This window comes from Heliconius melpomene, chromosome 10 (assembly GCF_056956725.1).
Source record: "Heliconius melpomene rosina isolate 202511_hmr_F chromosome 10, ASM5695672v1, whole genome shotgun sequence".
NCBI classification, from domain to species: domain Eukaryota; kingdom Metazoa; phylum Arthropoda; class Insecta; order Lepidoptera; family Nymphalidae; genus Heliconius; species Heliconius melpomene.
In genome coordinates this window covers 2,083,425-2,660,140 of record NC_140398.1, presented here as the reverse complement: position 1 = coordinate 2,660,140, position 576,716 = coordinate 2,083,425, and the positions used below count along the sequence as shown (strand labels likewise).

The window sequence follows — 576,716 nt, the reverse complement described above, 5'->3', positions numbered from 1 at the left end:
CAAAGTGTTTATTCAAGGCATCAACGTCTAGATTGCAATTCAAATCCTTACGTTGCCGGCCAATGCCTAGCGATTCCAGAAATTTCCACAACTTACGTGGGCTTAAGTTTTGTAAGCTCAAGTCAATATAGTTACGTTGCGCGTCCCTGCAAACTCTGCTACATCGGTTACGCAAGCTCTTATACCTTAAAAGATTCTGATCGGTGGGATTATGTTTATATTTGGATTTCGCCACATTTCTTTTAGTCATCAGTGACTTAATATCTGGCGTAAGCCATGGAGCGGGTAAGTGTTTTAATTTAATTGGCCGAAAAGGAGCGTGCTTGTCATAGAGCTCAGTTAAAATAGAATTAAATATCTCCAACTTGTCATCGATAGTTGTTGTGTTAAAAATGACGTTCCAGTCGATGTCATTGAGATCAACCAAGAACTCGTCATTATTAAATTTTTTAAAACTGCGTCGCATGACGACAGATGGCTTGGGCTTAGGGGGACGAACATTATAAGACAAATACATTAAATCATGGTAGGAAAAGGCGTCAGCAGGAAGTTGACCATGGATCATAACATGGTCAACGGAGGAAACAATCATAAGATCGAGTTGGGATGGGGCACAGTTCGGAAAAAAATGTGTAGGATTCGAAGGAAGTAATTTTAAATTTGAGCTATTAATGATGTTAAGGAGTTGTTTTGCTCGTGAATCATTTTTAATAATACAGGTATTGAAGTCTCCAAGAATTATGGTGTGATCAACGCTTGGCACATGTTTCTCCAATAAGGTCTCCAAAGTGTGGAAATAATCAATATGTAGCGAAGGGCTGTAAAAAACCCCAAGTAATAGCTTTAATCGACCAAGTAAAATTTCTATAAAAATATGTTCAGCAGTTTCAGAGTATTGCGATGGAGACTTACTAACAATTGTGAAAGGTAAGTGGTTGCGAATATAGATGGCTACACCACCACCACCTTTACCTGTACGGTCATTACGTATGAGATGGAAGTTAGGTAAAGAGAAGGAGGAGGAAGGAAGGCAGGGTTTAAGGAATGTTTCAGAAATTAAAATCGCGTGCACGTTGGCGCAATCAAAGGAGGCTAATAAGTCAGGATAATGTGCAGGAACGGATTGGGCATTAATATGTAGGACATTGAAATTCTTGGGAAAATTGGAAAATGTGTCGACAAGTAGATTGGAAAGAGGAACGGACGTACTATGAAAACTACTTACAGATGAAGATGATAAAGAACAAAATGAATCGTCGTTTGAGTTAGATGAAGCATTATAAACAAACATATTACATAAACAATTAAATAAAATAAATAATAAAAAAAATATATATATATATATATGTAAAATAAATATAAATACTAATTTATATAATATAATAAATGTACCAAATAAAAAAAATATATATATATATATAAAATAAAATGTGCAAAGATCACATTATTCACCCTTCACCACCAGCAGTAACAAAAAAAAAAAAAAAAAATTAAAGCGGTAGGAGATTACATACAATATACCTTACAAGAGACACCAGTAATGATAAAAAAACCTTACAATCACAGACTACTTACACAAACAGAAAAAGAAAGAAAACTATAATAAAAAAAAAAAAAGGACAAAACTAATAAAGGTACTTTGTATCTACACTCTATACTTTATAACAAAAATCACTAGAAAGTTAAAATATATATATATACATATTGACTGTGGTAAAAAATGAAACATAACAACTGAAGAATAAGTACACCAAAACTACATATGGTCATCGATAAAAATATATATATATATTATAACTGAAATTTACATACTATATTATATACACTAGGAGAGAGAAAAAAAAAATCAACAATTATGATAACATAAAAACAATAGTGTCTATGTAATTAAATTAATATGTCATCTGTAACCGACACCAACAGTCAACTGTCAATATTATATGAGTAAAAAATAAAAATAACAAAAACAATAAACTGTGTCTGTCAATTAAGATTCTAAGTTGAATAATTAATAAATAGTAAATTTATTTAAATAAATGAAGATTTATCACAAACTACCACAATTAGACATAAATAGAAGAAGCTACATTATTTAAACTAAGATAGATTTGATATCAAAAATATAAATATGAACAAAATAGGTAATAAAACATTTATAATAATATGTGTACAGAAAATAATTCAACAACATGATTTATGAGAAGTGAAAACAAACTACCACAATCAGACAGAAAAAGCTACATTATTTAAATTAAGATATATTATATACCAAAATATAAGTAAAACATTTAAAATAATATGTATATAGAAAATAAGTCAACAAACAACATAATTTATGAGAAGTGAAAAACAAACTACCACAATCAGACAGAAAAAGCTACATTATTTAAATTAAGATATATCACATACCGAAATATAATTATAAGCTAGATAAGTAGTTAAACATTTATAATGATATGTATATAGGAAATAAAGTAACACTCAACACTATTTAAGAAAAGTGAATACTCACAAATAGTGAACACTATCTACTTTTTCACCACCCTCTTGGGCCTAATATGAGAGACCTTGCTATCCTTATGGCTGGGATTTGGCAGAATAGTAGTAGAGGGAGGGCTTGTGCCTAAGGGAGGGCCATCAGAGCATGACGGTGGTACAGCATCCACTGCAGTCACAGAAGTAATACATCTTCGGGATCCATCCTCCCCAATGACATATATATTACCATCTTTGGTCCAGCATTTATTAATACCATAATGTTGGCGAGCCAACATAAATGCCTTATGCCTGTCCTTTGTTAAAAACTCTGACATAGTAATGCCAGTTTTCTTGAGGGCAGTTTTAGCAAACCAAATCTTATTTTTGGATGTAGCATCTTTGAATTTAATCAGTACAGGCCTAGGCTTATTGTTATTGCTGCGACCCAAACGATGACAGCGACTAAAATGATTTGCATTGATATCAGGCATTCCAATATGGTCAGAAAATACCTTAGCAGCAACTAAGCCAACATGCTCATTTTTGCTCTCCGGAATACCATGCATCAAGATGATTTTCCTCCTTGACCTCATCTCCAAGGCATCACATTTACTAGTAAGGAGCTTGAGCTGTTTGTGGAGGCTATCCAGGGCAGTTAAAACAAAAGTTCTGAACGCATTAAACTCAGCTGCAATATTTGATGTTGTAGGACTCACCGCAGGAATGGATGAACTTTGAAGATTTTGCTGGAACTCAGCCATTCTTTTATTAAAAACTTCACTCAATTCATCAATTGTAAGCTTCATTGACTCCATAGTTATTTATATGTCACAGTGAAATTGTATAATAAATAAAATTTGACACTTCAATATTTTGTTAGTGAATAAATTGTGCTTCTAACAAAGGATAATATGTATGCTGGTAGGTGGGATGATTTTTATTGCATTACAACACTAATATACATAAGTAATTAATATAAAAATGAAATAAAACCAAGAGCAACAAAATTCGCGTGTAAGTATTTTGACGCCTACCCTCGAAAAAAGGGCTTAAATAAATATTTATTCTACATAGCAATACATAGCAATAATTGTAACAACTAGCATTATGAACCAACTTATTTAATTAGACATAATTTTATAGTACAATTCATCACTCAAAATATACACACAAATAGAATTTAAAGGGGAAATAACCACAAATTCAATTCAAAACGTTCTTTATTCAAAAAGACTTGCAAGCACTTATGAATAGTCGAATGAACACAGAGCTACCAACCGCCCGGAATGCAGTCCTTGTGAAAGAAGAGCCGGCGAGATACTCCACAGTTGAGCAAGCTGAGCTTACAATACCAAATTACAATTTTATTATTAAACAGTCGAAACCAGTCGTAGCGCAGGAGAATAAGCATGAGACAGTAAACGCGACAGGTTGTGGGTTCTATTCCCAGTCAAGGAAATAAAAAAATATATTTACATTTCTTCGCTCTGGTTTCGAGGCGGCGTGGAGTTCCACTATTCAACAAGCACTGCCTCAATGATTTGGTAGAAAATGGGGAATGAAGTATCTTAAGACTAGGTTCCCTCTGCTTACCCTATCTTCCATATTGTATTTAAATTACTACTTAGCATAAGTGGAGACCATTTCGCCTGAACATAAAGCGCCTAATTAAAATTAGAACCTATTTGCAGCGAGGCACAATGCACTTTGCTTGTTAAAACACACTTGCAGCTCAGCAAAGACAGATTATACTCCAGCGGATTACTTGCTTAAGATGATTGTTTACTTTGGCAAGGAATGTTGACTTCCTTTGAGGGGAATTGAGGTGGAGTTTGTTTTTTTTATGTAGATGTAGGGTCCTGAATTCTGTTTTCGGAGTTTATGGACCATGATGGGTCTGGCACCCGCACGCTGAAACCATGGGAGCAACTCATGAGTGTTGGTATATGGTACTTAGTAGTTTCTTGTCCTTCTCTAGTATTTTCTTAGAAAATAAATAAATACTAAAGTCTACAATTTTAATATAATTAAGTTTCTGTAATGCAGGTGCCTCTTTATACTTATGTAGTGTATAATAAAACATTAGTCTTATAATTCCATGATGATGTATATATTTTAATTAAAAAAATCTTCATCTATATAATTTATTTCTTATCCATATAAAAATAATAGCCATAATTTTATAAACTAAAATGAACCTACTTCTGTAATTTCTTTTACTCTACCACTACAACAAAAAATATTTATACCTCAAGAAAATCAATTCCATACCCATCTTATTCCCATACATACATACAAACACATACAACTAAAACCTCGTTATTAAATAACTTATATTTTGTACAATCCCAGCAATATTTGCTAACGGAACAGCTGTCTCTATCCGCCATATTTAATTTTATTTCACGTGATTTATTAGGACTTATAAGATCTATATATTTTTCTGACGCTAAGAGAAATCTTTGTACATTCTAGAAGGAAAATGAAGAATATATTATTTAGAAATTTGTTAGGTTTTGTTTAACACTGAAATATGATTATAAAGCGGAGTTAGCTTACAGTAGGCTTACAGTAATATTTCATAATTTAGTTAAATATCCAGCCATGCCACAAAGGCACAGAGTGTGACTGTACAATCGACTGGTTGTGGGTTCGATCCCCACTTGACGAAATGAAATATTTATTTACATTGTTATATTCATTTTTTCGCTCTGGTATTGAGACAAAGCGCGGCGTTGAGTTCCGCCACTCAACACGCGATGTCTTCAGAACTCGGTGGACAATGGGGAACGGAGTGACGCTGCCGACCCTGCTGTTCGCAGGATACGCTGTGTTGACATGACAAATCGTGATGTTAAGCTCCGCTACTCAACATGAATGGTCTCAAAAATTGAGAGGTGCATGGAGAACGGGGTGTCTGTCTTAACTTTAGATTTCCTCTGCCTACCATTCGTGCCGTAATACCACAGGTAATCTCTTACCTGACCATGGCCAAAAAGCCAGGCGAACCAGGTAATCTTTGATATAACTATTTTCACACAAAAATAAAAGTAAATGAAAGCTTTACTCATTTACTTTTTAATTATTATGAAGTAGATAATTACAAATTAATTAGCTCCCCTGTGACGGGTTGCTCACTTGACCCAATTGGTCAGACGGCGTTTGAGTGTTTGGTATAAGCTTCGAGAGGTGTTGCGTAAACATTATACGAATATGTAAACTATATTTTATATTTTAGGCTATAGTGGCTGTTAACGAGAGAATTGGTCCGATCCCCTCTCGAGGGAAGAATTATATTCAATTTATTTTAATTTGTATGCAAAAAATACGGTGTTAATTTCCACTAAACCTGCTCACCACTAAAAAACCATCGAAGGAGAAAACAAAGTTATAGTCCGCGATGTTTAAACATTTGTGTGAGTGTTCATATATAGCGTTTACATTTTTTTACTTCGCCCTGTATCCCGCTTATGATAGGATAAGCAAAGAGGACGTGCTAAGACATTCTTTCCCCCTCTTTCAACCTAAATTTCGAGATATTGCGAATCGAGTGGCAGAAGCTGAAGAAGAAGAAAAAGAAGCACTAGAGCGAAAAATATTTCACTCTCCCGAGTGAAAATCAGACACACAATCGTTTCATTTACCACAACGTTTATAAGAATAATATATTATTAATGCAGCTATAATTTTAAACAAAAAATAAAATAAATCTAATGTATGACTTTTATTAAACTTATACATAAATAATCTATTGGAATCTATCTATGTGTTAGAAGCGAGTTACCGATAATATTTCTAGATAATAAATTGTTTTAGTAAATCAAATTTTCCTTTAACCTTGTGGTTGCCGCAAACCTCATTACAGGCAACACATTTAATATTTGCGTAACGGTATGGTCATATACACATATGATAAATATTACCTACCTGATTTTGCGGTTATTGATTTTCTTATCTAGGTTTAATTTTGTTATTAGGTGCCTACAGTTTTTAATAAACTATTTTTTAAGCTCTTGGTTTTTTCTCTTCATGCAGCTTGTGCTATATCAAAATAGCCTAATGATCATTGACGGCGTTAAGTTTCGCCTGAGTGGCGTAATGCCTCCTGAGTTTAGCGGAAAATGGAGAATGGAGTGTCTTAACACTAGGTTCCTTCTACCGCTACCGCGTGAAGTTGATTCTACTTCTAAAAAAATAATGTTTACTAGTGTACACGCTTCACTTAATTCGCGATACAATGTGTATAATGTGGCGGAACTCAACGACGCGAGCAAGTAAATAAAATTAACACATTTTCCCAAGCGGAAAATCAAAATACAGACGGCAAAGTTTAAAAATTAATAAGATTATTACTTACAAATTTTTAACATCTTGCACCAAAACCAAAATCTCTTTAATCGCCGTCCATTGTATCCTTAATCTAATTGCATTGTCTCGAACGTTCAAGGTGAGAGCGATTTAGACAGATTGTTATTTTTTTTTTTTACTTTACTTTTATAAATAACTGGTCGCCCGTAGTTTTTTTCTGTGGATTTTAAGATGTAAAATGAGATATTCCGTTTTCTCATATCTGTGGCAACTTTGAATAATCATGTTAGTGCTTAATTAAAAATTCAAATATATATAACAAATGTAGGGAGGGAACACTCCACATATACATTTGAGTTTTTAATTAAGTAATCTGCTCGTCCAAAGTTTAGTTTTACGTTTCAGTAGCAGTCGTACGTCTGTGCCTCTGTGCCATTATATAAAAAAGATTGAAAAAACAAAAGTACTAACTTAGTAATTATGCAGTAAAATAGCCCTGCATTGTCTAGTGTTTGAAGTGAAACTGATTAAGACAGACATCTTACACTTTGTAGAGCTTCGCGCCGTAGCTGAAAGCAAGTGGACACTTGAAAGTTCACTTTATTGTGTTAAGTACTGTTCTACCTTGGATTATACTATAAAATTATAAAATAATGGCACGCGAAGTCTTTTTTGTATCCTGCATTTTATAATACTTGTGTGTTATTTTAATTTCTGGTAGACAAGAGACCGTCGTGGCGCAGCGGCACAAGGGTGTGACTGCAACGCGACGGTTTTGGGTTCGATCCCCACTCGAGGTAGCGAAATATTTATTTACATTTATATTTCCATTTCTTCGCTCTGGTGTCGAGGCAAAAGCGCGGCGTTGAGTTCTGCCAGTCAACACGCAACGCGTCCAGAATTCGGCAGAAAGTCGGGAACGGAGTGCGGAAAACAGCGTGAAGCTGAAGCTGGTAGATAAACCGAGGATTTTCGAACTATTGGATCAAAGCAATAGCTCTAAACTTGGAAAAAATAAACAGTACCATAGAAATTGGAGAACTGAATCGCTTAACACTACGTAGAAAAAACACGAATTTTCACCTCTTGTTTTGGAAAATTGAGTTCAGCTAGAACTATAACATTGACATTTTCAAGCTTAAAACACGACAACGTACCAACAGTAAATCCCCGTTTAATCCACATCTTGGCGGCAAGTTAGTCAACAATAATTAATTATTTGTACTAAAATCTGACGGTCCCGTCAAAATTATTTGCCTGAAATACGATCCATATCAAAAGTTTGTTTTGAAAATGTGTAATTTGGTCACTATTACCAAGTAAAATAGAGTCGAAAATCGTTTATTATTTTCATTATATCCATCTTGTTAAGGGGAAAATAAGGTAAAATGGACACGCGAGCAATTTAATTTATAACGAAACCGCTATGTGGGAGTAGGAAATAAATTTAGATAGATAGTTATTTAGTTACGTAACGAGTTATTAGATTACATTGTAGTAGTGTGTAGACTAACAATAATATATATCACAATTTCAAGCTTATGCACTTTTTTGATTTAGAAATAATCATTTGATGAAATTTTGTTGAATGTACGAGGCGGAATAGCATGCACGTTAGCACGTTATGGGTTCGATTCTCGCTTAGAAAAGTGAATTTTCTTCATTTCTCGCCCTGGTAACAAGGCAAAGCGAATATTGAGTTCCACCACTCTATACGCATTGAAAATTGGACGGAAAATACAATATTTAATTACATTGTGTTTCATTAATTTTTTTACAAGAAATTTGTTTAATTAAATTCTTTTACATTATCATGATAGCTTCTGAAAATTTAGCTAATTTTCTTATCATACGTTCCGTTTTGTTACTTTTGTTTTGTTACTTAAAAAATATTATAAACTAGACGCCAACTTTTATACTTTTTCTAAAAATATAGTTTAATTCTACACATATATTTTTGTTTACAAATATAGGTACTTATTACCATATCTACCCAAAATTACCCATCAAAAAAATTATGTACTTTTACAATATTTAAGCAAGACACTTAAAAATGACTTGGAAATTCAACTTGGTAAATAGACAAAACATGGCTTTGCGTGATAAAGTCTAAAGAGACAACTTGATGGTAAGCAGCTTAGGCACTGAAACGGAGGGGTTGAGGCGACTTTAATGCGACAGCTATCAGTTCTCTGGCGGTAGTGTCACAAATATACCCTTTTTAAAATATATTCAAATATGTATGTATGTATGTTTTAATTAAAAATATACTATGTAATAGTATCTAATAGAATTTTAGATTACTTTAAGGAAACTTCGGATGTTTTTGTAAGTTACTTTTGTTTTTTTATGGTGTCGTTAAGTGGCGATGATGCTGGTATGCCATGGTTGTGGATTTAATCCTCGCTCAGAGAAGTGGTTTTATTTAAATAAAATTAATGGTTTCTGGAGTTAAGTTCCGCCACTCTCTTCGTGCCTCGTATGGACTAAGTTTCTTCTGCCAAAAAAATCCTACTTAACCATTTCCATCTAATTGATAATTCTTGTATCGTGCGGTTATTCGAATACCTTTCCAGTGCCCCCGTTCAATTTAAATGGTCTCAGGGCGAGGGCACGTAAGCGCATTATTACACATTTGACCTTATCTTTGATACACACAGTAGAGGTGTGTTTTTTTTATCCTATTCCTATATCTTATAAAACAAAGTCGCTTTTCGTGTCTGTCTGTTGTTTCTAACTCTTCTTCTTCTAAACCACCCAACGGATTTTGATGCGGTCTTCACCATTAAGTCGAGTGTTTTTCGTAGAAGGTTTATATATAGTTTATTATTTGTAAATTCTTATGTAAATTAACATAAATACGACAAATGTGTATAAAGTCCTACCCGCTGAGACACTTTGGCGCATGCGCTGCTTTAATGGTAAATACTACATGAAAAAAATGTACTGGAGTATTGTTCCTCTTAATAAGATCTACAAAAAAGTCCGCGAGAGCATATTCGTATCTTTTAAGAATAACGTGTAGTGATCATTTTTCTGTCTGAAAATAATAATTTCAATATATTTTTTATTGTGAGGGATATTTTTCCATAATGGTATTAATCCTTATCCTTTAAAATACATTATTAATTTTCTACGTTAAACGAAGATAAAATTTGCTTTTTGCAATATTTCGAAATTGCGAATAGTTTTACAGAAAAACGAATTTAATTGTTGACACATCCCGCCGTTGACACATCAGCTGTATGTTACTCAAGTTTCACTTATCCCTTACTCTCAGCATATAAATAAGTACATTAGTTACGTTGGCCATTTAATGTAGACCAAAACTGTCTTTTACTGTTTTTCATTTTAATAAGTACTTTAGAAGTTGTTACAATATCAAAAAAATCCTTGCTGCGAAACGGCTCGCCACTCGTCATGCGTCCGCCGTGCCCGCTTGCCTTACACGCATCGGTGGTTCAGTGGTAGAATGCTCGCCTGCCACGCGAGGGGCCCGGGTTCGATTCCCGGCCCATGCATTCTATTTAATTTTCCTTACAGGCAGCCACGTCGTGCTTGCTTTTCATCAGGGACAGAATACCCCCTTCAGCATTAACCACAAGCTCGAAAAAAAAAACCCGGCTGCCTCTATAGCAACGAAGATTTAGTTAGATGCGTTTGCACGTATTGGATAATTGGTTTTTTGCAGTATGCATGTACGCATTTTTTGTAGTAGTTATTAGTAGGTAGGTTTTTGTTTATAATTTCTTCCGTTTAAAAATAGTCATTTAACTATCTAAAAATAGTCATTTAAATATATTTTAATAAGTACTTGAAAAGATTAATATTTAATAAGTACTTTAATAAGTAGTAGCACAGATTTAAAATTACGGTACCTACTAAAAAATCCTTGCTGTCTAAAACAATTGGAAAATCCTTATTGAAACTACGAAAATGCGGGTTGCATTAGGGTTTAATTAATTTTCACATTATCTTAACTGCTTTGCAAACATACATTACATGAATAATCCAGTAGTTAAAGCGGGCGAAGCCGCAAGAGGGTCGCTAGTTTATTAATAAAATGTTTAAATAATGTATAATTAAGTATTATCGGTGTAAGAGAGAGATGGGTTATTCTATTCTAAGAAGACTTCGATCCCCACTTTCTGCTCGTTTGTAAGACATTGTATGTTATGTGGAGGAACTCTACCTTTAACCTACCAGATAGAAAAAAGAAAATAATTTGAATATAACATTACTACTAGGCAAGTAAAAAAACTTTCACGCTATTCTCGCTTGTTGCAGCATAGACAGAGAGATCATTATATCAAGACACTCTTTGCCTTGTTAGCAGAACGAGGAAATGAAAATATTTAAATTCCTCGAGAGTGAATTGAATCCACAGCCGTCGCGTTTACAGTCACACGCTAGGCCACTGTGCCACAAGAGTGTTAACTATTCTTGGTTGTTTATAATACAACTCTCTTCATATAAAAAAATACTTAGTTTTCAAATAAAATACTCACGAAATATTTCGGTAAGTTGTAAAATGCATTTGAATTAACTATTTCATTACCCCAACGTCAGTGTGTCACTTATTAGCACCGCCATCTAAATTTACTCTGAAATTTCATTATTGTGCCGGCACTAACGTGGCCATCTCGTAAAACAGATGATGGAGCCACTAGATAGAGACTATGATAGATATACTTCTATATATCACATAATAAATTAAAGCGCATATTGAAGTATAGTTTATGTAAATCATACGTGCAGCTTCACGTTTTATCCCGCATGACGGGTAGGTAGGGAGTTGTTAGTGTTAGAATACTCCGTCTCATGATGTCTACCCAAATTAGAGGCATTGACTGTAGTGGCTGAACTCAATGTTGAAACTGTAAACAAATTTTTTCCTTAACTATCGCTCTTATGCAAAAAAAATTAAAATTATTCTCTTTATAAGGTTCGTTAGATTTTTTAAATATTTCAAAAAAAAATTACTTACGGGGAAATTTAAAAAGGAGTTTTTTTTTTTTTCAAGTGCAGGATAATCAAAGTATTTTTTCAATATAATACCGATTTCCACTTTTCCCCAAATTGGAACTCAAGTGTGAGGCTTAACGCCGCGCTATTACTTAAAAAAATTCACTCGCAACAAGAATAAAGATAACATTTACGACAAACGACACATATGAATAAAATTAAATTGCGACTATTAAATTTTCATTACGTAATATTTTCGCAACACTGCTCTGTGCCAAATTATGAAAATAAAATGTTAAAAGTTTCATCACAAATTATAATAGCATTAGCTTTTTAATCTTATTATAATGTAAAGTATATTTATGTTAAAGTATATAATGACATTTTACATTTTTTAAATTATGACAGCTTTTCGATTAATTTCATTAATTTAAAAAAAAATCAGGGTGGCCAGAGGAAATTGGACACCTAATGTTAGGATACTTAGGTTCCCCACTTTCCGCCGAATTCTGGAGACATTCCAGGCTGAAGCTGTTTTTTGTTGCAAAACTCATCACCATTCTTTGCGTCGTACCAGAACTAAGAAACGAAAATATTCAATATTTAATTTCCTCGAGTGAAAATCGAACTCATAGCCAGTCACACGCTTGTGCCTCTGCGCCATGACTATCCTTAAATCAAATATGATGCATTCAAATTGAAATTAATTACACTATATACAGTAAAAGGTTTCAATTCCACTATTAATGTCGATATCGGTACATCCAACAATGACATGCACGAGTTACCATCAGGAGAGGAATTAATTAGGCAAATAGGGAAGCACCGACGCTTTGTGGACTCGCGGCTGCGGCACGTCAAACGATCGTTAGGTTCCTCACCAAATAATATACGGATATTTTGTATGAACACCCAGAATATATTCAGATTTTCGGTGTTTTGCTTGTTTATAGCCATTTGTAAGGGAAGGTTGATTAGGGATAAAGCGTTAAGTTAAATTATATATGGGTTCGATCCCCACTCGAGTAAGTTAAATATTTAATATTTTATAAAGCAAAGCGAGACATAGTGATCCGCTAGTGTCTTAACACTAGGCTCCCTTTACCAACCCTCGCCTCTCGCGTGAATCTGAAAAAAAATGTACACACTTACATACCTATCTACATACATACATACGTACTCAAGTCAGTTGAAATTCTAAATGCCAGGTAATCGCTGACGGGGCTTCCCCTCGTTTTATACTCTTACTGAACGTTTCCAATTTTCAGTAATCATTGACACGTGCCTTCAGTGAGGACAACTTTTCTAAGGAAAAATGTGAAGATATTTTTAAATACGAATGAGGTTTGATCACGTTTTCCCAGCAACTTTACTTAAAATCTCTTTTTTATGAGTTGCAGGATTAAGTTACCAAACACTGGCTGGTATAAACAAATGAAATATCTTTGTTTTTAATTGGGACGTAGCTTATATAACCAGCAATTTTTCTTTGTTTTTAACCTAAATATTACCATTTATTTAAAATATTTTAAAGCAGGGCGATCATATTCACGACTCAGCAAGCAATGCCTCCAGAATTTGGAGGGAAATTGGAAGCGGAGTGTCTTAACACTATGCTTCCTCTGCCTATCTTAAAAAAAAATAAACCAATGCAACTTAAGTCTTTTAATTATGGCACGATATAAAAAGATCAATTCCCCTATATCCCCATATACATGGCTCTTTTCGTATCAAGCGAGGTTTGTACACCATTAGTACCGTAGATACAAGCTATGGTTGGATTTATGGGGCTCGTTAGCCAAGCGCTGCTCCGTGTGCGCCATGAATTAAATCAAAGTACATAGTGATGCCAATTGTGGGTTGTTTTATTTGTTTTTGATATATTTCCCAAGATTTTGTTACTATAATTCCATAAAAAAATCATTTTATTATGCCACATAAACATTAATCGAAAGCGCGGCGTTAAGTTCCGCTACTCAACACACAGAATATGGTGGAAAATGGAGAACAGAGTGTCTTAAACCGTAATGCAAAAAATATTCATCGTCAATATACACGCGCACACACTGAAACATATCCGAAAATTGTCCTGTTTTACTAGTTTTCTGTACTGTTGGTACTGTATATTGGAATGAAATACATGTCCAGGGCATCCAGAAAAATTGTACAAATTTTATGAATAACCTACTTATATAAGCCTGACATTTTTTTAAAAACTCTAAATAAGGATAATTTAGTTTTTTTGTACTCATATACCCTTTTTTGTATTCATATACACTTAAGTGTTTGTATAAAAAATATAAAAAAATGCAATAAAATATAAGTATATTTGACACAATTTTAAAGTTATAAAAGTATTTGACCGTTTTGAAGCCTCGATCTACACACACTAAAATGTTAATATTAAAAAAAATGTTTTCATTTCTCTATTCAGGTACGAATAAGCGGAACAGTGGACATGAAATATTTAGTCTATATCCATTCTGCTTCCCGAACATAAAAAGAATATATTTTTGTTATTCAAAAATACTGAATAATCTTCATTCACTTGGAAATTTCCATATCAAAATTATGTAGAACTAGCTACCCAAACGCGGCTTCGCCCGCTTATTATATCATAGCTAAATTATTAAATCTTTACATAAATTGTAGCCTATGTCATATTCTGATATATAGGCAATATTACTATAAAGTTTCATCTAAATCTGTTCAGTAGTTTTTTCATGAAAGTCGAACAAACATCCATTATCACAGACTTTCCCATTTATAATATTATTAGTATTAATTGAATATCTAAAACACTTGTATGCCCAAAAGTGACATATCACTTATTTATCGAGACCGTGAGCTCCCAAGTCCCAAAGTAATAAAACCTCAACAATCAGTATGAAAGCGTTAAACAACGTCCTCTAGAAGGGTTCGTGCGTCATTAATGTAATGGATTCGAGAGCCTTAGGAGTAACGTACAGTGGGTGGGAATTCATTATATTAATAAATAAGAAAAAACTTCATATATAATTATATTATTAATGATATAATTGTATTATTATATAGTGGCCGTCGTCGCGAATCGTAGTTATAATCACACAAGCGTGTGATTATAACTACGATTGTGGGTTCGATTCTCACTCGGGGAAATAAATTATTTTTATTTTATGCCACCGAGTGAAAATCGAAACTACAATTGTCAACTTTACACTTAGAAGCTGTGCCGCTGTGCGATGAAGGCTTCCTATATAATAATCATTCATATTATTATATTTATAAAAAACCCATTAAACGTTTCTCTCACCGAATCTTCCGTAAAAGGGCGCGGTGACAATAGAAGGGCAGTTATAATGGAGCTAAATATCTAACAAAAGATGCGTTAATGAATAAACACGACTCGAACAATGTTATCTTGATTAAAAATTTGTTCGAGAGCAGTATATGGGGTGTTGATATGTACGAGTACTTAGTGGGTAGTATAAAAAATATTAAGTGCCTTATAAAATATTAATAATCATGTTTGCCTCTTATTAAAATTTTACAAATATTGGTATTGTTTTGAAACCGTCGCGGTACAGTGTCTAACTGTAAACGCGACGGTTGTGGGGTCCATTCCCACTCGGAGATAATTAATTATTTTTTATTTCCTTTCTCAGGTCTCAAGAATTTAGCGATAAATGGGGAACATAGTGTTTTAACACTAAGTTTCCTCTGCCTGCGGGAAACAGCGTGTTTGCGTTATTTATTTTTTGTTTTTGGCACTTTACAATTTAGGCAGCGAGTACAAGTTTTCATTTCAATGTTCTCTTTGAGACATAGGTACTAAAATATTTTTCCTTCGTTGTATTTGAGTATATAACGTTGTTGGCTTCCGTACTTTGTAATAAAACATACTTATATGAGAAGCAAGGAACAGAAATGTGAATTATTAAGATCCTTCTGTCTACCCCATCTTCAAGGAAGCGATGCGTAAAAATGAACAAAATATTTACAGAGTCATTTACAGAGTCGAACGGCTCCAAAATTTGCCTACGTTTTGATTTTTTAAAATTTTTCCTCTGTTTTAATAAAAAAAATCTATTCTATTTTATTTAGTCTGTTCAGTCTATAAAGCAGTAAAGTTTCATTGTTTAAATTATACCTTATAATTTGTACATTCCATTTACAATGTCGTAAATGTTTATAATCAAATTATTTCCATTTGTCTGATTTTCATCGAAATATTGACAGAAATTGGGGAACGAAATGTCTTACCACTAGGTTCCCTCTGCCTCCTATTTGGAATAAAACGTAACGCTTTTAATCGAAACCGATAATAAAGCACCACTGTATACCAATCCGTAGGTTAGAGCACACGCACAACTTTGATAGAACTAGTTTACTTAAACAACTTTCTGCTACGCTTCCGTGACTAGAATACTAACGAAGTATCGAAAACATTGCCCAAAATTACGTGCTTGTATCGATTTGGACTGCACTTTATATAGGGAACTATAAGGGTTAAATTCATTTGGAATTAGCTAAAGTAATTTTCGCCTTTCGATGAACAAAATTAATGATGTATATGAAATATCGTTTTTAGATCATATTTTCTAAACTTTAAGGTAGTTTTTGGTTTTCACAGGTAGTTCTATTAAAGTTGTATTCACACTGTCAGTAAGTTAAATTGAGGGCGGTATTATAGATTTGATTACTCTTTGAATTGGCTTTCACGGTTGTCATGGGAGTGACGTATTGTTTAAGTCTTCTTTTATTGAAAGAACAGTGCGACAGGTACCGCGTTCGATTACCGCTCTGGCAATGCCTCGAGAATGTTTTTTTTTGAGATGCTAACAACATAAATTTTTCAAGTGTATTCAACAGCACTTTAAAAATGTTAAAGTAGCCTGTAACTTGCTCCAACCACTTCTTTCTTTCTTAATTTTAAATGAGTGAAAATAGAAGAATAAACTGGGAGCCATATATTTTATCAAGACAAATATTTTCATTCTTTGTGAATATAAAAAAATCATAAAAAACTCACGAGAAGGTAAAAGAGGCTGTTGTGAAACTAGTTCAAAGTTTTAATCGCTAAAGGTTCTCAATACACCCCACCTTATTTTTCGAAATATCATTGAAGCTGGAGTTGTTGAAGAAGTTTCGAGAATTTTCTATTTCCAAACCTGACGTGAAAATAGTGAAAGAGGTCAAATAAAAATCAGTTTGCGGTTAAAACGTCGTCTCTTTGCGGATTGTTCGGGACGGGATTTTAAAATCCAATAAACACTGCGACCTCGCTTTTTTTTAAATCGGAAAATTTAATAAATCAAGCTAAAGCTGAAAGTTTGAGTGCACTCTGTATATTCTGTATAAATTCATAAGTTTTACAGTTATTTTTTTGTTCCGCATTGTATCCGACATATAACACGCTACCATTTTACGTCTAAATTCCAAGACGACGACGAAGTCTTTACTGGAACTAGGAAAATAATCACGTGGAAATCGAACCTACAACCGCCAAATGCTGTCCCATTGCGTTACGACGGCCTCTACAGTTGTAAGGATATAATTAATACTTAAAGAGGCAAGTCAAAACATATTTTTTTTTCAAGTTTTTATCTACCTAGGCTGGTTAGTATGTATGAGACAATTTTTTGAACTGAATTTTAAAGCGATTGTTTCCAACAGATCGAGCTGAAATTTTGCTACACAAGTTTGGTTTCGATGACAATGCATAACAAACTGACAATGTTCTAAATAAAAAATGATGAAATCCAAATACTCGCAAAAAGTAAAACATATTTCTATTTTCGATGATTTTCACCCATATTTCGCATTCCGCCGGCAAAATGAATCTATAGGTAGGTAAATTGGTTCATTCTTTCTGTCAAGACGAGGAAATATTATTTTCTTAATTTCTCTATTTCCAGTAGAATGAAGATATTAAATAACAATATTAAAAAACAAAAGATCTTTGCTGATATTTTTAACATTAGACTACATTGATCTAAATGTGAAATAAATTTCTGAAAAGATATATCTTAAATTTCTGAAAAGATTTATCTATATTTTATAAAATATCTTGTAATAGTAAAAGTTATAGATGATCCATATAAGGGTTTCTTCTGTATAACACAAAAGGCGTAAAGTAGACCATAATTTCAAAACACTCTGTTCTCCATTTGTCATGAAAGTCGTTTAAAATTTAACATTTTTTATAATAAGTTCCAGTAGTTATTTTAGTATGAGTAGAATATAATTAGCAACTCAATTTTCCATGTAATAAAACAAAATTTATATCAAAGGACGAATAGTGTATATTCTGGTAGTGCTATTTAACAAATATAAATCATAATAAATTTGAGTTCCGCCGTTCAACACGCAACACTTCCAAACTGGGGAACGGAAGTGTCTTAATGGGAACGGAGTGTCTTAACACGGTTCCCAGGTTTCCTCTACCTACCCTGCCATTTGCGGGATATAGCGTGAAACTAAAAAAAATTGTGTGGCTGGTATATTTTTCGGACCATTTGCATCTTGGTGGTTTAGCTCGTATGCCAATTTGGCTGCGCGCCGAGTTTTTTGTGAGCTATCTAACATTGGCTGTCAGTCACGGGTTGAGTTATACAGTTCGAGGGTGTCGCGGGCCTATCGTTTTATTTCCACGTATATATTTAAACTAGCGGACGCGCGCAGCTTCGCTTGCGTATTTAAGGGTGAATTCTAATAACTCATGAAACATGTGTTCAATGAAATACTTTTAAAAATCTAAATTTCAAATTTTATAAAAATCGGTGCCGATTTAAATTTTTTTCCATACTAACTTTGAACCCCTATTTCACCCCTTTAGGGTTAAAGTTTTTCAAAATCCCTTTTTAGTGGATGACCAGATTACAAAAGTAAACATCTGTCCAAATTTTACGTTTCTACGTACAGCGGTTACGGCTGTGCGTGCGTCTTACCTCAGTCAGTGAGGACAAGTCCTTTTATATATATAGATGATGAAATCGTGGCATAGTTAATACTGTATATTTTTAGTTTTACGCCATATCTCGCATAAAGAATGATAAGGAAGACAGACTGCTCAATTTTCATCACTTTCCACACTTCTCCTCGCCTTTTGCCTTGTTACCGAAGCGAGGAAATGAAAATATTAAATATTTTATCCCCCGAGTGGGAGTCGAACTCACTACCGATGTCATTACGGTGGCGTCACGACTTCCTCAACTTTGTTATTTTACAAAAATATTAAAAGTGACCTGCTGCAAAGTGACTGCTTCCGACATTATTTCGCAGTACATCAAGAAAACATGTAACAATAGAAAAGGCTATAAGTAATTAATTTTAAACATAAGTAAAAAAATAGTAGTATCGAAATAAAAATGTAGATTTCCCCCACATTAGTTTATCATTATCGTAATCAAAGCATTTACACGTACCCTTATCACAAAGCAAGGTGGACGTCATGAGTTTGGAGACACTTGAAGAAGGTCAGCTGTGGGATTTATATTATACAATGGTTTTTATCTTTACATATATTTTACTATGGCAGAGTAAGCCAAATGAAAGAAAAAAATAATTAAAAACCATTCTTCTCTCCATTTTTAGGATTTTGGAAAATCATAATGTTAAATATTTAATTTCCTGGAGTGGGATTCAAGCACTCGACCGTCGCGTGTATAGTTACACCCTTGTGCCACCGAGTCACAAAGGCCTGGAACTAAATTATCTTTATAAAAATAATGCTAACATGCAAGACACCTTTTTCTGAGGTTATTCATTACAGAACGCTTTTTTCCCGACGTCGATTTTTTTCCCGACAGGAGAGTAGGCAAATGGAATCTAGTTTAAACTCCTTTCTCAACTTTCCACCCCTTGCCTTTTTTTATTAACGAAAGTGATAGTAAAATAATTTAAATATAATTACCCAATAACAAAAGAGTTTTACATTACAAATAGATTCTTTATTTCTTACTATATTATCTCAACACAAGTCCCATAAAACATTGTATATAAACTTGCGTCTTTATTGCATTTTTGTTCCCGACCGCCTCATAATAGCCCGTAGTCCGTACAAATGAGTAAAAACTCCCAGTAACGACAATTTCAAAGCAGACCGAGGACCTAAAACAATTCCCATTTCATTTAACTCGCTGCGAACACGAAATGCAAGGATGAAGCTCAGTGGATACTTATGCAAATCTACTTGCTGGTGATGACAATGTTTGTTATATTTTTCTATTGTTATAATATATTAAATGTTTATTTGGTGTCTTATTAGTTTTATTTAGTGTCTAAAAGTAAAAGAGTGTACTTACGTAAAATCCATCAACCTATCTTGCTGTATACAGTATACAGCGTGAAGTAATAAAAGCTATAATTTATTTTTTTATATTTTGATAAGCAGACAATTCAAGTAATGTCAAATGTAATAAAAAGTTCATAGTCCTTAGTTAAAAACAATTAAAAATATACGTACAGACACTAAAACTTCTACAAAATATTACTCAAAAAATAAATATGTAAAATTCAACGAGACGGCACTCCTTACGGCACCCTCCATCATTTTTATCAAGACTTTTTATCAGATTTGTGTTTATTAATAAAATTTTATTAATACTTTTTATTAACGAAATTTGTTTAAGTGTATTATTCTACCCATACAAATATTTCAAACATTTGTACCTACTGTGTCAGCAATTGAATTATACAAATACGCGTTGCTTAATAAAATAAATTCAAATCCCGCGTAGACAAATAAGGTTTCGCGTCTAATTTTCGTCGACCTTGAGTCGTTTCGTCTATTACTTGTATTTTGCTTGTTATCTTTATATATTGGCTGTGTTTGCTTAAATATTTAATTTTAATTAACGTTTTATGTTTAAAGGAATATTTAATTTTAATAATATTCACATTTTTGAGGCTGTGAAATGTACTACAAACGTGATTGTTATGTGTATTCCATTAAGGGTAATGATATTTAAATTATTTTTGTTCGTCCAGTTCAAAGCGCGGCGTTCAGTTCCGCCATTCACGCCGCCAATAGTCTTACTTACTTTAGGTAGCTTCCCACACTACATAATGAGCACTAAATAAAGTAGGTAGGTATTGTGGAAGTGCATGAGGTGATATAGAATTATAATTTAAGAAGTATATATTTGTGCTATAGAAGTGCGTCGTGCCGCAGTGGTAAGCGTGCCACCACAAAAACGACGATTGTGTGCTCGATTCTCACTCGGGGGAATGAATTATTATTAATTTATATTTTTATTTCTTTACTCTGGTTATAAGAGAAAGCGCTACGTTGAGTCACTCAACACGCAATGCCTCGAAAATTCGGCGGGAGTGGGAAACGGAGTGTCTTAACACTAGGTTTCCCTGCCTACCCCAGTGTGAATAAAAAAAAATAAAAATGTGGTATCGTGGGACATCAGGTAGGAACGAAATTCCTTCGGCTAATGTAGAATCGACACAAATTGCAAAAAAAGTCGTGCTTAATTTTATGTAGGTTTTCTTGATTTTTCTCTTAAATTTTGCTGATTATTTTTTATTTAAGTACAAGAAAGTATTTAGGAAATTCAGTATTTTAAGAAATAATAAATTACTTAAAACATCGTAATTCAAATTATCAACTAAAAAAAGAAAGAGGGAGAAAGGGAAAGGTATTATACACTACTCGTCTGTGTATGCGACAGTCGCGCCTGCGCACGTCTCATTTAACGGTTTTATTCCACGCATTTTTCTTACGGTTTTACTATCACATTTTTTTCAGTTCGGTCACGCAGCGAAATCCCTATCTCTTCCAAGCCTGCCGTAAGGAACTTCGTTCCAAAAAAATTAATAACTATATACTAAAAAAACTTATTCCAAACCATATAGCTTTCATATATTTCCCATACGAACATACATAAATCCCATACAAAACAAAGCAATCTAATTTGGCATACAACCAAGGATTGGCCCAACATAGATCTAATATGCCAGCTTTATTCTCGCAAAGATTGCCGTTTTCTCGGGGCTGAGAAAATGAAAAGTGCTTTAGTTGCGTAGTTCCAAGGTTTCGAGAGAGTAATCCAGGTTAATCGCGGAATATTGTAGTCTTCATGCGAACAAATGGGGACACGTTTAGACAAGAACTTTGATAGAGTTTGTACGTATAAAAACGGTATATTTGCAGAGTTGAAATGAATGTTGTACTTTATGTGTTTAAATAGAGATATATGAAACTCTTTTGTTAGTGACAGACAGTATTTTGCGGCGTAGAACGCCGAATTTTAGCATGTAAAGTTCAATGCCAACTTTCCTTGGGGAATGTAGAGAAACAGTAAGAAAAGATTTCCTGAAGTTCCATTACGTTAAAGACATTTGATTAATTGATTGTTCCTAGATGGCATGTCCACTAAATGCGGACAGCGCGCTGACCGTGAAGATCCCCAGGGGAGGTCTATGTTCAGCTATGGGCGTTATACGGGTAAAGCTGCAAGCTATAGTCTATAATATAACACTTATTAATGGTTTCGCAATAACCCAAAACACCTGCATCACTTGAAAAATTCTAAATTCTTATTTTCATATGACCACACTCATCAACTCACAAGTAAAAGCTAGCACTAAATAAAAACATATTAATTATTTATTTTCTTCTACACTAAAATATAAATTGAAAATCCTTATACATCTACATAAAATAACAATTAATTATAGGATCACCACTAACAAATTTGCTTCACGCATAAATGAACAATGTAATACCTACATATGAACTATATAAGTTCATTCAAGCGGGGATATTAGAAAAGGGAACAATAATACCTTTTAACATATCTTTCATTAAGCAATAACACGTTAAGCACATTTAACTAAACACTCTAACGCGAGCGTAAATACGATTAAACATTAAATTCCACTTCTAAAACACTACCCTCGCTTAATCCATGTATGGTTCTATTGAGAGCGTTGTTAGATTATAATGTTTTTCTTTATGCTGTATTACGCAAGTACCCTGCAGGATGAAGGATCGTGAGCAAATAGTGCTAAGACACTCTGTTCACTTTAAAACACTCCTATTTCCCACTTTCCGCCGAATTTTGGATTCATTGTGAGTTGTTGAGTGGCGGAACTCAACGCCAAAAAAAATTTTTGAACGTAGCAAGACCTGAACCTGGTCCGGGCGAAATAGCCACAAAGTAGAATATTTTTATAGCATAGACTGTACATAATATTTAATATTTCCACATAATTTTGAATAAAAGAACATATATAAGCTTACATCAAAGAAATCGCAAATTTGAATTGAATTCAATTATTTATTTTCTTAGATTGTTATTTCGCTTTCACTCAGACGCGTCCTCAGAGACGTCTCAAAATAATCCTCTGTCAATGTCAAGAATACGCACCTGTTACTGGTATTATGGGGATTTATCAAGCTGTCACCTTGCTCACGGATGTATGACCTTATTTCTGGAAAAAATATTAAAAATAATTACATTATTATAATATTATGTGGTGTAAAAACTCAAGTTGGTGTAAAAACTCAAGTTACTTAGAAATGTTAGTTAAGTCAGTAAAACTACAAGAAGCCTACCACGGTGCACCGCCTCAGAAAGCAGTTCTGCTGAAAACCTAATAATGCAAATATAGAAGCTAATCATCGGGGTGGAAGCTATTCATCGGGAGGTAGTCTCGTGTTCCGTGACGTAGCGGATAAACTCCAATAGCGTCGCCTGAGATGGTTTGGTTTGACCTAAGAACTATGTCGGATGCAAGTGCCTTGCTATATCAGTTCCTAGAGTGAGACCTCCCGGACGCCCAAGGAAGCGCTGGTTGGATGGCGTGATGCAAGACATGAGAGCTAATGGTCTAACCACTGAGGACGCAAAAGACCGTGCAAAGTGGGTAGGCAGAACCTGGCAACAACCAGGATTAATGCCAGGAAGAAGAAGAAGCTATTACTTAGATAATTGAAAGCCATTTTCTTATATGCATTGTAATTAACCCATCCTAATACGAGGACGAAATAACGAACGAAGCGTAATTAGGACGGGTCTGTCCATAAGTCCATGATAGTTAAGAGTCCAATTGTCATTAAGAGCAAAGTTTATATATAATAAACTTTATATCGAGATCGTAAATCATCATATATATATATTTAAAATTTAAATGCAAATATATATATAAATGATATTAAAGTATAATTGTTTTAAGTAATATAATTTACATTATTTCGAAATATTAAGTTAACAACGGCAATATATCTTGCATTCACATGCAAATTCTCATTTTCTAAAGGTATAATAAAGACAAAAGTTTGTTCGAAATTTTGGTGGTGCCATATTTTTATGATTACAAATAAGAAATAAGACAATAGGTACAAAGAAAGCGAAACTTTTGAAATGCTACTTGTTTTAGTTTTACGGCGTAAATTAAGCATTATATGCTCATTATCCGACCGTGGCCCATAAGGAAGGTTATGTTTTAGCGCGGATGTATGTATGTATGGTCATTTGTTGTTACTCTTGTAACGTTTGTTTTCTCAAAATGTTTTCCTCTAAACAAATAAAATAGAAATTATTAATAAAATAAAATAAAACAACCATTATTTCCAAGACACCTTCTCCATATGCAATTTGTTACCAACAAATAAAACCGATAGTAAAAACCACAATCCATACTTTTTATACTCCATAAAATTTTTCTAAAACATTTTTCCTTCTACTTGACCTTTCTTTCTTACAAGGCGTAATAACTACCTATAAATCTTTATGAAGTACCAGGATATCATAGGCGCACAGAAGTCACCTTTACGACCGATTCCAACGTTACGATGCTAACCGTACAGTTAAAGTGGCTCGTAAAAGCTACAACACATGTTTATAAATTTCACGAGATGAATAGCCTCCTGAATTTATGCGGGTTATTTATGGCGTTGTATGAATGATCTAGTTATAGATATTGTTGTTCGCAAAGTAACTATAAATTTATGTCCATCTTCAAGAATGTAACTAACACCTGATGTAGATAGAGATAACCTATCCATGTAATAAACTTATATTTTTTTTTTCAATTTACTTTATATAACGTACACATAGCGTGGGCAGAGGGAACCTGGGAACCTACAAGGTAAGATACTCCGTTTCTATGAAGACACTTCCGTTCCTCACTTTTCCCCCACTTTAAGGAACTCAATGCCGGCTTTGCCTCGTTATCAGAATGAGGAAATGAAGATGTGAAATATTTCATTTCGTCGAATGGGAATCGAATCCACAATCTGTTACAGTCACACGCTTCTACCCCTGTGCCACGACCACCTAATAATATATAGTTAAAAAACACAATAACACGTTTTTTTCAGAGTCAAAGTACTACAGAGTGCTATAGAATGTGCTCGCGTAAATTATATGAGCCTAAGCTGGTGTGGTTTACTGACCTCTGAAGAGTTCCACTATTCAGGTCGTGACTCATGACCTTTATACCAGGTCAATGATACCATATCATACAATTAAAAAATAATTCAAATTTACTTTCCTACATTAAATTAATAAAATTTTAATAAATTATCTTTAAATAACATAAGTAGATACTTAGAGAAATTATATTTTGCACCTTACTCGAGCAGGTCTAAAAAAGCCCGCACACAGCAGGGTAGGTAGAAGGAACCTAGTGTTATGGCACTCCGTTCGCCATTTTCTGCCGAATTCCGGAGGCATTCCGTGTTGAGTAAAATCCCATATATTCCTAAATAAATATTCTTAAACAGAGAAGACAAGAAGCTATATTAGTAAAATTATTACATAATAATATCTTTGATTTTCAATATTATTAATAATCCGGCTAAATAGTATCATTTAAAAAAATCCCAAACAAATATAATATAACAAGTTATATTATCAAAATTATTATTTAATTAATTTTGTGATAGTAAAATGTCTTCTCTTAAAAATTAGCTGTCCCTGCAATGCGTAGCTGTAAATAAATAAGTACCCGCTCAGCGACCCTGTCTAGAAGTCTCTGAGGAAATACTTAAGGTACCCTCACATTAGACTCAATTAATGTGAAATTGTCATTCAAAGATAATGCTCTAGATAATGCTCATTTGATAATTTTCTTTATCTTCAGTAGCTGCTAGTATTATAACACTCTATTCCTCACTTTCCGCCTTATTTTAGACGTATTGCGTATTAGGTGGCGTATCAGAGCGAAGAAATAAAAATATCAATAAATATTACTTTAATCGCCCGAATAGGAATCGAATCTACACCTGTCGCGTTTATACTCTTGTGCCTCTGCGCTGTGTTGGAGTGACTTAACAGTAGGTTCCCACTGCATGACCGGCTATAAACAGGATAAAGCGTGAGGCTAATTTTTTAATTTGCTTCTAGGGTAAGTCTGTAAAGACCTTTACAAAATACGTGAAAATAATTGGAAATCCGCAAAGGTGATGAAACTTTAATACGTCCAGTCCTATTCAGTGGAGGGTTTTTATTTTAAAGCTAATGTTTAGAAGTTCTTTTTTTTTTTAAACTGAGGCAAGTAATTATATTTTTTGTGTTTTATGAGAGATAAGTTGAGGAAAATCATATATTTAGAGGCCCATCGTGACGCAGGAGTACGAGCGGTTACTATAAACGCAACAGATTGTGGGTTCGATTCCTTATACTGAAAATGAAATATTTCAGTTTTATTTTTTCGCTTTGGTAACGAGGCAAAACGTGACGTTTCGTTCCGTGACTCCACTCGCAATTTCTCCACTCCATTTTACGGAAAGTTAGGAACGGAAGTATCTTAATGGTAACAGTATGTTTTAACACTAGGTTCCCAGGTTACCTGTCTATCATGTGTGGAATTCAGCATGAAGCTAATAAAAATAGCGTCTAAGAGTACAGGCGGCAGGTCAATACACTTGGCCCAGTACATACCTAAATAGATATATAAATATGTTATTACAAACAAATTGATAAACATAAAGAGACATCCGACGATAAGGCATTATAAAAAGTTTATGATTCTATGAATATTTCATTCTACGTACAGGTGCATGTACGAGAGTTTCGAATATTAAATTAGCAGAAACTGCTAAGGAGAAAATGTTGTTATTTTGTAGAATAGAATAAAATTTAAGATTATTGTAAAAATACATACCTTTAAAGTTGTAAAAATATATACCTTTAACATATAATAAAAAAATATGAGTTATAGTTGTGGGTTCAATTCCCACTCGAGGAAGTGAAATATTTATTTACGTTTATATTTCCATTCTTCGCTCTGGTGTCGAGGCAAAGCGCGGCGTTGGGTCCTGATACAGCGTGAAGTTGATTTGATGAGTCATTTATAGACCATGGCTTATGGCGTCTGATACGGTGAACATGATAAACGTGGGTTAATAAATCTCCTACGCAATGATTATACTTAAATTGTTTTCATTTTTCAGTTCTGGTAGAATTAAAGTATAGAACGGAATGCCTTACCACTAGATACCTTACGAAAAAAACATGAATCTACTTTATGAATTATTAAAAACGTAGAAGCCACTTAAGCAAGCAGTGCTAAGCAAATCAAAATGAACCAATAGTAAAGTAGTATTTTATTCATTAAGAGTGCACCCTTCGATTGGCCTTTGAGGTGAGGGGTGCCATGTATTATTCATATACGACTTTCTCTAGGAGTCTCTTTGTATCGTATAAACTAGATTTGGATATACGAAAAGCTGTGGACGACAGGTTGTGGGTTCGATTGCCATTCGAGGAAATCAAATATTGGCCTCGGCCTTGAGATCCACCATTCATCACGCAATGCCTCTAGAATTTGGTGGAAAGTGGGGAAAGAAAGTGTCTTAATGTCAGGGTTACAACCTAAAACTAAAAAAAAAATTATATAAATATGTCTTATTTTTCCATAGTCAATAATATTTTACGTAGCCTATTCCACCATACGCAAAGTATATCTGAATCAATAATGTCGACAGCTTTTCGTACGCAAACGGGCAACCGTCCATACTGTTTCCATATAAAAAGGCACTTTTTCTCGTTCTTTGATCATTTCGACCGTCATGAATACTTTACGGATAGAGTAAAATGTTTTTAGCCTGATATTGTATGAATAGCCTGTTGGCGTAGTAGAAAATGTCAAGCATTGCATATTAAAAATGTTACTTACAACAAAAAAATACTTATTTAGAAAACGTACCAAAAAATTATCGTAGCGGCATTTGAACCTCTGCCTCTTGAAAATTTTCCAAGTGCTCTGACCACTAAGCCATACGTTCTCATCAAGCTGCCGAAATTCTTATACGCTTGTTACAACTTATTTATGTCGTTACCACGAAATGTCTGAAATTTGGGCGGAAAGTGAGAAATAGTGTCTACACTCTATGTTGCCTCTTACTTCCTTGCTAAATACGGGATTTAGCATGAAGATATAAAAATACAAATACAAATATGATGAACGTCAACTAATACGTTCACATCAACCCCAAAAGATGAATGTAGACTCGTCTGTAACTAAGCGAAAATACTTGTAGCGCTGAAACCTACTCTGTCACATTTACTATATACATATATAGCAATTGATGTATACATGTCAAACATTACTTACATTTTTGAAGTCGGTTAAAATGTATATTATTCAATAACACGTACGGTAATGGATACGGCCATTAGTGCAATAGACGGTGATTAGAACTGTACGTGATAAGCGTTTATAAAAGGTGACAGTTTCAACGAGCGGAATGAAACTTTTTCACAAACTTTTTTTTATTTTATAACTTTAATTAGGTTAATTAAGAACGTTGGTGTATTTAATTACGATGATAATCTTAATTACTGTCGTAATGCATTGGCAAAGGCTCTGGTAGGCAGAGGCAAAGCGCGGCGTTGAATTCATCCACTCTACACGCAATGTCTCGAAAATAAAATAGAAATTGGATAACGAAATGTCTTAAAATTATCATTTTCTTTAAAATGGATTCAAACCAACAACCATTACGTTTAAACTGACATATTTTAACTGCACTAAGATTTCGTCACTTTGAAAATATTTACAACAAAACTCAAAACCAAGCAGGACAAGGATCTTCCTGTTGAGAAGTTTATAAAACTATTCTCAGTTCAAGCAACACTGCCTTCTACAGTTCTGTCTTAATTTAAGTTAAACAATAGCGTGTTAGTCTTTTGACACAGTTTTTGTTTAATAAAGAGGTTTTTTTAAATAGTTTAGTCTATTTGTTTGTAAATTTTATAATATATAATGTACGCTTTTTGCAAAAAGCTAGAAACGTATACCTTTTGTAAAAAGCTATTAGCTTTTACTTGCACCAGAGCGAGAAAATGAAAATATTATATATTTCAGTTCCTCGAGTGGGAATCGAACCCATAACCTGTCGCGACTGACATCAATACATTTGTCTTGTGTAATTATGCCTTTTTTTTAAGCTTTGCTGTAATTAATTAATTTTATAAACTATGTATTACAAGGTTACTTGTTAGTAAGCAGTTTTGTTTTAAATAATATAATACTACTATTATACCTACGTATATAATCGTCGATTGAAATGTAGAAAATTACGTTGACAATTGCATAGAACGTACTGAGCTTTTTCAGTTCAAAGTGTATGAAAACAGTATATTTTTATCTAGCAATAAAAGATCTAATGTTACACCAGAGTGCGATTGTGTGATGCCACCACGAACGTAATCAATGGTAGTGCAGCCTCGCGGGGGCGATGCAGGCGTGATTGAAATTGAAAAATGTTGTAGTTATTTTAACTATACTCAAGAGAACTTTGGTTTAAAGTTAACTGACTCGCAGATCTGTGCTAGAATAATAAATGTGGATTCCTTCCGTTTTCCTTTATATGGTGAAAATTTTATTGTAGACACACGTCTCACGAGGCTTTTTATAGTTTATTGAATTATAGCTAACAATAATCTCGTTTAAGTTACCTTTTAAACGAAGCACTTACTCGTAGACTCGTACGTTCCATCGTTTTAAAGCTACGATGTCACAAACAAACATACGTATCTGTATATACAAATATACAAATATTCATTGAAGGAAAAAATAAAAAAGGAAAAAAGAAAAAAAATACAAGCAAAATATCGGATAATTAATGAAAAATATATATTTCATACGTACTCGTGAGTTTTTTAACTCATCGTTAATAGGATGACTTTTAAAAACAGATACACTATTGAAACCCACAGCGACTGTTAGGAGCTTTTAAGTTGAACATTTGTAGAAAAAAGTTCTAAATAAAAGCTGTCTGGCAAAACGAGTGTGAAGACTTTTTATAAAGGTGACGGGAACCCTATACAGCGTGTTCAAAGTTCCCTCCATTCAGGCAAATAAAACAAAGCGAAAAACTGTTGTTGCTACAGAAAAATATACGAATGGAAGAATTTGTATGTATTTCTGTTAGGGCGTAGTAGAAATATGTGTCTGGCGTTAAACTCTTTGACGCAACATACTTGCATTTGAAATGTAATCACTACGAATTTAATTCATTTTATTTTTTTAATAAAAGGCCCTCATTCTTTACATGTCGCGACGACAGAGTGACTTAACTTTAGGTTCACCCCCTCTTCGTTGCTATATGCAAGATATAGCATGAATCTTATATAAAAAAGATTTTGCAAAAAGATATTATATTTTTTAATAAATTTTCGTAACTAAATGAATGCCATTCATCTTATCTTTATCTATCTTTGAAAAATCAGATGCAATGATTTGGAATTTAAATCAATATTTATGATCTTATAACAACAAAAAAATATTGGTGAATTACATAAGATTACACATTCCAAAGGCAATCCATACATAAAAAAGTTGACTGATTTGCGATTACGTCTTTTCATAAATGACAATTATATAATTATTTTAAATTTAAATAAAACTTCTTTAAAAAAAAACGGCTTCTTCAAACATAAAAGAAAAATACTTGCAAAGAATACTTCAAAAGACTGTAAGACCAAAACAAAAGTCTATAAAGTAAACAAAAAACTTAAAATAAATAGCAAAAATAAATCATAAATTATGTTACAATAGTAAATGCGAAAAGTATCGTTTTAATTACAACATTTAACCCCCAAGTTAGCAACAACAGCCACTCGAGACGGCAGTAGACCGTACTCCTTTACAGTTCGGCCTCAGTACTTGCCTTTTGCATTTATAATGCGTTCCTCCAACCAATGGAAGGGCTTAAACGTACGTAACAGTCTAAATATCAAAGTAAATTAATCTTTTTTACTACAGATTTAAAATTTAAAACTCGGTGTAAAATGAGAGGTTTTTATTAAAAGCTTAAAAATTTTATTTTATTTCAGTTACACGTTTACGGATGTTGATTATAAATTACATGTATGAATTTATGTAGAAATTGTTTTCGCATCAGATGTTTTAACCTATTTTCCGTATTATTCATGAACGCTTTTGTAGTACGGTTAGGAAACTCATAATAAAAATTGTATTTTTTTTACAGCATCATTCTGCATCCCTCACATAGCAGAGTAGGCAGAGAGAACCTTTGAACCTAGAAGATATTCCATTCCCATTAAAACACTTCCGTTCCCCATTTTCCACCGAATTCTCGAAACAATGACACTTGAGTGGTCGAACTAACGCCACGCTTTGCTTCGGCGGGTGTCAGAGTTCCCTCCGCCTACTACGAAATACAGCGTGAAGCTGAAAAAATATATATCAGGCGTTCTATAAATATATGTTATGAAAATACTAATTTCTTAGTATCAGCAAAATTTTTCGTACCTACCCATTTTATATCTTTATTTCGTTATTCTTCATTCTAACATTTTCATATAAAATTCTTACCAAAAGATGTTCGTCACGTTCAAAACAATTGTAATTCTATACGATCCGCACTTTTGGTTCAGAGAATAAGAAAATTGCTTGTCAGTTACATTGCTGGCGCTGACCCAACTGACCGGTAACTTGTTTTAACATATAGAAATATTTTTATCTATTGGGTAAGATATGAACAAAAGTATCTATCTGAATGTTCATGCTTACAGAATATTATATTATAGCGTTAAGTTCAATCACTCACTGATCAATATTTTTTTTGTAGAAAAACCATGATGTAAATATCAATTATAATTAAGATATTGGGAATAGCTTTTTGGCACCCCAACACGCAATATCTCGAAAATTTAGCGTTTGATAAGTAACAAAGGGTTTTAACGACTTTCAGAGGTAAATAAAAATAATGTAAATATATTAATTTCCCCAAATAAGAATCGAATCCACAACCATTGTGCTTACAGTTAAACATTGTACCACAGTGTTACTCTAATCCTTAATAAGTTATTACAACGAACACCCAAATAACGCCGGCTGCCGAGCCAATGATAAGAAAAAAATATTTTTGATCCATACAAGATAATCGACGTCGTTTTCCTCAGTTACGTGATCAAAGCTCTTAATAAAGACGATCCCTCTATCCTAATGAAGGTAATGCTTAGCGGCCATTAGTGATGAAGCCAGTATTTTTTTTCTTATAGCCCCCCATTTTTGTGATCTCTATTATCTTTTATTGGTTATCTTTTTTTTTGGATATAAGATAAATGGTTTAATATTAATACGTTGGTTATAACAGTGACTTCGTCTGCTAGTCTCCCAGAAAACCCACCAAAAACTCTCCACGTCACACACACAAGTGTACATAATTTTACTAAAATTTGTTCCGCAATTTTAATTGTTTGAGGCAGTGATGGTCCAGTAGCACTAGCGCGCGATTATAAACGCGACGGTTTTGGGTTCGATTCCCACTCACCTAACGGGGTGTCTTAACACTCTGCTTACAAAGCTAAATGCGAGATACAAACAAGCGAAGCGAAACTTAAAAAAAAGCAATAAATCTTTAAAACCTTTCCCGAATTCTTCAATAACAAGAATATTTTCAGCCTAAAATGACTATTTTGCTTTATCATCAATCACTCGCTACTTGCCTGTGCCTCTTTACTCCGCGGCAAGATTGGAGGGAGCCGTCATAGAAACAAAAGGTTAATTACTGAGATCCTTAGCTTCCTTGGTGTTAATAATTAATTTTGCCTTTCAACGCTCGCCTTATTAGCTAGAGGCGATTAGCAAAAGAACGGATTCGTATTTGTGGATATAGCCTAATTATATTTTAATTATGATTCAGCTGATTCTGTTGAGGCCGTACTTTAAATGTTTCTGGCACTTTCGGAACGATTAAACTTGGTGGAAAGTTATTAGGTAATTTATAAATTTCAGTATTAGTTTATTATAAAAAGTCTGTTATTTTTTTACAGCTTCACGGTTTTTTTTTTCACATAACATTTTCGAAAATCTAGTTTTTATTAATTTTTGAGACATTTCGTGTTGATTAGAGTAACTCAACACCTCGCTTTGTCTTGTTTCCAGATGCAACTACTACAGATATAATTTGTCCTTGATTTTTTACTATTTTTTCATCTTAAAACTTTGAATTTTAAACATTGTGTGTGACTGCAAACACGGTACGTTGTGGGGTCAGTTTCCACTAGAGAAAATGAAATATTTAATATTTTACAGCGAACAGAAGAATCTTAATAGGAATATATAATAATAGAATATATAAGAATATATATTTATTCTTTCTACCCTGCTATGTGCGGGGTAAAGCGTGAAGATAAAAAAACCTTAAAACTTTTGCATTATCTTACATAATTGAATCGTGTAATCAGTTTGTTAAAGTTACTTGAACTCGAGAGCACTGCAATGTGTATACATTTTGAATTAGATCTGCTCTGTCTGGCTTACACTATTTCTAAGCGATATATCGCTGAACTGTGAGACGAAATGTACAATCTTTTAAAAGTAATAAAAGATATATATAAAATAGTAATTATTTAATTGTGATTATAATAATATGTTAGGATTTTGTCTCCACTTTATTTAAAGTTATTAAAATAACGTCATATATTAATGGATGTCATTGATTTTTTTAAATTCACGTCGTATTTTGGCAATCGTACCGACAACCGTCAACTTTTGAAATGAGCTACAATTTTTTTGAAGTACTTGCAAATTACTTGCAAACGCGAGGCACTTATATAGCAATCAATTATAGCCATACATAAATATTTATTAAGGAAATAAAACCTATATGCACAAATGCATGTAATGCAAAAATAAAAAAAAATACAATTAAAAATAATTATTGTTACCTATAAGAACAAACGAAAACAAATTAAAATTTTCTAACAATTGTTTGAAACTAGCAAACTTCACAATTACGGCTTCATACGTTACTGAAAAGCTGGAAGATAAAGTTGCCCGCCCTAGAGGCATTAGAAAACTAGCGTGAAAATCTGAGAGATTGGCTGAAAAGCTGAACTCTCGTGCAAGGAATGCTAATGAAGCTCAAAAGTTCACTTAATTACCTATAGAAGATGTGGGTTCTTCATAGGTAACTTTTTTTTATTTTTTATTTGTATACTCGTAAAATAAAATATATTAATTTAGGTACAACTATAATTTGGTAATAAGGCAAAATGCGGCGTTAAATTCCGCCACTTAATACACAATTCCTCATGAATTGGGCGGAAAGTGGGGAACGGAGTGTCTTAATGTATTACGGGATATAGCTTGTTGGAAAACTCTTTCAAGGACAAAATATTCAATTTCATTATAATATTAATATGATTATGTAATGTTCAGTAAAAAATGAATTTAAATTAAAAATATAAATGACTAATAAATATTACACAAATTTGTACGAAAAGTCGTAAACCCTTTGTGAAAGTTAAAATTTATATTAGACTTGGTGCCGTCCACCATTTACATAACTTCTGTTTAGGCGTATGAATTTTAATTTGGGATATGAACTGAATAAATTAAATAAAATATATTACAAGTGTTTGTGATATACAGGATAATTTAAAATTTATCAAAATTAGATGGTTTTAGGCTTAAATACGTGGACAAGTACGACAGCATTTGTATAATCTTATTCGAATTATAATCGCTTCATTCCACTAGTTGATAAGGAGTGACGTTGACCTCCGCTACTTAATACGAAATGTCTCGAAAATTGGATGGAACATGGGGGAGGTCCATCTTCACCTCGACTGCAAAAATACTTAAAGCGATAAAAAGAATATGACCAATTATAGCTGTTTTCTTTAATTTCCTCCATTAGATTTTCCATTCCAACAATTGCAATTTAAATAAATATAGACCGAAAACATTAACATTTGTTAATTACTTTCTCTTTCACTTTCAAACTTTCGAAAGACTAAATAAGTATTCAAATTCAAATGGCGTTTGCAACCTTGCTGTCTCATTTTATAAGACTTTCTTTGTTTACAGACCTCAGATGAAATTAAAAGTTGATACCTTCATGGCTCAGTAGATAAGTTAGTAGCTGTTTGTATTATGATTATGAGTTCAAATGAGGTTTATATTAAAATATTTAAGATCCAATACAGTGCTTGTGTACAATGGTAATAAAAAATTGCTAAATGTGTCGAACAGAGTGTTCTAACACTTGTTTCTTTCTGCGTATCCGCCAGAATAAAAAGTAAAGGAAATCTCTTTACGAAAAAGTAAAAGAGATCGTAAAAAAACCTTTCTCAAAAATCTGAGTACTCTTCCACTAACCAACCGTGGTCGTGAATTAAGGTAAGTATTCTCGTACGTTACGTTTAGTCTGTATGGAAAATTTTATTTCATGTTAAATTTTCTTAATTTTTCCTTTGAACTTCGCTTTTGTCTGGCTCCTTTTCTTTTTGCGTGGTGTTTCGTTGAGTGTAATTCGCGTCTTGTGATAACCCTTTTTGTTTTAGTCATTTGGTATGTGAAGTTGAACTTTGTTTAGCCTTTATGGGTTGTTTAAAAGTTTTGTAATAATAATAATTCTTAAATATAACATTATATAAGTACATAGTATAAAAATAAAATAAATGCAAGCTGTTGATATAGAGCAGAGTAGGCAGAGGGAACCTTTTTTCTTTTTTATAGTGAGGAATTTTATTCTTTTGAGGAAACTCTTTTATGGGAAACCCCGAGTGGAGACTCCAACAGGTTATCCACAACCGTTGCGTTTACAATCAGATGAAGAACCTAGTTAATCTTTTGCTCTTTTAGTATAACTAAAAAGGAAATATTTGTTACAAAATTGTTAAAATACTTACATATTACATTTCACAGCGTGAGGATATACTTACCATGTGCACAACGAGTGCTGTGACGTATAAAAGTACAGTTTTACTTATACTTGAATGCGAATGCTCTACAATAGTAAGCTTTATAGTTTAGGGGTCGGTTTGTTCGACCAATTATAATAGTGTTATTAATTATTATATTAATATTCCAATAAAGATAATCTTACGAGGGTCTTAATGTCATCTTACAAAATAATAAAATAATAATATATTGTTGATAATCATTAAACGTAAAACTTTGTGTTTGATTTAATCTTTGTGTGGCGTCATCGTGTTAATGTGGACAAGCGATTGTAAGGGTTGTGTTATAATGACCAGCAATGAATGATCGTAATTTCGAACATATTAAAATTATTTAAATTTTTCCGCTCTATTGAGAAAACGTGCTGTTGAGTCAAAATTGTCTCACATAAAGACAAAGTATAAGCTGAAAATTAAACATTATTTTATGTAGGTCTACATCTTGTAACAAAAACCACCACCTCTCGCACTATAAGTCAGAAAGCATTTCACTAACAATGTTTCGCATTGAGGCAACGTCCCACAAAAAGTATATTTATTTTACAGCGCCTCTAGACCTGGTGGGAATTACTATTTTTTACTCTTATGTCTCATTCGTCGTGTTTTGGACTCTTTAAAATGTGTTGGTCGTTACTGCAATGTCTTTTCTGTTGCATATGAAAGTAAGTTTTTGTTTAAATTCTTCAGTTTATTCTTTTTCTTTACTTAAACGTTGATATTTTGTTTTTTTTTTAGCATCATGCTGCATTTAGCAGGGTAGGTAGAGGGAGCCTAGTTAAGGCACTTTGTTCTCTACTTTACGCTACATTTTGGAGGCATTGAGTGGCGGATCTCAACGCCGCAGTTTGCCTCAACCACAGAGCGAAATGAAAATATATTACAAGTAGTTCTTAGTGTGGGAATCGAACCCACAACCTGTCGCATTAATAGTAACAGAAACCTGCCTGAAATGTATACTTTAACTAGCGGCTGCTTCCAGAAATGTCAATCGCTGTTTAATTAATTTTTAAACTGGTAGAAAAGTTGTCAGCTTATCAACTACTAAAGATAAGAGCGACTATTAGTTTAAAAAGTCACTTTACATTATAAGACTTCTTCAAATACCATTGACCTTGGTATTCAAAGATTGCTCTTTAAATTTATTTATTTGATTATTTTATAAAATCCTTTATATGGTTTGTTTTTGTAATTTAATATGTTATCGTTTTAATTTATTTTATTAATACACTATTAATAAAAAAAAATTAAAACTGTACGTCGCAGAATGTGAGGAACGGGGTATCGTACACTAGGTTCCCTCTGCCTACTTTGCCATATGCGGTATATAACGTGAAGCTAAAAAAAGGAATCTTTCATGAACAGACAGCGATAATTACAATTTTATTATATGTATAGATGTATTTACAATACAAACATACATAAAAATAACCCAATGCATACAAACATTCGCTACAAACAGAATAAAGAAGCGCACGATTAAATATTTCAGCTTTATTAGCATTCCTCGCGCGATCAAACTTCGACTGGGAAATATTTTCACAGATTTCAAGTTTTACGGACTTTTCTAATACCTTCAGGGCACTAACAACTTCATTTCCCATACGAAGTTACTAACAAAGTATGCCCGATAAGTCTAATTTAAAATTTTACGTAACTTTGTACGTACTTCAATAAAATAACTTTACGTAAGCTCTGAAGGGTTGTAGCTTTTTATTTTATATACGGATGGTTCTTTTTTAAAAGAGTTCGAATTAGCTTCTTTATTATATATGCTAACTAGTGAAAGAAACATCTATTCACTGGGTAGATCAATTATAAACCTTCACTTTTTAAATCGCTTTATTATGAACACTTTCTACTTAGGACTGACACTTAAACACTCAGCACTTAAACTATCACTTAATAACGTTTGCTTAGAGCTTGCTGGCAGTATTACAACGTCGGGAAGACTGTGCTCATTTCTGTTTTTGGGGTGTTTTTATAGGTTACAATTTCCCTCCAAAACTAAGCTTACCGGATGTATCTCATATTCATAATTCACAATAAAGATAGTTTCAGTGCTGCCATCATTTATAACATAACATAACATAGTAACTTCAACACAACTTACACATTTCGTTTCATTCTAATTAATCATTTTCACATTTTTACTATAAACTCAATGAATTCTACCGCTAACATTATTATATATTAATAAAAGTACTTCATTTATATTTTTATCTTCAGTCATAATAATATCATAACAACTTCTCTTTATTTAAATACACAACTTACACATTTCGTTTCATTCTAATTAATCATATTCACATTTTTACTATAAACTCATAATGAATTCTACCGCTAACATTATTATATATTAATAAAAGTACTTCATTTATATTTTTATCTTCAGTCATAATAACATCATAACAACTTCTCTTTATTTAAATACACAACTTACACATTTCGTTTCATTCTAATTAATCATATTCACATTTTTACTATAAACTCATAATGAATTCTACCGCTAACATTATTATATATTAATAAAAGTACTTCATTTATATTTTTATCTTCAGTCATAATAATATCATAACAACTTCTCTTTATTTAAATACACAACTTACACATTTCGTTTCATTCTAATTAATCATATTCACATTTTTACTATAAACTCATAATGAATACTACCGCTAACATTCGGCCAATCCTGACGTAAACGCGCCCTCGCGTTTAGTAGCGATTAAACAAAACTAATAATTAATACATAATACATAATTTAAACATAAAATAATATAAACACTAGAGTTTTTAAGTTTTATAGTCAAATCACTAGTTTTCATCACTTTTACTATTTTTATTACTATTTTTAACCGCCATACGTACCTACTAACACTGACTCTTTACTAACACTGACTCTTTACTAACACTGACTCTTTACTAACACTGACTCTTCACTAACACTGACTCTACTAACACTGACTCTACTAACACTGACTACTAACACTGACTACTAACACTGACTCTTCACCGACTTGAAGCCTTCAGCAAGGCTTTCACTTTTCCCTGGTTTTGATGAATGTACGCCGATTGCATGCTTTGCAATCAACGCACTAATATCGATTGCAGATCACTGCAACCGACCCACTCGGCCGGCACCGACCATCGAATGTAACCCTGAAAAAGACTCATTATTCACTTATATCGAGTGCAACTTTGCACACGACTCTCTTATTCACTTATATCGAATGCAACTCTGCAAACGACTCACTTATCGAATGCAACCCTGCAAACGACTCACTATTCACTTATATCGAGTGCAACTCTGCACACGACTCTCTTATTCACTTATATCGAATGCAACTCTGCAAACGACTCACTATTCACTTATATCGGATGCAACTCTGCAAACGACTCACTATTCACTTATATCGAGTGCAACTCTGCACACGACTCTCTTATTCACTTATATCGAATGCAACTCTGCAAACGACTCACTATTCACTTATATCGAGTGCAACTTCTGCAAACGACTCGCTTTTTACTCACTATTCAATACAATTGACTGTACAAAATTCACTTGACACATTACATTCATACATAAATATAACATTAACACCATAATACATTATTATTTTCTCTATTTTTATAAATCACTAAAAGCATATTTCATACGAGTACAATTAATCAAATGCATGTTTATACATTTCAACATCACTGTATAGAACCTAATGTAATATTATATTATATTTACTTTCAATAAATCATTAAAAATATGTAACTTTGATCACTAAAAACAATATCTGATGAACATTTCCATATCATAAGTACAACATCAAGTATAATATTTTAAATGAATTAGAAAAACATTATTATTTTCTCTATTTTTATAAATCACTAAAAGTATATTTCATACGAGTACAATTAATCAAATACATGTTTATACATTTCAACATCACTGTATAGAACCTAATGTAATATTATATTATATTTACTTTCAATAAATCATTAAAAATATGTAAATTTGATCACTAAAAACAATATCTGATGAACATTTCAATATCCTAAGTCCAACATCAAGTATAATATTTTAAATGAATTAGAAAAACATTATTATTTTCTCTATTTTTATAAATCACTAAAAGTATATTTCATACGAGTACAATTAATCAAATACATGTTTATACATTTCAACATCACTATATAGAACCTAATGTAATATTATATTATATTTACTTTCAATAAATCATTAAAAATATGTAAATTTGATCACTAAAAACAATATCTGATGAACATTTCGATACCCTAAGTACAACATCAAGTATAATATTTTAAATGAATTAGAAAAACATTATTATTTTCTCTATTTTTATAAATCACTAAAAGTATATTTCATACGAGTACATTTCAACATCACTGTATAGAACCTAATGTAATATTATATTATATTTACTTTCAATAAATCATTAAAAATATGTAAATTTGACAACTAATAAAATATCTGATGAACATTTCGATATCATAAATACAATATCAAGTATGAATTAGAAAAAAGCACCATTTTATACACCTATGAATTTTATTATTATCCGAATCACTAAATATTACATCGTTATTAAAAACTAACCAAGGGTGGAATTTATCCACTTATATATTATCCCTTTGTAAGAAGAACTCCCTTCTTTTAATGGCGATCACCCTATGTACCCTAGTCGCACGAAAGAAAGGTCTACACTACATTTAGGCACAACCTTCCTACTTTGACCTGGTTCTGATCGAACAACTTCTTCCACACGAACTAAATCTCTGGGTTCATTTTTGTTTATAATTCTATATAATTTACCATTCTTTTCTAAATCATTTTTATAACCTTTTGTAATATCTTTCGTTTTTAAATCTTTACCTTGTATTTCAGAATCTTGACTATGTAACGACTTTAACCACGTGTTTTCGTCTAATAACAATCTATACTAATATAATAAAGCGAAGAGTTTGTTTGTTTGAACGCTAAGATCTCTGGATCTACTGGTCCGATTTACTTTGTTTTTGTATGAAAGCTGCGAAAACATTCTTCAAAGTGCTATAGGCTACATTACATTACACATATATACTAATATATTAAAATATTTTATAATTTGACATGTAAGTTATTCCTCCATGTTAATAACCGTCGCGACGCGACTTTTGCTAAGCAACGGTTTGCAACGCTTGTTTGTTTTTAAGGAAACGTCACCCAAAATGATCTTGCTTAACTCATATATGGCGAGTGCTGACTCAACCTTATGAGATGCATACAAACAATGTTTAACAAAAATATTGTTCTACATAATGTTAACATAAACTCCGCGATGTTAAATGTTTATCTCTGAAGGTTGAACAAAAATAACCATTTTGATTAATTTACTTTAAAATTGGATTTTTGTTAATGTATAGTTTTTTATATTTTGATATTCATCCTTATGAAAATAAATATAATAGTCACTTTTTGCATTTTATCTAAATCGAGATTATAGTTTACTGTATAACATTCTAATAAATAATTAAGGAGATGTCACTGATTAAAAATTACCTTCTGGCGGCACATTAGATATGACCGACGCAAACGGGCAGACGATGTTGACGGTTTTATAAATTTTCATACATTTTCGAACTATTGTTAACTTGTATGTAATTATTCGCTGTTTATAATTAATCTAATCTACATTTTGGTTCTCTTATTTTATCTGATATTGCTCACAAAAATTATCCTATTTAATATAGAAAAATGTTTAGTTATTTCATAGAATCGATATACGAATATATGTACGCACGCACGGAATTTAGGTACTTTATCCAATACTAAGAATATCCTTTAGTTATTTCTACTTCTAACCAATAATTTCAAGATTTTTTATTCTAATAATAAATTCAAAATATTCTTTATTCAAATTTACTATCACAAGCACTTTTGAATCTTCGACTGAACATATAGACACAAAGCTACCACCGGTTCGGAAGGCAGTTCTGCTAAGCAGAGCCGGCAAGAATCTCAATAGTTGCTCTTTTCAAAGTCAATGATATAGTTTACTGTTACATTAGCTGACATTTATCCTGCCTGACATTTAATAGACATTAATTCCATACACGCTTATCCTCTAAATATTCTTGTACAGTGTAATAAGCTTTACTTATTAGACCTTTTTTTTTTACAATTACTTAAAATTTGGGTAGTGGCAAACTTAGAATACACTGAGGAATTTTATTATATACACGTATACTCAGACCCAGAAAAGATTTATTAATTTTTTGGAGGCGAAAACTTGGCGTAACAAGCTTATCTTTATTTCTCGTTCCCGTCACTATTTTTACTATCACAGTGTTTATTTTGTAGGACAAAGAGAATATTATAATATAATATACAAATATGTCTCCATTTATTCTCTTGATTATTTATATTTTCTCACTATGTCTATCGTTAACTGAAAATAATTTCATAAATATATTTACTAAATATTCGTATAGTTCAAGCAGGCGAAACCGCGTCCGAGTCCGCTAGGAATATATCTCTAATTTAACTACACTTCTCTTCTGAAATAGAACTTCGTGATAAAGCATCAACATGCATCATCCGCTCGGCTATTACGGTGTTCAACAATAAGACGACATTCTTGCATTATAATATACCACCGGGCACTTGTAGGTAATAAGTCCCATAACGCTACGAATTGCAAAGTAATCAGTGATCACTTTTACCTAACACTAACAACTACAGTAACCAATAACAACAACGTCTACAGGTTTAGTGCTTCGCGGTTCAATAATTCGATATTTTACCGTATGAAGTTTAAATTTGTCACTGTCCACAATTTATATTAGGGACTTCAACGAATATAAAATTTTTATTTGTTTTGTAAATCATTATATACATTTTTACAGAAAGTATGTCCAATTAAGGTAGGTACTTTTAAATACTACTAACAAATTTACGTCCGCACTTATTGACTTGCAATCTTGCAACAAAATTACCTAACGGCGCTTCGAGCGTGAAAGTTGAGGATCAATCACATCGTCAATGTCACGTATGGAGAACACACGAAGGAGATTGTACAGTAAAAAAAAGACTATATCACACATTAAGAGAATGCATGTCAAGAAGTAGTCTAGTCAAAGTACTACCTTCACCTATAAAATTAAAACATTTAGTTCTAAGTCAACGTAGGTTGTTGTATTGACACCATTAACGTGAACGTTTGTAATATTTATCATAAGTATCATTATTAATACTACTATTGGAATCATATACTAAGTTTCGTTTATAGCAATCTTGTTTCATGGCCTAATTTAAAATAATAGTTACTTGTTTGAATTAGTCGATTACATTTGACACTGATATAGCATTTGATAATGAAAATGTTATTATAATTAAAACACCTTAATCCTTGAAAATTTCCCCATATTACTACAATTTGAAGCTCTGTTACTTGTATTGTTATCAATATTTTTCAACCGGTTATACTGTATAAAGTCATTGAGATAAAGTACTTAAATAATTTAAAACTTGTTCAGGTTCTTCAAATGTGCAAGTTCCCGCTCCCATTCTTATAAATTTATCATGGCATGTATTAACATCCTACCGCCTTAATATCCTTAATTACACGTTTTTTTTTTTTTTATTAAAATCATTTTATTATAATAATAATTCTCTAAAGATTGACCAATTTTACACCTAATTTTTAGCATATCCGTTAAAAGATCACCGTAATTTCATTTAATAAAAACACTATTAATGTTTGTGTCAATTCTTCCCAAGAAAATAACAATGTGGGTAATCCTTTGAACCACTTGTCGTTCATTTTTTTGCCTTAATGATATTTAGGTTTAAAACACTACATAAAGCAGGAAAATTATTGTGAGGGTAAATATCTCGCACATGATTATTACTAGTAGGTAATGGTACAACTTCGCTTACGTTTTAGATTTCCCCATTTTAAGTATAAGCAAATCCTATAGTTTTTACAAATGTAGTATTATAGTGATTCAAACCAACATATAAATTTAAATATAACAAATACCCTAATAAGAAACAATTACTTAATAAAAGTAACCACAAAAGTAAAAATAATAAGAAGAACAATAGTCACTTGTGAACAACAAAATTCAATAGAAAAAAAAAATAATAATATTATACAATATATAACACTTCTAACCTTCAGTCTTTAATGGGCGTTATTTAGTCCTGCGTCCCGCTTCTGAAGTGAAAGAAACATCTATTCACTGGGTAGATCAATTATAAACCTTCACTTTTTAAATCGCTTTATTATGAACACTTTCTACTTAGGACTGACACTTAAACACTCAGCACTTAAACTATCACTTAATAACGTTTGCTTAGAGCTTGCTGGCAGTATTACAACGTCGGGAAGACTGTGTTCATTTCTGTTTTTGGGGTGTTTTTATAGGTTACAATTTCCCTCCAAAACTAAGCTTACCGGATGTATCTCATATTCATAATTCACAATAAAGATAGTTTCAGTGCTGCCATCATTTATAACATAACATAACATAGTAACTTCAACACAACTTACACATTTCGTTTCATTCTAATTAATCATTTTCACATTTTTACTATAAACTCAATGAATTCTACCGCTAACATTATTATATATTAATAAAAGTACTTCATTTATATTTTTATCTTCAGTCATAATAATATCATAACAACTTCTCTTTATTTAAATACACAACTTACACATTTCGTTTCATTCTAATTAATCATATTCACATTTTTACTATAAACTCATAATGAATTCTACCGCTAACATTATTATATATTAATAAAAGTACTTCATTTATATTTTTATCTTCAGTCATAATAACATCATAACAACTTCTCTTTATTTAAATACACAACTTACACATTTCGTTTCATTCTAATTAATCATATTCACATTTTTACTATAAACTCATAATGAATTCTACCGCTAACATTATTATATATTAATAAAAGTACTTCATTTATATTTTTATCTTCAGTCATAATAATATCATAACAACTTCTCTTTATTTAAATACACAACTTACACATTTCGTTTCATTCTAATTAATCATATTCACATTTTTACTATAAACTCATAATGAATACTACCGCTAACACTAGTTATAGTCAGCGAAGGGGGAGGATCTCTTAGTGATGCCCTACAATTCCCCAAGAAATATAAATGGGAATTTCAGATTTATATAGGCAGTAGTACCAGTATGTGAGATATCCTTTACTCCGAATGGGAATTGAATCCACAACTATCGTGCGTACATTCTTATCACGATGTCTTTATACTATTGATATATATTTTCTATAACGCCACCGTACCTGAACCAATTACTCATAAAAAGCATTTTCAACAAAATTTTCAAATGAAATTCACATACGCTACCAAGCCATTATCGCATTGAGGCAAATTGTGCTACGTTAACGAGTAACGTCCTAGAATCACAATACGGTAAGAGCAAGTGGGAGTAAACGACAGCAATTTTTACTTAAAATTAAAAATATTCTTCTCCAAATTTTCTCAGTGAAATTAGAAAAAAATATATATAATTTACTTCTAGTTGACCGACGATCATGAAATCAATACAAAACCCTCAGTGTGCAAGCCTAACTCGTACAACTCGTAAAATTATGAAAACAAAATTCTTCATATTTAGTATAAGAAACTATTAACAATAATAGTTGTATAAACGTTACTTTGTGAGTCAGTTTTATCAGGACAGGAGAAAGAAAATAGTTAATTTTCTCAAGTTGGAATCGAACCTACACCCACCGCGCTTAAAGCCAAATCTTACCACAATGGAATCATATATTTAAAAATACAAATATCATGGAAAGTTTATTTGTATAAACTAGTTCTAGACAAAAACAACAATTTTTATAAAGTATTTAGGACATTAAATATGCAGTTATGTGCCCGAATTTGAATGCAACTGTCGTGCTAACAATGTTTCATTGCACTTTCCGCGTGAACTTTATTTTGCCGTTGCTTTTCAACTTTGTTTCTAAAATGTTATTTTAAAGTAATATTTACGGACTTTGTGGTAGAGATAATACTAGTATTTCACAGATAAGCATACGGTTTGGCCGTTGTGGCTCAGTGGGGCGGATACACGCGATGAATGTGGATTCGACTCCCACTCTGTAGAATGAATAAAGAGACTCTTCTTGAGGCATTGTGTGTTGAGTGGCGGAACTCACCGCCGCACTTTACCTCGTTACCAGAGCAAGTAATTGAAAATATTAAACTTTCATTCCATGAATGAGAATAGAATCTACAAACGTCGTGTTTACAGACACACGCACGTGCCCCAGCAGCACGACGGCTATTTTTACTAATTATTATATTGAAAATATATTAAATTTTCACGCTCTGGTGGACAAGCACACCCTAAATTCTGCCACTCAGCAAAATATCTCCAATTCTAACGGAAAGTAGACGACGGAGTGTCGAAACACCAGATTCTCTCTGCCTACCAAGCTGTGATAAACACGTGAGACCACATAAAACCTTTTAAATAAGCATCTAGCATATCTAGCCATACCTCAAATTTTAAGTATATTAAAATTATTACTTTTTTTATACAGAAATTTCAATACCATTCTAACTTAGATACTTCAAAAACTCTACATAAATTTAATTATTTTTCTTGTACACGGTTTCAACAATTTTAACCCGCATTGTAAAGTTTAGCGTAATGGCAGGCTTTGGAACTAAAACTTTAGAGAAACTTTATTACTAATTAAATTAAACGTACTGTATTATGCTTTATGCTCGTTCGCTGTTTTTGTACTACTGGGTACCTTTTACTTAACAGATTTTACCATATTTCGTATTCAAAATCCAAATGAAATTGTTATCAGCCTCCCGCTGTATCCCGGATACAGAAGGTTAGGCAGAGGGAACCTAGTAATAAGACACTCCGTTCCACTTTCTGCGGATTTTTTAAATTTTGATAAGTAAATTAGTGTGAGTCCTACAGGCTACCAACGGCTCGGAAGGTAGTTCTGCTGAGAATAGCCAGCAATATTTTAGTTGAGGGAGATATGTCTAGAGATATGATTCTCCATTCTTCACTTTTTGCAAATTTTAGGCAGTGGATGATTAAATACAACGCCGCTTTTTTTTCCCGTACTTATATAATTTATAATTAAAAATAATACAATTTAAATATGATGTGAACAAACGTGTGACTGTAAACACTACGATGACGAAAATGAAACAACAAAATAATATTTTCTTTTCTCGGGTAGAAAATTAAATGACTTAAGTGTAACCTAACATTGGGTTCTCAGGTTCCCTCTGCCTATCCTGCCATATGCAAGATACAGCGTGAAGTTAAAAAAATATATCAGTTTTTATTCAAAGAACCAGAATTTTATTGCGCATTTTGCCAAATCTATATAGGATAAAACAATTAGTTTATTAATTTCGCAAATAATCGCATGTCCTATCTATATTATCCATAATAAATACATATTTATATGTTTTCATCATATATTTACTTATTTTTACGGGAATTCGATCCCATAGTCAATACATGGACCATATCTGAAAGAGATAAAATAATGTGAAAAAAATTGAAGAAGTGTGAAGAGCTCTAAGTAACTTTTGATCAAGGGTTATTGGGGCAATAAGTCGTAGGCTAAGTGGTGGTTCATGAGGAAGACTGCACGAGCACGTGTCAGGTGTATACGAGCTTTTGCCTCTCCACAAGTTCAAGTTTATCATATAATGGCGATAAACTTTCACTGCAGGCCAGAGCCTGCTACAGCTATTTTGCTGGCACGTTTCGCTACTGTGTACTCATGTCTGTCTTCAGGAGAGTTGAATTGCGGCCACTCCTTATAGGGAACCTTCTTTTCTCAAATCACTTCCTGCACCTTGTGATTCCACCACCATGTCTCACTGTGGAAGTCTTGTCCGCCACTAACAACGCCAAAAACTCGCATGCCCGCCGTGATGATTGCTGATTGAGCTCAATCCCAAGCAAACCAAGTTTCGAATACCACGAATTCTTTAATAATATTGAAGACTATTCTTAGCTTCATTTTGCTCTTTAGAAAGCCTTTTTTCTAACCTTATTCCAGGATAGAGAGAACTTAGTGACAAGTTATTCCGTTCTTATATTTCTTTACGAATTCATGACATTTAAAAATCTCATCTATAATTATAAATAATCTTTGTATTTAATAATTGGACAATAAAGTAATAAGATAAAAATATAGCAATTTCTGACCTCTTAATGAAGATCCATTCATCTTTCTGTAATCTACTATTCAAACAGTTAAGTCTACATGCGCTCATATAGGTTTTACCATCAGTGCCGCATACAGGTACATATATTCTTGGGCATTCATCACAACCAAGGTATTCTAAGACCGGAAGTTTATCTTTTACCTCGTTTTGGTAAGTTTCTTTAATCATTAGAAATATATAAAATAGTTTACTGAAATAATAAAGGGGTTTTTAGGGCACTGCTATTTATTATTAAAATATAGTAAAAAGAAAAAGTGTCTCCAAGGAGTGAATAGTGACATGAGAGTGAAAATAGGTGACATGACCCCCCGAGCGCATGTATGAAGAGGTTGATGACTACCCCGCTGAGTTAAGAAGAAGTGCAACCACAAGTTACGTCACTTAACACCAAATGTTTCAATAATGAGATGGTGCATGGGGAACAGAGTATCCAAACACTAGGTTCCCTCTGCCTATTGTATGAACTAACAAAAACAAGAGAAACGATAAAATTTATATCATAATATAATAAACCACTTTTTTTTTTACACATAATTATTTATAGCGATAATAATTACATTATAGCGAAACAATGAAAATACTAGTATTAAAAATATAAAAAAGCTTACACACTAAAAACTAGCATAATCAGTCAATCACAACTAATCTAATTAATTGCAGTAACAATTGAATTATGTTTGAGTTGTACACTGAATAGCTATTATATGGTTAATTTAGTTCTGCAATAACACTTGTCTTTATGGTTAATCATATTGGTTTATGTGGAAATAAAAATTGATTTCTTAATTAGGAGCAGTTATAAGACTGCGGCTGTACATGGTGGTTGTGGTTTCGATTCCCACTCGGGAAAATCGTAACTCGGTTTGGCTTAACAAGTAAAACCTCGAGACTTCGGCGGAAAGTGAGCAACGAAGTGTATTAACACTACACTTCTCTCTGCGTACCCTGTTACCCGTGTTGCTACTATATTATATGAAAATATTTAAATTCGAATAAACAACGGAATTGGTTTTGTCACTTAACACACTATCTCTCTAAAAATAGCTAAAATTTAATAGCAACAGTTTTCTCACAAGAACAACAACAACAACACTATTAATAGATTATCAAATGTACATGGGTCTACGCAGTAGAAGTTTTACTGTGAACTATAATGAAAATTCATTTCATAGGATTCGAACTAGTGACTAATGCAAAAGACACATTCGACTAACTTATTCACCATTGCACCACAATGGCCCTTAATTTCTTCATTCAAGTGACGCCCTCTAAAACTACTGTAGCTCTTTTATTGATTAGTTTATATGTTGCTGACAGATGGCGCTGTATATTTATTTACTTCTTTATATATTATACAAATTTTATATAAAAATGTATTATATGCATAAAAAATATATTTGAAAAAAATATTTTTATATTTTTTTTAAAAGCTTGTTTGAAAATTATCAACTTACGTCATACTATTACATTAGTAGTCTATAGTATACGGTTACTATAAAAATAAACAATATATTTAAAAAAAACTATAATATATAATCAATTTTTAATAAAAGAAAACCTTAATAACTTACTCCAATGGAAAAATCTAAAACAAAAATATTTGTCAGAAGTGGGATTCGAACCCACGCCCTCAGAGAGGACCAGAACAGCTCGACCTACTGGGTAGGCAAGGAAACCTTGAGTCTGGCGCCTTAGACCGCTCGGCCATCCTGACTGATATCTACCACTGTGAAATAGTCAATCCAGTACTTTGAGTATTATTACCACAATATTTCATGTATTTTTAATTTAATTATTTTAAAATATCCACGTTTATATTGATAACATTTAAACTTTGATATCAGCATTTTAAAAGAAATTGTAAGTAATAGAACATAAAACGCGAGTTGAGTTTCTTAAATCGAATTCGTGCGCTCAACTCTAAGAACGGTCTTGGCATGACGTCTTCATCATGCATCGGCATGCACGGCATCTCAGGATCGATCTCAGAATTAAGTAAGTTCGCTCTTTTGGCTTGCAGATCACTGTGTATTAGGTCGTGGCGCAAAGACAGTGCAATTGCATGTACGACGGTTGTGGGTTGAAATATTTCATATTTTCTATTTTCTTTACAAACCTAGTATACACAATATGTATATGTAGTAGTATTTATGTATATTAAGGCACTCCGTTCTCCACTTTCCACCGAACTCTGGAAACATTGCGCGTCTAGTGGGGGAATTCAACGCCGCGGTTTGTTTCGACACCAATAAATTTAATGTTCAGATGTCCCTACAGATACTTTCAAATACCAAAAATAGTTTCATTTAATACGGCTAAAACCATACAAAATTAGGCAAATCTAACACTATACTACGGAACTTGTTTATAAAACATCAAACGTATTAGTTCAGCTTATCTGCCTCCCACATACAGGTGTCTTACAGAATAAGCAAGCGAGCGTGCGAGTATAAAATCAGTAGACATTTCTATCTCATTAGACTTCTAAGGACCGACGTGAGTTCTGTTTACCTGAGTGTTTGCACGGTTCGATGGCGATATCGTTTGAAATTTGTGTTATAGTTCAAACGGATTAAATATTTACTAGGTAAATAGGCTATATATCTATAACTAGCGGACGCGCGCAGCTTCGCTTGCCTATTTAAGGGTGAATTCTAATAACCCATGAAACATGTGTTCAATGAAATATTTTGAAGTCTAAATTTCAAATTTTATAAAAATCGGTGGCGATTTAAAGATTTTTCTATACAAACTTTCAACCCCTTATTTGCACCCTTAGGGAGAGAATTCTAGAAAACGATGAAACACGTGTTCAATTAAATACTTTTAAAAATCTAAATTTAAAATTTTATAAAAATCGGTGCCGATTTAATTTTTTTTCCATACAAACTTTGAACCCCTATTTCACCCCTTTAGGGTTAAAATTTTACAAAATCCCTTCTTAGTGGATGTCCAGATTACGAAAGGAAACCTTTGTCCAAATTTCACGTTTCTACCATCAACGGTTACGGCTGTGCGTGCGTCTTACCTCAGTCAGTGAGGACAAGTCCTTTTATATATATAGATAGATAATAAATTTGAGGGCACAAGGTGTGACTGTAACGTGACGGTTGTGGATCGTCATTAAGGGAATGAATTCGTATTATTTATTAATATTTTCATTTCTTCTTATTATTATAATCAAATTATACAAAATGTTTGCATAAAATATGTATTATTTTAATGTAGATAAGCTGTATTATTATAAAGTTTGAACTAAGACAGTCAGTAGTTTTTGTGTTAAAGTCCATCCTATATATTAATAGAACTTTTTTTAACTATCATTATTCTTATATTGATTATTATAGCCATAGGATTACTGCAAAGATAGCAATGAAAGGCAAGAAGACATTGAAAAATCGTTGCTATCTTTCTCCTTTGTTCAGTTCACTTCATTTCTTTAGTTATAGCTTCTGACCATTCTAGTTGAGCAAATCATTTCGCTAATGTCACAATGGACGAAGAACTCACGCAAGGAAGTAAATGGAAGTAAATTTGGAAAAAGCACATAATTGCCTATAAAGAATCGAACCTTGGACATTTGATATTTATTTGAGCTATTATTTGAGATACTACATACTACTAAGGCTTCGGACTTGTTGTAATAAAACTTCTCATAACAGACTATAGGCTACACTAACCAATTCTCTATATTCCAACTACGACATACCGTACAACCCATTAGATATTTCAACGTTTAATTTACAAGTACCCTCATAATTCAGATTCAAAGTAACACACTGCCTCACCTTAGTTAAGAAGGTGACCTGACACTAATATAGCTAAGCGTAATACATTGTTTCTACTTAACTAGCTCCTGCGAGAGTAATTTTACGTCGCAAATTCTAGTTAATACTAATTAGTAATTATATTCTTTTTTTTCGGATTTACGGTATCCCGCATGTAGCAGGATAGGCAGAAGAAGCTTATTGTTAAGATATTTCTCTACTTTCTGCTGCAATCCAGAATCATTATGTGTTGAGTGGTGGAACTCAACGCCGCTCTTTGCCTTGATGCCAGAGCGAGGAAATGATAATATTAAAGATTTAATTTCCCCGAGCAGGAATCGAACTCACAACCTATTGCTTTAACAGTCACAATAAACGTGGCCTTTACGACTGGCCTCAATAATACATTGCTTCATCTTTAATAATATTTTCACATAGTTGATATTAAAGATGCTTTTGTATACAAACAAATAATATTTTACTAAGGAAAACAACATTGTTTCTTAAGAAATAAAGGAACTAGATGGAAAAGAGAACATTTCAGACATATTTCATACCAGAATAAAAACGTATAATAAAATCTCAGAAGAAAAGGCTCTACTATAATATGACATAAATACACAATAACTTAAAGGCTTACCCGCAGCTGTAGTTCCTTATAAAAATGTTTTTTTTTAAACTACTTTTACTACTGGCTTCACTTGTTTGGTCAGTTATCTTGCTTACGTTTTTATAATATACATAGGTATAAAGATTTATTTACTGTACCCGACTTAGCCGAGCGGAGTTTGAGCTTAGTGCCCGCTTTTCGTGGAAATTTGGGATATTACATGTTTTAAGGCAGAACTATTGAAACTATTAAATAAATAAAATAAAGTAACTATTGAAATAATTAAAGCTCAGTTTCATTTTTAGGTCAAATTAAGTCGATCACAAATCAGTAACAATTAGATATATGCTCAAAGATTAATACACACATTAAGCCAAATCTTATCCAATTCCTACAAGGAAACTCCCCCCCCCCCCCCTTTCCCCTTTTTTTGAAGCAATCCTTAATTAACAATGTTAAGATAATTATAATTATAAATCAGATATTATATCCATCTTACTTATATAACGATACGAATATATGAAATTTCATCATTTCTCAAGAGTTCAGCCAACAGTATAACCCCAGGCATGTATTTGACACGCTATTTAAGTTACTAATGTATATTAGATGTAGAAGTTCATATTGTTCCTATCCTAGTATCTTCCAAATCTAATGTACAAGTTTCATCGACAGCTATTCCGCCTAATATCCAAAACGTGCTGATATGGCACATGCATTGAATGCGAGTGCGTTTTGGATAGGGCATGTTCCTCTAACGCGACTATTTGGTGTCATATTGGTTGGTTAGGTCGTAAGTTATTATTTTTGGTCTTTAATTAGCTTAAGTACTTAACTAGGTCTTATATTAGATAAAAATATTATTGAGGAGTTCGAGGAGAACCTAAAGTTACACTCAGTTCTCTGTTTCCCGTCCTTACTTGACTGTTGACTATCGGAAATCGACTTAATCTTGCCAAAACAAAGACAAAATAATTAATTTCCTCAAGTGAGAATCGAATCCACACTCAACGCTTTGAAAGTCAGACTTTGAGTCACAATTCTTTCATTTTTCGTAACTTGACTAAGACAAATCAATCGCATTAGTCGAAATACGTTGATAGAAAATGATATTACGAACCAGACAATGCTTTTCCGATAGTGTTGTAAGCACAGCGAGCACAAGTTCCGTAAGTGTCGTACGATCAGTTCGTTAATTTTAAGCGAGTTGGGTCCCTATGCACATGTGTTATTTCCCTTGCGAGTACGAAATGAGAGATTACTCATAACTTTTGATTTTCATTTGACTATCAATTCGACGGCTATGGGTTCGATCCCCTCTTAGGGGAATGTTGATTATGTTTAAATTCAAATTCAAAATATTTCTAATTCAAATAGACTTTTTTTTACAAGTACTTTTGAATCGTCGAATGAATGTAACTACCACCGATTCGGAAGGCAGTTTTGCTGAAAGGCCTGGCAAGAACTCTGTTGCTCTTTTCAATATTGGAGCCTAGTGTTAATACACTCGCTGTATTATAGCGCAGCGTGGATATATTTGCATAGTATAATAAGCTTTCCTTATTAACATTGTTTTTGCAGTTACTTTAAATTTCTGCAGTTGCAAATTTAAAACACATTGCTGATACTATTATAATTAAGTATATTTGAACCCATAAATGATAATCATTTTTGTTTCCCATCTCTAGTAGACAAAGCTTAAGATAAGTTTCTGTTTCCCAATTTTTTTTATTTCGAACCTAATAAATAAAAAAACCTTCCTCTCTCCTCTCTCCTCTTAAGTAGGGACCATACACATTACATGACTTTTTGTCTTCATAGGAGTATGAAACCGCAATGTTTCACAATATATAGAAACACTTGACAAATGTGCGGGACGGCCCCGAGGCCATTTTTTCCATTGTCCTTTAGAATATTACAGAATACGAGAAAGCCTCAGATTTCCCCCTCACATTAATATTATTAAGTTTTGTGGAAAAATCTTAAATAAAATTACGCACACATAAAAAATAAAAATATATATTTCTGTAATTTTATACTTGCTAGTATTCTGATATAAAATGCAAAACATTTTTAGAAACAAATCTATCTAATATTAAGACACTCTGTACCCCCCTTTTGAGCGTGTTGAGTGGTAGAATTCAACATTTACCAGAGAAGAAATTGGACCCACTGCCCTTGCGTTTATCTAAATAATATAGTCAGATGCTGCACTACCATGACCTCTTATCATTAGGTATTTCTTTAAAAAAATATGACATAAGTGTAGGAGGCAAGAAAAGCTAGTTAATGATAGTGGACGAAGCTAAAGATGTATGCAGATATCATAGCATTTGGCGCTCCGTTCTCTCTGCCTACCGCGCTGGAGGAAGCTGAAAAAAATATAAATAAGGCTAAATTAAGCAATATAACAAACATGAAATGGACAAAAGGATAACTTATTAGACTATAAATGTAAAGAAATATAAAATATACCATTGAGCACACATAATATAAGCAAAATACTAACTTTTATTAGTTTCAGTTTCACCAGTACAGTCACTATTTTCCGTCGTAAACAAAGGTTATCAAATTTTACGAGTTGTTTAGTGAACCACGAGTTATGGCTTCTTGGTTGTAGTTTATGAACCGACACTGTCCGATAGTGCTAAATATATTTTGTTCAGGAAATTTTTTATTATTTTCACGACATATTAAAAATATGTAATAGGTTTCAAGTTTGTAAAATAAACACTTCACGATTTTTCTTATATAGCAGATAGGGCAGGCAGAGGAAACTAAGATGGTTAAGAGGCTCGCTCTATTTCTCATAGTTTAACGCTGTGCTTTGTGTCTCACAAAGAAATAAAAATAATTTATTTCCGTTGGTGTGAATCAAACTCACAACCATCTCGTTTACAATCAGGTCTTAGAAAAACAACTGAGTTACAAATTATTTTGTTCATTATTGTGGATCATTATCGGTAGATTACTTTACAAATTTCAGGTTCCAGAGTCTACTGTATAAAAGAACTACAGTTGTATGTTCGCAACAATGGATAGAAACTCAAAGGCAGGCGATTCGTGAACATACAAAAAAATAAAGAACATGTTACAACCTGGAAAGTGTCCAAAACGTCATGGAAAAGCTTACCAGATATTTCAATTGTATCATTTTTGATATTATTTAATAACATGGTTCTTCTTCCGGTTGAGAAATAAAGCATGAAGGAAAAAACTAAAAATAAGAAAGACATACATCTAAAAAGACTAAAAAGAAAGGAAAAAACTGAACTAAAAATGATTATATTAACAACTTTATTACAATTTGATAAGTGACTTACAAAACTTAAAGTTCCTCTAGCAGAGTTTGGAATGTAACTTCAGACTTTTGTCTAGTGGTATATTTGCTGCTTTAATTCGTTTAATTAAATAAATTCTAAGTACCTAAAACTTCAGGATTTGAGACGCTCCAGTCTTCACCAACAGATCGTTGCTCATTTCCTCTAGGAATCTGTAAAAGAGCCACGCTTCCTTAATTAAGAACGAAAGGGCTAAATCTTTACTAAAGTTATGAAATGAAATTGGTTGGGTATATATAAATGTCAAAAGTCTATATTTATACCTTTTAAGAAACCGAAAAAATAAGTAGCGAAATTTGAACCCTCGCCTTTTAGAAAAACTTGGAAATCGTCAAGTGCTCTGACCACTAAACCATCCGTTCACAACGTTTGACTTAGCGTTCGACGGTTTTCAAGAAGTGTGGGTTCGATTCCCATTGCGTTAAAATTTTGCAACGTTTACAAAAGAAGACATTTTGTTTCCTGAGTACGGAATAACATTTAAATAAAACATAAAAGAATACACTACACCTTACAATGACGCTGATGATAGAGCCGCAAAATTATTTTCCTATTCCAAGGAATTTGTGTCACAACTCACATAGCTAACTATAACAACATAATTATAAACAAAACACTATAAATCTCTCAAATAAACACACAATTGTAAAACAAAATTAGAATTCAATTATAACTTCAACATGTACCAGTACAATAATATTCTTGATCCACTTAAACAAATATACCAATTTCCACTGGATGTAGTATGTCACCGACAGATGGGCGTCAAAGTACTGCTTATTTCCTCCAGGAAACTGCTCGTGAGCCCGACTTCCAAGGTTGATATAACGAAAGAGTTATTTTGACACGTCTAAACTGTTTATTAAATGATATTCATTTTGAATTAAATTTTCTTTGAAATTCATGATTCTATTATCTATTCTAATATATGTACATATATACATAATGTATGTCTAGGTGACTTTTTTCTAAATAGTACCTGTACTTCTTTTTCAGGTATATGAAAACCTAGTGTTAGAACACTTCTCAAGTGTTTTAATGGAATCGTATTCATTTAGCACTAGGTTCTCAGGTTCTGTGTGAGGTACAGCGCTAAGCTAGGAAAAAATAATAAGCGTCAACGGTGTAATAACTTTTCTAACTTATAAAGTAAGGTAAATGTTTTATAATCTGCAATTTAAAGACGATAATATTTTTTTTAATAAAATAAGACTGATAACGAAATAATAGTTTTATCCAAAAAAAACACGATAAATAATTGTTTAAAGTAAAGTTCAGTGATAAAAATATATGTATTAAAAAACAATCCCATGTTTAATAAGTTATGTATTGATTATTTCACACAGTTGTTCATCAGTCAGGATGGCCGAGCGGTCTAAGGCGCCAGACTCAAGGTTTCCTTGCCTACCCAGTAGGTCGAGCTGTTCTGGTCCTCTCTGAGGGCGTGGGTTCGAATCCCACTTCTGACAAATATTTTTTTGATGATTTTTTTATTTTTATTTTTCAACTATAATAGAAAGCGACTAAGTTTTCTACATAGATGAAAATTTGATTAAAAAAAACATAATATTGGCTTATTAAAAAATATATTTTCATTACATGTAATATGTTTATATAGAAGTAGGTTTTTTAACTTAACATAATCTTTATATTATTTTCCAAATCATCAAATATATTACAAACCATCAAAATATTAAATATTTAATGTTCCAGAGTGGGACTCGAACCGAGAACCGTCGCATTTACATCTCACCCTTATACCACCAGGCCACGATAGCCTCAATCTACCTATAATTGTGTGTAAAGTATTAAAATTATCGTTTCGATATAAGCATTGAGTTATAACCGTGTAACGAGAGCTGACTTTACGACCTGCCCCCCAGGGCGCCCCCTAGGGCGGGTGTTGTTTAACATGTACAGAGTATTTGTGTTGTGAAATTACTTAATTAGAAAGTTGAATTAATGTTAGGAACACACCAGGGATTTATGTTAGTTAAGAAATTTTTATATCAATTTTGGTTTGGTAATTGATTAAATTGTGATTGTTGACTTCAAAGTTCAAGATTTACATTATAGGCTATTGTGACAGAGATGTCTTTATAAATGTAAAACTTATTTGAATCCAGCCCAAAATAAAATTAACAATTTTGTATCTTGAAACTTATCAAATTTATCTTCTCTCTATTTAAGAAAGACATTATTCTGACTGCGAGGGCAATGGTTGTGGGTTCAATCTCTTGTAGGAATCTATATATATAAAATCGAAAGGTCACTCACTCATCACGAAATCTCAGAAACTACAAGTGCTAGGAATCTCAAATTTTGCATAGGAGTTACTTATAGGACGTAGGTGCTCGCTAAGACGGGAATTTGCAATATTCGACTTCTAAGGGGTTGTTTTTGGGGTCGAAAGTTTGTATGAAATTTCGTTACTACAAATGCTAGGAGTCTCAAATTTTGAATAGACGTCACTAGGACGTAGTCATGGAGACAGAAATTAATAATAACCATAGTTCACGCGGGTGTAACCGCGAGCGGGCCGCTAGTGTATTATAATTCTTTCTCAGCTCTAGCAAGACAAAACGAGGCCTTATGTTTCTTCCGAATTAACTTGCTATAAGACTTGTTATTGTACACTATTTCTTCGTTTAGATACGCATAAAGACAAAGTTATTGGGTCACTCCACTGTCTCTCACTCGCCAGTAGTCGATACGAAGTGGTCGTATAACTCGGATCGACTGGAAAACAAACCCCACACGAGATATACGAAAAGTGGGACTTGGTATTTATTAATTGGTTTTTAAAAATTCATTAATAAATATGACCCCCACTGCAGAGGGCGTCTGATTGTAAACGCGATGGGTGTGGGTTCAATTCCTAAGTTGGGGCAGGAAATCACATCGAAAATTATGTAACTATTGTATGTACTATTGTATTGTATGTACACTGTATTCCGCACAGAGTAGGGTAGGCAGAGAGAACCTAGTGTTAAAACACCCCGTTGCCCATTTTCCACCGAATTTTGGAGGCATTGCGTGTGCAGTCTCGGAACTCAACGCCATACTTTTGCCTTGACACCAGACGAAGAAATGAAAACATTAAATATTTCCTCGAATAGGAATCGAACCCATAGCCTATAGTGTTTACAGTTACCTACACTTTGTGCCCCTGCTCCATGACATGATTGTATGCTTTATGTTTCAAAAATTATAATTAAACTAAAAATGAAATTTACAAATGAAATGTAAATATCGACACTTGTAGTTATTTAAAAGGAAGTATAAATTCGCTAACACCCAGCGGTCTTTATTAAATAATTCACTTTCGGCCTTTAGCAGGGCCTTTTCAAACACGTACATAATTGAATATGGCGGGAAAGGTCGATGCATTTAAACTGAAACATGTTCAAATTATCTACTAAATTAAATGTATATTTTAAAGTGCAATATATAGACATATAGTTAGACAAATTTATAATATAAATATCATTATTGCGTACTTTTGGGGTAATTGTACTTATATATTTACTAGCGGCCCGCTCGCGGTTTCACGCGCGTGAACTATGTTATTATTAATTTCTGTCTCCATGGCTACGTCCTAGTGACGTCTATGCAAAATTTGAGACTCCTAGCATTTGTAGTAACGAAGTTTCATACAAACTTTCGACCCCAAAAACAACCCCTTAGAAGTCGAATATTGCAAATTCCCGTCTTAGCGAGCACCTACGTCCTATAAGTAACTCCTATGCAAAATTTGAGATTCCTAGCACTTGTAGTTTCTGAGATTTCGTGATGAGTGAGTGACCTTTCGATTTTATATATATAGATAAAGCTGTCATGGCGCAGCGGCACACCTTCTAACATGCGAGGGTTGAGGGTTCGAATCCCACCAGGGGCAATGATTTTTGTTTATATTTTTTCGCTCCGGTAACAAAACAAAGTGTGCTGTTGATTCCGACACTCGAACGTTGAAAAAAGTTCTTATTTTGAATTTAATTACGCTCATTGCGTACCATTAGTATGACAAATATATACACAAATCTAAAAAACCTCATCCATTTCACAAAATCCTTCTTAGATTTCCAGCAGACCGAATGTGACTGACACGACAGGTGCGGCCTGTCCCGAGCCCGAGTCCGCCGACCGTGTAATTCAAAGTGACGGGATATCAGCACACCTTCACAGTACATGTTTACTAACAGGTATTATACTGATAAAGTAATTTATGTTAGGGTTTTTTTTGGTTGTATGTTTTTTTTTAATAATATTTTAATGTGTTATTCATAAACATAGGGGTCAGTCATGGCGCAGGGGCACAAACTGTAAACGCGACTGTTTGTGGGTTCGATCGCCACTCGAGGACTTTTTATTTTATCAGCTTCACGCTGTATCCCGCACACAGCAGGGTAGGCAGAGGGAACCTAGTGTTAAGACACTCTGTTCCCCTACTTGCTGCTCAGCCAATAAGTTGATAAATTAACATACTTTGTAACTAATTCTACAGATTTGTAACTAATTCGCTCATTATTCATAAATCTAATTACTAGATGAGGACATTTCTTTGTCCTCGATTGATGAAAAATGACTTTTAATATTTTAATTTCTTTATTATTAAGAGGAAATTAATATATTCACTTTCTAAACAATATAATCAAATAACTTGCCAAGTTTCAAAGACATTATTATTCAAATTAAAGTTTGGAAAAGTGCGTGAAACGTGACTGTACTACTTTAAAAGTTTTGGGGATGCCACACCCATTCGCTACTAACTTCTTTTTGAGTGCAGTAGATAGTTGAGTGTAGGCTAAGTCTAGGGTTTGGGTTTGATATTCGAGTTAGGTCGCGTGTTGTTTTTATGGAGAAAGGACAAGGCAAACGAGCGTTCGGGTCACCTGATGGTGATCACCGCCGCCCACGACCCCGTGCAACAACAGAGTAGGTGATAAATAATTTAATATATTAGGTCATAAATAATTTAATATATAGAAATTTTAAAAAATTGTGGGTATTATTGATTGGCAGAGCTCAACACCGCGCTTTGCTTTATTACCATCAAGTAATTAAATAACCAAAAAATCAAAGAATCTGACATAGCTTCTTACACAACAAAGAGGAAAATGCCTATTTTTCCCCGAAAAAATATGGCCCTGAAAGGGTTGCGATAGAATCTCTCTCAGTTCGTTTGATAAGTTCGAGGCCCAAATAAATGACGCTATTTCACGGTGACTTGTGGAGAATGAAGTTTAATTGAGTATCCTGTTATTCCAAGGGATGTTTTGATGAAGAAAAATGAATGGCGGTATTATAAAAGGATATTTGTTTTAGTAACTTCATGTAATTATGTATAATAAAGTTTAGTTTTTCTTCCGTCCGTCCATGTAAATCAATGCTCAAAATGTCAATGTAAAATGTTGGAATAATATTTTTTCTAAAATATTTTACATTTCATTCGTAACGCATTCAAAATCTTAACAATAAGAAAAATAAATCCTGTCTTATTTTCTTTTTCATACAATGCAATTCGCTGATGTGAGGTAATTCCCCGTACACTACTAATTCCCCTATACGTGTCCCCCTCTTTAATAAAACCCACAGATGCACTACTACAGTGCTTCTCAAAGTAAAGCAAATACAAATATGAAATAAGCTTTAAGCGATATTTTTATAATGTAATAACACAGTTAAAAGAATAAAATATTTATAGGTTATAATAAATGAAACAAATCTTACGATTATTTTATATTTAAGTAATTTACAGTAAAAGTATTCGATACGGACATATATAATATTTAACAAATTTAGGACAATATTCGCTCCACTTTTCTCCTCCACTTAGTGTTAAAATACTCAGTTCTCCATTTTTCACCCAATTTTCTTGTTTAATATAGCGGAACTCAACGCTGCAATTAGACATATGAATATATAAATATCAAAAATGATAAAGGAAACCAGGATTATACCTTTGAGAAGCCCTACACTATGCTGATGACCCCTCATTTAAATCACAAATGCCTAATACCTCATGTAATTGTGTCATCCGGGGGTTCCAAATTAAATCCGCGACAAATGGTGGAAAAATTCCCTAAGAGGGGGGATTCTGTTTACATGTTGTGGTCTGTATATTAAAGCCAAGCAGTGGATATAACTATATATAATATAGTCTCCTAATATAAAAATAAGAAATATGCAAAAAAAACTATGTCTAAATTAACTATGTCTCCTAAATTCGCTCGAAATTGTGGAACGGAAATGTCTTAATGGGAACGGAGTGTCTTAATTCATAACCAGGTTCCCTCTGCTTACCCTGCTATGTGCAGTACACAACGTAAAGCTAAAAAAATCTTAACGAGCATACTTTAAAGGAAATCTAAAGGACTATTAACTGCTATTTTGCAATCATAATATTAATGTTTGAGGGTTCACCTCAATAATTAGCTCCTACTGAATACTACATTAAACTTAATTTAGTGCTACGCCTTGTTCTTTAGGCCGAGTGTGTATTATGTTACTTTGCAATAAAATTAATCGAGAATTTAATTTTTCTCGCTATGGAAAAAACGCAGGGTTAAGTTCCGTCCCTCACCTCGCACATCATATGTCTGGAATACTAGCGCAAAATGGAGAAAGAAAGTCGCTTTCTAAACCCACTACTAACTATTTTTAGAACAAAATTTCGTAATTTAAAATTCGAACTCAAAACTACTGTGGGAAGTTATTTAGGTCTAGTTCAGCAATGCATAAAAATATTGAAATATTTTTTTTGTATGAAATTCTTTCTATTGTTTGATTTTCCTTTGTTTATACAAAAAAGCCTAAGCAATAAAAGGTTCACATTGTTTTTTTTTATTTTGTTTTTTGTTACTTTTACACATCACTTCTACATCCTACCATACGCGAAAGTATAACACATAGGTATTGAAAAATCACTAAGTAGATTATTTATTACGAATTTTATTTATTCTTTATTAAAATATAGTCAGACTTAATTCTTCGTTAATTGCAAAATTTGACCATACTATTGTCTGATAGCTGCGGATTTGAATCTAATATTTTTTTTTAGTTCATGGTATTCCGCATAAAGCAGCGTAGGAAGGACCTGGAAACCTAGTGTTAAATCATTCCGATCCCATTGAGACGTCCGTTCTCCACTATCGGCTGAATTCTAGAAGCATTGCGTCTTGAGTGGCGGAATACAATATCTTAAGGCTTCATGCTATTTTTTTTTTATAGAATTTGAAACCACAACACTTGTGTTGAAATGAAAACATGAAAAAACCACTACATTCATTCTTAAAGTCAGAAATAAATTTATTTTTGCTTTTTTAACTTTTTTCTTCTTTCTATCCTACATACAGCAGGGTAGGTCCGTTCTCCACTTTCCGCCGATTTTTTCCATTGCGTGTTGAGTGTCGGAATTCAACACCGCGCTTTTTTTTAAATTTTATAATTTAATTCCCCATAATAATGATGTATACACCGCCTTACAACGCGGTCGTGTCTGTTATCGCGGTTCACACTTGGCGTCTCACACTTGCTCGAGTATGCGAATTAACTTACAGCAGTATATTTTGCACGAACGCTGACTCTGCCACCATTAGGGCGCCATGAAAATGCTTAAAACTATAATGTTACTAATTTGTAGGAAATAATTATTTTAGTGGTCGTCGGTTGGAATTCAGCTTGGGGTAATGATTATAAATATTTAAATATTTTTCGTTCTAGCCTAAATATAAGCTAATTGTAGTACTAATCTGGTAGTACGACAAAAGGCGGCGTTAAGTTTTGCCATGCAGCACGCAATGTTTCGAAAACTGGGCGATGCGTGGGGAACGGAGTACACAAGGCTGTCTCAGTTACCCTACTGACAATGGCTGTTAAACTTAAAATTAGACAGAAGGAAACAAACGCTTTAAAATCACGAAAATGTCACCAACAAAAATATTTTTTAAGAAAAGAAATTTTCTAATTTTTTATTTACTATACAATCTACTCTTCCTCGCATAAAAGCAAAAACAAACAGTAAATTCAGTATACTTCCAGTCAATTCTTAAGATTGCACGGTCCAACAGACCCACAAGTATCGACATCTGCAAGTCCTTACAGCTTCAAAAGAAAAAAAATCCAAAGGTAGATAGCTAGAGGAATAAAATATATCAGCAAACATAATTCCGGTGACCCACATTTGGTGAAATAAAACATTTTTACTGAATCCCATATAATATTTTTAACGTCACTTTATGGTGGCATCAACGGTTTATAACCTATGCGATTATGAGCATTTCTATCATAAAAAAGTCACTTACGTTTTTATAAATGTGATTAGAATGAATAATCTATATTCCTCTAAATTTAGGTTTAGCCATTTTGGAAACAGGAAGTTCTGTTTTTCACGCTTCACGCACATAGCAGGGGCTACCCTGAGGGAACCTGGCCTAGTGTTAAGACACGCCGTTTCCATTAAGACACTCCGGTCCTCTTTCTGCCAGATTCTGCAGGTCTTGCGTGTTGTGACCATTATTGAATATTGCCTTGGAAAATTATATTGTTTGGATATCGCAACTAATAAAAATTGTCGTAACAGATCAAAGATTTGATCGCGGACCTCTTGGATAACTTCCAAGTGGAAGAGGCGCAGGTTCAAATCTCGCTGCAATCAATTTTTTTTCGTCAAGAATTCTTTGTCCCTATGTGTGGAATAACATTGAAAAATGTTAAACAAAACAATCTCTCCGTGCTTTCTGCGATTGGGGTGTTCATCCAAGCAAAGTATTAAAAGAGTTAAGTCACTCTGTTCTCACCTATGATGGTATTATTAAACCAGAGCGAAGATATAAAATATAAATTTAAATAAATATTTCACTTTCACAAGTGGGGATCAGACTCACAAGCAGTCGCGTTTACAATCACACTTTGTGCCCGCACACAACAGGGTAGACAGAGAAAACCTAGTGTTAATACATTCCGTTCTCTACTTTCTGCCGAATTCTAGAGGCATTGCGATTCTAAAGGCAGTGGCGGAACTCAACGCTTTTAGTTTTGTTTATCATAATAAAGTGTTTTATTTGTATCGCATTTAATAAAATACAATTTCTTATCTTAATTATATAAATGAAGATTTAATATTACAAATAAGTGTATCTAAGCTGACAATAGCTTAATAATAGCTCGGATTTCCACAGTCGGCATCCCTTTGTGACCGATAATAATGGTGTCTAGGATGTCATTATAGTTAGTTTATGTAAGTAGCATTAGTAATTACTTATATCAATTGTAATTTGTAAATATATACAATTCATATATATGGATGAGTATTCTGAGTGTAGTAGAATAGGCAGAGGGATTCTAGTGTAAAGACACTCCGATCTTCACTTTCCACCGATTTTTCGAGGCATGGTGTGTTGAGTAGCCGAAGTCAGCATCGCGTTTTGCCCAGTCACCCCATCCCCACTCGAGGAATGAAAATATTTATTTAAATTCATATTTTCATTTCCTCGCTCCGGTGTCGAGGCAAAGCGCGGCGTTAAAGTCCGCCTCTCAACACCCAATCCCTCCAGAATTCTGCGGAAAGTGGGGATCGAAGGGTCTTAACAACTGCCTACCCTGCTGTGTGCGGGATACAGCGTGAAGCTGTTGTTGTAATAATTATAATATATAGAGCATTATATTTAATTATACTATATTTTCTATATATGACGTCCAAAACACCACTGCGGAGTGGACACAGGATAGTTAAACCAGATGTTCAAAGACAATTTCCTTACAAGCCATTAGGACGTTAGTTCCACAACTAACAGGAGTTGAATGCTGACTTGGCTCTTGATTTACTTGGAAGCTCTGATGTCTGTTAGGTCGGCTTTTAACTGTGATATCATTGATATATTATTGATTTGGACTAATTAATTTTCGTATACTATAATACGATTCATTATAGGGAAAAGAGAAAATTGCACAAGGACTGGTTAATTATACATGTTGTTTTTAGAGTTCCGTACCTCAAAAGGAAAAAAACAAAATCCTTGTAAGTTGTATTTGTTATTCGCTTCCGCTTGATGACTGACTAAATGACTCAAAACCATTTAACTCGAGATCGCGTAAAGTTATTAAGCTGAAATTAATATCTAATATTTAATTCCGTTCTGTTGTGGGTTCGCTTCCTACTCGAGGAAATTAAATATTAAATATTTTCGTTTATTCGCTCTGGTTATAGCGTAAACTTACATTTGTCCGATTTATTTTTAAATAATACATAAGATCTAATAAAGATCATTATCTTATTCCTATTATTCTTTTCCTTATCTTTATTTCGTGTGAATAAAGTAATAACAATAATTCAAACATCTATAACTTACGCTATAAACTATAAACCTGTCAGACGCAATCCTAACGGAAGCGCTCTAAAAGATAAGTCGAATTGTCGAAAGTGATTACACAGCGGGAATCCCCAATCTATGCGGTAGTGGTACGTACCTAATCTTAAAACTGAGAACTAATATTCTTTATCAATATTCACTTATAATATTGGGCTTCCTAATCGAGAAAAAACTTTCGACTGTTACGTGACGGTTGTGGGTTCGATTCCAACTTGGGGGGGATAAATTTTTATTTTTTAATATGTTTGTCCTATCACTAAACCTCCTCTGCCTAACCTGCTATAGTTTCTTCGTATTTACAGAATTTCATGCATTGTGACTGTTGATTTCAACTTTAGAAATAATAGATGTTGAGTGGGTAACTTAACGCCGGCGTTATAAATGAAACGTAGGGTTAAATATCTAAGAAGGGAAAAGAAAATAGTTTTAGGAGAGTTAGGTCTAGTATGTGACTGTAAACGCAACTGGTTGTAGGATCGATACCCACTCGAGGAAATGAAATATTCATTTAAATTATATTTTCTTTGCTCTGATTCGAGGCAAATCACTGCATTGAGTTCCACCATTCAACGCAATGCCTCCAGTATGCGGCGGAAAATCGAGAAGGGAGTGCTTTGACACTAGACTTCCTCGTCACTAGACTTACTGTTTGCGAGATACAGTGTGAACCTGATTTAATTTAAAAAATGGCTTATTATCTTCACGAAAAATATTTGAAATATTCAAATATTACATTCATTCACTGAGTAAGATTCTTGGACATCAATTGTAAGCCTCATAGCCATCTTTCTGTAACGTAACATTAAATCCTAAATTTATCGGCGTTCTGACCCTAAAAGACCAGATATTTCTTAAAACTTGCAACTTTTGCTAACTCCAATTGTAAAAGAAAGCTTAAATATGTTTCGAAATCTTCCTTTTATATAATTTTAATAGTAGTCATTTCGACATATTATATTGCGTTTTAAAAAAAAAATCTACCTTCTTCACCTTACGTGCTAATACCTATATACCGCTGCTTATTTCAGTGAATTTCTTGCTACTTCTATTTTAAAATATTACAAAGTCAAATACGATCTTTTGCGATATTCTTTGGTTTTACTATTAAGTTGACGTTAATTGTAAACTTAACGGTTTGGATGACAAAGCGTAGCGTTGAGCTCCGCCACTCAACACGCAATGTCTCGAAAAATTCTGTCTATCCTGCCTTTATGCGGGATGCAGCGTGAAGTTAACATTATTTACTACTTATTTTTATTTATAACATTTAAGTGCAAAAATCATGAATAGGTTATTCCTATTACGTTTTCCTTAGAAAAGTATTTTTGACTTATGCTTTTACGTATTGAAACTAATAAACTGTGACTTGCTCGGTTAGAGTACGAGATATTGCTTTTATTTGCTTCAAAGGTTTTGTTATTTTGTAGAATAAAAATATACTTATTAGTAATACGTAGGTACAGGCCGTCGTGGCGAGGTGGAATAGTGTTTGACTGTAAACGTGAACTTACAATGAGCGAGTTCGATTCCCACTCGGAGGAATGCTTGTATAAAAATAAAATACTTTTCCATAATTTAGTACATAAGCGTCGTCGTCTCTTCGAGTTACGTTGAAATTCTTATACGCTTATATATAGTTTACTTATACGCTTATACATAGCTTATATATAGCTTATTTATACGCTTATACAACTTGTTTCAACTTATTTATGTGGAAATAAGTACTTATTTAAGTTGAAACAAGCGTATAAGCGTATAAATAAGCTATTAGCAGAGATAAGCTAGTATCAAGGCAATTTGTTCCCTACACAAAACTGAGAATTGAACCCACAACCAATGGATTTTTGTATGCTATGCCACTGCGCCGACGTCATCTAGATTATAACTAACTTATTATTATTAATATTTGTTAATAAAATTTGATTTTTACTTAAAACCTTAATTACTATTAGTAGAAACTAAAAAAACGCGTGGTCAAAATATTGCATGAAAAAAGCAAATGGTGAGCGATCGCTCCAGAGTGTGGAAGGGACAGTTAGGCTATTTTTAAAAGCAACGGTATTTCATGTTTAGTTGTTCCCGTTAAGGTTTTGTAATTGGACCTACATATGAAAACTGTGATAAATTTAGGCTATTTAAATTGGGGCGTGTTTTACTGGGAACGGAGTGTCTTTACACTTTAATATGTAATATCTAATGAGTAAGTAGTTCCCAGTTTATAATGTAATAACTAATGAGTTTCCCTAGTTCTCTGTGCCTATTCTGCTATGTGCGGGATACCGCATGAAGCTGTTTTTTTTACAACATTATTTTCACAACCGTGAACAGTCAATGTATATTATCAAGATAATTCAATAATATTTTAATTAATTTAATGATTAAACATTTACTAAACGTACTAAATAATTAATAAGCTTAAAACAACCATAGAAAACATTAAAAAAATGAAGAGATTGCGCATTTCTATCTGCCTATTCTCCAAAAAAAAGTTATAAAACGTAAAAATATATACCTACACTATTCGAAATATCTTTTGCAGGTATTCCTAATACACCGTACAAAAGCGAAGGCCAATTTGAATCCTTTACCCGAATAGTGTATGCGGGCACTGTCTGATTGTAGTTTACGCTTTACGCCGATAGAAATAGAAAAATTCCCTTTTAAACCGTAACGAGGAATAGCGGTGACCGATACGACGTTACTATTAGTTCTCGAAATCCTTGTTTTCATTTAAAATATGAAAATTTAGAATATTTTTAACATAAATTAACTCAACTATTAGTTATTTCATGATGTACAGAGGCATCAGAGGGAAAGGAAACCTAGGGTTTCCTTCTAAGTTCTTAGGGGACTCTCCGTTCCCCACTTTCCGCTCAATTCTTTCTCTTGTAGCCAGAGTTAGGAAATGAAAATAATTCATACCCACGAATGTGAATCGAACCCAGAACCGTCACGTCACAGTCAGACGCTGTATTTGGCTTCATTAGCTACACATTTTACATATTAAATGGAAAGCAGAAATATTGCATATAAATGTTGTTTTTTGTAAATTGAAAAATTTAGAGTACACAGTAGTTTTCGAGCGAATTGGCATTCCGCCAAAAGTCGCGAGCGACCTATATATATTTTAATTTTAATTTATTCGTTTTGTTTGAAATTGTTTAACAGAAAACGTGTAATGTAAACAAATCTGTTTAAAAAAAAATAAAAGACTGGATTCAATTGTTTTGTCTAGATTTTAAATCATATTTTTTTTCTCAAATCTTGTTGTTGTTGTTGTTGTTGCTCTTTATTTATGGCGTTCCGAGCGTGCCAATTCAGCACTAATCACTTCGCCAGTGTCACGTTGAATGGAAAACACACAAAGGAGAATGTACGGTAAAACAGATAATATAACGCAATAGGAGAATGCACGTTAAGAAGAGATCCAGCTAATATACTGCCTTCACCTATAAGTAAAAAGAATAGATATTATATATATACAAATATAACAATATATACATAATAAAGGGTTAGTACTAAGTAATATTTTACAAAATTGTTAGCTTATACTTTAATATTATTATATTTAATATATTTACATAAAAACTTACACAAAGGAGAAAATACAAACATTAACAAACATTGAACATTAAGGGGGCGGGGAACTATAAAAGGAAGGACATCATACAAGGGACGAATTAACTTGGGACATGTGAAAAGGATGTGGGAAGGGGAACCTTCATCCAGGCCACACTCACACAGTGAGTGGTCCCTGACCCTGATCTTAGCTAGGTGCACAGGTGTACTTGCATGCCCAAGGCGCAGTCGACAAATAGTTGATATAATCCTCCGTTTAGCAAATTTTTGAGAAAAGAACCAAGGTCGCCTTGGGATATTGGGTTGGATAGTAGCATAAAATTTACCTTTCTGAGATTTTGATAATTCCCAGAACTCAGACCAAGACACATCCAAATGAGTTAATGCAAGTGACAACAGATCCTGGGCCGAAATAAAAAAGTTATCTAAATTTCCACACTGGATGGCTAATTTTGCGCAAGAGTCTGCAGATTCGTTCCCACTGATTCCAGAATGCCCTGGAATCCATGCCAAAGTAACATCCAATCCCTTTAGATAACATGAGTACAGTTCTTCACGAATCCTTAAAATAATTGAAGACCTTAATTTACTACGAAATGGATTTCCCTTTATCGCCAATATACAGCTTAATGAGTCGGTACATATGACAGTCAGTTTAAAGTCATGGGAGAGTGTGAACCGGATTGCTTCTAACAAAGCAACAGCCTCACCAGTAAACACAGATGATTCGGGAGGACATTTAAATTGTAATATAATTTTGAATTTTGGTATCCAGCATGCTGCACCAACACAGCTTTCCTTAGAAAGCTTTGATGCATCTGTAAAGATGAGGACATGGTTTGAAAAATTTTCATTTACTATGGCTTGAAATTTTGTGTTGGTGTCAACATCTCCCTTGATTAGGCCAAGATTAGTGATGACAGTAGGATGGTGTACTAGAGCCTTATAAGGCGTGCGGAATAAAGGATTAGATGGAAAAGATGACAAGGGATGAGGAAGAGAGGTAAATTTAAGGAAACTATTGAGCAAGTAAGGGAGAGGCCTGCCTCGAGGGATGAGGTCCGCTAAATCAGATAGCTTAGACCATAGGGGATGGGAAGAAAGCTGTAACATTTTACCAACAAACCGATCAGATAGGAATTGTCGACGGATAGGAAAAGGCGGATCTACACATTCCACCTGCAGTGCGTTGGTGGGGGACGACTTCATTGCACCTATAATAATTCTTAGGCATTTGTATTGAATTTTATTGAGTTTCTCAGTAGCAACTTTGTTAAAGGGGTCTAAAACAAATAATCCATAGTCAATGTGACTACGGATTATGGCATTGTACAGTAGTTTAAGAGTATATGGATGTGCACCCCACCACACACCAGACACCGCTCTCAAAGCATTGATGCCGCTTTCACATTTTTTACTGATATGTTCAGCATGAGCAATTCCGTTCAGTCTTTTATCAAGAACCATGCCTAAGAATTTAACATTTTCTGCTAATTGAATAGTATTATTACCGCAAACTATTTGGAAATCAGGAGTTACTCTCTTTTTGGTAAACACTACCGCCCGGCACTTTGCTACTGATAGTGCCAAGCCATGATTGGAGAGCCACTGGTTTAGATAGTGCAAAGCAGTATTTAAACGATAAGTTATGTCCTCCACAGATTTTGAGCTGTAGTAAAGGACGATGTCATCAGCATACTGAAGAATGTTACAAAAACTATTGACAGACAATTCGAGGTCATGGGTGTATACATTATACAGCAGAGGACTGAGAGCTGAACCTTGAGGCAAACCTTGCCAGACAAGTCTGGGAGGTATAGTAAGAAGTGGATGCTTTACAGATATTGATCTACCGGTCAGCAGATTACATATGAAATGAGTCATCCTTGGCGGAATACTCAGCTGATGCAATTTTTGCCTGAGTACCGGAAGAAGAACATTGTCATATGCAGACGCAACATCTAGAAAAACACCAACCAAATACTCTCCTTTGGCATATGCTCGTCGAATGTCTGTAGTAAAAACACTGAGACTATCTGTAGTACTTAACCCCTTTCTGAAGCCAAATTGAGAGGGTGCTAAGATATTTCTGCTTTCCACTGTCCACTCCAAACGATTTTTTAAAAGCCGTTCCATAATTTTTGATAAAGCAGATGCTAGGGCAATGGGTCTGTATGAATTAGGGTCAGAGGGACATTTTCCAGGTTTTAGGATGGGAATAACAATTTGGGATTTCCAGGATTCGGGAATGTTACCTGATTGAAAGATGTTGTTAATCAAATTTAAAAAATGTAGCTTAGACTTCTCATTTAGTCTAGCAATAAAAGAGTAAGAAACACAATCCTCGCCTGGGCTAGTGTCTCTCAAATCCGTTAAGACATTATTGAGTTCCTCAAATGAAAAACAAGCATCCATTTCATCCGAAGATTCAATCAGAGGGGATATAATTAAATCATGGGATGGAACAAAAGGAGGAGCCAGTTTGTTAGCAAAATCATTTAGCCACAAAGAGGGATTATTGGAATTGGGACTGGGAGCATTGTTAAGAGAACGACAAAATCTCTTAACATTAGTCCACACAAGGGAAGGAGGAGAACGGGGATCAAGGGATTCACAAAAATTGACCCATCCAAGTTTCTTCTTTTTCCCAATCATTCTTCTAAACTTCGCATCGTTACGTGCATACTCAATATAATTCTCCATAGTCATACAGACTGTGTACGACTCCTCAGCAGATGTTCGCCGAAGGACAGAATCAGAGCATTCCTGATCCCACCAGGGATTGAAATGCATCCAATTCTGAATGGAGTGTTTTTTTGGAATATGAGAGTCAGCTGCAGATACAATGGCAGAGATAAACCGATCATAGCAAAGAATGATATTCTCAAAATTACTAGACTCAGGAAGATTGTCAAGCATGCAATCCACAGAGTTAGCATACTTATTCCAGTTAGCTCTTTTAAGGTTATATTTAGGCAGAGCATTAGGGATGGGAGCAAGAGGAAGTCTATGGTACAAGGAAAGTAGAATAGGGAAGTGGTCACTACCATGGGTGGAAGGAAGAACAGACCATGATAACTGGGAGGCAAGAGAGGGGGACGATAGGGAAAGGTCAATAGCAGTCCTTGGATTCTGGTTAGGAAGAACCCTACGAGTTGGTGAGCCATCATTGAGAATGCATAGAGATACATCATCAATCATGTCTACCAACGAAGGAGAAACTCCGTCACAGTAATAACACCCCCACAAAGTGTGATGAGTGTTAAAATCTCCCAGGACTAGCACAGGACTAGGAAGCGAAGAGATAACAGACTTAAGCTCAAGGAAAAGAGAGGAAGAGGGATGAGGAATATAGACTGATAGGAAGGAGATATTGAAAGCCCTCACGGCAACAGCATTAATCTGTTGGCTATGAGGGGGGAGAGGAATTAGGGAGTAGGGTGAGGAGTGCTGGATAAGGATAGCACTGCCTCCATACCCATCATTTCTGTCCTCCCTTAAACAGGAGAACCCCGGCACCCTAAAACGGGAACCAGGGACCAACCATGTTTCCGAGAGGGCAACAATGGCAGGTTTGTGCAGAGAAATAATATGAAGTAATTCATGCTTTTTAGCACGAATACTACCACTATTCCACTGCAGAATGGACAACGGCGCCATTGTTGAGAGTATTAAGGATATTGAGTAGGTTAGAGGCAACGTTGGACGGTATAGGAAGTTCATTGGCTGTTGAGATTATGCTTATGAGGGTTTTAGTTAAAGCAATCAACAGATCCTTACTAGATTCTGTTGAGCTGCCAACACCTTGATTAACACCTTCATTCAGAGTGCAGCCATTAGGAAGAGATGAGGAACAATTTGCAATTATGGATTGGTGAGCCTGTCTGTCATATCCCTTTGCTAAAGGAGCGCGGGGACGAGGAGTTTGGAAAACAGTCTTGCGGTAAGATTTGTAAGGAGTGACTGGGGCTAGGACTTTTTGTGGTTGGGAGTATGAGTAAGTAGGAGGGGAAAAAAGTTGTTTTGCGATATCCGCATAGGATCGTTGGACAGGAGGGAAACGAGAGGATGCCTCCATATAGGAAATACATTCCTGTGACATTGTAATTTTTATGGATTGTTGTCTTGCAAACTCAGGACAATCTTTGTCATTAGCAAAATGCTTGCTATCACAAAACAAACATACAGACATTTCTTTAGGTATGTCACATGTATCACCACAGTGAGCTTGGCCACACCTGTAGCACCTAGGCTGAGACCTACACTGTAATTTAACATGTCCGAATCTACAGCAATTTAAGCACTGGATGGTAGGATATTTATATGGTTCAACAGGTAGGGAAGAATGATATGAGAAGACCCTTTCTGGCAACACTTGTCCACGGAATGTAACTACAACCGACTGAGTCGGGACCCATGTAGTCACACCCTCACTAACACACTTTCTGTTCAAACGTCTCGCTTTCAAAACCTGACCACATCCAGAGGGAAATTCCAAAGATTCAACCAATTCATCTAAAGAGAAGTCAACTGGGACCTGTCTTATAATTCCCATTCTTGAAATGTTGAAAGTTGGGATAATTGCCACATACTTACATAGTTCTCAAATCTTAATGAGAGCCGTATATGACATATTAATTCAGCACAGTCATGACACAGTGAAATGACGTTTAACTATAGACACAATGGTTGTCGATTCATCACTCGTTCGGGAGAGTTAATATATTTAAACTAAATTCCATTTCACACATTATATCGAAATTGGGTAGAAAATTGGGCAAGGCGTGTCTTCACTCTAGACTTTTCCATAAGCGAAAAGTTAAAAAGAAAATAATTTCTATAAAATTACAATAGTAGCATCACACAGGACTCACAGGCGGTCGCCATCAAAACGCTGAACTGTCGAGGCGGAAAACGAAGCGGTGGAAAATTCTGCCCACTCATATATCTGTACACGCCGTGGTTCATATTTCACTCGGGCGTCACTGTTTTAGATTTTCTAACTACAGGTAGCTATAGTTTTATAATTTCGTATGTCGTCGGTGCAGTTTTCAGGCGTCTATCATTTTTTGGACAGCTTTTGTTTCAAGATCTGGCTGTTGATTGATGCCTTGCCTGAAATAAATCATATTTTTGAAAAGTTCACTTTTTTAGTTAAAATTCTACTGCTAATATTATAAATAAAAAAAAATTGCAAGAATTGATGGACGTTTGTTCCACTTTCACGCAAAAAGTAGAGAGATTTACAGCAATAAAGTTTTCATCAGACACTAAGAACGTTTAGTTATTTCTTTCTTCAATCATTTTAGTAAGTGTTATTCAAGTGGGCGAAGCCTCTAGCTGATTGCTAGCAATGTAAATAAAAAAGTAAGTATAATACATAGGCTTACAATTTAAGTAAAACGAATGTATAATTTCACTTCAATATTATAATATTTTTAAGTGGACTAAGCCGTGTTTGCGTCGCTAGTATAATTTTATTAATAGTAAATGAACAAAGAATTTATTCCAACTTCATTTCTTTGTTACAATGCAAATTATTATCGCTTGAAAGCTTAGCTTTGATAAAATCTAAGCTGCCTTGCGTTTGTTTCTTTGTAATGTAAAGAATATCTAGAGTGGTTATAGTTTTAGTTAAAATAAAATCTCTTTCATTTTACCGCAAAATATATATATAAAATACCTAAAATAATAGACTGATGGCGTTATAGGCGATATACGTCTGAGTGTAGACGCAATGATTGTGGATTCGATATGCATTCGGTGAAATTATTATATTTAAATTATTTACTTTTTTCCGCTCTACACAAGATCTCCAAAATTGGACGATGTGTGGGAAAGTGTGTGCCTGAACACTACGTTCACTCTGCCTCCTCTGCTTTATGCGGTTTCATGGTTCTACAAATTTCTTAAATATATTAAAATAAGTATATAGACATATAGATCATATTTGAAATATCTCGTATTCGTATATAATACGAACGTCTGCATCGATTAATTATCATCACCCCTGACATATGTAATTAAGATGGATTATCACACTTCAACCTTTAAATAAATTATTATTGTTATATTTCTATACGAATTATACGTTTGTGCGTATATTTTCTTTCATTTTTGCATAATAATCAATTTAATAAAAGTTTACAAATAATTAGCATTCTATTCTCGACTTAACGTTAAAAGTGAACGAGCGTAACCTAACACCGTTTTTTGCTTATACAGGATTTAGATTAAAAAAAAAATAAATGTATCCAGCCCAGAATTTGAGTATTTGCAGTCAAAACGATTTCTCCATGCTATGTTTCCCACTGTTGATGACTGTTATCGCCGAATTCTGATGGCATTGCGTGTTGAGTGGCGGAATTCACGCTTTGCCTCGTTCCCAGAGCTAGGAAATGAAAATATTAAATATTTAATTACCTTGCGCAGGAATCGAACCCACAACCTGTCGAGTTTACAGTCACATGCTTCTGCCTCTCCGTCACTAGTGACCTATTAACCTAACTATTAATATTATAACAATATACGAAGGTACATATGTAAACTGTCACTTTAATAATAACATCTTATTAATTATTATTTCGATCAACTACATATTCTTAAAAAAAATTGTAACTGCATTTTTAATGCATTTCCATGTATTCCCGGCTCAACATCTCATTTTGCCCTGAATAGGCGTGTAATTACCAAGCAGCGTTATAATGAAGCTATGCAGACTAAAGTCGTTAGCAGCCATATTCGCGGTAAACGTTTCCATTGCACAACGAAATTTATAGTGAAAATAGTTACTTTTTGAGAAAATTTATGAAAGACATACATAGATTACATACTTTGTGTGAATTCAAATATTCAAGAGAAGAAAACTTTATTTAAAATCTTGATTTCCCTACTCTGATTAGACAAAATGCCCCCAAAAACCATTAGAGTTAAATTATTGAAATATTTCTATATAGGTATATTACAAGTTAGGGATTTTAACAAATGTTTTAGTACATTTCAGCCATGTAGACTAATTGGCTGACAAGTTACGAAGAGCTCAAAAGTAGCTTGAAATATTTCCTATAAAATACACGTTGCTCGTGTTCACTTTTTAAACTTGACTGAAAACGCGTGCCTTGTCGGCATCTCGGTATGACAGGAAAAGTTGGGGAGCACGAAAAGAGGATTTCTCGATATTCCTACGAGAACGGCAAAAACATAAATAAAGTAACGGACGTCAAAAACTATGGTATATACACAAATCGTATTGCAACAATGTCAACAGTTTCTAGCACGGTACCTAAGCACTGTTTTAATTAGACTTGCTAACATGCTTAAGATACGCGCCAATATGGTAATTCTGTGAAAGAACAATGATTAAGTACCATCCGAGCCTGGGCTTAAGTATGCTAAGAGTGAGATTACAATTAATTGATGATATTTGATCTGTCCTCGTGTGGATTTCCTTCATACTGAATTAGTAGTTTCAGCTAAAATGTTAAATTTAGAATTAGGATTTAAAATAATTATAAGGCAAAACGAATTCTGCTTTAAGATATGAAAATGTAGGTCATTCATTAATAATAATAATTTTTAATTATGTTTTGTATTCGTTTACGCAGTGTTAAGTTCCATTTTTCAACATGTAATGTCTCGAATTCTAGTGTCAAAAACTAGATCTTCACTATTTTCTCTGGTATGTGGTATAAAAATATATCATGTTTGAAATTGAAATGTGCCTTTCCCCACCAACCGATTTTTAATAAGCAAACTAATTTATTTATTAATAATAGATATTATTTTATAAAGATTCTAGACATCATTTTACGAAATCCCTTGAAATGACCAAATATTCATAATATTTAAGGGCTAATATATATGCAAATAACGCTTTCAGGCAAATTCCAGTAGCCTTTGTTAAACTAGCGGAATGACTCAACTTTGGAACTACTAAAGTTTGTGTACGTACTCGTATTCCTATTAACAGTTTACATACTCGTACTGCTTGGTTGACTCTCACTGATTGCTAGTTTATTACTTGTTGATAACTGTATGTGTTTATGCTACTTGATATTGGATTTTGCTCAGTGGTGTCACTGGTATAGCACAAATTAGTTGAGATGTTAAATAAACCTTCGCTTAAAATATTTTAATGTGCAAAAAGTCCAAAAATCAGATAAAGTTCGTAATTTCTTTGGTTTTTTTTCCTTTCACGCCCCCATTTACGGCCCCACGGCAGAGAGTGTCAAAACACTTCTCTGTTTCTCAGTCGAACTCGAGACTGCGCGTACCAGAGAGGGGAAATGAAAATAATTTATTTCAGTGGAAATCAAACAGAATCATCACATTTGCAATCAAACGTATATTTTTTTATCCCGCACATAATAGAATAGTCGTAGACGACCTGGGAACCTGGTATTAAGTTTGGCACTTCCCGCAAATTTCTGAATGCAGTAGAGTGGCAGCATTTAACGCCCCGCTTTGCCTCGTTACCAGAAGAAAATGAAAATATTTATATATTTCGTTTGGAAATCAAACCCACAACCAGTCGTGTTAACAGTCCCTTGCGCAACGACTTGCCTCGAATAATCAAATTACCTACATATTAGATTTATAATTCTTTCGTAGTAAAAATGAAAGATAATAAATATTAACAAATGTATTCAAAGCAAAGAATGAGGATTTATTTTAGGATTTCTCGACAAATTAATTCTGAAACGGGACGGTCCTTGCGAAAATCAGGGGAAATTTCTGTAAGAATAAACACGACCACAAAAGCTGAAAATTAGTTGTATGTTTATGTTATTTTATACGTTTCTGTTTTTTGTTTTATAACGATGAATATATCAGGCTCATTACATTATTTTATTTATTAGAGACTAGAGTGGTAGTCCCTAACTTTGCATGCGTGAACTATACACTGTAAAATCTAAATTTTATGCCTTCCTATGGGAACGCATAAAAATTGTGTGGAATTTCAGCAATTTAGCAGAAAAAAGAGGCATTGCGTATTAAAATAATTAACTAATTGCTCAGAGCGGAAATCGAACCCACAGCCATCACGTTTCCAGTCAGACTCGTAATTCGCTGCGCTACTATTGCTTAAAACTTATAGAGAAAGAGAGAACAAATGTTACCCTAAAATACATACACTGAATTATTTTCTTACAAAAAAAAACAAAAGATTTCCATTTAGCATCCATTAACATCCCACAATGGTCTTTGTGATGAGAAATCATCCACAGTAGGTACTCGTAAAAAACCTTTTAGAAACGTCATAAATTATTAACGTCTGTCATTTCAATAGTTACTTCGTTTTTCACCTCCCACCCAGTATAACTTTTAAAAACATTTTTATGTTCTAAGCAAAATGTTATCTTTTATTTCATAATGGCTATTTTTGTAAAATATCTTTATAAAATCTGCGCATCAGTGAATTTCCACTTAGGTTCTAACTTAAAATAAGGTTTCTTTATATAAAATCTAGAAGTATCGTTGACATAGTAGTCGTTGTATTGTTTGTATTGCTAATATAAATGTATTTTGTAAACAAAGGCTGTCTCTAGTTTTGGATTATGTCGACTTAAATGCGTTTAGACCTATAAGCCTTTATATCCGCTTCAATGTATATATTATAAGGAAGTACATACGTAATATATTAGTTTTCATAAACCCAAAAGCTACAAAGAAAAACAATTTACGCTTAAGAAATATTTTTATACAACTAGAAGCAACCCGCAACTTTCTGTTCTAACCTATAAAACATAATAACCCGTTTTTTCATAATTATTCCCGTAGGAATATCAAGAAATCCTTAGTTTCCCCTACAAGGACCTCTTTCAAGACCTACATGGCAAATTTTAGCGTTAAACTCTGTGTCAATCTATCAGTAACAATATTTTTTTTTATATTTATATGCATTTATTGCGCATACATATATACATATAGGTATATATGTATAGGTATAAGAATTTCCTGTTAAATTTCTCATTTGCCCAAAATTCAAACCAAAAACAGCCCACTAAATCTAGTTATCAGAACGCGAACACTAAATAGCAATACAAAGGCATAAATAAGAGCGGGCGAAAGCCGTAATTACGGCAACGTTTTCAAAGTGTCCGTAATGTGGGGGCATAAATAAAGAGCAAAATGACAAACCCGGCCGGTAATTCCCCGGTCCACCGAAGCGGAAAACTTCACAGGACTTGTAATAGATACTGTATCTCCTTTTATATCTTCTTTCGTGTAGCGTTTCTAATAGAGATGGGCGTTATCGTTTTTTTCCGTTAACGGTTATGAAACCGATATATGGTTTTCGTATCGATATCAAAAACGGTTTTCAGATATATATAATATAATAATAAATATATTTAATTAGTATTACATAAAAAATGCTTTATAAACTATAAACATAAGTTAAAAAAACAATATTTAGTAATTAAATTGAAATAATGTTAAAATACAAAATCAAATTTTAAATCCAAATTTCAACCTTATTCATTTATTTAGAAGTTCGATTTCATAACGAAGAACTAGTAACTAACTAAGAAAACCGCCAAAACATGAATCTGCTAGTTAGTTAGCTATCGGATATTCGCTTCATTTCTTTTACACCCGTGAAGAATATACGGATAGAAAGAGAGGTAGCGAATATCAGTTCATCAGATATTCGCCTTAACTCATTTACGCCCGTTCGGAATACATTACTTAGAAAGAGAGGAAGTTAGTTTCGATATAAAATCATTTGACGTTTCAGAAGTTTTGCGTTATTACGGTTTTGTTCAGATCACAGCTATGTTGAGTTTTAAGTTTCTGTAAAAACGGTTTTTGAAAAACATGTATCGATACGTTATGTTTTCCTTAACATAACGGTTTTAAGTTACGTTTTGATATATCGAACTCATCCCTAGTTTCTAAATATTTTTTTTTAGTAAGTGAGCAGCTAAGACGGTCTGGAGGAAGATTATGAATTAATATCTTGTTTGGGGTTTTTTTTTTATAATAAGAGTAGTTCAAAATGAAGAGTTTGATTGTTTTGATTTAATGTACTCAGTATTGTTATTATTATTATTATAGTATTTTTGTACAATAATATATGAAATATTCTATTACATCTGAAATAAAGATAATTAAAAAGAAATTTGAAAAGAAATTTAAACTTCCTACTCCCGGATGTTTCCCTGTAAGACCGAAAAATATATTTTAGGTTCGGTTCTTTATTTATGGCGCTTCAAGCGTGCCAGTTGAGCACTATTCACTTCGATAATTATTTTTACTTTTTCGAGTCGAGTTTTTTCCTAGTCTTAAGATATGTCATAAACTTCAATTTAGTAAACATTTTGTTTTTGAGAGTGATGTAGATCTGAGCCAAATTCACCAATTTGGCGGTCTGTCAGACCTAAACGAGTATTGCTATATCTATTTATTCGTTATTAAGTGTCTTCCATGAAAATCAACCAGGCCTACCTATATTCACTTTAAACCTGTAAAAGCTTAGAAATAGTAATCCCAGCAACAAATTTAGTGTCCCATTATGCATCTATACTCGTAGACCAGTGCGATTGCTTAATTAATGCGCGGTCACCGATACGCATTATCTAGGAAGCCATTTCAATCAAATAGACAAGCCGAGTTGCTCTAAATTGATAGCCTATCTTGATATCGTGTTAAACTACACATTTATACCGATTTGAGCGTCTAAGCCTGCTTAAACTGGAGTAATCTACGGCGTAGGTGTGTGAAATTATATATAGTTTATTAATATATGGGGCTTATATCTATATAGATATGGATTGTAAATATACTAAAGTACTGTATAAAAATTGAAAGAATAGAATCTGGAGACGGGTCTCTCGAATATGATGTGTAACAATACCAAATTAAGCTATAGATTCCAATTAAACAATAACAACATAATCTTTATTGTCAGTATTTTTGTAGGGAAATTCTGTTTCCGGAAAATGTTACTTTAATAGAATTTAAAAGGCGAACATAATATAAAAAATTGAAAATAAGTTACAAATATATGTTTTAAACCAAATTTCCGTTATTTTTACAATTTAACTGAGTAAAAAAAGAAATGATTAGTCTGTTTTATTAGCACCCACATCACAGCACAAGTTAGTAATTCTTTTCACAATTTCTTTAATATACACTCAAGAACGACTTAATATATTTTACTTCATATCTATAAAGCACTTCGCAACGCGAGGCAACGGTTTATTAAAAATTCTCAGAGATAACTAAAGTTTTCAAAAATTTGCAACGCTATTTCCTATTTGCTTGCAGACGTGCGAGTTATTGGAATCTTAACTTTTACTTTAACATTTATTTTTTATACGTTATTAAGGAGTTATGTGACTGAAGTGAAGTTCAATAAATGGAAATGGTGTATATAAAAAACCATTTGAGTGTGCATAGAAAAATAATGATTTCGCTTACATTACGCTTAGATCTCAAACTGAGCGATACAAGTGAAACACAAACGTACCTTATATTAGTGTTCCAGGGGATTTGAAAACAAAAATATAAAAAAGGGGAGGAAAGAACATTTTAATATCAACTGATTTGTTCATTCAATATGTACAGTTACGCTTATAGATACTGTAATCACATTTTCAAATGTGACAACAAATTTAATTATAGATATTTTTAACATTTTCACGAACTATCCCGCATATAGAATGATAGGCGGAGGATACCTAGAGTTACGACATGAGAAACAGTCACAAACACCGCCCTATGTTCTAGGCATTACGTGTTTTGTGGCGGAACTGAACGCCACTCTTTCAAACAGCAATACTTAGGAACATATTATTATAACAAATAAAAAATATCCGCCATATCAACCGAAATATCAGATAAAAGTAAAACAAAGTTTACTTGATCAAATAGAGTTCAGATACAAAATCGACATTGAAAAATATTTCAACGGTTTCACAGCTTCATAGGTAAATTTCGTAACCGAGCATGTGTGACGGGAACGCGTACACTTGTACCTCAAATATTTGAGTTCGTGTTACCTGAGCCGAGCCCCCTTCACTTATCTTGACATCGTGAGGTTTGGTGTTGACTGAGTATGATGAGATGTTTGGTTTACATTCAAGAGATTCGTTATTATCTTTGATTTGAATAGCTATTTTTGTTTGGATTTTAAATATTGAAGTTGTACTTGTGCAGAGGTACAGCGTGTCTACAAACGGCAGTTGTGGGTTCGATTACCACTTGATACAATAAATTATTTTGGTTTTCTCGCTCTAGTTGCACGACAAAGCGCGGCGTTAAGCTCCACTACTCAACACTCAATGATTCGAAAATTGGGCAGGGCGTCTAACACACCCTGTGACCTGAGCCGCTCACAATTATTACAATGTTATATTTATTGTTATTATTTAAAAACCAGCTTAACTATTTTTCTGATCATTTACAAAAACATTGAAGATATATTAACCAAATGAAATATACTATAAGGAATATATAGCACCTATGTTAACACATATTAGCTATACTATAAAAGGAAATGCTTCCTTTCGACAACAATCCCTAAGGGTTGCCTAACCCTTGATTGACCGACAGCCTTTTTGAATACGCAATATTTTCAGGATAAAAAGCTTTTAGACATCTGGGAGTGTTTGGTTGACGTCCTTCGGAATTTAATTTTGTATGAAAACTTTAATATTTAATGTATATTTAGCAGTATAGTAGCAATACAAAGTTCATGATTGTGATAATTTGTCTTTTTTTTCAGGGTTGTGTTTTTTTCGGGCCTTCTTGCTCTTTTTTATTTAGTTTCACGGGCTATTCTACATATACCAGATTGGACAAAGGGAACCTTGTGTTAAGACACTTCGTTCCAAACACACTACCCAATTTTAACACTACGGCTTCTAGAAACATATTGGTATAACAAATATAAAATCTCCTCAAAAGAGAATTGAACCCGAACCCTTCACACACAGGTGCCACAGTCAAACACAATCATTAGGTAGCATTCATCACAAAATTCTATTTAATAATATTCTTGCGACTTGACTGATGTAATTTTCATATTCATTATCCGCGGGCCATTTCGTAACGTGAAGATAATAAATTCTGAAGAAATTCAATCAGGATCGAATTAATTAAAAATGCATTAGTTTTGAAAATATACGGCGGACTATTTTTTATCCTGAAGTTCTTCTTACCTTAAAACGTTGATTTTCGACAGTTTAATTCGGGCATCTTGGTTCTGTGGTAAAAAAACACGTGGGTTTGATAACCCCTCATGGGAACAATTATATTAAAATTATATATTTTCGATTCCAAAAATAGAACATACGGAAGTAAAGCAAAGGGCAGAAAATAGAGTGCCTTAACACTAGAATGAAGATTCTCTCTGCCTTCCCGACAGGCTGGCACTATTTTCGAGATAGTAAACTAGTAAATAAACTAATAGAGGTCAATCGTGTGATAGTAAACCTTTTTTTGTTTGTATCCTGCTATATGCGGAATACAACATGAAGCTGAAAACACAGTAAAATAATAAATATACAGATAAATTATTTTTAGTCCAAGAATATTTAAGCACGTAATATGGCGATCTATGTTTTCATATAATTTCAGTTAGGCTAGCGTCAGCCGTGTTTTGTATTCTGTCTATTGAATTTGTAAATACAATTTTAATTTATTATGACATAATTGAGAATCAACTTCTTGCTGTATCCCGGCAATAGGAAGGGGGAACCTAGTGAGACATAGCGTTTTCGATGGCGGAACTTATCGCCGCGCTTAGCCTCGTTACCAAACCGATGTAATGAAAATATTAATTATTTTATTTCCTCGAACGGGAATCGAACCCCAATCTGTCTACACGTCATATTTATCCATGCTAAAGCATGAAGCTAAAACAAAAAGAAACAGATAGATGTTTAAATAAAAATAAATATTTTGATGGCAAAATTTTAGTAATAGTCGCCGCTAGATATATGTATGTACATATAATAATTCATGTTATTCAAAAGAACATAATTTCTTATCAATAGAGGCAAATTCATAGTTGATTAGCTTTTAAAAGGACCTTCTAGGCTACAAAACATTTCGCGTTTTATTAGGCAGTGCTCGACGAAGTCGAAAAATTCGATAAAGAACTTTTATATACCGTCCAAACTATGCCAGTGTCCAGTCGAAGGTTTTCATTATATTGCCACAAATTTAAACTTTGTAATACTTTTCAGCTTTTGAAATACCAATAAATTTTGGTTTTTTTAATTTGTATTCTAAGTTCCCTTATATAAACTTATAGAAACTTATTATTCCATAATTCTAGGTTAACGGGAAGTATTATAGATTTTATGAACTAAGTGATTGCATTTGCAAAATTTCTATGCTCCCAAAGATACAAATTTGGACTTGACACCCCCATAAGTTCTCGAGACTAATTGTCTTGACCTATGAACAGACAAACAAACGGACAACAAAATGAACTTCACAACCCAAAAAAAAACAAACAAATACCATAGTTTCCTCAAGCACATCTATTATTTCTTAAACAACAAGGAACGTGATATTTCGCGTCTCTCCGATAAACTGCGCCATATTTCTCCAGAGTGTTTACTCCTTTTGTTGAAACTGTAACTTATACTAAGTTCTTTACATTTTTTAATTCTTTCAAACGTTTCCTTTAATTTATGACGACATTAACCTGTGCTTTAAAAATATTCTGCACATTCTCGCCGTTTTATCGTTAGATTATGTTCCCAGTATACCGGTATTGTATATTTAAATCTACTATTAGTACGTAGTGTGGCGCTCGCTGCCACCACTCAGGAAAAGGAAAGAAAATTATTTTAAACTTCACATGCATTAAAGAAAACAAGAGTGAATTATTTTATCCAAAATCAATACCAAATGCGAAAGAGTTTGTTTGTTTGAGCGCGCTGATCTCAGAAACTATATTTGCAGTCAGAGACTTGCACTTAGAATATATTATATTGTGTACGTAATACGTTGTTTATTCTTTATTTTAGTGATTTTCATTCGATGTAGGCAATGAAGCAGACAACAGCTAATGCAAAATATTACTTATCTTTCTTTCAAATACTGATAATAAACTGATAGTGAATAATTAAATGAAATTATAGAGATATTACGAGAAAAAAAAATTAAAAGCCACATGCATTAAGAAAAAAGAATATTTAAATTGTTATCCAAAATTAAGTATACAGGGAACAAGTTAATAAGATATCTCAGTATAGGTTCTTAATAATTCATCAAAAAATTCCAATATCTGAAAAGAGAAATTTGAAATTCCAATGGGGCCGATGTTAATATTGAGATTAAAATTAGAATCTTTGTTGGCACCATGAATATTACATTTGCGCCACACAGAAGATGATTTACCCATACTTGTTATGTTTACTGATAGATTAGAAGGAAGAAAAAGAAATGGAGGATGTGTACTAATTTATACGCAAATGTTGAATATCCATCTTTACGCTTTTTTTTCCTTCGGCTGAATCCCTTCACGCAATCCCACACATAGCAGGATAGGGAACTTGGAAACGTAATGTTTAGACACTCCGTTATCATTAAAACATTTCCGTACCCCATTTTCTGCAGAATTCTCGAGATATTGCGTGGTGAATGGTGGAATTTAACGCCATACTTTGCCTCATTATCAGTTCAAGAAAATAAGAAATATAAAATATCTCATTTCAGAGTAAAAATTGAAACCACAACCGCCCACAACGGTTCCGAAACGAAAAAATTATTACCCCAAGTGAAAATCGAACCAGAACCATCGTATATCAACGCTACGTATATGAAAACGAATAATATGCTGTTTATTTTGAAATGGATATTCTAATCCACCATTTATATAATGAAATTTCAATCCTTTCTCATTAATGAGTTGTGCAAACTAAATTGGTATCAATTTACATCATGTGATGTTTGTTTCGCTTGGATAATTAACTAATATAGCAACATATATCAGTTATCATCGAGGCCGTCAAATAAACTTCGTCTAACTGTAAACATGAAGGTTAGGGTTCGATTCCTAGTCATGAGAATTAATTGTATTAACTTCTCACACTGGCAAGACGTTTTGATCTTACCTGTACCATATGTAACGATATCAAATATGTGATAAGAATTCCAACTCCTACCCGGTGCCTACCCTGCTGAGAGAGAACCTGGAAACCTAGTGTTAAGACACTTCGTCTCCATTAAGACACTTCCGTTTCCCACTTTCCGCTGAATTCTGGAGATATTGCGTTGACTGGCGTAACTCAACACCCCACATTACCTCGTTACCTGAGCGTGAGCGTTTAGATGAAACGCAGCGTAGAACTCCGCCCATGCTTCAATACCTAAAACAAAGGGGAGTAGCGAATAAAGCGTTAATTATGTGATTATATTATAAAAGAAACAGATTGAATTGACAATAACCTTTCTCCAGTTCCCACGCAAGCTTTTAAAATGAAATAAATGTAAAAATAAAAGTGATTCTTTCTATATAAAGATCTTAATAGGTACTGTTAAGCTAATTCATTAAACGTTTTTAATTAGTTTAAGTGCCACTTGAGTAGGTCAAGGGAAACGATAATCTCATTTACTTCTTAACGTTTACTCTTATTTTTCTTACTTAGAAAACTGGGCTAAGACGTCGCCTCGTTCTAAATATGTATTATATAATTTTACTAGAAAAACATTTTCCCGGCTAAGCATTGTTGAAATTTTCTTTTTAATTATTGCCTAACATTTAATTTTCTCTCTAGTATTATTGTTATTATAAGGTCGTTTTAGAGTTCCATAACTCAAAAGGAAAACACTTTATTGTACGTCTGTACTTGAATAAAGCTTAAATAAATATCAAATATTCAACGGTCCCTTGGAGCACAGAAAAATCTATTTTCCATATCAACATTTAATTTCATCAAAATGAGTGCCGCAAACTTTGGTTTGTCAACTTTCATTATAAGTACTTCCCGTTGACGTACAATTCCAAAATTGGTACGGAACCCACTGGTAGACGAGTCCGACTCGCGCTTGGCCGGCTTAGACGAAGTAATAGTATAGTATCAGTTCAACTAAGCACACTTCGCGCTAGATTATTCAAGTTAGGTGACCACGGAACTTTGGTCGAAGTTCAGGCGGAAAGCAATCAATATGTAATTTACTTCGATAAGTACTTGTAAATTTTGTTGTAATGCTTCTGTATCTGTTCCATTAAATGTATAAGAGATTGCAGTGCACTTTGACTAGAAATAATAATTGTAATATTTTGAAACATTTTCACTTCCTCGCTCTGTTAACGAGAATGGAATTCGACGGAAAGCGGTAAAGGAAGTGTCTTAATGGGAACAGAGATCTTAACATTAGATTGTCAGGTTTCTCTGCCCTCCTTGCTATGACAGCGTGAATAGCAATAATTCACCCCCCTGAGTGGGAATTAAACCCCTAACTACGCCAGCCTACAGAATAACAAGCTAAAAAAAACAACTTAAATAGTTTTTTTGTCATATCTGCAATATAGTACCAGGATACACTAAAATCCTTTACAAAAAAGCAGTTAGACAAATTCTCGAAAGCAAAAACCGTCTATTATTCGAGTACGAGCCGTATTCGTTCGTACTGTGTGTATGGGAGCGTCAACAAAAAACGTCTAGAACATTCTAACTCTTTGATACGTGACCCGTCTGTACGCTTGCATTTTTTAATACTTGCATGGCTTTATGAGTGGAGTGCACTATTTTAGTTGCTCATCAGTTGTGTTGACAGCTTAAGTGACACCGTAATGTATAAAAAGATATAACTTGTTTTTTTTTTGATTTTACGCTGTACCCTGTATACAATAGTAAGTAGACGTATACGAGCAGTAAAAGTGTTAAAACACTCTTTTCCGCAGTCAGCGACGTGGTCATGTCAAAAAGCATAAAATAAACAATTACGCGATCTTCAATCCCGTGTCAACACTTGAATACATTAAATTCGTGTATATCCATATCTCAAAAACTCCTAAACCGTCTCTGATGAAACTAAGACTGTTCCCTAAGTTAGAATATAGTCAATTTATATACATACTTACGAGTACATTTAGGGCACTTGCTTGGACGCACAAATGACCACCATTTATTCAAATATCATCCAGTTTCAACAATATCACATACGAGTACATGTCAAACAGATATATAACCTTCATTTTTCAAGTCGGTTAAAATTGAACAAACATAGTAAACCTTAGAAATATCTTTATAAATATCTGGACCAGGGGTACTTTGGGTATCAAAGATGATTGATAATTTTCATTTTAGCACAACTTATAATCCCGGCATCCATCACGTCTTAGAAGAGTTTCGATGCAGAGCACTCGGTTGGATTAGTTTTATTACGTACAGTATATGTTCTTGTTAATTAAGCAAGTTTTCTTATAATATACTTGCTGATGTTATTTATTTTTGTATCTTTGTGCCGAAACACTAACAGTTTAGTTGTTACTTAATTATGTTCAGTTAATCTGAAGGAACCTGATGGTTTATTTTCTCCGTTTTTGCATATGATTGCTTTTTAAGAGAACCATGTTCAACTAATATTACATAGAATTTTTTTGTTCCCCATGAACTCAACGCCGCGCTTTATTTTTTTATCAAAGCAAGGAAAAAGAAAATAATGAATTACACCGAGTGGGAATCGAACCCACAGACGTCTCGACTCGAACAACATTCCGTATTACTTGCTTTGTCTAACATAACCAAAAAATATATATATTGACGTTTAATCAATTTCATTCCATTTTTCAAATTTCCAATTAAAATCTAATACAAAGTACCAACCACTATGATAAGATATAATAAAAATATTTTAAAAAGACCTAAAAATCATAATATTTACGTTTCAACCTAGTCATTTAAAACACCTATTGTTTATTCACGACTCACGCCTCAGTAATAATATAGGATTCAATTCCAACACATTAAATTCTATTGAATCATGGTATTTCGGGTCACATTTTGAATAAGGCTTTTGCGGATGATTGGCCACGGGCGAGGGTGTTGTTCCATGCATGAGTGGATGGCACATACATAAATATTGTAGGGGCGAAGTGTCGAATCATTTTCACCTTCAAATATCAAATAAGAAATGTAATGTTTATTATATTGCAGTTTATATTTGCATACATACTCGCAAAATTAAGTAAATTTAAACCTCGAACCTATATACAGTTACTAGTTCCACGCACTGCCCAATTTCGATAGATCGCATGTTAAGTACCGAAACTCAACACCTGCTCGATGAAAATTTTTCTTCGGCAGTGGAGAAAATAGTGTCATAACACTAGATTCCTTCTGCCTACTCTAAGCATCACACTTTTTTATCAGTCACCTGTGCCGCGATTCAGAACGGCATCTTTAATAAACGCAAAAAAATATTATTTAATTAAAATCTAATAAAAACAATAATAATATCTTTATTATTTATGATTCCATTATTATTAATCGTTATTATTTTAATCATTAAACCAGCCATCTACCTATATCCCCACCCATCACACTTGGAATATGAAAATGGAAGGAAAAAAATGAAACATCTCAAAGCTGATGAAACATCGGTCACGTTTTATATCGGAATGATCGATGGCACTTTATAAAATATCGCCAGTTTCCAAATGGAAACCTATCAATCTTTTCCGCTAAACGTACTAAAACATATTAGGGATATTACTTTTGAGGGAAACAATTGCTGTAATACTTAGAGTCGTAAAATCTGTCATTCTATTTTATGAGAAGTAGATTTATTACCGAGTCCAGCATGGAACAGCATCTGATTATAGCTAGATTAGTTGTGGGTTCAATTCCCAGTTGAACAAATGATTTATTTTCGTTTCTTACCTCTAGTAAAGAATGAGGGCGATGAGTTTTGGCACAAACGCCGTGTTTCAAATTTAAGAAATTCTAAAATTCTAATGCATTATACTAAAATTCTAAATCGCCTAACCTAAAGTGAAAAAAATCACTAAAATTGTTAGATATTTTCGATTTATCTTTGAGTAGTTATCTTATATAGATTATCTCTTCGACTTTTTCTCTACACAGAACTTTTTATTTTTTTTATTTTAGTAGGATATAATGAAATTAATACTTTGGTAACAAATTAAAATCGATGAAAATCAACTAAATCTAAACATTATTTTGAGATTAATATTTATATATCTTTCTTTTTCTCAGAGTTCTGGAAAAGACCTGTCAAGTAAGGCCAAACTCGATAGGATTACTTTGTGTCTTCAAAAGTCTTCTATTGACCACCTTTTGGTTCCATCATCAGATCAGCTCTCTGTCACCATAACATGGCATCGTCATCTGACATGTCTATTCAAAATTTCAGCTAAATCGGATACTAGTAGTTGTTGAATGGAAAATGGTTTTGCAACATTAGGAAAAAAGTTACCTTGCTTACATACGAACATGTCAAATTAAATAAGAGCTTGTAAAAAAATCTAATAATTCCATAAAACATTCTAAGCTCCAGGTACCATTAGTGTTTGTAGAGAGAAAATAATATTTCAGCAACCTCAATACAAAACCTTAATTGAATCATAAGTGAGTCAAGTAAATTGTAAAAAGTACGACAACCTAAGAAAAACGTCGTTAAAATATTAAAAGGAATCTTTCTAGTATGGAAGTCGAGTGTACCCCACAGCTATTTATTCTACGAGGCAAATGACCGAGATGTATATAAAGATGGAAAATGAATATTATTGTTTGTTTAGAACTGTTCTAATGTATGTACGACGTAGGATTTCGCTTTTTTTATTTTTTTTTAGATTATTACGCTGACGTGTCACCTACTTAACAAAAAAAAATTGATTTCATACTGTATCCCGCACGTCCCAAACGGCAAAGGGAACCTAGTTTTCTTCCGTTCAGACACTCCGTTCCCCATTTTTCGTCGAATTCTGGAAGCATTGGGTGTAGTGTGGAGGATCTCAACGCCGCGTTTTGCCTCGACACCAGAACGAAAAAATGAAAATATTTGTTTATACATTTATAATTATAAAAAAAATACAGTAAATTTACTTTAATAAATATAAAATTTTGTAGAATTTGTTATTCTAACGACAAAAACATCAATAAAACAACACGACCCAGCAGCCGGAGTTAATAAATCTCTGCAAATGTAAAAGTTATACGAAATCTTGAGTTCCGTGTGAAATATGTGTGAGGAAATTGAATTTCGGCCGCGCCAGCCACTTTGTCAAACGGCGCCTTTGGAAAATGATTACAGTTTTTTTTTGTATGGTAAGTGACCCGCTGTTTGATATTATTAAGGAAATGGTTAGGAAAAACTATTAATATGCATATATATTATAATAAGTTTTAACCGACTATTTTTATTTTTAACTGATATTTATTTCGAAAAAGAATCGACGTTGTACTCGTTAACTATATTTTTATACATACACCTTAACAAGACGACATATATCTTAACAAGATTAATATTTCGCCAAAATAGTTCCTACTTTCACAGCCTAATAAAAATTATAATTAAAAGAATGTAGCTATAATGTGAGAGACATTATAGTTTGAAAAAAATATATTAATTATATAAATATACATTTTGTACACAAAAAAAGCGGAAATTAAATTTAAAATATTCATAACGTTTTTACTAATACTTTTCTGTAGACTCATATAGCCGTGTGCTTGGCGAGGTTCACTTCGCCAAATTTACTGCTTTTACTTGTAATATATTCACGACAGAGCATTGCGCTTGTTTGTACTGTTTCGAGTAATTATAGAGGCCAGACGTGGCGCTGGGGCATAAGTGTGTTATTGTAAACGACGGGTCGTGGATTCGATTCCCACTCGAGCAAATTAAATATTTAATATTTTACTTTTTTAGCTCTTCTGTCAAGGCAAAGCGCAGCATTGAGTTAACCTGACCTATCTCTCTCTCTCTCTCTCTGAGTATCTCCAATATTCGAACGAAAGTGTTTAAGTGTAAGCGGGGTGGAGGCTGGAAATAAAAATGTCTTTCCCGCTCTAGTAAAACACATTCTACATTGTAGGTATGGGGAGACAAGGGTAACAACTTCAAAATTATTATGCAGTCAACAAAGCTAAATCATTTCTTATCTCCACAAAAAATAAAAAATATGTACAATAAAAAAAATTTATTAACAAATAAAAAAAATCTTATATGTTCTTTGCTATTAAAAAAATATTTACTCTGCCATTCCCATCAGTTGGACAAACTTCAAGAATATGTCTATTATAGAAGTATAAAGGAAATATGCTCCAATCGCATAGTCGTCTTCGCCCAACTCCACCGCTCTACCTCCTAGTACCATTTGTAGTTCCATTATCAACATCTATGAAAAGTAAGATTAAAAAAAATGTCGCGAATACGCAAAAAGCGGGGTTAACATACGCCACGCGACATGCAATGCCTCTACAATCTGGTGGAAAGTGGGGAACGGAGTGTCTTAATGGGTAAAGGAATGTCTTAAGACTAGGTTCTCAGGTTCCATCAGCATATCCTGCTCTGTAAGATACAGTATTAACCGCCGAGCATCGCGGGTTCAGTGGCGGTAATCAACGCCGCATTTTGCCTCGAGGAAATGAAAATTTTAAATATTTCACTCACCCCAGTGAGAATCGAACCCACAAATGTCACAATTATAGTTACTCACTTACGCCACTAGGCCACGAAGGCTTCTATTTTTAAGTAATTTTATATGAGCATTTTCAACTTACCGCAATGTTTATAATACCTCCGACAAACAACAATACAATTTGCAGCGGCTTGTAGCGAATTTTCAAAACGGCCATCGCTATCCATATCATTAAAGATATAACTAAGAACACAACGGATATGGCCACTAGGTAAATGTAAAATTTTGTAAAATCAAACTGAAAATTAATTTACATTTTTTTTAATTATGTACATACAATACAAAAAATTAATACAGTTTCACGCTGTATCCCGCACACAGCAGGGTCGGCAGAGGAGACCTAGTGTAAATACACTTTGTTCACCACTTTCACCGAATTCTGGAGGCGTTGAGTGGAGAAAATGAAAATATTAAATATTTTACTTCCTCGAGAGGAAATCGAACCCACATCCTGTCACATTAACAGTCGTTCGCTTGTTTGCTTTTGCTTTTGTTCTATAGAATTGCATAATAAAGTTTCTAGGACTGGAAATGAAACTGAAGACCAAACGTTCACCAGTTACAGCAATTATCTAGATAACGACTACATGGAACAGCGCAACACAAAGCTCAATTATTTCTATAAGATATGTATGAATTTTTGTATCGACAGCGTTATAGAATAATTTCCTAGTTAAAGTGCCATATACAATTCTGGTTTTCAATAAACTATTAAGTTATGCAGCTTCACGCTTTTACCCCCATAGTAGTTATTGGCTTAGTAGGATAGGCTTAGAAAACCTAGTGCTCACATTCCGTTTTCATTCTATCGCCTAATTTTCGAGACATTTCGCAATAATTTGCAGGACTCAACGTAGCGCTTTTTGTACCAGAGCGTGGAAATGAAAATAATTAAAATATAATAATTTCCCCTATTTGGGAACCGAGCCCAGAGCCATCGCATTAAGAATCGAAGATGTCCAACTGGGCTACGAGGGTCTCAAATTATGGAGTTGCGGAAAAAGATATTAAAAAATCAAATGAGAATAAAATAAGAAATCAATATCATCGTAAAAATATTGAAAATTCGGGTGTCAAAGTACGATAAAGGTCTATCTGACTAAAAACAATAGTCGTGGGTTTGATTCCTATTCGGGGCAAATGAATTATTATTAATCTATTATTATTTTTTTATCTTTATTTCCGTTAAATTCCGCAAGAATTTAATAACGGTACAATACAAATACACGTATACGCAGTTGTTCAATAGTTTTCTCCATACTTACACTAGAACAGGCCAACAAAATACAAACAAATACTGTCGCAGCCGTAGCGGCGAGGGCGTATACTAAAATATGCGTTTTGTATCTAATTGTAATAACAGCTACTAAATTGCTCATAGCCACAACCTGAAAAATGAAGTAAGTTCTGTATTCCGCACATAGCGGGGTAGATAGAGGGAACCTGGGAACCTTGTGTTAAGAAACTTTGTTTCCGTTAAGACACTTTTCCGCTATCCACTCTCTGGCTAATTCTGGAAGCATTGCGTGTTGAGTGGCGGAACTTAACGCAAAAAAAAATTAAAAAACATATTTCATTTTCAAATAAGCTTGTGTGAAATAGAAACAAGTAAATGTCAAAATAATCAAAGACAAAATAAAAAATGAACACATTACCACCAAAGCAAGAAATATAATGTTACAAGGAGGACGTCTTGTAAACTCTAAACACATCAATGCACAATTCATTGCAAGCAAAAAAATCCTAAAAAATAATATAAGAAGTAGGAATTACTTTTTTATTAATATCTGTCTGTCTATAAATAAATTTCACATGGATTTTCATTCATTAATATTATAAATATATAATTATATTTTTCTTTTTTTAAGCTTCATATTTTATACTGCTTATGCCGTTAAAGGCAGAGAGCAATGTTAAATCATCCCAACTTATAATCTTACATTACAAACAATTTTCGAAACATTATCTATATATTCAGTGGCGAAACTTAACGCCGCGCTTAGTCTTGTTACCAGAGTTAAAAAATGAAAACAATTAATTCCCGCAAGTAGGAATCGAACCCACTACCGTCAGTCTCGTTTACAGTCAAACACTTTGCCAGGACGCGATGTCGTTAACTATAATAATTATTATTTTACTTTATTTATTTTAAATATATTTTTTACCTTACCAAAATATGAATTCGGAACCATCATATAGCACTTAATTTTCAATATAGTCGAGACTGGCTTGTTGAGTAACGGTTCTCAACACTGCGCCTTGTCTTACCAAAATGAAGAAATAAAAATAATAAATTATTCCGAGCGGAGATCGAACCCACGACCGTGACGCTTACAGTCCCACTGTGCAACGATGACTCTACTTCTAATAAAATAACTAATATTATAACTAACATAATAAAGGAGAGTTTTAATACTCACGAAGCTGCAATTAGTATTAATAATGCATATTTTAAGTAGATTCTTTTCAAAGCAGGTCTAAAATTGAAAATATAAATTAGTTCAAGAAAAATAAGCCGCCATTTTATACAAGGCAATATGTCTAAAGTGGACTAGAAGATAAGGGATTGACTACTACCTAATTATTAAGAAATTGATAATATTTTTTTTTTTTGCGTAATGTAAATAATAAATATTTCATTTCGTCGAGTGGGAATTGAACCCATAACCTGTCATGTTTACAGTCACACGCTTCATCCCCAGTACTGGCCGACTGGCCTAAAAAGGCTTTTAAATATTTGTTTTGTCTATTTAAACACTATTTAGTGTCTGTCTAAGAAACTAATAATTATAACCTGAGTTAATTTATATTCTTTTTTTTTTTTACTTACGTCGTCATAACAATTATAGCATAAGCTGCAGTGAGAATAAGCATAACTATCAGTATGACAAAAACCAACTTTACAAATGAATTTCGGGTGCGTGGGTCATAATTTAAAGGTTCCCCTGCCGGTTCAAAGTTCCCACCGAGAGCTTCTCTCCCGAAACTTTGTTTTGGTCCCCTCACTTGGTCCTTATCAGTATAAGCTTAAAAAATATGTCAATGATGATATAAATCAAAGTTTTAAATTGAATGAGCACTATACTTGGCAAATATAGAAATAAATAAATAGAAATAACTAAGCAGAAAGCTAAGTCTTTTAACAAGAAACTAACAACCTCCATAAAGTTTCATATTATGAAAAAGTAAAGAAAAATTAAATATTGACTTGAATTCTTGATATATGGCGTTTCGAGCGTGCCAGTTGAGCACAATTAATTTAATATTTTTTTCAATATTTTATACAAAACTACAACACTTCGAATCTTGTCATACTATAAATATTTCGATTGTTCATAGTTTCAATTATAAAATGTTAATCCCTTTTCGTTCCTGTAGGGATTTTGGGTAAACCCCTCTTAATGCTACCCCTACATTTCATTCCATTGAAGAAAGAAACAAAAGAGTGTTGTATGACAACTTACATATTTTCTTTTTCCCATAGGAAATTTTAAGAAATAAATATATTCTCATAAAACTATTCTACGACAATTTTGATTGTGAATACTAATAATACAATAATTTATATTAGATTAATATTTATTAGTTGTACCTTTATTATATTGTACCCAATGTGTGCCCTTATCTAATTGTTGACTCTCATGATGGATCACTGTATTTATTTGTTGTATTACAAACGACCCAGCAACATGCTCAGTAACATTCGAAGCTTCATCTTTATCTAATTTATATTTGGCATCTGCTTCTTGGTCTAGATTAGTTTTATCTAAATTATCTTTATTCTCTACGTTCTCCTCAATATTGATAGTCGTTTCCGCCTTTTCATCTTTCCTTGTTTCTTGTCCTTGCACAAGGGTACCTTCAGTGTCTCTCATTCGTTTGATATATTTTTGCTTGATAATTGAAACCAAATTACCATCTGTTAAGTGATACTTTAAATAACCTATCAAAAGTGATTAACCGAAGTCAATTCTTCTGTCACAAGTGTCATAAAATGTTTTTTTTTATTTAAATAAAGAAGCAGGCTTTATATTATGCAAATGTGTTGTTTATTCCATTTCGAAACAATTTAGAAACATTACATATTGTATAGCGGAACCCAACGCCGCCCATTCTTCTTGTAACTACTAAAGTGAGGAAATGAATATAATGTATTCCCCTGAGAGGAAATCGCCACGACGCGACGGCCTGGATATTAATAAAAGTTTACTTCTAAGCAACACCCTGTTTCAGTCACATGCTTACTTGTTTACATTCATATATTCACACTCTTCGGGAGTGCAGTTTAAAAAATTCAAAGCGACAATATAAATTTGTTCGCTTGTATTTTTTTCAGTGCCACGGAAAAATTACTTCATGAATTTTTATCACCTTCTCCAACTTCAACGGTTAACGTACAATATTGTCAGAACAAGGATCTCTTGTTATCAATATGTTAATTTTACCTATATATGATAGACAGAGGCCATGGTGGCGCAGTGGAACAGCGAAGGTTCTGAGGTCGATTTCCATTAGGGAAATTTATTATTTTTGTTTCTCCATTTTGAAAATATACTTGATTTCTTATCTGAGTGTTTTAATTCCTTGCGATGGATGGGAAATACAGTGTCAGAAAACTAAGTTCCGTCTGCCGCTCTACTGTATGTGAAAAGTGATACTTAAGTGATATCCCAATCGATTTGGTGTTTATTTTCAAAAAGAATAATCAATTCTATAAAGTAATTTATAATATTATCTGAATACTTAAATATTATATTTGTTAAAAAAAATCCTATTACACATCAAATGACATAGAATGTCTGTTCCCAATAATTTAAGGAAAATCAACAGTATCACATTTTTAAAACTACGTATAAGATCTTTTTTTAAATGAAGTCAACATTTTGGGAGATGTCGTAATTAACTTGAAATTGAGTCAAGTTAGCTTTTATATTTAAACATGAGATTTTAAAGTGCTTTCGTTGAGTAATAGTAAATAATCTTAGTTTGCCATTAACTTTTGAGGAAAGAAGAGTATTTCCATAATGTCATACTGGAAAGTAGTGGATTTGATTCCCGCTTTTTCACTTATTTATATTTAATTACAAGAGCAAATGCTATTTGAAACTCTCCATGTAGCAGAGTGGGCAGAGGGAACTTAGCGCTTAAACTTTAGTTAACTTTACTTTTCAATTTTCGGGATTATTGTGAACTTTATCTTCTTATCTGAGACATGAAAATAATTCATCCCCCAGATGGGAATCAAACCCACAACTGTCATGTTCTACAGTCTAAACGCAGTACCACTACACCGAGATAGCTCCTATATATTAATGCTGTCATACACATTTTTATATACCTATATAAACAATATTTTTACCCTATTTTTTTAAGTTTATTCCAAAATTCTCCTACAAACCAATAGTATTCCCAAGATACAAACAGAATATGGGAAATAGGATCGGAATATTAAAGTGATTCTTGAATTTTCCGATTACGTGCAAATATTGCATTAGGGAGAGTGACCTAGTTGTAGAGCACCGTCCAATACGTTACTTAAGCGTCGCTAGCGATAACGACACGAATTTATTTAATATTTACATGGGCAGACCAAACCTAAGAAATTCCCATACGTGGGAGTTAAATGCTTGCTGCAGTTAAATGCTATTTTGTTCCTAATTGCCTTAATGCCTAATTGTCTTCCCCACTCCTTAACCTACCTACATGTCAAGTTACAAATTTCTAAGTCCACTAGTTTTGGTAGTACGTTGTCTGTCAGTTTTAGAAAAGCTTTATATATTACAATAGCGACCCTCTTGCGGCTTCGCCCGCTTTTACTACTGAATTATTCATATAATGTATATTTGCAAAGCACTTAAGATAATGTGAAAATTAATTAAACCCTAATGCAACCCGCATTTTCGTAGTTTTAATAAGGATTTTCCAATTGTTTTACACAGCAAGGATTTTTTAGTAGGTACCGTAATTTTAAATCTGTGCTACTAATCTTTTCAAGTACTTATTAAAATATATTTAAATGACTATTTTTAGATAGCTAAATTACTATTTTTAAACGGAAAACCAATGAACGAAACGAAATTTTAAACAAAAACCTACCTACTAATAACTACTACAAAAAATATGAAACCATATATATCGCGCTGAAATAATACATTCAATTCCAATTATCCAATGCGTGCAAACGCATCTAAATCTTCGTTGCTATAAAGGCAGGCGGGTTTTTTTTTTCGAGCTTGTGGTTAATGCTGAAGAGGGTATTCTGTCCCTGATGAAAAGCAAGCATTACGTAGCTGCCTGTGAGGAAAATTAAATAGAATGATCGACCGGGAATCGAACCCGGGCCGCCCGCGTGACAGGCGAGCATTCTACCACAGAACCACCGATGCGTGTAAGGCAGGCGGGCGCGGCGGGCGCATGGCGAGTGGCGAGCCGCTTCGCAGCAAGGATTTTTTGATATTGTAACAACTTCTAAAGTACTTATTAAATTGAAAAACAGTAGAAGACAGCTTTGATCTACATTAAATGGCCAACGTAACTAATATACTTATTTATATGCTGAGAGTAAGGGATAAGGGAAACTTGAGTAACATACAGCTGATGTGTCAACGGCGGGATGTGTCAACAATTAAATACGTTTTTCTCTAAAACTATTCGCAATTTCGAAATAGTGTAAAAAGCAAATTTTATCTTCGTTTAACGTAGAAAATTAATAAAGTATTTTAAAGGATAAGGATTAATACCATTATGGAAAAATATTCCTCACAATAAAAAATATATTGAAATTATTATTTTTAGACAGAAAAATGATCACTACACGTTATTCTTAAAAGATACGAATATGCGCTTGCGAACTTTTTTGTAGATCTTATTAAGAGGGACAATACACTAGTACATTTTTTCATGTAGTGCTTACCATTAAAGCAGCGCATGCGCGAAAGTGTCTCAACGGGTAGGACTTTATACACATTTATCGTATTTATGTTAATTTACATAAGAATGTACAAATAATAAACTATATATAAACCTTCCCTGAGAAATACTCGACCTAATGGTGAAAACCGCATCAAAATCCGTTGGGTGGTTTAGAAGAAGAAGAGTTAGAAAGTTCAGATAGACACGAAAAGCGACTTTGTTTTATAAGATATAGGATTTATAATTGAAAGAAGTAATAGAAAATATATAATGGCCTTGCAATATAAAAATAAATAAAATGGAAGTTTCCAACAAAATAAAAATTTAAAGTACTTGTAAATAACACTATACTTACTTTAGTTTACAGGAAATAGTTTACAGTATAAGTAATTCCCACATTGTAAGTATCGTTTACTTTAAAAGCTTTTGTTCAGAATGATGTAGTACATTAAACTATTATTCACGTAAGACCAATAGATTTTAAACTTCTTATTATTAAATTTATATTTTCTATCTATTTGTATACACTATCGAAGCAATATATAAATAACAATTTAGAAATTCTGTAGTTAACGCTGTATCCCGTATATAACAGTGTAGGAAAAGAGAACTGAAACCGTCTGCTGAATTCTCGAGGCATTGACTGGCGGAACACAACGCCGCGTTTGGCTTCGTTACCAGAGTGAGAATATGAAAATATTCAATAATTCATTATCTCGAGTGAAAATCACACACGCTACACGCTTGTGCCACTACACGACGAGTTTCTATTTTAAATATAATAATCAATTATTCTTCCATATGGGAATCGAGCCCAGAACCATCCCATATACAATTAGAACCTGCCCACTACACCATTTAAGCATCCCAAAAAATATATATTATACTATAATCTGTAAAATACAGCTTAATAATAAGCGTACTCGTAATTCAAACACAAAACCGATAACATAGATTTAGATGGCCATTGTATAACAATTTGCGCTCAAGTTAACAAAGGCCTAATGTCATTTATTGTCAACGTTATTCTGACGTAGGTACTAATTAATAGTAATCACGACTTGTTAAATAATAATTTTCATATAGTACGTATATACAGGATGTACCGATCGACGGATTGATGTTTGTCTATGGATAGAGGACCTCAGTATCCTTTTGTACTATGTTCAGTGATTTTCAGTAAACAGTAAAAAAATGTTATTCTCATTACAAGAACTGAGTCTAATTTAAAAATTAACAGTAAATTCACTAAGAATAATCGATTTTTTTTATTTGTTATACATTTTCAAAAAATATTCTCCTTTCTTTAGTGTAGAATAACACTATGAAATACACAGAAAAGATCAAAAAATTACTTCCAAACACACTTCCTTCTCTACGTTGTAAACGGTTAAACCCAGGCTGAAGGTGGAAGGCAAAAAAATATCTGGACATTTCACGAGACATAAATACAAGGTAAGTACTAAATTCTCTGTAATCCTCGGTGACACTATCTGAGCAAGGTGCGAGACTAACCACCGTTTACACGCTTGTTTTATTGTTTGGACTTGCGACCTAGTGGAATGGAGTAAATGAATTTGAAAATGTATGTCGCCTTGTGGCGGCATAGTATGGGTTCGATTTCGATTCAAGGGTATGAATTATTTTAACCCAACTATGCTATATACGTGGACAGATAATTAAGAAATTTGAATACAGGCTTTAAAAGTATAATATTAATAAAATACTGAAGGATTTCGTGTAATATCTTTTTCCCCTTTCCGCCTCAATTTAAAACATTTGATGTTCAACTATAAAAAAAAATAAAGAAAACAGTAAATAATAAAAAAAAATCCCAGAATAAGAACACAACCGTCAATTCTCAATACACAATTAAACCTACCGTAGTAGGCTTTTTAAAATTGATTATATTCCCATTATGCAGCTGGATTCGTTATAACGGCCCGCTATTTAACTAACTAAGTATCTTTTGTCACTTTGTAACGGAATTCGGTCTCATTTTTCAAATCTTTTATCTCTTTCCATTCACATTTTCCCTTCTTTGTCATTTTAATTGACGTCATTTAGAATAGTGAGGCTGTTTCGGGAAGGATGAAATCATAATTTATCAGTGTCAGGGGTAATGTATATTAGCTTATAGTATATAACTTGCTTTTTGACCTGATTTTTCTTACTAACTTTGATTATTTATAAGCTTTAACACTCGTTTTAAAAGTAAAATATAGCATATATATATTTATCGTACCTAAATCTATCTACGACATATACATATATAAATGTTTGCGAAATATACCAACATAAACCAAAATTATATATGCTATAATTGAGAAAAGAAAAAAACTAATATTTTTTTTGTAATATTATTACAATATAAATGATTAAGGTATAAACGCGGCGTTGAGGTCCGCCGCCCAATACTAAAACGGAAGCGTCTTAATGGGAACGGAGTGTCTCAACAAAACATGAAAATATATTGAATGTATTGAATACAATCTATAATAAATTGAAATTTACCTCCAATGAATTCAATAATGCTGTATTTCAAAATGTAATAAAGTTTACTGTCCCTTTAAAAGGTCTTTACAAGGACAATTGACTTACAATATTCCGAAAAATAGACCTGCTCCATTATAATTTTATTTCACGAACTTTAGAAATATTTGAGAGACTTTAGGAATATTTTTAAATAGTAACAATAGAAAGAAGACAAATAAAATATTTAAATATTAAGATAACATATATAGTAGGTACATATATAATTAAAACAAAATTTCAGTTGTTGAAAGCAAAAGTTAAGCAGGCTATACTGTATTTATTCAGTAACTACATATACAGAATACTGTATGGGGTAGGGCGTAACCTAATTAAATATAATTAGGTAACTCCCTACTCCTTGAAATATGAGAGCGGTATAATCTGAAAAATGGATTAATATAGAAAAATTATAAACAAATGTCTCTTGAAACTTCTAAAATGATTTTGAACATTTACAAAATGACAAAGAATTACTTATCAATATGCAATATATTAATAACGATAACTCAATTTATATACCCAAAACTAATAATTTAATATCACCAAAAATTCCTTTTTAAAATAACGTCGCGAAACAAAAACATATGTCGATGTTCTCCCAAGTTCCCTCTCAACACATGTTGGGAGCACTTCCTGCGAACTACTCTGATAGCATAAGCAAAACTTTCCACTAGAATCTGAAATTGTCCAACAACGTGTAGTCAATGGCTGGAAAAAGGAGCTTCGTAACTTTATTCTCCGTATACTTTTGTTTATTTTTGAATAAACTTTCAAAAGTATTTTTTATATATATACATATATCGTGATTGTAAACTCGATGGTAGTGGGTTCGATTCGCACTTATCGATACCGGAAGCTTTTGCCTTATTTCAATTATATAAACCTTTCAAGTTCTATTACTTCAGGCGAGGTCTATTCAGATGCAAAAATATACGTAAAAAAAGTTAGAAGCAGATAACGCAGCAGGAAATCATGTTAAATCATTCTCGCTCATAAACGAAGTAAATTTTCTTTAAAAGTCAGCCCTAAATCTCCGAAGGAGCCACCCTACAAATTTAACTCAACTTTTTCAACTGCAAAGGGCAATAAACAAAATTCACAAGATAATAAGAACAATAAAAGCCTCGAGATTGTTCCTAAGCTTGTCTTTAAGTTTAAGAACGGAATATTTTATCACTCCATCCTCAAAGCTTAGACTTAAAAGGTTTTGTAACTTCACTTTATAGGACTACTAGTGGACCCGGACGCGGCTACGCCTGCTTCAACTATAAGAATATTTATTAAATATATTAATTAAATTATTTTCAATTTTCAATAGAATTAGTAAGTAAATATAAGCTTAAATAATCAAAAAGAATAATAAGTAGATATACATTATTAGAAAAAAATATCTGAGTTATTGAAATTAACCAACAAAAGGATTAAAAGTAACTAAAGGATAGATATTCTTAATAGAAAAAGTACCTAAAGTTTAGAAAAAGTACCTAAAGTTTTCCGTGCGTGCGTACATAGATATCGACTCTACGAAATAACTAAACATTTCTCTCTATTAAGCAGGATAATTTTAGCGGGCAATATCAAATAAAATAAGAAGAGAACCAAAGTGTAGCTTAAATTAATTATAAACAGCAAATAATTACATAAACATTTACAATAGTTCGAAAATGTATGAAAATTTATAAAACTGTCAACGTCATCTGCCCGTTCGCGTCGGTCATACTCACACTGTGCCGCCCGTAGGCTAGGTCATTTGGAATCAGTGACATCTCCTTAATTATTTATTAGAATGTTATACAGTAAACTATAATTTCAATCTAGATAAAATGTTAATAGTGACTATTATATATATTTATTTTCATAAGGATGAATATTAAAATGTCGCGGTAACGGTTGCGTAGCGACGCGACGGTTGTTATTAACATGGCAGAATAAACTGCATGTCAAATTAGAAAGTACTTTAAAATATATTAGTATATATGTGTAATGTAATGTTATATAGCCTATAGCACTTCTGAAGAATGCAGCTTTCATACAAAACAAAAACAATGAAAATCGGACCAGTAGATCCAGAGATCTTAGCGTTCAAACAAACAAACAAACAAACAAACAAACAAACTCTTCCGCTTTATTATATTAGTATAGATAGTATAGATAAATTAGCATATGTTTCAAGATGTGAAGATTTTCCTATTGTATGCTATTATACCTACGTTATTTTGATTGGAATTTTCGTTTTAATTATGTTTAGAAGAGTATAAACATTTTGTCGCAACGGGATTCAAACTCGCTCATCTTAAAAAACGTCCAACGCTAGCACTGTACCATTAATTCTTATCAAACTACGTCAAAATTCTGATACTTTAGCTGCAACTTATTAAAGTTATTAGCATAATAATTTTAATCGTTCCTTTGTACTTTTCTTCCCTTAATATCTAATTAACAATTTAAAAACTGTTAAAATTTTACATTTATTTTCATTATTGCCGTAATTCTTCTTTCGTTAATAAATTAAACACGCGGTTGACAGCACGGGCCGTTATTACGCCGACCGCTCATTGAAAATTATTTTATTTTCATTTATTTTTTGCAAGGTAAGCAGAGAGCAAGTATGTAGCAATATATAATTATTGTTTGTACTCTCTTTCCCTTTAAGTATGCTAGGTGGTGGAGTTTAACGCCGGGATTTGTCTAAAGAAAAGCAAATCTGTGAGTGTTTTATGTATGAACATTATTTTGCAAAGTATAATCCTACAAACATTGCAATTAAATACCTAAGAGAAGAGTCTAATATACTGCACATTTAAATGTTTTTTTGCCAGTCGGGACCCAGCGTCTCACTAAGAGATCACTTCACAAGAGAGCTTCATAATATAAGTATAGAAATATAGATATCGTATAAAATCTTCAGCTCCACAAAACAAACACAAAAATCTTCAACAAGAAAACCAGCGTCGATCACCCAAATCTCCAATTGAAACTATAGAAAAATATAATAGAAACTAATACCATTCACTCCATACATCTGAGGCCTCCACAACCCACATTACATACGGAACGAGGGTGAAAACTAATAAAGGAATACCCGTTAAGTGCGTTAAGTCCTTTAGTTAGATCTGAAATGATGGTACGTGCCTAGAATGCCGATCGCGTTCTGGATACCTTACTAAAATTTGATTCTATGAAACGCTCTTTGTCTAACTTCGAGCTTTGGAAAGTCGTTGAATTAATTTTAGTATTCTTTTTTACCCTCGCATTCCGCCCAAATCGAAATATTTTGTGTTGAGTTACGGAGCTCAACGCCGTATTTTTAGGATCCCATCACCTTAAAAGGTAAAAAACCTTTATGGGATCACTTTCAAAAATCAAATTTGAAAAATCCAAAAAGTGAAGATCCATACTTACACCAGTTTTTTTCTTGTTAGCAGAGCGAGAAAGTGAAATTTATTAATTCCTCCTAGTGGGAATGGAACTCCAACTGTCACACTTACAGTCACACGCTGTAGCACTCCGCCACGACGACCTCCTTAAATTCATCATCATCATTATCATCATCAGCCTGTCCTCGTCCACTGCTGGACATAGGCCTCTCCAATGGCACGACACTGAGCTCGGTCTTCAGCTCTTCGGAACCAGCCGCTGCCCGCTACTTTGCGAATATCGTCACCCCATCTAGCTGGAGGACGTCCTACATTACGCTTGCCGAGGCGTGGTTTCCTTAAATTAAAAGAGTTAAATGATGACGTTAACATTTGCATATATTATTGCATTTGCAGATAGGATAGGGATACTTTTACGAACATTCCATTTTATTTTCCGCCCATACTTCGGTAGGTAATATTTCTTTGCGACGACGACTAACGGCACATTACATTGATACTCAGCAGGAAATAGGATTTGAGCCCGTCCCGGCACAGCGCAACCGTGTAACGCAACGATTGTGGGTTCGATTTCCACTGGGTGGAATGAATTATTTGATATTTTCATTTTCTCAAGCATAGCGATGAGTTCCACCACTCAACATGCAATATTTCAAAAATTCGGCAGTAAATGGAAAACGCAGTACATTAACACTAGGTTCCTTCTGTCTACGCTACCACGTTGAACCACCAGTTGCAGTGTATTCGTCCGAATACGTTAGACCTCGGTTCGAATCTTAATGATAATGAGTACTTACTTAAGATTAACCAAAAATCTTCTCAGGTTGATTGATTTAGAGTGAGAAATTATTGTAATGAAAGAAGTAAATATAAATACATTTTAATACTTTCTTACATACAATACTGAAAAATAAAAGAAACATTTAAATATAATATGGTCCCTATATTCGCAAAATGTCAACAGACCGTCTGTCCGTCCCGCTACGTATAGCCTATCGTTAGGCCTTCTACCCTAAAAGGGATAGATATATTACCTCATAAACGCCTCAGTAATGGCTATCTAAATCTTAATACTGACTGAATGTAAGATCTATGCCACTTCCTAAGCAGATTGAACGTCTATTTCTGTATATTTACATTTAAATGTATTTCCGTAGGAAGGTCGTTGCTTGAAGTCATCGTGGCCCAGCGGTAGTGTCTGACAGTAAACGAGATGGTTGTGGGTTCGATTTCCCTCAAAGAATTAGTTTCATTTTCTTAAAATCAGCTTCATGCTACATGCAGTATCACAATCAGTACATCAATCTTCGCGCAGCAATACTTTGCTGTATGCGGGATACAAGGCAGAGGGAGCCCAGTGTTACGACACTCTGCTCCCCACTTTCTGCCGAATTCTTAGGCATTGCGGTACATAGAATAAAAATATGTCATATTTTTTAAAATAAAATATGCGGATTAAATTTAGACATACTCGAGTGGAATAAAATATTCAAAATATTTTTGCACCACTTTAAAATTTTAATCTATTATAGTGTATGTAGGTAGATACCTGTTACTGTGGTTAGCTAAAAGGTCTGTAGTCATACACACGTTTTTTGATTAAAGTTTAATTAAAATTAAATTAAGAGAATTAATATAATGCTTTGTGCACTGTAAGAGGCAGGTCGTGGTGCAGGAGCACAAGCGTGCCGCGCTGTATGCGCGACAGGTGGCGGGGTCGATTCCCACTCGAGGGAATTGTCTTATTATTGAACGGAAGCGTCTAATGAAAGATAAGCCGGCGAAGCCGTGAGCGGGTCGGTAGTATAAAAAAAATCTATCTAATGACATGCATTCTTAATATTTTATATAAAATTTCGTTTTAATACGATTAAGATGAATATTTCAAAGAGTCACGGTTGGTAGCACGGTGAGGCGAATAGTTTGACAACTTTCGCTGTGCAAGATTTAGAAAGGACCATTTTCAGAGTTTCCCTCCGGAAAGGTATCTCAGTCAAGTTTTTGGCATACTTGTGGAAAGTCAACTAAGAGTCACAAACGAGTGTTTATTGTACTTTTCGTATACCTTTTTAGTTTAAAAATTCTTCATTCTCAATTATTTAAAAAAAAATCGAAATTTTTTATTTTAAAAAACCCCAGGCAGTGCTTAATATGTTCAGGTGAAAGGAAAACTTAACTAATTATAAATAAAAGCTAAACGTGCAGATGTGTTTGCTAAAACAGGAAGAGAAGTCCTTTCACGGAATAATAAAGATATATCATTTACTCCGTCGTCTAATCGCTATCTATAACAGAATAGAACCTACAAACTGTCACGTTCACAGTTGTACAGTTGTAGGTTGTACTTATATGAGTATAAAATATACACTAAAAATGTATCCGTATAAATCTTTCTATTTAGAAAGGCGAACAAGTAGCAAAGTTTGAAAGTTAGAAAAACAAAAAGTTGAACGCAAGTCAAACTTAGAAGCGGGTGGAGGCGACAAAACGAAGAGTTACTTTCTTAGTGGTTTCTGCGATAGAATACACGAAACTTTTTGAATTCATTGTAAGTCCAAAACGGCGGTCAAAGAATTTTAAAATATCTTTGAAAAGCATCACTTTATGGAGAAATTGTTTTATAAGATGGATGATTAAGTAACTGCTGAAACTATTTTCACAACTGAAACTAAGAGGATGTCGTGGCGCAGCGGCAGGAGAATGTAAGCGCGGTGGTTGTAGGTTCGATTCCCACTCGACCCGAGTGTTCGTAATAATATACTAGCTTTTATTTGCGGCTCCACCCATATAGACAAATTGAAATATCTAGTGCTCTATGTGACTCATGGAAGTCCGGTAACACTAACCACATGTAAGTTCCTAGATAAATGAACTAGTTCGTATATCGCGGAAGACCAACCCAAAAAGATTTCTTATAAATCTATAATTTTTATCAATTTAAACTACTGAGATTATGGCGTTTTATAATATTAATATTGATAAAATAAGTATTATAAATTTGTCCCCGGCGCCCGCGGCCGCTGTATCAGCCAGGCACATCACGCGCGACGCAACGACCACTCTGCCTCCATACTTTAAAACTAACTTCTACAATTTAAACTTTTTTGGTATCCTGCAAAAGGTAATTTCAAAAAATCTATACAAAAGGCACAACGACAACAATTAATTGGATAAGGAAATATATAATACTAGCGGCCCGCTCGCGGTTGCACCCGCGTGAACTATGTTATTATTAATTTCTGTCTCCATGACTACGTCCTAGTCACGTCTATGCAAAATTTGAGACTCCTAGCATTTAGTAACGAATGACAAAGACAAATGTCATTAGTAACGAAGTTTCATACAAACTTTCAACCCCAAAAACAACCCCTTAGAAGTCGAATATTACAAATTCGCGTCTTAGCGAGCACCTACGTCCTATAAGTAACTCCTATGGAAAATTTCAGATTCCTAGCACATGTAGTTTCTGAGATTTCGTGATGAGTGAGTGACCTTTCGATTTTATATATATAGATAAGAACATAAAAATGGTGGACTGTGAGTTATTATTAGGAAATCTATCCCGGACTTTTTTTTATAACTTTCAAAGGGGAACAATTTTGTTATAGGTGTATGGTTTTTGCGTAACTTAAATGTTTGCAGAATTCGCGCGGAACCCTCCCGTTGTGCAACATTTTTATTCTCTACTTCTACAGGTCTTAGGTTGGGTTCTGTCACAACACCTAAAGTTTCATAAAAGCTTCTCCACAAGCTGAATGAGGACAACTAAGTAATTTGTCACCAGCGTCTCAGACGTGGTAAGACTAAGGAGATGCGTAAACTTGACTACAATGGCGACTTAACTAAAACGGCTTCATTAAAACAATGGACCTTAAATTAGCATCAAGTTAACGTTTTTCTATTAGGCCTAGGCTCCATCTTAATAAATTCATAGTCGTAAGTTAAAATATTTTGGTATATAGGCATATTCCAATGAATGTAGCTTCACGCCTTCCTTCTCTGGCAGGATAACCAAAGGGAACTGAGAGACTAAAGGCAATATGCAATTCTTCAAGAATTCGGCCGAAATTCTTGTCTTCCTCCTTAAAATATGTGACAAATGTGAAAATACGAGAGCCTTCTAGACTTTTTAAACAAGTAAAAATAAAGACTTACTTTTTTAACTTCCAGCGATAAAAATCGAAAGTGAACATTCCATTAAACAAAACGAAACCTATTGTATAAATGTGCAACAAAAACCTACTTTGAAAGCAATAGATTGAATTAGATTGCTATTCCATACGTTTTTCCATTGCAATTGTCAGCTATTTCACATAATGACCGACCTCACAGTGCGGGTACTTTGATCCTATTGATAAATGTAGGGAAATTGCTATTGAATTAAATAGGTTTTAATTACCGCGTTCGTACACATTGGAGTGCAGTCTGTACGGGCGGCTGGTTATGTAGGTTGAACTGCTTATATGTATATATCTATTAGTGCTTTTTTTTTCAGCTTCACGGTGTATCCAGAACACAGCAGGATAGAAATCTAGTGTTAAGACACTCCGCTCCCCATTTACCGCCGAGTTCTGAAAGCATTACTTGTTGAATAGCAGAACTTAACCGCGCTTTGCTTCAAACACACACACAAATGACGAGGTCAGCTTATACAAAGTGGAAAGTATTAATATATATAATATTTTTTATGGTACTACTAGAAGTAATAGTAAAAATATTTAAAATAATTAACATAATTCAATGATATGTAATTATTTTCAGCACTATTGTTAAAACAACTTACTTCCGGTAAGAGTATCCACGTCAAGCATTTCACAAAGTCGGTTTATTATCTTGACAGTGGTGTACCCGCGTCAAAATAATTCAACTATGTAATATCTCGGGGGATCCCCTTTATAATTCGTGTGAGATGATGATCTCGGAAGCTCATCCATATATTGCTAAGCGGAGAATGTTTTATTTAAATTAAAATTAACTTTTATTTTTGAAAGGATAGGAAGATTTGCTTATTAACTCCTTTCAACGCTCCTGTCGGATTATGGAGGCATTTTTTGTTGAATGGGGGAACTGAACGTCGCGCATTGCCTCTACAGATGGGCGTAGCGTGAAACGGGCACAGATTCCCATCTGTGTGGGCCGTTTATATAGCAAAAAACGCTTATTTTGACACTATAAAGGGAATTTCATCTCATCTATAGTAAACGAGATTAGGACATACAAGGATTAAAATACTTTTAGCTAATTTTAATATAACCCTAAACCCTTAAAAAATAAAAAAAAAACGAAACTCAATCAAGTAACCATCCATCTACTTTTATTCATTACAATATAAACATTTCATTTTGTGTTAAGCTGATATTAAAAGAATTTAATTCTTTACTCGTAACATTGTACGGTTGTACAGTGGCTGTATATAGTACCTTTTTTGTAAATTTATAATCCATTGTCACGGGAAATCCCCGGATAACGAGTTTTTAAGGGTTTTATATGAAACAAGAAACCTTTGATGCGTAAAGCAAATTTTTGTAATGGATAAGCAATGATGATTAAATTTCTCGAGTTATCAGATTTTTAGGTTTTCCTTTTAAAGTTACAGATTAATACATTTTCATTAATTTATCCTTACATACCCTGTATAAAGGGATGTCCTCGCTTGTGTCGAAAGGGGGAAACCCCCAAAATATATATTTTTTTATCTTATCTTTTTTCTTTGCTATGACTCCAGTTAGATCAGCCGTTAGTAGCCCTTTAATTAAAAAAAAATTGTGTTTTTTAAAGTAAAGATGTCGTTTAAGAAACGATTTCTTAATAAGAAAAGAACTAGTCATGAACGGATAGACGCTTCGGTAGGGGAGGTTAGCTGTCATTGTGTCGGTCGATGGTGCTGATTCCACTTGGCACTCGGGGTCTTTTTTCTAAACATATAAAAAAGTAACATTTAATTTTATATTTAGGTCGTTTAATCATTTACAGAATGTAGGCCCTGTATACCGCACATAGCAGGGTAGGCAGAGGGAACCTAGGACAAACCTACCGTTAAGAGCATTAAATATATCATTCCCCGAGTGGGAATCGAACCCACAATCGTTGCATTTTTCAATCGCACGCTTTTGCTCCTGCGCCACGACGGGCTCAATATATTATTATTTGTATTTAAAACCATAATTTACAAGACTGCACTTTAATATCAGTATTTATTCTACAGATTAAATATTGTTTCCCGCAAAGGTAACAAAACAAATATATAAGAATTGAAAATAAAGTAAGCTAGACTACGAAAGAAGCAAAATGAGAAAATGAAATACTCCTTATCTTGCTCCTTTAAAATCCGCCAGGCAAAAGTTGTTTTTCATAATAACATGTTTACAAATACATATATATTTCTATAATCAGGCTATTCTAGCGCAGCCAGTGTCTGGTTGCAAGCATGATGGTAGTTAGTGGGTTTGATCCTCCGGCAAGATAAGAATTATTATTATTTCTGGCTAGTTTAATACAAAGTACGACGTTGAGTTTCACAACAACAAGCAATAACTTCAATTCGAGCGGAAACGAGAAACAGAGAGTCTCAACACTAAGTTCTTTCTATCTACCCTGCTAAAGCGTAATGCAAAGAATAAGCATAATTTTATAATATTCCATATATAACATTATAGAGTTATATTCAACTTTTAAATATAACTCTAAAACATGATTTAGAATATTCTAATGACAATAATACTTTCACGTTTCGCTGTCAGCCAAATATTATTTTCATTTAGGTCACGTTTTGGACATGATTCAATTTTAAATAACTCGCGGTTTTATTTTTTTTAAAGGCACTCTGTAGGGAACACGTGTACATGTACTGGTGTTACATAAATACGTAAATCCGGCACGTCAAAGCTGTAAGTATTTGGAGCTTTTAGGATTTATTAGTATATATTATATTGTTTTTTTGTCAGTTTTTGTGTCCCGTATATAGTAGGGAAGGTAGAGGGAACCTAATGTTAAGAAGTTTTAGTATTATTTCTGAGACGAATATCAACATTGGCAGGACAAAAAAATGGTACAAAGACTAAGAGGATAGAAAAGTTTCCAAAGAAGATTTCCGAAGAGATTGCAGACAGTTTGAAACTGAAATAGTACCGTAAAATAATTAATAGTAATTATTATTTAACATAATTTTATTTTATTTATTTATTTTATTAATAACGGCACTAGTAGGCACCATTACTAATAACTTACGATCGTTGGCTGGAATGAAATACAAACAAAAAAATTATAAAACAAGAGCTAGCAAAACCAGTTAAAAACGTAGTATTTTATTTACTCAGATTATTATATAAGTATCTAATAAGAATAATCTACGAGTACTTGAGTTGAGAGCCGGGAAGCCCGGAAATAGGTTAGGTTGCATAAATTTAAATAACATTAAAATATACCGCGTTTATTATTCCACTGCGTTACGTAAATTCTTAGGGATCATTTTCATAAGCATTTTGCTTACGATGAAGATAAATTATCTTTGGAGAACAATATTACAGGAAAAAACAAAAGCTTTCTATAAAGCTGATACATTGACAACGATTTGGTACAATTTGTTTTAGATTTACGCTGTATCCTGCACATAGTAGGGTAGGCAGAGGGAACCTGGGACCCTTGTCTTAAGATTTCGTTTTGTAAAGTTAAAAAAACAGACATGGAAATACATTCTAATCTAAACAATCTCCACGTTTCCATTTCACAATGAATTCTCGGTCATTTAAAAAGATAAAACAAAAACGACCGTATAAAGTTTTAAATAGAACGAGAGCTTATCTTAAAAAGCAATATATAGATAGTAACGCCAACCTTATTGAATTTTCACCGGTTTTCAAGATTTGTTTTTATTTTTTTATTTCGAACGAAGTTTTCCACTCAGCGGCAAGTCTGTACTGCGCCAGTCAACTTTAATGCGATTGTAAGATTTGTTTTTATTTAGAAAATGCTTATTAGTTCTTAATATTCGTTAAAATTTTTGCTATGTAATTATGTTATATAAGTTGTCATATATATTAAACTCTTTGTAAACAACAGAATTTGAATCTCGGACTCAAGCATTTGCAGATAAACAAGCTTCCCATTTAAACCAAAGAGGTAATTTAAAAATAATTTATATAAATGACAACAACGACTGTAACATAAAAATATGAGTGCTAGGGTACTTCAAGGTATTTTAAATAAAATATTCTAGACCAAGAATGCTCTTGTAATGTCGTACTAACAACCTTTTCTTTATAAAAATACTAGCGACCCCCATGCGGCTTCGCCCGCTTTTACTACTGGATTATTCATATAATGTATGTTTGCAAAGCACTTAATATAATGTGAAAATTAATTAAACCCTAATGCAACCCGCATTTTCGTAGTTTCAATAAGGATTTTCCAATTGTTTTACACAGCAAGGATTTTTTAGTAGGTACCGTAATTTTAAATCTTTGCTACTAATCTTTTCGAGTACTTATTAAAATATATTTAAATGACTATTTTTAGAAAGTTAAATGACTATTTTTAAACGGAAGAAATTAGAAACAAAAACCTACCTACTAATAACTACTACAAAAAATATGAAACCAAATATATCACGCTGAAATAATACATACAACTCTAATTATCCAATACGTGTAAACGCATCTAAATCTTCGTTGCTATGCCTCTATAGCGGGCGGGTTTTTTTTTTCGAGCTTGTGGTTAATGCTGAAGAGGGTATTCTGTCCCTGATGAAAAGCAAGCACTACGTGGCTGCCTGTGAGGAAAATTAAATAGAATGCATCGGCCGGGAATCAAACACGGGCCGCCCGCGTGGCAGGCGAGCATTCTACCACTGAACCACCGATGCGTGTAAGGCAGGCGGGCGCGGCGGACGCATGGCGAGTGGCGAGCCGTTTCGCAGCAAGGATTTTTTGATATTGTAACAACTTCTAAAGTACTTATTAAAATGAAAAGACAGTTTTGATCTACATTAAATTACCAACGTAACTAATATACTTATTTATATGCTGAGAGTAAGGGATAAGTAAAACTTGAGTCGATACTGCTGAAGTGTCAACGACGTGATGTGTCAACAATTAAATGCGTTTTTCTCTTAAACTATTCGCAATTTCGAAATTGTGTAAAACGCAAATTTTATCTTCGTTTAACGTAGAAAATTAATAAAGTATTTTAAAGGATAAGGATTAATACCATTATGGAAAAATATCCCTCACAATAAAAAATATATTGAAATTATTATTTTTAGACAGAAATATGATCACTACACGTTATCCTTAAAAGATAAAAATATGCTCTCGCGGACTTTTTCGTAGATCTCATTGAGAGGAACAATACTCCAGTACATTTTTTTCATGTAGTACTTACCATTAAAGCAGCGCATGCGCGAAAGTGTCTCAGCGGGTAGGACTTTATTCATATTTTTCGTATTTATGTTAATTTACATAAGAATGTACAAATAATAAACTATATATAAACCTTCTACGAAAAATACTCGACCTAATGGTGAAAACCGCAATAAAATCCGTTGGGTGGTTTAGAAGAAGGAGAGTTAGAAACAACAGACAGACACGAAAAGCGACTTTGTTTTATAAGATATAGGATGTAGGACTTAGATCCAACTATTGTTAGGATTCTTATACTATCGTACATAATTAAAATTATATTCTTATTTATATTATTTAATCGTAATTACTTATACATGAACTTTTTTCTATTTTAAGATAAGACACCGGCCTCGACTTCGCGAGGTCATAAAAAGATGTATATATATATATATATATATATATATATATATATATATATCCTAATATCAATTTGTACGTACAAAGTATATAGAGTTGTATACCTACTCAAAGTTGAACAAGTAATAATCTGTAGGTAGCGAACTACAAGATCGAACAAACCGCATCTATAAAAGCAAACTCCCTAATGTCAAGTCACACACTAACTTTTAGTTTCTCATTGTTTCGACTTGCATGCCCTTTACTTGATAATTTTATTGACAACCTTATTTATTGTGAACATAGGGTTTAAAATGCTTTGGTGGTAAGTGGAAAATCTAAAATAACCTAGCGGATTGATGTACGAGAATAAGCGTTTTTCTATATTTTTTTAGAATTAAAAAGAATGATCGTTTTAGAGTTCTGTAGTTGCGTGGTTAAAACGGTGATATGTTCTATCTGCTTATTAATAAGTATTTAATTAGGTTTAGCAATTATCAGTATATACTATTAATAAAATTAAATTAGCAACGATCAAAATGCTGTCAGTCCCGTCCACGCACTCCAGGGGTGGGTTCCATCTGCCTTCTCTGCTATATTCGGGAATTTAGAAAAAATGGCTCGCGTGGCTTAGAGGCACAAGTTTACAACTGTAAAAGTGAAAGATTGTGGGTTCGATTACCACTCGAGGAAATGAAATATTAAATATTTACGTTTGCTCGCTCTGAGGAAACTAAAGCGAGAGCTGGTTTTAGAGGTGATTTCCGCCAAACAAATCGCAATACCTCCAGAAGTCGGCAGAAAGTAAGGATATGGAACTGTCATAATTGAAAGGAGGAAGGTCTTAGCACTAGGTTCCCAGGTTCCCCTTGCCTGCGATGAACGGGTCATACTTTGGGAAGTTAAAAAAATATAATCTATTACACGAACTTAGACCACAGTACCAGCACTCTAATTATGTGGTGTAACCTTAGTGTTAAAGAGTGAAATTAGGTCGTTGCATTCATTAGAAACCTCGACTTAGTAACCTCATACGTACAATTGTTTTAATATTTTTATTTTTCTTATTTCAACATGCTTTCTTAAGATTTTCCGTTTTATACTTATAATGAATTCGTAAGCTTTAAAAAGTTTTATTCTCGGCCATTTTAATTTTCACTTACATTAGGTTCATATTATTTTCTTTTTAATTTTTTACTTCGGTGAAATCTTATATTAATATATTTTCTAATATATTTGCTTTTTTTCTTTTGTATATTAAGACATTCAAAAGAAAAAAAAATGTTATTTGATATTCAAAGTTCACGAAGACTTTTAATTGCATAAGATAGAAATACTCGTAACCCCAACTTATCAACCTACCTTCTAAACATTACCACTAACTCTATATTAGGAAATATCAATAATTGTAATATATGTCGGAAATAAAAAGGCGTAATAGATATTAAAAATAAACGAGTAGAACCTCCGACCATGTCCTGGCCTTTGGTTTTACTCGAAATACTTAATTAAACAAATAAGTAAATCTAAGACAAATAAATGAACCAAATAATAACTGGAAACATAGTAAATTACAAGGAAAATAATAACAACATTATCTTATTCTTTAAATGATGGCTTGGAGCAGTGCCTGGGACTTGTGACCCCAGGAGTAGGCTTAAGGGATCCCTTTCCGATATATCAACACTCGCCTTTCACTGCTCCAGTCCAGTATAATTACAAATAGGTCTTAACCACATTCATAATTAAAATAGTCGAGGTTAACCAGCGGTGGAGCACGAGTAGTGCTCCGAGCCGTGGCAGAGCCTCGACTGAGCGTACAACACCCGCACGGCCTTTTATAAATTAACAATGACATTGACAACGGTGACGCGCCCAAAGTGGCGCCACCGGAAGCTGACAAATACAGAACCATCAATTCAATAATTACAGCATTTTATTAACTCTTAAATGTTAATTCTAATTTTACTCCTTAAAACATCTTTTGTAATTAATTAACTAATTATGAATTTATTCTTAATATTGAAATAAATTATCACCAGCCGACACGGCCATTCTGCAATAAGGTCGCCCCTGACCTTTATCATAATAAATTAATAAATATTGAAAACCTTCAAGTAGCAAGTAAACTTTGGAGGCCCCTGTCCTCTACAAAATTACTACCGCTTAAACGCTGTCAACGTTGCAGTTAAAAGAAAATATTAAATAAATATAATAAACAAATTTTGGAGGCCCCTGTCCTCAACAAAATTCGTCACAAACACACACAAATTTTGGAGGCCCCTGTCCTCAACAAAATTGTTCACAAACACACACAAATTTTGGAGGCCCCTGTCCTCAACAAAATTGTTCACACACACAAATTTTGGAGGCCCCTGTCCTCAACAAAATTGTTCACACACACAAATTTTGGAGGCCCCTGTCCTCAACAAAATTGTTCACACACACAAATTTTGGAGGCCCCTGTCCTCAACAAAATTATTAAAACTCAACAACCTTTTTTTTTAATTTATTTTTTATAAAACAAAAATAACAATAATAATGAACATAGTCAAACAACTTTCTTATGAGCAAAAACTTATAAACAAAAAGTCATTTGTATTGATAGAATGATTAACATTTTATGTTGAAGTTTGATAAGTAGGTTCAGGTGGGTCCTTTATCTGTCACCTCTCCCGATGCCGACACGGAATCCTGCACCATCACTCTCTCACCTGGTTTGGGCGCCAATCGCAGTTGTTCATGAGAAATCTCCGTCAGTTCTCCTCCTCCAGTCATACCCTCTACTTCACGTAACATTTTTCAGATTTCATATGCATCAGGGCACCTAAGTTCTAATCCAATTTGAGTACTAGGTCCCGCTCTGAACAAAACTATTTCGTCTATTTTGGAATCCTTCCACGTTAGCTTCTCCTCCGTCGAACCCTAATTTATTCTCAACACTTCCAGTACCAATCCTCCTTCCAATACAATCATCCCCGTCCGTCCGACTCAGTGAATCAGCCAGATCCCCTTCAGGACCAACATTTGCAGTTCTATGCCTAGAACAGTCAATTGCCAACGAAAGCGCACCTAATCCCCTTTTCCAACCCTTCTGACATAATTCCGGATAATCGCCAGTCCATTCCTAAACACTGGACTGCCATGACACGTTCAATCTGTATATTAGTATGGCTTACGCCGAGAGCCATGTAATGCTGATGAATACCATAATTTTTACATAACTTCCCAAGCTCAACTCCATAGGCCGCATCCTGATCACTTATAATTTGTCTTTAGTAACCCAAACGACAAAACCACGTTCTAGCGTACGAAGCATTGCGCTCGCCGTCGCATCAGTTGTCATATGCCAAAGTCATATATTTCGCGTATGCATCGATCAGCATGACCACACATTAATGTTAGACACCTTTCCCTGCGAAACGTCCTGTAGCATCCATGTAAATTGTATCAAATGAAATAGGTTTCCTTGTCGATATTAAATTTTTGAAATTAAATTATTTTAAAAATAAGCACCACCTTCATGTCCTCGAATAAGGACAGCTCCAAGTACCGTGTTACTTGCATCCGCATGCAGCTCGATCGGCCAATCCTCCCCAAAAACCGCTAGCACTGGTGCCTAAGCTAGGCGCCGCATCACATCAAGTCCAGCACTTCCCACAATCAGGAGTCGATTCAAACCTAGCATTCCTCCCCGGTCAGGCTGTAAAGCAGCATCATATGCTTTAAAAAGGCTTCAAATAAATTAAGCTTCAAATAAATCGTCCAAAACGACCCGCTGGGTTACAGAACCGACGCTACCGCCCGACATTGGCTGGCACAGGCAACCCCTCAAGCGGCTCAACCCCTCTTGAACCCGGGCGTAAAGTACCGTTAGACATTAGGTCACCTAGGCATTCAATCTTGCTTTGAAGAATAAACACTTCCCGGCATTTATAGAAAATCCAGCCTCTATATATATAATATACTAGTGGGCCCGGACGCGGCTACGCCCGCGAAAATATAAGTCTAAATAATTAAAATAAGTTAAAAAAATAATAATAAATGGAGATTTATTATTAGAAAAAAAAATATCTGAGTAACCGAAATGAACAAACAAAAGAAGTAAAAGTAACTAAAGGAAATTCTTAATATTAGAAAAAGTACCTAAAGTTTGCCGTGCGCGCGTACTAAACATTTTTCTATATTAAATAATTATTAATTTTTGCGAACAATATTAAATAAAATCCCAAATGATTAAAATTACGATATTTTAAGTGTATAACATCGGTATAGATAACCGAACTGAGATAAATTAATTATAAGCAGCAAATAATTACATAAAAAATAATAGTAATTCGAAAATATATAAAAATTTACAAAATCATCAAAGTCATCTGCCCGTTCGCGTCGATCATACTATACCACTCGTAGGCTAGGTCATTTCGAATCAGTGACATCTCCTTAATTATTTATTAGAATGTTATACAGTAAACTATAATTTCCATCAAGATGAAATGCTAAAAGTGACTATTATATTTATTTTCATAAGGACGAATATCAAATTATAGAAATCATTTAATTTTTGTTAATGTCTACAAATCTATATCGGCGCGTGCCATGTATGCGTTAAGCAAACTTACTGTAGCGACGATTGTTATTAACATGGCGGAATAAATTGCTTGTCAAATTAATTATTTTAATATATTGGCATATATCGAAAATATTACAAATATGAGAAAAAAAAGTATCCTATGTTCATCCCGGGACCCTCAAGTATCTCTATATGAGTATTTTATCACAATTAAATTAGCGGTTTGGCCCTGATTGCGTAAAAGACAGACAGACAGAGTTACTTTCGAATTTATAATATAGGTATGGATAAAGCTACCAAAAGCCCGTTCAGAATTTGCAGACCTTCCGAAAAAGCTCCATACTCCATGAAAACATTATCCATATAGACGAAAATGTTACCCATAACGGTCGAAGAGCAGTCATAATCACCGCCAAAACTCCGCCGGGGCGTTAGTCAATCCAGAAGACATTCCTGCATATTCAAAGAAATCAGCTGGACCAGTTCTAGGAATGAAAGTCCCACCAATAGGTATTAGACAAAATCCCTGCGCCATATCGAGGCATATAATAAGTATGCGGCGTCTGACAATTCACAGAGTCGATCCGAAACCATAGGTAATGGAAATTTGATAGGAACTGTATTTTTATTAAGCTCGCAGCAATCGGTGCACATTCTATCCTCACCGTTTCCTCTTTCACAAGAATTACCGGGCTCGCGAATCAAGAAGCACTCTCTCGGGCCACACCATCGGTCATCAAATCGTAAATTCATTAATTTTCGTTTAGTCGATCAAGTCAGCGTCAATATCCCGAAATGGCTTCTCAAAATTTTCTTAACACAGTGATACCCTGCTCGGTAAAAGTACACTCAGCCCTTCTCCCTCAACTATATCCGCACCAATTAAAAACGACACAAGGAGTTTCAATGTCTTCAATAATGCGAAACACTATCTCGACAAACACACTATTAATACCACACACAGTCTCAATTTGTTGAAAAGACAAGACTGAAACGCTCCTACTACCTATTCCTTTCAGCATCAAAAGATTTGCCTTGTCCTTTTTCCATAAAAAAAAAAAATAGTTCATTACTTTCATTCACCAAGTTGACTATGTTAGAATCATCACCAATTCTTTTGAAACACTCAAACTCCACACGCCCAACTTTGCCACAGTAATTGCATTTAGGCCCAGGCTTCTTCTGATCTGTCTGAACTAGCTTCAAAAGCAGAATCTGAATTCAAAAATGGTCCGTGGTCACTCACTTTATTTGTCAGTCTATTACAACTGAATTGAGTTTGTCCAGCCCCTTCATACCCAAAGCAGACTATAGACCCCTGACGATTTATCGCTCATATGGGACGCCAGTGAGGTATGGGCGGTTTACGTGATCCAACTTCTCGAGGCCTAAAAGTAGATGTGACCGGTTAATTCGGGAATAGTTGCACACCCACTAGACGCACACTCCACTAGATAAAAGCCAGTTCATTGTAAACACATTCAAACTCTGCCTTGACCGCATCTGTAAATCACCATTCACTACACATGTTTTTTTTTTTTTTACTTGTTCAGCGTGATTACGCCAGTTCCTTAAAAGTACGTCCTCCTCTGGATTGAATGTAGCGATATAAATATTACTCAATCTTAGTCATAGTATTGTTGTAGTTGAATTTAGTAAATAAACTTGCAAGTAACTCATGACTAACTTACATACTAGCCAGTTGTTGCTTAGACAGCGTTTCTCATCTCTTCTATTAGCAAGAGTGTCTCCGAATGCCTTGGCACGTTTGTTTGTTGAGAAGATGTGAAAGGATGGACCTGCTGGATCTATCCCGCTTCTGATGTCGGAAATAAAAAGGCGTAATAGATATTAAAAATAAACGAGTAGAACCTCCGACCATGTCCTGGCCTTTGGTTTTACTCGAAATACTTAATTAAACAAATAAGTAAATCTAAGACAAATAAATGAACCAAATAATAACTGGAAACATAGTAAATTACAAGGAAAATAATAACAACATTATCTTATTCTTTAAATGATGGCTTGGAGCAGTGCCTGGGACTTGTGACCCCAGGAGTAGGCTTAAGGGATCCCTTTCCGATATATCAACACTCGCCTTTCACTGCTCCAGTCCAGTATAATTACAAATAGGTCTTAACCACATTCATAATTAAAATAGTCGAGGTTAACCAGCGGTGGAGCACGAGTAGTGCTCCGAGCCGTGGCAGAGCCTCGACTGAGCGTACAACACCCGCACGGCCTTTTATAAATTAACAATGACATTGACAACGGTGACGCGCCCAAAGTGGCGCCACCGGAAGCTGACAAATACAGAACCATCAATTCAATAATTACAGCATTTTATTAACTCTTAAATGTTAATTCTAATTTTACTCCTTAAAACATCTTTTGTAATTAATTAACTAATTATGAATTTATTCTTAATATTGAAATAAATTATCACCAGCCGACATATATAATACGAAAACGTATACCCAAATTATAATTTCAATACATACACTATTACGATAGTTAATTAAAAATTAAAGATCTTGGGTTATACCCGGCAAATGTGATTATCCAAAGTAAACTCAGTGGATGAGACTGAAATTAAAGTAGTTCAGAATAATATACGATAATATAATTATCTAGACCTAAAGTAATCTTAACTTTCGTAATAATCTATTTAATTAATGGTGAAATTGTCATATTTATAGAGAAAGGGCTGCAAAAATATTTTAATTTCAATGAAGGTATTTTACGATAATACGACGGTTGTGGTTTCGATTCCCACTTGGAGGAAAGAATTATTATTTATTTCTATTTTCATTTCTCCGTTTAAGTGTCAAGAGGACAGCCTGGTCTTAAGTTCTGTTACTCAACACGCAATGCTTTCAAATATTCGACGAAAAATAGGGAACGGAGTGTCTTAACAAGCAATTTCATCGTGAACTTGTGTATGAAAACATCGAGAAAACACGTTTTGTTTTACGAAAACAAGGTTATATTTAAATTTTAATTTCATTGTTTAATATTCATCTATAGCGCAGTTGGACCACGGCTGACTGTAAACACGATTATTATGGGTTCCAATCACGTTCAGGGGAATTAACTAGTTTTATTTCCCTTCCCTGGCCAAAGAGAGAAAGACGTTGATTTGTGCCTCTCAAATTGACAGTAAAGTTTCCTAAGCCTAGCTACAAAATTATCATTAATTTATCTAATAATTAATCAATGCCGGAAAGTAAAAGTACCCTAACGCCTTCGCCTTCATAATGGAACTCCGAAGAAATTAAGTGGCGTATATTTTGTAAAACCACAAAATAACAAATCGCGTCATTAGACTAAGTAAAGAAGCAGTTGTGGTGCGCCGAACGCCTCTTAAGCTAAAATCAAAATGAGACAGAATAGAAGTTATTTAGAATGTACGTCAGACAAATATATATAAGGAATATTTCTTTAGAATAATACATATGAGGTATTCGTGGCGCAGAATCACAAACCACGACGGTTGAGGCTTCGATTTCCACTTGAGGAATGAAATATTTAATATTTTCATTCTCTCGCTTCTGATAATGAAACAAAGGACAACGTTGAGTACCCTCATCCAACGAGCAATATTTCGAGAATTTGACATAAAGTGTCAAATGGAAGTATTTTAATGGGAAACGGAGTGTTTTAACTCTAGGTTCCCAGGTTCCCTCCGCCTACGATACCTGTGTGTTGGATGCAACGTGAATCTAAAAAAAATATTACATATACGCCATTTCCAATTTACTACTCTACGACGTACCTTAACCACTGAGTTTGGTTAAATGTTTAGAGCCTTAAGTCAAGCGATTCTATCAGTAAAGCGAAACCTCGACTATTGTTCTTAAGTGAAATACTAAACGATCGGTGAAATTAGAAATGGTTAAATTCACTTTGTTTTTGGAACCCTTTGTTTTTGTTAATCTATACCTATATAGATACAAAAACAAACAAAGGTATTAGGAAAAAACAAACATACATACGAACAGAAATAATTATAACAGTGGCGCAGGAGCACAGGGTGACAGGTTATGGGTTCAATTCCCACCCGGGGGAATCAACTATTTTCATTTTCTCATTTTGGTAACATGACGAAACCGCAATGTTAATTACTGCTACTCAACCCGCAATATCAGGGTTCCCTCTGCCTACCCTGCTGTGTGCGTGTTACAGCGTGAAGCTTAAGCTTATTTTTATTTATTTCTTTTTACTTATAATATCTATTAATATTATTAAAAAATAAACCTATAAAATAAAATATCCTCAACTAATATCCCTGAAAAATACTCAAAAATAATATGAGGAAAGATTTCATATACTATTTCACTCCACCAGTGTGTCACATTGCAAACAAAATCATACTCTTTGAATTTCACTTGCAGATATACGAGTATTGGCTTGAAATATTGAAGTAAACATGTCTTTGTAGTTCAATGTGAGTCTCGTAGAAACGTATGGTGCAAATAAATAAATGTCGGTACCCCGAAAACGTATTTGGAACTTTTCTGAACAATAATACTGTTGTTTCTAAAAAATAAATTACTATATAAAGATATTTTATGTTGTAATAGCTTTACGCGCTTTCCCGCAAAGGAGGTTAGACGGAAACCTAGACTAAGAGACTATTACGCGGTGTTATGTTCCGCCATTCAAAACGCAGTGTGTTAAATGCTGCTAAACGGAGTGTTGTATGAGAGTAGCCCCCAATAAGCGAGATACAGCGTTTAGCCCAAATAAAGATAATTAATTAAGAAATTAAATTAAAAATAAATTATTAAAGAAATCTAAATAATAAAATGAATAATTAATAAATAAAATGAAAAACACAAACACAAGTCCATTTCCCTACTCCTACCATTATATAAAAAACAATATAAAGATGAAAAATCCCCAAACATCAAATTCACAACTTTGATTTTTTTAAATGAGCTCTTGACACCTTAAGATGCTTAAAATAAATTCAACTTAGTGAAGAAGAGGCCACTAGAACGTCGTCAATCATGAATAATATACAGCTGACATATATTTAGATTTTTCATTTTATATATGCAAAAAATATTTAAAAATATTTGAATATAATAAATGCGCTACTAACTTCTGAATTAGTATATACTGTTTTTTGGACATTTGTGATCTAATCTATAAAAAGTTATAGACATATAAAAAATATGTTAAAACCATAATAGGGAGATTTGAGAATCATTGTGCTGTATCGTAACTCTGCGATACTCTTAATATTTCCATTTTTAAGCACCATCACTTAACAAGCATTCTCCAATTCGGGCCTAAAACAATTACAAAGAAAATCTTAGTATTCAGAAATAGTAGCCAAGTCCTTCGAGGCGCAGGGGCAGAAATATACAACTATAAACTCGACGATTGTAAGTTCTATTTCCACTCAATGGAATAAAATATAAATATTTACTGGTATATGTAAAATAGTAGTTGTAAGAGCCCCACAGTCCACACAGTACCGGTAAACGCGGCAGACACGTGAGCGACGTTATCTGAAATGAGTGTCGGCCAGACGCGAAATAAATAGAGTGCACTTTCTTAGATTGAATAAGGAGCACAAAATACTGGTATTTACCTTATTTGGGTAATGTGCGAGGTCTTGAGATTGTAAAAGTATAGTCATTTATATATTTAAATGGTATTTAATTTGTTTAGCGATTTTTATTATGTTTTTAACAGTATATACTGTGTATATTTATAATTTCGTGAATAATTTACCAGTGTTCTTTATAATTTAAGGTTCTATAAGCCATCTTCCAATTTCATCATCAGACTAGCACGATGGTACCATAATATGGTATTGTCATCTATTCTACATAATTGTCTATGATGACAATTGGAAGTCAAAATTACAAATTAGTTATTTAACAGCTCGACCTAATAAAAACATGTTTAAAGCTAATCTATTTGATCCTTGCTATGGCTAAAATAATTAGTAATAACGTAATATCTCGATTTTTTTAATAAAATTCAAATACTATAGTACAAATACAAAATACTATTTATCTTTTAACAAAAATATAAAAAATACAGCCTTTAATTAAACAAACTCCAACTATAAAGCTAGGCCTTTCAATTCAATTCTAGCAAGAAGCGAGTCTAAATTAATACAAGATTAGTTTACCGTAGACCGGATTGCGAAGACGGGCGGATAACGCTAGTGAACTACAAATTACCATCTCAAGTTAGTAGGGAAAGCGGAAACTATATGGAAGGAATAAAAAAACCTAATATTTACATTTTTTTTAAATTATTCATTGTTTTTTTTTTTTATTTTTTTTTGCTTCACACATATAGCAGCGTAGACAGAGGGAGTAGTGCTAAGTCATTCAGAAGAGCTAGAGAACCTCAGTAAAGACGCTCCGTACGCCATTAAGACACTTCCTTTCCCCATTTTACGCCTTGAAGCATTTGAGTAGCTGAACTCATCGCCGCGGTTTGCCTTATTGCCAGAGCTAGGAAATTTTAATCTCCGTCACCCTGAGCAGGATCAAACCCACATTTTTTTGCGTTTACAATGACACTGTGCTCTTTGCGCCAGGCCTGGCGTGTGGACAGCTTGGACAAAATTACCGTACGAGTGTTACATTAATATATGACGTTTATATCGGAATTTTTGTTGTAGTCTATTCGCAATATTAGTTGTTTCCATTAGTTCGTAGGGCAGTCAGTTCCTATTAAAAAAAGTTCTATTCTACTAGAACCCTTATATGCATAGTACAAAACGTATTATATAATAAAGGTAATCTCTTTTGTTTTGTGGTAAAACGCGAATAATTACATGGTCTCGAGTCACGTAATAACACAGCAATTATACGACACACGGCCTTACTTATTTTAATTCTTGGTTTGTTTTTACTAATTTGCTATTAAAATATTTAAATATTTTCTTTAGTGGAATTTTGAAATTTAATTACAGACTAACTTACAAACAACCTGCTTTAATTTAGCTATCGAAATCAAAGCCTAAATTTCTATAACGAATCAATTTTACTGTACATATAATAGACAATCGTACAAAAATAATACCAATTTAAATTAATATTTTATAGTTTTGTACGTATTGATATACATACATAAATACTTACATACTTCACTCATTTATTGGTAGGCAGAAATAACTACGATATCCACTTTCCAAACAATTTTAATTTGCAACTAAACGCAGTGATGAGTCGAACTACTCGTAGATCCCGAAATACTCCGAATTCACATCAAATCTACAACCCATACGTTCACAGCCAGACACTAGCACTGTGCCATGGTGGCGTATAATAATATTTTTTTCTCCTTAAACAATAAAATCTTTTGAACTTCGACATATTACATAATATTCTCATAAAACGTATATATAGACATGTGTATATAATAACTCGATTATGAACACCGCCTCGGGCTCGGCCCATCGTCCTACGTCGCGAGCCTATCCAATCTCAATTTTCATGTTTACCTACAGTTATATTAGGTGTTTAGGTAAATATATGTACATATATTATATACTACACTAGCGGACGCGCGCAGCTTCGCTTGCGTATTTAGGGGTGAATTCTAATAAACCACGAAACATGTGTTCAATGAAATATTTTAAGAGTCTAAATTTCAAATTTTATAAAAATCGGTGGCGATTTAAAGATTTTTCCATACAAACTTTCAACCCCTTATTTGCACCCTTAGGGGATGAATTCTAGAAAACCATGAAACATATGTTCAATTAAATATTTTTAAGAGTCTAAATATCAAATTTTATAAAAATCGGTGGCGATTTAAGAATTTTCTCATACAAACTTTCAACCCCGTATTTGCACCCTTAGGTGGTGTATTCAAGAAAACCATGACACATGTGTTTAATTATATACGTTTAAGAGTTGAAGTCGTACTGAATTTCAAATTTTATATTTTATATTTCAAATTTTATAATTATATACGTTTAAGAGTTGAAGTCGTACTGAATTTCAAATTTTATAAAAATTGGTGACGATTTAAAACAAACCTATACAAACTTTCAACCCCTTATTTGCACCCTTAGGGGGAGAATTCTAGAAAACGATGAAACACGTGTTCAATTAAATACTTTTAAAAACCTAAATTTCAAATTTTATAAAAATCGGTGCCGATTTAATTTTTTTCCCATACAAACTTCGAACCCCTATTTCACCCCTTTAGGGTTAAAATTTTTCAAAATCCCTTCTTAGTGGATGTCCAGATTACAAAAGTAAACTTTTGTCCAAATTTCACGTTTCTACGCACAGCGGTTACGGCTGTGCGCGCGTCTTACCTCAGTCAGTGAGGACAAGTCCTTTTATATATATATAGATTATGGAGCAGTGGTCTGTGAGGACTTGGTTGCGGGTTCAAATTTATCTTGGAAAATGTTTATAATAAAATTAAATTTGTTAAGATAAATGTGCTGTTGTTTATGCAGAAATGTTAAATACATAAATAATAATTTATATATAGATTGATAATAACGATAGCCATGCATAGAAACTCTTACGGTTTTTAAGAAGCGCAGCATTGAATTACGCTTCGTTGAAATTTTTATAACTGTTCTCAAATAATTTCTGAAATAATTCTTCAAAAATAAGTAACAATTAAGGAAATACTTAAGTTTAATAAATAAATAAAAGTAGAAATTTCTCGATATCAAAACAAATTTATAAATCTTTTATACTATAAAATAAATAAGTGTAAGAACTTAACAAAATAACTGAAAACAAAGCTTCTTCATACATAAATGTATATACAATATTAAAGTCCACTTATCATTAAAACTGCCTTTAAACCCCTACTTCTAATGAACTAAACTAATAAAAACTAAATCTTATCATACAAACTGTTAAATTAGAGCTGTAATATTTACTTTGGTAATAGTTTCAGGCGCCGTCCGTGACAGTTGTTAAATATAACGGCTTAGACATTGTACGTAGATACTATAACTTTTGAAATAACAATCAAGACGTTCTAAGACATTGACTCCGGTTTTCATGGCACTCGTTAAATATTGATATTATTATACACCCAAAATCCAATGACATCTTGGTTGTTTTCATATCTATAGTCTACTAGTGGGCCCGGACGCGGCTACGCCCGCGAAAATATAAGCCTAAATAACTAAAATAACTTAAAAAATAATAATAAGTGGAGATTTATTATTAGAAAAAATATCTGAGTAACCGAAATGAACTAACAAAAGAAGTAAAAGTACCTAAAATTTGCCGTGCGCGCGTCCTAAACATTTTTATATATTAAATAATTATTAGTTTTTGCGAACAATATTAAATAAAATCCCAAACGATTAAAATTACGATATTTTAAGTGCATAACATCGGTATAGACAACAGAACTGAGATGAATTAATTATAAGCAGCAAATAATTAAATACAAATTAACAGTAATTCGAAAATATATAAAAATTTACTAATCCATCAAAGTCATCTGCCCGTTCGCGTCGGTCATACTATACCACTCGTATGCTAGGTCATTTGGAACCAGTGACATCTTAATTATTTATTAGAATGTTATACAGTAAACTATAATTTCCATCTAGATGAAATGCTAAAAGTGACTATTATATTTATTTTCATAAGGATGAATATCAAATTATAGAAATCATCTATTTTTTGTTAATGTATACAAATCTATATCGGCGCGCGCCATGTACGCGTGAAGCAAACTCACTTTGGGTGACGTTTTCTTAAAACAACAAACTTTGCAAGCCGTTGCTTAGCAACGCGTAGCGACGATTGTTATTAACATGGCGGAATAAATTGCTTGTCAAATTAATTATTGTAATATCCTATATCTTATAAAACAAAGTCGCTTTTTGTGTCTGTCTGAACTTTCTAACTCTTCTTCTTCTAAACCACCCAACGGATTTGGATGCGGTTTTCACCATTAGGTCGAGTATTTCTCAGGGAAGGTTTATATATAGTTTTTTATTTGTACATTCTTATGTAAATTAACATAAATACGATAAATGTGTACAAAGTCCTACCCGCTGAGAAACTTTGGCGCATGCGCTGCTTTAATGGTAAATACTACATGAAAAAAATGTACTGGAGTATTGTTCCTCTTATTAAGATCTACAAAAAAATCCGCGAGAGCATATTCGTATCTTTTAAGAATAACGTGTAGTGATCATATTTCTGTCTAAAAATAGTAATTTCAATATATTTTTTATTGTGAGGGATATTTCTCCATAATGGTATTAATCTTTATCCTTTAAAATACTTTATTAAATTTCTACGTTAAACGAAGATAAAATTTGCTTTTTAAACTATTTCGAAATTGCGAATAGTTTTAGAGAAAAACGCATTTAATTATTGACACATCACGCCGTTCACACATCAACTGTATCGAGTCAAGTTTCACTTATCCCTTACTCTCAGCATATAAATAAGTATATTAGTTACGTTGGCCATTTAATGTAGATCAAAACTGTCTTTTCTGTTTTTCATTTTAATAAGTACTTTAGAAGTTGTTACAATATCAAAAAATCCTTGCTGCGAAACGCGCCTCGCGACGTTATGCTTATATACAAGCGAGTCCGCCGCGCCCGCCTGCCTTACACGCATCGGTGGTTCAGTGGTAGAATGCTCGCCTGCCACGCGGGCAGCCCGGGTTCAATTCCCGGCCGATGCATTCTATTTAATTTTCGTCACAGGCAGCCACGTAGTGCTTGCTTTTCATCAGGGACAGAATACCCTCTTCAGCATTAACCACAAGCTCGAAAAAAAAAACCCGCCTGCCTTTATAGCAACGAAGATTTAGATGCGTTTGCACGTATTGGATAATTCGAGTTGAATGTATTATTTAATGTCATTTAACTATCTAAAAATAGTAATTTAAATATATTTTAATAAGAACTTGAAAAGATTAGTATCACAGATATAAAATTAAGGTACCTACTAAAAAATCCTTGCTGTGTAAAACAATTGGAAAATCCTTATTGAAACTACGAAAATGCGGGTTGCATTAGGGTTTAATTAATATTCACATTATCTTAAGTGCTTTGCAAACATACATTATATGAATAATCCAGTAGTAAAAGCGGGCGAAGCCGCAATAGGGTCGCTAGTATTGGTATATATCAAAAATATTACAAATATGAGAAAAAAAAAGTATCCTATGTTCATCCCGGGACCCTCAAGTATCTCTATATGAGTATTTTATCACAATTAAATTAGCGGTTTGGCCCTGATTGCGTAAAGGACAGACAGACAGACAGACAGACAGACAGAGTTACTTTCGAATTTATAATATAGGTATGGATTGTCTCTAGTAGTAATATTTAGCTTTAGAAAAGCTGTAGAGCGAGGAAATTAAAATATAAAATTTTTATTTTCTTCGAGTGGGAATCGAACCGACAACCAAGCGTTTACAATCATACGCTTACACCCCTGCGCAAGAACTGGTCTCTTTTCACTCATTCTTTTTTCATTTCCGTAAAACAAACTTGAACCAGCCGACTTTATTTGCATACATGCAGTTACTTTACACACTGTAAATAGAAGCGGCCACAATCCGAGGCAAAACAAAGCTATAAATAAGGATCGATGGTTCAAACGTTGCCTATAGATAGATATATCTTTTATTGAGATGCATTGGGTGTAGCGATCTGTGACCCATAACGCTCACCATTTGGTACTCCACCATCAGTTCACTTGGTTTATATATGGCTGACTATTTCAAGGTAAAGCTGTTGTTTGTATTGAAATAGGCTTGGTTTATTAATAAAAATATAATTTTAGTTTTTTGGTTTTTGTGTTTCTAATATCGTAGTGTTATTTACGCTGTATCACACTCACAGGAAGTTAGGAACCTAGGAACCTAGTTCTCACTCACTTCGTTTGCCATTAAGACATTGCGGTCCCCACTGAGTTCTTAAGGAATTGTGTGTTGACTTTGCCTCGTTACCAGCGCGAGAAAATAAAAATATTGAATATTTCATTCTCTCGAGTGAGAATCGAACCAATAACCGTTGCGTTTACAGTCGCACAGTTGTGCCTTTGCGAAACGACTGCCTCCATCGACGAATATTAAACATTTTTTATTGAATAAATCGAATATTCAATAAGAGTTCTTGGAATTTTTGAGGTTTATAAAAAGTTCTACACTCAAATTTCGTTCAAAAAACATAAATCTTTTATGCTTGCCTATAACACATAATATCTATTTTATTTATATTAAATTAGCTTAATTGTGAGTTCTTTGGGAGTTAACAGGAATAATTTTATTGAAAAAACCTATCCATTTTTATTTGCTTTAGACACTAAGTTAACCTGGGAACCTAGACAGAAGAGACAGAACCTAAGACACTTCGTTCCCATTAAGACCTATAACCTATAACCTCATATTTGAGAAAAAAGTACATATATGTCCAATTCAATCTAAATAACATAAAAAAGTTAATATTTTAAAGTTAAACCTACAATTTATTACTGGAACATGACAAAAATGACGGCCGTATAGAGCGCTATTAGGTATCACAGATGATTGGGCACAATACATCTCAATAAAAGATGCAGCGCGCAGTGCTTTAGCGATTTATCTTTATTTATAGCTTTGTTTTGTTGAGGATTTGTGGATAACAAGTTTTATTTACGATGTTACTTTATTAATTAAATACGGTACATTGATTTTACAATAAATATGTAAGATCGTTGTTTTATTTATTTTTCTATTGAACTAAAGTGATTGTTGAAAATTTACGAAAACAATAGTTAAATCTGAATATATTGAAATTTACGTCATTATAAAGGGTTTTATTAATAAAATAATTATATCATTATCAATTTATTATGAGCTTATTCTCGTCCTCTGCTAGACATAGTCCTCTCCACTGACAAGTCACTGAGACAGAACTTCTAACTTCTGCTTTTCACTGTATCCCATATAGAATGGTATACAGAAGGAGCCTAGTGCGTTGAATGACGGAACTCAACGCCGCGCTTTGCCTTGACACCAGAGCGAAGAAATGAAAATATTAAATATTTTTTTCCTCGAGAATCGAACCCACGACCTATCGCGTTTAAAGCCACACAGTTGTGCCCCTGCGCTACAACTGACCTCAATTATAATTACCTACTTTGAAATTTCCGATTCGCAAAGTTTTAACCTTTTTGTTTAATTAGTCTCGATTTTCTGTCAATTACTGTGAATTGATTACATATTGTTTGTCCGAATCAGACAATTAAATGATGAATTATATTTAAAATAAAAATAAAGAGAGATGACAATTAGTAGATGAACCATTTTCATCATAATATATTTTAATCCTTTAACTATTTTGTTATGCTTAAATTTGTATTCCGCATTTAGGAGGGTGAGTAAAGGGAACCTAGTGTCAAGACATTACATTACAATTGCGTGTTGAGTGGCGGAACTCGATGTAGCGTTTTGCCTTGTTACGAGAATAGAGAATCAATTACATAATTAATTCCTAATGCATTTAAAGTGTTATTGCACAGTAACGAAAGAAAAATACTTTTTTAGATAACGTTTAAAAATTTGAACGTAGCGTTTAGCGTTTTTTTAAAACGTGTAAAATTTTAATGAACCCGCGCCTTTTGGAAAGTGTCCAAGCACTCTAACAACTAAGGCATACGTTCTTATACATACAATCAAAACAAATATAATAAAGCATATCTTTAATACTCTCTCTCTCTCTCTCTCTCTCTATTACCTACTTTAAATACAATGACTACATTATCTAAAACATCCCCATAAGAACCTCCGCATTAATGGATTACCCCATAACTTAAGCTTACGCTCAGCAACTTACTAATTGCCTCCCCTCAATCAAAATAATATAAAAAATTGTAAAGAATAATATTCTCTATGCCGTATGTCAATAAGAAATATATTCGGCTACATAACGCCCGTGTTGTTGCCACCATTAAGGCGCACGGAAGATTGGCGTCGTAAAATATCGTCATCAGGGTCGCCATCTCAGTATCAACCGTCAGCTTACTGCATTTATGTGGGCCACGCCACTGGCGAATGAGTATTAACTAATAAAAAAATTTAAAAGTTAGTGAGTACTTTATAAGTGAGGCCAGTCGTGGCGCAGAGGCACAAGCGTGTAGCTATAAACGTGACTGGTTGTGGGTTCGATTCCCACGCGATAAAATGTAATATTTAATATTTCCATTTCTTCACTCTGGTGTTCAACTTAAAATAAAGAATGAAATGAACTAGTCTAAAAATTATTGTATGCTAGTTATATAGCCAACGCCATAAAACAAAATATGTCATAAAAATCCGTATAAACAAAATTCCTATCGCTACTCTCATAGCCACAATAGGCAACCTATAAACTCGGGTCGACTATATAAAGCTGATGCCGGCGAGGAGCTCGCGAAAACAGATATTTTCTATAAACGAGGATCCTCGAAAAGTATCGAGTACATACAAGACTTTCCAAACTATTTCTTATCAGAAACTTTGCAACAACTTGCTGTTATCGATAATGTACAGTACGAATATAATAAATATATAATTTTCATAAATATATATATATATAGTTTTCATATATAATTTTGACACAGCAGCGTTTCTATATTATTAAGTTGTTATAGAGGCCAAAAGCTAACAATTAAAAAAAATGCATCTACTTTATCATAGTACATGTAATTTACCATCTCATTTAGCATTATTTTTATAATTATACATTTTTTGAAAAGCAAATTAAATACATGTGTGACACAGAAAAACTATATAAAAACATTGATAGACTCTTCTGCAATTATCAAAAAGTACAAATACGTCATTGTTGCACCAAATGCGCGATATGTAAAGATAGCATATATGTGTATATAAAGAATGAATTATTCGAGTATCCTTCATACTATTATCATCCTCAACAATCGATTTATCCCCAAAGTTTAAATCGGGTCTGCAAAAGATATATAATTCATAATAGCCCCGAATTTCCGCTAACAATGAAAACATAATAAAGTAATAAACGGTCTACCTATATTCAGAATCCTGTCAATGACGTTACTTGGTCTTAGAAAGAGATAGAGATGCCAAATTCTTTTTTAAACATTATTCTGAAATTCTATTCTAATTCTAAATCTTCTATTCTAATTCTAAATCTTGTTTTACTACATTTAAAATACCAAAGAACATTTGAAATTTACCGTTTAACTGATAAATATAGAGATGATAGATATTGAGAGAAATGATAAATAATGTTATAAATGTAAAATAATAAAACACAATTGTACAATAAATAAACTTATTAATTTAATTCATAATTACAAAATGATTTTCAATATTACTTTCAATTTTAAAAAATATGGCACCTGTATTAGTTTAACTTGAACTGCATGTTTAAATTACTTAAATGACTCTATATAATATACTAGTGGGCCCGGACGCGGCTACGCCCGCGAAAATATAAGCCTAAATCATTAAAATAAGTTAAAAAATAATAATAAGTGGAGATTTATTATTAGAAAAAATATCTGAGTAACCGAAATGAACAAACCAAAGAAGTAAAAGTAACTAAAGGAAATTCTTAATATTAGAAAAAAAAACCTTAAGTTTGCTGTGCGCGCGTACTAAACATTTTTCTATATTAAATAATTATTAATTTTTGCGAACAATATTAAATAAAATCTCAAATGATTAAAATTACGATATTTTAAGTGTATAACATCGGTATAGATAACCGAACTGAGATAAATTAATTATAAGCAGCAAATAATTACATAAAAAATAATAGTAATTCGAAAATCTATAAAAATTTACAAAATCATCAAAGTCATCCGCCCGTTCGCGTCGGTCATACTCATACTATGCCGCCCGAAGGCTAGGTCATTTGGAATCAGTCACATCTTAATTATTTATTAGAATGTTACACAGTAAATTATAATTTCCATCTAGATGAAATGCTAAAAGTGACTATTATATTTATTTTCATAAGGATGAATATCAAATTATATCATCTAATTTTTGTTAATGATTTGTATAAAGAGATTTGTATAAATCTATATCGGCGCGCACCATGTATGCATTAAGCAAACTCACTGTGGGTGACGTTTTCTTAAAACTGCAAACTTTGCAAGCTGTTGCTTAGCAACGCGTAGCGACGATTGTTATTAACATGGCGGAATAAATTCCTTGTCAAATTAATTATTTTAATATATTGGTATATAACGAAAATATTACAAATATGAGAAAAAAAAAGTATCCTATGTTCATCCCGGGACCCTCAAGTATCTCTATATGAGTATTTTATCACAATTAAATTAGCGGTTTGGCCCTGATTGCGGAAAAGACAGACAGACAGACAGACAGACAGACAGACAGACAGAGTTACTTTCGAATTTATAATATAGGTATGGATTGTATTCTGTCGGAATATAACCTACGAACGCCGCGTGTCATCGTCTCATCGATATAATCTTTTCTATTGTTGTTATCTACATTTCAAGTTATTTCCATCTACAAAAAGAACTCGGAAAGTATCAAAAGTGAACCAAGAATTCTTTCTCTATATCATGAAGAAAGATGAGTAAAGTTTACAATTATTTTATATTTATCTAAGATTCCTGTATTTGTGCCACATCTAACATTTTCTATGTCATTCGAAAGTCACGTATTTCATTTTGGATTCAAATTGCTCCGATATGAGCCCAAAGTCGAAAATCAAATTCCTTCCGACGAAGTATGAAATATTATAATTGGAAATTTATGCCTTTTGTTTGCGGCCCGCGCTTTTTTTTCGATAATTTTCTTTTACAAAGCGATAAATATTCATATGAGTGATATTTATATGATCGCAAAATTCCTGCGTACACTTTGATGTATGTATTGTAATTTTTTTTGCCGCATAAATACATACTATTTTTGTCCTTTGACTCTACATGTATCCTGTATCTATTAATCTTTCCTTATATTAACCATGACAGCGTTGAGTTCCGCCACTTAACACGCTATGCCTCCAGAATTCGGCGGAAATTAGAGAAGGAGTGTATAAACACTAGGTTTCCTCTGTCTATCAGTCTGTGTCAGATATATGAGAAAAAGCGTGACACCACTTATCTTATATGAAAATAACTTTTAAATTAAAGAAACAGTCTTAGAAAACAGTAAGAAATAATAAAAGAAATCAAAATAAAAACTACCTTTATATAAACTTAGTCAAATGAACCCGAGGGAATGTGGGCTGAGATAATATTAACACTCGTTATTGAAATTGCGTCTTGCCGTTTTAACGCGCTGGGCCAAGTATTGACCAATGTTGGCCGATCAAACTTATATTTAACTAGTTGTTAAGCTGTTTATATTGAAAAAAATATGTTGTTAATATCTTATTATAGGGAGTTTACTTAGGTTTAAAGTTAAAACTTAAATAATATTGTAAAATTTTTCTCGTTTATATACATAGCTGCCTTTTATGAGGCTTAAACAACTACTCTAGAATATTACTTCATACTCTAGATCTAGAATATTGCCACATATTAATTTATTTATTTTATAAAACAAATATTTTTATGACGACACGATGATGGCTTTTTCATTATTTCTTAATTTTTATGAGTTGATAAGAATATGTAAATACCAATACTTCTGTTCTACATTATGGATATATTAATCATTCTGCCTATTAGTGGAAATTACTCCGTTGTACAGATTATAACCAAACATAATTAATTTCCCTGAGTGGGTATCGAACTCACAACCCATAATCAACTGTAATGCCGTCGCACCACGAGTCAAAAACGTATTGGCTCGTGATGATATTGGCCCAACGAAGCCTTAGATTTCTCCACTCATAAGCGCTAAGCTCAGCGCATATTAGTCTCTATGGTATACCTGAGCGAAACAATTCAAGCAAAATTATTATTGCATTACATTGCATTATCAACTTTATTTCTATAAGAATAGAGTTGAAATTTTCATTTTGAGAACGTCAACGTGATGCAAGTAAACAATGTATTCCACATATTTGCATTCGTAATAGTCATGAAGCTATTTCTAGAGAGCACGCTGTCGGTTTGATTTTCGTAATCAGAATGCATGGTGTTTTTCTTAATGAATGCTCATTTTGGAAATTTGTATAATTTTAGAAGGAAAACGTGAAAGAAGAACGTGCTGTGGATAGGAGGAAAATCGATGCCTTTGAGATGTGGCGCTTGAGAAGAATGCTGCGTATACCATGGACAGCAAAAGAAACTAATAAATCAATCCTCAGCCAGCTGAAAATTATCCAACCAGATAATTGTTGGTAACATGTAGTGGACAAATCAGATTATCCACTACATGTTACCAACTAATACTCTGCAAAGTATACGGTAGAAGACCTAGAGGCCGGTCACCTTGCTGATGGTCCGACGCCGTCAAAGAAATTACTCGACCTTCTATGGTTAGCGCATTAAGGCAAGCAGAGGACAGGGAGACATGGAAGCATCTCGTTTGCTCTTCCGTCGAGACCTACCAGGATGGGCACGACCTACAAGAAAAATAAAAAAAAATTATAAACAGCAGTTCACGTATTTATTGTTCTCTTAGAATTTTTGTGAGGAGATCGTATCACTGAAGAAAAAAATATTAATTAAAAAAACTAAAAACACTTACAGCTCTATCAACTCTCGACTACCGTTCAGTTTCATCTTCAGGTCCTTGGCACCAGGAGTAACGAAGTAGGCGAGTTGAGGGCCATAGAGTAAATAAAGAAGTTCCAAGTAGTTAAGTTCTCACTTTCTCGAGACATTGGGACTAAGTCGCTAAACTCAACGCTAAATAAAATAATTTGATATACAATTATATTTCCCCTGAGTGGAGATCGAACTTACAACCGTCGCGGTAACCAGCACCATTACTGTGCAACTATCTACCACTGCCCCTCGATCACTCAGCCAATTAAATTAATTGCTTCATATTAAATTACTATAAAACATACAATTGATATTAGTGAAATGTAAGGAACTCATTAAAACAACATGACTCCCGACTCTTGTAAGCAATTGGAACTATTTCCTTCCTTGTAACTTTTAATAGTAGAAACTTGTTCTCGAGTGAGTAATAAGTTTTCATAAAATTAACGACTCCAGAGCAATTAAATGAAAGTTTATAATTGTCATTTAGTATGATATACCTAAGGGTACGACTCTAACTAGCGGTCTTTTCTTTTTAAAGGAAACGGTATAGTAATTATTAACTTGAGAAATATAAAATTGTATATTATATTTTTTGTCTGGTTAGGTCACTTAGAGAGAGCAATGAATGATTCACGAAATTAGTATCTATATAATTTTCATATTCTAATATAATAAGCTGTGTTTTTATTAACATTAATTGATTTTTTATGTAAATATGACTGCGTTTTTTAAATTATTGTAATTTAAAAACATACATTACAAAAAAAAAATATTTTTCAACCGGGTGTATATTTTAATGGGTACCAGTGTCAAGACACTCCGATAAAGTGATTCTGTTCTCCGATATCCATCCGAATCCAAAGCCAAATTGGAAAAAAATAATGATTATTATAATTTAATCCCCTGCGTGGGTATTGAACCTACACTAATAGTTAATAGTCACTGCTCCTCTGCGCCACGATTGCCTCTACTAGACAGATACAATTTAAAATCAGCTATAGAGTTATATACATTCTTCCTATAAACCCCAACAAATAATAGAACTGTGACCAAACATGATGTGTCTGCTATAGTATATTAGATTTCAACACTAAACACTCTACTATAACATAAAACAGGACCATAACACTTACATACATGTACATAGCTTTGTAAGGATGTGTGTACAATGGCACGTAAAAAATTTTTTTTTTATGCATAGACTAAAACTAAAAAACAAACCGACTTCAAACAATAAAGTAAAAAGTATAAAATAAATTTCTTAATAAAATTATTAAAGAAAGATTTTATAATTTTAAACTCAAAACGCACGTATCTTTTAATTCTCTTGACTTAGACGCTTAATTTCTTCAAGGAGCCATAGACCTAAATATTTAAAACTAATTTCAGCTTGATAGGTACCTACGCGTGTTCTCAAGATAAATGCTCTTAACAGACGAACAGAGGAACAATAAAGTGATCCTATAACGGTATGGGACCCTAAATGCCAATGAATAGAAGAAAAAAATTATGCTATATAGGCCTACTTGGCCTATATAGCATAATTTTTTTTTTAGGGAGGCCCTTGTCTAGAAATGGACTTTAAAAGGCTCATGGATGGATATAATTATGTCGTCCAACCTGCACTGACCCTTACACCACATGCTTATCAACCACCATTTTACTGTCAATCGCATAACACTTCGTTCAAATGCCGTCACCCGATGCCAAGCCGTCTAACCATATAATAACCGTAGTTCGGTTGTAGCTGCCGTTTGTGCTGCTATCGACAACATTGGACATCTATTTGATATGGATTACAAGTACCTATTGAATGCGTGCCAGACGCTCTTGTAATGCAGTCGCGGCAACTCTAAATTGACGATGATAGTGGGTTCTATTTTTGAGTGTAGGTATAAGTTGGTATAGTTTTCAACTTATTTTGGCAATCACGCTGGGTCCCCTGAGGCAGAAGAAACCTGGACCTAAGAACTCAACGTTATCTGACCGGGGAAATTAATATAATTCATTATCTAAAGCAGGAAGCGAGCCCCTTACAGTTTTTTTCTATATAAGTTGAATAATAGAAGTAAAAAATATATAAGTAATTAGAACACACGTCAGCACAATTTCCTTGCTAAGGTCGTTTGCGGTTTTTTCTCATCGGCCGGTGCTATTTAAGTGTTTCTGGACCGCTAATTGCTGCTAACTGCCTACAGATTATGCGGGAAAATGTCCGGCAAAAGGAAAACTTTTCCCCATTATTTGCCATTTTGTACGATATTTTAAAATTTATTACGCGAGAATGATTCGGGCGCTGACTCTCGGGTAGGCTATTAAATAAACTTGATAAAGAATTATTCAAATATTTTGATTGCTCAACTTATTTAGCGAAACAGATTAAATATGAAAAATTAAGCTCAGTTTTTATTTGCATTCAAGTTGCTTTAATAAAAGCTGTGGCGGTGAGTACTGTTAATAAAACAAAGTAACTATAGATATTAATATATTTTAGATTACAAATTTTGTAGCAACACCAATCCACAAAAATAGTGTATGGACAACAAGAAATTTGATTGGAAACAGACACCAGAAACCAACCTAGCCGGAGAAAAGATTGAGGATGACCTCCTAAACATCCTATGAAGAGGAAATGTACCATCATCAGCCTCTTACATTAAGTATGTATTTCATAGGCTCTAGACCGCATTCCATAGTAAAGCTAACAGCACGTCTACCCTCGCCGGTAGCTCTCATAACAATAAAATGATGAACGACGAACGAGATTGCGTTTGTTTATACTAGCCTATATAATTATTTAAGAATGAGTGACTGTATAGAATGAGCGAATGTATGAACGATGTTTATTTTATTTGCCTGTCTGACATATGAAAATAAACACATTTCCACTTATAAATGTAAAAATTTTCATATTTTACATTATATGTCACAAGTCGACATATCACAGTTTCATCTCAAGAAGCTCGCGCGTTTCTGACACGTTAATGAGCGTGACTTTTCTAAACTCCTGCAACTTCGTGTGCTTAAACTTTGAACTCGTATTAACAACGTCATATACTCGTATATCAAACTCAGAACAATCCTTCTTACGGAAGCGAGCTGAGTAAGGTTTGAAATTATGAATTTTAACTTATACTACTTATGTCACTTGTCTTTACAGTAGAAAGTTTTAGCACTTAATAAATCTTAACTTATATAATAGATAAATGAGTACATCTGTGTGAAAATAGATCTTTCAGCGTTTAAATAATATAAGGAGAATCGAAAATAACAAACGATATAACATAGCGCTGCGCCTTTTCCACTTGAGTAGGAATTGACTAAAAATTAAAAAAAAAAATCAGCTTCACGCTGTATCCCGAACACAGCAGGGTAGGCAGAGGGAACCTAGTGCTAAGACACTCTGTTCCCCACTTTCTGCCGAATTCTGGTGACTATGCGTATTGAGAGGTAGAACTCAACACCAGAGCGAAGAAATGGAAATATAAACGTAAATAAATATTTCACATCGTCGAGTGGGGATCGAACCCACAACCATCGCGTTACAGTCACACCCTTGTGCCGATACGACACGACGGCCTCAAAATATACTTTTTTATATTTTGAGGCATTTTTTGATAAATGTACAATAAAGTAAAAGAAAAATCGCCCTCAGTGTCGCTGTGAGTATTCAAATCATAGTTCTTTGTGTCGGACGGATCATAGCACTGCCTTTTCGCTTTGACCGCGCGGGTATATTGAAAATACTTATGATTTTTTTAGAATTGAAAAGCAAAAATTATATAAATCTACTGTGTTATTAAACACGCATTACTATGGAAAGTAAATCTAAAACAATAGTCTACGTCAGTCAGTTGTGGCTCGTTGGCAAATCGTCTGACTATAAGATTCCCCACTCGAAGAAGAGAATTCCTTACATTCCCATGTTCAGGCAAGACTGCGCAACGTAGTGCCTCAATTCAATTCGCAATATCTCGATTACTGGCAGAACGTGGAGAACAGAATGTCTTAACACTAAGTTCTCTCTGTCTACATTGCTATAAGTGACATAAAAAAATATGAAATTGAAAAATATCTTATTTACCACAAAGAAAAAGGAAATTCTAGTAAAATTTTATTAGAATGCCATTGAAAATGATTTCAAAAGTAACATAATAAAAAGGGCAAACACAGAACAGCGACGAGTTAAAGGATAAAACATACAATTTGCGAAAGGCCGTTCATTAGCGGTTTTGAAATGATGATTGTAAGTAAATTTGTACGGAAACAGTCGTGTTTATATTCCGGCTTCCGCTATTTAATTATATTTTTTTTGAGCGCTATGTTCATTTTTTTTTGCCTTCATGCTGTATTCCGCGTATAGTAGCAGAGTCAATCTAGTATTGGTGGGCGTTGCAGAGCTCAACGCCGCACTTCGTCTTGTTACCAGAGCGGGGAAATAAATATAATTAATTCGTCTAAGTAAGCATCAAACCCGCAACTGTCGGGTTTACCCTCAGGCACTGACACGATGGCCTCTAGTAGTTTAAAAGAAGCCAAATTAACACCCGCCACTGACTGAAATATTTAATTAAATATGAATTGAAACTATTTAACTGGATTAATCGCGTATATTGAGAAATATACATTTTTGGAAGCCCGGCGTTGAGTTGAATGTGTAATCATTCACAAAAACCAAAGATCGTATTATTTAACTCGTTTTTTAATAATATACATTTCTTAAGTACAAGCCAAGAAATTCCGCTATATCATAATAAAAAAATATATAAAGTTTCATTACATTTATTCCGCCGATGCTATTTTCCGAGTCGTCAGCATAAAAGGTCCGGCATAATTAACACAATTCAGCATAAAACTTTACGAAAAACTCGATGGGAACGAAAATGAAATTGTGTTTTCCTCTCTTCCTAAACTTTAAATGTATTTTTTGTTCTTCGAAGCGTGGAATTCGAGGCGCCGATGTAAATCAGTTAGAGGGGCGTCTTATCTATAGATATAATTTGCTTTTTTTGTGTTAATCAATAGCAAGCTTTATTTATCTAGGTATATTATTTTTTTCAGCCTCAAACTGAGAAGAATACCGTGAAAAATGTAAAAACACTACATTCCCCACACCCAATTTTCGAAGCATTCCGTGTTGAGTGGCGAAACTCAGATCTGCGCTTTGTATTGTTACCAAAGCTAAACGAAGAAATGAAAATAATCAATTCTTACGAGTGGGAATTGAACCTACAACCCTTTACAGTTAGACGCTGTGTCGCTGCACCACGACGACTGTACATCAAAACAATGGTAACACTGATACCTACCCGCATACCTACCCGGGTATTTACCATTTCAATTACACAATAAACTTTAGTTTGATAAAACTAAATAAATCATACTGACAATAAATGAATAATTAATCATTGAAATGCCTGATTGTAAGCGCAATGTTTGTGGCCGTCATCAGCACTTCAGGAATTTAATTATTCTTCGTTCTCGGGACAGATAGAGTAGTGGAAGAAGCGAAAGAAGAAATACTTTGACAGTAAGTTATTGTCTCAGTCTATGCTGCTATATGCAGTAACCAGCCCAGCTCTATGTCTGATCTGTCTATCTCTCCATGACATTTACTGTCATATTATTTTCTTTACATGTCTTTCTGGCCCAACTCCTATTGTAGAAGTCCAACATTTCAATATACTCGTCAACTGAGGACGCTTCCGTCCGGCATAAAAGAAATTTGATTTGAATCCTCTCAGTGGGCGGCGAGTCGAGTTCCCATATATACTAGTATTCTATTTCTGTGCCTTTCGTTTTCATACATCCTCCGTATTTCTTTGTCCATTTGCGTACAAAGGTTAAAAGGACAATGTTTACTTTGTTGGTTTTTTTTTAAATTGTGTAGATCTTTAATAATAAAAGTTGTTCATAAGGCCGTCTTAGCACATTGGTTTGTTGACGATAGAATAATTTTCACTCGTCACAGTTTCAAATCAGTAATATTGAATTTCAGTATCTTTATAAAATAAAAAACAATGAAATATCATCTTGGAATGTTCAATAATTTTTTGTCACATAAAATTTTGCTTTATAAGAGACTTATTTATAAGAGATATATACGGAGTCACGGACTTTTTTTAAGAAATAATAATATTGAACGTTTTTGTACAATATACTTACTGATGATATATGCATAAATTTTTGCAATGCACGCGCTTAAAACAATTCGATGGTGTTAATTATTATTGTTATTACGTTATTTAAGGTTAACTAAGAATAACAAAATAACAAGATGTTATACAGTTATAGGCTATAGCACTCCTGAGGAATTTAGCTTTTAGTAGTTCCAGAGATGTTAGCGTTTAAACAAATTCTATTACTTTATTATATTAGTATAGATGGAGATAATAAGTAAGTTAAGAGAATTATAGGTAACCTATATCAAGACTAGTGAATCCGCGTGCCAAACCTAGTATTACTAGTTTCAACTTCAATAAAAAGTGTCTACTTACACGATATCAACACGCCGCGCCGACTCCGCACTGTCCTTTCCGCCATTATTCCCGATATTGCGCACAATTGCCTTTGTGAGAGCGGATTGAGGTCGACTATGTTCTTTATGAAAATATTTTATTAAATCAAAATAATGAAAGAGATTTTTATTTCAATTTTCCATAGTATTCCATTTTAGGCTCTTGTCCTAGATTTTGCTGGAATGTTAAAAAAATAATTGTATGAATATACATAATTGTGTTATTGTTATACGTTCTAATAGAAGTAGGTACAGTTCTAAAAACAATAGTGAAAAGAATTAATATAATTTTAATAGCTAGCTGTATGGTAAAATTTTATTAACTGATTTTTTTGTCATGTAAAATAAAATATTGTCATGTTATACAGGAACATTTTTGTAATTACGCCACGATCTAAAAAAAAACCTCATTCTGGAGGCATTGCATGTTGAGTGACGGAACTCAACGCCGCGCTTTGCCTCGACGCCAGACGGAAGAAATAAAAACATTAAATATTTCATTTCCTCGAGTGGGAATCGAACCCATAATCTGTCGCGTTTACAGTCACACTTGCACCACGATGGCCTACTAAAGCAAGCCTAGCGCTCACCAAACAATTTTTTACTTAGGTATAAAAATATCTAATTTACCTTCTTTTAGACCTAAACACACACTCGTCTCGTTTTTCTCGTCTTAAAGCTTTTTTTATTCATCCTGTGTACGTGTTTGAGTGCCACTAATTGCTACCAGAGTACAAATTACGTATAAATGTCCGGTTGAATTAAAACTTTTTCTTTATTTTTCTTCATTTCTTTCTTTTTCTTTATTTGCGTGGGCTATTTGGATAAATGTACTGTAATTAAAGGTGTATTTAAGCATCGATATACATTATTTTACATAGGTATTAGCAATGGAGGAACTTATTAAACTAAATTCGCTGTCAACTGTCTAGCCTAAATATCATTGTAAATAAAATTACCGATTATACAATAAAATGGGAATTAAACCACAACTATTGCATTCATAGTAAGACGCTGATTCGCTGCGTTGTGAAATATTTATTTCGATCATGTAAGCTAAAATATGTAGATCATGTAAGCTAAAGTATAATATGTTTCAACGAGAATATTGTACAGAATGAACTCGTTAATAAACAAGAAATTCTGTGATACTCTCAGATTGTCAAACTATATCCGATACTATAAAGTAATCCCTAAATATCTTGTAGAATATGCAAAGTTGCATCAAAGTTGGCACATACATTCCTCGATGGTACTGCCCGCGTATATATTAAACAAGTTATTAGGACAATGCATGCACTTCGCCAACTACTCGAACTTTGCTATTTGATATAATATATTGAGTGTATTAAAGTATATTCAATTATACATTTTAGTTGACATTTTCTTTTAGCTTTGCGCTATATTTCGCGAATAGCAGAGTACGGTGTATCTAGTGTTAGGACACTTCGTTCCTCACTTTTCAAACAATTTTCAAGTATTGCGTTTCGCTTTTTTTTTCTTAATAGAGCGATGAAATGAAAATAATTCATTCCCTTAAGTGGGGATTGAACCGAAAACTGTCGCTTTTGCAGTCTGATCCTATGCTACAACGGTTTCATACATAAAAATTTTCAGACATTTTCTAAAAAAATATTTGTTTAATAGATAATTCTATTATTAATCCCAGTTAACACTCGTTGTTTTTAATATTTGAAATTTTCTGGAATGAAAAGTAAGAAATAAAAAGATACGAAGTAAGAAATAATAAAAAAAAACGATATAATGTAAAACTTTGCTTTGGTATTGCAAACTTTCAAATTGTTTAATAACCAACACAAAATATTTTTCTTATCAAACAAATATCAGTTCCACTTTAGCTATTAAATTATGTTTTAACCTACTGTATTTTTTTTAAGTTTGTTACATCAGAACTTTTGACTGAGTGAACGGATTTTGACGATTCTTATTTTATTTGAAAATTTTCATTTTTTTTAAGAAAATCACATATCTCAAATTTGTATTAAGTAAGTGTGCGACAAATGGACGAATAACTATTCCGTTTACCGATTTCAAGGGTGTTTCATGAAAGTTTGGTTACGTTCTGATTAAGAGATAGGTATAGATAAATTAATTACCTATATATAAAAAAAATACATAACTCAAACATATTACAATTTAATATAAACATAATATTAAACTATTCTAATAAATAATTTGTACATTGATTTACAGCTCTTTTTACATTATAGGTAAAATAAAGATCTTAAGACTAGATTTTATTGCATTAAAGTAATAAAAAAGAATAAACAAAAAATATAATCAGTCAATTTTTTAATACAATAACATAACAATGATGAAATTAGGTTCCTAAACTTTTGCGCATTGTACACTCGAGAAGAAAATAATCAAAAGTAAGAAAATATCGAAAATCAAATCTGCGCAGGCATCTACAGCTATCTACTGGTCGGTCATCATTCGTCGACCGTATTGAACATACATACACCACAAAAAGCATATTCCCGCCAGCAATGCAGGGTTAGTATAAATAGTAAGACTGTCCACTACGCCACATGGTCCCATATTTATATGATTTCGAAGTACCTTACAACATACATATATATTATTTTGTTTCATTTAGATATATGTATGTATAATAAAAAATATATATAAATTTCATAATCAGTAAAAGGCTGTTTAATTTTTAATACGATAGTATATCAATTATTTATTTAATATACTAAATACAAATATATAGAAAAAAAATATTTTGTATAACAATATTTTATCCTAAATTCACAACCAAAATATGGTTTATAAAAGATATTGGCTCGTTTTTGAGCCTGACTGTACATTTTAATTGAAGATTTCTTAGTAACTACATAATTTTCATACAGTCTCCTCATAATAACTAGGTATATCATATATGAAAAATATTTTAAACTTAAATTCTCTAATAGAACGTCTTAAAACTATTTTTTCTTGTCACTACCAATAATTTTCATCAAGCTATCCTTTTTTGGCACTGGCAGCTTCAATTTTAATTCTAATAACAATATAAATGTACAATTACTTACAATGTATTGACATATATTTAAAAGTGTACTGGGTGCCGTTCTAATACCCTGTAAGATTCGATATATCATATCATACATCTTATATACTTTTAATTTCACGCATCACTAGCATTACATGGTTTAAAAATGAGAAACCTAGTAATATATTACAGACATTTAAAGGGTATAAAACTAAAGGCGCTTCAATCACAAAATACCGGAACATACCTAAACTGCAAGTTTCTAACGCGTTTGGTTAGAAACAACTATAACTTTTTAGTTATTACTGCCAGAATCTACTTACTGATAGTATTTTCGTTGGCATACGTTACTCAAATAACATCAATCATAATAAATTTAAATTCATTGTTCTGTTTAAAAAAAAGTATTTGTAGACTGAAGCCCTTTTGCTCTTATACTCGTCATTCATAGACGCGACCGTCTATACCGTAGGGAAATGCACATTTTTATATATAAATAAAGTCTAATAACTTATTTTCTTAAATAAAATAAAAATAAAAAATATAGAAAATCTTGCCTACTAGTTTTTTGTTTCAATCAACATAAAAAACATTAACTGTTATTTAAAAACTTTGTCATTGATAAAATGGAACTATGTAACATTAAAAAATGTTTATTTTTAAAGAAAAATTAGAATATTTTTTCAAATAACCCTATTATTAACTCAGATAATAGAGATCTATATAATTTCGCTGTCCAAATATAAATTATTATTACAATGTAAACTATTTCATAATTTCTTAAGCAGAAAATACGAATTGATAAATATTTAATAAATTTTTTACTATTATATAAATAGATTAATTTTGACAAATACATCAATATGTTAATCAAAATCGCACTAAATTTCTAATTTAAAAAGTATATAAGCATTTAAAGGTACTTGTTAAAGTCAAAGTCATTATTTTAAAGAAACAAGATTTAACAAAGATAAAAATAAATGCAAATATGTATTATTTAATTGACAACATCTGTAAAGTTATTGTAAATGTCTGTTTATTTTTTTTTTTCTACATAGCGGGGTAGGCAGAGGGATCCAGAGACACTAGTGAAAAGAGACTCCGTTCTCGTTGAGACACTTCCGTTTTCCCTTGTTCTCTCGAGGCATTGCGTGTTGAGTGGCGGAACACAACGCCGCGCCTTGCCCCGTTACCAGAGCAAAGAAATGAGAATATTAAATATTTCATTTCCCGTGTAGGAATCGAACCTACAACCGACACGTCTACAATCGCACGCTTGCGCCCCATGCATCACGATTGCCTTTTGATTTTACTCTAAATCATAAAATAGAGTAAAAACCATGTAAGATTTTTTATACGAATAATAAATACGATGTAATTACTCTCAAAAATAAAACAATACCATTTACAAGTATTTTACTATTTTTTTATATATTATTTAAATAAAGCCAAAGTTAAAATAGCCAAATATTAAATATTTGACTATTTTAACGACTTGAATTTTATTAAATGCCGTCATGACGTAGTGGATAACATCTGACTATTAACGCGACTCTTAATGGTTTGATTCCCATTCGGGGGAATAAACTACATTCATTTCCTAGTCCTGGAAAAGATACAAAGCTCGGCCTTGAGCACCGCGACTCAACGAAGTCTCGAAAATTGAGGAATGGAGTGCCTAAAAACGAAGTCACCTCTGCCTTCCCCTAAAAATTTTATTATATTTAATTTCGAGATCATACTACATAATAATAAAATTAATTAATATTTTTATAATATGGCAAGAAATTCGGAATATAATTTTATAAATAAAATATAACTCATTTTATTTCCTGGATTCCTTTTTCTTAAGAAGCCAGATGGTCTTATATATTTTATTGATTAATATAAACCCTTGTATATACAATGTCATGGTTCCAAATATGTATCTAAATCCCTAAATTTAGAAAAACTGTTAAAACAACTAAAACTACTAAAAGGTAAAAAAATGGTAAACATTAATATTCGCTTGTTTGTATAATAAAAACAAAATCGGCATACTTATATTTATTTTCAATAAAGTGCTTTCTAGAACAAACATGTCTAAAACAAGTGAGAAATACTATTTTTTATTACAATCGAAATATTTTCGTTATATATAAATATAAACTATAATATTATTTAATTGATAAGTTGCTTTGTATATAATATTTTCAACTAAAAATAGTCAAAAACGTAAAACTTAAAATACTTTCTATATATAATGATGGGTTTGGATACATTTTGGTTATATCTTGCAAATTTAAAATATATATTGGAAAACAAACGTTTCTGACCTTTTTTAATGTTCGCAATATTAGATTTATTTCATTCATCCATCCCATTTTTAATGTAACTCATTATCAAAAATAAAAATTATTTTTTAGTAAAATTTATTACATAGATTTTAATTAAATTGAATGGATAATGAATGTTTGTTAAAATAAAAATGAAACAGGAACACAAATAAATTTTATTAATATAAAATGTGTATTACATAAAAAACCGACGCTAGTCAACAGTTAGCCTCGTAATCTAATCGTATGTAAAATATATTTAAAAAGGAACTAAAATAATAAAGATAAGCAATGTAATGTTTACATTTTACTAGTGTAATTTCCAAAATATAACAAATTGTTTCTTTACCGAAAAAAATGTTGATATATCTTACATAACATTAAAAAATGTCAAAGATTGTTTAACTAAATTTTATTTTTTACCTACATTTATTAGATTTAAATTGGGGAGGGAAGTGTCGAGTTTTACATAACATTAAAATTTCCAAGATAGTTAAACAAAATCTTTTCTTTACCCATATTTATTTATACAACTATATATTAAAACAAAGCTAGCAACTTATCGCTTTACCAAAATCTTTGCGCTCTTGGCCCCATCCATCTATTGGGAGGTCTGGGTCCAAGTCTCGGTCTAATATGGGGAGGAAAGGGTCGAAAATTTCCTCGTGGCCCCCAATTTCTTGGAAAACGTTGGTTCACGAACCTGGGACCGTGCCAGTCATTATCTTGAGTAAAATCTTCGTATTCTGGTGATTTTCTTATGTTATCCATACTACGACTTCTTGTACCTTCTTCGAAATTTGCATCGTTTGTAGTGTCTTCTTCAAAATTAGTTTTTTTTGGGAAATTCGCTTGCTTTTGGAAAGGCATGTTGAACTTTAGACCTGACGGCATGTTATCAAAGGGGTTAGACAATGGAGGTATAATGGGAGCAGTGTGAGGACCATCTTTTTCACGTATATTATTCACTTTTATATGATTTACGTCTTTTTCAGGATTAGGCTTCACATCGCCACCGACTAACACTTTGTTGTTGTTGAAACTGTTACGTCGATGCTCGTTCGAATTCTGTTGAGTTGGATACATACCTTCTGAAATTAAATATAATTGTTAAAAATCATAATAGAAAAAATAATTTAAAGAATAATTTCTTCTCAACTGAGAAATATTCCTAACTAAATTCCTAACTAGGAAATACTTTTTTGTTTATTATAGAAATACCACTTGTATTTTACTTTTACTAAAGTGAATATTAGCATATTTCAATCAACTCTCAATTCGACTACTATGGTTATAACGCCGAAAAATGTACAAATAGAAAAATTTACTCATTTCTTATATATTTTATTTTATTTAAAGTAATTATTAAAATATATTAAACATAAACATACGTTGTTCCTCATCTTCGGAAAGATCCATATCAACACTTTCAACTATATCAGGCGGCGGCACCAATGGTGGCACTCTGTAATCCTGCAATGAAAATTATTATTATCTATACATATCAATATATTTACACGATACTAAAAACAAAGAAACGATTTTAAAAATATTTGTCTGTCTGTATTTCTGTTTGTCCGAACTAATCTCCGGAACACGTGAACCGAATTTTAGGGAACGGAAATATATATGAGGTTGTGGACCAAGCCACAAAGGTTACTTTTATACCATAAATTTACGCGTGATCGGGATTTACGAGGGAAAAGTCCCGAAACGGGGGAAAACCTGCAAGTCATAATAAAATAGGAAAAAAGTGTATCTGGCCTATAAATATATAAACAGCTTTGGGTATTTCCTACTTTTGATTATATATGTTCCTCCCAAATGTATAAAGCGCAAAGATCTGAGAGCCTTACTTCAGGAAGGCCACAACTTGGCAACCGTACTATAAATATTATTTTAACACACCTGATCTATCGGGTTGTGTGGCCTGGGCACAGGCTGCGGCGGTATTTGGTGAGTTAACGATATCAAATTCCTATGATCTACATCTGAAAAATAAAAAAATGAAATTGAAATATTAAATTGTAAATGTATTAATTATTTAAAAGTTGTATACAAGCATTGATTATATGATAAAATAATATTTTTTATAAAAATATATTGACTAATAACAATTAAAAAAATATATTACTTTTTTATTGTAATCGAATTAGAGAAATGCACACGTACGTATGTGTACCTATGTGTAACTATTAAAGTTACTGACATTATTAACCCAATTTATACTTAAAAGACCAATAGTTACATAATACAAAAGAGCAAAGACTCCTTCACAACGCCTTTACAAATGTTTTCGTATTAGACATATTTAATACAAAACCATTTCTAATAAATAGATAGGTTGAAAGTAGGAAATCGAGTGCCTTTACAATTGTTATTTCACTTTATTTTTTTTCAGCTTCACGCTGTATCCCGCACTTAGCAGCGAAGGCCGAAGGAACCAAGTGTTAAAACAACTCCTTTCCCCACTTTCGGTCGAATTTTTGAGGCATTGCGTGTTGAGTGGCGCAATATTATTCGATGTTTTATATGCATAAATAGTTAATAAAAATTAAAAAAAATAAAGCAGCTTGACGCTGTATCCCGCACACAGCAGGCTAGGCAGAGGAAACTTAGTATTTCCCCACTTTCTGCCGATTCTGGAAACATTCCCTATTGGGTGACGGGCTCAACGCCACGCTTCGTCTCGATAGCAGAGCGATGAAATAGTAAATATTTTAATATATATTTTTTTACTTTTATAAATTTGTTATTTGTTAAAATAAAAAAATATAAATAAGCATTCTATATTCAAATTATAATAACTCAGTAAATACGCCATACCATGCTTTAGTGCTCAACAATGATCGAGAATTACATTCACATTTTAAAAATATACAAATTATAAGCAAAAAATACTGTAAACAATATATATACAGGTAAATATATATAAGTAATAACATATTATAATGACACATTTGAAATACTATTGTACACAAAACAATAAATTTATAATTTTTGATCGTTATAGTTAGTCGATTATTTTATTTTTCCTCTTTATTCGATGTCTATTTTAATCTATTATAACATTCATTACCAAAACCTACAAAAAAAAAGAAAAAAGCCAAGCATATTGAGATAAAGTACTAATATATATTTTTTGCAAGCAATACAACTTACCTTCGCTAACAACATCTGGCTCTTTTGAACCTTACATGAATAGAAAAAGTCCATCATCATTATTTATTAATTGATATGTTACTACTGTAATAGATTACATATTTTCGTTGCGGCACAAGCGTGCGACTATGGCGCGACGGTTGTGGGTTCGATTCCCACTCGGGGGAATAAAATATTTTCCTTAACTCAGGTAACAAGGCGAAGCACGGCGTTGAATTCAGCCTGGAAAATTAGGCAAAAAGAGGGAAACGGAGTGTCTTAACACTAAATTCCCTCTGCCTACGCTGTTGTATGCGGAACACAGCATTCAGCTAATAATCAATAATAATAATAATAATCTTCATATAGTTACTTTACCTTGGTGCATAGCATGCCTTATTGGTGGGATTGCCGGGGGAAGTTGGCTCAAATTCGGTAACAATCTGTGATCTACATCTTCTATGTCTAGAGAGAGATAAAATTTATTTAATTATTTATTAATTTATTTACTTCGTGCGCGTACCTATAATATAAAACTACTAAACATTTTTTGCGAGTAAAATCAAATAAATTTCCAAAAGAATACATTTATTTCAATTATAATTTATTAAGTTTAAACAGTATAGATAACCAAGTCATTCAACCAATTTAAATAAATTACCAAACTATTAATAAAAGATAAATATAAGAATTATTGTAGATTAAAAATTGATTTGGTAATGTCTCAAAATGTTGTTTTTTTCTGTTACAAAAAGGGACAAACGGGTCGAAGGACCACCTGATGGCAAGTAGAATCTTCTCCTAAGGACATCTACAATTTGAGGGTATTGTGGACGTGCCGCCGGCATTGAGGGTGAAAGTGTCTATAAAGACGACGAAAAATGCTCACAATAATCTATTTCAAAAAAGAATATTTTAAATTTGAAAAAAGTCTATAGTAATAATTATAGATCGTTACATAACATGAAAAGAAAAACTAACGACTTATACAAACAAATATAAAACAAAAAATACACAGAAGAAATCATAAATAATAAAAGTTACTTCATATTTATAAATGGGGCATTTCAAAAACTGGAGGTTTCAATTTTCTTGTTACATTTATATGGTGAGGATCCATATAAGTAAAACAATCAACACAATCGCTCAATATTATTATAATAGTGTTGTTTAGGAGTTATAGTGTTTTGAAGTCGTGAGTGACTGGTAGACATGCACTCTTTCAATTATCAGATATTAAAAAATAACAAACAAATAAATAAATAAAGTTTTGGAATAGAGTGAGGCGGCTTCGAATGCATATGAAAAAAAAAACAATAATGATGAAAAATTAAAAAAAAAAGCAAAACAAGTCCTATAATGAAATACTTACGACGTAATAACGGTAGAATTGGCGGCGGCGGCGGGGGCGGTAGTAACCCACGATGGTCGACATCTGACGGTGGTATATCCTGTACAAATTAAATTATAATTTACAAGTGACCCAAACGTGGCTTCGCCCGCTTAGTCTTCATGTTATATTTATTATACGCAACTTTTACAAAACGTTTATATAAATTCTTGTGTAACTGTATATTTGTGCGTACCTTGGGTCTCTCCATGAGGGGCGCCGCGGGGGGCGCGCGCACTGGCGGCGGCGAAGCGGGTGGCTCCGTGTATATGTTGCGAGGTATTTGTACCGGCGGTATCAATGGAGTTGTTGTTGGCTGAAATTATTTAATAATTATTCACGGTAAGATCGACGAGTTGTGGCCACTTCATAAAGTTTGCACCAGCCATCGGCATCTAAACTATCGTGATCGATCTTAGTGTACTAAATAGTAAACGAACAAACGTTGTAGACTTTTAGGCATGTTTTAACCGGGATTTAATGAAGAGCTGAATCACTATAGTTTTCTAAAAGATCTTAACGTGTCAGAACTACCACCATCTATCATCTGATTGTTTCTGGATCGTAGGACACTACTAAACTAGGACTTAAATTGAAAACCTATAACATAGTGACCGATCTGTACGTAGTTTGAAGACATATAATACAAAAAATGATAAGGAACATGACATAAAAAACAATAGTTATAAGAGGAGGCCTGATAAAACTATTCTATTAAACTAGAAACATATATGCACATCATTTGCTATAAAATAAATAAATCATTTTATTTATAGCTTCCTAGTTTGTTTAAATTCAAATACACACGCACAAATCATGCTGGGAATTTTTTGGAATATATTCATCACCATTCTGCTGCCTTCTTTCAAATTGGATGTATCGCATGTTTATACTGCTTATTAAAAAAGGGTGTAATTTCTGGTTTTGGTAAAAACTGACCAAGCCTATAACGATATACTCTTATAGGGAATTAATTATTTAATATTTTAATTTCCTCACTCTGGTAACAAGACAATGCGCAGCATTGAATTCTGCCACTCAAGAACAGGCTATCTTAACACAAGATTCCCCCTGCCTACTCTGCTATACGCGGAATACAGCTCCTTCTTCCTCCTGGCATTAATCCCGGCTATTGCCAGGGTCTGCCCTCCTACTCAACCTACTCCACTTTGCACGGTCTTTTGCGTCCTCGGTGGTAAGACCATTGGCTCTCATGTCCTGCATCACGACATCCAGCCAGCGCTTCCTTGGGCGTCCAGGAGGTCTCACTCCAGGAACTGATATAGCAAGGCACTTGCATCCGACATAGTTCTTAGGCCGGCGCGTAACGTGGCCAAACCATCTCAGACGACGCTCTTGGAGCTTATCCGCTACGTCACGGACCCCAAGACTATCTCGAATGAACGTGTTGCGTATGCGGTCAGACCGCGTTACGCCGCACATCCACCTCAGCATCTTCATTTCCGTGACGTGAAGCTCCTGAGTGTGCCGAGATAGTGCCGGCCAACATTCGCTGCCGTATAAAAGAACCGGTCGGATGATGCTCTTGTATATCAGCCCCTTGAGCTTGGGCGGTATTCTGCGGTCGCAGACCACACCAGTGACCTCCCGCCATTTGGCCCAGGCAGCGCTTATCCGCCCTTGGACATCGTGATCGATGCCTCCAGACTCGTGCATAACGGATCCAAGGTACCTGAACTTCTCCGACTTAACGGCTGGCTCAGGACCTATAAGGATGGTGCTCGAGTCCCGGCTCCCGCAGGCCATGTACTCTGTCTTCGACACATTTAGTTTAAGACCGCCGTTCTCAAGCGTACCCTTCCAGAGGTTCACTTTACGCTCCAGCGTCAGTGGGTTCTCGGCAATGAGTGCTATGTCGTCGGCATACATCATCAGCCATGGAGGCTGGTCCTGGATGTGAGCCGAGACAGTATCGAGCACTACATTGAATAAGAACGGACTAAGAGCCGAGCCCTGGTGAACCCCCACTGTAATCGGGAAGGGTCTAGTGTCGCCAACAGCAGTCCTAACCATAGAAGCGGAATCGTGGTACATGTCTCTGATAATCTCAATATAGGCCTCAGGGATCCCTTTGGATCGCAATGCCCACCAGATACACTGACGAGGCACACAGTCAAAGGCCTTCTGCAGATCTAAAAAGGCCACATGCAGAGCTCTCCTTTTTTCCCTGTATGCCTCCATCAAAGTTCTGAGGGCGAAAATGGCGTCCATGGTGCCCGATCCTGGCTGAAATCCATATTGAGACTCAGAGATAGTACACTCTCGGCGGAGCCTGAGATCGATCATGCGCTCGAAGAGCTTCATGGTATGACTCATAAGCTTAATGCCCCTATAACTACCACAATCTTGAACACTGCCCCTTCCTTTGTAAATAGGGGTAATGAAGCTAAGCCGCCACTGATGCGGCATCTTACCAGTGTTCAAGATATGGTTAAAAAGGTCAGTAAGCATGAGCACACCAAGAGAGCCCAACGATTTCCACGCTTCGATCGAAATGTCGTCAGGTCCCACCGCTTTTCCGTTCTTCATGCGTCGAAGGCAATTACGTGTTTCGTCAAGGGTTATTGGGGCAATAAGTCCGAGGTTAGGCGGTGGGTCGTGATGAAGACTGCATGGGTGCTGAGTATTCAGCAACTCCTGGAAGTAGCTTCTCCACCTCTCCTTCACAGAGGCATGACTACAGAGCAGCGTGCCCTGGGAATCTTTGACGCAAAGACATTTTGCGATATCTTGCGTCACTTTATCCCGGGAACGTGCCAGTTTGTAAATGAGCTTCTGCCCCTCCACAGTTTCAAGTTTATCATACAATGGTGACAAACTCTCACTGCGGGCTCTGGCTACAGCTCTTTTACTGGCACGTTTAGCTACTGTGTACTCCAGTCTGTCTTCAGGAGAGTTGGATTCCTGCCACTTCTTAAAGGCAGCCTTCTTTTCACGAGTCACCTCCTGCACCTCGTCATTCCACCACCATGTCTCCTTGTCGATGACACGTCCTCCCCTAGAAAGGCCAAGAACTCGCCTGCCCGCCGCAATGATTGCCGACTGAGCCCGATCCCAAGCATCCTGAGCAGTCTCGGTGTTCGTCGAAATATCGTGACTTTTCACCTCTGCCAGGAAGTCGGTCTGCATCGGTCCATTCAGCAACCACCACTTGATCCGAGGCCTACGTTTCTCGGCTACTTTCTTCTTCGGAGTGACGTTAATGTCCATGACAAGAAGACGATGTTGGGCCGTTAGGCTTTCGCCTGGAATGACCTTACAGTTAGTTACCCTGCCCATATGACACCGTCTGGTCAATAAGTAGTCTATTTGAGTTGAGTGGGACCCGCTCTTATACGTGATAAGGTGCTGAGAATTCTTTTGGAAGAACGTATTCACGACGGCCAGATCAGACGCAATACAGGTTCTGAGAATGTTTTCTCCCTCTGCATTGCGAAGACCGTGCCCAAAACCCCCGTGAACACGTTCATACGGCTCAGCAGCCTTACCGACGTGCCCGTTCAAGTCCCCCCCAACTAAGACCACTTCGGTAGACGGCACAGCAAGTAGCACCCCTTCATACTGCTCCCAGAATGTCTCCTTTTCGGCCGCGCTACATCCCGCCTGGGGAGCATAGGCACTGATTAAGTTTGTGATAACGCCCTCAATCAGTACCCTCACTCGCATCAAGCGGTCGGAGCGACGGTCAACTTCAAGGAGCCCATTCTGAAGCTCTTCAGAAAGCACTACCGCTACACCGTTTCTACCCGAAGGAGACCCAGTGTATATAAGCCGGTAACCCTGTCCGATGTTACGGGACTTATTGCCCGCGGAATACAGCGTGAAGTACAAATTGTTAAAATAAAAAAGAATAATATAAATTAGATAAAATTATATCACAATATATCGTGTGAGTGAAAATTATAATAAAGACAGTAAAAAAATATCAATATAACATAATTTACCGGCGGTACACTCCAAGCTGGGTTGTTCCACTGCGTATTAGTTAACGCTTCTGGCATATAAGGTTGTTCTGGGTCATCTGGGACTAAAAAACAAAAAAAAATATTATCAACTATAGGTTTCTAAATCAACGCAATCAAAAGATACAAGCGATTATGCATCGTTTTGTAAGAATCGTTGGGCTTTCGCCGCGTTCTCAAAACCTATAGGGCACTTTCCACTAAGGGTAATAATCACATTGTAGTTGCATATATATAATTATGAAAACTGATAAATGAAAATTTATAGATATATCATAGAATAAAAAACATTACAAATATGTATATATTCATCAATCAGTTTTTTAAACAGTTCATTTTGTACAAATTTGTGCTTATAAAGTTAAATTTGTCAATTTTTATAAATCATATTACCATTGACCTATCTTCTTTTGAAATTGGTTCAGACGCCTCAGTGGGCGACTCTGACTTGTAGGTTCAATCCCCGCGCGAGGAAATGAAATATTTATTTAAATTTATATTTATATTTCTCCGCTCTGGTGTCGAGGCAAGGTGCGATTTATTCAAAATAAGAAGTTACATGCTTCATTTTTGAGTTCCGCCACTTAGCACGCAATGACTCCAGAACTCGGCGGAAAGTGGGGAACGGATTGTTTAATCAGTAGGTTTCCTCTGCCTACCCTGCTGTGTACGGGATACAGATACAGAAGCTGTTTTTTTTATTTCAATTTAATATTTACTTGTTATTGTCTCCATAGTTCCGTAAAACGAAGTAGGCGGCGGTGGGTTGCCAGTACTTTCCGGAGTTAGCAGATCGAGGCCCGGCAGAGCTTCTTGCGTTTGTGACATGTTTGCACTCGCCGCTGAAATATTAAAGAAATATATTATTTACCAATATTGTAATATTATTTTTCAAAGGGTAAGTAATAAAGTTTGATGGTATAATTACGCTTTTATTATTTATTAAGCGTTATATTTCTTATTAGAGTTAATTTATTTATAACTTTTTAGTTCATTTTATTGACACAAAATAAAAGCTTGTTCTTAAAAAAGGTTTTTTTACTTTAATTTTATTGTAGATAGGTCTCTGTAGATGTCGCTACAGTTAGAGTGTTCCAATTAACGTAGTTAATGTTAGGATCCTACATATCTACGTACATGCGCTATTCTATTTCTACAGTATCTTGTGCCCTACTAATGGACACTTAGTAGTATACTAGAATTGGTGTACCATAATCGCCGCTTAAAATTATTTTCTTATAAATATGCAATCAATACAATACACACTATAACTAACAACAAAAACAAAATCAATAACTATATAATAATAAAAACAAATACTAAATACTACTTATCGATCAGACATTACGTACATCTACGTATCGACTTATGGTATCCACTTTTGAAAACAAAACTGATACACAAGACAATTAAAATTTCTTTAATGAAAGGAAGGAAAAAAAACAAAGTGATAGTAATAACAACATGCTACGCAAATCTGTGATTTTCTAATAAATAAAATAAATAAGTGTATGAATGATTGTGATATGTCACAAAATTTGGATTTCATTTTCATAGTCATTTTCATTCCATACTGAGAATAGAAATATATTATAGAAATATTATGTAGCAGGACTCGAACCTATGTTTCTTAGAAAACATATAAGGTTTCCAACAGGCGCGGGTTAGTTAGTTAAATAAATATAATATAGACTATGATCAAAATTTACAAAGTGAACACCACTTTGTGGAAAGGAAAAAAACTCTTAAATATAGTTTTACTATATTTATATTATATAATAGTTTTACTATATTTAATTCCTGTCTTTAAGATAGGAATCAAAAATATGTATACTAAAAGTTTATAATAATCCAATTATGCATATGATTCCAATTTATGCATAAGAAATGCGACATATAACATCCATTCATGCATATGCGCATGCATTCAATTGTGTGTTACCTGAATTGTTCTCTGAGGATGTGGATATATTATCGAGCGGATCAAAATTATCCAAAATGTCACCTAAATCAAACTCTTGCTTTTCATTCGGCCGCGAATTAATTACTTGTATTTTATTTGCTGTAAAATTATTTTTTTATAGTTGGTATGATACATTTAATGTTATGTATCTTAAAATATTTATATTATGAAGTTGTTATTATTCTATATAACACAAATAAAATTCATCATCAAAGTACCATAAAAAAACGCGATAATCCATATTCAATTATCCATGAACATAGACTATATAATTTAAAATAATGTAAGCTTATTTTATCTATTTTAATATATGTATATGAAATATTATTTATTTTTAAGACTACATGCTATACATATCAGTTTATTTGCGTGAATCAAATATTATATATCTATATACTTTCATTACTGAACGACTGACAGGCAATGCGGCGTAGAGCACTCACACATCTTCGGAAATGTAGAAAAGCACTAAGAGATTTTACGTTTTATAATCCACGCAATTTATTATAATATTGAATATATTCTCTTTACTTAAAAGTGGGTACCATAGAAAAATTTGTGTATAAATAATACTTATAATTTTTTTTATATCTGAAATGTAATTGATATATAGGAAATATAAACGTAAATAAATATTTCACTTCCCACACCCTTGATAGTCACACCCTTGTGCCGCTGTGCCATGAAGGCCTCAAATTATTCAACATTAATTGAAATATAAACATTACACATAAAAGAATTTTATATTCAATTTCAATATTTGTGACATATACATGAGTTACATATACAAATTTTAGACAACAATTAAATATATTTATATTCTATTTACTTTATTATTACTATTTTTTTTAATTTTAAGACAGTTTTTACATCAATATTCATGACATTATCTTAAGAGTCAGTTTTTTAAAAATCATTAAGTGCATTAATCAGCTGTATTTAACATATATATTTAGAGATCATATTAAACCAAACACTTTATTTCTCAGATACATTTCATACGAAATGACAAAATTCCAACTATTATTACAAGAATAAAACAAGAGTTTAAAAAAAGTGAATACTTACAGCTAATATCCAATTCAGCACTTTCATTGAATAAAGCCATGGGATTGTCGGAAGTAAGAAAAGACGAGAGTCCAAAGTTATATAGGGATCCGTCGGCGGAGAGTGACGTATTGAATGTTCTATCTATATTGTATTGCACTGTAATAAATAATAAATTAATGTTTAAAAAAATATAAAAAACAGTTTTTTACTAAATATTGTTTATAGATACAGATAAAGCTAATGCAATGTACAAAGTAACTATTATTGGTAAAATTATTATATTATATGAATACAAGCTAATATTTATTATAGTAGCCTCATTAAATATAGTCAAAATTGAGAATCAAATCAAGAAGGCTGAAAGCTGAAAGATTTAATGGCTTCGACGGTACAACCACCAAGCTCTCTGTAATGTTAAATCCTCACCTTCCTCCACATCAGGCACAGGTAGCTCCAGATCCTCATCAGGCCCAGGGGATGGTACATCCTCATCACGCTGTGGAGGTGACGGTGCAGCAGTTGGCAGAGTGGGTATTAGTTCGTCTAGCTTCCTTTTTAAAGCACGCACTCGAGCCCCAAAGTTTTTGTATGCCTGGAGGCAAGTTTAACAATGAACTTTTTTTAAAGGCCTAATTTCGCAATAACAAAATAATTTCCTAGTGTCAGATATCACATTTTACTCATTTAGAGAAACTAAAAGACCGCTTGACACATACAATAAATTTTTATGTTTTTTTATATGTATGGTAGAATGTGTTATACATATATTATTAATTTAGTGTATCTTTAACACATAATTTTACAAAAATATTAGCATTCTGCAAGGTATAAATTTTTTGTTTTACATATTAATTAATATATAGATTTACCTATATATATAATAATTGTTATAAAGAGTTAAGTGTCACAGGTGAGATAGATGTTAGGAAAGAAAGACAATTTTATACAATAATAGGTCTGTCTGAGAGATAGTCAAGCTTTAAATAAAATAATGAACAATAAATAAGCAGTATGTATGTATAAAGCAAAAGATATCTCTTACCATTGAAATACTATAGAAGTTAATTATTATTATAAGAAACAAGAGACACAAAAAGTATTATTGTTCCTTACAAAATATCAATAACAAGACATACTCACATAAGCCACAACTTTAACTTCCCCTCTTTGAGTGGAGTAATATTGATTTGCGGAACTTAGCAGCGCTAACAAAGCTTCTCTTGCAACTATTTCCCTTTGTAATGCTTGTGTATATTTCTCAACACACACTATACCTTCACCCAATTCTTTTTCTACATCATCTTTATGACTTCTATCTGTTGAAAAATAAAATTAGTAGCTTTATGCTGTATCCTGCAGTATCATGGTATGCAGAGATTGATAATGTCAATGCACCATTTGATCTACGAAGAGTGGGAAAATGAAAAGAATTGAAATAAAATAGTTCCACTGAGCTTTTGAACTTTTCACCTAGATAAGAGCCATGATGCAATATGTGCTGGAACGTAATGCTGCACTTCCTCTAATTGGAGCAGGGAAATGAAAATAATTCATCAACCAATTGGGCATTGAATCATTGCACTCACACATTTTACAGGTTGTCCTACTGCGCTAGAATATGCTGCAGGTTGTTACTAAAACTATCCAGAAAAGCCCTTCCATAAAGTCCTTCAAATCCCAATTAAAACTAGATCTTCTTGCATCGTTAGACAATTAATCTTTTTTTTAATATAATGGTTACTTATAAAATCTTTCCTTATCTTATTTAGTGAAGCTTAATTTTCTTTTTGTTCCTTTTTATATAGGTATATATTCGTATATATTTAAGTTATAAAGAATATGTATTTATTATATAGTATACAGGGTGGAATTGTCAGCACCACTTAAAATGAAACCACAGTTTTAACTACTCTATAAAAGCCTAATATAATTCGGAAAAAAAATAATTCCCAAAAATGAAAAAGTTATTTTTTCAAACAAAATAAATAATAAAATTATCGTTTTAAAATAAAACGCCATTTGTAAAGTATAACATAGGCACGCACACACTTACCTGTCAAATCGGAAACGTCGCATACGTATGTGTGCGTCACACGAAATACAGGTATGGATAAAAATCGTGAAATGAAAAAAAAATCCTACGTCCAAACTGTTGAGGTACCTTGATTAATTTCTTAGATGTGGGTTTGAAATATATTACCCTATATGCAGTTTCAATAAAAGAAGCGCTGCCTCTTCCACCCTGTATATGTATTTATATTTAGATGCTATAATATATTATTTATTTTGTATAACTATATTTATGTTTATTTATGTGTATGTCATGCCTAATTATTTATTTTCTTATATTTATTATTACTATTAGTTTTATTTCATGATTTTTTTTGTTTTTGTCTTTCTCAATTTCCCTGCACTATCTTGTCTTTCCCGCTACTTTGCACTTATCCACTTCCACGGGTTGACTGGAAGAGATCTCTTCTAGAGATAAGTCCACCATTGTGTATGTCTTTTCTTAATGTATGTTTTATTATGTGTGTTATTTAGTGCAATAAAGAATCTTATATTGTTATAAATTAATGATATTAAAGTTGTAATTAGGTACCAATTAAGTAACATTACATTTTAGTGTAGTGTCAATATTTCTTGTACTATATTATTATATAAAATTTACCTTTTAAATTTGCACATAATGCCTCTGCATCAGATAACTCTAAATGACTATCATGTATACTTTTTAATTTTATTTGAGTATCTGCTTCTAAAACTGAACATTGTTTTATTTTATTTACTAGCTGCTGTGGCTGAAAAAAAAAGAATAGTACAGTTTTTATATAGCCTTGTATCTTAAAATATTTCAATTCCTCGTTGATCAAACCCACTACCAGTTAATTAACAGTCACACTTTGTGCCCCTAGGCCGCAGCTGGCCATGAGGAAATGAAATATTTATTTAAATTTATATTTACATTTGTTCGCGCTGGTGTTGAGGCAAAGTGTGGCGTTAAGTTCTGCCACTTAACATGCAATGACTCCAGAACTCAGAGGGAAGTGGGGAACGAGGTATGTTAACACTAGGTTCCCTCTGCTTACCCTTCCATGTGCAGGATACAGTGAAGCTGTATCTTAAAATAATTCAATCTACTTTAAGTTAAATTGTAAAAATCTTTATATTTACTTGGAAGTCCAAAGGATCATCATCAGTCTTCTTTATGGCTCCTGCACTGAGTAAGCCAGTGAGATCTGATAAGAATTCATCATCATACACAGATCTTTCTTCCCATATCTTAAAAATGCGCAAGATTTTTGGTCTTACTTTCTCATCTCTAAAATTATAATAAAAAATAAAAAGCATTTAGTAATTGTACTCGTAAATATTATTATTTATAAAGAGATTATAATATTTTAAAAGAAATAATAGTTTTCAATATAACAACATAACCTCAATGCATACCTTACTAATGGAGTGGCTTTTTGTAAATTAAGACCCCAGCTTTCTACAAACTCGTAATTCTTTCTTTTGCTGTATTGTATCACATCATTTGCTAAATAAAACAATACCAGCCGCTGTTCAACTTTTACCCTTTTCAAAACATTGAGCCAACTTGAAACTATCTTTTTATGATGAAGTCTCTGTTTCAAACACCATGATGACATAGATTGTATACTCTCCTGGGTATCTTTCAGTTGAGTTAGCCTCTTTTCAAATGCTAATGTATTAAATTCTTCATTTTCACCCATTGTTTTGGTGGCTAATGATTATCAACACATCACTATTTTTTTACACAAGATGTATTAAAAGCTACATTCAAATCAATGTTTAGTATTAAATATTAACACATTTAACACTGTTTTATTTTTACACAAACACTTATGCTATCACAGCAATGTATTTACATAAAAACAAAGTAATCAAAAAACCGCGTTATTACTAGTGCTTAGCTAGAACTATTATAATGGTATTGTATAGTAATAACAATTTTTTTTTTAGTTTATATCCATTATTAAACAACCAGATTTAAACTATTCATAGTAATAATTATTTAAAGTGTACAAAGATATAGTACTAATTGCAAATAATATATTTTCTTATTGCAACAACCGCCATTTTCTATATTGTACAACGCTCTGTCAAAATCTAACAGATTATATATATTTTTTAAAATATCTCTAAAATGCATAGATAAGTATACCGCCGAGCAAGACAAAGCAAGGAAAGGTAAATTTAGGGACTTTACATCCATACAGGGTATTGCAGTATCTAAAAAGTGGTTTTGAATAAAAACAAAATAACATACCAAGTTAGTAACGAAAACCATTTGATATTTACGTTTTGTATCTATTCAATCCGTGATTTCTATTTACCCTATTTATGTAGAGATTTGTAATTAGTACTTATATTGAAAGTGGGGAGCGGAGTGTCTTAACAATAGGTTCCCTCTTTCAACCCTGCTGTGTGCAGGATACAGCGTAAAGCTGATAGACATGCTATAATAAATATACTGCTTATTTAATTTAAGCACAGTTAATATTACAATAAAAAGATAAAAAACATTTAAAAGCCATTTTTTATTATATATTTTATATGTCTTCTGATATATATAAAAAAAAATCCAAGGAAATGGCTCAAATAAAACAGCATTACCATTATGCAAACATAAAATTTATATTTCTACTTAAAAATGCAACATTTTATCAATATCTCATATAAAAAATAAGTACGTAACAACAAATATTTAATTTGCTACCTCGCAATGCTATTCAGAATAAAGCATTTCACATCACCTAACTTACGATCGAGTAATACTTCAATACAAACAATTTCGGATTTATATTATTGTTAATACTAAAACGAGACAAAATACAAGAGTTCGCAGCATAATATAAAATATTACTCGATCTGGCACTTTGCAAAGAAATATTATTAATATTAGCAGATTTATAGATAATCTGTAAAATTGTTAATTATTTTAAAAAATACTTAACGACTAAAATTAAGACAGATAAGAACAAAATTGTATTACCTAATATGAATATTAACGAACAGAATGTTTTAAACTAGGAAGTGAGAATAATATTAGAGGTTGAAGGATTATTTAAGCGTTTATTACACCACACTTTCTAGTCCACTATATCATGTAGGTTACTAGATGTAGACTATTGTACATGTATGAAAGAATGAATTAATGTAAATTAAACAATGTAAACCGGAAGTATAATGTTTAGAATGTAAAAATGTTGTAAATTAAAAAATGGAGAAAAATGTTAATGTTTATTAGATAAAAAAAAAATAATAAGCCGTGACGCTTATTTGTAATTACCTCACCTAGTGCACTAGAAGTAATGTGGTGTAAAGGCTGCTTGAACATTTATTGCAAAACGAAATACAAATAAAAATATTAATAAGTTTATCACTATTTCGCATACGAATAATTTAAAAAACATATCTAAGACAAGATAATATTTCACATTCTAAGACACTCACGTTAAATGATTTTCAGTATCGAGGAATAATTGTTATACAGGGTGGAAGAAGCAGCGCTTCTTTTACTGAAACTGCATATAGGGAACTGCATATAGGGAAAAGAACTGCAAACCCAGAAGTAAAAAAAAATAATCAAGGTACCTCAACAGTTTGGATGTAGGATTTTTTTTTTCATTTCACGATTTTTATCCATACCTGTATTTCGTGTCACGCACACATACGTATGCCGCTTTGACAGGTGAGTGTGTGCGTGCCTATGTTATACTTTACAAATGGCGTGTTATTTTAAAACGATAATTTTATTATTTATTTTGTTTCAAAAAATAACTTTTTCATTTTTGGGAATTATTTTTTTTCTGAATTATATTAGGCTTTTATAGAGTAGTTAAGACTGTGGTTTCATTTAAAGTGGTGCTGACAATTCCACCCTGTATAAAAAACAAAAATATATTATGTAATTAAAGCTATATTATGTTAATCGTAAGCTGTAATTAACCAATTGCTATCCTATTTCTCTCAAATGTGACTATACTAAAATCGTACAGGCTGTTGTATATTGATTTACTGAAATAAATTAAGAATGTTTTAAAGTAAATATATTACTTATAGTAAAAATAATGAAAAATTTTGCCCAAAATGGAACGGAAATGTACGTAAGTTTCTTTTTCTAATTTCTGATATTGTAGCTCTAAAATGTTACAGCATTTATTTGTTTGTGTAGCTTCATGCTGTATAACCACTTTCCGTTGAATTCTGGAGGCATTGCGTGCTCGAATTTATCAATATTAAATGTACTTAATAAACATAAAATTTGGATAAATTAATAATATTCCAGTTCTCTTCGTTGACTCTATGATAATTGGTATAAAATAAAAATAATCAGTTTACTCATCAGTGTAAGTCAAATTCTAAGAAAAAAAAAAAAAAACTTAAATGTTTTTTTTATTTATTTCAGCAAATTAATAATACGCGAGTATAAGCTAAAAATAATTTATTACCGTTACTTCAACGGGTTAAACACTAACTAAATCTAACATACTCGTAAAACGTACGTAAGCGTAGATGCTAATTATTAACAAATTGTTATTTCCAAAAATGTTATAGGAAATAACAGTTTGAGAGCAGAACTAAGTATATTATAATATATAAAATATATTTGAACATTCTTAAATAATAGTAAAAAATTGTATTGAATTTCGAAAAATAACTCGGTAACTTCAGTTATAATTGACAGTTTATGCATATACAGTGTTACTTACAAGAGGGCGGTGGAGTCGTTTTTAATTTATATATAAAAAGGACGATGTAGCAAACCTAATTAAATAATGCAATGAAATAATACACAATAGGATTACACCATTACTTATTATTAGTATTTAAAAATAGTTAAAAGTTTAAACGTAGAGGTAGGTTAAAATGAATAAAAACAAAACACATCAACTTATCAGAAACTAAATGGTATTGACAAACAATATTAAGGAAAAGTGAAATAGCTGCCAGTTTGCTTATAAATAGTAATATTGGGAAAGTCGATAGACTAAATATTTACTATACGTATAGGATTAAATATTGCTAATTCATGAAAAGTATTTCACGCAGATACCATATTTTTAAAATCAATAAAAAATAAAAACATTAAAATAATGGGCTCTTGAGGTAATTACAATTTTTTATCAACAAAAATAAAAATTCAAAGATTACTTAAATGTATTAATAAATATTCATACTAACCAACCTCTATATAAGTTTCGTGTTATTGTATTTATAGTCTAAAACGTTTAAAACTTAATGATTTGTTTACACACTATACAATATCCTAGACAACAATATGTGAAGGGAATCTAGCGGTATTACACAGATAGAGTATGACTGGACGAAATAAACATTTCTTGTTTAGAAAATACTAATAGATCATGTGTCTTATTATTTATTTATATCTTGATCGATTTACTTTTGGATATTTTTTAGGTTTCTGTAAAAAAATGAGATCATGTTACTTTTTTCTTATTTATATCTTTAGTAAATAAGTAGTAATAGTTTAAATTCAATTTTTTAGTTCCACCAATAACTCAAAAGCAAACATAGAATTCTTGTAGGTATATTGGCCGTCCGTCTGTCGGTCTATTTAGTGTGTCAAGACCATTTTCCTCGAGAATCTGTGGATAATTCAACTAAATCATTGTGGTCGTTTAAAAAACCCGCAAAACGCAAAGTACTTAATCAAAATGATAATTTAACAGAAAGAGTTTATTTCATCCAGTCGAAAAGAAGACAAAGATCAAACGCCACACATTTATTAATGTTATTGTCAGACGATTGCTTATAGAAGTCGGAAGCCACAAGAAACAACAATTGCATTTGACATTAACAACATCGAAAAATTCATACAAAACTCGTTAAAAAATGTCCAAAATATTCGTTCGTGTTTTTGTGAACATTTTAGCTAATCAAGTACGTATTTGTTTGAGGAACAATATTGATATTATGTATTGAAAAACTACTAACATCAATTAAAATTATACTTCAATTTAATTATATTATATTACATAAAATGATAAGTATTGCAATGTTATCGTCATATTTAATATTTATATTCAATACGCAATACAATAACAACATAAACTTGTCTTCATTTAAAAGCAATGTAGGTTCGAATACCACCAATTTACAACTTTCAATATAAAGAAATAAGATAAACCTAAAGTATGACATACAATTAGTTAGTTTTCAAATAGATACAACATTTTGTTCTCCAAACAATTTTCCTCCAATATATCCCGATATTGTCTTTACTTGATATTTCCATTTAATCTGCCCTATTTATACTTAAATCGAACTTTAATTATAAGCTTTACTTTTCGTAAAAACATTAACTTCCTAAATTTGATATTAATTGTCAATGTAGCGATTTTTTATATTAGGTAGTTGAAACGTGGCCTATGTAATACATTATTAGTTTGGGAATATTTATTAATGGTCATAAAATAATAAATAATGAAATCTTTACATGTAAAGTATTATTGCTTTATATTTCCATTTTGATTATGATACTAAATTCTAATAACATACATAATTCTAGATATAAAAACTAAATTAAACACATAATCAATCACTTAAATACTTAATACTTACTAATACAAAAAAACGAAACATAAGTATCATACTTACATAAATAAGAAAAGTATTTTTTGTGTAATGACTTTGTAAAATAAAGTTTATTATACAACTAAGTAAAAATATTAATATTTCAATTTTAATTCTTTAATTACCAATTCTTAAATAAAAATACCTGTAACTGTTATAAATGCATAACTTTTTATCCCTATTTCACCAGAAAAGATTATTGAAGCAAAATTTAAGAATTTGTGAAAAAATGTGTTCTATATTTTTCGTCACGTTTAAATTTCAACTCTTCAAATTTTAATAAATAATGGTATGTGATATGCACGAAAACATTTTGTGCGTATTCATATATTTCTCACTTTATGTTATATAACAAATATAAGTATAACAAATAAATATAAAATTATAACATGTACTAATTTTTACACATTCGAAAAATGCTATTGTCCAAAATTAAACAATGAAACAAAAAGAATATAGTAGACCGTTCTATTAAGCAACAAAAATATTTTTTCAAAAAAATAATCCAAGATGGTAGTATATATTATTAGAACACTCGCCATTTTGAATCAACTTATGTATCATTTACGATAACGTGATTTTTAGTTATTTATGGAAATAATGTTGATTTTTAATACAAATGCATACAATTATTATAAATTTATAATGTATATTTATGAGATAGGTCTAGGTTTGACATCTTCAACTTGTATGAGTTGTTCGATCGGAATTAAGGACAATTCACCACCTAGCATTGGTGCGGGAGGACCCTGAAATTAATGTATAATTAAATATATTAATTATATTTAAAGTTCCGTACCTCTTAAGGAAAAAATGAATATTATAAGGGTATAAGATCACTTTGTTGTCCGTCCGTCCGTCTGTCTGCCTGCCTGCCTGTCTGTCTATCTGTCTGTCTGTCAAGAGCCTTTATCACAGGAACGCTTGGAGATATCAAGTTGAAATTCATATCATATACTCAAGTCTACGGTCCCTTGATTTACTGAAGAAATTGTAATTCTACATTTACTGAAATAAAAGATATGGCCGTAATATCGCAAAAAAACGCGTATTTCGACACTATGAAGGGAATCAAAATTAATAAGGTACTTCCAGAACCTAGAGTTATGAAATTTGGCAGCTAGCATCTACCGGTAGTACTAGTTCAGGATAAGATCTAAAACTATATATTTGTTGTGGAATCCTAAAAATAATAGCCTTAAAAGGGGGACAAAAATCCTAAAAAAAATTGAACGGAACCATCGATGGGCGAGACCGACTCGCGCTTATCCGGTTTTTTTAAATTAATTTCTAATTTTGTATTCAATACCAATTAATATCTTACTGGTGTGGTGTGAGGTCTCTCCGGTGTGTGAGGAGAGTGCTTATCAGCCGCCATTGCAGCTTCTCGTGCTTTGCGCAATCCCAAAGAGAACACAGCGACTGAACGTACTCGTTTTACCAGCGCTGCTCGAGCTCGAGACCGACCTGGGAGTTCAAATCAAATCAGAGTAGGCAGTAGGAACCTAGTGTTAAGACACTCCATTTTCCACTTTTCGCCGAATTCTGGAGGTATTGCGTGTCAAATCTGTATTATTTATTTGAATATCTTTTTCCGAGCAGTGGTTTTTTGTAAGTTTTATATTTAGGAGCACGGTTCCCGCCGTATCCCGCACATAGCAGGATAGGCGAAAGGAACCCAGTTTAATGACACCATTCCCCACGCACCACCGAGTTTTCGAGACATTGCGTGCATTGAGTAGCGGAACTGAGCGCCACGCTTTGTCTTGTTACCAGAACGAACAAATGAAAATATTAAATATTTTACTCCACTGAGACACTCACAACAATCATCAATATTGTGTGTTTATTTGTAGTATCTATTTAGAAGTTTTCTATTAATGCTGCTTGCGCACTGTTGATCACTATTGAGTTTCGCCACTCAACATGCAATGTCACGAAAATTAGGGGACGCATAAGATAGGGAGTGTCTTAACACTAGGGTACATCTGTCTACCCTGCCATATGTGGGGAAAAAGTGTGAAATTACTTTTTTATTAACGTTTTTTTTTGGCCACTGACTCCAACTCCAAAAATAAGAGATTTTTGAGCAACTTATGAAGTACATTCAATTCACTCACTACTTTTATCCTTAGGTTTGTCATCCTCACTGGAAGTAGCGCTAGTTTCCATAGATGGAGTGATCGACACTGTCGAAGGTACCGCGTTCAAATCCGGTTCAGAACCACCTGCACTTACGCTGCCTGACAGCTCCTAAAATATTCAATTAATTGTGTGAAGTAACACTACAAGCTGACAACTAAAACTATTTTATTTCTGATTACTTGTTTTAAATTTCTCAACCTCAGTTGAATTGAAGTGAAGAATTATATGAAAAATACATATTTCTTGTTCTTTATAATTGATCAAATTATGATCCCACAATTAATTTGATGAAAATATAGTTTTTGACGTCCAGGCCGTGTCCAGCGATATCGGAGGAGTTAGATAAAACGTAAACTCAATATAATCCATCCATCCATCAATTTCGATGATGACGTCATGATGTATAGTAGAATAAACAAAAATTCAATGCTAACGCTTATGCATGTAAGAGAAAAAAATCATATGAATATAGTAATATGATTACATATAATCATTTTCCCGCCGTAGTAAGACTAATTGCAGCTTTAAACGCCGTTTTGGATTAGGGCAGAAATAATTATTATTTTGTAAGTTCCTTCTGCATATCCTGCAATGTGGCATATTTTATATATATATATATATGTATTTTAATATACAATCATATACCCTACCTGTAAAGTGGGATTAACAAGTGGTCTATGTGGGTGCGGTATGCAGTGCGCGGAGCGGTGCAAGGGCTCGTCACGCAGGCGGACACCTAGCAGCGATAGGGGGGCGCCCACACCCTCCTGTATGTATGTATATATCTTTTTTTAGTACATCCTTAAGTGCATATTATCTATATACTTTTTAATTTTATTCGAAATAAAAATCGAAATAAATTCGCGAGATCTTGACAGAAACATTAAACTGAAGCTACTTTTATTTTTTAAAATACTAACCTTACGACGTATAGGTTTAGTAGGACTGACATCTTGTAGCATTTGCAAGGAACCTGTTGTAACCGGCTCCGTTATAGACGCTGCTTTAGGCCTAGAATCATGTAAACATACATATATACATCTCATATACTAATAAACAGGTTTATACGAAGCGAGTGGAGAAGAAAGCATAATATATAAAAAAACGTGCCATGAAGAAAATGTGTGTATAGAATAGAATAAAAATATTGGGATTTTATGTATTTTAAACATAAATATGTATAATTGATTATATCATTTGGTTAGGGTGTGTAAAGATTGATAGTGACAAGGTAATGTTAGATAGCAAAAAGCGATTTAATAGAACTATCGTTTTACCTTCTTGTATATATGTATTTTGCATACAATATTCGGTATGGCCAAGAAAAACTACGATTGAGAGGTAAAATTTATTGCAAATAATAATTACAATATTTAATAATTATTAAGTAATAATAAGCTTTTACATAGATAATAAATACTGATTCAATGGAATGAATATATAATCTGTAACTACACACCGTTCCAGGCATATTACTTGTGTCAAATTAACTGAAAACAAAAAGAATAAAACTAATTTAAAAATACATGAATGTATGGATCATGTGTAAGATGGCAGCTACATACAACTAAAGTATGGTATTTTTATATACTTAAAATATGATATATGATTTTCTTGAATAATTTGTTTATTATCTGTAGTTTTCAATAAACATGTATTAACAACATCGATTTACACATCTTAATATACTTACCTGAGTTTTGTATGGACAATTGGACATATGAATTATTTAGTACATGCGCGTACATACATAAGTGTGTTATATTTGTATAAAATTTATTATAACAAATGCATCATTCACACTTAATAATGACATGCAATATCTTAAAGCTACCATACGATGATACAACATAAAATGTCAAAGTATATTATTATAATATGTATTAAATTTTTATTGATCCCTATAATAAATAACATTTTCTGTTGCCAATGTCACATTTTATTTCAATATATCAGTGTCGACGATATTTTGCAGTCAAAAACAAAGTGATTACTCAAAATTTCAATACAATTGTTAACAAATTGAAAACATGCAAGGAGAATTTTTTTTAATGTCAGTTTAAGTTTATTTGTTAAAAATTTACAATACACTTTAAATCACTCAATGAACTGCGAATATTCTAGAGTTAATATTACCTATGTCCTGCCTTTATGCTTCTAATTATAAGTCAGTTAGTAATTACGTTTTTTAATAAATAAGAATATTCAAGCATTATTCCATATGTAGCAGGATGGGCAGAGAGAATTTAGTGTCAAGACACTCCTTTCTCCACTTAATCCATTCATCAACGGTACTTAACGCCACACTCTATGTCTCAGAACGGAAAACTGGAAATAAGTCGTGACTCTCCTTTTGGAGATAGAAACCATAAACTTCATGTTTGCAAACACAGACACACACATTCACCTGAACCGCAATATCTTGGGTATTCTATCAATAATAATGGGTCTAGTTTAAGGCTATGGCTTATCCAGTTTGAACGCGGTGGGTGAGGCTCCAATCTTCATGAGAATCGAACTGACAACCGTCACGTTTCTAATTGAGCCACATAAACACACTCACCTGAAAGGCGGTATCTCGGGTATGTTGCCGATGTTGATGCGCTTCGTGGGCGGCTGAGGTTTGTCTACTTTGGGAGTGGTGGGCGTGACCCCACGCGTCGGCGTGTTGCGGGTCGACGTGCGTATGTCGTCCTGGCTGGGGCCTTCCGACTGCGGAATTAGGTTATTAATTATATGTGACGTTAGAGATGTATACTAAAAAAATGAACATATTGTTTGCTGAAAATATTTACAAAATATACTGTTTCTTACGTTCTTATAACGTTAATGACAATTGAAAATAACTTATCACAGATTATGTTATCAAATAGAAACTAATAAGTTTAAAACTAACTACTTAAAATACGTATAATAATATTATTTTAATGCTATTACAGCTATTTACATCTTATGTTGAGCAATAAGATTTATCATTTGACGAAACTGATTTTTTATTACAATATCACGGACATTTTTGGCTCATGCCGTTTTGCCGGTGATGCTTGTGATTGGTTCATTAATTATAGTGGGTGAATCCACTCATAGATAATTATTACGAAACGACAAAACTAAAACATAAATATTGCATACTTATACTTTAAGCTATAAGGACAAACAATGGGTGCATCTTAATGCTTTGTACTATCTAAAGTATCATCTGGAAACCACACCAAGAAACAAAAAAATGAAACCCACACTCACCAACAAAGGGGCGTGTGCATTCTTAATGGCTTCCCGTCTTTGATATTCCACTTTGGCCATCTCAGTCGCCAGCCACCCCGGTATCTCCGGTATCGCTATACGTAGACATAGCACTATTACTAGTACCACGTGCTGATGACAATGTATTCACATTAATTTAATAATATTAAAAAAGTCCACTTCACGCTGTATCAGGCATGGCACAGCGTAAAGTTGAAATAAAGTGAAAAACATTTCAAACTAAAACCAATACAAATCTAACTTACCTCCAACGCAACAATGACCAATATGGTCTGCGCTGGAGTCGCATCTGGTAACAAGCGGTGCACGGGGCCGGACAATCCTATTAAGGCGCAGTTCACTAAAACTGCTACAGCTACCATTGCTTCCATTGCGTGCTGGAAGAATAAAATACTGTTTTATTTCTTTTACTAGCGACTCAAACGCGGCTTCGCCCGTTTCATGTTATTGTTATATTACAGACAAATTATACAGAATGTTGGCATTTATAAGTATAATTTCACAATCTCATACATTCTTTGACAAGTTATTCTTAATTTCTCAGTATGTTTCCACAAAATATGCTGTCAAAATGTTAACTGTTCATATGTTCACTATAGTTTATTAGTTTCTGGCTATCAGTCAACCGACACACATGTACACGCACCTGCCAGCTGCCTATACTGCTGACGCGCTCGCCGAAGGGGCGCTGCGCCACGTGGCACAGCTTGAAGGCATCGGCGCGCACCTCGCACGCGTTGTTAAGCAGCGCGCACAGTGCTGCCAGCGGGAAGGCTGCCGAGAACAGCACCACGTGGCCCAGCTGCGTCAGCATCTCCAGGTACTCCGCAAACGTGCCTTCGTACTAACATTAACAGATATACCGAATATAGCAGGCTAGACAGAGATAACCTAGCGTTAAAACACTCCCACGCATCACCCAATTTTCCAAACATTGTGTTAAATGATGGCCGCAATTTGTCTTGTTACCAGAATGGGTAAATGAAAATAATTCATTACCCCATTCTTGTTACAAAGACAAATTGCGACGTACAGTTACACGTTTGTTCCGATACGCTACGGCAGCCTCAAATATAACATTTAAATACCCATTTTTTCTATTTCAGTATTGCCATTAATATATATATTTCTCTATAAATCGTAATAAATATTGAAAACCATATTATATGTAGGTAAAAATTAAAGATACGTTTTAACTTCACGCCGTATCCCGCACAGTAGGGAAAGCAGTGTCAAGTTACTTAAGCACTATCCATTCTCCAAGTTGAATAACAAAACTCAACGCCGCGCTTTATGATATTCAATATTATTACCTTAAACAACTGAGATTCTAACTCAGCTTGATGTATGACTTTCTGAGCGAGTGGCTCTCTACTGTCCGAATCTCTTCTATCTTTCTCCTTATCAGTGCTACCATTAATTAGCATTTCTGGTTGATCTCCCGACGACGATGTTTTCTTTTCGAATAATTCTGTTAGTTGTGCTGATGTCGGTACTATGAATGTGAAGGTAATAAATAATTTCTTAACTTTATATAAATATATATATTTTTTATATCTATAATATCTTCTCCCAATTAACTTCATTCGTCTAAATATTTAATTTTACTAGATGTTATAATGTATATAATTTTAAATTTCTAATTATTAATAATTAAAATACTGCGGATCAACGTAAAATGTACAAAATCTATATAATATGTAAAATTTATAACACTGCCAATATTATTGCTTCTTTTGAGCTTATATATAGAAAAAAATTAAAAAATCATACTCACTCTTACTTGGACTCAAAGCTCCAAATACGTCGAAACAAATCTTAGCTAATCTTAAGTTTTCAATGAGGTATGGCAACGCAGATTCTTTTAAATTGCCTATTATTTGACGAGTTATAAGTAACACAGCTAGTTGCTGAAAAAATACATATTTTTTTTATTTTCAAAAGACAAATTTTGTCGTTTATTTTTTTAAACCGTCATTTTTTTCTAATCGACATAAAATCGTTAAGACCTCTACGATGAATCGATATATAAAAAACCATACATGCATAGTCTCATATAAAAGAAACGCACGAAACTGTCGCCTAATTCACCAATTAATACCTAAGCATATAGTATAGTTTGTTGTTAGCATTTGTAAATTCAACCCGCACATAGCAATTATAAGTTTTTTTTTTCAATGTTAAATACTTACTTCTTTCAGCTTATCCATATCCTGCAGATAAAATGCTATGTAGAACAAACTCATGAACGAATTCACAAACTGAAACTGTAAAGAAAAACAATTACATGTATTTTTAATTACTCAAATTTATTTAGGGATTATACATCGAAAGCAATATATTACTATATTTATAAGGTACCATTTCGTAATGTTTTCTTTCATTTTGCTTTGTAATAAATATTTCAAAATCCAGAAAGGATTACTACTTTAATATTAACTTATATATTACTTTAATATTAATGTGATATTATTTTATGAATAATTATAATATTTATATTATACATATAATCATTTTTTTAAAAGGCCAGCATGACACAGGGGTACAAATGTGTGGAAGCACTCGAAAAATGAAATATTTAATATATTCATTCCCTCGCTCTGGCGCCGGGGCAAAGCGCTCCGTTGAGTTACGCCACTCAACACGCAATGCCTTCGGAATTCGGCGGAGGAGCGAATTCCGAAGGCATTGCGTGTTGAGTGGAGAAGAAGAGAGAAGGCTTCAGCGGAGAAGAGAAAGCTGCGTGACTAGGCTCCCTCTGCCTACCCTGTTACAAGCGAGATATAGCGTGAAACTGATAAAGAGGCAACTTTTTAAGGACAATTTTAAAAACATTACGAAAATGTACCTTAATAACTTATCGTAGTCACTGACTGAAATAAAATTAAAGTGTCATGAGAATGTGGTGATTGTGAATTTGTAATAACAATGATTATTTTGTTAATTATTTCAATTTTATTTATAAAATTATGTAATGTTGAATCGATAGCTGTTATTTATTTACAACATGTAAAATGTAAAAAAAAACTATTTAAACCAAATTTACGTCATGCAAATATTATAATAGCGTGCACAGATTAAAAACATAGCATGCTTAAAGAATGCAGTTTAAAAAGTCTAAGCTTCATTTTTAACATTAAAATCTATGTTAAATAATATTTTAGTGTATTTAAAGCGTGACTTTACGGCATTAGTTTTTAGCATCAAATACAAACCAATGCTATTTTCAGTATCAGATGATTTTCATACTTTGTCTCGAGTCGATAGTTTTCTGTTTATATATCGTAGAAGTTACCATTATAACGAAATGTTGTTTCATCCATTCCAGTTTGGTAAGCGGTAAAGAGAAAATAATATGCGCTATAGTCATATTTTACCACTACTTATTAATATTTTCATCTACATTTACTTGGAAAATGACTAAACAGATTTTTTTTTATTATGGATACGCTATTTAATGTTTTTTTTTAATTATACGTGCTAATTTAATCTACTCAGATCTAGATCAAGTCTAGAAGAAACTTGGAAGATTATTGCATGCAAAAAAGATAAAGTTTTTGTAATGTTATTGATCAAATGTTGCTATTAAATGAAAAACTCACTCAATATACATAGAAATGTAAGATATTTGAAATATAAGTATAATAATGAAGAGTTCTTTTAATGCTCAGAAGGGATTTTTTTTATTATTACTTTTTTTAAAGAATTTATAGAATTTTAGTACACACATACAGTTTAAGTAGTGGTGTATATAATATAAGAAATACCTATTATACAAAAACATCGAATATATAGATTATTAGGACTAGTAATTACTATTAGAGAAAGGAAAAAGTTACTTTGTGATATGCATATAATATCATCTATGTTCATAAGCATTAACATTTTTTATCAAAAAATATATTTTACAGGGTACTACGATAAAAAAACTGATTAATTTACTTATTATTATTAAAAAATACCTTTGTCGTTGAGCCATTTAGCGATTCTGGCATAAACTTCTTCTTCTACCGCAATCAAAATAGCGAGCAGCGCTCGAGGAATCCAACTAAAATAAAATATTGTGTCCTCCCACCAGTCCTGTATAGAAGAATAAAATAAAATATTGTAAACTATATTTGTATAGACCTATCTTATTATGTTATGTTGACATTATATATCAAGCAAAATTTAAGAAAAAACCAAACATCTACAACAACAATAAAGATACTAAAACATGATATGCACCTGCGTCCTCAACAAGACAAACGTCGCCAACGCCGCCACGCCCAAACAAATCAACATCAACGGCAAAGACACGCAGTGTCGCCACGCGCGCCGTCGCCACGCCGCGTAGTGCGGCTCGGGGCGCCCCGTCACCTCGCTGGTGGCCATGTCGCCCTGGTACCCGTACATGGAAAATGTGTTATTATTATTTTTTTCTTTATTTTTCATTTTTTACATAACTTGTATGTAGCCTATGTATTTATTCTGTTGTATAAGCTCTATTTCTGTGTAATCAGTTCAGTACAAGAGTAGAAGGAATAGTAGTCCAACTTTTTGTAGACCCCACTTATTTTTTTTTGTAGACCGTAATTTTTTACCTTTTTATACTATGTGTAAAGGAAATTATATCGTACTTTGAGTGGTAAACTATGTTGTAAAAGTTTTACTAAAAACTCAATATTATAATAAACTTTACATATTTAATGAATGATGCATGTTGCTAGAAGAATCTATTCTTAGAAGTTTATTAAACATTAACTGCTTTTTATTCTATGCTAGTTATCTAATAATGGGATATAATGAGACAATGTGTTTGTTCTGTTTATGTTAATTTGTTTGTTTTTCATTTTGTGTTTTAGTTAATTAATATCAATTATGGTGTAATAAAGTATTAAAATAAATAAAATAAAATAAATAAATAAATAAATAAGTATTCCTGAGTCCATCTGATTCTTTGCGATAGCAAAGTTTTATACGGAAAAAAGTATAATTTCCAGTCTAATTTTATATCACATCTTCAGATTGAAAATTAACTAGCTAGAAAATTGATTTGAATCTTTAAATACGCTTTTAACGGTTAGTTTTTCCACACACAATAATCATAGGAATTTGATTAGGAATTTGGGTCGTAGATTACTTTATTAGGGAATATATTATCTATATTTACTAAAGTAAATAAAAAATATTTAATGGTATCTATCGCGAATCAAAACATGTACGTGTATAAATGAATATTTAAAATATAATTTCATCTTAAACATAATCTCACTAAGGCATTCAAACATACAAAAACATCTAGGAACCTTTATAACATGAAACCTAATGAAATATGAAAATGATCAACTATTTCACGCAAATGTCAAACAATTTCTATAAAACAACCTTTTTAACAACTAAACTATTCTAGTTTGAGACACTAATATAAGAAAAATAAAATATAATCTTTATTATGAACCTTGTATCCACAATCATTAGCCGAGTAGTACTAAGAAAGAAATATATATGTATTATTTATTTCAAAACGATATTTTTAAAGTGTTATTCCACAATAAAGAGGGAAAAATATTTTTCTTAATGTTTTTGTGTGTGTGTACTAAGTAGCACTTTACAAATTTATTCAAGATTCGACCAAGCGGGATTCGAACTCGTACCGTTCGAATCATTTTTTTTAAATATTTTTAGTAATAGGACTTTTTTAATTATGATTTTAATAATATTACCTGAAATAAAGGTCTTGGCTCAATTAAGAGCTCGTCTCTTTGGTCTAACGTTCCCCATCTGTATGCAAGCACATTAGAATATCTGTAAATAAAAAAAAACATATGCAAAAATCACAGCGTCCAGCTATAAATGTAGTGGTTGTGGGTTCGAATCCCACTCGGAGGAATGAATCATTTTCATTTTTTGGGTTTGGTTCAAACAGTCTTATAACAAATAGAGACTAAATAGAGAAGGCGCTAAATTATTTCATCACAAGAAAAGTGAATGAAATACATAATTTTTTTTGTAATTGTATATATTTAAAAAAACCGCTATATAAATGTATTTGAATGTAACGGGATACAGCGTGAAAATTGAAAAAAAAACAAAACAAAATTTACCGTTTCCATGTTTCCAAATAAACACAAGCCCACAAAACGTTGAACAGTGAGAATAACACGTACGCTATATCTTTCCAATAATCATTGGCTGTTCCCAACCAAACCTGAAACATGCATAGATAAATAAAAATAACAATATAAAAGCTACACTATAATGTTCATATAAAAAAAATAAGCACAATGGTATAGCGTCTAACTTTGAACGCAATAGTTATGTAATATATTTTCATTTCTCCTCTATATTAAAGCCGGGTTCCACAGCAAGTGGGGCGAGCGATAGAAACCAGATTTTAGACAAAGGGCGGCGTTAAGTTACGCCACTGAACACGGTGTTTTTGTGAGAACGAAGGTTCTTTTACTAGGTTTCCTCTGTTTTAAACTTATAACTTTCTTATAACACAAATATTAAAATAGCAATTTCTTACCCAAAAAACGAATCCCACCACAGCAGGTACTGTGAGTGATTGCGTGTAGTGTCCCAGCCATGCAAAATACATTGCTATTTTCACACCGAAATATTCACTTATCTCATCTGGAAATTAAATATTATATCTTGATGTATATAAGGAAAAACAGGTATAGAGAGAAATGGTACAGATAAGCTGGAATAACAAAAACTCAAATACATAATTTATTTAACCACATACATACATTGAAATGTAATAAAATATAATAATATACAAATGAAATATTGTATACTGCTTGCGAAAATTTTGCGGACAGAGTGGTAAGAAATTTGACACAGTTATAATTTATATTCAAATCATTATATACAGCCATACGTACCCAAAGGTTGCGGAGAGAACAGAGTTTTAACCCATTTCCTTCGTAGATTCTCTAAAGACGACCGCTCGTGGAGAGGAAACATACTAGCCACTACACCACGACTTACACATGCCGGTACTGTGGAAAATTATTAAACTTAGTAATTTTCTTAGATCTTCAGTTTAAATTGAAAAAAAAAAAGAATTCATCTGATGAAAAATCACATATGCTTTATATAAGTGTAATTTACCACAATCTTATAAATAACTAAAATATATTTAAGAATTCACGCATTTTCCTCATGTAGCAGGACAAGAAGAAACCAAATATTAAGACACTTTCTTTCATTTTCGCCAAATTTTAAGATACCGTATTTTTAATGGCAGAATCCAACGCAACGTTTTGCCTTAACTAGTTCATCCCCAGTGGCAAAAAAACCGACAACCACGGTAGCCGTATTAAAATAACCATTATCTTACAACAAACTACAATATATGAAATCCATATGTCATAAAACAACTCTCACCGATACTCTGTCCAGGTCGCAAAGTGAGCGCCGGCTCCAACGCATGCTCGTCGCCCGGCTCCGCTCGCGCGGCCTCCAGCACATGTTTCACCAGAGCGCCCCGTTCTTGTGAACTTAGTAATTCTGCCGCTGTTGTGCCCTGTAATTAATCTTAGATTAATAAAGTACAAAAAATTACAGGGAATTTTTGATTTGTTTTTACTTTAAGCTTAATCTCATATGTAGTAGGAAAAACATTGAAAATCTCTATTCTCATGAATTCGAAACACTGTGAGTTGACTGGCGAATTTCATTTAGACATTTGGTCTGTACCCTTTCCCTCTATACGATGTTTTTTTTATAATATTTGACCATTCTAAATATACCTATACTCTAAAACTCAGCTAAAACGAGTTTTATCTTATATCTACATTTTAAGTAAGAATATTTCACTTATTCAGATGAGATAAGTGTATATTTTGGAGTGAAACTAGCAAACAGCAATGTATTTAGCATTGCTCGGACATCTCTTACAGTAAATGTCTTCCACTACCGGAACGTGGAAATAAAAATGAAACAATCTCAATAGTTAATGTAATAAAAACCAATTTTCTGTCAGAGGAAATCGTACCCAAAAATATAGCGATTACAGTAAGAAGCTGTCCCATTGTACCAATGATTACTGTGAATTTGTAATAATATGTTAAATACATATAATAAATTATGTTATTTTTTAAGTAAGGAAAATGACATACTGTGTGATATGATAAGCGGTTTTCCTATTGTATCATTTCCTTTACCTCTCCATAATAAAATTCATCTGAAATCACCTATGTTTTAGACATGCAAAAATATTTATATGTGTACAAATATATACGAGTATAGTACATATGAAAGATTTAATAAACAAGAATAAACATAATCAATTTTAAATATACTCGTATTCAAATATATTTAGATGATTTTCACATTCCAGGTATTTTGAGAGAGAGTTTGAGATATACGCTAGATTTAATATGAAACGTCTGAAGGTTTATCCAAGTGTATTCAAAGAATCGTTGAAAAGCGGTCGACGTGCTTAATCTTTCCCGAATCTACCTTTAAGCATTCCTTACTCGATTTCCAATAATGGTTAAAGATAAAGTGAAATATATTATACACAATATTATATACTTTACATAAGGTAGGGAAGTGTATTCGAAAGTGTCTTTTTGTCAGAGAAAACCAAACAAGTGTAACATGATCGATAAATGAAATGAAAATATTAAATATTTTATTTCCCCGAGTGGGAATCGAACCCACAACCGACACGTTACAGTCGCGCGAATGTGCCCCTGCATCAAGGCCTCATATAAATATAGATTCTTTAGTGGAAAAAGAAAAACAACCTTTCTATAAGTGTAAATCAAATGCCAATAAACATTATAATCTTAATAACATTAAATAATGGCCATGCAACAAACACTCCAATGATTCAATCGCATGTATTATATTATACATATTGTAGCTCGAAGCTTCGTTTGCGTAGACACATTACGAACAAAATCCCACTTTTTTTCTATATAATATTATTTTGGGACTTTCGAGAATTTCTCTCTCATTGCCTCTTCGTTCTTTCCTTCGTTCCTTTCTTAGTAGTTCCCTACAAAATTTCTACATTTAGAAATTTTTAGTTTCAGTTGTACAAAGTTAGTCAGTCACTCATTAAAGGTAGCGATTTATATAAATACACCTTTATTGTAACCTACAAAAACTGAAAATAATTTATATAGGTATATAATATGAAATATAAGATAACTCCTATATTCAAAGTTTTTTAAAACAAGCCATTTTTCACTGGGAAGCTTTCCCGAAAACATAAATTCCAACAGTAAACATTATGTTAAACAAACGGGACCGTCGTAAAGTGTAATATCATTTACATTAAGTTACTATGGACCTAGGAAAGATATATATATTTTACACAAACATACTTTTATGAGCACTTTTGAATTATGAATTTATGAAATTTTGACAAAAGTAAGTATTTTTATTGCAAATAAAACATGTCAAAAGTGGACTTTTTATTAAGAAATTTATAGACGTATGAAGAAATAACGCACTATTTTTGCCGAAATACCTTAATAACGACGTAATTTAGTTTGATTGAAATGTATATAATAGCATTCTTTCTTTTATCGTAACAAGAGAACAATTTTCATTAGCTATTGTATGCCTGATCTTTATCAATCTTTATTTAGTACACTGTATAGAAATAGTTTACTTATTAATATTTTCATCTCTTCGCTCTGGCATCAAGACAAAAAGCACGGCGTTGAGTTCCGCCACTCAACACCCAATGCCTCGATAAATTCGCGGAAAGTGGGGAACAGAGTGTCTTAACACTAGGTTAATCTCTATCCTGCTCTGTATGTGGGATACAGCGTGCAGCTGACTTAATTTTTTTTATATATATATAGAAATGGTATAGAAAAAAGAAGTACGTAGTCCCGCTATAATATATTTTCATACAATTCGTGAAACACAAAAATGGTTTCAGTTGTTACTTAAGAAAATGATGTCTATTGTTGTATACGTTTATGAAATATGAATAATTCAAAGCTATTGATTATCGATACCATGGCACAGTTTGCCATGGCTAGATTAGCTTAGTGTTCAACTTCCATTTTCGAGATATGGTTATTTCCGAAATTACAATAATCTCCAGGAAATCAATGGATTTACATATTCCACTTTTTCTGTATCTATGAACCTAATGGTTAGTAGGCACGAGTTTAGCTTAATATAAAACATTCAGATTATGTGTTTTATTTTTTTTTATTATTTTAATATGGTTTTAGTCCTAGCATTGATCAAATTCAATAATCTATATATATAAAAGGACTTGTCCTCACTGACTGAGGTAAGACGCACGCACAGCCGTAACCGCTGTGCGTAGAAACGTAAAATTTGGACAAAAGTTTACTTTCGTAATCTGGACATCCACTAAGAAGGGATTTTGAAAAATTTTAACCCTAAAGGGGTGAAATAGAGGTTCAAAGTTTGTATGGAAAAAAATTTAAATCGGCACCGATTTTTATAAAATTTGAAATTAAGATTTTTAAAAGTATTTAATTAAACACGTGTTTCATCGTTTTCTAGAATTATCCCCCTAAGGGTGCAAATAAGGGGTTGAAAGTTTGTATGGGAAAATTATTAAATCGCCACCGATTTTTATAAAATTTGATATTTAGACTCTTAAAAATATTTAATTGAACATATGTTTCATGGTTTTCTAGAATTCACCCCTTAAGGGTGCAAATAAGGGGTTGAAAGTTTGTATGGAAAAATCTTTAAATCGCCACCGATTTTTATAAAATTTGAAATTTAGACTCTTAAAAATATTTCATTGAACACATGTTTCATGGGTTATTAGAATTCACCCTTAAAAACGCAAGCGAAGCTGCGCGCGTCCGCTAGTCTATATATACGCGTCCGCTAGTCTATATATATAAAAGTACTTGTCCTCACTGACTGAGGTAAGACGCACGCACAGCCATAACCGCTGATGGTAGAAACGTGAAATTTGGACAGATGTTTACTTTCATAATCTGGACATCCACTAAGAAGGGATTTTGAAAAATTTTAACCCAAAAGGGGTGAAATAGGGGTTCAAAGTTTGTATGGATTTTTTTTTAAATCGGCACCGATTTTTATAAAATTTGAAATTTACATTTTTAAAAGTATTTAATTGAACACGTGTTTCATCGTTTTCTAGAATTCTTCCCCTAAAGGTGCGAATAAGGGGTTGAAAGTTTGTATAGGTTTTTTTAAATCGTCACCAATTTTCATAAAATTCGAAATTCAGACTCTTAAACGTATATAATTAAACATATGTTTCATGGTTTTCTAGAATACACCCCCTAAGGGTGTAAATAAGAGTTGAAAGTTTGTATGGAAAAATCTTTAAATCGCCACCGATTTTTATAAAATTTGAAATTTAGACTTAAAAATATTTCATTGAACACATGGTTCATGGGTTATTAGAAATCACCCTTAACTAGGCAAGCGAAGCTGCGCGCGTCCGCTAGTATTAAATAAAATAAAAGGGCTTGTCCTCACTGACTGAGGTAAGAAGACGCACGCACAGCCTGAACCGCTGATGGTAGAAACGTTAAATTTGGACAAAAGTTTATTTTCTTAATCTGGACATCCACTAAGAAGAGATTGTGAAAAATTTTAACCCTAAAGGGGTGAAATAGGGGTTCAAAGTTAGTATGGATTTTTTTTTAAATCGGCACCGATTTTTATAAAATTTGAAATTTAGATTTTTAAAAGTATTTAATTGAACACGTGTTTCATCGTTTTCTAGAATTCTTCCCCTAAGGGTGCAAATAAGGGGTTGAAAGTTTGTATAGGTTTTTTTTTAAATCGTCACCAATTTTCATAAAATTTGAAATTCAGACTCTTAAACGTATATAATTAAACACATGTTTCATGGTTTTCTAGAATTCACCCCCTACGGGTGCAAATAAGGGGTTGAAAGTTTGTATGGAAAAATCTTTAAATCGCCACCGATTTTTATAAAATTTGAAATTTAGACTTAAAAATATTTCATTGAACACATGTTTCATGGGTTATTAGAATTCACCCTAAAATAGGCAAGCGAAGCTGCGCGCGTCCGCTAGTATTAAATAAAACAGTTTAATTTACAAAGTCTTGTTACTCTTCAAGATCTAAGGTACTTGAACTGTATTAAGGTAAAAAAATACGGATACGTAGGAAGATAAGTTTAGATTAGTAAAATATACATATATAAAAGAGAACACCAATATCTGAGTGGACTATTGAAGCTCAAAAAATCTCAATTTCATAGAATAGATACTTGAAAGCCCTCTATCGCTCGAGACCCACTTACTAACATTGAAGGGCCAAACTACACACTAAACTTAAAAACAGCTTTTTCTGCAATAATTCAGAATTCCAGTAGTTAAGGAAAATAATTAATTAACCAATATAACCTTAACCGTTCATATATTCACATCATCATATAACCTCACATAAAACCTATATGGTTCAAAAGCGTAAGACACTTTAATTAAATGCTTAAATCATTTCAAAACGACTAGTGGGTACTTAGTGTGAATTGAGCTTTAATAATTTTTTTTAGCTCTACCATAGCAGGGAAGCAGAATAGAGGAAGGGAATTAACTTTAGAGCACAATTCTCTACTTAGGTATTTTAAAAACATTGCGTGTTAAGTGGAGGAACTTATAGCCGCGCATTGTTTACCGAAGCGTGAAACAAAAATATAATAATACCTTTCCCTCGAATGGGGATGGAACCAACAACCATCGCGTTGATAACCAGAATACGCCACGAAGCTCTCTAATAAAAACGGTATCATTTGAGATATAAATAAAATATCTAAACTCAATAATGACATTTAGGCCACGGTCATTGCCGATATGGGACACGAGAGTACGACTAAAACGCGAGAGATTTAAGTAGCTTCTTTGAAAAAGAAATGCTTTTCAAACATTGAACTTTATTTATGTAGCATCTTGACATCTTCTAGTTACATTTCATTTTTAGAATATTTTTTTCGTAAAACGTTCTTTGAAATCGTTTAAGCAACATTTTCTTTTTAATATATTTTTTTTATATATAAATATGATTAACGTAAAAGGTAAATAAAAATGTAAAAGTAAAAGTTCCTATATAAAACTTTTCATTTACTGTAAATTGACATATGGTCCTTGGGGGTTATAAAGAAAGCATAAGTGCTCTCTTTGTTTCGAGATTTTTTTCTTGAAGTTAGTACGATAACGAGATTTTACGTTTAAATAGATTACGCAAAAGAAGTTGCGGGCGATGTCTAGTAGCAGGTATGTAAGTACATATATGTTGAATATTAAACTAAGAATTTCAACGCAGCATATTTTCAACTCTCACTTTTAAAAAATTACTCAGACAATACTCTAATCATGGTCTCAATAAAAAAATACCACGTCAGTTCTATTATGGTTGACTGGACTTCTAACGATTGTAAGCAACGGAAACAATACATTTCCCTGACGTAATTGCTACTACTATAGAATCATAATATCTAATGAAATGTCGCGACGAAATGTTGAACCTGAACCTCATTTAGAACACAATGGTCACGAAAAGCCTTTTAGCTTCACGCTTTATCCCTAGCGGGGTAGCATCAACCCGCACATATCTAAACTACATGCCTTGGTCCTCATGCTTTACGTCACCTTCTCAAGTAACATGAATTCTGTGTCTCGAAAGTCAACTGTGGTCTCTTCTTGGCTCTCTTACCACTTCTACTTATTCCACTGCCTACTATTTTGAAGAGATTATTGAAACAGAATGTAAAAGAATAAAAACTTACCTTTTGAAAACAATGCATATCTCGAACAGTGAATTCCTTATAGCCACCTCCGAATTCCGGCTTCAGTAGTTTCGGTAGGTGAATCTCTTCTGCAGTTTGTAATAAGCTGGTATTCAGGAACAAATATGATTATTACTAAATTATTATTATTTTATAATCATATTATTTAATTATTTCTATAAATTATGAAAAATATTGTTTTGAATAAGCATTGTTTTTTAATAATTTATTGGTGAAATCGAAATGAACTTAAATATAAGCATTCAGATAGACCTCTTTTATACTTTTTTTTTTCATCTTCATACTTTTTCCAGGATAGCGGAGATGAGTAATGAAAGTTATGATTTATTTGTACCAGACCAGAGAAACCAAAATTATTTAAAATATCTTCTCATGGGAATCCACATGGAACCCATAACCATCACGTGTATAGTCAGATATTGCACTGCGCCATGATGATATACTGACCTAATATATTGACATAATGTAATAAACCGCCTAATTTTTATAGGTATATCAATCCTAACAATTATCAAAATTAACAACTAATTTGTCCAATCATCACAAATCGGTCGTGCAGTACCACTTACACATCGTCATCGGCTGTAATATAAAAGGCGGAACGCTGTGAGGAGGCGTGTTGTCGCACACACACACGCAAACGTGGCCGACTTCCACGCAATTTTTGGAGAAGCCAGAGAAGCATGCTGTCTGGAAGACCTGCGATGAAAATTTTATTGATTTTATTTACGTTATTGCCTTCTTAAATAAGTATACTATTCAATAAATTTATAATGTTTGTAATAAGTTTAATATTTACCAAATAGTTATCATTATTAAATTGTTTAATACAGTCAACGTTCAAAGTTATCACAGTTTTTACTCGCCTAGTGTAGTCAAAATCGCTGTTTAATACAAAAATGTAAATATTTTTTATACATTTTTTGTTATACAAAAACAGAATTTCACAACAAAACCTAGGCATGAAAGATCTTTGAAATGTACGACAATCGCCTTTAGCCAGGCTTTGACAAAACAACGCCTTTCTACAAAGGGAAGGCAAAAAAATACTGTACAATGTGCAATACGGTGAACGAGTCGTGTCCCTGAAGTTAGGTTTTCAGAACTGTTACGCTTTATTCAAAAACAGAAAAATCGTAAAAATCAAATCAAAGCTACAGCCAACTGCAGACCAAACGCGACCACGACTCGCCGACCGTACTGTAAAGAAGAAGCATCAATCTGTTTCCTTATCTAGTCTCTACATTCGCCGCTGAAACTGGAAAGTTAAGTAGATACTTCATGTGCCAAATTGCCTTGCCAAATGTCTGCAGTTTGATTTATAAGTGGGGATTACTTGTTTTATTATATGATTTATGTTTAATACTATTTTTTACGATTCTCTCAACTTGACCGCGAATAAAAAGACAAATATATCGAGTATAAAACAAATAATATCTTCTTAATTTTTATTCGACTAAAAGATATACATAACAATACAATACAGATAACATTATTATTATAAGTATTTTTTCTTCTATTATCACCAATATATTCTTTTTAATTTCACGAAGCTCTCGTATTCGACAAGGTAAGCAAAGTGAGCTAAACGACACTCAAGGGTATTTATAAACCTCCGTATATTTTATGATAAAAATATTCCAGAGAATATTCGTGTACACTTTATATTTTTATATCTATAATCTATATATATACTTAGTTATGTGAGTATATTGCGTGAGTACAAAAGAACTAAGAGACACGTAAGGTTAAGGGTCACTGGCCAAACCATTAATAGTTCAACGAAACTTTCCAAACTTTTGTGTATATTTAATATGGTTATTTATTTTTAGGTAACATTAATTTGTATTTAAGTTTCAAGACTCAGAAAAAACCACTGAATTTTTACACGATTTACGATATCTCAGCGTAATTTAAATAGGGGTTTATTTTTAATATTTTCTATAGACGACTATTTTCAACTTTTTATTTTGACAATGAATGTACACTATCTTGAAACTTAGAAGGTAGTGTAATTTTGAATAGATAAAGTTTTTATTAAACTTTCAGGGTACTTTTTTAAATTAAAATGCTGGGGTGGCCACAAGATGATTCGGGGGTGGGCAGGGCCTATGATATGATTACGTGCTTAATAGTATGATATACTCGTACATATAACTTTGTAAATATATAAAATAATGTCTACAACACTTACAAAAAATGTACAACACAGAATTTCAGATTGATACTTTTACATAGTTATTCAATACATATAGTGAATCGGCAATGGGAATATTTAATTGAAATAAACTTTTATCTAAATTAATTTATATCATGTACAATTTTAATTTTCAACTACCTAATGTTATCTGCAATAACTATTTTACGATAATGTGTTCCAGTTTAGATGTGGTTTTTATTTATTTTACCAATAATAATATTATGAAAAAATTTTTTTTTCAATTTAATGCCTAGTAGTATAATTAAATAGTATTTTTAATAATTTTATTTAAAAAAATTTAAGTTATTATGATGGAATGTCTCTTCTACTCTTGTAAAAAAAGAGTAATGTTATTAAAATAATTATAACAAAAAAATTGCATTTCCTTAACCCACTCAATTGCAGCCTCGAATTCATAAGTCAATTATTATTACATATTTACATCAAAACATTACTTACCTTTTGGAAATATAAGCACAACATCAGTCTGTTGTGTAGGAGTTGAATGTAGTAACAATCGTCTAGGATGCATTAAATGGGCTCCCAGCTGGCCCGCCATGGGCAGGCGTCTTCTCAATTCTCTTCCAGCTGCATATTTTATTTTTAAGATAATTAATATAGTATGAATGTATGGATCATGTCCTTAAGTTAATAAGAAAATTTATCTAATCCACATAATATTCTTGTTAAATACTTTATATTATTTTCCATAGTTTCAAAACTATTTAATTTTTGAACTAAAAAAGTATTAAAATCTCAGTATCAAATAAAATTATGTATTAAACTAAACTTGTTTTTTTAAATAAAAATACGTATTATAAACGTAAATATAATTTGTTTTTTGGTAACTACTTTAAAATAGATTTAACTGTAGAAACAGCATATTATACGAGACGTTTACATCATACTTCAATTAATGATCATAGCGCACCTACACGGCCCGACCAATAAAACAATAATATAAAAGTAATTCAAAATAAATAAAGTTTTTACCGCTATCCAATTTATCTTTAGCAAACTCAGCAAAAGATTTATGTTCTTGCGGTGAAGAATGAGTACTACTTCCGTTTTCTACTTTCTCATGATTGCCGACCACACTATTATCACCCTCCATCACGATTGCTCAAAAAGCCGACGAACAATGAATCTGGCAAGGCCTTCAATGATCTTACATCATCGATTACAATAAACCAACTAAATAACTACGCACTGACTCACTGCTATAATAAAGGGCTTATATTTACGAGACCTCTAAACTATTTTTTACATTTTATAAATATACGAATAACACGCAAAATATTTTTTTGAGTACGCTCTTAATAAATTAGTGCGCGACAAACAATCATCTGTCAGAATTCAAAATTGATTTTTGGCCGCCATTACTTCAGTAGTATTGCCAACGTTTATTTAAAATTAGCCCTTATAAGTACAGTATCATTAAATGATTATCTATTAATATATACGTACGTTATTATTATATTAATATATACGTACTCGTGGGTTCATATTTCAACATTTTATTATACTTTGTATAAAACAAAGTATAATAAAATGTTTTTGTTGTATGTTTTTTTTGTATATTCAAAGTACATTGAAATAAATTTCGACATAAAATGTTAATTGTGGTCTTAGTATATACCAAAAATATATGTTAACCAAAACTAAATTAACTAAAAAAACCGACAATGTATATAGTATAATATCCTCGTAACTAATATCATCGTTAAGTTTTTGCAAGAATATAAATTTTATACCAAATTTGGCTTTGGTCATTTTAAAAAACTATAGGTAAGTACGTCCCTAGTATATGATAAATTGAATTATTAGTTAATATTGTATATAACACAAAGAATGTTATTTAGATTCATAACTAATATGGACGTTGTAAAGTTGTAAACTTTAAAAAATCTGATATAAAAAAATTATGTGTCACATATTTGTTACTGGCAATACAAACAAATTAGTCGACAAACGACAACTTCATTTTCTCAAGTCGCAACTCGCGCAGTTTCTCAATTTCGGTTTGTGTGTTAATACAAATCATAATGGACGTTTAAAAATCGTAATTTTTTGTTTTTGATAAAATAAGATACACTTCAAGTAAACTTGATTAACTAGCATATAAGAAACAAACGCCACAAACCAATATTAAAAGAAATTTATCAACATATCTGAAGGTACGTATCGGTTTAATAAATGACCTTCTTTGTTTGCTATTTAAAATTCTCTAATAAGAATTATGTGGTTTATTGTCAGTTATAGTTTTAGTATGTAAATTTTACTATTCCTTCTTTAAATTTAGGTCACGGCTTATAAATTCGTAACATGTTATTTACGCAGTTTGTTATTTTATTTAGCCTACTTTCTCGGGAACAGCTGTTACGTCGATATACATTGAGCTAAACAGCTGATTTTATCGTCTCAATGTTTTCATATTTTACTTTATTAAAATAATGATAAAAAGTTGTATTTTATTAGGCTTTAAGCCATTGTGCAGGTCAAAATTGTCAATAACGTGTAGATTTAAATGATCGATTTTATATCAATTTAATATTTTTGTATATTAATATATTATACAATTTAACAACATTTTTTTTTAATTTAATATGACTACATTTTAAAATATGTTAAATCCCAAATACAGTTATTTTTTATATCTAAAGTAGTTTATATTCTTTTTGTTATTAATTCATAAGAACTATAATTAATGTTAATCCACTAAGTATTCAAATTTAATGTGTCAAGAAATAGAATGAATCTTGAATTAATGTTATGAAAGTTTAGAAATTATACTAACATTAATATTGTGTAATCAAATTCTATTTTAAAATATTTTTAAATTAGTAAGGAATTAACTTTAAAAAAAACTATAAATTAAAAAAATATTGAATAAATTATATTATTGTTTATATTTATTAATTTGAAATGTATTTTTGAAATGTTTTCATGTTTATTATTAAGTTCAGATATCTACATTTATGCTTAGTATAGAAACTGTACTCGAAACACTTCTTTTAAAATTTTTACTTCACATAGAGGTTTCTGGAAGAAATCTTTTAGAGAAAAATTATCCTCTTCTCATGTTTTTCAACATATTTTAATGTATTATTTTATAAAAAAAAATAATGATATTAATAGATAGCCCAAAATATCATTTTTTTATATAAAAAAACATATTACACAGATGTCATTAGGCTGGGGCAGCCTGCCTCTCCTCTCACTGAGATGCGTGTTGGATCATCTCAGTCTTGAGGATGCGCTCGCTGCATTATCAACTTGCAAGCACTGGAGAAGCTCTATTTTATTATATGAAGGACATAAGTGAGTATTGCAAAGTATTAACAAAATAAGCAATAATAAGTCTCATTCAAAGTCTATGTCAAATAATTATTTATTAAAAACAAAAAAACTTAATGACCAGCAGTCCTAGAATCTAAAAAGATTTGTTATCCTGGAAATTAATATAATTTATTAGGAAGTATAATGTTAATTGGTTTATTCCATATAGGGATATATTGAAGTTGAGAGTTAAACACCTTGAGAAAAACTTGTTTTTGACCCGAGTGTTCAGGAAGTACACTAGAAAATTACACATTTATATTGACAGCTGCGGGGAGGACTTGGAAAATTTTATGAACTTTATACTGCCACAGTAAGTTGATCTGATATTATATTTACAAAATTATAATTATTAACAGTAATAATCCTTAAAATATGACTATTAATAATTAGAATAAATTTAGGTTATTATTTGCTTTTAATGAGGCCAGTTGTGGTGCAGGAGCCCAAGCATGTGCCTTTAAACTCGGCATGTTGCGGATTCGCTTCCCATTCGAGGAATTAAATATTTCCATTTCTTCGCTCTGGTGACGAGTACCGTTCCGCCATTCAGCACGCAGTGCTTCCAGAATTCGGCGGAAAGTGGCGAACGGTCTTAACACTAGACTACCTCTGTTTACCCTGCTACATGCGGGATACACCATGAAGCTAAAAGAAATCATATTATAAATATGAAAGTTTGTGAGTATGGATGTTTATTCCACTTTCACGCACAAACTACTTAGTGGATTTAGATAAAATCTTAAAGTAATATTGCTTATACATCACATTAACGCATAGGCTACGATTTATGTAATGTTTTTGTATAATGTTAACAATAAATTTAAGCGGGCAAAGCCCCGTTTAGATCCCTAATATAATAATATGGCAAACTTCAATTTAGTGTTTTGAATACCTTTTAATTCTATAACTATTAATTTTTTTTTTTAATATATTCTTAACAGTTTTAGATCAACTGTTAAAACATTAGATTAGCGTTATATTTTAAAAAATGTAAATAATAAAGATTAATTAATAATTGACATTTTAATGATCTACAAATGACATACAATACATCTTTAAAAGTTTTCTAGATATCTTTAATCATATGAACTCAACGATGTTATCCATACATACATTCATGTTATAATTTATGTAATCGCTGTTATCAGATATCACGTTATAATAATAGATTTGCTTAATAGATTACATTTGAACAAGTGATAACGCGTAGATTTCTATCTCAATGCACGGAAGTATACAGTAATACAATGATAGTAGTGTAATTTAATATGAAAAGTTTCTAAAGTATAATGTGGACGGTGATTAGTATCGTAGTTTGTTTTTACTATATAGGTAGAATGGAAACTCGATTATCCGGCCCTCAGTTATACGGATTCGCGATTATCCGGACTATCAACCGCGATAATTCTTTTATAGAACCTACTACAATGAGCTGTGACGACATCGCAAATTTTAATTTAGCTTATGTTACTTATAAATAAATTGAATCAACATTTACTGACTGAAAATATTTGATATGACTTTAGTATTAAAAATATTGTCAAAAAGCGATATTTTTGGTAGCATAAGCACATCTAAATCCTCAAGTAAGCAATAAATTATAAACTATTGACCAAGGTATATTATTAAGTATTTATTAAGCCCAAATCTAATCTACAGTCAGATACTATAAGAAAAAACTTAAAGACAGCTCATGCTCATAAATGTTCATTTTATAAGTTCTATAATACAAGACTACTTAAAAAAATACATAAAAATGAAATAACATGTGTATTTCTTAATCTACTTAGTACTTAGTAATAGTCGTCCGTGTAATGCATTGTTATGCAATGTGATTTACTTAAACGAGATTAAACGTGTGTATGACTGGTCAAGCGTAACATGTTCAAGTCACTTGTCTTCCAGCAGGGTAGCTGGAGTAAACCAAGAAATTTATTAAATATTTTCATCCGATCGATCAACATTTTGACAATTCCACTCCAATTTCCTTTCGTCTATCTATGACATCGACTTAAATTGTTAAATGTAGATATTAAATAAAATATTTACTTTTAGATAACTTTATATTTATATCTAACAGTTTAAATTTATTCGGAACTACGCGGACCGATTTTTTTATCATTGCCTAAAAAAATTAAAGTTGCTGAGAATAAATAGTATCTGATTTATAAATATGAAATTTGTGTGTGCATTCCAGTACTTCTTTATTTTGATAAAGAATTCTTTCTTCCAAAATTATCTTTTGAGAATTACATAATAATGGTAGCATAAACATTTATGCATTTGCGATTTTACACAAATACCTTAGGTATATTTTTATTTGTGAAGTAGCCTGAATGCTAAAAAAATAAATATTTAATCAACTATATAAACAAATAAATATAAGAGCGCTCATCTGATCTGGTATAAAAATAAAGAAAATTCTTGCTTTTTATAATTATTTATACATTGAAGGTTGGGGATGATGTCCGCTTTACGCCTATAAAAATACTAAGTATCGGCCTACTGATTCTAAGTTTTTAATATATAAATTTATAGAATGTTTTATCTATTAAGGACATGTAAACAAAGCGCGGGGTTAAGTTAAGCAATCGGGCTACGTTTGCGTCGCTAGTATGCAAAGACGACTTAATCATTGTTAGTGTAGTAGGTATAATGTACTATATCTATATACGTTTTAAGTTATACTCGAGTCACGCAATACGACCTATAAGGCTGTACGTAAGATGGAGATGTTTCAATCAATATTGTCGCTAAGGTTGTACTCTCTATTTTTAATCACGTAAATGTATTCTTATGTAAGAATAATTTCATGTCAGATCTTTTTTTGATATAAATCTACTAATTTATCTACAATATACTATAATAGTTGTTTTACGTTTGGTTTAGTATAATATGGCGTTGAGTTACGCCACTCAAAGTGGTGTCTTTGGATGAAAAGCATTTATTTCTTTAAACACATTTAGAAGAATTAATAGATAATTGTTTATATTTGACGCCATCATGGCATTAATAGATACCTACTGCGTGACCTGCGTCATATTTTCCACATTCACTCAATGTCATTTTAAATGCAGCTAATATTTTGTAAACAACATTTTTGATTCTATTTTCAGTAGTGACCAAACATTGAACAAATCATATTTTGCTCTCAAAGAAAATATGATTTCATTTCTTTCGCTATAAAGAAGATACAAATAATTTTGTATGGAATTTATTACTTTTCTTTTAAAGATGATGACACACTGTAACTTCACTGCATAACTATAATTCAATTAATTTTGTATAAAAACTGCTCTGAGTTTGTTCAAGTCAAGTAGGTATGATTCGGTTGCATCACAATGCTTCTATAATTAAGTTTATTTTATTATTTTAGCTTGTATCCCGCACATAGCTGGGTAGGCAGAGGAAACCTGGGAACCTAGTACAAAGACACTCCCTTCTCATTAAAACACTTTCGTTCCCACTTTCCGCCGAATTCTGAGCCATTGTTACTCAACGCCGCATTGTTACCTTGTTGCCCGAGCGAAAAACTAAAAATATTAAATTACCCGAGTGGTAATCGAACCCACACCCTTCCCGCTTGCAGTCACGCCCTTGTGCCACCTGGCCGCTACGATCTCCCACTCGACGTATCTTATATCTATTTATTATGCACATTTATCTACATACAAGAGTATACGGACGGCTGCTATTTTCTAAGCTTTCCTTACGAGGGAAAGTTGATACAGCATTAGCAAATAGTCATTTCGTAACCCGATATTAGTTTACAATTCAAATCGCGGATTACATTTTGTAATTCGATTCTTCTTGCATGGTTTTTTTTTTTTTAAATAAATGACACGTGAGTGTTTGGTTGTGAAACGTAAGGTGTAAATAGAATTATAGATACACAAGTATATAGATATATAATTTACATAAAATTTTATATATTTTTTATATTTTATATTTTTCTATTTTATGTGCTCAGCTATGTATATTAGTTACAGATAATTCTGGATACTGCCACCTAACATGTATAATGTAAAAAAATATTTGAAATCATTTAAATAAGTCCGTTTCATGTTTTTTTTACTTTTATTAGAGAAAGTTTTCTAATAAAAAAAATATGTTACAGATTCTTTGATACTCTCCGGTTGCAAGAGTTAGTGTTCATCGGGCCCAACTACATACATACTCAGAATGGACCCGTAGCCAAAATAAATCGGTAAGTATTATTTTAAGCTTCGTGTTGTATCCTAAACACAGAGTAGGCAGAGGAAACCTAGTGTTAAGATACTCTGCTCTCCATTTTGCAATGTCCCAACTCAGCGCCGCTATTACTGTTGTATGTATTATTAGGTGTATTCGTTATACGAGTTGTCTGATTTAAGACAAAGGTATATACAATGCTTGTGGTTCAAATTGGGTTTGAAGCAATATTTTTGTTAGCTTCAGGTTTGTAGAAATACGGCATGTGTGTAGAAATGTAGACAGTGAGCACCTAATGTCGAGACATTTCCTTTTTCCGTTCTCAAATAAAGACATTCCGTGTTGAATGTCGTAACTGAATACCGCACTTTGTCTTACCGTAGCGAGGGAATGAGAATAATTCCCTCATCTAATAAATCGGAAATGAGAATAATTCTCTCTCTAATAAATCAATGGGTAATATTTTCATTAATATTCTTTGTTATTATAGTTTTATTTTAACTAAATATACAAATTGATTTTACAGAATAATCGCCGAAACGTTAATATTCAAAAACGCACATTGTTTGAAAAATTTAAGTCTGCTTGGTTGTGAAATGACTTCAATTAAGAATGAGAATGATAGATATAAAGTAAGTTAATAATTATAATATAAAGGAACATCTTTTAAACAAAAATCCTGTAAATACAACGTATATAATTTAGAACAACTTTTATTTTCTGTTTTTTAGTTTCTGTTTAAGTTGGTGCGGTTATTAACTAAAATATACTTTATTAAAAATTGTTTTTGTTTTTATTATTTCACAGTGAATTCAATGTATTTATATAATTATATTTACTTTGCAGCATAAGAGTGTAGAGTATTTTTCTCGACCACTGTCGTTCAGCACTGTGCCATCACCTGAAAATTCATTACTCACGAACGGCAATGTTGCTTTAATGATGTTTTCTACATTACAAGTAAGTGTTTATTATAAGATTTTATTTATACTTATTTAGGAAACGTATAAAAATTTGAACTATCCAAGCTGGCTAACCTTTAAGCCATACGTTCAACAAAAGTACTCATCAAGCTACGGCAAAATTCGTTCACTCTTGTTACGATTTATTTACGTTATTAGCTCTGTTGGGAGATTTTTTACAAATTTAATTCAAATACGTCTACAGTCAAATTTTATATAGGTACATTATTTTATACATAGGTACATATAGGTATTTATATAGGTACATTATTATGTTTATTTAGGAATAAACATTTTTATTTCATCGTGAAATAACACAAAAAAGTATAATAAAGGGTATTATTTCTATTTTGGAGCGACTTACTCTAAACACGATGATTATGGGTCTTATTTCCACTCGGGAATGAAATATTTTCATTTTCTCGCTCTGGTAAAAAGACAGAGAACGGCGTTAAGTTCCGCTGCTTCCTGCGTTAAGTGCGTGTTCTATATGCGAGATACAGCTAAAATAACTTAATTTATATAAACCAAAATTAATTTCACTAATATTTATATTTACTAGAAAGACTGTAATATGATATAGCTTGGTACTATGAATTGCAATGCAACTTAATATAATATACTATATTAGCAGTTTTATGTACGTACAAAAGATTATAAATGTAATTTGATGACTTTAATGTTTATCGTATTAATGATATATGTCAGAGTGTCCATGTTTGTATGTGACATCTCTTATGTAAAAGTTTATGTAACGTTTTTCGTAGTTTGCCTAACATGTTATATTTAAATCTATTAAGATTTAGCTTAGCCGCTAGGGTTTAATATCAGACTTTCGTATTTTATATTAACATAGAGTTCTCATCGCGTTTTCCAAGTTTTCTTAACAGGCTATGTGAATAATCATGCAGTTAACCTGTCCTATCTGTAATGTGTTACAGATAGGACATGCTGCTTAGATTTGACGTATTCAGTTTTTGACGTGAAATCCTAGTACACATTCGAATTAAATGATAAATTATTTGTTCTGAAGAGCTCATAACTATTTTAGAAAAACAGTTAATTAATTTACTCTTCAAAACCAAGAAAACGGCAAAACTTTTTATTTTTATTTCGCCATCGTTACAAATTTTATAACTTTTAATAATATACCTTATAAATAAAAATACTATTCATATAATTTCATAATTACATATATTATCATTTCCATTCACAGCACATAATATTCGACTACGATTTAATGAGTACTCAAACTCTGGAAACGATAAACCAATTGTCCAACATATCTCATTTGACGCTCAACATTGGTTCGAGGAGGCCCGTTGTACTGAACACCGTCGATTGGAGGAACGTGAATCGGAATTTAGAAGTTACTATGAATATCGTGAGTTATTGTACAGTACGATTGACGAGTCGTGGCCGTCCGTTAGGTCTGACTCATTGTACATTTTGCGTATTGTTCACTTGAAAAAAAAATAATCGAAAATAAGAAAAATCCCACAATTAAATCTGTACGTCTACAGGCAACTTCATATACGTTGGCCACAACTCGTTGACCGTACTGCCTATATTATATATTTGTGATTTTTATTTAAGTATATCGCATAGGCTGATTATAGACATGATGTTTATGAATTTGATACCCATTTTAGGAAATGGTTTATTTCATATTCTTCTTATTTCTTTTTGTCTAGTAAATCAATACACGGCGTTAAGTTTATAACAGTATCGTTATACTCAACGATATTGTAACCTTTTTTGTTACTTGTGTATACTTGAAGATATTAGGTTATCATAGCTGTGTTTGACTCTGTTTTGATGGTTATGGAATCGGTCCCCATTCAGAACAGTAATTATTTTTGAGTAATATTTATATTTCTAGTTTGATAAGGGAAAGATTTTTGGAGATAAGAGAAAAAGGGAGATTCCGTGTAATGAAGCAGTTAATGAGGTTTTCTAAAGGAGTTACGAATTTTATAAAATTGAATCAGATCTAAAGTTGGATTATATATTTCATTTAATTAAATAACATATTATTATCATACATATTTTTAGTTGATAATTTTAAATGTTTTTATTGCAGATCTCAGTATCACAAAATGTATTAGAAGACATTATAGATAGGGTGTTTGTGGAGGGAATGCCGCTGGTCTCTCTTAAAGTTATGTTTTGCAAAATTGTAAGTAGTTTCTTGATCTTTTGATTTTTTTAAACATTCTATAATTCGAAAATAATATTGTTGTGTAGAGTCTTTTTTAGCATTACGCCGTATCCTGCACACAATAGGGTAGGCAAAGGTAACTTAGGGTTAAGACACTCTTTTCCTCATTTTCCGCTGAATTTTGGAAGCATTGTGTATTGAGTGGTGGAATTTAACACCGCGCTTTGCCTCACCATTAAACGAAGAAATTAAAATATTAAATATTCCATTTCCTCTAGTTTAAATCGAAGCGACAACTTTACTTTGTGCTTTTTCAGAATTCAGCGAAAATTAGGGACTGGTAGTATCTTAACACTAGGTTACCTCTGCCTATCTTACTATATGCGGGATACAGCGTGGAACTAAACAATATAATATTCTTAGCTTCACACGGGCGTGCTGGCGCGCGTGGTGCGCGAGTACAAGGCGGTGCTGCGCGAGCTCGTGTGGGCCGACGCGCCGCACGATGCGCCCGCACCCCCCGCGACCCTTGCCAGGCTGCTCCGCGACGGCGACGATGGGAGCGATGCCGACGATGTGAGCGATGCTTACTTCTGTTTTGTTAGGGACTGGGCCCAGCTGGGTCACTTTGTATGGAAGAGTTTCGGATTGTAAATGGTTATGGCTCTTGCAAAACGCAGACTTTTCATCTGCATTTTTTACTGCTATATGCGGGAAAAGTATAAAGCAAAGAAATATATTGTCGGTGTCAGTGCAAGATCTTCTAAATACCTACCTACTTATTCTGTTTTTAAAAAACTCCAAATAATATGCCATAGCAAATACAGAGCAATGAGTTCCATTCTTGCGTTCTTTCAGCGTACTTGTAAGATAATTTTTCATTGCACTTCTAGTTACTTCTAGTAAGGATTATTTGAAATAATCTTTGAAATAACCCTTTTAACGCGATTTTTTTACAGTAATTAAAATCAGGTCCCGCACTGGTGCCGACAATATGTAATTTTTTCCTGTATATATAAAGATAATATAGAAAAACATTCTTGAGGTCGTCGTGATGCAGGGTCACAAACATGCGACGGTAAACACGACGGTTGTGGGTTCGATTCCCATTCAGGGGAGATATTTATTAAGAATTTTCTCTCGTTATTCTTCTAATATAAATTACACAAGTAAAACAATCTTCTCAAGCCTAATTAAATGTCTTATTATATGAATTTTATTGTTTTATTACAGCACTCGATGTTTAACGTGAATCCGCTTATTTTACTCTGCTGGCAGTGCACACAGCTGCAACGGCTCGCCGTACATGGTAAGACATAAATCTTATCTTATTTATATAGCTTTAAATTATGTTTTTTATAAATCTTATATTAATACTGTAATTAGTAATAGAAATAATTGATAACAAAATTGGGAAACGGTTTTCTTGGTATTGATATTTGTTTTTTTTTATTCGAAACTTATTTTATTTGCTTTGACTGTGAAACTAAATGCGCGCTCAAATCCTTCAAGACACTCGAATGTAAAATTTCACCTTTTTATGTGCTCTTTTGAACTCCGCTGTCTAGCTGTCCTGACTCCGTTTCATATTTAATAAATGTTCGTATAGTTCAAGCGGGCGCAGCCGCCCAAGTCCACTAGTATTTAATATTTTCGTTTCCTTGCTTTAGTAACAAGAAGAAATGCGGTGTTGAGTTTCGCCACTCAACGGTCAATGTTGCGAATATTCGGCGGAAAGTGGGGAACGTAGTATCTTAACATTAATTTCCTTTTCGTCTACTTTGTAAAATGCTGGAGACAGCGTGAATCTGAAAATTAATATATAGTATAATAATTAAATATGTGTATATCTGTGCAGGCTACTGGATCTGGCAATACGACGTGGTTGGGTTCGTGCGCCTGCGCCGCTCGCTGCGCGCGCTGCACGTGTCGGCCGTGAACGAGCGTGACGACGGCGTGCCGCGCGTGCTTGTGCGCGACGTGCACGCGCTGCTGCCGGGTGCTGTCCTGTGCGACCTCGTACAGGTCAGTCGGCAATGTCACTTTTGTAGAAAATACTAACGTGTTAATAACACTTTCAAAATGTTCTAAAATGTTATATATTTTTTTTAGTGTTTTACTGTATGCTGCATATGGCAATGTTGGCAGATGAACCCTAGTGCTTAGACACTCTATTTGCCACTTTCAACTCAATTTTCGTGTTCATTGACATTGCGTGAGACATTGTATGTTCAGTGGCGGTTTTCATCTTCGTCTGTCGTGTAACTTTATTACCAGAACGAGGAAATGAAAATATTTAACATTTCATTCCCTGAGTGGGAATAGAACAGCTTGTTCTCCTGTTGGCGGTAATTTTTATTTATGGAAATAATATTAATTATTTATATATCAAAATATTGTTTATACAACAACATTAATGATTGATTTAAATATAGAATCTGCTAACTTTTTTTTTTTTTTTCATAAATGGTCTGCAAAAAATAACATAAGGTTTATTAAGAAAACGTATGAAAAATGTATCTTAGCGAAATTGATCCCTCTTGAAAACCATTGAACTACTGACTGAATAGGACTATAACATACGGCTTAATTGAAATGCTACTACGTTAAAAATTTTTATGTTTTCTTAATAAATATTTTTTATATTTTTCTTCCCTATGCGAAAAAGAGTTCAAAAATGTAAAAAATAACATAACGTTATCTTAAAAAAAACCTAACTCTGCTGTTGGTTTGCGAGTTAAAATATTGTTACGTTATCGTAACATTTTCCAAAAAGCTTTAATTACTATACTTAAACATATGAATTTCAGCAAGTAAACACCTACACCGAGTTCAAATGGTCGCCCATACAATGGGAGCAGCTGCATCCGGCGCTACGCACGCGCGCCTCGTCCATACACCGCGCTGATTATGTTCTACAAGAAGTGTGGACTCCGCTACCCGCTTTGCCGATGTGAGAATTACAATTTGTCATATTATAACAATTAAGTATTAAGTTCCCCCACTTTCCGCCATTGCGTAATGCGTCGCGAAACTCAATGCCGCGTTTTGCCTAGCCACTAGAAGAAATAAAAATATTAAATATTTCATACCGCCACCATTATGGTATCGATATGAATTTATAGGAGTAGGAATGGAATCCACAATCGACGCCCAACTTTGTGGGCTCAATTTTCTCAAATATTTTTTTTGCTTTTTTTTTAATGTTAACTTAATGACACTCACTTATAAAACAATATATCTATGTCTTTTATGTTCTACAGATCTTAAACTACTTTAAAGAACTTCAAGATCTCAATGAAAGTTACCATCAAACACTGTAAGATCTGCTTCTTTTTAAACGTTGACAAAATCTGTGAATATTTTTATTTAAAAACAAAATTTATGTTATGTTAATTCTTATGTTATGTTAATAATGATTATCAGGCATAGCCTTTTTTAAAATTTTCTTCATGAATAACTTATATACGTGTATCTTTTCATTAATTGTGTATTTAAAAACTAATTTACCAAATATTACAAACTATAAAATACAATTATTTTGAAATGATTGTTGAAATATATATTTTTTTAATGAACAGCCAAGTTTATTATTTTTAAATACATAAATTCTGTAAAGATACTGCTCTCGTTTAAACTAATTGTAATTGAAATTATTTTGGTATTGGGCTCTTAACTTAAATGATCGTTACGCGTAAATATTAGATATAAGCAAAATGTATCTTATTATATGAAATATCAAAATCTATTGATACCTTTTAAGTATTTTAAGTATAACCTCATTACTAGGTCTTATTTCCTACACCACAAGGCCTAATCAAAAATTTAATTGTATTTTAAATATAGCATTTTCTCACGAATAATTTTGCGAAAGTTCCTTTTTTATTAGAATTTTATAAATTTATTAAAGGTTTTCATTGAAATTTTATCGTACAGTGCGGCAGCCGTGGCCGCCATGAAGTTAAGCTTTCTGCACACGAACTTTTGCGCATTATTCACTCGAGAAATAAACAAAAGCAACCAAAATCCTACAGCTAACTTCAAGGCGGCCACAACTCGTCGACCGTGCTGTAAAAATCCATGTAACGGTGTATGCACTTAGTGTTATTGCAACTTCTAGAAGCTGACGCAGCTTGTAAATAGCTTTATAATATCTACTTAACTAATGTGTGAAAAATAATATTCCAAATATAGTAGAGCGTCGATTATCCGAACTTTGGATAATCGTTTTTTTTGTTCGGATAATAGAACTTATTCAGCCATATATTCGATTGACAAGGAAATGAAAACTATATTTACAAACATTATTATGTTGTATCTTTGATGTACGTTTAAGCATTTTCAAATGAAATTGTACTTCAAAGTGAGAAAATTAGGTTTATTGCGGTAACTGGTCTTTTCGTTGATCGACGTTCAAATAATCGACGCTCTATTGTAGTTTACAAATGTGTAGAGAATATACATTTATAGTTAAGTCACTGTGAAAGTCAATTCTCACGAAATTACTAACAGAATGTGTTGTATATTTATGTAAAAAATGTTATATTTTATCTGTGTTCATACACTTGTCCAGTAGTAAAATCTGTGATCACTAAACTAAAATTAATAGGAGAAAAAATATCGCATATCGTTAATATATTCACGGCAAGTCTATAAATGCAGATTAAATAGTAAATTTCCAAAAAATATATATAAAAATAATAGATTGTCCTAGAAGAATTGAGAAACGCCGAATGATATGTTTTAATGGCAACATCTCACGAAAATACGAATTAAGAAAAAGAAAGTTTTTATCAGATTTCAAATTCATTGTCCACGCCTAAAGTTGTTGAATTGTATATTGAAATTATTTAAAATATATGTATGGGTCTGTGTGTACTGTCGTGGCAGAATGGTAGCGTCTGGCTGTAAACACGACGGTTGTGGGCTCGATTCCTACTCGAGATCTTTAAATTATTTAATTTTTCTTCTTGGCAACAAGACAAAACGCGGCGTTGAGTTCTGCTACTCAAAACGCAATATCTCGAGTATTCGGTGGTGCGTGGGAAACGTATCTTAATTAACATAAAGTTGCCTCTGCCTATACCGCTATCTGCGGAATACACCGTGTACAAAAAAGTTTTGACATATAAATAGCTTAACGTTATCAAATGTACGTATGGGAGTTTTATTTATGTTTTAATTATAAAATTTAATAGACATTTTCAACCACTTACGAAATTATTTTGCAAAACAAAATATTGACATACATTTGATAACGCGTAAAAAAGTGTATATAAAATGTTAAAAACCTAAAAATATAATATAAAATTTATATAGACATTATATAGTCCCATGTATTGTATACTTTAGGCGTGGTGGGTCACGACATCTAGTCATGGCGGATCTTGTATATAATATTCCGCAAATCAAATATTGCACAAAAGAAAGTATTAAAACATACATCATATAATTTTATATCAACTCTGTAGCGTTAAGTGTAACACCGTATCAAATACGGTCACTACGTGCCACTGATTTTAGCCCTAAAATAAAAAATAAAAACATTTTTTTATCTTTCAAATCTGACAGTCGTGTCGTGATGAAATATAGACTTTGTAGTAAGACTTTAGTTATCTTCGTCTTTTCACAAATGTCAAAATTCATATCGATACCATAATCGGTTTATTAACACGTATTTAAGGGTTAAGAAATTATCTACCAAATGTTGTCAAAAGTCGTAACATTATGTGAACGATGGTGTTTATAATTTAAAATGATTCCAATATCGATTTTATTTATATAATCAACACAGTCGTCTCGTGATAAAGTTTTAATATCTCGAATATATGTGAACGATTCGATACACCTTGTTATTTTTGTTCGAATATTTTTTAATAGTCCGTCCCACGTTACTGAGAACGTTACGCCACTACGCTTAGTTAAACTAATTTTGCTCAGTTTTATGTTATTACTCAACATGTTTTGGGAAATTGTAATTATTGAAGTTGAGACAGTCTTGGCGGAGCCGCACAGCAGTTGACTGTAAACGGCAGTTGTAGGTTCGATTCATACTCTGAAGATTGAATTATTTTCTTTTCCTCACGCGGCATTGCGTTCCGCTTCTCTACGTACAGTGTGTCAAAAATTGAGTGGTACATGGTGAATGTGTCAATACTAGGTTCCTTCCACTTACGCTCCTATATGCGAAATACAGCGTGAAGCTAAAAGAATAAATTGGATAAATAGAGCGAAACAAGTATGGTGGCGGTACCATAGCTTTAGCTCTGAATACAAGATGTCCAAATATCGATATAAGTGTAAAAATCTGTCACGCACAAAAACAATGTGATCTTAGTAACCCAAAACTTATTCGAAATATGCCTTTAACTGTAGTGTACAAAGAAAATACAATTTTAAATTATATCGAAACTCTTATATCGATTCCTGTAATATCGAGTTGTGCTAGAGTATAATCGAATTATCAGATTAGGCCAATTTAATCGTAACATAATATTGCTTCAAATAGTACCTATATAGTACTAAGTACTCTTAGATGAATAAAAAACAATATGTTATTTATAAAGTGAATGGTTTTCTTGATATTTTTTAAGATGTTTATGCGACGAACATAATATAATATGTAAGGAAACGAAGAGACTTACCAACATACATTCCCTGAGACTGAGAAATAGAAAGAGGCTTAGATCAAATAAGAATATATAACATGTTTATTTAAGTCGACTTTTTACTTTTATAATCATAGTATGTTTTTTTTTTCGTTTGAATTTGGTGATATTATTCTGATTATGTGATTGTTATTAGATTAGATCATTTCATTAAAGTATGTTGGCTCGTTTAAAGTTTTACACTATCAATTTAAAAAGTCGACTTAATATATCCAAGAACAAAATGAAGGTCGCGGCGAAAGGGGACACTAAATTGTTGAATATTTTGTAACATATCTTTTTATATATTATCTACTATAAGTTGTATATTTAATTTGAAAAATAGTCCTTTTGAAGGAAATTTATGTGAAAATGTATATTTATAAAGCTTTAATTAGTCCATTATTTGCTAAACACTGTGTGAAATTTATAATAAGAATTATACAATATTATTGTAAGTTATGTGTAAACCAATCTATATTTATTTAATAAAAAGTGTGAAACACAAAAAATATTGATGTATGTATATATATAATTTAAACTTTTAAAGCAATAATTAGATCTCTAGCGCTAGTGTTCCGCCGCGATCTCCACTGACATGTATGAAAATGTGATATCAATACAAATGACAACCGTATTTTAAGATCATTAACAAAGGAATATCATTCCCGCCTCTTATTTTAATATTTTCGCCGCCGCCCTTTAACTTTGAACGTAGATTTTTTATTAAACACAAATCATTACTAGTAAATAGTTAGCATTTTTATTCAAAATTACGATTATCACCAAAGAGAATGAATATGCTAATTGTTTACACGTCGGGCGGCGCTTCTTGAACTACCAAGACTCAATAAGGCTGTGAAACAACTTGATTCGGTTTGGCTCAAATAAACTGAACTATTTTTAAAATTTTAATTGGATAATCGGTTAATCAAATGCAAAAATAATATAATCACTTTTGTCACAATTCTGCCAAAACGCCATAACAAGTAGAATGTGACAGTTAACCGATTACCAAACCAGCAAAGGGCACGATTTGTCGATCCCACCTAATGTATTAATTGTACCTTCAAAGTATACCTAAAAATATATACATTTCTCATTGAATTTATTTAAAGCACAGTGTTTCCTGGACCTAGTCGTGCCCTATGTTTAAATAGGGTCTCAACATGCCATACTTAAAAAAATAAAATTAGATTTGCAGCAGAAACTAAAATTATATTTTTATATCAAAATATTTTTTTATTTTCATTAATTTCGCGTTTCCTACTAGAATCGTTATTCAATAGCTGTGAGCCCTGAAGTGCCATTAAACTATCGTACGGACAATAAAATGTATTTCTGCTACAAATCTATTTTTTCCTATATTTTGAGACCCATAGCTGACCGAATTGCCTAGTTTTAGATCGAAATTGTACTTATCCATCTATAGCGTAAAGGGAATGTGGAGTTTTGACATGATGAACATCTATTATATGAACGTGTTACGGCTCACCCTTGGATTTATACTATTTAACAAACAATATATGTACAGTGCAACCACACATTACATACAAACGATCCGGCTCGAAGGACCATTTAATAATGTATCAATTATATACCTTAAATGCAAGTCTTTAAATGGATTAATCGCGTATTTTTCTCTATTATACATTTATGGAAAACCGACGTTTCAAATACTTGAAGTAGACTGTCCATGACCGAGATTCATTTAAAATCTCGAAAATAAGCTAAAATAGTGATAATGCTATGGACACGCGCGGTCATATTAATGGTCAAAACAATATAATCAGGTATAATTGTACAATGTGCGGTCGCGCCGTATTATATTTGTTCATGCATATATCCTTTATTTATATCAATTCATATTTTATAAAATATAATACTAAGAAATTAATCAATATAATTTTTTACTACAATCGTCAAAGGTGAGCCAGCTTTCTGTATTTTTTGAAAGTTTATTTTTGTTTAATAATGTATAATATGTATTTAAAATCTTCAAATAATGTTCGCATTTTATGTCTAAATTTTGAATTGTATATCTCGTATTGATGTTCAATAATTACTTGCATCGTAGTTTATGTATTGTGACATTCATAGTTTAAAGCAAACTCTCTCTAATGTTATATTGTCCCACGTCTCGGTCGCTTCTTAGATAGTCGATTGTCTGTTTGTATTATTAATGTGGAGATTTATCAGATTTATATATGTATATTAGTAAATATTATAATATAGGATGCGTATTTAACAGTTTCTCCTTTGTTTCGTCCATTTACTGAAGTTCTGATAACATTTAATAAACAAGTTAAATAGTGATTTTAGTTGTCATATTTATAAATAGGATGTTCTATAAAATCACAGCTTTTGTGGATTATGTAACCGTTATGAATAATAAATCATTTTAATACAATAATTATTTATTTATTCGCTGCAATGTAGTAATGTTAATTAACCTCAGCTAAAGTTATAATTGCGTCCGTTATTTTGAACTATGTACCCGTATTTGAATATAAGCTTTAAAATGTTTATATTATAGAGAAAAGTGAAATGTAATAGTACCAGTAACGAATAAAAATTACTTATATTCGCTGTATTGTTTTTATAGAATTGTTTTATATAAACAATTAATATAAAAACAAAGTATTAGTATAAAACAATAGCCTTTGAAAACTGTTAAAGTCGCATTTTTGTTTTTACTAAGGAAGCTTGTTGTGGGTCTGTATTTATCTCCTTAAAAATGACGAACCAAACTGTTAACTTGATGTATTTTTTCTAAATTATTATATTATTATAGTCAATGTCACTAATAAATATGTTCGTATGTGTAGCATTTGGATATTTTATTTCTTTTCTTTACCCTTCATTATATTAAAATAAGTAAATGACCAAAGTTCACATCCAGAAAAGTACTATATTCACAAGCCAAGCTTCGGTGACCGAATCCTTAACTGTCCTGGTAGTGCCCTCACTACCCGGGCTAGGGGGAGGTAGGGAGGGTGATGGTTATGGGTTTAAATCATACATTAATAAATAAAGGCCACCAGGCGCAAGTTCACCAGGGTATGACTGAAAACACGACAGGTTATGGGTTAGATGGCCACTCTAGGAAATAAAATATTTAATGTTTTTATCTCTACGCTCCGGCGTCGAGGCAAAGCGCGGCGTTAAGTATCGCCACTCACAGAATGCCTCCATTTAACTTCAAACAGTCGCATTTACAGTCACAATTTAAGCCTCTGCGCCACGACTGTCCTCAAGTAGTTTAATATAGCACCTTATTTTGTTGAATATGATTTTTAGCGAGCTAGTAATGTTTTAAAATGTGAAATAAGGTGTCCAAGTCATCTTGAGTAGAAAGAATTTAAAAAAATAGGTATAATTAATAATAATACTGCAGTTTTTAATTAAAAATATACGTGAAATGGCTATAAGAAAACAACATTTTAAAAAACTAAATTTATTTGAGTAACATTAATTTACATATTAAAAATATTTGTCATTGTTTAACTTTTTTTTAGAAATGAAAAAAGATTATCATTGTTATTTTCTAATTACAAATTAAAACATACAAACAGAGAAATAATTAATAAATTATTATTTAAAAAGGAAATTGGTGGTTAAAAGCTAGTTGAAATTATCTGAGTCAATCAATAAAAAAAAATAGTATACAGGCGGAACTTATCAATAACCTAACTTAAGTATATTTATAAATTGTGGCAATGCTTATTCTTTTATTCGATTTATATACATAATAATATTCTCTAATTAAAAAAATATTTAAAATGTCAAAATACTAACATAAATAATTTATCAAAAAGTGTTTTTATAACTAAGGATTGTATTCTTTAATAATAAAATGAACTATATGTATTTAATACTTAGAACATAAAAAATAATAATTGGTATTAATAATAAAAATAAAGGTATGCAATTTAATCTACTTGAAGGTTAAAAAATTAAGAATATCAGGCCTTAATATATAAATTTTATAATTATTATCACTCTTTAAATGCTAAGTTCCAAAATATTTGTTTAGTATGTATGCAGTATTCGACGGTCTAAACAATAGAATGCCCATAAACCCGGGATTATGAATTATTATTAAAATGATGATTATTACTTCAATTCAGCCATCAAAATTTGCATAATAAAAACAAAATAATATTTGTCATATTACTAATTAATAACGTGCCATAGTATAGTGATATAAAAAATAATTAAAATTATACATTTGGCATTAAAGAAATTACTACTAAGCTGCTAAAAAAATCACAAATTATACAACAAAATTATTGAATAAACTAGATCACTTTTTAATCAATTTTCTTCACATACATGTAGAAGAATTGTCTACAAATACAAAATAAAATATGTCACTATATTTGCATTATAACAATAATATTAAAAATGTAGCAAATTATATATATATATATATATATTTATTAAAATAATTTATTAATGTTAGACAGAGACATCGGCCTCGCGCCCAGCGCCATTCCTGTAACAAACAATTCTGTTAATATCATAGAAATTGACCAGGGTCCTAATTTAAATTTGAAAATCATTCAGCGATTTTCAGTGGGAGTAGGATCTTTTTTTTTCATTTCACGAAGTTTATCCATACCTGTATTTCGTGTGACGCAGTTACGCATAGATACCAATGACATAAACTTACACTTACTACTACAAAAATACTGCTAAAGGTTAAACAGCTTTGAACTTTATCGCCAATATGCGACTCGATATCAGAATGAGGTGCGTGCGGCGGTGTCCCTTTGATAAGTTTATGTGTACGTGCGTCGTCCTTAACAAATGGCGTTTTATTTTACAACGATAATTTTGTTTATTTTGTTTCAAAAAAAATTTTTCACTTTTGGAACAATAATAATAATTGTATTAGGCTTTTATAGAGTAGTTAAATCTGTGGTTTCATTAAAAGTGGTACTCACTCTGTATACATTTGGCATTAAACAATAATAGGCTTTTCGTATCGTACAATAATTTAAAACTATCGGTCTATTAGTTTTAAAAAAAACATCAATATAAAAATCGTTTTTTAAAAAGCTAAATTTTAACGAAAATTTTCAGGCGCCGTAACGAAAAAATCTGTGATCATTTTTCCAGAAGTATTTTTAAAAAGTACAGGTAATTATGTAAAATTATTCCTAAAAGTTTCATAAGAAAAGCTCAATAAAAACATGTTAAAATGTACTTGTATCATGAAACAGTAAATAATTTTTATTCTCATAACAAGAATTTATTACCTTTAAATTGATTTCTTTAGATATTTACCGAAGTGTTTGCATTTTTTAACAGCCAACTATAGTCTAGTCTAGTCTAGAGCCTGCACAAAAAATATTTCACAAGTACTAAAGTTTTGAATGAAATTATAAACAATTATAGATCCACAGACACATCGGTGGGAGGCAACTACGTAAAGATAATGTAACCAATTTGAATAAAACTAATCTAAAAGATTTAAAATTATTTTCTTTTCCTCGCCTTGGTAAGAAAAACCGCAGCGTTGAGTTCCGCCAATCAACAAGCAATATTTCAAACTTTAAGTGAAAGCGAAAATGGAGGTTCTCTCTGCCGACCCTTATAAATTTATAAATTACTAGCAACCGCCAGCGGCTTCGCCCGCTTCAACTACACAATTATTAATTCAATATACTGAATTACTTTATGTTCTGATATTTCATGTTTGCAGCGCACTTAGTGATTTCTAATATGCACATTTCAATAACTTTGGTACCGTATTAGCGTAATTGCTATAAGAATTTTGAATGGTTTAAAAGAATGCAACCTACATTATCTACTATTTAAGATCAGTTATAAGATTTTTTTTGTAAATATATATATTACCGATTTTTTTAGAGCGTATACTGCAAAATGTACGCAAAGATATGGTTATTTTTTTTATTATGGTTAATATTGCAAAGATATGGTTATTTTTTTTCTTTTTTTTTTACTTTCACCATATGTTAAAAAGAAATATAAGTATTAATTTGAACTATTCAAATAATTTACAATTGCATAAACAGACTTAAAGACGAAATAACTGGCCTTGACAGGGATTCATTTATGATAGGGCTCTTATCACTTTTATGTAAATTTTTGTTATAGAGTATTATTAATTTAAACAAAAAAAATGTTATTCTCATATACTCCCAGTATCAACATGTTGGGCTTTAACGTTTCGAGTAACTATCAGTCAGTATCGCGATCATACGGAAACCAAGAGCAAGTTGGTATCAAAGACACTGGGAGTCACCGGCAGAGCGAGACATTACTTTACGACAAAACACCGATTGGTAATGTAAAGAGCCCAAGATCGGCCTCATATGAAGTACTGTTCTCATCTCGAGGCATGCGCCCCAGTATCATTTGGAACCATATGTTTGCAGACAACTTAGAACCATTTGAATCGGTGAGCATCCAATATTCTGTAAAAGGCTTGACATTTTGGTTTTGCCAGCATCCATCATACCAGTCATTTTTGCATGATTCGCAATCGGAGACAAAAGTAGTTTTAAGCCTCTATTATCGATATATTAATGGATCTAATTCTTAAGTTTTTATATCTTTATAATCAACTTCACGCTGTATCCAGCGCACAGTGGGGTGGGCCGAAGGAATCTAAAGCTAAGATACTCCGTTCCCTATTTTCCGCCCATTTCTGGAGGCATTGCGTATTAAGTGATGGAACTCAACGTCACGCTTTGCCTCGACACCAGAGCGAAGAAATGAAAATATGAATTTAAATAAATATTTCATTTCCTCGAGTAGACATAAAACCTACAACCAGTCGCATTTACTGTAACACTTTCGTGCTTCTGCACCACGACTGGCCTCTTTATCTTTCTTTTTTCAGCTTCACGCACTGTACTCCGCACAGAGTATAGGCAAAGGGAACCGAGCGTTGAGACACTCCTTTCCCCACTTTCCACTAAATTTTTCGAAGCATTGCGTGTTGGGTGGCCGAACTTCACGCCTGGCTTTTGAATTGCTGCTAGAGCGAAAAAATATAAATATTAATATACAATAATGCATTCCCTCGAGTGGAAATCGAACCCACACCCTTGTGCCCCTGTGCCACGAAGGCCTATATATTTTTCATGTGCAGATTTCGCTTTTATATCCTTTAATTATGTGTAGAATATGAAATGCATTATATAGTTAACAGATGTTTTAACTTATATCCCGAAAAACACACCCTTAGGGGTCGAATTTCTAAAAAAAAACTTGTTTCAAAATCCATGTCAAAATCCCATCTAGGGTAGCACGTAGACACTAAAATAATTCGTATGTAAAATTTGAGATTTTTGACCAGCACTTGTAACTACGAAATTGCATATACAATATCAACCCCAAAACTATATGCTTAGGTATCAAATTTAGCAAAATCTCGTCTTAGTTAACAACTACTTCCTATAAGTAACGCTAATGCAAAATTTGAGACTCCTAGCACTTATAGTTACGAAGTTTCATACAAACTATCAACCCTAAAAACAACCCTTTAAGGGTGGAATATTGGAAATTCCCGTCTCCATGTGTAATTGCGTCCTATAAGTGACGTCCATAGAAAATTTAAGACTCCTAGCGCTTATAGTAACGAAGTTTCATACAAACTATCAACCCTAAAACAACCCTTTAGGGGTAGAATATTGGAAATTCCCGTCTCCGTGTGTACTTGCGTCCTATAAGTGACGTCCATAGAAAATTTAAGACTCCTAGCGCTTATAGTAACAAAGTTTCATGCAAACTACCAACCCTAAAAACAACCCTTTAGGGGTGGAATATTGGAAATTCGCGTCTCCGTGTGTACTTTCGTCCTATAAGTAACGTCCATAGAAAATTTAAGACTCCTAACGCTCATAGTAACGAAGTTTCATGCAAACTACCAACCCTAAAAACAACCCTTTAGGGGTGGAGTATTGAAAATTCCCGTCTCCGTGTGTACTTACGTCTTATAAGTGACGGCCATGCAAAATTTGAGACTTCTAGCATTTGTAGTAAAGAAGTTTCATACAAACTTTCAACCCCAAAAACAACCCCTTAGAAGTCGAATATTACAAATTCCCGTCTTAGCGAGCACCTACGTCCTATAAGTAACTCCTATGCTAAATTTCAGATTCCTAGCACATGTAGTTTCTGAGATTTCGTGATGAGTGAGTGACCTTTCGATTTTATATATATAGATATAGAGTAGTAGTAAAAGGCTTCACCTCTGCCGACACTTGCGCGAGTGTTCGCCGCCATTTTCTTCCGCTTGGGCGCGCTCGTTTGTTTGCTGCTAGAAATAAAATATTGAAACGTATTAGGCACTAATATTCTTTTGTGATTGATGAAACTTGAGTTGAAATACAGGATTAGGTAAGGAATAAGTATAAAATAATAAGACGTAATATTTAATTTTTATCAATCCCCTCCTCGTGTTGGTGCTTCAAAGATGCTCTCTATGTAACACACAATCTACATATTTACACCCCTTCCCCTTCACCGCCCTGGTCCCCCTGCCTTTATCGTGTTCCCTGTTTTAAAGATGTTCTGAATTCAATGTATAATGTGTTTACTCTTTTTTGCGAGGTTTAAGCTAAGCTTTGCATCTGTGTGAATGCTAAAAACTTTTTCAAATTAAATTTATTAATCAAGATCAATAAAAAAATCAATCATAAAAAATATATCAATTCTTTTACACCGGACACTATATTATCAGAACTTTCACGTCTAACTAATTTTCAAGTCACACCAACATTGTATATAAACACTTACACAAAGCTTAGCTTAGACCTGGTAGACTGTACTTACCTTTTACGCACGCCCCCGCTGGTTCCTGATTTGGCCCTCCCCCTCCATCCACCCCTCGCCCACTTGGAGGAACGTCCCGCCCTCGCTCCTCCTCCTCTGGAGCTACTAGTGCTTGCTTCTTCGAAAAGAGTCTCGTTGGCACTTTGCTTTTCCATCTCATCTTCGTGTAACATGTAGACACCTGTTGGTCACATTATATTATTATTAGTGTATAGTGTATAACAAAATCAATTAACAGGATTAGTTGTAGTCGTTAGTTGTTCGTTATATATCGAATAATGATCATTCATATTTTTGATATCCCCCATATCTTTTTTTTTTATTTATTTACATCCACCACTGGGAATTACATTAAATTAATCATACAGTAACAGTTTCTTAAATTTAAATTCTTATAGCTAAATGCATTATCTTTTAAGGTGAAAACCACATGCAATAATATAATTACATAACCATGTGTTTAATTATTTTACACAATAAAATAAACAAAACATATACACAAAAAAATAAAATTAAAATTAAAAAGGGACCGATTATAAAAATCTAGAGTTCTTCCGCATTGAATGACTGACAGACACTACTCAGTCCGAGTTGAAATTGGCATATAAGTGAATTTAGACAAAGTGTAAGGAAGCAATAAAAGAGAGTTTCTTGAAATTCCTGTGCAACTGGGAAAAGACGATTTTTAAACCTATGTCACTAACATACTCGCTCATTCACGCTATATTCCACACACAACAGAGTAGGAAACTTAGTGTTAAGACACTCCGTTCCCCATTTTCCGCAAAATTATGTATAAAAAATTGTATGTTTATCAACTCAATCAGTTGATTTAGAAGCCTTTTTTCCTGTGCTCTAAAGAACCGTACATAATATTGGATATTAATTTCAGCTTGATACTTCTCGTCATCTCTAGATTAATAGATTAGTAACACATGGATAACAAAGTGATCCTACAAGGGTTCCGTCTTTTCCTTTTGAGGCGCGGACTTAGCCAGCTTCTCGTGCTCATAAGCCTGTGTGAGCGCGAGCAGGCAGTGCGCGTGACGTGTGGCAGTGCAGCGCCAGCAAGTGCACCTCACTCAACCACCTTACATACCCAGCTTCTCGTGCGCGTAGGCCTGCGTGAGCACGAGCAGGCGGTGCGCGTACTTGTCGTAGTTGGCACGCGTGACGTGCGGTAGCGCCAGCATCTGCGCTTCGCAGTCGGGCAGCGCCGCCGCCATCGCGCGCAGCGCCTGCGTGGGGAACAATGACGTGGGGTTCACTCCCGCTGCAGTTCCCATCTCCCTGCGAAGTGGAAATTATTGGCCACAATTGTCCCGAACACGCGAACCCTTCCACTTAAGCTTATTGTTATACAGGTTAGAAGCGTCTGCGCTCCTTTTACGGGAGCGACATAAAGGGTAAAATTTTTCAAACTCATACCTAAAAAAATTTATCCAGATTAGACAACAGTTTAGGAGTTTTTTTTTTCATTTTACAATTCTTCTCTATACTGTACTACGTGTGACGTAGTTACGAATAGAGATACCAATAACGTAATCACCTACTACTACATACACAGTATACTACATTGCCGATCTGACTTCAAATTTCATTCTCAACAAACATACCTGAACGAAAAAGGGTTCTCGTTCTATTTTACGCAATTCAACTTTACCGCCAATATCTACGACCCGATTTCGTGAATGAGGCGTGTGCGATGTTTTCGCTTTGATTGGTACTGTCTGTGTGCGTCATTCTTAACAAATTTTTACAACAACAATTTTATTAATTATTTTGTTCGAAAAAACACTTTCATTAAGGCAAAATCTCTTTTGTTATTGTATTAGGCTTTTATAGAGTAGTTAAAACAGTGCTTTCTTTAAACTATGGTTTCATTAAAAGTGGTGACGACAAAAACACTCTGTATAATTATTCTTTAAAATCTTTACATAAATTGTAGTCTATATATTATTCGGATGTATAATCATTATTCACGTAAATTTTCATCTAAATCCGTCGATTAGTTTTTGCGTCAAAATAGAACAAATATCCATCCTGACAAACTTTCACATTTATAATATCAGTAGGATTAGTTGACATATTCTAAGTACGGGAAATACGTAGTACGGGAAAGTATAGAAGTAAAAATAGTAAATATACCTGCAAGCCTCAATTAAATCAGCATAGCAACGGTTTTCAATAGATTTAATCTGCTGTTGCAAGTCCGACATGTTGGTTGTGCCTTCACTTGCGGTTGGAGTGTTGTCTTTACGCTTCTTCTTCGTCATATGGAACATTACGGGCTTTTTTCCAGATATTAATCTAGAATTCATTGTTTGATTATTATAAATATGTAATAATATAATTTAAATAAGATAATATTTAACGAAATGTTATTAAAAACAAGCTTTATATATGTTTTTATGGTGTGATAGTTTACAAATCAATTCCTTTCATTTGATATTAATTTTAGCGTGGGCCTCAATTGCGCCACTCACCACGCAATCTCTGTAGAAGTCGGCGGAACGTGGGATTCAGTTCCACGCTCTGCCGGAGTCCCTTGTCTCTTGCTCCTCTTTGCCTAACTTGCAATATACAAGATAGAATGATTGTGCGATTATGAAATGTTTGGTTATTTCATATCTATCGGTAGATACTCGCGCAGTATATTAGAAATTAGCCGTTTCAATCTCGATTGCAATGAGATCCCATAAAAATCGGTTAAGCTGTTTCGAAGAGTCATTAGAGCAAATAGCAAGACAGAGAAACAGCCAAAAAATTTGAATAATTTGTTTTTTTTTACTAAATGCACTTGAAAAAACCTTTTTTTTTTTTTTTTAAAAAAAAAGGTGACCTAAGCCAATGCAGCAACTGGAGAGGAATTACTCTACTTTCAGTTCCGTCTAAGGTTTTCTGCAAGATCATTTTGGATAGACTATCAAGAGCCGTTGAACCACTCCTTCGCAACGAACAGGCGGGCTTCCGCCCCAACCGTTCGTGCATAGATCAAATCAACACCCTCCGCATCATACTCGAACAGGCATCAGAATGGCAGAGAGAGCTATACCTAACCTTTGTCGATTTCGAAAAAGCCCATTTGGCAGTCACGTAAATTAACCCGTAGAGTTAAACTCAGGATTTTTGGCTCTAATATAAAGTCAGTGCTGCTTTATGGTTGCGAAACGTGGAAGGTAACCAAAGCTGTGTCGCACCAGCTTCAAGTTTGCGTAAATCGATGTCTTCGCCAAATTCTTGGTATCCACTGGCCCGAACTAATTTCGAATGTCAACCTTCGTGAACTTTGCCGAGAATCACCAATCGACCAGCAAATCAAACGTCGCAAGTGGAACTGGATTGGGCACACGCTGCGCCGAGGTCCCGGCCATATTTCGAAGCAGGCAATGGATTGGAACCCTCAAGGAAAGCGCAAACGGGGCCGTCCCAAGCAAACCTGGAGACGTTCAGTTTTAGACGAGGCGAAAAAGATTGGCAAGACTTGGAGCGAAATCAAACGAGAAGCTGAAGATCGTGCAAAATGGCGAAACTCTGTGGATGCCCTCTGCCCCAACTCGGGGACATAGGAATATAAGTCAAGTAAGTCACTTGAAAAAACACAATTGTTTATAATCACAGACAGACATTTTAATTTAATTCCTATGAATATATAATTAGATAATATTATAATATATAATTAAATAATAAAATTAGATAATACTATAGAACTTACTCATTATAATTCGGTCCAGATGTGACGTAAGTATTAAAAAAGTCCTTCACTTTTGTGTGAAATTCTTTTAAATATTTCTCTGTTACCAGAAGTCGCAGTAGTCTGGTCACATCGCTGCTGCTCCAATTTTCTAAGCTGGAACGTAATATGATAATATATATATTTTTTTAATTTTCAAGCTGTATCCTTCATATAGCACGGCAAGCAGAGGAAACCTAGTGTTAAGACACTCTATTTCTTAATTTTCAGCGTATTTAGTGGCTTTTCTCAACGTTACGCTTCGTCCTCTTACTAGAACGAGAAAATAAAAATAATTCATTCCTCAGCTCGAGAATTAAAATCACAACCGTCAAGCCCTTCCGCTCTGAAGTTAGCTGTAGATAGGTGTGCAGATTATTTAAGTAACGTGCAAAAGTTCAGAAAGTTAAAAGATATTCTGGTTATATTTACCGTTTAAATAAAGCCGTATCGTTGAGAGCTCTAACACGCTCCTGCCTCGAGCCGCGCAGCGCCGCCGCTACGTGCACCAGCGTGAACCGCGCGCTCGTCCTGTGCAACACTTGCGCTATGCATATGCTGTGTTCAGTTACGTCCACTGTCTAGAGGTTTGATAAATAGATAGATAAAATGATTTTTTTTATAGAATATATAAATAGAAGAAACAGAACAACTGTATAGGTACATAACGATAGCTTGCACACGCGATCTTACATCATTTATACATTATAAAACATGTTTGCATAAACTATAATAGTAAAAATATGAGGTTTTTTGTGTTATTACAGATTTTATAATAAAATTCATTAAACATTTTTAAATGGACCTTTAACCTCCATATTCTGGATAGGGAGAGAGAGTACATGTGCGCCAAGTTGTTCTCGTGCACTTGGCGCTCGTGAAGTCACTCACCTCGTACTCAATGGAAGTGGTGCAGTTGTCGCACGGCGCGCCCTGTTCGCCGCAGCGCGTGCGCTGGAAGCTCTCGCCGAGGTAGTCGAGTACGGCCACGCGGCGACACTCCACGCGGCTGTCGCACAGTGCGTACATGTGTGCCAAGTTGTCCTCGTGCACTTGGCGCGCTGCTGTACCGCGCCGGGTCGACGGTTCCTCTGCAAGGTAAACTTAGCTGTATTTCGCTTACAAGTGAGTCAGAGCAAACCTAGTGCTCAAATACTACATCCTCACATACCACCAAATTTCTGAGAATCCATTGCATGTTGAGTGATGGACTCAAAACCGCGGTTTTTCTTTTTACCAGAACAAGGAAATGAAAAGAATTCATTATCTCAAGTGAAAATGGCTAATATGGATTCGAGCGCCAAATACTACGGTCTCTGCATAACTCTCCTGCATAGTCCACTGTTATCAATGTCTTCATACATTTTTTATGCTTCTTACATGCCTTTTTTCCAATTCTTCCGATGTTTTTTTTGCAATTCTTTCTTACACATTTCCTCGACATGCCCAAATCATTTAAAAATCTCCATTACTGATTCTGTCAGCTAAACTGATTCGGCATATCATCAAAATCAAAAATTTCATCACAGAAAACTTATGGTTTATGGTGAAGAATTGTTTTTCCAGATGCTCAATATGACCAAGATGCTTGGCCCACTATATTTCATTATTTCGGCAGTAATTTGACCTGCTTCTGCTACAATACCACATTTCAAATTTTGTGACACTCAATTTTTTTATATTGATTTCGCAATTAGCTATATTAAGATTCAGCTTTCCGCTGTTACCTATTGATGTAGACGCGTTATCATTAATTCATCTCTTTGTAGAATTTCTTTCATCGCGGCAAAACGTGTGGCCGTTTTATTAATATTGCATGTAATAATATAAAGAAAATATATAAAAAATGACTATCGACACTTACTATCCATCATGTTCTGGAGTTTTTTTATATCGGCATATCTATAGTACAAGAGGCAGTGGGCTCGGGCGCCGTCTCGTCCCGCTCTTCCCGTCTCTTGGTAATATCCTTCAACAGACTTGGGTAAGCTGTGATGGATCACAAAACGCACATCTGGTTTGTCTATGCCCATGCCGAATGCTATTGTTGCACAAATCTTGGACGAAAAGAAAAAAAAATGTTACTAGTAAAGAAAGTACTCAATAATTACTTCAAGTAAAAAGAAAAAGCGTGGCGTTCAGTTCCTCTGCTCAATACAAAACATCTCGGAAAAATTGGCAGTGCTTGAGGAACGAAGTGTCTGTACACTAGATTCCCTCTGTCAAACCTGATGTATCCCACATACAGAGAGTAGAGGGTAGGCAGTATATATAACGTAAAGCTAAAAATTATAAAAAAATAATTTATAAATAATATGTAGTAGGTTAGAAAATAAATAGAGCGAGCGAGTGACTCACAACTGTATACTTGTCGGCGAGCCAGTCGAGCTGCACCTTTTTGCGTTTGGCATCGGCGAGCCCCGCGTGGTAGGAGCCGGCTTGCACGCCCGCGCGCCGCAGCTCCTCTGACATCGTGTCGCAGTCGTTGCGCGAAAAACAGTACACTATGCCCGATTGCCTGATAGTGACGGAAAAAATATAGTTTTTTGTATAATACACAAAGTAGGTAGGGCAGACAGACATATCGTTTCTTAGGCACCGCCAAATATTTGAGACAACACAACATTTACATCTACCATTGTAAAACTGAACCAACCTGTGCTTGTACCATATACATAAAGGTAATCAAAATTACATAAAAATGGCATCAGTATAAAAATATATATATTTTTACTTTTACGCTAATTCCAGCACACAGCAAGGGCAGGCAGAGTCACACTTTGTGCCCCTGCGCCATGGCTGGCCTCAAAAAACAAATTTCATGTAATTTGATTTATTTTTAAGCTCATATGAGTAAAACTACCATCTGTCTATATGTATGCAGCTGAAAATATTCTTTATTATAGGAATTTTTGATTAGAGATCATTCATTTTAAAAAATATATTAAGATTTTCGGAGTGATTCCATACAGGCGTCAAAACCTACTTTTCGGACAAAACTGGCATATTTTTAAAAATATGTTCAAAATCGTCAATAAATATCGTATAATAATAATTGAACAAATGTAAATAATTGAACAAATGTTGTCTCGAACAAGCACAGACAAAAATTTTAAAATTTTGTTACGGGATTTTTATATAAACATTACATATGTTAGAGAAACTTACTTAGCGAACTTAGTACGTATAACGTTAATAATATCTTTGTTGATAGTATTTGTCTTCTCCAACATCTGGTATGACAGGTTGGGACGGTTGAAGCTGGAGAGGAACCACTCGCAGTTGGTCATCTGGCAATATATAATATATACTCACAAAGAGTTTTGCAGGACATAGTTTAACTTTTTTATATATTGTAAAATGGTATTAATAAAATAAAATAAATAATAAAATAAATATAATAACTACTGTTGTTACTGTTATTTATTTTTCTTTTTGCTTCACGGTGTATTCCGCCATTCCAGTAGCGACAACCTGGGAACATAGTGTGTAGACACTCCCCTCCAATTAAGATACTTCTGGTCTGTTAAAGCGGGGCTTTCCAAATTCTCAAGCGATTGAGAGTTGCATGGCAAAACTCAACGCCACGTTTTGCCTCGTTGCGGAAGCAAAGATGAATAAATAAAAATATTATTGCCAATCGAACCCAACGCAAATTGCCTACTGTTAAATAACTTGTTTTCGGTCTAACTTTGGTGACTGCTTTGAAGTTAGGCTATTTTAACTTTTGAGCATTGTAAATTAGGGAAGAAAATAATCAAAAGCTAGATTAAGCCTAAATTCAAATGTGCGTAACTATAGCTAACTTCTACTAATCTATAGCTAACTTCAGTGCGATACACGTGTGCGTGCGTTTGTGTACGTGCCTGTGTTTGCTGGCGTGTGTATGCGTATATAAGTGTGTGTGTGTACGTGTGTATGCATGTGTAGTCACCCCGAGCTGCGCCACGATGTCCCTCCGCACGCGCTGCGTGGCGGTGGCGGTGAGGGCCATGAGCGCGACGCGCGGGTAGCGGCCGCGCAGCTCGCTCAGCCGCTTGTAGTCCGGCCGGAAGTCGTGTCCCCACTGCGACACGCAGTGCGCCTCGTCTATCACGAACCTGTTAAAGTACATTATACTATTACATTATACATATAGCAGGGTAGGTAGACTTGTGTTAAAATATCCATTTCCATTTCTGACACACAATTTTATTTTCGACATTGCGTGTTTAGTGGCGAAATTAGTTTTGTATTACTGTTAAAAAGCTCTACAACTGCGTCAGGACGATGCCAACATAAACTTTTTATCTCGAAATACCTGCAAGATAATGATTAACGCCGTACGCCAGTACCTAGATATAGGATATTTTTGCGAACAAAATTTATATACGATTAATTAAGTGTATAACAGCATAGATAAACATACTAAAAGAAGCATCCAATTTTCCCCAAATACAGTTACAAAATATAAACGAAAAAGAAGCATGTGTAAACCTGTGGGGACGTTAGTTGTTAATAATATGATATCACACAAATTTGTTTTTCAGACAATTTAATTTATAGTTATTTAAAAGTAGTAACTACGTTAGAACGCGTTCGATCTAACACCATAGTAGCAATTTATTTGTGTAAGCACAAAATTGCCGGATTCTTGTGATATATGAATGTAGATGTATACATTTCTAATTAATATAAGCGTGGTGTCGACCAAAAAACAACTTCAAATTAGTTTAAAATTTTTATACCAACAAAAGATATGTGAATAAATTAATAATTCATTTATTCATATCTTTTTAATTTTAAATTTTAATTTCGAGTAAAGGAAAAGTGATAATATACACATAATAGACTGCGTGTTATATGTAATTAGATAGTAAACTCAACATTGCGCTTTAAATAAAAACTGGTTTCTCCTGGTAATTGAATATACAAGTATGGTAAATAAAGTCAGACCAATCACTTGAACCACGATGCCGTCTGTGTTACGTTCAAATTATGTTAAATAATGTTATAAAAAATAATTACCATATTTATCTTAAATTTTTAACATAAAATTTGAACAAGTAAGCCGTTGACATAATTTAGCTATCTTTATAAACCGTCTGCATATATGCAAAACGATTAATTTTCGTTAGTGTTTAGTGTGAAATAAGAAAACCAAGAAAATGCGTGTTATAATTGTATTATCTATCTTTTGCCTGATCGGTATTTCACTCAGCGCCCGCGATTTAATAGTGGGCGAAGTGGGTCCAAATGATGTTATGTTATTTCAAGAAACTGAATATTGGGAAGGAGTTTATGCGTTCCAGACAAAAAGGTACATCAGGTATCCAAAACTAAAAAGAGATGAAAACGCTACCATTACAGCTATTTTCATAAAGGACAATAAAAAAGACGGTTCCGGCGGCTACCCGAGGATTTTGGAAGGAGGTGTCGGATATAAATATGTGAGGATTCAGATCAGAAATCTAAAAAATCTTGGATACAATACCACTATTACCATATATGGAAGATATTAAATATACATATTTGAACTAATAGTTAGTGTATGAATAAATATTTGTAATTATATTTTATTGTTTTTGTTGTTGAAGTATAACTCGTATTTTTAAGGGAAAAAAACAACACTACGTGAAAGTTTTAAAATATACTTCTATACTTATAAATAAAATCCAATTGTCTCTTTATGATTTCAATGTAACTGTGTTTTTTTAAGTGCGTATAATTATTTACACGGTACTAAAACACAAACGTACATGAAATATTTTTTTGTCTGTCTTTCTGTTTGTTCGTGCAAATCTCTGGAACAGCTGAACCGATTTTTATAAGATTTTTACTGGTCGATACATTGTTCTTTTAAATACGACAATTTTATTTTTATATTCAAATTCAAATTAATAAAAAAAAAATACCTAGCAAGCTTATTTCGTTTATGAAGTGTGCTCAATGTGTCCCTAAGCCTAGTAGAGCTGCTTAGTTTTTCTGGAGTGACGTATAGCAGTTTGATTCCCGGTTCGGCCAAGGATAATCGTAGATAAACATCGTCGATCACGGCGTTCGATACATCGCCTGACATGTGAGCTGCTGATATCTGGAATTTACATGGAATATGTTAAAATATTTTAGTTAAAAAATAAAAGAACCCGTGGGGCATTGGCTGTAAGCGCGCAGGTTATGGCTTTAAGTTAGACTACTGTAAAGTGTTTGAAACATCATTCAAAAAATGTAAATATATAATACGGGATTAATCCACTTTAATAGTTTCATTTAAAATGTGTAATTATTATTACAAAATAACAAAAAATATCTTATTATTAAATCCTCTTTAAATATATTTGGCAAAAAAAAAGAAAAATAATACAATTATATATTTTATATTCCTTATATAAATTTTAGTATATCACTTACATCTAAAGATTTAAGTTTGTTAACTTGATCCAGTATAAGAGAAATGAGTGGAGACACTACAATAGTGACGCCTGGGGTCAACACTGCTGGGAGCTGGTAGCACAGTGATTTACCTAAAATATATTTAAAGTTAAGAAAGAAGTAGATTCCCTGAATAAATTATTTTTATTTCCTTTGTCCGGTAACAATACACAATGTCTCAAAGATTAAACGGAAAGTGGAAAATCTTAACACTAATTTCTCTCTTGCCTAACAAAGGTGAAACAAAACTTAAACATGTTATGTGAGCTGATGTAAATTTTAATTGAATCTGTGCACACTGAAATTGATCAATAAATACAGTATACTCTTAGATTAAATGCGACTTTAATATGCATTGTGAAATATAATTTCTCACTGGTGAATCTGGTCTTAAGACATTTCACATAACTCAATATGGCATTAAGATCTCAAAACTTAAGCCAAGCTTAGTTAGCTTGGCTTAAGTTTTGAACATACATGATAAAAAAGAAATAAAGATTTAAAAACAAACAGAGGTTTCTTACCTCCTCCAGTAGGCATAATAACAAAGCAATCGTGTCCTAACAGCGTGGCGTTGATCACTCGTAGTTGGTTAGGCCTGAACTCGCGTAAACCGAACGTCTCTCGAAGTGTCTCTCGGAGGACGACAGAGTGTGGGTAGTCTTCTCTGCTGAATTTGTCTAAAAATATTATGCATTTTATTTTTGTATGTCTGTTTCAATGTTTTTTATAGATTCAGGCCATCGTGGCGTAGCGGCTGTGCCCGGCTGACTGTAAGCTGGATGATTGTAGGTTCGATTACCACTAATGGGAATAATTGTATTTAAAATATTTTGATTTCTTTGGTAACCAAAACGCGGCATTCCAAAAACATTTCCGCCACTTACCACGCACTCTAAAATTAAAACGTTACATATGGAACATAATGTTTTAATACTAAAATTTAATAATTTAGAGGTAAAAGTGAGTATCAATACAAAATCAATACAAATCAATAAACAAACTTATCAAGACAATATAATAAATAAATATACCTTTAATCTCATCGTTAACATTTTCAATTTCACTTGTATCCATCATGGCACTGACATCTTCCGTACTCTTCTCCAGTTCTTCTATCTTATGGAGAATATAATCATCTTCGTAATCTTCCGGCCTGTATTCTGGCCAGTCTCCCAAATCTCCCATATCTTCTAAATCTCCCTTATCTTCTAAATCTCCATCCGACAATACTATTGCACTTTCCTCACTTTCAATATCTAATTCATTATTTTTAGGGGGTGAAAAAGAACTAACAGGGGGTTGAAAGGGAACTGAACTGGCTGGTATAGGAGCTTTGGGAACCTCTGACTGTATCGGCTGTAACCTGTTTGATGCGATTTTAACTCTGTCTAAAATACTAGATGTGGATGGCTGTTCAAAAGAATCATTGTTATTTATGCTTTTTCGTGTTTTAAAAACAAAATTACGTTTTGGACTATTTGTACTGTCACTCATACTATCTTTATTATCGGTAGGGGAATTTGAATCTAAGGAAGATCTCTTAGTGCAAGGTTCACAGTAAATCGATAGTGAGCTGTTTGTTTCCTTCAATTTTTGTTCAAGATTTATTTTTGTTTTTAATCTTTTTAGAAGATATTCATTTTTGCTATTAAATGTATCATCATATCCTGAAAGATTTTGAGCTACATTTTTTGGTAATTTAAATAGTATGTTAGTCATTTTCTCTAATAAGTTAATATACATTATTTGGCATTCGTTAATTTCATCTTTTGACATAGTGCTTTCCTGAAAATATTTTTAAAATTTTGGTTATAACTGTATATTAAAGTATGATAAAACTATCTTAGATTTTTGTTTAAAATTTTTTAGTAAATAGCCATCTCCCTTGCCAAGCGCTTCAGAATTCCAACGTAGCTTGATAAAAATGGCTTAGCGGTAAGAGCGCTGCGAAGCGAGTGCGAATTAATAAAATAAGTAAAACGAAATACACTTACATCTCCTTTTATCAAACGACTATTAAAAATTATAGATATTTCGCTCATTAAAAGCTTAAAATTAATCTTTTCTTTGTTACAAATTAAAGGACTTAAATTTTCTTTAGGAAAGGAATTTTTAGTTTCTGTGATCACTTCTTGTCTTGAGGATGTTGCGTTTTCTATTGAATTATCGTTTGTCATCTAAAATAATTAAATTAATAAATTACTTGAATATATGATCACTACTCGTTTTCAGAACACTATGTATGGTTTTATAAAGAAAAACAAATTCAAAAATGTTTCTTACTTTTATTCTGACAAAGTGAAATATCATTTATAATATCAATGTAAACTTACTTTATTAGTTGTGTTACAAGATCCATGTACTGGGGGCGACACTGGAATAATGATATATGTATTTATTTTATAAATATTTTATTATATCATATAAAACTCAAGAAGTGGATGTGAACTCTATAGAAGTCTGTGTCTTAATGTCAAAAAAGCTTTTAAAATTGGACGGGAAACGGGAAAAGGAGTGTCTTATCACTAGGCTCCCAGGCTCGATATGCCTGCTCAGCTATGTGCAGGATACAGTGTGAAGTTAAAAAATCACGCTCTACCTAGCAGGGTAGAGAGAGGGTTAAAACATTCCATTTTCCGCTTCCCGCCCAATTTTCGATGAGGAACTGAGCGCATCGCTTTGTCTAGTCACCAGAGCGAGGAAACGAAAACAATTCATTCCCCAAAATAAAATCATCAATCAGATCTACAAGCTTCGTTGCACTGCGCCTTGATGACCATCTGTTGTATTATATAAAGAGGAAGATATTATTATGGTTTCTTTAAATTAAACTCTTTAACCAGATTAATCATATATTTTGTCTTTGACATTTTTGGAAAGCAACGTTTCGAACACTCTGCAGGACAAGAATATAAGAAGAATATTATATCGGTTTTGGTTACAGATATAAAACATTTTTGGACTAGCAACCCAGTTGTGACTTCGTCTGCTAGAAAGTGATATAACTTTTTTTATTTATAAACAGATTGAAATAAAACAAAAGCTAAATGTCCAATTTATCGCTATTTTCAACTAAGCCTGTGTGTCCGTTAAACTGGGAAAGAAAAAATATAATTCAATTATATAATAAATTCTTACCACTAGAATGACTGGTTGACGACCTGGTTTTAAAAACAAATATTTTCTTTTTGGGTGCATCAGTATTTGAACTGGAAAAAAGTATTATTAATCATTGAAAAAAATAAGTAATCAATAAAAGGATAACTGAACATTACTGCTATTAAAACTTATCTTTGCTATTAAAATACAAATATTTTTGTTGTTATACATATGTATAATCTTTTGCCTTAAGTTGGTAGTATCTTCTATCTATTTTATCATCTACAACTAACATTGTTTTTAAAATAAAAGCAAAAAAAGGTAAACTTTTCAAAACTTCACCTTAAAAAACTCTTACTAAAGTTTAGTTTACTTTGAGGAATTTAAACAGCTTAAGTTTCCTCCTCAGAACCCATTTTTTTTATTATTACAATAACAACATATTTCAGTTTCTATCATGCATATAAGAGTGTAGGCAATAAGAACCTAGTGTCAAGGCAGTCTGTTCTTTTTACTCTATTTTCACCTAAATTGAAGACTAACTTGCTTCATCTTTCCTTAGCTAAGAAATAATATGTTCATTTTGTCCTTATTCATTCCTCTCAGTGGGTATTGAATAAGATTTCTTGTTATTCAAGATATTCTGATTTCTTTTTACATTACCATATATCACATAAAAGATAAAAAAATTAGTGACACACAAACAATCTTAATAAAAATGATCTCTTACCTATTTGAGGAACTTGTATTCCCATTTGTGCAAATGTTATCATTATGCATTTTGTGTGTTATTTGTTATCATTAAAAGTATATTATTATAATCTTGATAGCTGAAAATACATGATAATAATAATGTTACCTAATGATAAGAAAATAATTGAAGCTTTTATGGTGCAGTGGCAAAGCATGTGATTTTAAATGCAACAATCTTGGTTCGATTCCCAAGAACAAGAAACCCCGTCTTGACTAAAATTCAGCAAATAGAGAGGAATGAAATATATTAATACAAGTTCCTTCTGCCTACCCTATCATATGCAGGATACAGCATTAAAACTTTAAAAAAGTCATTGTTTGATTCAATTTACCACAATGAGGGAAAGAAAATTATTTTTATAGCCTCATGCTGGATCCTGCAGCTATCAGAGTAGATAGACAGAACCTGTAATAATAACAATCAGGATATCATTAAGACACTCTATCCCCTGCCTTCCACCATTTTTTAAGGCATTGCCATAACTCCATACATTGCTTCATTAAGTAACAGAGTGAGGAAAGGAAAATACTAAATACTTGCGACCTGCTCGCAGTTTCACACATTCATGTTTTTATGATCTAATGTGTATTACTTTTCTGATCTAATAAAATTATCATTGCAAAAATTATATCCATACATTGAAAACTAAAGTATTGGTCAATTCAATAAAATTGTTTCTTTGTAACAGTATAATTCAACAAAATACTTCATATTGATATAACTTTATATTGAAATTTTGGAAAATTAAGAAATGTTCTATACACTATACATTTTTATATTGGTATAAAAAATGCTATTTTACAAATATAAGAAAGTTATAAAAAGTTCTCACAATTTCTGTTTAATATTCTGTATTGGTTGATTTTCAAAAAAGTGTTCTTAATAAAATATTATGAATCATCTGAACACAGTAATTGTAAATGATTAAAGAATGTTTTATTAATTTGGCAAAGTTTGGCACGGCTGTATTTTATCTACAATTAGCAACCCACGCGCGGCATCACCCGCTTAAACTTATACCTATCAGTATAACCTACCATTATAAATAACATATTTGCCAGACTATATCAGAATATGTGTAGCCAGTTAAAGTATAGGCAAATTATACAAAATCTTTACTTAATATTTAGCCAATATGTTATTCCAATGTGTAAGCTATATTATTTTAAAGTTTCATCTAAGTTCGTTCAGTATTTTTTGCGAAAAAGTGGAACCATCCTCACAAGTTTTCACATTTATAATATTAGTAAGATATATATTAATAATGTGTAAAATTACAAAAAAAAATAACTTATTAGAATAAGGTCTGACTTTTCCGAAACAAAAACATGTAACATAGCATAAAAGAAATTATAAATAATTACATAAATCAATTAACTCAGTTTTTTTATTTAGATTAAAATGAATAACATTACCTCGTAATTCTATTATCAATGTAATTTCTAAATTGTTTTATTTTTATACACAACACCTTATAGAAGACATTTATTATGTTAAAGTTTTATAAGTCAATTGGAAAAATACATTTTGTAGTACTGGATTAGAAACTCTCCTTCTAATCAAATTCTTGTTTACATAAAGATAAGAAATATTATGAGAATATAACGTTTTGCCGCAATTTTAGTTGATAAATGACACTGACATTACGTACATGACGTACGTGATAGCCATAGAAAAGTAAAACTTACACAGAAACATAATTTGGTCTTTACGCGCGTTAGCGTAGCGTGAGGTAAAATGTAAAACACTATTGGACAGTTTATAACTGTTTGTATCCTTGTATTTGTCTAATTTTTGGTGTATTTTTACTTAGTGAATATTTTGCGCCATTTAATTAAATGAAATTTTAGTTGTCTATTAAAACTCGGATTTCGACTTAAGTAACTTGGTTTCACAACTATACCTTAAACTTTTACTCGCCAAGTGCAAAATTAAATTACTAGTAAATAAATAGAACAGAATTGCACTAGCACCTTTTTAACATAAATTATTTTAAAATAAGCATGTAATAAAAAACTAATATTTATACAGATGATAAATGGGTTTAAGTATTTGAAATATTATCTTTAGTGTATTATTTTGTTAATTCAGAATAAAAACAGAGTCATTTCAGGTTTAAAAATGCTTTTTTTACTATAGACTAGAAAAAACCTTGATGGATTCTTTGCCATGTCTGCCATGAATGCTCGTCAAGAACAAACTGACGCGCTCGCAAGCTTGTGAACGATTGGAGCCTGTGATACCTACTTGCCGAGATTCTGCAAGCATAGCGTAACAGACGTTGTACCACAGAGTACTTTCTGACATACTATACCTGTGGGACCACCATAGATAATACACATATACTAGAGAGTAGAGACCACTACTGGGGACCACTGATAAAGTTTTACCCAGTGGCGTAGCGAGCTTAACTCTCGCCTGGGGCAAAATACTTTTACAGCGAACAGGAACCCACCAGGCGAACATAATATAATTTCATATGTATGTTTAAATAATTTTGCGGACTATTTGACCCCCCCTTGCCCCCCTCACTACGTCACTGGTCATACCTCCCTGTAGAATACAAATAATTTAGTTAGAAACAATCTCATGAGTAGAAAATGAATCCATAAAAATCTTTATAACAAAATACTCCCCAATTACCCTACGTTCCCGTTGTTATTCTTAAGCAACAAGAAATACGGCATTATATCATTTACAATCACATATGTGAAGAGGTCCTTGAGACAGACCTATTGTAAGCCTTAAAGCGGGTCACACGATAATAGATTAAAATAAAGAGACAAATCATAATTGATGTTTTCTAAGAACACTGCCATTTTAACCTTAAGGCACTACTAGGGCGTGCTTTCAATGCAACTGCCTACCTACTTTATCTAACAGTAACGACATTTTTTGGATTCATCTTAAACCTTATGTCATAGCTTAATAAAGATGCGACGTGTCTTTGTGTATAATACAAGGAAACAGAATAGAAGATGCAATGTAATTGTCTAATATAATGAGTCATCCATGGCTGCCTATGCTATGAAGGTATCGTCTAACCTTGCTGCTAAATATGGGAATGAAGAGATACTGATTTATTGTTTGTTTTATTACGTAACAATAATTTAATGAAACACGTATTGCGGTACTAATGTAACAAGGTAAAATAAGGTTTTCATATATGAAATGTGCTATCATTTCATCTTTACCTATATTATGAAGTTTATATACAATATACTTATATATATATTTAAAATAAACAATATTATTTCACGTATTCAGCGTGCGCGTACCAGGCCAACTGCATTATAGGGAATGAAACTTACATAGCGGTATACTATAATATGTAACTCAAAAAAAATTTCCCTATAAACGACATCAACGCGATAAATTTGGAAAAAAATGATATTGGTAAAATATTTTATCTAAAATCTCAGTGTGTTGCTTTTACATGTATGAATTGCGTTTAGAATGTGCCATTTTTAAGAGTTTTTTTCTATTGTTATTTTTATGGTACCTTGTTACCGTCCATTCGCCACTTCCCGACCATTCATAAGCATGATTAATTTCTCAATATTGATATTATTACATATTTTTAGGATTCTGTAAGGGAAAAGATAAAAACGGAACTGTTACGTCTTTCCGTCTATTAAGGCCATTTATTTATAATTGATTTGATTTTAGGTTTGGATTCCTCCACGCAATCAAGCTGAATTTAATATGAAATATTCAGGTCTTCTAAACACAAGATACTCGAGCATACACATTTGCAATATGTTTTTCCTACATTTTGAAATTTGCCTTGTTATCAAAACCTATAGGCACCTAACATTTATAAAATTTTGCAAGACGTGAGAACTTAAAATACAAGTTAAGGAAAAATTAAAAAGTGAAAAATTATAGATATTTTATAAAAAAACATGAAGGCATTATTTTTCAATATACTTTTGTAGTCATTGTTAAATATGAAACCGTAAGCTGTCCAGTAAGCTGGAGGTAAACCACAAATTGGCGTCAAAGTCTAAAAGCATTGAACTTTGCCACAACGAAACATGTCATTTACTGTTAGTTGAGGTTAATCAAAAATGTAACCATTTTATTATTATAGGTGAGTTACTATATTAAACCAAGACCAATGACAAATATATAAAACCTATGTCAGTTATCTAGTGTATAATATTGTAATTTTTATAGGTTTTTTAAAGTTTTATTCTATATCTCGCATATAACTGGGTAGGCAAAGGGACCCCAGTGTTATCACAATCCGTTCACTACTTTCCGCCGAATTTTCAAGGCATTGCGTGTTGAATGATGGAACACAACGCCGCACTTTTACCTTGGTACCATAACTAAGCATTGAAAATATAAAAAAAAATAATTCATTCCCCCGAGTGAGAATCGAACCCACAAAGGTCGCGTTACAGTCCACGCTTGAACCTTTTCACCACTACGGCTTTATTAAGTTATTTTGTTTGACAAGACCTAATACGTATATTGTGCTTAATAAATCATCATTGCTAAGGGATATTCCAATTAGTAACAATACTATTCCCTCAGATGGCGAAGTCTATTGTTTTTATGAAGTGTTTTATTTTTACAATAAAAATATAAAAAAAAACAAAATATCGATATTATTATTATTTTTTCTTCAAATTAGTGTTTTTTCAGTCAGTCAGTTTTAAATGTAAGATTTTTTTATTAAAAAAACATTACCAATAAAAATATGATAAAATATGACATAATATTTTATTGCATTTATCACACATTTTTGTATTCTAACATTATCTATCACAAAATTGACAACATACAAAAATCTTAAGAAAATTAACATACAAAAATATTTTTTATATTTTATTAACACAAATATTTACATAGGGACTGGCCGCAAAACATAAACTTGTTCGGAAACAGTGACATGTGCATTCCCGCGCTTATAATCGCAATCACCAATCGCGAGTCGCGAGTTAGTATCCAGCTGACGTCCATTACGAGCGCGCGCATTTTATTTTATGATTAATTTCGAATGTGAAAACTTTTATTTTCAATAAGTGCGAAGGATTCTTAGCCAGTTTATGATTTGTTTTGTGTTTAAGTGCAATAACCAGGTGTGTGGTGAACGTCTGTGTTTCTTTGTGAGGTAATTTGGTAAATACGAATAAAAATTACGCCCTTGCGAAATGCACCTTCGAATGTGAGAATAAATATACAAATTTCAAACATGAGAACATCGTGCCAAAACATTTTAAATTACCTTTATGTTTTTTTTTGGAAATATTTAGCCTTTTTATATATTTTTTATTTATTTAAATAATGCTCTTCAGAAACAAGCCAAGTGAGGCCGTAAACTTTGAGGTTTTGGTTTCCACTCGAGGAAATTAAATATTGAATATTTTCATTGTCCTGGTAACGAGGCAAAGCGCGGCGTTAAGTGTCGCCACTCAATGCGCAATGCCTCCAAAATTCGGCGGAAAGTAGGAAATTTTATTTATATTTATTTACCATTCAGCTTACCAAATCTAATAAGAACTTTACATATAAACATATATTATTAAGTCTCACGAGTTTTATTTCTTGTGCAGAACAGAGATTTCTCCGTTCTTTCCACGAAACATGACAATATTTAAAAATGAAACACTTTCTCGAGTAGGATTTGTTATAGCAAACCATCATAATGTACCGCATTTATAATAAAATATTTAGTTTTATGATCAAATTAATTATTTATAACTATACTTTCACGCAACAGAATTCAATCGAATATAAAATTATTCAGCTCTTATGTTGACGTAAATCATACACTATACAAACCAGTTGTATTTTTTTTCCTACTTTTAAATATGAAATGAATAAATTATGCTTTCTTATATAATTTTAAAATTGATAACACGCATGGCGCATTGGCACAGCTTCTGATTGTAAATCGATAGTTGTGGGTTTGATAGCCATTCCGGGGAATTAATTGTTTTTTTTTTCATTTCCTCGCTCTGGTAACGATACACGTAATTTCCCAAAAATGGGCGTAAAGTGGGTGAGTGTTTTAGCAATAAGTTCTTCCTGTTTACCCTGCTATATGCAGGAGAGTGTCCAAAAAAATATAACATTAATATTTTACTTAGAAGAGAGCGATTTTTCTTTATACAAAAATATATTGTTATCTACATTAGTATATTACTATAGGAGCTGTGTAAGTGAAGTCTAGACTGAGATTTAAAAAAAAATTATAACATCTTGTTTAACCTGTTATCGGAAAATACCAACGTTCTATCCGGAATAAACTATAATACAGGAAGGAAGATAAAAATTCTATACGTAACGTTACTTGTACTAGTTTTATCTTAGATTTACTAAGGAAAAGCGATTAATTTTTTTAACGTAATTAATTTTACAGTATCTTTTGTAATAAAATATAATAAATAATGTTTTTTGCGCTGTATCCCGTACATTCTGTAGGGTAGGCAGAGGGCTAGTTAAGATACTCCGTTCCCCATTGTTAGAAAAATTCTGGAAGCATTGCGTGTTAAGTGATTTAATTGTAACTCGACACCATGCTTTGCCTCGACACCATAACATAGAAATGAAAATATTAAATATTCCATTTCCTCGAGTAAGAATCGAACCTACAACCTGTTGCGTTTGCAGTCACACTTTCTGACCGTGTCACGACTGACCTCAAACAGATAAATAATAATGAAAAATACAGTTGCTTAGATCCATTATATTATTATGACAGGAGTTATTTTCATTGTATGATTACGCTATTTTCTTTAAGTAATAAGCTGTGATGATTGTCTTGGCTTCTATCGCGAGGCTATTACGGGTGAGATCTCGCGTGCCAGATGAACGTGATCGTGACTCGGATGCTGCAGTCCCGTAACCCAATACAAAACTAATGTTATGTCATCTAGGTGTAAACTGTTGTAACTACTGTAAAAGTTAGTACTGTTAAAGTAGGTTTTAAAGGTGAAAATAGATTTTTTTTATAGAAAACGTATAATAATTTTATTAAATATAGTGGGACCCGCGTCTCTTGGAAACCGTCCAATAGGCACGGAAAAATGTAATTACTCAAACCGAAAAATTGATTACTTTCCTATAAAATACTGCCTTAAATGACAACACTACAGATTAGAGTGTCCTGGTTCCCTCTCCCTGCCTACCTTGCAACAAGCGGGATACAGAATGAAGCTGAAAAAAATAAACCTTTTGAATACACCATACGGACAATATTTCGCTACAATATAATACCTATTTGTAACATTATTAAATTACAATTAAATCTACTAAATGACTTAATATCGTAAATTTTAATTACTGTCGAAATAATTATTATATTGCGTATTCAAATTAACAAAACGAAATCAAATATAATTATTTAAAACGTTCGTAGGTGGACGCTGCGGAAAGACTAATAACAATTATGCTTGTACCGCGGCCACAAGGCCAATGAAACAAATCAATTTATTAGTATTAACCTTTCAAATGCATATATTTATTTTTTAACTAACGCTTATACATACATGTATTTAGTTGTAAGTGTATTTATATTACACTAGCGGCCCGCTCGCGGTTTCACCCGCGTGAACTATGTTATTATTAATTTCTGTCTCCATGCCTACGTCCTAGTGACGTTATGCAAAATTTGAGACTCCTAGCATTTGTAGTAACGAAGTTTCATACAAACTTTCAACCCCAAAAACAACCCCTTAGAAATCGAATATTGCAAATTCCCGTCTTAGCGAGCACCTACGTCCTATAAGTAACTCCTATGCTAAATTTCAGATTCCTAGCACATGTAGTTTCTGAGATTTCGTGATGAGTGAGTGACCTTTCGATTTTATATATATAGATAAATGCCTCGTGAATCTATTTATTTATTTAACGTATTAACAAACATTAAAAAAGTACTTATTTAAAAGAAAAAACATTAAAAATACTTTAGGCAGAGCAGGCAAAGCATACAAAACAGTAGCGTTTTCGAAAAACTACTTGATTTTTATGCAGATTTAAATTAGTTTAATACCGGTTTTGTCTATCAGGAAAATAATAAGGAAAGGTTTTCCTCTGTTCTAAAAGCTAAAATTATTATTATTAGTAAATTAATATTGTTTCTTAAAATTTTAAAAAATATATAAAACTCACATGTTTAATAAAAAAAACAAAACAACAATAGTAATTCCATTTATAAGCACTTAAAAAACTTGTTTAAGACAAATTAATTGTATACGAATAAATAACTTACATAATAAATATGAGAACCGAGCTTTTGTTACCGTCTAACTTGACCTGAGAATTCGACGTGATTGAGTAAACCTAAAAGGAGGGTAATGCGTACGGAACGAGGTCGCTAAAACTATGTGGGATTTTTTTCTAAGTAACGAACGCAGTTAGCATGTTGGTACTTAAAATACTTTACTGTATATCTCCTACCGAGTTTTTCTAACTGCTTAATTGACTAACTTGGTAGATAGAAATATATGTTTTTTTTCTTTCTTCCGCTTCATGCGTCTCGTCATTCACATATCTTGGATATCGCAAGATTGGCTGAGACAATCTAGTTTAAAGACGTTTAGACCAGAGTGACGGAACCCAACGCCGTATTTAACTTTTTGTATGTTACTGATAGAAAAGTAAGTTAAGCAATATTACTTAAAAGCTGAATATATCGTCGATATCAAAGCCTTGGATAAGATAAGCGCTTTTTTTGCTCCCGGTATTTTTTTAATTTAATCTATATAATGTAACTCACGTTAAAAACATATGTTAGTATTAATTAATAATATACATTTAAAGAACCTATATTAATATTATAAAAATTGCGATATCAGAGATGAACCTACATATTGTGTAGGTACTTAATAGAGCTTTTGTTGTTGTTTAATGACTAGATGATTCATGGCGAAGATTATTATTCTATTGATGACTCAACATTATTTTTGTATTAAAGATTGATTATTTATAAGAGTCAAAGTCTCTAGAAACCTATGAACTAAATCATACGTATAGAAATATATTTGAATAATCACACTCACAAAACATTTAATAACGCTTACTTACTTACTACTTACTTATTACTACTACTTACTTACTACTACGCAGCGCTTATATAGCTTCATTTCAATATAATTATATTTATATAAAAAAAAAGTAACGCCTCGATGTAAAAAATATACTTATATAAATGACACAGATATCGATACTGGTTTGGGATTGAATCCACGACCTCTGACATAACAGTTTGTCATTAATCACTACACCAATAAGACACAAAATCTCTCGATTGGAATAAATAAAAGAAATGTCTATTTTATATATATCCTAACAAAAGTTGTCATCTTCGTAAAATTAATTTAGTTATGTAATATTTTTTTACGTAACGGGATTCGAACCTGCGCCTCTTGTATACCGCCCAAGCGCTCTGACCTCATCTGACATAGTTATATTATGCTTAGAACGGTGTGGTTATGAATATATTCTATATCTTACGTTTGTTATGTTTAGTTTAAAAATATTAATAGACATTTATGATTTTAATTTTTTCGTCTTTAAGCATCTTCCGCATTTTTAATACAAAATTTATCTTAATTTACCTAATTACTAACTAATTAAATTAACTTTTTCTTTTGCCACTTATTAACGAAGTAAACTTATTACTTTATTTAAAGATCTTAGTTTCAATACTATTATTATTTTTGACACTGCATAGAGAGCAGGTGTCTCAACACACTGAACAAATATGTAGAGTAATGTTGTAGTTAGCCTTGAACGTAGAAGGATTTCGAAGAAAATTATAAGCACAGGTTACTGTCGCATACTAGTTTTGAAAGTACGACTCTTATAGACAGTACGTTGTATCTATATATATGATAGGTACACAATAATTGTACCTATTATAATATTTATGTTATTTTATTAGATTCTATATCCAAGATAATTATATCAGAGTTTCACTAAAGTGTGTTCGTTTTTTAAGGGAATTGTATTTTGACCCGCACTCTTAAAAAAAAGAAAGACTAATAAAAGAGCGAAAGAATGAATATTAAAAATGTGAATTTGGCTTTGGCTTTACAAAACATAAGTACTAGGTTTATTAGCAGTTTATAAATTTCTGTCAAACAAAATGATCATAGTGCCTTATGAGAAAAATGAAATCAATACCGGTGGTTAGATAGATTAAAGGAAACATTTTAATATCCGACTTAATAAGGCTTTCCGGCTATTGACTTACCGATTATAACTGACAGCGAAGTATTGCAGAAATCATATTAATAGTTATTTAATTAATAGTTCCGTAGCATAGTTGTTTAAAATATTTTTTTTATGTTCCTGTCATGTTAATACAAAATATTAAAAGAATCGTGTGAAATTTTTGTATACCTACTTCTTATTTAAAGGAAATATTTTATACTTGCGTTATTTTCGTTCTATTACGTTATTAAATATGTTAGTACTATATTATAAGTATAGATATACTTTATTGTGCTAGGTGTGGTATATTCTTTTATGTCAGATCTGTACCCATAAATATGTCATATTTGTAGTCATTGTAACTCATATGATTCACTTTGCTTCGTAGAAGACGACAGTACCTATAGGACACGTAATCTTTTCAAATATATTTAAAGATCAATTTAAAAAATATTTAACATTGCAAATCCAAAAAAGGCAACTTCAAAACTTGTTTGAAACAAAAGGAAAAGATAAAAATCGGAGGCTATAAAAAGACAACCAGTTTTAGTGGAAATACAAATATAATTTAATATTTTCTTACGAGTACTTGATTAAAAGCCATTGTAGCGTCTGAATGTACCTAAGCACGGTGGTTGTGGGTTCGATTCCCTACCCTGCTCTATGCGGTTAGCTATTTTTTTTAGCGTCACACAATATGCCGCATACAGCAGGGTAGACAGAGGGAGTCTAGTATTAAACTCTATTCCGCATTTTCCGCCGAATTCCAGAAGCATTGCGTGTTGAGTGGCGGAACTTAACGCCGCAAGCTAACTTTTTGCTTTATGTTATACGATTTTAAATATATCCATTCACCAATATCAATATGGGCACAGCGTATTTATTGATACCTACATATAATGCAAATTACGTTGAGTCAATCGATCACAATGCAGGGGTAACTGTAAAGTTTACTTTGTAGCTTAGGTATTTGTCTAGGTCAATATAGCTATGAAATTCTATAAAATGAATGCAAGTAATGCAGTATATTTAATATCTAAAATATTATTAGTTATTTTGTTGTTTCAATAAAAAAACCCAACTTGACTTGTCTTGCTGTATATACGACGGTTCCATCTACAGACATTCGCAGTAGTAGTTTCTTTCTTGTATTTCAACATCTTAGAAATTTATCTGTCTCTGCCTGTCTGGCTATTTGCAAGGAGCATGGGAAATTAATAAAAACAGGGCAAATTACCTAAATTAAATAATACTTACGTTAAAATTTAAATACCACCATTTATAGTTAATATTGTGAAAATGTTGACCGCTCTGCGGTTATTGGTATTAAAATCCGAGCACCATTAACTCTACTTTGAAAGCTTTTGTAGTTTCACTTTCATTTAATGAATTCATTTAAAACTGACGTGAATAGTTTATTTTTAAGGCATTTAGGTATTTAAGAAACTTGCACTTGGAATCAATTTTCATCTAATAGTAAGGACCCGCTCGCGGCTACGCCCGCTAGAACTACAATATTATTTATTTAGTAATTAAAATTACTTTTCATATTCTAATAAAGTTTCAGCTAATTCAATAAAAAAATTATAGCAGTTTTTGTGGAACTTAATATTTTATATTGATTTATGATTGAAACAAATACTCAATGTTAAGGAAAGTTTGCTCAAATACAATAGTAAAAGCTACACTTAAATCTGTTAAGCGGATTCTGAGGTTTGTCTGAAAAAAAAACATACAGCCAACCAGACAAAATTTTTTAAAAATAATTGCGCTCTTTAACTACTTACATAGCATTAAAAGTAAAAGGAAGAATTGGAATTGGAGCTTTGACAAAAAAAACGTTTTACTATCAGCTTTTGCTAGTACGTGCAAAATGGAGGCAGTGTTTTATGAGTTTGTTCACATGACGATTATCATGTCCCATCTGCTGTATGTGGGCTGGAATTTATAACTGTTCATATTAGTGTTTGCATTGCAATGCTTGTCGTTATTGGTATGTTGTATATTATTATAAACAACATATTATTCAAATATATTATTTCTCTCTCTGTCTCTCTCTCTCTCTCTTTCCCTTCCCCCTCTCTCTCTCAAATCGCTATATGAAGAAGAAGAAGTGGTCTTAGAAATTATTTAAGGACTCATAAAAAAATATTTATAACGTTAAGTTTATCAAAAAATTTAAAGTGTATTTCGGTTAGTATGTAACCGAAGGTAATTCATCACTGAAATGTAACATACGGAAGATATCGTTCAATAACTATAACTGTTACGTTTAACTCGCGTTCACGTTGCGTGTTCTCACGATATCTTTATATTTTGATCGTTCTCTAAATTACAGAATTAAATAAATTATTATGACATATGTTTTTTTATTTATCCATGTTTTTCGAGCAGGTAAAGTGATCTTCTAAAAGAAAGGCAGCTTCAAGTATTTTTCCGCCAAACAAGGTAGTTATCCATTTTCACGGATTTTCAAGATATTGAGTAGCCCTACCCGACACCGGGCTTTTTCTATCAGAGCGGGTGAATTATAAATTACATATAATCATTCCCCTGAGTGGGGATCGAAGTGAAAACATATATTTTTAAATTATTAAAACAATATATTAAAAAATATTAAACCATTGCTACAGTTGTCTATTTGTCCCTTACTTATCTTTGAGTCATGTTAAAGTAATAAAACTAAAACATGTCTATTTTATGCTATCATTTGTGGGCATCTATAAGAGAATCACGATATAACATCTATTCTATTCTACTCACATAGCTCTTCAGACACGATTTCATTGAACCCAAACGGTCGACAAAGTCAACTCACGTCCCCTTCTTTAAGGAAGAAAGGAAGTGACCTAACTGTAAAAGTTCTGTTTTAGTAAAGTGGACCCAACTGTTTCGAGATTTAGGTTAGTTTTTGAGGTTAGTAGAAAGTGGTTGATAAACCGTTAGTACCTAATCATATAAAAATGTATTCTGAAACACTCATGACGTTCATGACTTTTTACGATATGTACTTCTTACATATTATATACTTTAAAATAACGAATCTTAGAACACATAATGCCTCAAGAAATCGGCGGAAAGTGGGGAACGGAAGAGTCCTAATGGAAACAGAGTGTCTTAACACTAGGTTCCCAGGTTCCCTCGGCTTTCTCTACTATGTGTAGAGAAAAGCTAAAAAAACGCATCGTAATTACAATTATACATTGAAATATTGTACGTACGTACAAGCAAACGTAGAGCACGTCTATGTATTTATCTTCACACCTGTTAAAACAGCAACAGAAACAATTAGAGACTCTCTCTTCAATTTAATTAAATTTTGTATAAAATACAAAAAGGATCGTGTTTACTCACAAAGCAGGTTTAGAATGATTACCGGGTAATTAGTAATTACGTAGTTCTTGCGCGTTTACCTGCTGATCACAGAGCTGGCATGAGAAAATTACGTGCCTGCTTGCATTTTCTATACAATTTCCATTAATTTCTAAAAAAACGGCATAGCCTTCGTAACGAATAGTTAATTATGTATTTTTATAAGAAAATAATATCAACAAATATATTTAGGTACATCACAACTAAAAAAAATTATTTCACTTTTTGAAAGTTTTGAAAAAAAGAAGTCAGTTAATAACACACACTAAGCTTACATACTTATAACGTTCATCTGTGTCGTCAAATGGAAAAAAGCTTTTAAAAAAGTAAGAGTTATGACATTACAAACAACAAAAAAAGAATAATTCAATTAGAACCAATAGTTTCTAAGTGTGCCTTCAACCAAACAAATTATTCAGTTTTATTAATTAGTATAGCTGTCCCTAACATTATAGTAAGGTTTATAGGTATTATAGTAAGGTAAGCAAAAGGAACTTAGGTACTACTTCCTTACATTGTATTAGTAAACGAGCCTTTTGCGAGACGCAGATAAAACTTACTCGTAGTGCTGTATCACTCCTTTCTCGATATTCCATACGCTTAGAGTCATCTCATTACAACAATAGATCTCAGTAGAAGCAGAATAAGTGAAATATAATTGTAAAACGTGTACAAAAACTAGATTCTATTGTAAGTAATTTGAAAACAATACTTCAATCTAACACTGACCCACTTTTACGTCGGTTGTTAAATCGCTATTATCGAAGCTTGCAACTCTTTCAAACAAGTTTAACAATATCTCTAAAAATCTCTAATTTTATTAATATTAAATTATGGGAATATCGAATGACATATGTATATACTATTAAATTATTTTAATAATGGGTCCGCTATTAAGAAGTCATTATAAAAATGGCAATATAATAAACCTAGCTTCGCGCTGAGATTTACTCAAAATTTTCTTTTTTTTTCTCCATTGCTTATATTTACAAGTTACAATTATTTTGCATATCTTAATTAGATTTTTAAACTAAAATGAATAGTGCTTCATTTAAGAACTTTAGTATAGAATAAAAAATATTATTTTTATGCAGGTAAAAGTAGTAAGCAGCTATATAGTTTTAACTTTCATGCCTGTTAAGTGGGTGTCACCGTTATAAATGGCTGACTAGATAAATTTCCTATGTTTAGCTTTAATGCCTTACGCTTTGAGACTTGTAAATACAGTACAATAGTTGAAATTTACAAATATATAAATTTTATTTTAATTTCTACATATACAAATACATAGTATAGGTAGTCTTAAAGAATTAAAAACATACTTTGAATTTAAGATACATTTTAAACATTTTAGGTAAAATTTGATTATTATTTTTTAATGTTTTTTTATTATGTATCAGAAACATTTTTCCAATATTTTTTTGTTTGTTTGTGAAATCATTGCTTTTGTCTATATCTTTTCAATTTTCTGTTTTGTATTGAACATAACAGAAAATTGTTAACCTTGATTATTTTTCTTACCTATAACAAACACGTTGCTATTAATTACTGTCTGTGTAAAATTTACTTACCTAATACTGAGTTAATTTTTATTTATTACAAAACATCAGCGTTCAGGGGCTTAAGTAATCAAAGAGAAAGTTTTTAAAATACATTATAGTACTATAACACACCTATATGCAATAATAATAGTAATTAATTTTATAAATAATACATATATACCTACATTGCGGCGTTGAGTTTCGCCACTTTAGACGCAGGGTCTCCAAAATTCAGTGAAAAGTTCGGAATGGAGGTGTCTTAATGAGAACGGAGTGTCTAAATACTAGTTTCACATGTTTCCTCTGCCTAACCTGCTATATGCGGGATATAGCGTGAAGCGAAAAAGAACATATATTTCTTTATGGGTTCGTAACGGTAAAATAACATGTGTTTATATCTATTTATATACGCAAGTCTTAAATTATGTTAATTTAATGCGTACAATGTAAATAAGAAAAAAAATCTGTTTTACTATGTACGCTAGCTATTTGCATTAATTACGCTAAATGTCAGTTTATATTTTCCCATTCATTGAAACAGCGCTCTCATAGTTTATTATTCAGCGTCAAAGACCTCAAAATTCCCAGTAGACACAAAACCCGGAAGGTTTTAAAGAACTTAAACGAGGAAGTTACATCGCAAGGTTCACCTTGCGGGGAAATTGGAAAATTTCGTTTTAAGCAGCTATAAGAAATAAGTATAGGGGAAAGTTGGCAAAGAAAAATTAAACATTTGCACAATTCTCTTGCGCAATGATAGATTTATTGGTGTGTTGCTTAACTGACAATTGATTAATGCATAAGAACTAGTTATTAATAATAGACGTTAATTTTTTATAGCCACACATGATATTGTTGTTTCATAATTCTCACTTTGAAAAAATATTTTGGAAGAAACCTGTCGTGTGTATCAGCTTCACGCTGTACCCCGCAACTAGCAGGATAGGCAGAAGGAACGTCTTGATTAGCGGACCTCAACGTCAGTGGGGATCGAACCCAAATCGTTACGTTTACAGACGCTATCTCTCTCAATGAGCTACGGCCCACGGCTGCTTCATAATTATACATGTTACATTCCATTATAATTATGTTTACGAATGAGTGAATAGTGACGTATTATAAGTAAATTCAATTTAAAAATTAATTAGAAATAGAACTAACCAGATATATATTTTTTTACAGAATAATGAAAATACAGACGCCAAGGACGTGTATAGAAACTACCTTTTCCACAATGATCGTATAGACACCAGTTTCGTGCGTATGGGGTAAAGAATACCAATTAACTCCACTACAAGGACAAGAACAAATCAAATACTAAAAAAGAAATAAAAATTATACTTCAAATAAATGAAAATTAAATAGAAACTAATTATAATGAACTATTGAAAAAGTAACAATATGTAAAGAATGCTAACGTTTGGCTTTGCCATATAGAACAGTTAGTTAAGAAAGTAATATTTAAAATATATACATGAAGGGGGATAAAATGAACATGTCGGTGAACAATGATTTAAGCGATACGGACAGCGCGCCAAAGTTACGGATGAAGCCCGCCGTTAGTAGAATATTTTGCTGTAGTGTTACGGCAGCTTCGGGGTTTATCGCCGCTTATGCATTGGTAAGTTTACAGTCTTTTTTTTCAGCTTAACGCTGTAAGTGTTGTAGTGGCCAAACTAAACGCCGAACTTTGCCTCTTTGTCATAAGCAAATGAAAATATTAAATATTTCATTCTCCTGAATGGGAATCGAACACAGCACTTGTGCCACTGCGCGACGACGACCTGGTGACCTCAGTTCTTCAACGAAATATGAACATAATTAGTCCTAGGGACTTTTATTAAGTTCCTTCAAAAAATTACATGAATGCATATCCACTAGCTCTTTAATTCTAGCAATTCAAGGGAATCTAGGCTACAGAGAACAACATTGTTTATCAAATAGAAGGGGCTACCAGTTTTAAGGCCAAGTTATCTCACGAGATGTTGAAATAGCGAGAGCAACGTAGGTATAGCCGAATGCGTAATACAACGATAACGGTCGCTAAATTAATCTTAGTTTTATGAATAATCACTCATAAAACTACAAATGTAATGATCATTAGATAATGTCAGATTTAATCATTATATAATGCCTCAATGTATTTGGCGGAGGAATGTTGCTTCAAAAACGTAACTAAATGTTGGTTTACGCAAAAGTTAATTAATAATAATTAAAATCTTTTGTTTTGCTTATATTATTAAGTATATTTTTATTTAATTATGACAAATGGGAGAATTTTCTTAGACATTTTTTTTCGTTTTCTCACGAGATAACGGCCGACAAACTGTATGCATATGAGTATATAGGGGAATTGTGCTTAAGATGACATACTTTTTGTTTGAAGACAAATATTTCAAATAAATAAAGTGATCTGAGAACAACATATTGCGTATACTATTATATATTTCATAATCAACGAAATTATTTTAGTTTCAGAACAATCATCTTTCAAACATCATAAAAACAAACAAAAATCGCACTTAGGTCGACCAGTGTAAAACGACATATCTACAGGGTAAAATGACATACTTAGTATGTGGCATAAAAACGTCATCATTATATGTCGAGCATAGTTCACAAATAAATAGTTACTTCTTTGCTGGGGGACTTTTAAACAGTATTAAGGCCAGATTCATACATGTTGTAATTTTTATGAGCTTGGATTCCGTTATCAGTCACTTCCTTTTCCAAAAGGGAAATAAGCTTCGTCACTTGCGGCTATTGAATGCCCTTGCTCTAGCAGCCTTATCCATGTCTTCTTGTGACCAATATATATTCGTTTGTAATTGCCGGGCATTTTGTAGGTAAAGCAAAAAAAATACATTGATTCTATTAATAAGGGTAAGATAGTATGCCATCTTATACTCACGTTTTCTATGTCATCTTACCCGATAGATATATGAATTTAATTTTAACCGTTGTGACAAAAGTTTATAGGTTAGGATGCACTTTTAGCGTTAGTTGCGTCATATAATAGTCCTATTTTACATTTATAATTAGTTAAAATATAAAATCTTTATCTTACATGTCTTTTCACCATCATTTAAAAGCGAAAGAAAAATTTGTTGCAATTGAAAATAACGAAAACATGAATTACTTGCCCATCTGCATTCACTTTCAGCCATACTGAATTTAAGCACTAGCTGCATCTACAGACACTCTCTAAAACGTCACAAGATCGCACTTAGCGCTAATAGTTTCATCAATATTGGTAGTGTGTCATCTTATCATAGTATGCCATCTTGAGCACAATTCCCCTATGTATATTTAAATTTGGCAATAGTGACCTTTACGCTGGTCTTATGTTATGAATAATAAACATTGTTTCACCAACCTAGTTATGCTCTTAAAACAAAAGTGAATTCTGATTGCAATTAATATTTATCAAATGTTACTGATCGAGGCCAGTCGCGAGTCGCACAAGCGGTCGGTGTTTCGATTTCCACTCGAGGAAATAAAATATTTAATATTTTTATTTCCTCGTTCTGGTAATGAAGCAAAATACAGCGTTGAGTTCCACTTAGCACGCAATGCCTCCAGAATTCGGCGGAACGTGTGGAATGGATTGCCATTCAAGTCTTACTGGGAACTGAGCGTTTTAACACTACGTTACCAGATTCACTCTGCCTACCCTGCTATGTGCTGGATACAGCGTGTAGCTAAAAAACATTATTACTGACTTTTCAATTTGTTTCACAACAAAATACTACAATATACAATTAACATACATAATTATGTATAATTATCATACACGCCCACCTGAAGTATAGACAGCCAAAAAATTTACATATAAAAATATGTAAGGAGTTGAGTATAATATAACGCATACAGAAATGCATCCTGTGTTCTTATTTCCTAAACGTACCTACCTAACAAATCGAATTATTCTTCCCAATCGGGAATGGAGTGTCTTATCACCTACCCTGCTACGTATGCGGGATATAGCGTGAAGCTACAAAAAAAATATTATTATTAATTAAGGAATTAAATAGTCTTTGCGCACAATAAGAATAAAAATATAATAACTTAATTGTCCTTTATATTTATAATTAAGATTTTTTAATGGTTTATTTTATGTGATGTATTCCAGGTCGCGTACGCAATAGCTCTCATATACGAAATAGTATGGGTGGTGGAGTCACAGAGTGGTCTCCCAATACCATCAGCGCTTCTCATGATATGTTACTGTGTTGTCATCGCAGCTACCGTCACTTTGGTGCATGGCCTAATTTCTGTAAGTATTATAAAGGCTTAAATGTTATTTATTAAGGTATATATTAAGAACGTAATGTTTTTACACTGGGTTTTCTTTACCATGGGCGTAGGAATAGAGGGATTGTCTTGTGCTCACCCCAGATATTTCATTAACATAAAATTAGCCCTGAAAAGTGAATAATGCTTAGACGAACATATCTGTTCAAAGTTTAAGTCCAGGCAACTTCCAGAAAATATCTCTAAATACGCCCTATACTTACCTTGATACTTATAGGAAAGAAAAGGAAGTAAAAAAATACAATCCTATATGGTATATGGAAAAGTATGAAAGTAGTTAATTTTTAGATACAATATTTAAAACAAGATATGGGTATTAGCGATAAATTAGATTTTTTTTTTAAATAAATTAAATCAGCTTCACGCTGTATCCCGCACACAGCACGGTAGGCAGAGGGAATCTAGTGCTAAGACACTGCGTTCCCAACTTTCTGCCGAATTCTAGAGGCAATTTTAAAGTAGCTATGTAACAAATTCTACAAGCATCTCTGAGATTTTTTAAGTCGAATAACATTCAACAGAACAAAAGTCAATTTAGTTTCGGATGTTATATTTACAGCTTTGTTGAAAATATTATTTACTTAACATCCTTTACTTGATTGTAAATATATAAAACTATAACGTAAAATAAATAATAAGTAATAACAAACGTTTTATAACATCGTTAAATTTCATTGCGTGACTATAACAAGAATTATAGTTGAATCATGCAATATATGTATATATTTAGGTATAGTTATTCTTTATACATTGTATATACTCATTTATGCTTGTATGTAAATGAGAAGTTAGTTATTGCAACGATCTGTGTTCTTTACGATGATGCTTTTAAAGTATACTAAAATAAGTTACTTAAATATTCAAATACAAAATATGTATATAGCACCTATATGTATAAGTCCTTACTTCCGTATAAATGATAAATGCGATAAATAAAGAAATTTTGTTTTCATCACATTTTTTTATATAAAATAAAAACTGGACTACGAAATTAATGGCAGTACCTCGAAATTCCAAATGCATTTTCGTTTACTAAAATACAAAAAGTATATTATACCAAGCATAATATACTTTTTCGTCTCCTCTATACATACATAGAACCAAAAATAAAAAAACATCATTTATATATTGTATAAAGGTAGGTAGGTAAAAAGAACATTGAGGTTCCTTAAACATTTTTTATTATATGAAACAGATTTAACTAGAATATTAATAATTCCTTGTAAGTATATAAAATAATTTTCTTTTCTATTCTTTCAGAAAAACAACACGTACCTGTTGGCATGGCTGATCTCAGTAATACTAGTGCTAATACCAGAATGTGCTCTAGTCTTCTATATGTCCATAAGTCATTGGGTAAATGTTTTTTTCATATTAATGAAAAATTTCATATTATGAATATTTATGTGTTTTGTGATATCTATATTTATATTCGAATTAGGAATACGCACTGTTTTAATATTTGTAGTTATTAAATTTATCGTAAACAGAATATAGAAGATATCAAAGTGATCAGCTTCACGCCGTATCCCGCATATAGCAGGGTAGAGGGAACTTAGTTATTATATTCTTTCGAGCGATTGCGTGTTGAGTGGCGGAACTCAACGCGGGGCTTTTGACTTTATGCCAGCGATATTAATAACTAATAATTCCTTCTCCGAGTGGGGATCGAACTCAAACCTTATACGCTACTCAGTTTTACAACTTTCAAACTCGCGGCTACCGAGAACTTTTACCACAAAGCCATTACCCTTTTGTATGTTAGAATTGAGTCATAAGAACTCTTATGAGTCAATGTCGTGGTCGCCTTGAAGTCAGTTGTAGATAGATGCCTGCCCAGATTTAATTCTAGGATTTTATTAACTTTTAATTATTATTTTCCACCCGAATGTACAATTCGTAAACATTAATTAACTTTTGATTGTGTGTTAGGGGCTGCAGGGCGTGTACGGTGGCGCGGAGCTGGCGTGCTACGTGGCACGCCTGCCCGCCATCGTGTGCGGTGTCGTGCTCGTGCAGTCCGCCTACGCGCTGAGGGAGGCCAGGTTACTATCACCATATATAGCCTACGAATTCTTTTGCGTGAACTATATAAAAAGTAACTTATAATTTTAGTTCTATAATAAATAATTTAAGAAAGTTAAAAAACATTCCTTGTCGAACAGTATATTTACGGCAGTAATGAATTCTTAATTATTAAAATAATTTACTAGACGTGAATACACAAGATTTTTTTTAACAAAATGTGAAAAAAAATAATGATATATGATTTCTATATATGTACGACTAAATGTATAATTATTACATCACCAGAAAAACAGAATACGTAAACGGCGTTCCAGTGAGTGGTAGCGAGTTCGATGCCAGCCACTTTGTGCCGGACACGCCGGCTGCCTTCACTAATGACGGATTCTTACCCGATAATGGTAAGCTTATCATAATTTTGGAATAATTATAAATTACAGAATCCCTATGACCTTATACAATTCAAAACAGGAAAATGTTTAATATGATCTGAAGAAGGCATGGTTTATTAAGTAGAAAAGCATTTAAAATGCATAAAAAAACTAAATTAAAGCAGAATTACAGAATATCTCCACCCTTTCTTTCAAAATTAAACAAAGATTTATTGAACAATTTAAATTTTAGTAATGATGTAATTAATAAAATTTCTATACTTTTTTAGAAAACGTATAAAAAAAATTAACGTATCGGAATTCGAACCCCCGCTTATTGAAAGGCTTTTTTTAATTAATTATTTACCTTTCGTAAATATGGAATATCACTTTAAAAATATAAATTATTTATTTCCAGGCAAATCCGGTTCAATGCCGGACTTACGACGCCATCTAGCGTCACGACAATCAATGAACATGGGTTACCCCATTATAATACAACCGCCGCCATACTGGCAACACATGGACCGACAATACGCCGCCAGTTTACGCGGCTATCCAAAAATACCACAAAACTTCGGAACTTGGACACCGAGATCAGTACAAGAAAATCCATACAAAAGAAGACATTCTGTTGTGGGAGCTTTCAATATGGAGGACTATAAACAATACGATTACGACAGAATGGACTGTAAAAGCGAAATAGCATATCCCTACAACCCTCGATATATATACGATCCTAGAATGTTGCCAGATTACGATCCGAGGTTTTACCAGGATTATAAAAGGGAAGAATTTATGAGACACGATTTTTATAATGGACCGGATAGAGTTTATTATGGCATGAGGAATAGTCATAATTCTGTTGGCAATGAATCTGATGATTTAACTAAGTATAAGGATGTTGCTCTTTAAAAGTTGTATATTTTGTGAAAAACCATACAAATTTATATTACGTTGTAAATATTTGTAACCGACTTCAATAAAAGGAGGAGGTTCTTAATTCGACTGCATGTTTTTTTTATATTTGTTACCTCAGAAATTTTGACTGGGTGAAATGATTTTGATAATTATTTTTTTTCTAATAGTATACTTAACATATTTTACTTGGTTACCTACATGTCAGTAGTAGGTAAACTCAGATAAACTGCCGAAGCTAAAACCTCCATTTTTAATAGTTTTTCAGTGATCCGAAATATGCAGAAAAGAGCTTTGATTATCCGAACTTATTCTAAAAAATATTTACTCCGATAATCGAACTCAATTTTTAAGGGTTTTGTCTTCTTTTTGATTGTTATGTTTTCAAGTGAACAATGAACGTAACTTTTACGAAAACACGTAACCTTTCTCGTTAGAGGCGCTAGTGTAGCGTAATGTTTTTTAAATGTTAAATGCTACTTAACATGACTGTTTGTAAAAGAAATGTGAATATTTTTCAATGTTTTATAGCGAATAAGGGAGAGCCAATGAATATTCAGTGCATAAAAGACTAGACTTTTTAAAGTATTGTTTTTTTTTAACAGAACAAAACTTTACAATATTTCGGCATACTAGATGGTATTCAAACTCAATCAGTTTCTGTAAAATAATAAAATGTTATAAGTTTTATAGCTATAGTGAAAGATTTTGCTTTCTAGTAGCGCTAACTGTCGACCAATTTCAATAAATTACGACCAAATAAATATCTTTCTAAATAAATTACAACAATTATCAACCAAGACTCTACATATCGTAGATTTTTTTACTAATTTTAGTACTTTCCAGTGTACTTATATTAGATTTCAAATATAATTGAATATTATTGGAGTAGTATAATATAGAAATATCCATATGACTACTTTATAAATATATATGTAATAATGTCAATTCAATTGTTAGAACATTTATAATGTACAATATAAAATATGTTTTTCTGATCTAAAGAAACATACTTTACATTTTAAAATACAAAGAAGAATTGAAGAATTAATTGAAATATCAATAAATTTCCTCCACCAAATAAAAAAATGCATATAAGATAGTATATAAATGCTAAATTTATTATCAAAGTTATATTTATATGATATTTTTTTTAACAATTAATTATAATTAAAAAAAGGAAATGATAAAAAAAATGTATTTTTCTACTTAATTATTAAGAATTATTATTGTATTAAGTATTAATTAATTTAGTGTGTTACCTAACAACCAAAGGATTATATTGCTCTAAACTATAAATAAAAATATTTCCAGTCACTATTGTTTTTAAGTAAATATAAAATAAATTTATCAAATATTATACATTGGTTTTATTTTACCATATTCTTTTTTTGTGTGTGATAAATAACTTATATTAAGTTGATAATATAAAATTTTTCAAATACGCCACAGCGAAGAAATGAAAATATTAAATATTTTTCAAATACAGTAAATGAAAAAATTGTAAATATTTTTTTCACAAATTTTGGAATTAAGAGATAGTTAGCCATTAACAAAGCTGAGTGCTTGTTAGAAAATATAATAAACAGGCAACTACTGTCTAGGGGATGAATGTGGGATACGAACTCGCACCCATTCGATAAGTACTTAGTTAAATAGTTAATTATTTCCTCTGTCTTGTCACACAAAATATATTATTCTGGTGCCACAGCCCAGCGCGCACAAGGAGTGCGTGCCTTTAAGTTCGGAAAGTAGAGAATGGAGTACTTCAACGGCAGGTTCTCTATATTATCCGAAACAGTACGAGAAAATATGTAATAAAGATATCTTCAATAGCATAATAGCATATAGCAAATCTTAACATTAAGGATTGCTACCTATAACTGTAACTCCCTAACTGTAAATAATAGATGGTGATTCTTACTTAATTAAGCCATTTTTTTTATATTTATTTTATTTTTCTATATGGCACCACTACTATTTTTATTTTTTTGTGTACATTACCAATATTCCGAATTTTCATTAAATGATAATAAATCTACTTTACCTTAATATTAAAGTTTATAATACATTTTCTACAACTACAGCATATTAAAAATATGTTAAAAATACAAGTAGTTGCCAGTACAAAAAATATTAAATCACATGTTTTATTTAATGTATTAGAAAGACGTTACTTATTTAAACATTAGTTTTATTTTATAAAAATTATGCAAATGTTTTTCAAAAAAATAATTTAATATATATTTAACAATTTACAAAACTATTTAAGTTTAACATTTGACGTCAATGTTCAATAAACAAATTTGAGCTTTATACAGAAGTGATAAGATCGAATTTATAATCTTAGATGCTAACTGATTCCGTTCGGCATTCTCAAAACTTGTCAGTGAGAAATTTAGAACTGAAGTCGTCGACATTTGTTAAAAGTTTGGAACTTTTTTGAACATTCAAACAAACTTTTTCCGTAGCAATTTTAGTCGCTACAAGTTAATTACCATGCTATAAATTTGAAAAGTAATGTGAAAATCAATTTGATAAAAGTTTTTTGTGATGTTTAAAACTGTATAACTGTTTATTGTTTTGTGTAGGTGGCTACCTATGTGGATTGGTTTGCCCCATTGTGAAAGTGTATTTTCGCATAAAATTTAGATCCCATTGTTTAAAACTTTCCGGGTAACTGTTGAGAAAATGCCGAGCGAGTAACTTGCGCAAGATATTTGATTTGAATTGACCTGTTTTAGTGCAATGTGTCGAAACAGTGATATATGATTTTTCTTCTTTACAATAGATGTAAGTATCATATATATTTATTTTGTTATAAATTATTTGGAGACATGTCTATTCATAAATTTATTATAAATAAATAGTTTGTGTAAGTTTCGTGATAAAATGCTGGTTTTCATATTTATCTTGAAAGATGAGATAATGGGCCTGCTGCTACTATCTATCAATGTGTTTGGTGTTTCTAAAAATAGGCTGAATGCAATATGTTTACATTTAATTAAAAAAACTTTAACTATTTTATATTTAAATTATTTTTGAATTATAAAGAAAAGGCTTTCAGACAAATTGTAAAATATTTAACATAGTTTTAATTATTGCTTATTTTATTTCTAAAATAAAAATCATCATTTTTTCAAAATCATATTTATCAATTTTCTTTATAATAATAATGTAAATATGTCTTCAATACATGCTAGGAAATATAAAAAAAATGCATGTAATATATATTTGGCTAATATTTAGTATTCAACTTATTCTGCTGCTGTGTAGAAAATCCCTGAGGTTGTTGGTGTTTCATCATCGAGACAAGATGTTTTCCTTCGCTCAAGAAACATATTAAAATAAATAATTTAAAAAAGAAAGAGAAAGAACTCATTTAAAGTTAAGGATAATAAATATCCTTTATAAAATAGTATAGTTTTAAAGTAAATAGTATTTTGAATGAGTTGATGCTTTGTTAAACAAAACACACCATTAAATTCTGTAACTCAACATGTAATGTCTAGAAAATTTGTTTGTGGGGAATATAGAGTCTTAACTAAAGTCCTTCTGCTTACCCTGCTAACTTCTTTCAGCTGAAGCTTTTTTTTTAAATATATGTACTATATTATTATTATTTCATGGTTTTTCATTTATTTTTATTATTGACTTTTCAGTTGGTGTTTGCAAAAATGAATGCACAGTCACAAGAAAATATTGGAATCATTTCTTCAGGTACAACTTTTGAATATTAATTTAAAAGAATGGTATACTTGAGGGAAGACACTCAGGCCCATATTTATAAATCAATCTCAAGATTCATTCTCAGATGGTGAGAGCGGTTTATACATATGAGACTTGGTGTTAAGGCAACATGTTCCCCATACAAGGCCACACCAACTTTAAAGCCTGACATTGTGCTACGGCACCGCAACAGCCTCAAAGTATATTAATTTCATAATATTTTAGGTACATTATTTTAACATTATTAAATGTATTCTTATAATTATACAAGAATTTATTTAAGATTGTTATTAAATAAATACAAAATAAACTAAAAAAAAAAATCTAAAATGAATAATAATATAAATATGTATATGTATCTTCGGTGGAAAGTGGAGAGTGTGTCTTAATACTAGGTTTCTTATGCCTACCCTGCTGTTTGCAGGATTCAATGTGAAGCTGTTAAAAAAAAGAAATAGTAAACATTTGAGTAAATTATTTAAGATGTTGTCATTGAGCTGCGCCTATAAAACTTTCAGAGATTATTCTATACTAATATTAGTAGATTTTAAAACCAGTAATTTCTTTTCACTTGAAAAAAAATTAGCTAATTAAAAAATATTTTTTGTTTCCATGTTATTTTGAAGATTTATAAACTAATAATTTTGAAATATTACAGTATATAAAAGGCCTAATATTGAGCTATATTGAGAAAAAAAATCACAAGACTTAACAATTGGGCTGTATTTGCCAATTTTGTTCAGAAATCCAATGTTTTCCAAAAAATCAATCAATTGCATTACACCTTTATATATGAGATCCTCTGCTTTTTGTCCACATATGAGAAATTGAGGAAACCAACTGTTGTATGTATGTAAATAATACATTTGCTCATTGAATTTAATCCTATGGCCATTCTGAGGATTGAACCCAAAACCATAGCAACTGTAGTCAAACATTTTGCCACTGTGCCCTGATGGCCACTAAATAGTATAAAAGTATACAAAAAAATATATATTGACCAATGAAACAAAACTTTGTAACAATATAGATGTAAGAAAATCAATAGTTTTGTAACTAAACAATAGAATTCCTTAAATACCTCATTTATCTAAGCAACAATGCTCTTTTAAAATGGTTCTGACATTATCAGGTTGGAACTAAAAGTATTGTGGTCTTTATATCTATCGCGCTAAGAAACAAGAATATGTAACTTACCTTAAATAATTCTTCATAAATATGTATGATAGTAAAATGGTAAAAATAAATAATTTTATTTATGTACTTTACTTAATAATTATGTTTGCAAGGATTGTCCTATAAAAATGGAAAATATGTCATGTAATTTTCGTCTAATTGTAAAAAAGTACAAAAATTGATTTTATATTAACACAATATTATGATTACATATTACACATATATTTATTTTACATTATTGTTCTGCGCTCGCTGCTTTGATGCCTTGGGCTATGACTTTTTTAGAACACATAAAAATTTGAACATAGCAGAATTTGAGGTTGCGTCTCTTGGACAATTTACAATGGTGGTTGAAATTCCACTGTGTGTGTTTTCTAGAAAGCATTTTTCTTTCACAAGTGGAATAAACTTAAAAAATTTCAAAATTATTCCTTCTCTTCCATAATAAACAAATAGAATTTACTTTCGACCAAAATATTAGCTCTCCTTATAATAAAAAACTTTATTGTCTTACAAATTGCATTTGTATTTTATACAGTGACTATTTTTGGAGTCAACGTACGTAGTTTCCGTAGTGTAGCGGTTATCACGTGTGCTTCACACGCACAAGGTCCCCGGTTCGATCCCGGGCGGAAACAGCTTTTTTTTTTAAATTTGCAGTTTTTTTTAAATATAGTGTAGTATATTATAGCGATTTTATTGGTTATTTATTGTAATTATATCCGGCTATTAATAGTCGTATTGATAAAAAACTTAAATGAGATTCATTTTTTAAACTCAATATTAAATATATATTTTTAGGCATTTTATCAAAAAGCAAGTAAATAATAAAAATAATAATAATAATAAAATAATAAACTTTATTGAGTTTTACAAACAACTTAGCTTAAATAAACATAAGTTTTAGATACAAACATAGGCTAAACAAATATAAAGAAATGTTTAAAGATTTCCTCTATATCCAGACTCAAGAAAATTTTATAACAAGAAAATTTTATAATTAGCCTGTTGAAAAATTATAATTGTTCAATAATTAAGTAAACTCAAATTATAGAAAAACAAGAGTTACTTAAATACTATTTTCACGAAATAAATAACTTTTATAACGTTACATATACTATATACATATATACTATATATTACTAAAAATTATAATCTTTATACAAAATATTATATGTCTTCTAAAAACTTATAATAATTTAATGTTACTAGTAACAGAAGAAGTACAAGTAAAGGACCGACGACCGCATCCTGTTTAACCCTGAACGGTCCATCGGTTGCGATACAGATTTCACTCCATTCAAAATAACTTCGCTACGACCATTGTGAGTAGGTACGTCAAGATCGCGAGAAATGACGTGCGCGCCAGTTACACTTAATTATCTAATTCTAAATACCATGACAAAAATATATTTTTGAAGGCTGTTGCTGTTTCTTTTTCAATAGAGAAAATGTTTAATATTTAAGATATTTTCGACTAAAAATAAACGTAATAAATCAGCTTCGCGTTTACACTCCGTTCCCAATTTTCCGCCGAATTCTGGAGGCATTGCGTGTTATGTGGCGGAAGTCAACGCTGCCTTTTGCCTTACCAGAGCGAAGAAATGAAAATGTCAAATATTTCATTTCCTCGAGTAGGAATCGAATCCATAACCTATCGCGCTTACAGTGACTGTGCCCTTGCGCCACAACTGGCCTCAATATCATATTGCTTATATATTTAATCATAATAAGCCATTTTCTTAATAGTGAAATGGACAAAACCCTTTCCAAAACCCTCTAAACTACTAAGCTGTCTATCGTCCGCTGAAAGCAACCCTCGTATGTCTAACATTTATTGGCCTGAATGTTTCATGAGGTGGCACAGTGTTTGCCCCATTAAAGTAACCATCCTGACCATAACTAGGGGGTGACTGAGACCGTTGGATAGTTCAACTTCCATCGCCCTCGGTGGATCGATTTGACGCATGCGCAAAATATACCAGCCCGTACAAAGGCTAGGACTGCCCGAGCAGCCTCTGTCAAAATATATTATGTATTTCGCGATTTTCACACGCGAACCATATAAATTGTCGCTTAAAAAACAAAATAACAAATGTTTCATTCATTAAAGTTTATGTTCAGAATATAATTCGATAATTTTATCGAAGGGTATAAGGGTTAATTCAATATTTTTGATTATGAGTGCAAGTCTTTGAATAAAATGCGTGTTCTTCTTGTGGTTGGAACATAATTAAATTAGTGGTTGTCTTTCAAACATGTAGGGCGGTTGCAGCTGGGTATGTATGCCGTACTTGTGGAGTTAGCTTGCGTTTACTTGTTGCGCCTATACGGCTCATTACGTAATGTGACATTTAAAAACGTTTCACTTAATTATTATTATGTTTTATACACATATTCATATATTTAGAGCTAAATTCTGATATTTTTAGTTTCATATTAACATAACATAATTTTTTGTTATAATTTATCAATTTGTTTTTATTTTACCATTTGTTCTAATATTGTTTTTAATTAAATAAATTAAGATTAATTAAGTTTTCCAACTATTAAAATTATAATATTCTATACACGTAGGTTTAATTATATGCCGCAAATTAATTACATATAATATCTATTACCGATAAGAGGCAACTCATCTCCGCCATTAATACTGTGCTTTACTTTGTCCACTCTATAGCGTTTACTAACGTTAACAAACAACTATGCTTAAACACACCCTTATTTAGCTTTGTTTATTTATAGACAAGTTCTTCTCCCCTTGTTGCTTTGTACGTATATTTTAAGATATGGGAATATTGTTGTAAAGTATAAAATAATTTTACATATATTGTTCATCGTATTTTATTGATATAATTGTTTTTTCAACAACAAGGAGTTCCTTGTTGTTTGCCGCTTGTAGCATAGTAGGTAGGCAGAGGGAACCTAATGTTAAGACACTTTATAATTTATGCGTCCCCAATTTTCGAGATTTTATTACGTGTTGAGTATAGCGAACATACTCTTTGTCTTGTGACCCGAGCGGTGGAGGGAAAATAAATAATTCCCCCGACTGCGAGTCGAACCCGCAACAGTAGAGTTTACAGTCGGACTGCATATCAATCGTTCATATTGTTTGAAAAAGTGATCGAAAAAATAAGATTGATAAAATAAATTAATAATTTTAAAATAACGCACCTACATACTTACTGTACCTATATATAACTTTATTTTTCAAAAAATCTGTAGTTTATCTGTGGTTTTAACAATTTCCCTGTTAATGAATATCCATTAAATATCGTTTAGAGTTTAAACAATCTAGAGTATGTAAATATATTCATTGACCTTGTGATATTTGTTTTAAATTTTTTATATAGACTAATAACAAAAAATATTAATTAAAATGAAGTTATTACTGATTGATGCTCTACTTATTTTAATATTATAGTTTCGTTTACATATTATAATATTGATTATGCTTCGGAGGTAATTAAACAAGTTGCCTGTTTTGACATTTTCAAAAATACAATACGTCACTTGTCCCAATTTTTTTTTCGAATTTAATTTAATCTGTGGAGTTTTGATTGCTTTTAGATTTATGTTCTATTATTTAATTATTTACTTTACTGTAGGTTTTCCCTTGAAAATAAAAATAATAATAATCTTTTTATTGCAAAAGAAATCTAATTTCGCAATTTTTTCATTCAAGTAATTGTCGTAGACAGTGTATAATAGAATTTCTACCTCTAAACAAGTTAGTCAACAGCACCTGGCACAGATCTATTATTAAATCAGCACTCGTGACGACTGGTTAGCCTATTTCAGTCAACAAGGACTTATTTGGATATATTTTCTATTAATATGAACATCGAACGAAAATAATATATACTATATATAATAAAGCTGTTTATACGTATATAAAAATAAAGCTATATTTATAGATATAATTTATAATTATAGTGAGTTATTAAAAAGGCAATCGATCGATCGCTTTTATGCAAGTTTCCTCAACGGCTTGCAACAGTTTTCAAGAGGCGTGGATTCCAATACATTAGAATATATACGAAAATTTTAACTTAGCGTGATTTGAACCTGCGCCTCTTGGAAAATATTTTTCTTTCCTAAGTATACAATAACACTTTAAAATTTATTTGAAAAACATAGAATAATTGATTACCAAGAAATAGTACTAGTAGTACTAGTAGTAGTAGTTAGCAATAGTACTGAGTACGCCACAGACTTAAATATAATTCTCACCACCTGGATTGACTCTACCACTCTGCGATTCCGTAGGAACTTCCTTCCACCCACCACACGCAGGTAGGCCACTCCAACTGTGGAATGGCCTATCTGCGTCACGACAGGGGTACCTTCAAAAAGCGTATCTATCTCCATGTTAAAGGCTGAAAACACACCTGTAGCTCCTCTAGTGTTACACGGGGTCGTTGGCGGCGGTGATCACTTACTATCAGGTGACCCGTGCGCTCGTTTTCCTTGTCCTTCCCATAAAAAAAATGTTCTGTTGATTTTAATACAAACATATTTAGAATAATCTCTTCATTATACTTTAGCATACTACATATTATAGTAATACTGTACATTATTTAATATTACTGACTTGTAAGTTAAACAATTGCTTTCAAAAGTAATGCCGTTAGTCAGCTCATATTTAACACGTACAGACGTTCCCTGGTGTACTTGAACAACATACAATGACGGTAGCAACCAATTAAATAGGTATTTGTATGTCAATATTAGTACATACTAATTTGGCACAAAATAAACAAAATAGACATCTAGTTCATATTTGTGAAGATGATCCATCAAGGATATAAAAAAATATAATTATTGTAATAATAAATCACATTTGCGATTGTTTTCTTTTAAATCATCCATCAGCCTTTTAAGGTCCACTGCTGGACATAGGCCTTTCTTTTAAATATTTTTCTTAAAAAAAGAATGTATATTTTTTAATATCGTGTTTCAATAAAAAGTAGGCATTTTCTGCCTATCCATTCTTCGAGTTGTATATAGAGCTACCCTTAACACGGATGTCGTCAAGCTCGTTCCCCTGCCGTCGCCACCGGAAGCGACGGGAAGCACTCGTGACGTCCGCACCGCAGTTAATTTCCTTTTTTACATGTGTATTTATTTATCAATGTAGTTTTTATGCATAAATAAAAAAATATATAACTTAAATAAAATGTGAATGTGAAGCATATAGAGTAAAAGTCTGCGGTAGCCAGATCTTTGTTATTTCATGAAATCAAAATGTTTCTGTGCGCGAAAGTACAATAAGAAAAAAAATTTTTTTTTTTAATTAAAATGAAGAAAACTGGTTTTACACTAGTTGCCTAGAAATCACCTTTACTTAAATTTATGGTAATGCGTTTTTGGTGAAAAATTGCACTCATATGTTTTTTATGTGAATCCAACACAATTTGAAAGAAAATCGTATAAAGAATTTGAAAAACAATGGTTGCCATCTCTCAGTCTGCCGCAACTCCAGGGTTGCCTGGTTTAAACAGGTCACTTGATGTTAATATTTTGCATTCATGTGTTTTTTACCAATAACTGTATCCCGCATGTAACAGGGTAGACAGAGGGTAGTATCGAGACACTCCATTCCCCATTTTCTTTCAAATTCTTGAGCAATTCCGTGTTGAGAGGTGGAACCTAACGCCGCGTTTTGTCTTGTTACCAGAAAGAGGAAATGAAAATATTAAATAGTTCATTCCCCGCACGACAGTCTACAATAATATTTAAATATGACTTCCTAAATCTTTGCTGGTGTTTCATCTATGCATAAATTGTACTAAACAAGATTTATACTAGAAAATCATCATTATTAAGCGAAAAAAACAAAGATAAATTAATAAATAATTGTCAAATACGTGATATCCATCACAACAACTAATAATAATATTAAGTAAGCGAACATTATTTTTATCGAACTACATGTGTTAATATTGCATTATGGACACGGTTACGATATGATATCGTTTTAATTAAATTTAGAAAATAATAAAGAAATTCTACGCATAACAGTTGTACTGAAATTCATAAATAATGAGATGTGCCGCGACTTTTTCTGTGTGGGGAAGTAATTTTTAATTTTTTAATTCGGTAAAATTTAATTTCCCTCCTGTTTCGGCCATTTTTCTTTAAATACAGACCGGCGCTTTTCTTAAATTTTGCTTTAATTATTATTTATTTTATTACAAAAACTTTTATTTATTGAAAATAAAAGTGTTTTTTTTTGTAGTTTTGTTTTATATTTAATTTTAACTGTAATAGTTAAACTTTATAAGTAAACTGCAATTGAAACGTTATATCACGGATCGTGTTGCAACATACAAGACATCCCATACGTTCCCATAAGAAAACTGGAATTATCGCGTGAACGATCAAACTGAAAGTACGCCATTGTTGCTTTATCGCAACGAGTATAACTAGATAATATTAACATATATATTTTTACTTTATATTTAAGATTCGATGTTTTTTAGTGTCACGTTTTACCCCGCAACGTTTTTTTTCTTTCTGCCCAAATTATAAATTTAATGGCGTGATTAGACTTGCCACACATGTATAATCATTCCCCCGAGTGGAGACTGACGCTGCCAGTGGCCACTGCGTCAAAATGAAACCTCATGCTGATGATGAAAACCTCCATGTATCCTACTATACTTCTAATTTATTATAACATATAACAATCCGTAAAGAACTTAAAATTTTAAAAAATATATCTAATATGAATGACCATTTATATTAATGTAACACAAATTTACCTGGACCGGCACTTTGCTTACATTGAGCGACCTATTTACACCTCTGATCTCTCTCTGGTGTATCCTTCCTTCAACGAATTTCCTTTTAGCGCGATTCTTGGGATAAATTATACCTTGTATGCGTATGTAATTTGTTTTTTTTTTTTGGACTTAGATAAGAGCATTTACATGTAAATTGAATATCCTGTTACGATTGTATATATCTATATGATGTTTACGGAGAAGACGGAAACTTTCATCACGCATTAGGAGATGATCAATTGTACGCGCGATGAGATCGCGACATTTTAAAAAATTGAATTTTACGTTGTAACTTTGATTTAAAGGATACGTTGCGTTGAATTCAATTCTTTAAAACGAATAAACTCTGATCTGTATGTGAATGTGAAAAATATAAACTCAAAATTAACTCGCAAAACTATCTTTAATGGTAGTAGGTATAAGTGTACTCTGAGTTCTCTTAATTTCAAAATAATTTAGGTATTAACGTAATGTTAATAAAATACATAATTGTCTTCCCTCTTATTATTTTTTAACAGCTATACCTAGAGTAGGTTTTAAAATATTTAATATGAAATGTTGATTAAAGCATCTTAATTTAAAACATTTTTAAATGTTCTACATCTATAACAAAGAACCCTCTCGTTTAACATAAATAATAATAATAATAAATAATAATGACAAAAATAAATAAATAATAATGACAACCGCAGAATCGTTCTCTGGTGTCCAATTTGAAAGAGCTCTCTCCTCTTATCTCGCTTGTCCGGAAGTTGTCTTTGACGAGGGTTCAAACAGGCTGGTTTTTTTGTTTAACTGCAGCCCTGATACCGCGAAGTATGTAGGTCACCGGTGTAGCCTTATTCACGTTGTTACGTATTGTTACGTGTTCTTCGTGATTAATTATTAACTTTTAAGAATGTTGCGAATGCAGCAATTATAAAATTTTATTAAAAACATAATAAAGATAATAAAATTATTTATTTATTGAAGTTTATTCTGTTGTCTTCTATATTTGAATGATCTTATGCAAATTGCAGATTTAGATGTTGTATAGATTTTATTTTAAATTCAGTTTACATGTGTAGACTTCAGGGGTCACTTTACAATGCTTTAGCACTCGCCTGCATTAACAAATATAGGAAATACCTACACCGGTAAATTCTTGGCCGTTAACTAAAACCTTTTTCTATGCTTTAGTGGACCAAGAAAAGGCGTTTGACAGAGTTGTGACAACGAAATTATGGGAGACACTACCCTGGTACAATTTGAGCGGACGCTTCCTGAAGGCTGTAAAGTCTCTTTACAGAGATCAGTCAGCCTGCATGCGAGTAGGAGCTGGCGCTTCGCCTTAGTTTGACATCCAATCGAGTGTTCAATAAACAAGGATGAGCCTTGTTAGCTTGGTTGTACAATTTGTATTTGGATAGCAGTCTCCATGGAGTGAAACAAAGTGACATGGGAGTGAAAGTAGGTGACTTGAGTGTGAATTGCCTGCTGTACGCAGATGATGCAGTACTTACTGCATCATCAGAAAGAATCATCACTCTGACAGAAGAGTGTGAAAATAATGGTCTAAGCCTGAATGCGATATTACGACCACGAGCAAAAGTGCTTAAACAAATTCGATTTTATTTTACTTTATCTCAATATAATAATATACGTTTACAATTTTACTGACACACTTGTATGTAAAAAAATATGACGTATTTTTTCAACAAAAAACACACGTAGAGTGCAGTACAAGCCAATTATTCATATTCTGTTTGTATAAATTAACAACTCGGGTTGAAAGTGCGAATCGTATTGAAGTAGGTAGGTATGATGATAGTTGTTTGGTACCATGGTTAGTCAGTTCTGTAAGTATTGTCTTTCTTACTCAGTCAGTATTTAAAGTCAGTATAAAAATGTGTGGAAATAAGATTATGTGAGTTTAAATGCAGGGTATTTTCGAAAATGTCACTACAGAAATAATATTAATAAGTCGCAAAACTTCAACATAGTCTATAGAGAATGTATAGGTTTAAGTAGTGCTCAAATTCAAAAATATTAGTAAAATTGTAATTGAATAAAGGAAATTAATAATTGGGATTTTATGCGAATTGATAATTTAAACTCGTATTCAAACAAATTCGTTAACGTCCAATTCTATTAAGCTTCCCTTGGGTTAAATGGATTACGAGGATTAGGTTAGGATCGATTACGAGGTCAGGATTGACGTAAAATATTTCTTTTTGGTTAAAACTTCATATTTAATTATCTAATTAAAACGATACATATAAATATATTTACTTTAATACATTTTCTAGAGTTAGGTACAAACAAATAGTTCGGTAAAAACAAACAACTTCAACTTAGAGTTAAATCTTTTCTTTTTAAAGCTTCTAAATAATATCTACTAAAAACAAGAACCAGTATTCTTATAGATACCTACGAGAAAATTAACAAACCTTTTGATAAATCATAAAATAAAATGAAAACTAGACTTATAAAAATGGCAGTGTACATTTAAAATTCAACTTTTTAATATAATAAATATTAATTAAAAGAAGCTGTAGAGCCCACGTTTCTAACGTAAACATGAGTTGATCTGCAATGCGCTTATTAAAGCAGGTCAGCTCGTTATTAAGCAAAGTACAGAACTCTACAGAAGGCTATCAAATAGAGTGTAATTAAAATCTTTTATCCAAAGTAGAGTTTCTAATTATATACGAATTAACCTATTACAGTAATTCGATCTCCTGTCTTTGTTTTTTGGCTGAAACAAAGTCTAGCAGTAGGTTCTGTCGATTTAGTTTAAATTTTAATTTTAGTAATTTAATATTGTTGTTTGTATGTTTTTAAAGCAATTTTTCATGTTTTAAATACTCTAAATATTTTACGACTGCGATATTTTTTTATTATACTTATTTAATATATATAAAGCTAGATATTTCGACCTGTTCTAGCCTACTTAACTCATAATCATTTGCTTGAAACGTTCAATATCCGTTTCCACGGCTCTTCCGGACGATAGAGTTTGATAACTTCCAACTTTGTAGATTGTAGTCTGTAGGAAACGTAAATGGATTTATGGATTCATAAAAATATAACTTTTATGGTTTTATATAAACAATTGTCATATTTTTTGTATTCATATTTATACGGAAAACGATGAAATAAAGACTTATTTATCCGATTTTTTTATATTTTTATCCTTTTAAATGTGCACATACATACATATTATTTTCATTAATTTTATATTAAGATTTTATGTATAAATTAATTATCCCGATAACCTTTATTATTTTATAAAGAAATATGATCATATAACAGGTAGTATTTAAAAATAATATGCCCAATTCAAATCAAATATTTACTTATATACAACATAGTTTCTAACCCATAGTAAAATGTGAATCTATGACTTTCTTTTCAGTGAGAATACAATAGTTATTGTTTTCACTGAGTCACTATAAGCTTAACCATGTTTACAGACGAAGGTGGCGGCAGTTCGGACTCGCGTTCCGACAGCAGCGAGGACGAAGTGACCGAGCACGTATCACAGCCGCCAGCCATGGCCGCCGCCAGGGCACAGGTACCCATACAAGTAAATTTCTTTTTTTATATATGTAGTTTTTAATTATTTTAATATACTGTGAATTATTTGATTCGGGCTGAATTTATACATTGAATGAGGCAGCTATTTCTAATTTTAGTTTAATATACATGTTATATTAAAAGAATCAAGCAAAAAAATTATACCTAGATATTTATAAATAGTGGAGTTATAGGAGTAAAGTCCAACAATTACAAGACAACAATATATACTCGTGGGTATTAAAATAAAAATACTTAACATTGTTATTTAAATAATCACGTTTATATTTTAAAAATTTTTTTAGGGAAGGCAGAGGGAACATAGTGTTCAGACATTTCGTTCCCAATTTCACGTCGAACGTCACAATTGGCCTCAATAAAAACTTTTTTAAAGCCAATTTACCTGTCCTAGGTGCCGACGATAAGTGTAACGCCACACAGCCCTGGTGTTCTCGATGACAGCCTTCAACAGCTGAGACGACTGCACGCGGCCGTGCAGCGTATGCGGGCGGCGCCGTTGCCGTTGATGGTAATGACTCCTATATGTGTCCATTATTTGTTTAATATGGAGATAAACTATAGATTAACCAAATAAAACATAAAGCTCTACAGTTGCACGCTTATGCCCAAGGGCCTCAACGGCCTCAATGAGACACAAAAATATATATTTGGGATCTTATTCTAATATATTTTTCTTAATTACAGGCGACAGGCACTAGTCGACTAAGTACGTCTTGTCCGTCACTGTGCAAGGATGGCGTCGTCGAGCCCGAGTGCTCATCACCAACACACTTGGACTTTTATCCTCAGAGTAGAAAAGGCAGTGGTAAGTTTGGTTTGTCTTAGTCTTCTCTTTTAATTTATTTTTATGTACTCTATATTTGTTATATCTCTTATTAAAGGTAAAGTGATACAAATATCCTATATCGTACTAATATAATTTTGGTTGTCCAGTTCAAGCTTCAGTAGGCTTTGATTCTTTTTGAACTGAGCGCGGCATTGAGTTGCGCTTCTCAAAATGTAATGTCTGGAAAATTCTGATAGTGGGGAACGCAAAAAAATCAAATTTGAACTAAGAGTAATAATAATATTTTAGGTGAATCCCGTCAATGGGGTATGTGGGAGAGACGTGATGAAGGTGGACGGAGGAGTTCTTGGGCAGCTTTAGAACCTTGTGCTCGGCTACATGATGCACAGAGACAAAGAAGGTATTTAATATTATATTTGTATATGGAATTTATAATTCTATAACTTCTATACTAATGTTATATGTTTGACTGAGCGCGTTAATCTCATGATCTACTGGTTCGATTGAAGTATTATTTTGGTGTTGGATAATCCATTTATCAACGAAAGTTATGGGCTTCATAAAATGACGTTAATCTTTTGGATGTAACGAAAGTTCGATCAGATGTTACCAAGAGGCATTTCCAATGTTTCATTTATCACGCCACAGCGCACAGCGTATGACTGACTGTAAACGCGGCGATTGTAAATTCAATTCTCACTCGGGGGCGTGAGTTGTGTTGCCATAGCAGGCATGGTCCCGAAAATTGGACGATGGATCACTGCGCTAATTGATGCTGTGCTAATTTTTATTCTTTTCTAGTACCCTCAACGGGCACAGTGCCTCTCTCTCGTCAATGGAGTCAGAGAGTGAAGTACCACGACCAGTCCGACATTCAACACATTCGTTGAATGACAATGATTTAGCTGTGAGTTTCATATTATTTTATTTTTTTAAGTATTATTCACTCAAAGGAAATTATTTAGAAGATAATATAAAAAGTACGTAGCAAAATATAGAACTATGCCTCTTGGAAATGCTCTAAGTGCTCTAGGCAATTATTAATCAAATAACTCAGAAAGCCAGAGGTCAGTCTTAGAGCACAAGCCTGTGTCTAAACGTGACAGCTTGCGGGTTCGATTCCCTCTCGGGGAAAAGTAATATTTAATATTTTCATTTTCAAGTCAGTTGGTTCGTGTGTGGACACGTTTTTTATTATACCAAACATATTTCGTTTACAAATACAGAACAAATGTTAGCATACAAATATTTTTTGTTTCTGAACATTTTCCTTTTCTTGTTCACTTTTGGTAAGGGTTTATAACGAATCGAATAATCTCTTACTTCCTCTCTTTCTATTTTTATAAAATGTGACTTATAGAGAAACTTAAAACTTAACCTAATTCAAATTATAAACTTTTTAATGAAAGAGTTATTTTCTTTTTTTCTAATTTACTATAAAAACAGAAAGAATTCGAGAAAGTAACGGCAGCGTTAAGAGCCGCAGCCGGAGATCCGCCGTCAACGCGTTTAACTCCGCGGCTTCCATTACAAAAATCGGTATCAACGCCCAGTATAGTCGCCGCAGTACATCCACCACAACCTACACCTGCACCTAATGCGTAAGTTTTTCTAAATCTTTTAAGCCTTGTAAATTTTCTAAGTTTCAATACCTTAAGTATTCCTTTTTACGTATCCTCAAAATATTCTAAGCCTTTCAAGTCTTTTAAGTTACAATACATTTTTGGAAGTTACCTAAGTTGGAGGTAGTAGTGATATTTGGAAAGAGAACTGTTGACTTGATTTATTTGTTTCATTTTGGATACTTAAAATTATAAAAAGACAATAAGAGGATCGTGGTATCTTTGAAAAAAAGAGGGATATGGTATAATTTAAGTAAATAATTTTAATATTGATTTGGGAGTATCAAATTAACTACTTTCGCATATTACTTTATAATGAAATTGAACATGTAACTTTTAGATAAAATATATATTAATATCTTTATTTTTATTAAAAAAAAGTTTAAAGGTATTTCATAATACATTTTCCATTACTAGTAATAATATTATTAAATAAATAATGACGTAAGTAATTGTGTTATATATACTTTTTTATGATATCAAATTTATTTTGTTAATAAATTGAGAGTAAAAGTATTTTTTTGCATGGTTTTGTTGTTTGAAGAAAGTGCATGTCCTCAAGTCAATGTCATTGTTTTGCACTTTGCTTAGCCATTTAAAGGCACTTAGTTACCAGTTATATACAAAAACTGGCTTTTATTTGTTACGTTCATATATGTTGTATTATTACTTTTATAAAATACTAAATATATAAATAATGTAGGATTACTTTTTATCTTTAGAATGAAATATAATTCATTGCAAGAAATAACCATAAGTTATTATTAGATACAATCAAAAGCTATTGTGATCTAGAGTTATTTCATTAATTTTTACTTTTCATTTTGATGAATGTCATGTCATCATTTACAAAAATTATGTCTTGCTTAAGCAACGTAACCCCTCCACTTCCACTGGTTGGCTGGAAGAAATCTCTTATAGAGATAAGTCTATTTTTGTGAACTAAATGTTTTTATTGTTGTTTTCTTATGTATATTTTGCGCAATAAAGAATATTATTACTTTTATTGAATATATATTGATACTTTTGAGAAAGAATATTATATTGTTTTTCGAAGGGCAACCGGTCTCCAGGTCCCTCCCTTACTACTTACTCTTCCATCATAAATCTATTTTGAAATTCTTACATCACTCATTATCTCGACTTACCCAAACCGCCTGAATTTTCTTAATTCTCACTGGTATATCCTCTTAATATCTGCTACTCTGTGTATCTCTTAATTGTGGGTTCGGTCAAAGCTGACTCCGCATATCCTACGAAGAAATCACATATCTATAGTATTTTTCTTTCCTTCATTTTTCTTCTGTAATACCCATGATTCTCTGTCGTAAAACAGAGTTAGTATTAACACTGCATTGTGTATGGCAGCGTGCAACGTGCAGCTATGCTGACGTTTCTTCGTTTTATCAATGCAATAAATACTCCGTTCATTCTATTACCGGCAGCATTACGCCTTTCCACATCCATTTTGTAATCAGGGGGTGGTGGTGATTGTGGAACAGAGCGTAATACTAGGTTCCTTCTGGCTTCTCTTCTATATACAGCGTAAAGCTAAAAAAATTATACTTAAATATTGTCTAAACAAAAACATTCGCATATACCCATCTCGCTCGGCACCAGCGCGTCAGGTGGCGGTGCGAGCGAGACGGAGAGCGACGAGGACGCCACCACGGTACCACAACCGCGCGGAAACGCTGAACTGTTGGCGAGGAACATGCATCGTTTGTTTATGGAACAGTGAGTTTGATAGGAAAAAAATTAATATAAAAGTTTGAGACAAAATGATAATTCAGTCAGTTGCCATCTCTTGTGATATTTGTGACTGATCAAATGTCTTATATCTCTTTGGAAAATAATACTTTAAAGTACTATATTTTGTTTATGGACATTGGGTTTTTTACGGGTGTACTTTGAATCGGTATAGGAAATAGAATGGCTAGTGTTTAATGTAATATGAGGGAGCGAGTTAAAGAGATGATGCAGTCAGTTGTAGATTTATTATTCAGACTATAACTGCTTTATATATTTTTCGTTTTTGGGTTAAAATATTTTGAACTAAATGGAATTTGATGGATTTATGTATATATAATTGGTTTTTATAAAATGTAGGATTTTTTAGAACTCAAAAATATTCGAGCGTTTATAATGAAGATAAACTTTGAACTAACTAGCAGTAATAAATCTTTCAAAACCTGATATTATCTATTATATATTATATAAAAAAAATATACATCCGTTTTATACTGGCTGCATTTTGAATTTAATGCTCTTTTTAACAATATATGCGACAAACACTTTCTATACCTATTTGGGATTGATTCTATAAGCTATAACATCTCAAACTGTTTGAAATTGTACTTGTATAAAAATAAATTACTAATTATTATTGCAATATTAATATTTATTTATGATGTAAGCAGCTTTAAGAAACTTAAAAGCGCTTAGGAAGGTAAGGCAAATACATATAATGGTCTCCATTGTCACAGTCTAAATTGTCTTAATTTGTTTTAAAATAATGTCGTTTTTTTTTACTTTAAATATGATTGCGCATGAGTTTGGTGCACAAAGCTTTGCTTGACGTTTGTTAGATTTCACGATTAATTATTATTAATCTATTTTGCATGTCAAAAAATAAAAATATACTTTAAACCAATGTTATAATAAAGCTCATTTTTGCTTGTATTAGGGTGGCGTACGATCCTCATGCTGAAAAACGACGAAAAAGGGGAAGTCTCTTCTTTAGAAAGAAGAAAGTAAGTTTGAAGTTAATGAAAATGTTTTAATTAGTTTGATTAATTACAAACAGAGGGTCATCATATTCAGTTCCCTTCTAAAATATAAAAGTCTATTTGATTTGCTTTCCAGGACAAATCCCGCAAGTCGTCGCACTCGTGGCAGGCGGCAAATGCAGGCGGGCAGTGTCACTGGTGCGCGCGCGACATCGCCGACCAGCCCGCGCTCTACTGCGAGAGTGAGTACTACTGAGACTGACATGACTGACAGAATAGATGAGACCGACATAATTATCTAAAGTTATATATAAAAAAGCATATTCGTTTCTTCAGGCAATCCCTGGAAATCAAATCTGTTAATCGCAACTGACACAATAGATGTGACTGACACGTTTAACTAAAATAGCTAGCATATTATTCTTCTGAAGAGAAGTTAAATTAATTTAAAAGTTTAAATTCTTAAGAGAAGAATAATATACTAGCGAGCAAACCCTGTAAACCCATAAGAATGTGGACAGACCACATTCTACTGCGGCGACTGACATAACTGACGTGATTCGACATTTTAAACTTTTAAATAGTAGATAAAAATAATTAGAAATTCATTTTACATGTTATTAATTACCTTAAAAAATATATAACTAAATTATAAGATTTTTTTAACTTCTTAACTGATCAGTATATAAATTTAGGGATATTTTTTTACTTTTCAGCTTGTTTATTGACAGTACATCAAAATGTATGTAAAGATTACATAGTGGAGTGCAACAAACCTAAATCTTCTAAGGTAATAAATCCACCTAACTTATATTACTTTATAATTAAATTTAAAGGAAATATGGTTATAATCATTTTAAAGCTTTAAGTTCTCCTTACAGACGTCAGTAGGAAAATCTTTGAGTGCCAGCAGCGGGAAAAGTAGCAAACGAAGTTCTGTATCAGGACAATCACAGAACGCTAATTGGTAAGTAGTTTTAATAAATAAATATAAACATAATATTTTTTTATTAATATTGAAATATAAACAATTTTAAATACCGGTGAATAATTGTAAAGTTTTTAAGTATTATACTTGTATGGCATATGTTTTGCTGCTTTATTTTTTAATTGCAACGATTGTGATGGCTCGGGACGAAGGTGCCATTTTGCTCTGATGCATTTAGAATTTATTTGCGTGATAATGTGTTACAGTTAGTCTTATTATTATTGGATCGTTTTTCCAATATATGTTTTAAGGAGGGTCCTCAAATTTTGGTTCACGTTTACCATTTGATTATAAGAAGATACACAAGTATGAGACACTGTTTTTTTATTATTACCACTTTTATATCTTACACTCAATGTTCTTTCTTCAATGCTAATGTATATTTGCTTCGTGGTTGCTATTATATTTTTGTTATATTTGTTGGTTTTTTAGCGTTTGTTTTGTTTTCTCTTTTTTTTTTTTCGTATTTTGAACTTAGCAATTTTATTTTCCTTTTTTGATTGGTTTGGAGGAACTAATGTCTTCTTATAACAAAATTGGATTATTGGATGGATTGAGGTTCGGTAACTAGTAGTATTACAATTGCTTATGAATATTTTTGTCATATTGAGAAATATTGGACAAAATTACTTGAACTTTAAATGTATGCGTCTTCAAAATAAAAATATAACTTTATAATATTTAACATTAATTTACAACCATTAACAATTCTAAGTACATATTATTATTACACAAATCTATAAATTTCTAAACCAATAAAAATCGAAGGCATATGTAAAAAAGCCGCCTCAATCAATCCACCCGGGGCACACAACTCGGTACCAACAAACACGGGGGTGATTGATATTCGTTATGTTAGCAAGAAGCAGTCGACCGGGTGCTACTCGCCGTGGCGCCGCGTCGCGACCAAGCTCGGCGTGCAGTAAGTGCGCATCGCCATCGCTGTATTGACGTATTTTCATCGTGGTTTCATTGGGTTCTATTTTTGAATTGTTTATCCAAATGTCGAACTTGAAAAAAGAACGCCCAATGTGTTGTATGTAGGATACAGATTAAATATTATTCAACACACAGATAGATTCCAAAGTTTAAATTGTTTTTTTATGTGATTCTTTTATTTAGTAAAAATAATAAATAATCAAACTGCGATAAGAATCCGTTAAAATGGCATTATCTCTTTCTAATTCTCCCATCGCACGTACCATCGTCTCGTTCTTTCTCTTCGTCATTTCGACTTGTTGTTTCTGATAGGTTGAGATTTATTCTGTTTATTTTATTGGTAGTTTTATTTTGTTGAAGGTTGGAATTTATTTTAGAAGTACTTTTAACCTAATCTTTTACCTAATTTTTAGTCTAAATATTGATAAAAAAATATTTATACGGTAAATTTATGTTGAAAGTGCTTGTAAAAAAATATACAACATAGCAGTACGTGGTCGTCATCACACATACAGACTTTAGCTGGTTCTCGACTCATTCACAACGCCTTACTTGTGTATCTTTCTGTCTATTTGGAGGTAGTTTGAAATTTCTCTTGACGATATTGTTGTTGTAGTCGTGATCGACTTATGATGATTTATGTACTTTTTTTGTTTTATTTTATTGATTTTAAATGACAGTATGTTATTTGGATATCACGTATCAGTAACACACAATTGCTGTTGAAATATTATGTTGAACTTTAGATATGTAGTCCGTTGGGATTATTTACATGTCCGTCAAAAAACAGTATCTAATAGATGTTATATTGCACATTAGTTAAGAAAAACGTGTTATGTTTGAATAAAAACCATATTAATTACAAAAATATATAGTTAAAATTTATATTTAATAATTATTATTTTCCAGCATTTTGTATAATTTTTTTGATCTTCTGAATTCGTTAATTCTATTTCTATATCAAAATTTGCATGTTTTTATTAAATAATAATGTGAGCGTCTCTGTCAATGCTTCTTTTTATTATTTAGGCTTTACGCTAATTTCAATATTTACAGCTTACTGAAGGTAAATTATATAAACCTGTCACAGTCTCAAGTATGTCCTATTATATTCCTTATCCCGTATGAATAATGTGTTTTTGAACTTGGCCCTTGTATTGTAATTCCAAATTGTATTTTATAATTTTGCTAGAATTGAAATGTATAAAATAATTTATTCTAATTGTAATTTTGAATATATTTGATTATTCAATGTTCTCAGGAATTAAAGGAATATTCGATTGCTATGATATTATTAATTTCAACGTATATTTTTTTAGCACGAGCCATATTTATAACGACGAGAAAGATGGATCTGATCACAAACATGACCAGAGCAAGTGAGTTTATAATTATTATTGTATAGTTTTGTTTTTATACAAATTCTCTGTGTAACAAAAATATGTAGTTTTTAAAAATATATAACTTATCTACATATTTTTTTACACTATATATTATACTTTCTATCAAATTCGAGATTTATTATCGGATCACTTCTTTTTTTTGTTCCTAGTTATTATATATTGTTAATACAATAAGTTTTGTTTCAATTCTAGTGCATCAGATGACGCGGCCAGTAGTGAATGGCCGGAAGTGTACATAACGCCAGACCAGCTTGGAGATGAGGCTGTTTTGTTAGGACTGGGGGCCTCTGAGCCTGACACGTGGGCTGCTGGAGCACCTAAGGGACTTGCTAAGTGAGTTTAATTTTAGTCATGAAGTTTGAATCGTGGTCACCCTGAAATTGGACTTGCTGAACTTTTGTGATTTGTTTACTCGGAAAGAAAAAAAATCCTAAAATCAAACCGCAGTAGCTTCCTTCAGAGCGGTCACAAATCGTCGACCTCACTGTATTTATGATTATTTTGTCCATCCATGTAAATAGAGTTTTTTTTTTCCAAAAACACAAACGTTGTTTTTGTAAGATTAGTTTCATTTATTAATTCTGTATATTAAATTGATTCAATACTATGTAAAGAATTGTGTAGCTAAGTATAAACAATAAATAATGTGTGTAACTTACATTAGCTTCATTTTTAAAATGTATATAATTATTCATGAGAAATTCTATGAGAAAAAATCATAAATATCATGTCTGCCTCTATCTAATAAAATTTATATTTAAAAATTATTTTTTAGACAAATTGGCGATAGAGAGACGAAACGTCAAGAACATATCTATGAACTTATTTTGACGGAGAAACATCATTGTCTCACAATACGGTTAATGCAGAAGGTATGTATTTATTATATTATGAAGTTAAAAGCAATGGTAGTATAATAATACTTCTTGTGGCGTCATTACTTCATTCTTAAATCTTCATTAATTTTCTATTATTTAGGTGGTTTGAAGTGTGTGTAATATGTTAAAGTTTTCTTCTATAACTTCACTAAATAGAAGTCCAAGATAGTACTTACGCACGTACTCTTGTAAGTTTAAATAAGTGCGTGCGTATAACACATAGCCCATATCCCACAGATGTTCGCAGAAGGCATGGCGCGCCTCACAAACGTGTCGGAGGCGCAGGTGGCGAGAATGTTCCCGCGCCTCGACGAGCTATGGGCGCTCCACGCGGCACTGCTCGCGCGCCTGCGGTGCCGTCAGCGGGCTTCGCCGCGCGTCGCCTCCATAGCTGACATACTGGCTGATACCTTCGCACCCCCCAACCATTATAGATTGAAGGCTGCTTATGGTGAGGAATCTTGTTTTTTGTTTCGTATGTTACCGGGAATATTAAAAATCCGTAAGGATGTTTGGATAGCTTCTTTGGTAAAAAAACCGCTAAATAATCCGAATGCTAATATATTATATAAAACTTTTTAGTTACTTTGTGAGTGACCTACAACGCACAATTGGAGTGCAAGAGGATTCCCGAAATGCCTACGAGAACGATTTAACGTCCTATAACTATGAAATTTACTAGGCTACAACTTATTATTTTATTTTAGGTTATGTACTTGCTGATAAAATAAAAATGTGGCATGATTATTTTAGTAAAAACCTGAATATATTTTCATATTAATATAAAAGAGCAAAAAAATAATTGATGAGCACTTATCATATGGTTCAGTATATTTAAATTTCTAGAATAAGCTAAATTCTGTAATCCTAAGTATAAGATAGAAAGTAAATTAAATGATTATATTATTATTATTTTTTTATATTCTCGTTGTTGCCCGTACATTGCAGGGTATGTATGTACTTCCGTTTCCATTTTTTTTCCGCCGAATTCTCGAGGCGTTTTTAGGCAGATCTCAACGCTTTGCCTCGTTATCGCAACGAAAAAAATATTTATAATTTATTTCCTTGAAGGAAGATCGAACGCACCGTCACTTTTACACGTTTACGCGTTGACACGTGTCATTGTGTGGCTTGCGGCCTCTTTAAAGTAATATAAATGTTTCTGTTTTCATTTCAGGTGAATTCTGTGCTCGCCATCGTGACGCTGTTGAAGTGTTTAAGGACTGTTGCGCTCGCGAACCGAGGCTCGCTAGGTTCATAAGGAAATGTCAACAGAACCCCCTGTTAAGGAAGAAGGTATTTTATTATTATTTAGGGAATTTGTGTTTTGAAGGTTATGTATATGTAAAATTGGTTTACAGATTTCGTGAAAGATATTTCAATTGTAAATAAGAAACTATACTTATATTATATAGTACTAATACTATATTCTTGGACGTCTGAATTGCATTAAAATGACTATGTTATTTATTCACTGGTTTTATAATAATTGTCATTAACTTATTAAAAACAAAAAGATATTTAAAAAGTCAATATTACAGGGGGTACCAGAATGCGTATTATTTGTTGCGCAAAGGCTAACTAAATATCCTTTACTACTCGAGCCTTTATTAAAAACGGCAGGAGACGACGCTACAGAGAGGGAATTGTTACAAAAAGCTTTATGTGGAGTTAAAGTGAGTGTAGAAATTAATTATTATATTATAGGTTAGATGATGTCAAAGTCAAATAATTTTATTCAAAACTAGCGATCTCGCTTACGGTTTCGCCCGCTTCTACGTATATATTAATTTACTAATCTGCATTACTTTCGTTTTCTAGTAATAATATAATTTTAAAAACAGTATCTATTTTCAAAAGTAAAGTTTCAGCCAATTGAATAAAACAGATATTTATGGCAATTTTGTCGAACAGTATTCTTTAAAATGGTAGAACTTTTTTATTTATTAACCGATTGAAATAAAATAAACACTGAATGTTAAGGAAAGCTTGAAAAAGTTTGAAATAGTAAAGTCTGCATAAAATACAAAAGTGCAATTAAATCAGTTAAGCCGCTTCTGAGGTGAGCTAGAATAAACGCACACACCAGAAAAAATAAAATATAAATAATTGTTTTTGGTTCTCTTACTTTGCTTGCTTGCTCAAATGCCACAAATGTATTTTTGTCATTAATTTATTTTGTTATTTAAGTTATTGACTAAAATGACGTTGTATTTATTTTTCCAAATAATATTAACTGCTTGGTTAAAATTTTATGCTCTAATATATTTTCTTTATATATAATATTTTATTTTTCAAGGAAATACTAGTAGATGTTGATAATCAAGTGGCAGCAAAAGAGCGGGAAGATAGAAAACTAGAAATATACCATCGTATCGACGCTAAGTCCTTTGCTAACTTTCGAGGGAGGAAATTTAAGAAAAGTGATATTTTACAAGGCAATAGGAGTTTGAAGTGAGTTTTGAAATATTTTTTAATAATGTAAATGTACATTAATTGATTTTCCAAGACTTCAAACGCTCTGACCGCCAAGCCACAATTAAAACACGGCGTTGATATCCGCCATTTCACATTTAATGTCTCGGAAATCGAATATTGTTTGGGAAACGGAGTGTCTTAACCCTAGGTTATCTCTGCCTATCCTGCTATATGCATGTGAAATTCAAAAAATATATATTTTTTTATTTTTTGAAATAGATTCGAAGGTGTAGCAACGTTGATGCAAGGACGAAGCAAGATGCAAACGTTATTAGTAATAGTGCTAACTGATGTATTATTCTTCTTACACGATAATAATAATAAATATACATTCTTTACGCCGGACAATAAGGTAAGTAATATACATAATATATTTTATAAATAAGTAATTATATACTGGCTTGAAGCCAGTCGTAGCGCATTTATAATAAATGAAATATATATTTAAATTTATATATCCATTTCTTCGCTCTGGCGTCAAAGCAAAGTGCATGCAGTCGTGCAGTCGAGTTCCGCTACTCAACACGCATGCTCTGCGGAATTCGGCGGAATTTGGGGACCGGAGCATCTTAACACTAGATTCCCTCCTTAATTTTTTTAACGTGTTCACTATAACTGTTTTCACTATAACAACAAAATAATAACTAAAAAAACAATATCATACAACAAACGTGATTTATTTTTGCTATTTCTATACATAATGGTATGCAACCGTAATTCGTGCACAAGTTCAACGCACTTGGCCTGTCTTTTATTTTTATAACACCGTTTTTTTGCTTGCCTAATAAATAACCTACAACTTGATCCCTTCACAGACAGGAGTGGTATCGCTTTGGAAACTTCTAGTCCGCGAGAAAGCAGGTGCGGAGGGTCGCGGCTTATATCTCATATGCAATGGACCCCCCGAGCCGGAAATGTTTGAGCTGCGCGTCCACAGACCTAAAGATATATCTGCGTGGATACACGCAATACGGTTAGTTTTGGTTGTTTTTTATATATATATTTTTAGCTTCACCCTGTATCCCGCGCCTGTATTGCGTCTGTATGCCATGTTGTAGTTGGCGTAGCTTTTAATGGCAGAAACTGTAAACTGTAAACGCGACGTTTGTGGGTCGAATTGTGAATGGGATTTTTTCGTTTTTTTCGCTCTAGTTATACGACAAACGCGGTGTTGAGTTTCGCCACTTAACAGACAATGTTTCAAAAAGTGAGGAACTATCAAAAGAAGGTAAGCGTTAGGATAAAACGAAATGAATATAAATAAACATAAATCAAATTTAGAACTTAATTTACATAAAAATAACAAACAGAGGAGCAGTACAAAGTTGTCCAGAAGAAATAGAAGAATCTGAAGCTGGCACGACAGCAACCTCGGCTGAAGAAAGACAAAAGCAATTGGAGGCGAGGCACGAGAATATAAGACTGATTACTGGTATGTTTTGTTATGTATTATTTTTTCTCGTTTACTTGTCTTTTTGACAAGAACATATTGTTATAGTCACAGTATTTCAACAAATTTGCTAAAAGTGACGCACTGATTGCAGATATTCCCAGATAAAAAACCAACCTTCAATTGGATGATTAAAAAAAATATGTATAAGAAAAAATAAATATTTAAAATTTCTAAGGATTTTTTTATGTTTTATCTTAGATGAAACTCCATGGTGGCATATCGAAGGTGATTCAAAACAAAAAAAACAAAGAGAAAAACATTTTTGCATGAAAGCATGTGTGTTTTATGTTTACTGTATTTACTAAATCCAAGATTCGATTTTAAATTAAAGGTCACGCATTTATTTAAAACTTTATAACTTTTGTTTAACTTAGTCACACCGTAAAAAATGTGACTAACTTACAATTGTTGGGATAACTTTTGAATATGTCATTTAAAAGTTATCCCAACAATTGCAAGTTAGTCACATTTTTTATTTGGCGAAATGAATTGTGCTCAACTGGCACGCTCCAAACGCCATATATTAAGAATTCAATTCAATTCACATTTTTTATTCGTGTTCTTATCTATTCCTTTTTTTGTCTAAATAGTAATAAATTAATTAATATTAATAAATTAATTTATATATAAGTAAGTCTACCGTTTATTACAAATATTTGTCATGGCGCAGTGGGACGTCTTACTTGAAACACGATGGTTGGTCGCCACTCGGTAAATTATTCATAATACTTAAATTATTTTTGGTGTACAAAGCACGGCATTGAGACCCACCATTCAATCTGCAGTGTCTTTAAAATTGGGCGGTGCGTTCAGAACGTACCTTACTGTGCGCTAAGAAGCGTGAAGTAATTAAAAAAATCTATGTATTTCTAAATGTTTTAAATATATATATTTCTTGTTTGTCTTTGAAAATATCTGTTGCATGATTTCAATATAATTATTCTTTTTTCTGTTTTTAATGTTACTCTTCTTCAAAAACAAAGTTTCGGTTTAAAATTTATCAATATTCTTAGTTGTATATATTTTATTTAGAAATAACAAACGTGGGCGGCGACTGACTGTAAACAGGACTGGGTTCGTTTCCTACTAGGGAAATGATTTGTTTTCATTTGCCTGCTCTGGTTAGATAACTAGCTATAAAGTGCGGCGTTAAATTCCGATATTAAATTCGGCCAAAAATACCAGAATACAATTTAAAAGATATATTTGATTTGATCGATTTCAAGGATATCATGTAACTTTGAACTATATACGTATAATAATTTTGTAATTTACGTATTTATAGAGGCTTTAAGAGCCAAGGACAGAGAGCACGCTCAACTGTTAGAAGAGAAAATGGTGTTACACATGAAAATGGTCGGACATACTGGAACATCTACACTTGATGTGCCTAATACAGGTTAATATTATAATAATTTTAACTATGTGTCTCTTAAAGAAAGACATTTTATATTAGAAAAAACCTCTATATATTTTTTTCTTAAATTATGGAAACCAAAGAAAAATAGTTTTTAGTGTTTTTTTTTAACTTATATGCTAATTTTGATTTTCGAAAATGTGTATAGAAATCGACTTATCAAGTTATTCTCGCCTGGTACGAAATTACAACACAGGCGATGTGTCATAGCTACATAATTTAATGACTTTTTTTGTATTACAGGCATAACATCGACGTTTCCGGGCGGGTTGGCGTTTCCCGAGTATGTGAGGTTGGCAGCGCCGTCGCCCGACACTCACGCCTTATGGCAGGAGGTTTGCAGGGTTGTTAAGGTAAGTTTTTTCTTTTCTTCTGACTCACTCCGTAGCAACCTAACGTCAAGCCACTACGTTTCTTACTTTATATTAAATGACATTGCGTGTTATGCGGGGGAGCTCAGCCCAGCGCTAACTCTACCAGGGCTAGAAAATGAAAATAATTCATTCCTCCGAATAAAAATCTAAATTTCAACCGTCGCGTTTATAGTGATTCGATGGCCTCATATATACTTTTCATAGTTTTAATATAATATTTGTTGATAATTTACCCCAGGACGCCCTAGAAGCGTCTAGCGCGGGCTGGTCGCAGTTCGCGGGTGGCGGTGCGCTGGGGCGCAGCACCAGCTCGGCGGGGGAGCGCCACTCCGCGCACTACCAGAGCCCCGCGCTTCCGCGACGAGCTGACACCTTTGCGGGGTTCGACGCTGACCAGCATAGAGGTACATTTAGAGAGATCTTACTTCCTACTAATTTTGTAAATGTGAAACTGTGATTCTATATGCAATCATTACAGTTATTTTACAAAGAATATTATAAATCCTTACCCAAATCAATAATTTACCATTTAAGGCTGTTTCTGAATGAGTAAATTGAATTATTCATTGACATTATAGCGGTTGAGATGTGATACCACTATTTAATATGATCTTATTTATTTTACACTAAATGAGTAAAATTAAAAATCCAAATTTTGTGGAGAAATTGTCCAAATTTATTTAACTCACAGATGCGTGAAGAGAAAATAATCACAGAAGGAAATAAAGAAATTTAAATAAATACCAATAGAAAATACAAGCTAAACTAGCACGTAATAGCAAGAAGTTAAGGTTGAGAATTGAATGCAAGTTAAGAGAGCAATGGATACACAAGTGAATGTCGCAAGCGATTCTAGCCGACTCTTTAAACGTGGCGATGCTGGCTAGCAGCCTACGGCACGCATAACAAAAAACTCGGAACAGGTTTGAGTTGTTCCAATGCGCTGCGTGCGGATGATTCTAGTAAATGTAATAATATTAATTTAGAATAAGTAATGTTCCCTACAGTACTCCCCCCCAGAGACCTGGTTAAGGGCGATAGTAGTCTGGAAACTTGACTCTTCTTCCGCTTCTTGTCCGCCTCTCAAGTGTCTGCTCCACGTCAGATTGAGAGATAGCCTTTGGTGCTGTTATTATCCTCTTTGATGCAGGAACGGCCTCTCGTGTAACATATGCGGGCTTGATCCTGTCCACACTAACGTTATTAGGCTTACCACATATGTCTATTTTGAAATATTTAGGAGTCCTCTTGAGAACCTTGTATGGGCCTGCATAAGGTGGTTCCAGTGGTTTGCGGACGTGGTCCTGCCGTAAAAAAACATGTGTTGTCTCTGCAAGGTCAGCTGGCATATAAAAAGGACCTGTCCTATGCCATGACGTGGGCTTCGGTGAGAGTCGTGCCATACCAGCACGAAGACGAGTGACCAGATTTGTGATATCTGCAGCCCTGTAGTCTTCTGAGGGTGCCAGAAATTGCCCTGGAAGTCGAAGGGGCTCCCCGTAGACCAGCTCAGCCGCTGAAGCCTGAATGTCATCCTTCCAAGCGCTACGGATGCCCAGCAGCACTAAGGGAAGTGCTTCCGTCCAGGTCGAAGAGGGATGGCACATGATAGCTGCCTTCAGCTGCCGATGGAGTCTCTCGATCAAGCCGTTGGAAGCTGGATGATACGAAGTAGTCGTAAAGTGATGTGCACCAACCATGGCTGATAGTGCCTTGAAGAGATGCGACTCGAATTGCCGACCCCTATCGGTTGTAATTCGAAGAGGGCAACCAAATCTTGCTATCCAACCAGAGAGAAGAGCGGCAGCACAGGAATCAGCTGTGATGTCCTTAAGTGGGAATGCCTCAGGCCATCGTGTGAAACGGTCGATGACAGTAAGACAATATCTGAAATCAGACGAAATAGTTAAAGGTCCGACGATGTCGAGGTGGATGTGTGCAAACCTCGATGTAGGAGTTGGAATTGAGGATAAGGGAGCAAGGGTATGACGATGAACTTTGTTCTTTTGACAAAGTATACACTCTCATGTCCACTCTCTACAGTCTTTGCGAATCCCTGGCCATACGAATCTCTGTGTAACCAGCCGCACTGTAGCTGTCCTACCAGGATGGCTCAAGCTGTGTAAAGTTTCAAAAACTTGTCGGCGAAACTTCTCAGTAATGAACGGGCGCGGAGAAGACATTGATACGTCACAGTATAACTTCTGGTTACAGTCTGGCAAATCTACCTTAGCCAGTTTTAACGATGAGCCTTTTTGAAGCAGACCTAGCAGTTCAGGATCAGTATCTTGAGCAAGTGCTAGAGCCTGGTAATCAATAGATCGACTCACCTCTTCCAGTCGTGACAGAGTATCAGCCACTACGTTCAAACGTCCTGGTAAGTATTGAATAATAGTTGTGAACTGAGAAATATAATCAAAGTACCGATATTGGCGCGGTGAGCATTTCTCCCTGTTAATGTTGAATGCATATGTGAGAGGTTTATGATCCGTGTGAATCACGAAGTTTCGAGCCTCAACCATGTGTCGAAAATATTTAATGGCTTCATAAATGGCTAACAGCTCTCTGTCGTAAGGACTATACTTCTTCTGCGCAGATGTTAATTTTTTAGAAAAGAAACCAAGAGGTTGCCATAAGTTATTGACACGTTGTTGAAGAACTGCTCCAATTCCGACATCAGAAGCATCAGTGGCAATAGCTAGCTCTGCAGAAGGATCTGGGTGAGCCAGTAATGTGGCTTGAGATAAACAAGTCTTACATTTTTGAAAGGCTTCCATCATCTCCGGTGTCATAGTGATCGGCTTAGCTCTTTTCATCTTAGGTCCTAGAAGCGCAGCATCTAATGGTGCTTGGATATTTGCGGCGTCGGGAATAAAACGCCGATAAAAATTGAACATACCGAGGAAACGTCGTAATTCCCTAGCAGTTTTCGGCACATTGCACTCCTCTATGCTCTTTACTTCTTCTTCCTGGCATTAATCCCGGCTATTACCGGGGTCTGCCTTCCTACTTAACCTACTCCACTTTGCACGATCTTTTGCGTCCTCGGTGGTTAGACCATTGGCTCTCATGTCCTGCATCACGACATCCAACCAGCGCTTCCTTGGGCGTCCGGGAGGTCGCGCCCCAGGAACTTGTATAGCAAGGCACTTGCGTCCGACATAGTTCTTAGGCCGGCGCGTAACGTGGCCAAACCATCTCAAGAGACGCTCTTGGAGCTTATCCGCTACGTCACGGACCCCAAGACTACCTCGAATGAATGTGTTGCGTATGCGGTCAGACCGCGTTACGTCGCACATCCACCTCAGCATCTTCATTTCCGTGACGTGAAGCTCCTGAGTGTGCCGAGATAGTGCTGGCCAACATTCGCTGCCGTATAAAAGAACCGGTCGGACGATGCTCTTGTATATCAGCCCCTTGAGCTTGGGCGGTATTCTGCGGTCGCAGACCACACCAGTGACCTCCCGCCATTTGGCCCAGGCAGCGCTTATCCGGCCATGGACATCGTGGTCGATGCCTCCAGACTCGTGCATAACGGATCCAAGGTACCTGAACTTCTCCGACTTAACGGCTGGCTCAGGACCTATAAGGATGATGCTCGAGTCCCGGCTCCCGCAGGCCATGTACTCTGTCTTCGACACATTTAGTTTAAGACCGCCGTTCTCAAGCGTACCCTTCCAGAGGATCACTTTACGCTCCAGCGTCAGTCGGTTCTCGGCAATGAGTGCTATGTCGTCGGCATACATCATCAGCCATGGAGGCTGGTCCTGGATGTGAGCCGAGACAGTATCGAGCACTACATTAAATAAGAACGGACTAAGAGCCGAGCCCTGGTGAACCCCCACTGTAATCGGGAAGGGTCTAGTGTCGCCAACAGCAGTCCTAATCATAGAAGCGGAATCGTGGTACATGCCCCTGATAATCTCAATATAGGCCTCAGGGATCCCTTTGGATCGCAATGCCCACCAGATACACTGACGAGGCACACAGTCAAAGGCCTTCTGCAGATCTAAAAAGGCCACGTGCAGAGCTCTCCTTTTTTCCCTGTATGCCTCCATCAAAGTTCTGAGGGCGAAAATGGCGTCCATGGTGCCCGATCCTGGCTGAAATCCATATTGAGACTCAGAGACAGTACACTCTCGGCGGAGCCTGAGGTCGATCATGCGCTCGAAGAGCTTCATGGTATGACTCATAAGCTTAATGCCTCTATAACTACCACAATCTTGAACACTGCCCCTTCCCTTGTAAATAGGGGTAATAAAGCTAAGCCGCCACTGATGCGGCATCTTACCAGTGTTCAAGATATGGTTAAAAAGGTCAGTAAGCATGAGCACACCAAGAGAGCCCAACGATTTCCACGCTTCGATCGGGATGTCGTCAGGTCCCACCGCTTTTCCGTTCTTCATGCGTCGAAGGCAATTACGTGTTTCGTCAAGGGTTATTGGGGCAATAAGTCCGAGGTTAGGCGGTGGGTCGTGATGAAGACTGCATGGGTGCTGAGTATTCAGCAACTCCTGGAAGTAGCTTCTCCACCTCTCCTTCACAGAGTCATGATTACAGAGCAGCGTGCCCTGGGAGTCTCTGACGCAAAGACATTTTGCGATATCTTGCGTCACTTTATCCCGGGAACGTGCCAGTTTGTAAATGAGCTTCTGCCCCTCCACAGTTTCAAGTTTATCATACAATGGTGACAAACTCTCACTGCGGGCTCTGGCTACAGTTCTTTTACTGGCACGTTTAGCTACTGTGTACTCCAGTCTGTCTTCAGGAGAGTTGGATTCCTGCCACTTCTTAAAGGCAGCCTTCTTTTCACGAGTCACCTCCTGGACCTCGTCATTCCACCACCATGTCTCCTTGTCGATGACACGTCCTCCCCTAGAAACGCCAAGAACTCTCCTGCCTGCCGCAATGATTGCCGACTGAGCCCGATCCCAAGCATCCTGAGCAGTCTCGGTGTTAGTCGAAAGATTATGACTTTTCACCTCTGCCAGGAAGTCGGTCTGCATCGGTCCATTCAGCAACCACCACTTGATCCGAGGCCTACGTTTCTCGGCTACTTTCTTCTTCGGAGTGACGTTAAAGTCCATGACAAGAAGACGATGTTGGGCCGTTAGGCTTTCGCCTGGAATGACCTTACAGTTAGTTACCCTGCCCATATGACACCGTCTGGTCAATAAGTAGTCTATTTGAGTTGAGTGGGACCCGCACTTATACGTGATAAGGTGCTGAGAATTCTTTTGGAAGAACGTATTCACGACGGCCAGATCAGACGCAATACAGGTTCTCAGAATGTTTTCTCCCTCTGCATTGCGAAGACCGTGCCCAAAACCCCCGTGAACACGTTCATACGGCTCAGCAGCCCTACCGACGTGCCCGTTCAAGTCCCCCCCAACTAAGACCACTTCGGTACACGGCACAGCAAGTAGCACCCCTTCATACTGCTCCCAGAATGTCTCCTTTTCGGCCGCGCTACATCCCGCCTGGGGAGCATAGGCACTGATTAAGTTTGTGATAACGCCCTCAATCAGTACCCTCACCCGCATCAAGCGGTCGGAGCGACGGTCAACTTCAAGGAGCCCATTCTGAAGCTCTTCAGAAAGCACTACCGCTACACCGTTTCTACCCGAAGGTGACCCAGTGTATATAAGCCGGTAACCCTGTCCGATGTTACGGGACTTATTGCCCTTCCAGCGTGTTTCCTGGAGGAAGGCACACTGGACCCGACGTCTCATGAGTACATCTGCGAGTTCCCTGCATCGTCCGGTCAGAGAGCCAATATTCCACGTTGCAAAGCGGAGTTTCCTTCTGGGTACTAGCGTCTTTAGCCGTGCCCGTACATGGCACGGTAGCCCTTGCCCACTTGTCGCAGGTGTAGGGCGATGTGCCTGCGCGTCGTTTTGCGGCGACGCCCTAGCCGTACCCAGTCTTTTGTTTCTTTTTCGGTCCATTTAAGTGGCGGTTGGCGGTTTTTAAATGGAGCGACTGCCGTCTGACCTCCAAAACCCCTTTGTGGGGAAAAACCGAGGGGAGAGGAAAATAGAAGGGGTAGGATAGGTAAAAGGAGGGAGCTAAGGAAAAGAGGAGGGGAAGGGGGGGAGTTAGGACACCATTCTTACGGACTGGATGAGGATGTAAGAGTGGCGGCTCGAGGATCCGGGGTCGCGTACCCGTATGCCCACAAACAAATATCGGACAGATATTAGTCAGGACATCCTCTGGATTCTCCTCTATGCTCTTTACGTTCGTCTCTAAAGGTTGAGTCCCAGAATCTGACACTAGGTAACCAAGAAATTTTACCTGTCGCTGCCCGAAGACACACTTGGATGTGTTTATCAAAACACCATACTCTTTGAGCCTGGTGAAGAGTAGTCTGATGTGGCGCTGATGTTGTTCTTCAGAACTGGAAAATACCAAAATGTCGTCTAAGTAACCAAAACAAAAGTCATCAAAATCACGTAGCACTTCGTCCATGAACCTCTGAAAGGTTTGTGCTGCATTGCGCAGTCCGAAGGTCATGTACGGGAACTCGAAAAGTCCAAAAGGAGTTGTAATGGCTGTTTTGTGGATATCATTGACGTGTACTGGTATTTGATTGTACGCCTTGACTAGATCGATAGTTGAAAATACTGTACAACCAGAGAGTTGGTAGGAAAAATCCTGGATATGGCGTATCGGATACCTGTCAGGTACTGTGCGAGCATTGAGTGCCCTATAATCACCACATGGTCTCCATCCGTCGTCCTTCTTCTTAACTAAGTGCAGAGCGGACGACCACGAACTGTTAGAGGAGCGGGCAGTTCCCTGTGACAGCATATCGTCAAATTCTTTTTTGGCTGCTTTCAGTCTAACTGGGTCTAAACGACGAGGTCTACTGGTAACCGGTGGTCCGGGAACGGTTTTGATGTAATGCACGGTATTATGCTTAGGTAAGGAAGACGTACCTGATGGTCTCGTTACCTCTGGAAACTCATGAAGCAGCTGATGGTATTTTGATTCTCCCGAAATGGCTTTGACTGACGCAAGGTCATCGGAGATATTTTCTTTTATTGCTTGCACTGACAGAGTGGTATTTCCATCGACGAGTCGCTGACATCTGCAATCTACAAGAAGATTGTAAAATATCAAAAAATCTACGCCGATAATGGGCTTTGAAACATCAGCGATGGTAAATTTCCAGGTGAAAGTACGCTTTAGTCCTAGGTCTAAGTGTAACAATGTAGGACCGTAAGTATGAATGACTGTACCGTTCGCCGCCATGAGTTCATACTTTGTCTTGGTACAGGGCGCCTTGGTAGCCAACCGTGGAAAAACGCAGAGATCCGAGCCAGTATCAATGAGGAAAAGCATTTTTGAAATACGGTCGGTAATGAAAAGACGGCCTGTAGGTAAAGGGCAGACGTTGGCCGCTACTTCCGGCTGCCCAGAGAGTTTTCCGACTCTCCGTAATTACATGGCTGCACACATTTTTTAGCATTTGAACCAAATTTAAATTGGTACCAACACTTTTGCCGGGTAGTCGACTTCCTGCGATGTCTGGAATGGCTCCGGGAACGCTCTTTAAATTTTGATGAGACCGAGTTGTGACGTACCTGGGTCGAGAGTTCCGATACCTGCTTGGTCAGGAGTTGGATCTGCTTGGCCATTTCTTCCAACATGGAGGATGCAGGGGGTGTGGCCATCGCAGATGTGCTTGCGACCTGTGGTGATGAGGGTGCTATCTCATGCACCTTGTCTGCCAGGTCAGCTAATTTTTCGATAGGCAGATCAGGCTGTGAAGCTATAACCGTTTGAATGTTTTGTGGTAACCTACTCGACCATAATGTTTTTAAAAAATCCTTGGGGACAGATGAACCCGCAAGATCTTGCATGTATCGCAGAAACTGTGATGGCTTGCGATCACCTAGCTGCTCGTGCCTCAGCAACTGCATCACTTTCTTTTCTTGAGACGCAGACAATCTTTTAATCAGTTGCGTTTTAAGAGTGATGTATTTATCCGTCTCGGGAGGAGAAATGATAATATCCTTCACCTCGACAGCAAATTGATTATCTAACTGAGCGGCAACGTAATAAAATTTTGTAGTATCACTTGTTATATTAGATAAAGCAAACTGACCTTCAATTTGTGAAAACCAAAGGGCTGGTTCTTCCGGCCAGAATGGTGGAATACGCACGCCAATTCTGCACACGTTGGATGTAGTCGCGTCCTCCATCTTGTATCAGAGGTCACTTGCCAAGGTCGTTAAAATGGCCTCCTGCCGTTTTAAATCTTCTTGCCAGCAGTAAACGTAGGTATTTATTGTAGTGCTCACCAATTTAGGGGTCACCAATATAGCGGTTGAGATGTGATACCACTATTTAATATGATCTTATTTATTTTACACTAAATGAGTAAAATTAAAAATCCAAATTTTGTGGAGAAATTGTCCAAATTTATTTAACTCACAGATGCGTGAAGAGAAAATAATCACAGAAGGAAATAAAGAAATTTAAATAAATACCAATAGAAAATACAAGCTAAACTAGCACGTAATAGCAAGAAGTTAAGGTTGAGAATTGAGTGCAAGCTAAGAGAGCAATGGATACACAAGTGAATGTCGCAAGCGATTCTAGCCGACTCTTTAAACGTGGCGATGCTGGCTAGCAGCCTACGGCACGCATAACAAAAAACTCGGAACAGGTTTGAGTTGTTCCAATGCGCTGCGTGCGGATGATTCTAGTAAATGTAATAATATTAATTTAGAATAAGTAATGTTCCCTACAACATCAACACATTTCACTGTCAGTCAATTCTGTTTATTTAATGAATAATCATTGTACGAGCAAGCGCGTACATGTAGCGCTTAGCTTGCATTTTATATGACCTAAATTACTCAATACCAATATTTTAATTATAATACGTCAGTTCATCGCTTTCGGTCATTAAGAGTACCGCGCGTGGCTCAATACATTTTTGCATTTAATTCATTATATTTTTAGATGCATTAATATTATATATTTATCATAGAAAACTGTTTTATTTATAAACACTCGTACGGCATCCCGTACATATTGGTCCTTCGAGCCTATAGAAAAACGGAACCCTTGTACATCCGCGTGTGTGCGGTTCCGTGTACCGGTGTACCTGTAGAGACACAGTGCATTAACTATAAGTGACTTTCGTGTACTACGTGTACTGTTCGATCAAGAAGAATAGTGAGTAGTATTCGACCCTTGCTGTGACATTAAGAGTTCCAGTGAGAATCGCCTGAACACCAAGGATTCAGGCGCAGATTTCAAGTAAGATCTGTCCATTTATTTTATATTATTTCTCTCAACGATGTCGTCGGTGGCTGATATTTTGGCTAATCAAAAACAGCTGGCATCGGCCATAGAAAACGTATACACAAATTTTAAGAAAGACGGCGCAAGTAGAAGGACTCCCGAGTACATAAAAAAGAGGTTGGACCTTCTAGAAAGCTATTGGTTCGAGTATGAGACTAACTTTACGAGACTATCGAATAAGGAGTTAGAGATTCACACTCGTGATGCTATTGCTAAGGATCTGGAGAGGATGAAAGAGAGGTATGATATTATTAAGATTCATATCCAGAGCTGTGATATTACAACTGGAGAGAAACCACAATCTCCCCTCGGTAAACCTCCCACGTTCCCACTGAAAACACAAGAGTCTAATCCACAACCGGGCAGCAGTAGGGCTGCTCTACAACACTCCCATACGGATAGCAAAACCGTGGACATGCTGAGAAAGCAACAAAGCAATTTCAAGGCCTTCCATCGGACAGTGGAAGGTATGACTTTAGATTTAATAAGCGAGAGATGGGAGTTAGAAGATCTGCTTCGCACGATTCAGTCCCGCTGGTCCGTTATCGACACCCTGCACTGGGAGCTAGATGGCGAGCTGAACGGATCGAACGAGGAGTACGAGAGTACATTCTTAGCGTATGAAAATAAGTACCAGGCCGTCAAAAAGGCCATTAATAAAAAGATATGGTCCGTAGCCCATATTGTAAAATCCACCCCTCAGTTGGAAATTCCTACGTTTAGCGGAAGCTATAATAACTGGGTTTCATTCAAGGACTTGTTCAGTGAGAGTATCCATAAAAATAATGCCATGTCTGACGCACAGAAGATGCAGTATCTCAAGTCCAAAGTAAGAGGAGAAGCTGAGAGACTCATCCAACATTTAAATATAACAGCAGATAATTATATAGTTTGCTGGGAGATATTAAATCAAAGATACAATAACAAAAGACTTATTTTTCAATCATATTTAAACACGCTCATGAGCATGCCTATAATGCAACAACAGTCAGTCGCTCAAATTAAAAAAATGCATGACACAACACAAGAATGTCTCAATGCAATAAAAAATTTAGGGGTAGACATTAGTTCCTGGGACCCTATAATTGTATATTTATTGACTCAAAAATTAGATACCGCATCTTATACAGATTATATGCAAACGGTAAATAACCCGCGCGAATTGCCATCCCTAAAAGAATTTTTGCAGTATTTAGAAGCTAAATTTATTTCATTAGAGTCGTCGCATAGGAAACAAGACAGCGCTATGCACAAAAATATCGTCAGTAATAAAAATCAATATCCTAGTAGTCAGCTTAACAAATCGTATTATCATAAAACGTCCTTAAATAATAGTAAAGTAATTTCACCAGTTCTCAATAATAAAAGTAATATCATGTCAATATATAGGTGTTCATTGTGTCGCAATAATGATCACGGAATCTATTACTGTCAGAAATTTCTAGAGATGCTACCTAGCGATAGGCTAAAAACTGCAAATAAATTAAATTTATGTATAAGTTGTTTATCAAATCATCAGGGTAAGCAATGTAAGTCAAATAAAGCTTGTCGCGAGTGCAATAAGGCACATAATCGACTTCTACATGAAGCATTTATGCAATCGCAATACACGCGCGCATCGACGGAAGTCGGTCATAGCGGTGAGGGCACGGGCGTGCGCGGGGGCAACTCTGCTTATACAAGGGAAAATGCCAGCGCAGAAAAACAACTTCCACGCAACTCACACGTGTCAGTTCAGGAGGATCCAAACGAGATCCTACTCCCTACTACAATGTTAAAGGTGCAAGCCGCTAATGGTTCTTTCTGTATCTTGCGGGCACTGCTAGACCAGGGCTCACAAACTAGTATTATTACAGAGCACGCAGCACAGACCCTGAAAATCCCGCGGCAACGGTGTAAGGGGGGTTATTTCAGGTGTCGGCGATAAGGAAAGCAATAGTAAGGGTATGGTCACACTACATTGTTCATCTTTAGTAAGCGATTTTTCCTTTGAAACCGACGCGCTAATAATGAAACAGCTTTTTAAAAACTTACCTAGTTGTACATTAGAAAAATCGAACTGGTCATACCTGGATCACATTACACTGGCGGACCCGGAGTTCTATAAAAGTCGCCCGGTAGATATTTTATTAGGCGCAGATATATATTCTATTGTTATTATGGATGGAATATGCAGAGTAAATTCGACCTTACCGACCGCTCAACAAACGCAACTTGGTTGGATTTTGAGTGGCAATACAAAAACTTTTCATTGCAATGTAGTTTTACATAACCTCGAAGAAATACCAAAATTTTGGGAAATTGAGGACCTTTCGGAAAAGTCTGACTTATCATTGGAAGACAAAAGGTGTATGGAATTGTACCAGTCAACTACAAAAAGGCGAGATGACGGGCGATACGAAGTCAGGTTGCCACTGAAACCCGAGTACCAGGAAAAATTAGGGAATTCTAAACCAAAAGCAATAGCTCAATTTTATAATTTAGAAAGAAAATTTAAATTAAATAAATCAATTAAAAATGATTATTCGCAATTCATTCAAGAATATTTGTCGCTCGGACATATGACACCCGCGGCTGTTGACCGTAATGCATTCCTTAGATGTTATTTACCTCACCATTGTGTCACCCGAAACGATTCGACGACAACAAAATTACGCGTTGTATTTAATGCATCGAGTAAAACGTCATCAGGCTTAAGTTTAAATGATGTTATGTTGCGGGGACCGAATCTTCAACAAGATTTAATGGATCTTATTCTTAAGTGGCGACAATTTAAATATGCATTTACTGCCGATATTGAAAAGATGTTTAGGCAAATATGGGTTAGTAATAAAGATCAGAATTTGCAAATGATTCTGTGGAGAGATAATCCAAATAAAAAGTTACTTGAATATCACTTAGCTACGATTTCATATGGAACTAAAGCGGCTCCATTCCTTGCAATGATGACGCTTAAACGATTAGCTCACGACGAGAGGCCGAACTTTCAAGATAGTTTAGCGCCTAGCGTACTAGAGGAATCCTTTTACATGGATGACCTCATTCATGGGGCCCACTCGCTTCAAGCTGCCAAACAGCTACAAACAGATATGAATAAATTATTGAAGAAGGGTGGTTTTCACTTAAGAAAATGGAAATCAAACTCGCCTGAGCTACTTAAGCACGTCAACGTACCTATTCAACCACAAGATCTCTTCGACTTCAAGCAAGTGGAGTCAACGAAGACCTTAGGGCTTGGGTGGGACCCGCAGACCGATAACTTCACATTTCAGTCGCAACTACTTACAACATCCAAGCTTACGAAAAGAACGCTTTTATCGGAGATATCTAAGATCTTTGATCCGCTAGGTTGGCTCTCTCCTCTCACTACAAAGCTTAAGATATTGTTTCAAGACGTTTGGAGGGAAGATCTTGCATGGGATCAACTGGTACCACAACACATAGCTGAAGAATGGTACAAAATTAAACAAGATATCGATTCAATAAGCCAGTGTCAAGTACCAAGGTGGCTGCAAAGTCACGAGGGTGATATCATAGAACTGCATGGCTTTTGTGATGCAAGTACTAAAGCTTACAGTTCTGTCGTATTTTGTAAGATAACACGTTATAATAATTCCACAGTAGTTTTAGTGGCAGGGAAAACAAAATTAGTGCCACTAAGTCAAAAATGCTCACTGCCTCGGTTAGAACTGTGTGGCGCAGTATTACTGTCAAAATTAATGGCAAAAATTAGAAAATGCCTCGTCCACTATAATATCACCGTTCATGGTTGGGTGGACTCGATGGTCGTCCTAGGCTGGCTCTACGGCCAGGTCGACAGATGGAAGCCTTTCGTGGCGAACCGTGTGAAACAAATCACAGAGTCGATGCCGGCTACCTCTTGGCGATATGTAGCATCTAAAGAGAACCCAGCTGACTGCGCGAGCCGAGGACTTATGGCCTCTCAACTTCGAGAACATAACTTATGGTGGCATGGACCGGCATGGCTACCAACCTACATACCTGAAAAGGAAAATAAACAAAAATATATTACAAATCAAGACATAAAAACTAATAAGCAAGTTAATGTTTTATTAAGCGGTAGCGAAATTATTAAGCAAATAATTGAAAAGCAAACTTCACTGACTAAAGCTATAAGAATTTTGGCGTGGATATTAAGATTCACTACAAAAAATAAAAAACAAAGTTATTTAAGCATACTAGAGGTAAATAGGGCTAGGAATTTAATTATAAAAAATTGTCAGATTGAAAGCTTTTCACAAGAAATACATAGTCTAAAGATAGGAAAAGCCGTGAGCAGAGATAGCAAAATATTTAGTTTAAATCCTATAATAGATGAAAACGACATCTTACGAGTCGGCGGCAGGCTTAGGCATGCGAACATCGATCCTGAGATGAAGCATCCTGCCATTATACCCTGTAACACGAGATTAGCGGAACTCATTATCGACCAAGCACATGAGCTTACTTACCATGGGGGTGCGCGACTAACAACCGCGATAATTCGGCGCAAATACTGGCTTATCGGTGGCAACAGCGCTACGAAGAAGCGGCTTCGCATGTGCGTTAAGTGTAGGCGGCATAGTCCTGACCTTCAGCAACAGATAATGGGAGATTTGCCCTCGGCGCGCACAAACCCTTCACGCCCATTCTTTCATTGTGGTATTGATTACACTGGGCACGTAAACGTTAAATCTAGCAAAGGCCGTGGTATTAAGACCACGAAGGGATATATAGCAGTGTTTGTGTGTATGGCGACCAAGGCTGTACACTTGGAACTCGTCTCTGACTTATCAACACCTGCTTTCATTGCGGCGTTGCGCAGGATGATAGCCAGAAGAGGCGTTCCGGGTCACATATACAGTGATCAAGGAAAAAATTTCATTGGAGCAAATAACGTATTAAGACAACAGTTGACAGAGCTCCAAGAAAGTCAAGAATTTAAGGTTGAAATTGTAGATATGGGTATCGAATGGCATCATAATTGCCCCTCTTGGCCATCCGCAGGTGGACTGTGGGAGGCTGCAGTTAAGTCTCTGAAACACCATCTGAAAAGAGTTGTCGGCGAACAAAACTTGACGTTCGAAGAGTTCACTACACTGCTCGCTCAATTAGAGGGATGTTTGAACTCGCGCCCGCTCTGCCCCTTAACCGAAGACCCTGATGATTTGAATTTTTTAACTCCCTCACACTTTTTAAGTAGCGGTCCTATTCTAACTTTATATGACACAGAGACAGACCTTAGAACTAGGTGGCATCTCAACCAAAAAATATTGAATGATATATGGAATAGGTGGCGCCTGGAATATTTAACTTCACTTACCGCTCGTAGTAAATGGAGGGAGCCTAAATCTAATATAAAAATAGACGATATTGTCATCATTAAGGAAGACAATCTCCCGCCGGGGAAATGGGCCTTAGGTCGCGTAGTAGAGCTACACCCCGGCAGTGACGGCTACGTAAGAGTCGTGACGCTTAAAACCAAAAACGGGTTCATGAAAAGGCCAGTTATAAAATTATGTAGGCTTCCCGTAAATAACGAACAAAATTCTATTAAATCTGTAACAAAAAATAAAACCGTTAGCCTTGCCTCCGTAGCACTTTCTTTATTATTATTTTTTATAAATATACCACTAGGTCAGTCCTTTTATAATATAAATCCCTTACCAAGTAACAATAGTATTTATTTCGACCATATTAAAGACATGCAAATAATTAGAGACGACTGGCGGTTGGTAGAGTATTACGATACTCAACCGTATTTAGAAGGCATTAAGGCTCTTGGGAAATACATAAAGTACCTGGAGAATATTTGTGAAAAAATACAATCAGGATCACATTGCGACGGCGTCTTATTGCAGCTACGGCATGAGGTGAGCGAACTGCAATACTACACCAACCTGTTAATGACGCACAATGTAAACAATAACGTACGTCACAAGCGCGGACTTATAAATGGTGTCGGATATATTGCAAACAGCTTGTTTGGGGTTTTAGATGACAGTTTCGCCCAAAAATATGAGAGCGACATAGATCTAATAAGAAAAAATCAAAATCACTTAGCTCTGCTATGGAAAAATCAGACGTCCGTGGTAGAAGCAGAGTTTAATCTACTAAAAGGCACTGAGAAAGTCATCGATGAAAGTCATAAGTTAATTCATAAAAAACTGAACGCCATAGAAGGAGCCATTAATCAAGTAAACATAGAAATTCAAAATACGTCACTCGTTAATGATTTTTTGGCAACTTCTATGATAACAAATAACTTAATATTTAGCCTCAATAATATTCAGAAAACACTTCTAGATGCTGTAACTAATATTTATAATGGGAAATTTAACTTTCATCTTCTCACACCCGACCAACTGAGGCACGAACTGGTAGTTATCTCCGAGCAGCTTCCTAAGGAATTGTCGCTGCCGATTAAAACGTCTGAAAGTCTATCAGAAATTTATAATTTATTGCAAGTTCGTACAAAGGTGACTGGCAGATTTATTATATTTGAGATAATGATTCCCCTAATGGATGACAACGTTTTTGAAATATTAAAAATTTTCCCCATACCGCACCGCATAGGTACCAACAATGAGGTAGTTGTGGTGCCGGTGGCCGACTACGTGGCCGTCAATCTGAAGCATGACTCTTTCTTACAGCTTACGCAATGGGATTTAAAATTATGCTTACAGAGAAACTCTGAGGTAATATTATGCCATCTTAGAAAATCTATTCATGTTATTAAAGATGAATATAGTTTTTGTAAAACGATGCCAAAGGAAAGAAAATGCAAAACAATAATTTCCACTTGCAAGAACAGATGGCTGGAATTGAGCAGCCTAAACAAATATATATTCTTTTGTTGTGAACCTTGTCATATGAGACTTGTATGTGACGATCAAATTACGCCACTACAATTAATTAATTCTGGATTTTTCACCGTCGATGGAGGATGTACTATCAAATTTTCTGAGTTCCTTTCTGTCTCACATAGTCAAAGGGAGAGCAAAGTCAATATATCCTCTATCATACCACCAATCAAAATATCACAGATTAATCATATAATAAACATCTCCTTACCGAGTGCTTCTACAAATGATATCTCTGACTTATCTCGTAACTACACCGTTCAGCTTCAAGATATTCAGAAACATATTGAATTAATGAAAAATACCGAACCCTTAGCAGGAATGTCTTTTCACGACGTTCACCACTATGCAGCGATATACATATTATTCGCTTTAGTGGGCCTCGGGGGAGCAGTATGGGTGTACTATTGCAGCAGAAGGCGAGCACAATGGGCGCTGGAGCGAGGGCCACAGGCGGCCCCGACCCGAGAGGCGCCCGTACCGACTCAGTCTACAGTGCAGCCAGTTCAGTGTAGTGAAGTGGTAGATGTTAGTGCAAGTGTATTAGTGAAAGAGACACCTAGATTTAGTGTTCCCGAGGGATATTTGAACACTTCTCTAGTATAAGTTACATGTTAAGGAAAAAATGTAATCATCTTGTAATCATTATTACTAATCACGGGGTTCATGGTAGTTAAGCAATTTTGTAATAATCACCTTGTTATCATCGCAGCATCTCATCTCTTCTACTAACCCTCATCTTTCCCGCCCGGGAATATGTACGAGCAAGCGCGTACATGTAGCGCTTAGCTTGCATTTTATATGACCTAAATTACTCAATACCAATATTTTAATTATAATACGTCAGTTCATCGCTTTCGGTCATTAAGAGTACCGCGCGTGGCTCAATACATTTTTGCATTTAATTCATTATATTTTTAGATGCATTAATATTATATATTTATCATAGAAAACTGTTTTATTTATAAACACTCGTACGGCATCCCGTACAATCATGTAGTTTAAAACTGAAATAATTTCATTTCAAGCCAGTCCTTTCGCAAGGGCACAAAGTATGACTGTAAACACGACTGGTTTTGGGTTCGATTCCAGGTCGAGTAAAAAAAATATTTATTTAAATTTATATTTCCATTTCTTCGCTCTAGTGTCGAGGCAAAGCGCGGCGTTCGGCCACTCAGTAATGTAATGCCTCCAGAATTCAGCGAAAAGTTGGGGACTACGTTCCCTCTATCTACCCACCCTGCTGTGCGCGGGATACAGCATGAAGCTGAAAAAAAAAGAAATATTTTCATTGACACGTTTCCCAGGTGTAACACTTCGCACGTTAGCCTCGGACACTCCCCCCGCAGAGGGTGCGGGTTCAGAGGCGGCGGCGGCCCTGCGCCTGCAGCACGCAGTGTACACCCTCGCTTGTATCGTGTGGCAGCAATTGACTACTATACACTGGTAAGTGGGAGAAAGGGAAGACGATAGAGTTTTTGTCGCCCTCATAGTATTGAGTTCCGATGTGATTGTCACTAAAATCCAAAAAAAAAACATTAAATTTATAACTTATACTTCTTACTCTCGTCCCCCAGTCTAGAAGCCCAGCTATGTGCGTGGCGGTGTTCAACCACGGGCGGCGGCACGCGGGCACACGACGCGCAACTCGAGGAGTTGAGACACGCGCAAGCGAGGCTCACCGCCGAGAGGGCCAACTGGGAAGCGCAGCGGGCAGCCGATAGAGATGCTGTTGATCACGGTGAGTGTAGTTTTGGAGAGCGAACTAAGCATGTGTGGAGTTCAACACATGAGATTTAGTTGATGATGGTGAGGTACCGCCATGTGCCAGACAATGCCTCGTCATATGTACGAGAGAATGGTCTAAAAAACTCGTAGGTCCTCTCTAAGCTCTGCCTCTACATGCGGGATACGGTGTACACGACACGCATAAGCATAACGAGCAGCGGCTGGAGATTAAGAATGTGAATGCGACGTTGAGTTCCATAAAATGTTTATATCTGTTAGAGCAATAAAGACACGTACAGTTGAGGCGTATAGCAGAGAGGGCAAACTGAAAAGCACAACGAGTAGCCAATGGAATTATATCAACAGGTTAGAAACAAGATCTGAAAGTGAGTGAGGCGTTATGTTCTCGTCTCGTCGGGTGGTGAACGGATTGTTTTTTACTTACAAACAAACTTTAACATTTTATTTTAAACTTAAACATTGTATTTAAAAAAAATGTCTTTAATAGAACGAAGACAATTACAAGCGGCGCGGCAAGAGTTAGAAGAACAACAAAAGGATGTGGAACAACAACGGGAGAGATTATATCGACGACTGGAGCGGTTGCAACAACATGGTATGTTATTTTGTATTCTTTACACATATTCTACAAGGTTATAATATTCGAGGTATAGGAATTTTGTTCTTACTAATACTAGTACTTTTAAATAGGTGTGCCATCACATTGACACCATCATGTAATATCTAAAAATTAATGGTAAGCGGTCCAATTTCCGCTTACACCATAAACGTATAAAGGTATTAAAAATATCTTTTTTATTTAGGTGGATCTCAAGAGGAAATTGCGAGTGTTGGTACCCTCTCACCGGACTCTAGTATTAGTGACACGAATAGAAGGAAAGAGCCAAAATGGAGGAGTGAGTGTTTTCTAATATTTTTTTAAGTATACAAAAAAAATATGATAGTTACTATCATTTTTTGGTAACTAGTAAAATCAATTTCTTTTTTATTTTTAAAATGTATTAATTGCGGCCGTCGTGGCGTATCGGTATAGTATCTGACTATAAACGCAACGGTTGTCGGTTAAACTTTTTAATTCCAGGAGAATAAATAATTTTCATTTTCACGTTTCGTAAATGATCCGCCGCTCAATATGCAATATCTCGAAAATGGGACGAGTGACTTACACTTCCTCAGATTATTCTAATATATACGGGATTGAATGTTGGGTGGTAGAACTCAACGACGTTGTTCTGTTACCACACCGAAGAAATGAAAAAAAATCATACTTGTCCGAATCGAATCTACAATGCATCGTCCACGTTAATAATCAAATTTCGCGCCGTTGCCAACCTATTATCTTATCTCGATGTTCAGATAACCGCGGCTCCACGGGCTCCGAGTCGTCGGGCGCGGCGCTGCCTCCGCCGCAGCTGCTGTCCGCCCACAACGAGACGCGCGCCACTGTACGCGCACCTGCCATGCAGGTACACACGCACACACAAACACACACATACATACACACTCCTGTTGATAGTTAACTCATTTCCACTAGTAATCCAATAAAATATCAATATAAAATCTTACTTTACCTACGATGTTTAAACGAAAAATGTAATATTAGTGTAAAAAAAATTATGTTGACAGCAAATGGTAAAACAGCAGCTGCCTCTAAAATTAGCAAGTGGGAAGTCCCAGCAGCCTCCCCCCGGATATCACAGGCTACATGAGTCTCCTAGCGAGGTAATGTAAACGTTTTTATATATTGGTAATTTATTTATTTATTTATATATACTTTATTGCACAAAATTACAAAAAAACAATGTACAAAAGGCGGGCTTAACGCTAAAAGCAAAGATAAATTGTGCGCTAGACAAGACGAGTATACAGATTGAATATAATGTTAAGAAGTTAACTGTAGCTCAACAGTATTTAAAGTTATAAAAAAATATGTGTATAGTCGTCGCCAGTCGTGGTATAGGAGCACAAGCGTGTGAAGCGTAGTGCGAATGGGAACGGTTGTGGGTTAGATTTCCAAATTAAATATTTAATATTTTCATTTCCTCGCCCTGGTAAGGAGGCAAAGCGTGGAGTTCAGTTCCACCACTCAAAACGCAATGCCTCCAGAATTCTTCGGAAAGTGTTGAGCAGAAATGTCTTAATGGAAACGAAGTGTCTTAACACTAGGTTCCCAGGTTCTCTCAGTAGAAAGTAGAAATTTTTAAGTTTTATCTTAACATATTGTTTTTAAGTAAAAAAAATACATTTATTTAAGAAATCATACTACTATTTTTTATTATCACTTCTTAATTAAATAACTGAAGACACGTCTCATGCAGAAAAGCCAGTTTTTCTGTCTGTCATTTAAATGCATCTAGAGTACGATCAACTAGTTGTGGCCACCCTAAAGGTGTGGATGACTCCGCAGATGTGACAGGATTTCTTTCTGATTATTTTCTTCCCGAATGCACAATGCGCAAAGGTTCAAAAAGCCTCACTTCAAGGCAGTCACGACATCGACCGTACTGTATATATTTATAATTGGATTAAGTATAAATATATTTAATATATTCGACTCTCTCGAGTCGACTTTCATTATTAAAAATGCGAAATTAATAAAATATAATAAAAGTTATTTAAAGTATCCTCAATAATTTTTGATTTGAACAAGTCTGAATTAGATCGAATGGTTGTTTTGCAGGACGCGGAGTATCCAAATGTATTTTAACAAAAAAAAAATGATGTAAGTAAAGAATTGGTGTATAGTAGAGTTGTCTATAAATGGTTTATTTTTGCCTTATTCTATAAACTGAGATGGCTTTAAATGTATTAGTTTTCGTATTTATTTTTATAATTATCAGTTTTTTAAATTTTATAATCAGTTTTTTAATCAGTTTTAACACTCTTTTTAAACACTATTTTATAATCAGTTTTCTGTTTTCTTTAACTTGGTTATATAATAAATATTTTAATATTGAGTACTAAACTTAATATAGATAAAATATAAAAATTAAATATCGTTAACACTGTTCTTGCGAACATTAAGATAGTTTTAAAAACATTAATATATATTGTGCTATCATATGTTTTGTTTATTAGAAAATAATGATTTATTGAAGAATAAAAAATGAAAAAACTTACGTTATAATTTTTTTTTCTGTTTTTACAAATTTAATTTTTTAAACAATAAAATACAAAGACGCTATCTCAGTTAATATGCTGTAGTTACAATCAATATATTATATCAAATATTGTGCTTAAGAAATCTTCTTCTATAATAATACTATTACAACCATTTTATCTTTTCAGCTTTTTTATGTATACGCATGTTTTTTTTTGCAAATATGTTTTTATTTTTACAGTGAATATGTAAAATAATATATAAAAAAAAAATAAAATTAATTTATTAAATGTAAACATTAAAAAAGTAAATGCTTCTGCAATGAAATATTTTCTGGTTGTTTTTCAATTATATTGTATATATTACTAATTAATATTTTTGTATAATATTGAAATAAACCAAAGCTGTATCCTCATTATGACATATAACATTTATGTAATAATTAATATATAAAATATGCAAGAAATGTGTATGCCCAAGTGTGTCCTTGAGTGAGTACTCTGAAGTAGTATTCAAAATGTTTGTGTACTGGTACTGATGCGTCCTTGAGTGCTCTGTGCCTGTGAATCAGTTCTGATGTCTTTAAGTATGTCGAGTGCTCGTGCAGTCTTACTGGTGCATCCTTAAGTTTGTGTGCACTGGAACTGGTGCGTCGTTGAGTGCATAAAGTGCGTGTGCACTAGAAGTGGGGCAGTGAGTGCGAGTACGTTTTATGTGTGGACGTTCTGTACTTAACAATAAACCAAAAATTTACCAAATTGTGAGATAATACCAAATGACACGCAGGTTCGAAATGACTATGTCATTCAACCTGCTATTTATACCTGTATATATGAATATAATGTAATGTAACCCGTAAGACAATATCGACTTATCTATACACTTCCAGCAATCCCAGGGTCTGGTGATCCACCACACGCGCACCGGCAGTTCGCCCGCGCCGCTGCCCTCGCAACAGCATTTCAATAATAAGGCTACTAGGTAAATGTTACTCCATTTATGTTAAATACACACACTTTTATAACGTATCTTGCTATAAAAATACAAATTGTGGTGCAGAATGGAGAATTTTCATATTAAGTTTTCTCATTTGAAGTTAAATGGGATGGATGCGTGAACGTAGCTTCACATTTCTTCCTATATTAAGCAGATATGGAAAAAGAGCGAGGGAAGGAAATTAATTCACTCCTCCGAGTTTTGATTGAACTCACAGCTATCGCGATTGCACCCAGACGTTGTCCCACTGCGCCTCGATGATCGATGCGCGTCAACACGTCAATGTTACACAAAATATTTAGTTTTTTTTCAAGATATTTAATGGTATAGAATTGTATGTCTATGTAACTCAATTTTAACATAACTTTCAGGACAAACACATATCCCAAGTTGCCGGACAAGTTCCGCGTGCGCTCCCCGGACGCGCCACCCTCTCCTCCCGCGCAGCCCTCACACCCGCCTGAGGAGGAGGTCATATACTTCTGACACGAGAGGGAAATTACACGCGACTCGAGATCCTGAGATTGTCTGATAACCTAGACCTTCCTTGTTCTGTACATATCCAGTATGTCGTTGAGTACATCGAGTGCGTGTGCACTCGTACTGGTGCGTACCTGAGTGCGTAGAGTTTGGGTGCGCGCGCCCATTGAATAGTCGTGGGTGCCCTTTAGTTAGATGGCTGCGTTGATTTGATTTCAGATTTTTTTGTTACTCTCTAATTGTATTCTTCCAAGTGAACATTGCAAGAAAGTTTATAAAAAATAATTTTAGGGTGGCCACGACTCGACGACATTGTACTGTTTACACAACAAAAAAGGACTTAGGAGTTATTAGACATGTCCTATCTGCCCCCCTCCCTCTTCCTTTTGGTTTCTTATCCCCCTCCTTTTACTTTAATCCATCCGAACATGTTAACTCAACAGATTGTAGCCTTTTTTCGTCAGCCTGATATCTTTCAGTCTCTCTGTTTATATTGACAAAAAAACATGACACTATAAATATTTATGAGTATTCCTTTGAAATAGTTTAACAAAGATTATCAGATTCTGGTGAAAAAGAATTCCTCATCTCTTAACATTAAGACAATATTAAAGTGAACCATGTTTTACCTGTGATGTTTATGAAAAACATATTGTTTCCAAATGAATAAAATCATCCTTCCTTCCAAATAAAAATACAAAAACTTCTTGTTCTTGTAATGTTTCTATAACATAAATTCATTAGCATATTCAATTTCATTAACATTGGCAATTGTTATATGTAAATATTGAATCATTTCTAAAACCATCTTTTCGTATTGCCATTGAAATTATTGTAACTTTGAAAATGTTAAGAATCAAAATGTATATGTTTTAAAGTGTTACCCGTTCTAAAAATTACTGTAATATATAGAATAACATTAGTATTTGTAATTAGCATTCCATAATAATTTTACACATAAATCAAAATTATTATTATTTTAAATTAATACCAGTTTTGTCGAAAGTATGAAATCATAAATAAAAGACTGTTGAACGAAATGAATGATGCAGGTTAAAACCATATAAATTATGTATCTATATATATTCAGTTTAACGTCTCTAAACTAATGAACATATTTCAATATGCAATATAAATATAATAATAAAAAAATCGTGCAATAACTGTTGGTAGCTAGTATATATTTACTTCAAATTCTTTCGCGATGTGTAAAGTGCAGCTTATAGTTATGTTTACAAATTATTAAGACCTAGTCAAAATTCATAATTATTATTAAGAACACATTTTAGAGGAACAATCGGAAAGTATATTTGTCTAAAGAGTGATAGCTCAATATATATATAGTGGGTTCTGCAAAAATACATTAAATATAAAAATCATTTTACATTAATATTAAATTAATTACATGGCATCTTATTAAGAAATTCGAATTGAATAAAAAGTAAACTAGCGTCTATATATTGTTATACGTGTTAACTTGTTAAAACATTGTAGTTATATTCGAGGGGTATAGAAGCAAAGGCGTTTCAGTCGCAAAATACCTAAACAGAGTAAACTGCTAGTTTCTACTGTGTCGTAATAAATAGTTATTTCCATCTAACAAACAAATATCTGATGTTTGGCCACAACATGTTATGTTTTGCTTACTAAGAAATAAGGACATAAATTGAAATCAAAAAGGAGAACTTTTATTACCAATATTTATATAAAAGGACCATTCAATATATTTTTTGATTTTAGAAAAACAATACACTTTAATTATATTATGAATCTTTATTATGTTTAGAGTATTGATTTTTATATTCAAATTATATCAGAATTTTAAACGAATTATTCTATACAGCAGCTATAAATGCAACGCACGCTGTTTAAATAAAATATATGCAATATTTCTACACTTAAAGCATAATTATATTTTAAATTAATATACTCAATAACTATATAAATAAAATAAAATAATTTTCTTTTATCTATATACATTTATAAGTAAAGGGTTTGTATGTAAGTTCGACCATGCGTCACCATTGAGCTTACTATTGGCGGGAAGGAATTAAATCTTTATTAATATGAATGAATAGTGAATTATAATCCGTTTTATAGGAAAATTAAATTAAATCAAGTATATTTAGAGACTTTGTAGCCTTATTGTGTCTAAAGAAAAATGTTTATCGACCGATTATTATAAATTGAACGCTTATGAGATATGGTCGATTTTAAAACTTGTAAAATTGTACTGTTACTTGTAAATATGTTGAAAGTTATTATAATTAGTATATGAAATAGAATGTTATATTCGATAATCCAGTTATACTTACCTTTAAAGAGTGGGAGTGGCAGTTTGTAAGTCTTATAAAAATGTTTTAAAATACTTACATTTTCAATGGCTCTGTAGACTATATATAATAAATATATTTTTAATCTATTCCATATAAAATAATATTTTAGCATTTATTATTTCTTTATCGATATTGCTTTATTGTAAACTATACAACTGCCTCTCTTAAGTATTTACTCTTAAGACTGCTTGCTAATATTCCGTTACATTTATAAATCACTTTTAAATTTTAAAATTATATTATAATAATAGTAAAACTCTTTATAGTTATCGATACGAATTATATTTCACGTTCAGAACTAAAACGTATTTTAAACATAATATAAAATATGGCGGAATATCGGCAAGCGAATGTTATTTAGCTCACAAAGTATATTGTTGTTACAAGAACTCATGAGACTACGTAACTATTTTTCGTGCATTTACTGTAATCCTTTTTACTGTTTAGTCTTTGAGAGTGATATTTTGAACTATTGTCTCGTTTAGGACACCTTTCGTACTTGTATATATATATCGATGTTGATGTTTGAATATATAATATAATGTAGGTATTTAATAATATACGACAAATTGTTTCAAAACGTCTTTAAAATTCACTGCTTTCATTAGCGTATTTAAATTATTTTTTAATAACAAACATCATGACAATAAGTAAAGTTCTATTTTTCGGAATGTCGAGGCACGTTTCTATTCGTCTCAACATAAATAAATATATTTATTCATATAAATTAGACAATTTCAATTTAATTAGGCTATTGAATAAAACATGGGCTTCGTTCAATTCGACTGGTTGAATGGAGACCGACGCATTTATTATAATCGTTCGTTCCTCGCGGTTTAAGCGTTTCAACGGTAACTACGTATAAACGACATGTCAAAAGAGGTTTACGGGAGAACAAAATAATGGTTCATCGTGCTATAAATATATGTTTAATTTTAACACTTATGTTTATACATTTATCTATTTTTTTAAAGAGCTTTGTAGAACTTTATTCCATTCTTCAGTAAACTTTCTCTTTTAACCTTTTTTACGTAGGAACCGTCAATTTATTCATTGCGTATATTTTCTACTAGGATAGGATAGTTGCATTTAGTGCGATCGACGATGAATATTTCGTTGAGACCTACAGTTATGTGCCAATCGGGTCGCATTGTTAATGTTTGAACTCGTTGCTTGTTTGTTTGTATGTTTGTGATATTTGAGGCCCTAAACTTCGAACTTATTATAGTATTACTATTATAAAATTAAATTAAAATAGTTTGTGACGTCTAAGATGGTCTTTCACTCAGATACTATTTCACAGTTAGAGTACTTGCATTTTACTACAAGAGCTTTGAAATTCAATTCACGAGGTCTCAACAATAGTCATAACAGTTTTACAATGTATCACAGTATTTTTGTCACCGACAAATTATTATAGATTTACAATTAATATTATAGTGAAAATGTACTTAAATTAGACCCCTAAGTTTAAGTTACGCAATATTTAAATATTACGTTAGCATTTAATCTATATTTATCATTTTTATTCCTTATTTCTAATAAAATCCCTCCAATTTTGTTTATAATTGTGGCAACGACAATACTACTGTGTATTGCTCAATTAAGCTCATTTTATTCCTTGTATTTGATTGATATTAAATATTGAATCCACTGTAATTTTGTAAGATTATTTGATTAATTTTGCATTTTATTCTTCGTCGACATGATCTGTGGCAGCTTGCGGGTTGCCTACATGTATTTAGAATAGATGAATGAAAATTAAACATTTACCTAGAACAGACTTGGGTTGTTATTTTTTCTTTATTTTTTTAGATTCACGCTGTATCCCGCATACAGGCAAAATTAACCCAATTAAAACACTGTTCCCCACTTTTCTCCGAATTTTTCAGGTATTGCGTTTAGAGTGGTGGAACTTACGCAGCGCATTGTCCGCCACAGTAACAAAGTGAGATAATAAAAATGTCATTCCACGAATTATGCTATATGATATGAAAGATTTACATCGCCCTTGAAAAAAATATTTATACTTTAATAATTTATTAACGGGAAAAGTAGCTACAATAGAAACATACTTAACTATGTGTTATAAATTTTTACTTAAATGTTTTAAAATTGGAAAAATTTATTTGAATCGTTTTAGCAGAAATGTTTTTTATAAATTAATTTACAAACTAATGTTTGTCGTATATGCGTCAAGTGTGAAAAATTTACTAAATATTCAAAAGAAAGAGAGATTTTAATTATAATAATATTTATCTTTTTTATTTCATTGTCTCTAATATAAATATAATGTAATATAATATGTATGTTGCCTATGTCTTTTTATGAAGTTGTAACACTATGCGGCTGTCATTGTTAATTTTGTTATGTTTATGTATGTTCACGATAATCATAAATCGCAATTTTGACAATTACATTTTGTTTGTGAAACAAAATTTTAAGTGTTAAATCTACTTTGCGAAAAGAAAACTTTTTAAAATTATTTGATATTATAAATTTACTTGGAATAAATATAAATATTGTTTTATATAGCATGTAAGTATATTCTTCATAAATACAATTGAGGGTGGACAAATCTTCAAAATAATTATCTAATCTAAAGAAAATAGTGATTAGATAACTATAATCACATAATATTATTGTAAAAAAGATTTTATTTTGTTGTAACTTTTTTTAATTTGATCTTTAAGTAATCATGTGTATGATTTTTCTATAATATTATCGTAAATAAGTTGATCTCTATGTGTATAACAGAGATACAGAGTGAAATAATAATAATAATATAGAAGACGCTCAATATTACCTTTTAATATTAAAATGAAATGAATGTATTACTACAAATTATAATTCATCTATTACAATATTTCACAATATGAGTCACCAACATGGGATGTAAATTGTACATATTTCCAGATATTGATGTTATTTATCAATATGTAATTAATATCTTCATTTGCAAATCCCACACTTTAATTTTTTATCTCCTCCAATTACTAATAATTGTTTAATTATTTCAAACTAAAATTTATATATGTTTTATATAATTTGTATGTGTGTATTTTCAATAATCATTGCCCCTTTTTTTGTTATGATTAATCCTTTATTTTCTAAAAATTGTCCATAAGAGTCTACTTTTAACAATAACACTGTCTTTACTATGTATTTTTATATTTTATTATGTATGCAATAAGATATTTATTTTATTAATTATTATTTTTTTATTATTTCTTATAGACTAAATCATCAAAAATGTTAGAACTAAAAGGAAACAGCTTGTCTAAAAGGCAAAAAGAATTAAATGCAAAAGTTAAGGAAACCATATTACAGAAAATTGATTTTAATGAAATCAAGATTTTGGAGGAAAAGTCTGATGTAGATAGATTATTTAAAATTGATGTGGCTTCAGAATATAAGGAAGTTGATTATATTATGGACACATTTAAAAGTGGTGATTCACTTTACATTTCAAGAGCTTTAAAGTCAGTGTGGCTCTTCAACAATGAATATGCACACATAATCAATCCTGTATACCTACATGACAATATTTTCCCATTAATGTCACTGAAAATGATTAAAAAGCTGCTAACAACTTTATCTATTCATATAAGAAATGAGCAGAGGGCACTTGACTTCTACAACTACTGTAATAAAAATAAATTTAGTAATATTGCATTTAAATTCCTGCTGTTTACATCTGAGGAAAATAAACTGAATTATTTGAAAAGCCAGAAAGACATTGATAACTCTATAGATATTCCTCATTTCATTGGAAACTCTTTCCAGTTACTTGAAATATATTTGCAACAGCTACAAGATAAGAAATACTATACCTTAACAGGTGTTTTACATAACGAGCTTCGCCATCTTTACTCAATATCGAGTGAGAGGTATTTAGATTTATTAGAAACCTACTGTAATATATCATGTAGGGATGAATTTGGACTTAGGATTTCTAAAGATATTTTAACAAAGCATAAAAATAGAGTGTTGAAGTTACCACAACTCTATATTTGCCATCTGAACACTAACATAATATCAAAACACATGAATGTGGAAGACGCTAAGTTGTGCTTTGAAAATTTAATGCCCTCTAATGTTAGTGAATTTTGGACAATGATCACTGAAACACACCTCAAAGCCTTATCAGTATTAAAAATTTTGCCAGAAAATGAAATTTTTTCATTTTTGAAGAAAGTTTATACAGAAAAGTATCCAAATGAGCCATTTGAAAGCAATGATAAGTTCTACAAACATAACATATTTCTGTTTATGACTCCTGAAGAGAGAGAAATATGGGCGATTAATCATTTAAAGGATAATATAGAATTTCTGGGCAAAGATGAGGAGCATGTTTGGTGCAAATATGTTAACTTCCAACTGGCATTTAAAGAAATAAAGAGGTACATTTCAATTACAAATAGCCATGTAAGGAGAATAGATATACTTAATTTTTTAGTAGATGCAGCTAAAACACAAGAAGACCTGACAATTGCGATCAATTACTACTATGAACGACATGTCAATGAAAAAGATCATGACAAAATAGACTTCATTGACAAAATTTATGATAACTTTAATGTTTTTACTTTTAATGAATCCTGCTGGACCGCTTTTGATAAGATCTTATACAGCTTGAAAGTATATAGAAAAGATTTTTATTTGGATCAATTTAGAACACTCTCCATTATATACCATCTTATAAAAAATAAAGATGTGCCAGAAACTTTAGAGGTGGAGGTCATTACTGAAACAAGACTACATTATTTCAAAGGACATCAAAAAAAATTGACTGATGATGAAAACAAGTTAATATACCAATATTACATAAATCTTTACATTAGTAAGCTTCAAAGTTTTGAGGGCAAAGCATATGATAAGAAATTAAAAAATCAAATAAGACCTTTCGCTACTTCTTTTATACTAATTTTAAAACATTTTAAGAAGTCAAAACAGGATTGTCCTGAAATTCTCATGAAATATATAAATCTTGACTGGGATAACTTTAAACATGACATTTTTTTGGCAAATAAGCTTGAAAAAATTTCTGAAGATATTTTAATACGTCAGCTCAAGCAAAATTCTAATATATTAATAGAAAAATTACCGGATCTGAAGAAAAAACTCTCAAATTCATTTAAAATGCGACTCAACGGCTTAATGAAAAAAATTAAAGTGTACTTTTCCAATGACATTGCTTTACAGATACTCAGCATTTTAGAAAATTGGTTGAAAGATTCTAGTACCATGACGTATCTAACTTATAACTCTACAATTTGTAGCATTTTCCAAATTGCAAATGAAGATTACAAAATAAATTTAATGACAAAGTACGCGCCTAAGTCGCCCAAGATAGCTCATAACGAAATAGCTGAGAATGTTTTGAGAGTTCAAGAGTGTATATGTCGATTTGTGCTGTATTCCAGGCCGCCGGTGCCTTTGCAGGAAGTTCTTAAATATCTTAAAGGAGATTACGTGCAGTACTGCCTGCCGCTATTCAATAGCTATGTAATGAACCTGCCCCGCCCTCTAGCTCTACAGTTCGTGGCAGCGATCTTAGACACCCCAGTCTCGGTCCAAAAACATGGCCTACGTCTAGCATTCAAATGTTTCAACGCAGAGGAGTTAAAAACGCTCCTATTAGACGTTTGGCACAAAACAAGAAATGTATCTTTAAGGAAAATTGTTTACAAGGGCCTCTTTGATCGTATGATAGAAAATGAGGACGAATCAGAAGGCCTTTATGACATTTTAAAAGTGTTAACATTAGACTTGAACGAAAATGACGATGATGAAATATTTGAGCAGTTCCGTAGAGTGATGTCACTCCCAGCGTCATTGCAAGGCAATTACTTGCAGCTTATCTGGAAAGCTGTTGAAAAGTTACCGCACAAGAAACTGAAGAACTTCGATAGAAAGAATTCTGTTGTTCAAATACTTAAATCGCGAATAAAAATACTCGATAGAGAATTTTGCCGTACTCAAATTTTAGACGTATTTATAAAAGACATAGTGTTCGACGAAACTATTCAAGCTCAACACAAAACTCACGAGGTAAAAAGTTTTATCGACGAAATGTGGAGACTCGTGGCTAAATATATCATAACTCCTAATAATTTCGAACAAATCGATAGAAGTATTGATTTGGTGAACAGTCTTATAACACAGAGTGTTAAAGAGTGGGATTTTAGCTTCGAGGGGCGTTATGTTGTTCGTGAGTTTTTAAAGTCATTGGTGTATAAGATTCTACAAGAGTCTTTGATCAATGAGGATAAATCTCAAGGAGTACCAGTCCTACAGTACATCATTAAACTACTAGAAAACTTACTACCGATTAGCCGCATATATTTGTTGTACTGTGAATTAAATTTAACAGTTATTTCTAAACAGATTATGGAAAATAAGAAGACTGAATCAATGATGGGGGAAACAACTTATACTCATGTAAAGTGTGAGGAAGTCGCTAACGAGTTTGTGGAAAAGTCTTTAAATTTTATATTAGACCTTAAGAAAAGAGAAATTTTATTTTCAACCTTTTATAAACAAATCACTAAACAAATTACAGATGTTCTTCTCTGGCTGGTCATGAACACCACGCTAGATAGAGATCATTTAGTGATTCTAGTATGCGACCGATTGATTGACTCCCGGATGTTAGATGCGCAAATTTTAGCTACATTGATGTTACCGACCAAAGTCGAGGAACAGAATAGAGCATTTTTGGCAGAAATATCAAATAAAATTGGGAAAATTAATAATCAAGAAATTCAAGCTATTGTATATAATAAAATTATGCTTAACTCTTACCTACTAGCACCGAGCGAGCGAGAGCCGCCGGGTGACTTTGAATAAAAAATGAATACAATTAAATACTTAATTATGGCTTAATGCTACAAAATGATAATTCATTGTCTTAGTCACTCAGTATTTAATATCTACTTGTTGTTATTAAGTTGCATTTTGATAACTTGTTTTTTATAATTAGAATAAGAACTACATTAAAGAAATATAGCTTTGCACTTATATACTTTTAATGGAAATAAATATAAATTTTCATACTTTTTCTTCCACTAGTATGTAAGGAATCACAGGGTGATATTTGGCCATAAAAAGTTCCCTCCTTTCCTAAGCAGAAAGTGTGTAGTTTATAATTATCGATATACATAGTATAAACTTTAACTATGTACTAGTATTATTTTACTATTTATATTAGCATGTAAGTTTTGAAATTATTTACTTTTTATATAAAATTTACTATTTAGCATAAATATTTCTCGTTTTATTTATAATTTTCACATGGTTGTCGATTATTTGTCCAAAAAGTACATATCTCTATAGAAGTTTATTATACATAATATACCTGTGTCCATAACAGTTTTTACTATTTTAAAATACTAATTATTTTAAAGTTACAAGTTATTTTTTTAAAATCTTAAAAAAACATCACGAGATTAATGAACCTCTAATGAAATACATATAAATAAATAAAACCCAACAAAAGTTTAATAATCATTTATTAGTGTTTACAAAATCTACTTGAGTCGCTGCAGCAGTGTAGTATTAAGTAGGTTAGCATCTTTTAGTGTCTGCGAGTGGTCTGAGAGCTCCGAGCTGGGGAAGGTTGTGAGGAGGGCGAAGGCCTGCAGCTGGTACGCGGGCTCCGCTCGGGTCACGTACTGGACGAGGTCACCCACTGTGTGTGTGTGGTTGAAGCGACCGGTTAGACGAGTACCGTCTGCTAGCCGGAACTGGAACGATTGTCATTTATTATATTAAAAGGCATGTGTATATAATTCAATATATGTATAAATAAGTAATGCAGATTAGTAAATTAATTATGTATATTAAGCCGCAAGCGGGTCGCTAATACTTTAACATGGTATTATTATTATTTTTTAAACTTCTTAAGCTGCAGCACCATACAGGCACAAAGGAAAACGCATCTTGCCGCACCTACCGCGACATTCGAATACAAAAAGTTAAAATGCACATCACATGTAGCAAAAAAAAGATAAAATTATAAAAAAAGATAAATTTAAAAATTATTTGTCAAAAACTTTTTTTTATGTAACATACATATAGCTTAGAAACAGAGCGCTCGGATGGTTTTCAAGAGCTAGCTGGAGCGCTGCGGTGGGTTTAAATTATATCACGTAAAATTTTTTGCATGTTTCTGAGAGAAACTCTAAATCTTTAGACGTTCCAAGGCTACAAGAAAGGGGTCTCAGACGTTAAGGTACCTGCACGGTGGTGGCGGGCTGCGCGTCGTCGAGGCTCACGGCGCTCTGCGCGGCGCGCGTGTTGGCGGCGCGGTCAGCGCCCGACGCCGCCACCGCCGCCGTCGCGCCCACCGTCGCTGGCGTCGGGCTGCGGGCAGTACAGGTAAGTGCTCTCGTCAACTGTCATCACGTGATACATGCCCTTCGGGGGGCCTCATGCTTTTTTAAGTGAGTTTCCTCCTATATTATTTGATAATGCGTTTCAAAGGTCAACCGAACAGGACATATCTTACCGCTCACTTTCATTCGACGTGCCCGAACCAGCTGAGCACGTTCTTCTTCATTCTCACCGTGACATCCTCGACCAGCAGGTACTAGTCCTGCCATGCTGTGTGTGTCTTCCTTGGGGATTCGATCAGTTAAGTTGACTCCGCATCTCCATAGCATTCATCTCTCTTTCATTCTTCTTCTGTAATCCCATGTTGCGCTGCCGTATAACAGCGCAACATGGGTACCAACATTGCATTGTATACAGCCAAACGTGCAGCTGTACTTACGTTTCGCCGTCTCATTAATGCAATTAATGCACCGTTAGCCTTGTTAAAACGTTAGCCACAGAAATAGTCCTTTTCGCATCCATCTCATATCTTTCATCTCTACAGAACATACTTCCCTTGGAAAGTATGTTTTATACCACTTCATTCACTTGTTCTAATATCTTACATACAATTACACCTTCTGCCTTCAATAAAATATAAGTAAATATAATTTTTTACGCCAGTTTGTATATGTATGACGTGTAACGACAGTGACGCTTTTCGCATAACATATTTGGTGTTTTACACACGACTGTATTTGCGCGAGTTTAAGCCTCTTGAGTAGTAAGTTCAATCCCCTCTTGCAAGGATAAATTATTTTCATTTCTCCACCTTAATAATAAAAGATGAAAGAGAATACATTCTTCACAGTATTATAAATTACCTTCCCAACATATGTCCTTTGCCGGTGAAGGCGCGAGGGGCGGCGACCCTTGGAATGTCTTCGTGACGACGGTCCTCCAAACTGAGGCGGACCTCAGCGCCGCCTGATGACAACTCCGCTGGTACTTCACTAAGAGAAAGAAAAAAATAATCTATTGTTAGCATACTCGTGTAAAAGTGGGTTATAATAGGCAACTGTCACACTTACGTTCCTCATCTTTCGCCAAATTCTTAACACATAGGCGTATTGAGCGGCGGAACTCAACATCGCGCTTTGACTCGTCAATAGTGCGAGGATATGAAAATATTAAATAATTCATTTTCTCGACTGGGAATTGAATCCACACGTTTACAGTCGCTCGCTTGTGTAACTGTGCCAATTAAATCTAACTGTGAAAATTAAATCTTACTTACCCTCTACGAATGCAACTAAGGAATTCTGTGTTGTTGGGATCCGTATAATGTCTTAAAGGTCCACTGTCCACTGTGAAACCTTCTCTGTATAATTGTAGACGGACAGACCGCGGCTGATTGTCCTGAAAAATAGAATTAGATATTTAGATTTTTAGAGCGGACTGTACCGCATGAAGAACAGTTAGGCAGTAGGAACCTAGTGTTTAGATTACTCTCCCTTTACCTTGCTCAATTTTCAAAACTTTTTGTATTGTGTGGTAGAACTGAACGCCGCGCTTTGTTCTAAAAATCGTTTCTAAAGTTATTTTTGTTATTAATAACTTTAGAACAAAGCGCAGTATGTTAGTATTATAAATACGTTCCGTAGTATTTATAATTTCTAACATTAATAAATACTAGGGAACATATTTATATGTCTTAACAGTGAGATCGATCTCGAGTTACCGTTTTCCTTAATAAGTTATAATCTATAAATGAAAACGTCATCACAATGTTGATCTCAGAGTTGAGAGCGATTTATAAATATACGGGTCTAAGTACCTGTTTTGTCTTCCCTGATGTCACTTGTTCATGATCGTCAGCGGTTTGACCTGAAATATATTAACTTAGTTTTTTAATTAGTTACTTTTTTGTTGAAACTTGACTTTTAACTGTGTGTCTTCTCAAATATTGTAAAATATATTCGTATGTATCATCATACGGATATATTATATTACTAAACGACCTACTCGCACGTTCGCCCGCTTAAATTTCACAATTATTTATTTTCTCATCTGAATTACTTTCGTGTTCTAGTAACATTATCGTTTTTAAAACAATATCTATACATTGAAAACTAACATTAATATTATAATATACAGAGGTACATTAATAATGTTTAAATATATCAAAAATTATATAAATACCTAATCTATAGCCAACTCCGCTGAAAACACCGCCCCGCCCCCGACTTGTTGAAGCTGGTCCATCTTCAAACACTACGGCACCACGCCTAAAATATATTTAAACATATTTCTTTAGATTAACGCTCTTTCCCGTTTACTAGGGTACGGTATGGATGATGAATCTTGACAAAGTCTGCGCAGCATCTTCAGGTAATTTCATGGTGGCCTCGACTGATCGACGTATTGTAGGTAGAGGGTTCCTAGTGTTAAGACGTTTCTCCACTTTATGTCTCAATTCGAGTGACACATTGCGTGTTGTGTGGGGTAACAAACTGCCACGGGTCATCTTATTAAAGTGGGGATATTAAAATATAACTAAATCTCATGGAAAGATATCGAACCCGCAACCATCGAGTTTACGAACTTCGGATCCTTTCCAAACAAGCATTGATAATATACATATAATGTACAATTGTATGTAACGTGTACATTCATCAAAATACAATCTTTTCGCCCCATTTGAAGAAAATTTTATTACTAAAATTATTCTCATTTCCCAAGACAAGACCGAGTCAGATTTTATTTCGTCAGATTAGAAGTTGACTTATATTTTAATTTAAAAAAAAAAGAAAAATTAATATATGATTGTACAATCATTCCAAAACTGTTATTGCACAAATATGTGATAATTAAAAAATAAAATAACCTAAAGTAATATTATAAAGATTAAGAGTTTGTTTGGTTAAATGTGCTAATCTTAGGAACTACAGTAGAAACTCGATTAACTGGAATTGTTGTCGTTAATCATCGGATAATCGAAAATCCGGATAATCAGATCTATAAACACGTTAAAAACACGTGGACTAATGTCTTAAATAAATAAATTTATTATTATTATTATTATAAAGAAAAGCTGTTTTTGTGCACATGTAGCACAAAATTGTTATACTTATGTCTATTAAAAGCAACAAGTAACATATTAACGAAAATCAACGTTTATTAAAAAATAATTCACATTTTCCACATATAATTTATGCACATATAAATTACGTACGCATTTACGTACTTATAAATTTTCGTAGGTTTCATTGTAATAGGTTGTGTAAAATAATAAACGCGGTAGATAGTCCGGATAATCGTGAATCAGTATAACTGAGGGCCGTATAATCGAGTTTCTACAGACTGTACCAGAATAAATAGAATTTTTAACGTGTTTGATAGTCTATTTATGGTCTATTATAAGACTAAATATAGGCTATGTTACAAATTAATTTAGTTATTTATATTCTTTATAGCACAAAAAAAAAAGTACAATAGGCGGGCTTAACGCTAACAAGTATTTTCTACCAGCCAACCTGTCTCATGTGGGAGAACAAAATGTGTAGGTGTGCAAAAATAAAAAAAAATAAAAATAAAATATCAATTTTCAAAATACATACAGATATATATAATAAATACAATATAATATATACAAACTAATAAAATATTATATATATACACAAACATAAATACACACACACACATATATATATATATATATATAATAGTAAGTAATACTAAGTAATTTCTCTGGAAAAATATAAGTATTTTCTGTTTGACCGTGTGACGAAGCTACATATAAAAGTTAGTTAAACAAATACTCACTCTCGAACACTTTTGAACATCTCTGTGACAATATCTTGTCGTCCTTTGCCAGGGGGCCCAAGTATCTGTTGGCCAGATCTTTCAGAGCCACCTGCATAGAAAGCTTCACCTGTAACAATAAAAATACATTTTATTACTTTTTTACCTAATATTATAGGCAATGTAGCACAGTGTCTGCCCAAAAGCACAATGATCGTGAGTTTCATTCCCATCTGTGGGAATGAATTATTATTATTTCCTCACCCTAGTAACTAGACAAAGCTTAGCATTGAATTCCACCACTCAACATGCAGTCTTGAAAATTGGGAAGCGCCTGGTGATGTTTTAGCATAGGTTCCATCTGCCTTAATCCATTACCATCACATTTGCAGTCAGCTACTGTGCCACAACTGCCACGGACTGTTTTTTTTTAATATTGAATCTATTCTAACAGACCTGTAGCATTGTTATTTAAATGTTTTATTTGACCTATTTCTTTCTTTAATTCTTCATTTTTCTTAGTCAATCTATAAATTTCTGCTTTCAATCTTTCTACTTCTTTATAAGTGTCATTTAACTTTATAACATTATTTGGTTTTTCCAATAAATTATTTTCTTGTTCGCAGGGGCATCCTAATTTTGATACTAAATGTATATATTTGAACTAGTTCTAACTAATATAATTATATTAAATTAACTAAATTAACCTAAATTTAGGTGGTATAACAGCACAGTTCTACTGTGCGACTGTAAATGGAACAGTTGTCTCTCAGACGAATTATTTTCAATTCCTTGCTGTAGTAACAAAATAAAGTGTAACATTGAGTTTTACCAATCAATATGCAACATTTAAGAAATAAATGGTCAATGGAGTGTTTTGACATTTGGTTTCTTCTGCTTAGCCTGCTTTATGCAGGATGCAGTTTGAAGCAAAAACAGGTTTTTTTAACACTGTTTTAAGTATTACCTTCTTCATCCTCACTAGAACTCTCTTGCTGTAGTGAATCCAAAGTGGCAAATTGAGAATTGCCTTTCTTCTTCTCTTTCTTTTGAGGTCTACTTGGAGACCTAGGTGGAGAATCCATATCACTGTCCGACATGGGCGGTACATTCGCTGCAGCCGGTAAATCTTCTACATTACCACCATGCTCATAGAAACTAGACAGGGCCAACTAAAAATAAATAAAAATTAATAACAAAAACCAAAATGTAAGAACGAGTAAGAAATAAAGAAAAATGAGTTGAGTGAGTTACACAAATTATATCGATTAAATTATTAAGAAGCATTACAAAAATATTTCTTTGTTAGACATGATAATAATTTTTATTTACTAGTCCTGGATACAGCAAAGACGGTATGATGTCCCTTGATTTATCCTTGATTATCCGTCCTATATTACAAGAAATGCTAATTATTTAAAACAATATACTAACTTCTAATTGCCAATTGGATGATTCTAAAAAGAATCTACTACGGTTTTCATCAGCGCCGGTAACATCACAAAATTGACGCAAAGTGTCTTCTTTATTCGCGGACATTCTTTTTAAATATGTTTCTATAATTATATCACGTTAAGGTTTATAAATTAATCCTTTTTATTAATGATATTATAAATTAACTTTTGAAAATATCAAATCCGAGCAAGTCATCGGACTTTTTATTCAATCAAAAATGAACATAGATTATAGATTACTATTAAAAATGTAATGGATAGCACAGACTAACAACAAACAGCAACAGACTGTTACATAATGCACTATGCAGATATCTGTCAGGTAAATGGGGTGAATAAGCACAAAACCAGGATTTTTTTTGCAACATAACAGGGATTAAATTTTACGATTAAGATACATGATAAAAGACATAAGAATATAATTTGGTCCTCCCTATATCATGCAATTAGATTTAAAAGTTTTTAAGTCGTAAGAATGACAGCGACAAGATAATTTGACAAGTGAGAAACAATGTGTGGGTGCAATGCAGTGTAATGCAGTCGAATTTAAAAATTATATGTTTTTTTCGTTTTCATTGTATAATTTAAAAGGAGTTTTTTATATAAGATCTGAGCACATTCATGTTTTTAAACATAAAATAAATGAAGACCTCTAGAAAACCAGTGGGAAGTATAATGAGGAAATATTATCAGCTGATCCTTATTGTGGTTTGTTTTCTGAGTATTATTACTCTTTTAATTTACCGTCATGAATATTACCGGCTGCGATATGTGCTAGAAGTACTCAACTTTTTTGGCAAACCCGGCTTGTCAGAGATTGAATTTTGTGGCCCTGGTTTTAACGCTACAATGTTGTCAGAAATACTTCGCAACACATCAATGGAAGTACGAGAAACTCCGCCCTTGTTTCAAGAAATCGATGATCAATTCTATTCTTATTCATCGTTTTTACGTTCTTATAGTAAATATGACCAACTTTCACCTACCAATGCATATATTATAGACACAATAGTCGTAGGTAAAGCTTCAGCGGTACCAAATTATCGCTGTAATATATGGCTCGAAAATAATCTTAAACCTAAGCCTGGCAGATTTAATTACAAAATAGTATCAGAATCAATAAATAATTTCCGTTTATACATATTCCAGTGTTCACTTGCTAAAAATCTTGGAAAACCAAAAGGGATAAGTTATTATGTTAATGACTATAATATAAACCCAATGCATGCTCCAATTAGTAAGATCATTCAAGTCAACACTAAGAAAAAGCCCAGGGAGAACAGTAATATAAAATTTGTTAACAACATAGAACCTGCTATATGTGTTATACCAAATGATGTTCCTATAGTATCTAGAGATGCATTTTTAGAATTCTTAGCATTTCATCACATAATTGGAGTGAATTTCTTTACAATATATGATAGTATGATTTCTGAGGATGTTATAAAAAGGCTGAATTTATTCCCACCAGATATTACACAGTGGGAAATTCAATTTTATCCATTAAATTATCCATTTTTGTTTTCAAAATCATACAAAATTGTGAGATATGCAATTGAACTTGACTGTTTGTTTAGACACTTTAAATATGATAGGGAAGAAGTGAACAAAGTCAGTCATGTGGCTGTATTATCTTGGGATGAGTTTTTAGTTCCAAGAGTTCACAACAATTTTAAAGCAGTTTTAGATGATTTTGATCCAACAAGATCTATTCGCACCTATGTTGTAGAGCCACTGCTGTTTTGCTTGAATCAAAATGATGACGATAATGCAGAACTAGGGCATCCAGATATATTGAGAAAAACACATTACTACTCTGTGTCTCAAGAAAAAGTTTCAATTAAAATAAGAAATTTTGATACTATGACAGTGTTTGAAGATTTGTTTAATTTAACTTCCACTAGCAAAAATATTCCTTTAGAACAACTGGGAGCACATAAATACACTATTTGTAAAGATCCAAAGAAGTTCAATCCTGATGGATACAATGAGACACAAATGCAAGTTTTTCAGCATAAGTTTGAAGGTGCCATGTTAAAGTTTGGACAGAACTTAGTAAGTAATAAAATATACAGGTTATATAGAAGTGGTCAAATATGGGAGAAAAATAATAATGATATTGTTAGGGACATACTTTAATGTTGATATTTTTTTATATTGAGTGTTGAATGATTTATATCAAAGAATATTTAAAAATGAGTGCAGTATTATTATAAGATTTCACAGTTTATGTATAATTTGTTGTAGATCTTGTTTGTTAATCATTGTTTCTCTGATATTAAAATTAGTAAGTGATTATTGAATAATAGGTTTTATGGAAATAATAATACCAGTATAAAATTATATAAGTTTGAGAAGAGTAATAAAAATGTAATATCCATCACTATTGTATAAACATTTCTATCTAGCATGTCACATAGTAGCTTAAAATTAAAGGGCAATGTAAAACTATAGATTTAAATATAAATTGTTATAGTATATTCACATAGATGATTGCTATTTGTTTGTTTTTTGGAGTTAGTCGTTGGTGAATGTGTTTTTCATTAAGTTTATATATAATTTAATATGTTTCATTATACATATATTGGTTATATATTTAAAAATATATAACCAATATATGTATAAAAATTATAAACATTTTATTCAGAACCAGAAATTAATATATTTATTAATTTCTTCATTCTGGTAAGACAAAGTATAGCATTGAGTTCTGCCTTTCAACAAGCAATGTCTTGAATTTGCAAGAAATGCTAAGAATAGAATTTCTTAACACTAATTTCACTCTAATTTTTTCATTTCAGGATAAAGTAAGTTTTTTTTATTAAAAGATATTCATGTGTATAGTGTATGCTATTGGTTTATTATTTAAAAGTAAATTCGTAACTATAATCTCATCCATGAATACAGGAATGGTGTAAGAAACCATATTATAATTATATTTTGACTTTAGCTTTAAACAGGAAATTTTTTATTTATAAAATTTCTGGGGTGGGCACCAGACTGCCTTTGCCCATGATACAAATTGATTTTACAATTTGTCAAATTATTTCAGTTCTTTTGTTATATAAATTTACAAAAAATAGATTTTAATCGATTTTACATATAATCCAATGTCTAATTCCTATTCTTAGGGACCGTTTGTTAGAGAATTTGTGCCTTGTTTACATGAGGGTAGAGATAGCTAGTGCATTCTTGTTTACTTATACTAAAGTTAGCATAGCCATACTTATGTCACTTATAAAACCTTTAAATATAATATGATTTCCATTGCTGACTTCCATTTTTTAGATGTACTGTAAAGCTTTTATGTAGGTATTATACCAGCTATAGTATAGAAAAAGCTAATTGACAATTTCAAGTAATAGTGTCATTTGACCATTCCGCTAAGTTTAATATAATTTTAAAAATTGCTTACAGTACGGCTAACAAGACGTGGTCGCCTAAAATTATGTTTTCTAAATTTTTGCGCATTGTCAACTCGAATAGAAAATATTCATAAGAAAAATCTCAATGATTTTAGGATCTGCGCAGCAAGTCACTTGTTGACCGTACTGTATTTAAAACAAAAAGACTGTTTCATATAATAAATCAGTGATTTTTACGTTACGGATATTTTAACGTTTCGGCATTTGGCTGCATATAAGATAATAAATTTCAAATTTGTTTATTTAAATATTTTATTCATAGTACATGCTAAAGAGACTCGACGAAGAGGTAAAGAGTAATTGTAATTAGTAGATGTCTGCATTTAAGATCAATATTACAATGGCAATAGGCAAGTGTGTTGATAGTTAGATTTTTTTTGTCACATAATTTTTCACACATAATATATTATATCTTTCTTGTATCTTATATACTTATCTTTTTTTCTTATCATACTTTGCTTTTCTCGTGTAAAATGTATTTTTTTTTTCCAGTTTTGTATAAAAAGTAATGTGAGATATTATTTCGTTATGTCGCCTTTGTGAGAAATATAGCAAAATTTTAAAATTTTGTCGATGACAAACAGACTTCCTTTATTTTATTTTTATATGTACTGTTTGCCAAATGTGGACTCAATCGACTTCGAAATAAGTAATTCAAGTGCATATAGTAATTTTACATTGTTTTTAATAACCATAGAGAACCGTTGTTCTTGTATACAAAATATTCACATTTTTCATGTTTTGCTAATAAACGACGTTTGTAATAAAACATTATTTTTATTTCTGCAATACACAATAAAAGATTTTTAATTATTATTTTAAGTATTTCAGTAAAGTAAATGTGAAATAGTGGATATATAGTTTTAAATAAATAATTAAATAATTTTCTTGGGGGGAGGTGGGTCTGGACTTAAGTTATAGATAAATATGTGTGTGTAAATATTGTTTTTTTAATTTTTTGGCAAATTTTGTTGTACCTAAGTAAAGCTTTTGAGATGGGCACAACATTATTCTGGGGTGGGCACAGCCCACCCGGCTCCCTCCCTTCCAACGCTTATGGCTTTGGCATGCACCACTCTGGGGTCACACAATTGCAACCTGAAAAAAGTACATTTTTATTTACTCCGTTCTTCACGCACCGCCCAATTTTTGAGATATTGCGTGTTGAGTGGAGGTACATATCGAGGGTTTGTTTTATACCGCGAGCGAATGATAATAATTTTGAACAATCGGCAAGGCAACACTAGGTTCCCTTTGACTAGGCAGATGAAACCTAGAGTTTAGACACTCCATTCCTCATTTAGCACCAAATTTTTCGAGGCATTGCGTATTAAGTGGCGGAACTCAACGCCGGGCTTTTCGGGGGGCACCCCTTGTGCCCACGACAGCCTCAATATAATAATAGTATAATCAATATAATAATAATAATAATAATTAATATAATTTTGATACCATTAAATCATAGTAGAATAGCGTGTGAATGTGTAAATGCAGCAGCTGTGGATTCAATGCTCACTCAAACAAATGAAATATTTTTAAATCCGTGCTCTAATATGTAATAGTAACAAAACTATGTGTGGTACTCAATAAATGCAACGTTTTGGAAATTAGATGGTGCATGAAGAATGGAGTGTTTTAACATTTGGCTTCTTCTGCCTGATCTGCTCTATGCAGGACAAAAGAAGAAGATAAAAATAGTGTTTTTTATATGAAGTACTGTTTATAAAGTATTACTTACATTCTTCATCGTCTTCACTACAACTCTCCTGCTGGTCTGAATCCAAAGTGGCAGATTGAGAATTGCCTTTTTCCTTGTCTTTGTTTTGACTACTTGGAGACCTAGGTGGAGAATTCACACCGCAGTGGCGGCGTGGGCGTTACATTCGCTGCAGCCGGTAAATTTTCTACTTTACCATCATATTCATGGAAACTAGACAGGGCCACCTAAAAATTATAAAAAACAGTAATAAAACAGCAAAATGATATCGATTAAAAAATGAAATATCCCTACAAAACATTTCTTTATGAGACAAGATAATAATTTTTATTACAAGTACAAGTACTAAACACAGCATAGAAGGTATGACATCCTCCTCCTTTATTGAATTTTGAGATTACGATATTTAAAAAAATCCTAACTATTTAAACAGTATACTAACTTTTAGTTGCCAATTGGACGATTCTAAAAAGGATCTACTCCGTTTTTCTTCAGCGCCGGTAACCTCACAAAATTGACGCATCTTTTTTATTTTTTTTTTAAATTAAATATAATTTATATAATTAGGTCACGACAAGGCAAGCAAGGAAGATATTGTACTCTACAGAGCAAGTCATCGGCCTTTTTATTCAATCAATATAGATTGGTAAGCTATCTAATCTAATAATAATCTAATGGCTCACACTCACAAAAATATTGTAAATTCAAGATTGACAAAAATATTGATCAATATAGGGCTCCTTAATAGAAAAAAAGCAGTTGCTTCTGTTAATTAAATACAAAAAAGACAATAAAAAAGAAAGATTGATGACAAAAAAACAGTAACACCGGTCAGAGCGCTTGGACGGTTTGCAAAGAGGTGCAGGTTCAAATCCCGCCACGTCCAAATTTTTAAACATTTTCTCAATAAGTATCATTGAATTAAATTAATAAAATTCATTTAATATGTAACAATCCAATCAAAACACCGATAAATTTGTTTGAGTATTCAAAATCTTATAAAAATATTTGTACGAAGGTTATATTAATTTATCGAGGCAAACTAATATATTATTATACTGTTTGTATTAAAAGGTTAATGGTTTAAACCAGAGGTCGGCAACGCGGCGCCCTTCAATAAATTTTAGTGAGCCCTTAAACTATTGTTAATTTAGACAAGAAATTAAAAACTTAAATTCCTAGAATCTATTGTATCTACGTCAACGGTAACACGCTTGCACGTTTGCGTTAACTGGCATGCGTGTTTAAAAAATATATTATTTTTTATATTTGTTAGGTCAAAAAACAGTTGGCGCCCGCCATTAATTTTAAATTTAGTATTTCACTCTTTACCTAAAAAACGTTGCCGACCTCTAGTTTAAACCATTAAAGTTAATGGTAAATGGTTTAGCTCCATATCTTTATATTTTATTCATATTTTTCAAGTCCACCCTGGACTTAAGCTATGAACAAGTCTGTGTTTGCTTAGTTTTTATTTTTTTAATGTATTTTTTTGTTAGTAACACTTCTGGGGTGGGCAAGGTCTACCCGGCGCCCCCTATTCCTATGTCCATGTAAAACACCTGTACCCGAGTCCTGAGATGAGAGTAGGTGGCTCCCACACTTGTGTTTGAAAATGTGCTAATGGCTAGTTACAAATAAAACGGTTAAACAAGAAATAAATATTTAATCGTCAATAATATTTAATACAAAAACTGATCGAAATATAATAATTTATATGTAGTTTAAAATCATCTAACGTCACTTCGTAAAGCCGCCATTCACGACACACCATTTCTTTTAAATCACAACAAACAAAGGCTATGATCAAAGCGTTAACTGCATTCTGCTCGTGGGAAAGTGCAAGCGCATGGATCCTTTGCAATACACTCGGCTGGGCACACACAATTGCAAGCTGAAAGTACATTTTATTTTCAGTTCCACGCTCTATCCCGCACTAGTAGGATAGGCAGAGGGAACCTTGGGTTAACCCGCTCCGTTCTCCACGCATCGCCCTATATTTTAGATGTTGTTGGGTGGTGGAACGTATCGAGGTTTTGTTTTCATACCAGAGTGAGAAAATAAAGATAACTTCGATTGAAAATCGAATCCACAAACGTCGCAGAATCAGCCAGACCTCAGGCGCCTAATCATATTAAAACAATTAATAGGAAAAACATTAGTACGTGCGCACGTATATAAATAAAGACGTATGGTCAGCATTGTTTACCGTTTTATTATTTAAAGTGTAGATACCTAGACTTATGATCAGCTTCAAGCTGTACCCCGTATATAGCTGGGTAGGCAGAGGGAACCTAATGTAAGGACTCTCCGTTCCCCAATCTCCGCCACACTTTTGACGGCATTGCATGTTGAGTGGCGAAGCTTAACGCCGCGCTTTGGCTTGTTACCAGAGCAAAGAAATGAAAATATTAATAAATAATAATTCATTTCCCCGAGTGGGGATTGAACCCACAACCGTCGCCTTTACAGTCGAGTCAACATAGGTTTTATTGTATCATTAGGTACTACCATTATTTACAAACATTTACTATATAGTAGGTATATTAATATTCTAAACGCATGCTATAGCTATATAATTTATTCAAGCTAGCGCTCTAAGTGGTAAGTGGATTAAGACTGACTTGTAAATTCCAGGTAACATCACATACAGTATTAGATACTTAGGTAACACAAACAATATTTACTATTACGTCACTACAACTTATTTCAAAAGAGATATATAAACTCCACCGTGGGTTTTTGCCATAGTCGTCTTATAGGAATAGTAAGAATATGTACTAACGGTTACAATCCCCATAAGAGCAGGGGTCCACATATTCTGTGCAATCTTCTCCGGGTGGCAAGAACGATGAGCGATATACTGTCGTGCCTTCCAACTGAAATGGAGAGAGAGAGAATAGAGGAATAAATAATTAGACAAAATTTATTTGAAATAACATATCATTTTATAAAGGTATTCTATGTTAGCTGGTCTTTGCGTAGCGTCTGACTATAAACGTGATGGACATGGGTTTGATCTGTACTCGAGGGACTAAATTACTTTTATTTCCTCTTTTCGTCGCAAGGTTTGTTGGTTGGTTCCGTTGACGTTCCCCCACTGAATTGACAATACCTCGAACATTTGGGCGTGGATTCCCCACGCCCAAATGTACGTGCACACTAGGTTCCCACTGTATACCCTGCTATACGTGAAATAAGAATAACTAGAAAAGAAAAGTAATGATGTACTTTTTGACATGGCTTTTGGTATTGTCCTTTGCAGGCCCAAGGCGGTCGCTGCGGCGCCGTCGAGCAAACCGGTTGGAACGACATCTTTTGAATAGTATCACACTCCATTTTTGCTGAAAATATTTAGGAAAATGTTATTATTAACAAAGTTATAATTTCAGTTTAGTAATTAATTATGTTAAAATTTTTGCATTATGCTTCTCCTTTGCCTTGAACACCCTTCACATAAAATAGATATAGCTTACATTTTAAACCAGATGACCTGATGATAAGCCACTCTGTTTTCAATTTAACGCCATTTTGTATTTATATAACGTAGGCCGAGCGCGCGCATTAGACCGGGGAAACCCCCATGTACACAAGTTATAAATAACATTCCATGATAAACGCTTGTTATTAATGTGCCCCCTTTACATTTAAATATCATACAAATATCATAAAAATAATATATATAAATGTTCCCCAAAATGTATTTCAACATATGAAATAGTATTTTCACGTATATTAATAAAAATACGAAAAAATTAAATGACGTCATTATTGCGCTACTGGCTCTAACTAGGTATAGGCTGTAAATGTATTTAATAAATAAACACAAAGTACCAGCTGGTTTTTCGTAACACCGATGTGGAGCGTACGATTCTGGTGGCAGGACTTTGCCAGGGTTCAAGTAGGACATTCGGTTCACTGTGCGATCTGAAACAGATTATGCAAAAAAAAATTCGCTTTTGTAATAAGCTATATGACCTCTTTTTCTCTTCTTCTTTCTTCTTCTTTTGTGTCAAGTATTTTCTATTTTATGTAGGTTTACGCGCTTCTTCACATAGTAGCATAGGGAGAGTTTAGTCAAAAGTCAAAATATATCACCTTTTTAACCGACTTCTGTGAGAAAAGGAGGTTATCAATTCGACTGTATTTTTTTTTTATTTTTTTTTTATGTTTGTTACCTCATAACTTTTAACTGGGTGAACCGATATTGATAAATTTTTTTTTATTTGAAAGGTATAGCTTCCCGAATGGTCCCATTTTTTTTTGGTCCATGTCTGACAATGGTATCCATGAGAAAATCACATAAGTCTTAAATTTGCATTAGGCATGTGCGCGACTAATAGCCGAATAACTCAATATCGCGCAACCGATTTTGATGATTCTTTTTTTATTTGAAAGGATACAGTTCAAGGATAATTTGGTGAAAGTTTGGTTAGGTTTCGATTATGGAATCCGGAGAAAATTGAGAAAGTTTGTTTTTTTTGGTAAAAAATTGATTATACTGTAATAATTACAAGAAAAAACTTTTTAAATTGATGTCAGAAGTGAGATTCCTGATCGTTGCATTTCTTTTCAACCAACCTCAAAAAAGAGGATGTTCTCATTTTCAACCAACTTCAAAAAAGGGAGATTCCCAATTCGCCCGAATACTTTTTAACCGACTTCTGTAAGAAAAGGAGGTTATCAATTCGACTGTATTTTTTTTTTTTTTTTTTTTTATTTTTTTTTTTATTTTTTTTTTATTTTTTTTTTTTATGTTTGTTACCTCATAACTTTTGACTGGGTGAACCGATTTTGAAAATTTTTTTTTTGTTTGAAAGGTGAAGCTTCCCGAATGGTCCCATTTTTTTTTGGTCCATGTCTGACAATGGTATCTATGAGAAAATCACATAAGTCTTAAATTTGCATTAAGTATGTGCGCGACAAATAGCCGAATAACTCAATGTCGCGCTGACCGATTTTGATGATTCTTTTTTTATTTGAAAGGATACACTTCAAGGATAATTTGGTGAAAGTTTGGTTAGGTTCCGATTATGGGATCAGGTGAAAATTTAGAAAGTTTGGTAAAAAATTGATTATACTGTAATAGTTACAAGCAAAAACTTTTTAAATTGATGTCAGAGGTGAGGTGACCTCAAAAAAGAGGATGTTCTCATTTTCAACCAACTTCAAAAAAGGGAGATTTTCAATTTGCCCGAATACTTTTTATGTATGTTCTTGTCAATATACCAAAATGTAACATTGCACAAAAATAATACTTAATTAAATAAAGTTTTACATAGGACAACCACAACCACTCGTTGACAACCACTACCACCACCATCACCACTCGTTTAAGAAGCATCATTTTAAGATCTACCCATCACTTAAAATCGTAAAATAAATTTATTTTTGACAAAAACAAAAACCGCTTCTAACAATGAACTAAAAAGTGAAAAATAATTTTACAAAGATTTTATAATTTTGAAGTCGGTGTCAAACTAATGCTACAACACCCTTACTACAATATCTAATTACTAAGCCTGTTTGTTTTACTTGGCACCGACTTCAAAATTATAAAATCTTTGTAAAATTATTTTTCACTTTTTAGTTCATTGTTAGAAGTCGGTTTTTGTTTTTGTTAAAAAATAATTTATATTTCTACTAGAATGTCCCAGAAATCAACGATAAGCAGAAAACGGTTGATAGACGATTTGATAGGTAGATAGATAGTGAGTCGTGTCAGTTATAAGAAAAATGTGAAAATAAATCTTTGTCATGTACTTTTTATATTATATGGATTTAAAAAAATATCGGAAAAACTGACATCCTGCGATGATCTTTCAAGACCAAGGACTATAAAACAAATATAATGAAAATATTCCTGCGCGTGCGTTTCGAATCCACAATCATGAGCTTAAGTAGGTACATAAATTCCACAGCAGCTATTATTGGATCCGTTGCCTGTTCGGCGAAATTCAAAACCGCACTTCGTTAAAGGAATGAAATGTAAATATTTATACCAATATACGAACTTACAGCCATCAGTGCATTCCTACAGATATTTTATTTATTATCAAGCGTAAGTTTACAATTTCCTTGGAATTTCTCTTTTATCCGCATGAGAACCTAGTGTTAATACACTCCGTTCTCTATTATGAGATACATTTCATACATTATGTATATTTTAACAAAATATTTGAAGGTAAACTGGAAAATATATTTGAATAAGCAGACTATATTAAGAACTAAGCGTAGTAAAATAAAGAATATAAAAAAACAAAAAAAATAACTCACTTTCAAAAGGCTGTTCCACACAGTGAAATTTGTGGGCTGGCTTGAAAGACTCCCTCAAAGCGGTGGGTTTCGCCACGTAGTCGTGTCTCTGCGTGGTTATGTTCTGCATGGGGCCCTGGCCCCACATGTCGTGGTGGCAGGGACGGATCGCTTGTGTTATACATACAGGATTGGGCAGGAAGGATAACTGTAACAATTTGAATTTTTTTTGGTTTATTTATTTGCTTGTCTGTGTTTAGTAAGTTATGGGTTGAAGCTTTAACCAGTAAAGACTATTCGTTTTTTTTTAATTTATAAGCCTTAAATAGTTACAATCTTTTCAATATTTTAATCAGTTTAACGCTGTTATCTCGCACTCAGCAGGGTAGGTAGAGAGAAACTAGTGTTATGTCATTTCGTTCTCCATTTTCCTCAAACTTCTGGAGGCATTGCATGTTGAGTGGCGGTACTCAACGCTGCGCTTTACCTCGACACCAGAGCTAAGAAATGAATATATAAATTTAAATATATATTTCAATTTCTCGAGTCGGGATCGAACCCACAACCAGAGTTAGGTAACAGTCACACACTTGTACTTCTGGGTCACGACTGAAATAAAAATTTATTATAAGTTCTAATTACCTTGTGTACTGTATCGCCCTCCATTTGGGCAGTAGAAGATACGAGGTTCGGTAAAGGCTTTATCGCTTGAGGTATTGGAGCGGATGCTGGTAAATAACTGAAAAGAAAATCAACATGATTCAAAATGAAATCATGATTTTAAAACAAAAAATGTATTTTAATATTTTGATTTTGAAAAAGCACGGGCTGAACACGTAATTTTGCTGTTTTAAATGTCTGCACAGATTTATTATATTTTAAAAGTAGTATTCTAAAAAAAATAATCTGGACCAAAAAAAATATAATCCACGCCAAACTTTCCAAGTTTAAACCGTTAAAAAAACGATATCTCAAAATCAGTAAGATCAATTACAAAATTCCTACAAAATATAAATAATAACAATGCCTTTAGAAAAGGAGACTGACTATGTTTATTAAATAACTATATTGCGTGCACAACATGACACCTTAAAACGTCGAGAAATTGCCATTGTGAAATTCGAAGCATGTTTATAGCCGCATGGATATATATTATTAAATTTTTATTTCACCTTCACGATGTAACGAGGTGGGCAGAGAGAGGTTCGATACCAGAGCGAGGAAATTATAAATATAAAATAATTTATATCCTCGAGTGGGAATCAAACCTACAACCTGTCGCGCTTACAATCACTCTTTTGTGGCTGTGATAAAATCGTTTACTTACAGCGAAACGATTAAAGTGTTGTAATATAGCCTAGACTAGAGCACTCTGGAATAAATGGACTATCTAACTTAGAAAATATATTTTTAATTCGAATCATGAACGTATTAGAACTCTAGTATACGAGTATATTAGTCCATAAGTATACACTGATGATTGTGGGTTCAATTTCCGCTCACCGATAATGTTTATATTTAAATTATTACTTTATTTCAACAGATTGCGGCCATGGGCTGCGTGCCTTAGATATGGCCATATAATACTCTATTGAACAGTAATTAACATAGTCCCTTTCATTGCACGATGGAATAGTTATATTTAAATACTAATTACTAATAAATATATAAGAAGTCGGTTAAAAAGTAAATTACCTGTTCTTATATATTGTTTCAGTTTCAAATCTTTTAGATGCGGTCACAGGATTCACACAAGTGTTGGGAATAATGGCTCTTCTTCGACAGTCATTCTTAGAATCTAGATAGCTAAATTGGAAAAGAAATAAGACACTTCCAGAAAAAAAAACTGTTAAATAAGTAAGTACAAATAATTATAGAAAGACATTGTTTTTTTTAAATATGACGTTCCTAAATTATTTCCAGGTGTCCAATTATTCTGTGTAAGACACTTACTTAAAAAGATATCTCCATATATAGATACCTCATTGTATACGTGGTGTTTCCCTCTAATTTCTGACACGGCTTCTGGTACTGGCCCTTACAGGCCCACGGCATTGGTTCTTTTGGTAAAATCTAGAACAAATATTTTTACTTTATATATTTTTATTAGAGTTCGAGTTGAAAGTGTCTTTTGTGTTCTATTGATACGTGTGAAGGACTAGTGAGACTGTACACATAAAAAACACATGGATAGCTTTTGAAACTCAAGCAGGAGAGCCATTTATTTCAAAAACAGCAACTGCTTGCTGCCAACTCTTCTGAGCACTACCTACTGCCTTCCAAGTCGATAGTAGCTTTATATACCATAAAAAATGGTGGCAGAAGTCAGTTTAAATTAAGAATATATATTTAATTCTGTCCATATCCAAACCTAACGTCTATAATATTACCTGATTTGGCATATAGCTCAGTTTATGGGTGGTGCTGCCATCCATCTTGGCGACAGGGCGTTCGTAACAACGTTCTGGTGCAAAAGATTTTACGAGCTCCATCCTCTCGGGCGGCAAATAGGATAGTTTGTTTACAGTCCGATCTAGAATATAAAAGATAGGTTACAAATAAAATTCGTGTAGCATTGTCATATAAAGAAAATTGTATGGGTGTTCACTCATATAGCGTAAAACTTAGTGGTAAGTGTGCTTTGACTGTTTCCAAGAGACGTGGATTCAAATCCCGAGAACTTAAAGAAGTTTGAATTTGTTTTATATGCGTTTTATACAAACACCAAGGAAAGAAAACGTGAAAGTTTAATGTTAAAAATATTTTTTACATTTTTAAAGCATTTGATTTTGACCAAGAGTGAATTTGGAATAAGAGAAGCGGTTTCAAACTTGCTATGTTTAAATTCTTAACCAGAGTCTCGTGAATTGATTTGAGCGCAGTTAGATGGAACAACAGTGTCTAAGCACTACAGTCTGACATAGTATGAAGTGATATAGTGTGAAGCTGTAAAAAAAAAATTAACGAAACGCATCCCAATTATGAGCCCGAAAAATTAAACGAATTTGTTAGGAACTATATAGGATAAAATATATATATATTTTTCTCATATAATCACACAGAAATATAATATTAGACATTTTTCACAAGTATTGTAAAATTTGTATGAACTATTCGTCATGTGTGTAATATTTCACAAAAGTAAGACATCTCGTTTGCCGCCGTCGTCTAAAACATAATCTAAGTTTCGTTGCTTTCCCATTCTGAAGTTTCCGGAATGTATAATAAAAGTTATTCCTTCATATTATGTTTCTGTATGTATATTTCAAATAAACTCAATGAGAATAAGATTAAAGAAAATTCCTTGAAATGTTTGCTATTTTATAAGTTATTTTTATATTTAAAACTTTAAATATATTTTGTACAGAGCCATTACAAATTATGATAATTTATGGCTTGTACTTCTCACAGGTCAATTTTATCTTTGTATATTTTTTAAATTACCCGACTACAAGATACAAAGGAGTGTAACGTGTTTATCAATCTATGTAAGTATGTTTTTTGTGGTACTGTAGAGACATAACGTATTTACCGATTTTGACGATTCTTACGTCAACCGATTCATCTTAACCTTGCGATTATCACTAACGACAATAATCAAAATAAATTACAGCGACAACCAAACGCTATGTTATCAGAATAAAAATAAAAACGATTCTACAACCAATTAAATTCTTTATAGGAAGAAGTACAATTTATTCCTCCATAAGTAGTTACGTTTTAGTTTTATACAATCGGATTTCTTGTTTTTTTTTAAATATATTTTTTTATTATCACTTACTTTCAAAAGGCTGTTCCACACAGTGAAATTTGTGGGCTGGTTTGAAAGACTCCCTCAACACAGTGGGTTTGGCCACGTAGTCGTGTCTCTGCGTGGTTATGTTCTGCATGGGGCCCTGGCCCCACATGTCATGGTGGCAGGGACGGATCGATTGCGTTACGAATACAGGATTGGGCAGGAAGGATAGCTATAATATTAAATATTAATTTTTTTTTGTTGTTAGGAAGAATATTTTTTTTTGTGTGTGGCGGAACTCAACGCCATGCTTTGCCCGAGAGACACCAGAGCAAAAAAAAAATTTATTAAATATTTCATTCATCGAACCCACACCCTATTGCATTTAATGTCACACGCTATTGCGCCGCTGATATGAACAGATATCCTCAATACATGTGATGAAAGAAATATTTCAATAATAAGGAACTTAATGTTATAATATAGAAATTTATAACTTCTATACTTCTTCCTAAAATGTAAACATCAAGTTATATCTAAACAACAGATATTAGGAAGCGGTTTCCTTAGTACTGTCCTAACAGTAAATATACGGTGCCCATTGTTTTATAAATTGTTTTTTATTAAGTAAACATCTTAAAGAAGAAAATTGTTAGTTTAAAATAGCAGCTGCTTTACATAAAAGTCTTGAGAACAACTTGTCTATTCACAATGAAATTGCACATTTTAAATTGGATCCTCAACGTAGCGTACTTAAAAGCACTAGCTTGTACTGTCGCCTCGTAACTGGCATCTACTTAAGGAAGTGTGTCTCCTCTACAAGAATTTACGGATGAATGAAGCCTTAGTTTTTTAGCTTTCTATGAGAACTTGGGGAGCTAGTGTTAAAACACTTTATTTCTATTAAATATTTCATTTCTTGGAGTGGGGATCAAACCCGTAACCTGTCGCATGCACAGTTACACCGCCACGACTAGCCTCACTAAAACAATATAATGTGAATAAAAATAACCTTTTGTACAGTACATGACTCCATAGGCTCACAGCTTGGAATTAAATTGGGCGCAGGTTTTATTGCTTCTCCTCGCAAGTTCTGGCAGCCGTCCACTGGTAGGTACGAGAGCTTGTAGGTGGTACAGGACTCTACAGGCGCTGAGGGTTTCATATAACATCGTCGTGGTGCGTAAGAATCTGGGATTTTTGGTTGCTTGTAGCACTGAAAAGGTGGTCTAATTGAATATAACATGTAATTAAGTTCCATAAGAAAGTCATTATGTCACGATAAGTGAATGTTTTAGCACTCAGTTTTTTAAAGTTTACATGGGTTCATCTAATATGTCTTAAGCATGTAATATCTAAAATGTTTAAAATAAGTTTACAGGTTTCACAATAGGTGGTTTCCCACAGCAACAGGATCTGCATTGGCATGGTTGTGCTTGTGCCGTATCAGGACGATTCGTTCTCAGTCCAGACTTGACTCCTGCTGCCGGCTCGCAACGCACCGCAGCTGGACATGGCACACACCTGGATATTTTATATACGATATTTTGTTAGTTTATATCCATAACTATATACTTATGGAAAGCCAATATGTTTAGTTAATTTTAAGTTAAGGAATTAATAATAGAGTAGCTTATCGTTATAATATTTTCATGTTATTATTATTAGTATTATATCAACACCGCGCTTTACCTCGTTACTAGAGCGAGAAAAATAAATATTTCACTCTCCCCAATGGAAATCGAAATCGCAACTTTCCCGTCCCAGTCGCACTTTATGCCTTTGTGCCAGGGGGCAATGAGGGCCAGGGGGGAATGTTCTCAATATTAATTATTAAAATATATAAAAGTGTTCTTAATTTTTAAATAAGATGACTATCATTTACAATATGATGAACGATAAATTAATAAATTAATGCATAGGTAAATCAAGATATTTATTTGTACATATTACATAATTATAAGTACTTACTCAGGCATGATTTAATCTAAATCTTATAAAGTAAAAATAACACTGTAATAAAAAATACAAAATAAATCTAAAACTAAAAAGTTAAAGAACTGTAAATAATTTCACAAAAACATCTCTATCGAAAATAATGTCTCTAAAAAGTGACAGTTGTACGAATTGTTCTTTTTTCGTATATTTTGGTAAATTCGAGATGGTTCAAATAAAATTTGTGGCCATTTGTTATAATATTAGAATTATTATAAAAGTTTTAAGCTGTCCTATCATCTAGAAATTAATAAAAGATTTTATAGTGTTTTCCTTATCCAAATAAAATTTTTGCACGGCTAGAGCTTATACTATTCAACTTTGACATACATATGTTTGTATTTTTAGGATAATAGCTCCATAAGTAGAATTAATTAACTGGTATTAATAAAAACAAATAATTAATTATTTACACGTTGGTTTACTGAAACCTCCAATTGATAAATTTAATAATATATATTTTGTATGTTAATACATATATCTATCTATTCATTATTATACCCCAATTTATTAATAATGTTCTTTAATTGGCCTCATAATATATACTACTTTAGTAATTATTATGAGTTCAAATTCAAAATGTTATTTATTCAAATAGATTATTATTAGCACTTTTGAATCGTCGAATGAACAAATAAATAAAAATGCTACCACCAGCTCGGAAGGCAGTTCTTCTGAGAAGCTTCTCTTAGAAATTAACCTCGCAGAGATTATCTTTTAATTAATAGGTTCACTGACGGCTCTAAATCTCCCAGTTACAGTCGTAATAGCATCCTATATAGCTCTAATTTTATTACTAGATTTCAACATTTTTGCCCTCTACCTACCTTTTTAAATATTTTTGAAAAATGTCTAACTTTTAACAAGAACGCCGGATCCTGATGCCATTGCCTCATATTATATAACTTGTATAGTTTGTTTCTGCTTCTGTATATACCAATAGTTGCCCAGTCGTTGAAGGTTAACTTCGAGTTTTTATATATTTGTTTTAAAAATATTATCAAAAATATTAAGAATATTAAAAATATTATCAAACTCTGTCGAGAGTAAATTAAAAACTTGGCAATACTATTGATTCGGATTTAATCTGGTTATTTCTAACTTTGAAACTTTAATTTATATGTATAACAGGTTGGTATGACGCACAAGAATATGACTGTAAACAATTCATTTAATATTTTAATTTCCTCGCTGTGGTAACAGGCAAAGAGCGGCGTCAACCTCCCGCGATACCTCGGGAATTCAACGGAATGGGGAACGGAGTGTCTTAACACTAGGTTCCCACTGCCTACCCTGCTGTACGAGTAGTGTTGAGTTCTGCTTGATATGCAATGTATTGAAAATTAGACGCAAAATTGATAACGAAGTGTCATGTCTAGGTCCTTTGTCTATCTTGCCATATGCGGTAAAAGAGTGAAGCAGTTTTTATTTGTTTATTTATTAGGATGTTACAATATATAATAATTATGTATGTATACTTTTATAACCATCTGTACATAGATATCTCCTAAACCTAAAATTTATCAAGACTAATAAATTCTTTATAAGTTTTACTATTTAAGTTATAATTTTGCAAAATTCTTTATATCAACAAAGCTCAGAGCAAATAAACTTTACAAATATACATTTAGACCGTATATTAACTTGGTCAGTTCGTAATTCGCCGTCGTCCGTTGTGCACATTCCGTATCAAAAGTCTTACGAATATATGCAATTTAGTTTAATTTAAAAAATATATATTGTGATACTATATTCTAATAAAAACGTAAGTAATATTTATCTTATGTTTATTTAAACTCTTAGGTTATCGTATTGAGGAACGAATTGAAGGTCATAATTTAGAAATAGAGACATAGGTACTCGTATTCTAAGATATATCATCATTTCGTTTGCGTGGACCATAAACCACTTAGTTTTGCAATCTACGCAAACGAAATTGAATCCTGATTGGCAGAACTCAACGCTGTGTTTTCTTTTATCAGAGCGAGGAACTAGAAAATAAATAATTAATTGCCCCGAGTGGGAATTGAACCCATAATCGTCGCGTTTACAGTTTTGTATAAATTGTGATTTCAGGTGATTATCTGTATTGTCTTATCTTTTTTAATTCAATAAAATGAATGAATGCATGCTAAGTTGGCCTTTGTGTGGGGTATACAATTTATGTTATAGTTTTAAAAGAAAAAGAAGAAAAGAATTGTATATAACACTTATTACATTAAATAAATAAAAAATTTTGCTGAAAAAAGATTTCAAAGCATAATGTAAATTGTTTACAAAAAAAAGAGTTATTAATATTCATCAATAACTGTTGATTGCGTAGTAGTAGGTTCTATTCCTGGTAAGTTAAAACGAATGTTGAATTCCAGTGGAAAGCGGAGTGCTTAGTACTTTATATCACTCTAGTTTTTTTGCCTGCACTACCTCCTAGGCGATAAAAACATGACGCTGTAAAATATATTTTTTTTATTAAATATTGTAAAATATAGTTTTGTGTTGCAGTTTAAAAACAAAGCGCGAATGACATCATCCTGTATATAGCGTTAAATAGAATACTTTAGATCAGTGGTTGCCAATGTCTTTCATTGCGCGTTACAAACATCACAACTTTGAAACCATATAATAAAGTAGGCAGAGGGAACCTAGTGTTGAGATCCCCTCCCTCATTTTAAGCTGAATCTGGAGGCATTGCGTGCTGAGTGGCGGACTCAACGCCGCACTTACCCTCGACAATGGAGCATATGAATTTAAATAAATATTTCATTTTTTTGAGTGGGGATCGAACCCACAACCAGTCGATTTTACTGTTACACTATGTGCCCCTGCTACGACTGTATACTAACAATATAATAAACACTGATAATGCCTAGATTTGATAACAGTGATTCGAAGAACCACCTTGAAGCGTAGCTTCACGCTTCTTCAAAGTAGGCAGGGAGGTTAGTGTTAAGACACTCCGTTGTCTCTCTCAATTTTCGGAATTAAACGCCGCACTTTGGATAGGAATCTAACCTACAATTGTCTCGGGTATATTCCGACGCTCTTAAAGTCTTATTAAATTTTTCTTGACAACCGCTAGATTGCGACCCATAGCTTGGGAGCATACGAGTACGTTCCTAAGTTATGAATGATTCTACATAGTGGATGTAATTTGATATGGGCTTCCTGTTTATTGTTGTTTGGTTTTTTAATTAGACAAAAACATTTTTTTTGTATTATTTAGAAAATGTTTGTTATCGGTTTTCTAGTTAAAACTAATTTAGTGACACAATTCTCTGATTTCTACTTTTGGGTGTCGAAAACTAATGTCACAAATCGTCTAACGAAACCTTTATACTTAGAATATTTGCATTATGCTTTATTAATTAATCACCAATACGATTTTTCCCGCATTGGCAGAGAAACGAGAAACTAACAAATATTTCATTCCCCCAAGTAGAAATCGAACCCACAACCATCGCGCTTATAGTATATTACTTCCATATTTTGTGTACCATTGTCCTTTTTATGTTTTTTCTTATTTAATTAGTATTTTAAAATCAAAGCTTAGTCTAGCCAGCGTTTCGTTAGCGTTTCCGCGTTGTAAGCTATCGTATAATTGCATACAAGTAGGTACAATGTGTACGGTACGTTAGATATTATCACTCAAGGTCCCCACTCAAGGAGCCCTTCTACTCAGAAACTGAACCTACAAACATACAAATAAGTACAATTATAATACAAGCAGTTTGTCATTTGTCACCCAATAAATATATATATAAATAAATATATGTCTAATAAATATTAAATATTAAATAAATAATATAATTATGTCATCTTCGAAAACCATTAGATTTCAATGAAGATACCTTTAATGCAAATGTTTTAATTATATAAGTACCTATAATATGCAAAAATATATAGAAAAATAAATTAAAAAAATATTATATTAGTATAATTTATTTATTATTTGTTATAATTTTTATTTGCTGATGCTATTTGTGATAGCAAGTTCAGTTTTATGCATATTGTGTTATTTCTTTGTTGATAATTTCTGCGTATGTGATGCATTATTTATTTAACCCAGTGGACTCTTTAGCGCGTATACTACGCGTTGTCATAGCAACGTGTTAATACATAATTATTATGACATTGTCTATCATAATATGTATTTTTCTTGCATTCATTTTAAAAATATTCGTATTCTATACTCTTTCTCTATAAGCTATATATCCTCCTCCTATCCTTCGTATTTTTAGCCCAAGATCCCAGAGCTGCCAGACCTACGTCATTTTAGCAAACCTGAAATTTTGATAATGCCCACATACACAGCACTTGTCTTTCATATAGATCTATATTTCGATTATTACATTATTCAATATTGAACTTGGCTTGGTTCTACTTTAAGTCTCCACTCTCCATCGTATTATGGAGGCTTTGCCTCGACATCAGAGCTCAGAAATAACAATATTAAATATTTAATTCGTCCGAGTGGGAATCAAACCCACAACCTGCCGCGCTTACGATCACACGATTGTGCCGCTACGCCATGAGTGGTCTTGAATTTGATAATTATTGTGATTTTATATTATTATGACTACAATTTTTAATAAACATGATAGTGTTAACTCATATGTTTCTTGCAAGTATCTAAGGTTATCAGAATCTTCATGCAATAAAGGAATTTTTATGCATTTCCTATGACATTAGAAATATAGAGACGTTATTGTTATTATAAGTGACCGTGAAAGATTCGCAGCTCACATTTATTGCTAGGCGAACCAATTGCAAGAAACATAACTTATTATGTAGGTATAAATATATTGTAATAACAATGACATCTAAGTATTATGTAGGTATATGGGATGCAATCTTAGTAAATCTTCTTCTTCTTCATCAATTCGATCAAACCGCCCATGATAAAAAATATAGAACATAAGCCCACCTGACTACGTTCCAGACCTGTGAAAACTTTAAAAACTTTCAGCATGTAAAAGAAATTGCATAATTATTCATCGATTATATTTTACTTACTTTACGTGTTGTAAAATGTAATCGATTATATTTCCTTGTAGGAAGTTATTTATGTCGATGATATAATTAATGTCAATTGATAGCAAATCCTCGCTCCACTCCACTTATATGAAGCGAGGAGGGGAAAACTTTGCAGTAGTAAGGAGAACGCAGGAGTTGTGGCAACTATTGATTTTTGTAATTTATCATCCTGAGGTAACTTTATTATAACTTGAGGTGACTTTATTAGAGGAAATTGAATAGAGAATGATTTTGGAAATTTTGAATTTAATCATTTTAAATATAAATACTAAATACACCCCCCTCCCGCTTTCTATAGAATTTATAACTTTTTGTGAAAATTGTATAATTTGTATTTCTTTCCAGCTTGCAAAATGAAATGCGATTGTGATTATATCCTGCCCTCAATCAAGGACTGGGAACCTCATTATCAGAACTGTGCAACTATTTGGAATAAAAACCATAATACTAAGTATTTAAAGTAAGTGTCCAATCATCAATTAGTTAATACATATTATTTACAGCCTTATATTTTCTTTTTTACAATATTCTATATTGTAACGAAGGTGGATGGCGAGAGTTCTTCTGTGGGGCGGAAATAAAACAAGAATTTTACTAATTTAAAAAAAAAATACGTTTATATTCTAAAATTTACAAATCGGTGAACTCCATTTTAACACGTTCTATTATTTGATATTAAATTAATATACTTCAAAATAATAATAGCATAGCGCTAATACAAAATTTTAAAATTAAAAAAAAAAATAGCTTCGTAATCGTATTAGAAATAAAAAAAACGGCAACACCCTTTTTGGTAAATATTCAAAAATTACGCCATTTTTGAACGTTGTTGCCTCAACTTATAATAACATTATAGAATTAAAGGTAGATAATAAATATCGTTTTATTCACTCTGCATTCTGCATAGAGTATGTATGGCAGGCTCTTTCTGCCGATTTTATGAGATATATTGAAGGTAACTTAACAGCTTTGCTGCCTGTTGAATGTGAGTATCAGAGCAAGGAAATGAAAATAACTAATTTCGACGAATGAAAATCAACAAAAACGACGAATCGAGCCCACAAGCGTTACTATTACAGAATGTCACCGTCACCACGCCACGAGGGCCTAATTAAAATAATATAAAATTATATTATAGTAATATTTTATTTTGTTTTAGAAACAAGGACGGGACAATGCGTTTGCAAAATGAACATCTGGCTAAGTTGGATAATGACATCTTGTATCATTTGGGGCTGGATACTCAAAACTACGATCTACCTAAGATGTTTGGAGACGTAAAGGTGAAGTTTTATATACATAGTTTCACGCTTTATCAGGCACATAGCAGGGTTGCCTACCCTGCTAGGGGACTCGGAGTCCAAACTCTGTTTTCTGAACTTCGTTTAAATATTCAAGACACTGTAAGCAAATAATGTTCGAAAATCAGAGCGGGAAAATGGAAAATAATTAATTTCCCTTTCCCTGAAATCCCATTCACCGATTTCTAAAATCACTGAATTTAAAGTGAGACTTTGTTAGAGTCGGTAAGTAAGAAATAACAGTATTTAATGCCTTGCGTTAACGACGACTTTTAGTTGTGTAAATAACGTCCCGTAAATACTAAGGTGAGCAAAACACGTATTTTTTTTTAAACGTTACTTTTTTTATAAAAATATCTTTAAATAAAAGTTTTATAAGTGTCGGGTTTATGTATACTTTTTACCAAATACTATATTTAAAATATCGAACTCCTCAAAAATCTATGGATATCTTAATTAGAACTACCAATTAATTTTAATAGGCGTAGTGAAAGGGCCCAAGCGTGTGACAGTAAGCACGACGGGTTGTGGGTTCGATTCCCACTTGAGGAAGTGAAATATTTAATATTTAAATTTTCTTCTTTTCTCTGTCTACCCTGATGTGTGCGGGATATAGCGTGAAAATAAGATTATATATTAATATGTGAAGTAAATAAGCTACATTCTGCATAAGAAATCTAGTATACTCGTATTATTACATATTCTAATCCTTGCCTTTAATATTACTCGATTTAATTTTAATACCTTTGAATTTTTCTTTGTTTCAGTTTGTATGTATGGGAGGAACTAAGTATAGGATGAGAGAATTTGCTGAACATATTGCAAAAAATGTGTTGAAAAAATCCAATGTGGATTTAGTCAATTTGACGAAACACTCCCATCGCTACGCCATGTTTAAAGTTGGACCTGTGCTTTCAGTAAATGTAAGCATACTCGTATACCTTTATACAATATTACTACGACCACCACGCGGCTATGCCCGCTTAAACTTATTGTTATATTATGACCAAATTTTGCCCTCTGCTGTGTGCGGGATACAGCGTGAAGCTGATTTATTTGTTTTATTTATTTATGTTCAGTTTCATAAAAAAAACATAGAACTTAATGAAAGTTATGTTTTAGCACGGCATTGGAATACCATCAATGATTGTTTTACTGCAAGAGATAATAAAATTGCTTAGTTATGCTAAAGCAAAAGATCCAATCATATTCAGAATAGGCACCAGCGGAGGCTTGAACATACCGCCAGGGTCAGTCGTCATATCGTCTTGGGCCATGAACGGCTCTTTAGAAAAGTCTTATGATATTGTAAGTAATTATATTTACATATTGCCGGTTTGTACTAACCACGATGTTGATTAACGGATTAAAATAACCTTAATTTTAAGTTTAAAATTGATAATGAAACGTAAAAGCCCATTCTTTCCCGTTTTGTAGGAATTTTAGTCATTCTTCTCTTCAGGTTGTAAATTTTATTTCATCAGTTTATATTATAATTATTGATTTTATCACTAGATGTCGCTGTCTCATAATTCATATCTTATCTATATATTTGCACTTAGTCCATACTATTAAATCTTTAACATACTGGTTATGCAGAAATATAAAGCCTAATGAAAATGTCATAATATAAGTATATATTAAAAATCGATCTATAACTTATTTAAATGAAAATGCATGAATAATTAATTTTTTTAATGTTTTGAATTTACTTTGAAATTAACATTTTTAGCCAATAATGGGAGAAATGCATAGATTTGATACTACTTTTGACACGCGGTTAACCCAGGAGTTGTGTCATCTTGCAAAAGATGAGAAAGATTTCTTGACTATGATTGGTGGCACTATGGCTGCAGATGATTTTTATAGAGGTAATATATTAATTGTTTTTATGATTTTATGAAGTGCAAGGAAAACATACATAGTAACAAAAATAGCTACACCATTTATCCCCTTTGACCGGGTACGTTGAGTTAACCTCCTGTTAAGACATTTCATTTGTCACTTTCCACCGATTTCTCGACTCCTCCGAAACTCAACACATGGTCATAAAGTGGGGAACGGTCTTACCACTGCATTCCCTCTGCCTATGAGATATAGCGGCAAGTATTTTTTCTTTTTCACGTTTCACTTATTGCATATAGATATATGGGTCATAATCAGAAAAGTGGACATTTTCGAATTCGTAACGTAACTGATAAGTAACAATACTGATAATGTTTGTTACGGAACTGATGTTATAAGGCATTATACACAACAAAATAAGAATATTATATGAATAAAACTATTGTTGTTTTTATTTAATGAGACACAAATTAAAATTTTAAAGATTCAATTGTTGAATTAACAGATTATAAATGTAAGAAAACATAACAAAGTGACAATATTAACAATATAATAATGCTAGTTCGTAATAAACTTATATTTCTAGAGATCACAAAGTTAATGATAAAATTAAATCCACTTTAAAATATATCAAAATTTGAGTCGTTATCACTGGAATTAAGTTTAATTCTTTGTAAGTGTTTATTCCGCATATCTTCATATTTAATAGGATTGGTCTGTTTAAGACGTTCTATATATCTTTATTGTCTTTCAGCATTTGACATAGGAGCCATGACGGTTACTGAAAATAAAAAAATATGTATCAATAAGTATTTAATAATATTTTATGTTTATTGTTTAGATCTTTAACAACGCTAGTACAGAACGTATTTGTTTTTAAATAAAAGCCTCACCCGCTTGAGCTACATATTTATTAATTCACTATCTCCAGAGAAAAAATTAGTAATTACGAAATCACAACTAATTTCAGGAAGAATAAAAAAATGTTTTTAACTAAATCGGTTAAGCCGTTTCTGAGATAAGCGTGCACAAACACATTAGACAAACAAGCAAACAGGCAAAAAACTTAAAAATCATTATTTTTAGTTACTTTACGTTATCAAAAGTCACCAATTATTTTTTTCATATGCCAGCAATTTTTTTTTATATACATATCTTCCGATGGTAACGTAATTATGAACTAGGCTTCATATTTTCTCAGTTTCGTTACGTAACGAAATATAACGAAATTGAGAATGAAGTCTGAGAAATTCTAACCTTTTTAAATATTTGCTCATAAGCCACGTGTTGCATGTGCAAGCAATGAAGTTCTTTTTTGAGATTTTGTAAAAAGAAGCAAATAACATAAACAAGAAAACGAAATTATAGAATACTTACCAAAATAAAAGCCGTTTATAACCCTGAGATGTAATTTCACGCATTCCCTCTAAAACATTTGAACCTCTCAACTGCTGCGAGAAGACCACTTGTTGTAGCTACGATAGCATTGACTTTTACAATAATGGTGCCACAATAAAAACTAATATTAAATACCATTCAAAATAATTGCGTTCATATTTTAATTGTACGTTACTAGCCCTGAGTAACAAAAAGACAATATTTTGGGACAAATTTACTTAATTCATATATATTATTTATGAAATAATGTATCAATAAAAGTAGTTCTATTTAATATTATGCATAAAGTAAAGTAATATAAACATATCTGAAATCAAATAAAACCATAAATATTCGTAACAAATCAATTTTTAAAAAGTAAAGTGGTGAATGGGACACGAAAAATTGTATGGAAGCATTTTGAAAGGTTTTTTGCAACTAACAAAAAATACTATTATTTGCCATAATACATTTAAAATATTACAAAAATCTTTAAGTTAATAAGTAAATTTATCTTAAATAGCAAAATATTTAAATTATCTTTAAAATTGTATTTTTAAAACGCATTCAAAGTAGCGGGACAAGAAAAGACACAAAATGTACACTTTTTCTGATTATGACCCATATAATTTTTTTTTCTTTTAGGTCAAGCTCGCTTAGATGGTCCTTTTTGTCATTACAATGAGGACGACAAATTAAAATTCGTTCGTAAACTAGAGTCTATGGGTGTCAAGAACATTGAAATGGAGGCAACTGCATTCGCCGCTATGACTTTAGAGGCCGGGTTGAGATCAGCTGATCTATGCGTGACCTTTGTCAATCGTTTCGTTGATGATCAGGTAATATTTGAATAATAATACTTACGTTTATGTAATAGTAATGTTATATACTCCAATCCAATATTACAGTGTTTTGAGTTATTATATTTTGGTAAAAGGATATAACACGCAGAAACTCAACGCCGCGTTATGTCTTTTAAATCGATTTATTTAATTTCATCTTCCAAGCATTACTTTGGTAATCGTAATATAAATGGACGGAAAGTGTCCCCACTTTCGAACCCTCGAAGTGACTCCTGACCACGAACACAAGGCGAGTGCTTACCCTGTAATATGAGTGAAACTGTGAAACAGTTTTTTAATATTTGTTAACTAATGTCTGAATGACGTGTTACTAGAATTTTAGGATTCCGTTCTGTAAAAGTAAAAAACAGAACCATTTTAAGAATTTCATTTAAGATCATCAACATTTATTTTGAGATCGCGTGAAGATAATAAGCCGAAATTTATGAGCAATATTTTAATTAACGGTCCCTTGTAATTAAAACTTATAAGTATAAGCTATATTTTCTATTGATATAAAATTGTGCAATTGGTAAGGAACCGAGGAGGCGAGCCCGACTCGCACTTGACCTGATTTTTTAAATTTAGTACATCTACATTTTGTATATTAATTTATTTTTAAGGTAACACCAACCAAGGATCAATTATTGGAATGGCAGAAACGACCGATGTGTTTAATTGCAAAATATATTTCAGCTTATTTGAAAAAGTAATAAGCGCACAATTGTTTCCATGAATTTGATTGCGATTAATGAATTGAACATACTTTTTATAATACCAAAACTAATACTAATATATTCAATTATTTAAATTATAATGTTGTTTGTTTTATATACCAAATCCTGCTTTTTCTTTATAATATATGTATTATGTTGTATGTTAATTTACGATACATAAATAACAATATTTTTGTCGTATGAGAGATATTTATTGTATTGAGTGTTTACTTCAAATCTGACTGTGCACTTGATCTCAGCTTACTTTCTTAATATTTTCAATGTAAATTTTATCATTTTTTTTTTCAATATTGCATGTATAATTGTATAATAATTGAGGCTAGTCATGGCGCAGGAGTACAAAGTGTGCTGCAAAATCGACTGGTTCTATCTCCACTCGTGGAAAGGGAATGCTTATTTCAATTTATATATTCATTTCTTCATTAGTACGCGTTCCTCACATAAATGAGGAAATTAAATATTTAATATTTTCACACAATGCGGCGTTAAGTTCTGTCACTCAACACGTAATGCCTCCGGAATTTGGCTCGAAAATGGGGAACGGAGTGTCGTAACACTAGGTTTCCTCTGCCCACCCTATTGTATAGTGTAATTATATAGATCACAAACAAATGAGATGAGATGATTGATTGATGATTGACAATATATCTGTAGAAGCTTATCAGGTGATGTGGAATATAAGATGGTGATCAATTAGTCTAATTTAAAGGTTTTAAATATATAGATATAAAAAAATTTAGTAATAAAAGAAAAAATAAAAGAATTTTCTATTTGTAACATTTAGTTATCTTAGTAAACTTCCTTAGTTTTTACAAACCTAAAAACAAATATTTGACTAGCTTCAGTTTATATGTTAATGAACCAAAAATATATATGGTTTCATTGTGTGCCCCCTGTACAGGGATCAAAGTTTACAGCCTATTCATTTTACCCCTTATTGTAATAGCAATAAGAACTATTAATGCAACCCCTGTGTCGCCCACCGTACAGTTTGCGCAAAGCTTTTGGCTCCAAGTTGCTACGAAGCTACGTCAGTATCTCGCGGTAACCCGTAGCGCTAGAACGCCTCTACGCGACCAGCCATCGACCTTTTGTCACTGAAAATATTTTTGATTATTAAACCATGATTTTTGTATAAAGAAAATTGTGCCTGTGCAGTTTTTGTGCCGATCTGTGCCGATCTGTGCATTATAAATTGTTCGAACACAGAAAATATTAATATTTGTGCTGTAAAAAGTGTTTAGTCGTGCTAATCATTGCGTGACATTAGCCGTTGGTTGCAAAATTCGAGTTTTTCTACGATGTAATTCAAATGTCGTGTGAATGTGTGCGTGTCGATTGAAAGTGTTATGGCGTGTAAGTATTATTTACAACACAGTTTGTATTTGGGTTAATTAATAGGTAAGATCAGGGGTCTCTCGGGGAATCTATTGTCATGGAGCATTTCCCTAAAACAAATATATTTTTTTAGAAATTAAGGAAAGTCAAGGTCTTATTTATAAAATAATTATTATATATATGTAAATTGTTTTATTTTACATATTTTTAGTAAAAAGTCGATGTTAAATTGTATATAGAATAGAAATAACATTTCTCTTTTGCCTCGGATTTCCTCGGATTGAAAAAAATATGGGCAACTTAGGCTTTATCAAAGTAAAAAATATTTTATTTATATAATTTATATTTCTTGTTGACTGAAGTCTTTGTCGCGGTTTGTGTAAAGCAATAGGAAACACTACTTTTATACTTATATACGAATATAATAAAGAATTAATCTAGTCGTAGCTTCTCCCTAAACTATCTGTTATAACACTGTATAAGTGAAAGCCTTATTAAAATCTGTTGCACGATTTCACAAATCTCCATAACTTGCAAGCGATTGTACCGAGAAAAGATTTGTTTGGGTTAATTTATTTGTTAATTATTGTAATATTTGTGTAAAATGTTATAGTAAAATTATAGTTTCTTTACATGCAAGAAATACTCACGGTACGTGTTTTTTCTATTGTTTATAGCACGTAAGCTTCCTTTTACCAAGTGCTCCTTAGTAAAAATGTTTTACTACTGTGATTAACTTAGTATTATTTTTATTCTATACACAAATCTTTGTACTGGTCTCTTAATATGGTAAATATTGTGGTGGTGGTGGTGGTGTGCAGGGGACAGAGTGTCTCTTACAGTCACACTGCGCGACTGGTTGTGGATTCAATCCCTACTCGAGGAAAATGAAATATTCGCTTCGCTCTGGAGTCTAGACAGCGCGCGCGTTGTTGAATTCCACCACTTCGCACACATTGCCTCCAGAATTAGGCGGAAAGTAGGTAGCGGAGTGTCTTAACACTAAATTCCCTCTGCTTACCCTACTGTGAGCGGGATACAGTGTGAAGCTGATAAATATTAAAAAAAAAATAGTAAATTTCAACCACGTCTTCGCCACCATAATGAATTTAAAAAAAAAAGACTTTTTATGACATATGACAGATTTATAAATATGGCCGGTAACCTACTGCAGGTATGAGGTTACTTCAACAGGTATAGTAACTGGTGGTTGATGGCTATATCAAATTCATTACTAACAAAATGTACTAGCTTTTTTAGCTTGCCTCGATGAATGGACTATACAACACAAAAATAGTTTTTTAATTTGAACCAGTGGTTTTCGAGATAAATGCGGTCATACAAACATAAACAAATTTCAATGGAATAGAGCTTTTATTTTTTTTTAGATTCACTCTGTATCACGCACATAGCAGTGTAGTCAGAGGAGACTAGGGAATCTAAGATACTACGTTTCTATTAAGACACTTCCATTTTTCGCTTTCTGCCGAATTCTGGTTACGAGCGAGTGCGAAAGCGAGTAAATGAAAATATTAAATATTTCAATTTCTCGAGTAGGATTCGAACCCACAACCTGTCGCATTTACAGTTGCACATTTGCGTCCCTGTGCCATAACTTGCTTCTAGCCTAGCTTTAGCTAGCCTTTTTAATTAGGTTCCCATATAATACTAAGAATTATAAGAATAATAAGTGAATAAGACGAATATTTGGTGCCATTGTTACTAAAACAAAAGGTAAGATTTTGGTACGTGATAGAACTTTATTAGGGTTAGGGGCGACGTATACTCCCTTATGGCGGTCATAACTGCGGATGTTTCTAAGAGTGAAAATATATTATATCGTTATACTTATATAGAGTTCAAGTAATCCGCTGTAATTATTTGTAAAGCTAAGTGAATGTAGGCCAAAGGTCGTAAGGAATCGATTTTTTAAATTCTTTTAAGGATTTAAAAAATTGTACGAGAATGTTTCGTGCAAAATATTTTTCTTTCATCGTGGTGTAGCGACACAGCTTCGTTTTGGTTGAAGATTTGATTCCCGTTTGACAGAATGAATTATTTTCGTTATTAAGGAACGAAAATAATTCAATAATTGGAAGGGTGGAAAAGACAAAGGGTGGCGTTCATTTCTGCCACTAAACGCACAATGTTTGAAAAATTTTGATGAAAGTGGAGAATAGACTGCTTTAAAACTAGGTTTCCTGTGCCTAGCCTGCCTAGAGTCGGTTCACCGGGGACCTTCAAAATGCGCGTCTATCTCCACCTCAAAGGCCGGCAACGCACCTGTAGCTTCTCTGATGTTGTACGGGGTCGTGGGCGGCGGTGATCACCATCAGGTGACCCGAACGCTCGTTTGCCTTGTCCTTTTTACATAAAAAAATACACCGTGAAACGAAAACAAAAATTAGACTACGTTTAGATTTAAATTGAACCTGTTAGACATAACAAGTAGTAATCTTACCAACTGATGTAGTTCACGAGTGACTCAACGTATATACTCGTATGCTATATTTATGTATGTACTAGAACTAAATAGTTTCGCATGCCTTGGGCACGTTTTGCGAATAATTAAGATTGCAAGTAAGCTGCCATGGTGATGGTGATGGTGATGGTGAATCCATTGTAATATTTAGAAAATATGGTGAACCAAGAAGCAGCGCTAAAATAAATGTTATACGATATTATGAAGTGTTGGTTGAGAAATGTTCGCAAGTATAAATTTAAGTTGACTAAAGTAGTTCAGGGAAGTTTAGAGTGCAGGAATGCAATTTTCTATAGAAAAGTTTTTTAATTAATCAATTTTTCGATTCTTGCCCGATTTTTTAACATAATTATCATAGATTAAACATGTATAGTTAAAGATTTACCATTTTGCTTATACATTCTGTGGCCTAAAATTGTGCCTTACGTAACAAAGCATGTTACACTTGAAGTGCCTTTACGTGTTCATCTTGGTTTTATTTACTTAGCAATGTTTTCACAGCCGCCATTTTAAAATAATTTTAGCCTAAATGTAAAGCGCTACGCTACACTATAAAACAAAGTATGATTGTGAACACGATAGTTGTGGGTTCGGTTCCTACTCGAGTAAATTAAATTTAAAAAATATTTTCACTTTCTCGTCTCGTTTGTCTGGTGAGGCAAAACGCGGCGTTAAGATCTGCCATTGAACAGGCAATGCCTTTAGATTGGATCGAATGGGAATGGAAGTGTGTTAATGGGAGCTGAGTGCCTGAATACTAGTTCCTCTGTCTACCACGCGACGTGCGAGATATAGCGTCTAGTCAAAAAACAACAAACAAAAACAAAAAAACATATTTAAATCATCTTAATTGGCTCTTTTCGCTGAGATAAAGCGCGGCATTGAGGATCGTTCTTACCATACAATTTCTTGGATTCTGGCAGAAAGTCGTCGTCTAGTGTCTGACAGAGACACAGACATCGCCTTATGTCACCCTGGCAGGCGGGCAAAGCTTATAATAAAAATGTATTATTAAAAGTGACTTTTATTCATATAAAATGCCTACTAATAAAACAAAGAGTGCGTGCCCATGACACGTTTGAATGAGTTTATTTAATCGATAGGCTAGCACGCTGGCAACCTTTGACGAGATATTATATGTACTAGATTTATAAATATATAAGTCAACATAAGGCAGCGTCTGAATGCATCGCAAAGGCTGTGGATTCGATTCAAAAAAGGTTGATTTTCCCAATCTGGTAACAAGACAAAGCTTGGCGATGAGTTTCGAAAGGGGAGAACGAGGCGTCTTGAAATTTGGTTCCCCCTCTGCGAAGTAAGAGGGTTTCTGAGGGTTTACGCGACGGTGGTGGGTTCGATTCATCTCATACAGTGAGGATCAAACCCAAAACAATTGAGTATACAGCCAGACTTAGTTCCACTGAGCCTGCATAGCCTCAATTTTTATTATCTCAGTAAAGATTATTGGTTTGGTGTTTTTATTATCTTAATAACATTGATGATATAAAGTACAGAAAGAAGCGGTTATAACCGTTCAATTTATTTGATTGTTACAAAGTGTTTCTTTACGACGTTTTTACGGGAATGTCGTATTTTGAATCCAGTCACGACAATATAATGTTGAGTAATATCTACTATTAAACAACAGTTTATACACATACAATTATGTACAAAATACAAAACAAAAATACACACAAGACCAATATGTTATTATAATGATGACTTTCTTTTCATAAGTTGTATTGGGGTTTGATTTGGTTTGAGATTCGCTTTTTTGATTGAGCATTTTCTATTTTACATTGAATGCTATAAGGAAATTCCTAAAATAGGAAATATTTAAGGCTTTATAAAATACTACATTTTAGTATAGTGGTTTTTAATATGTAAAAAATTACTATATAGTGTCAAAGATAAGAGAAATATAATATTTTACATCACGTTACGTACATTTTTTTTCAGCTTTACGCTATATCCCGCATATTGCTGGAGGAACCTAGTGTTAAGACTCTTCGTTCTCCATTTTACATTGAATGTTGAGTGGCGGATCTCAATGCCGCACTTTCGCCTTATTACCAAGGAAATTAAATTATTAATAAATTATAATTCCCCTAGTGGGAATCGAACCCACGACCGTAGCGTTCAGTCACACGCTGGTGCCCCTGCACCATGACAGTCTCGAATATGATGTAGAATTTTTCTTTTTACTTTCATTCTACCCAATTCAATTTTTCTTACAGCCAATAAGTTACGTGACTTGTCGTTTGGAATGACTTTTTTCCTTTTGTATACTCTAAATTATTTCTAAAAGGAGATCTTTGCTTCAATTAGTCTTAGTGTTTTAATATTACAAATAATAATTTTCTTTAAATATGTTGATTTAATTTTGTAGACAACATATAAATAAGGAAGAAGATATAGTATATTAGTTATATAATATTTCAATATAAGATAGAGTTTTATGGATTTAGTTTTTCATTATTTTCATAATATTTATTTTACTTATCATTATTAACTTGGGTCATGGAAATTTGAACAGGCAATTTTAAAAATTATTGTAGGTTAAATGTTCATTCATTTTGTCACTGACCCGCCGATTATAACAAAAACCTAAGGTATTTTTTAATCAATGGTATTATAGTATAGTAAAAGGAAATATTTAATTATAGTATATATTTAAAGTATAGTAAAATGAAATATTTCATATTTTCATTTCTTCGCTCTGGTCTGATACCAGGCACATTGAGGTTGAATTACGACACTCAACACCCAATGCCTCCAGAATTCGGAGGAAAATGGAGAACGAAGTGTCTTAATAATATTTTCCCTCTGCCTACCCTGGCGGGTGCGGGTTACAGCGTGAAGCTGAAAAATAAAAAATATATACTTTTTTCAGTGTATAATTTTTACTTACAATTTTTATTTAACGACCTTCTATTACTCGTCTTTGACATCATTAAAACTTCAAAGTCCCTATTACATTTAGCTCCAGGGAGTTCTTGATATTTTAATAGTCTAGACAAAAAAAGCTTTGTCTTAATTAAATATATTTAGATAAAGGTCTTTGGGTATAGAGATGAAATTTCTTTTTTTCTTGGAAACATACGAACATATCTTTCACTATTCGACACGTAATATCTCAAAAAGGTTAACCAATTATTAAGCTTCGGCATTCAACACGAAATGCCTCCAGAATTCCTTGAAATATGAGTAGAGGAGTGTCTTAACACTAAGTTCTCTCTACCTACCGCGCTGTGTGCGGGATAATGCGAAAAAAAAACAAAAATAAGAAACACCACACTTCCCTGAACTAAAGCTCAATTCAAAATAATAATACTTAAAGTTCACCTGAATATAATAAGAAACTTAATTAAAATACTACACAAATACTGAGCAAGCGGAAGCTGCAAGTGTACTTTTTATTTTTGCCTTTTGTAAACTGACGTCATTTCCGTGGTTGAATTAAAAGTATAAATCTTATAGTTTGTTAGAAGTGTCTCAAATTGTTGCGGGTTCAAATATTGTTATGTATTCTAAAGTATTAATTCTATACGAGACCACTGTTGTCCACTCACTGGTCTTGTGTTCGATTCCCTATGAAATACAGAGTTACATATTTTCTCTGCCTACCTTGCCATGTGCAGGATACAGCGTGAAGTTATAAATATTGTACATCGTAGAGTAACCATGGTGGTTATGAGTTCGATTCCCACTCGGGGCAATTCGTTTTTTTTTCATTTTCTACCTTTTCTAAAACAAAGTTCCACCGCATTAACACGCCATTCTTTAAAATGAATTCCAAACTAAGTGACGCATCACTAATTTTCCTTACAACCTTTGCCAGCGTTTATGATGCTTAATAATGTTTAATACCTAACATAAAACTTTTAAACTAACTAACTTTTGATAAAAATCAATAATAACGCATAATGCTAGGCCTCATTTTACAGTGAAAAATAATACATATGGTTTCAATATATTTTAATAGTTTACTGAAGTTTCTTACTTAATATAGATTGGAGTGCTTTTATTATTTATTTACTTTGTTTTTATTTTGTAAAGTTATGGAAGGTAGAAAAAATACTAAAATATACCTGCTTTTTTATACTCTAAATTTGAATCCTTAACCACTTCCGGGTACTTCTACAGTTGTTATTTACAAATTATTTATACAAACTGACAGACATACAAACAGTGCTAAATATTTTAGATACTTGAAAAAACTTCTACTTAAGTATTCGATGAGTTGGCCGAAAGCCAAGTTAAGGAAACTTTGCGTTCTTATAACAGCTGTGATATATTGGAAAACTAATTACGTGCTTATCTTTTAAGATATTCATTATCGGTCTTAAGGAATTTTAGCGAAAAGTTTTATTTGCAATACGAGCTTGTACTTGTACTTGTACGCGTTGGTTGTGGATTCGATCCCCATTCGAGGGAATGAATTATTAATATTTTTATTTCTTGCCACCAAGACCAAAGCCCGGCGTTGAATTCTAAGGTAGGTGTCCACTTTATTTATTTAAAAAATAATTTATTAGTGAATAATATTATAATATTAATTATTTAAACATAATGATAATTACACAATTGTACTGAATTTTAAGGAACTTTATATTTATAGTACCTACCACAATAGAACAAATTGTTAATTATAACGTCCTTTAGAATATAGACCACCTAATAATATCGTTGTCGTGGGTTTCTCTAATATAAAGAAGATGAACGGTTCACTCGCTTCTAATGTACTGCTGCGAAGTAAATATTCAGAATATCCTGGCGTAGAAATTTTGAAGTCAGCACCGCTCTCACCCATAGTGAAGTCCACAAGATGTTCAACTGTAGATATATAAATACTTTCAGTGGTTATACCAGAAAATTGACTTTGATCTGATTGAAATACCTCACTCACACCTATATCTTGCAGTGGCTTGTTTAAAACAATATTTGCTGATATCCTAAACCTCGGTAGTTTCAGGTCAATTTCTTTTAACCCGACCTCTTTTACGTTATTTTCTAACTTATCCACTATTTCACTTAACTTTATATTTTCTAAGTTTTTATATGCATCTTTGATTTTAACTCCAGAATAGGGCATAATTATTAGCATACTGTATTTACCATCGTTACCAAATGCTAGTTCCGTTACGTTAGCTTTCATCTCTGGTATACTTAAATGTGGTACTTTTACTTTCCGATGCATCATTTTAACTTCTCTTGTTTCATTAATTATATTATCATAAAAAGTTTCGATGGTTGTATGTAATACATTAAACCGTTGTCTCCAGAAACCACGAAATGCCATCACATTCGCCATTATCATAGATGAATTTGTAAAGTCGTCCGGATGTAATACATGTAGGAATGACCGGGCTGCCCTTTCAATGACATAATTAGCTTCCCTCGTTGTCGCCTTCGAATCCTCAAAATCAAAATAGTGAATGATAGCCCCAAAATGATCACTCAAAGTTTGTCTAAACGTAGGTAAGGTGACAAAATCTTTATTTATGAATACAAAATTAGCAAATTCTATATTTGCACCATCGGAATTATATATTTCTTTTCTTAATTTCTCATATCCAGCCAAAAAGTTACTTTTATTATTACTCGGTATAATGGAATTCGAGAATTGATTCTGGGACTCACCGTAGGTCCATATAGCCGCACTCGCCATTACGCTCCAAACCCCAAATGTTCCAACAGCGACGTGGTCTAAATCCGTCGACTGTATAAGCTGTATACTAAAATTCCGAACCATAGAATTGAAGTCACTATCACCATGACAGGACACTATTAAAATCACTACAAATAGTGGAGAATACATTTGTTGTCTAAATAAAATCTTGTATACGCTAAAGTCACTCGAGTATGTATAATATGTGCGCCTATCTTCAGAGCAGTCTAACTTGTAACCAGTTTAGAGAATTTGTTGTTTATTTTCCTTAAGAAAAACCAGATCCATTATGCTTGTAATCTCATTTGAACTTATTTTTAGCGTCATAAAATACAGTCATATTAAATGTATTAATAAATAAATATTATAAAAAGTTTTACGAAAATAATTAATTTTAAATTACAAAATAAATGTAATTGAGAAATATTTTTTTTTTATTTTTTCTAACGTAGTGTAAAAAATAATTAACAGTATCGTCAATATTACTTGTATTTGTAAAATACTTTATTGAACTACTTATATATATACTTTTTATTGCGTCTTTAGTGGCGAAGCTCAAAGCTGGGCTTTGTCTTGTTACCAGAATGAGGAAATGAAAATAGCTCATTCCCTAGAGTATGAATCGAACCTACAACTGTCGCGGTACAGTTAGACGCTGGCGCTGTTTCACTACGCCTTGAGGTGTTTGAAAGACAATTATTACTAAGAATATTTATGCTTAATATCATTGTATTCATTTCTTTTACCGATTCTGTTAAAGGTACCTAATTACGAAAGTTTTACTATGATAAGCTTGGTGGCTTTATTAAACTTGTGGATAATTAAACAAAAACAAATAAAAGTAACTGTTACAAAAAAGCTCCACGACTTATATCTCGTATAAAAGAAGGTTCAGTAGAACATAGAGTGGAGCGGAGGGTTCGTTTGTCTTTTCTGCTTGAACTAGTGACATTACGAGTTGAATAGGGAACTCAACGTCGCTCTTTGTCTTGTCGGAGGAAAATAAATTATTCTACTTAACACAAGATGTGAGGAACGGAGTGTCTTAAAACTAGGTTCCCTCTGCCTTCCCTGCAGCATGCGGGAGACAACGTGATGCTAAAATAATAATAATAATAATATATATACGCAAAATACCACTATAACGTATAAGAATTGCCTCCTTAAATCGTTTGTCATAAAAAATCGAGTCAGTTTCCCTTTAGAAACTACAAAGGACGACCCTCTAAAGAGCCTCAGAGCTTTTTTAAGCGATCAAACTAGTTTAGATTATTGCGACAAAAACCCTCGTTTGGATGAAATAGAATTTTTTTTTGTGAAGAAGTCGTTATTATGGAACTAGTGTCAAAGTAGTTATGAAATAATTTTATTTGAGAACTTAGTTTATTTGAACTTAGCCAGAATTTACTGGGAAAAAGTAAAATGATTTGTTTTAATTTCTTTTTAACGAAAGTATATAAACAATCTTGCACTTTAATGTTATATCTAGTTTTTGTCCAAGAAAGAACATAACAAAGGATAACTACTAGTAAATCTCTACAAAAATATAAAATTAAATAATTTGTTTGGTTAGTTGTGGTAATCTCAGGAACCACTACTTCATATTGAAATATTTTTGACTATTTTTCAATGAAGAGAAAGGCCTAAATGATTTAGAAGGACATAGTTATTTGTTACATTTTTAGATGCTTTTTTAGAATTTTCAATAAAATCGTAAAAAATATAGTAGGTATAGTAACAATAAACTTTTTTGGCTTTACGCCATCACGCCGTTGCACAACGAGTTGTGCCTAATTACTAGTGAATGTTTAGGCATATATTCAAAAGGTAAAGGGCGCTTCCCTTATACAAGGCGTATATAATATGATAATAAATCGAATAATATTAACCAATTTTATTTCCGATTATGTCAAAGTATGTACCTACCTATATATTTCTGTATAGTTCAAACATTAATCAGTTTAGAAATAATTAAACGGAAGCAAGTATAATAAACTGGAAACATGAAGCTCGTCGGTGTCGGACTGTAATTGTACAACTGTAGTTACATTTGGGGCTAATTGGGAACAACAGTTAATGTTCCACCGCACTTAAAGACGGTTTTACTTGTAATAACTTTTCAATGTTCCGCAGTTAATATTTTGATTTTATATCCCAGTACGAGCTTAGACGAGCTTCACGCTACCCCGCACATGGCAGGGTAAGCAGAGGGAACCTCGGCAACCTCGTGTTAAGACCTTCCGTTCCACCTTCGACCAAATTCTGGAGACATTGAGTGTTGAGTGGCGAAACTCAACGCTGAGCTTTGCCTTGTTCTCATGTTCGTCTTTTCATTTCTTCGAGAGAAAATCGAACCCACAACCTGTCCTCCTGCGCTACGACTGGCTTTTAGTTAATAAATTTGCGGATGAGAATTCTGTTACACAATTATGAGATTTAAGTATAGAAAACAGTGTTCTAACAAGCTGTCTTTAGTTCCATGATTTATCATGCACAAAAAGTAAGGCAAAATTAAAGGCAAATTTAGATGAAGATAGATGGAAGAGCTGGAAGATTAAAGAATCTCTCACCGGGGTTCAGGCACGGAGGTTGATTGGCAGAGGGAGACCTTGGAAGTAATTTGTAGACAAGACGAACTCACTGTCCATTGCACTTAATAACTCATCTTCGTATTACACTTCGATATAGAAGTTGATACAATATTAAGTTCATTTTATAATTCCTTGTCACCCCTGTAAGTAATCTATGATATTAAAAGAGCTTTTATGTTTATCTGTAGGGAGCCCGGCTTGACGTACACCCCCTCGAGCTGTGAAGTATTCAGGAGATTACCTAAGATGAATTACAAGAGAACAGTTCTGACATTACAATATGAGAATGACATCAACAATTCAACAACTGTTCTGTCGTACAATTATGAAATACTACTCGTGAGAACAGTAATATAAAAATTTATATATACATACAATGTATATAAATATAATTGTATTTTAAATTATAGAAGAAATACAAAGTTTCACGCTTTTTTCCCGTGGGTAAGCAGAGAAAACCACAAGACCAAGTTTAGGCGGAGAGTTTAGGCGGAGAATGGAGTGTTTTAATACTTTCGTCATCATCATTATCAACATCAGCCAGCATTTAATACTTAAAATCGTTGACTATCCTTGTTTCCTCGTCCCTGTATATTTTGCCATAATAGGCGTTAAACCAATATCTGAGCTGAGCCGTGATAAGCTCAACAATGTTGGAAGCTCGGAAGCGCCGTATCTCGTTATACGTTGGAATGGCCTTTGGAAAGCCTTTTGTATTATTTTATTTCTATCTAGTATATTTATACTGATTATTATTAATTAATTCATAATGTTAAAGTTGTATTTAATTTAATTTATTATGAGAGCAAAAATCACAGAGCTTCGCTCGCTTATACTTATTTTTATATTATTAGTAAGTTAGCATGATATTCTATTGAATCGCGGTACACAACGCCGTGATTTGTCTTGCCTATGGATAGTTTAAATTCGAGTATAATGGCGTTGAAAGTATCAATCGAAAATGATTATTTAAATTTATATTGCACGTATTCTCCACAACCTGCGTCGCGTGGCTGGTACTAATATTATTGAAGTTTGTCACACAATACTTTGTTCAAGCCAATATGCGTCTTATAGCACTGTAATACAGAAGGGTTTTCTACTATAAGTATATTTAGGTGACAATTTTGGTACACGATATCGCATAACATTTGATATGTATGTTTCACTCTCGTTGTCGGTTGGAAAAAAAAATTTTTCATCAAATTCTTCTTTATCAAAAATGTTATTATTGTTTTTTTTATTATGACAAACAGTTATTTTTAATTGTAGTAGGTGAAAATATTAAGTTATCTGTTTTTTTATTAAAAGTTTAAATTATGCGAACGGCTAAGAAGTGGAACTCGATGTCTGCTGAACTGTTCCCCGATAAGTATAACCTGGCCCTCTTTAAAGAACGAGTGAATAGACACTACCTAGGCAAGCATGCTCCACCTTCGTTCGCATCGTCACTTACCACCAGGTGAGATAGCGGACAAATGCTTGCCTATCTACAATAAAAAAAATTCTACTGTTGATATACCTTCCATCGAATTTTTAAATTTATTGCGTATTATATTAAGTGTTGATTAATTTGTTAACTAGAAAGTAAATTATATATAAGTCATTCCCCGGAACTGGAATCGAACACAGAGTCATTGCGCTGGTAGACGCTGTCTTACTATGACATTGTCATTTCTTTTTTTTGGATATGCTCCAAAGTGTTTTTTGGATATGCTCCAAAGTATTAACTATTAGAATATATTCTACTAAATCATTACGAGGCTACAATATATGAAAATATAAGTCGAGACGTCGTCTATACCAATGTCTAAAGTAAACGATAATTAGGTTACATAAAGGCGATGGAATGAGAACTCTTTCATTAAGAAAATCTCCTATTCAAGGATTTAATTTTTTATTTCCTCGCTTTAAATCTTTTTAAGGTGTAGAACATTATGTTGATCGAATTCTTAAGCTTTAAACAGCACTCCTGTATAACGCAGTAAAGCGACTTCCGTACAACCTTTCATCCCCTATTCAAACTCTTTAGCTATTTTTTACGAAAAATATGTAGAGCCATAACGCGGCGCTGAGTTCCACCATTCAACACGCATTCCCTTTAGAATGTGGCAGTGATGAGGAGGAATGAATGGAGTGTCTTAACATTAGGTTCTCTCTGCCTACTCTGCTCTGTGTGGTATACAGCGTGATCTGATAAAAAAAAATAAAAAATATGTACCAAAAAGTGTATTTCACAGATATAAAATAGAGAATTTTAGTAAAACAAACAAAATTTAATTAATTCTTGTTTTAACGTAATTCCCGCTACGAGTATATTAATGGTGTTAGGACTATATATTACGACCCTGTCTGGACATATAATTAATTTAACGTTTAGTTTCTGTTATCGATCATGTCTGTCTATTCCCAGTTTATTAGATTGTAGATCTCCCTACTTCTGTATAATGTAAGAAGAAATAAATGAACCGAATGATTACAAGAGATACTAAGGAGAGGATTAGTTATTTATTAGATTTAGTTTTTTTATCTTCAAAGATCTTTTCTTATTACAAGATACTGTAGGAAATAAATGTGTACGAGAATGTAATTAAGTCGCCAACTTCTTTTGCTTTTTTATATAAAGAAAATTACGTTACATCAAAATTATTAACTAATACAACTATGGATTCGATTCACACTCGAGGATATTATAAATATTTTAAATTTTTCTTAAGAATTCGGCGGAAAGTGATGAACGAAGTATCTTAATACTAAGTTCCCATGTCCTACCTTACCTACCTTAATAATACCGTCATCAATTAAATAAACTCTTCGATTCGTATCTATTTATAATGGAGAAACTGCCATTGATCTTCCCTGCCTCTCCTCCACAGGTTTATAACGGCAACAAGTGTGTGATGCAAGAGAGACACCTCAATGATCACGTGCGTGCGCTGCAACAGCTGACAGGAGCTAAATGACGCCATGTCCAAGAAACATTCGCCGCAACCCAGTAAGTACTTCTATTAAATAAAACTACGAAATTAATAATTAATTTGCTATTAGATACGATTTTTTAGCCATTTGTGAAGGGCAAATAGAGAAATAAAAATAATTATCTGTGCAACATTTGACTGTTGATTTGGCGGTTATAGATTCGATTCCTATTCGGAAGAATGAATTCTAAATAAAGGGTCATGTAACTTACTAAAATAAATATTGGTAATGCAAATAATTCTTTCTCTCAAGTAGAGATTGAACACACTACCATCGTGTTTACAGTCTGAGGCTGTATCACTGTGCCAGACGGCCTTTATGTTAGTTTGGTGAAATCTCTTGTTATTTTTTTACTTCATTTTGATTTTTCGAAATTACTTTCAACATAAAAAAATATTCCTTAGGTATTTTTTATAAATAATTCTGTGAAACGAAAGAAATTCGCTGTAAACACGGCCGGGACATGTTTATATTAAAAGTAAATTAGACAATCTTGGAAGAATACCGCTTACTTGTTGTACTTCGCCTCGGGCTACATACGAGTTAGCTGTTCATAATATTATATTTTATACTTCATTTGAATATATATATACTTTGGATATATTTTTACCCAACTTAGAAGGAGAGTATTTGTTTCTAAAGTATATACTATACCTATCTATATAGTTATTTTTTTTTCTAGGGTAGGTAGTAAGTAGGTAGTAAGTAAAAAATAAGTTTACTTATTTCCTTTTCAACATTGTAACTCCATAAAGACTCTGCAATTGTGATTTTATCTATCTATACTAAGAAAATCTAGATATTTTTAATTAATTATTAGAGTATTTCATCGTATTTTTCCCCTCTTTAAACAGATATCGACGTTGACTCTACCATGTTCCGCAATTCTCGTAAATTTTTATTTAATCTGCGGGTAAATATTTTTCTTGAATGGATCAAGCGACCGACACGTAGTGTTTTTTTCTGTAACATTTTTGTTGTTATATAATTCTCAATTTGTAAAGGTAAAATAAGTGGATTACTGCTGAAGGGCAGTTTTTAATTTAAAATTATGTTAATCTGTGGTTTTTTTTTTTGTGCAACTCAACGCCGCGTTTTGTAACACGCAATCCCTGCGTCGTGACTGGATCTCGCATTATTTGTTTCGGCTCCACGCTATATCCCGCATGTCTGTAGTGTTAAGACACTCCGTTCCCCATTTTTCACCGAATCCTTGAGAGAATGCCGCGGTTAGCCTCGACACTAAAGCGAAGAAATTAAAGTATTCCATTTTCTTCAGTGGGAATCGAATCCACAACCTTTGTGTTTATAATCAAACGCCTGTGCCCCTGTGCGACGACTAGATCTGACATTATACCTACTAAAATCCAATTAAACTATTAATTAATTGAAACAGAGCATTTAATTAGCAAATTTTCTATGTCACGTAATTAGATATTAATAGACATTAGGCTGATTATGTTTAACTATTCCCCTATATATTTATATAGTTAATGGGTAAACGACTTAGGGTGCAGTTATTGTTAAAATTAATGAATATATTTATAATAATATTAGATTAATAATTCTGTTCAAATTTTTATTTGAACTAAAGACCGGCTAAGTGCGAGCCGGAATCCACCGAAGCTTCTGTACCAATTCCAAGATGGTAGGTGAACAATTGAAGGTTATAAAAATTAACAGACTTAAATTGCCCATATGTAGTGAATGGTAATGGAATGTAGAGGACGGAGTGTCTTAAAACTGTTCCTCTCTATCTCCTACAATAGGATACAGGGCGAACCTGAAAAATCCATTAAAACATTATTCTGAATTTTTAAAATCAAAATAAATATAACCACAGTATTTTTCAAATGCAGTTATTTACAAGTAAATTTTGTAAAGACTTTGCTTCCAAGAAATGATTGAATTTCGTAACAATTTACATAATGTACCAACCTAACAAGGCACAGCGTCATTTAATGTATAATTTATTACGGGCATTGTATGGGTTACAAACGGCAAGACTAAATTTGGTTTATTTCAGTAATTTCACCAAATTATATGTATATATTTACTATAATATATTTCTTCTTGTTTCTTATTCTGTTTGCCGTCCCAGCTTATGGCAAGATTTAGCGTTTAACTAAAAAAAGTAAATATACCCATGGGTTGACCTGAAAACACAGCTTTGCTTGTTTTTTTAATTTGAGGAAACCTAATGTTACGACACTCTATTTCCTAGTTTTCCTAGAATCCGCCAAGTAGGAAACGAACCCATAACTATCGCGTTCACACTTATTCACTGCGCTACGACGTTCTGCATGATTAATTATACATAAATCTAATTCATTTAATATACATTTACATTGATATTCTGAATATTTAATTATATTTTAGTTATAATTAAAATTCATAACGTAATTTTCGTGAATGTTAAAAATGTAACAGTAACCGTGATAGATAAATTACACGCAAAGTTTCGTGCCTATTCATTGAGGGAATAAATTTAAAATATGACCTCATTACCACCGTACTTCACAGTTTTATATACTTATGAGGTCAAATGATAATTATATTTAGAACTTTTCTTTTTCAAGTCACATAAAGAAAATGTGGGTATGTGATTTTAAACCTTACTGAGGTGGAGGGAATGCTTAAATCTTATCTCTACTTTGTTTAATATTATTTATAAAGTAGAAGAGTTTGTTTAGTTGAGTGCGGTAATCTCAGGAACTGCTGGTTCGAAGAGCGATTGAGCAAACGAAAAGCAGAGTTGTTTAACATTAAATTATATACAAAGAATACCTTGGATTAAAGTCATTTTTCAATTTGAATAGTAGTAACTCTCTAAAAAGTAACACAAAATTAGAAAGTTTATAATTTATTGGAATGGAATGTAGTCATTTAGCCTTATATTTGTAGCCTAATGTTAATAAAATACCTGGGGTGGTTACTTAAGAAAGTACGAAATAAAATAATATATTTATATTTTAACAATATTCAAAATACAAAATCTTTTCAGAATAAATGCATTTCATACAAATCCCTTAAGCCTTCACCTTTATAGTCAGATTTATATATGAAATTGTGAGCAAGAGAGAAATGGATTTAAATAAAAATACGAGCAGGTACGTCGTAAGAAGATTATTTTTAGCTTTTGTTCACAACTTCCTGTACATGCAGTTCAAAGCTGTGTTCATATGAAAATGAAAAAATATTTTTTAAATAAAATCTGATAATGACTATATCGTATTAAACTGTATATTGGCAGTGAACTCCCTTTAGAAAAACATTAGAATTTCAAAATATATTTTACAAAACTTGTACACCTAATTTGCATTTTAAACTTCAATTTAGATTTAATCTATTGCAATAATAATTAAATTTCTATAGCATTACTTAAGCGATTTAGATATTTGAACATTTTTAACGTGTTATTTTAACTTAGGAAAGTGTATATAATTAGAATCATAATTATATTAAAAATCGGTATATACTTGTAAATCTCGAATATGTATTTAAGAATTTGAACGTAACCACTTATATAATTTGTCTAAGCCTTCTATTCAATTAAACTATATTCATATTCAACCGACGCAAAATGTATATTTATTACAACTTTTCTCATTAACATAATTAGCTAATTGTTTAAGTTTGCTTGGAGTTTACTTAATTGCAGTAAAGCATTTTTCTTTAAAGGTTCCGACTCATTAATTTTTGAAATTACTATATTATGTTAATTTTTGTGACAAGAAATAAAATTGTTTCGATTTCATGTATTATAAAAAATGTATTTCATCCAAAATTAAAATGAAAGAGTGATATTTCTTAGTAAAATGTAAATATTTGCTATAATTAATTAATTAAGCGTGAAACTTTTTGCTTGGCGCTAAGTAAACTAACCAGTGAAAGAAAAACTTACAAAACACAATCTGATAAAGATTGTCTTTTTGCAAAGAAATTTATTACAATACTGTGAAAGTAATGTGTGGAAGTACATACGAGAGTTCATACTCCTAATTAATTAAACCTTTTTATGCTAAAAAGGGTTACGACCTTTGTCCCAACTTACTAATTGCGGTTAATTTAACAATTCCTTAATTACTCTTCTAATAAATCATTAAATTATTTTTTTTATTTTTATATTGCGTTCAATTATTTTTAATTAGAAATATTTCTTACGTACTTCTAATTGTTTTGCAAAAAGTGTTTAACTTATGGACACAATAAAGATATTTTTCAAAAATTTTGAAATATATATCAATCGTTAATTTATATTTCTCTCCGCCTGCCTCTGAATGTAGAAGAAAAGAGAGTAGATAAACGATTACAACACTTAATTATAATACAAATAACAGGTTTAACAGCATTCTTACAAATAAATTATGAGGAAATCGTCACTTCTAAAACAAAATATTTGGGTTGAATTCGAAGCAATAAAACGCAGACGGTGCTCGACCTTGCCTCGTATTGAATGAATAAATTCATACATCCATAAATTTATTATATGGTTTCTTATTAATAAAAAAAATATTATTAATTCTTTTATTTAGTCGAAAAGTCAGAAAGCCTATAGGCATCTGTGAGTATTACAATGTTCACGAGCTATCGAGTTTTAGAGAAGCACTATGTAACTACCTTTAGATGTAACGAAGCAACACGGGATGTGACTATAAACACGAATGTCGTAGATTCGATTCCCACTCATGGATAGATTTATTTTCATTTTCCCATTCTGGCAGTAGTTCCACATTTTTAACACTACAATATTCACATACAAGGCTATACATATTATATATGTAACTAATATAGATAATAAGTTTTCATACACGCCGGCGGCTGCAATATCGCAGTCTCGATCCGTGCAACTGGGTCGAAATAAGGCGACGTTATAAAACGTTATCGTAGCTTCTAAGTATATATTACGAGGCGATACCTGCTATATACTAGGTCTATGTGAACTCATTCATTATATTATGACGATAAAATTATATCAGCTTCTCGAACACAGCAGGCTAGGTAGAAGGACCCTAGTGTTAAGACACTGTTCGTCATTTTCCGAATTCTGGAGGCATTGCATGTTGAGTGGCGGAACTTAACTCAGTGTTGAGGTGCATCAAACGACACGTAAAGTCTCGAAAACCGAATATCTTAATAATAGGCAAATAGGACGTTCTTTGCCTATATCAGGGTGAAATATGCGGGATTTAGTTTTTGCCTGAAACAGGAAAATTTTATTAAAAACCTGGTTTTAATATTAACACGTATCATTAATTGCTTTCAAGTGAAATTATTAACTATAAGTACTTGCCATATTGAATGTAGTGTTCTTGAATGAATGGGGAAAGTGAAAATATTTTAAATATTAGTTTATATTTCTGGTTATTTCAGTTAATAAATCTTTGCAACTGTAGAAGAATTCGTGACGCAGTTCGAACTTGTCTGACTGCGATAGCGATAGTTGTGAGTTCATACTCATTTATCAGAGTAGACTGGATAAACATAGTGTGAAGACACTCCGTACCCCACTCAACCCAAAATTTTACAGATATAATGTGGCAAGGTAAAAACCTTATAATAGAACCCACAACCATTGCATTTATAGCCTTACGCTATGCCTCTGCACCATGACGGCCTCATATTATACAGATTTCTATTCTAAAAAATACTATTTTGTACAAATTTAAACGCAAATCTAACTGTAAAGTAAACAAATACAAAAAACAAATCAGTATAGCGTTAAAAAGGGATCAAATGAGCCCAAATACGGCTCTCTCCTTGAGGTGTTGAAAGTCCAGAAAGTTAATTGCCCAAAGTCTTTTTTTCTTGTAGTGTTTCATTGAAAGTGAACGGATGCGCAACTTTGACCAGCTTGGCAACTGGTTTCCCTCAAGGAGGCGGATCCCGTAGGAGTATCATCATCGAGGTCTTCTCACTCCCCCGCAAGGAGGAGGAGGAAACGGTTTTGGAGCATTGCCCCCTGCCCGTGGTTGCAGCCGTCGCCCACAACTATGGGCGAGTCACTGGGAGGTCTCCTGAAGACCTGTGTATCCTCTGTAGGGAGCCACTCGCTACTCGTGCGATCCGCCCAGCCAGGTGAGACCCTCAGTTGCCCTGAGGGAGGCCCAGCTTAGACGCTCAGCGACCGAGTAGCGGCTCTAGCTTTATATTGGGGACGGGTTGAGGATATCCCGAGGATACTTCTTGTGGTCCGGTGGGCGAGCATGCCAGGGGGCGATGGTACGAAGGTGATGATGGCGGGAAGTGTCCGCCTTGGAGTAAACTCCACGTGCCAAACGAGAGACAAAGGCGTCCAGGGTCTCTATGCCAAGATCCCGGCGAATTGTCTCGTTTCGGACGTAGCGTGGGGCGTCTGTGAGCAAGCGTAGAGCTTTCGCCTGCTGTGTGCGGAGTTTCTTCTTATTTGTTTCGCTTGTTAGAGCGAACCATGCGGGTGCTGCATACGTTAGGCGGGATCTGATGTAGGTTTTATAGATCCCAACCTTCGTGTGCAGTGGCAGCCTTGATTTGAGCGTGGGACGTAGAAGTGCTATGGCTGCTCTCGTAGTGTCCACGGCTCTCTTGACGTGGGGCTCCATCGTCAGAGTCCGATCCACGGTAACCCCAAGGTACCGAGCTGTGGGCGACCAAGCTATGGTCTCCCCTTGGAACTGTAGCGGCGACGGGAGTTTCCTGTGAAGGCCAACGGAGACAGCCTGTGTCTTCCGGACGTTAACGGACAGTCTCCACTTGGCAAACCATTCCGGGAGAACATCAAGGGCGCGCTGCATCTTGACTGCAGCATGCCAGGGCTTCAGAGACGTAGTAATTAAAGCCACGTCGTCGGCGAAAAGGGCCAGATGTGCTTGGGGATGCACCGGGATATCGTCGGTGTAGATCGCATATAAAGATGGCGAAAGGCAGCTTCCTTGGGGGACTCCTGCGGTGATGGGGTATTCATCGGATAGAGCGTTCTCTACTCTTACAGAGAATGCTCTGTGTTCCAGGAACGACGCGATCACTCTCACCACCTGGCGAGGAATCTGCGTCTGGAGAATCTTGAAAAGGAGCCCGGAATGCCAGACGCGATCAAACGCCTTTTCTATGTCTAGAAAAGTCGCGACCGCACTCTCACGTTTATTGCGGGCAGCTACTAGATGATGAAGCACGCGGGACACTTGGAGTGTGGTGGAGTGTTCGCTACGAAACCCGAATTGCTCAGGGCGCGGATGGAAATGCGCCCGTACATGCAAGAGTATCAGCTTCTCCAGAACTTTCGCCAGTGCCGGTAGAAGAGTGATGGGGCGGTAACTATCTGGGAGAAGTACATTCTTCCCCTGTTTAGGCAGCATGATGATCTGGCCTTTCTTCCAGATAGTCGGAAAGTGTCCAATTCTTAGCACGGCATTAAATAGACGCACTAGTGCTACTATTAGCTGGCGGGGAAGGCGACGTAAAGCGGCGTTAGAGATTCCATCAGCTCCTGGGGCTTTCTTCGATGGGAGGACGGCTAAAATCTTCTTCACTTCTGTAGGACTGAAGAATAGACCTCCGTTTTGTACAGTCTTCGAGAGTTCGGCTTTGACCTCCGCCTCCACACAGGCAGAATGCGTGGGGTTGCTGCTGGGATGCGGAGAAAAACAGCGTACGAGATGTTCCGCAAAGATTTCAGCACGGTCCTCGGCGCGATATCTCACCGTGTTGTCACTGTGAAGAAGGGGTCGGACAGGTTGTTTGGACCCTGTGAGTTGCCGGCAGAGTCGATGGAGTGAGTTGAGATCATCGCTGGCGTGCTCCAGTCGGTTGCTCCATGAGTCTGCCGCTTCAGTCTCCAGTTCAAGTCTCACTTTTTCCGTAGCCTTATTGAGTTTTGACTTACTTGACTTTTGACTTATACGTGGGTCGCGAGTGGTCTGCCAGGAAAGTCGAAGGCGCCGCTTCTTTTTTATTAGTCGAGCGAGGCGGTGGCTGGTTGGTGGGAGGCGGTACGTCATCGGGGTAACAGTTGTCGCTACGTCCATTGCATCCCGTATGGTTGAGGTTAGAGTCTCGGCCATGTGGTCCAGCTGCTCGGGTCGCTCCAGGGGCTCAGTCCTAGGGGGCAGGGTATGGATGAGGTGGTGGCCAAACTGTTCCCAGTTGATGCGTCTTCGAGGTGGAGGCGGTGGGAGTTTGGTTGGGCGGCTTCCCAGCACTACCAATACTGGGTGGTGGTCAGATCCTAGGGCGTCAGGGAGGACTTCTTGAGAGAGTTGAAGTGTCTGGTTGGCTACTATCAAATCAATGACGTCTGGCAGATGGGTGGATGTCCATGGGTAGTGGGTGGGGACATCTGGACCAAGTATAGTAAGGCCAAGACGTTCCGCGCCAGCAAGGAGTTTCCTGCCTACTTGCGAGGTGGAGTTTGAGTTCCACGCAGGGTTCTTGGCATTCCAATCCCCTGCAGCCAATGTAGGGATTGGTGAACTCATCAATTGTTCTACCTCTTGAAGATTGAGCAGGAGGTTGGGCGGCCTATAGATGGCGAAGAGATGTAGTAGATTGCCCTTGACGCAGACTTCAATCCCCAATGCCTGGAATGACTTGAGAGTGGTGGGAGACAGCTGTTGATGTAAGATGTTCCTTCGCACCAAGACCATAAGACCCCTGCGCCTATGGATGGATTCGGTATCGTCTAGTCGGTACACGATAAAGCCCGGAAACTTAACGATATCTGGCGGGCGGTAGTGAGTCTCATTGACCAGCGCTATGTCCACCTTCTGGTCTCTTAGTAGCCACTTTAGTAGTGCGGTCTTTGGTGACAGGCCGCAGGCGTTCCAATAAATAAACCGTAGTTCAGACATTTTGAAATAAGGCGGTCATTCCTCGAAGGACGACCTCTTTGGGGTCATTACCCTCTTGTAGAGCAATGAGGACATCTTTAAGGGTCGTGATGGCAATCTCCAAGGTAGCCGTGGCAGATTTTGTAGCGACTGCGGGTGTTGCTACTAATATTGCTGCTGGCTTCGATCCTTCCGCTGTGGAGGATGGCTTCTTCTTGCGCGTGCCCCTCTTCTTGGATTGTTTAGTAGTGGGGCGGGCTCCTCTTGATGTGGGATCGTTGGCCGGGGCCATTAAGGTTTGTGAACCGGCGGCAGTTTCCACCTGATGCGGGTGGACGGTGGCTTGATTGGCAACAGGCGGACGGCGCTGAATCGAGGATGATGTAACAGCCACAGTCCCGGCCCGCTTGTTGCGTGTCTCTTTTTTGAAGTGAGGGCACGCAGCATAATTGGCAGGGTGCGGGCCTCCGCAGTTTGCGCAGGTGGCGGGCTCATCTCTTGGGCGAGGGCAGTCGCGGGCGTGGTGTTCTTCACCACACTTTACACACGCCAGTCTTCGGTGGCAACAGTGGCTAGAATGGCGGAAGCCCTGGCAGCGGTGGCACTGCGCGGGACCCCTCTTGCCTCTCCAAGCCTCAATCACGACTCCTGGCATATTGAGTAGCTCGTTAACGTGGTACAAGCCTGGGAGCAGATCTGGCTTGGGCTTCATGTAGGCTAGAAAAATACATCCTGGCCTACCTTGGCGTGCCTTGATAGCTTTGACGTAATCTGTCTGATACCCTGCGTCGCAGAGGTCTTCTTCGATTTCCACTATTGGAGTGGAAGCTGGCAGTCCCCGGATGGCTACCTTGACGGTCTTCTCGGTGGGCAGTGAGTATGAGAACCAGTGAATTCTCTCATTCTTTTCAAGGTCACTGAGGTAACGCTGGAGGATTCTGTACTCATCCTCTGATGAGGGAGTGAAGCGAACACCCTTGCCAAAGGGGCGCGCATTCGGGGCACGTCCTAGTTTCATCTTTAGCGCCCGAAAGTGTTGAGCCCAGTTCGGGAGCTCTTCTACCACTAGGGGTGGGTAGCGTGGCGTTTTTGGCGGCTTCGTAGTAGTCGCTGGTGTTGCGCTGGGTACCGTCGGTATGTTGGTATTAGAATTCCGAGTGGCATCAGCAAAGGTTGGGGCTGCTGTCATGGTCACGGGTGTGGCAGCTGTAGGATGAGGGTCCAAAAGAGGCATATCCCTGTCTTTCCCTTCATCTCTTTTTCTTCTTCCTTCTGGTCGGTCGCTCTGGATGGTCACCGGGCAGTGGCGCTTTCCGGTGTCAGCATCTCCATAGTCTTCTGTGCGCTGACGGCGCACCGGGGTCTGGTACAAGGGCAGCGACTGCGCCTGGTCTAGCGCTCGAGCACGGTCGTTTAGGAACACGGCCATGTGTTCCATCAGCTCTCGGCTCAGCGCACCACTGAGCTTGAGTTCTGCCAAAACTACCATGTCCCTATTCAGTGACGACTGCGGGGACATGGCGTCGTCCAGCACCCTGGGGGGCGCGGAGGGGGAGCGCTTCTTCGGCTCTTGGTGTCGGTGGGCGCTGCGTGCGGCCCTGGGTGCCTGGCCTGAGGCAGGCGAGGCGGCAGGTGCGGGCGTCGATCCCGCGAGGCACGGCGCGCCAGGTTGCGCCGCGGTGAGAGGGGGCTCCCTCGACGTGGTCCCCTGGTCCATTGCCTGCACGGGTACGCCGTACAGCGCAGCAGAGCGCGGGGGCCGGGTGCCGCTGGTTGCGGCGGTGGCTGCGGCCGCAGCAGGGGACGCTTGTGTCCCCGCACGCGGCGGCTGGTGGCTGCTCATTCCTATGAGCACGGGCGGCGGCAGCGGTTGACTGTCCTCACAACCCTTCTGCCCATCTCGGTCTCGGTCCGGGCAGGGAGTCCAAGGGGAAGGGGTTCCCCTCCGCACAGGCCAGTGCGGGCGAAGTTCCTCCTTATTTGGTCACAAATAAGGCGAGAGCTTCTTGGTGTGGTCTTCGGGTTCGTGTGAGCTTGCTTGCCGTAGGAGTAGCTTTCAATTTGCCTTATATACGTAGACGGTCAGAATATTTCGATAGCGCGATTCAGGATTGTACGATAAAATTGGAATATTATACCCGTTTTCAGAAGAAAAAGTTTGTTGATGTTAGATATTTGTTGTTCTACTGTAGTAATAGAATTTGTATTATTTATCATTTGGTGTTATTAAAAAGTAATGTTTATTAGTTTTTTGTAATCATAAAGGATTTAAAAAGGTGAGACTTATGGAAATAACTCTACACACAGTTTACAGTATCCTACATGCATCAGTGGGCCTAGTGTTAAGACATTCTGTTCCCCATTTCATTTTCCAGACATTGTTTGATTGGTCTATAAAATAAATGTTTTGTTACAAATGTTTTGTGATTTTATGATTTGGAATTAATAAACTACAATTAATTTTATAATTTGGAATTAATAGACTGATTTTAGTACTCATGGACCACTCCTGACAACTTGGAAACTGAAACCTGCGGTCGGTTACAAATTTTAAACACATACAGTATAGTGCAACCAACGACAAATATTTGTGTTCATCTATTTTATTACTAAAATAAGTTCAAAGTTTATTAAAATAACACATTTAGCTCTCGATCGTTTAATAGCGTATAAACGGCCGTTACAAAGTTCACATACTGAGGGTGCTTGTAATAGAATAACAGAGCGGCACGGCGCGGCCATTAAACATGATTATAAAAGCTAACACATATACGTACATATTGTACTAGAAAATTAAATTAGGCTTCGATAAAATTATTAATTAAGGCTATCGAGGCGTAGTAGGGTGGTATGTGGGTAAATTCGGTGGGTGTGAGTTCAGAGGAACTAATAATTATATTTGAATAATGAATTATCGTTTCCTAAAAAACGTTATGCAGGGGCACAAGCGTGTAAACTTGGCAGGTTGTGGAATCGATTACGATTCGAGGAAATGAAATATTTAGTATTTCTATTCGGCGAAGAATGAGGAACGACATGCCTTAACACCAGGTTCTCTCTGCTTACCCTGCCGTATGTAGGATACAGTGTGAAGCTACAAAGATATTTTCCTCGTTCTGGTAAGAAATAAATTAATAGTTTAAAAAATACAACAGAACACATTAATAAGAGGCAGTCGAGGCCTCAGCGAGGAGGTATCAGCCATCTTTCAATTTAATTCAAATTTTATTCAAGTTTTATTCTTAAATGAAATAAAATTTCTGAAATGCCATATATTTCTGTAAGCCTAGGGATCAATAACTTGGAGGCTTAGTGCCTATTCTGCTATAAGCCATCATTCAATCAGGCGTAGAGCCTGCGTTTGATATTCGTTTCGAGGATCTCGTAGAACATCTACGGGAACATTTATATATCACCGTCATTTATAACCCATATTTACTATATTATTTATGTATAATATAGTATATGTATAATATAATATACTTTATCTTACCGCAATTTAAAAATAAAAATAGTTTTAAATATATTTAGTTTTCTAGGAAATAAGCACCAATAGAAAAGTAAGTGTACAATTACCACGTACTGTACATAAATCACCTACGCTACACGCTACGTGGCTCTCTGTTTTATACGTTTGTAACTTTTTTTCGTCCGAAATTAGTTTATTTAGAAATATATTGATAAAGATTAAACTTCATGATTATATCAACTCAAACAAAATGTTATTTAATTTTTTAAAACGATTTTTTTTATTTCACGCTGTATCCCGTACATATACAAATCTGGGAACCTAGTGAAGACATTTCATTCCCCACCAACAATATGACATAAGATATTGTTGTAAAAGTTTAATGGTATCTACCAGGTTTTAACATGAAGTCACAAAAATTGTCTTCACAAAAATCGAGAGACATCTGGTACCGGTTTCAATAATTTTTATTTCGCCATCTGCACTTACTTTAAGTTCATCCTATCAATCATTTTTGATACAATATTTGATTTTCCATCCAAAATAAATATTGAATCAAGAAAGCCAGATTAATTAAAAATATGAATCACAGATCGTTGTTTTAATTATATCTGAGAAAAATATTTACAAAGTTCCAATAACTTATATGGACATTTGGAGAGAGAGAGAGAGATAATGTTATTGAATTTAAAATCTTTATCATATTAACATCTTATTTGTCTTGTCTATATATATAGATCGTTATGAAATACAAGTGACGTCATAGGGACACGTCTTTGTTTAAGTTAGTGCGCAGAATGAAGGCTTAACTCGAATGTCAATTGCCAATAAATATTAAAAAATGTGAATGTACTGTCAAGACAAAGTGAGTAGAATGTAAATGTAACGGAAGTTAAATTTTAAAATTCATGAGCTCCAGGCCGCTGTCAACTATTTATAGTACACTCTTCACTCACTAGAGGTAATGGATTGAATATCCATCACTTAAACATTTCTGAATTTAAATGTATTTATAAATAGAAACGCAAGGACCCTGGTAGCATATTGTACTTAAAATATTGAAATAGAGGGCTTGTTTTAGTATCACGATGTATCCCTCACATAGCAGGATAGAGAGAAGAAACCTGGGAACGTAGTGTACCTAGACTAGGTATTGTGTAAAGTGTAAAATGTAAATATACAAAACTTGGAGTAGGTAGTTTGTTTAAAACTCTTTTAATGTTTAAAATGAGAAACTTACTTTGTTAAAGGATTTCTTCTGCATTGCGGTAGCACTAACGAATGTTTAAAATCGACGAATAGAGATTCGTTCCTAAATGTCCGCTGTGGTTAAAAGAAAGTTTAAAAAAAAAAGCAGATCTTTGATAAAATGAATGAACTAGATCATTTGAACTAAAAAATAGAAAGTTTTCAGCACATTATGTATTCAGGCAATTTCTTTAATCTTTTAAATATATGTGATAATATATATAAATCTTAGCATCCGAGTTGTTTTTAGTTAATTATTTTTATTTCCCCAAGTTCGTTCGTTTAATTATGCCACTCTACAAGTTCGAATTCGTGTGGAAAATAGAAAACGACATTAGAAAAGACAATAGAAAACTAAATACATAAAACAATAAAGGTAAAGCTAAATTACACTTCTATATAATTTATATTTTTTTATTTAAGTATAAGTATAACTTTGTGGCTTATAACATTTTTAAAGACCGATTTCAAAATAATTTCCAAGATAAATAAAAGAATAAATAATTGACAATTGAATAAAATACATTAGAGAAACATTTCTTTAAGGAACACAATTTTTATTAGCTTTTTCAGCCAGAATTATACAATGGGATAAAAGAGAAGTTTCGATGCGAATTTCAAATTGTTTGGCTTCCGCTGGAGCTAAACGACGATAAGGGCCCTCGATGCTCCATTTTCTGTGGAATCTCTGTTGGATTTTCATAACATTATAAGAGGATGACGACGAATTGTGTATCTAGAGAAATATTGAAATTGTATTTTTTCTTCTGTACGTAAACTATGTGAAGAAAACTACTGTAATTGTCATTGAGCACTTTATTATGCCTCGAAAATTCGGCGGAAAGTGGCAAACGGAGTGTTTTAATACTACGTCCCCTCTGATTACCCTGTTGTATGGGATACAAGCTGTGAAGCTATGAAGCTGAAAAAAATATTAAGAATTCGTGAATATTAGCTATTATATAGGCTTCAGGGATTTATAATGCATAAACATCGCCTACAATGCTCGAGCTCAATACTGCTAATCAAATACAGTGTAAGCAAATATTGTATTTTATGCAATCTAAATACAAACAGTGCTGTCAAGTCAACAATATCAACAATTTATATAGACTTGCCGTAGCAAGCGTAGCGGAATAGCATCTGGTTGTAACGCGATGGTTGTGGATTCGATTCCCGCTCAAGGGAATGAATTATTTTCATTTCCTTGTTCGGGTAGCAAGACTAAGTGCGGCGTTTAGTTTCATTAGTCAAAACACAAAACTTTATCTATACTAAAAATTTATTAATTTTATAGAACAATCTACGCAACTTATCGAACTGAGTGATTTGACCCTACTACCATCACAATTATTGTGGAACTGCGTTCTCGTCATATGATCTAGATATGCATTCCCAAAGCTCATATTTAAAGTAACACTTTCATAAAGGGATAGTTATTATATGCTTCATCCGTCCAACATTCGACATATTACGTTTATTTTATTCAATTAGCGTCGAGTTCTATCTACAAATAACTTTCAATACTTTGCAATGAAATAATAAATTTTAAACTGTATTTATATCGTAAATACTCTCTATTTTGCGCCAATTAACATTGAAGTATAGCGATTATAGCGTTTTTGTCTTTGTCTAATTGTTTTTTTTTATTAGTTGGTTTTATAGGGTGCGTCCGCACTCAGTACATGATACTTGGGGGTTCGATCCCCATTCGAGGTAAATTAAATTAATTGCACTACTCATTCTAGTGTACTCAGGTAGTCGTGTAACATTTGAAAGTTGGGCGAAAAGAGGGTAACGAAATGTCTTAATACAAAATTAAAATTCTAAATTCAAAATACTCTTTATTTTAATAGAATTTTATAAACTTTTTTGTTCTAAACTTACCACCTGCTCAAAAGGCAGTTCTTCTTAACAGATAGAAATTCAACATAAATATTTTTTAATATAAAGGCTATATTTGTATTGTTTAATACAATATTAAATACATTGATCGCTTCAATAATTCTGCATAAAAATTCTAATGGTCTTAATTAAATCCACACATTTGTATCCTTTAAATACTCTTGAATAGAGTAAAAGCTTTCCTAATTAACGTTGTTTTTACAGTTACTTAAAATTCTGCAGTGGTAATTTTAAAACACATTGCGGTATCCTGTTATAGACTCGTATACTCAGAGCAATTATAGATATAAGAGAAAAAGACAGTGACAAAACATTTAGTTTTAAAAATGTTTGTAAGGTGGGGCATATTATAAATGCATTTTAATATTTCCCATATGGCATTCGTGACTGCAACAATTGCATGTTTAGAAAACAGTCGCGGAAACGGCGTCAATACAAATATATTATTCATATTATACGTACCTAGGAATGACGTAAATAGACTCAACAATAGTGCAGTTGTGTTCTAGTATAAATCTAATTATATAATATTCCTCTACGAAAGTTCTACCCCGTCCTTGCAGCCAGTTGAGGCACGTGGCAGGCGAGGTGTACAATTTATGTATATTAATTTAATAAAAGCCCGAAGGAACCCTTTTAATCTATACTTCGTCTATCAAAAAAAAACCGGATAAGCTCGATACGTACTCGCCGACCGAGACTGCACTACAGACTCTTTTGTCCTTAAAAGGAACGGAACTCTAAAAAATAAATGCATTTCCTCTTTTAAAAAACCCGAAGTAACTTTTATATCTAATAGAAAAAATATATTTACGTTCAATTCTCACAGAGTTAACGTATGTTCGTGGCTAGCATACATCGTTAAATTCGTATGACTGTAAAATAGCCCCGCGGGAGATAGCAGCTATGCTGATGTTAATGTACGAAAATATATTAATTTATCACGTATTTCGGACGTGAAATATATTTCACACCAGTATCTTAATGTTAACATGGTGATCGTGGATTCACACTCGGGAAGATTCTTATATTTGAATCCTTTTTACAGCCTCAGATTAATCATTTCAGTATTACCTAAATTATTTTCTGATTTTATTATCCGCTCTACTTCCTTTCGGAGTAATGAATTATTTTAATTTCCTAGTCTGATAAAGCAAGGCAAGGTGAGTACCTCTGCTCAAGTGTTTTAATAGGAACTGAGTGGCTTAACATTCGGTTTTTAGGTTTCTACTGCCTACCCTGCTATGTGCAAAAATGGCACTGGGGCCAAAAACGTCTGACGCATGCCTGAAGCTTAATTATAATTATATAAAAAAATAATTATATAAATAAAGCATTCTTGGGCAAAATCTTCTACCAGCTGGATTCCAAACTCTAAAAGTAGAATTGGCAGACCGAAACGGAGATGGCGAGACGAGTTGGGTCCATTACAAGACTGACTGGTGTTCAATAAAACAAAATAATCCAGGGCAGAAGAAATGACGAGAGGCCTTTGCCCAACAATGGGACAGTACAGGCTAGGAAAAAAACACACGCTTTTTCAATAAAAATCCTGGTCTTTTTAATACCTCTTAGAATGTGTGAACAAAGTTTCATGATAATAGGTCAAGTAATGTTTGGCTTGAAAGCATAACAAATAAACATACATTCACATTTGCAATATTAGTAGGATGAAAGTACTGAACTGAAAATAATTGCTATTTGTTCTGTTATATTTACGCACGTGCCAGTCGCTTTAATTTATTATATTGGTCCAAATAATATTTGTGTTTTCAGCAATAAATACCATGGAATATAATTAAATAATAAATTACTAAATGGAAGCTCACTTATATGGTAGGATTACAGAAGTATAAAAATTTTTGTTGTATTAAAATATTATATTTTCATTTTAACGGTCTCGTAATGACGAAAAGTGCGGCGTTGGGTTCCGCTACTTATCACGCAAGTATCCAGCAGGAAATAGGGGAAACTACTAGAAACTAGTAACTGGAACTAGAAACGGAGTGTCTTAACAATTTGGTTTCTAGTTTACCCTTTGCCCACCGTGCGGGAGCTACGAGCACGTAAACATGATGGTACTGAGAAAATTTATAGATTTCATTTCAGGGTAGACACAGGGTGGATCTTATTAAATTAATATTATAAAATGCTAAAAGCTTTCACAAAACGAACAATTGTCTATTGTAAACTTGCTCTACATTTGAATTCTTCAATGTTTTGGATAGCCACTTCAATATAGAGGTCAATGAAAGAGATCACAGACTGACGATATTTTTATATATTATATTCTATACAATTCAAATTCTCGTATTGTTATAAGCTTATAAATATATTATATACCTAAGTACTTGCATTGCCTAGGGTCTAGTGGTGTAGGAGCGCACACGCTTGTGCGACTGCAAATGCGAGGGTTGTCGGTTCATTTGCCACTCGGAGGAATGAAAATTTTATGAAAGAAAATGTGGGCCATATAACAAAATGAATTTTTTGACACTAGATTCCCTATGCTTAACCTGCTATGTTTAGGATATAGCGTGAAGTTAAAAAAGTACCTACTACCTTTTACTTCGCGTTGATGTCTTCAAAGATTAGAAAATTGAATTGGACACCAAAAACTGTTGAATTATATATTTGAAGTCTTAATTGTCGTATAAACATTTTTTAAATAAATTTTAATTATTTTATAAAAGTATCCTAAGTACATAATTGAGCATATAAAATGCAGTATATAATTAATAGAATAGAGGTGTAATTTTAACAAAAATAATCAATATAAGGCAATTTTAATAGTATATTGTTCAAGGACTGTGTGGGTATTCAATAAAGAAACCCAATTATTACGCGTGAACAAATCTGTTGGAACTCAGTATTACGAATGTGGGATGTTCTGAATCGTAAAATTCATGAGAATTATAATGATGTATTCCTTAAAATAGAAAAGTTTTTTCTCTCACTTTTATTTCCCTCTTTCACTATCAAAATATTTTTTTTATTTATATTTATACTTGAAAAAGAAAAGTTATATGAACTTCTTTCTTATAATATTTGAAAGTTATTGATAAAAAAGTCTTTTCGTCGTATTTTTTTATCATTTGGTAAGCAGATGAGCAAAAACTCCGAAAACTTTAGAATAAGTTAGTGCAATTAATAATACTTCAAATATATTGTATAGTGAGAAAGAAAGTGTCGTATATCGCTATGCAGAAGGCAGTGGGAACCTGAAAACCCAGAATTGACTCTCCGTTCTCAATAAGTTCTGTAACTTCTTTAAATGAAAATATGTTTATACATTTGTTTCAGAGAGGTCAGAGGCGCTATCAGGACGATTGTCAAAGTCAGCATCTGAATTATCATGCTCATCCCCCATACAGACGGCGCCGCCGCGAGCACGCTCCGCTCATCACCACGCACCACTCTCTGTGGTACATAGGACACAACATTTCTTTAATAATTTGAAGGTAATTAATATTTAAATGTTTATAAAAAGATAAAGAATAAATTGTAGTTTATGGACGTAGCGGAATAAATATTTCATGGATGTTATATATCTAGGTCTAAAATTTAACCAATTTTCTATGACACTATAAGCATTATATTATTAGTTTATAGGATATGTACAACCCTTACAACCCTAATTACCAATTAACATGCAAATGAGTTATTGTCAGAACTATGCAATACTCGTATGCATACCTTAACGACGATGACGCCATAACTTATCACGCTGGCTGTATACAAAGTGCTTGATCCCAATTCCTCTTGCATTCATTAAGACGTTTGATATTACGACAAACTTACATATGCTTCGACGTGGGTTGGTAGTTACTGTAATTTTCGATTTTTATTTTTTTCTTTGTTTCATGTTTTTTATCTGGGTTCTCAGGTTCCCTCTGCCTATCCTGCAGTGTGAAACTGGAAAAAAATGTCCTTGGCATTTATATTTCTTGTTATTAATTCAATATACATACTCGTATATCAAAAATAAAGGCTTAAAGTAGGCATTCAGGGTTAAACGATAAAACTGGCTTATAGAATAGTTTAGTCTTAATCTTATAAGCACGTTATAAAGCGTCTTATAGCCCTATAAACTTTATAGTATCAAATACGAATAACATATAATTATGTTTTTAGCTACACGCTGTATCTTGCACACTGCGTCCCCCATTTTCCGTTGAATTCTAGAGGCATTGCGTGTTGAGTAACGGAATTCAACGCCGCGCTTTAATAAAAATAGGCTTTATATAGAAAGAATGTGATTTTTTAAATTCTTATTTAAGTATCGTTTAAGTATATATAAAAAATATTTCTATTCCAGAGTCGATGGCAACGTAGTAGAAGTCGGGAGAGATGTCCGGCTGGCAACATTCTCTCCTTAGCGCCGGGATTAGATAGCAGTGGCACAGAGTACGCGGCGGAGAGCTCAGAACATAGCACACCAGCTAATTCGCCTCGACGAAAAAAAGGTATGAAATTAAAATTTTATTTGGAATAGATTAATTTAGATAGAATTTTAAATAAATAAAATGTTTAATAGCGAGTGACCTTTGAACTTACAACCATCGAGAATATAATCAAATATTACCTCACTGCTCTACGGTAGCCTCAAATTACTAAAACATGATTTTTCATTTCAATAAAAACAAATCAACTGATCGTACTCTTAATTGATTTATTAATTAACATACATTTCGTTCCCAAATTTGGATATATGTGAACATACGGACGCGACATATTAATTACTGAAATTACGGCTCCAGTTATTCTGAAAATTTAATTAGTGCTGATCTCTGATTTGACATCCCAATATATTTGTCATTGACGATTGGTATCTCACATATATATGTATGCATGTACATAAAATTATAATACTGTATGCTTATATGTATATATTTTCATTGCGTTATGAAAATTCGGTGTAGTTAAATAGCGGAACTTAACGCCGAAAGTTTAAACTTCTTACCAGAGCTAGGAGAGGATGGAAAAGGAGATTTTATATACAAAGGTTTATTTCGCAAAATACTGCGATTTTCTTCGTACGTAATTGTAAGATTTTTTTTTATTCTTATTTGGAATTTTCCAACCTATATTAAAACGACCGCACTTCACTCCAATGAACTTCAGACTGTTTATTTATTAGTTAATCTCTTTTTAACCTAATATGAAAAGTTTGAGAACCTCTGGTATAGATATAGCTATACAATTTAGAAGTATTGTCATTCACAAAAGTTATCTCCAACATTATAAATAGACTTTCTGATTTGTCTCGTTAACTTTTTGATTGATAGCGTATTCATTATGGAAATAAATCTCAAAAAAAGAAAAAGGAAGCGATGTTAGAAGCAAACAATCAGGAAAAGTTTAAAATGGATTAAAGATGTTATCTAACTTTAGACAAATGAAACCGTATAAAGCTATCTTGTTACAGAGTTCACCACTTGGAAGTTGTTTTGTTTTGGTATCCTTGTTAGTTTTCTTTGTGTTATGTATGTTATAAGTGAGTCAGAATTATAATAAGTTCTTTGATTTTCACGATTATTATATATTTTAAATGTTTTTTTTACCTGGATTAATCGCGTAAAATTTTTGGAAACCCTAAGTTTCTGTGATGACATTCGTCTTAAATGAGGACAAGTCAAGTCAAGATGCGTCAAATTTACGCAATTCATTTCAGACCTACCACGATTTATTGGTAACGTCCCTTAAGTTAGTCCCTTCAGTTAATATTGTTAAAACATATGTTTGTGTTTTTTATATAAAAAACACATCAGGTTCATAATTTTTATGTAATAAAGCTTAAAAAGAAACGAACATATGTATATTCTTAACAGGAAACTTAAGTCTAAAGAACAGTAGTTTAATAATGCCTCCGCTTACGTAAGCGATTCATTGAACTCACTTTGATCTCTAAAGAAGGGGGAGGATGAGGGTCGTTTAAAGCAGATCAAGTTTACCGATGCGAGGGTATTTAATAAAATGTACAGCGCCATCTAGCATCTGCTTATAAGTAAATAATTAGTACTGGCACCTGCTGTCCATTCTATTGGCAATAGCAGAAATAATAGCGACATCTGTAAATTATATCAGAAACTACTTTATTTAATTGAAACTTCTATGTTAGCAAACATTAGCTTACTATAGGCGCCCTCTCTTACCTTATTGAGAAACTATTTCAAAAATTACTAAACTTATTCGTGCTCGCGTTTACCGCTTGTGATTAGGTGTAGAGTGAGTATGCAATACATTATAGTGAGGCTGAAAATAATGTGAAAAATGACAAACAATATTTTAAATAAAATTTTAGTATAATTACAGTCCACACCCTGAAACAAAAATCTAAAACTATTTTTATTTTTACTACCTAATTACAAAATCATATTTTTCCATGAAAGCTTTGTCATACTATCGGATTTAATGGATTGTAGAATACAATCCATTTTTATAATACTGCTGAATCAGTATTTTTATTATACTGAATGTTTCTTTCATCACCACTTTAAAATACTCTATTACAAACCTAATACAATAAACAAAAAAAACATTAATTTTAAGAATCAAAGATTTTTGTTTCTTAAAATTAATTAATTTTTTTCCGACTGCATAAAACTAAAAGAAAAAAAACCTGACAAATGTCTGAAATGAAAAAAAAACCTGTCAAAAAAACTAAAAGTAGGGTACGTAAAGAGACATTGGTGTTAAGACACTCCATTCTCCAGTTTCTGCCCGAATTAAAAAAGTTAGTGGCGAAACTCAACGCCGCGCTTTTTCTAGCCAGACATTCCCCCGAGACGGAATGAAATCCACAACCAACACTATAAAAAGCAGACACTGACAAATAACAAAGAATTAAAACGCTATATGATAAAAAAATATTATACAGCAAGATAAAAAAATATAATTAGATTCTCTGTACATACATTGGCAGATTCACCCACATTTATCCGTTTGACATTCATAATTCATATCTTTACCGCTCCCAAAGTCAAGGTTTTTGGTCGCTTTTGTTATTTAATATTTATTCGGATATATTGGATTTGGCTAAAAGAGACGTGTTAAGCATATTTATTTTCAGGCTTCATATATTGATAAGCGTAGATACAAAATCCTTTGGAGAATTGTATATTAAGAAAAAATACCGGTTAAGCACGAGTCGGACTCTCCCTCGCAGGCCTTAACGGTAGACGACAGTTGACGGCCTCAAAATTCATTACAATACTAATATTTCGCCCACACTCGCAACATATAAACCTTCTAGTTAAATCATTTTTGTTTATTAAATTTTAATTTTGAAAAAAAACTGCATTAAAATTAGTTTCAAAAATCTTTACAGTATAAAAAATATAAGCGTATATAATTAAGTATTATAGTAAGTATTACAGCTAAATTGTCAGGAGCTAGGGTTAATATGGTAGATTGAAAACAATAATGATTTATAGTCCTAGTAATTGTATAATTAACACTAAAACACTCGTTAAGTAGTGATTTTATTATTATAGAGTCGTGAGTTGATTACATCATGTAGGTCGAATTAGTTGACCTCAACTGTGACCTCTGCAGAGACAATACGGGAATATCTATAACGAAATTAGACACAATGCCAACATATCCAGAATACGAATAAAAACTTTATATCGGATCCCATAAATATTATGAGAATGTTCTCTACAAAAAAAAAAGAGTTTTGAAAAGAAATTTGTTTGAAAAACATTAATAATCTATATATATAAAAGGACTTGTCCTCACTGACTGAGGTAAGACGCAAGCACAGCCGCAACTGCTGATGGTAGAAACGTGAAATTTGGACAGATGTTCACTTTCGTAATCTGGAGGGATCTAAGAAGGGATTTTGAAAAATTTTAACTCTAAAGGGGTAAAATAGGGGTTGAAAGTTTGTATGGAAAAAAATTTAAATCGGCATTAATAGATTTTTATAAAATTCGAAATTTAGATTTTTAAAAGTATTTAATTGAATACGTGTTTCATCGTTTTCTAGAATTCTCTCTCTAAGGGTGTAAATAAGGGGTTGAAAGTTTGTATGGAAAAATTCTTAAATCGCCACCGATTTTTATAAAATTTGAAATTTAGACTCTTAAAAATATTTTATCGAACACATGTTTCATGGGTTATTAGAATTCACCCCTAAAAACGCAAGCGAAGCAGCGCGCATCCGCTAGTCATATTATAAATGTTAACACGCCATGGAATGGAAACGTTGGTTCCAGTCTATTCCAAAGGTATCATTGTCGACAATAAATAAGGTAACAGTGGAAGCTTAGCATTAAAACACTCCGCTCACTATTTTCCGCTCAATTTTCTAGACACAGTATGTAGAGTAGCGGATATCTACTCTGCTCTGTAATAATTATTCCCTTGAGAGGATCTGATCGAACCCACAACCATAGCGCCCTCATTCAGATATTTGGATGCGCTACGACGGCATGACGTTATAAAATTTTTAATAACATAATTTATGGATGGATGCTTGCTTAGATTTGTCTATGGAAAAAACAAATAAAATCTTTTTATATCTGTCGATTGATATGCGTTTTAATATGTAAAATAATAATATTCAATTAGCACAGGCATAAAAAAATAAGGTCAAGGAAAGTGGGTCAAAAAACAACTAACAAGATTTGATAACAGAGAGACATTCGAAACTATATAAAAGCTTGCAAAAAGTTACTTTTATGAATTTCCTTATTTGCACTAACTTATTTGCTCGAGAACAAACAAATATAGAGGCAAAATCAAAGTCTTTTCGTTAAAATGTACTTATGAAAATAAATATTTTATTACATTTTATTAATATTTTCTTTAACATTTTGAAAGTTGAAATACCGACATTTTAAGTTCGTCACTAAAATAGTAAACGGTGACCTATAAATTTCATAGGTCACCCAACAGTTATAGCCACTCAAACGAAACTTCGACAACGATTTAAAAGTTTATTCGTAAGGATACTTTAGATTCATTCTAGATTGCTTTTGGCATAAATTGATTTCCGTATTCTTTTTTCAAGTCAAATTACATTTTTGCGGTTTAATATTTTTTTATTAAATATTTTCACTTTATAGATCTGGTTTATGAACGAAGTTGAATATCCCAAAAGGTTCAAGCTTCAAGCTGTATCCCGCACACAGCAGGATAGGCAGAGGGAATCTAATGTTAAATCACGCTGTACCCTATTTTCTGCCGGATTCTGGCGTTGCGTGTTGCGTGTTGATTGAATTCAATGCCGCGCTTTGCCTCATCACCAAAGCGAAGAAATGAAAATAAAAATAAATATTTTATTTTTTAACTTTATTTTAAATTTAACAAAATTTTAGTTTAGAGTATTTCTAAAACAATAATTTATTTTTTATACCAATCTGTACTGTCCGATAGCTTAGAAAAACCCCCTATATAGTTTCTACACTTTTACGCTTTATGCTATTTTGCACCAGTTAGGATCATGGTGGTCGATCTCGTCTCGCCATATCCGTTTTGGCCGACTGATTTGTCTTTGAGTTCGAAAGGTGGAGTTTTTTGCCTACACTCTTCTATACGCGGAGGTTCTTCAGGTTACTTCAGGTTGTATAACCTGAAGCTAAAAAAAAGTTTTTTTTTTATATATATATAGAAGACTAGTATCATAAATAATTAAAGCATTAAGCATATTGCGTATTTCCATGGATTACATAACGTCGGAGCGTCCCTGGGGCGTGTCAATTTAGCGAATGCGACCATGCGAATGTGTTGGTGGGATAGAAAAGAAATTTGGTACAAAGTTTTAGTCTTTTTATATTTTCACACTACTCAAAGGAGAGAAAGAAAATATGGTGAAATATTATTTAAGTAATTTTCCTCGAATTTAAGAGAAATCATACATATACGATGTATAATAATTTTCCGTCGATCGGGGTTTGAAGCCGCAGGCATTGCGGTCAAACTCATGCAAATTGACAATCATGAAAATACATTATATTTCTAGTGCATAGTAATAGTGTTATGTGGTATGTGGTGTTATATCAATTATAAATTTATATCCATTTATATCCATCCATGAACAGATTTAGATAAAATTTGCCTACGTAGATTCTTATTACGCCTTATTAATAATTTAAGCTTAACGCCTGAGACGAGTAACAAACAATAAACGTTAAAGTTAAAAATTTATGCTGAATTTTTCATTTCGGTTTTGATTTAAAGCTAATTTTTACTAAAATAAAAACCAGATAAAAAAAAAGAAATACAAATCTTAAATAACTGTACTTAAAAGAAGATGATGGTTGTTAGTCCTTTGGCGAAAGCTTTTTAATCAGTATTTTACTACAAAATTTCAGCTTAAGTCCCTTTTTATAATGTCATTATACAGAACGAATTTGTGGCAAACATTAAGCTTTCATCAAAAACATTTTATTATTTTGAAGTAGTATAAAAAAGAATTAAAAGTCTATAGTGATCGTTTTTAAAAAACAGATCTGAATAATTGATTGACAATTATTAGTATTTTTTTTAATTACAGCGTCACGCTGTATTCCGCATGGCCTAGTGTCAAGACACTCCTTTCTCCCATCTTCCGCCGCTTCCTAGAGGCATTACGTGTTGAGTGGCAGAACTCAACAACGTGATACTAGAGCCCCACAAAAATGACAATGAAATTGACTAAGCAACCATCTCGTATATATTGCCACTGTGCCCCTCTGATCTCCTCCTACCCTTATTTACACATATTCTGTATTCCGTAAACGTTTACTTCCGCCTCCCTGTCAAGAGTAAATACTGCTGACTTCACAACTTAACTTCACAAACGAGCTACGTGAAGATTAAATAAACATAGAACGATTTCCCAACTAATAATATTTAAGTATTATAAAACTATGCGTAATTTAAATATTTTATATTTGTACTTATTATGTCCGTATGTCAATATATGGTGTAATTACTTAATAATGGTGGTAATGTCTTATTAAAAAGACTTTATTTACTTAAATATCCACAACAAATACTAAAATTTATTGAAATATATGTTTATAAATTAATTTTTAACAAAAAGAAAAACCGACTTCTAACAACGAACTAAAAAGTGAAAAATAATTGTATAATGATTTTGTAATTTTGAAGTCGGTGCCAAGTAAAACAAACAGGCTTAGTAATTAGATATTGTAGTAAAGGTGTTATAGCATTAGTTTGACACCGACTTCACTCTTCTCCGAAACTAACCTGCTATGTGCGGGACATAGCAGGTTAGGCAGACGGATCCTGAGAATCTAGTGTTAAAACACTCCGTTCCCATTAATGCACTACCGTTCCCAATTGTTCGCCGAATTTCGAAGGCATTGTATTGTAGTTTAATTTAATAAAATGTTTATTATATTATCTAACTCACCCAGAATTGTTGTTTAATATAATCGTATGATACAGTAAATATGCATTTATAAATTATAAAAAAAAATGTTTTTATTACTGCACACTACTTAGCCCCCACCTTAAACGCTGGATCCAAAGAAACTTTGGGGTTTTGACGTTCCGACTGGTGCAGGTACTAACAGGGCACGGTTGCTTTGGTAAATACCTGCACCAGATTGCACGTCGGGAGGCATCACCAGCGTGTTACGAGTGCAATGCGCCGGTGGATTCGGCGCAACACACACTGGCCGAATGCCCTGCTTGGGCCCCACAGCGCCATGTGTTGATGGATGTGGTCGGTAGAGATCTCTCACTGTCAAGTGTGGTGGGGGCCATGCTAGATAGTGAGAGGCACTGGTCTACCATGGTCTCCTTTTGCGATTCTGTGATGGCATTAAAGGAGGCCGCGGAGCGGGAGCGCGAGTCCAGCGCAAATGCAGGCCCGCTCCGTCGTCGTAGGTTAGGGAATAGGAGAAGGCAGTACGCTCATCTCCAACTCCCCTTACCCTAGAGAGTCACCAATAATATGACGATGGTCCGCTACAGGCGGGCTTTCCACCGAGTCGCCGTAGTGGAATGCGTGAGCGATCCTGCGGCGTCTTGCTTAGGTGGGTAGGTCTCGCTGGGTTTTAGTGGGTAGTATCGGGTTCATTCTCCGGTGAGCCCCACAGTACCGCTCTGTCGGTCTGCGTAAACTGCATTTCCCAGCGTTAAAAAAAAAAAAAAAAAGGTTAGGCAGACGGATCCTGAGAATCTAGTGTTAAAACACTCCGTTCCCATTAATGCACTACCGTTCCCAATTGTTCGCCGAATTTCGAAGGCATTGTATTGTAGTTTAATTTAATAAAATGTTTATTATATTATCTAACTCACCCAGAATTGTTGTTTAATATAATCGTATGATACAGTAAATATGCATTTATAAATTATAAAAAAAAATGTTTTTATTACTGCACACTACTTAGTATAGCAAAAGGAAAATACAAAATTATCACTGTAAAGTATTATATGATTCTTTCTTTTACGGCTATAACGTTATGCAACTACTTTAAAAGGGAACTTATATAAAAAGTACATAATCAGTGTTGACTCAAATAAAATTATAGTTTTAAAAATAACACAAAACATTCTTGCACAGAATACTCTCCATATATTTTAATGAGGCTTTTGAACCTCCACGCTCACAAAAATAATTAATAATCAGATTCATTCTTACTTTATTATTTCAACTTATGTTTATGTTATTTTTACGTGACAAATATAGGTAGCTCAAATACAAAGTAAATAATTAAAGTAAAAATGTAAACTAAACTTTTAACCTTATTATAATATTGAAATTTCAGTTCGTCTAATAAATCAAATATCACCTTCAGGTTCTAATCCGCATATAGCCCCTCAGCCCTCTGCCTACCCTACTGTGTGCGGGATACAGCGTGAAGCTGAATAATAAAAATATAATAAAATTAATAAAAACTTATTTAATGACAATTACACTATTATTATCTACAAACGTTTGTAAAACGTACATCCAATACAACCAGTTCGTACTCGTTCGTACTTTACGATTCACCCTTATATTTCAGTTGGCCACCATACTCCGTCGGAGGAGGACGCCTTCATTTATAATCTGTCATTTTTCCCGCGGTTTGTGTTCATTCAAACCTGTATTATCTGTGGAACTGACGTTTAGATTTTTGTGACATTTAAGTGAATAAAATTATATGTAATATTCAATTATTTGATAAAAATGTGAAAGGATGCAGTGTTTTAGAATATTCTAATGACATTTTCCGTGGAAAAACACTCTTTGTCCTCAAAATGTGATGCAAAAACCTTTGTTGTTTTTAAGTGAGCTGGGCCTTATGGGATTAACATAATTGTTCTCCTTTGAAGCTTCTATTGAATAAAACTGATATTTGCTCGCATTTTTTAAAATATTTTTACCATTGTGTTACTTTTAACAAAAGTTTTGACATAAGCGGGCAAGAATTTCAGATTTATTTGATTTTTAATTATTTTAAAAAGATTAAAGATTAAAAGTTATCTTCGGCAAAAGATATATTTTAATGGGATTTTTTTATCAAAAATTTTAATGAATAGATTTAATTGCCCTTCTCTACATATTATAGAAAAAAAAAAACAAATAGTATAAATTCAAACCAACATAAAATAGTATCAATATAATTTCATAATGATAAGTCCTTTCAGATTTTAATATTGACGATAGATCGTGGTAATTACCTACATAATTAGTGTAGACACTTACCGCTTCAATATAGTTAAGTAGCCGACCTGAGCGACTATACTAATAATACAAGTATTTTTCTAAATAAACGAACATTAGGAAACAAAAATGACTACTACTGTAAAAATTGCTATGCGATACTTAAGTGAAAGTCAAAAATATATTATAGCCATTAAAAGAAAAAATATTTTTCGTAGCTCTTTCGTAGATCATCTACGTGAGGCTAACATCTGAACAAAATTGAAATTAAATAGTTCATATTTTCATTTATTCACTCTGGATTCAGAATTTGAACAACAACAGATTTGATTTCAGAATTTGTACCACAAAAGAATAATGGACTTAAAATTGATACTTAACTCAATTTTTGTGTAAAAAAATGGTCGTAAAGGAACACTTAAAATATTCCTCATAAAATTTTATTAAATGAAACTAGAGTAATGTAATAAAATATAGTGATGTTATGTTAAAAAGTAAAAAAATATATAGATTTTCTACACAAGTGGGTATTTTTCTTATGAACGCATATGTATAGACTTTATATAATTTGCACCATAAGAAACTACATGATGTCAAAGCCTTTGGCCATGAAGCCAATACCAATGAAGCTTACAGTAAATCAAAAAGTGATCAATCATGTGCAATGTTCTATTAAGGGTATGAATTTGTCGCCAACTATCGATCGGCCTTTGTAAAACATACACTATATACATATACAAACTATTATAATATACTCATAAATGTTCTATTATATTTTTAGCTTCCCAATATATTTTGCATATAGCAGAATAAAGGGAACCAAGGAACTCTAGGTTCTCTCTACTTTGCTTTTCGAAAAATACGCGTTTAATGTCGGAACACAACGCCCACATTTTTGCCTTTTTACCATAGCGAAGTAATGAAAATATTAAAAATCATGATTTCAAATTGTCTGTGTAGATTTTTAACGAATTTAAAATGAACTTTCAAGATGTCCTCGTTAAAATATAGTGAACCGTCTAGCAGTAAGCATCCTTTATCCTTCTATTAAATTTTATTGCAAAAGCGTGGTATATTTTGGATTGTATACTTTTATATATATCTAAATATATAGGTATTTGGCGTTGTTTGGATTGAACCTGAAATTTGAATGAGGTTTAACCTTTAAATCTTAATTTTAAGTTTTAAGACTTGAATTTTGAGATTGCTTTTATTTAGAAGTAAAATAACTAAATTTAAGTTCTTTACATTATCTTAATCAATTTTTCAAGGCAGATATTGCATGGTGAATGGTGGAACTCTACGCCGCACTATTCTTACTACAGTGGGATGATTTAAATAACCAATATTATTTAAATTTTCCCATTGTATTGAATTCACAACTATTATTACCTATAGTCAATCTTTATACGAGTGGCAGTGATGTGGAACATTTTATATTAATAATCTATAACAGATAGCCATAATGATAGGAAAAATGCCGCCTTCGCATTTTTATTTTAAATTGACATTTGAACACAACACAATATAATAATAGTTATTGATAAGCTCGTAAGTAATAAGTCTCTAATTAACTCTTACTTATTTTATAATTGTATTTATAAATATATAAATGTATAAGTTATTTTTGCAGTACTTAGTTATTTGCTTACATTTAATATTTTATTTTTTATATAGTTGACATTTTTAGGGTTCCATACCTTTTAAAGAAAAAAGGAAACCTTGTTGAATGACTGGGAAATTGGAGCTTTAATATGTATAAAAAATCCCCAATTCCCACATTACAATAAAATCAGAAAAAATACATGTAATATGATGTAAAAAAAAAAATATTACATATTACACTAGAAAACGAAAATAATGCATATAGATCAAGCGAAGCCGCAGTGCGTCCCTAGTGCTAGGATGATCTATCAGTCAAATAAACAGTAGAGAAACATTTAACTACATTCGAACTCCTAGAATATCGTTAAAAATTAAATAATGTATGTATATTAAAGAAAATTTTAAATGGAATGGAATGAATAGAATTTATTATAGTTTTCTCTGTATTATCTTCCATTCATGCTATGCTTCAAATGTAGATTATAGTATCTGTAGTTTCAGAAAAGACTGGAGATTCACTATTGTTTTTACACAATGCTTTTCTTTCTACGAACGTAAAAGACGTTTTGTATCCTGTTCCAATGATATTACTATACGATACGTTTTATTTATTTTTAGTAACAGAATTTCTAAGAAAGATAGAGAATAAGAAATTTACTAAAATTATGTATGTAATTATAAAACTGTAAACAATTTTAATTTAAGTACCCGGGTACTGCTGCTTGGGCAACTTTTTTTCGTTAGTTAATTATAATGTTGAACATGAAAAAATTATAAGAAAAATAAGTTTCAGGCAAAGTTATGGCTCTAATGAACTCAGTTACTTGAATTTATTAAATAAATATAAGAAAAAATATTAATTTGTCAAGACGGCTACGATTTTTTCTCAGGACAGACGCTAGGAATGTCTGGTAAAACAGATAAAGTTAATCTATAAGTCACCTATCTTTGCCCACGTTGAAAAAATAATGTGAACTTTGAACTTTAATATTGAACTTCTATAGCATTTCATAATGATTAATAGGGAGGCTCTACTATTTGTCACCCATTCAAAAACCTAAAATCAATATTTATAAAGTAATCAAGGAATTCTTTTTAAATACCTAAGTTATTTTCATTTAAGTGAATTCAACCCAAAACTATCGCATTATAACTTATTGCTAACAATGGTACCTATCATCATTAAATTATTATTTTTTCGAATTATACATGTATTTGCGTCAGTCAGTAGCTTGTTACCCACAGGTTGCATTATTAAAAGTGAACATAACAATTGCTTACACAAGCTAACGTCGCGTGTCTAATAAAACTTTTATATCACTTCAGCCATCTTTAAACATTGTAGGCTGGAACGAATTTACTAAATTATTTAATCTAGTACCGTTTTACGGTAACGGAGGTGGTTTTTACGTCAGCTAAGTTACTTAACGTACGAACGTAACTTACTCGGTGGTATCTTATGTGTTTTCCACACGAGAAAATTGTTTTACCTATTATTTTAGTTAGTAGCTTACTTAGTAAATTTTATTTATTTGTTTTTTTTATTAGCTTCGCCCCGTATCTCGCACACAACAGTGTAGGCAAAGGGAACCTAATGATAAGGCACTTCGTTCTCTACAATTCACTGAATTCTAGAGGCACTGCGTGTTGAGTACCAGAACTTACGCTTTGCCTAAACACCAGAGCAAAGAATGAAAAATATTAAAGATTCATTTCCTCAAGTGGAAATTGAACCCGAGGTCTGTCGCGTTTACACGTTACGACTGGCCTCAACTGGCCTAAATAAAATGAATAAGCTTTTATAAAAAACAAAATAAGCTTCGCTAAAAATATTGTTGTCTCCTATACCCAGGAGATTAGTATTGTAAAATGAAACACGCTACCGTTGCTTCGAGGATTGATATAAAACATAAGTGCGTGCAACTTTTTACATGTAAAAAGAGAGCGAGCCTTTTAATAAATTAATAGTTTAAAATAGTATCACTTTTTTACTTTTAATATAAATTAAATACCGTTATATTATATTACCCTGCTGTATGCGGGATACAGCTTGAAGCTGATTTACTGCTAGTAAATAGAAAATCTGTATAAATGAATATTTCTATAATGTGCCACCAAGATCAAAAAAATATTATTCGTTATATCTTTCAATATATTACACCAATATAAAATTTTAACATTCCTTTTTTCTTTGTCTTTTATCTTCCCTATGTAAAAAAGCAAAACCTAGTGATAAATTGAGCATTTAACTATACCGATTAGAATCAACAACTAAAACGAAAAATAACAAGAACTGACTACACATTTATATACATATACTAGCGGACCCGGACGCGGCTACGCCTGCTTGAAATATAAGAATATAATTTCTATAGAAATATAATTTCAATCTAGATGAAATGCTAAAAGTGACTATTATATTTATTTTCATAAGGATGAATATCAAAATGACGCGGTAACGAACGCGGTCGCGTAGCGACGACGGTTGTTATTAACATGGCAGAATAAATTGCATGTCAAATTAGAAAGTATTTTAATTTATTAGTATATATGTGTAATGTAATATTATATAGCCTATAGCACTTCTGAAGAATGCAGCTTTCATACAAAACAAAAACAAAGTAAATCGATCCAGTAGATCCAGAGATCTTAGCGTTCAAACAAACAAACAAACAAACAAACAAACAAACTCTTCCGCTTTATTATATTAGTATAGATAGATATGAATGAGTACATAAAATGGGCTATCTTTTATTACAATTTATTTTATGTTTCTGTTTTCATAACAACATGAAAATTATTACATACCCGTAGGTAAAATTGCGGACGCCGTAGTAGCGCAAGGTGGTGACTGTAAACGTGACGGCTGTGGGTTCGATTCCCAGTCAAGAAATATAAATATTTAATATATTTATTTATTAACGGAGCAAAGCCACTCAATACGGAATGCCTCAAGAGTACAGTGGAAACTGGGGAACGGAAGTGCCTTAATGAGGAACGTAGTGTCTTTTTATTATTAGTGTTCCTTTCTCCACCAAATATATATTTTCCTAAAAGATGCAGAAATAAAAAAACTGAATGACTAATTATAAAAGTATATACTACTTATTTTACTAAATAAGAAAATTCATGAAGATAAATAAAATTATCATTTTAATTAAAAAATCGTAGTTCTAAAATAATATATTCAAAATGTTACAACAAATTGTTACATAAATTTTTCTTTAGCAAAGTAAGTAAATATACGTTTTAGGTCACACGAAATTACAGATCCCTTGCGATTTGTGGCGTTTCCTTCAGAACTTGGTGCTAGCTGGCGCATTTGGGAATGTAGGTCACAAACGCTGGCGCTACAATGCCAAAGTTTTTGCATTCAATATTGTTCTATGTTAATTAAATCTGTCTTGTAAATTCTTATTTCACCTTGAACTACAGTTATATTATATGAACTAAAATTATGCCCCTTATTTGTACTATAGGTCCACGGGAAGTTCCCTATAGGTTTTGATTTCATGGCGAATTTCACTCGAAATGCAACCAAAACAACTGACTCTCGCTGTTCCCTTCTATACGTCTAATTTTCTAGTTATTATGTGTTGATTTTGAGTGCAAATCGAACTCATAATCGCCGCGTTTACAATCAGATGCTGAAAGATTTGAAAATAAATTATACGGTTGCCAGGTCGGTAGAAAAACTGATATTTGCTACTCAAGCATCAAAACAAGATAAGACTTCTCAAGACTATCGTGACGGGACAGCATTTCACTGCAAGCGCAATGGCTTTAAGTTAGATCTCCACTCACTCTCTCCACTATAATTTTATTTATACTCTCTGCCAAGACGAACTTCGGCGTTGTGTTCAGCCTTCTAACTTATCAGAATCAGAATAAATGTCTAGGATATCTCTACCTACATCACTAGAAACAAAAACGACATTGTCTTTTATAAATTAATAAATGATTTAACATTCAAAAGAATAAGGTCTACTCTCAGCCGTCTTATGTCAGTCAAATTATTTATTGAATAAAGATGATATTTACATAAACGACGTCAAGCAAATTGTTTCATATAAAAAAGAAACGACACTCGATACAATAAAACCTTGAACGAAATGTTCTGATATTTGCTCACAAATTATATATTTGGTACCGACCATAGCCTGTGTAATATTACCAGCTTTATCTATACTAATATAATAAAGCGGAAGAGTTTGTTTGTTTGTTTGTTTGTTTGTTTGTTTGAACGCTAAGATCTCTGGATCTACTGATCCGATTTACTTTGTTTTTGTTTTGTATGAAAGCTGCATTCTTCAGAAGTGCTATAGGCTATATAACATTATATTACACATATAAACTAATATATTTTAAAATACTTTCTAATTTGACATGCAATTTATTCTGCCATGTTAATAACAACCGTCGCGTCGCTACGCAACCGTTACCGCGACATTTTGATATTCATCCTTATGAAAATAAATATAATAGTCACTTTTAGCACTTTATCTAGATTGCAATTATAGTTTACTGTATAACATTCTAATAAATAATTAAGGAGATGTCACTGATTCGAAATGACCTAGCCTTCGGGCGGTATAGTATGAGTATGACCGACGCAAAAATATTCTTATAGTTCAAGCAGGCGTAGCCGCGTCTGGGTCCACTAGTCAATAATATAGCGAATATTTCAGTGATTTATTATATATTTTCTTTCGAAATAAGTAATAAAAGATTGGTTTATGTTTTTTACAATTGACAAAGTTGCAGTTATTAGTTGACGTAAAAAAGATATATCGATATACATATATATTTTACGGTAATGAATATTTGTTAATGTTTACTATAGTAAAAAAATATTTTTTTAACTTGTAATACGACCTGCCTATGTTTAAAATGTTTTTTATTATTCGCCGTTTTCTTTTCTTTTTAGCTTCACTCTGTACCTATTATACATGTGAGAGTAGGCTTGTACCACCCTTTGTCTTGTAATATGAGCGATGAAATGAAAATATTTTAATCCTCTAAGTGGAAATCGAACTCATAATCGTTTATATATAGTCACTGTAATGCTGTGATGGCCTCAAAAGATAGAAATAAACTTAAACATTACATAACAACTTCATCTAGGCTATGTTTTAATCATACCAAGTAACGGATGAGCGGCTCGTGAAATTATTATACACCCGTTTTATGACACTACCCCGAGGGAGGTTTAAGCTCAGTTGTAGGTTCAAGAATCAATTTTTGGCATTTTGATATGCCATTTGATTTATGATCTTTATTTGACGCTTCTTATATACGGACAGCCAGAGGGAAGGGCTCTTGTTACCAGAGCGAGGAAAATGAAACTAATTCATTCTCCTGAGTGTGAAAAATAAGCAAAAATCAAATAAAAACCGAAAACATTTAAATTAAAATAAGATTTATTAAGTGAAGGTATAACAGTGACCTATATTGTAACCTTAAACGTACTAAAATAATTGTCCAGTTTTCCCAAAATACACTTAAATATTATTCATCATCATCATCATCATCATAAACAACCATCTTTTGTCCACTGCTGGACATATGCCTTCCCCAATTCTCGCCACCACACTCGATCCTCAGCTCTTCGGACCCATCCGCCTCCTACCAACATCTTTATGTCGTCGGCCCATCTCTTAAGGGGTCAATACTATTAAATTAAATTAATATCCGTATGGTTTAAGCGTTCGAAACCGCACTGAGGCCGCTAGTACTATATATAAAATTATATTGGTTACACAAAATATTATGTTACTGTAAAATACAACCACCATATATAAAAAAGATACAGGTTATTAAAAAAATATTTTAACATTTAAATGTGAATAACTTATTAATACGCAAAGTTATTTATGTTCATATATACAGTCATTTAATAATTAACTAAAAAAATAATTTTATATCACTTTTAATTATTTTTCTGTCTGTACATGTACACCTGTATCATTTTAACTTAAAATGGTCCGCCCTTGAACTTACAAAAGGCTCGAAGTAAATCTAAAATGCCGACCACAAGCATCTTTTCACGAGTGCTCTTGAATAAAAATGCTATGAGAAAAAAACACAAGGGCGTAGCCACGCGGCTTTATGATTCATTTAACTTTTATTGTGCGAACATTTAGGCGAATATCTCTCTCTGTTTTCGTATCTTTTACATTTTTCATGTTAAATGCTTGTTAAAGGAGATTTTTTCTTATCTTTGTATAAATTATGTTAGAGTACTAAAATTATTTTATTATCATACTAGCGGACGCACGCAGCTTCGCCTGCTTATTTGCATCCTTAGGGGTGAATTCTAATAAACCATGAAACACGTGTTTCAAATTTTATAAAAATCAATTATACAAATAACGGTAATCCTTAAACAATTAATATGTGCCTATATGGCGATAGTGATGTCACTCGGGAATAATATGGTATTTAAAAAAAATACCTGATGAAAAATACTATGTTTGGATACAGCGTTTTTCAATCAACATTACACAATGTGGGCGTCGGCTAAGTTCTCATGCACTTTACCTTACCCTCTGTTTTCCTTCTCTACAAAATACTAGAGACGATTAAAGATATAAGAAATATTGCTTTTTAGACATCTTTAATTTTCTTTTATGCAGTTACAATTGAGCTATTTTAATTTGTTAATCTAATAATATGCTTATAATTATAATTAGTATTGTAAAAAAAAGAAATAATATAAATAATAGAAGCTAAACAAAGTAAAATACTAAAAGAATAACTGAGTAACTTTATAGACCTATAAATGAAAATATTTGCAAATGAAACTTTTCACCGTGTTGACTCTACAAAAAGCAATCAACGTTCAGAGTTGTTGTTTTCGCTTGCCAATTGAAGATCCTTCCCTTCGTATTGTTTTTCCGAAATACGAAAGTATAATAATAAATAGAATAACTAACTTTTGTTATTAGCGCGTTGTTTACGAGTCTTTTGTTGATCAATGATATATTGGTTTGTTGTGGATATAAAACTTACGGATATTACAAATATAAGTCATCTTAGTGTTACAAGACAGTATAATATTTGTTTTTAAGCAAAAAAAATATGATAGTAGTGTCCATCGCAATTTCGTTTTTAATCAGCTTCACTGTATCCTGCACACAGCAGGGAAGGCAAAGGGAACCTAGTGTGAAAACACTCCGTTCCCCACTTTCCGTCGAATTCGAACGTCTTTAGATATATAAGGCATATCTCGTATATGTTACAACTGCGCAAATATAGTAAAACGTTATACGTAAATTACATTTTTATGTCCAAACTCTTATCATAAAAATTATACATTAACCGGAAGTGGCGTGTTAAGGATAAAGCATAAAAAAGATAACCCTAATAAATATCGTTAATGGAGCTATATGTATTTATATATATGTACATATGTATATCTGTGTATATTAATATTTTATGTTGTTACGTCTAGATATTTTTGTCGTCTAGTCGTCCACCTGAAAATAAATATTCAATACTGTATTTGTTACTAAAACTCAGTTATATATTTATTCTATTCATTTTTAAAATAATAAAGAAATATGAAGTAAATTCTAACATAAATATGAAATATCTAGATAGTAAATTCATACTTACATTAAAATTAAAAAGAAAATTAATATGGCGAAAGAATAAAACCCTCTTTAACTGACATTGACAAAGACAGTTCAAGAACAGAGTATAAAATAAGACAGATAATAAATAAATGTGCTCAGTATGGCGTCACAGAGTGATAAGTGCTTTTGTGAACTGTTTGCTGATGAAGAAACTTAAGACGGCTGTCAGGAAGTGGCGGATGATGCGCCTCTTCCGTAAACGGGAGGGTAAGTTTTATAACGTGTATAACTTTAGTATATAAGCTGTAAATTCTGTTGGACTTGTAATGTTTTTTAAAAAATGAATAAAACCCATATATCTATAAGTCTAAATAGACAATTTCTTCTTTATAAATTTTATTTTTTAAGAAGCTTCTTAATAAACTTCTTTAAGAAACTTCTTAATAACTTCTTTTCAGAATAAAAATATTTAAATTCAAATTAATATTGTCAGAGTTACTAACCTATAATATTTTCCGTTGGTGAAACCATTCATAACCGCTAGCCGGGGGAAACTCCAATCATAACACTCCAAATATTCAATCGCTACCTCCAATAATGGTTGAAGTCGTAAAAACGGTAAAGGTGAAATTGCTTTCAATATTTGATTTAGGTGAAATTGCCAGAATACTGGATTATTACGATTTATTCTTGATTATACAAATATTTTTAAGGATATCTTAAAATTAATACATATTTAATATTCAATCAATTTTAAAACAATAGTTAATACTTATTTTGTAATTAACTCAAAATGAGCAGAAAGTAGGGGACAGAGTGTCTTAACACTAGGTTTCCTCTGCCTACCCTGCTGTGTGCGGGATACAGCGTGAAGATGATGTTATTTGATTTTATCTCGATATTAAATAACTTTCATTTCTATTTAAACAAAAATAAAAAGTTATTGGTAAAAAGATTCTCAGGATATTTTATTTAAGCACTTTTGAAATGCTGCTCGAACATATATTTTTCTAGAATTTAAAGCAACATAGCATTTATATGTATAATAGACGTACAACGAAAGTTACAAAACAATGTACAGAAATTTTAATGTTATGATATGTTAACATATTTTATTTCATAATATACTCTTGGACGGGATACAAAGTAGACAAAGTCATATAAAATACACATAATTTTTATGTTTCTTCTTTCTCTATTGGACTGTTCAAATTGAGTCAGATCGTAAATCGAAGAAGATGGATAGTTTTGCAGGAGAGTGTGACATTGTTTGTGTTATGACGCCGCAGTCACAGCTTGTTTACTTATCCCCACTTTACAAGGTTTTCCTTGCTTCGGCCAACTTGGCCACGTAATCGATTAAACGATTTCCAAGTCGGCCACTGCAAGTTATGGCGTTGCCTCTTTTGAAGGGATAAAGTAATCCGCCAGATAAGATTTCAAACAATGAGTTCTAAATATTAAAGCCACCTCGTGAACACATAGCTAATATATTTAAAGAGGCCTTAAACGTTAATTTACACATAAATTATACCATCATAGCGCGGTGGGACTCCGCCTGACTATAAACGCGATGGTTGTGGGTTCGACTCTCTCTCTGGTAACAAAAAACTACAGTGTGTTGAATTCCGCCAATCAACACGTAATGTCTCGATTATTAGGGGAAAATGTCAAGAAAAGCAGGGAACGGAGTGTTTCAACACAAGATTTCTTCTGTCTACCCTGCTATATACCTGGAATATATTCCACGCTATAGCGTGAAGCTATATATTTTTTTAAATATATAAATACCCTTAGCTAAATTGAATAGTAAACTTCGCGTGCGAACGTTGCAAGTTAGAGATATTTTCTACATTACGAGGGTGGTCACTAACACACCCTTCTTTTATAACATTCTATGAGTAACTTAGACCAAGCCTTTAATAGTCCAGCCATAAAGTATAAAGAATTTCTTGACTGTACCTTTTACATGGTCAATTTCAGTATAAGAATAAAGAAGCATAAAGTTTTAGCGTGTTTTTTGATTGTCCTCAATTTAAACTTGTAGTGTTAGATATAAAAAACAATAAGTTATTCCATTTTTCGTAAGATTTATTTACATAAAAGATTAGGCAAGGAGATTAGTTTATTACCTACAACTTTCCTTCTACTATAAATATATACTATAAATAATACATCACAGATTATCCAGCCCACGAATTCAATAGAAACCAAACTTTTGCTCTACTATGAACTTTCCTAAGATGTAGCACACCTTCATATACATCACACTTTTAGTTAGTTAACTAAGAAGCTACTATCCTATTCTACTCATATTATAAATGTAAAAGTTTGTGAGGATGAATGGATGTTTGTTACATTTTCACCAAAAAACTAATGAACTAAAAACATCAGAATAACACATAGACTAAAATTTGTATAAAGATTTGCTATAATTTGGCTATGCTATAACAACAAGTTTATGTATACTGACAAAATGTCAGTATATAATATTAGTTATTAAGAATACAATATAATTCTTTAATATTGTTTAAAGTTAATTCTCATTATCATTGTCTTAGACTCATCGGTGACGCGGCAAGCCTCCACCGACCCAGTGCCGTCGACTTCGGGCACTCCGGCGCACATCTTGCGAACGCCCGCCGACCTGCTTTTGGTAATTGATTTTTTTTGTATTACAGATATCTTTTACTGTACTTAATTTAAAATTTCTTTATTTTACTTTTAATTTTTTCTTATATATTTATTTATCCAGTTAGGCCCTCGTGGCGCAGGTGTTTTCATTGCTTTCGCACCGAACCAAAAGCCTGGCCTTGAGTTCCATCGCTCAACATACAATGCTTGGAATAATTCTGCGGAAAGTAAGAAACGGAGTGTCTTAACACTACCTTCACTGTCTATATGCGGGAAGATATAGAAGGGTTTCTATATGCGGGATACATCGTGAATATCTTAAAAAGATAAAAATATAATTAGGAAGAGAATATAATAAGATATTACCCTATCTTTTACTCTCTGGTAGAACTGAATAGCATTCATCATTTTAATTATACCTTGTAAGCTTGTAATTTTAAAAGATCAAGCCTATATAGATTTCACGGTTACATAATTATTAGTCCTTTTCACAATTTACTACCATTTTTATATATCAATCGTTAATCTAAAATGATAAAAGTACCTACCAATAAGAGAGCTATCAAGACATCAACATAAATTTCCATCGTGTAAAATATTTCCAAGTACGGCGTTGATAGAGAAGCAAAGATAAAATCGATAAGGAAGAAGGCAGGAGGAATACTAACAACCTAACAACATATTACCACCGTATTACATTGGAGGATGCCTCGAATATAATATTTTGCAATAGACGCTCGAGCATAAAGAGTATTTATAATAGCATTTGTATGTAAATACTAAGAGGTACATTCTTATCTGAGCCCTGCGAAGCTTTAATTGTCTCTCTAAAGCTTTAATAAATGTGAAAACATTTTATGATATGTTATTCTTATCACGATTATGATTTTATTGTAGAGTAGTTACAAAATGTCTGAATTATTATGATTGTAGGTAAGTGATAAATAGTTTTACCAAAAACAGCCAAAATTTGTTGTTAAATATAAGACATTTTTATATATTTTCCAGTTTTTGTAGGAATTTATACTATATTTTTTAAATTTTTGATTCAAATATATCACATCCATATAAATATAAATTTATCCTTCTTTTAAAATATATGAGGTTTTCTACACAAGTTTTATATTACAAAAGTTATAAAGTGGCACACCTATAAAGTTTAAATTTAGAAAATGTAAAATTCGTACTTCGTTCGTTCGTTACTTCCACTATTTCAGCAATATCCAGCATATTGCAAGATTAGCAAAGATAACCTAATGTCAATATACTCTGTCTTGAACTTTCTCCCGTCACGAACCTAATACCATACTTTGACTTACCAAAAACAGGGCAATGAGAATATTTCATTACCCTGAGTGGGGATTGAACCCACTTATACCACCGGATAAGTATATGGATCTTAACTTTTATATCTTTTATATTGCGCTTCGTAGTTTTATGAAGATCCGGTACGAGAATAAAATATCGTATATAATAATAATATAGGAATAATTTGGTTAAAATTATTTAAAAAAAAATCGTTTTCGTTATATTTATTTACTTTTATTTTATACATAATACCTTATGCTAATATATAAATTCTTAATTAACTAAGTATTTATATTTCAATTTATAAAACTAGTGGAATGCAAAATGTCTAACTAGTAAGTAGCAAGAAGCTTTAAGTTACATCGTTAGGTTTAAACGACTTTAGTTTGTCATTAATGTTGTAGATTGGTGCTGTACTGTAAAGAAGAGCACTTCTTGTCAAACTTTTTGAAAAGTCAATTTTAAATTTAATATTAAATTTATTTCGCAAAGTGCATCGTGGCGCAGTGGAAAAGAGTTAGACTGTGGGCAATAATTATGGTCTTCAGTTGAAAGACTATTTATATTTATAATATTTTAAAATATGGTATAGGATGCTGCCGGAAAACTCCGTATATTTTTTTATCTAAAATTTGTATGAATTTTATTTAATTCACGCTTTATTACACATTTAATAGAGGATAGACAAGAAAGCCTAGTGACAAAACACACCGTTCTCCACTGAATTAAACGTATTGTGGAATTAATGGCACTTATGCCGAGTGGAGATCAAACCCACAACTATCGTGATTATAGTCAGACATAACCAAACTGCGCCACCGTGGCCTCTTATATAATATTAAGTATAAATATAGTATTTATAAACTCCCTTACATTTATCTTGAAGGGTATATATAAACTGAACGCAACATTTTATCATTATATTCTTTGCTTTCCACCCACTCAGTGGCGTGTACGTAGGCGGCGGAACTTGACGCCGCGGTTTATTTAAACTTCATCATTTGCTTATATTCAAGACGAGGTCTATTTAAGCCTTAGGGTATATTCTTTTCTTATTTCTGGTAATAAAAAAATATATGTGCAAACTTAGCTAAGAGGTCAAAGTGAAATAGTATAGTATGTCAAAATTATTGCAATATTTCTTGCATATTTCGAAACCGATATAATAATACACGTTAGCGAAATTAAACCTGCTCCTATTTTTAATAGTTTGATGAGTTTTCTTGCATAACGAGGTAGGCAAAGGGAGGCTAGTGTAACGACATTCCGTTCCCTTTTTTCGCCCAGTTTTCGAGACATTGCGTGTTGAGTGGCGAAACTCTACGCTCTACGCCTTATCTAATACATACATTTATCAAGTAAAATATTGCCATTACAAAAACATCTGGCCTCTGAGATGTCGACGCAATAAAAATATTGCCATCAATCAAACTTTTCATGTAATACCAAATGGCTGTCGCCGTCCTTTTTAAGATTTTCTTCATGTTTTTCCTCATTTTTTATTATTTGAGTGTTTGAATATCTTATAATTCAACCTAAATTCGCTTTGTGCTGTCGACGGCATTGCGTTTAATTTCCTGAAGGCGTTAGTAGTAGGTATAACGAGCGCCGAGTGCCTTTTTAAAATTGTATTTACTTCAGAATGCGAAAAAGAAAGAAAAAAAAGAGATCATTGGCAAATATTGAAAAATATTTCACAATTTTGACTGACTATTCGGAGATGATTTCGTTCTAATATTCAAATCTTATTAGGTGGATTATTTTTGCTTTAATATATAAAAGGTTTATATCGTAGAATGACTAAAGCAAAGCGCCAAATAGTAAACAACGGAGGCTGTCGTGTCGCCTTTAACTAAAAACGTGACGGTTGTGGGTTTGATTCTCACTCCCCCTCCTCCCACCAGCCTACCGTGCTATATGCGGGATACACAGTCAAGCTGGTGTTGATTTTAATTATTTTGTTAATAATATTTAAAAAAATCTATTTTCAGGAACCAGACGAAGGACAAAAATCAAGGGAGCAACAATTAAGGCTATATTCCTTCTTCCAACTGAGAATACATTTAAAAAGAGGTCAAAGTCTTATAGCTATGGATAAAAATGGTAAGTCTACTAACATTACCCACTTGAACACTCCACACCACACCCACGTAGGCGAATGCTACACCGGCACTGAAATGCTAAATTAAAAAAGTCACGTCACTTTATCTAATAATTTAAAATTGCTATTATTGGCTATGGATATAACAAGTGTTATGGGGTTGGAATATCATGAGATACTTGACTGAGAAATATCTCCAAAATCAGTACTTTTAAGAGCAGTAAGTGAGTATTTGAAAAAAATATTTGTTTTTTTTTTTACTCTGATTATTCAACAAAACTAACTAAACTTTATCTAAGCAGATATTTAGTTTTATTTATTTATGTTAGTTATTTAAAACGATTTGGAAAGTGAATGTTGTTATATATTACACTTTATATTACATAAAAAAATATTTTAATAAAAACAAATTTGTGTAAAGTTTATTTCTTAACTAATAAAGTAAAGTTAATTTCGTAATAATTTCTTATTACGTAAGTGCACAAAATGCTGAGACGCTACCATCAATAACACAACTTGCAGTTTACGACAGTTTTTAGAATACAATTTACTATCTCTGTTCAAGTTTGAGGACCACTTTCAACGTACAAACTTTACCAGCATAGTTATGTAAGTGACATCTAAGGAAGAAAAGCACGTAAAAATACTTTAAATTAATTCTTAGAGTTATTATCGACATTGCCCAAGAAGAAAGAAGCTTCAGTTAGTATTAGTTAAACAAGCTAAAAATATAAATAATAATTTTTATTATTTTATTTTAGTTTTATAAAACACTCTAACTATTTTCTATAATGATTCATGTTTTTTGAATTACTTAACGATAAAAGAAACGACTAGACGAAACTACCGTAGGTATTACTTATATGTACACACATACACATACAAATAATTATATATAATTTTTAATTTTATTTAGCACTGTTATCTTTTAATTGCATTTATTTAGGCTTTTGCTTTTAGTAAATCCTTTAGATTTTACATTTTGCATATTGTTTTTGAGCACTTTGTTTTTTTTTTAATATTAAATCAGTAGTTTGAGTGTACTTTAGTTTTTTTATATTATAACTTAAGATGTAACGGAAAACTATTAATATTATTTGGGTTTAGTAAACGTACTTCATATTATTCATTATACTCTATATTTTACTCTTTATTATTAAATAAAAAAATGTGTATCTATATATATAAAATCGAAAGGTCACTCACTCATCACGAAATCTCAGAAACTACATGTGCTAGGAATCTGAAATTTTGCATAGGAGTTACTTATAGGACGTAGGTGCTCGCTAAGACGGGAATTTGCAATATTCGACTTCTAAGGGGTTGTTTTTGGGGTCGAAAGTTTGTATGAAACTTCTTTACTACAAATGTTAGGACTCTCAAATTTTGCATAGACGTCACTAGGACGTAGTCATGGAGACAGAAATTAATAATAACATAGTTCACGCGGGTGAAACCGCGAGCGGGCCGCTAGTAATCTATAAAAAGAAAACATGAAGCTAGACAAGAACGAAATCTCGTAGTAAGTAGTACCCCTACCTTAGAAGTTGTAAGCTTTATTTCTATTATTTTTGCTTTTTACGTTGTCTAATGGCGCATTTTGTGGGGTCCCAAAACCAGGATTGTTGTCAGGCACCAGCGATCCGTACGTGAAGTTCAAGGCTGGTGGGAGACTGTTACACAAGTCGAGGATAGTGTACCGTGATCTAAACCCTGTATGGGATGAATGTTTTACAGTTCCTATTGAAGATCCCTTTCTGCCAGTGCAATTGAAGGTAAATAAAATTATTGTTTGTATAAATATTATTACATTATTGAATTCTGATATCCAACTCTAAATAATTAAAGTATATTATTTTTTTCTAGATACTTTTTTGTTTTCTAACAAATCGCCAGAGTTTTTAACATTCATTGATAGATTTTTTTGTAATAATTTAACATAAGGAGAGAATTGAGTATTCAAAAATAAATAAACGTAGATAAAAATATATAAATATATTTTTTTATTTTACACTGATAAATAAATTACAAGTAGGCTCACAAAAGTAATATTTTTGAATGTTACTTATAAATGTACAAATACATAAGTTCATTCGTTAATTAACAGAAAGAAAGTTATATAAACTTCGCTTGACCTAGCGCTCACTGAATCGCACAGGCCTATTGAGTAGGGTCCTAATGAGATAAGTTCTTTTACTTTTTTCCAATTATCTCGAGATAGATCTTAAATTGCCGTTCCATTATAATTAAACTAATGCAATTAATTTTAAATTAAATTTCAAGATACGAAGGACAGCGTCCGACTGTAAACATGAAGATCGATCGCTATTCGATGAAATTATTATTTTCATTTTCCCGATTTAAAGGACATAGCGCGGCATTAAGTTCCATCATTCAATATGCTATGTCTCGGCCTAGATTCCAGATACGGGAAATAACGTAAAGTTAAAAAAAATATTTATTAATTTCTAATATAGAAACTATAATAGAACCAATTTATATACCTATGTAGGTACGTCGGAATGGAGATTGAAGTTATAATTGGAAAACTTTGTTTACAGTAAATTAATTTCATAGCATTCAACTTCAGCTATAATAATTTTCAGTTCAATTTACTTTATAAAGACAATTTAATAAGTTACGATTAATTATTTGTTCCTACTGTAATATTTTTTAGCTTCAAGCTTCTTTTTGCCTATCTTGCTATATCTAAGATAACTGATCTTAGATATAGCAAGATAGGCAAAAAGATTATAGTTTTTCTATAGTAGTTGTTAAAAAAAATATATACCTATCAAGACAACATTAAAACTTAAAGCTTTAATTTAATAGTAAAAAGAATTTTCTAACTAAAAAGAAAAACCCACACAATTTTGCGCTATTATTGAAGTCAAAGTCAAGAGTAGATTATAAAAAATACAAAAGCTACAAAGTTACTTTCCAATGAAGACTGTACACGATAGGAATTTTAAATATTATCTTTTTAGTTATATTTTTTTCTCTTTATAAGGTAAGAAAATCGGTTGGTCTATATTAATACATAGCTTTTTACTTTAAAACAATCTTAAAAGTTTTACTTAAAAAATAATCTTAAAAATTAACTATATTTTAAAGCTATGAAAGGATATTTCTTTAAAAAAACATGTTTCACAGGTTTTTGACTACGACTGGGGCCTACAAGATGACTTCATGGGGTCCTGTCACATAGACCTCACTGCTCTAGAACTAGGCAGGTCCCAAGATCTAGTTCTATGCCTTAGAGATCCTAACAAACCTACTCAGGACTTGGGAGAAATAGTGCTGAACGTCACTCTGTATCCAAAATCACAAGAGGACAAAGAAGCGGTAAGTTTAACTTCTACGTTTTCTTCTTTCATATCAATGTACCGGAATGTACACGCAATATATATTTTTTGAATTCCTAGTTATGGATATTGTTTTCGAAAGAATAATAGTAATAGCCTCCTGTAAGACATACCACGGCGTTGAGTTCTGCCATATAAAAAACGATGTTTCGATTGAATCGGAAAGCGAAGAACGTATTTTTCCAATCTCTAGTCAACAAACCAGTATAGTACAAAATATACCGGTAGGGCTATCGAAAAGAAGTATTCAGCATAAAATGTCGCCCCATAAATATTTCATTACACTTCTATGTAATTGAATAAATCTATAATGGAAAGCTTAACAACTCACCAAAAGATGTAAATGAGATATATTTGCATCTAAACAGTATTATTTGAATGCAAATTTCTATTTAGAATACAACAACACAACTAAAATGTAATTCACACTAACGTATACTAAGTTTATATTTTATTTAATCATGCTGTACACGGTGAATCCCACACACAGCAAGTTAGGCAAAAGGAACCTAGCGTTAAGGCAATCCTTTCCCTGTTTTCTGGTGAATTCTAAAGGATAGCGTGTTGAGTGACTGAACTCAACGCGCTATTCCTCGATACCAGAGCGAAGAAATAAAAATGTTAAATATTTCATTTCCTCGAGTTCCTTTGCGCCACTTGTCTTTAATCAAAGATGAATCGTTTATCAAATTTCTTTATGTGTGTATTGGTACAATTTCTAATAAATCTATTTTAATTAAAGGTTCTATAACCTAATCTAAAAAACGATGAAATTTTAAATTATTTAAAGGCTTTGGTGGTTAAAGGAACCCAGTACCGGTTTTACTTAATTAGAATAACTAAACATGTATGTAGTATTTACCGTAATGTGTACATCGACGCCTGCTCAAATTAAATACTAATGTTGCACAACCGAAATCTCTCTAATATATTTAATAATATTCAAAAGCTTAAGTGTTTATTGGAAAGAACGCGCTAATCTTAGAAATTAAAACATTCTTTGTGTCTGTTAGTAAGTATATCTATCTATCTAATATAATCTTTAGAAAGGTTACAGGCAACACGTAAATAGCTTTGATTTAACCTACTTAGTAAAGTAAGTAAGTTTCCTCGGGCTCTTAGGATGTGTCATGTGTGGCATGTGTCATATGTAACTGTCTGACCACAGGGACGACCTTCTAATTTACTTCATTACGATAGAATAAAATTATAGTTACAAAGTGCTTAATATTTATTTTCGTTATAATTTTGATTGTAAGTTTTTTCTCACAACCAGCAATGTGACTAGGAAGTCCTATGTATAGATATATTATCTATAATATTGTCATATTATTATATGACAATATTATAGATATACAAATGGCTTATTATGGCAATGAAAAAAAAGATTTTTATTTTTCATTTCAATTCGAAAATAGGGTAAATTTTCTAGAAGTAGAGGTCAAAGGTAATTTATAACAATGACAAGTGCGATCCAGGGGAAGACAAACAAGTAACCGAGATAAATGAACGTACTAAATCACTCTACCTTCTCGAAACCAATGAGGCTACCATAGCAAGTAGGTATTTTGAACAAATGATTTTAAGCCTTTCAATATTGAGATATCATTTGACTAATTCTATTGACTAGAGTTGCAATTCAATTGAAAAGTACAAATAGGCTGCATTTAACCTTCTTCAATGGATAACCTCCTTTTTTGTTAGTTACTTTTAGTCAGTTAAAAATAACAATAAACTTTTAAAGCCATTTGGTACCCTTCCTCACCAGTTAAACGCTAATGGACTTTTTTGGGAGCGCCTAATAGAGTTTAATTATTACGTGATATTCTAAACTGGGGCTTACGAATATCATATAAAATAATAATTATTTTTCTAAGTATTTTTAATTTTATAATATGAAAATTACGCACTTAATCCACTATTTATTTTTACACTTAGATACATTGTAAATTAGGTCAATAAAATTAAATTAAACAATATAACCTTTATATAAAAAATAATCGTTTTTTTCTGTAAGTATAATATGTAAAATCATTAAAAAGCTTATATTATTTAATTTAATATATTGACCTAATTTATCATTTATTATTAATCAGCTCGACATGCAATTCAGCGAATAAAAATATAATGCTTTTTATAAAAATTATGTGCATGTTTACGCGTCGTCGAGGTGACATTTTCAAAGACGATCTGAATTTATAAATACAATTTGTCAAATATAAATTATTATAAACAAAATTTATTTATTTTAAACCCCATAATATATAGATCTCAGTTGTAGCGCAGCGGCACAAAGTGTGACTGTAAAACCGACTAGTTGTAGGTTCGATTCCCACTCGAGCAGATGTCCGCGGTGTTGAGTTCTGCCACTTAACACGCAATGCCTCCAGAATTCGGCAGAAAATGGGGAACCGAGTGTCTTAACATTAGGTTCCCTCTGCCTACCCTACCCTGTGCGAGATACAGCGTGAAACTGATTTTTTTATTCTATGTTTAATAAGCTCAAATATGTCAGTAATATAGTAACTAACATGTCATAATTAAAATTACAAAAGTTAAAGTAAGTAGTTTGCAATTCGTCATACGCATGTTGGGTAATGAATCCAATACCACTTAGGTAACCCCATAATAAACCACTAAATGAAACTCATTCCTTTAAAAGACATGAGTCATTATATGATTTACCTACTTACGAGTACCTATAAGTTATAGTCCCTAATTACCTATCGTGTTTCCTCATTTGCATCTAATTATCCTTAATGTGTATATAATGCAATGGTTACCGTTATCGCATTGTATTTTTTACAGAAAAATGACAACTTTATAGTTCAATATAAATATAATGTAAGTACATATAAATCAAAAAGCTACCTCCTCTCGCTACGGTACTTTTTTAGTGTCTGAAAATTTTTTTCTCTTGTTTCTTGGTTTTGACTTAGGTATAAGAAATTTGATGAATAATTGTAACAAAAAAAACATTAATTCTAAAGTTAAAACACTTCCGTTTCCTGCTTCCTTAACACTAGAAAGTGTCTTAACACTACCTACGTTTATATCATCTAATAAAAAAATGTAATCGCCAAGCTAAACATTATTGGTATCGCACCTACAGGCTATAGTTACATAATGCTTCTAATCTATGTTAATAAAATTTAATTGCTTTTCATGCTTTTATTAACAAAAATTTACTTAGTTTATATTTAAATTTTAAATAACAATGTTAGTTGAATTCAATTGATTTTATTTTCATTAAAAGGTGAGTGAGTCAAATGGCGTTGATTTCTGCCACTCAACACGCAATGCCTCCAGAATTCGGCAGAAAGTGGGGAACGGAGTGTCTCAACACTAGGTTCCCTCTGCCTGCCCTGCTGTGTGCAGGATACAGCGTGAAGCTGATATAATTATGTTTGAGATAATTTATTCGTATATTTCAATTTAATTATACGAAGCTAAATATACTTAGGCCCGTATTTTTAAATTGCTCTCAAGTATGAGATCGATAATGAGATGCCGCTTTCATTCATAGATATATAATGTATGAATGTAAACGGCATCTCAAGACCGACCTCAGACTTGAGAGCGGTTTATAAGTACGGCCTTAATGTGATATTGTAGGTAGGTACATAATATGTGCAATTGTGCATGTTATCTATATTTATTATATTTAATTATTTTAATATATGTATAATTGCCCATTTACTTTTTGATAATATGTTTGCAACGACTCATATGCAAGGTTTAAATTTGACAAAAACTCCATAATAATTTGTGTAAAGCTGATAATCCAATCCATTCGTAATAATACTTCGTTATAAAGTTTTTTCTTTATTTTTACTGCCTCAAAGTTCACAAATCACGTTTACTACAAGTACGCTCTAGTGACCATAAATAAAAGTGCATTCAACTTTTATTTTAAAGCACAGTGTAATGTTCATTCAGAGACTAATTATTTAGTTTTTTCACCGTTACGCTATATCCCGCATGTAGCAAGGTAGTGCTAAGACATTGGACTCCCCACTTTTCCCTGAATTCTGGAGGTATTGCGTGTTGAGTTGCGGAACTCAAGGCTGCGCTTTTACTACCACAACAGAGCGAAGAAATGAAAATATTAAATATTTCGTTTTGAGTGGGACCCACGACCTGTCACGTTTATATTCACACGAGTGTGCCACTTCGCCGACAGGCATCAATGTAGGTATAATATAATAAATAATAATATTATTATAACTAATTACAAGTTTTATTTTATTTTTTAAGATACGTATCATAGCATTTTAATTAATCTGCTGTATAATTTGAGAGTATTTTAACAAAGAAACATGCAAATGGCTTATAAATTTTCAAAGGTAAATAAAATATAAGAAAAATAATTATAAAGTAACTCATATTGTAGTCTGTACTATTATACAATTCGCCATCACGAAATTTATAGGTACATAGACAATACAGATCAGTTAGTGCGAAACGCGCGCTGTGTGAACTCGTGCGCAAAGTTATAAAAAAAACAAGTATTGTTTACACTCTGTGCATAATATAATCTGTGAAATACTTGTTATTTTCGTTAATTAATAAAAAAACGTGTGAATATAAAATGGTGTCAAGATAAAAGCAGTGTACGATAATAAAAGTAAATAACTAAAATGTATTTAAAATAATGAAATACTATTTAATATTTAAACTACATTAAAAAACAAGAATTCTATTCTAATTCAAATAATTAAAAATATGATAAAAATGTATATAGTATCGTATTTAATACTTGTTGTCGTCTAAATCTACACTTCTTTATGTTTGGCGGATTTATTAGTTTTGCCAGTGCCTACATAGTTTTCGCGTCTAAGTATATAGGTGCCGGCAAAACAAATAAATACGCCGAATGATGAAAACAGTGTGCTGTGAGTTGTGATGCGTTCGCCATTGAAGTTTTATCGTAAACCATTTTTTATTTATAAACTTTTTGCTTTACAATTTTCGTATATTCCTAAAATAAGGATAGATAAAAGTTAGCGTCTAGAAAAAATAATAAAGATAACCATACAATATAGTTGCTCCGTAACTCTTAAACAGGTTTGATGTCCTATATGAGCTAGAAATAAGGAAAAAAGACCAAGTGCGAGACGGACTCGCGCACGAGTTTGATGTAGGTCCCTGGTACCCCTTCTTAAATATTAATTTTATTTTATTTTTTCATTATCATGTGAGGAAGTTTTAAGTGTCTAACTATCGCGGTTAACGGAAAGTGGGAAACGGAGTGTAGGTTCTACCAGGTTCCCTCTGCCTACCCTACTACCTGCGTGTAAAAAATAACTAAGTTTTTCTTTCATATTTCAACATTGCTAAATTGAACTTTGCCTTTATAATATTTCTAACATTTTGATAACTTAACACGTCAAGAATATTTGTTTAAACGCTCAAGGATTATGTACTAGTTCGAATTCTTTTCGTATCTACTCTTCTTTTTGACCTGACGTGATGGGTGAAGCCGTTAATAACAGCTACTTTATAAAACAGTCTCTCGTTTCTTAGGTCCATATTTATATACCGCTTTCAACTCTGAGATTGATCTTGAGATACCGTTTTAATAGTCCTTTTTAATTTATGTCGTTTTCATTTATGAACGAAAACAGCATCTCAAGATCGCTCCTCAGATCGATCTCAAAGTTGAGAGCGGTAAACATCACTGGTCGTTTTTTTCTAATACTCTAATTATATTCGTTTCTTTGAAGATTGAATTTATACTTATCATACATGCGCGACCGGAAACTATGTATTGTTGACATTACAGTACATTACTTGGAATCGATTATTTTTAATTAAAATTGTCTAATGTATGTAATAATTACATTTATAAACTTTCGGTACGTCCCTGTAGTACATGAAAAAAATCTAAACTCTTATTACAGCTAGTATTTTCAAGAAGCAGGAAACTAAAAAATCTATTTATAGGTATTAGGTACCTACTTACATGATTATCGGATTTATTGCCATTGCTCGACCTAGCACTATAAATTCATTGATTGTAAAATTTAAAGCGTTGTTTACAGCTATTTAACATGTTATTTCAGCTTTGTAGGTATAAACACAATTAAATAAAATTTATAGGAATTAGTAAAAGTCACGTTAAAAGCTATAAAAGTTCGTTTTTAGTGTACGTCCTTTTAGTATTTTTTTTGTTTTTAACATATCCGTGTCCAAATTGCAAGATACTTGCATAACTATTAGTACATATAGGTTAAATTCATACAACATTTTTATTATTTTTATATTTTTTTATAAATCAGTTATCGGCAATTGTCAAGAAATTAAAAAGGAAACAATAGAAACTGATTTTCTCCATTCAACTAATAACATGTAATAGGAACTTAACGCCGCACCTAATTTGTTACGTAGTTGACGTTAGGTTACGCAATCTTACCAACACCAAAACGAACGAACATTAGCTAAAAATTAATGATGATTGGGAAAATTACGACCACCGTGTTGGATACAGGTGCGTTCCATCTGAGCTACGGTGACGTCGTTATAATGCTATTAAAGTTAGGAAATAATTCATTTTAAAATTTTAAGTCATCATTTAGATACGTGTCAATAGGCATAATTTAACGCCGCACTAAGCCCCTACTCGGGATCAAATCTTTTCCGTTTCCTCCATCAATTTAACTAGACATACTTATAAAAATAATTAAATTCGCCGCTACATCCTAAATACCACGTACTTTAGTACTCCCGCGTGCCTAATTAGATTTAATTTAAAACAACTCTAATCATTTTAACATGAACCTAAATCATTTAATGAAAGAGGAAGGAATGATTGATGATTCTAAAATTTCCAACAGTCTACAGTTATGGGTTCGTTGCCCTCTCGGGGAAATGAAATATTTACTTAAATTTATATTTTCATTACTCCGCTCTGGTGTCGAGGTAAAGCGCGACGTTTCTTCCGCCATTCAACACGTAATATGTCCAGAAATCGGCGGGAAGTGGAGAACGGAGTGTCTAAATACTATGAACTTAATACTCACAATTTAGTATCTACTAAATAGTCTTGTTGGATTTGAATATATGTACATTGTTCATTTAATATCATACGCTGTAGACAATGGGAATTGGCTCAACGCCACTGCGCTATAACAGCGCCAGCAAAGATTTATGGATATCGCTTATAATTAAGTAGAAAATATATACATACATATGTAAAACAAAAAGAAAAGACGTAAAAACAGAATATTTGTTTTCATTGAAATGCTATTGATTATAGAAGTATTATTTACTAGACGTGTTGTTTAAGGTAAGGTAATTGGAAAGTAAAATTTCAAATTTACAAAATAAGACGAAAATATTTCAAACGCAAAGTATTTATCAAATAAACTTTTATTTAACAAAGTAAAAGTCGATTTTAAATACCACATTCGATGCATAATTAAACCTTTATCCAAGGTCAACTGAGAGACGCTGATGTACGCTATGGGTTTATATCTGAAAGTTGTCATAGGACTAAAATTCAGGTCCTAGTAAGACAACCTACAGACAGACGTCGTGTACAGACGTAACCTAGTATTAAATCACGACGTTAAGTGTTAAGTGGCGGAACTTAACACTGCGCTCTGTCTTAATGGCGTGCAATTGTAACTTAACCAAATTTGCTTTTTATGACCCTGATTCTTGTGGATAGTTAATCCCATGGAACCCGTATTTCTTTTCTATCTCTGGTTGATAAGAGATTGTTTCTCCTCCTGTATATAAGTTACTTAAAGAATATCTTGTAGATATCTCGATACTGGTGTCACGTTGGGCTTTTTAATGCAAAGAAAAGGTACTGCCTTGTTCGAAAAATATATTCCGGAGTATATGTCTTGTAGGGCGTTCCTACGCGACATCAAATTCCTTATACGCATCGAAAACCTCAAACGACAAAGTTCCTTGCTTTGCTTCCGTTTTACTGTGTCCTGTGTCCAGGAACCGAGAACACCGATAACCCACTTCATTTTAGACCTTTTCCAGGCTCCGTACAATGTAGAATGATATTCCAGAGTGATGATCTGATTCCAGAATATATCTGATATCTATTGCAATCCCATATTAAGTAGTTTATGGCTACGAAATATATCATACTATTCTTTCCTCAGTCTTCTTACATAATATATATAATGTATATGTAACGCTTCCTTGCACACGAGTGCAATCTACGACCGCGTCATCTTTTTTATCTCAGGGTCAGGTGACACCATAGCCCCGAGGCTATTAGTAAATTGCTCGGTAATTTACACTGGTTATCTGTCCATCGGTATACTCGTACTTACATGTTGGCGGTACTCGTGGAAACGTTTAAACTAATGGACATTAGGTGTGAACGCGAAGGAAGTGTTTCTATGAATTTAATATTTATTTAACCGTTAACCGTTTATTTTAATGTTTTGTTTTTATATAGTTCAATTCATTTGCTATATTTGACAATAATGTATTTTTTCTTTGCTTGTTTTAATATTAAAAGAAGTTAGAAATTTGACCGTATTTTTTATTAATGCAAAACAATTTATTCTTTCAATCGATAAATGTAAGATGGTATAGTTTATATGCCTTCATAGCGCACTTAAAATTTACCCGACAGCCAGACATATTACTTGAGAAACCCAAGAGTATTTCCGTTTTCCTGATTAAATGAAATATCTTCGTCGTCGTTGCACAATTATGTAGGTCTTTTAGGACAATAAAAATATATCCCACTCGTAGAAATGTGTTTTTTCTCTTAATGGCCCTTTGTCGAAAATAATGTATATAATTAAAGTCAAAAAACAAAACTAAATTAAACAAAATTACATTAAACTTTATAGTTTTTAAGGCAAAATAATAACTAAAGTGTTTTTTTTACTAGTTTCCAACTCAATTTAAAAATAATAATTATAAGTAATCATAATATTTCTCATACGAACAGTACGTGAAGTAGCTAACTGTTACAATTTGAACAACGGTTGGCAAAGTTCTTGAATTATATTAAACTCTACCGTATAAGATCCATGGACAACTTAGGCATAGCCAAACGTATCTGTCAGTAACTAACTTGCACTATTAGTTTCTCCCGTACTCGTATTACCATGTTATTATAGTATGAATATTAAAATACACTAGATTTTATATAATTTATTTTTAACTCCAATAGAAAGATAAAAACTTTTTAGTACTACAATAAAATAGTAGTACAATAATAATTAGTATAAAAATTAAAAACGTAGAGGAATATCAATCAAAAACCAATTCATAGGAGACCTTTAGAGGAAGAGACCACAAGCGGCCAAGGGTAGAGAATTATCCCATTTAGAATATAAAAAAAATATTACATTTTAACTTTTAAAAAGGAGCCAAAGAAAATACTTGAGATTTTTATTCCAAACAAAATATGTATAATGTAAATAAATATATTAAATGGAAATATTAATAAATAACATTACTAAATCTCGAAATAGGTTGAACGATAAAATTTTCAAGCAATCTAAGCTTGTAAATATGAAGAGCTTACAATTCATAATAACGCTATAAATTAAACCGCTTAACCGTAGCTCTGTAGTTCCGACTGTACGTACCTACTACAGCCGAATAGAAATAAAATATGCTTTCCGCATGTACGAGTATATTCTGCTTATAATTCTATAGACTGGACGACGACGCCGACGGGTTCTGGATTCGACTCTTACTCGGAGGAATGCAATATTTAATGTTTTCATTTGTCACAATAAATGAAATTATCTAAACATTTAAATCATTTATTTTATAACTCCGTTTAAACATCAGCCGTACAGGCAGAGGAAGCCTCAAGCGGAGCTCAAGAGAAAACTATTTTCAATATTTTAAATTATTAAATTATTTTCAATATTAATTTCATTTCCTCGAGTGGGAATCGAACCTACAGGCAGTCGCGTTTAGTCACTCGCTTGCCGTTTACACATAAGAAGTTAAAAGTCAAATTTATTTAACAACAATACCATTAGAAGTTATTTCGTAATTGTTTTGTAACGCCGCCCGCTTTCCGCTCTCGTAAATTGCTCCTCCGAAGTGACGGCAACGCTTACATCATATTTAATACGTAGGAACACGCATAAACTTATAATTTAGAACAAACCTTTAATATATAATTTATTTTGTGTTAATAGCTGTAGGTACACGATATTTCAAAATATCAATATAAAACAGTTATTTTTTTGGGAGTGAGAGAGAACAGGGAACCTGGGAACTTAGTGATGAGACACTCTGTTACCATTAAACAACTTCCGTTCCACACTTTCTGCTGAATTCCGGGACCATTGGGTATTGAGTTGCGGAACTCAACCGCGCTTTGCCTCGTTACCGGAGCGAGAAAATGGAAATGTGGAATATACATTTTCTACAGTGGGATCGATCGAATGCCTATAGCGTTTACAAGCACGCACGCACTATTGCTACTGCACCACTACCTGCCCAATAAATACATTAAATTTAATTACTTCTATACTAATTTTGTCAAGCCGAAGAATTTGTTCGATTGATAGCACTAATCTCAGGAACTACTGGTTCGAATTGAAAAAAATATTTGTACGTTGCACAATCCATTTATCGAGATCTTATGTTACGGTAATTGCTTCGCTGTTCCCCGCTCAACCTGCGGTCAGAGTCACGTCTCGCACTTAGAATGTGTCATGCACAACGACTTGTTATTTCCAATTGAAAACGCGAGTGAAGCCACAGTATAGAGTAGAGACAGATAAATTAGTTATTAAAATAGTACATACTTAAAAACATATAAATAATGTTGTTATATAATGTTATTATTTATCAAAATATTTTTTTTATTTGCTTTTTATTATAACAAATTTTAAATAAGTTCCAAAGTATACGCTAATATTAGGTACTCAGGACGTACTCGTATTACGTAAACTACGTCAGGTATCGTAAAATACGACAGTCGTAAAACCAGATGCAAAACGTAAACTAAATCGAAACAATTGTCTAATAATACTTAAAAATATAAATATTTTTTGTTAAGTATAAAATTATATATTTATAATAAATTTGAAATAGAGCAGTTCTTTTTCTGTTTACTTACTGAAAAACAGTTCTTTAAGATCATTCTGCGAAATTCTATTGAACAGATACAATTTACAATTCCTGTTAATCGTGCAAAAGCTAATATTAGTTTCAACAACGAGCGCCGAACGGAAAAAAGATGTCCGATAAAGACAATAAAATGGAAAAGTTAAAAAACTGTTTCATTAAATTACACGATAAAATACAAGATCGCGTAGACGATTTACACGACCAGATACAAAACCGTGTGGAAAAAACTAAATTTTCTAAATTCGTGTCACATGTGTCTGAAGAAAGGTGTTCAGTGGAAAGTTTAGAGAGGGAGCCTGATGAGAAGTCCTCATCAGAATCAACAGAAACACAGAAGGACCGAAGCTCCAGTATACCCTCAGTGATTATAGATGAGCCTAGTTTAAACGACACTAGACAAATTTGTAAGGATTTCCTCACTATTGAAAAAAATGGTGTGCTTTATAGAAGATGTCTCTCCACTTCTAACCTTACGTTTGATAATGAATCTAATTTGTATAGTTCTAGTGACTCTTCCTTCTCCTGTCTCTCGTCTAGTGATGAAAGGTACGTATCCACATTTGTTATCTTTTTCATTTAATAATATATAAAATACAATAAAATTTCGTTAGTATGTATAAGGTTCGTAAAGTTTAATTGTTAAATAATAAACTAAATATTTTTTTCTAAATACTTAACAATAATTCAAGTATCTATTGGATAAACATAAGTAATCTTGTTTAAGTTACAATGACAATAATATTATCGTTGTGTAAAGTTCATGTTTAATGGAAGTGATAACGGTGTTGATAAATGAGTTATAGCTTTTTGTGTGTAGATAAATAAAGGTACGTTCCATTCTGATAGTGCTAAGCTTACCTTAAACCGATTTTTTTTATAATAAACGTAATATAACGTAAAGTGACAAGAATTATTATTAGATTATTACCTAACCTTGCCTAAAAACCAAATTGTTATTTTCATATATTCAATAACTGAAACGTATTTTAGTAGATTTCTAGTTTCTTTCTAGTTAGACTTCTTAGTAGATCTTAAAATAAAAGATCCATTCGCGAGAATGTAATGGGGGTATGTTTTATTTATGGGAATAAATAGCAAGAACTCACGGTCTTGATATACCCGCAACATTTACGTAATTGTATAAAATTGCAAATGCAAGGAGCTCCGCGTATACGATATTTCGCTTCCATTTCATATTTTATATCTTTCAACTGCCACTAAGCTGCTATTACCTTTGATATTATGTAATAATATCTTAAATTTTATTCCAATATTTAATATAGACAAATTGAAATGTAGGATTTACTTTCTTAAATAAAATTGTTGAGTTTTCCTTAAAAGCTATAATTTTTACGGTTTTCATTTATATAGTGGATTAATAAAATATACTTGTCCAAAAGCCAATAATTCAGTATTTTATATATTTTTTTGAAAGTGGTCTAAACTCTTATTTCATCATGTTAATGTCAAATGGTAATCTGTTTTTAAATGATACGTTAAAAAGGAATATGCCTCCTAAATTACACATAGATTCCCCTTGTATTAAAAATTGTTTGTTTATTTTCTCTAAAAAAATTTAAATACTTATTAAAATATTTTAATACGTATTTAATCAAATATTTTCCTCACAGAACATCACAGATAAGGCCTCGTGCAGGCAGCCTCCCGCCTGGTGCAATTCTCGATATTCCAACAGCTATCAACACATGTTCAGAGTTGTTTGAGAAAATTGGCAATCGTTTCCCAGGACTTAAAAGCAAAGGAGACAGGATTCATAGGGTATTGATTGGTGGCGGTCGCATGTCTGTGTTTTGCGTGTGCTAACAAAACGCTTCCGATTTGTATTTTACAAAAAATATTAACAATATATAAGTATTTATACAAATCCTACGAGTTGCGGAATAAGTAGATTATTCGGTTAATATATACACCTAACCTGAATATTATATATAATTTATTATAAACTGTAACTAATTAGAATATAAATCTTAATTACAATGATAGTTTTACAATGTTTAGTTCTGTTAAGTTCTTCACTCAGTTTGTGTTCACAAAGCTCACGATCACGTTAACGGCCAATAAGCAACTTTACACAATTAAAGAATACATAATTTACAATGTTTAGGAGGAGGTTATCAATTACACGGAGTCTGCTGTGATATCATACTTTGAAGTTTGAAAGTGTACATACTAAAAATTACTATTTCTAATTGGTTTTTTATTCGAAACAATGAAACCTCTTGTCAGTTCAATAAGTTAGTTGCACCTATGAAGAGCAGGCAGATCGAGATCATTAACGATAGGGGACTACTCAACAGCTCATAAAAGTAAATCTGATTGTATCCATGACCTCTCAGTCTATAAAATATATTATGCTATTTATGTGTGTGTGAGTGCATGCTAACTACTAACAACTTAATGAAAATAACAATTTCGTTACTTTTCCCCTTAGTAGAATAGGCAGAGACAACTAGAAATATAGTGGCAAATCACATCGTTGTTCGCTTTCCATAGGGATTCGTGACAATGTTTGTTGTTACGCGAATAACTTGCCTACTTACTAACATTCATTAAATATATAATTATTATAACAAGTATTAAAAAAGTTAAATTTCTTCCGTTAAGTAACTAGTTACTTTCTTGTTATTTGACTTACTCGGTTATCCATCGCTCATTAAAAGAATCGACCTTAGTAACAAAATCTAAGGTTTTTTAACCAATATTGAATTTACCAAATTTTCATTTAGGATATTCAAACACGCCGTGAACATATTTAAATAACAAATACTTTCTTTTCCAGTATCTATTGAAGAATACAAGACTAAGCGACGTGAACAAACGGCTGAAAGCTCAAATATGGAGTTCAGTTGTCACGATAGTTTTAGTGGAAGCTAAGAATCTTCCTGCTATGGATTTGGATACTAGGTCCAGTGATCCTTATTGTAAATTTAGGTAATATTACTCTGTTAGAGAATTACCTTTACTAACAATTTAAATAATAATTTTATAGTAATTATATCACTGCTTGAGGTAAGATTTTTGAATTAATGACTTTTTCATCCGATATCATTCTACAATTTATTAATTTATTTAAAAATATCTTTAAATTAAGGTAAGTTTGAATATTTTACGACATATATATAAACTTTTGTATTACCTTTCATTAATATATACAATATATGTATAGAAGTATATTTGGAGATATTTAAATAATTTTGAACATTCACGATTTGGGTAAAAATAAAGTAATTGCAAGGTTTTCTTAACTAAGTAGGTACATATCTATTACCACGTACGCTATTATTGTATGCATTTTCTTATATTTTAATATCCTCTTACATTACATTTATTAGCTATTTCCATTTCCTAAAGTTATTCAACGCTCATACCTTTTGTAATATTCCCCAAATATACACTTTATTATCATATTATGCGGGTGTCAGGTTGCGTACCTGACTGTATTAGACTACGAAATGGAATATCATTTGCATAAAGAACCCGGCTTATTCAAAAGTTGCCAAAAATCCATATATATATCGACTATTATATATTCTAAATTATTTGATCTTGTTTACAATGCAGGTTCAATTCTGGCATGGTAAAAACAATCATTTTATAAACCTGACATATTATTTTGTTTATAATCGAAGCGATATTATAATATGACGCTTTAATAGAAAATCATGAATTATATACAGGTCCATAAAAATATATAATTTTCAGGTTAGGTAATGAAAAATACAAAAGTAAAGTGGTATGGAAAACGTTACACCCATCTTGGTTAGAGCAGTTCGATCTACATTTATACGACGACCAGGAACAAATTTTAGAGGTTACAGTTTGGGATAAGGACAAACAAACCAAAGATGATTTTATAGGAAGGTATTAAAAGCTTACCAATAATATTATTTTATTTGCCAAATAACAGAATCATTGATTAATGTTCAAAGATAAACTAAAGGCTTAAGAATTCTATATGATAATGTGAATTATGTAAAGCTTCCAATTGGCTCTAATATTTTATTTATTGCAGGTGTACCATAGACTTATCCAGGCTTGAAAGAGAAATAACCCACAATATATGGCAAGATTTGGAAGATGGCAATGGACAAATATTTTTACTATTAACAATAAGCGGCACGACACAATCGGAAACTATCACAGATCTCGCGAGCTATAGAGAAAACCCTAGAGACATTGAAATTATTGAAAACCGATATGTAAGTTTATTTAAGGTTTATAAATATTTTGCACGTAATATTTTACGAGAATAAAAGCTTAATCAAATGAATATTAATTTCAATATATTATTATCAGTTAGAATTTTTGGCTTTTATTAGGTAGGCATAGAGTAACTCCATTTGATCTTCTTCCTTGTCCATTCCAGATAAAAAAAACAATTTTTTTGACCAAGAAATGTCTCCAAAATCGAGTTTTGACACACAATATAGCATGTGTTTTTAACTAAAAGTACTAATACTTAAAACAAATATCTTATTCATCTTAAAAATTAACATCCAGCATTTACATTACTTATACGAAACTACAAATCTTAGCCAAAATACGATCTTAAAAAATATTGTACCAGTCTATTCAGACTACACGTTGGCTCTATTCCAATCCTAACATTAGTGAATGCCGCGTCTTTGAAACCCGCTTTCAGTGTACCAAACCCTTTGTACAGAATTCAAAAGCGTATTGAAGTGCTATCATTACCTTATCGTGAGACACAAGATGCTCAAAGGTTTTTGTCATACGTAACTCTACCTTTTGTATAGGAAATACTTATATATGACAGGGGTGTATGGGGGAAATATTGAGTGTGACGTATAATAACCTTCATAGCCGCCAACAATTCAGTTGTATTTTATTTAAAATGAAACTCTAATATTTCTATTAGATTTAGCAAAGTGTTTAGACACTCCGTTCCCCACTTTCCGCCGAATTCTTGAGGCCTTGCGTGTTGAGTGGCGGAACTCAATTTTATTTAGTTATTTTTCATTTCCAATACAATTGTAGGCATGGTATCATCTAAACGAGGCTTCTAGCGGCGTCGGATGGCTCTGTGTAAAAGTATACGGTGCTAAAGGACTGGCGGCGGCGGACTTGGGCGGGAAGTCGGACCCCTTCTGTGTATTAGAATTGGGAAATGCGAGACTGCAAACGCATACCGAATACAAAACGCTTACACCAAATTGGATGAAGATTTTTACCTTGTGAGTATTATTTTGTATTGTTTACTTTGTCTCATGCTTTTAAGAATTATGTGAGTCTTTTGTTTTCATTTTTATTCTGGATCCCGCATATAGCACGATAGGTAAAGGGAACCTACTGTTAAGACACTCCGTTCCCTAAACAAAACTCAACTATCAGGACATTGCATATTCCCTGGCGGAACACAACGCCACACCAGTCTTGATACCAGAGCACCGAAATAAAAATATTTTATTAGCCTTAGTAGCAATCGACCCCACAACCAGTAAAATAAATTATTTCTTATTATTATACTAATATTGTACGTTTTAGCACAGTTAAAGACATAAGTTCGACATTAGACTTAACAGTATACGACGAGGATCACGACCACAAAGTAGAGTTCCTCGGCAAGTTGGCTGTACCATTGTTGAATATCCGCAATGGGGAGAAACGGTGGTTCGCCTTGAAAGACAAGAAAATGAGGGCGAGAGCGAAAGGAAATTATCCACAAATATTGTTGGAAATGAGCGTTATTTGGAATCCGGTAAGCGAAAACAAACGCTTTTTTGCTTGTTTTTAATCAGCATAATGAAGTTATGGTCAAGTTCATGTCTTCAACAAGGGTAAAGTAATCTTAAAATATCCAAGTACTTATACTTGAGAGACAGTTGTTTTTATCTTGGGGTTTGTTGATGTCAGTATTTAAATTTAAATTGTGAATTGATCCTGTAATTTAGTTAAAAAGTATGCGCGTGGAGCGTCCTCTTCACATATATTTAGCTTAAAGCATATTTTAAATTAAAACACTATATTATATAATGTCCACATCAGAAAAGCTGAGTATCGATCATGTAGTCTAATTGCCACTTAGAGCGTGGCTGAAAGCGCAAAACTTCTACTCGCTTCTAGAAAGCTTTACTCTTTGGAAAATATTTCTTTACATCTCAGAAATTGATTGAGTATTACAAGAATTTTATCTTTGAAATAAAATTTTATTTGACATTTACAAAAAAAAAATAATCGGGTTTTTTCGGACTTACAAATTCACAAACTAATTGATGATTCAGTCAATTTTTATATTGTGTGTTTGTTATTAAATTCACACTATATAGCACAGTACTGGTACCTAGAGACAACGCTCTCCACTTACTTTTCTCACATTGCTTGTTCAGCAGCGAGTGAATCTCTCCGTATTTTATCTTACCATGTCATGGAATACTTATATAGTCTATGAATATAAATTTATTCCCGGGAAAGAATTAAATTGACACTATCAGACACGTCCCAACTGCGACACGTTGGCGTCATTGCCAATAGAACTCAATTTATTCAATATCTCATACGTTCTTAGTTAAAATAAAATATATGAAGGTGTATATGTACTCGTGCATATTCGAATCTAATTATTTATTTAATTTATATATAATTATTTTCTTTAATTTTTTACATTTAACGTTTTTTTTATATATATAACAAATACCTATACACTTAATATAGTTTTATAACATCATCAATGAGTCTGGGCAACCCTAAAAATCCTATATTTTTTCTTTTTTCATTCTCTTTTAATTTCATTTAGATTAAAATTTATTGTAGCTTAAAGGTGCAATTAGAGTCGTAAATCCGAAGGAGCCAAAATACATGCATCAAGAAGCGAAATTCAAGAGGCAACTGTTCGTCAGGAATGTCATGAGACTGAAAGCTATTATTATGTGGTTTATAGAAGTTGGCAAAATATTACAGTAAGTTATTTCAGTTTAAATGTTTATCAACAATACTAAAAGAATAGGCAATAATAATAAAAGGAAGGATTTTTTCCTCTCGTGTTTATTTTTCAATTATTTATCTGTGTTAAAAATTTAAATTTTTAGAAAAATACGTAGGTACGATTTAATTATTGTTCTTTTTTTATTATCACTACGAATAAAAAAGGTTTAATTTATTAATAACGTCACGTAACTTACTTACCTGTAACTACAGTAGGTAAAATGAAAAATATCCACATATTTTGTCAGTTTATGCGTATATTTTTAATTTGGTCAATGTAAATTAAACGATTTTAAAGTACTAGTTAATGTTAGTTTTTCTATTAATGATTTTAAAATATTTAAACTTGTTTGCACAAACGAAATGTAAGTCTAAAATGTAATAAATTTTCAGGGATTGCTTCGAATGGGAATCCAGGCTTCGATCGTTCCTAGGTTTGCTAGCGTGGCTAGCATTTTGTTATTATTACCAAATGTGGATGCTACCATTTTTATTGCTGGTTTTCTTCACGAGAAATTGGCTTATATACAGACTTACAGGTATTCTTAACATATAGTATTGTCTTATTTCAATTCCTTTGTTACATAATGTACAAACTTACAAACAAAATTTATTTATTATATATTTTTTTCTAATTTTTATATCTTATAAATCGCTTTATATTTGAATTAAGTTTAGATAAACAACACGATGATTATACTTCACGATTGATTGAAAATACTTCATTTAAGTTAAATATATTTATTATGCAACTTTTTTCATTATAAAAAGAAAATGACAATTCAATAATTTCCGCAAAACATGGAATTTTGAAAATATAGATTTTTTTATGTAGTTAGATTTTAATTTGTAGATTTTAAGTAAAAATATTTTAGTTAAGCTTTTTTTATTTTATAGTTCAGTTAAAACGATCCCGTAACCCTTGGGAGTGTTTGAAACAGTTGTTTTGTAGTAAGTTATATTATTGCATGAATTTGCTTAAAAGAATATTAATTTCGCTTGTAAATAGCTTAAATTATTATTTTAAATATATGTCGTGATATTAAAGCTAACCTAAAACTAAAAGTTTCCACCGCGAGCGGAGCGGACTCGTTAACGACTACTTATATATACTTATGTATAATAGTATTTCCATTTTCTACTAACAAATAGTCGAGCGGAAAAGACGAAGCTTGCAGAAAGAGTTAAAATAAACTCGCTTAATTCTAGAGAGCAAAACGAAGTAATTACAAAATGCAAAACTCTTTGTTGGTGGTAATGTTAATTTATAATTTTTTAAAGTCCGTTCCACGCAAAAATTAGCCGCTCATTCCTCTTTCGCGGTGGAAACTGTGCTTTATTTTTATTTTTAAAATGAATTATACTTGCGAATGAAACAGACTTCGTTATGCCAAATAGGTTCATTAATTAAAAGTATTTGTCTTCATCTGTATATATAAAATCAAAAGGTCACTCACTCATCACGAAATCTCAGAAACTACATGTACTCGGAATCTCAAATTTTGCATGGGAGTTACTTATAGGACGTAGGTGCTCGCTAAGACGGAAATTTGCAATATTCGACTTCTAAGGGGTTGTTTTTGGGGTTGAAAGTTTGTATGAATTTTGCATGGACGTCACTTATAGGACGTACTTACTCATGGAGACAGAAATTAATAATAACGTAGTTCACGCAGGCGAAGCCGCGGGCGGGCCGCTAGTGTCATATAAAAATACAAATTTACTTAAAAAATTAAATACTTAATAAACTAAAATTATATTTCATCGTTTTTATAAGTGTTCATTTTAAAAAAGGGTTTTTGTGGGCTTATAGGTGAGAAGCGAATGCGAGAGCAAAGATGCTTCGCTGGGGATAACAACAAGTGGCCCAATGTTAATTGCAATTAATAAAAAAAAAACTATGAAATATTATTAACTATCATCGAAACCCTATACCACAAACGAGTCTTACTTATGAAAATTGAAAATATAATCTATATATATAAAAGGACTTGTCCTCACTGACTGAGGTAAGACGCACGCACAGCCGTAACCGCTGTGCGTAGAAACGTGAAATTTGGACAGATATTTACTTTCGTAATCTGGACATCCACTAAGAAGGGATTTTGAAAAATTTTTACCCTAAAGGGGTGAAATAGGCGTTCAAAGTTTGTATGGAAAAAAAATTAAATCGACACCGATTTTTATGAAATTTAGATTTTTAAAAGTATTTAATTGAACACGTGTTTCATCGTTTTCTAGAATTCTCCCCCTAAAGGTGCAAATAAGGGGTTGAAAGTTTGTATAGATTTTTTTTTAAATCGGCACCAATTTTTATAAAATTTGAAATTTAGACTCTTAAAAGTATTTAATTGAACACATGTTTCATGGTTTTCTAGAATTCTTCCCCTACGGGTGCAAATAAGGGGTTGAAAATTTGTATGGAAAAATCTTTAAAACGCCACCGATTATTATAACATTTTTAATTTAGAATCTTAAAAATATTTAATTGAACATGTATGTCATGGTTTTCTAGAATTCACCCCCTAAGGGTGCAAATAAGGGGTTGAAAGTTTGTATGGAAAAATCTTTAAATCGCCACCGATTTTTATAAAATTTGAAATTTTGACTCTTAAAAATATTTAATTGAACATAAGTTTCGTGGTTTATTTTAATTCATCCCCTAGGGGTGTAAATAAGGGGTTGAAAGTTTATATAGAAAAATCTTTAAATCGCCACTGATTTTTATAAAATTTGAAATTGAGACTCTTAAAAATATTTTATTGAACACGTGTTTCAAAGTTTATTAGAATTCACCCCTAAGCAATAAGCAAGCGAAGCTGCGCGCGTCCGCTAGTATAAATATATATATATATAAAAGAAAAATATAAAAAAAGGGTTTGGTTTCAATCTATTTGGCATAATTTATCTACTTATGTGTTATATTTATGTTAATTTTGTATTATACTTAAATATAAAACTAATGTGGCGAGGCACATAATAAAAAACAGTGTTAATAAATATAACGTTATAAGAAGAGTTATGAGCTATTAAATCTGATCCAATCATTCTTCGGAAGTAGGTACAAAGTTTATATAAACTTTACCTAGAAGTATAATAAATTAGTGCTTCGTCATGTAATTATGATATTTATTATATTTGTAAAGTTCAATAAATGTTGTGATGATAATAACTACTGGAAAGTTACTTTTGTTATGTTATCTATATATTATTAATAATTTTCAGGAGGTAATCCGCTATTGTTGCCTGTTGATGATGATGATTTGTTGGCTGAAGAAGATGATGAAGAAGAGGTGGATAAGGTAATTATATTATGCAATACTGACGACGAGTTGCAGCCGCCCTAAGGGTTGCAGTTAGCTGTACGCTGGCTACGTACATTTCTTTGTAGGAATTGTCTTACATTTTATTAGTTTCTTCCCGAGTAAAACATGCGTTAAAGTTCAGAAAGCCTAACTTCAGGGCGGCCTCAACTTTTCGACCATAGTATTTAAAAAAAAGTGATTTAGACCTCGTTGCGTGATAAAGAGATACCAGTTGAAACTAGAATTGTATAAATACTATTATTTTTTATTTTGAACTACATTATAATCAATAAAAAACCTTTCATTTTGAAAAAATATTTAATATACTAAGTATACTCATTTAAAAAATATATATGATACATTTATATATTTTTATACAGGAAGAAAAGAAATCGTTAAAGGAAAGGCTGCAAGCAATACAAGAAGTGACACAATCTGTGCAGAACGCGATCGGCTATGTTGCTTCTTTAGGAGAAGCCGTAAAAAAGTAAGTTGTGCTCAAATGAGATATTTCTAGTTAATAATTAATGTCTAATTGGAAGTGTGTGCACTTAAACAAAATGCAAGTAATTATACGTACCTACAAAAAAAGAAAACAAAAAAGTAGACTAGTAGTAAGTACTACCAGTAAAAAGTAGATTAGTTTTTTTTGTGCAAATTCAATGAGGAGAAATATTCATAAAGCTGCTAAGAAATTACTAAATGCATATAGGTAAATATGTTTATAAATGATATAAAAAGTAAAAACGTTAAAATTGTAAGAGCTTTATAATGAGTGTATCGTGTGATTTGTAATCTATATTATTAAAAATATTATATGTTTTCAGCTTAATGAACTTCACAGTGCCATATCTTAGTTATATAGCGATAATTATGCTGGTGGGCGCCATGTTCGTACTTTACTTGATTCCTTTAAGATATCTTCTTATGGCGTGGGGTAAGTTTTGTATAATTTCTGTTTGTCAGTATCTTAGCGATGATTGTGGGCTCGATCTCTAATTGGGGAATTATTGATGTTATTTAAAAATTTTATAATTTTCCTTTTCTAGTATATAAAATGAGCCTTTGAGATTTAGTCTAGTTTATAAATAATAACAATCAAAATGTTATTTTAATAGTATGTATAGTGAAGAATATAATTTTAATAAAACCTATGTTTTAATTCTTTCTTATATTCAGTAATAATCTAAAAGATTTTCTTCATTTACAGGTATTAATAAATTTACTAGGAAAATTCTACGACCACACACAATACCCAACAACGAAGTTTTAGATTTACTATCAAGAGTGCCGGATGATGAAACATTGGTAAGTTTGCTGTGTCAAAAAACAGAACAAAAAGATGAACATTATCGTAAGATTAATCTTTTAAACGTGAATTCGAACAGGACTTATATTTATAAAAGGCGCATTTTTTGCATTACTTAGATGATAATCAGCTTCACGCTGTATCTCGCAGATAGAAGGATATGCAGAGGGAACCTAGAGTTAAGACATTTCGTTCCTCACTTTCTGTCGATTTTTTGAGGAATTGCGTGTGGAACTCAACACCGGGCTTTCGCCTTAGTGCCAGAGCAAACAAATGAAAATGTTAATACATATTCCAGCTTATTATTATTCATTTATTGCATTAAATTATTTTTATAGAAAGAAAAAGAACATCGTACAAATTTAATCAACAACAAAAACAATAAATATATTATTTAATTTACTTTAATTACTTTTAGTTGGATGTACGAGAAATTAAGCCACATCCACCAAGCGACAATCGACGAGACGCAAGAAAAAAGCATAAAGCGGCGTAACACATGAAAATAATGTTAAAAGTTCATTGTAATTTTTTTATCATTCACAATTGTAATTATTTTTATAGTTTCTCACATTTATGAAATTTAAATGAGTTTATAAAATTTTAATTAGGTACTACTGTTTAATTGCCGCTTATTTTAAAACTTTAGGGTTGCCAGATGTTTAATAATTTTATCTCAAAGGTAATATTTACTCGAACATGTAACTATTAATTGAATCTGAACTTGTAGTATTTATTTCAACGTCCATATTATCATAGAATAAGCTAATGTTATATAGCAATTCATATTTTTTCAATATTAAATATTGTACACTTGGCTCGATTTACTCTTAAAATATAACATAATTATAATTAATATTGTAACAATTATAAATTATAGTTAAATTATTTTCAAAGCTTATGTAAATACAATATAAGAACGGAACTTACAATTTTATATATTTGTGTAATTAAATATATTTAGAAAAAAATATTTATGCAGAATTTTTAAATTCATATCTTACTTTCATTAGCTAATCAAAAAGTATGACGTACCTATTATTTTTTTGTTTATAATGCTATTTATAAATTACCCAAATTATTAAGCAAACCATAAATAATTTGCTTAATGATACATATTTTTAATTTATTCTACTATTTTATAAAATAAAATAAGCAATATCTAAGTATTTTTGCGTGGTATAATCTGTGATTTAAAAGATCTTAGTTCATAATAGTTTTAAGTGAATACAGTAAAATCAAACTGCATTAGTTATTTATGTCAAAATGTCGCTATGTCGTTATAATTAGATAACGTAAAATGTCTTAATTGCATAATTAAAATGAAGAAATATTACACTGCACAAAAAAAAGAATCTTAATAATTAAAATAATCAATCATATTAAACAATATTTTTTTAATGTAAAAGAAAATTGCATTTGCGAAGGGATTAAATATTTATATAAAATCTTTTTATTGGAAATACAAACTGCATAGATGCTAATTCGCTAATGTTATCATTTTTAAAACTTATATTTTAAACTAATTAAAAAAAATCTTTCCAATTTGTAGACTTAAGCGATCACACATGCATACAATACAAGCAATTATAATATACAAAAAAATATCAAAACATTTATTATAAGGCTGTATATAATCAAATTATTAATATAAGTAGTTAGAATTTTTAAAATGTACCATTGTTTTTATAAAAAATGTTATATTTTTTGTTAGTGTTTGTAATTTCAGAAAAAAATAATATTAATAATTTTCACTAGAAACTCACAATAGCATAAGACTGAGACCAATCTCATTAAATCTTAGACATCATCAAAATAATAAATAAATTCTTTATATTACAGATTTATATAGTAGTGATTTGTGAATATGAAATTTTACTAACTTGAGATACTAACTTAAAGTTTAATTAAGTATATTACCCCTACTGTATATTAGAGAGATTTTCATTAGTATTGTCTCTTCATATCTTTTTGTAAAATTTACAGCATTTTGTTTTGTTTAACATAAAAAATCTATGTAGGTACAAAGAGATTATTAAAAATTCTTGGCAAGGGATAGCTATAATTCATTTAGAAATTGAATTTAATTATGAAAAATATGTACGCAATAATGCATAGCTTAATTTTGAACTTGAACATCTTGAATATATATATTATATATTTGTTGAATTTAATATACATGTTATAAAATTATCTAGTCATGCTTTATCACAAATAAAAAATATAGTTCCAGAAAATATTATTTTCGCTATCGCACAAAATATGAGCACTTTTTCACATAATAAGCACATCAAGCACATTTTAATGTTATCTTCTATTTACAAAATCGCATTGTGATATAAATATATGATACAGCATTTAGTATTTTTAGCTAGTTTTACTTTTTATTAATTAATATTAAATTATGATTAAATGTGGAAATATCACAAATATTTTTTTTGTAAAAATTGTCTTCCAATGCGGAAATTATTTATTTTGTAAAAAAATTTTTTTTTTTTTTTTAAATATAGGTACTTTTTGGAGAAAGAAATAGAAACAGAAAATCATTATTTTATGTTTTTTTATTAATTTTGCTTGTAATAATATTTAGCACAATATTTAAAGCTTTCATGAAAATATGTTTCTTTTTATAAGACAAGCAGTGATAACTAATGTTAACACTTTTCATATTTTACGGAAATTAAAAGAATATTATTCAACGAAGTTGTGTTTTATTTTTAATTAAAAAAATAAAAAATTACCTTCACGCTGCATTCCGGACACAGCAGGGTAGGCAGAGGGATAGGTTCCTTCTGCCAACCCTGATGTGGCGGGAAGATGTTCATTTTTTACCTAATTCTGGACAAATATTATATTTTCTCGAATTTTTTAAAATTAAATTTGGCCTATATAATTTAATATCAAGTTAGTAAAAGCAAGTAATTTTCAGAGTGTAACTATCATTTGTTAAAAAAAAAGATTGCCTGTAAGAAATCACTTACAGTGATAAGATCGCTTATGCACTGTATCTAAATTACAAATTTAATTGTATTTTCTTTGTGCAATAAAGTGTTTATAAATAAAATAAAATAAATAAATCATTAAACTTCTCTCTCTTTTTTCGTTAGTTTAGAGACGACTGTAGAATAAGTCTAGGAACATAAAATTGCAAGTGAAGTTAGAGTTGTTAACTTGTTGGTGAGAAAGGCGCTGATATACTTATGTCATTTTATTATTCTCTAAAAATGTAGAATTTCAATGCATATAAATAATTGTTAAAAATCTGTAAGCCTATATTTTTGCTATATAGTTAAGGAATATTTTTATTGTCTTTTAAAAAATATATTCAAAATGTATTGTTTTCATTTATACAAATGTCTACTGTTTGTATAATTAAGGCTAACTAAAAAAAATAAATTTAATGCTAAATTAACCTATTTCATGTCAATGTAGTTAGCATATGAGTACAAAAAGTCAAATAAATAGTAAATAGTCAACGCAAACCCGTAAGCTTTATTTTTAAAATGTTTCCATACAATGTATAAAAAGCTGCATAATTTTAAAAAAACATAACTTTTATTTGACATTCATGTACAGTATAAAATAAGAAAATAGTATAAAAAAATAAAATAGAAGAAAACAAATCTTTGTATATGGCAACATATAATGGCCACCATTGTCATTTTAATATTCTGTCATTTCATTGGCCATTGTCAATGAGTCGTGGCCGCCGGACTCGTGCCAAATACATTTCCATACACCCCTGACTTTTTTACCAAAATGACTTCCAAATTACAGGAATATAAAGACACTATAGAGCGCCACTTGAATGACAAAAACAGTCCATGGGCAAAATACTTTGAAGTAGCTGAAAAGAAGAGCGGTGTGAACAGGGTATACATATTTCTCGGTAAGTCCTTTTTTTTCTTATTGAGTTTATTTATATCTTTAGCAATTATTTGACGTTTATTTTGTCGCAGGGCTGGTCGCATTCACTGGTTTATATTTAGTGTTTGGTTTCGGCGCGGAGTTGATATGCAATTCTATTGGATTCGTGTACCCAGCGTACATGTCGATGAAGGCGTTAGAGTCGCCTGTAAAGGACGATGATACAAAGTGGCTAACATACTGGGTCGTGTACGCTTGCTTCTCTATCGTCGAGTACTTTTCCGATTTTATCGTTGGCTGGTTCCCATTGTACTGGCTGATAAAGGTTAGTTGAAAATATGCTACTTTTGAATTTCACCATGTGGTCACTATTCGGTCGTGCCTATTTTTAATTTATTAGGACACAATTGCGGTTTTTATGTTGATTAGACTGTTAATGTTCAAATTATTATGTATTTAATGACTCAATGCTCATTAGCTATAATTGAATCATTAGTCTTTTAAAACTATTTCATTGTGATTTGCCACACAAAACAGATTAAGAGCTGATAAAGTTATGTTTCGAAAATGCGGTTTTAAATAAAATACCTTTATTTATTTATTTTTAGCTTGACACTGTATCTTTCATATGGCATATAGCACATAAGCACTGGGAACATATAGTCACACACTTGTGCCCCTGTGCCATGATGGCTTTAATATCTTAATAAAATTACTTAATAATTCTCATATCTAATTACATCTCATATTCTTGTAGGTAGTTTATATATTGTAAAGATCAATTTCAGTCTGCTAGCCTTGCATAAATAATGTTGTAAGTCACCATTGTGGCATAGCATCTGACTGTAAATATCACAATTATGAGTTCAACTCTGAGGGAGTGAATTAATCTTATTTTCTCACTTTGGTAACAAAACAAAAATGTAGAATTGAGCTCCACCATATAGCAATGTCTTGAATACAGGATGTTGCAGAGTTGCTTAACAATAACTTTCCTTTACCTACAATGCTATATGCGAGGGTACAATGTAAAGCTAAAAAAACTCACATGTTTAAATAATTCTTAGTATGAAATAAACCTTATTCTTTATCTTTTATGACCATTATCTTTAATTTGGCATCTTAACTTTATCTTTTGTTTCATATTATTGTTATCAAAAGAAAGATATCTACTTACCTAATATTCAAGACTTAATATGTATAGAAATGGCTATCAAATAAAAAAAAACGAAATATTATATCCCAAGGTTATTGTGTTGCAGTGAATGTTTTAGATTCAATTCTCACTCAGGGCACTAATTTATTTTATTAACATGTAATTTCTTCACTTTGGGCAGAAAGTGAAGAATACCTAGGCTAGTTTTACATCAAAGTTTTCACCCCACTATTTGAATTCTTACATTCATGTGTTAGGGTTGTGAATTTATTATAATGTAAAGTTTTTTTTATTATTATTTTGTTGTTAAACTTTATTAGAATTATACATGTTTTGCAAAAACATTGCATTTTTATATGTAATGTAAAAATTATTTCATAATTATGATTTATATCATTGATTATTTTTGTCTACATTCAGTGATAGTGTGTTTGTGAGTCATTGTCTTGCCTTAGTAACAATTTTTTTATCTTCACATGCATGTGTATCACTTATATCAGAATAGGCAGAGGAAAGTATAATAAATGAAGATAAGTTCAGGAGCTAGGAAACCCAGGATTAGCTCCTTACATACAGCTAAAATAATATACTAAACAATTTGCAAAATCTTTTTACTTTTCAAAATAATTCTCATTATTCTCATACAAAAAAAAAACTATAGATACTAATCAGCAAATACACAACAGTACAATACTGTACTTAGTCTAATTAAAACATCATTTAGCATAAGAATGGCAAACTATTGTATATCAAAATTTAGTCCAAGACCATGGTCTTACGTAAGAATATGTTATTTTAACAATTCAATAATACAACTAATTGCAATTGTGGCACAGTCTGTCACTGTCTACTTGTGTTGTTATGGTTTTCACTTCTACTCGGAGAATGACTTAAAGTCTGGTTAGATGACTATCTTGTTATTGCTAATATAATGTGATAGTATATGTTGTAATGGTAAGGGTAAGTCTTAGTTCCATAGTATACGTAAATACATTGTAGATATGAATTAATATACTTTGATCATGCAATTTGTGAATCATTGAGGTAATTATTTTATATCTCTGATTTTCCTTTACCAATATATCAATTAAAGTTGGTTTATTCAAATATCACGAAACTTTTCCTTGTTCCTATTACGGTAAATATAAAAGACTATAGAAATATTTATTACAAAGATAAAGAAAAAAGATTTCTTTTATGCAGTTCTGTTTACTGTGCCTCATATTATGCTCTCAGACTAACATATAAATAACTCTACAGTCAATTATAAGAGCCATTATCGTTATCTCTGTTTGTTCTTATGTCTGTCATTGTAAAGTACATTATTGTTTTGTATTTTAAAATTAGATTAGAAAGAGCAATTAAACTAGATAGTAATATGATTATTACTTTTATAATTTTTAATATACACATTATTGATACAATGTGGACTATCAATATTGGCCACAAAAGGTTATTCTTTGCTTCCAAGAAAGAATTTTAGTTTCACAAGGAGATTTCCATTTTAATTTTATGATTAATAAAATGTTTCTTACATTTAAAACGTTTACTATTAACATCATGTCTAGAGTTGAGGTAAAAAGCAGAGAACAGAATGTCTTGACACTAGATTTTCTTCTAATATCTAAGTATGTGGAATACAGAATGAGGCAAAAAAGATATATATATAAACTTTCTCTGGCTAGAAATAAAATCATTCTTAATATTAAATGCTCGCGTGATACAGAGTGAATCAGAAATAAAAAAAATTGCCTGAATGGAAATTACGTCTATAATCAACCTGTGTATAGGTAGACGGTTTTACATCACAATGACATCATTTTGAGCAACATTGTTCAATTAATATCCCATATTAAATACAACACATGCGCGCGCACCCACACATCAGAATGAGCAACCTTGTTTTTTCTCATTTTAATTTTATTTTAGATTTTTTTTCTTCTTTTTTTAGAATTATTGTTACATTGTTTTATTATCTGTGCACTATATTCTTTGCGCAACAATATTTAAACTAAGTCGGAATTCATGCTACGCTACAGCTTATCTGTTATAGTTCAGCTGTTGTCAATCTATTCTTTCTTGTATAATTTTTATTTTTGTTCTTTTTAACAAATTTTAAATTATATGCGATAAATTTATACATACATATTTAAATACATGATTTACTAGCCCCATAGACCCATGCGCAGCATATTGAACTTATTGTTTTATTATAGCCAATTGATTGTAGGCTGTGTGTTATTCCGAAATATAAGCTAATTACTGTAAAGTCTCATGTCATTTACACTTTTTCCGCAGATATTGCGGGAAAGTCAAACAAATATACATCCTCCAATCCCACTTTTAATCCAATTAATGTACTTTTTTTTCGTATTTCAGTGTATCTTCATAATCTGGTGCTACTTGCCTACGGACTACAACGGATCTCTTATCATCTATCATCGTATCATTCGTCCCTACTATCAAAAACATCACAGCCGTATCGATGATATTGCCAACTCAGGTAAATAAATAAATAATTGTTTAAATATTTTTTTGTATGCAACATTTCTTTTTATATTTGGCGCATATGGTATTTAATAAATGGTATTTAGGAAAGAAGGGGGTAAAACGTTTTTTTTATTTTATACTAAAATTGATTTTTTTGAAGGTCGAGTGTCATTAACGTTATGTACAAGAACTAATAAATAAGGATATTTGATATAAAATATAAATATTTAAAATTCAAGGAAGTGTTAAGCATGTCCACTTTTGATATTCCAAAAATATAAAATGTTTTGTTGACAGAGAAAGATATTTTGAAACAGTTGGTAAAAAACGCCAATAAACATGTGGATAAAACTATGAAGGCGTTTAATGAGAGATTGTCTGAACTGCACAAAGATTAATTCGTTATTTAGGTAGGTATATTAACGATAGGTAAAATGCTTTTGGGGCTGAAGCTTTACCATATATGTCAGGTATCCTTAAAATAATGCTTGGATATATATTGTTATATATTTTTTACTCAAGTCTAAAAAAAAACCCTAACCAACATTTAGATACAATTGAATAAAATTATATTATTTAAATGTATATATACTCCTTTAAATATACATATATGTATATTTTATAATAAAAAAAATAACTTCATCTCTTTCATTACATTTATTACAGCTAGCTTTAAAAATGTCACGCTGAGAAACTATTATAGTTTATTATATTGGAATAATTCAAAAGTGGATATATATTTTGTTCCTTAAATATATTCTTTGTTTGTACGAATTTAGATCACTTGCATGATATTTTAAATTACTAATTTTACTATTTTTATTGCATGAATGTATATATCTCAGGCCATACAAGCCACTTTAGTTAATAATCTTGTAAGCCGGCTTTATACATAGTTTTTTTTTATTTACCACTTTCAAACATTTGCGACAAAAAATGTCTTTTGTTTTAAAGATAAAGTTGATAAAAAAATTAAATGATATCGTAAAAACAGTTAACATCCGGGACTTGGTGCAAGATGTTAATAGGAAAATAAATACTTCAATGAAAAGATTGCAAGATTGATTTTCCAAATGTATGTTTTTTTGTTTTTTTTTGTATAGATACAGATTATAGAAAATGTTGTAGTTTATTTTTTCAATAGTATATATGTCATTTAGGAAGTATCTAGTATAATATTGGGCTTTCTATTTATTTTGTTTATCCTTTGATTTATTCTTATTGTTTTTGTTTGAATGGGTTATTTTTTGTATCAATATTTTTGTTTTTCCTTATATTTATTTCAATAAACCCCCATGATTTTAGGTAAACAAGAATAATGCTGTGCCAATATGAAAATGTAAGTAAAACCATGTTGAATGGCAATCGTGTCGCTTGATAATTCGAAAGCTATTTGTGTATCTATTCAAAATTAAATTGTTAGTATTAATAATTCAATTTACTGCTATCTATAGCTCTAATTATTATATTCGCTTTCTACTAAAGCCTCAATATATCTTATATTTGACATGTGTGTATATTACGTGAATATAGCCTTTTAAAATATGTTTTTCGTATGTCTAATTATTGAATGGTTTTATTTCCTGATTATGGAGGGTAGGAGTAAGGAATATCATAAATTAGGGTGTTTTTAAAGTGTCTTTAAATTTCTAACATACAAGATGACTACTTACCCTCTACCCTTCATACTCCTAATAAATCAGAACACCAAATTGGCATAAGGGAAATTTTTGTTTTAATATTGTGAAAATAGATAGTATCCTAGATCTTGTCTTGAAATATATATAGAAATTTACATAATATATTTCTTTAATTAAAATAGACATCTTCGTGTCTATTCTTTTATCTTGAAGTTTTGTTTTAATTATTTTTTTTGTTGGACTAATATGAATAAAAGACATAAACATATGAAAAAAAATGTAAAGTAATACTTAAATATTTTTTTTTGTTTTCAACTAACATGAATAAACTCTTTAACTCAATATTTTTTTCTGCAGCTTAACTTTATATAGTCTAATATTTTATATTTTTTTCAAAGTTAATATATTTTTTAAAGGTTGACTTAGATAGAATATAGTTATAAGTACAAAAGTATGAAACCATTGTACCACTACCATTGTATACATAAGTCAGCGAAAATTGAATTTTCATGGTATAACATTTCAATCAATAGGTTAGATATTTGCATTAATGAAATGAGAACCGTATTATCTTCTAAAATTGTATTTAGTTTTAGTTGGTGCGTGCTGTGTACTTGTGTAATTTAAACATTCTAAATTAGTTATCATAAGTAGAAATATTTATTACTACTTATATCTAGCGCTTTTTTTAATATATATTTTTTACTTTACAGCATCTCGTTTGGTGACAGACGCTATCAGGAAGAACAATTAAATTCCATTTGAGATTTCTACTTGCCAAGAAATCTATAAGTACAAAAATTCGCTTCAGTACACGCTTCTATGCACTCATTGGTGAAAAAAAATGAAAAATCATAAACAAAAAAATATTTTTATACAATAATTATTGCAAATATTGGTACAGTTTGATTGTCAAATAAAATTCTACTTTTACAGCTGTTGTATTATTTAGATAAGATGTTTTTTGTATGACTGTGTTTGTCGTTCGGTTTGGAGATTAGATTGAATTTGTAGTTTTTTTTTTCTTTTTAGGGGGCCATCTATAAATTATGTCACACGTTAAAGGGTAGACCGAGTGTGACATTGTGTGGCAAGACGTCGGAAGGAGTTCGTGACATCACATTTTAAATGTCACATCTAAATATTAAAACACGATGTAAACGAAATTAATTTCCGAATTGTTGTTTTAATTTAAAATTACTAAATATGTGACGTCACACTAAAGCTAGTGCTTGTCAAAAAGATATGAAGTTCGTGTGACGTAATATACAAATGGTCCCTTATGACAAAATTCTTATTCTATAGTCTACGCGGTTTAGGTATTAACTAAGTATCTTTGATATTGTTTCTTAGCTATTACATAAGTAATTCGAACAATGGATTCTAGTTTCGTATAAATTAATTGATTTGCTCAAGGATTGTTAGAATTTTGTTAAGTTTGCAAATGATCAACACTTACGTTTTGTTTTTTTTTTTAACTTTTTAATTCACACTTGGTGACGCCATGCATTTAAATGTATATGCACTATATTTGTAAAGTAAATCTTATAAAATCAAATATTGTATTATCCATTTTAATTATTGTAAACAAAACGTTGAAGATGTTTTTGAAGACATTGAAGAAGAAGACGTAAAGATGTTTTTGTATAATTCGATGGATTTTTTTAACACTATAACTGTCATAATATTTCGGATATTCAATAATATTGAAAATAAGTTACAGGAAACTAACAAATTATATTTTATTTAATATCCGAATCCAATTCAGATTATGTTATTTACTTTTATATCATTCAAGTGAAATTAAGTATGTAATAATAATAATCATGTATTTGCGCGTTCCGCTTAAATCCAATTTAGTGTGCCTTTAAATTTTTGGCTGCTATTTATATTATAAATGTACTCACGAGGTAAAGTTGTATGGTTTTTTCACGTAATAAAAAGAATTCATTGTATTGATGTTCTTTTATTTCTTGACTTTATTTTAAAATTCGGCTAAAAGTGGAGATCGAGAGGAGAGTAATATTATCTTAACACTGAGCTTCCTCTCCTATATGTGGGAAACAAGGCTTTTAATCTGCTATATCTTTGTGTATATATTGACTTCATTTTGTATGTACATAATCTTATAAATATATGCAAGACCATATTGACATTACGTTTTAAATTATTATATAAATATATACCTCATTATTTGGACAACTTAATCGACTTGTTTTTATGAAAATAACTAAGGCTCGTTTATTTTTAGTGAAATAGAATATATAAATCATACATCAATAATGTAAACAGAAATTTCTCAGTCATGTTTATAATAGTGGTTATTCAAAGTAAAACCATATTATTTTAGTACCCAATTTAAAAGTTCAGTCGGCTATATAACCTGCAGGAATCAGTTTTATGATATTATTTTTAAGGGAAACAGTATAGTAATTATTAGCTTTTAAAAATATAATAATCAAGCCTCTATAGAATAAAAAGTAATAAAAGTATGTTTTCAGGCAAATGTCCCATGTGTACTATGCATACAACGCGAGAATGACATTGCTACATGAACATAAAAAAAATAATGCAAAAACATTTGTAGTGTGGAAGAATTTTTTTTTCAAGTTATCTTATTTTGATTGTGTACAATACAATGTAAATTATTGACTTGTTAACTTATTACTTATTTTATTTTAAAAATTAAAAAAAAATCTATTTTTTCCTTGAATGTACACTAGGTAAATAAAAAAGATGAGACAATATAACTAAAATTTATTTCCTAATATACTAATATATAATATAATCACTGTGAAGTACTTTCTGCTTTTTTAGCATCTTCGGCCTCCTTAGCTAACCTTTCCCGTTCAGCACTTCGATTTCTCCAAGCGGTCATGTAGGATCTGGGATGAATAGGAAAGAAACCAGCTAATCCTGAAATTTAATAAGTTATTACATAGAAGGGTAATAAAGCTAATATAATTTGCAGTGAGGAAGTGAGTGACTGTAAATGTTATAGTTGTTGTTTCATTTGGGAGAAAAATAATTTATCATTCCTCTTATGTTAGGACAAAGTGAATTAATGAATTGAATTCTTCCACTCAACATGCAGTAAGAACTCCAAACTCTTGCCAGAAAACTAACCAAAACTCCATGTTAACATGAACTGTATGAGAGCCCCCATTAAATTTTTTTTTTTAAATATTTGTTGTTGCAACAAATACATCATCTGTGAAAATTTCAACTAACTATCATGGTTCATGAGAAATGTCGCTGTCGCATGTCTGTTAGTCGCAGAGTGTATACACTCTGGTGACAGACAGACAACAAAGTCGGTCAATTATTACTAAAAAGGTCTCATTTTACCCTGGGGATAAGGAATCCTAAAAATACAGAGAGAACAAAGTTTATTAAGAGTAGAAATTACTTAGTGTTCCATATAATAGCAGAGTGAGCAGCACACAATGTCAAATAAGAGTAATCTTGAACATTTAAGGGGTAATTATATATCTGAATTAAAACTAACTTTGATGTTTAAGCTCCTCTTCACACAAAAACCAAATATGAAATTATCCTATTAATCCTAAATAAATTCTAGACAGGTGGATTTTTTAAAATAGATTATAGATTTCACTAGTACATCCAATGGATACTTTAAACCTATGCATATATTTTTAACAATTGTGCATTGACCAGTAGTATTTAATATTTGTTCTTTATATTTATAGATATTACTGTAAACATCTCTTACCAAATAATTCTGCAACTGGTGTAGTAACATGGGCCCCATGGCCGAGCCAGTATTTAACTCTTTCTAAATTTAAAGCAACTAGCTTTTCATTGTTTATATTTGGTACTGGATCGTAGGAGCCAAGTTGTTCAATAACTGGTTGACTGTTTAATCTTTTTCTCTGTAAAAGTATAAAAAATTGTAGTGATTGACAGAGCATTTACTAATGTTAATAATTTATTGCATATAATATAATACGCATACAAATATATCATTTAGAATGTACGTTATATACAATTAATAAAGCTATTAAGATTTAAACTTTTAAACTTAACCAACATATATTTTATATTATAATTTACGTAAATATTATTTGTTATAGAGTCAATTATACTAACTTGTGTTACAGAAATATGATAAAATGGCCTATTTGTACATCCTTGTCTAATCAATCGAATAGATTTGGCTGCTCTTGCAAAATATCTTCCAGTTCCACTAGCCGGTGGCAAAGGCATATTTGTTTTAAATAATATATTAATAAAACCTTAATAACCTAAGATTTCCTTTACAAAACACACGATTTTTTCTATTACAAATGTCAAAGCTGAATAATTTTGACATTTCTGTTAAGCATAGACTTTTTACATATATATTTTTTTGGGTGTTTTTTTGCTTGGAATTAAACAAAGGTACATAATTTCAATTACCAAATAAATAATAATTGTTGTAAAACGCCATAGAACAAAATAGAAATTATAAAATTAAGTGAATATGTATCTTTTTAAAAACATATTAGTTAAATTTATATTAATATTTCCTGGGAAGCTGATATTAATCTCTATATTAATATTTTTTGAATATATAGGTATTTATATTTCAAATAAAATATAACTTATACAAATGAAAACCATAATGTTTATGATATACAGCGATATTTACAAAAGTTTATTGGACGTGCTCTAGCATTAATCACATAACTCTTGCTTGCTCTACATTTTTGTAAATAAAATGATTTCTTGACCTCCGAAGCTATTTTGACCTAGTCTCTAAGCTGGTTATGTTACGTCATAAATATTTATTTATATTTTTTTTTCTATAGTAAACACGAAAACACAAACTCTCGTGCTTAGGGCTCCAAAATGTCTTAAGACTGCAATAGAAAAGGGTAAAAATACAAAGAAATTGTGCGCGACAACTAGTATTATAATAAGCATAACGCTACATTCAGGTACTTAGTTACATGTTCTAGTTATGGGCTCATCTTTATTAGAAATAAGATTGTGATTGGTATCATTTCCGGGAAATCCGTTTCCTTTCTCCGTTTCCTTACCAAGGATTGTGTTTATTGTATAAATATAAAAAAATATTACTGGATAAAAAATACGTATATAATATACCAGCTTCACGCTGTATCCCGCACTCAGCAAGGTAGACAGAGGAAACCTAGTGTTAATATTCCTATTTTCCGCTGAATTCTAGAGGCATTGCGTGTTGAGTGGCGAAACTCTTCGCCGCGCTTTGCTTCGACACCAGAGCGAAGAAAGATTTTTAATAAATACTTACTTCCTTTTTATCGAGTGGGGATCGAACCCACAACCAGTCCAGTAAGTTCTCAAGTTCCCTCTACCTACCCTACAGCGTGAGCTTCTTTTTACTAAAATAAAAATCATTCACATTTGAAATTACTTGAATAGGTAAGATGAAAGGAGATGAAAATAGAAGTAGGTACCTAACCGACTGCGACCTTTTGACCGAAGTTCCGGTGTAATTAAGCTGTTTAGACATAACGAGACTCGTTATCTTCAGAGTGCAATCAATTAAACGTAAAGTTAACTATAACTTTCATTCAAAAAGTTCTTATAATTATTTTTTTTACATAATTTATTAGTTTTAAACAGACGCAAATTTTATTTTAATATATATAGTTGTTATTTTCAATTTAAGTTTTGCCATTTAATACGCAAAGTGTAGAAAACAGGGCTTAATTAATTTATTTAATTTAAATTTAATCATAACATAATTATGTGAAGAGCAGAGAGATGAATAACGTGACTGCTTAATTTTAACACGAACAATATAGAAAACAATTGAAGATTAAATCAAAAATATTAAGAAAAAATAATTCCAAATATAAATATATCGATATTCTAAAAAAGAAAATGTAAATAGGCAAAAGCGCTTGAATTAAGCTCTAGACAGATTGAGGTCGTTAGTAGTTGCTATAAAATTCTCATTATTACTTAATAAAGATTGAAAAAGATTTTTTTTGTCTTTATTTGTCTACCACAATCTAGAGAGGTAGACAGAGATAACCTAGTGCTAAGACACTCTGGCTCTCACTTTTGATTTTGGATGTTTTCAATTCAATTTTTGATATATTGTGTACGTAAATTAACGCTGTACCGATTTTGCCTAACAAGGTTTCCGAGAATGTTCTTAAAATATAAGAATATGCCTCCAATTAGAAATCGAACTAACGACCATCGCGATAAGCCACATATTTTTCAAAAATGGCGTCTAAATCAAGTGATATTTTCTGAATAACACTTTATTATTTATAAGTTATACGTCGTTAATGAACCTTGTGTGGCGTTCGGGAAGTCTGAAATGAGTTCAAGATAGGATTCTGTAGAGATGTGTAGACGTGGTGTACCTAATATTCTTGTTTGGAAATTTAAATTATAATTAACAGCTTCACGCTGTATCCCGCACACAACAGGGTAGACAGAGGGAATCTAATGTTAAGAAACTCCGTTCCCCACTTTCTGCTGAATTCTGGAGGCATTACGTGTAGAGTGGCAGAACTCAACGCCGCGCTTTGCCTCGATACCAGAGGGAAGAAATGGAAATGTAGACGTAAATAAAAATTTCACTTCCTCGAGTGGGGATCGAACCCAAAACCGTCGCGTTACAGTCACACCCTTGTGCCGCTGCGCTACGACGGCCTCATTATATTGGCTATAATTAACTATAGTAGAGTTTACATACTGTCTCTATATCTATCTATCTATCTATCTATCTAATTTTGACTTCTGTCTCTAGAAATTGGACTTACAAATAGATTTTTTATAATTGTGTTTTATTATTCTCAGTCGGAATCTCTAAAATAAATTATATAAATTATGTAATAAATTTCATTGTAATAAAAAAATACATACCGACTTTATTTACATTTACTTATTATTTATTGCGTTTTTTCCAAATTTTATTTCTTAATTCGATGTTTATGGGATAATAATTTTAAGGATCATCATATTTTACACAAAGCAACATATCGACAAACACACAACACTATCCCGGTTGCAACCAGGCTGACCGACATACGACGACCTCGTAGACAGAGACAGACATACACCCACCCCCCTGCTAGAGCGGGACAGACGTTGTAAGTGGGTCATGGGATAAGAGGAACTTCAAGCTATATTTTCAGAGGGAAAGCGCTACAGCGCTGGATTTCATGAAGTTGGGAAGCTGAAACATTGCTATAAATAGCCTCTAAGGTATGACATAATTAATCGTTTCGTTTCGGTAATGTTTTCTCAACAGCTGTGAAATGATGAGGGGAAAATTTGTAATTCTATTCTCTACTTTAGCTATTTGTTGAGGCCTTTCTTTTTCTGTTTTAAGTACATATTTGGGGTTATATCGAGACTTTTGTGGTATTGTTGCAGGATTTAATGGATGTTTATTCATTTTATGAAATTTTTACGACTTATGTTGTGATATCAATTTATTTATAGTCATTTTCACTTTTTCTTTCGTTGTGGTGTCGAGGCAAATCTCGGCGTTGAGTTCCGCCGCTTAAAACGAAACGAAATGCTTCCAAAATTCAGTGGAAAGTGGAGAACGGATTGTCTTAAACCTAGATTCCCTCTGCCTACTCTGCTGTGTGCGGGAGACAACGTTAAGCTGATTTATTTAAGTTTCATATTAAATTATTAGAGTTGCGCCAATTATGACTTTCTGGTCAACTAGGCGACTAGGCGACTACGGTTTCGGGGATTCCCCTGACGATTTGTTATTGATCTTTAAATTGAAATGATAGAGTACTGTTAAGAATTAATCAAATCAAAAAAGAATTTGTCCTTTTTTAGTAATTTGGCAAAAAATGTGTTTACGTGATGGGAAACGATAATTTCTCGTGGTGGACTGTGGGCTTCAATATCATAGACCACTTGTCATTATTTGTCAGAGAACTAATAAAAGGTATGAAAAACAATCTAGGTTTAAATTTCATGTAATCCCTCCCACATATTATATTTTATTGAGTAATACATAGGCAAGAAGCCGGATAGACGTCCGTCTGTGCCAGCTAGTAGCTGACTACGATACCCAGTGGCCGAATTGTTGGTTTTTCCGGCTAGTAGACATCTCTAAAAATTATCGAAAAATATTAGATATTAATGATTTTTTTATTTTTAGAGTTATTTTTATATTTATGAATGTTTATTTATGGTCATATCTACATTAACTTTTTTTCTATAATTAATAAATTTATAGAAATTTTATTTTAAAAATTACAAATACCACGATCGAATCGTTATTTAAAGTGTGACGGTGACTGAAATCTTTCTCTGTATCTATATTGTACAGGCAGACACACCTCTGCTCCAGATTATTACACTCACCGCGTCCGTCTAGCGCGCGGAGCAGCAAGCGCTGAGGCTGCTGCTGGCGGCGAGCACGCGCATGCGCGGCGCGCGCTCGATCGATGGCGGCTCAGTGCTCCTCGCGCTCAGTGGCCGCGCGCCCGTCGCCCAGGCCAGTGTCCAGTGCAGGATGTGTTCGCATTGACGCGGGAAACACGTCAAACTGTATCTCCGCGAGTACGCCGGCGAGGAGGAGCGGCCGCCGTGCCGGGAGGAGTGGCGCCGCCAGGAGTGGGCGGGCGCGGGCGCGGGCGCGCGCGGCCGCCTGCCGCACGTGGACCGCAGCCCCTCGCGCCGCAGCCCCTACCTGGCGCGCGACGATGAGCCGTCGCCGGCGCCCGACGAGCGCGGCCGCTCGGCCTCCGCCGGGGCCCACCACCGCGCGCGCGCCCGCCCACTGCGCTACCAGTCGCTGGAGCGCGACTATGACCGCTCCTACGCGCCGCCGCCGCCGCCCGACGACGACTACTACCGCCGCGAGCCGCCGCTCTTCCTGGGCGAGCTGCAGTCGCAAAACTCCGACCTGCAGCGCGAGCTGGGCAACCTCAAGAAGGAGCTGGAACTGACCAACCAGAAGCTCGGCTCCAGCATGCACAGCATAAAGACCTTCTGGAGTCCCGAGCTGAAGAAGGAGCGGGCGCTCAGGAAGGAGGAGAGCGCCAAATACAGCCTAATCAACGACCAACTCAAACTGCTCAACCAAGAAAACCAGGTCAGTTGTCCTTGCTATTGATTTTTTATTTCCGTGTATGTGTATTGAATCTAAAAATTGTCATTCTATTGATTTATTTGGCTGTTCCTTCTATACAATAAGTACCTACTTTCAGTCAACAGACCAGATTTTCATTAAAATATCTACAATGGCGATATCTGTCACTGTGTCTGTCTTCACTATCATACATACCAGAACGGCTGTAGCTATAACTTTAACAAGTTATTTAATATCAGATTTGTTCCCAACTCGCAAGTTACAAATGCATAGTATTTGTGAGTTGCGAGCAGTCCTACGCCCGCCGCCCGCCGCCGCCGCCGCCACCGCCGACGCCTGCCCGCGCAGCCTACGCATGCCTGGAGTGGCGTTATTCATTGATGTTACAGTGATAGGTCAATGGGAGAACTCGAGATGTACCACTTATAGAACGCCTTTTTGTCACTTCTCCAGGGCGGAAGTGGAGGCCATTTTATACCAATTTTAACACTTTAATGATGAAATAGTTTTTTTTATAAGTTTTTTACTAGACGTTAAATATATATTAATCTCCAAAACCCCTGAATTATCTTTCAGTTAATTGTATTAATTGTATTTACAACCCAAAGTATACTTTATAATGAAGAACTTAAATTAAAACTTAAATCGATTTTCTAAACTCGATACTAAATAATCGATATAGACTATAAAATAAACCTACCCGTAACAAAACAACTGAGGTCCTGAGTAAATATATTAAAAGCATTACGTAAGGAGAGGTGATTAAAGAATTAGGTCGCTTAGAATGGGCTTATAAAGACGAAGTGTTTAATTTGTAACCGTAACGGATAAATTCATTTTTGTTTGCTAAAATAATTGTCGTTTTTATTATATTATAATAGTATTTTGGTTTAAGAAAGATTAACGGGTATTACCCGGTAATCTTTATTAAAGAATTAATTAGTCTTTACATTTCTTAAAACAAGAACTAGTATCGCTTAATGTACTAACTTATACTGTTAAATATTATATATTCTGTTTTAGTCTTATTTTATATAGAACATATACAAAAACAAACATTTAATTTAAATCTTCCTAAATTCCACCTTCAATAAACACGTTTTAAATTCGATTCTGATTGTCAATAAAACCACCAACCACCTTTTTTTTCATACGATTCATATTTATATTTACCTACTTCTATACTGATACTATAAATACTAATAATGATAATTGTCTGAAAATGACCTTTTTTTTGACGAATGTACGTATATATACTGTGCCAAAGTTTACACTACTTGTGAACGAAATTGAACCCACGATCCCACCCAGGTACAGGTTAAGATAAAACTCAAATGACTAACATTCATTAAAATTAAAACAGTTTTTAATGACTATATTAAAACTGACTTGGCCTAACTGTAGAGCACTTAACAGGTCCTTGCCAGCGTAGGGCGTAAACTTTTCCAATTTTATACTTTAGTGTAGGTTTTAGTATTTTGTTGTAAACCGTACCCTGTAATAAGATAAATAAGAGTTTCTCTCTTAAAATTTTAAATCTACTTGGTATTCGGGACGATATCCAACAATATACAATAGAGAAACAAATGGTTAGTATATTGTAAGAAAGATTTGTAGAATTATTGTGAATACAACTTATATAAATATAACATGGTATTTATATTTAGCACCTCTTTACAAATGAAATGAATGAATTACATTATGTTAAGCTCCCATTTATTTATTATGCAAACTTAGGCCCGTACATAAACCGCTCTCAAGTCTAGGATCAATCTTGAGTGCAGGGTCCATTCGTAGATATATAATTTATTAATGAAAACGGCATCTCAAGATCGGTCTCAGACTTGAGAGCGGTTTATAAATACGGGTCTTAGTACCTACCTATACAAAGTGTATACTCTTGAACGAAAAATTATTTTGGTATTCTCCTCCATGATGGAATAAAGGTTTCTTGAAAAAAATGGCAAAAAGCTTTTAACTCTAATAAACTTACTACTAAAATACAAAAAGGTCTAACATATTATTTTATATTTTGAGGCCAGTCGTGGCGCAGGGGCACAAGCGTGGAACTGTAAACACGACAGGTTTTGGGTTCGCGGAAAGTGGGGGAAAGCGGAGTGTCTCAACACTATGCTCCTACCAACCCTGCTACATAGATACAGCGCCAAGCTGAAAAAAAATATATTTGTAATCTTTTCAACGTTTTGTCTATAACTCTATAGGCTATATAACTTTTATAATAGAAAATGAACTGATGTACGATAAGGGTCATTAAAACAATTTAAACATTGATACGGCCGTTTGTTCTGAACAATTGGTTGTCGATACAATATTACGTAACATATTATATGAAGAAAGAAATTGTACCGCTTGATTAACTTTTTAAAACAACATGCTATATATACCTAATACATTACACTTAAGAAGAAAAGAAAACCTTGTTTAAAATTTTAAACTCACTTCTCCAGCCGTCAAAAAAGGTTATAGGTATAGCCACATTCAATCAGGGAAGTGCGAGTCGGGTTCCAACCACGCAATGCATTCACTATGATTAGAGTTCGATTAAAAAAAAAGTTCCACTGTTGCAGCATCACTGACTAAAAGCTACATCCACAGCTTTATCAGCTTCAATTAATCGTGAAATTTTTCTTTTTTTTTCCCTTTTTTTTGGATCACGCTCTATCCCGCACATAACATGGTAGGCAGAGGGCGTGGACGTCGTACTCATAATGTTGGAACCTCGCTTGAACTTCCCACGGGACAGTTGAACTCAATATTGTCTACATTATGAGATTAACTCCATTCACATTGAAGTCATTAGTGGATACTGCAGAGCTTTACAGTAAGGTGCAAGTGACGACGCGACTCTAGAGGAAATGAGAGCATTACTAAGACCCTTCGCCAGATTGACAGACGATTTCCTAACGATTGATGAGGAAAGAGAGCTTCCCCTTATCTAGTTAGGTCGAAATCATTGGTACGGAAAGGATTATTCCGGAAATAGTAACTTTAAGTTAAAATAACTAAGTGAAATATAAAAGTTGAAACTGAAAATCAAAATTTATTTAATTCAAAATTAAAAACAAAATGAAAAGCTCCATTATAACTGCTTAAAGCTGAAGTCTGTAGAACCAAATGGGTGACGCTGATTATATTATTATGTTTATTATATATATATATATATATATTTTACTTTTTTTTTTGCCTTGTGCCTTGCTATACAAGTTCCTGGGGCGCGACCTCCCGGACGCCCAAGGAAGCGCTGGTTGGATGTCGTGATGCAGGACATGAGAGCCAATGGTCTAACCACCGAGGACGCAAAAGATCGTGCAAAGTGGAGTAGGTTAAGTAGGAAGGCAGACCCCGGTAATAGCCGGGATTAATGCCAGGAAGAAGAAGATTTTACTTTTTTTTTTATGGAAAAAGGACAAGGCAAACGAGCGTTCGGGTCACCTGATGATGATCACCGCCGCCCACGAACCCGTGCAGCACCGGAGGAGCTTACAAATATTAAGATATAATACAAAGTACATGTAATTTACATTAGTCACATACTCGTACTTTGACACCCCTTGTTGCAAAATTAAATTCACAGTTTTCAATAAACTTTTCTAAAATTTGTTTCAAAGAAAACGATGTGTGCAATTATATTATCGACTTGTAAAATTGTAACTGGACTATTGGAGCCACCTGTTTTAGACATGCAATTTATTTTCCTTCGTTTTGTTGACACCATTGTGAAATATATTTTTCAATGTATCGAACGATATAGAAATATTTGAACGACCTATGTAGAAATATTTGAACAGTAATGATCTAATACGAGGCTAGAAATTGGGTAGTACTTGGGGAACGGAATGTCAAGACACTCTGTTCTGTTTACAACTACAATTCTGTTACACTAAGATTTCTGTGATAGGCCTGCTATATACGAGATACAGTTTAAAGTTGAAAAAGAAATTATAAAATAAGTGTACAGAAAATTAGTTTTTACAATAATTCCCTCTGCCTACCTAGCTGTGTGCGGGATACAGAGGGAAGAAAAAAAATACTACCAATTAATATAATATGAATGAGTGCGCAGATTTTTCCTTGTTTCATATTGGACGTTAATCGAAAAAAAATATATCGATGTAATATCGATGACTGTCGCTACGATAATTTAACAAGCATGTATTATTCTGACAATTAGTTTAATCATATGGTAAATAAATACAAATGACAGCCACTGACACCATCGTAGAGTTATTGAGAAGTGCGTACATACTTTCGTTTGATCTGCAATGGTTGTGGGTTCGATTCGTACTCGGGGGAATGTTTATCTCAGTGTTGTTAGGTAGAATGTAATATTTCCGGAACAATATTTACAGTTTTCCTGCTCACACCACTCAATGTCTTTAAAATAAATGGAAAAACAAGTGACATATCACCTTGTTTTTTTAACGTAAATCTGGAACAAAAAAATACAAAATCTATGAGTATATTATAATCAAAAATATAATAAATCACAAATTTTTTTTTTTTTTTAAATTAAAATAGTGCTTTAAACACTATATTTGTTAATTAACCCAGAATCCGAGTATCATATCTCGATAACAGTTACATATACCGAGTGGGTGAAATAATGGAAATGAAAACCTACAAGTAATTAATTAGTAATATTAAAGAGCAGCATTAAATATTTATAATATAATAGTCATATTTCCTTTTATAGAGTTTAATATAAACGAAGAACGTTTTGAATGAAAGTTTCTATTACCTCAGATTTTTCTAAAAAAGTAAAAAAAATGATTTTGTATTTGTCAAAAAATACAGTCGAATTGATAACCTCCTTTTCTTTCAGAAGTCGGTTAAAAATCTAGACGAGGCACAAACGTAACTACTGGACTTAGAGTGTTTAATAAATATGTAACTAAAAATTGACAATTATTAGTAGTTCTGGGAACAGTTGTAGCTTCGACGACATTTTAATATCGATTAAATCGATGTTTGATTGCCAGTTGAATAATTAATAGGTTGCTCTTTAATTTCTAAATCATCTATTGATTGATTTATAGCTACAATGCAGGTTATATTATTTTTTTCTAATTTTCATTCGATACCATTGCTCGTGTTGTCAGAAAATATCTAAAGTATTTGACGTTAATTTACAATAATGTTACAGGTAATTGCTGTGGTTGTGTAATATTTCTTCTATAATGACGAATAATACTTAAAATATTCTTATTTACAGTTTCTCAGTCTAGTTAAATATAGTCTACTATCTAATTTACAATACATATTCCTAAAATGAAAAACTTAGGGAGTGAGAAAACTTAGAAGGGAGGAGTAGCGGCATATCACATGATTGTGAAAAGAAATATCTCGAAAATTAGACGAAAAGTGGAAAACAGAGTGTCCAAATACTAGAAACCATCTGCCTACCCTATTCAACACTGTATGTCAGCAAGAAAACTTGAAATGCGCATAAATGTAATTATCAACCAATTACCGCTCTAATATTATTGTTATTTTACAAAATTCGTTATCTTCAATGCAAAGTTAGTTAACTAACCACAAAGTACAGGAAAATTGCAAATTAATCTTTAATTAACGTAAAGTCAACAAAATACACAACATTGGCACAGTTTTCTGAGTAAAAAATAAATGGTAGGTAGTGCCAAGTAAAAGGCTATCGTATTTTAATAACCCATGTTGATTTATTATAGCAGATGGCATCTTTAAGCACATTTCATATATTTTTATTGATTAGGTGGAAAATACTTTTTGGGAGGTGAAGAATATGAGGGTGTTGTAGCACAGGGGGCATACGCGTGGTAATAAGGCATAGCGCGGCGTTGAGTTCCTCCACTCAACACTAAAGCCTCTAAAATTCTGCAGAAAATGGGGGATGGAGTGTCTTAACTTAATGAACCAAAAGTAAATACCTGTATAATATTATAAGTACACAAATAATTTACATCCCATTAACCCTCATATTCGTAAGTCTCGATGTAATACTTCCTACCTCATTAGCATATATGCTTACGATATTTATTTCATAACCGCCCCATTTAAATACGTGAATAATTTTAGGACATTTTCGCCATCCTTTGTTGAATATTAAGCGTGTTGCCAACATCTATCTTGGCACGCCCTCAATAAGTTGGAGATGGACGCTAAATAATATTGAAAGTTCCACATTTGGCAATCTTTAAAACTACTTGATGCCAATTTTACGATGTTTCAACGGCCTAGGCCTAATGTTTTTCAGTCGTATTTCACATTTGACAAAGGAAAGCAGTGTTACGTGTTACGTTACTCTGCTGTTGATTGTGGATATTTTCCAGGTGATTTGAAAAGAACTAGTTATAGCAAAAGAATACCTTTCACACCGTCCTCTTTTTTCTCAATTCATTGTCAGTTGCTTAAATCTTAGATATTTCCGAAAATATACAAAATAGGCTTCAGACAAACCGACAGACGGAAAAATATTTTACATCGATGCATGCCCCCAATTAACCATTGTCTTCCATGTACACTTGTACAGACAGCGAGCCATCACTTAGAATTTTATTCAATACATATATAAATTTCATCAACTCGTTACAACTAGTGGGGTTAAAGGTACCATATAACGAAGTAACAAGGATATGAAAGCAATAGCTCCGCAAAATCCTCTGGAAAATTAAATCAAATAAAAAAATATTTGATTCAAAACAACGTTTGTCCTAGTTTTTATTTATGGCAGAAGTTTTTTTCATTTAGCTATCTCCATCCTACGTACTAACGAGGTGCGCGTGGACTGTGGAGGTTATTGCTCTATAATCCAGGACATTTTCATTATTTCTGCACTGCGGTTTATATAAATATAAATATCTAGATACTTGTTTTTAACGATAAACAAGAAATATTGACGTTAGTGTCTGTTATTTTTTTTTTTTATCTTTGTGGTTATTTTTAGGTTTTGTTATACCATTTTTGAGCTATTTATTATTATATTGCTATAATTTTAATACAAAAATATTACTTTGTTATTTAATAACCGAGACATAACCCTCAGCTTAAACAACGCGGCATAGAACCCTAAATGTACATTTCTAGGGAAGTGTAGGGGACCACTAAGAGAAAATTTCCCCAAAGACCAGATTTTACTAAGCAACGACCAGTTCTTCATAACATTTTCTTTTTGTAGAGTGAACAGAAAAATATAATAATACATTCTACGATTATAGATACAAAAGGGACAGTTTTTAATGAAATAATGGAAAAATATCTACATTTTAAGTATAATTCCTTTCAAGTGGGATTTTTCTGATCTCACAGCCGTCGCGTACAGTGTGCAGGTGCACGTTCTATCTGAACTACGACGTCGTCTAATTAGATAGTCTCAGATGCTAGAGTTAGATGTAGATTTGTCTTATATGTGGGACAAGTTAAAACATTCGCTTTTTTGTGCACAATAGTAATACTAGGTTTTTATTTACTAATTATATTAGTTTTAAGCTTTGCATATTTTCATCTTTAGACCAATTCTTATAGATTTTATTACTAGACACTTAATAAAACAGCATGAGAGTAGAATTTGTTGAATTATAAATGGAACTATTATCGTTTTTAAGCGACCCCCTGTACTTGTAGTTAGAGCTAGCTGGGGCGCTTAGAATGTGTTATGATCTTATTATAGAATGTCTGTGTACAGATAAACAGTTCTGATTTATTTCCATTTGACCACGTGGACGAAGCTACAGCCAAAAATTAGTTAAAACTAAAATTTTAGACACATTTGTTCCTTCACCTATTCCAATATAAAATAAAAAATGGAAATGAAATTATAATATAAAAAATGTTTCTACCAACATAATTTGTTCTGTATCAATTTACCCTACCTATAGATTGTTATTTAAAAACAGCACAATGAAAGTTTCAATTTAGGTTTTCCATTAAAAGTGAGATACAGCTTTGTTAGTGTGAGCGCAGACGGAACCGGATTATTACTGGCTCTGGAGCATTGTTGACTTCAAAAACTGGATAACAGCCTTTTATCAGAGTTCAATGAAATCTCCAGGATATTGTATTCGGTGTCGTTATGTTACCGAGAGATTACCGTGTTTTTGTTTTACTTGTGTATTATTCATTTGTTAGAGTTAATGGAAATAGTGATAATTTTAATATTTACTTGATTTAATAGCTGTTGATTTGATTTAAACAAGGTATTTTTAAGTCTTTTTTGAACTAAGTTTCATTAAAAGGTAGACTCTCCGCCAGGGTGCACCGGAGCTTACAGTCCTCCGCCTTTCGCGTATAGTCAAAGCTTATTCTTCAGTCAGTGAAGATCGCAGATCAGCAAGCGTAATATAGACTCCAGCTTAATGGACCAACAACCTAAAGTAGCTGAAAAAACTGAGAGACATTATAAGAAGTAGCTGAAAAAAACCTAAAATCTATAATGTAATAAAATAAGTTATGAGTAATAAAAAAATTATTTGGCACTGCGGTCATAGCGCCCGTGACACCTCACTCACATCTCCCTGAAACAAGCACAGCACATATGCACGAGGATTTCCAATTCGCTAATTAACTATTTAATCATTCAACGTAAAGTATTACAATGATTGCAATCTGCCTGACGTATTGGAGATGCATATTCATATAGCATATAGGTTACTGTAAATTATAGCTATTGATAAATGTTATCTCCGGTTTTACTATCCAGTTATTTGGTAAAACTGAAGATTTGGTAAAATTTAAGATTTACCTACTAGAAAAACCAAACATTTATTTACCAATATCGCGTATATTGTGTACACCTATATCGGCTATATCCCGAAAACTGATTTAATTGATTTAGTCCTTTATAATGCTATACCTACGTAATATTAGTAGAACTAAAGTTGTACTGTAACTAACGTTCCAGTGTAACTTTAGTGTTATACGTGTATTTATCTATTAAATCTATACATATTTATTTTCGTTACAGATAAAAAAATATAGATTATATAGAGATTTAAAGTTGGGCTCACATTCAAACATATTTAAGCCAAAAAAGGTAGCTTATCCACTTCATTCAAAAGTCCAAAAGATAAAGTTTTATATAAAAGTGTGAAATTAAAAGAGAACGTATTACCCAAAAGCTCTAGATTTAAGTTCTTTTGAGCACACACAATTTTTTTTAAATACAATTTGTTGCCTCAATGATTTGTTGCATTCTTGCTTCACGCATTATGCTTATATAGGAGAGTAGAGAACCTAGTGTTAAAACACTGCAATTCTCCCATTGCCACCGGAATTTGAGACATAGCGTCTTAAATTGCTATTGGTCTACCACAGGACAGATATGAAAATTATACACCCCCAAGTTGGGATCGAACCCACAACGTTCACGTTTGCACTCAATCATTGTCACACAGCACCAAGATAGGCTAAATGTGAAAATGACACCTAAATCCTCATTAAGTATCTTATTATATTATTATTAATTTGAATTCGTTAAGCGTTTCGATTGTCCACTGTCCACACCCTAGTACGTAACGAGGGTCGTCACACCAGCCAAGTAATAATTATTTAATACTCAGATCGCTCCCCGCAGCATTTATAGGCTTTCGTCTACATCATTTTTTATGCAACTCCATTAAACGGTCGCCAAGTTACTCGTAGACGTTTATAATTCATTTTATTGCTCCGATATCGATAATTGGCTGTCTTCGTTTGAGGCTGTCTTATTTTGTGATGGGAATCGTAATTGGTTGGTTTCTGATTTTTTTTTTATGGAAAATCACTTGAGTAGGTGCTTTAAGTATTTCTGTGTCGTAGTTCAGCGGTACAGTGTCGAATGTAAACGCGAAGGTTTATAGTTCGATTCGCACTCGGAGCAACGTACTTAGGTAACAAGACATAGCAAGGCGGCTAAGCTCCGATATATTCTACAGTTCCATGGATAAGTGACCCGAATTTAAATAGTAGATTTCTTTTAATATAGGTACTAATTTAATGTCAGCTAAGAAGTTAATGTCATTATTTTTTTAAAAAAGCTGTAAACTTAAGTAACATAATATAAACTCATCACAAGATTTTTTTTTCAGGACTTTATATTGAAATACATACTTATTACTTATTTAACTTCAAAATATTATACATAGCCCTCAGGGTTCCATTAAATCATTACAACCAGAGGCAGCCATTCTGGTCTGTTAGTTTCAAACTAAATTAAAATACGAACTAGCGAAGCCTCAGGATATTGCCACAGAATTAGTAAATTATTACACTTGTAGCCTAATAACGTATTTGTAGCCTAATAACGATGGCAACATTATTAAGTTAATAATTACAGGTTTTAAAAATATTAAGTAGTTATTAAAAGTTTATTTTGATTTTATTTGTGTTTAATATATAGAGGCAAAGCGTCTAATTGTAAAAGCGAGGGTTGTGGCCTCAATATAGACAATTGTATCGATAATTAGGTGGGAAGTGGGGTACGGAGTATCTTAATATTTAGGTTCCCTGTTTTATAATATGACTTCTCGTAACTCCCACATTATACTGAAAACACAGATAATGTATTGACAGGTCACTTCTTTTCCGTTTTCCGCCCATTTTATACACTGCATTTTAGATTAAAATAATTCAATGATACAAGAAACGATAAAAATATGAATTTAAACGTTCTACATACTGCCAGAGACATCCAAGCAATTCCCTGATTGCGCCCACCAACAAATAATTTGTATTCATCAGGCTGTATTCTCCTTGGCAATTGCTTTTACTTAATCTGTGGCTATCCACCATTACTGTCAGTTTTGGCGCCAAGCCAGCATCAACGTGACAGGTAGCGTTCGAAAACTGTTTGTATTCTAAGACACCTGTGGATTAATCTGTGCTAAATGTTTTGAATTACTAATGAGAAACGAGTTTTAAAATATTTAATTTGACCTTAGTGTACTAGTTTTTTGGATTAGACGTAGGAAAACAAACTATGGCGTGGACTTTTAAACATTTGAAGCTTAAAAGTTGAGATAATGCCATATACATATATGTAGGTACTTTCTATACCATTTCTTGATCATATTTAAAAAAATGGATAACGGTAAGCAACAAATCAATTAAAAACATCTACCTATTTTCGAAATGGCATATAGCAATTTCAAAATTTTCAATTTTCAGCCAGAGTCAAACTTCGAAGGGTCAAAAGTGTCCCAAGGGCGCTGAACATATATAAAATAAATTGCCACCCTTTTCAATTGAACCATATCTCTAAGGATTGCCTACGTAAGCTTTCCCAACTGATTTCATGTAGGTTCAGAGGTGGAAAGGAAAAATAGAAAGAGGAGGAAAATAATACAGAAATCCAGGAAATATATATAATATTCATTATATAGTTGCCTATTACGTTATCCCTATTACATGATAAAACTATTTTAGTATGAAAAATAAAACACAGCCTACTTTGCTATGCGTTATACAGTGCGAACCTAAATATAATATGGACTTATTTGAAAACTTATACAGCCGTCTTTATGATTTATTTTCATAAATTTATCATAATTTATATTATGTCTAATCTTTAAACGTGGCAAAGATTATATTCTAGGCTTGTCATTCTCAATGACAAAATTATGATAATCACGGTTTAATTTTATGTCAAGAAAGAGCTGACTTTGTCAGAGATATTAGAGAAATTCCTTAATCAAATATAATATATATTCAGAAAGTTAAGCTATTTAGATGAAGATTCTCTTAAAATAAAACTGATAACGCTAACTTCTTAGGCTATTATGAAATAGGTTATTTTATCATTATTGCTATTTTGTAAGTGTAGGTGGGATATTTAGAGTGCAATAGAAAACACTATACAAATTTTGTCTATGTCTGTTTGTCTGTTAAGTTATATTAGTTACTGTTTATGATTATTTCATGAGGCCTTCGTTATGGCGCAGGAGCACGGGTGTGCGTCTGTAAACGTAGCGGTTGTAGGTTGGGTTTCGATTCAGAGAATGACATATTTAATATTTTCTGTTCTCGCCCTAGTAACGAGGCGAAGCGCGGCGTTGGTTTCCGTCACTCAACAAGCAATGCATCGAAAGTTTGACGGAAATGGATAAAGAAGTGCCTTATATGGAAACAGTATCTTAATACTAGAATACCTCTAACTAATCTGCTATGTGCGGGATACCTATATACATTTTTTTGTATTATTTTCATAAGATTTTGGACATAACTGTATGTACTGCACAGACAGGCTCTCTCAAAATGTTTCTCAAACTATTCTCGAAGCAAAGCATAGTAGGTCCAAATTGCGAGGGTATACCTATAGCATGAAAATGCGAATTTACCTTCAGGCTACAGGGTAGGCATTCAATAAACGGCCAGCATTGTAGTGGACGATACCAAAACCATCGAAAAGAGCCCCAAAGATTTTCCATTTCATTAGGTAAACTACTTTTGCGTACCGATATGGAAACTAAATTAAACGTTTGATGTTGGATATCGGAATTTGTTAATAATTTGCGTTTCGGAAACTTTAAATGAATTTTAGGAATATTTATCACATTAATAATATTCTCTTTGTTTGAAATCTTTTAATTGTGTAGAGACTCGTTTCCTAATTAAAATTTTTATTTTTAAAATATTTCTATCCTTTTTTTTAATATATAATAATGGAATTAAATATAACTTTTTAACAATTTATACCTATAATATAATTTAAGTATGTATTAAAGTTATTTTACAACATAAGCTTATCCTCTGAGATGAGAAGAGAACCTTAAAAGAAGAGAACTTAACAATTAGTTATTTATTAACAAATACATAAGTAGAGTTCAACGTACAATTAAATTGCCACGTCAGAAACTACGCTAATTTGATACGAAGAATTATAGACGCTAACTAAGGCATTCTTACACGCTTTATACTTTGAACGACATATGGTATATAAGTGTATACCAGGTTTAATAAAAACACTATTTTTAATTTCACCCTGTATCTCGGGTAAACAAAGGTAACCTAGTGTTAAGGCACAACGTTTCCCATGCACAGCTAAATTATCAAATAATTACGTGTTGAGTGGCAGTACTCAACGCCGCGCTTTGTTTTATATCAGACCAAGGAAATAAGTCGCTTCCTAATTTGGGAATCGAATCAACAGCCGTTGCGCTTACAGTCATCACATTCACACTGTGCAACTACGCCAGGATGACCTCAATTTTCTATTTTTGTAGTAGTTAAATTCAAAGCTCTATTTTCATTAAAGAAGTGGAAAATTTCATAACATTTTATATATAAATTACAGCAAAACAGATTCGAACTTACAACCATCGCGTGCACTATGGTAATTTTCAACTTCCAACACGGTCAACAACAATAAGGAATTTGCATATTTATTAAGCTGCATACTACAATATTGCTTACTTTAAGTACTGTATTTTTTTATGTTATCCTAAATTTAGATCGCAGGTTTGATTTCCACTCGCGACAAGAAATTATCGCACAACACATCGTGATTGCGTTGGGCGGAAATATATCAGATTCCAGCTCGACTGCTATCGTCAAAAATAAATGGAACATGGGGAAAGCCCTATTGTTGCCAATTTTAAGCACTTGTATCAACATGGTAGATTGAAAATGTTTATTAAAACCAACGTGGTTTTTTGGCTATTTTTAATTATCTGAATAAATGGATGAAAGTGTGTGCATTAAATATAAGAATATTGTTATTTTTGTAGTCTATTTATCGGCAGGTTACATCGCGTTATTCGTTTGTTTCTAACTGCATTCAGCTGTCAGAGTTATCAAAGGCGCTTTGGATGTGTCTTGTGCCATGTTGTTAGAAATTAGAAGCCCTCATATAACAAAGAATAAATGTTATCATTAATGACCCAGTCGTTGCGCAGGGGTTTAAGCATGTGACGGGAAAATGAATTATTTAATTTTCATTACTCTGGTACCAAGGTTCCACTATTTCACACGCATCTTCTCGAAAATTGGGCGATGCCATGAAAAGACGCGGAGTTAACACAAGGTTCCCTCTGCCTACTAAATGAAAATAGCGTGAAGCGTATTTATTTATAAAAAAATATTTTATTAGGATTGAAATCTATAACCATTAGAGTCAATCAGGTTCACTGAAGTACGAAATGATATAATAATGAAAACACTTAAGTACTTATTCCGTACATTGATTATTACGGGCAATACAAAATCATGACAGCCATCCAATTAAATAAAGCTACGCCTGTTTTGAGCTGAAAATCGTTAACGTGTTTACGTTTTCACTTAAAAATATAATCCTTTTACGTTCGCTTACACACAAATATGCAACTAGTCGTAGACCGCAACTTTAGCGTGCCAATGCGTGAAAATGAATAAAAAATCGTTCCCGCGAGTGGGAATCGAACCTACCTACAATCGTCGCTTGTACAGTCAAACTCTACACACGACAGTCTTATTTATATTTATAATGTTCAAATATAAGTAGATGGCAAATAAGTATTTTCTGGTTGATGAGACAGATCGTAAAACAAAAGTAGAGCCATTTGATAGTGAGAGGCCATAGTGGGAAGGCGCCTGGCTGTCAACACGACATTGTCTTCGATTTTCATTTGTCGCCTGTGTTTTTCTACTAAAATAGATTAGCTCATGATTCCTTCCTAAATTTATGCATATTATACATTAGCTTCACGTTGGATCCCGCACACTGCAGGTTAAGCAGAGGGAACTCAGTGATAAGACACTCCGTTCCCTATTTTCCGCCGAATTCTTGGACGAAGTGGTGGAACTTACTAAAGTAGAACGAAGAAATAAAAATATAAATTTAAATAAACATTTTATTTCGTCGAGTGGAGATCGAACCCACAACCAGTCGCGTTCACACCTTTGTTCCCCTGCGCCACGAGTGCGTCTGCTATATATAGTACTAGCGACCCGCTCGCGGCTTCGCCCGCTTTAACTACTAAATTATTCATATAATGTATGTTTGCAAAGCACTTAAGATAATAAAAAAATGTTTTGAAAATTAATTAAAGCCTAATGCAACCCGTATTTTCGTAGTTCCAATAAGGATTTTCCAAATGTTTTAAAATAAACACAAATAAATAACACAAACAACAGAAAACTTAAACGAAAGAAATTATAAACAACAGACTACCTACTATTCTCTTACCCAAAAATACTTAAACGAAAGATGTAACCAACTATGTCGCGTGGAAATACAATTATTGGATAACTCCAAAATACGTGCAATCATTTCTAAATTTACTTTGCCACGCGCAGAATTGAAGCATTCTCTCGGCCATCTAGTAGTCCGTAGTAGTCCGTAGTAGTTCCGAACGACATCAGGGCCTTGGTTCACTGACGGTTAATGCTGTTAGCCCTATTGGCTTTTACAGCGACACCGGTTGGGTAGGGGAGAGGGTACTTTGTCCCTGATGAAAAGCAAGCACTACGTGGTCTGTGAGGAAAATTAAATAGAATGCATCGGCCGGGAATCGAACCCGGGCCGCCCGCGTGGCAGCCGAGCATTCTACCACTGAACCACCGATGCGTGTAAGGCAGGCGGGCGCGGCGACGCTAAACGTCGCGGGGCGCGAAGAGACGCATGGCGAGTGGCAAGCCGTTTCGCAGCAAGGATTTTTTGATAACGTAACAACTTCTAAAGTACTTATTAAAATGAAAAACAGTAGTTGGCCAACGTAACTAATATACTTATTTATATGCTGAGAGGAAGGCATAAGTAAAACTTGACTCGATACAGCTGATGTGTAAACGGCGGTTTAGAAGAAGAGTTAGAAAGGCCAGACAGAGGCGAAATCCGACTTTGTTTTATAAGATATAGGATAGGATAGGATATGATAGTTTATTATATGTACATTTTTCCGCATTTCTTTGCTCTGGTTAAAGTTATATGCTATAATAGGTTTGATTCTTTATTTTTACAGCCTATTATAGGATGTCCTTGTATACAATATTGACAGCTGACTTTTTATTGCTCAATATGAACATATTTTGTTTCGATGTAACCCTTGAAAGGGCCACGTAGAGCTGTCCATGTGAAAAACACTCAACGCTTAAATCTAAGCCCGCAACGTCAAATGTTTGGCCTTGAGATTTATTAATAGTTATGGCAAATGATAATTTTATAGGAAATTGTAGCCGTTTGAATTGGAAAGGAAGATCTGATGGTATGAGAGGTATTCTTGGAATCAAAACCACTTCTCCAGTACCACACCCGGTAATTATGGTGCACTCTATAACGTGTGATTTCAACGATTTAATTTGTAAGCGAGTACCGTTACACAATTTTGGAGGATTGAGATTTCGCAGTAATATCACAGGACATCCGACTTTTAAAGTTAATTGATGTGGAGGGAGTCCTGAAGGCTGTAAAGAGTTAAGGAACTCGGTCGGAAAATGGACAGCTTCTTCCATATCCATTGCACTATCAATAGAGCGGTACGTTTGCGTTGTCGCATTGATTTTTGAAAGAATCAAGTCGTTAAGTTTGCCTATTTGCTCGTTTGTTGGTGACAAAATAGCCCTCTCCTTGAACCAGGATAGTGTTTTTGTATTTATACTCTCAATCCCAGGGTATACTTTTTCAACCAATTCTTGCACTGTATTCACCAAAACGCACAGGCTACTATTTTCTAAATTTATTCTTCCATTATGATCCTGTGCCATCTCTCCATTTCCTATTTTAAGCAACAATTTTGCAAAATCTCGATTTTCATCTGCAAACAATGAGACTCTCATGTTTGTTTTGAGTTCTAGTCTGTTAACATGTGGCCATAGATAAGATCTCTTAATTGACGCGTTGATTTCATCCGCTCGAGTACCCCTTGTGACGACCGGTAAAATTTGACGAAAGTCGCCTGAAAATAGTACTGTACATCCTCCCATTGACACGTTTATATTGCGTAAATCACGCAATGTCCTGTCTAAAGCTTCAATGCTAGTCTTGTGTGCCATCGTAGCTTCGTCCCATACTATTAATGAGCAGTCACGCATCAGTTTTCCAGTGTTACTTTGTTTCGAAACGCTACAGACACTCGTACTATCTTCAGTGGCAATTTTAAGCGGTAGTTTGAAGGTAGCATGAGCAGTTCGACCACTTTCCAACAATGTTGCTGCTATCCCGGATGATGCAACCGCTAATGCAATTTTACCACTTAGTCTCACTTTAGCTAAGAGAAGATTTATCAAAAATGTTTTCCCCGTGCCTCCCGGAGCATCAAGAAAAAATAAATTCCCTTCATTTTTATTAATAGAGTTTAACAACGCATGATACGCTTCATTTTGTTCCGTGTTCAAACGATTTTCATCTTGCACTATAGTTTGTAATAGTTTTGATTGGTTATAGGAGGTTTCTCTCCTGTATTCTGCACTGTTCGAACCTAAGTCTGTTGTATTTGTGGATATTGACAATCCAAAATTTAGAATACTCTTACCCGAAAGTAGTTCGACCACTTTGTTTAGTTCTAATAATGCTTCATCAAAAATTATTTGATCATATTGAATGTCATCCGACATAATTTCTCGTCGTCGTCGCGTCAGTATATCTTCAGACATGTTTTCCTGATATTTGGTCCAAAGCAATCTAGGATCTGCCACCTGACAAAATGCGAGAATAATGGCAAACAAATATCTTAATGAACTTGCGGTGCTACACACAGCAGCTTCTAATAGTGTATTGTCCCACTGAGAATCGTCTTCTAAAAGTCCCATCGCTTTGCAAGCTGCTTGATATGTATTGTGGGTTATACCTTGTACAGTCCTCAGGTTTTCAAACGACGTTGGCCCTTTTATGACATGGAGTAAAATCCTCAAATAGAAACATTCGCTGTTCTTAGGATGAACTACATAAACTCTTCCAAGAGCGTCTGTTTTTTTTACTCCAGGATATTCTTCTACTGGAGACCCTTGCTTTCTCCGTTGAAATGTCTTAGCAGTCCGATTCCATGTATAATAACTTGGAATTTTGTCATATGTCAAAGTTTTGGCAAAATTATCTTGAGCGCATAGCTTGAAGAATGCTGTCAATGTTGTATCTCGCGGATTTGCAACAACATCGTTTATGTTGTTTGGGTTAAAAAATACTCTTTGTCCATTTTCCAAGTGTACAGCGAGATGGGTAATAGTAGGTGCTCGGTTGTGTATTTCGTATGATAACATTCTCCATACTGCTTCAGAGCTGCAGATATAACGACCGGACTGATATTTTTCGACTTCGTTTGGTGTATGTATGCTGAATGTAGCTTGGTCGCTTCCTTTGTTAATGTATTTTGTTACATATTGTATTGATTTTATAGAGCTGCATATCTCCACATTAATATGAGCGTTAAAGGCTTTAAGAAGTAATGGGTTGTAGGGTACAACCCAGCGGTTGTCGATTTCGTGGTTTCGTAAATTAGCAGTTGTACCGCCCTCATCTTTAGAACGTCGACGATACTTAGGATAGCCATCATCGCCGGTAGAAGTTTGATACTGAAAGGACTTGGGGAACTTCTTGCTACACCTACCTTCCCGCATACATGGTGCACTGGCATTGTAAGCTCCGCAAGGGCCGTGTACCATATGTTTTGTTACAATTTCATGCAGTGTTGGATCAACGTCTTTATTTGGAAACTCTGCAGAAATGACACTATCTATTTGGTCTGGTCTAATTTTGTTTACCAACCATACCAACAGATGGACATGTGGTAACCCACGTTTCTGCCACTCGATGGTGTACATATGGCATCGAGGTGGACCAAATATGTGAGCTTTATTTATAAGGTCTAAGAGTTTATGTAGTTTTAAATGAAACACTCGATTCACTATGTCATATCTGTCTTGAGGATTCAAATTAGCGTAGATATTATCTTTTATTTCTGTCCAGTTCGGGTTGCATGTTGCAGTAATAAAAAGATCAGGTTTACCGTAATGTCTAACGTATGTCATGGCATCCTGTGACTTTTCGAATAAATAGCGAGGGCCTCCGGTATAAGATGAAGGAAGTATCACTATTTGACCTATGTCGTTGCAGTGCTCGTTTGACTGCAAAGCATCCTGTAAATGGACGTAATTTTCTGCTCTTAGTTTGGTTTGGTTATTTCGTATATAAGCCAAACGCTCAGATTCTATTTTTGCATATTGGTCGACTAAATATTGATTCAATAGCATTCCGTATCTTAGGAGAGGATTAAAATTATTATTTCTCAGCATTATACGATAGCAATAGTAATTCATGCATGAAACAGTCTTACGTAGAGGTGCCCCGCTAACAGGATCAACTTGGCAAATATTGATACTGTATCCATCTTCTCCACGACATAGGATCAGAGGATACTGTAGTGTATCGTAAGACCTATGCAATTCAGATATTTTTTGTAGTCCGTCATCACGGCTTCGCAATACAATATCTCTCTTATCAAACTGTTGACCAGCTATTACAACTGCTACCTCACTTGTAGATGGTGCATTGTACCGACCAATATGTTGTCCACCAGGTACTCTATTGGCATGGATCACGACATTAAAGTCCGGTGTACCAGGTGGAACGCTTTCAATTGCAGTTTTAAAGCTTTTTATGTAATTGTTATGAGAATGTAACATATTTTGTAAAGATCTAACCAAGCTGTCATCGATTGGCTGTATGGCACTCTTACACCGAGTTGATAATTGTTTTTCTGGATCAGAAATAAAATAAATCTGTAAGAATTTATGGTCATCTGACCTATGTGGAAGCAAGCTCCCTGCTAAATGGTATACTTGCCCTTGAATTTTAAACGTTGGCATAAAACCTTGCTCAACAACTTGAGAGCTTTTAAATGAGGTCATTTGGAACACATTGTTATATCGGCGTATGTTGCGCAAAAATAGCTTTGATTTTGGATGATCTCCGGAGAGAAGAGAATATAATGGTTCTGGCGGAGGTGGCATTTCTTCTAGTTTTACTTTTCCTTGTGAGCAACAGATACCTTTAGATTCATCTTTCCATTTCAAAGCAGAGCAAAATTGACAAACAACTGACATCGTACCTATTGAGACCATAGGATCATTTTTGTATTCAATGACTGAGTCGTAATTCATAGCAGAATTAACTTTATTTGACCATAAATTTTGATTTCGCCTAGCTGTTCGAGATCTACGTCTGTCCATGTCGCGACTATGGCGAATTTCACGTTCGACAGATGATTCTCTAGCTCTCTGTAAGAAGTGTCTATCCCGGTCACCACTAAGGCGAACTTCTCGGGTAACTGATGATTCACTTGCATGTCTACTCCGTTGAAGTCTAAGGCGAATATCACGTTCTGCAGATGATTCCCTGCTTCTTCGCAAAGAATCGCTCTCCCTTCTATTAGATAATCTAATTTCCGTCTCCTCTACGCTTTCATTAGTAAGATGTAACCTATTTTTATTTGAACTTCTTGTTCTACGACCTATATTTGAACGACTTTTTCGTGGCATAATGGAAATATAAATATATAATGTATACAAATATAAAATAAATGAAATGTTTAAAAAGGTAAAGAAAATAATAAAAGAACAGAAGAAGAGTAAATACTTAAACAAACAACACACTTAAACGAAAGAAATTATAAACAAAAGCCTACCTACTATTTTCTAAAACTAAAATGCTTAATCGAAAGAAATGATAAACAAAAGCCTACTTACTATTCTCTTACACTAAAATACTTAAACGGAAGAAATTATAAATAAAACCCTACCTACTATTCTCTTAAATTAAAATACTTAAACAGAAGAAATTATAAACAAAAGCCTTCCTACTAACTACTACAAAAAATATGAAACCAAATATATCGCGCTGAAATAGTACATTCAACTACAATTACCCAATATTATAGGTGCAAACGCATCTAAATGTTCTTTGCTATAGAGGCAGGTGGGCGAGAGGGGCGCGGCGGGCGCGGCAGACGCAAAACGTCGCGGGGCGCGGAGGGACGTATGGCGAGTGGCGAGTCGTTTCGCAGCAAGGATTTTTTGATATTGTAACAACTTCTAAAGTACTTATAAAATGAAAAACAGTAAAAGACAGTTTTGATCTACATTAAATGGCCAACGTAACTAATATACTTATTTATTTGCTGAGAGTAAGGGATAAGTGAAATTTGAGTCGACACAGTTGACGTGTCAACGGCGTGATGTGTCAAAAATTAAATGAGTTTTTCTCTAAAACTATTACAATTTCGAAATAGTGTAAAAAGCAAATTTTATCTTCGTTCGTTTAAACAAAAGCCTACCTACTAATAACTACTACAAAAAATATGAAACCAAATATATCGCGCTCAAATAATACATTCAACTCCGATTATCCAATACGTGCAAACGCATCTAAATCTCCGTTGCTATAGAGGCAGGCGGGTTATTTTTCGAGCTTGTGGTTAATGCTGAAGAGGGTATTCTGTCCCTGATGAAAAGGAAGCACTACGTGGCTGTCTGTGAGGAAAATTAAATAAAATGCATCGGCCGGGAATCGAACCCGGGCCGCCCGCGTGGCAGGCGAGCATTCTACCACTGAACCACCGATGCGTGTAAGGCAGGCGGGCGCGGCGGACGCATGGCGAGTGGCGAGCCGTTTCGCAGCAAGGATTTTTTGATATTGTAACAACTTCTAAAGTACTTATTAAAATGAAAAACAGAAAAGACAGTTTTGATCTACATTAAATGGCCAACGTAACTAATATACTTATTTATATGCTGAGAGTAAGGGATAAGTGAAACTTGACTTGATACAGCTGATGTTTGAACGGCGTGATGTGTCAACAATTAAATGCGTTTTTCTCTAAAACTATTCGCAATTTCGAAATAGTTTAAAAAGCAGATTTTATCTTCGTTTAACGTAGAAAATTAATAAAGTATTTTAAAGGATAAGGATTAATATCATTATGGAAAAATATCCCTCACAATAAAAAATATATTGAAATTACAATTTTTAGACAGAAAAATGATCACTACACGTTATTCTTAAAAGATATGAATATGCTCTCGCTGACTTTTTTGTAGATCTTATTAAGAGGAACAATACTCCAGTACATTATTTTCATGCAGTACTTACCATTAAAGCAGCGCATGCGCGAAAGTGTCTCAACGGGTAGGACTTTATACATATTTATCGTATTTATATTAACTTACATAAGAATGTACATATAATAAACTATATATAAACCTTCCCTGAGCAATACTCGACCTAATGTTGAAAACCACATAAAAATCCGTTGGGTGGTTTAGAAGAAGAAGAGTTAGAAAGTTCAGACAGACACAAAAAGCGACTTTGTTTTATAAGATATAGGATGAAATACGATCAAGTATCAACTTAAGCCAGGAAAGGTTAACAAAAGCGTACAGTACGCTTTAAGTGCTTTGTTTAATTAAATTGCAGTCCTCATTAGTATTAAAAAACAAACAATTCTGTAAATATTATATTTTAAATTTTAACGTATTATTAAGGTAATTTTTAAATGTAAGCAGGCTTGGAAAAGTCATTTCTTTTAAATATATAGGTAACAGGTTCAATACTCAGATGAATAAACGGTTATAGATCATACAAATCGATGCGGTTATCGACGATACGAATCCAGCTTGGGATAATTAATTAGTTTCATTCTGGCTCTGGTAAAAAGACAACCGCTGCGTCGAGTGCTACCACTCAACACGTGTTGGATGGTCCGTGGGGAACGGAGTATCGTAACACAAGGTTCCCTCTACCTACCTCGCTGTGTGGGAACAATGAAGCTACTTTTTGTTTTCAATAGATAAATATATGCACACACTTAGGTATAAATAACAAAAAAAAGTAACTTTTATATAGATTTTTCAGTCACGATCAAAAAGAGCACGTACACGCTCTCAAAGTACTTCGTTTAATTGAATCGCTCTGACTCGCTGCTATTGAACAGACTGAATGTTTCGAGCGCCAGATGTTTTGTGTAATGTTTGCGCGTATGTATTCTAATTAGTTATGTAATTACATACAATGGGCTTTCACGCTGTAGCTTCACGCCGTATCCCGCATATAACATGGTAGGTAATAAAAATCTAGTGTTAAGACACTCCTTTCCTCACACCCCCAATTTCTTAGACGATATAGGAATTTAACGCCGCGTTTTCAATTGTTATCGGAACGAGGAAATTATAATTTGTTTCTTACAGTGAGAATCGAACCTGTAAATACCGAGTTTACGATGAGACGATATGCCGCTGCGCCAAGACGGCTTCAATTAATGTATATTTGCCTATTATATGTCTATTTTTGTATAAGAACCTTTCAACTATATCGCCTTATGAGGCTGGCTTACTAATGAAAATGAATGTAATTAAAACATCACTCAGAGTCGTTTCACAGAAGAAAACGGTGAAGCACGATAGTACGTAGACATTCAACTCCTATAATATTTTATAGGTTGTAAATAAATTTATATAATTACAGAGCGAGGTACCTACAGGGTAAAGTTATAAAAAATGAAATTACAAATAAAAAATGGTTTTTTTTAATTAGTACCTACTTTATAAATTATTTTTGTACTAATGATTACCAATTTCAATCTACACTTCGCTTTCACACTTTTACAAGGAAGGTAGAGGGAACCTGGAAAGACACTTCGTTCTCATTAACACACTTCCGTTACCCACTTTACCCCGTATGATTACAAAAATAAGACATGATTCAGATCAATGCAATGCCGAACGAATATAGATTAGTTAGAGCCAGACTTGCTAAATATATATCCTCTTCCACACAGCTGACAGTGTCTGGTGTATTTTGGTTCTGTTTGTTTAATATTCATTTTATATAACGAAATGGTCGGTTACAAACATTTTCAACGCGTTGGTTCTCACGACCATTTGATAAAGGGAAATGGTAATAAAAATTAAGACATACAATTAAGACATTATGCCGCCAAATTCTGGAGACAGCGTGTTGAGTGGCGGAACTTAACACGCTATTTCATTTCACTTTATTCCACTAATTGGGAATCAAATAAATGCAATCTGTAGTATAGTCATACAACTATATTATAAAGAAATTTCTTTAAAGAAATGAAAAATCACTGATTCCAGCTGAAAATTGATGAATTATATGAAACCTACTTTGTGGTACATTTTATTAGGAATATGTAAGTACTAAAATGGAACAATTGGTTTAGCGTCGATACTTTTATAGCGACAATAACTTTTTACGAGTCTATAAATGATTTTATATTGTATCGTTAGATTGCCCTACTTAAGCACCAATATACTTTTGCTTTGCGTGAAATACGATAAATCGCGTCGTTTCTCATGTTTTCTTGCCATTTATTTATAACAGTTACGTATGCTACATATCTTTTTTTTTATTTCACGCTTTAACCCTCCGTTCTGCGGGAATAGAATCTGCAACCACCACTACACTCCGATGGCCTTTACCAAGTTTCCTTACCCCACCATCAGAACCACTAAATCACCGGACTAATCTATATATATAAAAGGACTTGTCCTCACTGACTGAGGTAAGACGCACGCACAGCCGTAACCGCTAATGGTAGAAACGTGAAATTTGGACAGATGTTTACTTTTGTAATCTGGACATCCACTAAGAAGGGATTTTGAAAAATTTTAACCCTAAAGGGGTGAGATAGGGGTTGAAAGTTTGTATGGAAAAAAATTTAAATCGGCACCGATTTTTATAAAATTTGAAATTAATATTTTTAAAAGTATTTAATTGAACACGTGTTTCATCGTTTTCTAGAATTCACACCCTAAGGGTGCAAAAAAGGGGGTTGAAAGTTTGTATGGAAAAATCTTTAAATCGCGACCGATTTTTATAATCATGTTTCGTGGTTTTTTAGAATTCATCCCTAAATACGCAAGCGAAGCTGCGCGCGTCCGCTAGTATAGTATATGAATATAGTCATGAATTCTACAGCCTGAGCTAATATAACGAATTATGCTAAACTTTTAATGAAAGCGAATGAAAATATCAACGCCCACGTCGCGCCGGCCTCTGGGCCTCGCCGCCTAAACAAACACGCATTTAATTTGTCCTTACAATGTTTTTGTTTATATTCCTAAAAACAAAGTAAACAGCTTTTCACTAGCAATTATAAATGCTTATCGTTCATTCTTGTTATACAATGCGATACAAAAGTACTGTAGAATACAATTAAGAAAGATTTATTAAAGGTTTTGTTTGTTTTATTTTGACTAGTCAGAGATGACCTCGTCAGACATTACAAATAAAAAACATACTCGTATTGAAGTTCCCAATCAACGCCTTCAATCATTATGGAACACACAATATCGTAGTACTGGGACCATCGATATATAATAAACTAGTGGGCCCGTACGCAGCTACGCCCGCGAAAATGTAAGCCTAAATAATTAAAATAAGTTAAAAAATAATAATAAGTGGAGATTTATTATTAGAAATAATATCTGAGTAACCGAAATGAAGAAACAAAAGAAGTAAAAATAACTAAAGAAAATTTTTAATATTAGAAAAAATACCTAAAGTTTGCCGAACGCGCGTACTAAACATTTTTCTATATTAATTAATTATTAATTTTTGCGAACAATATTAAATAAAATCCCAAATGATTAAAATTACGATATTTTAAGTGTATAACATCGGTATAGATAACCGAACTGACATAAATTAATTATAAGCAGCAAATAATTACATAAAAAATAATAGTAATTCGAAAATGTATAAAAATTTACAAAATCATCAAAGTCATCTGCCCGTTAGCGTCGGTCATACTATACCACCCGAAGGCATTTCATTTCCAATTAGTGACATCTCCTAAATTATTTATTAGAATGTTATACAGTAAACTACAATTTCAATCTAGATAAAATGCTAAAAGTGACTATTATATTTATTTTCATAAGGATGAATATCAAATTATAGAAATCATCTAATTTTTGTTAATGTATACAAATCTATATCGGCGCGCGCCATGTACGCGTTAAGCAAACTCACTTTGGGTGACGTTTTCTTAAAACAACAAACTTTGCAACCCGTTGCTTAGCAACGCGTAGCGATGATTGTTATTAACATGGCGGAATAAATTGCATGTCAAATTAAAATGTATTTTAATATATTAGTATATATCGACAAATATAAGAAAAAAAAGTATCCTATGTTCATCCCGGTACTCTCATGTATCTTTATATGTGTATTTTATTACAATTAAATTAGCGGTTTGGCCCTGATTGCATAAAAGACAGACAGACAGACAGACAGAGTTACTTTCCAATTTATAATATAGGTATGGATAAAATATCTTGAGGCCGTCGTGGCTCAGCGGAACAAACGACTGTAACGCGACAGTTGTGGGTTCGATCCATATGATTAACTATACAATTATCTAACTGTAGGCCCCCGATGTAATGTATAACTTGTAATTAAGATAAATACGTATAAGGTAGTAGGTATATTGCCTTTTCTCTTGTTAATTTAATTTTTATCTTTCGTTCGCATTCATTATATTCCATTTTAAATATTTTAGAAAAGATACAAAATATTTTCCAAGTAAAATTAAATAATAAAATAACCCTTAAAACGATAATGTCTAGGGTAATTAGAGAGGTATTTAATTTCCTCATTTTTTACATATTTTAAATAAAACTTTAACCGGATTAAGCTCGCGTAGACTTTATATTTGTTTCCAAAAATATATATAATACTTAAGTATGCACAATTAATCCGAATAAAGGGTTTCATTTAAAATTGTCTTGAATTCTTAATAGGTACACGATACATCTACGTAAATTTAATAGTACCTAGGTAAATTCCAAAGAGTATGTCGTTTCGTCCCATTTAACGCCTACGCGAGTGTAGGTGAAAAACGGAATGAAGAATGCTACGAGTTGGGTACACGTACATCTGTCGCTTTCCAACATCTTCCTTTCTTTACGCGATCTTTAGAAAGTTAGATGACCCCATTTTTTATTTATTTTTCATTGTATAGGTACTATTAAGAAAAACACAAACTGCATAAAAGGTCAACGTTAAAGATATTTTCTAACAGCGAACACACAGCCATTGCGATAACACTTTTCCACTGTTCCACTGAAACACGATGCCCTCAACGTCTCCCGTCGTCGTCATCGTTTATCTAACGACACTCTAAATAAAATTTAAAATTTAAATCCTTGTATATTCTGTCAAAATTTCGTTACAAAATACAATATCTCTAGTCTCTCCAGTCAACGTCGCTCCAAGATTCCCGTTCGAACGAGACGTGTTTAGAGTTTAAAGTACATACTTAATATATATCTTATTTAGGTCTCATCTCAGTGACATGGACGAACTGTATCTCCAATTTGGTTTGACGGTTCTTTGAAATGGTGCTACGAAAATGTAAATTTTGCTTGGAGGGATGGAGCATTGTAATGTTATTATCATTATGATTGAATGAGATATAGCTATGTTTGGATATTTTAAGATAGTAGTTTGATTTTTTATAATTGGCTCTAGAGATTAATTAAAATTAATATGACAAATATTAGTAGGTGGAACTCATAGCTCAGGGGCACAAAGGTGTGACTGTAACGTGACAATTGTGGGTTCAATTCCCACTCTGGGGAATCAATTATTATTGACCTTGACCAGAGAAAATTCGGAGGCATATATATATGTATATATGTATAATATTTTCTTAAATTAATTATATATGTATAATAATTTCTTAAATTAAAGTTATAATAATATTTTATAAAAATGTAAAATATATACTAAAATTAATCTAAGCTATGAATAGGTACGGAGTATAAATGGCTCATTCCGTTATTGAAGTAAGCAAATGAGGACGTTAGCTGGTCGTTTTTAAAATTTCACCCAAAATATTCTACATTCAGACACTCAGACAAGACAAAGGGTAGTTTTTAACCTAGAATTTCATCTTTCATTCGGGTCATTCAACTGGGTTTCATCTTAAAAATATAGTACTTTTTTAAAATGACACATTTTTATTTTATTTTTTGTAAATCTATATATATAAAATCGAAAGGTCACTCACTCATCACGAAATCTCAGAAACTACAAGTGCTAGGAATCTCAAATTTTGCATAGGAGTTACTTATAGGACGTAGGTGCTCGCTAAGACGGGAATTTGCAATATTCGATTTCTAAGGGGTTGTTTTTGGGGTCGAAAGTTTGTATGAAACTTCGTTACTACAAATGCTAGGAGTCTCAAATTTTGCATGGACGTCACTTATAGGACGTAGGTACTCATGGAGAGAGAAATTAATAATAACGTAGTTCACGCAGGCGAAGCCGCGAGCGGGCCGCTAGTATTACATAAATTTTATCATAATACTATATTTAAGTGTTGTTAACTCTTTATTTATAGCTTGACGCTGTTTCTCGCATACAACATCCTGCTATATGCGGGATACAGTACAAAGACCGTAGTGGTAAGACTCTCCGTTTCCAATTACGAGACCATTTTTTGAGACACTTGAGTGTTGACGAGTGAGTTTGACGTGTCCATTCATCTTCTAAAATAAAATAAAATAACATCGTCGTAGTTTTGCCAATCACGATGGTAGCAACATACACATTAGAACGGATACATAAAAATACAATACAATACAATATACTTTATTGCACATAAAAAATTTACAAAAATTATATACAAAATACATTGAAACACATGTACAATAAGGCGGCCTTATCGCTTAAAGCGATCTCTTCCAGGCAACCTTTGGTCGTTGGAGTTGTATAAAAAAGATGGTGGGTGGTGCATTAAATTGCAGGACATTGTTTAATAGTAGAAATAAAAATAAAATACATATACATATATATGTATATATATACTACAAATAAATATTTATATAAATAAATATAATAATAAACAATAAATAACATATATATATATATATATATACATACAAATCATAGATATAATATTTATACATAAAGTATTTTGAAAAGTAAAAGTATAAAACAAAGGCTAAATTAAATATTCATATAGTGGTTTTTAAGTGAAGTTTTAAATTTTTGTAAGGTTTTGGCATGCCTGACCTCAATTGGTAAGGAATTCCATAGTCGGGCAGCTTTAATAGTGAAGGAGTTAGTCAGAAAAGAAGAAGAGTGAGGAGGAATTTCAAGTAATAGATTAATTATAAAATATATAGGTGTATTATATTCTAAAAAAAGTATCATTAAATATTAAAAATGTAACAGTAAGAATATCTAAATTAAAATATCCTTTCACGCTTTTCAGTCCAAATGAAATGAAAGGCAAACGTCTAGACTATTCTTAGGTTCCAGATTGCATTACTTCAGCAATGAGCGAGCGCTTTTAAACTACTTTTCACTTTGGACGAGATCCTCCACCGTAAAGCTTAGTACATATTATGTAAAAGATGATATTTTAAACAAGATTAATTTGACTGGTAACTTCTTAAATTAATGTCGTCTTAACTCGTATAATAAATGCGTTTGAAATATTTATTTATTTATATATTTACACTTTATTGTGCACAATTACACATTAAGAAGAAAAGGAAAAGTATAAAAACGACACAAATATAACAATTGACACACAAAAGGCAAAAATATATATTTTAAATATAATTATAATTAAGTAAATTGTTAATTTTTTGTTATTTTAAATGTATGTAGCTAAGTTTGTTGTTAGATGTTTAAATGTTATTTGTATATTTAAAATTAGGCTTGCTGCCATTAATAACTAAAGCACTGTAGCAATTGTATTATAGCACTAACGACAGTCCTTAAATCACTCAATTAGTTGCTATGACCATTAGTTCTTAAGTCATTGTGGAATATATCTATAAATTATGAAGAAGAAAGTTTTAAAAATTTATTTCTATTATTTCTTCAAATATAGAAGAAGTTGCTTTAGAAGTTGCGTTGGAGAATTATGAACGCCTCTCCATTTGTAGTGTAAAGTCTTAAACAAGATTTTATGTATGACACAACGTAAGAAACTTCTACATATTATTAAATATTTGCTTATTCTATTCTTTATTATATATGTAATACAATAAATAATAAATCATATAATAAATAAATAATTTCTGCAACCATGCACCCTTTGTAGACGTCACCTAACAGGTCAACCGTAATCTAATTTTAGTAATTACAGCGAGGCGTTGAAACCCGCAGAATTATAATATTAATAAACACTTCCGACGGTGTCATCCTTACATTGAGAACTTACGCGTGATTCACTTTTTATTTTTACTTCTTAGATTTAATAAATCATTTATAGTATATAGTAGTTTCGTATAGCAAAGTAGACATTATTGAATAGTGGTACTCAGCTCGAACGCACTTTTTTTACTAAGATGGGGAAATAAGAAAAAATAATTCCTTCAAGTGGGGGTCGAACTTGTAAAAATGTTATTTACAGTCACACACTGGGCCACTAGATCATGTACTTATCTATTAAAAATCATATTAAAGCTAATTAATACTACGGTAATATTGTAAATATATAATGGATACGATAAACGTTCGATTACAATAATTACCTATATAAAGACTCCCCTATACGTAGCAATTATTTTAGCCCCAATAATTATTTAGTGGGCACTTTATTGGTAATAGTAAAATCTATAAATAGTTATTTGTTCGTTCCTATAAAACGTACATTAAATATACATAAATACTTTATTATAACAGTATTTTTTATTATTTGTAATTATATTATATTTTCAGTTCTTCGCTCTTTTAACGAGGCATAGCGCAGCGTTGAGTTCCGCCACTCAACACGCAATGCCTCCACAATTCGGTGGAAAGTGGGAAACGGAAGTGTGTTAATAGAGACAGAGTGTCTTAACATTAGGTTCCCAGGTTCCTTCTGACTATGTAAGGGTTACAGCGTTAAGCTAAAAAAATATATTACCATTTTTATCATTGTGTTTCGGTATTAACAGAATAATCTTTACTTTAATTAAATATTGAAAATCTTATATGAGATTTAAACTCAAAACCTCTTGTACGCAGACATTGCATTAAACATTTGAATTACGTCATGACGAGAGAGAGATAAAGACAAATAAGAAGACCATTTATTTTAACAAACACATCTAATGCCTGACCTATTTATCAAAAGAATGGGCGTAACGAGCGTCTTACTCAACACAATATGGAAATAATCCATTCATATAAAAATATAATTTACTTAAAAGTAAAATTTTCAACTTTATTTTCTGACAGAAATTTCTAGATACAAAATCTTATTACAACCCTCTGAATCTCAGTAATAAACATAAAAAAAGATAAACAGGCATCATACATTCAAACTGTCACTATACAGATAAAAAATCGATTTTCATATATAAATATAGATTAAAAACACAAACTATACATGTGTGTGTAGAGCAAGCATTAAGTGTAACAGATAAAAAATTAAAGGCTGTGCTGAATGGCGCGTTGCGTAACCGGGCGTACTATTTTCGGCGGATCAATGAAACGGGTACGTGGCGCCATCTAACTGGTGGATGGGAAAATGAAACATTTCCTTTTTACTTTACATTAAACATAAACGTATGATTATTTTAACATAAATATTTTAGTTTTCTATAGGCCTTAAATTTCATGATAGCGTTGCTTTTTTCGTTGTGGATTTAATATTTGTTCTCTGATCTGGTCAATAACTCTATATGTATATTTAAAAATATTTTTTTTTCTACCGTTAAACAAAGTACAGGGAGTGTTACGTACGGTATCTAATAACCCAAAATGTAAAATCTCTAAAATGAGTAGAAAATTGATATTTTTTTCAGACATTTGACTGTAAAAAATGTCAGGACTATTTAAAAACCACTAATAGTAAATAGTATTTTGTATATGATTATTTTTATTACTATGTTGTATGTGCTATTATTAGATTACTCGTAGATGATTCTAAGAACAAGTTGTATGTGGAAAGTGAAAGAAAATCCGATCAAGTTCTTTATTGACAATGTCATTATAGAGGCCAGTCGTAACGCAGGGGCGCGAGCGCTGTAAACACGACAGGTTTTGGGTTCGATACTCACTCGAGGAAATAAAACATACAGCTACAAGTATATAGTTCTAGATTTTTTGACGCACAAATTGACACACAAATGACTAGAGTGATTTTAACGGAGTGTTCATAACAATTATATCTACACACACCAATAAGTAAAATTAATTTTATTCAATTATTTACAATACAGAGAAAGAAAACAAATTCGTCATCACACAGACTACAATACACTCATTATCATTATTACATGCTAATTAAAAAAAAACAAACAATGACTTAAAAAAAATAAAAGCTAATTACTTAGCCAAACTCGTACATAAAAATATATGTAATTACGAATATGAAAACGAGATCAGCATTCCAGTTCACGAAAGAAAACCTTTCGCAACACTTGACGGGGTCAACGCCATCCCTGGCGGGGCCGCCATGTTGCCCCCTTGCATAAAGTACCCCATTCACGTTAGCTTACTTTCTACGCGTAACATATTTTTTAAAGCTATTCAATGTGTGTTACTGAAATTAAGTAGGAGTGATGTGTTTTTAATTATAAGTTTTTTTTATAGGTTTTTATTTTTATTATCAGGCTTTATTTTTATTTTTATATTTTAATCTGTTCTATAGCTTCCGTCCAGGAACGTGGCTTGCGGTTCCTCGAATGGGCGACCGTTTCTTTTAATTTATATATTATTTCGATTCGATTTCGAACAATAGCATTCCTAAAAATATTTAAAATATATATATTTTTTAATTTCGAGGTAGATCGAACCTAATCTCACAGCATTTAATTTATTGTAATGATTACTTTTTGCCGACATAGAAACATTTCGTTCAATGCCAGAACCCATACCATAAAGTTGTCAAATAAAAAGAAATCTAAGTACATTTACAATATAAATTATGTTTCAATTTAACTAAACGTACATAATAATCACGCGAAACTTAAGTTTCAGATAACGATCGTTTTTTATAAAAAGTAAAACCCTACAAAAGTGGGTCAGGTTTAAAAGCAATCCCACGCCTTCTGTAAACAGTATGAATAAAATATCTTACGAACAAAGGGATACTTTCATTCGTTATAATTGTTAAGATAAAGCTACTTATACAAAGAAAAGTGCAATTAAGCGAGATAATACATAAATGTCAAACAGTCATTTTGTTCCACTTAAACTTTCTTTTCAATCTCTTGATGTGAAGTTTTTAATTTTCATTGGAAGGTTTTAAATTTTAAATGAAAAATACTATAGCAGCTACATACAAAAATATATATAAAATTACCTAAAAGTAATTCTCAATAAAAAATAAAAACATATAAAAATACATTTCGTGCCTAACTTACACCGACTATAACATAACTTATTGTTTAGTATATTTATATGCCTACCTAATTACTACTTGTTTTAGTTACCGACCATAATTTCGTGTTTATTTTTATTTATTTTTTTGAAATTGAACTTGGAAATGTTTTATTTACTTTTTCTGTACATCATGTAGTTTAAAGCTTAGTTCAGTTATAAAAAATAGAGTTAACTCTTTACAAAAAAAGAAAAAGTTACTAAAATTATTTTTATAAACTGCTTCTAACTCTGGCTCTCCCTTATCTACTAAGTAACCCAGGGGCACAAGCGCGCGACTGCAAATGCGACAGGTTGTGGGTTCGAATCCTGCTTGGAAAATGAAATATTAATTATTTTCATTTCTTGGCTCTGGCGACGAGGCAAAGCGGTGCGGCGTTGTCTTTCCCTACTCAACACACAATGCCTCAGGACTCAATGGAAGGTGGAAAACGGAAGTGTCTTAATGTGAACGGAATGTTAAGACATCAGGTTCCCAAGGTGCCTCTACCTAACCTGCTCTGTGCAGGATATAGCGTGAAGTTATAAAAAACAATAAATGTATTTTTAAATAGTTCTACTGTACTATATTTATACACAAAAATTCAATTATACCACATATTCTGTACCTATACGTTTTTACTTTTAATTCTACTTGTACTATCAACGTATCGAGTTCTAGTCTTATTTTATTTACTTTTTGAATTGTACGGTATAATGTTCACATAAGAGAGTAGAGGCCTTGAACGTATCGATTGTCAAAATTAAGGAGTACAATAGGACAACAGGAGGGTGAGAGGGTTGTTACGTTGAGGTTACAACGATGAGGATAAAGCGGAAATGGTTAATATTTAATTAAAAAAAAATTATATATCTAAAATATTACATTAATATTTTTTCCTTCAAAAAATATAAATGAAAAACAGTAAATTTATAAACATACACGTTCTTCCTCTTATTGTATATAAGGGTAACTACGAAAGTATAAGTTTCGTGTTAGTGTTGAACTCTTAGAAAATTGAGTGTTGCCATTAAGTAAATTTAGTATTGAATATAAGCCTAGAATATAGTTATACAATTCAATTATTGAGTAAATATAATTATGAATACAATCTGGAATACACAACAGAATTAGATTTCATATAACGATTAGATATTCTAAACTGGTAACTGAAACGGTCTCTTCTCAAAGAGAGTAAATAGAAAATACAAAGGCAAGGCGTGAGTGTATGTATTAATCATACATATTCGCCCCAGTTGGATTATAACAAAGCGTCTGCATTTCTATTTAATTTTTTTTTAGATTCACCCATGTGAGTAGAATAAAATCTAGCAACATTCATTTATTTTCTGTTTTTTTAAATGTTTTGCGTGGCAAATACTCTTCACCTTAAATTGGTGTAAATGAGTAATATAATATTTTATTTTATTATAAGAAAAAATACTGAAAATTTATTAAAATATTACACGATTTACTTACAAATTAATTTAAAGTCAAATTTCAACTTTACGAATGGAACAACTATAAAATTGCAAACTATTTAGCTCCAGCTGAAAGTTTAATAACTTTCTAGTACACAAGTACCTGCACATATTTTCATAACGTAAAAGCATTTTGAATAGAAAATTGAAATGAGTTAATATTATTTTATGCAGAATTAGACAACTTCGCAGAAATTCTAAAAGGGGAAAGATCAAACATGTATTATTTATAAGAAGTCTTTACTTCTGTGATATACTAAGACTGTATAATTCTTCTAAACGCTACTCTAACTATTATTTTAAAATATTTCATACATTTTTATATTTAAAACAATTAATAAACACCTACTGTACATATAGTTAATATTTTTAATCACGTGAATACACAAAAAAAACCCAAAAGGACAATATCATAGCGCTTATGAAAAAGTTAATTTAGTTTGAAACAAACATCCGCCGTCTCCTCTACGCTATAACCACGCTCTGAATTCCGCTTCATACAAATATTTCCCATTGTTGGGGCCGATATTAGCTACACATGTTCACTTACAATGGCTGTTCGTAACCCGTTATACGTGCTACGTTTAAAAAGCAATGCTATTTTTGCGGTGGTAGAGTATTTATATCCAGAATAAATGTGATTTATTATGCATTTTTATAATGACCGTATTATTTTTTGGTTGTGAATGAACAAGGCCTTAAGTTTAAACAGTAATTAGTTAATATTAGATTTATTTTCAAGCTGTATCCCGCCTATAGGAGAGTAGGATGAGGAAACCTAGTGTTAGAACACTTTATTTCCCACTTTCCGCTGAATTCTGGCGGCATTGCGTGTTGGATGGCACAATTGAACGCCGCGCTTTGCCTCGACACCAGAGCGAAGAAATGGAAATAAAGCGTATATAAATATTTCACTTCCTCGAGTGGGGATCAAACCCACAACCGTCGCGTTACAGTCACACCCTTGTGTCGCTGAGCCACATCGGCCTCAGCAAAGCATGACAAAGTTCAGCTTTGAGCTTTATCACTCAACACGCAACTCTCTGCCTATCGTGCTATATGCGGGATACAGCGTGAATCTAAAAAATATATAATATAGATATATCAATCCTTTACTTAGTAATAAATATGACGTAATTCAGCAAGTATGAGCCGGGTGTTCCATCAAGAGAGCTGACGACGACATTTTACGACACAGACACTCGGTAATTGCGCGTAATCCCATAATGATGACGTCATGATTCACGAGTGGGTGGGAGATAGGACGAGATACTTGGTTTATCAGGTGCGAAGGAACATGTCTTTAGATTTTTAATATTTTAAATAAGAAGAAATAAGAAATGAGTTTGGCTTTGTGGCAGAAGAAAGCTAGTGTAAAGACACTTCGTTAAACGCTTTTCACTCGATCTTCGAGAGATTGAAATGAAAATAATTCATTAACTCGAGTACACCATTCAATAAATATATCGGAAGCCTGCCCTGCTATATGCCGAATACAGCTATTTTACATTATAAAGTCAAACGTCGTATCATAACATTAAATTGTAAGGGATCCCTTTGCACAAATTCATATTCGTATATCTTTATTGAAGCGATGTAATGTAAACGTAGCACGAGAGTTGAATATAAAGGATGTCATAGTTTCAGCCATTTTCACCAAAAGCACGATTCTCTGTATAAAATGACACATAAAAACTGTCGTTACAAGCGGGATGTCGAATTGAGAAATTTATGACTCAACTCGATAAGTGAGTAAAATTGAGGTGACAGCCGTAAAATGGAGATCGGAAGGAGCTTCTGAAATATAATCGGTTCAAATTGACATGTGTTTATTATATCTACTTTATTTTTATAATTGAATTATCTTTGGATGATTAATACTACCGCATAAGCAAGAATTACGTAAACCAGACTTACTTTTACTTTTAAACTGCGTTCACGCATTAATGGAATATTGTTATATTATTAGTTATCGACTTTGGAATTGATTTCTATTAAGACATAGCGACCTCGCGCGGCTTCGCCCGCTTGAACTATACGATTATTACTAAAGTGTATTTAGGGTACATTGATTAATTATTTTACTATGGTTATCTACACTGTTATGTACTTAATAAATTATAAATAATTTTGCTCGCAAAAAATGGTAGTGTTACAACTTTTTTTTATTATTTTATATCTGTCAAGGTAGGCGGTACCTGTAGCTCTTGGCGGTAGCTGAGGCCCGGAGTATAAAAAACTGGAGAAAAATATGATAAAAAAACTGAAGAAAAATGCCTAAGTAACTCAAATTGCTATTCGCCAATCAGTGAAATGTTCGCAAAGTGTTCTCAAGTTGGCAAAATTTCTGGGAAAGCATTACAAATTGAAGCGCCGACCATCGAGTTGAAATTTTTTCTGCCAATTATTCATAAAATCGTCACTTTACGGGGAAACTTTAGAGGGAAATTGTTACTGAAAATGCTACAATTGAAAATTAACGTAGAATTATTTTCTGAGCATTTGTAGACGCTGGTGTAATTTATACTATTTTTTTTACATTATTCTCCACTGGGAAATATTACAAAATCTAAAAATGAAATAAAGAAAGAAATAGTAATTTATTCATACTTACCTCCTTCTTATCATTATATTTTCGTAAGTATTTTTTTACAACGAATACTATGTGAAAAAGTTAATTTAAAAATTATTATATCTATTAAATACATATATACTTACTAATATAAACTACTATTAAAATATAAAATATTTTTTTGGCTTTTTTCCCTCATGTAGCAGGATAGGCAGAGGGAGCCTAGTGTTAAGACACTCTGCTCTCCACTTTCTGGCGAATTCTGGAGGCATTGCGTGTTGTGTGGCGTAATTCAATGTAGCGCTTTGCTTTGACACCAGAGCGAATAATAAAAATATTAAATATTTAATTACCTCGAGTGGGAATCGAATCCACAATCTCACGTTTACAATGTTTATATTCACCTATATTTATATAGATACTATTATTGTGTATCTACAGACAATGAAGACAATAGCTAAAATTCTTGTATACTTTTATTTGCTTGGGATAAAACCTATTTCCAAACTTAGTAATCCAATTCAAAGTTTTCTGCTAAAAAAGGTCCTTTTGATACTAACTGTAAATATTGGTTTTTTACGTACATCTACATGTATATTTCATATAGGCATTAAGCAATACGACACAGTACGCTCTCCATATTTCACCTAATTTCGAGACATTGTTTGTTGAAGTGAATGTCCTTAAACTGTACTTACTTACCACTAGCGGAAACTGGCTGGGACTGAACCCACAACCCTCATGTATAACACACTTATACTACGTCTTACTGTCCCAATGCGTCGCGACGGTGAAATACCTTTTAGATAATTCATATGAAATTAGAACTGGCGACCACCGCCGCCAGAAAGAATCAATATATTGTAGGAAGTAGGTATATATAAAGTAAATAGAAATATATAAAGTAAATAGAAATATATAAAGTAAATAAAAATATATGAAGTAAATGATATTGAGCTAATATTTTTTGTATATTGAACAAGTTTGGTGCCAAATGCGAAATAAATTATAGCGTGAAAGTTTGGACGCCACCGCGCCGGCGACGTGTGCTGTTTCCGTTAGACATATTTAGGTTTTATCGTTAGTGATACGATTATATAGAAGTGTATATTTCTATTGAAATTGAATTTTTTACCTGTATTTTTAAACATGTTTAATTTTCTTACTTAGCTTAAGCAAAAAAGTGCTTTAGACTAAATTAACATAGATTAAGACAAATGAATTAATTATTACATGTTTACTATTTACTAATAAAATTTAATTATAGAGTAACTTTAAATGTAAACGTATTAATTTTATTGATTTTAAATCAACTTCTTTACAGAAACAAGCAATGCTAGTAAGGCAGTTAGAAGAAGAACTGCGCCTGCGCATGCGCCAGCCCGCTCCTGAACTACAACAACAGCTGGAGGCGATATACGCTGAAAATGAACATCTGCAGAGAGAGATTGCTATATTAAGGGATACGATCAAGGTAGAAATGTATTATTTACCATTATTATTAATAGATATTTAAAATGGAGAATCATAATAAACTTCCTCATTACAAATTAAGTTCATACATTTAATACATTTGTTTATTCGTTTAATGACATTTATAATGTTTTTTATAATAGGAACTGGAGCTACGTATTGAGACCCAAAAACAAACGTTACAAGCCCGAGATGAAAGCATCAAGAAGCTATTGGAAATGTTACAAAATAAAGGCATGGGTACGTCTCGTTATACATTTCATACATTTATGTCCATCCACTCTCCAATAATGTCTAAATAATATTGAAGTGGAATGTTTACAAATAGTATTAGCAATCATACCATAGAGGATACGTAACTGGGACTTTTTCCAGGTAAAGAAGAAGAAAGGCAAATGTTCCAGCAAATGCAAGCAATGGCACAAAAACAGGTAATTATCGTTATTGTGTTGCCTTGAATGTCGTGTTGCATGCCTACCCAGAATAGACCTTTTTGTTTGAATAAATAAAATTATTGAAAAATTTTCTATTCTGCGTCCGTTTACATAGCCTACACTGTTACTTAGCCGTATGTTGTGCACGTCACTGCTTCCTCATGTTTATGTATGTATGTCTGTAATGTATATCACATGGGCGTTTTATTTTGTGATACCTTTATCAAAATCACTGTTTCTCTTAGAATTGCTCTTGATAGTTTCATTTCATTCATTTGTCTTCGGCCGAATGTACTGTCGCGTCGCTTGTATGTGTACAGTCGACCTCTTCCTCTTCCTGTTTCTCTCTGGCTTCAATTCTACTCAATTCTCGCTTTCTCTTCACAGTCTCTGTAACACTTCAAGCTTGATCCCCTGAGCACTTTTTAATCATTATCGATCCTCCCACACGTCGACATAAACATATATAATCCAAACCCTCCAATTCGGCCAAACACAACAAAATTATTAAGCGACACGTATTCACGACATTGCATGTGTAGCTCATACGTCCCCGTCACACGAACCCTAGCGAAGACCGTCTCGTAATTTTCATTGGTTCAGTTTGATTAAAATTTGTGTACCTCGACCTGGGGCTGCGTGGAGGTTGGGGGGCCGGCCGCGCAGCCGCAGGGAGGCGCGGGAGGTCGGTGGCGAGGGCGGGGCGGCGGCTGACGCACTGGGTGTGCAGGAGCTCAAGGCGACGGCGGACACGCTGCGGGCGCTGCAGGCGCAGCTGGAGCGCGCGCTGGCGGCCGCGGGGCTGCCGGGCGGCTCGGCCGGCGCCACGCTCACGGCCGTGCTCGAGACCAAGGAGGCGCGCATCGCCACGCTGGAGCGGCAGGTCGCGCTGCTTGAGAGCGAGCTGGCCGCGCTCGGCTCCCCGCCGCCGCCCTCGCTCGCGATCTCGCACGCCTCGCTTTACGATAAGGCCGACCCTCCCTTCAAGCGACAAGTAAGTTTCCTGCTGAACGACGTCCGCATCACCAAGGACGGCCGCGTGGTCGCGCCGCCGCACTCGCGGCCCGCCTACGGCACCATGTGACCGCGTGTCTAAGACCGGCCGACGATCCCGTGTCAATTCATCGCTTTAAGATCTTAGACGAAATATTTTTGTGTAACTTGTTCATTGTTAGAGCTATTTTTATTATAATAAGAGATTATATTGGAGTATTTTTGTTAAGTAGGGCTCTAAGTGCGTATATTTTAGATATAATTAATTATTAAAAAACGTGTGAGATTACGTTGACGCCGATTTATGTAGATACTGTCAATAAAGACTGTTGAGGTCGTATGCATCGAGCGAGTTCGGGTGCGTTTTTGTGAAATACTTGATTGAATCATTTCGCTTTCGGTGTTGATCGCTCATCGTCCAGTAAAGCTTGGTCCCGCGCCACCCATCACTAGTTAGCTCACACGACCCGGCCTCTTCATGTAGTCGCCATGTTTCATGAGTCTCAGTCACAGTATCGGTAGATAAATGTATCACAATGTAGGCGCCCGTGCATCGTCGGCATTTAACTCTCTTAGACATTCACACTGGAAAACTTTCTACCGATGCTCATTTAAACTTCCAATTTATACATACTCTAATGTTAGTTAAAATGGAAAGTTTTCCAGCGGATACATTTACGTTTTTCTATATCTCATTCGTCTTAAAGATACAAATTTTTCAATTCTATCTGAGTGTTAATTCTGAAAGTGGTATGCATGTAACAAACATTTAAGGTACTAAGAAGTCTTCCATGGCACTAAATATATATTGTCATAAATCGTTAGATGCTGAGAACATTACCTTTAATTAACGTCAATTACTAATATAGCTTGCGTCGCTTCATCATCGATACTAACATCAACTTGATCTTTCTTTTTGATGGTTTGAATATAAGATGTAGTTTTAATCTAATTACCATCAATATCATTTCCGCCACCACAGTTTGCCTTAGTAGATAGATTTTTAACTCTTTTGGTCTATCAATCATTTCTTACACTAATTTCATGTTTGGGTTTATTTAATTCTATACAAACTTTCGGGTGGATGGTGATTGAGCAGTTGGATGAGTTCCGCCTTGAGATCCAGAGACGAGATCAGGAAATACTAGCTATGGCGGCGAAGATGAAAGCTTTGGAGGAGCAGCACCAGGACTATCAACGACACATTGCCGTCCTTAAGGAATCGCTTTGCGCTAAAGAGGAACACTACAGCATGTTACAAACCGACGTAAGTTTTACGATTTCAAGGTAACTATGACATTATAATTTTATGGACAACAAATCAAGAAATTTATTAGGTATTTATATAACTATTGCAAAATATATTTTCTTATAAATGTAATCTTTTTACTCTTTAACAATAAAACTCTTAAATAATATTTTGAGCAATCGTATAAAAATATTTTTCCAGAGTAGCAAACCAAGGACAATAAAATCAAAGCATGACATTTGACGTCTGATTAGAATTGATTGATGATGTTTACTTAAGCTTAAAAGCGTAACTCATTTGTCATTCCTAGTACCATTCGTACTATCTATAATCGCCTAAATTTTACTATATACTTTCATTAATAATTTTAGATTTCATGTAGTTTAGAAGAATATCATTTAAATACAAAATTCTTGATACTTTCATCAATTTTTTTATAGATATCTATGAAACTTTTATAATAATGTAGTTTGGTTAGAAAAAAATATCCGTATGGTTTGTTAATTTGTGTATAATCATAGTTTTCCTACTTACAATTGCTTAGTTCTATACTCTATTAGGAATATATCTATAGGCTCTATTAGGTATATATTTATCTTTGACAATTTGGAAAATTCTTAAGAGTAGTTTAAAGAGAAAGAGTTCTTCAAATAGAAATATTATGCGTTAAAAACATGTTTTTTCAAAGGTTGAAGAACTTAAAGCTCGCCTCGATGAGAAGAGTAGAATGGTGGAGAAGAAGACAGCAGCAGCTCTAGCAGCTGCTCACGAACTTGCTGAACTCAGAGATCACTCTGAGATCAAAGATCGGAAGATAAATGTTCTGCAGCGGAAGGTAGGGTGCTGCGGCAAAATATGTAGATAGATATAATTTGTATGTTTATAGAGTATTTTTGATATAAATTTATATGATAGATATATTTGTATGTTTGTAGAGTATTTTTGGTATAAATTTATGTGCTAAAGATATTATGTTGCCATATATAGACGTGTTATTTCATAATTTTTTTGTTTACACTTATAGTGTGTTATGTTAAATTACGTAGATTTTGATAGTAATATTTAAATTACATGAAAAATGCATTTATTACTTATAAAAACATTTTATATTTTTAATTTAATTTACATAACTAAAATTAATGCAGTTATTTTTACAGTATTATTTCATTTTACCTTTTTGTTTTATATTAATAAATAAGGAAAAATAAGTAAACTTCCTTACTTAAGTTACTTTATATTATTTGTAGGAAGTTGCTAGTGCTATAATAAGGATCCATGAAGTTTTAAATACTGTAAAATAGGTTAATTTATTATTTTTTTGCTGTTTTACAGTATTATTATTTAAATAGTTAATTTTATTTTAACGAATACACTTTTGTTGTATATATAAGTGTTTAATAAAAACACTACGAAAATTTTTAAGCATTTATTATTTATATTTTTATATATGTTCTAGTGCTAGTGTCATTATTTAGTTGAAGTGCTGCTATTTATTTTTTGTTCGTCAGGTATGTTTTTTATTGTATATTTTTGCTTTGGTTCTTTTTTATTTTGTACCTTTAGTCATATATTGCTTTGGCTGTTTTATATTATAAGTCTGCAGAGTATACATGAGGCTAATTTGTTTGTAGATTGAAAATCTTGAAGACCTTCTCAAAGAAAAGGACAACCAAGTAGATATGGCGAGAGCTAGGCTCAACGCCATGCAAGCCCACCATTGCTCTTCTGAAGGTGCGCTATCCTCCCTTGAAGAAGTCATTGGCGATAAAGAAAAACAAATCCAACAGCTTAGAGAACAAAGAGATAGAGCTGAACACGAGAAAAATGAGGAGAGAGAACTACATGAGAGAGAAATAGCCGATTATAAAATGAAACTCCATGCCCTAGAAAGTGAAGTTGAAAAACTTGGCGCCAGACTAGAAAGAGCTCAGGCCGAAAAGGATAGACTTGAAGCTAAGCTAGAAAGTTCGCAATCAGAACTCGGAAAATCTAAGGCTGAGTTAGACAAAGCTGCAAGTGAAGTTGGCAGGTCTGGCGCCGATTGGGAAGCAGCTAAACAACGATTAGCTAGGCTTGAACTAGAAAACGAGCGTCTTAAGCATGAATTAGAGCGATCTCAAACCACATTTGGAAGAAGCACTTTGACAACATCTCAAGAATTAGATCGCGTCCAAGAAAAGGCCGACAAAACTTCAGCTGAATTACGAAGAACGCTAGCGGAGCTAAGAGTCACGCAAGCAGATGCTGAAAGGGCCAGATCTGAGGCCAGTGGGCTCCAAGATAAATTAGAAAAATCACAAGGTGAAGTCTACCGTCTCAAAGCTAAACTAGAAAATGCACAAACTGAACAAGACAGCCTTAAGGAGGAATACGATCGGTAAATATAGTTTTATTCTTTTAATTATTTAGGCAATAAATATTTATAACAGTATAATCATATCCAAAGTTAAATTAAAACACGACAATACAATTCTTAAAAGTTTTTCAATATGAAATATTTGTCGAAAAGAGCATTAAAACTTTCATTTCAGACAAACTTTTGTTTTCGTAAGATACAATGGTTTCAGTTGTGATTTTCGCTTTGTTAATTTCCTTTCAAAGTATCTTAACTCAGCTTGCATCAATTTGTACCGAATATAATTTTGATTTTAAATGAAAAATTCAGCTGATTTTTTACCATATTCATGACGTCATCATGGCGCTATTATCTGACTATATGCGTGATAATTTTGGGTTCGATTCACATTCGAAAAAGTTATTGTATTTAAATTATTTTTACTTTCACGGGACGGCAAAACAAATGTCGTTGTTGTGTTACGCTGCTGAATACTATATTTTTTAAATATTATAATTGATAAAATAAATTTGATGAAAATTGGAAAAGAGTGTTTAACCTCAGATACTCTTTACCCTTTTGTTTATAGCATAATATATATTTTTTAATTCCCAACAGTATCCAATCCACCATAAGTCGTCTCCACTCCGAACGGGATAAGGCTACCGCAGAACTTGACAAGGCAAGAGAAGAATTAGAAAGAACTCAAGCAACTCTCGGCAAAGCTCAGCTACAACAAGACAAGCTACAGGCGTCTTTGGATTCTGCACACTCCGAAATCGATAAGCTACAAGAGAAATTGGATAAATCTGCTGTTGAAGTGAGGAAGGTAAGTGTACATAAGTTTATTTTTTTCTTATATAAAATTTAAAAAATATGTTAATTTTCATTTTGGAGAAAAATATGTTTAGTTTTAGTTGAAATAAGCTTTGCTGTAAAACGAAGAATATTATAATAATTTATTGATGTTTTTTTTTTATATTTTGGTATGAAACCAGTATAATGGTAATGCTCATTGGTCACAAATACTATATTTCAAAATTCTTGCCAGTTTATTTTCTTAGCAATTAAAATTTGAATTTATGTAAAGATTATCGATATTTTCATACACCGTTCTATCGTCAATTTTAAATTACATATACATTAATAATACGTATTTCATATCTTCTTATCATACAAATTCGTACACAGCTACAAGTGGACCGCGAGAAGTCAGCATACGACTTCGAATCCCTGCAATCGCAACTCGACAAAGCCCTGGGACAGGCCGCGAGACTGCAGAAGGAGAGAGACACTGCACAACTAGATGCTGATAGATTTAGAGATAAACATGATAAGGCACAGGTGAGTTATTTATACACTTATATTAATATATAGGATTATACTCTATAACTATAGAGGCCGTCATGGCGTAGTGGTACAGCGTGTGGACTGTAAACGTGGCTTGTGGGTTCGATCTCACGCATGGAAATGAATTATTTAATGTTTTTATTTCCTTGCTCTGAAAACAAGGCAAAGTGCGGGATTGAGTTCTCCTGTGTATATACAATGTCTTTAAAATTCTGCGGAAAATGGGTAACGGAGTGTTTGAAGGCTAAGTTTTATTTACTTACTGATATATGCAAGACTTAGCGTAAAACCAAAATAAAGTTATAGAATTATAGATGAACATTCTCGTAATATTTTCCCCAGAGAGTGAAATTCTTGTTTTAAATATCATTTATGGAATAGCTTCTTATTTAAATTATTTATATATGTAGATGCCAAGTTTATTTTCTGTTAAACGATAAATGCCATAAAATAATATAATAAAAAATCCAAAACCCATAGATCAAAGTTTACTCTGTTCACAAATTTTTAGTGACATCACGTCGTGATGAATGGCTGAACACCACACTGCCTTATATAACATCCACTTTTAAACAAGATAATATATACTACGAAACTAAATATTACAGGAGTTATTTTAACTTACAACCATTGCGTCCACATTTTAGCTTCTTTAAATTAATAATCCAACTTATTTTTATTATAATTGATTATCCCCACTCGAGGAAATGAAATTAATATTTCTATTTAAATTAATATTTCCATTTATTCGCTCGGGCCGAGGCAAAGCGAGCCATTGAGTTCCGCCACTCAACACGCAATGCCTCTAGAATTCGGCGGAAAGTGGCAAACGGAGTGCTTTAACACTATGTTCCCTCTGCCTACCCCGCTGTGTGCTGGAAACAGCGTGAAGCTGATTTCATTTAATATTGATTAAAAAAGTCTTAAATATAGGTCACAGAAATATACGCATGCCAGGACTATACCTACTGTATACACACATCCTTGGAAACTTGGCAAGAGAGACGCTATAAATTGTTGTAATCGTTACTATGTAACATTACGGCCGTCTTAACCCAGACTCCGAGAGTCTAGACTGGGTGGCGTTATGCCTTGACAGGTCATTTGTTATCTTTAATTTAGGTAATTTCATCAATTTGACGAAGTTTTATGATTTATCTAGAAAAGTATAAAACTTATAAAAAAATAGCTTTTTTTATAAGTGATTTTTTTTCGTAAGGCTGGCTGGGAAGGCCAAGGAAATCTAGTGTAAAGACACTCCGTTCATTTACTTAGAATAAATGTCTGTACATAAAAGAATTATGGTCAACGGGATGATCACAAGTCAAGTTTGGTCCCCTAGGGGGAATAGTCATTTTCGTAATTAAAAAGTGTAATTACTATTCATATATAGGTAATTGAAGTTAGTCTAAGTGATACTTTGAGTTCAGCCTGTTCAGCTTGACTATATGTTTTTTACAATATATGTATTTCACACTGGCTAGTTTTAAATAATTAAAAACATATCTTCTACAATTAAAGTAATTATATTGTAAAACAGTAAGAAATAATAAAAAATATATATTTATTTTATAAAACGCCTACCAAGTTATTTAACATTCTTTTTATATACCTATCTAAAAAATACATAATACATATTATGTCAAAGCTAATAATATTTTTACTTATATTAAAAAAACGATAAAAATCAAATGTTTTGCTACAAAAATGAATGGTTACTGCTTGAAGGGTATTGTGAACAGAACCTAGATAAAATCTAAGTATTTCATAACATAAAAGCAAACTACGATCGTTTTTGTTATTTAACGATGAATAGCAAGGAAGGTCTTACAAAATTTTTAGCGTACACGATATTATCTATTTTTTATCTATATTTACGTGACAAAAGTCAAAAATGACTTCTATGTAGGTAATAAGATGGCTTGGCGTCTTTACATTGTTGGCTTCTGAAGTAAACTATTAAAATTTAAGAATTAAAATTCATATTTCAATAAAGTTGAAATTGTAAATAAGAAATTTTGAAGGAGGACTCGTGGTTTTGAGCTACCATCTAAATACAGGTCAATTAGTGTGTAAATACTAAGAAACAGGATGCACATACTATATTGATGCCAAAATAATGACATTTAAATGCTTTTTTTATATCTGTCGGTACGTAGGCATAATAGAGAAGCCAAATTTGTAAAAGCCTCGACAATAAATTGCCCTCGCTGTACAATTGTCATGTAAAATATAAAATTGTTCTACGCTAAATAAGTTAAGTATTACTTGTATTTAATATATAATATCTACATATAGATCATTCAGTAAAGAAAAACAGTCAACATTTATTATGAAACATAAATCCTAAAAATCCTAAATCCTAAATCCTAAAAAAGGTTTTCCCTAAATGTTCAGAAAGTTAACATTATATCAGGTACGCGTGATCGATGTTCAAGCCATAAAATGAAAGTCATATCTTCAGTTTATTGGAACTAAAACCAATATTGATTCTGTCGTGACAGTTCCTATCTTCAAGGCAACCGTTGCCAGGGCTTACCGTCTTGAACTACTGCTCGAAATGATATCATATTATTATTTTTAATACTAAGGGTTGACTACCCGTTTTTGTGATAAAAATAGTGTTATTTTGTGTAAAAACGTATATTAAGATTTTTTTATTTCGTAGTAAATAACAATCTTGTTATATTAAATAAAATAAATATATATTTCAGTTTTTAACTTATTTCTTATTTTAATGGTGGATTATTTTTTGTTTAGCTTCACTCTGTATCACGCATATAGCAGTGTAGCCATGTGTTAAGACGTTCCTTTTCCTTCATGTTCATTTTTGGTAATTTCAATACGGTAATTAGTATTTTTTCCAATTTAAAAAATCTAAATCTTTATTTTCTAATCCATGTCGTAAAGCCTAACACCTCACTTCATACGATTGACCTAGAGGGGAATTAACTTGCTTTATATAAAAAAAAATTTTTTTTGCAGTCAAACAAATATGACAATATCAAAATGAAATTATTTTTCATTTCATATGGAAAATATACTGATTATAAAAATATAAAGTATCGTATAGAAATGAAAATGTACCATTTGCTATAATTTAATTTATTTGTCGTACGTATGTATGTAGGCAGTATACGCCCTGGATCGTATTTCCTCCAACATCAAGATTAAGACCGATGAACTTTTGACATAAAATCAAGATCTATTATTAGTTTCGAAATGAATTGCGAGATTTTCTTGATAATTCCTATTGATGCGTAGAATATTAGATTTTCCTTCTCATTTCGGAGAATTATTAGGGTCGTCTCGTTACTCAATGTAAAGTTATTAGGAAAACTTAGAATAAATATATTCGTTATACCTATATGTTTTCTTGTTATTCAAATAAAGTTTAGTAGCTCAAAGAGTAGGTTCAAATACAAAAACAGATAACACCTTATTTTTCGCTCTTATTACAGCAATTTAATATTAAAAAGATTACATTACTTTCATCTTTAGCAGGGGAAGGCAGACATAATCTAGTGCTAAAATGTCCTCTTCGAGTCATTTTTTTTATATTGATTCATTGACGAATGACATTTTAGAAATAGTTGTACATCTTTATAGGACATTGCCACTAAGCTATATTTTATGTTTTTATTATTCTTCTAGGCCCTGGTAGCTCGAGTACAAAAAGAAAGAGACACTGCCCTAGCCGACGCAGCGAGCTCTCGTGAGCGCGCAGAAGCTGCAGCAGCTTCGGCGAACAGAGCAGCTCGGGACAGAGACAGCGCAGCCACCGAGCTGGACGTGCTTAGGGAACGATGGGAGAAAGCACATCAACAGCATCAGAAATTAACTGTGAGATTAATATTTTTTATTTTTTATTTTTAAGCTACACGCTCACGCATGTAGCCTTTTCGCACAATTTTGAGACAATGTTTGTTAAGATACGCAACGTTTCATTCTGATAAGGTTCTGGTAACGTAACTTCTGGTAACGGCAATAAATATAATTCATTCTCCTCAGTAGAAAACAAACCCACAATCTTCGCGCTTTATAAGCATATGTTGTGCCGCTGTGCCATGATAGCCTTAAAAAATCACATTATTTTTGAATACATAATATAATTCACTTCCCATGGAAGTATGAATGGACAGGGTGATTCAAGAAGGACAATTGTAGACTCAATTCGCAATGTAGGAAGTGAAATATTTAACATTGTCATTTCGTCTCTTAAGAATCTCGGCATCTTACGAAGGTAAGGTGCCTCTTAATTGTTAAGCGCAGCGTTGAGTACCGCCACTCAACACGAATTGCCTCAAGAATTCAACAGAACATGGGGTACAGAGTGTCTTAACACTAGGTTCCTAGTTTCCTCTACCTATCCTGCTATGTGCGGTATACAGCGTATTTTTTTTTTTAAATCTAGACATTTAAAATATTACTTCGTTTATGAATGACAATAATAATTACTAATTAATACAATAAAAAATAATTTCAGATGGAGAGGGACGACGCTCTAACTGAATTAGAAATACTTAAAGAAAAACTTGATAAAGCCCTTTATTCTACACAAAAAACCATTGAAGAGAAGGAGACAGCGCACAAAGAATACGAAAAAATGCTTGAAAAGTATGATAGGTACATTGTTTTATATGTTGTCTTGTGGTTGCTTGTAAAGCGTAAGGTATATATGTATATCTCTATATATAATAAAAATGTTTTTTTTTCTTTTACAGATCTCAAAACGAAATTTACCGGCTGCAAAACAAGATAGACATTCTCGAAGCTGATAAGGACCGCATTGAATTGGAGTTAGAGAAGAATGTTCACATGGCAACTAAATCTAGGGATGACCAAAGAAAAATGCAAGACGAACTTGCTAGATTACAGGAAATGTATGATAGGGCTTCTTTACAACTTGGCAGGACTAAAGAACAAGAAGAAAAAGCTAAAGAAGATATGGACAGGCTTAGTGTTGACGTTGAAATGGTTCGAGAACGGTACGAAAAGGGTCAAATAGAGTTGCGTAGATTGCAAGCTGAGAAGGAAAAATTGATAGCTGATGGTGAACGTTTACAATTTGAGTACGATAGGGCAATGACACAATGTGGTAAAGCACAAGCATCAAATGAAAAAACACAAGAAGAAATGGCGAGGGTGCAAATAGAACTCGAAAAGATGTACGATAAGCATGACAAAGCTTCATCAGAATTGCGAAGGGTTCAAGCAGAATTAGATAAAGTTAAATCTGATGCCAGTGGGGCAAGGGAGGAAGCCGACCGATATGCAGCACGGTATGGAAAGTACCACGATACTAAAGAAGAGCACGAAAGAACCAAGTTGGAGGTGGAACGACTGCGCACACGACTAGAGAAGGCAAACCTAGAATTGGAGCGAGCGAGGAAGGCTGAGGAAGAAGTAGTCCGTCTTCGATCGGAGCTTGAACGCGTTGAAGGCCTCCGAGGTAAATACCAATTCGAACAGGATAAATGGAGTACTGAAATAAATAGATTGCAAGGAGAGCTCGATAAACACCGCGAGCGCTACGAGGCGTCACAGACTGAGATACAGCGACTGCAAAGTGAAAAGGAACAAGCAGAAACTAAGCTTCACGAACTCAATATTCAATTAGAACTCTCCAAGACTGAAGTGACGAAACTCAGTGGTGCTATGGAAAAGCAACGTACAGATCTCGAACGTGCTCATATTGAGTGCGAGAAGTTTAGGGACCGATGTGAAAAACTTAAATTACGCTCAGAGCAATTAGATAAAGATAATGAAAGACTAAAGGGCGAGTTACAACAGATTGAAAGGATGAAATTGCAAGCTGTTGCTGGTGACAAGGCTAGAACCGAAGATAGACTTGAAATTGAAAGACTTCGTGATAAGTTAGAGAAAGCAATTCAGGCCAGAGATGCTACTGAAATGGAGGCAGGCCGACTAGCGAAGGAGCTTGAAAAGTCACAAATGCATTTAGCCAAATATCAAGAAACTAACGAAACTACACGTGTTGAGTATGATCGGATGACTAATGAATTGGGTAGAATGCATGAACGTCTAGAGCGGACTATTCTTGAAATGCGCCAGATAGAGCAAGAAAGGGACGCACTTAGAGCTGAGATTCAAAATACTAGACGTAATGTTGAACAACAACAGCGAACTCTAGATCACAGAACACAAGAAACGTTAGTTAAATTACAGCAAGAGTTAGCTCAATCGGTACGAGATAGAGAGAAGATGGCGTCTATACTTGAGCAAAGGGACAAACAGGCAGACGCTATTGAGAAACAAATAGTTAAGCTCGAGGCTGATACCAAGCAATTGACGATTGAACGCGATCAATTAGTGGCGCAATTAGAAAAGTCTCAAGACATGTTGGTCAACTTCCAGAGAGAATTAAATTCCTCGGAAACAGAATTGCAGAAGCAGCGTGAAGAAGTGCGGAGGCTCAAGGAAGAACAAAGAAAGATTGCACAAGACTCAGAGCGCGGCGCAAAATCAGTAATCGAAAATAGAGATAGAGAGATTGCTAAACTCCAGCAACAAGTACAATCTGTGTCGAAAGAGAAAGATACTTTCAGGCAAAGGGCAGAAAAGGCGGAGAAAGAAGCGCAAAGAGCTGGAGAAGTCGAAAAATGGAAGGCTGCCGTTGAATCGGAAAAGACAAAAGCGATTGCCGCAGAAAAAGCATTATCAGAATGCCAGCAACGTTTGCAGTCTCTCGAGAAACAGTACCACATGCAGCAGCAGCAGTTACAGCAGTTGCAGGTCCGAGGCCCGTCCGATGTGCGCGAAGTTCAGAAGCAGCTTGAGGCGGCGCAAGTGGAGAGGGAGCGATGCCAGGCTCAGCTCGAGATGCTGGTTCAGGAATTGGAAAGGAGCCAGGTCAGTTGGAGGATCGCCCGAGCACGAGCGGCTGTCGGGACGGCAATGCGTGGTTGAATCGAGTTTGAATTTTATTGTTGTTGTTTTTTTTTTAAATTTAATTTGAAATATTTGTTTTATGACGGTCAGATTTTATAAAGACAAATATTGAAAAAGGCTTTTTAGGTTAGGTTTAGGTAATATATTAAAAAAAATATATTAAAAAAATACAATTCTACTTATTATAAGTAACAAATAATATATATTTTTGGACACCTTTTATCTAAAATAATATTTTCTTAATATAAACTGAATCTCGTATATATTGTAAGTTTACGTATACGTTTTACGTACTACTGGCTCAAACTCGATTGAACCTTATCAATTCGCGTGCGTTGTCTGCTTAAATCATTGCACCGGTGTTATGGAGTAGTTGTTTTGATTTCGATGTTCATAAGTTTAGTTTTTATTTGGGATCATCATCGCCGGTTGTCATGTACATATGTTGTATAGTAGCATGCCTCCCACGGCCCGCAAGGCATCCTCCAACCCCTCATTATATATTCGTATTTATTTTATTAGTTCCATCATCGCAACGTATTTGGACGACAATCTCATGAGAATGTCATTGAACAAATGCACTATTGACAGACATCGCAAATCACTCGCGCACTCGTCCACACGCAACCCCTGTCAGTGTCGTTGTGTAAGATATTCGGTGCAAATAAACGCATTAAAGCTTTAAACTGTTGTTGTTATAAATCGTTGATGTTTTACATATTTTTCTTGTCTTTTCAGCCGTATCGCTATTCAGGTTTATGATTCACAATCGTGTAATATAAATAAATACTATCGAGAAACTTATTTTTGTCATTAAATTTGCTGTTGAGATTATACTTTGCGAATTTCTATGTAAAAAGTTTCGCTTACATTACTCTGGGCTTACCAATTATACTTTACATGTTAATTCTTGCAAACTCTGGCTTAGATACTGATGCTGCTATTTAATGTTCTTCTATGACAATCTATGTGACAACATGTCATTACAATATTTTAAAGCTATTATTTCTGTATAATAGCTCGATCTCCGAGAAGCGAACAAGAAACTCCAAGCAGCTGGTACCCAGAGCGCCAAAGCTGGGGAAGATACGGCTCAAGCTAGAAAACAACTGCAAGACGAATTTAAGAAGTTAGAAGACGCGAGAAAACAATTTGAAGAGAACAGAAGAATGGTGGAAAATAAACGAAAAGACGTGGAGGAAAAGGAAAGGTCGCTGACGGAAGTAGACAAACAGTTAAAGAAACGAAAAGAGCAAATGGACCAAATGGAAGCATCTTTGAGGAAGGTAAATCTCGTATTAATTCTTTGAATTAAAATTAAAAACAATAATAATAATAATAATAATAATAACAACACTTTATTGCACTTTTACAATTGGAATATACATTTGATATACACAGTACATATAAGTTCAATGTGCAATGGCGGCCTTATCGCTAAGAGCGATCTCTTACAGGCAACCGACAATACAGGATATATAAAACACAAATGCAGAACGGTGCAAAAAGTACAGTATTACTTAAAATATCTTTTACAAACATATACCTAAATAAACTTACATAAGTAGATTCTTATGACAATCTTATGGTAAACAATCTTCTTCAAACAATCTTATGATAAATTTATTAGAAACTTTGACAAGCACTTTTGAATTGTGTTCAATTATGTTATTATTTCGGAAGTTACATAGTAAACCTATTGCGTGCTTAAAATAAAGTATTTTTTATTTATCATATAACTTTTGCATGTCTGTATATCACAGCTAAGAATAAGTTACATCTATCAAATACTTTAATATTCAAGATTAATAGAGTATACTAATAGTTGAATAAATAATATAATAATGCAGTAAGCTCAAATTCTTTAATTAGGAAATTTACTTATTAAAACAATGAAAACCAAAACAATACAAATTCCAGGCCGGCGGCAGTGCAGCAGCGGTAACAGATATGAATCGCAAGTTAGGCGAGACTCAGAAAGAGGCTGACCAACTAAAACAACAATTGAAGACCAGCGACGAGGAGTCCAAGAGGCTCGCGGCGGAGACCGAGAGACTCCTCCAGTTAGTACAGATGTCGCAGGAGGAGCAGGCGCAGAAGGAGAAACAGATCATGGATTTGCAACAGTAAGTAATTTGTAAAATTGTGACACTTGGATTTTTTCTTACATATCGTTTATCATGTGGTTACATGACGACTCCTCAGGATTTTAACTTAAATTGTGCTTAATGTAATGTAAAACGAAGCGTGGCGTTCAGTTCCGCCACTCAATACGTTAATATCTCGCATTCGTGCAGAAATAACATAGTGTCTTCGTTCTAGCTTCTCTTTGTTTACCCTACCCACATTGATTTTGATATTTTTTTTACGAAATAAGGATTCAAAAATTTATAGTTTGAGACTATTATATTACAAAATAACTTTCAGATCTGTGAGAAACCTTCAAGCCAAACTGAAAAGTCAGCAACAAGCACAAGCACAAAGAGAAGAGGTATGAATCTTCTTTAAAACTAAAAACATACATTTCTTTTTGACTAATACAAAGAAAATTACATGAATTGGTCATAAAACTGACTGGTTCACAAATACTAACTTATTCATAAATGTAATACTTAAAAAGAAATAATCACTGCATCTCCAGATCAAATAATAATTAATTTAAATTAATTATTGAAATACCTATTATTAATATTTTTTAACATTTTTAAAGTTTTTTCACATCAAGAAAAGAAAAAGATGTAGTAGCGTATGATAATTTGGATATAGCGAGCTTGAAATCCTCCTCTCTTTTAATATAAATTGTAATAAGCTTATAAGAACATCGATTTAAATCAATAAGTACAAATGGTTTTATAACGAGTAACGAGACTAACATATTCAAATTCCGCTACCTTCAAATTTCATATGTTTCTAAATATTTTGAAACTATTAATCCAAACATTACTAACCAATATTTTTTCTTTTCCACGCATCCAGGCCGGACCCGCTGGCTTCCTCAAAAGCTTTTTCTAAGTTAGTCCTTCTCACCAAGACTGTCGTTTATTTGTTTTCTCTTTTCGTTAAAACGTTTACTTTAACTGTCGCGTTTACTAATACCGTGAGCGACCATCCCGAACTCCACGTCTTTCGTTCATACAATTACTTATATCACTAAGCTTTACAACCGCAATTTGTATTAAGTAATGTTACTGAAATTTGTATTGAATATTATAATGAAGTGTTCAGATAATAATAAAGTATCATCTCTCGTTGATATAATCAAGAAAAAACCATATATACAGGTTTTTAAATTCAGTTCATTGTAACAGCACACAAGTAAGGTAATGTATTAGTTTAGCGATAATTTTTAAGTGATGTTTAAAAAAAATAAATAATCGTGTTCAGCGGGACTTATTTTTTAAGTATTGATAAAAAAATAATAATAATACAATATTGTAAAACTGTTAAGTAATCATGTATCTAGGTAGAACAGTAAGTTGTCCACTAGTCGGTGTTACCAGCTTTCAAATCTCGTTATGCGAAATATCAATTGACTAATAAAAAGGAATTTTATGGTGACCTTTACTAATTATTTTTGAGTTTATTATATTGTTGGAATTTTGTTATTGAAGTAAAGACAGTTGGTTTTTTTATTCTTTTTTTATTTTTTTTATTTCATCTTCTCACCCCTTACGTAGGAACTTACGCGAGCCAGACTGAGTGAGATAGCTGCTATCAGTGATCTAACAAACACTTTGAAAGAAAGAGACAGATTTAAAACTAAACTCGAGCAAAATAGAATGAAAGTGATAGACTTAGAGATAGAACTTAACGAGTCCTCGCTCATACTGTCCGAGATACTAAAAATATCGGACAGCAAAGAATTGAATAGCATAAAGAAAAGTAAAAGTTTTTTCGAGCTGCAAAAGAGTGGTAAGGTAGTGGATAGGCTGGACAAACGCAGATTTAGCAAAAGCTACAATGATTTGAACGATATAAATAAAGATAATCAAGAAACGAACTTATACAAATTGACTAGAAAAATAGCAAATTTAACTGCAGAGATAGAAGTTAAAAATACAAAAATTATAGAACAACAAAGATGCATATCAATATTAGAAGATGCTTTACGTGAAAACAATAATATAACGGAATTTGAACAATTATTGGCAGTAGTTAGAAGGAAAGACGAGAGGATTAATGAATTGGAGCAAATAGCTAATAAGAAGCCTGGTGCGATGTACACAGTGTACAATGATAAAAGGATTTTAGAATTGGAAGAGGCTCTCAAAGAAGCATTCTTGATAGCCTCAGAGAGGGAAAAGGTGTTTTATGAGGAGGAACAGAAGAGAATCGATACATTGAAAAAGGTAAATATATTTTGTTTTTGTCTACTACAAATAACAGGCAGGAGGTTTTATATGGTAATGCCTCACGTTGAATACCGATTTTACAATTTTCTATATATATTAAATCTTGTTTAATTTTTATATTTCTTCTTTCATATTTCATATTTGGAAAGAAAAAACAATTTAAAAGACAACTTAATTTCTTTAAAGATGAAAAAAATGGAGCAACGCATCCTGTCGCTACAAAACGCATCAATAATGAACTGTGAGACGTGCTCGTCGGTCCTCAGACGGCTGAAGAGTTTAGAACATTTGTATGGAAAGTGTCAGGCGAAAAAGAAAGCGATACTGCGGCATTTGTCGCATGTTATGTAAGTGTTTGTTTAAATTGTGTTAAATGTTTTACTGCTATACAATAATACAGTAATGAGACTGTCGTGGTTGTTATAAGTTCGATTCCCACTCGAGGGAATGAAATACTTAAATTTTCATTTTCTGGCTCGGATAGCGATGCAAAGCGCCAATTGAGTTCATCCAATCAATACTCAACGCCTCCAGAATTCGGCAAAAGGTAGAAAATGGAAGTGTCTTCGTTTTGCCAAAGCGAGGAAATAAAAATAATATATATAAAATATTATTATTAATCAGTTACTTGATTTTACAGTCCAGACTTACTTGAAAGAGCAATTAGCGATAAGGACACCAGGATAGCGGAGCTCGAGATGAAAGGCGTTTTAGACGAAATGGAGACCAACACATGCGATACTCTTAAAGAGGAGAAAGAGAAACTGCTCAATAGACTTAAGATCGAGGTGAGTTTTATGGAAACAAGCTTCTAAGAACTTAGAAAAAGGGACCTTATTGACTTATTTTTAGACATTTATATAGTTCAAAATTGTCTTCACTTGGTGTGATCCTGAAGTGACAACGAACATTCAGATACATGAAATTATAAGCATTTAATAGATCTACGAGTATATTACACCAATTATTCGGTTAACGTATAAGTAAATATGTATCTTGTATTGTATATCTTCTGACTTATATTATAAGTGCGAAATTACTGAACGAATTTAGATGAAACTACAGTAATATTTTTTAAACGTACCATAACACATAGGCTACAATTTTATATATATATTAGTATAATTGGGCTGTACTATTACAATAAAAATTAGAAGGGCAAAGCCGCGCCGATGTCACCAGTACTATATCATCTTACTACTTGTATATTTATCTGAATTCCAGAACGAACACCTAGTAGAATTCGAGAGGCAGTCCAGTGAGCCTGAACAGGACGTCGCTCTGCCGATACTGACGCTCGCGGACGACCTCCTCGCCGCCGACAATGTAATTGTTTGGGTATCGTCGTAAAAACTATTGAGAATGCGTGTGTTTAACTGGCTCTCTTTTTAACGTGCATTCTTCATACAACTGAATGGAATTCTCTATAACTCGTGTGTCCTCCATTCAACTTGATAGTGGCAGTGTGATTATTGTTGAACTGGCTTGATGTATAAAATAAACCGTGAAGAAGGGTAATCGGTATTCATCGAAAACATATATGTAAAGTCGTCGACATCGACGTCGATGCTACAATAATAGTTTCGAAACATGTTTCGTGGACTGTGGTTTCCATAACCAGAAATATTACCAGAAATTACGATACCAGAACAGTACAAAACTAAGTACTATTTTTATTTTTAAAATAAAAGACAAGACTTTTGATGATATTTTTTAGTGGTATATCTGAAGAATAGAATGGTATATATGAAGGTTAGAAGACGAAGAATTATTTTGATTTCTGAAAAGAAACCAAAATAATTAATAGACAATTCAGTTTTAAAAATTGAAATTGATGTTTTCGTGCGATTGTAAAACACGACAGCTTCTCACTTGAGGTAATCGCGTATTTAATGGGGACGAAGTGTCATAGCAGTAGGTTTCCAAGTTCCCTCTGTCTACCCTGCTATCTGCGGGATACAGCGTGAAGCTAAAAAAATGTATTAATATATATTATCGGGCCTAAACATTTAATTCTATACAATTTACCTAGTATTGATAAAATAATAACATGTTATGTTTATTGGCTTACTAAAAAAACATTTTGATTGAGATGTGAGTAATGTCTATTTATTAAGAAGGGTGAACGTTTTTGCTCCCTATTTATTTGTACAAAAAAAACATATTACAGATAATATAAAATTATTGTTTTTTTTTAAATTTTGAGTCTAAAGAGTGGTTGCTTGGCAATTTAAGAGTGTATTTGTATAAATTAGGTCAATTACTGTGGCCGTCATGGCATATGGCTCACAAAAGTGCGACTGTCAACGCGACAGTTGTGGGCTCAATTCTCACTCGGGGAAATGAAATGTTTTCGTTTCCTCTGGTAGCGATGCAAAATTAAATTGGCATTGAGTTCCGCTAATCGACCGAAAGTGATTGGAAATGTCTGAATAAGGAACGGAGTGTCCTGGCACTACGTTCCTAGGTTCTCTCTGCGTAACCAGCTCTTAAAGAGAACATAAATTAATTTTTAAACCTGTGTATTCTAACTAAGACCGTACGTCGTGGCGGAGTGGAATAGCGTCTAGCTATAACTATGAACTTAATTGAATTGGGTTCAATTCCCACTCGAGGGAATAATTTGAGCTCCCTTAAGTTCCTCCGCTCAACGTTAGTGGGAAACAGAGTGGTTTAATAGTAGGCTCCCTCTGCCTGCTATAGTTGAACAAAACGTGAAATCAGATTAAAAATTTATAACAAACATATTTTTCAGGAAGAGGACATACCAGCAACTGTACTGTGACGTCACAAAGCTAAGTCCTATCGCAAATATACATAAATATTTGTCATCCATTTCACTATCACGCTACCTTACCATCGCTTTTCACAGCCTTCCCGCCAAAATACCATTTCAAATGTCATTTCAAAAAAACGTTCGAAAACCGCGCCCTACGACCAAACAATATTAATTTGTAAATAAATATTTAATTTGTGTTTTTTAATATTTTAGTTTTATTTCCTTTATTTAGTTGTTAAGGTCGAAGAGAATATTTTTGATCGATTGATATGGAACCAAAGTATAATATTCATATATCTATTTTTAATTATAGTCAAACCAAATGTTAATGTATACCTACATAATTATATAGAGCAATAATTTAGGAGATTACACACACTCTGTGTCTATTTTTCTCTTCTATAGATAAAATTAATAATATTTTACCGCTTTATTTACAATCATAAAAAGCTTGGGTTGTTTAATTGAGTACAATGGTTGAACCTTTGCTCACATACTTTAAAAAGTTGAAAATACATACGTATATATAAATAAAAAGTCGCCATTATTTTAGCTGAAAAGCCTAGCTGGTTACATGATTTCGTTTAGAATTAACTGTTTCATTGCAAATTTAGTGGTTTTTCTTTCGTAGATAACTTTTTAATTACATATCAAGCACAAAATGTACCGGAGCGAGTGAGCGGCATATCACTATTTAAGCTTCTAATAGGACGCCATTTGTAAAGAGCCTGTATATTATTAAAGCACTGCCTTACATACTAAGGAAATTGTTTTTTTGTGTTTTTGTGTTGAAATGTAAGCGTGTGTTCGTCTGTGTGATGTTTTCTCGACTCGAGCCACTTCCGTTTCGGCAGCTACATTTAAAAATCGTATTTTATAAATGTATCGTGAGCTTTTTATAAATATCTTTACAAACTTCAATCCAATATATGAATCGTTTAATCCTAAGAAATAATTTTAGCCTAGACGAAACAATGATGACCCTATTGATGTTATTACGTATATTATATTATATTTTTATTGCTGTTATAGGCAAAGCTTTAATGCGATTTTCCCAATTTCATAAATTGGATTTGTTTTTAGCCGAATTTTGTGGGACGATCTCGATTTTCGCTGTTCTACTTAACTAGTGAGGACTATGGCCACATTTCGTTTACAGATTAAATATTTAATAAAATAATATTATTAATAATAATAATAGATTCACGTTACAGCAAATATGTTGATATATTTATCTGTTTTGTAGTTTTTAATTGTTTTTTTAATGATTTACGGGTCCAATATGGCCATTGTTCTTCTTAGATGTTAAGCTGTCAATTTACTCTGTATCTTCGAAGTTTGCTGCCTGAAATGAGACGGCGGACGGCTTTTATACTCGAAACTTGTCGCTGAATGTAGTAATTATGGTAGGTCGGGTATAGACAGGCTGCGGCGTTCTGTTTCACTATCGAAATTAATTATAATATTTAAGTTTTTTCCAAATAATTTCCTTTATTTGTTAACAACGGAACGCCGCAGTTTCTATTTTGTATTGAATCAAGTGTGTAGAAATTGTACCATCACAATAATTATGGTATTATATTAGTTACTTGTTACATATTATTATTAAAAGTATAAGCCGAATGGGTCGCTGTTTCACACGTTGTATTGACCGAGACTATGCTGAATATAAGAATACATGTTCTTTGAAAATATAATATCTTCATATAATATATTTTTTGTGTTTTTGTTTACCTTCTGTGTCCTTTTTAGATGAGTATGAAAAATATCTAAATATATATTAATATAGGAGTAATTGTGTTTGCGGAACAATAGTTAGTTAAAAATCATAGTATTTGACACTTTTTAAGTTCAATATAAATAAAACATACAAAAAAAACTACATATACAAAAATGTTTGAAAAAAATCTGTACATTCTTTCCACAATATAAATTTACCTTGTTATTTCAATTGGAGATCTGAGATCTTGAGAGAGTCTGAATTGGCAATAACTGATTCTAATTTTCTTTGATGATTTTTCTTAAATTTTAATTAAATGATTTAGGTCACGTTCAATGTGAGGATGATAATAATATCTTGCTGATTTATGTATGAAAAATAAATCAGCTTCACGCTGTATTCTGAAGGAAGGAAGAAGTGTTAAGGCACTCTGCTCCACATTTTCCGCTGATACAATGTATGAAAAATAAATAATAATATATTGAAATTGTTAACGGAATGCTGTTAAAAACTCTTTTTTTTTCTTTTCTAATTAGGAGTGTTTTAAATTTTTTAAGTAGTTTCCATACTGTGTATAATAATACAAAATATTTTATCGATAGCAGCGTTAGGTAATTTGGTTAACACCGCAATCTATAGCTTAAATAAGCAAACATACCTGTAATGTTTACCGTCGCTATTGATGACGAAATTCAGAATGTTTATGCTACTCACCAATAGATGGCGGTAGTTAACCACCAAAATTTATAATAAAAACTAAACAAACTTCTCGTGGAATAATGATACTGTCAATAATTTATGGCAAAATATATCTCCAAATTGTAATTTCAATTCTATTATTTATTAAAATACGTAATTTTTAACAAGAATATATTATTTTTTTAAACCACTTTAAAGTTATTTACGTTTTATAAGATTTAAATTTTGAATCGTAAGATCAGCTTATCATTTTATTTTAAAAAAATGCAAAAGTATTGTGAATTTATTATTATTCCCAATATAATAATACAATACTTTAACTCAATATATCGCAATTAATATCCCCTTAATTCACTTAAAAATTAAAGTAATTTACGGAAGTTTAATAAAAATTGCAATACAAATGGACAGTTTTATCACAATAAACGCGCAGACCTCAACCTCTTTCAATGTAACGCAGCTGTTATGCAGTCTACATAAAGAACCTATAATAATTATAAGTAATTTATTATTATTAAATTCATAATACTAAAACACTTTTTTAGACCTTAATTTTTAAATAATACTCGTAGGTGATTTCTAAATCGCTAAATTTCCGTTACCTCCAAAAATCGGCTGAAAGTAAATTGCGGGGTGTCTTAACACTACGCTCCATCTGCCTACCCGCCAGATATAGCGTAAAGCTGGAAAAAAATAATAAACCATTAAAAAATATATTAAATATACCATAAATTAAAGATAGAAAATCTTATTTCTCTCTCATATTATAGTTAAATCATAATTACATTTAACATAATACCGTTACCAAAAAAGAAACAAATAAAAAAACAATATAAAAATAAATATATGTCCATAGTATTTGTTTTGTCAGTAGTACCTACATACATCGTGCCGGCGGAAGTGCCGCCGGATACAGGCGCGCAGGTGCGTGTGACTTCCGCCGCGACAATATCCAACTGACTAGTTTATTTTATACCTTTTTATAGTGTGTGACTGTAACGCGAGGACTGTGGGTTCGATTCCCGTTCGGGGGAATGAATTGTTATTTATTAATATTTGCATTATCTTTGAACTGGTACCGCTTTTACCTTAAAAGCGGAGCGGAATCTGAAATTATTTACTTATAAACATTATTATTTAAGGTTTCTATTTATTAAATTTAATAAGTATATTAGCTTCTGCATAGTCTTTTGAGTTGAGAGTTACATCGGCAAGATAAATTTAAGTTTAAATTTTAAGCTATTTGTGCCAATTTGTTAGCTTTTTCAAAAGAAACGAAAATAATTCTTACCCACGTTCGGAATCGAACCCGCGGCCGTCACGTTACAACCAGATTTTGTGCCGCTACGCCACGCCTCACAAAATGTAGAAATATATAGAAATATTTCAATAAATCAAAATTGGTCTAAAGTAGCGACAGCAATTATACATAGAATTATAAAACAATAGAAAAATATAAAATAGACGATACCATCTATTTTGGGTTCACAACAATTTAAAACATAAACTGAATCGAGAATCGAACCTATAATTTGTTTCTATCGTAATTTCCATTTAATTTGCTAACATTTATAAAAGGGCAACCGATTTAAAGCTTTTTTTAAAGGAAATAAGGCTTAAATTTAAAATGGTTCCTTATTTTCGTCGTGTATTACGGTGACTACTATTTTACAGAACTAAATCAAATATAAATATTTATTTTTCGTTCGTTTACAAAGTGAAATGAATTAATTATTTTGACTGTAAATTTGTAACAAAAGGATTTATCTCTCATTAATATTTTTATAGTATTATATTATTTTGGACTATCGTGGCGCAGAGGCACGTACGTGCGACTGTAAACGCGACGGTTGTGGGTTCGATTCCCGCTCGGTATGAAACGGAGTGTCTTAACAATAGGCTCGCAGAAAAATATTATTTTATTAGTAGATATATAGGATCCATATTCGACTGTCAAAGGTAGACTAACTTTGTTAAATGACTATATTTATTAATTACACTTTTATTTAGATTGACTTGTAACTATGTAGCTTTCTTATTATATGTACTCGTATATAAAATAAAATCCACCTCACTTCATTTGACCTAGTTTTACAATTAATTATATCTGAAACAGTAAAATAATAGATACTAGTATGATGATGGGGCGAAGCACTGAACAGTGGATCTCTTCAAATGTAAGCAATTCGAAGATAGTTAAAGATACCTATAGGAGATAAAGAAGAAGAAGAAGATGGAAAAACAATATTTTCTGAACTAAATCCATATATAGTTTTAGAGTTTCATATTTTACATCACAAAAATCCTGGTAAATCCAAACAAAATCCCGCACAAACCCTTTAATTACGCAATTCACTTGAATTTACGACACGACAGCTCAAAACGTAAATAACTCAGAAAAATTACTATCATCTCCTTTTAATCCACTTTACGTGTTCCTATTAACGTCACTGCATTCAACACTGCCTTTTCTAGCAAACAATTATTTTATTATAAAGGCATTTTTTTAGTTTCTTTAAAAGTTCGGATAAATTCTAAAACCATATATTATATAACAATGTTAAAGGTATGTAGGCACATAAGAAAATATAAAATTTTATTTAATATCAAATGCGATTACCGTAACAGTAAAGCCTATCCTATCCCGCGACTTCGTCAGCCCGAGGCGTCGTCCGCCCATCATCATTATTATAATATGGTCCAGATCCTGAAATAACACCGCTGTGGAACGATCGAGATTAAGTTCTGTATGCTTAGCGTCTATAATCCTATATTATATATGTAGAAGTAGGTTCGATTTGAATTTAAACACTTTTAGTATTATTATTAATTCTACTTATGTACGAGCATTGGAAGCGAAGTAGCACAGCGTCTGATTATAAACGCGATGGTTGTGGGTTCGATTCCCATTTCAAGTCGGAAATTTGGCGGAAAGTCATGAACGAGATGTCTTGCGAACGAAAAGCTTGGTTCCTTCTGAATACACTGTTTAATGCGGGGTACAGCGAGAAGCTTAAAAATACGTACTTAATAAGTATTAATTATTAATTACGTAATAAGTATTAATTATTGTCTTGGGCTTCTCACATCCATCAGATGTGCTCATCATCATCAGCTGCAGGGCGTTCTACACTTGCCTGTCTAAACGCGGTCTCCACTGTACCGCGCGTTGCCTCCATCCAGGCCTGGCTGTTGGTAATTATAATTAATACAGATAAGAAATAATGAAAACAAAAAATAAAAAGAACAAAGACACAAAAATATCATTCTGAATAAATCGAATACAAAATCTGTATATAAGTATATGTAAAATTTATATTATGTATGACATTTTATATGGACATTAATTCTTCTTACCCACACATATGCATATATATGTACGTAGCATCATTACTTTGTTTGTGTGCGTTAATGCAAATTACGCAGCTTCAGGCTGAAAGCGTTTCAGCCGTTGCTTATTTTATATTTAATAAATTTAATCGTTTTTTTTTTAATTTCACTCTTTATATTATTTCCGCGTATAGCAGGATAGGTAGAGGGAACTTACTGTTGAGACACTCCATTCTCCAGGCACCTTCGTTACCAGAGCAAGGGGTACCTATTATTCTTTTTTTGAGGCAGAGGGTACCTCGTGTTAAGACACTGCGTTCCCCACTTTCTTCCCCACTTTTAGATGTGTGTTTTGAATATAAGAAATAAAAAAATGTCTTTATGTAAGTATTTAGTTTTTTATTGTTTTATATTTCTAAGTTATTTCATCTATCCATAAAAAAGACCTGAATGATTCATTTCCTACTTGACATGCGACGTTAGTGCCGTGACTGTTATAAATTGTTATTTTCTAAAATAAAGAATATAAGTAATAAATATTTCCAAATTGCTTCCATTTAATATCCATTCTGGTGCAGTGGGACAATATATGACTGCAAACGCGATAATTGTGGGTTCGATTCCCACTCGGAACCAAACCCCGCTAAATTGCGACGTTAAGTTCCACCATTCTCCAATACGGGAAATATTAAATTCCAGTCTTGAATCTAAGTTCTCGCTAAGCGCCCATATAGCAATATGGGGGAAACAATGTGATACAGATTTATTTATGGACTATTTCCAAATAATAAATCAAGTCTAAATATTTTATTATATTTTGCATCAGATAAGTAAAATTTATGGCCATTTATACATAAAAAATATACATAATAAATACGATGCGACGTTCAGCTGTTCGTTCAAAATAATTTATGAAGTTATATTAAAGAAAAAAAAAACTTTTAACATATTTAAAACTATTTTATTACACAAGGTTTTACTTTTAAACTATTAAAATTAATAATATGAAAGAAAGAAAAAAATATTATTGTTTTTTTTTTATAGTATGACAACAAATTGCTAATAACGGTAATGTCCAATATAGTGTGTCAATGAGTAAAGTTGGTAAAAGGAAGAAAAAACGTAATTAAAAAAATATATTTTAAACTAAAAAATGTTTTTTTTTAATGAGTACAATGAAAATCGCAAATATCACGCTATATGGAGAACACAGCAAGGAGATGATCAGTAAAGAAGAGACGTTTTCACAAATACTAATAAAAATAGAATAAAATAGGCGCAGTAGCACATCGTGTGGACTTTAACCGCAATTGGTGTGTATTCAATTCCCATTCAAGGAAATTAATTTTAATATTACTTATTTCCTTGCTTTTACTCAACTTTGACTTTGATAGCGTAAAACTAAAAAATGTTTAACACTCCCTCCCAATTTCCCTCTGCCTACCCTGCTATTTGCGAGATACTGCGTGAAGCTACTATAAAAAAAATATATAAATTTTCAATCTGAAACCTCTTTTACAACTACTATATATATGTATACTATTTAAGTATGTAACATATATAAGTACAATGATTAAAATAGTATATACATTAGTGAAATTATTTTCATACAAATTAAGTTCTTAATACTTTTAAATAGGAGTTATAATGCTATGATGTAATAAAAGCTATGCATTTGAGCGTAGGTACTGCAGAGTGGACGCTGGCCGTTTTAATATACTGCATATAGATAATCTTGAGTATATTAAATAAGAATAAATAAATTAATTAAACTTGTAATATAAAAATATACTAAGCCTCTTTTATTTCATTTTTAATTTACGCTGTCTAGGAACACTAGGTTCCTTCTCCCGGGTATAAGGAACCTAGTGTTAGGACATTCCGATCCCTACGCATCGCCTAATGCTTTAGATATTGTGTACATTTATATTATTGAAAACTTATAAGTTACAATAAGAAAACTTTAAAAAATAAAAACAAAACATCATTCTATGGTTTAAATTGTAAAAGATAATCACAAAATTTCAACATTTTCTATAAATTAACCAACTATTGCATAATCAAAATAATATTTAAACAATATAAAAAAAATGAAAAATATATATAAAACTATCTAAATCAATCGTTCCAGTAGAAAAGTATCACGCACGCGCAATAAGAGCTAGTCTGTCTCTACATATGTAAATTAATACTTTCCAATACAAGTCTAGACGCGTGGGTTTGTCTGCTTCGTGTGGTCTAGATGCATATCATTAAATATATTTAGAGAGACTGTTAAGGATGAATGTGGGTTCCATGTCTACTGCAGTCCACTCCATTCCTCAATGTTTGCCAAGATGAAGAATGTTTGCCAATGTTTGCCAAGATATTGTGTGTTGAGTGGTGGGAATTTAACGTCGTGCTTTCTCTTGTTACCAGAGCGAGGGACTAAAACTTTATTTTTCAGAGAGGGAATCGAACACCCACCATCCACCCAGCTATACCATGACGGCAAGAATCTGTAGCTAAAGTAAAGATTTGTATCTTTTTAGAATTATTACGAGTAAGAATTTAGGGGACACTACAATAATATTTTTTAAACAAAAACTTTTTAAAACATTGTTTTTAAATAAATAAAATTCTCATTTTCAATTAAAAATAAGAAAATATTATGTAAATAAAAATTTAATCAAAAATCAAAATACTTGACAGCTAAAAAGCGACATTTAAAAAATTAAGCCTATCACTTTCTCTTTCACTCTTATGTACTAAAACTATTGTTGTTTCATTTGATTTTTAGCGGGCATACCTACGTTATAAATAACCAGGAATGTTATTTTTGATTTGACATTATTTGTACGCAGGTGTTTCTTAGTTTAGACCAAAGAGTGTTTAAATAAGCTTTCAAACTAATAAATCAGCTTCACGCTGTATCCCGCACATATCAGGGTAGGCAGAGGGAACCTATTGTTAAGCAACTCCGTTCCCCACTTTCTGCCGAATTCTGGAGGCATTGACTGGCAGAACACAACACCGCGCTTTTGCGTCGGGACCAGCGTAAAGAAATGAAATAATTTAAAATAATATATAAAAAAATATAAAATTATATATAAATTTAAATAAATATTTAATTTCCTCAAATGAGGATCGAACCCACAACCAGTCGCGTCACGACTGGCCCCTAATTTTATAGTAATTTAAATATACTTATATATATTTAATACAGGTGTTTTTTAACAAACGCTACCACGTGCAAAATGATATAAAATTCCACGCCTATTTGCCATAAGTTATGGTAAATTGAGTCAGCGGACCCTTGTTGAAGTTTCAAATAAAAAAAAAATATCATACGTTAAAATTGGTAGGTAATTTTATATTTGTGCAACTTAACGCTTTTTTCCACATAGCAGGAAAAGCAGAGGGAACCTAATGTTAAGGCAGTCAGTTTATTTCAGAATAGTCTTACTAGAACGAGGAAATAAAAATATTAAAACTTAATTCCTCCCAAAATCGAACCCAAAATCGTTGCGTTTACATTGACATGCAATTTATTATCTTTTTCCACCTTACCTTGCTAAAACAAAAGTCCTTAAAAATTTGTCACCTCTGAAAAAAATAACCTGTTACGCGCATTAATTGGTGTAAAAGTATACCTAGACATACTGCGCCCAAAAAGATATACTTACTTCAGCAACCCTAGTTCCAAAGTCAAATATACTTACTATACGAAACTTAAAAAAAGACTTTTCCGAAAAACATTCCTGGAATAGAATCCGTACCTACGTACGTTACGTAACTCAACGCCGCGATTTGAGCTACCAGAGCGAGAAAATCAATGTAATACATATCTCCGAATGGGAATCGAACCCACAACCATCGAAACAGTCCCTGTGGGCTTCTACATTTTAATATCCCAAAAATATATAGTATAGCATTCCTAGGTCCAATATAAGCTATATCTACTTAACTGTACTTATAGTACGTACGAAAGTTACTGTTATCTTGGCATATCCTCTAGGCAGCGCGCACATAAAGTATTCAATTTATTATCTCAAACTCCCGGTACACGAGAACGTGGTGCTTCATGGGCGCGCCTCTCCCCCCTCTCTGCTATTGTTACGACGTCACCATAAAGTACTGGGTTAGAGATAGAAAATTGTTCTACCTCTGGCCTCCATTTCTGTTGCCTATAACTTTTGTTTTGTTAAATACTTGTAGTAAATTCTTATATCATTTTAAAGAGCAAAAAAAATATGTTTTTTCTATATATAAACCGCCATATTTAATATAATCAATTAGATGTATAGTCAGCTTTCTAAATAAATTCCTTATCTCTCTGGCTCGTATTTTAAATGGCGCACTTTATGGGCGTGCGCGTCTATGTAGTACGGTATTTGTTAGTACCGGAGCTGGTATAAATAAACTGGATACTTGGTGGGTCTCTGAGCAACCCTTCGTCTTATTCTCCGTCCTTGTCTTGCGCGACGGTCGGCTGCGCTCCTCTAAGTAAGGTAGCGGTTAGAAATGATGTTAGAGGATATATTTCTTAGATTTTCTTATTTTTGATATATATCAAAAATAAAAATTCTGAACAATTGAATTGAATTTATATTCACAAATATTTACTTGTGAAATCGTATACTTAGTATTTTTTCATAGATAATGCATAATCATAATATCCTGTATAAAAAATGGTTAAACATTACATATCAAGTTTCATGTAGTAAATTTAAATAGAAAATTTTAATTTTAAATTATAATTAAATTTAATTTCATAAAAACATATCTTTAAAAGAACCTTATTAGTTGTCTCTGGTAGATGAATTCAAAGTAAAATTACAAAAAATCTTATACCTCTAACTCCTCTAGCATAATAATTGAAAATTATTTCCTATATTTATTTAAAAAAGTATTTTTTAATTAATATTGGAATTAATTTTATTTCCTATATTAATTAATTAATAATAATTATTTTTTTAGGATTTATAGTAATAAATCCTTCAATTCTAACCTACAAAAAAAATACGACTAAAACAAAACGCACCAACAACCACCAAAAACAACAAACGACAAATATATATAAAAAGCATAGCTCGTAGCTGGTGTGGCGCAGCGGCACTAAGCCCGTCCCGCTGCGCCTACGTAGTTATAGCGCGAATGTACTTTTGCCCACTTTGAAATACGGCGCTACACTCGCAGAACGACGCTACTGCGGTGACGTCACCGAAATGTAGAGTAAGGGACTTTTTTTTTATTTTCTATTTTTTTACTACGATGCCAGGCCTGATTTTCCAACAAGTCCTCTATAAAGGAGGAAAGTAAGTACACTAGAGGCTATGTACATGGGCGCAGGCCTAGTAGACCCTTGCGTCGCGAGTGGCCTCATATTGCCCCGGCAATTAAAGAATTTCCTATAGTTTTTAAATGGGAAATCATTTTTCAACATTTTCCGTAATTTAGAACAACGATTATAATATAATTTTCTATCTTCAACTAAAAGTATAAACAAAGTGTGGTAAGAAAATCTTGATGACGTAATGTATCACTTTCTTTGCATTTTAAGTATATACAAGTACATTCCATTATATCACTTAATTTTTTTTGTAAGGCTCCTTGATGCCACTCGTAGAGCAGAGACGAATGGGTTATGGATTCGATTTCTACTCGGGAACATAAAATATTTAATATTTTCATTTCCTCGCTCTGGGAACAAACCAAAGAGTTCTGTCACTCAACAACTTAATAAAATGTTAAAAATTATTATGTTAAAAAATATTAAAGTAACTTATTAATGTTAATGTATATTTTTCTCTTGTACGCAAAGATTCTTGACTTAATTTGTTTTATTGCAATACTAAGTTGTAAATACGTCACTAACCTTTTTACGTAAACCAATACTAACACTATTTACAATAACTTTATTATAACAATATATTTTAATTGCTATATAATAATTTCCTCGATTAAGCCAACAAGATCAATATATAAAAATCTTTCAACCCTTTAATACCTATGAGTATCAAAAAAGTCAATGTATTTCAAAGTTAAACATAAATATAATAAAAAACCGAGTAAATATTTAAAAATATCAGCGCGTCTATTCTCCCCGTAGCGGGTGACGGGCTGTCTAGAAGCGGGCGCTTTTTTTACATCGAGAGCCCATCCGAGGAAAACAAAAAGACAGGATTTATATTTTTTTATTATTTTATTTATTCCCTTTTATTCTCTGTATTTTATTTTCGTTAAATTTTTGCATACCCTTCCCGTTATTGTTTTTATGTTTCGCGCTTTTTTCCGCCGTTTCTTTGAACTGTCAATGTCATTTATTCGCGGCGAAAGCGGTGTGTGGCACAGGATGGTTGACGGACAGCCTATAAAACGATCGGGATACAAATTTTGTACTTACGACCACCGGTGTTTCGGCTTTTGTTTTATGTTTTAGGGAATATTTGAAATATTTTATATATAACCTACGTTAGCAACTTTTTTACAGATTAAAAATGTATTATGATAATATTCCTTGTTTTCTTTAATAGCGTTACAAATTAAATATAAGTTCCATTCATTCTAATCAAAAGCGATTTCTTTGAAGTTTGAGACGTTATATATAATTCTAGTAAAATTATGAAGAACGTTGAGCCCCGCCACCCAATACGCAATGCCTCCAGAATTCGGCGGAAAGTGGGTAACGGACGTGTCTTGATGGGAACGGAGTGTCTTAACACTAGACTCCCAGGTTATTTCTGCCTGCCCTGCTATGTACGGGGTACAGCGTGAAACTAAATAAATTGACATATACAATGTCCCAACATTGAGAGTGTAGAACAGCACTAATATTTTTTTTATTTTACTCCTTAAAATCCATGCAAGCAAAGTTGAGGGCGACAACTAGCTATATAATAATATAAGTATATAAACTATTCAATTCTCTACTTTGTATTGACTAAAGACATTGCATTTTGGCTGGCGTAAGACAGAACATTATCTAACTATATATACTCTCACGTTGAAATTGAACCAACAACTACCGCGTTATGTCAGTCACGTCAAGTCAGTCTTTTGTTGTTAGGTAATTTACACAATTTTTCTATTATATCAAATTCAGTTGACAGGTTTCATTTTCTGAAGACAGAGGGGACGGGCTTCATCATTCATCACATTTAAAGCGACTTTTAAAAGAGAAATAAAATTGATATAATCAACATTTTCCTTGTTATTTCCATAATATAAGCAAAATAATGGAATACTTATTAAAAATTCAATATATACTAGTGTTAAGTCACTCTTCTCTCCACTTTCGGCTATTCCACATTTTTTAAAAATTATGCGTGAAACTCAAAGTAGATTTGATACTTTTTAACAGAAAAGAGTAATATTAGCTTATCATAATATTATCTTCTTTATCAGTTTCCCGCTGTATCAAGCATTTAGCAGCCTAGAGAGTGTCAAGAGTGTCAAGACACTCCGTTCCCCACTCTCTGCCGATTTTTTGAATAGGTAATCAAAGCCGGGCTATTGACGAACGATAATACTAATAAATAATAAGTCATTCCCCCGAGTGGGGATCGTATCTACAACCCTTTCGTTTCAGTCAAGTATTAGCTATCTTCGATCTCTTTGCATAGGTATCTCTCAAAATGCAAGGAGACCGTGAAGATAAAAAAAAGGAAAGAATAAAAAAAACCAAGCACTCTTGAATCCGGATAATCGATTTAGTTCGTCTCCGAGCTACAAACGGCTCGGAATGCAGATTCCTTTAAGAGCTGTTAAGAAATTCAACGAGTAACTCATTTTTAACCTTCCGATAAAAGGACACCGCTGTCGTGGCTTGGTTGGGACGTTTTACTAGTTTTTGCTACCTATACGATGGTTGGCAGTTCGAACCGAATTGATTTGGTTATAATGTTTTAAAAGTATTATCCAGTTTATAAGAAGACAATATATATTTATTATTAGAATAATATCTGGAATATGAAATTTGTCCCTTGATATGTAGACATGGGGTTCATATATATGAAATATTCTTGATTATATGAAAATACATCAGATATGAATGCCGACGGTTGTGGTTCGATTCCTACTCGGGAGAATGAAATATTTAATATTTTTAATTTCGTCGCTCTGGTAATGAGGCAAAGTGCAGTGTAGAGTCTCCCTACTTAACAATGCAATGGGGCAATGCTCAAGAATTCGGTGGAAATGATAGAACGGAAGTGCCGTAATGGGCAGCGGTGCGTCTTACACAAGGTTCCTAGGTTCCCTCTGTCTGCTATGTGCGGAATGCAGCGTGAAGCAACAAAAAATCTATAAATACATATCTATTCTAATCGCGGTTCAATGCTTTTAAGTTTTCAAATTAATGTTCTTAATTAATCTTATGATTATTTATATTATTTTCATTGTTGTTGTATAATTATTTCTGTTGCTCTTAATTAAGTTCCGCCACACGCTAAGTATTCCAAAGAATGGCGAGAAATTGGGAAACTGAGTGTATTAACACTAGATTTGCCTATAACACTGCTTACCCTCCGGAATACGGAAAAAACCATGAAGCTACATTTTTACATAATATGTAAATGTACGCATACATTTTCGTACAAAATTTCAATATTATTTTGTAAATAAATTAAAAGCGTACAAAATATAATATTTAGTAGGTTCCCGCTCGCTCTACAAACAACACGAGTTTGCATAACTGGAGTACACTCGGACGCATCGGTCAAATGTTTTATTATGAAACAAAACTAATATACCTACCTACCTACCTACCTATCTATGTATATTGTAAAAGCACTATGAATTTTACATGGTCATTAATATAGACTATAAAATGTTACGTATAATATAAGATGGTTGTATTTTTAGTGTGTGTAAAGAAATTTAGAAAAGTAAATAAGTAATACATAAATAAAGACTAATAAAATAGAATTCAGCGGATTGTAGGGAGCGGAGTATCTTAACACTAGACTCTCTCTCTACCCTGATACATTCAGGATACAGTGTGAAGCATAAAAAAAAGACTAATTTATTACTTTATATTTTTTTATAATATTACATTGTTTTAAGCTTAATTGTGTTTATTGCCAAATCGGAAAAATAAAATTAACAACCAATACAATAAGACACTGCAATTGAAACTCAGAATTATTAGGAATATACATTAGTTGATTTTTTAAAAAATAAATAAAGGGCAAAATGATAAACGACTGGGTCCTATTTATACAAGACAACTTATAAACTTAAAAGACAAAATAAATATAAAAAACGATAACCTACCAATAAATTGTCTATTATATAAACCATTATCAATTACGCCACCGCCTGTACAAGCCATGCCTATAGCTACAGCGTGTACAGACGCCCGCGGCCAGAACAATACAGTACACCGCATATATCCGATACAGCCGTGTTCCGCCAACCGTGGACATAAGAGCTGCTGTCATTATATATGGTAGGTAGGCATATAGAGAGAGGTCGTCGTGGATCAGTGGAGCAAGCGTTGGGCTGTAAACGTGGGTTGTGGGTTCGATTGCCACTCGCGTGAATTAATTATGAATGAATGAAGATTTTCGTTTCATCGCTCTGGTAAGAAGGTAAAACTGGGGAACGGAGTGGCTTAACACTAGGTTTCCTCTGCTTTTCCTGATATATGCGCGATATAGTGTAGCTGAAGAAAAATTATACTATGGTTGCTAAGTAGCGACCCAAACTTATTATTATATTATAGCCAAATTTTACAAAATATTTAATTGTCATTAGTTATTACTGTAAAGTTCAGTAGTTTTTGTACAAAGTGGAACAAATGTTTGTTCCTTCTCCACAAATTTTCATATTCATAATATTAGTAGGATTTGTTTGTGTATATTTATATACTCTACTTATAAAAAAATATACGTGCCCTACGCATATAATTTACAAAATGGCTGCGTTTTTCTTTCTATAGGCACGCTTATTAGGATAACAATAGGTTAATGGAATGGGTGGAAATAAAGATTTTTTCTTTATTTGTAAGCATTTTTTGTGGCTTGAATTAATTATTGTTTATTTAATATTTCACTTTCATGTATAAATAAAGTAAAAAGCTTTAATACTCGATAATAACGGAGCATGTAATTTAGACATTATTAATTTGGTGCAACAATGACGTATCTGTATTTATTGGAAATTTCTAAGAATTTCCAAGAAATATTAAATACTCGGAAAACACAAGTAATTTCCAACATTTAAAACTAAAACCTCGGCACAAACAAAAGCGTAAGTCACCTGTGAATCAGCGATCATTATCGCCGACACGGAGTTGAACGCTACAGTGTAATTATATGGAACACCCTATCTTGAAATCGACCTTATAATTGCTGTTAGAATTTAACAACCAGTGTTTGTTGGACTGTTGGATTTTAGGCATTTACTGTAAACGTATTACGGTATATATAAAATGTAAATAATATAATAAATATATGTACCTATATAATAAAAACAACTTTTTTAGTTTTTTTTTTAAATTATGTACAGCAAAACTATTTGTTTTCCGATATGTTGACAAATTAACGAAAATTTTCTTTTAAAGTCTTTTCTTATATTTTTAGTTATTTTGTTTTAGAAAATCTTATTTTCCTATACATATTCTTATTTACACGTATAAGCTAGTCTAAATAATGCACTGGACGGAGCTTATGCTTCGATTTAGTTAAAGTTGTTTTTTTTTTCTATCAATGACGCAGCGGCCAAGTATTTCCGGTTCAACAGTTTATACATATCTTAAATATTTTGTATGTACCTTTTTTTAGTTTCTCGCTGTACCCCGCAATTAGGAGGGTAGACAGAGAGAACACAGTATCAATACACTCTGTTCTCCACCTTCTGTCTAATTTTTAGTGACAATACGTGGTGAGTGGCGGATCCCAACGGTGTGCTTTCTCTTTTTTTCCGAGCTTTATCTTCTATTAATTTCCCCTAAGGTATGGAACCTGAAATCGTAGCATTAACAATTAGACCCTGTGCCGCTACGCCACGACGGCCTGGCTTATACCTAAAAAAATGTCATTTAAACAAAATAAATATCTACTTACTGACTCTATGAGAAATTTAAAACGTCTCTGAAATGCTAGGTTTCACGCAAACACGTTTAATTCCGGGGTTCAATTTCCGCTGGTCGTAGAATAGCGTGTTGAGATCGCGCGATAAGGACATATTATAAATTGGCCGTCCGTCTGTCTGTCTGTCACAGGGCACGCGATGCGAAAAAACTTTGAACACGGCAACATGGAAGTGAATTATTGTAGTTTGATGAATGCGCCATTTTGTAAACGCCAATTATATCGATATAGTCATTGTTGGTATAACAGTATACGTTTGAAACTAAATTTACTTTATATTTTTTTCTGCATAGCATGATAGGTAGAGGAAAGATTGACCTAGTGTTGAGACTCTCTTTTCACTTTGCATTGGCTAGTTTTCGAGACATTACGTCGAAAATTCGGCGGAAAATGGTAAACGATATTGTCTTAATGAAAACAGAATGTCTTAATATCAGATTCCTAGATTATTCCTACCCTGAAGATAAAAATCAATTATAATTACCTACCATTTTATCTAACCATTTTATCTACCTACCATTTTATTTAACCATTTTATCGTAGACAAGTATTAGCGAACACTAGTGTCCTTGTGGCCGATAACTTAAATGTATATGCAATGTAACAGGAATAGAGGGCTGGCACTGTCGGTAGCGTTAATAACTGTTTATTACTACTGCTTATTCTGCTTTTTCACATTATTTTTTTTCTTTACAATTTTTAATACTTTTTTAAGCCTTAGTCGTTACTAAAAACATCGTTATGTAACATGTATATTTTTTTCTTTATTTATATTGTCACTCATATTAGTCTTTTTTTATAATCTCAGCAAAATATAATCGTCAAGCCCCCTTTTCACCTTATTTTTGAGACATTACGTATTGATTGGCGAATTAAATGAAAATAATGCATTCCACCTGAGTAGGAATTGAACCCAAAGCTATCATGCTTACAATCAGACACTGAGACACGGAACAACCTATAAAATAGTAATCAGTGACATAAAATCAATTTTCAACGTCATAAACTTTATGAAGTTACAAAGTCCACAAAACCCGCTACTAGCTATATGAACTATGTATGGTACAAATAAAAAAATAAACTTACAGAGAGCCGATCGAGCACCGTGCCGACCGCAACAAAACGATCGAATTAATATTTTTATGGGATTTTGCTGGTGACAGGTGATGGGTCATGGGCCCCACAAAAACTGGGATATTTCAAATGAAAAAATATTGTGCGCACATCCCGTTGTTTATTCGCGTAAAAAGCGGATAAAAAACGTATCGCGTATATTGCCGTGTGAACGTAACTTGAGTCGTTGCGTTATTTTTTTTTTGCTTTTTTAAGGTTCCACGCTCATTTTCCCAGATCTTGCGTGTTGAGTGGCGAAACTCAACACCTCGATTTGTGTTGTTATGAAATGTTTAAGTTCTCTCGAGTTAGAATCGAACCCATGACACTCGCGTGTACAGTCATACTTAGTCGCTACGCCACGACGGCCTATTATTTTTTTTTAGCGTCATGCTAGGGTAGGCTCAGGGAACCTAATGTTAAGGAAGACACTCCATTCGAGCGAAATCAGAGCGAAGATAAGAAAATATCAAATATTTCATTTCCTCGACAGGGAATCGAAGCTACAACCTATCGCGTTTACAGTCACACTTTGTGCCTCTACGCCACGTCTGTCCTCTTATTATTTCTGTATAATTTATATTAAATTTTATTTATTCCCAACATCTAATTAATTACATTTTTGTGTTTCTTTATAAAGAGGGAGTAACAACATTAATCAAAGAATGTTACAAAAATGAAAATCCTATTTCTATCTAGGTACTGTATTGAAGGCGTTCTTTCAAAGAACGTAATAAGGTCTTTTAACCTAATCTATTTTTGTTTCTTTAACAGAATACCTTCTATATACTTCAATAATAGATAAAAGTTTTTCGTATCTATCATAAAATTCTTGTACTTGGTTGGTTGGTCAATATAAATTAAAAATTATCCCTATATATATGTATTAATATTTCCCAAGGAATCTTGGGAATTTAGCGTTAAGACACTAGACACTACCGTTCCCCACTATCGAATGAATTTTATCCTCTGCATTCGTATAACACGGCCCGGCGTTGAGTTTCAGCACTTAACACGCAATGTCTCAAATTTAAAATAAAACGAAAATATTAGTGTTGCATACCTCAGGTCTGTCTGGTCCAGGAATACCAAAAATACAAGTGCCTATATAATTTACCGTTGTCCACGGAAAAGTCAATTCTATCGTTCACTCTTAATTCTACCGTTAATCGTTGTTACCGTGAGTACTCCTCTATTTCACACGTCGGTACTAAGTGGTCTGTAGATTATAATTGGCAGGTGCATGGTTTAGCGTTTAAGGTTCCCGCCGACGCCGTTTAATTACGTCACGGAGATTTATTGCTGGAGTTACGTAAGTTACGGTACGATTTTCTTTCTCTGCTTAGTCTGGTATATGCGGGTTACAGCGTGAAACTGAAAAAAGCCACAAAGAGAAATGGGTGAACGAGAAAGTGAAAAGATTTTTGTCTGAAGTGTGTTCGAATATTATTTTTTTAATTGATCTGTTAATTAGGTAGTTATTTCATCAGTTAAATTAACTTAATTACACTTCGTTAATCAGTCGTAAGATTACTTAGGGGGCCTTTACTTTAATTTTGAATAGATATGTTTGTGTTAAACGTTCTAAGTATTCTGGCAAGAACTATCCTGGTAAGGACACGAACCCCCCATATTCCTACGCTTATGACCGTAACTCTCGCAGATTGAATGTGTCATATGACATATGCATCTGTTGAATTATATGTGACCACGCGGGCGAAGCCGTAGGTTAAAGCTAGTTAAACTATAGAGGCATACTAAAAGCTAGTTACTTACACATAGTTTCCAACATACGCACAGCACATAGCGTTATCAAAGGCTTACACTATACGTACTCGTATACGTCTAGAACGATTAGGTACACAATATAGGGGATGTTTAATACTAGTACGTACCCCGCGCGGCCATTTTTCATTCTGCTCATTATTGCAACCCTTTGCGATTCCACCCTGGTAGCGTCAGAAGAAACATTTTGTAAAATAGCTTCACTATGTTTTTTTATACATTGTCAAAATCGAATTGATGTTGTACAAGAACATAAAGTGTACCTAAGTAATACTTTTATGGATATATTTGTAATCTCGATTATCTGATGCCGTCTTGAAAAATATATGACTCTAGAGGCGATGGTTATAGGTTCGATTTCCATTTCAAAAGGTGATATGATTTTTCTCCCTGGCAAGGTAACATCAAGCACGGTATTGGTATCTGCTACATACTTATAATATCACTTAGATAGTCAAAAAGTGGAAAGTGATGTTTAATAAACAATAAACACACAAATGAAAACTAATATTTTTTTTGCCGTCAGTACAAGCAGTTTCCATGCCGCGGGGGCCCGCAGGCATTTTTCATTCCGACTTGATTAAATCCGCCGTATTAATATACGGAACCTGCATATTGCACTTTTGCCGATGCTACTAATATAACGTAGCGTGTTAGTTATTATGGGAGATATCATATAATGAAAAAACTAGGGACTAGGTATGACTTCTGACTTTCATAAGTCTTTTTCACTCCTATGAAAGTCAGAAGTGTACAGACTTACAAGTTTGTATGATGATTTGAAAAGTCACTCAACACGAATGTGACTTTTACTCTAAAATGTAAAATCTTATGAAACGTGCAAAATATATTTAGTTTTAATAAAAAAAAAACAAATTTAGTTAATTAAATTTCATATGTGGAAAATATTTTTATAGAAAACTCCAAGTCTTCGAAACGAGCGAAGATAAGGCATAGGTTTGAATCACGTTGCGTTAATTTTCTCATACGTTTTCTTAAATATTTTTTTTTCTATTCTTAGAGTGGAAATATTATGAAAATTTTATTAATAGGTACATTTTCAAATGGTCTATAATAGATATATTTTCAATTTCATATTTTCACTTTCGGTGTTGATTAGTTCAACTGTATGAAAATATTTAAAAAAATTACAATCCACGACCAAAGTGTGTCTCGCATCACCACCCATCATACATGTGAGTCAAGTTTTAAATACACAAAACAAAACTATAAACCAAAATAAAATATTTATTCACAATCCCGAAATATTTATAAAGGACTGTTGAAATGTAAAAATATAAAAAATATTTGAATAACGAAAATATAAACTATATTAAATGAAATTAGCTATAAATTGTGACTATTATTTAACTAACTAATGGACGTTACAAAGGCAGTAATAACTATACATTTCTCTATATTTTCCTCACTTTTACGTCTCCTGCTTCTTAGAAACTATTTTTCATAGAAGGACCACCTGCGTTTTTATGAAACTTTGTATTTATACGATGATAAAGAATTACAAAGAAAAAAAAAATTCTAATAACGAATTATTATGAAATATTTTAAAAGATTTTTAAAGTGTTGTTCGTTACCAGAATGAGCAAATAAACATATTAATTATTTCATTCCCCCTAGCGGGAATCGAACCCACAATTATTGGGTTTACAATCGAACGCTTGCCCCTGCGCCACGACGGTATATCGATCTCTTTTTAGTCATCGTTCAAAAAAAACATCGTATAACCTATATACATTTTCTATGAAAACCATAAAAATATTATTCTAAACGTGTCAGTAAAGAACGAGCAGGTGACACATTTATACGATATTCAACAGATTAATAACTTTTACTTTTATAACGGAATTTATTTTCTGCGTTTTAAATTTATTTTATGGTTTGTCATAATGTGATGAATCGATATAGTTTTTTTTAGCGTCACGCTGTATCTCGCACACAGAGATAGTGTTAAGAGACCTCGTTCTCCCCAGAGCGAAGGAAATGGAAATATTTCATTTCTTCGAGTGGGAATTGAACCCACAACCTGTCGCGTTTACAGTAACACTTTGAGCCCCTGCGCCACGATTGGCCTCGATGTACTTACTACCTCCATATTGACTACGCCTCGTAAAAAAGATTTACGAAGTTTTTATGTTGATATTTTTTTCTATTCTCCTAGCACCGCCCAATTGGAGGAATACGTGGCGTATTAAGTGGTAGAACTCAAACAGCGCTCTGTGTTGTTACTGGAGCAATGAAATGAAAATAATTCACTTTTGAGTGGGAATCGAACCCATACCGATGCGATAACAGTCAGACAAACGCTATGCTGCTCTGCCAAAAGCCAGACGTTGAGTACCACCACTCATAGCCTCGAAAAATGCGGCGGAAATTGGGAAATAGAGTGATTAACACCAGATTCCCTCTGCGTACCCTGCTATCTGCGGGTACAGCATGAAGCTGATCTGTAGGTAGGTTATATAAAGAAATATATGAACCCTAAAACAGTTTACGGTATAACCGCAACCTCATTTCCTTTTTATTCAGTGTCATATATCTCATGCGTCATATTCACACGTAGCGCCATTGGCTGTTAACTTTGCTAAAATACGTAAGATTGTAAAATATCACACACTGTAGTACGGTTGATGAGTTACTGCTAAATGTTTAATTTTACTTCATACTGTATCATGGAGACAGGCAGAGAGATCCAATTCTCTATTTTTCGCTTAACGTCGAAAGTTATAAAAAAAAAAAAAACAATTTATTTATTTTTTCTCACATTTTCAGAATGGTCCACATATTCTATATGTGGCCAGGTCTCTATATTTTGAATTCACTTCATTTCTTCGTTTCTGTCGCAACAAGACATGCGCGGTTACAATTGGTCGGAAAATGGTAAACAGAGTGTATTAACACAAGGTTTCCTATCAAAAAGATAAAATAAAATAAATTCTAAGCAAATCCTAAACAAAATTCCGACCTACATTCATATAAAATATTTTTAAAAAATGTCTATAACAAAATGAATAATAAATTAACAAGACAAATCAAACCAGTCCCACTATAGTACACGAAGTCCATAACGTAACGCGAACTCGTAAAGTTATTTACGCAGTCACCTGCACTAAAGTAAAAAGTATTTTACAGCGCGTTTACGATCGCCTATATCGAAGGAGTTCGAAAATATGACCAATGTGCGAAAAATGTACTGGAAATTACTTAATACTTAATATAGAAAGACTTTTATTTAAGGTATTTTGTAAAGAAAGAAAGTTCAGTTTTGTAATTAAGAAATAGGAAATACTTTTCTTTATTCAAACATTCCCCAAATGTGAACCATAAGTTCCATTTATGTACTAGAATACTTACCGTGCTACCTTCATACTACACATTATCATTATCATTTAAAAACTCAGTTTTCTATTTCTTCTCAAATTTAATTAAAATTCAGTTTAGACTCGAACCCACAACCGTCGCTTATAGTCACCACGACACCACGCCGTTGCACCACAACCCCACCACGATTTTATCTCGAATCCTACAATTTCCCTCTAAATAGAGCAACAGCAAGTATGTACCTAAGTGCAATATACAGTTATAATTAAACATTATAAACCTGAAAGGACGTTATCACTGCACTGACGGTAGCTACTTACGAGTTAAGAGTATAATCTGATGTCCCGTCGTCGCGTGCCGCAAAAAGACGCCGCCCTCAAAGAGTGCCGACACTGTGCTAACACCGCTCTGTGAGCTTTGATTTAAAAATACCTGAGTTTTGATGGTTGAGGTACAGCGTGACTGTAAACGTGACGGTTGCGGGTTTGATTCCCTGTTGGGGAACTGTTACTGTGCTACTTATGAAGCTGGGGTTGAGTTAAGCCCGACAAGTGCGGCGTTGAGTTAACTGGCTTAATTTAACGCCGCCCTTTGTGTCTCCACCTCCAATAACCATACAAAATGTAACTCCCTAATTTCTGTAAATAAAACAAAATAAAAAATGTAGTAAAACATAGCCCTGTTCTAGACTTCCAGTGGAACGCCTTACCCAAGCGTATACCAAACGCGGTGACAAGCTTTCAGGTCTTTTAGATGAGACTTGGAGTTACATTGGAATAATTAATGCAATCATTATATCTCTTGATGCTCATTTTGGATTTTTTCATATAATGTAAAGAGAGATAATTGAAAAATAGTTTTTAGTCGTTTTAATGAGGTGCCAACTAGAAATTCCTATGTTAAAATGATTTAATATACCCACTGCCCCACGATGGCTCTCACTATTGTAAGTCAATATATATTTATTTTAATTATAGTTCATTGCGGGAAACTTCTGAAATTAGATGATAATTGGGTTCAAATTCCACTCTGGACTGTTTTAATTGAATCATACTTTGACCTACTTTTGTCCAAGAACATTAGTATTTATGTATATTAAGTTACGCAAAAACATTATTAGGTTCACGTTATATACTGCATAAAGCAGAATAAGACAAAGGGAACCTAGTGTCAAAACACTATCGTCCAAATTTTCCGCCTAATTTTCGTCATTGTGTGTCCAGTGGAGGAACTCAATACTTCTTAACAATGTTACCAGAGCAAGTAGATTAAAATGAATTCATTCTCGGAGTTAGACGCGAACTACGACCATCGACAGCCACGACGGCCCTTCATAATCAATATTTTAAATATTCTAGATTAAGGTACTTCAAATAGTTAAGGGAAAATAAAACCAAGAAACCAATTTCCACATTCTTTATATACAGTACAATGCATCGATATAGGACTTAAAAATAATTAACATTTAAGCGCTACTTTTACACATTAAGTTAACATTCAGCTGAAATATACTCAAAACATTACCAAAAAATACTTTAAAAAATTACCAAGCCGCTTGTTTACAGGAGAAATAAAATAGTGACAAAAGATTAAAAACATTGCAAAGAATATTGTTAAATTTCAATTAATATAATTAAAGAAATTAAATAAATCAGTCAAATAAGTAATGAGCAACATAAATTATTTTATACTATATTCATTTCATCTAAGGCCCCTCTCACACTTGCCAACATAAACACAACGGAATGACAGTCTGAAAAGGGATTCAAAAGATTAAAAATATAATGGAGTGTCTTAACACTAAGTTTTCCATATATAACAAAAATACTTGCATCTAATTTCAATTTGACTTAAAATGTAAAGAATATTTTTGTTGTTGCTTTGAAAAAACACCTTTAAAAAAACTATAGTATCTTACCATATATGGACCATACATGATTATATAACAATTTTTGTATGGGGTCAAAATGTCAGTCAATCAGATTTTGACACATATAGCAAACAACCGCCGAAATATTTCTCACGGTACCTTTTGTATTTCAATTCAAAAGTTAATTCATGAAATTATAAGTGCTTTACTGACACTTACAAAATATTAACAAAAAAACTTTACAAAACTAAAAAAATACGTTTCCTAGTTACAAAAATCTCCAATATTTTTTTTATTATTAGCATATAAAAAAATCAACGTGTTTATGTTGACATATCGAGAATAAAAAAAAATGCTATAACATTACCATATATAGATATCGATGGTATTAAAAACTCTACAAATCTCTACAAATGTAATACAAACTGTTTTTTTATACTTAAATTGGTGTTAATTTTCCATTGATTATTTGCTATTTTTTCTCTAATATAAGTGAATACGTTGAACTTAAAGACTTATTATGTAAATTTGAAAATAAAATATGAGGTATTTTATCATCGTCCACCGAGGGTTTCAACGGGAAGTAAAAGTTACAAAAATTGACAAAATAAAGTTTGCGGTCGCACTCATATGAAATGAACTACAAGCACAAGTTTGTAATTTTATTTTCTGTAATATACAAAATTCTCATTAAAGTTAAAAAGTTCTCATTTCTAATCAAATTTGATAATTGTAGGTCCACATTGTTTTAATTCTAATGTTGTCCAATTGTAACTATTACTTATATATATATACCAAATTAAGGTAATATTCGATTACTTTTGAACGTATAATTTAACATAATGAGAAACTATAAAATGGATATAAATATAATTTTTTAAAGTATATGAAGTATCAGTTAAATTCAACGTATTTACTTATAGTTGAACTACTTAGCGCTATAACTCTTTTACTTTGTATAAAAATATCGCGTTGCATTTGCCAAATACATTAAATCGCTGCTAATATATCCATATTAATATATTTAATACTTGTTTTACACTCTACTGACATCTAGCGAGTTTACTCTTTTACAAAAAAAACAACAACTATTGAAAAACACACACAGTAATACCCAATATTTTTTTTATTCCAAAATGTTATTCACATCTTGCAATTTATATCCATACCAAAAAAATACCATATAAAAATTTTAACCGTAACGGAATTTGAATCAACGGAATCTACGGAATTTTAGATAGCGTCGTAACGCTATGGCTTGCTGGGTTCAAAATTTTCATACGGATATTTAATATATCATTGAAAAGTCAAAAAATATATAATATATACGATTGTTTATTATATTTCAACAATCAAGTACTTTATTAAAATACCTATTACTTGAAATTGGTCTATACTTTATAGCCACTATCAATTCGACCTTACAAAATATGTAAAGCTATTCGAATCCGCTAGCTAAAGCCAGATACAGAATTGGGCATATTTTAATTGTAACTGACAATTAAATATTAACAATTGATTATTTCTTTGTACGGAAATCACAATTAACAATTAATTAATGGTTATTTTTGACGTATTGCAAGTGTTATTCCAAAGGAACACTTAGGAACTAAAAAAAGAATTAGAAATAGGAATTAAAAAAGAATTTTAATTAATTGTTAATTATAACCAACGCACAAACGAATAGTCAATTAATATTGTCAATTGCTCAACTCTGACGAGGAATTACAACAACTTATCCAAAAGGGACAACACGAAATCTAAACTATTTTATTATGAAACTTTGTGATTCTCTATAGAAACTTAAAACTAAAATAAATACTTACATAACGCTTGGAACACAAATATCATCTATTGTTTTGGTAATCAACACTCATCCTCAATCTCTCCGCGCGCAATTTTATAAAATGTTTATATTTTATTCCTATTAAAGATGAATACATTCTCAACAATTGGATTAAAATATATGGTATTTATTTCATTATTTATATAAAATTGTCACGTAAAAATCATAATATACGGCAGCAAATTATTCATATAACAACATTGGGCCAATAACTCCAATGATTTGGCCAAGACTTTGCTCAATAATTCTTATTATTTAGACCGTTATCGAGTGAGACGTTTGGTCCAACATATTTGATATAGACAAAAATATGTGATGAACGAGGCAAAGATATATTTATGTAATTACATCTAAATTCAACAATTAATGATTAACTTGTGAATTAATGATTAGTGCTTGTGAAAATAATGATAGAGTATTAATTAATTATTTAATAACATGTGATTCATATGTGTGGCACTTCACTAACATTTCCCTTAAAAAACGTATTAATTTTTAGATAATTTTAGGAGTTTTCTAAATGGTTGCAGAAACAACAAAATCTGCGTATCAAATGTACTCCAATTTCCTATATCGTAACTCGCTAAAGCCATATGTTCAAACATGTTCGTTTAGGCACTCGAATCGACTGCATTGACTGTTTTCCATCAAAAAATTCAAAAAATTCCGTATTTTGTACAAATATATTGTCGGTAGAAATTTTATTTTTGTGCGTTGTATTATTTAAATTCATTTAAAGCCGTCGTAGGGCTCGGAAACGAGTATTTACACAAGAAATTTTATATTGGTTTATGAATATTGTATATCTCCTTAAGGGTTACCTGAATAACACCTATGGCTTAGATTTTCGGCAAGTGTCAATTTTACGACTGAGGAAGTCTAGCGCGTTAAAAAAGGTCAAGGTTTTAAATTTAAATAATCTATACAATTCCTTTGATATATTTACAATTTCAACAACTCGGCAGTGCCCCGCTGGTCCTTCACCTATATACACAAGAGTACCAAAATTCCAATATATTCTTTCAAATTAAGACATTAGAAACCACTAAAATAAATTAACGTTTAAGTTATAAATATTAATTTAAAAGAACATAGCTATTAATGGCCACCCAATTAATAATATTAAATAAATACAAGTTCTAAATAAATAGAAAGCAATTCACACATGGCAGCTCCATTTCCGACACTAAATTAGATTACAGTTAAAATAATAAATATTATAAATACAAATTATAACTACGCTTAAAATACACAAAGCTAATAGTTCTGAATAAGTCGAAACGTGAGAACAGGTAAAATTATCTATTCACCCTCAACATAATATCGATTATCGATTTGATTTCATTTTAAAAATCGATTATTTTCAGATTTATATAATATTATCTCACAAATATAAAAACTAAATAATTAAGTTTTAAAAACAAACATACATATTTTAAAGAAGTTTCATTCAGTAATTACCAATATGAAAACGAATTGATTACGAAAATCGATTTTTTTATTCAAAGTGCCAATTAAAATGTGTATAAAAGAGAATGCTGAGGATAAATAGATCAATCAAAGAAGAGATCAAGGTCTTGCATCATTAGACGACTCTACATCGCTGGAACTCGTTGAAACCGACTTTTTCGGTTTGTACTCCGTTATAACGACAGTCACGCCACTGACGGTTACCTGTGACAATATAATAATATTGTTATATCTCAAATGATATTAATTTTTATAGTTTATAATTATAGAACGAAATATTTAATATTTTCATTTCCATTGTGATGGGAACGGGGTGTCTTAACATCTAGATTCCCATGTTCTCTCTGCCTACCCTGCTATGTGCCCGATTCAACGTAAAGCTAAAAAAAATTAAATAAAAAAAGTAATATTACTAACTTCAAACATGGATACATTATATCATACAAAAACTAGCCTGTATAAACTTAGTAACAATATAGTTACAATCTGTAAAAAGAAAAACTAACATTGCCTCTAATACATATTAATATACAGCGTGTTTATGCAAATAATTGAGAAAATAATATTGTTAGAATGTACACGGGTAAGGCAAAAAGTTTACTTTTCGAGGAACGATGAAACGCAGGTAGAAAATCCGCTACATTATTGAAAGTAAGCAACGTTAATATTTATACATTTGTTTTTATAGCTGTATTCATATAGGCTCATATAGGCAGGCAGATATAGCAAAAAATAACGTTACTTTTTAAAGCACTTAGAATGTTATATCACTGATAAAATGGCTTTACATACTTTTATACTGAGTTTTACTATGTGAAGAACGTGCTTGAATAGACATTCCATTGATAGTACTATAAAGAAATCTTTATAAATTACATATCTATAATTTATAAGCTGGTATTTTTATGTAAATTTTTTTACTGTTAATTTTTTCGTACAACGTATTTTTTTTCTATTTGTGGAAAAACATTTAAAATTAATAAATAAATCTTAGCTTCCTTTTCAGATGTTACTTCCTCCTGGTACCGCTACACTCCTGGCGGGCGTAGATATTTATTTTATAAGTGCTACTCTTCAATACTATAATTTAACGCTCTCACCATTTTGACACAGTTACTTCTAGGAACATAGCGTGTGTGTAATGAATATTTACCTCTCTAGTTTGTGCGGAACTTCTATCAACGTTGTTAAGGCGTGGCGGGCGTCGTTTCTTCTTAAGTGAGTTGGCGGATCGTGGCCGTTTCTGTGAGCTGGTGGGCGCGGTGCCGGCCGCCTGCGCCGCGACCAACGCCGGGTTGATGCGGGGCTTGCGGGTTGATGTACCTGTCATAAAGGGAATCATATATATATATATATTTGATGTTTTTACAAAGTTTACGTATTTAGAGGCCGTGATGACGTTGCAGTTTAGCGTCAGATTATAAACTGTTTTAGGTTCTGAAAATTAATGTGTTTTTATTTCTTCGTTCTGGCGATTTTGAATTCCGCCTAATTAGAATATATATAAATTGGAAAAAATATGTAGGTACCTAGTCCGATGATTTATTAACGACGGAAGCTGTATATTTTTATTGTTCATATACGTTCTAAGTAAGATCTTTACTATTTGAGTCCCTCCGTTTTGCACATTTTGCAAAATTTTCGTTTCAAGATTTAGCGTGTTGACTGACCGAACTCAACGCCGCTCTGTCTTGGCCAGAGTAAGGAAATACAAATAATCGATTCCCACTAAACTCGGGAAATCGAACTTACAATCATATGCGCCACGACGTCCTCAAATACAATTTAATTCCAAAAGTAAATTACACATCCTCCCCCCTCCCTCCCCCTAATGTATTCACAAAACAAAACTATTTCCATCGGCGCCTCAGGCAGGCAGGCAGGCAGTGCCTTTCAATTCAATTTCCTTGGCCCGTATTCACGACACAATTTCGCCATTAGCACACTTCCTTGTCTCTCTCTCTACAACTACATCAGTATATAGCGTAGACTGTAGAGCACGAATATGTCCTTGTTTACGTACAGCTTGATAGATTTTGGTGAACGTTTCTAACAAATAATATGGGGTTTAAGTAATTATTGAGGACCTTCTGGCATTGTAGCTGGCTGCAAACGTAGTAGTTGTGAGTTCGATTCCACTGGGAAATGGATTATTTTTATTTTGAACTAAAGTGTGAAAGTAAACAAAAGCAGTTACTTCATCACGTTTGTGACTTTGATGCCTCCTAGATTTTGCTACCGGAATAGATTTTGTACAATTCAATCAACTAAGTATTTTAAGAAATCTCAATACTTAATATATAAGTTTATTATGTCACATTCAGTTCGATAATACTGATTATATTTTATTAATTAAAAAAATAAATATATATGTATAATATTATTCATATATAAAAAAAATAATAAATCCTCGATCCAAATTAAAAGTCACTTGATGGTGACGGATTCAGGATGTGATGATTCCCGAATCCGCCGACCGAATTGTATAGCGATAAATAATTATCATTATAAATATTTCCACAACATTGTATATAAACAAACACACACACATCTATCAATAATATAATTATATATGAGATTTATCTACTCTGACGGCCTACGGCAGCACCTCTTTCATTCAATTTCCTTGGCGCGTAAGCACAACACAGTTTCACCATTAGTCAGTCAGTCTACGATATATGAACTGAAAGAATCAGAAATAGTACGCGCCAAGTCTATTTACAATCGAGTTGACTTTTCCTTGATATATTTATTATTTTTCGTAGCATTAAATACCTGGAACATTTTCTGAACACTTTGTAAACACAGGTTAGGGCTTCGATTCCCACTCGAGGAAATGAAATATTTCATATTTTCATTTTTCCTAACCTCGCTCTGGTAACGAGACAAAGCGCCGCACCGAATTCCGCCACTTAAAAGGCAATGGCTCCAGAATTCGTCGGAGAGCGCGGAACGGAAATGTCGTATTGGGAACGGAGTGTGACTACACACAAACACTATGTTCCCAGGTCGCTCTGCCCACCTCGATCTATATACGGATCACAGCGTAAGGTTTTAGGTGGAGTATTCGTTTTTTTTTTCATTTCCGTGTTTCGGATAAACATCGCGGATAGAGTAGCACGCATGTGTTCCTGTCCCTGGCCCACGACCGTCCCTCACGGCTGATCTTAAGAGTTCGAAGTCACAACAACCATCGAGCTTACGGATGTCTCACCATGCCACGACGGTCTGTATGTATCTGTATGTAACTTGAAGTATCGGATTTAAAATAAAGACTTAGGTATATTTCAAGTACGGACGAACGTTGGACGAGGATAGAATATTATAAATATTATGATAATGATACACTTATTTTAATTATAGACTATTATTGAATAAGTTCCTATTTCATAATATCCGCATATATATAACATTGTGAGATGATGAAAGATGCAGACAAACTCTAAGTATTCTTCTCTAATCTATAATAGAATTTAAACCAATAATAAAAAGAAAATGAAACAAAGAATCAATCCCGTTTATCTATAAAATATCTATAAAATTCCATTATTTGTAGGGATTGTAAATTCTCTTGTGCCAATTTGGGTCCCCCACTCCCATTTCGCCCATCGGCAGAGGGAACTTGGAAACCTTGTGTTATGACTCTCCGTTTTCGTGCGAAAAAAATTATGTAATTCAAGCTAGCTAAATAATAATAAAATTATGGTTAGTATATAATAAAATTAAAATAAAAATAAATACGTTTAACATACATTCTTACATCTATTATTATGGCATGCCTTTATAAATTTTACATAGTAGCGGTATAAATAACCTTTGGAAAACCATTTCCCTTGCAAAAGTAGTTGCATAGTAACGGTTATGTACGAATCAAGCTAAATCGATATCAATCAGTGTCGTCTGCGAAGTTCAGAATATTGAATTTTTGAATTAAACTTTCTATATATGAATTTTGGAATTGCAGTAAATGTTAGCTGTTATAGTTTTACGCAAACAAATGCCTTTAGTGATAATGGAGAGGAAAATTTAGTTTTAAAATTTCCCTATAAAGAAATATAACTATCGTCTTATTAAAGAACATATTTACATAGCATTATCCAGTTGCTAACATAGAAACTTTTTATAGCTTTAATAATTTCATACGACTACTGCCGCTACCCGGCAGGACTGAAAATCGATGCTCTGAGGAGTACGTGCGCAAGTCGGGCTCGCTCTTAACCGTATTATAAATGTAGTCTAAATATATTATCTATCTATTTAGAGTTTTTTAAAGTTTTTTTTTTAATTATTATGAATGAAATGAAAACTTTGTGTGTATATTCAATTTCAATTATAATCAACTTAGCTCTAGTTAGCATTCAGCGATAACTTCTGACTGTAAAAGCGAGTTGTCAGTTCCAATCCCATTCTGGAAAAAAAAATATTTTTGTTCCGACAGGCCCGTATTCTCAACTGCCACTCAACAGATGATGTCTCGGGCGGAAATCGGAGAACGAACACAAAGAACGAGAATAGTATGTACGCACTAGATTCTCTCTACCTCATGAAATCATCAAAATCACGTAAAATAATCTCAAAAAATATTTTGAGAAATATAATTTCGTTGCATGGAGTAATAACTCCATGCAACGAAATTATATTTCTATGTATAAATCGAATTATCGAACTCCAAATCATTTTTGAGCCAAATTGACCTAACAGTCAATAGTTTAGGGTCCAGTTTACAAATTTTAGCACATTTGTCCCGACGACGCTACCGTAGGGCAGTATCTGATAAGGAACTCAGTGTACAACCATTGAGCTCCATATCGATCTTCCTGAAGAAATTATTTTCGTCTGCTAAGACAAGGTGTAATGATCGAAAAATGTAGAACAGAGTGTCTTACTCTTAACACTCGATTCTCTCTCTCTCTGTTCTAAATTAGAATAGAAGGATAATTGTGCCAAATTAAATTCTCACAGTAAGTGTCCATAAATTGTCAACTTGTCTTGTCTTGTCAATCTCTTCACTCTCTTGTGTTTATTATAACAATTGAAATTATTTCACACATGGTTACGGATGGAATGGAATTGTTACAGAATATCTAGGTTATCTTTAAATGCTATGCTATTTATTATATTGATAACAAGAATGCGATTATTTATAATATTATCGAATGCCATGAAATATTTATAACTCGATATTCTAAAGTTTTTAGCTTCACGCATTATCCCGCACATAGCAGGTTAGGCAGAGGGAACCTAGTAACTTTGTGTTAAGAAACTCTGCTCGCCATTACGACATTGCAGTTCCTCAATTTCCGCCGAATTCTTGGGGCATTGCGTGTAAGTGGCGGGAACTAAACGCCGCGCTTTGCCTCGTTCCCAAAACGAGAAAATGAAAATACGCCATATATGCAATTTATTAATATAATAGTAATTGTAATAAACTGTAATTTTGTAATAATGTTACATATACATAAGTTAATTTCGTATTTGCACTCACAGTATGTACATTTTGTCAATAATTAACGGCAAAATTTGAAAGAAAGACATCAATATCGAAATAATAATAATAATAATAAAAGAAACAGTAAATTTACTGTTAATTATTTTCTATTTACTGATTAGAGTACGCGAATACATTTGCATATAAAGTATTTCTAATATACTGGTTCTGTAGTATGATAAAAAGGTCAACGCTTTTAATCCGACCAATTTGAAAAGTCAACCTTCACAAAAAACATTACACTGCAAAGCGAACTTAATTGGAACGGGTTACGAACGAAAGTGAACAATAAAAAAGGTTGTTACTTTCCACCAAGTTTGGTTACGATTGTAGATATTTTATTTGATCGGTTTATAAGTCATAGCACCGCTAGTCCACTACACATAGTGGCGGGATTTCTTTGATACTATTTTTATGAGGCAATTTGTTTACATGAGATTAATGTTAGAACTCGTATAGTAAGAAAGTGTTTGTATGAAAGAAGGCTATAAAACGTGTAAATATAAAGTATTGGTTTATTTAACCATAGAACCCAATATTCAAACGTCTCGCTCTTGCTTGTATGAAGGTTAGCATAAGTCTTAATCAATACTTTTTAAGTCTTTGTTCCATTTTAAGGTTATGCATAATTTATACTACGGCATTCGCTAATGTAATGCAAATTCGTTTCCTCGAAGTAATTAACTTTGCAAATTAGGAAAATGACTGTAGAGCCCATCCACGTATAAACTACAATAAAGAAAGTTGAAGAACGATTTCTTTGAGAAAACAGTGTTTAATACTGGAATTGTTACCTTTTCTAACGTCACACATAGAGCATTTGAAGGCTTCAGCGTTATTCCTGTATGTACAAACGCTGCAATCCCAATAATTCTCTTCGAGCACTTTAGACGGCCTCTTGCCTCTCCGAATGGCATTTTTCTTGTCCATTTTAACGCTCACTTAACCCTAAATTATATTTCTCACACATTAATCATGATATTTTTGAATAGGCACCAGACTTTTTATCGCACATTTGTAAAATATATATCCTAAGAATCATTATTTATTTATGTTTTACTGTGCACGAAACGTACACCACGATTCGCCATGACAGATCGGCTTTACGTCGGTAAAGCAGAGCTGGCGCCACTTGTTGTTGCTGCTTTATCGACATTTGCACAGACTAAAAATTGTTGCATTGTTAAGTTTCTCAAATAAAAATCAGTTATATTAATTTATTGTTATTAAATATTTTTAAGATTTTTGGGTTCGAATTCCACTCTAGGAAATGAAATATTAAATTTTCACTAACATGAATGAATAAATGCTCCAAGAATTCGGAAGAAAGCGGGGAACTATATTGTCTTAATGGGAACGGAGGGTCTTAAGTTCCCGGGTTCCCACTGCCTACCCTGCTACGTGCGTGATACAGCGTCAAGGTAAAGAATTAAATGCATGTAGTACTACGCTGCTAAGCTCATATTCCTAAATATATAACGTAAAATTAGGATGTGTCTAATTTTACGCTATAAGTATATTTAGGAATGTATTTATGTCTATAAGGCGTAAGATAAAAAAGAAGTAGTTTTACGAAACTGGAGCGTAGCTACTTATTGAAAAAATAAATTAAATAAGAAGATAGTTGATCTTCTGAAGTGGAAAGACAATCGTTTCCTAATTAGGATTTGGAACGGTAGAGTATAAATTTATGAAGTCTACCTGCGCAACCTCCATTCCAGTACAAGTGAAATGTAAGTGTAAATGTAAGTGTCTACTACTTGTATGTAGAAATTATTCTTCCTTAAACATTATCCACAGCATTTACTACAAAATATAATTGTATCTGACTTATTAATAAAAAATACTTAAAACAAAAATTATTATTATTATTGCTAGCGTAGATACGATGTCAGAATATTTCTCGTTTTCTTTTTCTCACGAGACCATTTCTGTGTGGATCTACTGTACATTGAAAATTTTTCCGTCTATTGATTGACGACATGTTAAAGCCAGAACTTGTGGATTCGGTACAGTAAAACAACAGAAATATGTACTTACGCATAGTTATTTAGTATACTAATTACTTAATACATGAAATTAATTGATTTATTAATCAATATATTTAGAAGTTATTTAATCGATAAAACCGAAAATATTCTATTTGTGCCACTTGTCACTTGATTTTATATTTTGTTTACTGAAGATACACGAAAATAAGTAAAATAGAATGGCCAAAACCTAAAGGACGAAAATCACATATTTAAAATATGATTGATTACTTCACTTCTGAGCCATATTATTATTCAATGTTTAAAAAAAGCTTTCCTTTCCCTTCTTATAACTGCCGAAACAGCTTAAATTTCAACAATAATTTCACCAAGAAGTCCTTACACAGGCGTTTATTTTTATATACTTTATTTAAAAAGACACAAAGTTGAATATCGTTCTACAAAAGATATATTTAAAAAAAAGGTTTATAAAGCGTTTCGGGTTGCTGTTCTAAGAAATGTCGACCATTTTTTTATTTAAACTATGTAAGTCTCTACCTGAGCTTAGATTTAAAGAACATTGTGAGTTTAAACATTTAATTGTTATGCCTCGGGGTACAACGTTTTATGCAAGTCTACCGACGACTCTTAACTAGTGGTTTTGTTACGTCGAATTTATTAAGTAAATCTTGAAAACTACGCCAAAAATATTTCGAAACAGATTTAAAATAGCCATACATAATATTTATGCATTTTGAACGTTACTTTTTAAAAGTAATCATAATAATTTACCAATTGCCTCCAGTAGATTGAAAATAAAGTGATTGACTTTTTTCAATGTGCAATCAGTGTTCCTTTATAAATCATGAAAAAAGAAAATATGTTTTGTCTCTGTTATATAATTTCGGTATATAGAGAGAAAAATTGCGTGTGTAGGTAATGTCGGAATGCAAAGCTTTTCCGTCAAAGGTTGGGAATGAGACTTAAAAAACCATTCACCTGAGAAAAGATCGAAATCGCAAAGATGTGTTCAGTCAACCGTGTTTTAACTACGTCACAATAACAAGTTCTAATTTCATTATTATAGATACAAATTGAATTGGGTATAATTATTACAGTTGCATAATATATATGATATAATTTCTATAATATTATAATTATATACCTTAGAATTTTAATATAACGGAATTAAGATTCAACAACAAAATCTAAAGACGAAAAGATAAAAAAAGCTCAAACAAAATAAAAGGAACAACAATATTACATATGCATTAAAAGATAAAAATAAGCAATCAAATACGAGATATTCTTTAAAAGTGATCGTTTAAAATGGTTTAACTGAATGCATTGGCAGAATGAAATAAAATCACAGTCATTGTTCATCCTACATAGTAGACGAATAACGTTTCGCGCGCTTTCCGTAAAACACCGGCAACGTGAACGTGAAGTTTTGTTTTGTCGCGTTTGTCATGTAGTATCTTGATGGGAGGTTTGACTGCGGTATGTGGATTTGTGCGTTTATATTTTTAACATTTTTAGTGTTAATGAGAAATATTTTGTTAGAAAACGTATAAAAAAAGGTAAACGTATAAAGTATAGGTATGAGTATATGTATATGTTTTTTTTACTTTAGTAATTATCTTTTATTGTTTTATTTTTTCTTGGTCAAACTCAAGTTGTATATGACACATGACATATTCTAAGTAAGTCTGACCGTTGGTACAGTGGGTTACATCGATTAGAGTAATGTAATATGGTCTATTTTACACCACGTTATTCGTCCCTTGCAAGATAAATGGACTATCTTCTACGGTTTATTTTCAAATACGGAAGTTTTTGAGATAAGCGCATTGAGTCAAACAACTCTTCTTTATAATACGAGCATTAGCTAATGTGCTTTATTCAAATATTTGGATATTATAAAATAAGATAATTAATCATTCTCCTAAAAATTGTTGATAAATAGTAATAAATTTTCCTTCATACGCTTAAAACTCTATTGAATTCTCTCTATTGAACAAATATAAGTAGCAACTTAGTTTTTATGAACACATTGCGTACAATTTTAGATTGGTAAATTAAAAAACGTGAATGACTTTCAAGAAATAAAACATTATTCATGTCTAAAAATAAACCAGCATAAAAATACCTTGTTTCACCTAAAATACTTTGCGTAACCAATACTATTCAAGGTAAACAGAGTAACAAATCAATGTACCTTAACGTTACAAACGATGTAATTATTTATAAACTTGACACCAAAAATTCATGGTAAGTGAAGTACGAGCGATTTGCAAAAAAAATATTCTCTATAAAGATAATAAATAAAATTAGCAATGATATTGTTGGTATATTATTGTCTTAATTTATAATATGATTTTTAAATCGAATTCGATTTTCTTCATGCCTGTATATTATGACATTCTAGATTAAGTAAAAAACTCTACTCACTGCTTTTATGACATCTCTAATCAAATTCATTTCGGCAGAAAATGGGAAACTGAGTGTCATAACAATAGGTTCCCTCTGCCTGCCCTGCTGTGGGCGGGATACAGCGTCAAGCTGATTCTAATCAAATTTAAAATAAAAAATATTTTATCAACCAACCCGTAGTCTACTAACATTCAGAAACTTACCAATTACATCACAATGATATTTTTAAACGAAAATGTTTTAAAAACGACAATTTCACATTCGTAACGTAACTCCTTCCCTTTTCCACGATAGCAATATATCAAAGCCGCAGTTGAACCTCCCCCACACCCCTGTCCCACTTGTTGCTTGCGACTTATTGCGGCGGGACACTACGCTGATAAAAAATATGTAGGTATACTCGTGTGCATGCGAGGTTTCCTTTTTAATTATAGTGCTCGAGTGAATTGGATATCACAATTCATTGTTTTTTGGTGATTATTAAATATTGTGGATGATAAAATTGTGTTTTTGAAATAAAAGGTTTTTATTTGCCGTATGTGTTGTTTATTTAGGTACTTACCAACAATTTCCTATATGAACTATAATATATACTTTGCATAAAGTATTAATTATAGATTAAAACATATTATTTAATATCTCTTATGAACTTTGACAAGAAAAATTATGTTGTCTAAAAATGTTATGAAAAGTTATTTACAAAGTAAGAATAAATTTTGTTAATAAATAATTGAAGTTATACGTATTGGTTTTAAATGTATTATAGTGCAAATTGAATAGTAGAAGTAAACACATTAGTACTTACATCCTTTATAAAAAAAATTAATAATATAAAAAACCACATTCATAAATATAAAACTCAATATTTATTAAAAAATTCGAAACGTAAACATGAATATCCACAACGTATCCGTGAATCAACAATGCAACTTGTTGCACGCAAAAGAAAAAGTAACAGAATAACCAAACAACCGAAAAAAGATGGCCACTGAGTGATTTATTCCCGCACGATGCAGGATTCCCGCTCAAAAAGACTCTCAGTAAGCCACTAACTTTTTAAAAGCACAGATTAAAATGCTTTCCACAGATCGCACGTTGGCTTTTTAATTTTTTTTGTTTTATCTGTTTGTGTTTTCAATTTGAAATGTCAGCAAGATTTTTACGTTTTATTTTTTTAATTACTGCTAGATTAATGTTGGGTTGAGCTATACGTTTTTTGTGTTTAATTGTTAATTTAGCTAAAGTGCTTTTAATGGAGTTTACATTAAATGTATTTGATTTTAGTTTTTATTTAATTTAAAAATATACTTAATAGTTTACAAGAAGTTAAAAAAAGTTTCAATAGCGCTTATTGTTTTAAATAAAGTATTTAATGATATTTGTGTCACTAATCATTACATTGGAATAAAAGTAAACAATTTGTCACTGTTTTACAATCTATTCTGAAGAAGAAAATACAGCTTTTAGCAGTGCAAAAAACGACCGAGCGCTGCTTGTGATCTGCAAAAAATAATAATAAATTAATGAAACCAAATCAGCTTCACGCTATATCCCGCACACAGCGAGTAGCGGCAGGATAGGCAGAGATAACCTAATATTAAGACACTCCGTTCCCCACTTTTTACCGAAGTCTGGAGGCATTACGTGTTGAGTGGCAGAACTCAACACCAGAGCGAAGAAATGGAAATTATAATATAAAAATAAATTTAAATAAATATTTTATCTCCTCGAGTCCCCTGGAATGGAAAAAATGGAACCCACAAATGGAACCCACAACCAGTCGGTTTTACAGTCACACTCTGTGCCCCTGCGCCACGACTGGCCTCGTAATAAACAGATATAATTAAATATTCATTTCAAAGATAACTTTGACATTTTCTTATCTATTAAAAAAAGACACAATATAATGCATAAAATACGTACACTCATAAAAGCCATTAGATTGACGTCAGAGAACCCGTAGGCGGTCAGTTTGCACGGCTTCTGAGCTCTGTAAGAGTTTTATTATTAAAAAGGTTTGTTGTAACTTATTTGTAATTTAAGTTAAATAACTTTTAACAATGTGAAACTGTTTAAATAACCATGGGCGTATTTAGAGATATTTTTTGGGCCTTGGGATTTGTTCGTGTAAATGTAATTTTTTTAAGTTTTCAAGGCCGGTGTCCCCTATTCCTATGCCCATGAAAATTACATTTTCGCTTTAAACATTTTATATAGCTATCAACTTAAATATTTTTTTGTTTTTATGTAACTTGTTTTCAAAAATTTACAACGCACGTTTTCCTGATACGCACGATCAAGCTCTTCACTCATTTAGCGCTTACGTTGTACCATTTGCTCTCACAGCAGCATTGTAGACCCAAACGCTACATCGTCCGCTACAATTTATTGTTTGTTAGCTTCATGTTGTATCCCGCGCATGAGAAGGTAAGCAGAGGAAACATGGGAACATAGTTACCACTCTGTTACCATTTAGATATTACCGTTCCTCACTTTTTGCGGAATTATTTAGGCATTGCGTGTTGAGTGCCTGAACTCAACGCCGTGCTTTGATTCATTACTAGAGTTAGGAATTGAAAATATTAAATATTGCCAAGAGTGAAAATCGAACCCACATTCGCTTTCGCATAATCAAGTCTCTTACTGCTAGTTCCCGCAGACTTATACTTATGAAATTTGGCACAGAATGAAAACAAACTATACAAATAAAGAAAATATTTTTTTACGTATTTTATAGTAGAAAATAAACTTTAGTTTAATTTAGTCAACGGTTCTCTTAGACCTCTCCACCTCCGAAATCTAAAATAATATTCATTACATTAAAAATGCTCCACGAATGTACTTAGTCGATATTTTTCATGAAAATCTCTCCAAAAGCTACAAATAAGCTTTTAATTTTCCTAGTTAAAAGTGAAGGTAAACACTCAAGTCAGTACCTACAGTAGTATATATATACATTCGTAGATATGAACGCAGGCCCCGCCGTCTGACAGACGTACATATATCCACTAAACATAGATATACTAAATTCGTCTGAAACTATGTGTTGGTCCCCGCTGCGACAGACTGCGTATTGACTATGGGAATTTTCGACCAGGGCTGTCAATTGAGGTAGATTTACTTAATTGCAACGGTAATTATGTTTTTTTTTTTTGTGTTTTATTTAATTGTTAATTGAATTCTTGGTTTTATAATGAATAATGAAATTTAGCGTTTTTTGACTTTAGTACAATATTAGTAGGTACTATTTTCCACAAAACAATAGATATTTTTTTCCTTTACGTTTTCCTCTTAATTAAAAAAACCTACGTTAAAACAGCATTGGGTAAAACCTGATTAAGGAAATATTATATAACTGTTACAATTTTTTTTTCTCAACCTACAATTATTAAGTTCAAAATACAATTAAAGAATTCAAGGGATAAGAATAGAAAAATAATAACGCATTCAAGTGTTTTGGAAAAGGTTAATTGTTTTAATTACATTTTTACATACAATATTTGATATTGTTATCGTTATCATTATATTTATTTTAATAATAATAATAGGTTTACTACCTACTAGTTTTATTATAGAGGCTTGAACCTGCGTGACCTGCGCTAACTACAAAACAATTTGCTGTTACGATTTCATATCACAACCGTCAAAATCAGTTGCTTACATTGACAGATAGCGACTTTTTCTTATACTCATGGGCGAAGGAATAGGGGAGTGTAGTCCGTGCCCACCCCAGAAATTTAAATAAAAAAAAAATAGAAAAATAAACATTTCACCGAACATAAAACCTCAAGTAAGGACCTTTTAATAAAACTTTTAGAGCAAAGCTTTTCTCTATTCATAATATTTAATTATTCAAATAATATTTATTAACGATTATTATAGTTTCATCGAAGAAAGATTTTATAAATAACAATAAATTTATAAATAATATTAATTCATAGACGAAAATGCTTATATTTAGAGTAAATATTTCACGAGCACTCTTGTTGATATTCTGTGTACCTAAAAGATAAAGGTGGGAAACGGTACGGACAGTAAGAACCTAAGATAACCTTTCACATTTTACTAAAATACGTAATTCCCTTGTTGTGTAATAGTGTTACAAAATTTTACTGAAAAGTTGGAAATAGTCTTTTTTGTTTCACGCTATATCCCGTATATGGTAAGGTAAGCAGAAGGAAAGTATATAGATATTGTGTATTGAGTGGTAAAAAATAAAAAAAAAACATTTTCTTGCGTAAGTATGCATCAAATCTACAACGGTGGCGGCACAGTCATATATTGCCACTCCATCTCGACTGCCTAATTTTCCTAAAAAAAATAATAATATACCATGTAAACTGATAAATTATTAACGTAATATTAAAGTAATATTGTTCCTACTTAATTTACTTTATATTTTTTTATCCACTACAGAAGTAAGTTATTAGTCTATGGTACAACTTTGTTAGTTATATTTCAAAGTAGCTTTGCATTTCCTTTCATCAACTCAGTAAATTACAATTGATATTTAATTAATGAAATACTTTATCCAATTTCAATACAAAAAAGCATATAAAATGACATTATTATGAAAAAAGGTATATTTTTAATTAGCACTGCCACCCCTATACTCACCCCTTACCAGCCCCTGTAGTGTTTGGCAAGTGCACACACATGCACACACAATAGCGACGCACGCACACAAAAAAATTGATACACCATAAATTTAAAAAACCTGTTCTCCAGACCTTTTGTCATATATTTTTTGAACCTAGTTCAAATTTACCATAACCAATTACATTACAATTTTATACTTTATTTTGTAGGAGTTAAGATTCAAAATTATTCATTTTTAATTATTACAATACTACAAATTATATCACACTTAGTTCCAATCAATTTAGACTCTATAAGCTAAGAAATATGGCTTTTAGCGTTACAGTTTATAATTTTGTGTTCGAATTTAATTAAATTTAATATAATATAGACTGTATAATTAGTGGAGTAAACGTCATAATGGCGTATTTCATTCAAATGTCCAAAGTAACGTGTTTCGAGGAACGGACGACACTAAGTTTTGGGTTTCATTATTTACATTAAAAGTCTGTTAACTGCGATTTATAGATATTCTAAGAAAATAAGTGAGACAAGTTCTAGAAAGAATTGCTTTTAAGTACTATTTTGATTTATCTACAGTTTATCTAGAGTTCAACTATAATTTTATTTATTTTTATTTAATTTTTTGTCTTTATGTTTAAATTGACTTAGTGGTATTTGGTTGTGACGATGTCTTTATGTGCAGGATCCAATTTAGGATATTTCTCAAATACAAAATTATTATAAAATTATATTAACTTAAATATAAAATATAACTTGAATTACGTAATTACTACGTACTAGTTTTAACGTTCATAACCTTTTACAAGACGTCAATCATGAATTAAAATATAATTATGCTTAAAATATTTGTTTGTATAAATATGATCTGAAAAATAGACAAAAAAAATGTTTTAAGTTTTATTACATTGATAAACGTCCCCAATAATACATTTTCTTATACATATTCTTACCATGTACCTACAAACAGTGTTAATTTACAATATTATCATACTTGTCTGTAGATTATATAGAAAAAATGTATTTCAATGCATTCTTTCGGCTTAACAAGCAGTTACCGAGTAAAAGCTGAATGTCCTTCTACGAACACTTTCACTGTTTTTTTCACAACTTCATTCCACAAGCATTTTTTGTTGATAAAAAAACTCGATACCGTGCGATACACATTTCGTAAGAAAAAGTGTAAAAGTAACCAACGAGAACGGTCTCATGCTGAGCGAGAGGCGTATTTTAACGTTTTACAAGGGTTTCAAAACATATTTGAGGCGAGTCGTGGCACGTAAACGCGACAGGTTGTGGGTTTGATCCCCGGTCGAAGAAAACTCGAAGAAATGTTTAATATTTCAATTTCTTCGTTCTGGTGTCGAGGCAAAGGGCGCCGTTGAGTTCCGCCACTCAACACGCAAGGCATGTAGCATTCGGCGGAAACTAAGGAATGTAGCTTCCTTTGCCTACCCTGCCACATGCGGGATACAGCGAGAAACTGAAAAAAATGATACTACTAGGGAAGAACTTACTTACTATACTTCTGCGGGGTAGAATCGGGGATAAAATTTATTTACGAGCTACAGTGTGAAGATATCTTCGTAGATATCAAAATAAAGCACAGTATAGAATTCTGCCACGCAACACCCTACGTATGGAAAATTGGGCGGAACGTGTGGAACGGAGTTTCTCAACACTACGGTAATCACTACTTCCCTCTACTTACCCTGCTCTTTGCGGAATACAGAGTGAAGCTACACACATAATAAAAACTCTGCAAAAATTTCAATTCCCTCCACCTGAACCTACCTTAAAATGTAAATTACACGTAAAATAAAAAAATGGACCATACAACCACGCCTTATATGTGACATACAAACGCAAAGCCAGACCAAATTTTAAAATATATTTTTTATATGTATAGATTTCTCATTAATCATCCCATGTGTAGCACGCATTTCGTTGCATTCCGTCGCACACGAGTAACTACTGCCTTACACCAAATTCACACGAAAATAAACCCAATTCACTTGCTATAAGATCTAATACTAATGCAAATGTAAGTTTGTACTGTTATTCATACTATTTTGGTTATTCGAAAGTAGCCTTTAGAGCGTTGCATTTGACTAACAGTACAAATTTTCATGCTATTCCAAAATCTACTTTATAATTTTAAAAATAGAGTTTAGTTTTAATTGCATTATTTCAGAACTTCAATAAAGAACTCTACAATACAGTTCAGTTAAAGTAACTTCAGCTTTATCTTATATAACATAAGGTCTAATGTGAACACATCAATGTTGTATAGGGTCCCTTGAAATCATAAGCTGACCGTTTTCTTTATCGGCATTGTAGTAGACTCGCGTCTAGAAGATAGTGACCTAAATACTCGAGATCTAACTCTGAAACTTATAATAAATTTAGGTTTATTAACAATTTGGTCTATAAAATGGGGGTACGCTATGGAATTATGCAGCGCAGCGTAGAGTTCGGCCACCAACACCCAGTGCCTCCAGAATTCGGCGGAAAGTGGGGAACGGAGGACCTAGTGTTAAGATACTCCGTTCCTCCGTACCTCGTGTAGAGTGGCAGTCTAAAAACCTGAACTAGCAAATGTGAATAATTCATTCTCCCGAGTGTAAATCGAACTCACAACCATCGCATTGAGAATTGAAAGCTGTGAGACCTAAAGTATAATCTAAATTCTTAATGTATTCCGTTTTTGCTTGAGATATACATCAAGTGTAATAAATTTGAATTATAATAGATAAATGTTTATGTATTACAATTATACAACCACTCGTAACGCACCCGGGCGGGGCTCTCTTATGTAATAGGTACTTATACGATACCTTCAATCTACTTGTATCTATTCATATAAAGAAGAACCTAAAAGTATGAGCCCTCGTGGCGCAGCGGCAAAAGGGTGTGACTGTAACTCGGCGATTGTGAGTTCGATCCCCGCTCGAGCAAATAAAATATTTATTTTAATTTATAAACAATAAAGATATAGTCGTATTCTTGATGAAGCAGCCACACACCCATACAATTTTTCCCACTTTCAAACCAATTTTCGAGACATTACGTGTTGAATGGTGAAATTCAAGGTGCGTCGTATCCTTAGCAAATCAAGGAAATGAAAACAATTTATTCCCTCGAGTCGGGAATCAAACCCATACCAATAACAAACGTCACTTTTTCAGTCAAGCCCTATGCCGCTCCTACACCGCGACCTCCCTAGAGATAATTACCATACAAAATCGAATAAAATTCAGCATAATATAAGAAATTTCATTCCATTCCATTCCATGGCATAATTGGCGTCATTTTAAAAATCCATAATTAAATAACGATAAAGTTTAAAGTGCTTTATAAGTAATAACCATTTAATTAACAACATAAAAGTCAAAGGAAACAGTCTTAACATTTTATTGCATTTTAATGATTTAACTTTACGCATGTGAAGTCTAAATATGGATTATTATTGTTAATAGTTTATAAACGACCAGTGTAGCGATCTGGCTGTGTGTGGAACGGTTAACTGCTTCGGTTAATGTAGGTTCAATTTTTGGTGGTAGACCGTACTTTTTCAACCTTTTATTTCACCTATATATAGGTGATATCTACTAAAATGTTTTTAATACATTTTGTGAGAGGAAACTCCGTTCCCTAAGCACCGCCAAATTTTCAAGATATTGCGTATTGGAGGGAATGAAAATAATACATCCCTCCCCGTTATGCCATGACTGCAATCTTAATAATTTTGAGTTAATTTTCAAATATAGGAAAAATTGAAAAATAAAAGTAAAATTTACAACATTTTTAATAAATATTTCGCCTTTAATAAGAAAATATGATATCTATGGAATTATTACTATAATTCAAGTTATCTTTTACAACAAAAATTGCGACAATAGAGCATAAATTAATCTTGTATGTTTTAAGTTCATATAAACAATTGAAGTAAAACTGTTTCAAAACATGCGGTCATACTATGTTTCTTAGTGATTTACAATTAATAGCTTCTACGATTTATATCTCATAAATTATTTAAGAAATAGGGGAATCCCAACATAATTTTTTTTTTTTTTTTAAATAATTACAAGAATTTGAATGACTAACAGTAACTAACGTAAGGTTAGTTACTGTTAGTTATTAAAAAATCAGTGAAGTGACCTTTCGCTATGACCACTTTTTTTAAACTCCACTACATATAGTTGGGTAGGAAAATTAGTATCAGAAAATTCCGTTTCTCAATTTCTTATATATTTGTGTAGGAACTCAACGCAGCACTTTGTCTTTTTATCAGCGAGAGGAAATGGAAATAACACTTCCCGTTTATAATCGAAATAAGAATCAGCAAAATAAAATATTATAAAATTGACAATAAATAATACAAATTAACAAAAATAATTATCGAACTTTTTCCATTTTTTCTTTACTTTTTAAACTTATTATTAGGTATATTTTTTCACACATAATAATACATATAAAACCACAAAATGCATAAATAAACTGTAATTTGTATATTGTTTATTATTTATGTGCGATATTTTAAGTATTTAATTGTAACTGCTTGTAAGTATTATTAGCATGAATTACATCCATAAGGATAATATAAGATAAGTATATATTTTTATATTTTATTTAAAATATATTTAACATTGAAAAAATGTTTGCAATACTTAATGATTAATTAATTATTAACTGACATTAATTTAGTATAAAAACGAAAATGCGCAAAATAAACACCTACTGCCAATTAAACGCCAATTGACATCTCTGCGTGCGGTTGCTACGTTTTTATTTACCAAACGTCCTTACAATAATATGAACTATCATGAAAGTGGTTTTACTTGTAAGTATTAATTTTATAATTTTTCCCTATAAGTTGCATGGTGTACAATTTTCGCGTGATGCACGATCGTAACAGAGTTACTTTTTATTTAATTATATTCACCTTCCATTTAACCACGCTTACTATATGATATTATACTCGTATTATGAAATTACTATAATAAATTATAAATGACCATTTTTTATTAGTATATGTAAATTACTTTACAAAAAAAACACATTTTTTGCGAATATTGTTTATTTAATTTAATATTAATACAATCATCTATTATTACACAAATACCTACATATTATGTGATCAACTTGCTGTCTATTATAGGAGTCCACAATCAATTAATATTATAAATGTAAGATTGTGAGGATGGATGTTTGTTCTACTTTCAGACGAAAACTACTGAACAGATTTAGATGAAATTTTACAGTAAAGCTTATACAACAGAATTACATAATAAAGTAGATATAAAGGTTTTCATAATTATTTTATTACGAAGAATTTGGTTATAAAAAAACAATAAGCTTAAACGGGCGAAGCCTTTTTAATCAATCTACTTATATATATAACAAATCTGCTATTTATATCGAGACTGTTAACACTATGAAACAATAATCAATAGCCTTTATATAATAACCAACACAAATTTTACAATTCGAACCAGTAGTTCCTGAGATTAGTGCATTTAAACAAACAAACTAAAAAGCTTCATAACATCTATTAGTATAGAATACTTTTAAAAGTGATATTTAATTCAGTTTTCTACCCATACATGGTACGCAGTAAGGCAAAATATGACCAAGAACGGCTCAGGATCTGAAAAAATGTAAGTTAAAGAAAAAATCTTAATATATTACCTTGAAAAAATATAATAGTTCTGGATTTAATTCTCGCCCGGGAGATTTTATTCATTTCCACGCTCTGGTAATTAGACAAACCGCGGCGTTGAGTTCCGCCACTCAACAAACAATGTGTTGAAAATTGAGTGGTACTTGGGGAACGGAGAATCTGAACACTCGGTCCCTCTGCCCACCCTACATGAGTACAGCGTGAAAATAAAATAAAATCTATATAATAAATATTATTACCGTCTGTGCGACTTCCTGATTAGTTCAGCTAGATAGAGTCAACTGGGTGGGTGTCTATTTTAAGATATGATTCAATGGAATTTATCCTTAATTGTGCTGTTTCTATTCAACGTTGTAGGTACACTTGTAGTTCAATAAATGGAATATTTGTTTTATATTCTTTATAATCTGCGTTACAGTGTGAACTAGCCCTAGCTACTCTATGTCAGTCCAATTTTCAACTATATCTATAATTAAAATAAAATTGTTGATGCGTAGAAGATATATCAGAAAAATACTATTATTGGATTCATTTATTAATTTAATAGAACCTAAATTAATATTTTTTTAAGTTTTTGTCTGTTTGTCTGTGCGTTTGTAACCTATAAACACACATGTAAATATATTTTTTATATTGAGAACCAAAAGACTACAAAGTGTACCAGTTAAAAAATAACTTATTATTTCATTAATATTATATAATAATAACGTTATTAAAATTTATATAAAGAATTGATATCACAATCACATCCATATATGGGAGAATTAATTTTCAAAATCAAAACGAAAATCAATTAAAACACAATGAAAGCTACAAATGTGCGGTTAAGTGGTATTTCATGTATTTTTAATAAACTGAATTAAATCGGCGTCACATTAGCATTGAATACTTGTAAAATAAGAAAATTTACTACAGACACTGTCGTTTGCTTTATAATATTTTTATAATTTATAAATATGTCTCCTTTATGCCACAATATTACCGTTTAAACGAGTTAACTGTAATTTTTTTAGTTTTAACATATAAATAAGGATTAAAAATTATGCTTTAGCAATAAAATCAATGACATTTTATTAGTTTGTTTATTTATATTTGTCATATATTTTATTAACTGGATTTTAATATATTAGTGGTTTTAATATTCTTTTAATATATAGTGGCTATAAACGGTTACCTTCATTCGTTCAATGCTGTATTTGGTAACAGAAATATGAAATTAAAACGATGTCATTAACTAATAAAATGTCATTAAAACCTGAGATTTTAAGATGGCGAGACGAAAGCGAGTAACGAAAAACTAAAGAAAGTTATTTAAAGACTGACAGACAAACCAAAATAAAAGCTTTACATATATGTTTTTAACATAATTATATGGAAATTGCATGCATGATCTATGTTTTGCATCTATTTAATATTTTATTATAACTTATCTAGTATACAAGTGGCTAGGTATTCATAATACCAACCGTAGTAAATGCGGTCAAGTTTATAACAGCGAAGTTAGCGGCTGTCACCTTACATGGTTTTCTTGCCCTAATCGTATGCAAAATTGTAAAAAAAAATGTTATTTATATTATTGTATTAGTATAAAAGATTAATAAGAGCATAATATGTAGTTGGACAGCAATTGTATGTATGTAAACGCAATGATAGTGGATTTGAGTCTTACTTTATTTATGATGATCCTGCTTCACGCTGTATCCCGCATGTTGCAGGCTTGGCAGAGGGAACTTAGTGTTAAGACACTTTGCTCCCTGCTTTCCGCCGTTTTTTAAGTGCATTTCAAAGCCGCAAATTACTTTGACACCAGAGCGAAGAAATGAAAATATTAATACATAAATTAATAATTTTTAAGATTTTCAATTTTCAAAAAACATTTTGTATTTTACTTTTATTTAACTGCAATCTTCTTTAATCCGTAATGTTTAAGAGTTTTTTTTATGAAACAATAAGTTTTATTACCTGAACAAAACGAAAAGAAGGTTCCTCTTGACGTCCGGAGCCGCATTGTACCATCGGCTATTGTAAATTGCATCACTTATTTTAGTGCTCTACAAAAAAGGAATTCTAAATGAAACTGTTAATTATCTTTAAGAAATTTATATAATATTCTGTGCTAGTTATTGTCGAGAGTCTAGTGTTAGGTCACTCCGTTCTGTCTTTTTTTAACCATTTTATAGATGTTAGTAGCGGTTTCATGTTTTTTCCCACAAAGTAGAGTAGGCAAAGAGAATTTCATCTTCATCATCATCATCAACAGCCATCCTTTGTCCACTGTTAGACATAGGCCTTCCCCAATTCTCGCCACCACACTCGATCCTCAGCTTTTCGAACCCATCCGCTTCCCGCCAACCTCTTTATGTCGTCGGCCCATCTGGCAGGGGGTCGTCCCACCGGTCGTTTTGTACGGGGTCTCCATTCTACGAGACGTCTGCCCCAGCGGCCGTCGGCTCTACGACAGATATGCCCCGCCCATTGCCACTGCCACTTCAGCTTACCAACTCTTAAGAGAATCTATTATCAAAATACTACGTAGTCGACTTGCCTATTCGAGACTTTTGGATAGCAAGATTCAACCCTTTGTTCTGTTTTACTTCTTCTTCTTCTTCTTCTTAACGTGTGAAGTCAACTTCGCATACTTAGTTCTGACCCTAGCCAAATTAATTAAATCTACGGCGGTTTTAATTCCCGTCCATTCCTTGTTGTTCCTCAACCATCTCTTTTACTACAGAGAAGTGAAACTAACTACCGGGGCACTTAGATGAAAATATTGAAAACATCATAATTTTCCAGAGTCGCGATTGAACACACAATCACCGCACTTACAGTCAGACCGCCCACTGCGCCATGATGGCCTCTATTATTATCACGGTACTAGATATTCCGCTGTGGTATTTGAACCACGACCACCGTGTTCAGTGAAGCACATCTCAACGGCGCCACGATGACGTCTATGCATGCTTACTTATATTTGCGTTACTTACTTACTTAACGGTTTTTAATAAAGTTATAGCCTTTAGATATTTTTTGTGGTAAAAAATATATATAGTTCAAATTAATGAAGATATAGAAATCAAATATTTTAATTATTAGATCCTCTCATATCTCTCAAGGCAAATAAAGAGTGAACCTCGCATTTTTTTTTGTTATTTTGCAGATTTTCATTTGTTATATTTATTATAGCCAAATTATACGAAATCTTTACATAAATAATACCCTATATTTTATTCTGATGTATGAGCTATGTTAATGTAAAGTTTCATCTAAAACCGTTCAGTATTTTTTAATATTAGTAGGAAATAATAAAATGTTCTTACCGACGCCATCAGCATGTCTCCAAAGAAACACATAAGTGATATCTGCGTGAAGCTCACCACGAGGAACGGTATAAAAGTCAACGATGCAGCTTTCGAATTTTCTAAAAGCTTAAATACATATTTCTTTATTTTTAGCGTTATTTATTTTCATACATAGGCAGAGTGTCAAGGCTCTCAGTTTTTTATATGTCCGCCCCAATTCCTGACATTGTCTGTAGAGTGGTGCTTGCTTTCTTCTGTTTTACCAAAGCGCGGAAATTATTTATAACTTCTTACCCCTGAGTTGGGATTCAATCTACTAGCCCTGCATTAACAGTCTGTTTGTCAGTTTCATTGAGCCATGATGTCCTCGTATTGCATTTTAATAATAATTCAATTAATATAATTTGTAACTTTAAGCATCTATTACATATTTCATATACACTTAATTCTAATTAATTAAAAATTCTAAATAAATATTTACCGTAATATTGAATCCGCTTAAGCAAATTAGTAAAGAACTACTCAATATGTTGAATAAATTCGACTTAGAGTAGAGCAACTCCATTTTGTCGACTAATCTGTAAATTATTATTTTTTTTAATATATTACCAATAACATAACAAAACAAGTTATCATTTATTTTTATTTATTTTTTTAAGTTTAAAAGTCAGTGAATAAAATATATATAAATGTTCTTTAACGATGAATCTTTTAAAACTTATATGAGAAAAAAAGTAAATATTACATGATATTTATAAAAATGACTAGTGAAATATTTATTACCACCATTATTAAATATATCTTTTAAGCTTTCCGCTGTATACGGTATACTGCACACAGTACTGGAGGCAGAAGGAACCTGGGAACCTAGTGTTAATAGACTCCGTTCCCAGTATGACACTTCTGTTCCCCACTTTAAGTCGAATTCTGGCAATGCGTTTTGAATGGCGGCGCTCAACGCAGCGCTTCTGGTAACGACCAGAGCGAAGAAATTAAAGAAATAAATAAAGAAATGAATTTATTAAATATTTCATATTCAAGAGAACCCACAACTTGTCGCGTTTACAGTCGCACCCTGCACCCCGACAGCTTCTAATGTATCTTGTTATTTATATAAAAAAATATTACATTTAAAAAAAGTGTTTAAAAATTAAAACTAACTCAATTAGATCCTGGTGTCTTCTAGCACACTTCCTCAGTTCACGCCTCGTCTCGTCGTCTGTTGTCCTCACAATATTCTCGAAGTCGTGGCAGAGAAAATTGAAATGCATTTGAAGATGAGCGCAGAACGCGTAGAACAGAGTGTCGGTGGCAAACAGGTTTAAACAAACAATTACAGCTAAAAATGTATTTTTGCAGCGGTTATGGTTTTGTTTTTGCTAATATTTATTTGTGTTAATTTATCAAGCACAAATTAATGGCATAAAATGTTTGTTACTTATATTATCATTCAGAACGTCTTAGTAAATTCTGTGTAATTGTCTAAGTAAATTCTGTGCCTTCGAATCCCACTTAAGGGTATGAGTTATTTTCACTTCCCCACTCTAGTAACAAATCAAATGCATTTGATTTTTAAGTAGGTACAAATTCGAATACTTACTAGACCAAACTTGATGAAGATACACAAAACTCCATATCATTTTATTAGCGTACGAATCAAAGAAATATTCCGTTAAAAATGGTAGTTTTAACTCAGTGTAACCCAACTGGTAATATTCGTAACCCATTAAAATAAGTGGCATTGAGGAAAAAATTACCGTCACCACCACACAGCAAGCTGACAAAAACAGAACTACAATATTAAGAAATTTCATAGATCGTTCTAGAATCTGACTTTCGACGCTTCCTTCTTTTACATCAGATGGATACAGTTCTCGCAACTTAGCCACGGCTGAATCTAGGACGTCTCTATAGAGGTAAATGTTAAGTGATTTCGCTGTAGCCAACAAACATATGGTGGTACAAGGAGCCACCATGGAAAGGTCAGCTAAGCTCTTCCTCATGTTAATACCCTCGATGAGCCAAGAAAATTCACTAAATACGTCAGTATGCAACCAAAGCATATTGAAATGAAATAACCATTTAAAAATGCTGGTTTTTGTATCGTCTTCTTTATCAATCTCTATACCAGATATGAAGAAAGTTTTCTTGGTTAGTTTAAGCGAATTGACAAATCCTTTTATTGAAGACATTTTTTTTTTAGTTTTTTAAACAAACGCAAGTAGATGTTTTGTCGATGAGCAACAGAAAAGTAATGAAAATAACTTTTATGAATTCAATTGTCAAGAAAAAATCAAAAAGGATAAAGAATACTAATTTCATATGCTGTTTGTAATAAAAAATATTTAGTTTTAAATTCCCTTTAGTGTCAATCAGGCTTCTCTGTAATTAAAAGGTTGATGAAAGCTAGTTTAAGTCGGCTTTGTCAACAGTTTCATAAATAGAGCGTGTCATTAAGGTTTCTATATATTTTTTTATTACATATTTCTTTAACCAAATACAGAAAAAGTGAAATTGTATTATTTTCGTTATTATAACAAAATCAGAAACCATATTTTTCATAAAATACTCTTGAAATCTGTCAAAATTTCTGTTGATGCAGAGGCGAGAGATGTTAAGGTAAGCAAGCAGAGTGAACCTAGTGGCAAAACATTCTGTTTTGGCATCCTTTATTACGAGATGCTCCGATATGATATGGTAAACTTACCCGGCTATAACGTTATAGCCCATTTTGTTGGTAGATATACTACGTAACGGTGCAAAGGGCACTTCTACTTTGCATGATTACAATGAGGAAGGTAATGTAGAAAATGAAAGTGATAGTTTATGTCTTTAAGGACTAGCACAGAGCAGATAAAGACCTACCTCTTTAAAATTACAGTTGTTTAGAAACAACAACTATTTATTTTCGATAACTGTCAAAAAGACTAAGAATGTAAAATTAGTAAATAGTGTTAGTAGTAGTTAATTTAAGTGAGATTATAGACTACACTTTAACTAATGAAATATAAAAAACAAGAATACAAGACTGTACATCATGTGATGATGAACTGTATCTCAAAATGAAGTTCGGCCAATTTTACCCTAAACATCACCCTCCTTCTGACAAAGTCGGGTGCGTCAGTGTTATTCTTTAGTTACCCCATAAAGTATATAACCATTACACACAGAGAAAGTAGCCATTCCAGTCTCTTATCACAGCAACGTCTATCAGATAAGGTTTCTAAAAAACTTCTTCTAACATAAAGACAAACAACTTTCACTAATGTATAAAAAATAATTAACAAAATACTAATTATATTTTATGTAGTAGTCGTACTTCTTTTTGCCTAATTAGATACTCGATAAATTTAAAAGATCTAACGCTTTTATATATTTTTAATTAACGAAATACTCATCAGATCAAAACTAGCAAAAACTTGTTTGTATATAAAAAGTGTAGAAGAAAATAAAATTAAAATCAGTTTCACGCTGTACCCCGCATACATCAGGGTAGGCAGGAACCTAGTGTCAAGACACTCCGTTTCCCACTTTTCGCTGAATTCTGGAGGCATTGCGTGTTGAGTGGCGGACCTTAACGCCGATGTTGATGCTGATGATGACGACACTAGATTCGATTCTGACTTGGCGATTCAATTATAAATCCTCACTCAGAGATTACGGTGTACCTGCTCCACCACTTAGCCGAAGCATAATAATAAAACGATATCTTAAATTACAATTCTGTATTTAGTTAAATAGTCCCATATAACATCTATAGAAGTCGGAAAACAGCAAAGGCCTTTTTCTATATACATTTAAAATAATATTAAGAAAAATTTTCTTAAACTGGCTCTACATATTTAGACAAAAGATCTTTGATCCGCCGGCTTAGTACAAAAAATATTTTATTTTCATATTTATTATCTGAGGCGGTGTTTCAAAGGAATATAAGGGATTGGGTACCGTTAGACGGTAGATGTCAACGCGACGTGATCGTGATGCGGCTTCGTTTTTAAGATTTATGCTGTAAAATCTTATAGAATACTTGGAATTGGTAGTTTTTATAATAAATATTTACTTAAAGTTTTAGTGAAAGAAGTCATATTACTTATTAGAAGTATAATATATACATAGATTAAAATATACATATGTAACAAAGATTAAAACTAATAATTAATAATATTTGTAATTCATAAAAAATAATAAAATAATTAAGTGAGCATAATCACCGCCCGCTATTTAATTTTTTGTTGTTTTTATTATTTTCGTATATATTTCGGGAATTCCTATTACAAGTAGTGCTCCCCTACACTCCCCAAGGAACCTACTTTCAAAAACATTTTCATGCCAAAAGGACCGGTAAAAAGCCGTTAAATAACCGGCAAATAATATATTTAAATTAGAATTTTTCATAACCATAGGGCAAATAAGAAATCGGACATAGTGATCAAGGTGTTACTAAAAGAATATACTCTACCTTACCTAAATTTGTATTACTGCAGCTTTAAATCATGCCATTTTTTAGTGTAAAAGACTTATATAAAAAAAAGAACATTTGACATACAGTTTCATAAGATTTCATCAGAACCAACGCGAAGCGCTTTTTGTAACCTTCAATTGTCGTTGTAATTCCACGGTTTGAAGACAAAGGTGTTTGAACACTATTCTACCTCATTGTTTAGATTTACCTAAGGCTTAGCGCACTTCCATTTTATATGCACACTTGAACATTATTTTTCTATTTAATTTCATTTCATAAAAGTATATATATATATGTCTGTGGGTATAGCAATTATTTAATAATAGAAGAAATGGTATAAACTTATTAATTTTATTAAGAAACAATAAAATTTGGTTAAATACGCTAATATCAGAAATATCTGGTTGGAATTGAAAAATCTTCTATTGTACCTACATTTAAGAGGAAAACTATGACGATTAGTTTTATATAATAGCCTCACTTTACTTGTCAGAGGCCTTCGTACCACAGCGGCGAAAGATCATTCTTATTTCCGTAGTCTGGTAAAAAGACAGAGCGCATTACATTAACAGGGCAGCAGGTGAAACCTAAAGTAAGGACACTTCCAGATGTATTAATGCCAAATTTTCGTGATATCACATAAAACAGGATCGACAGAGTGAACTTAGTGTTAAGACACTACGTTCCTCACGCACAGCCGAGAGTCATTGAATGTTGAGTGGCTGAAATCAATGTCGCGCCAAAGCATAGAAATGAAAATATAATTAATTCCTGGCCTAGCATTCCTTCCCTGCGTGGGAAGCAAACCCGCGACTCGAATTCTTTAACTAATTATATACAACAATTAATATATAATAGATATGATAAATAAATTACTATATGAGTATATTTATTTTTTAACAATTATAATGTAATAAAATTTTTGCTAAGAAAATTTAAATAAAAAATAAATTAAATTAAATGAACAAAATACAAAAAAACTGCTTACTTTATTATTGCTGATATGATAAACAATCTTCATTGATAACCGGGGTCTTTGCCTTGTGCATGTTAACTATACGAGTACGAGTACGTATGCGAGTTTAATATCTAATTGTGACAGCTGCACGAAACAAATGAACGTACGGACGATATACGTAATAACAGAATATACTTTTATTAAATAAGCGAATCAATTTTACATTTTTAAATATAAATTATTATAAAAAAGATACATTTAAAAATATAAAAAAACCACACTTCCGAGGGCGGGACAAGGGTTCAAGCCATCGGTGGCTAGGGCTCCAGAGAGAGGAACCTCCGCACAATACGTGCCGTCTCAAGTATTACTGCCTTCTGTATCCGGTTCTTGATCCAACAGCTAAGCGATAGCCTCTTAAGGTGTTGGTCGAGGCTTTTCGCTATTAAACCGTTAACCGAAACCACTATCGGCACAATGATAGTCGCATTGACATCCCACATGGCGGTAATCTCATGGGCTAGGTCCAAATATTTAGATTGTTTTTCTTTTTCGGCCTTCACGAGATTTTCATCATGTGGGATAGTAACGTCAACAATCACTGCGCGGCGCGCCGCTCGGTCTACTAGTACTATATCAGGTCTATTGGCAACAATATACCTGTCAGTAATAATAGACCGATCCCAGTAGAGCAAAGCACAGCTATTTTCAAGAACAGACATGGGATTGTACCTGTAGTAAGGCACCTCCAATTCTACAAGGCCATATTGAAGAGCAAGTTGCTGGTGTATTATCTTGGCTACTTGATTGTGTCTATGCAAATACTCGCCATTAGCAAGATGAGAACAACCAGAGACAATATGTCTGAGGGACTCCCCAGGTCGATGACACGCCCGGCAGATGTCGATAGTGCCATCTTTCATAATATGTCTCTGGTAGTTCCGTGTCTTGATAACTTCGTCCATAATTGCACAGACAAAACCTTCAGTTTCTCCGAAAAGATCCCCGAACTGTAACCAAGATAATGATGAAACAGTATCCACGTCCTGGCCCACTAGGGCTCTATGGAATCTACCATGCAGCTCCTTGCTCTTCCATACAGCCATGCGATCAGAAGTAGTAAGTACTACAGGCCGACGCCAGTTCTCTTTGCCCAAGGAAAGAGGAGTAAGGCCTTTGTCAACTGTTACCACATCCTTGTGCATATCCACGTCAATCTTGAGAAAATATTCTCTAAGACTGCATACCTCGTGGTTATGGAGGTTCTTGACATTCAAAAAGCCACGACCTCCACACTTACGCGGGATATACAGTCTCATTACAGACGAACGCGGATGGTGCATTCGGTATGTCGTCAACAATTACGTAATTACTATTAATTGTAGCAAACTATTAATTGTTTTTATACATGATGCCGATGTAGCGGAACGGCACAAGTGTGCGAATGTTAACGCGACGGCCGTGGGTTCGATCCCCAGTCGAGAAATAAGAAAGTTTATGAAATATTTACATTTATATTTTCATTTCTTCGCTCTGGTGTGGACGCAAAGAGCGGGGTTGAGTTCCGCCACTCAACACATAATGTTTCCAGAATTCGGCGGAAAGTGGGAAACGGAGTGTCTTAACACTAGGTCCCCACTTGAGCCGCTGCGCCACGACGGATATATTTTATTAAAGAATCCTATTTACAGTATATACACGACACTCCTATATGTCCTTGGTGAATCGAATGCATTGGAATCATTATAATAAGTTCATATATCTCGTATGTTAATTATCTAATTGTTCGTACAGCTGGTCTTCTGTTATCGTTACATTTACTATGTTTACATTTTTTTCAAAACATTACTTATGTATATTGGTGTAATAACCGTTATAGTATTTTATACATATATCACGTTTTATATTTTTAATTTTTTCTCAGCACATCTTATTTGAAAGGCGGCAAAGAGTTTAGCCACTCAACATCAATGACTCTGGGCGGTGCGTAAGGAACGGAGTGTCTTAACACTAAGTTCACTTTGTCGATCCGGTTTTACATGGGATACAATGCTAAAAAAATCTGCTATATGTAGAGTTTGAAAGTAATACTCTTAGGTGTCCATACTTCTGTTAATTATAACATTTAGTTTATTTTACAAATTTAAAGGCTTCCCGTATCCCGTAAAATGTTATAATATTTCTAGATTTTATATATGTTTATGATTTGTGTCCCAAAAGATATTTTATGAATACAAAATAACACAAATTAGTAAGTAATATTAAAAATTAACACACAAATACTGAGTAGCTGCTCAAAATTCATATTAAAAACAATATCCTTATAAAATAATCATTAAAATTTCAATAAATTAAATATGCAAACTGGGAAATAAATACTGTAATTTATTATGTCCATAATATGCAGGCAGGTATGCAAGTATTTCATTTCATTGTAAATGACGTTACTAATATGTCCCATCAAGTCTTCACCATATCAGTTTAAACGTAAAACTAATTAGAATAATATAAATTCTTAGACTTTTATTTCAATTTAATTTAACCTGGCGACTTATTATATTGCACTAGAAATAAAATAAACGAAACAAAAAATAAAGTTACATATATGAGGGTACTCATTTAGAGTAAAAATAATGTATTTGCATTTTGTGTAACATTGCAGAAAACACAATAAAAATTTCTCTATTTCTCTATTTGTGACTCAGACAATAAATTATAATATAATTTTAACATAATATTACGTAAAAAAGTTACTCGGAAATTGATCATAATCTATAAAAAAAATTATGGTATTTTCTCGTTTTTAAAACATACAAAAAAAATCTCAAGAAACAATTTACTATTCGTTAATAAATAATATTTATTTGTAAATTTTTCCTTATAGTTTTCCTTAAGAAAGATAGGAGATATAAAACGGTTACCGTTGATTCTATTTCTAAAGATCTTATAATATACGAGTATTACTAGTGAAATTAAAATAACTAAGAATTATGTAGGGTATAATATAAGTTATGACACATGCCACATTCTAAGTGTCCAAAGTGTCTCTGACCCCGTGATAGCCTAAAGTTTCTTTGTAAGTGGACTATCCAACACAGAAACTTATTTTTTCAAGTCAGAGCACTGGTTCCTGATATTAGCGCGTTCAACAAAATACACTCTTCAGCTTTAATATATTAATATAGAAAATCTATATAATAACATGAATATATGAAAAGTTCGTTTTTATTAACCACACATGGAAATCGAATCTCAACCTAACTCTTGGTCGTGATATAGGCTATACCTAAATAATAAATTTCCAATAGCATCGTATTATTGTTTAATATTATAACTTGTTTAATAATAAAATAAATATATTAATTTTCCTTAAAGATGATAATATGTCATGTATTAGCTGGTTATGTAAAGTAATAAAACAATTAAATCAGGTTCTCAACAGTTTTCCTCTTTATGTAAAGACGTGCTAGCTTTTGCATGCTTCAAAAATGTTTTTCATATTATTAGTTTGAAAAATATATCAGTTTAACCCGGCGTTGAGTTCCGCCAATCAACACTCAATACCCCGAAAAAATTCATCGAAGTGTCTTAACTCTAAGTTCCCTCTGTCTATCCTACTGTTTGCTGGATACAACGTGAAGCTGATTTTTTTAGTTTTTCAGCTTCGTCCTTTTATTTTCATATGGCAGGATGCCTATCCTGAAGTAGCCTAGTGTCAAGTCACTTCATTCTTCGCTTTTCATTGATTATTGAGTGATAATAAGTCATCGCCGCGCCAGGTTTAATAGAATTTGAAATTACCAAATAATTCATTTAATAAAAGTTACTTAACCGTGATAAAAAAAATATTCTAGAGAACTTTTTTGTGTTCTAATAGACAAGTAAAAACGAAGTGTCTGCCTACAAATGGACTCCTCTTGTCTGCAGTGTATTTTTTTATACTTATAGTTTATAGAACGTATGTAGTATATTCTTTTTTTTAAATGTATAAAACTACATTTTCAAAAAAAAATAAGGTAAAGGGAATTTTATACAATTTGAAGATTTATTTTTCTTTTCTAATTGTGTAACGATACTTTATAATTAAAATTTTGAATAAATTCTATAACCGAAAAATTTTTTGAATTTGCTAATGCTGTAAGCCCCACTGGCCATTACAAGGGCTAAGTTGGGTACGGAAGAGGGCATTACGTGGCCGCTTGAGACGATGTCGTCGGCGGCAATGGCGTCCCCTACGGGACTCGAACCTCGGCATGCGGCCGTTCATCGGGCTGAAATTAATAATCGCGTTTATTTAGTTTTATTTAAAATGTTTAAAAATCGTGTAAATCAAAGATCTTGT

The 576,716-nt window shown here is 32.9% G+C and overlaps 19 protein-coding genes and 3 non-coding genes across 62 annotated transcripts; 11 read left to right on the top strand and 11 right to left on the bottom strand.

Moving 5' to 3' along the window:
- Nucleotides 1-49,779: 49,779 nt before the first annotated feature.
- On the bottom strand, nucleotides 49,780-49,892 carry TRNAL-CAA (transfer RNA leucine (anticodon CAA)). Its single transcript has 2 exons — nucleotides 49,855-49,892; nucleotides 49,780-49,824 (listed from the first exon to the last, which is right to left on the bottom strand). It is a non-coding gene; the product is annotated as a tRNA-Leu (tRNA).
- A 7,360-nt stretch (nucleotides 49,893-57,252) lies between these two features.
- TRNAL-CAA (transfer RNA leucine (anticodon CAA)) lies at nucleotides 57,253-57,365 on the top strand. Its single transcript has 2 exons — nucleotides 57,253-57,290; nucleotides 57,321-57,365. It is a non-coding gene; the product is annotated as a tRNA-Leu (tRNA).
- Nucleotides 57,366-74,896: 17,531 nt separating this feature from the next.
- LOC146535154 (protein lifeguard 1-like) lies at nucleotides 74,897-97,352 on the bottom strand. Its single transcript, XM_085191138.1, has 8 exons — nucleotides 97,070-97,352; nucleotides 96,308-96,503; nucleotides 95,898-95,954; nucleotides 95,133-95,220; nucleotides 94,743-94,865; nucleotides 93,560-93,715; nucleotides 93,032-93,174; nucleotides 74,897-74,960 (listed from the first exon to the last, which is right to left on the bottom strand). The coding sequence occupies exons 1-8, from the start codon at nucleotides 97,350-97,352 to the stop codon at nucleotides 74,897-74,899; spliced, it is 1,110 nt and encodes a 369-aa protein (XP_085047264.1).
- Nucleotides 97,353-150,602: 53,250 nt separating this feature from the next.
- LOC146535153 (uncharacterized) lies at nucleotides 150,603-166,738 on the bottom strand. 5 transcript variants are annotated; one of them, XM_085191029.1, is made up of 16 exons: nucleotides 166,072-166,738; nucleotides 165,796-165,943; nucleotides 165,293-165,422; nucleotides 163,762-163,937; nucleotides 163,048-163,213; nucleotides 162,640-162,777; nucleotides 161,551-161,670; nucleotides 160,328-160,450; nucleotides 159,591-159,673; nucleotides 155,822-155,941; nucleotides 155,608-155,686; nucleotides 154,614-154,700; nucleotides 154,257-154,286; nucleotides 153,003-153,085; nucleotides 152,486-152,567; nucleotides 150,603-152,185 (listed from the first exon to the last, which is right to left on the bottom strand). In XM_085191029.1, the coding sequence occupies exons 1-16, from the start codon at nucleotides 166,356-166,358 to the stop codon at nucleotides 151,662-151,664; spliced, it is 2,376 nt and encodes a 791-aa protein (XP_085047155.1). In that variant the 5' UTR covers nucleotides 166,359-166,738; the 3' UTR covers nucleotides 150,603-151,661. The 5 variants fall into 5 exon arrangements, with proteins under 5 accessions (XP_085047155.1, XP_085047156.1, XP_085047157.1 ...); XM_085191030.1 differs by having other exon boundaries at nucleotides 150,603-152,182; XM_085191031.1 differs by lacking the exon at nucleotides 154,257-154,286.
- A 520-nt stretch (nucleotides 166,739-167,258) lies between these two features.
- LOC146535152 (anoctamin-8-like) lies at nucleotides 167,259-193,994 on the bottom strand. 2 transcript variants are annotated; one of them, XM_085190895.1, is made up of 24 exons: nucleotides 193,605-193,994; nucleotides 193,071-193,199; nucleotides 190,981-191,110; nucleotides 190,391-190,496; nucleotides 184,033-184,171; nucleotides 183,528-183,644; nucleotides 183,167-183,273; nucleotides 182,742-182,845; nucleotides 182,361-182,442; nucleotides 180,883-181,035; nucleotides 180,618-180,735; nucleotides 179,871-179,926; nucleotides 178,848-178,922; nucleotides 178,433-178,565; nucleotides 177,969-178,150; nucleotides 177,302-177,499; nucleotides 176,901-177,032; nucleotides 176,635-176,766; nucleotides 175,955-176,103; nucleotides 174,312-174,402; nucleotides 174,042-174,158; nucleotides 173,367-173,499; nucleotides 172,571-172,713; nucleotides 167,259-171,995 (listed from the first exon to the last, which is right to left on the bottom strand). In XM_085190895.1, exons 1-24 carry the CDS (start codon nucleotides 193,723-193,725, stop codon nucleotides 171,900-171,902), a joined length of 2,943 nt encoding a protein of 980 aa, XP_085047021.1. In that variant the 5' UTR covers nucleotides 193,726-193,994; the 3' UTR covers nucleotides 167,259-171,899. The 2 variants fall into 2 exon arrangements, with proteins under 2 accessions (XP_085047021.1, XP_085047022.1); XM_085190896.1 differs by lacking the exons at nucleotides 167,259-171,995; nucleotides 172,571-172,713; nucleotides 173,367-173,499; nucleotides 174,042-174,158; nucleotides 174,312-174,402 and adding an exon at nucleotides 174,726-174,881 and having other exon boundaries at nucleotides 193,605-193,992.
- A 568-nt stretch (nucleotides 193,995-194,562) lies between these two features.
- On the top strand, nucleotides 194,563-212,744 carry LOC146535151 (uncharacterized). The gene is made up of 13 exons (XM_085191027.1): nucleotides 194,563-194,788; nucleotides 195,796-195,932; nucleotides 196,120-196,263; nucleotides 200,071-200,160; nucleotides 200,671-200,776; nucleotides 200,991-201,104; nucleotides 202,323-202,490; nucleotides 203,190-203,285; nucleotides 203,691-203,843; nucleotides 204,501-204,576; nucleotides 205,126-205,292; nucleotides 206,078-206,220; nucleotides 206,531-212,744. Exons 2-13 carry the CDS (start codon nucleotides 195,796-195,798, stop codon nucleotides 206,535-206,537), a joined length of 1,401 nt encoding a protein of 466 aa, XP_085047153.1. The 5' UTR covers nucleotides 194,563-194,788; the 3' UTR covers nucleotides 206,538-212,744.
- A 611-nt stretch (nucleotides 212,745-213,355) lies between these two features.
- Nucleotides 213,356-234,360, bottom strand: LOC146535150 (ATP-dependent DNA helicase Q1-like). 4 transcript variants are annotated; one of them, XM_085191143.1, is made up of 22 exons: nucleotides 234,141-234,359; nucleotides 233,057-233,130; nucleotides 232,702-232,801; nucleotides 232,011-232,081; nucleotides 231,206-231,246; nucleotides 230,867-231,049; nucleotides 229,904-230,657; nucleotides 229,394-229,549; nucleotides 228,849-228,961; nucleotides 228,353-228,531; nucleotides 226,393-226,558; nucleotides 225,627-225,748; nucleotides 224,817-224,976; nucleotides 224,323-224,515; nucleotides 223,350-223,549; nucleotides 222,891-223,039; nucleotides 222,441-222,575; nucleotides 220,874-221,035; nucleotides 219,825-220,015; nucleotides 218,726-218,906; nucleotides 218,143-218,210; nucleotides 213,356-214,412 (listed from the first exon to the last, which is right to left on the bottom strand). In XM_085191143.1, exons 3-22 carry the CDS (start codon nucleotides 232,749-232,751, stop codon nucleotides 214,357-214,359), a joined length of 3,330 nt encoding a protein of 1,109 aa, XP_085047269.1. In that variant the 5' UTR covers nucleotides 232,752-232,801; nucleotides 233,057-233,130; nucleotides 234,141-234,359; the 3' UTR covers nucleotides 213,356-214,356. The 4 variants fall into 4 exon arrangements, with proteins under 4 accessions (XP_085047269.1, XP_085047268.1, XP_085047270.1 ...); XM_085191142.1 differs by lacking the exon at nucleotides 233,057-233,130; XM_085191144.1 differs by lacking the exon at nucleotides 233,057-233,130 and having other exon boundaries at nucleotides 218,143-218,207.
- A 3,346-nt stretch (nucleotides 234,361-237,706) lies between these two features.
- Nucleotides 237,707-256,796, top strand: Rcd6 (Reduction in Cnn dots 6). The gene is made up of 7 exons (XM_085191211.1): nucleotides 237,707-237,847; nucleotides 248,991-249,429; nucleotides 251,941-252,084; nucleotides 253,383-253,478; nucleotides 254,055-254,167; nucleotides 254,436-254,548; nucleotides 254,937-256,796. The coding sequence occupies exons 2-7, from the start codon at nucleotides 249,283-249,285 to the stop codon at nucleotides 255,431-255,433; spliced, it is 1,110 nt and encodes a 369-aa protein (XP_085047337.1). The 5' UTR covers nucleotides 237,707-237,847; nucleotides 248,991-249,282; the 3' UTR covers nucleotides 255,434-256,796.
- A 1,030-nt stretch (nucleotides 256,797-257,826) lies between these two features.
- cyst (rho guanine nucleotide exchange factor 18 cysts) lies at nucleotides 257,827-312,405 on the top strand. 14 transcript variants are annotated; one of them, XM_085192071.1, is made up of 36 exons: nucleotides 257,828-258,229; nucleotides 259,099-259,156; nucleotides 270,588-270,688; nucleotides 271,103-271,219; nucleotides 271,396-271,516; nucleotides 271,787-271,898; nucleotides 272,300-272,405; nucleotides 272,945-273,099; nucleotides 274,741-274,857; nucleotides 275,807-275,873; nucleotides 275,986-276,091; nucleotides 276,566-276,639; nucleotides 276,719-276,816; nucleotides 277,697-277,759; nucleotides 279,096-279,155; nucleotides 279,372-279,512; nucleotides 279,955-280,051; nucleotides 280,295-280,508; nucleotides 281,235-281,353; nucleotides 281,599-281,733; nucleotides 282,357-282,511; nucleotides 282,755-282,887; nucleotides 283,351-283,508; nucleotides 283,846-283,967; nucleotides 284,187-284,213; nucleotides 285,274-285,387; nucleotides 285,649-285,758; nucleotides 286,018-286,183; nucleotides 303,271-303,409; nucleotides 303,541-303,704; nucleotides 304,200-304,307; nucleotides 304,516-304,608; nucleotides 305,069-305,178; nucleotides 305,339-305,434; nucleotides 307,702-307,793; nucleotides 308,180-312,405. In XM_085192071.1, the coding sequence occupies exons 2-36, from the start codon at nucleotides 259,114-259,116 to the stop codon at nucleotides 308,292-308,294; spliced, it is 3,948 nt and encodes a 1,315-aa protein (XP_085048197.1). In that variant the 5' UTR covers nucleotides 257,828-258,229; nucleotides 259,099-259,113; the 3' UTR covers nucleotides 308,295-312,405. The 14 variants fall into 14 exon arrangements, with proteins under 14 accessions (XP_085048206.1, XP_085048197.1, XP_085048196.1 ...); XM_085192070.1 differs by having other exon boundaries at nucleotides 270,588-270,700; nucleotides 276,731-276,816; XM_085192069.1 differs by having other exon boundaries at nucleotides 270,588-270,700.
- Nucleotides 260,907-260,979, top strand: TRNAV-CAC (transfer RNA valine (anticodon CAC)). The gene has a single exon. It is a non-coding gene; the product is annotated as a tRNA-Val (tRNA).
- Nucleotides 312,406-312,986: 581 nt separating the features above from the next.
- LOC146535146 (uncharacterized) lies at nucleotides 312,987-317,892 on the top strand. The gene is made up of 2 exons (XM_085191347.1): nucleotides 312,987-313,162; nucleotides 313,862-317,892. Exon 2 carries the CDS (start codon nucleotides 313,877-313,879, stop codon nucleotides 317,474-317,476), a length of 3,600 nt encoding a protein of 1,199 aa, XP_085047473.1. The 5' UTR covers nucleotides 312,987-313,162; nucleotides 313,862-313,876; the 3' UTR covers nucleotides 317,477-317,892.
- Nucleotides 317,893-318,121: 229 nt separating this feature from the next.
- On the bottom strand, nucleotides 318,122-324,433 carry p47 (NSFL1 cofactor p47). Its single transcript, XM_085190932.1, has 9 exons — nucleotides 324,179-324,433; nucleotides 323,712-323,916; nucleotides 322,766-322,874; nucleotides 321,143-321,228; nucleotides 320,778-320,827; nucleotides 320,238-320,359; nucleotides 319,825-319,953; nucleotides 318,865-318,991; nucleotides 318,122-318,372 (listed from the first exon to the last, which is right to left on the bottom strand). The coding sequence occupies exons 1-9, from the start codon at nucleotides 324,281-324,283 to the stop codon at nucleotides 318,157-318,159; spliced, it is 1,149 nt and encodes a 382-aa protein (XP_085047058.1). The 5' UTR covers nucleotides 324,284-324,433; the 3' UTR covers nucleotides 318,122-318,156.
- Nucleotides 324,434-324,640: 207 nt separating this feature from the next.
- LOC146535144 (uncharacterized) lies at nucleotides 324,641-328,392 on the top strand. The gene has a single exon (XM_085190931.1). It carries the CDS (start codon nucleotides 324,841-324,843, stop codon nucleotides 326,335-326,337), a length of 1,497 nt encoding a protein of 498 aa, XP_085047057.1. The 5' UTR covers nucleotides 324,641-324,840; the 3' UTR covers nucleotides 326,338-328,392.
- A 2,599-nt stretch (nucleotides 328,393-330,991) lies between these two features.
- LOC146535143 (uncharacterized) lies at nucleotides 330,992-340,607 on the bottom strand. Its single transcript, XM_085192068.1, has 11 exons — nucleotides 340,344-340,607; nucleotides 339,377-339,563; nucleotides 337,986-338,128; nucleotides 337,577-337,668; nucleotides 337,291-337,401; nucleotides 336,238-336,334; nucleotides 335,617-335,803; nucleotides 333,175-333,267; nucleotides 332,572-332,684; nucleotides 332,126-332,219; nucleotides 330,992-331,234 (listed from the first exon to the last, which is right to left on the bottom strand). The coding sequence occupies exons 1-11, from the start codon at nucleotides 340,590-340,592 to the stop codon at nucleotides 331,155-331,157; spliced, it is 1,446 nt and encodes a 481-aa protein (XP_085048194.1). The 5' UTR covers nucleotides 340,593-340,607; the 3' UTR covers nucleotides 330,992-331,154.
- Nucleotides 340,608-342,949: 2,342 nt separating this feature from the next.
- On the top strand, nucleotides 342,950-352,542 carry LOC146535142 (uridine and thymidine phosphorylase-like). Of its 3 annotated transcripts, none has more exons than XM_085191711.1 (8): nucleotides 342,950-343,091; nucleotides 346,706-346,820; nucleotides 347,520-347,643; nucleotides 348,429-348,584; nucleotides 348,784-348,969; nucleotides 349,394-349,532; nucleotides 351,529-351,722; nucleotides 352,349-352,542. In XM_085191711.1, the coding sequence occupies exons 2-8, from the start codon at nucleotides 346,714-346,716 to the stop codon at nucleotides 352,436-352,438; spliced, it is 996 nt and encodes a 331-aa protein (XP_085047837.1). In that variant the 5' UTR covers nucleotides 342,950-343,091; nucleotides 346,706-346,713; the 3' UTR covers nucleotides 352,439-352,542. The 3 variants fall into 3 exon arrangements, with proteins under 3 accessions (XP_085047837.1, XP_085047835.1, XP_085047836.1); XM_085191709.1 differs by lacking the exon at nucleotides 342,950-343,091 and adding an exon at nucleotides 346,381-346,534; XM_085191710.1 differs by lacking the exon at nucleotides 342,950-343,091 and adding an exon at nucleotides 346,409-346,555.
- A 956-nt stretch (nucleotides 352,543-353,498) lies between these two features.
- On the top strand, nucleotides 353,499-440,516 carry Mctp (multiple C2 domain and transmembrane region protein). 12 transcript variants are annotated; one of them, XM_085191697.1, is made up of 21 exons: nucleotides 353,499-353,818; nucleotides 367,421-367,539; nucleotides 386,253-386,410; nucleotides 387,268-387,415; nucleotides 408,305-408,399; nucleotides 411,677-411,788; nucleotides 413,419-413,561; nucleotides 414,940-415,131; nucleotides 429,037-429,188; nucleotides 429,960-430,118; nucleotides 430,270-430,456; nucleotides 431,256-431,452; nucleotides 431,763-431,976; nucleotides 433,029-433,174; nucleotides 433,593-433,738; nucleotides 434,097-434,150; nucleotides 436,425-436,501; nucleotides 436,885-436,991; nucleotides 437,332-437,441; nucleotides 437,715-437,812; nucleotides 438,232-440,516. In XM_085191697.1, the coding sequence occupies exons 2-21, from the start codon at nucleotides 367,512-367,514 to the stop codon at nucleotides 438,307-438,309; spliced, it is 2,601 nt and encodes an 866-aa protein (XP_085047823.1). In that variant the 5' UTR covers nucleotides 353,499-353,818; nucleotides 367,421-367,511; the 3' UTR covers nucleotides 438,310-440,516. The 12 variants fall into 12 exon arrangements, with proteins under 12 accessions (XP_085047823.1, XP_085047822.1, XP_085047824.1 ...); XM_085191696.1 differs by having other exon boundaries at nucleotides 413,407-413,561; XM_085191698.1 differs by lacking the exon at nucleotides 434,097-434,150 and having other exon boundaries at nucleotides 353,500-353,818; nucleotides 413,407-413,561.
- LOC146535141 (leukocyte elastase inhibitor A-like) lies at nucleotides 359,180-362,204 on the bottom strand. The gene has a single exon (XM_085191803.1). It carries the CDS (start codon nucleotides 362,101-362,103, stop codon nucleotides 360,928-360,930), a length of 1,176 nt encoding a protein of 391 aa, XP_085047929.1. The 5' UTR covers nucleotides 362,104-362,204; the 3' UTR covers nucleotides 359,180-360,927.
- A 967-nt stretch (nucleotides 440,517-441,483) lies between the features above and the next one.
- Nucleotides 441,484-448,921, top strand: ReepB (Receptor expression enhancing protein B). 5 transcript variants are annotated; one of them, XM_085191692.1, is made up of 6 exons: nucleotides 441,484-441,702; nucleotides 441,773-442,005; nucleotides 445,216-445,339; nucleotides 446,321-446,401; nucleotides 446,632-446,665; nucleotides 447,680-448,921. In XM_085191692.1, the coding sequence occupies exons 1-4, from the start codon at nucleotides 441,573-441,575 to the stop codon at nucleotides 446,389-446,391; spliced, it is 558 nt and encodes a 185-aa protein (XP_085047818.1). In that variant the 5' UTR covers nucleotides 441,484-441,572; the 3' UTR covers nucleotides 446,392-446,401; nucleotides 446,632-446,665; nucleotides 447,680-448,921. The 5 variants fall into 5 exon arrangements, with proteins under 5 accessions (XP_085047818.1, XP_085047815.1, XP_085047816.1 ...); XM_085191689.1 differs by lacking the exon at nucleotides 446,321-446,401 and adding an exon at nucleotides 445,624-445,736; XM_085191690.1 differs by lacking the exons at nucleotides 446,321-446,401; nucleotides 446,632-446,665 and adding an exon at nucleotides 445,624-445,736.
- A 785-nt stretch (nucleotides 448,922-449,706) lies between these two features.
- Nucleotides 449,707-451,291, bottom strand: mRpS16 (mitochondrial ribosomal protein S16). Its single transcript, XM_085191695.1, has 3 exons — nucleotides 451,077-451,291; nucleotides 450,700-450,859; nucleotides 449,707-449,882 (listed from the first exon to the last, which is right to left on the bottom strand). Exons 1-3 carry the CDS (start codon nucleotides 451,191-451,193, stop codon nucleotides 449,755-449,757), a joined length of 405 nt encoding a protein of 134 aa, XP_085047821.1. The 5' UTR covers nucleotides 451,194-451,291; the 3' UTR covers nucleotides 449,707-449,754.
- A 4,194-nt stretch (nucleotides 451,292-455,485) lies between these two features.
- Nucleotides 455,486-516,949, top strand: brp (ELKS/RAB6-interacting/CAST family member bruchpilot). Of its 3 annotated transcripts, none has more exons than XM_085192318.1 (20): nucleotides 455,488-456,039; nucleotides 494,683-494,832; nucleotides 494,975-495,071; nucleotides 495,207-495,262; nucleotides 497,358-497,525; nucleotides 498,196-498,342; nucleotides 499,139-499,884; nucleotides 500,461-500,671; nucleotides 501,034-501,186; nucleotides 504,847-505,035; nucleotides 505,679-505,818; nucleotides 505,917-508,065; nucleotides 509,124-509,390; nucleotides 510,025-510,230; nucleotides 510,532-510,595; nucleotides 511,782-512,453; nucleotides 512,643-512,803; nucleotides 513,097-513,244; nucleotides 513,681-513,794; nucleotides 515,212-516,949. In XM_085192318.1, the coding sequence occupies exons 1-20, from the start codon at nucleotides 455,917-455,919 to the stop codon at nucleotides 515,239-515,241; spliced, it is 5,991 nt and encodes a 1,996-aa protein (XP_085048444.1). In that variant the 5' UTR covers nucleotides 455,488-455,916; the 3' UTR covers nucleotides 515,242-516,949. The 3 variants fall into 3 exon arrangements, with proteins under 3 accessions (XP_085048445.1, XP_085048444.1, XP_085048443.1); XM_085192317.1 differs by having other exon boundaries at nucleotides 455,777-456,039; nucleotides 495,213-495,262; XM_085192319.1 differs by lacking the exons at nucleotides 511,782-512,453; nucleotides 512,643-512,803; nucleotides 513,097-513,244; nucleotides 513,681-513,794; nucleotides 515,212-516,949 and adding an exon at nucleotides 511,081-511,736 and having other exon boundaries at nucleotides 455,486-456,039.
- Nucleotides 516,950-539,697: 22,748 nt separating this feature from the next.
- Nucleotides 539,698-550,080, bottom strand: RYBP (ring and YY1 binding protein). The gene is made up of 3 exons (XM_085191231.1): nucleotides 549,765-550,080; nucleotides 544,636-544,805; nucleotides 539,698-543,686 (listed from the first exon to the last, which is right to left on the bottom strand). The coding sequence occupies exons 1-3, from the start codon at nucleotides 549,898-549,900 to the stop codon at nucleotides 543,582-543,584; spliced, it is 411 nt and encodes a 136-aa protein (XP_085047357.1). The 5' UTR covers nucleotides 549,901-550,080; the 3' UTR covers nucleotides 539,698-543,581.
- A 13,016-nt stretch (nucleotides 550,081-563,096) lies between these two features.
- LOC146535135 (putative odorant receptor 92a) lies at nucleotides 563,097-569,477 on the bottom strand. Its single transcript, XM_085191540.1, has 7 exons — nucleotides 568,555-569,477; nucleotides 568,116-568,293; nucleotides 567,436-567,532; nucleotides 566,973-567,080; nucleotides 565,618-565,706; nucleotides 565,122-565,188; nucleotides 563,097-563,622 (listed from the first exon to the last, which is right to left on the bottom strand). Exons 1-7 carry the CDS (start codon nucleotides 569,144-569,146, stop codon nucleotides 563,569-563,571), a joined length of 1,185 nt encoding a protein of 394 aa, XP_085047666.1. The 5' UTR covers nucleotides 569,147-569,477; the 3' UTR covers nucleotides 563,097-563,568.
- Between the last annotated feature and the right edge of the window lie 7,239 nt (nucleotides 569,478-576,716).

Bases quoted from the DNA above. Each gene is read 5' to 3' on its own strand.
- LOC146535153 (XM_085191029.1), bottom strand. From the start codon at position 166,358: ATGGGTGAAAATGAAGAATTTAATACATTAGCATTTGAAAAGAGGCTA. The intron at 162,778-163,047 runs GTGAGGATTTAA...TATTTATTACAG, and splicing joins TGTGCCTGATGTGGAGGAAG to TGCAATACAATATAGATAGA. The intron at 155,687-155,821 runs GTACGCACAAAT...TAATTTGTACAG, and splicing joins CCCTCATGGAGAGACCCAAG to GATATACCACCGTCAGATGT.
- LOC146535150 (XM_085191143.1), bottom strand. From the start codon at position 232,751: ATGCATAATGATAACATTTGCACAAATGGGAATACAAGTTCCTCAAAT. The intron at 223,040-223,349 runs GTGAGTGACTTC...TCAAACCTCTAG, and splicing joins CCACTTCCATTGAGTACGAG to ACAGTGGACGTAACTGAACA. The intron at 222,576-222,890 runs GTAAATATAACC...ATTACGTTCCAG, and splicing joins GATACGGCTTTATTTAAACG to CTTAGAAAATTGGAGCAGCA.
- LOC146535151 (XM_085191027.1), top strand. From the start codon at position 195,796: ATGTCATTAGGCTGGGGCAGCCTGCCTCTCCTCTCACTGAGATGCGTG. The intron at 196,264-200,070 runs GTAAGTTGATCT...AATATGTTACAG, and splicing joins ATGAACTTTATACTGCCACA to ATTCTTTGATACTCTCCGGT. The intron at 203,286-203,690 runs GTAAGTAGTTTC...TAATATTCTTAG, and splicing joins AAGTTATGTTTTGCAAAATT to CTTCACACGGGCGTGCTGGC.
- LOC146535143 (XM_085192068.1), bottom strand. From the start codon at position 340,592: ATGGAACTTAATTACATGTTATATTCAATTAGACCACCTTTTCAGTGC. The intron at 337,669-337,985 runs GTAATATTATAG...TATTTGTTCTAG, and splicing joins TGAGCTATATGCCAAATCAG to ATTTTACCAAAAGAACCAAT. The intron at 331,235-332,125 runs GTTAGTACATAT...ATGTACTTTCAG, and splicing joins CTCTTATGGGGATTGTAACC to CTTGCAATTGTGTGTGCCCA.
- cyst (XM_085192069.1), top strand. From the start codon at position 259,114: ATGAATGCACAGTCACAAGAAAATATTGGAATCATTTCTTCAG. The intron at 270,701-271,102 runs GTAAATTTCTTT...TACCTGTCCTAG, and splicing joins GGGCACAGGTACCCATACAA to GTGCCGACGATAAGTGTAAC. The intron at 276,817-277,696 runs GTAAGTAGTTTT...TCGTTATGTTAG, and splicing joins CAATCACAGAACGCTAATTG to CAAGAAGCAGTCGACCGGGT.
- brp (XM_085192318.1), top strand. From the start codon at position 455,917: ATGCACAGCATAAAGACCTTCTGGAGTCCCGAGCTGAAGAAGGAGCGG. The intron at 494,833-494,974 runs GTAGAAATGTAT...TTTTTATAATAG, and splicing joins TATTAAGGGATACGATCAAG to GAACTGGAGCTACGTATTGA. The intron at 512,804-513,096 runs GTAAGTGTTTGT...TTGATTTTACAG, and splicing joins CGGCATTTGTCGCATGTTAT to TCCAGACTTACTTGAAAGAG.
- mRpS16 (XM_085191695.1), bottom strand. From the start codon at position 451,193: ATGCCTTTGCCACCGGCTAGTGGAACTGGAAGATATTTTGCAAGAGCA. The intron at 450,860-451,076 runs GTTAGTATAATT...ATACTTTTACAG, and splicing joins ATCATATTTCTGTAACACAA to AGAAAAAGATTAAACAGTCA. The intron at 449,883-450,699 runs GTAAGAGATGTT...ATTAAATTTCAG, and splicing joins ACCAGTTGCAGAATTATTTG to GATTAGCTGGTTTCTTTCCT.
- RYBP (XM_085191231.1), bottom strand. From the start codon at position 549,900: ATGGACAAGAAAAATGCCATTCGGAGAGGCAAGAGGCCGTCTAAAGTG. The intron at 544,806-549,764 runs GTAACAATTCCA...CCTTTATGACAG, and splicing joins TATGTGTGACGTTAGAAAAG to GTACATCAACCCGCAAGCCC. The intron at 543,687-544,635 runs GTAAATATTCAT...ATATTGTCACAG, and splicing joins GTTCCGCACAAACTAGAGAG to GTAACCGTCAGTGGCGTGAC.
- LOC146535146 (XM_085191347.1), top strand. From the start codon at position 313,877: ATGTTAGAACTAAAAGGAAACAGCTTGTCTAAAAGGCAAAAAGAATTA.
- LOC146535135 (XM_085191540.1), bottom strand. From the start codon at position 569,146: ATGTCTTCAATAAAAGGATTTGTCAATTCGCTTAAACTAACCAAGAAA. The intron at 567,081-567,435 runs GTAAATATTTAT...TATGTATTTAAG, and splicing joins TAAGCGGATTCAATATTACG to CTTTTAGAAAATTCGAAAGC. The intron at 565,189-565,617 runs GTAATAAAACTT...GCATACGATTAG, and splicing joins CTTCTTTTCGTTTTGTTCAG to GGCAAGAAAACCATGTAAGG.
- Mctp (XM_085191696.1), top strand. From the start codon at position 367,512: ATGTCCAAGAAACATTCGCCGCAACCCA. The intron at 430,119-430,269 runs GTATTAAAAGCT...TATTTATTGCAG, and splicing joins AAAGATGATTTTATAGGAAG to GTGTACCATAGACTTATCCA. The intron at 431,977-433,028 runs GTAAGCGAAAAC...AATTTATTGTAG, and splicing joins TGAGCGTTATTTGGAATCCG to CTTAAAGGTGCAATTAGAGT.
- ReepB (XM_085191690.1), top strand. From the start codon at position 441,573: ATGACTTCCAAATTACAGGAATATAAAGACACTATAGAGCGCCACTTG. The intron at 442,006-445,215 runs GTTAGTTGAAAA...TTCGTATTTCAG, and splicing joins CATTGTACTGGCTGATAAAG to TGTATCTTCATAATCTGGTG. The intron at 445,340-445,623 runs GTAAATAAATAA...TTTTGTTGACAG, and splicing joins CGATGATATTGCCAACTCAG to AGAAAGATATTTTGAAACAG.
- Rcd6 (XM_085191211.1), top strand. From the start codon at position 249,283: ATGAAGGGGGATAAAATGAACATGTCGGTGAACAATGATTTAAGCGAT. The intron at 253,479-254,054 runs GTAAATGTTTTT...ATTGTGTGTTAG, and splicing joins ATATGTCCATAAGTCATTGG to GGGCTGCAGGGCGTGTACGG. The intron at 254,549-254,936 runs GTAAGCTTATCA...ATTTATTTCCAG, and splicing joins CGGATTCTTACCCGATAATG to GCAAATCCGGTTCAATGCCG.
- p47 (XM_085190932.1), bottom strand. From the start codon at position 324,283: ATGTCCGCGAATAAAGAAGACACTTTGCGTCAATTTTGTGATGTTACC. The intron at 322,875-323,711 runs GTAATACTTAAA...TTATTGTTACAG, and splicing joins TTCTAGTGAGGATGAAGAAG to GTGAAGCTTTCTATGCAGGT. The intron at 320,828-321,142 runs GTATTTATATAA...AATATATTTCAG, and splicing joins CGGAGTTGGCTATAGATTAG to GTCAAACCGCTGACGATCAT.
- LOC146535142 (XM_085191711.1), top strand. From the start codon at position 346,714: ATGAAATGCGATTGTGATTATATCCTGCCCTCAATCAAGGACTGGGAA. The intron at 346,821-347,519 runs GTAAGTGTCCAA...ATTTTGTTTTAG, and splicing joins CATAATACTAAGTATTTAAA to AAACAAGGACGGGACAATGC. The intron at 349,533-351,528 runs GTAATATATTAA...TTTTTCTTTTAG, and splicing joins TGCAGATGATTTTTATAGAG to GTCAAGCTCGCTTAGATGGT.
- LOC146535152 (XM_085190895.1), bottom strand. From the start codon at position 193,725: ATGGAGGGTGATAATAGTGTGGTCGGCAATCATGAGAAAGTAGAAAAC. The intron at 177,500-177,968 runs GTAATAATATTG...TGTTAATGTTAG, and splicing joins TAGAATCTCAGTTGTTTAAG to TACGAAGGCACGTTTGCGGA. The intron at 173,500-174,041 runs GTAGGGTATATG...TGAATATTTTAG, and splicing joins TTGTTAATCCCACTTTACAG to GAGCTGTCAGGCAGCGTAAG.
- LOC146535154 (XM_085191138.1), bottom strand. From the start codon at position 97,352: ATGAGAGACACTGAAGGTACCCTTGTGCAAGGACAAGAAACAAGGAAA. The intron at 95,955-96,307 runs GTAAGTAAAAAA...TTTCAATTTTAG, and splicing joins GCTATAATTGTTATGACGAC to ACCTGCTTTGAAAAGAATCT. The intron at 93,716-94,742 runs GTAAGTATGGAG...ATTAATTTTCAG, and splicing joins TTTTGTTGGCCTGTTCTAGT to TTTGATTTTACAAAATTTTA.
- LOC146535144 (XM_085190931.1), top strand. From the start codon at position 324,841: ATGAAGACCTCTAGAAAACCAGTGGGAAGTATAATGAGGAAATATTAT.
- LOC146535141 (XM_085191803.1), bottom strand. From the start codon at position 362,103: ATGTATTCTCCACTATTTGTAGTGATTTTAATAGTGTCCTGTCATGGT.